Below are 531,653 nucleotides of genomic sequence, written 5' to 3'. Positions count from 1 at the left end.
CAAAACTGAGTCAGGAAGAAATAGAAAATCTGAACAGAGAAATAACTAGTAAAGAGATTGAATTAGTAATCAAAAAGCTCTTGTACACTCATTTGTCATGAGTATTTATTATGTAACAGATACAAAAGTAGAAAATTTTAAAGGATAAAATAAAAAATAAGTTAAAAATCAAAGGAGTACCTAAAATTTAAGCCTATTTAACCACCAGGCCACAGACCTTGTCTTCTAGGCTACACTTAGGGCATGTTCGCAAAGGGAGGGCAGTACAGGGCTTGGCATATAGGCATTCAGGTAGTACACTATTCAAAAGTACTACCTCCCTACATGTTAGACTTTTGCTAACTTACATGAGTGTGGAAGAGAAGGAATAGAGATCCTGAGGCTTCCAAATGAGTCTTGGAAAGAGGAAAAGAAACCTTCCTACATAAGCACTGACCCTTAAAGTTTGCATATAGGATCTCATACACATGCTCAAACACACCACACACACACACACACACACACACACACACACACACACACACACACGGCTAAGTCCTGGCCAGTCCTCACCTGCCCTAAAGGTCACAGAACTCAATTCCTGACCTCCAAAGAAGGTGGCAGGAGGGGTGTCAGGAATGTGTGCAGTGCTAGTGGCAGGTACACATGGAAGTTAGAAGGGCATGAATGGGTAAGGGAGTGGGTGTGTGCACACAACCAGCTACTCCCACATAGGGCTCTGCAGATTGGATAATAATATTGTCAAAGAAATTGGACTTAAAAAATGAATCTCTTCTAATTCAAACAGAGGTGTTAATGGGTGAGTGGGGGGTCCTAACCCTGAGGCCAGACCTGGAAATAAGACACAACACAAGAAGGAAGGAACAGGAAAACATATGACAAACGAAGCAGGCAAATCAGGCACCAGCTCACAAAATGACTCAGGCCAGTGGGACAAGAGAAGGCAGGAGACAAGGAGCAGAGAAGGGATACTCGAGTGTCTCCGAAGAATGCTGCATCTTGTTGCTGCTTTCCTAGACTGCCTCAGCTCAAATTCCTATCTAGCCACTCACTACACTGTGACCATGGACAAGTTGTTTAAACTCCAAGTGCCTCAATTTCCTCATCTGCAAAATGGACATGAAGATACTACATTTGTCATAAAGTCTATGTGTGGTAATATGTGTGTTAAATAAATTAATGCATGTAAAGCGCATAGAAATAATATTCAAGAAATGATATCATCAGGATCATTTTTATTATTATTCACAGTTTATTAGCAAGCTCTCAAAGCTGTGGATTGCTTTGTACCAAAGCCAGTCCTTCTGCCTGGCTCCTGTCCATGCCATGAGAAATCAGTAAGCACCACTACATCCTTCCAAACCTGTATGTCCTAAGTGACCTTCCAGCAGGACCAGAGCACATTGGAGAGGGACAGGCCCTGACAGACACCTGGGGCTCAAAAGAAAACTCCGTGCTGTTTTTCATCTCCATTTTCTAAGTCAGCAGGCAAAGGACAGTATCCAGAACCGTGAAGCCACTCACCTGGGAACTTGGCCAGGTGCACAAAAGAGAGTGCATTATGTGCAATTAATCATGCACAATATTACAGTTGAATACAGTAGTATGAAGTGCCAGTTAGGTATTTCATACCATAACACATTAAGGGAATTGTCCATAGAAGCTAAAATTTTTATTAAAACCCAATGCAAAACACTGTCCCTAAATTCTAAGCTTCTGGGGCAAAACACTTTCCAGTGGTATCATGATTTAAAAATTTGTGTTAAGTAAAGGCTTTTGTTAAAAAGTGATTCTGGTAACATCAATATATCCCAAACTAAACCCAAGACAATGTTTCCGGTTTAGGAGATCTGGATCAACCATCAATAACACAAAAAGCTTCTCGAACTCCTCCAAATCAAAATGAACCTAATGTAGAAGCACAAGATTATCAGTAATAAACAAGCTTACCAGGACAAATGTGATACACATCATAGCAAAACCCCCATGGCATCAAAACTAATGATGAAGCACCACATAGTTGAGCAGGGTGCTGCAGCAGCTGGCAGAACAGCATGGTATACAGATATAAGCCACAGAGTAATTGTGTTTAAGTAGAGTTACGGTGCACACTACGCACCTAGGGATTGTGCAGGCAATTCCGATCGCATCTTTAATGACTGTTCAGATGAAGACAGGATGATTAATGATATACGTTCTCATTTTTTTTTCAATATATGAAGTTTATTGTCAAACTGGTTTCCATACAACACCCAGTGCTCATCCCAAAAGGTGCCTTCCTCAATACCCATCACCCACCTTCCCCTCCCTCCCACCCCCCCCATCAACCCTCAGTTTGTTCTCAGTTTTTAACAGTCTCTTATGCTTTGGCTCTCTCCCAATCTAACCTCTTTTTTTTTTCCTTCCCCTCCCCCATGGGTTTCTGTTAACTTTCTCAGGATCCACATAAGGGTGAAACCATATGGTATCTGTCTTTCTCTGTATGGCTTATTTCACTTAGCATCACACTCTCCAGTTCCATCCACGTTGCTACAAAGGGCCATATTTCATTCTTTCTCATTGCCACGTAATACTCCATTGTGTATATAAACCACAATTTCTTTATCCATTCATCAGTTGATGGACATTTAGGCTCTTTCCATAATTTGGCTATTGTTGAGAGTGCTGCTCTAAACATTGGGGTACAAGTGCCCCTATGCATCAGAATTCCTGTATCCCTTGGGTAAATTCCTAGCAGTGCTATTGCTGGGTCATAGGGTAGGTCTATTTTTAATTTTTTGAGGAACCTCCACACTGTTTTCCAGAGGGGCTGCACCAGTGTGCATTCCCACCAACAGTGCAAGAGGGTTCCCATTTCTTCACATCCTCTCCAGCATCTATAGTCTCCTGATTTGTTCATTTTGGCCACTCTGACTGGAGTGAGGTGATATCTGAGTGTGGTTTTGATTTGTATTTCCCTGATGAGGAGCGACGTTGAGCATTGTTTCATGTGCCTGTTGGCCATCCGGATGTCTTCTTTAGAGAAGTGTCTATTCATGGTTTCTGCCCATTTCTTCACTGGGTTATTTGTTTTTCAGGCGTGGAGTTTGGTGAGCTCTTTATAGATTTTGGATACTAGCCCTTTGTCCGATATGTCATTTGCAAATATCTTTTCCCATTCCGTTGGTTGCCTTTTAGTTTTGTTGGTTGTTTCCTTTGCTGTGCAGAAGCCTTTTATCTTCATAAGGTCCCAGTAATTCACTTTTGCTTTTAATTCCCTTGCCTTTGGGGATGTGTCGAGTAAGAGATTGCTACGGCTGAGGTCAGAGAGGTCTTTTCCTGCTTTCTCCTCTAAGGTTTTGATGGTTTCCTGTCTCACATTTAGGTCCTTTATCCATTTTGAGTTTATTTTTGTGAATGGTGTGAGAAAGTGGTCTAGTTTCAACCTTCTGCATGTTGCTGTCCAGTTCTCCCAGCACCATTTGTTAAAGAGGCTGTCTTTTTTCCATTGGATGCTCTTTCCTGCTTTGTCAAAGATGAGTTGGCTATACGTTTGTGGGTCTAGTTCTGGAGTTTCTATTCTATTCCATTGGTCTATGTGTCTGTTTTTGTGCCAATACCATGCTGTCTTGATGATAACATCTTTGTAGTAGAGGCTAAAGTCTGGGATTGTGATGCCTCCTGCTTTGGTCTTCTTCTTCTAAATTACTTTGGCTATTCAGGGCCTTTTGTGGTTCCATATGAATTTTAGGATTGCTTGTTCTAGTTTTGAGAAGAATGCTGGTGCAATTTTTATTGGGATTGCATTGAATGTGTAGATAGCTTTGGGTAGTATTGACATTTTGACAATATTTATTCTTCCAATCCAAGAGAACGGAATGTTTTTCCATTTCTTTATATCTTCTTCAATTTCTTTCATAAGCTTTCTATAGTTTTCAGCATACAGATCTTTCATATCTTTGGTTAGATTTATTCCAAGGTATTTTATGCTTCTTGGTGCCATTGTGAATGGGATCAGTTTCTTTATTTGTCTTTCTGTTGCTTCATTATTAGTGTATAAGAATGCAACTGATTTCTGTACCTTGATTTTGTATCCTGCAATTTTGCTGAATTCATGTATCAGTTCTAGCAGACTTCTGGTGGAGTCCATCGGATTTTCCATGTATAATATGTCATCTGCAAAGAGTGAAAACTTAACTTCATCTTTGCCAATTTTGATGCCTTTGATTTCCTTTTGTTGGCTGATTGCTGATGCTAGAACTTCCAACACTATGTTAAACAACAGTGGTGAGAGTGGACATCCCTGTCGTGTTCCTGATCTCAGGGAAAAAGCTCTCAGTTTTTCCTCATTGAGGATGATGTTAGCTGTGGGCTTTTCATAAATGGCTTTTATGATCTTTAAGTATGTTCCTTCTATCCCGACTTTCTCAAGGGTTTTTATTAAGAATGGTTGCTGGATGTTGTCAAAGGCCTTTTCTGCATGGATTGACAGGATCATATGGTTCTTATCTTTTCTTTTATTATTGTGATGTATCACATTGATTGATTTGCAAATGTTGAACCAGCTGTGCATCCCAGGAATAAATCCCACTTGATCATGGTGAATAATTCTTTTTATATGCCGTTGAATTCGATTTGCTAGTACCTTATTGAGAATTTTTGCATCCATATTCATCAGGGATATTGGCCTGTAGTTCTCTTTGTTTACTGGGTCTCTGTCTGGTTTAGGAATCAAAGTAATACTGGCTTCATAGAATGAGTCTGGAAGTTTTCCTTCCCTTTCTATTTTTTGGAAAAGCTTGAGAAGGATAGGTATTATCTCTGCTTTAAACGTCTGGTAGAACTCCCCTGGGAATCCATCTGATCCAGGACTCTTATTTGTTGGGACATTTTTGATGACTGATTCAATTTCTTCGCTAGTTATGGGTCTATTCAAGCTTTCTATTTCCTCCTGATTGAGTTTTGGAAGCGTGTGGGTGTTCAGGAATTTGTCCACTTCTTCCAGGTTGTCCAGTTTGTTGGCATATAATTTTTCATAGTATTCCCTGATAATTGCTTGTATCTCTGAGGGATTGGTTGTAATAATTCCATTTTCATTCATGATTTTATCTATTTGGGTCATCTCCCTTTTCTTTTTGAGAAGCCTGGCTAGAGGTTTATCCATTTTGTTTATTTTTTCAAAAAACCAACTCTTGGTTTTGTTGATCTGCTCTACAGTGTTTTTAGATTCTATATTGTTTATTACTGCTCTGATCTTTATTATTTCTCTTCTTCTGCTGGATTTAGGCTGTGTTTGCTGTTCTGCTTCTATTTCCTTTAGGCGTGCTGTTAGATGTTGTATTTGGGATTTTTCTTGTTTCTTGAGATAGGCCTGGATTGCAATGTATTTTCCTCTCAGGACTGCCTTCGCTGCATCCCAAACCATTTGGATTGTTGTATTTTCTTTTTCGTTTGTTTCCATATATTTTTTTAATTTCTTCTCTAATTGCCTGGTTGACCCACTCATTCGTTAGTAGGGTGTTCTTTAACCTCCATGCTTTTGGAGGTTTTCCAGACTTATTCCTGTGGTTGATTTCAAGCTTAATAGCATTGTGGTCTGAAAGTATGCATGGTATAATTTCAATTCTTGTAAACTTATGAAGGGCTGTTTTGTGACCCAGTATATGATCTATCTTGGAGAATGTTCCATGTGCACTCGAGAAGATAGTATATTCTGTTGCTTTGGGATGCAGAGTTCTAAATATATCTGTCAAGTCCATCTGATCCAATGTATCATTCAGGGCCCTTGTTTCTTTATTGACCATGTGTCTAGATGATCTACCCATTTCTGAAAGTGGAGTGTTAAAGTCCCCTGCAGTTACCACATTCTTATCAATAAGGTTGCTTATGTTTATGAGTAATTGTTTTATATATTTGGGGGCTCCTGTATTCGGTGCATAGACATTTATAATTGTTAGCTCTTCCTGATGGATAGACCCTGTAATTATTATATAATGCCCTTCTTCATCTCTTGTTACAGCCTTTAATTTAAAGTCTAGTTTGTCTGATATAAGTATGGCTACTCCAGCTTTCTTTTGTCTTCCAGTCGCATGATAAATAGTTCTCCATCCCCTCACTCTCAATCTAAAGGTGTCCTCAGATCTAAAATGAGTCTCTTGTAGACAGAAAATAGATGGGTCTTGTTTTTTATCCATTCTGATACCCTATGTCTTTTGGTTGGCGCATTTAATCCATTTACATTCAGTGTTATTATAGAAAGATACGGGTTTAGAGTCATTGTGATGTCTGTATGTTTTATGCTTGTAGTGATGTCTCTGGTACTTTGTCTCACAGGATCCCCCTTAGGATCTCTTGTAGGGATGGTTTAGTGGTGACAAATTCCTTCAGTTTTTGTTTGTTTGGGAAGACCTTTATCTCTCCTTCTATTCTAAATGACAGACTTGCTGGATAAAGGATTCTTGGCTGCATATTTTTCCTGTTCAACACATTGAAGATCTCGTGCCAATCCTTTCTGGACTTCCAAGTTTCAAAAGATAGATCAGTTATGAGTCTTATAGGTCTCCCTTTGTATGTTAGGGCATGTTGATCCCTTGCTGCTTTCAGAATTTTCTCTTTATCCTTGTATTTTGCCAGTTTCACTATGATATGTCATGCAGAAGATCGATTCAAGTTACCTCCGAAGGGAGTTCTCTGTGCCTCTTGGATTTCAATGCCTTTTTCCTTCCCCAGTTCAGGGAAGTTCTCAGCTATTATTTCTTCAAGTACACCTTCAGCACCTTTCCCTCTCTCTTCCTCCTCTGGGATGCCAATTATGCGTATATTTTTTCTTTTTAGTGTATCACTTAGTTCTCTAATTTTCCCCTCATACTCCTGGATTTTTTTATCTTTTTCTCAGCTTCCTCTTTTTCCATAATTTTATCTTCTAGTTCACCTATTCTCTCCTCTGCCTCTTCAATCCGAGCTGTGGTCATTTCCATTTTATTTTGCATCTCGTTTAAAGCATTTTTCAGCTCTTCCTGACTGTTCCTTAGTCCCTTGATCTCTGTAGCAAGAGATTCTCTGCTGTCCTCTATACTGTTTTCAAGCCCAGTGATTAATTTTATGACTATTATTCTATATTCACTTTCTGTTATATTATTTAAATCCTTTTTGATCAGTTCATTAGCTGTTGTTATTTCCTGGAGATTCTTTTGAGGGGAATTCTTCCGTTTGGTAATTTTGGATAGTCCCTGGAGCGGTGTGGACCTGCAGGGCACTTCCTCTGTGCTGTGGTGTATAACTGGAGTTGGTGGGAGGAGCCGCAGTCAGACCTGATGTCTGCCCCCAGCCCACCGCTGGGGCCACAGACAGACTGGTGTGTGCCTTTTCTTCCCCTCTCCTAGGGGCAGGATTCACTGTGGGGTGGCATGGCCCATCTGGGCTACTTGCACACTGCCAGGCTTGTGGTGCTAGGGATCTGGCGTATTAGCTGGGGTGGATCAGCAAGGTGCACAGGGGCAGGAGGGGCAGGCTCACCTCGCTTTTCCTTCCGAGATCTGCTTCGGGAGGGGCCCTGCAGCACCAGGAGGGAGTCAGACCCGCTGGAGGGTTGGCTCTGCAGAAGCACAGCGTTGGGTGTTTGCGCGGTGCAAACAAGTTCCCTGGCAGGAACTGGTTCCCTTTGGGATTTTGGCTGCGGGATGGGCGAGGGAGATGGCCCTGGCAAGCGCCTTTGTTCCCTGCGAAGCTGAGCTCTGTCCTCTGGGGCTCAACAACTCTCCCTCCCGTTGTCCTCCAGCCCTCCTGTTCTCCGAGCAGAGCTGTTAGCTTACAACCTTCCAGATCAAGTCCCGCTTGCTGTCAGAACACACTCCATCCGGCCCCTCTGCTTTTGCCAGCCAGACTCGGGGGCTCTGCTTGGCCGGCGGGCCACCCCTCTGCCCCGGCTCCCTCCCGCCTGTCCGTGGAGCGTGCACCGCCTCTCCGCCCTTCCTACCCTCTTCTGTGGGCCTCTCGCCTGCGCTTGGCTCCGGAGACCCCGTTCTGCTAGTCTTCTGGTGGTTTTCTGGGTTATTTAGGCAGGTGTAGGTGGAATCTAAGTGATCAGCAGGACGCGCAGTGAACCCAGTGTCCTCCTATGCTGCCATCTTCCCAGGATCCTCCCGTTCTCATTTTTTTAAGTGCCAAATATGAAGCCAATCCTACATAAATCCTGTTACCTTGCAGAGAGAGCAACAATCTCATTACCATATACTCCCATAAATCACATGGGATTGCATGGTAGGAACAGCATAGCTGGGCCTTTAATTCTCTTTTTGTGTGTGCATGTGAGTGAGCGCTGACACATGCATATGAGGAAAAGAGAGAAAGAGAAATGGCGCTGCCATCCACCTTATAAAGTCCTTTCAAGTAAAAGTAACTAGTGTTATAAGTGTTCAATGGTATGTTTTTCTTCAGAAACAATGTAGTATTTACAGGCTAGCACAATGCCTACCACAGAGTACCTATTCCGTAAGTGTTTGTATAAGAGAAAAGGAATAAAAGGATAAGGAAGCAGAAAGTAAGAAAGAAGAAAAGGGAAGGGAAAAGGAAAGAAAAATGACCAGAAATGTTTTCAGATCAGTCTGACCAGCTGAAAGGTCAGCTCTGTGTGCATTTCACATGGGATATGGCTCAAAGAGTATTGGTGGGAAAACTGTAGCTATTATCACATAGTTCCCTGGTGAATTATATGAGCTATGTGAAGATCCAAAAGGTCCCCGAACTGGTCAATGGCAGAGCTAGACCTAAATTCCAAGAATCCAAGTTCCTAAATGCTTTGAGACACTAAGGTGAAAGTTTATGTATTACACACCATCTAACCCTTTCCAAGAGCCTCCCACCAATCTGATGTGGTATCAGAGGGCAAGACATCAAATATCAATTCTAATTGTTTCCATTAGACAGTTATACTGAGTTGGTTTCAAATATAAAAAACAACTGAACTATTTCTGTCTCTTCAATTTCCACCATTTTTCCCTTATAATTCAGGAAACTTTCTGAATTCACAGACTTCAGTTCTCTTGAGTTAGAAACAGCTCTTTACTTCCACGAGGTGCTTCACAGATGTGTCTTGCGACCCTTTCAGCTTTGCTATTTACTGCTAACCACAGTGTTCTCCCCAATCAGCAAGTCTTTGTAATGTGTTAAACCATTAGGGTGACTGAACTGGGTTACAGAGTGAACTAAAGTGGATATAGAAAAAAAATTAATGTCACAAGTCATTTGCATCCATTATTCTAATGGATTTTAAAACAATGAAATTATTTCTTATCAAAGCATATTGAAAATGTGTGCAGTTTAGAAGCCATTTGATTTTCATATACTCTATATTTTAACATTTAACAATGTGACAGTCTAAAAATGGCACATTGTCACAGTTGAAAACCACTTTAGAAATTCTGAGATACTAAATTAAGTGTGGGGTAGGCCACATACAATTATCTTTGGAATTTCAGGGCAATATTGGTTCTCAAGGACTTTGATGACAATATAGTGATCACATGACCCATATAACTGTTCTTTTCTCAAAATGTTTTTCTTAAAGTGTAAACTTCTTATGAATGTATTTTCAAACCAAAAGCTTACAATTGAGGCCACATTGATTAAAGACAGTTAAATACTAGATTCTAATTCTCTAGTGTTTAGCCAACCTATAGGTTTCAAGTTTTTTTATTTTCACATGTCTGTTTATCTCCTCAAAGTGAAACTTCAAAAATACTTCACTCTTCATGAATTCAAGAAATGAAACTTCCCTAGGGTCACTGAGAAGGAGAGAAAATAAGTTCTAGAAAGCAAGACCAAATGATACAAGGAAACTCAATAAAGGAAAGACTAAAATAGAGAATGATAGAATTTAAGGAATAAGAATGCTGAAAAAGATTGAATTTGAAAATAATAAATTAAAATAAGTGAACATTAGTATGTTTTTTTAATCTGAAGTGGGGAGAGGGGCAGAGGAAGAGAGAGAGAGAACCCCAAGCGTGCTCCACACTCAGTGCAGAGCCCTACATGGGGCTCGATCCCATGACCCTGGGATCATGATCTGAGCCAAAATCAAGAGTCAGATGCTTAACCAACTGAGCCACTCAGGCACCCCAGTGTGTGTGTATATATATATATATATATATATATATATATATATATATATATAAAGAAATGAATTAGAAAATACAGAATAGGGGTGCCTGGGTGGCTCAGTCAGTTGAGCATCCTACTTCAGCTCAGGTCATGATCTCACAGTTTGTGAGTTTGAGCCACACATCAGGCTCTGTGCTGACAGCTCAGAACCTGGAGCCTGCTTTGGATTCTGTGTCTCCCTCTCTCTCTACCCTTTTCCCACTCACACTCTGTCTCTCTCTCTCTCTCTCTCTCAAAAATAAACATAAAAAAAAAGAAAATACAGAATATAAATACAAACATGGAAGAATCCTGAGAACAAAGTACTACTAAGCTACCAATTGTATCACTCTTGTGAACCACATTGAAAACTTCTCACCTTACCCCTGTGTATTATATTTGAATGGATCTGTCCATCCCTTGAAGTCCCCAAACCAACCTCAGTGCACAAATTTGAGAAGCCATAACATTTGATCTTTGGCAAAGTGATGGCCAGCTGATCCTTCCTTACTTATATAATTACTATATTCCTAAGTCAATACCCTAATATAAGCCCATCCAGCCATTTATATTCACTATACATTCATCCAGATTCTGCTGGGTACTTATCTTCTGTAACAGTCTTTTACTACCCCTCTCCAATCCCGTCTACTATGTACCCTGGAACTTGCATTCCATGATTAAAAAACTTCCCAAAATCTTTCACCCCTTGAATGAATTTTCCTTTTATTACACGGTTTTAACTGAAACCTTTGTTTACCACTTGAAGTAGACATTACTAATGATCATCAACATTTCCTACTTTCTTCTCCTCCCTGAATGTTTATGTATGGGTACCCCCTTGAAGTTAGGTATAGACCATGTAATTTTTGCGGTCCAGTGAAATGTGAATCAAAGAGACATTGCATTTCTTTGGATGAGCATTTAAAAGCCAGTATGTGACTCTCTCTATTCTCTTCCTTTAGTGTGGTATTTGTGGAAGCTTATCTTGATGTTCGGGTTACATAACATGAAAACATGCAGGAATACTGAGCCATCCCATGAAGCACAGCTGTCCTAGAGAGTCACTCAACCTGACAGTGAGTTTTCTGTGCTAAACTCTTGTTAGGTAAAACCTAAGACCTAGATGTTGTGTGTTTCAGCAGCATAACCTAGCCTATCCTGACTAATACACTCTTGAATAAAAACATCTCTTATTGAGTTCTCTCATGAGCAGTGTGTTCATTTATGTATTCATAAATGCCTCAGAATTGAGATCCCAAATCTACCATCCCCTACCTCCTCCTCATATACCATACTCATTTGAGAATCATGCAATTTGATGACACAAGCCCTGGAATTTCATCTCTTACATGACCTCTATTCAACCTGGATGCTTTCAGTGTTCATATGTATCATCAATTCACCAATTTATCCAATCAGTTGTTTCACTGCCCCACTTCAGTGATCTCAATACCATTTCATCCTCACATTCCATAAGTGTACACACATATTTTAATCACCTGGATCAGGGTTTCCACTGATAATGGATTCATTTATCTCACTTTCTAAACACAGCCTCTTACCCTCCAAGTTCATTCACTTAATCATTTCCTATGATACCAATTCTTTAATCTCATCAGCACTCCTAAGATACTGACCTTTATCTTTTATCTTTTACCTTTTTATCATAGTGACTATTGACCCTATGGGCTTTTTTTTTTTTTTTGTCCTTAGTAATTCTAATTTTTATAATTTTGCAAATATTCTCAGTGTCCCTTGTTTTCCTTTCCTTCCTTATGCCCCCACCCCAAAACACTTTACATTGAATTAACAAAAATGTCTGTCTTCTCTGTATCTTCACCTTAGAAAATATCTATAACTGGATAAACTGATTCAAGTATAAATTTGTGCTCACCAATATCAACTGGATCCTCCTTTACTGCTTAGAAATATTAATGTTCTTTTTAACTCACTCTTTCATTCTTCACAAAAGTTCACCATTCTCCTGAAATCTCAACTTGACCCTTTCTTATTTTTATCACACAAATGATAGGAAGAGAACCCCCCCATGTTCCCAAACAAAAAACCTACAAAGTATAAGCATTAATAATCAGTCATCCTTTTCTTTGTCATTTACTCTGTTGCTTTTCTCTCCTCTTCCTTGTATCTCCAAACTCTCCCTTTTCTAACTCCTCCTTAGCATTTAACTATGATCACAATTCTTTCCTATTTTATAATTACCTAACCACTAAAATTATCTCTTATAATTCCACCTAAATTACTTTCATCCATGTCTTGAGTGCTGCTAAATGCAACAAACTTCATCATCCAACGGTATTTTTATACAGGTGACCACTTTTTTTCTTGGCTTCAATTGTCCCACACTTTCTTGATTTTCCTTTAATATTTCTGCCTGTGTTATCTCAGCCCAGTTTACAAAATCATCTTCTACTTCCAGTTCTTTAATTGTCAATATACATGTAGATTTCATTCTGAATGCAAAATTTCTTAATCCACACACTCTTTCTGGGTGGTCACATTATACATTAATGACCTCTACTATCTACATAGATTATATGTTAATGGTTAACAAATACTTACCTAGAGAACAGACCTCACTCCTAAGCCCCCTCTAACTGCTTACTACACAGCTCCATGCAGGTGTCTCATAGGAATATCATATACAACCTAAACAGATTAAACTTCTGGAATAAACCAAAATTATCCAAGAAACAAAAAATAGAGCATGTTAAGTCATAAGGAATTTTCAGGTTGATGGTTAAGGAAGTGCATAAGATGAATCTGTGCAACAAAGAGAGGTCAGCCTACCCAACTGAAATGGGAAGACAGAGGCAGAAGGAAAGGTCTCCAAGATGAAAATGAAACTGGTAAAATATGAACTGTGTTTAAAGAACTTTAGAAGAAGTCTTTATAAATAAAGTGCTGATTAATTACCAAAGAACACATAGAAAAATGAGATAAATTCCAACATTACAAAGTAACTCCAGGAAAAGCAAAAAATTAACAAGAAATATAATTATAGAATACTTTTTGAGTCATCAGTAAATAATGGTTATGTTATTATAAAAATGTAAATACTGAATCTTGATATAAGCAAATATTGTAACGTAACTATATTGAATAAATGAGAGAAATAGAAGGCTAATAAATAATATGTAAAACTGAATAATCACGAAATATCAATATAAACAGAGGGCATTTCTCAGAATAATTAACTAAAAAGATGTGAGCATGGCTATCAAAAGGTAGTAGAAACCAGGAGAGAAGAGAATAAGCCACATGACCATTATTAAATACTAGTCTTCTCGGAGTGCCTGGGTGGCTTAGTCGGTTAAGTGTCCAACTTTGACTCAGGTCATGATTTCACAGTTCATGAGTTCAAGCCCAGCATCAGGCTCTATGCCGAGCACTTGGAGCCTGGAGCCTGCTTCAGATTCTGTGTCTCCCTCTCTCTCTCTCTGCCCATCCTCTGCTTGTGCTCTGTATCTCTGTCTCTCAAAAATAAATAAATGTTAAAATTTTTTTAAAAAATATTAGCCTACTAGGTTTACTTGTTAAATAATGTACAGGTACTATTTTGATACAAATTTTTAAGTGGTAATAAAATTTTAAAACTATGTGTCTTGCTTTTGTCTAGATGCAGGTGGTATGAGGTGCAAATCATTGCCTAGGTAGGAAAAAATAAAATACTAGAAAAAAAGTAAATAAGTTGATAAAAAGGAGATTGTAGCACATTGGTGCATATAAAGTAAGAGAGCATTTGGTTGGTTGATTGGGTAGTTTGGAAAACTAGGAAACAAGAAACAAAATAAACATCTACATAGGAAATTGTTGCTAAACTCCTTGACAGTAAATAATATGTATAATTTGCTTTATTTACAGTAAGTAGTCTGAAACTAATACGAAATCAAATATATTTTGAAAAATAAATATATTATGAAAAGAGATATATTTTATATTAGTAAAATATATGAAAAGTAGTTGAAAGGACATTTAGAGCAAACTTTAATAATGATGATGAAACCCCTATAATTGTAACTAAAAACTTATTTTCTGAATGTTTTGAAAGTGTTGGGATGGAAGATAAACTACCATTGCAATATAAAATGTAGAATGCCCAGTTAAATTTTAATTTCAGATAAGCAACAGACTTCTATCTTGATGTCCCAAACACTGCATGAACTTAGTTAGCCACAGCAATTAGACAAGAAAAAGAAACAAGAAGTATCAATATAGGTAAAGAAGTTAAACTGTCACTATTTGTAGATGACATGACACTATGCAAGGAAAATCCTAAAGATTCAACCAAAAAAACTAATAAACAAATTCAGTAAAGTGGCAGGATACAAAATTAACTCAGAAATTAGTACTGTTTCTACATGCTAACAACTAAGTCACAGAAAGAGAAATTTAAAAAACACCATTTACAATTGCACTAAAAGTAATAAAATACCTAAGAATAAACTTAACAAAAGAGGCGAAAGACTTTTACTCTGAAAACTATAAAACACTGATGAAATAAATTGAAGATGACACAAACAAATAAAAAGATGTCCCATGTTTACAGATTGGAAGAATTAATATTATCAAAATGTTCATATTAACTAAAGCAATCTATAGATTCAATGCAATTGCTATCAATATACCAACAGCATTTTTTGCAAAACTAGAACAAATACTAAAATTTGCATGGAACCACAGAAGATCCCAAATAGTCAAAGAAATCCTGAGAAAAAAGAACAAAGCTGGAAGTATAACAATTCCGTATTTCAAGACATACTATACAGTTGTAGTATAGTTGTAGTTATCAAAACAGTATGATGGCACAAAAATAGACACGTGGACCAACAGAACAGGGTAGAGATCATGGAAATATACCCACAAATATATGTCGAATTAATCTCTGACAAGGGAGATGATAATATACAATGAGGAAAATTAGTCTTTTTAATAAATGGTGCTGTAAAAACTGGACAATTACATGTAAAAAAGAATGAAACTGAAGTGCTTTTTAACACCATATAAAAAAATAAACTGAGAGTAGATTGAAGACCTAAATTTGACACCTGAATCCACAAAAATCCTAGGAGAGAATACAGATGGTAATCTCTGACATCAGCCATAGCAACATTTTTCTAGATACATCCCCTAAGGCAAGGAAAACTATTTTGCCCCAAGGCAAAAATAAACTATTAGGACTACATCTAAATAAAAGCTTTTGCACAGCAAACAGAAACATCAACAAAACAAAAAGACAATCTACTGAATGGGAGAAGATACTTGCAAATGATATATCTGATAAGGAGTTAATATCCTAAATAGATAATACATACAAATTGACATCAAAAAAAAAAAAAAAAAGAAATCTGATTAAAAAATGGGCAGAGGACCTGAGTCAACATTTTTCCAAAGAAGACACACAAATGGCCAACAGACACATGAAAAGATGCTCAACATCACTAACCATCAGGGAAATGCAAGTCAAAAACCACAATGAGACCATCTCACATCTGTCAGAATGGTTAAAATCAAGAAAACAAGAAACAACAAGTGTTGTCAAGGAAGTAGAGAAAAAGAAACCCTCATGCACTGATGGTGGAAATGTAAATCAGTACAGCTACTATGGAAAACAATATGGAAATTTCTCAAAAAAATTACAAATGGAAATACCACATGATCTAGTAATTCTACTACTGGATATTTACCCAGGGCAAATGAAAACACTAACTCTGAAAGATATATGTATCCTTATGTTTATTGCAGTATTATTTACAATAGTCAAGATATGGGAGCAACCTAAGTGTCCATCAATAGACATATGGATAAGGAAAATGTGGTAGATATATACAATGGAATATTACACAGTCATAAAAAAGGCTGAGACTATGCCATTTCAGACAACATGGATTGGACCTAGAGGGTATTGTACTAAGTAAAATAAGTCAGACTGAGAAAGACAAATACCATATGATTCCACTCATAAATGGAATCTAAAAAAATAAACAAACAAAAAGCAGAATCAGAACTATAAAACAGAGAAGTGATGGTTGCCAGAGGATGGTAAGGGGTTGGGCCAAACAGGTGAAAGGGAGAGGAAAATACAGGCCTCCAGTTATGAAATGAATAAGTCACAGGAATAATAATCAGGGCATAAGGAATACAGTCAATGATATTGTAATAATAATGTAATGGGACAGATGATAGTTATACTTTTGGTGAGCATAGCATAATGTATAAACCCACCAAATCACTAAGTTTTACACCTGAAACTAATGTAACAAATAAAAATAAATAACTTTAAAATACCCAAAAAAATTATTTGTTGTTTACCTAAAATTTAAATGTAACTGATAATCCTATATTGCTATTTGCTAAATATGGCAACCCAGGTATAAATCAATTGTTAAAGACCTGAAAGATAAATACAAAATACAAACATTCTGGGCAAAAGTAAGAAATTATAATTGCTAAAGTTTTTAAAGTTCACTTAATAACCTAAAATGAAGAACAGGGTGACAAACATTCTAAAGGAAATACCCTGATATAAGAGTTCCCCTTACTCTTGGTGAACACCAAAAAACAGTTTGTTTTTATATAGTGATGGTAGTTTTCCTGACTGGATGAACATCATCATGAGGCCAACTTCCTGTCTCATATTCAAAGGAATCAACTTTCTCCCTAATAGACACATCTAAGTTTCTAGCAAAGAGCAATTTAGAATAGAGAGGAAAAAAAAAAAAAACTTACTACCTGATCCTTTATAGAAAAAAGTTTGCCAACTGTTACTCTGAAGGCTACTGTGACCAGCAGAACACAAAAGAATTAGGAAACAAGAAAGTCTGAGAAGGTCTAAAACTAACTCTTCTTTCAATAGCCAAAGTTTCAATCTGAGTTCTCATCAGATTGAGAAGACATCAAAGAGTTGAGTAGAGTAGAATGAGTTAATTGGTGGTTATTAAAAGCATTTACAGAGGGCCACCTGGCTGCCTCAGTTGGTAGAGCTGGCTGACTCAGGGTTGTGATTTTGAGCCCTACATTGAGTGTGGAGCCTACTTAAATTTTTTTTTAATTTATTTAAAAAAACATTTGCAGATTAAAGAGTTTATTTCAGATCATCTTTCTTCAAGTGACATTTTCTCTTATTTTTAGTATCTACTACTTTAATTATTTGATTTTATTAAAAATGTATTCAACTAGATCATACACTCTTTTCAAGTCTTCGTTTGGTCTTTCTTGGCAAAGAACCTGTTCTTGAGTTCATATTCAAGACACTTTTACCTGGCCGCAGTGGCTGACACAAAACCATAGGTCAAATGGTCTTGGAATGGAAATGATGGGTAAGATTTAAAGAAATTACAAATCCAACATATTTCAATAATAGCAAGCATCATATTATATAAGAATTATAATTTATATTTTCATTTTTAACTATTGAGTCGATTCGAGCTTTTGTAAAAACATAGCCTTGGTACTGAAAATTATAAAGCTGTTTATAAGATGAAAGTTCCTCGCTTGCTCAAAAAAATTTTTTCTTATGAAATCTTTTCACTGAAATGTCTTAGGTAAAGAGAAAAATCTGTTTTCTACCAAGTTGCACAGATGTAGATGCATCTTTAAAAATTCCTACACATGGGGTGCCTGAGTGGCTCAGTTAAGCATCTGACTTTGGCTCAGGTCATGATCTTATGGGTCATGGGTTCAAGCCCCACATCTAACAGTGCACAGCCTGTTTGGGATTCTCTCTCTCCCTCTCCCTCTCTCTCTCTCTCTCTGCTCCTCCCAACTCATGCTTTATCTCTGTCTCTCTCTCAAAATAAATAAACTGTTAAAAATAATAATTAATTAATTAAATAAAAATTCCTATACAATAAAAATGGATTTATTTTCTTCCATACATTTACCACGAACTTACTTTCTCATTAAAATATGAAATATGCCAAAGGAGGAAACATGTTAGGTTCTAATTAACTTCTTTAAGTTAAATAGTATAATAACTTTAAATTATTTCTTGGAGTCAAAGGCTTTGCCTTTTCTCCTTGTAAGAAAAACATAATTATCAAAAAGCACATCAATTTTATTTTTTTTTAATTTTTTTTCAACGTTTATTTATTTTTGGGACAGAGAGAGACAGAGCATGAACGGGGGAGGGGCAGAGAGAGAGGGAGACACAGAATCGGAAACAGGCTCCAGGCTCTGAGCCATCAGCCCAGAGCCCGACGCGGGGCTCAAACTCACAGACCGCAAAATCGTGATCTGGCTGAAGTCGGACGCTTAACCGACTGCGCCACCCAGGTGCCCCAAAAGTACATCAATTTTAAAAGCTTAAGTGTTTTTACATAAATGTTTTTTAAATACTCACCTTTTTACTTGTTTGAAAAGCTTTCTTGAGATATAATTAACATACAATTTGCCCATTGTAAGTATACAATTTGATATTTATTTACTACAGCAGTCACAGGGTTATGCAGCCACATCACAATCTAATTTTAGATCAAGTTTGTCTCCTTCAAAAACAAAACAAAAAATGCCTTTGCCCTTATTCCCCTCCTCCCCACTCCATCCCAGCCTTCGGCAACCACTTACCCATTTTCAGTGCCTGTAGATTTACCAGTGGTGGACAGTTTATATAAATAGGATCATACAACATGAGGTCTTTGTGACTGGCTTTTTCACTTAGCATGTTTTCAAGTTTTATCTATTCTGTAGCATGTATCAGTACTTCATTTCTTTTTTTACTGAGTAATATTCCATTACATGGTTCTACCACATTTTCTTTTGCCATTCACCGGCGAATGCACATTTGGCTTATTTCTACTTTTGGCTATTTTGAGTAATGTTGTTCTGAGCTTTTGTGTACAGAGGTGTGTGTGTGTGTGTGTGTGTGTGTGTAGATATATGTTTTTATCTATCTTGGGTAGATACTTAAAAGTAGAACTGCTAGGTCATATGAAAACTCTGTGCTTAATATTTTGAGGAAATGCCAAGCTTTTTAAATTCCAACTAGCAACATAAAAGAGTTCCAGTTTCTCATGTTCTTATTAATATTTGCAATTGTCTTTTTTTATTAGATCTATCTATTGAATATGAATTATTACCTCACTGGAGTTTTGATTTGCAGGTCTGTAATGATCAATGATGCTGAGCATCATTTCAAGTGCTTACTGGTTATGAATCTTCTTTGAAGAAATGACTATTCAAATTCTATGTCATTTTTCTTAAATTGAGCTATTGAGTATTTTTATCATTGAATTATAATATAGATAGATAAAATACAAGTGCCTTATCAGATATATGACGTGCAAAAATTTTCTCTCATTTTGTGATTATCTTTTCACTTCTTTGATACATTGATTTCAGCAGAAAAGTGTTAAATTTTGATGTATCCAATTTACCTGTTTTTTTTTCTTTTGTAGCTTATATTCTTGCTGTTGTATATAAGAAAACATTGCCTAAAGCAAAATCATGAAGATTTTTTCTTCTAAGAGTTTTAAAGCATTAATTCTTACATTTAGGTTTATAATCCATTTTGTACTATTCTTGGACATAGTATGAGGTAGGGATCTAACTTCATTCTTCCTATTTGGATATTCATTTTCCCAGTACTATTTGCTGAAACATTATTCTTTCCTGACTGACTTGTCTTAGCACCCCGGTCAAAAATCAAGTGATTGTAAATGCGAGTTTCTTTCTGGAATCTCAATGCTATACCATTGATCTATATGTCTGTCCATATACCAGTACCACACTGTCTTGAGTACTATAGGCTTGTGGTAAGCTTTTAAATCATCAACTGTGAATTCTCCCATACTCCTTTTCAAAATTGTTTTGGCTATTCAGGTTCTCTTACATTTTCATAAGATTATTAGGATCAGATTGAAGTGGAGCTCTTGCCCTTTGAGCAGTGGCTAGGTAGAAAAAGGGACATCCAATTCTGTCTGGGAGGGATGAGAAATGGCAATCTCTCCCTCCAGAAGTGAAACTTTAACCCTAGACTGGGAGCTAGAGGGAGTTAAAGCCTTAATTTTTCATCATTTTCATCAATAAATTGTTGTTTCTTAAGAAGAGAGTCTACCAAGACCCATATTCTGCCATTCTAAAAGTCCCTGCCCCCTTTGCATAAACTTTAAAAATCTACTTGATTATAACTTTGCTTTGAGTTGAGGAGTAGCTGATATTATTCCCATTTTCAAATAAGATGAAACAGGTTAAATGTAGAAATGGAAATTGTATAGCAAAAAATAGAATACATGTCCCCCAACCAACTGGTCTCATCAGTTCAAGCTGCCTCTGTGGTAGAGTAAGTCTGGAGAAAGAGTTCAATGAATTTCATTTACTTTCTAAAATCCTGTGATCCTGTGTTTTTATTCTGCCATGGAAATGTTCAAGAACTTTGCAAACATGGCCAGAACTAGCCAGGTAGCAATTTTATCAAATATTTTGTCAAGGGTGTAACACTTTACATGTTTAGAAAGACTCCTCCTTAAGAGGATATGTCAGAAACAGATAAATTAGTAGTAATCAACTAAGTTGAAGAGATAGGAAAGATTTCTAATGGTTTTTCTGTTGGATACATGTTACAATTAAAAGAAAGCAATGACAGAAAATCACAGATGCATATAGACAGCTAAACTCATAGGGCAACCTACTACTTGGAGAAAAATTATAGGGTCAATCCAAGACAAAACTGTGATATAGGCAATTTTTCTTCTTCAATGCCTTTTTCCTTTTTCTCTGATAACAATTCCATTTCCCCAGCTCCAAGTGTTTGATGAATTTGTATTCTTCTCCATGATCTCAAAACGCATGGCAGCCATTTGATCTTAACACGTTACCTATTTAAGTTATCCACATCCCTACTTAAGCTTGAATTAAAGACTATAGTTTCATCTTTGTCATTTTGGGCATCATCAAGAGAATAAGAGAGAGCTTTTGGAATACACTGAAGCCGTCTCCCCTTAGAGCTGAAACCACTCACATGTGGGTGGTTTCCACCCTACTTACGCATAAGGATTGCTCTACAAGAAAGATACCATTTCTGTTTGTATAACAGAATCACTCTCCTGAATTTACAGCTTCAATCCCCCTATCAGTCATTGTGACAGCACTTCACAGCAATACAACAGGAGAGATTGAAGACAAAGACAACTGGTCTGCCTACCAGTCAGATGTGATTACAGCTCTGAACATCAATGTTTAGACTACAAGGCAATGTGTATCATCTTTATCACAATGTAAAATCAGATAAACTATTTGTTGTTCTTCATTATCTGGGGAAATCCCAGAAGAGAACGCATAGTGCCAACCATATTATGTGTCACCTTTCTTCCAATAAAAAGTAAAATTGGAAGACATAAATAAAAATTTACCAATTCAGCGGAGCAGAACTCTACTTCATTCTGCAATTAAACATTAGAGACCTATACGCTTCTATTTCAGTTCTTTGAATATAAGATCTATCTAAGAATACGGGGCAAAGGACCCTGACAATGCCTCTAAATTTGTTTCCATCTCTGGTCAAGTTCAATATCAGATAGGAAATATTGAAATGCAATAGAAAGTTGCCTTCACTTAGCATTTTATGACTCTTTCTGGAAGATTCAACCTAACAGAATCCTATTTGAAACCTACCTGTCTTATTAGGTAAAAATCCCACAAAGAAGAAAATAAAGCTAGTGGAGGATAGAAATAGAGTCTGTAATGTAATTTGACTCAATCCTATTGCCCATCTACCCAGGAATCTACTACAACTGTGTCACAAACAGAAGTGTTATAAGAAAGCATGGCGGTCTTTTAGAACTCCATGAGATATTTTATCTTCAAATTTCTAATGATATACTTTTCAATGTCAACGCAGGATAATTAGTTGACCATACGTTATATACCTTTCTGACTTTTAAAGGTAATGGTACTGAATGACTAATGTGATATTTTGCATGTTTTAATAAATTTAAGTCAATTAAGTTTTTAGTCTAGTTTTATAATTGATAATTAGTACCACACTCCATATATTTGCTCAAGCTCAAAACCTAGGAGTCATCTTGTTTGTTCTCATGCCTATGCACCCACATCTAATCCATCAGTAAGTCCTGAGAGTTCAACTTTTAAAAAATACCACAAATACAGCACATATCACCACAGAGCCACCTTCATAACTCAGGCTATTCCAGGAACCTCTTATTGCTTCTCCTTGCTTCCACTTTTGTTGTGCTTCAGGCAATTTTCTACACAGTGAACATTTTAAAATAAAAATCAGATAGTTTCACTCCTTTGCTTAAAATCTGCCAATGTCTTTCTTCTTCTCAACTTATGTAAAAGAAAATTCAAACTCCTAATCATGGCCTAAATGTCTTATATATTTCAACCTCTCCCACTTCTATTCAAGCCACACTGGCTTCTTGCTCCTCTTTGAACATAGCCTTTGCATTAACAAAATGGGATTTATGTTTTACAAACTAAATACCACAGTGCTTTTGTGTGAAGTCATGTGCTATAGAATTCTTTTGTATGATACTCTCTTTGAACAACAACATCAAGTAACACTTCTTCAGGCATAAGTAGTACATAAAAGAGTGATAAGTCCTCTTATTAGATGATAGAAAAATGAATGAGAATCTCCTACAAATAAACAAAATCACCAAAGAGGAAAAATGTTATAAAACAACATTGAATGCACAATTCTGCATACCCACTGGCATCCAATTGGATCACAGAAGTTGTTTTTCAGAAGATATTAGTCTTGGCAATGAGTTTTCGTAACTGATTCCAAAAGCAAAAATAAACAAGTGGGATTACATCAAACTAAAAATAAATGAATGAATGAATGAATGAATGAATACATAAATAAATACATAAATCTGCACAACAAAGGAAACAATCAACAAAATGAAAAGTCAACCTACTAAATAAGATAAAATATTTATGAATCATATATCTGAGAAAGGGTGACTATCCAAATTATATAAAGAAACTCATACAACTCAATAGCAAAAAACACAACAACAACAACAAACCACAATCTCATTTAAAAAATGGGCAGAGGACCTGAACAGACATTTTTCCAAAAAAAACATACAGATAGTCAACAGCTTCCTCAAAAAACCTGAAAACAGAACCACCATATGATCCAGGAATCCCAATTCTGGGTATTTATTCAAAGAAAACACTAACTTGAAAAGATACATGTATCTTCTGTCCACTGCAGCATTATAATAGCCAAGACATGGAAACAAACTAAGTGTCCACTGACAGATGAATAAAGAAAATGTGAGACACACACACACACACACACAAAGAATATTATTCAGCCATAAAGGAGAATGGAATCTTGCCATTTGTGACATTAATGCACTTTGAAGACATTATGCACTTTGAAGACATTATGCTAAGTCAGACAGAAAAAGAAAATACCATATAATCTCACTTATATGTGGAATCTAAAAACAAAAACAAAAACACCAAGCTCGTAGATACAGAGAACATAAAAAAACAAAATGGTGATAGCCAGAGGTGAAGGGTGGGCTGGGAGGTGAAATGGGTAAAGGAAGTCAAAAGGTGCAAACCTTCAGTTATAAAATAAATAAATCATGGCGATGTAATGCGCTGCATGGTGACTACAATTAATAATACTGTATTGCATATTTCAAAGTATTACATATTTAAAAGTTGCTAAGAGAATAGATCTTAAAAGTTCTCATTATGAGAAAAAATTCTCTAACTGTGTATGGTGATGAATGTTAGCTACATATTTTGTGGTAATCATTTTGCATTATATACAAGTATCAAATCATTATAATTTCTGTTTGGTTTTGAAGCAAAAAAGTTTTATTATCAGAAGGGAAGCCTAATGAGAAGGCTGGAGAGCATTCCCAAATCTGCCTTCCAGATTTTTTATAATCATAGAGATTGACATTACATACAAATTGATGAAAAGGTCAGGAATATATGACTATTCATGAGTTCAACAGGAAAGACAGAACATACACATTGAGCAAACAGATATGCAACATACATCCTACTTTCACTTTGGGGTAGAAACGTACCATCAGAAAAAAGCAAAATTCAGGAGGTTATCTTAAAACAAGGAGATGAGGCTCTCAGCATAAACTGGATAGGGTCTTGGGCTCTTATTTCAGGTAAGGTACGCAGGGCCTTGGGGCGCCTGGGTGGCTCAGCCAGTTAAGCAGCCAACTTGGGCTCAGGTCATGATCTCACAGTCCCTGAGTCTGAGCCCCCATTGCGCTCTGTGCTGACAGCTGGAAGCTTGGAGCCTGCTTCGGATTCTGTGTCTCCCTCTCTCTCTCTGCCTCTCCCCCACTCACACTGTGTCTCTCTCTCTCTCTTTCTAAAAAATAAATAAAAATTAAAAAAATAAAAAAGGTATTCAGGGCCTTGCGTGTTCGTAGACTTGAGTCCTGGCTTATGCAGAGACAGTTAGTGTATTCGTTAGTGGGGTCAAGGAGGTGCCTATGGCCCTACTTGGAAAACCAGTGACACACTCCCCATAAATGCTGTGACAGAGTGCTGGGTGGGAAGCCATCCTCAGTTTGAATGAAATACCTCAAACCTTTGTCCAGGATCCCCACCAGAATCTCACACTGAAAACTGGAGAAATGTGCTTCACCTCCGGCAGGGGAGGGTAAAAGTAATAGGCCCAAAGTATTCTGTTCGTCTCAATGAGGCCTGTCCACAACAGAAACTATTTTATCAAGCCCTCAAATCATTATGTCATATACCTGAAACTAATGTAATGTCGTATGTCAATTATATCTCAATTTTTAAAAAAAGAAAAAAGAAAAGATACTAATACTAGTATTAAAATCCCTAAAAAAAGAAAAAAGAAAATATGAACATTCATCTCAATCTTACATCAGAGAAGGAAATTAGACATTTTAAATACGTATTTATCACATATTATCTATTTGGGTAGATACTTTGAAGTGCAATGGATTTCCATATATAAGGAAAGGATTCCCTTGTGAGTATTAAATAGAAGTTGCTTAAAGTCTGTTGCATATTACATGTAAATAGAGTGTTTAACACATATATTTTACTCCTTACAGATGCTCAAAAGTTTTTAATCTGGGGATTTACTACCATAACAGTAAACCCTCTTGGTATATATTTATAAAATATTACCTAGTTATTATAGTTCTATCCCCACTCTGACTAATGTTTTAAGAGTAAAATGGTTACTTTACAACACAAAAGTTAAACTTCAAAAAACTTAAGTATATAATATTTCCTAGAGAAAAGAACTATAATTCTCAAGCTGATAGGAACTGGGGAGATTTAGTGATACTCAATCCAGCTTAAAATAAAGTTGCTGTCCTGTCCTTTCCTACGGCTTAGGTCTCTGACAGCAAACATAATTAAAGCTATAGAGAGAGAAATCACCAGTTGTTCTGAATCAGTGAAACGTGACAGCCAAGAAAATAATGCTAAGGTTTTTTTTAAGTCCCAAGTACTGATTCTACCCACAGTCCCCTTTTTTCTGTGTCATTCTTAACAGCAGAAATAAATACAGAACAAACATGAATCAATAGAAAAGGCTGGGGAGAGAGAGAACAATTTAGGGAATTTCTGTGATGTATTATAGTTCATACCCATGCAGTCATCCAGTGAGCCTGGCGTTCCCCTCAGCTCTGCCCGGCTGGCACCTGTTCACTCTTATAGTCAGCCCCATGGCTTCTCCATGTCACTTCACTCCCGTAGACTGTCCGTTCGGGTGCCAGAAAAAGTAGGGTTAGTACTTCCACATCTGTTTCCTACTAAAGTCACAGAAGTCTCTTGTCAATGACCTACTCCTTGGCCTTGTTAGTAAAAGGTGGATATGAGGTAGAAGACTGGTACAATGAAAAGAGGCTATTTTAAATTGCTGTCATCGTGATTAAATGTGATTTTCTCCAAAATGCCCCAGGGGCTTATTTTGAACCAAATCTTCTCCTGCTGGCATGTTTCTGATTCACTGGCATTACCTTCCTGTATGCCAGGGATATGCCATCTTTAAAGGAATTAAAAAGGATGATCACCATGAATTCAGACTGTGTTGTATTTAACGTGTATATAATACGTATTCTTGAAACTGCTATGAAGACTGTGGTTTTCCTGAAACTAGTTTTTGCAGGCTGCATGATTCTTGGCAGTCTCCTAGAAGCAACACAGGAATCATCCGCATAATTCTGCCACTGGCTCTTAAACTCAGAAGTGGGCAATCGGCTAGTACTTATTTTAGAAAGTCTGGCAGGTCCGCTGAGTTTGCTCACAACTGTGCACCTCTTAGAAATCTCGTGCTAGTGAGCTCAATTATTATTAAAAGACCAAACTATAATTAACACACAACACCATGCCACCTTGTCACCTTTTGGACTAACCATTCCTCACAGTGACATACTACAGAAAGCCTGCTCCTTCGTGATATGGCCATTACACTGTAAGAACTGAAATTATGTCAGGGCGCCTGGGTGGCTTTGTCAGTTAAGCGTCCCACTTCGGCTCAGGTCATGATCTCCCAGTTTGCGGGTTCAAGCCTCCTCGTCAGGCTCTGTGCTGACAGCTAAGAGCTTGGAGCCTGCTTCGGATTCCTCTCTCTCTACCCTCCCCTGCTCAGTCTCTCTCTGTTTCTCAAAAATGTATAAACTAAAAATTTTAAACATTTTTTTTTAAAAACTGAAATTAGGTCAGTTATTTTTATTTCTTAAAACTATGCAAGGTTACAGACATTTTTCCCTACTAGCTGATGACATAAATCCAAAGTTCCAAGACTGATTTGTTTTATCTTGGTATGTTTCGTTATATATGTGTCTGTGGCAGATAAAAAGAATGAGAACTGGACTTCTGGTCTTGGGCCTTTCACTTCCTTACGATGCAGCCTTGCATAAGTCACCTTAGTTTCATGATTTTTATCTGTCAAATGGAAATAACAATACACATCCTACCTATCACACAGAATATAAAATTGTAAAGTGCTAGATAAATGTAAGCTTTGTGCATTGATGAAAATGCCTTGAGTTAATAAACATATGTTTATAAAATATGCATTTTTATTGAAAACATATATATTAGTGAAAGGATTGTTTGGCAAGAAAACTGGCTGGGAACCAAAGACTCATGCTGCAAATTGCCAATTCCAAGTGGCTTGGCAGAAAATCCAGATGGAAATCACATACCTCCCTATGATGATTAACTTTATGTGTCAGTTTGGCTGGGTCCTGGTGTCTAGATATTTGGTCAAACATTTTTTCTAGATGTTTTTATGAACGTGTTTTTTGGATGAGATTAACATTTGTATCACTGGACTTTACAGTTAAGCAGATTGCCCTCTGTAGTGTGGGTGGGCCTCATCCAATCAACTGAAGTCCTGAATAGAAAAAAGACTGCCCTCCCCAGAACAGGAAGGAATTCTGCCAGCAGACAGCCTGTAGACTTCAAGTGCAACTTCAGCTCTTCCCTGGGTGTCCTGCCTGTTGGACTTACCCTGTTGATTTTGGACCTGCCAGCCTCTATTATAATGTGAGCCAATTCCTTAAAATAAAGTTTGTTCTTTCTCTCTCTCTCTCTTTTTCTCATTCTCTGTCTCTACACACACACACACACACACACACACACACACACACCTTCAGCTGTTTTGTTTCTCTGGAGAACCCTAACTACTATACCCCTTAAATCTATGTAGAGTGATTGACTAATCCTGGCCAATGGATAAGTGAAGCGTGTCACTTCTGCAGTGAGGTATCTAATTACCTGGTGTGCTCTCTCCACTTTGTCTTCTCCTCCTGTGGCATATTTGGAAGCCACATGTGGAGGATAGCTACATGTGGTGCACAAGATGGATGAAGCCTGAAGATTGGCCCAATATGACGCAACAGAGATTTGAGGATTATCTGCTACAGCAGCTGGAACTAGTTACCCTGACTAATACAGGTATATGTTATTGTGTACAAATTGAACTAAAAAGGAAAATTCTGCATTATTTGGAGCATAAAAGAAAAAAAAAAAGCAGCTCCTGACACCTGGAAACTATCCTGAACACTTTCTCACAGAACACCAACATCGGACAAAGCATTCTCTGACTATGATATCAAGAAAGAAACAAGCCATGGAATGAATAAGTCAGGGGAATCAAAGGTACAGCGTAGGGAACACAGTCAATGGTACTCAGTAGTGACAGATGGTGGTTACACTTGTGGTGAGCACAGCATAACCTACAGAGATGGTGAATCACTATGCTCTACGCATGAAACTAATGTAACATTGTGTGTCAACCATACTCAAATTTATAAAAATACAGAAACCAGACCACTCTGTAATCATGTGTGAAGACAGAGAAAAATGTAAATGTTGTCCAAACAATTCAATTCAACATCTCCCTATCTCGAGTAACATGAATGAATGCTGCTCATTTTAGCTTCCCTCTAGTCTTCCCTCCTTCTAAGTCAGATATTCTAAATACCCAATCAGGAGAAGCCCTGCTTCCTGACAGCATGCAATCCAGAAAAAAAAAAGCCTCAGAACAAAGACTTAAAATTCCTTATATCTTTCCCCAAATCACCTAACCAACACTGAAATCCTATTTTAAAAGTCCTTTCCAACACTTACTGAGATGCCCTGTGATTTCCCAGCACCAGTTGTGTGGCCTCCTTCAACTGCTCATGACAGCAGAAATCTAAATTGCCCAACGACAGGTGTGTTCCTAGTAATCTTTAGCTGGAGAGCATCAATGCGGGCAATAATTGTACCCTCAGAAAATACAGACTATCTATTTGATTCTAATCTCCTGTAGTCATGCTGATTTTCAGAGTGGGTAGATGAAAACAGCTTTGCTTTAAACCACATTGTGAGACTCTATAATCAATAACAACATTATATCTGGATTAAATTGTTATTTTAAAAAAAACTTGGGGTTTTTTCTGGGGGAATTTTGTAGCTTGAAATATGTCCAATTGCTTATTAAAAACTTGTTACTTTAGGGACACCTGAGTGGCTCAGTCAGTTAAGTGTCTGACTTCAGCTCAGGTCATGATCTCACAGTTTGTGGGTTCAACTCCCACAACTGGATCAGCACTGATCTTGCAGAGCCTGTTTGAGATTTTCTCTCTCCCTCTCTCTGTCCCTCCCCCACTTGCTTGCTCACTCTCTCTCTCTCTCAAAAATAAATAAACTTAAGAAAAATAAAAAGTAAAAAAATAAAATAAACTAGCCACTTTATATTTGATCTTCATTTATTGAAAAGTCTTTAATAGAATACATAGAGAATTACGATTTGTGTTTTGACAAATCAATTGTCAACTTTATTTTCCTTTAACAAGAAAGAAAATGTTACTCTCCAGAAACCTATGAATTGCCAAACTTGGAATTAAATGTATGGGGGAAAGTTAAAAAGACTTCACTACCTGGCAAACTTTTTAATTGGCTTTAGAACAACTGGAAAGCCTCTTGGCTAAAGACAAAATTAGATCTGCACCTCACACCATGTGCTAAGATAAACTTCAAAAGGATCATATATTTAAAGTAAAAAAATAAATTAAAATTTTACAGGGCACCTGGATGGCTCAGTTAGTGCAACGTGCAATGATTTGGGGGGGGTGGGTTCAAGCCCCACATTGGGTGTAAAGATTACTTAAAAAATAAAATCTTGAAAAAATTAATAAAAATTTTACATGAATTGGAAGACGATATAGATGAATACCTTTCAACCTGGGGTCAGGGAAATTTCCCAACTATCTCAGTACCCAATAACAATTCAAGAAAGAAGAATGAATAATTAACTAATAATTTAAAAGTACCCTGCAGAGCAGAAACACTGTAAACAAAGTTAAAATGTACATAAAAACTTGGAGAAATTACTTATAACTGATAAAAGGGAGTGGAACAAAGGCCAGCATAAATGATATAATAAGAGCTCCCCAAACTCTCAAATAAAAAGACCAACAATCCAACAGAAGAATTATTAAGGAATATGAACAGGTAGTTCACAGAACAAGAACACAGAAATGACTCTTAAAGATTAGAAAACAATGGCCAATCTCCCTTAATAAGAAAAATTCTAAATACCACTATTGTGACAAAATATTGCTTGCCTATCAGATTGGCAATATTTAAGTTTGACAATAAATCTGTCAGGGAAAATGTTAGGAATGGGAATGTTTCTCAATTTCTAGTGGAAATTCAAGCTGGAAGAGCCATTAAGATAACAGTTTGGCAATATATAGAAAAAATAGGGAATTAATAAGTGATTATAGCAAGCTTTCAGAATAGAAAGTTAAAAGGTCAACGAACTGTAAACAAGTTGAATTTGAGATTACAAACGCATTGTCATTTATATTAGCACCTTCAAAAAACTGAAATACTTAGGTATAAATCTAACAAAATTATGTACAAGATCTATATGAGAAAAATTGCAAAGCTCTGATGAATGAAATTAAAAAACTAAATAAATGGACACCATATTTCATGTTCATGAATAGAAAGATTCAAATATTGTCAAAATGTCAGTTCTTCCCAACTCCAACTACAGATTCAGTACAATCCTAAATTCCATCAAGTTATTGTGTAGATATCAACAAACTGATTCTAAAGTTTAAATGGAGAGGCAAAAGACTCAAAATAGCCAACGCAATATTAAAGGCAAAGAACAAAGTCAAAGGGTTGACACTATGTGACTTCATGATTACTATAAGACTATGTGGTATTGGTGAAAGAACGGACAAACAGATCAATGAAACAGAATAGAGAGCTGAGAAATAGACCCCATAAATACAGCCAGCTGATCTTTGACAAAGGAGCAAAGGCAATACAATGAAGAAAAGATGGTCTTTTAAATAACTGGTGCTGGAACAACTGGACATCCAAACCAAAAAGAAGAAGGAGAAGGAAAAGAAATAGCTACACACAGACTTTGCACCCTTATAGAAATCAACCCAAAAAGGATCACAGAGCTAAATGTAAAACACAAAACTACAAAACTCCTAAAAAATCACATTGGAGAAAATCTAGATGACCTTATGTCTGTAATTACTTTTTAAATACAACAGTGAAGGCATGATCCATGAAAGAAATAATTAATAAGCTGCAATTCCTTAAAATTAAAACTTTCTGGGGTGCTTGGGTGGCTCAGTTGGCTAAGCGTCTGACTCTTGATTTCGGCTCAGGTCGTGATCTCACAGTTCATCAGATAGAGCCCCATGTGGGGATCTGCACTAACAGCTTAGTGCCTACTTGGGATTTTCTCTCTCTCTCTGCCCCTCCCCTGTTCTTGCTCTCTTTCTCTCACTCTCTCTCTCTCTCTCTCTCTCTCTCTCTCTCTCAAAATAAATAAACTTAAAAAAATTTTTTTAACTTTCTGCTCTGCATAATATACTATCAAAAGAAAGCAAAGACAAGCCACAAATTGAGAGAAAATATTTGCAGAAAACCCATGATAAAGGACTGTTACCCAAACTATACAAAGAATACTTAAAACTCAACAACATGAAAACAAACAGCCCAATTAAAAAATGGGCCAAAGACCTCAACAGGCATCTCACCAAGTGAGATATACAGATGGCAAACGAACATATGAAAGAGTTTCACATCAGATGTCATTGGGGAAACGCAAATTAAAACAATTGAGAAACCACTACACACTTATTAGAAATTATCAAAATCAGTTGATCTAACAATGAAAAACTGACAATACCAAATGTTGGCAAGGGTGAAGAGCAACAGGAACTCTCATTCATTGTTGGTGGGAATGCAAAATGCTACAGCCACTTTGGAGGATACTTTGGCAGTTTCTTATTAAAATAAACATACTCTTACCATACAACTCATCAATCTCACTCTTTGATATTTACTCAAAGGAGCTGGAAATGTATGTCTACACAAAAAATCTACATTAAAAATGTGTGTAGCAGCTTTATTAATAATTGCCAAAACTTTGAGGCAATCAAGATGTTCTTCAATAGGTGAATGGATAAACTGTGATACATCCAGACAGTGGATTAATATTAAGCACTAAAAAGAAAGATCTGTTAAGCCATGAAAAGACATGAAAGAAAATTAAGTGTATATTACTAGGTAAAAGAAGTACTATTATATGATTCCAATCATATGACATTCTGGAAAAGGCAAAACTATGGATACAATAAAAAGATCAGTGGTTGCTAGGGGCCTGGGGGCATGGGATGAATAGGCAAAGCACAGAAGATTATTAGGACAGGGAAAATGCCCTGTATACTATAATTATGGATACATGTCATTATACATTTGTCCAAATCCATAGAATGCACAACACCAATTAGACTGTACCCTAATGTAAACTATGGACTTTGGGTCACAATAATGTATCAATGTAGGCTCGTCACTGCCAACAAATGCACCACTCTGGTCAGGGATTTTGATAAAAGGGCAAGTTGTGGATGTGCGGAGGCAGGGGGTTTAGGAGAAATCTCTGTACCTTCTGTTCAATATTGTTGTGAATATAAAACCATTCTAAAACTTAAAGTCTGTTAACATATTTACCCAAAAACATGATTTTACCCTTGACATTTCTACCTCTAGGAATTTATCCCAAATATACACTGGAAAAGTATGAAATGATATACAAACATTATTTATTGTGAAATTATTTATAAAGTTAATTACTAGCAACAATAAAAATATCCATCAACAATTTCACTGAAATCCCAGGATACAAAATCAACATATAGACATCAATTGCATTCTTTTACACTAATGATAAAGAATCTGAAAACAAATAAATATAACCATCCCATTCACAACACCATCAAAAACAATAAAGTTCTTAGGAATAAATTCAACACAAGGAAGTAAAAGATATATACAACAAAAACTACAAAATTTAGCTAAAAGAAATCAACACAAAAAGGGGAAAAATATCCTGTGTTCATGGATCAAAAGACTTAATATTGTTAAGATGGGCATAATACCAAAAGCCTTCGACATTCAGCATAACCCCAACCAAAATACCAATAGCATTCTTCACAGAAACAGAAGAGAGAACACTAAAATTTGTGTGGATCCACAAAAGACCTAAAATAGGCAAAATAATTTTGAGAAAAAAGAGCGAAGACAGAGGTACCATGTTTCTGGATTTCAAGCTATACTACAAAGTCATGGTAAAACAAAAACAAAAACAAAAACAAAAACAAAAACAAAAACAAAAACAAAAACAAAACAGTACTGGCACAAAAATAGACACAACCTATGGAACAGAGTAGAAACCCCAGAATTAAATACCAGTATATACTGACAACTAATATTTGCCAAGGAAGCCAAAAACACCCAATAAGGAAAAGATAGTCTTTTCAATAAATAGTGCTGGGCGAACTAGAGAACCACATGCAGAACAATGAAATTGGACCCCTAACTCACACCACTCACAAAAATTAATTTAAAATGGAGTTCCATCAGAAGTAGGAAAAGAGAGTGGATCCCAGAGAGCCCTGAGCAGTCCCACTGCCTCCACAGGCCTAGTTATCATCACACCCCAGGAGGAGCCCAGCTACCTAATCTGGCCCCAGTCACCATCACCATAGCTGTAAGCATGGAGGCTGAGACCCAGTAGCCAACCGCAGTCCTTGCCCTCAGCACTGCTGACACCAAGCCCGGTACGATGGGCAGTGGCCTCATGGGGGACACTAGCCAGCAGCCACAAGATCACTGCAATGGAAGGTTTGGTAACAGTAAAATGGTTCAACGGATATGAAAGAAACGGATATGGTTTCGTCAACTGGAATGACACAGAGGACAATGTACACCAGCTTACCATAAAGAAGAACCCAGGAAGTACCTTCCCAGTGCAGGAGACAGAGAGGCTGGAGTTTGATGTTGTCAAAGGAGAAAAGGGTTCAGAAGCAGCTAATGTGACAGGCCTCAGTGGAGTTCCACTGCAAGGCAGTAAGAATGCAGCATACCATAACCATTATAGGCACTATCCGTGTCACAGGGGTCCTTCATGCAGTTACCCACAGAATTACCAAAATAGTGAGAGTAGGAAAAGAAGAAGGGATTGGAGAGTGCTCCCAAAGGCCAGGCCACATAGCATAGGCCCTACCACAGATGGTGGGTTGGATTCCACTTTACTATGTGCAGAGGCCCTATGGGCATGGACCACAGTATTCTCAACCTCCCTATCCAAGCAGGCTGCAACAGAACAAGATAAAAAAGTGAGACAGAATATTACTGGGGCTATAGATCATGATTCCACAAGGGGTCCTCCTTGCCAAAGACAGCCTAGGGGCACTTGGGTGGATCAGTCAGTTGGGCATCCCACTTCGGCTCAAGTTATGATTTCACAGCTCATGGGTGTGAACCCCCATATCGGGCTCTGTGCTGAAGCTCAGGGCCTGGAGACTGCTTAGGATTCTGTGTCTCCCTCTCTCTCTGACTCTCCCCCACTCGTGCTCTGTCTCTCTTTCTCTCAAAAATAAATATTAACAAAAAAAATTTTTTTAAAGACAGTCCAGAGAGGACAACAATGAAGAAGATAAGGAAAAATCAAAGAAATGAGACCCAAAATCACCAGCCACCTCAACCTGGGTACCGCAGCAACTTCAATTACAGAGGCAGATGCCCAGAAAACTCTAAACCACAAGATGGCAAAGCAGTGGATCCACCAGCTGAGATTTCGTCAGCTTCCAAGGCTGAGCACAGTGGGGATGAGTAAATGCGGCTTACCATTGCTACCATGATCAGGTTTAGTCATTCAACAAGAAAAAATCAATATGAAATCCCTGCAATAAGAAATGAGTGGCACCTGGGTGGCTCAGTTGGTTAAGCATGGGAGTCTTGACTTTGGCTAAGGTCATAATCTCATGGTTCCTGAGATAGAGCCCTACATGGGGCTCTGTGCTGGCAGCACTGAAGCCTGCTTAGGATTCTCTATCTTGCTCTCCACCACTCATATTCTCTCTCCCTCTCTCAAATAAATAAACTTAAAAAAAAGAAAAAGATTTAAGAAATGAACAAAAGATTAGAGCTGAAGACCTTAAGTGCTTGCTTTTATCCCATTAAGCAGATAAATAGAACTATCTGCATTATCTATGCAGCATGGGTGGTTTTTTTAATGTTTATTTATTTATTTTGATAAAGGGAGAGAGAGAGAGAGAGAGAGAACAGGGAAGGGGCAGAGAGAGAGGAAGAGAGAGAATGCCAAGCAGGCTCCATGCTATGAGAACCCAATGCCAGGCTCCATCCCACAATCCTGGGATCACGACCTGAGCTGACATCAAGAGTAGGATGCTTAATTGACTGAGCCACCCAGACTTTAAAGTTATCTTTACAGTTAAAGATAAAAGAGAGAATCTTAAAAGCAGCAAGAGAAAAATGACTTGTTACATATAAGAGATCTCCCTCATAAGACTAAGAGCAGAATTCTCAGCATAAACTTTGCAGGCCAGAAGTGAGTGCCATAATATATTCAAAGTATGAAAAGGAAAAAACTCAACCATGAATACACAACCAAGGTTATTATTCAAAATTTAAGGACAGATAAAGAGTTTTACAGAAAAGTAAAAGCTAAAGGAGTTTGTCACCACTAGCCTTACAAGAAGTGTTAAAGAGATTTAAGTTGAAGAGGGGCCATAATTACTAATAAGAAAACATATGGGGGATGCCTGGGTGGCTCAGTCGGTTGAGTGTCCAACTTCGGCTCAGGTCATGATCTCGCAGTTCATGAGCTCAAGCCCCACGTTTGGCTCTGTGCTGACAGCTGGGAGACTGGAGCCTGCTTTCATTTCTGTGTCTCCATCTCTCTGCCCCTTCCCCGCTCATGCTCTGTCTCTGTCTCTCAAAGATGAATAAACGTTAAAAAATTTTTTTTTAATTAAAAAAAGAAAAAGAAAACATATGGAAGGAAAAACCTTGCTGATTAAGGTGTGTGTGTGTGTGTGTGTGTGTGTGTGTGTGTGTATGGTATATGGTATATACTATACTATTTATACTATATATAAAGGTGTTGTGTATATATATAGTATACACTATACTATTTATAAAGGTGTGTGTGTATATATATGTATGTGTGTGTGTGTGTCTATATATATATAGTAAAAGTAGTGGACTAATCACATACAAAGCTAGTATGAAGGTTAAAAGACAAAAGTAGTAAAAATAAAATATAACCATGATAATTAGCTAAGGATACACAAAATAAAAAGATTTAAAATGTGACCTCAGAATACAAGTATTTACCTCTTTGGGTAGGTTTATTCCTAGGTATCTTATGGGTTTTGGTGCAATTATAATGGGATCAATGCCTTGATTTCTCTTTCTGCTGCTTCATTATTGGTGTACACAAATGCAACAGATTTCTGTATGTTGATTTTGTAACCTGCAACTTTACTGAATTCGTGCACCACTCTAGCAATTTTTTTGTGGAGTCTTTCAGGTTTTCTACATAGAGTATAATGTCATCTGCAAATAGTGAAAGTTTGACTTTGTCCTTACCAATTTGGATGCCTTTTATTTCTGTTTGTCATCTGACTACTATGGCTAGGACTTACAGCGCTATGTTAAATAACAGTGGTGACAGTGGACATCCTTCTCTTGTTCGTGACTGTAGAGGAAAAGCTCTCAGTTGTTCCCCACTGAGGATGATATTAGTTCTGGGTTTTTTGTATACAGCCTTTATTTTGTTGAGGTATGTTCCCTTAACCCTACTTTAGTGAGGGTTTTTATCATGAATGGAAGTTGTACTTTGTCAAATGTTGTTTCTGCATCTATTAAAAGAATCATATGGTTCTCATCCTTTCTTTTATTAATGTAGTCAAAAAATAAATAAAATGTGACATTATAAACAAAACATTGCAGGGGTGGGGGGAGTAAAAATGCAGAGTCTTAGAATGTTTTCAAATTTAGATTATCAACTTAAAATAGACTCTTATATATAGGCTTTTATCTGTGACCCTCATGGTAACCACAAAGCAAAAACCTACACTAGATACACAAAAGATAACACAAAAGAAATCTAAACATAACACTATAGAAAGTCACCAAACCACAGCAAAGATATCAAGAGAAAAAGAAAGGAACAGAGAGGATTTACAGAAAACAATTAAGAAAATAGTAATAAGTATGAAGCTATCAATAATTACTTTAAATGTAAATGGATTAAATGATCCATTCAGAAGACAGAGTGACTGAATGGATTAAATAAACAAAACCCACCTATATCTGCCTATAAGAGATTCACTTAAGATGGAAGACCACAAAGTGACTAAAAGTGAAGGGAAGGAAAAAGATATTTCAGGCAAATGGAAACCAAAAGAAAGCTGGGGTAACTTTACTTAGACAAAATACTTTAAAACAATGACACTAATAAAAGACAAAGATGGGCATTAATTAATAATAATAAGGGGAATTAGACAAGAAGATATAACATTTGTAAATATTTGTACACCCAGCATAGCAACACCTAAAAATATAAAATAAATATTAACAGATCTAATTGACAGCAATAATAGTAGGAGACATTAAGAACCTATTTACATCAGTGAATAGATCATCCAAACAGAAAATCAGTAAGGAAACATTTGCCTTAAACAACACATTAAAAGATGGACTTAGTAGATATATACAGAACATTTTATCCAAAACTAGCAGAATACACATTCTTCTCATTTGCACATAGAATACTGTCCAGGATACATCACATGTTAGGCCAAAAAATGAGTCTTAAATTCAAGAAGACTGAAATTACATCAAGCATCTTTTCCAACTACAATAGTGTGAAATTAGAAATTACAAGAAGAAATGAAAAGCCACAAATATGTGGAGACTAAACAACATGTACTGAACAACTAATGGATCAATGAAAAAAATCAAAGGAAAAATCAAAATACACCTTGAGAAAAATAGAAATGAAAATACAACATACCAAAATCTATGGGGTACAGCAAAAGCAGTTCTAAGAGGGAATATTATAGCAATAGAGGTCTACCTCAAAGAACAAGAACATTTTCAAATAAACAATCTAACTGTACACCTAAAAGAACTAGAAAAAGAAGAACAAATGAAAACCAAAGTTAGTAGAAGACATAAAGATCAGAGCAGAAATAAAATTAACACTAAAAAGGCAATATAAAAGATCAATGAAACTGAGCTGGTTCTTTGAAAAGATTTTTTTTTTTTTTTGAAAAACCTTAGGAGAAGGGCCAAGAAGGTGGAGCAGCATGGAAGGGTTTTTTTGCCTCTCTCGTCCTTGAAATGCAGCTTGATCAGACCAAAGCATCTTGAACACCTAGAAAACTGATTTGAGGATAAACACAACAATCTGCACAACTTGAACCACAGAATTTGGCAGGTATGTGGCACAGAGAAGTGAACTAGGGGAGAGAGAAGCCGCGGAGGACAGGGAGCTATTTTTGCTTGTGGAGAGAGGACAGAAACAGGGAAAGAGTACAGGAAAAGCATTCCCCCTGAAAGCAGCTGGAGAGAAAGAGAAAGAGTGGAAACATTTAAAAAGGACTGAACAAGAAAGGGAGAAAGGAGAAAGGAGATGGCTTAAATTCCATTAAGACTCTATAAACAGGAGCACATCATCTGAAACTCTGCAGCTCTTGTGGGAAGGGCAAATCCCCAGGAGCAGATAGTGAGGTCCAAGGGGCCCTCAGGCCACATGGGGAGAGGCGGTTCCCTTGTTGGGAGGACATTTTGTAGAGGCTGTGTGGCCTCCCCACAGGCAAATGTCCCAGTGGACCCTGGAGAACAGCCACATTTGCTGGTGTTGGAACAAGAACATTAAAGGGGAAGCCTGTCACCAGATGTGTGTTGTGATTTTCCATAATCCTTGAAATGCTGCTGCTAGATGATCATGCAAACTTTTTCTGGAGCAGACTGGTGCCTAGCCAGAGTCTCTGGGCATCTGCAGCAGCACGGTCTCATGAACATTCCTGGGGGCAAGCTAGTACCCGGCCATTGCTCAGGGAGATCCTCCCCTAGAGGGTCTGAGTGCTCAGAGCTGCACGGCCCTCAGAAGTGAGGGGTTTGGAAACACAGCCCCATCAGGAGGGAGGTGCTGCCTGGCAGGCTGACAGCATGGTCACAGACAGGGTAGAAACAGGTAGTGGATGGAAGCCAGAGACAAAGAGCGGTGTTGGATTGCCAGTCAGCAAGAGTACAGAGTTCTGATACTAGAGACTGTGTAACTGGATGACACCATTTTGACCCCTCCTGCACATGCACATACATGCATACATGTGCCACAAAGATCCACCCCAGTCAACTAAGCAGCGCCATCTAGTGTAGAACAAAATCACTACACCAAGCCTCATCCAACTTCGCTCTAGAGGAACACCCACAGTCTCTCTACCTGCTTAGTTTATGGACTATAAAGTGTTTCATAGTTTGACTTCTAGGGGAAAATGGATGTATTTTTAATCAATTTCATTCTCTTAGCTGGTCCATGTATTCATTTTTTTTCTTTTTCTTCTCTTTTCTTATTCTTGAATACAAAAAGAGAAAAAAAACTAATTTTTATTTTCTGTTTATATAAGAACAATTTTTCTTTACTTTTTCTACTATATTCTTTACTTTTTTGTAAACTTTTAAAAGTATATTTTACTTTCATAATTTCATTTTATTCTATTTTATTATATTTACTTTTTTAACTTTCAAACATTTCCCTTTTTTCCCTTTTTTTTCTTCTTTCCCTTTTTTCTCTATTTTATCAAGCCTTTTTCAAGAACCAGACCAAACCACACCTAGGATATAGCATCCTTTATTTAATTTTTTTGTGTTCTTTTTAAATTTTTTTTACTTTTTATTTTTTTTTTAATTTTATTAATTCTTTTTCTTCCTTCCAAATGATTAAATGAAGGAATTTACCCTAAAAGAAAGAACAGAAAGAAATGACAGCCAGGAACTTAATCAACACAGATACAAGCAAGATGTCTGAACCAGACTTCAGAATCACAATAATAAGAATAATAGCTGAGGTTGAAAACAGATTAGAATCCCTTTTTGAAGAGATAAAAGAAGTAAAATCTAATCAGGATGAAATTGAAAATGCTATAACTAAGATGCAATCTTGAATTGATGCCACAGTGGTAAGGATGGATGAATCAGAGCAGTGAATTGGTGATACAGATGACAAACATAGAGAATAATGAAGCCAAAAAAGAGGGAAACAAAGTCAAAAGAACATGATATAAGAATTAGAGAAGTCAGTGACTCATTAAAAAGGGATAACGTCTGAATCATAGGGGTCCCAGAAGATGAAGAGAGAGAAAAAGGGGTAGAAGGTTTATGTGAACAAATCATAGTGGAAAACTTTCCTAACCTGGGGAAAGACACAGGCATCAAAATCCAGGAAGCACAGAGAACTCCCATTAGATTCAACAAAAACGACCATCAACAAGGCATATTATAGTCAAAATTACAGAATACTCAGGCAAGGAAAGAATCATGAAAGCAGCAAGGGAAAAGAGTCCTTAACCTACAAGGGAAGACAGATCAGGTTCACAGCAGACCTATCCACAGACACTTGTCAGGCCAGAAAGGAGTAGCAGTATGTACTCAATGTGCTGAATCTGAAAAATACACAGCCATGAATTCTTTATCCAGCAAGGGTGTCATTCAAAACAGAAGGAGAGAGAAAGGGCTTCCCAGAAAAAAAAAAAAAAACAAACAAACTAAGAGTTCATGACCACTAAACCAGCCCCACAAGAAATTTTAAGAGGGACCCTGACGGAAGAAAAGATGAAAACCCAAAGAGACCAAAAGCAGCAAAAACTAGAAAGGACCAGAGAACACCATAAGAAACTCCAACTCTACAGGCAACACAATGGCAATAAATTCATATCTTTCAGTACTCAATCAAAATACATAGGGTAACAGAATGGGTAAGAAAACAAGATCCAACTATATGCTGTTTACAAGAGACCCACTTTAGACCTAAAGACACCATCAGATTGAAAGTAAGGGGATGGAGAACCATCTGTTATGCTAATGGTCGCCAAAAGAAAGCCAGAGTAGCCATACTTACAGCAGATAATCTAGATTTTAAAATACTGTAACAAGACATGAAGAAGGGCATTATATCATAACTGAGGTGTCTATCCACCAAGAAGAGCTAACACTTGTAAACATTGCTCCAAACATGAAAAACCCAAATATAAAAATCAATTAATCACAAACATACAGAAATTCATTGATAATAATACCATAAGAGTAGGGGACTTCAACATCCCACATAGAGCAATGGACAGATGATCTAAACAGAAAATCAACAAGGAAATGATGGCTTTGAATGACACACTGGAGTAGATGGACTTAACAGATATATTCAGAACATTTCATTCCAAAACAGCAGAATACACATTCTTCTTGAGTGCACATGGAACATTCTCCAGAGCAGACTACATACTGGGACACAAATCAGCCCTCAACAAGTACAAAAAGATCAAGATTATACCATGTATATTTTCAGACCATAATGTTATGAAACTCAAAATCAACCACAAGAAAAAATTTGGAAAGACAACAAATACTTGGAGACTAAAGAACATCATACTGAAAAATGAATGGGCTAACCAAGAAGTTAAAGAGGAAATTAAAAAGTACATGGAAGCCAATGAAAATGTTAATACCAAGGCCCAAAATCTCTAGGAACAGCAAAGGTGGTCTTAAGAGGGAAGTATATAGCAATTCAGGCCTTCCTAGAGAAGGAAGAAAGGTCTCAGATATACAACCGAACCTTACATCTTAAAGAACTGGAAAAAGAATAGCAAATAAAACCCAAAACCAGCAGAAGACAGGAAATAATAAAGATTACAGCAGAAATTAATGTTATTGAAATGAAAAAAATAGTAGAATAGATCATTGAAACCAGGAGCTGGTTCTTTGAAAGAATTAACAAAATTGATAAGCCACTAGCCAGTTTGATCAAAAAGAAAAAGGAAAGTACCCAAATAAATAAAATCAAGAATGAAAAAGGAGAGATCACAACCAACCCTGCAAAAATACAAACAATAATAAGAGAATATTATGAGCAATTATACACCAATAAATTGGGCAATCTGGAAGAATTAGACAAATTTCTAGAAACATCTAAACTACCAAAACTGAAACAAGAAGAAATAGAAAGTTTGAACAGACCCAGAACCAGTAATGAAATAGAATTAGTAATCAAAAATCTCCCAACAAACAAGAGTCCAGGGCTGGATGGCTTTCCAGGGGAATTCTACCAAACATTTAAAGAAGAGTTGACACCTATTCTTTCGAAGCTGATCCAAAAAATAGAAATGGAAGGAAACTTCCAAACTCATTCCATAAAGCCAGTACTTCCTTGATTCCGAAACCAGACAAAGACCCCACTAAAAAGGAGAACTACAGACCAATATCCTTAATGAACATGGATACAAAAATCTTCAACAATATACTAGCTAACTGGATCCAACAATGCATTAAAAGAATTATTCACTGCTACTAAGTGGGATTGATACCTGGGATGCAGGACTGGTTCAATATTTACAAAACAATCAATATGATACATCATATCAATAAAAGAAAGGACAAGAACCATATGATCCTCTCAATAGATACAGAGAAAACATTTGACAAAATACAACATCCTTTCTTGATAAAAACCCTCAAGAAAGTAGGGATAGAAGGAACATACCTCGAGATCATAAAAGCCATATATGAATGACCCAATGCTAATATCATCCTCAATGGAGAAAAACTGAGAGCTTTACCCCTAAGGTCAGGACGCGACAGGGATGTCCATTCCCACCACTGTTATTCAACATAGTATTGGAAGTCCTAGCCTCAGCAACCAGACAACACAAAGGAATGAAAGGCATCTAAATCAGCAAGGAGGAAGTCAAACTTTCACTCTTCACAGATGACATGATACTCTATATGGAAAACCCAAAAGATTTCACCAAAAACCTCCTAGAAATGATCCATGAATTCAGCAAAGTTGTAGGATATAAAATCAATACACACAAATTGGTTGCATTCCTATCCACCAATAATGAAGCAACAGAAAGAGAAATCAAGGAATCAATCCCATCTACAATTGCACCAAAAACCGTAAAATATCTAGGACTAAATCTAACCAAAGAGGTGAAAAATCTATACACTGAAAACTATAGAAAGTTTATGAAAGAAATTGAAGATGTACAAAACAATATGAAAAATATTCCATGCTCATGGATTGGAAGAACAAATATTCTTAAAATGTTGATACAACCCAAAGCAATCTACATATTCAATGTAATCCCTACCAAAATAACACCAGAATTCTTAACAGAGATAGAACAAACAATCCTAAAATTTGTATGGAACCAGAAAAGACCCCAAATAGCCAAAGAAATCCTACAAAAGAAAACCAAGCTGGACACATCACAATCCCAGGCTTCAACATGTATACAAAGCCATAATCATCAAGACAGCATAGTTCTGTCAAAACAGACACAAAAACAGACACTCAGATCAATGGAACAGAATACAGAACCCAGAAATGGACCCACAAACGTATGGCCAACTAATTTTTGACAAATTAGGAAAGAATAACCAATGGAATAAAGACAGTCTTTTCAGCAAACGGCGCTGGGAAAACTGGACAGTGACATGCAGAAAAATGAACCTGGACCACTTTCTTACACCATACACAAAAATAAATTCAAAAAAGATTAAAGACCTAAATGTAAGACAGGAAGCCATCAAAATCCTAGAGGAGAATTCAGGCAAAAACCTCTTTGACCTTGGATGCAGGAACTTCTTACTCAACACGTCTCCAGAAGCAAAGGAAACAAGCAAAAATGAACTACTGGGACTTCATCAAAACAAAAAGTTTCTGCACAGCAAAGGAAACAATCAGCAAAACTAAAAGGCAACTGACAGAATGGGAGAAGATATTTGCAAATGACACATCAGATAAAGGGTTAGTATCCAAAATCTATAGAGAACTTATCAAACTCAACACCCAAAAAACAAATAATCCAGAGAAGAAATGGGCACAAGATGTGAATAGACACTTTTGCAAAAAAGACCTCCAGATGGCTAACAGACACATGAAGAAATGTTCAACATTACTCATCATCAGGGAAATACAAATTAAAATCACAATGAGACCACCATCTCACACCACCTCAAACCACCTCAAACCACTCAGAGTGGCTAAAATTAACAACTCAGGCAACAACAGATGTTGGCAAGGATGCGGAGAAAGAGGATCTCTTTTGCACTGCTGGTAGGAATGCAAACTGGTACAGCCACTCTGGAAAACAGTACGGAGATTCCTCAAAAAATTAAAAATAGAACTACCCTACGACCCAGCAATTGCACTACTAGGCATTTATCCAAGGGATACAGGTGTGCTGTTTCAAAGGAACACATGCACCCCAATGTTTATAGCAGCTATCAACAATATCCAAAGTATGCAAAGATCCCAAATGTCCATCGATGGATGAATGGATAAAGAAGCTGTGGTATACATATACAATGGAGTATTACTTGGCAATCAAAAAGAATGAAATCTTGCCATTTCCAACAAGGTGGATGAAACTAGAGGGTTTTATCCTAAGTGAAATTAGTTTGTCAGAGAAAGACAAATATCATATGACTTCACTTATATGAGGAATTTAAAATACAAAACAGATGAACATAAGGGAAGTTAAGTAAATTTAAAAACAAGGAGGGGGACAAAACATAAGAGACTCTTAAATACAGAGAACAAACTGAGGCTTGCTGGAGGGGTTGTGGGTGGGGGGTTGGGCTACATGGGTAAAGGGCATTAAGGAAGACACTTGTTGGGATGAGCACTGGGTGTTATACATAGAGGATGAATCACTGGAATCTACTCCTGAAATCATTATTGCACTATATGCTAACTAAATTGGATGTAAAATAAATAAATAAATAAACAAACAAAAAACAAACAAATGTTAAAAAAAAGGAACCGCAGTGGCAAGTTTATCATAGATTATCTCTTAGAAGTAATCATTTTACAGCTGAGGAAAGGAGAACAAATGAAATTACATTTTGTCTTGAGCTATTTGCCTATTTAATTGCCACATAAGAATAAGAACTCCGCTTTTCTGAATCCCTATCACACTAAAACCATCTACCCACGGATTAGGCAAGTAGTGGTCAAAACTACTTGGCTACACTCTGGGATAGAAGCTGTTAATCCTTCCAGCCCCTCCCAATGGGAAAGGCCTAACTAAGTCCCTAGATTTAAGTAGGTAAAGTATTTTAATGGTTGTTATACTTCTAGAAAATGATGTATTTTACCAGGATTTGGAAAACAACAACTATACACAAGATGCTTCCTACCACCAATAACAATACTGCTGCCATAGTTTATCAAAATGTATTGAGATTTTTAAAGTACCTGATATTTTAAGATTACCTGATCACAAGAAGACCAATAATAAAATATAATTTCCACACAGTACTTCATAACTTATAAGTTGTTTCATATATGTTATCTTATGAAACCGTTTGACATGGGATTTAACTCCTACTCATCCTTCGGTCAGTTTAAAATCTCCTTCATCTGGAAAGCCCTCTCTAACCTCAACAGACTGAATCAGGGGACACTGTCATATGCTTCTCTAGCAATTAGCTTCCTTGTCTCCTATGTCAACAACATTTGAGTTCTCTGGATACAGAAACTATTTCCATCTCTTTTATCACTGTATACTCAAACCCTAGTAGAATCTCTGGCACATATTAAAAGCTACATAAGTACTTGATGAATGAATAAATGAGCAAGAGAAATATTTTAACAACTTGGGAGTAAAGGGGAAAAAAGAAGTTTGAAATATCAAGAGTTTACTATAAAAGACAGCTATACAAGCTGAGAATCAGGTCCTCTAAGTGGGTGTTTCCCCCATCTCTGTAGCAACAAATTTACTAAAACTTCCAGACATTATCATAATGGCTTCAGTAGCTGCAGTTCTAACAAAGCAATGAGAATAGAGCTGGACTATATATATATATATATATATATATATATATATATATATATATAACTGATCCATCTACAAATGTTTTTAAGTCAGAAACTGCATGAAAGCTTCCTTTCTAGCAAATGGTACTATTGCTATTCAATAGGAACAATTTGCTTTTGGTACATTTTGTACCATAGCCGTATACATTAGCTCCCTTTGTCAAACATACAGAACACACTAGAAGAAAGATGGTAGAGATTATCTCCTCCCTATGACTTTGTAAACCTCACATAAGGGCTTGAAGTTCTGGGAAGTGACAGATAGGGGATTTTATCTTCAACAAAATAATCACAAATGTAGTTAAACCAACTACACTCTAGAGGCCCATACTGATTTGTAATGGGAAGTAAAAGTCACATGGCCCTGGTCAGAATGTGGCTTTTTCAATCCCAAGATAGCTGATCAATAAAATAATTTTGGCACCACTTAGGCTAGAATAAAATGGCTAACAGAAATGTGTACTATAACTAACATCCAAATTTCTACATCAAATAAATGATACTATTTTCCCCACTTCTTCCCTCCTCCACTCCATCCCTCTCCCTGTTTAAGCCCTCCTAGGAATCGTTTGTCATCCCTGCAAACCCAAATGGCTGACTTTAAAAATACATGTTTATAAAATACTCATACTACGTTCTGCCTCTTAGACTCCCTTGAAATAAAGCAGCCATAATCTCTGTGACAGTTGCCACCATTAATGCCGATCATAAAAGCTGGTAAAGAGGCAGAAATGCTGATTTACCATTCATTGCTACGCTCGTATATCCTCTTTCTAATAAAAATCAGTGGAATTATTAGTTTCTGAGAGCTTAGCACTTCAACATTTGTATTTTGAACCTCCCCCACTGTAAGATTTCCGTGTTCCCCATGCTATTTTTTTCTTCCCAAGGAGCTGCCAGCGAAAATGTGCCACACTTGGGCTCTACAGCATACTGAACTGAAAGAGCATATGTCCTACATCTATAGTGGAAAATTTGGTGTTTAGGGAGCAATGAAGCAAGCTATAACTCAGACTTTAGAGATGAATGCTGTTTGAGACTCCAGTTCTGTTTATAGATATAATTTGAAAAGCTTAGATATCTTTCCTGTAAGAATTTTTACTCCCAAGACTGGGTAAAAAATAGTGGTGCTACAATGTCTGATATGAAAAATACATTCTTCTTCATTTCTCCTTTATTTAAGTTTTATCTAACACATTAATGTAAATGAAGTCAAACAGCACTAAAAGTATATGGCAATAAGGTGTACCGAATGCTGAAATCATTGGCATATGCATCTGGATAAGATGTAGGACTCCAAGAACACACGGTATTAATTTGATTTAGCTTGATGCTTTATGTGGTACTTTCACTTAACTCAGAATTATATTGTAGAAACACTGAGAGTTTTTAAATGAGCTTTGACCTAGCCATATTACCAGTTGTAAAAGTGTATCCTCTCCAGAATACCAGAGTCATTCAATGGGAAGTGATCACCAGGTTACAGTTGCACCCCATCCTATCACACACACACACACACACACACACACACACACACACTGAATAATGCCTACACACTCTTGCCTTAAAAGAAACCAAAAGGCAAAGGTCTAAACTGGAACATTGTTTCATATTACTTCAGACCAATCATACCCCTCTCTACAATACAAAGTCGTGTCAATTCCACAACTTGTTAACTTATGCTTTCGTTTAGCAAAACTATATTGAGTACTTACTAGGTAGAAATCACTCAGCTAGATGTTACAGATACAATGTATTTTCTAAGAATAGAGATTTAAAATTTTTGAGACAGGGTGGGGGGGGAGGGCTAGCACGAGCAGGAGAGGTGCAGAGAGAGAGGGAGAGACAGAATCCAAAGCAGGCTCCAGGTTCTGAGCTGTCAGCACAGAGCCCCACATGGGCTCGAACTCACAGATTGTGAGATCATGACCTGAGCCAAAGTCGAATGCTTACCTGACTGAGCCACCCAGGAGTCCCAAGAGTAGAAGTTTAGATAAGAGATAAACTACAAAGCAAAGTAAATTGAGACTGTCTTCAGTGTCATAAAGAAAAGTATAGTATGATGTGACAGAGCACATTGTCCTTTTCAGAGATACCTCGCTTCATATTATATTGACATTGTGTGTGCCATTTGTCTCTCCAGTAAATTTACCATCATCACCCATTCCTACTGATTGAAACAGGATTAAGCTATTCTAGTAAAGCTTTTACTCAACTCTGAAATACACTAGAGAGTTAGAAAAATTAAAAAGTTATCAAAATGATAGACACAGAAGACAAGACTGTGAGCACTTTGGAGGGAACGGGAGTGAGCCCTGAGTGATGTCAGGCACACATAGCAGATAATCTCAATGCATGCAGAGATAATGGATGGATGGATGGATGGATGGATGGAAGGATGAAGAAGAAACTCAGAAAAGGAAGGGTCCTTAATTCAATACAAACAACAAACAATTACTAAGTGCTCACTGTGACACAGGCATTGATTTAGAGCTCAAGGACATATAATAATAATAATAGCAATAGTTCACATTTATTGAGTACTTACTAAGTACCAAGCACTGTGCTAAGAACTTTTATATACTTCCTTGTTTAATGTTCACAACAACCTCAGTGACAGTTATTATTATTTTCATTTTGCAGATGAGAAGCTATGAAGAATTTTTTTTAAACTTCCTTGCCCAAGATCACACAGTTAACAAATATGGGATTACTGTCAGGACATTCACTCCATTCTCCAACATCTTATTTTTATAGATGTCCTATTTGTATAGATCAGCTTACAATCTACTGAGGGAGGAAGGTTCTAGATAAATATGCTAGTAAAATGTAAGATAAATACCATGAAACACTATAAATGAAATTTGATGTTTTTTTTCAAAGTAAATATCATGTCTAGTTGATGCTGTAAAAATCTATAGCCCAAAGACGCAATTACCAGACTCAGCAACACATTCTAGGTCTTACCACAGCATAGTGTTTGAAACAAGTTACTCTGCTAACTTCTTCCACTAATTGAAATATGCTATTTCTCTTTATTCATTTTAAAATTTAGCTGATCTTGGAGCACCTGGATGTTTCAGTTGGTTAAGCATCGAACTCTTGGTTTCGGCTGATGTCATGATCTCACAGGTCGTGAGTTCAAGCTCTGCATCTGGCTCTGTGCTGATCATGCTGAGCCTATACCCAGGATTCTCTCTCTCTCCCTCTCTCTCCCCCTCCACTGCTTGTGCTATCTCTGTGTCTCTCAAAATAAACTTTTAAAAAGAAAAGAAAAGAAAAGAAAAGAAAAGAAAAGAAAAGAAAAGAAAAGAAAAGAAAAGAAAATTTAGCCATCTTGGGGCATCTGGGTGACTCATTCGGTTAAGTGTCCAACTCTTGATTTTGGCTCAGGTCATGATCTCATGGCTTGTGGGATCGAGCCCCATGTCAGGCTCTGCACTGATAGCATGAAGCCTGCTTGGGATTCTCTTTCTCCTTATCTTTCTTCCCCTTCCCTGCTTGTGCTAGCTCTCTCTCTCTCTCTCTTTCTCTCTCTCTCTCAAAATAAATAAACACTTTTAAAATAATAATAAATAAAATTTAGCTAATCTTTCATCTGTTTATGGAGTGTTTTGTACATATTTTTATTTATTTTTAATTTTTTTAACGTTTATTCATTTTTTGAGAGACAGAGAGAGACAGAGTTCAAGAGAGAGAGACACACAATCTGAAGCAGGCTCCAGGCTCCAAGCTATCAGCATAGAGTCTGATGCAGGCCTTAAACTCATGAACTGTGAGATCATGGCATGGGCCAAAATCAGACTCTTAACCAACTGAGCCACTCAGGTACCCCTTGTACATATTTTATATTATTATCACTTGCTTATAGATCTGCTTTCCCCTATAGATAAAGTCCCTGCAAGTAAGAACTCTCTCCATACTTTCCCCCTAACTCACTGCCTAGAATTGATATATAGCAAATAGCCAATAAATGTTCATTCAGTAAACAGTAAGGTGTCTTAGCAGCCATCCAGATGTAACACAACAGTATGGCCTCAATTTAAATGCAATAATTGTAATTCAATTCTGGATTAAATGACTTCTTAATGCACAAAGACTTTTGAGATGACATTCAGGCATTATTTAGTATGGTTCCAAATAGACTATTATTGTACTATAATGAATAGAATGCTAGAACACTTAAAACCACTAATATTTTCTCAACATTATGAATAGATCTACCAGGAGGCAGACTAAACATGGCAAGTACATGTCACGTATGCTACGATACTCCTACCCTACAAGAGACGCTGCTAATCAATCATGACAGTCATTTCTTCTGAGCTGGAGCTGATCCTTAGCCACTTTCCAGCATGACATTCTAGCAGTCAGTGCCAACTGACGGGTGCTTCATTATCACTTGACACTCACTTGTCAGGCTTGACCTGGATCAAGTCACATAATTTTCCTAACTGCAACATTTCACCATTCAGTACTTCTCCTTTCAGTGACGAAAGAAAGCACATGGCTATCTCAGGGAAATCTCAGATAACCAGGGCTCCAGATTTTATTTGAGCCAGCTGTGTCCCGAGAACCAGTCTATAGACACTGCTGATCTGCAGTTGATTCTTCACCACTTCATGAGGGGGAAAAAAAGAAAAGAAGAGAAAAATAGCGTACATACTAGTCAGGCTAGCTGGGGAGCTTTTTAAATATATAGATCACCAGTCTTGAATCAACATCTCTAGAGATTAAGTCCAAAACTCTGTAAATATACGTACATTGTGAAGTGCAGTCAGGTTTAGGTAGTGCTGGGTATTTGTGTCTGTAGGAGTATTTTCAATTGTATATTTTTGAAACAGATTATGTTTTTCTAAAACTATGTCATTTTTTATCATTCGTAAGCTTTATCCTTCATTTATGAAATAATGGATAAATAGTAGTAGTGAGGGTATTTTGGATTACCTTTTTTAATGCCATACTAAGCAAAATAGAGCTGCAACACCTATATAAGTCCATTTTTTTCTGAAATTTTGCTGATCTTTTAAACCAAAGGTTCCAAAAACCACAGAATCTAGTGATACCCACTTCTCAGATTAGACAAGTTTGCACATTCAGGGTGAAATGGTGGGTGGATAATAGGTCTGCCAGAAATCTATTTTCAACCTTTATTTATTTTGGGGACAGAGAGAGACAGAGCATGAACGGGGGAGGGGCAGAGAGAGGGAGACACAGAATCGGAAACAGACTCCAGGCTCTGAGCCATCAGCCCAGAGCCTGACGCGGGGCTCGAACTCACGGACCGTGAGATCGTGACCTGGCTGAAGTCGGACGCTTAACCGACTGCGCCACCCAGGCGCCCCCAGAAATCTATTTTCATTCCAAACTGAATAACCTCCCAGGAGACAACACCACAATAGAAATGAAAAAAGAAACGTCAAGAGGACAAGCTAGGCTAAACAGCAGAGGCCTCTTCCAGGAAAGGGGGGCGATGATTCTGGTGCACATCACACGCCTGGCTCTGATACAGCTTCAGGCAAGTCTAGGTGCTGTGCAGCACGGTTATGAGAGTAAAGGGAAAGGGAAGGGGTCATGAAAAGAAGAGCCAGGTGCTTACTAAAACCTCTGTAAGATATTGACGTTTGGAAACAACTTTAACAGTGTAGCACACAAAGGGGCAGAGGCATCCCCCACGCTTTTCCATGTGCCACTGGGTAGCTTGGCCACCTCAGAGCCTTCCTCACACCTGTAGCAGTGGCAGCTTGGTGGAAGACAAACAAGGGGCTGCCGCGAGCAGAGAGAAACCACTGTGCCCTGCCCAATAGGGCAGCCGAGCCCAGATCAGGGATCAGCAGTACCTGAGAAACAGCAGATCTGAGGAGTGACAGCAGTGCCCAGCCACGACAATGACACTTAGCAGGCACTGTGGAGCCCAGCAGCCATGTCTGCTGTGGAGCCATGCTCAGGGAATACCACGTGGTTTCCTTTTCTTTTTTTCTTTCCTTTTGAGAGAGAGAGAGAGAGAGAGAGAGAGAGAGAGAGAGAGAGCGCACATAAGCGTAAGCAGGGGAGGGGCCAGAGGCAGAGGGAGAGAGAATCTTAAGCAGGCTCCACGCTCAGTGCAGAGCCCAATGTGGAGCGTGATCTCACAACCACGAGATTATGACCTGAGCCAAAATCGAGAGTCGGTCACGTATGTGACCGAGCCACCTACGTGCTCCTGCCATGTGTTTGCAATGAGCATTTATGAGAGACCTCCTAAAAACACTTGAGATAAAGAGGGAGAGGTCTTCACAGGAGGCTTAGGACTGACATTATAAGTCTCAGGCAAAAGTCCAAGTAGTTTTGATACATAATCTGTTACCCCATTTGGAATCCCAATAGACCCTGGAGTACCTTTCAAATCCCCGTGCAGTGCAGCCTGCCATGCAGTAGCCTCTGTGAAATGAGAATGTAAGACACATTAACAAATTTCACAGGAGCATTCTCCCACAATCCTCTGGGTTGTAAGTTTCTCTTTAGTCACATACACAGAAGGTCAAATGAGTGGGAAATTAGAAATGACCCTAGTAAAAAAAAAAAAACAAAAACACATCAAAACTAATTCAAACCATGACCCAAATGACCTCAGGGAAAGTATTTTTCACAACTACGAAATTTTTACACTAGAAAATAAAAGGATGGCTGCCTTTGCCACAGTAATTCTCTGTCATATGTGCATTATCCCAATTAGTCTAGCAGAAAGACTTCACGACCTAATCAGAGCAATGAGCTGATAAAAACCTTCCTCCCTGGCTGTAGCAATTGGTACAAGAACCAAATTAGCATTCTTTCCTAGCTTTTTTCCATTCTTTTCCTAGCTGAGAGAGATGACTCTGTTTTTATTGTTTCGTTTTTACAGATGGACCAGAAAGAAACCCATGCCACCGAAAAAAAAAGTTCATCTGCAGGAGGAACAATGAGCTTGACAGAGAAGGAAGCAAAGAGGAGAAATGGAGAGGGAAGTATACAAGGTTGTTCAAGACCCTAGTTTCCATCTCTGAGTTCCTTAGAACAATCATCGTTCTTGTAGCAATTCATTTGACTTCATAAACTGCCTAAGTAAGTTCGCTGGTTTGAGCTGGGTTTCTGCCACTTGCATCCAAAAGAATTCATGGCTGAACTATTAGTTAAGATACTTTCATCTGCAAGTAAAGAAAAGTTACGGGTGGTATCTTAAACTTTAAGAATATGTGTTGTTAACAGTAGTACCTGGTTGGCTTAGTCAGTGGAGTGTGGACTCTTAATCTCGGGGTTGTGAGTTTGAGCACCATGCTGGGTATACAGATTACTTAAAATCATTTTTGAAAAAAGAATATTTATTGTTAACAAGCCTAAAGTGATCCCATTTTCAAAAATGCCATCAAAGACCAAGTTTCCTCTTCTCCTGTTCTGTCACTCTCAAAGTCCAGGATTTTGCCTCAAGTTTGTATCCTCATTGTCACAAGATGGCTGCCACACCACTAGCCATCATGTCATTATAGTACCTAAAGCAGGAAAAAAAAATCGAAGCATATAAATGGGCAGTTTTGCTTAGCAGGGAAAAAAAATCCCAGAAAAATCCAGAAAATCCCCAGCAAATTTGTTCTTACCTCTCATTGGCTAAAACTGCAAAATCCATAACTGGCTTATGCCTCATGATTTATACCCATGACTGGGTCCTTTGCTAGCAGCATTCTGTTAGAAAAGAAGGGGCATTGATGTTGGAGTTACTAACCAACAGTATGTATTCCAAATCTGTAGGGAATAGAGGTTCAGGAGTATAATTGTGGTCGTATTTCCGTCTAGATTCTTGAATGATGATGATGATGATTAATATTTCTAACTCTGGACAAGGCCTTTTTCTAAGAAATATACTTAATTATTTGAAACAATTTACTGCAACCTCACAACATCTGATGAGATAGATATTATTACTACTATCATGTTAGCTATGTGGAAAGAGGTATCTTGGAACTAAGTAATTCACGCAAAACCACTTGGCTGTAAAGTATGGTGTTGAGATTTGAATCCAGGAAGTCAAGTCCTAGAGATGAAGTTCTGTTACATTATATTACACCAGTCTGTTCTCTCCAAAATCGAATGTAATATAACAGTAAAGAGAAAATATGAAGCTTTGTGCACAGGAAGAGTACTGTTCTTAAAGTATTATTTCTCCCTAAGCTGACCTTGAAATTATAGATGCTATGTTTCCAAAAAGAATACATTAATTCCAAAATGTAGATCATTCCCACTAACCTCCTTTCTGGTTCTTTCTATGCACGCAAATAACAGGGTATAGGATCAGAAAATCCTTTGTACGGGGAAATACAGAACAATTCAATTAATAATTTCAATTTCACTTGGCATTAAAGGTGTTTTAAAAATAGATATCTTTATCTCAATGAAAGCAAGACCATTAAATGAAAAGAAGTCCCTCTGAAGATTGAAAACTCAATGACACTAAATTAGTCAATGGATTTAAAATTACAAAGACTTAAAACCCAGAGAAAAGAAGATTTTATAGCGTCTTTTATCCAGTGACTTTGGATAGTGGGCCTTGAGAGAAAGACAAAATTCATTCTAAAGAGGCATGAGAAGCCAAAACTTAAAAAAAAAAAAAAAAGTGCTCTTACAACTGTGAAAAGACAGATGACATTGAACAGTGTAATATCATTTTCCAAGCAGAGTACATTAAAAACAGAGGGGAACAAAGTAAATTTAGATTAAGCCAATCTAAAATTTAGGTAAATAGAACTTATTAGAATTTAGGAATCTAAATTTCTGTTCTTATTCTTAATGATTTTGCCTGTTAGTCATACAGGCAAACTTTTTAAAAAGGAGCATAATTCCTGTCTCAACAGCTTCCCTTTAATTAACTCTCTGGTCTAATGTCAGCCAATTGTTTTCAAAGGGTGATTAACTTCTGCTCCACTGTGTGAACAGTGACCAAGCTGTGTCTGTATAGCAGCTGCCATTTCATACCTGAAGAGGCAAAGGAGATGAGTGCCTGCTGGATTGGTATAATAACTGGGGAACATAAAAATGGAAATGACCTTGAAGTCTTCAATAGACAATAGCTTAATGACTTCTGCTTAGCCACATAGATTACTTTTTCCCTTCTAATAGAAAATGATAAGTGAACAAGACTATCAATATAATCCTATACATTAAAGAAAATAAATTGGAAATGTAATGTTCACTAACCCAGGTTGCTCAAGCCACTTTTGCTACGTACTACAAGTAACTCAGTTCAGTTACTAGAGAGTTAGGCAGAGAAAAGAAGTTTGCTTCAAATAGCAATTTCTTCATTAATATTAAGCACCTTTCTTTGTCCAAGCACTGGACTAGAACCAGGGATAGAAGGAAGTTAGACCTGGACCTTTACATCAGGTACAGCCGTAGAATCCAGAGATCAAGAAACCAGAAAACCATCCATCCCCTAAAACAGATACAAAACTTTACCCTAAATTCAAGAATCTATACATCTGGGGGTGCCTGGGTGGTTCAGTCGGTTAAACATCCAACTCTTGATTTTGGTTCAGGTCGTGATCTCACCGTTCATGATTTCGAGCCCTACATTGGGCTCTGCACTGACAGTGCAGAGCCTGCCTGGGATTCTCTCTCTCTCTCTCTCTCTCTCTCTCTCTCTCTCTCTGCCCCTCCCCCACTTGTGCTTGCTGGCTCTCTCTCTCTCTTTCAAAATAAATAAACTTTAAAAAGAAAAAGAATGGAATTTCACTTTTATCTTCCCAATACTCCAGTAGACACTCTGATTATTTTTCCTGTGTTAAGACTGGTTGTAATGCCCATGGGCCCCTGCAAAGCTCTCCAAGGGCACATTGCACAATAGTGCTTCAGCAGAGTATAAGGATGAGTTTCTCATAGATCTAAAATATGTCCTAGGGGTGCCTGGGTGGTGCAGTCAGTTGGCCATCCATCTCTTGATTTCAGCTCAGGTCATGATCTCACGGTTCATGAGATTGAGCCCTGCGTAGGGCTCTGTGCTGGCAACTTGGAGCCTGCTTGGGATTCTCTCTCTCTCTCTCTCTCTCTCTCTCTTCCTCTCTCTCTGCCCCTCCCCCATTCTTGCTCACTCTCACTCTCTCAAAATAAATAAATAAACTTAAAAAAAAAAGAATCTGTGCATCCCATTGACTATGCATATTATTTTTTCTTAATTTTTCTTAGTTATGAAAAAAAGACATTTTCGTATACTCATGAGATTAAAAAAAAATTTTTTTAATCACAAAATCATCTCCCTAACATTTCCAGCAGAAACTTCAAAAGAAGAGGTCTTTACCGATTTTTCTGTTACCTTGGTTCTATTCAACACTAATGTAAATATGTAATCCACCAACCAATCACCTGGATGTCAATGTAACAGTCCACCTATTATCTAGTATTCCACATATATCTAGAGGTAGCCAACTCCTTGGCTTGTCATCCCAAAATTTTAGTTTAAAGTACAAACTAAATATCAAGAAATTCTTTTGACTCAAATCCCTCATGCTTTAACTTGATCACCATCTTCTTATTTTGTTGTGATGCAAAAGGAATATGCTTATAATTTTCTACATCTTCATCTTAAGAGAAGACAATGCTTCTGTTGATTGACATTTGTAATTTTTTGAAATTTATGATAGATGGTAAATCTACCATATTATTGAGATTAACATACTTATTTATCCAACAACTTTTCAGAACCTACATGGACTGTGATACTATGTTTCATACTGGGGATGCAATGGTGAGACACAGTCCTATTCTCTTGAAATTTCTACTCTTGTAGGAGAGAAAGAAACATAATCATACAGATGTATGTAGAACTGTGACAATGGATTTTAAATAGGAAGTACCTAGCATTATAAAAGCCTAACACAACAGAATACAACCTTTTATAGGAAATAAGAGAAGCCTTCCTAAGGCAAATTATCTTCAAGCTGAGAAAGAGGAAGAATTGATGGAAGAGAAAAATCAGTGTCTCACTCCGAGGTCAGAGTCCATGCAAAGGCCCTATGGCAAGGGAATACATGACGTAAGTCAGCAGTTTCATAGTGTGGTCAGGAACCCCAGTGAAAGTAGCCAAAAGTATTTTCATAATAATATAAGATGTTACTTGCATGTTTCACTATGATTCTGTCATGGATGTGCTGTGAAATTTTCCAACAGCAACATGATATGCGATATCGCAACAAATTAAATGTATGAGAAGATACACAATTCCAGCTGTCCTTTATCAAGCCAGATATTAAAGAAGTTTACAGAAATGTAAAACAAAGCTCCTCTTATTACTCAGTTTCTATTTAGAAAAATACAGTTAATCCTTATTTTTAAAATTTAATCATGTAATTGTTACAGCAAATACTCAGTGCCCAGGAAGAGACAAGCCACACGCACTCAGGGGATCAGAAAAGACTGTTTATTGCGTACCGGTGCTGATCCAGCCAAGTCACCTCCAAAGGCTGAGCCCCAAACCTTGGCATCGGGCTTCTTTTACGGCTGGGATGGTAGGGGGTTGAGAGACAAAAGAAAAAGGGGAGGGGACCCTTGTCTGTAGTGCTACATAAGTAGTTGGTGGAGGAAGGAAACAAATAAGATTACAGGAGCCAAAAGTATGCAAGGGGAGTATCCAGCCTCGGGCATCTGACTGGCCCCTTTTATCTTGTTTTTACTAGCTTTTCTTCTCACAATAGCCAATTAATGATATTTTTAATAGATTAATAAGCACTTTATAAATTTTTTAATTTTCATTTCTAATTATGGTAAACATTACTAAATGTAATACACAAAGAAAGCTAATTGCCGTCCTCAATAAAGTTAAGATATTATAGGGAAGAGTTCCTGTTACCAAAAAGTTTGAAACCTGCTGATATGAAGAAATTAAAAAAAAAAAAGAAAAAAATCTGCAGAAGCTGAGAGAGAAGACCCTCACCAGAACGCTGCTTCCCCTTGCTCTCCCCCTCCCACAGGTATCTACTTCCTTTCAATTTAGAGAAAGCAACTCCCTTTGTCACAAATACATAGATACACACGTACACTTGCATGCATGTACGTGTGTACGTCTATGTGCACGCATATACGAAATATGGAAGATGAACAGAGTTCTTCAGTTCCTGGAATCAGGGCCAGCCACGTACTCTGCAAGGTCCCATGCACACTGAAAATGTGAAACCCCTACTCAGAAATCACGAAAGTGCTGTAAAGGTACTGAGATGCCATGTCTTGTCATTCTTCAAGGAGCTCTCTCTCTCATCTAGTGTTTGTTATTTGCTACTTAAGGCCATTCTGAGAAAATTCAAAATTTTAATTATTGACATGAATTTTACGGTGCATTTTTATATTGTATGGTGCTGGTTTTAAACGTAAACATGAAAGCATTTACCTCATGTGCAAAGTCACCAAACGACACAATGTATTTCATAGCTCATACATGCAGAAGTATTCCATTCCACACAACAGTGGAACTACTGCCACTATCTTTATTTCAATTCTTTTTTTTTTAATTTTTTTTTCAACGTTTATTTATTTTTGGGACAGAGAGAGACAGAGCATGAACGGGGGAGGGGCAGAGAGAGAGGGAGACACAGAATCGGAAACAGGCTCCAGGCTCTGAGCCATCAGCCCAGAGCCCGACACGGGGCTCGAACTCACGGACCGCGAGATTGTGACCTGGCTGAAGTCGGATGCTTAACCAACTGCGCCACCCAGGCGCCCCTATTTCAATTCTTGACACACACACAAGCCACCAATACTCATTGGTGAAGAAGGATGGACTGAAAGTGAAAGAAACTGTGGCATCATTTTAAGCCCAAGTAGTTGGCTAATTGCAGGGAAGTGCCATGAACAAGAAATGATAGGGCTGCTCAGTCATCTGTGTTTCTAGAAATTCCACTGGCTTTTTTCTGTGTTGGAAGCAAGTTCTGGTTCAGATGGAAATGGTGGTGTCCTCCCTTGGTGTGGTAGTTAAAAAATACCCCCCAAAGATATCCCCCTCCTAATCCCTAAAACCTGTGAGTATGTTACCTTACATGACAGGAAGGACTTTGTAGACGTGATCAGTTAAGGATGTTATGACCGGGGATTGTCCTAGATTATCCAGGAAGGTCCAACATAACACTATAAGAGGGCAGGAGGATCACAGATTCAGAGGAGGTAATGTAACAACAGAAGCTGAGAAAGAACTTTGGAAATTCTATACTGCTGGCTTTAAAGACAGCAGAGGACGCAGCCATGAGGCAAAGAATGAAGGCAGCCTCTAGAAGCCAGAAAAATCAAGAGAATAGATTCTCCCCTGCAGCTTCTGGAAAGAAGGCAGACTGATTTTAGCCGTCTGACACATACTTCAGATTTCTGACCCCAAAACTGTAAGAAAATAAATCCGTATTGTTTAAGCCACTAAGCTGGTGGTAATTTACCACGGCAGCAAAAGGAAATTGATACACTAGGTCACAGAGGTACTCACTGTGAGTCTTTCAGGATCCCACACATTGTGGCTCCACCAGGATTCCATGCTCCAGGAGTGTCACAAAGGCAACGCGTAAATGGGGCTGTGAGGGATGTCAGGCACGCAGACCCTGCCCACACACATGCTCCACGGTCCCACTGGACCTCACTTACAACACTCAAGTTCAAAGATAAAATTAAGAGTTTCAAGACAGAGACAACAGAAAATCAAACCAAGCATGGGCCCTCCAAGTACAGACCTCTGTGCAAATGCACAGGTTGCTTGCCTGTGAAGCTCGTGTTGCCAGAAGGAATAGTCTCCAAAAGTGAAGCAAATTGGTGGGAACTGAGAAAAATACAGCACTAATTGCAGTACTTTCCAGTACTCAAATCTGTTGTGTTTTTTTTTTTAATTTGAATTTTAATTCTTTTTGGAATGAAACAGGCTCTTCACTATTTACAAGGTTATTTCTGAGTTGCAAAAATTCTCTCTTTGTGTTTCTCCTTTTTTATAATGTTTCTGCCCTGTATCTCCACCCACACACCGTTCAGTCTTGGCGGCCACAATGAGACAGACACAAAGCACAAGGATCCTTCTTGCATCTGGAGTGGAAACCTTCACCTTCGCTGCAGACAGTAACTGATCCAGGACTGTTAAATCAAATCTGGTTTTTGTAATACGGGTTTCCAAACTCTGCTCCACTAGTCTTCCAAACACACACATACATGCGCAGAATTTCCAGGTTTAAAGTCCAGAAATATGTACTTTTTAAAGCTCTATAATTGATACATTCTGGTAATTGCTGCTGTTGAAAACTGCTGAGAAAAACCATTAATTTAATGTTTCAGAGAATAAAGAATGAGATGTAGGAAAGAGGCCAAGATCACTAGCTTTGAGAAGCATTTTCAACAGCCACCCAAATAGGTAGTGAAGCCAACATAAGCCACATACAAGTTGGCACGCTGAGTTCTTGACATTTCTTTCCTCATGAGAAATGGAATGTTCAGGGGGGAGGAGGTGAAGGTGGTTTAAAATAATAATAATAATAACTGAATCTGAGGGAAAGGGAAAATTATCTTTGAAGACTCAGAGAATGAACAAAGCCCTGAATCTCATTTAGTCAAAGAACCAAAAGAAAAGTGCCAGACAACTTTAAGGGACCTTCAGTAGAATGCAATAAAAGGTGGCCAAATAGGCCAGAAAGTCTAAGGAAAATCAAACAATAAAATGGAAGGACAGTTAGTTGAGGAAACTCAAAGACAACAAAGTAAAATTTAAAGGAACATAAATAGGGGCGCCTGAGTGGCTCAGTCAGTTGAGCATCTCTTGATTTCGGCTCAGATCATGATCCCAGGGTCATGGGATCAAGCCCCACATCAGGCTCCACACTGAGTATGGAGCCTGCTTGAGATTTTCTGCCCTTCCCTGTTTGTGCTCTCTCTCCCTAAAATAAAATTTAAGAACATAATTAAATAAAGAAGAGATATAAAAAGTAGCATGTATTCAGTTAACGGCTGAGATTCAGATTATTTTAACATTGATGAAGACTACAGTTTTCAATTACTACAGAAGATAAAACCAAAGGGAACAGCCACGTTTTATAAGACTAATACCAAAAAAGATGGAGGACTTAGGATAAAATATTTGAATATAGTACAAGAAGCTTATATTTCTCTATTACCATCCAGAGATTCTCAAATTGAGTTAAGAGACATAATCTAAACATAAGCTGCTTCCAAGAGACATACCTAAAATAAAATGGCATTAAGATGTTTTTAAAAGATAGGCAAAGATTTGTCAAATTGAGAACAAACTGACTGCAACCATGAATTTAATAGGATCGAGAATTGACTGTCCTCCATTAACATGATTTTACTATTCCAGTAAATTCTTGGCGAGGAATATAAAGTTTCAAATAACATTATTGTTCGTTTCATGAACTCTTTAAGATCCATTTATCCAAACAATAGACTGATCAACTTTCCTCCTCCTCAGGCATTAGAATGAATAGCCCACTTTTCAGAAAGAGAGATTTCTTAAATGAGCAGACTTCTTTGTTATCAAACAACTGTTTATTCATCAAGACTTCCTTCAAAACTTTCATCTTGCTGTGCCCACCAATCCTAAATTGTAATATCAAAAATTGCACAATTCCACTTGGATCCCTGCATGGGAGACCCATCTTAAACCAAACCATAAAACTCTTTAAATATCCACCTATCCATGGTTTCCTTTCTTACTGCAGTAAGTAATACACTCATCTTCACTTGAACAATGTGGCCTTTGAGTAGGTTTTTATCCTGAGTTAGCAGTCAACAAAGTAACCAAAAAAGTTAGCACCACTTATCAGATGAACTAAACGATAACTAAATATAAAGCTGGATGTTATTTTGTATTGATAAAAAGATATAATCCACAAGCAAGACAAAGCATCATAAAACTTTAAGTGATAAATCAAATATATATATGTATATATATATATGTGTGTGTGTGTGTGTGTGTGTGTGTGTATATATATATATATATATATATATAGACTGTCAAATATAAGTAAAATTCAAATTGTTAAAAGACTGACAAAAACAAAACTGCACTGGGAGAATTTAACTTTTGATGGTTTACATAGTCAAAAAAGAAAAGATGACAAATAGACAAGTACAAAAAAATGGTCAAAATGGTAATAATTTCAGACAAAAACCTTTCTCATTAATTTTTTAAGTTTTTAAAGTTTATTTATTTTGAGAGACAGAGTGAGCAGGAGAGGGGCAGAGAGAGAATCCCAAGCAGGCTTTATGCTGTCAGCTTGGAGCCTAACACAGGGCTCGAAGCCACGAGCCATGAGATCATGACCTGAGCCAAAATCAACCTACTGAGCCACCCAGGTACCCCAAAAATCAATTTTTTGGCAAAGCCCAGTAAACTCTTTTTTTTAACTTATTGAAATTTAAGTTAGTTAACATACTATGTAGTATTGGTTTCGAGTAGAACCCAGTGATTCATAACTTACATATGACACCCAGTGCTCATCCCAACAAGTACCCTCTTTAATGCCCATCACCCATTTAGCCAATCCCTCCACCCACCTCCCCACCAGCAACCTTCAGTCTGCTCTCTGTATTTAAGAATCTTTTATGGTTTGCCTCCATTTCTCTTTTTTTTAATTTATTTTTTAAATTTTTTTTAATATTTGTTTATTTTTGGGACAGAGAGAGACAGAGCATGAATGGGAGAGGGTTAGAGAAAGGGAGACACAGAATCTGAAGCAGGCTCCAGGCTCCAAGCTGTCAGCACTGAGCCCAATGTGGGGCTCGAACTCACAGACTGTGAGATCATTACCTAATCTGAAGTCGGACACTTAACTGACTGAGCCACACAGGTACCCCTTCTCCCTTTCTCTTTTTATCTTATTTTTCCTTCCCTTCCCCTATGTTCATTTGTTTTGATTTTTTTTATTTTTTTAATGTTTTTATTTATTTTTGAGACACACAGAGACAGTGCATGAGCAGGGGAGGGGCAGAGAGAGAGGGAGACACAGAATCCAAAGCAGGCTCCAGGCTCCAAGCCGTCAGCACAGAGCCTGACGCGGGGCTCAAACTCATGGACTGTGAGATCATGACCTGAGCCGAAGTCGGACACTCAACCAACTGACTCATCCAGGTGCCCCGTGTTGGTTTTTTTTTTTAATTCCACCCATGAGTGAAATCCTGTATTTGTCTTTCTCTAACGTATTTCACTCAGCATAATGAACTCTAGTTCCATCCGCGTTGTTGCAAATGGCAAGATTTCATTCTTTTTGATCACTGAGTAGTATTCCTGTGCGTGTGGGGGTGTGGGTGTGTACACTACATATTATTTATCCATTCATCAGACATTTGGGCTCTTTCCATAATCTGGCTCTTGATAGCACTGCTATAAACACTGGGGTACATGTGCCCCTTTGAATCAGCATTTTTGTATCCCTTGGATAAATACCTAGTAGTGCAATTGCTGGGCCATAGGGTAATTTTATTTTTAATTTTTTGAGGAACCTCCATACTGTTTTCCAAAGCGACTGCACCCCAGTTTGCATTCCCAAAAGCAGTGCAAAAGGGTTCCTCTTCCTCCGCATCCTTGCCAACATCTGTTGTTGCCTGAGTTGTTAATTTTAGCCATTCTGACTGGTGTGAGGTAGTATCTCATCGTGGCTTTGATTTGTATATCTCTGATGATGAGTGACGTTGAGCATCTTTTCATGTGCCTGTTGGCCATCTGAATGAATGTCTTCTTTAGAAAAGTGTCTATTCGGGGCGCCTGGGTGGCGCAGTCGGTTAAGCGTCCGACTTCAGCCAGGTCACGATCTCGCAGTCCGTGAGTTCGAGCCCCGCGTCAGGCTCCGGGCTGATGGCTCGGAGCCTGGAGCCTGTTTCCGATTCTGTGTCTCCCTCTCTCTCTGCCCCTCCCCCGTTCATGCTCTGTCTCTCTCTGTCCCAAAAATAAATAAATGTTGAAAAAAAAATTTAAAAAAATTTAAAGAAAAGTGTCTATTCATGTCTTCTTCCTATTTCTTCAATGAATTATTTATAGATTTTGGATACTAACCCTTTATCTGATATGTCATTTGTAAGTATCTTCTCCCATTCAGTCAGTTGCCTTGTAGTTTTGATTGTTTCCTTCACTGTGTGAAGCTTTTTATTTTGATGAGCTCCCAATAGTTCATTTTTGTTTTTATTTTCCTTGTTTCCAAAGACACATATAGTTAGAAGTTGCTGCAGTGGAGATCAAAGAGGTTGCTGTCTGTTTTCTCCTCTAGGATTTTGATGATTTACTGTCTCGCATTTAGGTCTTAATCCATTTTGAGTTTATTTTTGTGTATGATGTAAGAAAGTGGTCCAGGTTCATTCTTCTGTATGTTGTTGTCCAGTTTTCCCAACACCATTTGCTGAAGAGACTGTCTTTTTTTCTATTGGATACTCTTTCCTACTTTGTTGAAGATTAGTTGGCCATACATTTGTGGGTCTATTTCTGGGTTCTCTGTTCTGTTCCATCAATCTATGTGTCTGCTTTTATGCCAATACCATACTGTCTTGATGATTACACCTTTGCAATATAGCTTGAAGTCCAGAATCGTGATGCGTCCAGCTTTGGTTTTCTTTTTCAACATTACTTTGGTGATTCAGGGTCTTTTCTGGTTCCATATTAATTTTAGGGTTGTTTGTTCTAGCTCTATGAATAATGCTGGTGTTATTTTGGTAGGAATTGCATTGGGTGGAATCGACATCCTAACAATATTTGTTCTTCCAATCCATGAGCATGGAATGTTTTTCCATTTTTTTGTGTGTCTTCTTCAATTTCTTTCATAAGCTTTTTATAGTTTTCAGAATACAGATCTTTTAACTCTTTGGTTAGGTTCATTCCTAGGTATCTTATGTTTTTTGGTGTAATTATAAATTGGATTGATTCCTTGATTTCTTTTTCTGCTACTTCATTATTGGTGTATAGAAACATCCTGTGACTTTGCTGAATTGACGCTATCAGTTCTAGCAGTTTTTTGGTAGAGTCTTTCAGGTTTTCCATGTAGAGTATCATGTCATCTCTGAGGAGTCAATGTTTGACTTTTTCTTTGCCAATTTGTATGTCTTTCATTTATTTTTGTTGCCTCATTGCTGAGGCTAGGATTTCCAGTACTATGCTGAACAACAGTGTGTCGTGTTCTTGACCTTATGGGGAAAGCTCTCAGTTTTTCCCATTGAGGATGATATTAGCTGTGGGTTTTTCATATAGGGCCTTTAAGATGTTGAGGAATGTTCCTTCTATCCCTACTTTCTTGAGGGTTTTTACCAAGAAAAGATGCTGTATTTTGTCAAATGCTTTTTCTGTATCTATTGACAAGATCATATGGTTCTTATCTTTTCTTTTATTAATGTGGTAAAACCCAGTAAGCTCTTAAGTACCACTTCTTATTGAGAATTTGAATAATTCAACTATAATTCTAAATCCATAACTATAAAAGAAACTATAGCCTGCAAAAGAAACTGTCTTTGCAAATGTATTTGGAACAAAGATTGTTTTTAATGATAATATATCACTCCATAATAGAGAAATCTCAAATTCCTAAAGCAAATACTATTCAAACCACAGTCACTGGTCAAAGTGCTATAGAGCAAGAAATTAATAATTTATTTTAACTAACCTAAATGAAAATGTAAAACATAATCTACATAGCTACTGGCTCAAAGAGCAAATTAAAACAATTACACATCATGTAGAAAAAAATTAAACTAAGTGAACTACTTATCAAAACTTATGGGTTATAGCCAAAGCTATTTCATCATAACAGCTATTTTCCAGAATTGGCGCTAATTACATTACATGCAGCTACTTACTTCATTTTAACATTTTTTTGAGAGAGATATCATCACAATCTTTGGTTTATATACACAGACACTGAAAGCATAAGCTAGTAAAATAAAATCAGATTTACATTCAGGAATCTATTAATATATCATATGGATCAATGTAGAAAAATCATACATATAGTCATTGCAATAGATGTCCAAAAATATGCTCAATACAATTCAACATTCATTCCTGGTTTTAAAAGTTTAAAGCAACTTCATGAACAAAAATAGTATTCTTTGTTAGCCTCATTAGAATATATTATCTATCTAAAGCCAAGAGCAACATCGTACTTAAAAGTGAAACTTAAGAGAAATATTTCCCAGAGGATATTTCATAAAAGACTTTCTGGGAAAATACTAAGGAATCTGCACTCACGTAAGTTTGGAAAACTTGAAGGCTGTAAACTCCCCTTCTGCATATCACAAGACATGGCATACTTAAGGCCCTGGGAATTCCTGCAAATAAAGAAAAATAAATGTGTTTCACTTTGTGTTTCTCTAACTTACCTGACCACAAAACACTTGTCATAAATATCACATATTAATATTCTGCTGAGCACTTTGGGAAAGATGTTCCATTGAACTAGGAAGGCAAACAAGGATGACTATAATCATCACATTTAACAATATTCTAGACCTGTGGCTCATGAAATAGAACAGAAATGAATCAGGTCACACACTATGAATACTTTTGTTAAATGTGCACATAAAAATGACTAGAAAAAAATGCACTAAAATGATAATAGTTATCTCTGTGTGATCAAATGACGGCTGATTTTATTTTCTCCTTTGCATTTTCTGTAGTATTCTCTACATGAAGCATATATTATTTTATAATAAAAATATTATTTTATTAAAACAGCATGTTAAGGCTTTGTTCAGATATGGACAGAAAGGTTTTCCAAAACAAATCAGGAAAACTAAACATAGATATAGCCTACAAAATACTAACAAAACCAATGTTAAGCACGTCTGAGGCTTTCACCTGAAAACCATTCAACTGGCCTCTTATTCTCAGCTCATTCTGTGTGCAAAAGTGAGAACAACAAATTATAAGAAACAGAAGTTAATTACAGACAGAAGAAACAGTCTGCCACAAATCATCAAGAATTAATCCAAATAGAAAACAAAGCAAAGTCCACTTAAAAGGGCTAATGTTTTCACAAAGAACAAATCTAGATAGTCAAATGACTTGAAATTTCCCAAGGAAAGAAAAAACATGAAAACATAATATCTGAAAATACAAAAGCCAAAAGATATACCAAACTGAATCCCTAATATATTTCTATCCTCATTCATTTTTGTACTGTTTTTATTTCTATTGACAAATGGATCATTGTTGGCACTGCAACTGTAGAAATACACACTGATTACTTTTCTGTCAGTCCCATTGTAAACTCCAGTAGAAAATTCCTTTCCCAGGTGTGATGGGACTTGTTCTCAGCAGCAAAGCACATTGATTCATGGTGAAAGTCAAGGCAGTGGTTCTCCCCAACTTCCATACATCCCTGGCGTTGGGTGCCGCGGCATGGGTCCCCAGGCTTGCATATGGGGCAGTAGGCCCTGGTGGTTGAACACGTAAATGTATTAAAACCTGGGACAGTACTTTAGTCCACCCAGCCACAGGTTCTACCTGCTAACAGTTTAATTTGCTGCTTTAGTATTCCATTTTTCCTTTCTATCAACCTTGCCACATGTGGGTTATAGGGGAGATGGAACTTCCATCTCATGTCTATGGCCCAGTGTTGCATATCATGACATTTAAAATGTGATCCCTGGTCACTATTGATTGGATGAGAGTAGTCATACATGGGACTCAGTTTTTCTCTAATTCCCTAATTGTGGCAACCTGATTTGCACGAAGGCAGAGGAAAGTTTAGGCCAGAGGTAGTGTCGATACAAACCAAGTGGGAAGGGATCAATATAAACAATTTGCCAATCCATCACCAGTTGAGAACTCTGATGGATGGCCGCAGAGTCTCTTGGCAGTTACCTTGGGTGTTATTTAAGAATCACAGGTCATGCTGTTACTTTATTAACCAAGTCATCGTGTCTCAAGGGCAATCCAGTACCCCTGGCAATATGCCATCCCACTCAGGCACTCTGTGAGGCCACTATTTCTATGCATTCAATCTACTCTATCTGCTGAAGGGTCAGTAAAGGCTTGAGCCCCAAATAGGGCATCAGCTTCCTGATTGACCGAGGGCTGGCAATACCCTATAAGCCAGAACATGAAAAACAATGAGGCACCCCAGGATCTTGCAGATGAACCCAAATGTCTTTCCATATAAGTCTTGACCCCGCAAGGGCTTATCCACCCCTCAGCTTCCCATTGTCTGAGCCATAGGGTTAATCCCTTTAGAACAGCCCCTGACAGTGCAAAGGGTTAACAGCCATAGCTCATGCGCGATCACCTGCCAGACCCTCAGAGCTCAACCCACCAGCTGATATGTGAGAGGCTCTCCCTGGAGAAGGGCTGTGTACACTGTGAGGAGCTATTACTAGGGTATATAGGGTATCTGCCACCTGCTAGACCTCAGACCAAACTCCCAAGGACATTCCCCTCTGTCTCCGTCATGGTGGCTGATCCGTACCTTCACAGTCACAGACACGTCTAACTTAAATGGTAGCCCTGCTTGGGAGATGCCCAGAGCGTTCATCGGCTTTGCTAGTAGTGTGCTTTCCCAAAGATGGCTTGCTTCTTGATCCTCAGTCCCACATGTGTCCTTTCTTGACCAGGAGGCATACAAGGCGGAGGCACTGTGGCAGGTGGGAAATAAAAGTCTTTCAAAACCCCCAAATTTCTACAAAGGCTTGCGCCTCTTTCACATATTTAGGGGTTGGGTAGGCTTGCACCTTATCAATTACAGATTTTGAGACAACACGCAAAACCTTACCGTGGTGGCTGGGCCTTGAATTTTCTGCGGGTTCATTGCTCATCTTTTCCCTTGCAGATATTCCAGCAAAGACTGCAGGGTGTCATGCAGCAGGAGCAAGTCTTTACATGTGAACATTATATCATCAATGTAATGGACTCATTTTACCGGTGTGGGGAAGGAGAACAGAGACAGGTCCCCAGACATATGGTGGGGCTGGGCAGGTAGGCTCAGGGAAGCTCTTGGAAGGTTTGTTATTGTGTCTCCCACAAGAAGGCAAATTGATCTCAGAAATATGTCAAAGTCTTTTCCATGAATTCTTGAAGATGAAACACTTTTGCAGGAACACTTTTTTGTGAAAGTATCAGAGTAAAACAATAACCCTCTGCAAATGACAATGGACTTAAAAATGGCCCCCGTTGAAGATCTGATGAGAGTCTTTGTAATGCAATCAACAAGGGAACTTTTGCTGTGGCCTGTATTTTAAAAAGCCTTTTCCCTTGGGGCTCCTGGGTGGCTCGGTGGGTTAAGCATCTAACTTCTGCTCAGGTCACTATCTCACTGTGAGTTCAAGCCCAGCTTGGAGCCCTGCTTTGGGCTCTGTGCTGACAGCTCAGAGCCTGGAGTCTGCTTCCGATTCTGTGTCTCCCTCTCTCTGTCCCTCCCCTGCCTGCCCTCTGTCTCTCTCTCAAAAATAATAAACATTAAGAAAAAAAAAAGTATTTTCTCTTTATTTTTTTCTCCTTTGTTTCTGTGGGCAATGTTTTGGTTCTCTCCTGGGATGTTTACATTTCAAAGACCTAAGATTTACAACTTCAAGGAACAGAGAGAGAATGCAAGTTTTCTCCTATGAATTTTGACTTCATTACTAGTTAACATTTTCTTATGCATTAGGGGTCAGAAGACATGGGGCATTTTGTGTGCTTCCTCATCAATTACCACCACATCTTCCTCTTTATTTTCATCACTTTCTCAGAGAATACATGCCCAATAGCATCCTAATCAGGCTTTGTCACAGTACCCAGATCTTAGTCTGAGGCATTATGTGCCCTCCTATGCTTTGCAAAACAGCATGGTATGGCCTCTAACTTACTACCTGCTCTCCCACCTGGTCTGCCAGTCCCAAAGCTAGTAGCGTAGCGGACACTCCCATACCTTCCTTTAACTTCTGCTCTCCTGATTTCTGACCCAAGTTTCAACCCCTAGTTGAGCACTGGTGACCAGCAGAACTGCCCACTGTAGAGGCCAGCCCACCGCAGCAGACATTCGTTTCCTTTCTTTGCCACAGTGTGCTATGTGAATTTCCTCCAATAAGCACATTAGACTGGCTGCATTTTCAGGGCCTTCCAGAACTCACAGGTGATCATAAGCATCTAACACAAGGACTACCCCTCCCCAAATAGATGTTGCCAGCCATCTTGAAATTTCCCCATTTGGATACCTCATTCCCAAGGCCCATTTCTATGGTTTTCTGGCTGGCTGGCCAATTGTTGGTTTTTTAACTTTCTCAGGAGCTTCCTGGGTATAATCTGAAACTCGCTTCTCTACTCAGAAGGCAGGGAGAGACCTAAAACAGAGGCAGGCCACTCCAGGTTGGTAGGTGGCAGTTTTAACAAGCAAAGAGAATTTGTGTACAAGGTTTGTCCTGGGCAGCAGCAAGATGAGTGGATCCCTGTACCCTGCCCTACCCCTGTCCCTGTCAAATCTTAAATGTTCTTAAAGAGGCCTCACTTAACAGAGTTCAGCCACATATACCACACGGGTGTTCCAATACAACACACTATCTCAAGGAGATATCCTTGAAGCAGCTTCTGGGAGCGGGAGAAGCATGTAGAACCAACATTCCAAGAACAGAGGAGAGGGAGAGCCTTTGATTACTCAGGTCCAGCTCACAGGTCAATCAGCAGTTACTGCTCTTCCTCAATCTTCCCGAACACACTCCCATAGTCTAAGTTAGGTACAAGATCAACTACATGAAAATTATAAGAGACAGTTGAAAAGCAACTTGTCAAACCTTAGCATTGAGCCTCCTAAAGGGTATAAAAAAGTATGCAAGTTAAAGCAGGAAGAGAGACAAATTCTATCATTTTCCCTCTATCAGCTCTCACCCCCATGCAGAAATGGAGGCAAGTCTTTGAGCAGCTCTTAGATAACTTGATACCCATCCTCTGACTTTCAAGAAGACACAAGGGTTTAATATTAGACACACCTCTGAGAAATGTTAAGGAAAAGACCACTGCAATAACCCAGGTATGAGACGCTACAAGAATTAGCCTCTCTTATTTTACAAAGAGAGAAAATTTATTTTAATAATTTCATTTAACTACTCTACCTCCATATTTATTCATGTCCTGTCCTATCTTCTTGTTTACCTACTCCAGCTTGCCCAAATTTAAGTCAATGTTCTGCCTTTTCTACATCCAAGTGTAGCCCCAAGCTATTTCACTTGAACAGTAAATTTCTTTTATCCTCTATGCCAATTTCTGGCTACCATTTTGCCTGCCCATCCAATAAAGATGGAACTTGTTTTCTACCACCGTAAAGCTGGAAAATATTATTTACATTCATTAAGCAGTTCTCCCTAAGCTTCTACCTGATACAAATTATGTTTCTATTGAAGAATATGTTTTCCCCACACACAAAATATGAGGATAGCTCTGAGTCTATGCTGACCTCAAGATCTACCTCTCCATTGGATCATTGTTCAAATAAGAGTAGACTTCCATGTTAAAGAACAAGCCCTGGCTTAGAGTGCCTTATCCTATTCTCTTTCTACATTTCAATTTCGCAAATAACCTTGTCCATAAATTCAATGGATAACACTCAGAAGAGTGATAAGTGCCTCCAAATTCAAAGATAATTAACTGGGCTGTGTAAAACAGACTCTTCTTTCCTTGTGGTTTTATTTTGTCCAGTGTCATGCCAAGAAAGAATCAGAAAAGAATTCATTCTGACAAAATTTTACTTAAACCAGTTTGTGTTAAGGGAGTAAATTAAAGGGGCACGTGGATGGCTCAGTCAGTTAAGCATTGGACTTCAGCTCAGGTCCTGATCTCATAGTTCATGAGTTCAAACCCCACATCAGGCTTTGCAATAACGGTGCAGAGCCTACTTGATACTCTCTCTTGTCCTCTCTCTCTCTGCCCCTCCCCTACCTGTGCTCTCTCTCCCTCTCAAAATAAATAAATAAACAACAACAACAACAAAGGAGTAAATTAAAGAATCAATGAGAACTACAGATCCATTAAAACAATAAATATAAATTAAGGATATATGTGCCAAAAAATAGATTGAGATGGTGCACAGATTTGCTTGTGGAGTTTTGGTGGGGTTTTGGGGGTGGGGGAGGGAGTGGGTATATTGTTTGGGGGGTTTTTATTGTTTTTTTTAACCATGAAGATCTCATAATCTGTATTTCAGATGCCAAGCCAGTAGTATGACTGCAAAACAGAACTGCCGGAAACCTTTCATAACTGAATTCTGGCATCACCCAGACTGCCATATAGACAATTGAAGCTTCAGAAACTTCTGTTTTTCCACAGACCTATGAACTGTGCCATTCTCCAGCATAAGCTCAAAAGCCATGAATTTGATCCATTAGCCATTCCAGAAACACAAACACCACATTTCACAGAAAAGGAACATATGCCAGACAGGTAAACATTTAGTACTCTAACAGAACAGCCTAACACACGCCCTTTGTCAAAGGTTCAAAACAATTTGGAGGCATTCTCTATGCAGGAGATCAAAAGGATTTTTAAAAATTGCTTTAACTACTTTTGTATTTATAATGAGAGTTATAGGGGTAAGTTCATTCAAAAACAAACATATTTCAAATATTAAAATTAAAAGTAAATAAGATTTGAAAATACTTTAATCTCCGAGGAGATACAGCAAACCGTAAGATTTAATGTGATAACAAAGGAGATCCAGAGGCCACATGAAGAGGTAGAATAATGCACTGTGGACAGAATGAGGTAAAATGCCACCGGGGCTCAAGTTTCTCTCAGGAAAGGCTATAAACGGCTCTCCAGCAAAACCTTGGCTTGTCTGAGTTAGCTGGAGAGCTATCAGTTGAACCCCTACCCAGAGGAAAACAGAAGGAGGACAGGACAAGAAAGATGTATTGTGTGCCTTAGGGCAGCAACTTTAGCTACTGTCTGGGAGTCTGCAGCTGCCGGCCTGACTTACAAACCTCACACTTGCCAGCCTCCACAATCACTTACACCCATCTACCTATACACCTACCGATCCATCCTATTGGTTCCATTTCTTTTGAAAACGCTGAGACAGAGGCCATGATTTGCTTCATAATCCTAGGGGGCTGCAATAGAATCTCTACACAGAATCCCTTTCTGCCATTTCGGACCCCTGGACGGACAGATTAAAAAGTCAAGTAAAAGACATTCTGGGAGAGTTGATTGCATTATAGTCTAGAGCTGCTGAAGAACTGTTTCTTACTTTCGACCACATTCAAAACTGGCAACCTAATGGGATTATTGGGTAATAACAGAGGACCAAAATATGTACCTGTTGCCTCCAAATATCTATAAAGCCTATCAAGATTTGTGGTCATAAGCGCATGTATATGCACGTGTGTGTAGGTTAGCATTTACACGGTACATCAGCTTGTCTTTTGCTTTGAGTGGGGATATCTTGGCATGTCCCACATCACTGGATTCCCAAAAACGTCACTGAAGTCACAGATCTCTAAATTTACGTGGAGTCTACATGCCATCCTCTGGTAAACATAAGCCTTATAAAGGCATGCAGGTCAATTCTTTTTTTTTTTTTTTTTTTTTTTTTTTTTACTTATGTGAAAGCTTTTATTTATTTTCTAAGTTTATCAGCAGGGAAGTTTTATTTTTTTATTTTTTTTTTATTTTTATTTTTTATGAAATTTATTGACAAATTGGTTTCCATACAACACCCAGTGCTAGTCCCAAAAGGTGCCCTCCTCAATACCCATCACCCACCCTCTCCTCGCTCCCACCCCCCATCAACCCTCAGTTTGTTCTCAGTTTTTAACAGTCTCTTATGCTTTGGCTCTCTCCTATTCTAACCTCTTTTTTTTTTTTTTTCCTTCCCCTCCCCCATAGGTTCCTGTTAAGTTTCTCAGGATCCACATAAGAGTGAAACCATATGGTATCTGTCTTTCTCTCTATGGCTTATTTCACTTAGCATCACACTCTCCAGTTCCATCCACGTTGCTACAAAAGGCCATATTTCATTTTTTCTCATTGCCACGTAATATTCCATTGTGTATATAAACCACAATTTCTTTATCCATTCATCAGTTGATGGACATTTAGGCTCTTTCCATAATTTGGCTATTGTTGAGAGTGCTGCTATGAACATTGGGGTACAAGTGGCCCTATGTATCAGTACTCCTGTATCCCTTGGATAAATTCCTAGCAGTGCTATTGCTGGGTCATAGGGTAGGTCTATTTTTAATTTTCTGAGGAACCTCCACACTGCTTTCCAGAGTGGCTGCACCAATTTGCATTCCCACCAACAGTGCAAGAGGGTTCCCGTTTCTCCACATCCTCTCCAGCATCTATAGTCTCCTGATTTGTTCATTTTGGCCACTCTGACTGGCGTGAGGTGATACCTGAGTGTGGTTTTGATTTGTATTTCCCTGATAAGGAGCGACGCTGAACATCTTTTCATGTGCCTGTTGGCCATCCGGATGTCTTCTTTAGAGAAGTGTCTATTCATGTTTTCTGCCCATTTCTTCACTGGGTTATTTGTTTTTTGGGTGTGGAGTTTGATGAGCTCTTTATAGATTTTGGATACTAGCCCTTTGTCCGATATGTCATTTGCGAATATTTTTTCCCATTCCGTTGGTTGCCTTTTAGTTTTGTTGGTTGTTTCCTTTGCTGTGCAGAAGCTTTTTATCTTCATAAGGTCCCAGTAATTCACTTTTGCTTTTAATTCCCTTGCCTTTGGGGATGTGTTGAGTAAGAGATTGCTACGGCTGAGGTCAGAGAGGTCTTTTCCTCATGCAGGTCAATTCTAATCAAAGTGTGATCTGCATAGTAAACCGTTACTGATCCTTAATGAGTATAGACATTGAAAGTACTTAGAAATGTTTATTTAAAAAGAAAACATTTATAAGGGCGCCTGGGTGGCTCAGTCGGTTAAGCATCTGACTTCGGCTCAGGTCATAATCTCACGGTTCGGGGGTTGGAGCCCCGTGTCAGGCTCTATGCTAACAGCTCAGAGCCTGGAGCCTGTTTCGGATTCTGTGTCTCATTCTCTCTCTGCCCCTCCCCCACTTGTGCTCTGTCTCTGTCTCTCAAAAATAAATAAATGTAAAAAAAAAATTTAATGTTTACAGTAATTTGCCGGAATCTAATTTTAATAATAGGATTTTTATTTTCATACCTTTTTTTAAATTTTTTAGTAGTAATTTCACAGTAATTTATTTTTATGGTATTTTACAAAAATTTTGGTCTGAATAGGTTGGAATTTTTTTTAATGGTCCATCATCTTTGATTGTTCAAGAAACACTGAATACCTGCTATTTCCTACTCATCTGATTCTATCAGCTTTCACCATCCATATGGTGGACCAATATGATAGGCTATGGAGTGACATAATCATCCTATGTCCTGTGGAGTAGATTGTGACAGAGAGTCAGAGAGACCACCTAGCCCCAAAGTAAGATGTCTACTCCTGTTCTTGTCAGGTTAAGAGCAAACTGCTTCTGATGCTCTTTTTTTTGGGGGGGGGGGGGGATAAAGAGAAAAAAAGCTCACCAGAATTATAGCTGCATGTCAGGGACTATGTTGATTCTAGCAAAGAAACTAAATGGAATTACTACTTGGTTAAAATAATCTGCTTTCCGGGGCGCCTGGGTGGCGCAGTCGGTTAAGCGTCCGACTTCAGCCAGGTCACGATCTCGCAGTCCGGGAGTTCGAGCCCCGCATCAGGCTCTGGGCTGATGGGTCAGAGCCTGGAGCCTGTTTCCGATTCTGTGTCTCCCTCTCTCTCTGCCCCTCCCCCGTTCATGCTCTGTCTCTCTCTGTCCCAAAAATAAATAAACGTTGAAAAAAAAAATTTTTAAAAAAATAATAATCTGCTTTCCTTCTCTGAGGTCAACACCTATCCATCCCCACTTTGGTGGTAGCACTAATCTCTGTGATTCTCTCCCCCAGAGATACAGCACTGATTTTGATTTACTACTTTGAAAAGGAAGAACAGTTCTAATAGTTTTTACTTGGCTCTTAATACCAAAGTAACCCTTAATCCATTCATTGCCTGATCCTCAATAAGACCCACTCTGACTTGAGGCCCACAGTGTTTTCTAGATCTCCAGGGATTATCATTATTTGAAAGTCACTGATCAATAACCCTTAAAAAAAACTAGTTTGTCTTTTTTTTTCTTTTTTTCAGTGTTCGAGTGTCAAATGGCAAATCACCTGAGGAAGGCTAGGAAAAGAGCTAGCGAACACACTTACACAAGTGTGGCAGGTATTTTAATGGTGGGTCAAGCAGCTGTGGTTGTAAGAATGCTCTCAAACAGAAATCTGGATGAGGGGCCTTGATGCATCAACTCAAGTCAGTTTCCATTTATCAGACCTTAAAGTTTTGTTTTATTTGCTTTAGTTATAAAGGTCAAAAAGAACTTAATAGCCTGCCCATTTGATTCAATGTGGAAACCATCATCAGTTTTTCCCCACAGAAGTCCTGGTGGTCAAATCACTCTAATAATTTTATCTTTACTGTATTCTCTATTGAATTGGCTGAATTGTGTCCCCTCCCCAAAATTCTAGTGCTAAAGCCCTAACACCCAGAACCTCAGAATGTGACTGTATTTGGAGGTAGGGCCTATAAGAAATGATTTAAAATAGGAACACTGGGGTGAGCCCTAATCAAATCTTACTAGTGTCCTTATAAGAAGAGGAACTTTGGACACACAGAGGAGATGCTAGGGATGCTCGGATACACGTTAACAATTCTGCACCCAATTCCAATGTGTGGGCTTTTGCCCCACACCACCCAGGAGTTCTCTAACACAGATGGGAATCCTATAATTCAACTCAATTCTGACACTATGTACCCAGAGATAGTCTCAGATTCCATAGGTTCAGAGCTCAGTCCTGTAAGACTGCACGCATGCACGCACTTTAGATGCCAAATGCAAGTCTGGGATGCACTCGTGCTTCTGGGTGACCTGCTATAGATAAGAGGTTCCAATGACCCTCTGCTTAGGTTCGATTCATTTGCTACTTCTGTTCATGAAACTCAGAGAAACATTTTACTTACAGGATTGTCAGTTTACTATAAGAAGGTAGAATTCAGGAACCAGATAGAAGAGATGCATAGAGCAAGGTATGCGGGAAGAGGCACAGAGTTTTCATGCTCTGAGCATTCCACTCTCCCAAGTCTCCACACGTACCCCAACCTGGGAGCTCTCCAAACCCCATTCTTCTGGGCTTTTCTGGAGACATGACATACACATAATTCATTAATTCATTAGCCACTGGCCACTGACTCAAGCTCTAATTCCTCTCTCCAGCCCAGAATTCTGGGAGGGGGGACTGAAAGTGCCAACCCTCCAACCACAAGGTTGGTTCCCCTGGCAACCAGCCCCCATCCTCAGGTGCTTTCCAAAAGTCTCCTCATTAACATAAACTCAGGTGTGGTTGAAAGAGGTTTGTGATCAATATTAAGATACCATTATGGCTCTTATTACTTAGAAAATTCCAAGGGTTTTAGGAGCTTTATGCCAGAAACAGTAATGGAGACCAAATCCGTATTCTTATAAATTAAAGTATCACACACATGCACAGAGAAAATGCCATGTGAAGACATGGCAAGAAGGCATTCATCTGCAAACCAAGGAGAGGCTTCAGGAGAAACTAAACCAGCTGACGCCTTGGTCTCAGACCAAAATGTGAGGAAAAAAATGAATAACATATCATAAAGTATATTTTAATATTCTCATCACCCAAGTCTTTGTAGTCTTTCTTCCACACAATATTTGCCAAGTCAACTTGATTTGGTATTGACCAGCACTGAGTTCAGATCTTAGTCAAACAACCAAGTAAAAGATAAGGGTTAACTTGCCAAAACTAATTTCCTGCAATAAGATGGACTCCTATAAAGTTCCACAGGAATTATCTATGGTTGAGCATGGAACGCTATCACTTCAGGTAAAATACTAAGTTTCCACTTAAGACCAATAGCCCACCCCATCACAGTGCTGCAGTTCTGGGGCTTGGATCCCAAGCCCTCAATCACATCAAGGGAGGAGCTAGTGATCCGCTACACCTGAATGCTGAAGTAGCAGATGATGGCCACTTCAAATTGTTAGAACGATTCCCATCTTTGAGCTGACACACTAAATTCAGAATCTCTTGGGGCACCTAGGTGGCTCAGTCAGTTAAGTGTCTGACTCTTGATATCAGATCAGGTCATAATCTCATAGTCTTGAGATCAAGCCCCCAAGTCAGGCTTCGCACTGGGTGTGGAGCGTGCTTGAGATTCTTCCTCTCCTACCCCTCACCCACTCATGCACACATGTGCTCTCTCAAAAATAATAATAATAATAATATTGTGTTAGTCTACCCATATCCTTAAATGTAGCCCAATATAAAAATATATGCTCTCCTTTCTGGACTAGCACACTTAGAAACCATTCTTACATGTTTCCCAGATTTCTGCTGATGTTTAGCAAGTCTTTTTATGTTTAAGCTTTTTCTACTGGATTAGCTTTGTACCTGCTCCTGGGATATGCTGGGATTGACTTATGTCAAGGTATCGAAAAATAGTAGGGATACATCATGAGGAGACTTGACATATCCTTTCAGAGTAATTGCCTCAAGAGAGGTCCTTACAAGTTGTCCAGTCAATCTGGGACCAGCCCCACAGACAGGAAGGAGGGGCTGCCTCTGACGGTAAGGGAAGCTCAGAGGGGTTTGGTTCCTCAAGCTATTCAGATTCATTTTAGTCCACTAAAATGTCCCCATTTTAATTCTTAGGGTCCCAGTCTTTCCCAATCAATGTCTGAATATTAACAGCCCCCCCCCCCAAAAAAAAAACTCTGGTAAGGCTGTGAATTCAACTTATGTTATAATTTAGTAACTCATAAGATCAGATTGCAGTTACATCAGCCTGTAACTTTAAGGGAGAAGAAATTTTTTTATAGGAGACACAGAAGGTTCATACCACAGCCATACCACCCCACAGTCTTTGCAGTCTTCATTCCCATTAGAAGAGTCTCTCAGAAAAGCCCCTCAGTCTTCTAAAGCCGACATTATCCCTGGGGAACCTAAGTGATAATTTAAGGAACTCATGCCACTGCATGCCACAGACTACCAGGATCCAGTTTTCCCATAGTAACAGAAATATCACTGCCTTCAAATCCAACCAAGTCAAATAACTAATCCAAATTCCCATTAGCCAGAATTTACTTCAAGAAACAGAAATCTGGTATTGTTAACAGCCTGAAATTTAATACAGGGCATCACATGTTTGCAAAGCTCTAACAAAAGATGGGATATCAGGTGTCAGGGTCATACCACCATGGATTTTTGAAGATAGGAAGACAGTGCTGAAGCTCCACCCCTGAATCAAGAAATTACTGCCACCAATTCCACAACTCTCTCTGGACACCCACAAAGCTACTGACCAGACTCTGAAATTCTCAGCCAGGTACTCTAGCTGCCTCCTGACACTCACGTCTCTTGCTTGCCTGCTGTAGCAGCACCAGGATAATGACCTCTGCCTCACTTCCACCTTCCAGATCTCTCTTGAGTACATGCTACTGCCAGAACATGATTTCCTTCCAGAATGCCAGCTTCAATAGATTCCTGAAAATATATTTTTAACTTTCCAACCAGTATAATTCAGGAAGGCACATAAACAAGTGAGCACAAGCCTTGAGTGTCAATTGACTAAATCCAGCAAAATTCAGCCACTTAGTTCTCCTGGCCATCCGGACACTGTCTTCAATCCAATGGAAGGATTCTTGCCTTCTTCTCAGCCTTGGTTTATCTGGAGCTATCCTCACAAGAATAGCAGTCTCAGATCTGAGTTAAGGAGTTACTACTGGTTTTTGATTGTTTCTCTTGTTTTCAAACATCCATTTACCAGACTGTTTACAATCATCTCCTTTGGGAAAAAAAAAAAAGCATAGTCAACCCTTCACTGGCTCACAGAGTTGCTTTGTTTTTGCATGCTAGTTTGCAAGCCTGGGCTTGCACAGAATATGTGTGTAGTATAAGAAAAAAAAATAGAAAGAGGCTATATTAGCTTCTTATGGCTTCCACAACGAAGTACCATAAAATGGATATATTAAAACAACAGAAATGTATTCTCTCACAGCATTAGAAGCTAGAAGTCTGAAATCTAGGCTCCATACTAACATCTCAGACACTAGGTAGGATCATTCTTTGGCTAGCTTCTGGTGGTGACCACCAAACCTTGGCATTCCTGGGCTTACAGTGTCACCACTCTGATCTCTACCTCTATCATCACTTGGCATTCTTCCCGAGTGCCTTGTCCTCTTTTTATAAGGGCCCATCCTCATTCAGCATGAGCTCACCTTAAATTGATTACATCTGTAAAGACCCTATTTTCAAATAAGATCATATTCACAGGTGCCAGGAGTTAGTACATAAACGTCTCTTTTAGGCAGGCACAATTCAACCCATAACAGAGGCGAAACGGAAATCTCACACAAAGAGTCAGTATAATCAGCAGCATGAACTTTCCCTTAGAATTTCAAGGAAAATGACAAGTGAAGGTATGTCATGGCTTCCAGTGTGATGATGGGCTTGGGCAACTTATTCCCATATAGGCAATTATGCGCATAGAAAACACAGGTGTAAAAGATGGGAAATGTGTAAACTGATTTAAGGAGAGATCATTCTTGGGGCACCTGGGTGGCTCATTTGATTAAGCTTCTGACTTCGGCTCAGGTCATGATCTCATGGGTTCATGAGTTTGAGCCCCACAGCAGGCTCTCTGCTGTCAGTGTGGAGCCCGCTTCGGATCCTCTGGTCTCCTCTCCCTCTGCTTCTCTTCCACTTGCACACGCACTCTCTCTCTCTCTCTAAAATAAACAAACATTAAAAGAAAAAGATTGTTCTTAAGGAAAGAAGAAATCCCTCACTAGATGATATAACACTTTTCAGAGGGTTTTAATTCTCTGATTTTAATCCAAGATAAATACAAAAGTCATTCTTAAAAAGAGACTGATTAATTGTGTGAATATGGACTTCCAAAAAGATCAGATATCAATTATTATATACTTTATATAATCCTTTATTTTAACTTCCTAGCTTCGAAATCCAACCTCCATTTTCACCTACTAACAAAGATGCAAATTTGTGATTCATGTAATCACTTAACAAATACTTACTGAACATCTACTATATGCCAAGTGTTGGATGCTGGGGATTCAAGGTTAATTAAAACATGGTCTCTGCTCCCAAGTTACCTCGTGATAGTCTACTAGGAAGAAAAAGTGAGTCAACACATCATTTGAGTGCCATATTGTAAATGTCACAGAGATATTTATTACGCACAAGGTGTTATGGGATCAAGAGAACAGCTAAAAATTCCATCCTGGCGGTGGGGTAGTCAGGAAAATCTTCACACCCAGAGAAAACACTAGTAGAACTACTGAACTATAAAGAGTGCACAAGGGTTGGCAGAGGTGTTTTAGGCAAAGGAAACAGTGTATGTGCATACGAAAGTGTGAGAGACAGCAGAGCACAATGTGAGAACTGCAGGAAGTTCAGCATGACTAGATTTAAATGAGAAGTGAGGAAGGGGGGGAGGGGAAAGGCAGAAGGAAGTCACAGCTGAGGCAAGGAGCAAATATGAAAAACCTCCGTGACAAGTGCAGTGAAGAATGCAGTCAACTTAACCACTGCTCAGCAATACCTGTTCTCCTCTCCCCTGGGCACATGAAAGATTACATTTCCCAAACCTTGGAGGTAAAGGGATCGCAGGGCCAGTTCTGGCCAATAGGCTGTGACAGAAGTGATATATGTCACTTCTGGTTCAAAGCAAAGAAAAGCCATGCAGCATCTTCATGTGCTCCCAACGCTTGCTAGAGTCACCAGCAACATCCAGATGGTTGAGCCTCCACCAGCCTGGATCCCTGAGTAACTGTGTGAGGCAGAGTTGCATACTCCAGTACCACAGGGGACACATATGAGTAAGACTTGAACATTTGCTTTGTAAAGCCACTGAGATTTTCAGCTAATTTGCTAGCACGGCATAACCGTGCTTTAACCTGATGAACACGGGGTGCTACTCCAAGAACATTTAATCAGGACAATTGCTTAACAAGATTTGTATTTTAGGAAACTCGCATTGGCTATGAGGTACAATGTAGACTGGGAATATCAAGGACGGATGCAGGGAAACAGATTAAAGGCTATCCTAATAATCCAGAGTTAATTGGTGTTGTTACCTCCTTTCCAACGAAACCTTACAATACCAAGCTTGGGGAATCCTGGGCCACACCAGGACAAACGAGGCTTCCTTGGGCCCAGCTCTCTTCCAGAATCACTGCATGTAGAGATTCCCTGCCAAACACGTGTACTCATTCACGCAAAGAGCCTATGACCAGCAAAAGAGCCTGGATATCTAGTTAGGATAAGAAAATCTGTGCTGATAAAGTACACATAACAACTTGCTCTAAATTACTCTGAAAATGTCTTTTGTGCAGCCTTTACTCTGAACATGTAGCATTCTGAAATTCAGAACAGAAGAATCAGAGGGAAGAAGGCCCTCAGGCCCCATTCACTGTCTGCCTATCCATAAATTGTTCAAAAATCCGGCCGAGATTTCCCTGAGCATCACATAAAACATAAAGAAGTTACTGAGATTAAGGTACTTTAGAAGCCAATATAAAACGATCAATATGTTTGGATGTTTGGTGCTAACAAATAAAAGTGCACCACAGTGACACCCCACATGGTTACTAAACCAGTTGGAAATCGAACATACTTGGAGACAACTCTAGTCTGGGATTTCAATGTTTCGGCCACTCCGCTAGTCTGATGGTAAGTCTCTTAGTGACCTTGGACAAGCCACCCACCTTCAATGTCTCCATTTCCCTTGACTAGCTTAACAGTGAGAAGATTACTTTTCCCCTCAGAGAGATCATGTAAGAAGTTGTAACTGAAGCGTTTATTAAGCATTTTGGATGCCTTTCATACACACAGCCTGAAGTTCAAAGCAGTTCCATATATGCCTAGACAGGGACCCATAAATGCATTTGGTCTATATCAAGGGATGACTCTGCCATGTGTTACTGGTGAGAAATAAAGGAGTTGTATTAAAAATGCATAATTTAATCAAGAGAAAACCACTAATCAGTAGGAAATATGCAACCTTGATGTTATGGGATTTTTTTTTTTTTTATCGTTCATGTTATTAGAGCTGCCACAATTTCTCATGGATCTATTGAAATGAAAATTAACGTGAAGGAGAAGTTTTGAAAGATAAAATGAGATCAAACCATAAGGTCCTCAAGAGAGCCTGGCACTCCTCTGGGACAAATACAGAGAAGCAAAAGCAGCATGACAGCCCGGCTGACATTGTTTCTTCCTCCAGTTCAAAGTTACAAATCTGCAAGCTAAGTTTTGCACTCCTTCGGAGGTCAACAAACCACATGGTCACTCTATGAGGGCCCGAAGAGTGCCGAACACAGGGGCCTCTATAATACAGCATTGCTTTGTCATGTACTCTCCGACTCGTGTGTAGAACTGGCAAAATCTCTGAAAATTCTACATGATCCTATCAGGCCTTCCTATGGGTTAATAATTAGATACAATCATCCAAACAAGACTTTATGAGATGCAGCAGGGAGTCCTGTTTGAATCCTATTCAGTCACCAACCAGCACATTTGACAATTTCATTAGAACTCAATTATTAGGAGCATCATTTAGAGGTTCAGGACTGGGACAAGAAGTGTGTGTGAGTGTGTGTGTGTGTGTGTGTGTGTGTGTGTGTGTGTGTGTGTGTGTAGCTCTTTCTCTTTTGTGTTGTGTTTGCTAAGAGAAAGTCCAGAACAATAGAAAAGGTGGAAAACAGGAAGAACAGAATGGTGTCCAGCTAGTTCTAGCACACCCTCAGCTGGAACCACCCAGGCAACCAGATCTTGAGCCCAGGGAATTGGGGCTGGTGGAATATCACACTGGCAGCTGTCAGGCAAGATTGATTTGAGGGGTGGGCAACACTATCTTGTCCATAGCAGTTCCCCTATGTTTTAAGAACATAACTTTAAAGGTGAACATTTGTAAAAGCATACTTATCATGACTCTACTGTAAGTGTTTCTGTGGGCAGCATAGATGACAATCGTCACATGAGCTTTCATTAGCTGCACTTACCAAGTGCCTGCAGCATGTAAATTCCAGAAAATAGCTAAAAATTACCTGAAAGCAGCCCTTCAAACTGAGAAACTATTCTTCATCACTAAAGCTTTTGTTTTAAAATACGTCTGTCTGAGAGAAAAGAGTGGAGGCAAGAGATGGGCAGAAGTGTGTATGTCATGCCAAGAGGGATGAAATAAGGAGAAGGTAACAGGGAGGTAGTGGATAGGAAAGTGGGGGTCTTAGGTGGAATAGGATCTGTTCTCATAGTTTCCCAACTGGTAAACCCAATACTAACAATTCAACTTAAATGTTGCTATTCATCCTTGCTTTTTAAGATTTTGAAAATCATATAAAAGAATTGCTTGCAGGGGCGCCTGGGTGGCTGAGTTGGTTAAGCGTCTGATTTCAGCTCAGGTCATGATCTCACAGTTTGTGAGTTCGAGCCCCGCATCAGGCTCTGTGCTGACAGGTCGGAGCCTGGAGCCTGCTTCGGATTCTGTGTCTCCCTCTCTCTCTGCCCCTCCCCCGCTTGTACTCTGTCTCTCTCTCTCCCTCAGAAATAAAATAAACATTTAAAAAAATTTAAAAAAAGAAAAGAATAGCTTGCAGGGTGCATGGGTGGCACAGTCAGTTAAGCATCTGACTCTTGATTTTGGCTCCAGTTGTGATCTCACGATGGTGGGATCAAGCCCTGCATAGGGCTCTAAGATGAGCGTGGAAGCTGCTTGGGATTCTCTCTCTCTCTCTCTCTCTCTCTCTCTCTTTCTCTCTCCCCCTCTCTCTCTGCCCCTCCTGCTCTCTCTCGCTGTCTCTCTCTCAAAATAAATAAATAAATATTTAAAAAAAAGAAAAAAGAATAGCTTGCTTTTTTAAAAATATCAGAGCTACCAGGGTCACAGGAGAGCTTGGCATTCTCAGGTGTCAAGTGGGTCTTGTATGCATTGGTTCATGGGACCACACTCTTCCTAAAGTTACAGGTGATTTTTAAATGTTTGTTTACTTTTAAGAGACAGTCAGTAGGGGAGGGGCAGAGAGAGAAGGGAACAGAGGGTCAGAGGTGGGCTCTGTGCTGAAATGGCTGACAGCAGAGAGCCAGATGTGGGGCTCAAATTCACAAACCAGGAGATCATGACCTGAGCTGAAGTCAGAGGCTCAACCAACTGAGCCCCCCAGGCACCGCAAAGCTACAGGCAATTTTAAAGGTGTGGCTGAGGTACCCTTCCTTCTGCATTTCTATTATGGATACTTTTTGAATGAGGTTTTAGTTAACTGTGTTGGTTTCTTGGCAGAAGCAGAAATTATGCCAAGAATCATGATCCTATTGTCACTTGATAATCTTTCTATTTCCAAGACACAAGTTCCTAGAATTATAATTCCTATGAGGTCCCAAATCATTCCAACTCTTCCAGCAGAGGCAGGGCCATACATCTCAGGCCTGAATTCCAGAATTAGAATAACAATTGACTTTTGCCACCTAAGTGCATGGTAAATGAGACAATGTTAATGACTATCTCATGATTTTTTTAATGTAATGTATACATTGCTAGTGTATACTCTGAACTCTGAAAAAATTGCCATAACATTGTTGCCTATATTGCATTTTGTAAACTGATAATAGAAAAAGAAATTTTCTTACTGTATTCTACATAACAAACTTTTATATTTTCTTTTCATTTTAAACCAGTGTGTATTTTTGCTTTGTTTTCCCAGTTAAGGTCCCAGAGCATGGAAATAAAGACAGATAGTATAGAATTATACACATATTAGTTGCATAAAAATAGTATTTATTTCTTCTCATCAAAGAAAATATAACCTATATTGTTAAATCTAAAATAGAATATGCTAATCTTTTTTCAATTTGAAAAAAAGGTCAACATCTGTTGCAGATTACTCTTCAATTCTCTAAATATTTTTTCAGTTCCCACCAAGGCCACCTTATCATTCCTTGTGGTATTTTATGCCTTATGCAGAACTTTGCCACAGTAATCTTAGTGGGGGAGAAATTCTTCCTTTTATATAGACGAGGTCTCTAGGACACAGACATGTTAAATAACATGGTCAAGGTAACAGAGCAGTAAAGTAGTGGAACTGGAAAGGAACGATTGTGACTAAATCCTACAATGTTTGTCCTGGACTCCCTCCTCCTTCCCTCCCTCTCTCTCTCTTCCTTTTTCCTTCTTTCTTTCTTCCTATTGTTTTAAAGCCTTCTTTCTTCTAACATTTAGAAGCTGTAAGGATTCTAGAGGCCTTGCACTTCTTTTTCCTTTAATATCTTCTCAGAAAATTAGAAGGAAAGGAAATAAGAAGTAAAAGAGTGAGGGGAGAAGAGGGGAACGAAGGAGAGGTTGAAGGGAGTCCTTCCCTTTATAGTAAAACTCCTTGAAAGAGTTCTCTAGACTCACTACTTTCAATCTTTTCCTCTCCACTTCTGTGTGACCAAGCATGTCCTCCATCACAGCACTGATACCGAAGCCGGCATCCAGGACCATCCTGTCAGTTCGGAACATTACAGGTCATATTGCTGCAGAATTTTTTACCTCAACACCTGGGGTTCCTTGTCTCACCGCTTCGAAGAATGAAGTGGTGGACACAGAATAAAATGAGCAGCAGGCAAAAGTTTATTAGAGTCTAAGATTAGAAAGTAAGAATAGTATGAAAGCTCTCCTTACAGAGAGGGGGCATTCAAAAGTGAATACCCCTGACTATAAGCAAAGGACTTTGTTTTATAAGGTTCTGGTCATTCCCCCCACCCAACTTCCATTCCCCCTTGTTCCTTCTCAGGTTCTACCCTTATTGGCTTGATAACTCTAGCTGCTGGGTTGTCCATTCCCGATTGGCTTGAATCTGTCATGTGAGGAATCAGACTATGGTCATGCTGTCCCTCATGTAACATAAGTATTATGGTTTACCTATTTTAGTTAGGTATTTTGATTGTCAAATTCCTGAGGGAAACCTGAGGGGAATATGTGGTATCTGTTACAATCCTAAGAGGAACCTTAAGCCTGAGGGAGTTTGCTTCTGGTCAGATGCTCCCAGCATTGTTTTAACATACATGGTTTTCCCCACCCAGGGACCTCAGGTCCTAACTTTCCCCCCTCTGTCTATTTTATCCTATCTTTCCCTATCATAATCTCATCCCTAGGCAAGGCAGACCAAGCAAGGAACACATTAGTGGAGGCTCAAGGGATGGAAATGCTTATTCATCATTCAAAGGAATCTGTAGGACAGGCCGTTCATCAGCACTACACTAGAGATGTAATCACCAAATGTACCAAAGGAAATCTCTAACATAAATAATAAAGATACTTTTTAGATTTCAGGTCTCTTGAGATGGAAAAGACCCCTGGGGACCAGAAGAAGTGACACCAGGACAGCTGCTAGCATGACCTCCTGGGCCTCCAGTCAACAGTGTCCACCTTCTCAGGAGACCTCTGCCCCTATTAGCTAGGATGCAATGGAGTTACTTAGATCAGAGGACAGAAAGCTATCAGCAGGAGGAAAGAGGAGGAAGGGACAAAAGCAGGGAAGAAATGTGTCTTGTTTTGCAAAACCAGCAACTCCTGCCAAGGAGACCCCCAGCTAGGTGTTTCACCCAATACTCCCTTCCATGAGCCAGTATAAGCCATTTTGGAGCTGAGAACCTGTGCAGAAGACCTCCTGAGTTGTTTTAAAGTTACCTTTAGCTCAGTGTAATACTAAGATCTCCCATGGCTGGGGGTGAGTTTCAACACTTTTTGAACATACAATGTAGGCACTAGCATGTTGACTTACTAGCCATGCACAGTCAAACTGAAGTGCCTAAGTAATAGAATATGTATAAGTTCCTTAATGTATATGCAAGCTCCCTGACCCTAATACACTGAATCAAACCCCTAATACACTGAATCAAAGCTTCCTGGACTAGCCCCACGGGGAGACAGGGCTTTGAGAGCTATCTCCCTGTCTTGTTACTTGTAACAAATAAAAAGTTCTTTGCCCTTCAGCACTCCCCTGGGTTGTATTCAATTTAATGCACCCCAAGTGGCAAGTTCAGTTATAATACTGTTCTGGCTAAGGCTACCAAGGCCTTCCACATGAAGGATTCTCAGACATGTTGGCAACATTTAGCAGACCTATAAGTAGCATTTGATACTATTGGTCACTCTCTGCTTTAAAACACTGTTTTCACTCAGAGTCTATGACCTATCAAACTTCCCTAGCTTCCCTCTTCCCTCCCAGGGTGCTTTCCCTCCATTTTCCTGGCTACTTTCTAATTATTTGCCCAAATCTCAAATTTGAAGTATCCAGTGGCTTAGTTTGGGGACATTGTTGCCTTCCTATCTTGTGATTTCATCCAGCTTCATGACCGTCAATGCCATCCACATGCTGATAACTACCAAATTCCTGTCTCATCCAAGATGCTTCTCTGAACACCATCCCAGTATATCCAACTGCCTATTGACATCTCCACTTGGATGTCTAACAGGCATCTCAAAGTTAACAGACAAAAAAACTGAGTTTTTGCCATTTCCAACCAAAATATGCCTGCCCCCAAATCTTCCCCATCTCAGTATCAAGCCAAAACCTTGGCATCATCCTTGATTTCTATCTTCCTCTCACACTATACACACAATCCACTAGCATAATTTGTTCGCTCTACTTGCAAGATATATGCAGAATCCTCTAATTCTTACACCTTCCTCTGATGGCCTGCCTAGTCCATGCCACCATCACATCTTGCTTAGACTGTTGTAATAGCATTCTAACTAGAATTCCTGATGTTGCCCTTGCCCATTTTCAGTCTATTGTCAAAACAGCAGCCATGGGATCTCTTTAAAATATAAGACAGTGCATGTCTCTGCTCTGCTCCAAACCCCCAGACAACTTCCTATTTCACTCAGAGTAAAGCCCGAAGTCCTTACAGACCTCAAGGCCCCATGCAGTCTGGTCTCACTTCTCTGGCCGTGTCTCACTAAGTTCACGCTTCTCTGGCCATGTCTCACTAAGTTCACCCTTCCTTCTCTGGCCATGTCTCACTAAGTTCACCCTTCCTTACACCAGCCTGCCTGCCACTATTCCTCAAAGACACAGGTACATTCCTACCTCCGGGCCTTTGCTCTTGCTGGTCACTCTTCCTAAAATGCTCTTCCCACAAAAATCCACCTGACTTACTTCCTTACCTCTTTAGATTTTTCCTGAAATGCTATCATCTCAGTGAGAGCTTCCTGACCACGCTATCTGAAATTAACAACCATGCACATAAACTTCCTCCACCCGCTTAGTTTCCTCCTTGGTGCTCGTCACTCTACCGTACTCCGTATTTTCACATTTGTCTTCTTTAAGATCTGTCTCCTCAGTTAGACTATACTGAATGCAGGGATTTTTGTCTGTTTTGTTCACTGCTCTATCTCTCACACCAAGAATAATAGTAGACACTCAGTAAATACTGTAGAAAAGAGGAGGAGGGAAGCAGGAAGGGAGTGAGGGGAGGAAGGAACAAACAAAGGAAGGATTGCAAGGATCATTAAAGCCCTAGTTCCTCTCAGTGTGAAAACAGCCTCTAACTCCTTTATGACATTTAGTCACCCCGTGGCATCAGCCTACTCCAATGCTTCCTGAGTAGATGTAGATAAATAGAAACTATCAGCCTCTAAAGAACAAGTGGCATCCTCTTAACCAAATGCACTTTTTAAATGCCCATGTGAACCAATTAAAATATGAAGTGGTTCCAACTTCCAAAAGCTTTTTTCTTAGACAACAAACCAGGCAGAGGCCAGTGCCCAAGCTGTTCCTCTTCCTCACGCCATGTTAAGTGTGATGTTGGCTCTGGATAAATGTTAAATTGCAGCTCTACCCTTTTTATTTCCCAAAACTAGGTTTTGATTTATCTTACTGCAAGTCTTGAGCGTCTGGAATTTTCCCAAATGAACTAAAATTCCTCCATCAGTAAAAGTACTGCTCATTACCTGTGTTAATTTCATCTCTTTCTCTGCACTCGATAACCCCATCTGTTGCAATTCCAGCTGTGAGAAGGGAGAAAAGCAAGAAACTGAGCAGACCTAATGCAGAGACGCTGTGGGTTAGCAACAGCTCTTTCACAGAGAAAAAGGAAATTTGTAACTAGCAGTGGACACAGCTAAAATAACCTGGCTAAAATCCCTCAGATTTTACAAGATCCTTGTTCACTATTTTTAAAAAGTTCATATTTAGGGGTGCCTGGGTGGCTCCGTTGGGAGCCGACTTTAGCTCAGGTCATGATCTCACGGTTCATGGGTTCGAACCCCATGTCGAGCTCTGTGCTGACAGCTCAGAGTCTGGAGCCTGCTTCGGATTCTGTGTCTCCTTCTCTCTCTGCCCTTTCCCTGCTTGTGCTCTCTCTCTCTCTCAAAAATAAATAAACAATTTTTTTTTTAAGTTCATATCAGAGCACCTGGGTGGCTCAGTAGGTTAAGCATCTGACTTCAGCTCAGGTCATAATGTCACGGTTCATGAGTTGAAGCCCCATATCTGGCTCTCTGCTATCAGCACAGAGCCCACTTCAGACCCTCTGTCTCCCTCTCTCTCTCTGCTCCTCCTCCCCTTTTCTCTCTCAAAAGTAAACAAACCCTAAAAAAGAAGTGATAAAAAAAAGTTCATATTTATACTTCAAAATGTCCAGCATCATTTACTGATAAATTTACTTTTATAGATATATTATATAATGCCCTGTTTTATAAAAGCAGACCCTACATCAAAGTGCATATGACCTAATTCTCAACAGAAAGCTACTAGACCCCCATGGGATACCAAAATTCTGAATATGGGTTTGCAGAACTTTCAGGAAATGCTAGGCATAATAGGTCATTCAGTAGATGCCCAAGAAATGTAAGTTGCCTCTCTGCCCCTTCAAAGGAACAGCCAAACAGGCAGGTTGAGTTCATCTGCACTCGCTGTGACAAAGCTTCTCAGCAATTCTCCTGTTGGAAGCCACACCTGGCGCTATATACCTGCCCCCTGCCGTCTTCCTAGAGCCTTCCTGAGGCTCCAGCGAGCTGCTAAAGCATTTTCTTCCTCTTCAGAATAGGATGATAAGCCAGGTTGTAGTGATTCAGGATGACACTTCAACAAGCTCGATTAATATCCAGTAGGCAAGGATCTGATTTTTTTCAAACCTGCCCCTACTCTAACGGGGAAGGCTGTGCACCTAAAGAAGTGAACAGCTCTTGTGAACTTTGCTCCCTCTCTGTGCTCTCCCTCTTTCCCTCTCTCCCTCCTTCAAGGAAGGGTTCTGCAGGCTGGAGTCAAGACAGTGATTTTTAAAACCGATCAATTCTTTGCTATCAGTATTTTCATAAGTGAGGCCAGAAAGAGACCGAGGCAAAAATAAGAAGATGTTAATGTGTCTTCTATATAAGGTTGCCGGGTAAAATATAGGATGCCCAGTTTTAACCAAACCACATATCTTTTTAGTATAGGCATGTTCCTAATATTGCATCGGACATACCTACACCTAAAAATTATTTATTTTTTTTAATTCAAATTTAACTGGGCATCCTGGACTTTTATATGCTAAATCGGGCAATCCTATTTCAGATTCCCTTTCCTCCTCTTCCCTCATTCCCCACCCCCCCACCCCCACCCCCCACTCCTCCACACTGAAAACTGGTCTGGGTGGTGGGGGGATGGCAGTCCAGGAAGGCTTCCCAGAGGAGATGGGACCAAATTAGGTCAGGAAGAATATGCACTATACAAAAGAAAATTTAAGGGGAAAGGAGGAGGGTTCCGGGCAAAGGGAATGGTCTGAGTATGAAGATCCATGCATGTTCTAGAAATGAAAAATTGTGGTATTACCCGAGTATGAAATACAGGACAGAGAAGAGCGGTGATGAAAATTATGTAATAAGTAGGAGCAGACCATGACCCTGTGCGCCAAGATCAAGGGCCTGTTGCTGCAGAGCTCTTGAAATGTTTTAAGCAGGAGATGATGGGATCCAATTTGCCTTTTAAATAAATCCTTTTTGACATGTGTACAAACTACATGTATGGATGATAAAGTTAAAGGCAGAATCACCTTTCATGCACCCAGGAAAGGCTGAAGATGATGAGAAGCTGAACTGGGGATGTGTGAGAGGGATGGAGGGGTAAGGAGACAGACTTGGTAAATATTTAGGAGGACAAAAGCACTTGAAGGGTCTGATGGCTGATTGGAATGATGGGAGAGGAAGCAGGGAGGTCCAGGACCACCATATGGGTTCTCCTTGGATGCTGCAACTGTGGTAAAATTCTAAACACGGTGGAGCCAGGTTAGGGAGAGTAGTGGAGGGATGTTATGAGCTCAGTGTGGAGAAGATAATGTTAAGGTACTTAAGGGATGTCAATAAGGAAATGTTCAGTAATTATTTCAACACATGAATCTAAGACTCAGGGGGATGAGTTTAGAGATAAAGATGTGGTAGGTATCCACATAAAAATTTATGTTTACCAATTAAGGTTATGTTGCCTGGTGTAATGTGGTTTTAACAGAATTCCGATCAATTTCTCTGGATCTGGAGGTGCGGATTCCAGGGCTGATACGGTGGCTACAACCTATCATCAGGGAGCCAGGCCCCCAGCTTTCTGCATGCTTTCCTTCCTCAAGGTCATCTCCTGGTCTGGTGTGGCTCTTTGAGCTCTGCCCAGTATGTCTGCATTGCAGGCAGCTGAAAGAAGGTGGGCAGCGCAGGAGACGGCATTTCTAGCACCTTTTAGAAGGAGCCTCTCCTGAAATCTTGCACCCCGCTTCTGTTCACAGCTCCTCAGCCAGATCTTAGCCATATGGCCCCACGTAGGTGTAACAGAAGTTAGGAAGCGTGATGTTTTAGCTGGGCCCATTAACTCCCTGTGTGAAATCAGGGTTTTGCTAACTAAGGAAGAGGGATGAGTAGGTATTGATTCAACAAACGGCAATCTCTGCCACATCATGGAAATGGGTAAGATTAAGGAAGAGTTTGAAGAGTAAAAATATAGCAGGTCAAGGTAGACCCAAAGATTTAAGGATTTAAGGGAATGATGTAAGGGGCAAGCAAAGAAAAGAGACTGAGAAGGGAAAACAATAAAGGGAGAAGAAGAATCCAGGGAAGGAAGAACCTTTTTATAGTTTTCCAAATAGTGATTCATTAAGCTTTCTGCAGTAGAATCCATATTTCATCCTCCAGATTTAAACCGGACACTTCTGGGTTTTTTCAATTGATTATTCACATTCCCAGCTATAGTTTTGTATTACACACTTGTTTGTGCCTGATGTCTGTGGTCAGTTAGTTTCTTCCAAACTGGCACCTTTGGAAACCTCATTACCTCCTTCAAGCCATCAGAATATGCTAGAACAGCAACTTACTAGATAATATCTTCACTTTCAGATACTGAAATAATTTAACTCTATGGCTTATTCAAAAGTGTTGAGTTAATGAGAACATTCAAAGTAACAAACAATAGATGCCACATTGGAATGCTTAGCACAGAGAAGAAACAAAGTTATATGGATATCCCTCAATAAAACAGAGTTCATTATTAAAAGTTGTCTTTAAAGCAAAATGCTGATATTGAAACCATACTTTTCTCATTCACTTGTGCTTCCTATGGAAAAAAATCAGCCCCAAGACATATAAAACAGAACTGTCTGTCCTCCAGAGCCAAGACTCCCCTCCACTGATGGGAATGAGGAAATGAAACAGGAATGAGGAAAAGATATCATTAGCCATAGTATATAGGCTTATACTCTCTAGATAGAAAAAAGAAATTAGCAAGCCTGTCAATGAAAGGCAAAGTGGGGCTAAATGTAGGCCAAATAGGAGAAAAGAGACTCACTATCATTGTTGCCTCCCAAAAGCCAGCATGAGTGAATTTTCAAAAGATGGTAATGTTACTTACATGACCATTTCTCTATGATCCAGCACTGTCAAGAATAGTGTCTTCCAGCTAATTAAGTGTCCTAGGTGTTCATAAAATCTTAGACATCTGTAATATACTAGGGAAGTGAAATATTTTAAATGCAATATGACATTTTAAGTCTCTGAAGTCTCTTAGATCCCCTGAAGTTATTAGAAAGATAATATTACATAATCCCATTGTAGAATTAGAAAGTACATGCAAAGGGGCTATCCCCACATGTGAGATGAAACAGGCATAACTGAACTTCTCACCCCCAAAGTCCTATAAGCCCATGAGAACAACACAGGTAATAAGAAATAACATTAGAACTCAAGACTTAATGCCTCCAAGATGTCTGGTCCCTCAGAATATCACAACGGCACCTAATATATATGGCTCATGTGGATTGTCAATATTCAAAATGATCAGTAAAATGCAGTAAGCAATGATTTTACCTCATTGATGATAACAAAGCATGTTGCCATATCACAGTTCCTCAGAAGCATCCTTGCAAGGATCAGGTACAGATATAGGTGTATAGAGGGAAAAACTCTGTCTTCCTCCTTTACTTCCTCCTCTTACTTCCTCCTCTACTCTTACACGAATACCACATTTACAACACTCCTAACACCAGATGTGGGGGCACTGTCCCCTTAACAAGTAATTCTCTATGACACTGGCTGGGGGTCCTACAATTCAAGTCGATTCTGACACTATGTACTTGGAGACAATCTCAGATCTCACAAGTTAAGGGTTCCCACAAAGCACACACCCCCACTTCAGGGCCAATCACAAGTCCACATTGTCTCCTTGTTCCTGACCAACTGGCTACACATCAGAGGCTCCCATGACCCCCTCCTTGGGTTTGATTAATTTTCTAGAGCAGTTCACAGAACTCAGGAAAACAGTTTACTTACTGTTTACCAGTTTACCATAAAAGAATACGATAAAGGAGACAAATGACCATCCAGATGGAAGACATGTAGAAGGCAAGCGATGTGCAAAGGGGCATGGAGCTCCCCTGCCCTCTCTAGGAGCACCTCTCTTCCAGCACCTCTACCAGTTCATCAACCCAAAAGCTCTCCAAACCCCATACTTTTGGGGTGTTTATGAAGGCTTTATCATATAGGCATGATCAAGTATTAATTCCATTTCCAGCCCATCTCCTCTCTCTAGGGAATATGGGGTGGGGCTGAAAATTCCAAGCTTCTAATGATGGCATGATATATCTGGTGACCAGCTTCCATCCCAGAGCCCACTCAGAGACACCTCATTAGAACAAAGACACAGCTAACACCCAGGAAATTCCAAAGAATTTAGGAACTGGGGTCAAAGACCAAATATTAGAACCAAAAAATGTTCCTCATGTTCTTATTATTCAGAAAATTACAAGACTTGGGGCACCTGGGTGGCTCAGCCAGTTATGTATCAGACTCTTGGTTGTGGCTCAGGTCATGATCTCACAGTTCGTGAGTCTGAGCCCCGCATCATACCCCACCCTGGCAGTGTGGAGCCTGCTTGGGATTCTCTCTCTCTCCCTGTCTCTCTGCCTCTCTCTTTCTGGAAGGAAGGAAGGAAGGAAGGAAGGAAAGAAAGAAAGAAAGAAAGAAAGAAAGAAAGATAGATTGATTACAAGACTTTTTAAAAGCTCTGTGCCAGGAACTGGGGCAAAGACCAATATAAATATTTTATATTATCTCACAAGATGTGTGCAGAAACACAAACAAAGGTCTGATGAAAGCTATCTCAGATAGCAAAGAACCCATTATTTTTAAATTTTCACATTTAGGTATTGTATGTAATCAGAGGTCTCAGGAGATTTATATTTAGAAACTTAGATCTTACACATGACTGATTCTAACCTTGATCCTCCTATATAAAAACTTACAACATGGTTTCTTTCCTTTCCCCTCCCCACCTGAAGGTCTTTCAGTATTTGATTATGACACAGTTATAAACCACCCGTTCAGATGGTTTACCAACCCCAGAGGTAGATGTAGAAATATAAGAACAACAAGTGCAGTATTCTCCAAATTGACATTATCTCGGATTTCTGCAGCAACAAGATCACTCACACACATTGGATTACTTCCTGGCACCTTTCTCCCATGCTGATTCCATTTATAGGTTTAATGTCTGTTCCATAACTAATGTTACAATCCGTGGCAAGTACTAATTTCCTATTGCTTTGTAACAAATTGCCACAAGTTTAATAGCTTAAAACAACTATTATCTTACAGTTCTAAGGTCAGAATCTAAAATGGGTCTTAATGGATTTCTCAGTCCATTTGGGTTGCTACAACAAAATACCGCATGGGGCGCCTGACTGGCTCAGTCAGTTAAGCATTGGACTCTTGATTTCAGCTCAGATCATAATCTCACGGTCATGAGATGGAGCCCTGCATTGGGCTCCGGACTGACAGCACAAAGCCTGCTGGGGATTCTCTCTCTCCTTCTTTCTCTCTGTCCCCTCCCCCACTCATGATCTCCAAATAAATAAATAAACTTAAAAAATACCACAGACTAGTTAGCTTGTTAGCTTATAAACAACAGAAATTTATTTCTCACATTCTGGAGGCTGGAAGTAGAAGATCAGTGTGCCAGGATAGTCAGGCAAGGGCCCTCTTCCAGGGTGATGTCTGGAAGTCTGCCGTCTGCAATGGCCAAATGCAACATTCCAATGTCCAACTCTAACCCCTACTCTCCTGCCTCCTTCTTTCACGTACAAGGGTCATTGGGATCATATAGGCTCACTTAAATAATCCAGGATAATCTCCCTATCTCAAGGAGATTAATTTAATCACACCAGCAAAACCCCTTTCCCACATAAACTACCATATTCACAGTTCTGGGGATGGAGACATGAACTTCTCTGGGGGACCATTATTCCTACCTACCACAATAACAAAGAAAAACTGGGAGGAATTTAGTGGATTATCTATGCTATATTTTTAACGCTTATTTATTTTTGAGAGAGAGTGCACGTGCAAGTGAGGGAAGGGCAGAGAGAGAGGGAGACAATCCCAAGCAGGCTCTGCACTGCCAGCACAGAGCCTGACATGGGGCTCAATCCCACAGACAGTGAGATTATGACCTGAGCCAACATCAAGAGTCAGACACTCAACTGAGTGGGTGACTGAGCCACCCAGGAGCCTTTATACTATTTTAAAAAGAAATGAGACTATTTAGGGCAATTTGTATCATTATGTCTTTAGTAAGGACAATGTTTCCTATTTTCCCAGTCACTTCAAATTGTTAACCATTTTCTACAAAGTCTTCACTTACTCCCAAAGACGTAGCATGAACCATAAAGGAAACATGGTTTTATATGGTTTTTAAAATGTGCAGCCTTAACCCAGCAAACATTAACTTTTGTTTTTCAAAGTATAAGGCATGACTAAGGTCATTGCTCTGCCATATTATCAAAGGTCTTGGGACAGAAACTAAAGTCTTTTATTGTGATTCTATGCATTGTCCATAGAACTGGTCAGTAACCTCTACAGAGGAAAAATATCAGAGTTATAAAAGAACAAAGATTATCTGCTTTACTTTCTACATTTAAGCAAGTAAGAGAATCTATTCTGGCCTTAAACTTCTCCAGAGGTTTCTAATTCTTCTGAAATGAATGTGTGTGTGTGTGTGTGTGTGTGTGTGTGTGTGTGTAGTTAGTTTGTTTGAAAGATCTCCAGAAGAGAAAAAATAATTTACCTCAGTAACCTTTTCAAATAGGAAATAGCTTTGATTTTTCTTACACTGACTAATCTCTATGTGGCTGTCAGAGGATACTATTTAAGTAGAAAGCAAGAAAAAGAGGTCAGAAACCCATCTCGCTCAGAATAGCAATAGAAAAAGAGAAGAAAATACCAGGACACTTCTTACCAGTCTCTTCTTACTGGTACAGGAGAAAAATCTCAGTTTAAGGCAGAATGGATTTTAGCCCTTTTACCAATTTTATCCATGTCCAAAAAAAATTTTAACAAAATCTTGAAAGATGTACATATTATAGTCAATGAGATATACATAGTCATAGATATTACTCTTATCCTAAATGTGTTGTGCTCGACTGTCTACATTCTTAGAATCACAGAAAAGACGTAGTGAATGGCAGAGGGTGGGGCTCTGGGCTTCTAAAACAGGTTTCCTTACCTACTACCTGTATGAGCCTGGGAAAATGACCTGACCTTTCTCAACTTTGTCTTCGAATCAGTAAAGTGTTGGTAAATAACAGTACCTATCTCACCTCCCTTCAGGGTTGTTGTGAAGTACTTTGTGCAATGCCTGGCACCTACTAAGATCTTAATAAAAGCTAGTCATTATTATAATCTAAAAAGTACTCCAGGGGTGGTGCATGGGTGGCTCAGTTGGTTAAGCATCTGACTGTTCATTTCAGCTCAGGTCATGATCTCACAGTTCGTGAGATAGAGCCCGTGTGGGGCTCTGCACTGGAGCCTGCTTGGGATTCTCTCTCTCTCTCTCTCTCTCTCTCTCTCTCTCTCTCTGTGTCCCTCCCCAACTTGCACACACTATGCACATACTCTTTTTCTCTCAAAATAAATAAATAAACATATAAATAAATAGTACCCCAGAAATGAAAGAAATATATCAAAACAAACAAACAGCAAAAAACAATCTGAGTCCCAAACTCAATCTTAGGATATGGAAGAAAATTAAAGAAATGCATATAAATTGGTGCGTAATTAGTCAAATTTTTGTTCACATCCTACTTTGGCACTGCAGGGTCATGTCTTCTCAATTTATTTTTCTCACTGAGAAATCTACTGAGAAGAATTTTCATCAAAGATTTCATTGCTTTGATGCCCTGAGTAGAAGGAATTGATAAGGCACAAAAGAACGGAGAACTGCCTGCTTCATTAGTATTAAGGAATTAACCCTCAAACATCTAGAATTACAAAAACAGCCACCAACCACTGGGGTTTGGTTAATTATAGAAAATCAAGCAAAGCTGAGGTCTTAGCAACTTAAAATCTGGTGTGGTCTCCAAGCATAATTAATATCCAAATGCAACGAAAATGTAGGAAAGAGGCCAGGCATAACAGAAGGTGATCTGTGAATGTTGCTACATGAAGGACAAGAATGATGGAGGCAGAAAGGGAGAGAAGGAGGGAGGGAGTAAGGAAAGGAGGGCTGACTCATTTTCCAGAGACAGAGGATGATCTATGGCCAGCCTTGTTTGCCCCTTCTTTCTCATTCCAAACTTCACCTTTTCCAGCCTCCCCTTCGTGTGCGTACACACACACACACACACACACACACACACACACACTCCAATCCAGACATAGTCTAATATTAAACTCATGGGGGTCACAGAAATTGATCTTAGATGTGTGAAGCATCCCTACACAAACCATTCAAGTTTCTACATTTAAACTTGAATTGCTCTGCCAAAACTAACATCCTCTGCCACAAAGACCTAAATCTATCTCTCCTGCAAACAGTCCCTGATTTAGCAATGGCCCATTCATACAAATGGCTGTCATCACTCTCGTCCTATGCTCTATTTTACTGGAACATAAAAGCAGTCCAAAAAACATTTATGTGCTCATAGAGAACCTACTGGTTTGGAAGAGAGGGTAAAAGGAAGTTATAAAAAGGTAGAAGCAGCTTTAGTGACTCATACTCTGGGAACAGATTCCCGGGTAAAGTTAATCTGCCCTAATCAACTCTTTTCTGCCTAATATCATTACTAAACCTGCCTGTTTGTTTGTAGTCTCACGCCCTTTGCCTTGAATTCTATAAATTAGGTATTCATTTGGATTATCAAGCCCTCTCCTTAGCATTGCAAATGTTTCACAAAAGGTTAATGGGCTTTCAATCATGAACATATTCATATTGCATTAATTCAATCAGATCGCCTTCCTCCTAACTCCTGGAAAGCATATGAATTAAAGAGTTTAAATCTGGAGAAAATATGAAGACAATTAGAGGCATTGAGAACTTTTTTTCCATTCATCCATCTATTCTTTCATTCATTCATTTAGACAGATTGAATGCATCAGGTGCTAGGCCCTGTTCTAAACACTGGAGCACCTAGTGGCCAAGGGTGGCCCTTGGGGAGGTGGGAGGTGTTGTGGAGGGGAGGTGTCGGTGTACCACAGTTGAGGGGTTAGTGCAGAATGAGGGCATAGAGGCTGTAATGAGAATCCCTTCAAGGTCAAAAGTATTCAATTTAGTCAAGGAAAGGAAATAGAAGTGTGATGGACAACTTTTATCTGTTTGAGAAGTTTGTCCCACTCAGGGAAGAAAGAAAAATGTTTTTTCCTTCCATCACTGTTTCCTGGACACAAAACATAACAGAACTAATTTACTAATAACATAATTTACTCATTTTCTGGGTCTTTTGATAAAAATTCATTCTGAGAAGGAGAGAAACTTGCTATTGATTTTATACCCTTTCAAGGTGTTTTAAAACTTACTTCCACTTTTAAACAACCCTACGTTACACTACTCCAGAACAATTATGATCTTATTCTGATTTCTTATTTCAGATCTTATTTCTGAATTCTTATTCTGATACTTGTACTGGTGATGACCTCAGAAATTATTAAAGGATCTGGAGCTGAATAACACGAAACACTCAAGAGTCTCATTCATGTTGCATTACACTTATTTTTACATTGCTTTTCCTCACTGAGTTATTCTCATCAATTGCCTATACTCTCAGTATACCTGCCTCTAGCTTGCTTCCTACCTCATTTGCAGCTCTACTCCAGATAATCCAGCCTGTGCAAACCGTGTGTGAAATAGGAGTGAATGGGAAGTCTGAGAAATTCTCCCAAAGAAAAGTACATGAGTTTTAATGTATGAATTTTGTGACATTTATATCAATGTTCAGATATTTTCCTACATAATTTCTCTGTTTTGTTTCAGGTAACTGAGGATGTCCGATAAATGACCTCCAGTTAGAAATGATAATGTTACAATTTACCGTAATGAAATCAGAAGGGAAGCTCATAGTGGAAGGGCTCATTTTTACGGCAATCAAAATATATTTTTGTGTTCTTAAAAACAAATATTCTTACCTTCATCTGCCCTTGCTGTATTCCCATTGTCAAATGTATGAGTGACAACTGACCTAAAGGAATAAACTTCAGTGGGGTCTAAGGACAGAAGCCAGTTTTCAATACATAGACGGAAAAGGTAGTAACAGCAACGCATACCTGGTATTATATTTGAGGTGTTCAGAGAAAGTTTCTCTTCCCAAAATATGTCTGATCTAACAGCTGATTCTTTTTTAAAGCTCCACCTGGCTTAAAGCTTCTTACTTCTTATTAGGCAAATGTTCTTGGGATACTTCTTTTTTTTTTTTTTTAACATTTATTCTTTTTTGAGAGAAAGAGTGTGAGTGGGGGAGGGGCAGAGAGAGAGGGAGACACAGAATCTGAAATAGGCTCCAGGCTCTGAGCTGTCAGTGCAGAGCCCCACACCAGGCTCGCACTCACAGATGGCAAGATCATGACCTGAGCCAAAGCTGGACACTTAACCAACAGAGCCACCCAGGTGCCCTGGGATATTTCTGTTTTCTAAATTAAAAGTCACAATATTCTCTTTAGTACTCTCCTTACCAGTGCAAATACTTCCCAGAAGGTGATGGGTTTTAGCCATGAACATACTCATTTTGAATTAGCTCAATCAGATTGCTTTCCTCCTAACTCCTGAGAAGCATTTGAGTTAAAGAGACATTTGATTCTGGAGAATATATATTTCTTAACTTATACTTGAAACTTTCCTCTGTTGAGAGAAGACTGTAAACTGTCTACCAAAATCCTTCTCTCCTTATGACACAGAAACAAAATTGTAGCAAAATCATGTGGCTTACTAGATAGACATTTCCTGACCTCCCTTGCAGGTAGGTGTGACCACCTGACATAATTGGCAGAAGTGATACCCATTTCCTGGCCAATGTCTTAAGATAGCAGGATTGTCTCATCCACGTGGTTTCTCTTTCCTTCAGAAAGCAAATGACAGGGGCGCCTGGGTGGGGCTTGAATTTACAACCCTGAGATCAAGAGTCATGTGCTCTACCCACTGAGCCAGCCAGGGGTCCCAAGTGTTAGCCATCATTGTCATCAGTGTCTCCCGCAGAGATTATGATGACAATCTCTTAATTTCATCATCCTGAACAATTCTTTATCCCTCTCCAGCACTAAACTTAAGATGCAATTTCTTCTTCATTTTTAGGTGGCTTCCCATTGCCTTAAAATAACATCTAACTCCTCATGGCTTAAAAGACCCTTCATGAACTGACCCTGCTCACTTCTCTAGCTGACCCCACTGTGTCCTACTCCCATGCCCTGTGCACTTACCAAATTGGCCCCGTTCAGGCTCTTTTAACACCCTGTACTTTCCAAGGTGTGACATTTAACTCTAAGGGCTGTCCACTTGCCTTCTCTCTGTTCCTCATTTAAGCAGGAATTAAATGCATATTTGAATTGTTTAATTAAGAATGCCTCTGAAACAATGTAGTGCTTGGTCCCTATTGTCTTTGCATTTAACAAAATTGATTCCCAAATGCTACCCTATTGGTTCTTTTGTGTATGTGTGCCATGCAGAATCCTTGCCCTCTGCATTTAGGAGTTCTATTTATACTGTGATACTCTCTGAGGATATCTCTTGCATTTTGAGTGCTGAATCTTGGACTCTTGGCTCTTATATTCTGCGGCTCAAACAAAAGATCACTTCCTACTTTACATTTAGAAACAATTCCAAGGATAGAATGGCCTTGCTTTAGCAGGCTCTGAGATAACCATTATTCTAAACGGATGAGCAAGAAAATATTGTGTGTAGGGGTGCCTGGGTGGCTCAGTCGGTTGAGCGGCCGACTCGGCCCAGGTCATGATCTCACAGTTCGTGAGTTTGAGCCCGGCGTCAGGCTCTGTGCTGACAGCTCAGAGACTGGAGCCTGCTTCGCATTCTAAGTCTCCCACTCTCTCTGCCCCTCCCCTGCTTGCATTCTCTGTCTCTGTCTCTGTCTCTCTCTCTCTCTCTGTCTCAAAAATAAATAGAATATTTAAAAAAAAGAAAATAATGTGCATATATGTGGCAGGTGGAAGAGATATTTCAGCTACAAAACCCAAGTTACTGTCCCCCTCTCTCAAATCCAAAGTGTTTAGAAAACTCTGGAGTCAAATTACTAAGAGTAAATACTCTCCCCGGGTTTCCATCTTCACCGAAATGACTGGGAAAAGGTTTGGTCAGGTTGCTTCCCAGGCACATTCTCCTTCCCACTTCCACACTTCAGGTTACTCACCGTGCCTTTGTGGAATCACCTGCCCTTTGGTATCTCTCTATTTTCCCTTATAACCCTCTTCAGTCTGCCACTGACTGCCCCTGATGCTTTGAGTTTCTGTTCCAATGATTTGCACTTCCCATAATGTTCATTTGAACTAATATTTGTATGCAGCTTTAGGATACGCCTTATCTCATTTAATATAAGAGGCTGCCCAGCACAGTAGCCAGAGAGCGTGCCCTAGAGCCAGACTCCCTGAGTTCATAATCCCTGCTCAGCCATTTACTAGCTGTGTGACCTTGGCTGAACTGTAAACCCATTCCAGGTCGAAAAGCAATAGCTAAACCCTCTATATCAGCTCATATTCCACGAGTAAGACAGCACTGGCTTTGCAACATAGCTTGCGAAAGAGATTAGGTCCAAGAATGTTAACACTTTAAAGGCTCGAAATCAGAAGTTAGCTATGACTCTTCCTTCTCCCCAACTTCCCATACCCAATTACAAAGTCTGAGTGATTCTATTATGATGCTTCTTTTATCTTCCCTTCTCTTTCATCCCTACTGTTACCACATTGGCTGAAACCACTAACAATTCACACCACCAGGTCTCCCTGTCTCTCCCATTCTCTCTTCCCAATTCAACTTTTTATCACCATGTGCGTGGGTGGTATGAAAAAAGTGTAAAACACCCTGCAATCTTGTAATTCATCTGAGAAAATGGCATTGTGCATATGAGAAAACAAATTGGGTGAGGCAATAAATACAAACAAGAAGGCCAGTGGAAAATCAGAGGAAGGAGAAATCACATCCAGTTTAGGCAGTCAGGAATACTTTAGGGAGGACACGATCTATCTGAGCCCTGCTTGCTTGCTTTCTTGCTTTCTTGCTTTCCTAAATTTTCATCCAACAAATATTAATTGAGCATCCACTTTGATATTGGAAAGACATCTTAACTTTTCAGTGCAAATTAAATACAACACTACATGAATGCAGTAAGTTTTTAAAGATCCTTGAGATTGAAAATTCTATTGTAAGTAAGAGTCACTAGTCTATACTAAGCACACCAGCAGAAATATTGCTAAACAACCTCTATATTATTTATAAGATGGTCACAAGTCTACAAAAAGTAGGCATGACATAAGAGAAAGAAAATGCCACAAAAGCACAAAGGTGGCCAGCACAGCTTACCTCAGAACTAAGACCAGGGAGGGTATACCCCATTGTTTAGGTCATTATATTTACTTCAGTCATGTTTGTTTATTAAGGAGTCACTCCTTGTTTCCCCCTCTCAACTTATTTTATAACCAAGAAATCCCCTCTGGTTCCATAGTAGTGGGTGTTCACAGTGTCTGTTCTGATTGGTTGATTTCAGTGCCATAGCAGTTAATTTAAGACCATACTTGTACAGAGGCATGAGCTAAAATACTAAGACAGTGAATATCAGAAGAATGGAATCAAAAAAACATCCTGGCCTTCATCAAAATTGGGAATTTGTCTCCTGTTACCCATTCCCAGGGGGCCTCCTCATCGTATCTTCTCTTGTTCTGTAAAATCAAGTTCTCTTCAACTCTTTATCCCCCCTCCCTCCACCAAACACTATCAAGGACAAAAGTCTGAAACTTAAAAAAAAAAATATGAAACTTAGTCAGAATAAGGTATAAACGACTGATAACCATTAATGTCTCACACCTTTCAGAGTATCCTACTTTTTAGCAAGGGACAAAGCCCTCCCCAAACAATAGCTATAGTAAGCTATGTGTTGACTAAATGCTTATTGAATAAAGAGATCTATTAAATTAAATATAACTCAATATCCTATTGGAAAGTCTTTAGGGGAAAGTAGCAGGTCATTCCAGGATCTTTAAGAGCTGCCTGTTTGATCTACATCAAAAGCCAATTACAACCAGAATCTCTTTTCAAAAACTCTGTGAAGATGTGCCAAAAATAAATAAATAAATAAATAAATAAATAAATAATGTATAGCTAATTTCCCTCACAAATTCTCTAGCTCTGAGACTTCTCTTAGAAAACACAAACACAAAGGAAGCCTTCACCTATCTGGCTCTCCATCTCAAAAACACCTCTTGAGTAATATGACCAGAATAACCATGGATTTAGTTCCTATAGTCTTTGTTAACCAGGTTCTCAAACCAGTGCAAATACCTTTTGAGCTTCATTTGCCAGAAATGGGTTTACTAACAGTTAAATTCAGTTTGGCTCACAAGCACAGAGCAAAACTGGGCCAATGCCGCTAATGTTGCACCAGGGACATGAGCTACAGCAGGAACCACACATGTTCATTTCAGGGTGGGGCAGAAGCAGCCAGGAGGCTGGTCCTGGAGGCTAAAGGATGGGATCCTGGCTGGTACAGTCTGATCGAATGAGCCATACAGGTGACAGAGATTCCAATTTCCTATCTTCCAGGACAGACTGTTCTCTGGAGGAAAGCCTAAGCAATGTTGTACCTTTTGAAGTCTCCATCGTAATACCCAAGACAACCATCCTTTATAAAATGTCACCCCACCCCTGCCATCACTCTTATCTCCCTTGTCCTGCTTACAGTTTCTTGGTTGGCACTTCTCATCCCTTATTTGTTCATTGTCTATCTCCCTCCATAAGAATGTAAATGCCATAAGAACAGAGACTATTTTGTTCACTGATGTATACCCAATGCCTAAAATACATAGGAAGTATTTTTTGAGTTGAAATGAACAGAAAGTGTATTACCTATGGCACTGAGACAGTGCCTTATATTCTTGGGTTAGATCTCTCCACCAAAATTAAAACAACTTCTTTTCCACTATCACCATTTTGCTTTGTTTTGCTTAGCCAGCCTACTACTACTTTGTATGTGCTTCTTAGGAGAAGCTTTAAAGGAGACAGTGTTTAGGAGCCCATCTTTACTCCTTCTGCCACTACCCCCCACTTACCTGAACCCTGGAATCAGATTTTCTTTTTTTCTTTTTACACGTATGACATATCTTTTCCCACATTCACCTCCTTTCAAGACGAGAGAGGAAAAAACAAAGCATAGAAAGGAGAATGGTTTAATCAGAAATGATGCTATTTGACTCTACCCATCATGCCTGCCCCGTTAGCCGCTATGGTCCTGAGATGGTGTCATTTTGTGATACAATCAAATACTATCGATACCATTCTCAATTATCATATATAGACTGAGCTAATTAAACTGTTGAGGAAAACGCTGCCCAAAAAAGTTTGAATGTCTCATCTCTGGAGTTATTTCAGGTATCTTCCAAGAGTGTTGGTTTCCTTGCCTCTAAAATGAAGATATTATTTTACTAGAAGGTCTCTGAGGGGTCAACTAGCTCTAACGAATTAGTACTATGTGTCCGCAAATAACACCAGAAAGTGAAAAAACAGCCTCCAGTGAATAATGGGAGGCATAACAACATGGTCTGGGTGTCATCATGAGATTCATTTGAATATAATCTGATATTCATTTTAAAACTCACACTCTCTACCTAAGTCAAATGTCATACTAGAGCTAATTTGTGAAACTTGATAAAGTTTGGGCAGTAAGATCTTCAAAAATATTATTTCAATGGAATCATTTTATATGTTAACTTTGAAAATGTCAACAGCAGGGGCCAAGTGGAGGCGCTCAGGAGGTCTATGCATTTGCCATTTCAAAGGCTTAGCTGTCAGTGTAGGAGTAGGGGGGCAGCCTGCTGTGCTCCATGTTCTGAATAAACATTTCCAGAAATATTTAGCAGATAATAGGGCTCCCACTGGGGCCGTGTGTTCAAAGGCACCACATTGAGCCACCTACCATGAAAGACGAGGATGCCAAAACTGAGAGTGCTCTGGATTTCAGATTGGGTACCTGCTTCCTGTACAGGACTTCTAAACACACTAAGCCAGGGGAAACTAAAGCCCATCTTAAAGGGGAAGTGCTTAATGCTTGCCAGAAGAAAATAACATAATGGTCAATGTCTGAGTAATATTCAATAGTCTTCCATCATGTAGTAGGTCTGTGAAATAGTCTGACAACTTGAGAATTGAGGGCCAGAATTCACTGCTTGCCAGACTAACACCCATCAATTTGAAAAGCTCTGAAATCCTTCTTGACTTTAAGCAAGAAAACTGGTTGTGGTTAAAGTGACAGTGATCTTTTTTCTCCTGCATTTTACCTCTGAAGACATTAGTTCTGAATTGGACCAGAATGTTAAAAGCAAACAGATAAAATTGAGGCATTATCATTTTGATTAACTTTATGAGAAGAAAGATAGTATATGGATGTTTATCTACTTTAAATCTTCTAAGGAATGCAAAAGACAGACAGACAGACACACACACACACACACACACACATAAATACTACTGTGCTTTGTAAATAATAATAATGAAAACATTATGCATGATTCACACATGTTCCACAAACCTCTTTGATGACTTACAATGTTCTAGTGAGGCAATGTCCAAGTACTGAGGATTTTTAAATGCCTGAGATCAGATTCCTATTATCCAGAATATTGCAAACTAGTACACAAGAAAGGCATCTACATGGAAAAATAGTAAACAACACAACAAATGCCATAGAGGTTAGGAAAATGTGCTTTGGGGGCACAGGAGAGAGTTGCCTTGCAACACTGTGGGAAGACAGTGAAGGTGTGTAATAGGCTTTATTACACCTTTGGTGAAAACCCACATCCAAAAGATCAGTAAAGGTAAATATTACTGTTCACTCTTAGATAACAATGGCGATAGAAAGGTTTTCTGGTGTGTAACTTCTTCAGACCTTTTTTTTCATAGTTTCGCTTCTTTTAGAGATGAAGTTCTTTATTTTGCTCCCCTCTCCCAGGAAACCTTGAATACCATTTTTTAGTCCTCTTTAAAAGAAAGCCTTTCAAAATGTGAGTGTTAAAAGTGAGAAACCGACCTGGGTGTGGGGGAAGTGCCCTGCTGGAAGTTTCTCATCCAGTTGCCTTTTACTGACCTCTAGTGGACACACATGGCTATGTCATGGAAAGCCAACAAATTTATACACAGAATTGTAACGTTCTGAATCATAGTCAATGGATTCCACCACCCATCTTCCCTTCCTCTGTCTGGATGCTTAAAGCTTTTTCCACTCCATTTTTATGTAAATGTCATCACAAACCTAGATCCCATGCAAGCTCATGATGTACAAAATACCCCTCCACATGTGGAAGTGCAAATAAGGAACCTTTCTCCCATAGTGCTGATTTCAGAATTATCTTAGACAAGACAGTAGACCTTAATAGCAATTATTAGAGCAGGGAGTCCCATGAGGTTCCAGCCAGAAATTGTAAGAAATTTTTTCTTTTTATATGTCTTTCTTCCGAACAACTAATTTCCTTACCCATCCTTATCTCATCTGAAAGAAAATTACATTCAGCCCAAGTTTCAGCTCAAGAGTTTATTGCTAAACAAAACAAAACAAAACAAAAATGTCCCCCATGATTTGTATGGCAATTGGAAGGAGAAAACTCCTTCATCCATACCCACTAGATGCCAATCCCTTTGTTCCTCTGTACCATTTCTCCTCAACTACTTTCCATAAAGAAGAAATAAACTTGATCTATAAAGGCATTAATAGATTTGATTACATTTGTATGGCAAACGGCTGGGTCATTGTGTCAGCAAGGGTATTCTAAATGTTAATGCAAGGGCTGCTTGCCACCCAGCAGATTGGAAGGTGAGACAAGGCTACGATAAAGACCTTAGTGTCAAAATGTGTGCAATACTTGGAATCTGAAAATAGATAGGATCCTTAAAATAATGATAATTAAATACAATACTCTAATAACACTAGAGGAAAGAAAAAAGGAACATATGTAGGAATCATGGGGCTCAGGGTGACCAAAGGATAGAAAAGCAAATGCCCCATGAGAAGACTGAGACCACTTCTCGTAGGACCCCTGGCTCCAGATAACATCAAGCCCCTAGTACATGTCAGAAGGCTTTTACTCTGAAATAGCACATATCAAATCCTACAGATCTCTCCCCCTCACCTCTCTCTCTCCCTCTCCATCTCTCTCTATCTCTGTCTCCCCCACCCCCATTTGGCTGGTACTTTAAGCACAGCTTACTCTAGCTGTTGGGTAATCCACAAGTGGTCCCAGCCAGCGTAGAATGGAGTTTCCCCTCAGACAGTCTAATTACAACTCAATAAATTCTTGACACACCAAAGAAGGGCTGTGCTGTAGGTACAACACAAATTAAATAAAAATTTAGGAGAGTTTGCCTCAGGGATGTTGTCATTCAACAAGAAGCTGACAGCAATTTATTTCCTGTCTGCCTGAGGTCAGGCACTGTTGTTTCCACCTTCATGGATAGAACAATAGATTATGTAGATAGAGAATAGAGAGGAGTGTTCCCTAATAGATTGCAGATAACCTTTATAAGTATAACATTTTTAGCCCATTATTTAAAAACCCACTGTAGTTGCAGGAGTTTTGATCTCCAAAAGGAATAACTGCATTTTAACTAAGGGTATTAGCAAATCAAACCTGAGAAAGCCTTTGTAAAGGAGATCTTAGGTCCCAGAGATACTTGCTCTTTGAAAGATCATTGAGTAATTATGGCTCATTATGTTGAAAGGAAGGCAGCTTGGTGAATGGCTTAGAAGGTAAGAGACCTCTCAGGCTGGTTTAAAAAAAAAAGAAAATATGTGAATTCAAAGTGCTATGAAAGAAGTCAAGAGATTCATAAGTCACTTGCTCCTCTTTTGGCTTTGGAGGCAAAGAATGCAGTGTATTCTTTTCCACCCAATAGAGCTTCCTATTACATTTTATTATATTTATGCCCAGTGCAGGTAACTCAAGTATTCACTCAAGTCCACTGTTAGACTATCCAATAGCTAAACTAAAAATATGCTTAAAGTCCAAGCAAAACAAGAGCACCAAAGTGGGGGAGAGGAGGGGAGAGGAAAGGGGAGAGGAGAGAAATTTTTAAGAATTCAATATGTGAATTATATATTTCAAAATAGGAACCAATAGATTTATCACGGAGGAAAAAAACATAACTTTGTTGAACACCCTTACATTATTATTAATATTAGTATTAATATTAATATTAATAGCATAGCAAGCCTCTGAAGTCAATGCATCTAGGATTGCATCCCAGGTCTACCATGAACTACAAAACAGTACTTATGTCATAGGTTTGCAATAAGAAGTGAGTAAATTAATTTATGAAGAACACTTAGAGTATTTGATACACAATAAATGCTACACAAGTTTACTATTACTATTTCTCTATCATTCAAATACTGTGTCGTTGGCTTTTTTTTTTTTTTCATTTTTAGCACATAACAGTGGGGAGAAGGCAGAGCATCAATGCCTTACACTGCTCAAAGCATCTAAAGTCATAGTCTTGCCTTGTGAAGATAATGACAAATTGCTAACATATAATGAACATTTTCTTGAAATCCATTAAAATTAAAGAAGAAATTCATAAAATCACAGATATTTGCAGATCTGATGTCCCTCTTGACCCAAAGGAAAAGTCATACACTTTAATAACATAAACGGTTGGTATTTATGGTACAATAACAGAACAGCTTCACATTGGACCTTATTTCTGGGTACCTGATGGAATTTCTGAGGGATCTCCAAAATTAGAATGTTTCTTCCCTACCCAAGTTTCTCAAACTGAATAATTTGGGAAGTAAAGCAAAGAAATGGCGGAAGAAGAGTCAAAATATCGCCTTTAAAACCAAAGGAAGGCAACTTGGAAGATGTGGCTTGGACCAGAAATAAAGGCTTACCAGCCTGCTAACTGGTGGTACTAGACGTGGCACGCCTCCCCAGGAGTGGTGGGCTGATGGGGAACGGGGGCTGCCTGTCTGTCCATCGAGGAATACAGGGGCCCCCTGATCTCCTGGCTTCTCCTAAGAGGGAGAAGTATGGAGACTAAGCCACATATGCTCAGTTATTTTCCCAAGTGTACCACCACTGTCCACGGGGCAGTTAATGGGCCAGGATTATGCTTATAGAAAATCTCTCCTCATGGAAACCAAGAATTATGTGAAAACATTTCCCACCCCAATGTTTCCCAGTTTCCTTGTGTCCATTGCATTTAACTAGTATTCCTATAGTTGAGCAGGAGTGTAGTCATCATCCTGAGGGAAGGGAAACGGTTTTCCATCAGGGCAGTCCAATGCCCATTTTCCAAGGATGTTCCCCAGACACCAACTACTGCACCTCCTGGGAAGGCCTGTTGAACAATTAGATTTTCCCCCAGAAGGTTCTGATATAGATCAAAATCATACATCAATTAAACCAATCCCAAGGGCATTCGGAACACATAGCTGAAGATCAAGTCTTTCCCATTTCTCATTCTAAACTTTTTTTAGAAACATTGTCTAGAGTATAGCATTTCATACCTTCTGCAAAGAGATTAGACAATATTAGAATAAAACTCACTCAATAATATGCCACTATCAACATAGAAATTCTCAAATTTTTAATAGAGAGTCCTTTCTAGCATCAACATCTCAGTGAGAATTTACAGCTCAAGATTAAGTACACTTGCAAGCTTGAGCTAAAGAAATTAAACTCCAAAATCAAATTTTCTTTCCCTTTTGAATTGCAGTTCAAAGTTTGGTATTCTTAAATAAAAATCTAAAAAGAATCCTCCCTGACTTATTATTCTGTTCATCAGATTTCTTATGTCACCTGGATTGAGGTGTTCTGTCTTGTTTAGCATCACTAGCTATATCATCTCTCCCCGAGTGAGCATCATGACTTCAGGGCATGAATTTGCTAAGATAATGCCAACTGCTTTAATAAGTAAATACCAAAAGCCAAGCGCTTTAACATGACTAAGTTTATTTCATTGGGTCTACTGTGGATTTCCTGACTACCAGGAGGGGGAGAGTGGTGCTTTCTGCTATACCGTCATTCAGAGGCCTAAACTGATGAAAGCTAGGCCATCCTCAACTCTTCAACTCATGGCCTCCAAGGTCACCCTGCGCATGCATATCCTAAGGGCAAATCGGGAAGGGTGAAGAAGGCACATCCACAAGTTAACCTCCACAGCCCCTGAGACACACATGGGAGAGAGTAAACACCTGCCCCCTGGATACAAGAGGGCCTGGGAAAGGGAGCCTGTGGCTGCATAGCAACACTCCACTGTGGAAGGAAAGGCAAGCCATCTGTTGTCTCTGCCACAGGCTCTGAGAAGCTATTTTGTTTCAATAACAAGCCTCTGATCCGCCACACTTTCCAAAGACTTCAGAATTAATGGCACGCAGAGATTATCATCTAGCAGTAGAAAATTTAGAATATAAGGCAAGGTTCAACCCTACAGCAGTTATCCCAGACAAATTTTGTTTCATAGAACCAAATGCTTAGTGTTGCCAAAGGCCACAAGCAAAATAAAGAATGGTATCTGATGGAAGAAGATGTCTCAGGTTTTAACCTCACCAGGCTATTTATCAGTCCAGACAACTATCCAGAATTCAGAATCTGTGGACTTAAACTCAACTCAGGAACAACTCCTAGCAAGGGCTTAATTTTGGCATTCTGCATTTACCATTTCTGAGGGGATATCCACCTATGCACAAGCTTTTAATTTCCAATTCCCTCTTGAGGCCTGTGTTCCTGGCACTTCATACTAAAAAAGACATAGACTCTACCTAATGACAGAGCCTCCACACTCTTTCATGAACAGACTTTCTCCATCTTGTGCCTGAGACAGTATTTCCACTGCTTCTTGCTATAGAATTATTTAGGAAAAAGAAAAGTGGCCCCTGGGGAATGATTTTTCTCTTAGGTAATTAACCAACAGAGAACCAACTGGAGACCACCAGGTGCGGGGACTCTTGGCCTATGACCCGACCAGGAAAAATTCAAAGTGAGCCCCTCACAGTTGCCTTGTTGGTGTTGAACGCAAATGAAATTTGGGAGAGCAGATCCAGTACTACATTCCAAGACCTGGCATCCATAATTTAAGGCTTGAAATTCACTCATGCTTTATAATACAGGTGAAGACAGCAAACATTATTCTGCTCCAAAATGCCCCCAAAAACCTTAAAGACTTTTTTTTTTCCCCTGTGTCTCAGCTGCCCATGTGCAAAACTAAATCCTTCTAGAGCTTAGGCCTACTTCTTCCCTGTAGATTCATTCAAAACAGTCTATTCCCTCTTTTCTCTTCAAATGAAGATGGCTATCTTTAGAAAGATATCTGTGGCCGTTTAGGCCACTTCTGACATGGCATGTTGCTGAGTCCTTCAGCCATCTTTGACTCACTCTCTGTGGAACAAGTTCTCGTGTGTTCGCGTTTTTCTAAAAGTATGATCCTGAGATCTGAATGTGATACTGTAGGTTAGGAATAAATAGAGGAAAGACATTCTACTGTCACTGTATATAGATTTCTAAGAATCCTGATTGCTTGAATTGACATCTTTTAACCATTTACGTGTAAAGTTAAACTATTAATTAAAATTTCAAGACTCTTTTAGAAATTCTGACGCTCATGTTCTTAATGCTTGTGTTTTCAATGACTGGGAATGTTTTTGATCCCAATTCTGAAAGCATACTAGTTTTGTCAATCCAGACTACTTGTATAACTTCCTGAGCCTCAGTTTCATCTTAGAGTAGGATTATTGTTCCTCCCTATTTTGAATTGATTTGTTAAGGCTACCATAACAGACTACCATAGACTAGGTAGCTTAAACAGCAGACACTTATTTTTCCACAGTTCTGGAGCCTAGAAACCAAGATCAAGGTGTCAACAGTGTAACACATTTCTTCTGAGGCCTCTGTCCTTAGCTTGCAATGGTCACCTTTTCCCTGTGTCCTTACAAGGTCTTCCCTCTGTGTGTCCACATCCTAATCTTGTCTTCTCATAAGGACCCCACATATATTGAAATAAGGCCTACCCTAATGACCTCATTTAACCCTAATTATTTCTTTAAAGACCCTATCTCCAAACACAGTCAAATTTTGAAACACTGGGGGGTTAGAACATCAACACATAAATTTTGGGAAGATACAATTCAGACCATAATAAAGGTAATTATGTAATGAAAGGAAATAGTGCTGGAGTCACACAATATGATGCCTCAATAAATGCTTGTCAAATGCCTGAATCGGATAATGGGCCTCCATCCCCAACCCCCAATCAACTCCTCTCGAAGCTTGTTTGTTTGTTTTTATTGTTGTTGCTGTTATTCAAGGACAGGGACTAAACCTTAATTATTCCTACATCCCCAAAGAACCTCCATAGACTCATACAAATAGTTGATCAAAGAGTTCCTCCTGAATGAAACTGAAATACATTTCATTGAATCAATCTAATAAGAACCATGGCAAAGATCCCCGTGTTAGCCATCTTCCAATTCTTTTTTGCTTTCATTATTTTCTATTCTTTCCTCTTTCACAGCCCCTGTTACTGCTCCTCCTTGTCATGTCCCCCAACAGAGCAAACTCATCAAACATCTCCCTATCTTCTAACCTCTTTTTAGCCCTTGCTTTCCTCCTTCCTCCCATGCACTTGCCAAGATGTTGAGTTGCCCTGTGTTGCTGATCAGTGACTAATTTCCTTTTTATCAGGAATAAAGAAACCCTTAATTGCCTCCTGCAATACCACTGGCATAATCCTGACACTAACACATCACAATGAACAGGAGGCCCATTAATAAACATGCAGTGCTGTGAAGAATTTCACTGATCCCTCTCCAGGTCATTAAATCTATACATGTTTGATGGGCAATAAAAGAGAAATGTGGAATGGTAATGGCAGCCGCCGCTGTCCTAGTCTGCCTTAACCACAAGGAAAGTCAGGAAATGGTCCACACATTGTTCTAAATACGTATGCATTCAACTCATTATTACTAATTGTGAATGCCTATGCATATTTCACAGGCAACTGGTTCATAAATAAAACTCGGGCTGAAATTTCAGCATTAAATTCTTTCAACATCAAGTAGGGGCATGGCATCCAGTTTGATTAAACGAGGAGGAGTGGTGTGCTCTAACTAGAAAAAAATTTTTAATGTTTATTTATTCTTGAGACAGTGCGCACGAGCAGGGGAGGGGCAGAGAGAGAGGGAGACACAGAATCCGAAGCAGGCTCCCTATCAGCACAGAGCCTGAAGCGGGGCTCAAACTCATGAACCGTGAGATCATGACCTGAGCTGAAGTCGGTCATTTAACTGACTGTGCCACCCAGGCGCCCCATCTGACTAGAAATGTTTTTGTGTGCGGGTGACTTGGAGGGCAGCTGCTAATCAAAACACATTTCTGTTTGTCACCTTTTATGATATAAATAAAGGATGTTGCCCTATGTTGGTAAGATATTAAGCAAAGTCAGATTCTAATTCCAGAAACAAATCATCAACAAGCCAGTAAAGATAAAACAGCCTCACAAGTTTATCCTTTAAAGCAAAAATCAAAGGAATAATTCATATCGTGTAAGACAGGTCAAAATTACTGTGGACATTTTATTTCTATTTCTTACCTCACAGATAAAAAGTCAAACAGAACTATACATCATAATGTAGAATAGTTAAAATACCTAACCTTAAGAATCAGCAGATTCTACATCATCCCACAGTGATGGCTAGCACTGAACCAACAGAGACAAAAATACTGCAGTAAACCTTTGACAATGGAACATTCAATGTTTGAGATTTCATATACTTTTCAGTGACCCCAAATTCCATGGCTTATAGTCATTTTTAATTTTGTGGACCCTGAATTTGAATCACATCCCTTCTCCACCACCCCTCACCAGGAGTCTGATACGATGAAGTAAATCCCAGAACTAGTGAATGTGCCTGGCCGCTGGGCATCTGTTCATTTGGCTATCCCTGATGTGCCTGCCCTCTTCTCTCATCTGTAATAACTCTCACAGCATAATTTTTAAAACAAGAAGACAAGGATGACTTATTGGGAGCTAGCAAAGGGGAGTGTAACTCATGTAAACTCTGACCCTGAGGAGAAAACCAAAGGGTAAAGGTGATAACAGAGTGCTGAGAAAGATGTAACATTTGCCATCAAATTGTGATTTGACAGATTCTGCTTAATCAGAGTTAAGTCCAAAATTTGGTTGAAGATCATGACATGAATGCACTCACCCTAGCCTTAATTTCAAATCTGAAAAAGATGAAGCCTAAAGCGATTTCAGTGAAAGCTTGGGCCAGAACAAAGGTGATTTATCTGAGTGAGAGGATATTTTACACAGAGGGTTTTACACCCAGACTCTGGAGCCAGGACACCTGGATTTGTTCCCAAATCCATCACATTTTTATCAGAAGGGGTATCATAATACCTGGAGCTTAGCCTCTTTGATAAAAAACATCACTGAAAAGCAACCTGATCCTGATTCACTGAATTCTAGATTCCAATTTCAAGAATATTCTGGCAGACATTGTTGGTACCTTTCCCATATCCCCTGAGTCCTTCCCTGATGTCACCTGCAACTTTGATGGCTAGTTCCTATATACCAATGACTACAGGCCCTACCTCAAGTTCTGTGTCTCTGGCTTTCTATGGCCACCAGACCATTCTCAGCCAGGAGCTGGAAGTGACAGCATGCTAGAAGCAATTCTCAACCAATGAAGGACAGCATATCTCAAATAATTATACTAGCTGCCTTCTGTTCAGTGTACAATTCTACATATGTTCTTTTTTTATTGTTATTTTAGAGAGAGAGCATATGTGAGGTGGGGAGAGGGGCAGAGGAACAGAGGGAGAGAATCTTAAGCAGACTCCATGTTCAGCACAGACCCCCGAGAGGGGGCTTGATCCCACAACACTGACCTCATGACCTGAACCCAATCAAGAGTCAGGCACTCAACTGACTACTGAGCTACCCAGGAGCCCCAGTTCTAGGTATGGCCTTAACAGTATCTTAGAAAGTTCCCTGCAGGATTAAAACTTGGTTCCCCAAAATAGTAGCCAGCTCATTAACACAGTCTTGATTGGCTTCCCTCTCTCCTCTGTCTCACTTTCCTACTCCCTCACCATATTTCCTAAGATTTTCTCCCCAAATAATAGATTTACACCCAGATGCTCGTCTTGGGGTCTGCTTTTGGAGAAAATCAAACTAAGATACAAGTGAAGTACAGAAGTCTCCCAGCTTTGGGAAATCCCATACTCTCTTTCTCCCCACAGTGCAAAATTTACAATGAAAGACTAATAACCAATACCAAGACCTTATATTTCTCAAAAAGGTAAGCCTTACATTCACTCTTATACATGTGACTAAATCACAAATCCATACTTCGAGATAAAAAGCTACCCTTGTGTGGAGTCTAAACTGAACCTAACCAAAAGGTTGCCATAAAATTTTTTATTGTCTCCTCTTCCAAAATTAGCTACCCACAAACAGTTATCAAAAAGTCCCATCTTGGGGCGCCTGGGTGGCTCAGTCGGTTAAGCGTCTGACTTCAGCTCAGGTCACGATCTCGCGGTCCGTGAGTTCGAGCCCCGCGTCGGGCTCTGGGCTGATGGCTCAGAGCCTGGAGCCTGTTTCCGATTTTGTGTCTCCCTCTCTCTCTGCCCCTCCCCCGTTCATGCTCTGTCTCTCTCTGTCTCAAAAATAAATAAACATTAAAAAAAATAATAAAAAAATTAAAAAAGTCCCATCTTTTCTCTTTCTATATCTTACTAGTAGGGTAATGATGGATATGAATTGGGGTAAAATCTGGGAAAGGGGTATTTGGCCAGTATGTATGTATGTTAAAGGTAAGCACTCTAAACCTGAAAACAGTGTCTGCGTCTTCAAAACAGGGATAATGATGGTACCCACATGAAATACTTAATGTGAGGATTAAATATGATCATCCATGGTAGGTGTTAGCAATGTCTGGAAAATAGAAAGCTCTAAATTGAAGCTATCTATATCATTAATATTATTGTTAAAATGGAGAAATGGGGTCAAGGGGATTGTTTAACCAGTTCAATTATTCTTATTACATTTTTTTTGTAGGAATTGCCACACTGCTCCAATTCTGAGATATAGATTTCTTCACACTGTAATGTTTCTAAAATCTGGATATAATCCCACCTTTGATGTGCATATTTGATATGCTGAAATGTTTTTTGTTTCTCTGACAAACTCTTTTTACATTGATGGTGCATCTTATAATCAATAGCATCTTAAAACTGAATATTAAAAAAATATCCAAAAGGAGAGTATTATGGTACATCCTATTAATGCTGTTGAAATACTGAGAAACCCAAAAAAGCTTTGTGATCTGTCACTGACACATATAAAATTCCTACTGTTCTTGAGGTATGATTGTGTCATCAATATCACAACTCTATGTGTGCTGGCTGATGTTTTAAGCCAAATAATTCACAGTTCAAAAGCAGACTTTCTATGAGATATTAGCCTATAGTTACACATAAATTTCAATAAATGCATTATTTTATAACCCATTTGTGAAAAAAAATGCTTATTTGGCACATAGGAGTTCATGTTTAAATGAAGTCCAATGTCTACAATCTCTAAGTCAGTAGCAAGTAATAGGGTAGGATCCCATTCCTTTAGCATATTTTGAAATTTTTTATGAGCAATCACTGTTTTATATCTGATTTAGTTGAAAACTGGTGAGAAATCTGGGTAAATTATTTACTTAAAAAACAAAGTACATGGATAATCATCTAGACTTTGACAAAACTCAATGATCCATTCCTTCTACAGACAACCTTACAGAAGAGTGATATCTCAGATAATCACACTCACATGAAAATGACTTCCAGGGGTGCCTGATTGGCTCAGTCAGCAGACCATGTGACTCTTGATCCCCTGGTCATGAGTTCAAGCCCCACACTGGGCATGGAGCTTACTTAAAACCAAACAAACAACAACAACTTTCAAACAGTTGTTCCATTCCAAATTTCCCTACAGATAGACAAACCTCCTATTGTTTGTTTAAAAAATGTTTCTATTTAGGGGTACCTGGATGGCTCAGTAGGTTGAGCATCTGACTTCAGCTCAGGTCATGAACTCACAGTTTGTGTGTTCAAGCCCCATGCTGAGCTCTGCACTGACACCTCAAAGCCTGGAGCCTGCTTTGGATTCTGTCTCCCCCTCTCTGCCCCTCCCCCACTTGCACTCTGTCTCTGTCTCTCAAAAATGAGTAAATGTTAAAAAAAAAATTTAATGCTTTTATCTATGATATATGTTTATATTGTGTTAAAGTTTGGAAGAACTGTCTCAAAAAAAAAAAAGCAGACTGACAAGAACAACTAAACTTTTGCAGCTCTCAGCTTCTTTGACTTTGAATATAAAGATCTTCACAATGTATAAGTCTTATGAACAAGTGGTAAGGGAAAGTGGGTAAGTCCCCCAGAGAAAGGAAAGCAATTGGAAATGGAAAGTTCTAGAAACAGGGCGAGCATGGTCTAACTGAACAAATTCTAGCCACGGGAAAAACATGGAAAGTTATCACTACCTTATTATAAGAATAGTTTCTAAGAAAACTCAGAGGGACCACTAAGGAATTTTACTGAATTCTGATTCTGCAGATGTGGCTAAAAAGCTGATCTTTACAGATGAACAGTTAAACTTTTGACCACTCTCCATCTACACACATACTAATAACTTTTAACACCAAAGTAAACATGCAGCCAAGCTGCCTGAGTTTGAATCTTGGCTATGCCACTTTCTAGCTGTGTGACCTTAGGGAAACTACCCAGCTTCTCTGTGCCTCAGTTTCTTCACCTGTAAAATTGATACTAATATATTATCTATCTCATAGAGTTGAAATAATTGAATAAATCAATATATAGTACCTGATGCATTCAAAGCACTCAGTGTTTTATATTGTTCAATGTATAGATGTTTTGTTCCTTTACATTTTGCTTCAATTGGTATCTTCTTTTACAGTTTATCAGCATTTGCAAATAAGCAACTATTAATTCATATTAATGCTGGAAAATAATGAATAGGTAATCCTTTGGAAACATAATACATATAGCATGGCCATGTCTCAAAGTATTAATCTAATTGCGTTATAGATATTTCCCTCCCCCTTTCTCTTGCTTGTAGCAAAGGGCTACTTTTTCTCATCAAACATACTAAAGTGGAAAAAGAGATTCAAATTAGCATTTAGAACAAGTACCAGAGAAAGATTCTGGTCACATCCAGAGTGCCTCCAAAAAGACTAGCCAAGTCTGGGCAGGAGGAAAAGGGAGACAGAAGGATGGTGTTTCAAACGGGAAACAAAGGAAAGACCAGAGGGATGAGAAGTCCAAAGTAGGAAGGAGCTGAGAACCTTTATCAAAGATGAGACAAAAATAAAGAAGGGCCTCTGAAGGCCCTCCATCATGGACCATCCCCTCATTGTCCCATGAGGTCCCTCTCCTGGACTCTACACTTAAGAAAACTCCTCCCTGAGCCTCCATGTGCCATATCCTATTGCTCTTCCAATAGGATATGGCACATGGAGCCTAAATCCCTTCCCATTTCTATACCATATTCCATGGACCCCACTGTCCCTAAGCCATTTCCAGAGCCTATACCCAGCCTCTTACCCAAGTAGACCCAAGGGAAGATGCTTGCATGGATATGGTCAGAGTTTGGATTTACAGGCTAAGATGTCAATAGGAATGTACCTGAAGCCCCTCACCATGGAAGATGGAGCTGGGAGTGGAGAGGGAAGGCAGGGTCAGATGCAAGTCAATGCTTGGGACTGCATCTTCTCAGGCTGCAGGATTCTGGTGTGGAACTCCAAAGAGTATGAGAAGTCTCAATTAGAATCAGGACTTCTAGGTTGCCAGGGGCTGGTGAGAGAGGAAAATGAGGAGATGTTGGTTAAAGGCTACAAACTTCCAGTTTGAAAAGGAATACGTTCTGGGGATGTAATGTACAATGTGGTATACTTGTATACTTGAAAGTTGCTAAGAGATTAGATCTTAAATGTTCTCACCATAAGAGGAACAACAAAATGGCAATTATGTGAGGTGACGGGTGTGTTAACTAACATGCAATTATGCGTGTAAACATTCTGCAATATATAGACACATCAAATTATCACACTGTATGTCTTAAATTTACACAATGTTATATATCAATGAAGCTTAAAAGCAGATAATATGATAGAATACATTTTATTTACCACTTTTCCAGCTTGATGTGTAGCTTTTAAATACTTTGACTTATGGGGCACCTGGGTAGCTCAGTTGGTTGAGTGGGCGACTTCGGCTCAGGTCATGATCTCACAGTCTGTGAGTTCGAGTCCTGCATCAGGCTCTGTGCTGACAGCTCAGAGCCTGGAGCCTGCTTTGGATTCTGTGTCTCCCTCTCTTTCTGTCCCTCCCCTGCTTGCACTCTGTCTCTGTCTCTCAAAAGTAATTAAAAAAATTTTTTTAAATTTTTAATATTTTGACTTATGGTCAAGATATGGGCCTTCATGTGTATTCTTGCTCTAGGTCCCACAAATGTTAGGGTCATGCCCTGTGAGTAGAAAGGGGATGTCCCTGCCCCTGTCACACGCATATTGTAAGTTTCTACAATGTAATCGAAGGAGATATATCACAAGAGTGAAAGTGCCAAAAGGCAAGTGTCATATCTGCTTTATCCATTGCTATAAACCAAAGGTAAAATAAAGCCAAGAGGTCAAACCTGGCCTGCTCTCTGGTTTTGTATGACCTGTCAGCTAAGAGAGGTTTTTACATTTTAAATGGTTAAAAAAAATCAAACGAACAATACTTCATGGCAATTAAAAATTATATGAAATTCAAATTTCAGCATTCATAAATAAAATTTATAAGCTACACTTATTTAGGTACCATCCATGGCTGCTATGATGCCACAATGGCAGAGTTGAATTGTGACCTGCAATCTTTTTTTTTTTTTTAATGGTTATTTATTTATTTTTTGAGACAGAAAGAGAGAGACAGAGACAGAGAAAGAGGGAGACAGAGAATCCCAGGGAGGCTCCACACTGTCAGTGCGGAGCCTGAAGCCTGATGTGGGGCTTGAACCCACGAACCATGAAACCATGACCTGAGCCAAAATCAAGAGTCAGACGCTCAACTAACTAAGCCACCGAGGAGCCCTGTGACAAGCAATCTCATAGCCCTCCAGCCTAAATTATCTGCATTCTTGTCCTCCACAGAAAAATTTGCAGATTCCTACTATATGCCCAGTGCTTCTTAGAAAATCTCGTATATAATTGGTTTTCAATAAATGTTTATTAAATAAATTAATAAAAGGATGAATTAATGTCCCCTCCCAGGGATTCATCTGAATCACTCTCAGGTGTGAGAACTGCATCTCTTCTCAGAGGGCTGGGCTATATTGTCACATAGTGACATATGCCACTTGGTAAAAACTTGGTACATTTACCAAAGCCCAGGGTCCAGTGACTTTATGAAGATTGCAGGCTCAAACTTGGTTAGTTCTAAAAAGAAAGAGAGAGAACCATCTCTCAGGAATGGGACTCAGGGAGTCAGAACACCCATTCATTAATTTATATTATAAACTACAACTGTTATTCCCACCAGAATACTATTATATTCTTCCTGTATTGGAAAAACAACCTGGAAGAACATTATGAATAGGATATTAGCTGCTTCAGTGAATTAGTGGCATCAGGCAACAGGCATGGATTGCCTGTTGTATTTGTTTCCACAAGAGTTAGAGGTTATTCTGTGTGATCTGAGCCTCCTTTTCCCCTGGTCAATGCTTCGATGAGAATTACCAGCACTTACTGACGGATATCTCCCTTGTCTCTGCTCCCACGCTGACCTACCTCCCCTCATTAATTACATGTGTTTATTCCATCACCTTATAGTCAATTCTAGGAGGCCTGGGAGTCATTCTGACTTAAGTTGACTTTGCCTATGTCTACTATAATTTATTATATATGTGTCAATTTTATAGATTAACATAAAATAGGAAAGATTATTTTCCAAGTTCTGGCAAAGGAATGAGAGAAATAAATAACTCACTACGCTATGCCTTATACTGTCAAATACTAATGTAACAGACACGCATGTTGTGTGTGTGTGTCCACATATGACACATTTGCCACATGTGTATGAACAAGAGCTTGCACATTTTTAATTACTCTGCATATACATGTACAAGAATATTTTGTTGCCCTTGGCATTGAGGTTCTCAAGGGATTAATACTGGAGTTATACAAACTACAACAACCAACTTTAAAAAGGAAAAAAATATTACAGCTACTATAAATGGTGTGTTAATAATTATAAAGTGCCATAAGTGTTTTTATAAGTAGCAAATTACGCTTAGAACACCAAATGATGATAAAATCATTGCAGGACAAGCCAAGGCATTTAAGCAATTATTTAACTGCAGTGATGAGCTAAATGTAGCTCCATATTTAAAAGCAGCCAACATGAAAAATAATTTTAAATAACTTCAGCTAAAATTTCCCAGTGCTTTCCATGTGCCACACATTTTATGCATATTGCCTTGCATTTAAATTCTCACTGGTTTATGATACAAATACCAGCATTTTCTTTACTTTTCCTAGTAAGAAAACTGAGGCAGATACTGTGAAATGATTATGTTTCTAGTGCTAGATTCAGACTGTATCCATTTATAATACCGAATTTACTTTTAAATTATTAAATTTACCACCACTTACTGTGTCCTCTTAAGTAAGTTAGTTACCCTCTCTGGCCTCCAAATTTCTCATTGGTGAAATGAGATATTTGTAACTGACTGTTAGTGTTAGGCAGTTAGTTAGGCATGAAGGAGAAGGGATAAAGCAGGTGCTGGCGACACCCATGGAGCCACACCCCCAGCTCCCAGAGGTTAACAGCCATACCTTCCAAGAGGCCTCCAAGGGCTAACAGAACAAGAAAGGCCTAGCCACTGAGCCAGCTCAAAAGCCACCAGGGACTTCCAGGAGCTGAGCATGTGCACAAAAGGTGCAACTTGCCCTTACGTATCTTTAAGGTCACAACAAAAGCTCACTGACACTCATAAATATACAATACATAAATAAATACAAGTATAACAGAATGTATCATGGGTAGGCTCATGCGCAGAAGCCAAAGTGATTTGTAACCACCAGCCGTCAATCAAAAATGTCAATCAAAGCCAAATTTATCAGAAAGCACACTTAAAAGGGTGCAGCTAGAGCTTCCCAGTGCCATTGCCACTCTTGCTCCGGCAGTGATCTGCTTTCACTCTTGAAAGTGTACTATACTTATCTATTCAATAAACTCTATCTCCCCATTCTGGTCTCAGGTCTCCAACTCTTTGGTGCATCTAAGACAAGAACCGAACGACTCGGTAACATTAACATCGTCATTTAAGCCAAAATTAGATATTATCTCTGCTTTAAACGTCTGGTAGATAAAAAGATAAAATGGTGAAATAATCAGTAGAACATCTGGCATGTAATACTCAGTTTGATGTTGTTAACAGAAAAGTGAGGTAGCAGGCATGAAGTCACAAAATCTGCAAGTTACAGGGCAAGACTAGGACCTGGGTTCATTTCATTCAAAATCCAGCGCTCTTAGTGCCTACATTCTAACGTGTCTGTTTACTGAACAACTAATGAAGCTACATTAAATGATCTCTATTATTTAATTAAATTAAATTAATTTTAATTAATAAGAGTCTATTTTAATTAATAAAAGAGTCTATTCTTCTTCTTCAAAGACCCCAAGATGGCTTTTAGTTTTCTTCCCCACCCCCCACCCAAAATCAATGCCTACAAGAGAAGAGGAAGGATGTGTATGTTTACCTTGGGTAGACTCTACAAAAGGCAGCCCAGATTGAGGTGCCTGGCTGTGTCCTGCCCAACAGAGTGGGCAGCCTTACAGATGAGGGGTCCTAGTATCAGGCAATTATCAGGTGCACCACTGGAAGGAGGGGGTTGCTGAAGGTGAGCTGCCACAGTGACAATCAGAAGTCAAGACAGCACCACACAGGGCACTAGCTGATTAAAAAATCTTTTGCCCCTTTTCTGTAATTCTTTTCCACCCACAGCACTCTCCCAACCCCACACACCACTGATGGGTCCCAATTGACAGACTGAGTCAGGAAAACAGGAATGGAAAAGCAGACCCTGCCTTCCCAGGGCACATCCTACCAGGGATCAGGCCAGGGCTGGGAGAGGGAAACGAAAGTAAGATAGACAAGGGAGCTAACTTCTTTTTTCTTCCTTTTATTTTTTTTATTTTTTAAATTTTTTTTAAGTAGGTTCCACACCCTATGTGGGGCTTGAAATCATGATGCTGAGATTAATAGTTGCAGGCTTTACCCACTGAGTCAGCCAGGCACCCCACGAGCTGACTTCTAAATTAGTCTGGAATAAGTATTTTATACCCTAAAGTGGCTAGAAAGTTATGGAATCCCTCTCTAGAAGTCATTAACAAGCAGGAAAGGAGAATAATTACATATCACAGAAGGCACTAACTACAGAAAAACAAAACTGTTTCATGCTTACATCCCACCCAATTCAGACAGTTTAATTAACTGATGGATAATATAGTTTATATACTTTATGTATGGTTTATAGTTTATATGGTTTTATAAAATAATCAGTGTGTTTCTTTGTTTAGTGTTCTTGTTTCCCACTAGACTATAAGTTCCATGGGGGCAGACGTCACTTCCCCAGTAGCAGCTCAGCACTGACACACAGGGTCCCTCTCACTGATATTTGTTAAATAAAATTTTTTTTGATTTAAAAAAACGTGAATGTGTATAGAAGTTAACTCTCCTGAATTTTCATTGTAAAGTTTTCAATAACTCACTTTAACAATCAAAAGTATGCTTTGTCGCATCCACATATGAAAGATGCCCTAATTACCAGATTAATTGATTAAAAAATTAGACTTTGAAGCATGAAAAAAAGTTGGGAGGAAAAAGAGAGAGAGAGAGAGAATCTTCTGCTGGAGGATTCATTTCCTCTGGAAATGCCTTTTTAAGTATAAATTCAATATTCCTTGGAAGGAGAGGACCATGGAAAAACAGCATAGGGTTAATCCAATGGAAAGAAAGCCTCCCAAAAGTGGCTGATGTTTGTTTCAGACAAAAGGCAGATGGGGTGGGGGGTGGAGGGAGTTACTTTTTTCTATACTTCTCTCTTCTCCTTACGTCTCTCAAGGTGATATTTCATCCCAGAGTGATCGAAGTCCCTGAAATTTCAAGAACAGGCAGGCCTTCTTTTACAAGCAACAGTAAAAAATTTTGAGCAGCTAAGCATGTTACTAGGGAATTAATAATAAATCTGTACAGATTGATATTCCCCTGAGATAAAAGGAAAGAGAAAATATTAAAAAACCGATGCTTCTGGCAAATGAAAAACTAATGGAGTGTATATCTCTCCGGGGAGAGAGGTACTCTGCACTTGCTTTCATTCCCAAGACTGAAGCCTATCACGTGGGCTAACGGGCAGGGTGCTGGTGTCCCGTCCATGATGCTGTGACAGAATAACCCCGACCCAAACAAATAGTATGGTGCAGAAAGAGCCCAATAGGCTTAGATTAGAATGACAGTTCTACCATTTCTCAGCTGTGTGACCTCAGTCATATAACCTAATGTCCTTGAGCCTCAATCTGCAACAAAAAGGAGAGATAATATCTACTTTATAATGTAAGAAGAATTAAACAAGAACACAGGCACATTGGTTAGGATCTAGTAAGGATCAGTTAGCTTTCGATTCTTTCCCTATACTGTAGTACATTTTTCTAGTTAACTTTACCTTGACCCAAAAGAGCCTTTTACTCACATAAACTACTTACTAACTCATGTACTACTCTATTTTAATAACAATTCAAGGTCCATAACTTCAGAAAGTCTTTCTTACCCAATTTTATCATATTAAATTCAACAGACATTAGTTCCTCGACATTGTTGATCATGCTACTTAGGTTCTATCTCCTTCCACAAGCCCCACATCACCAGTGACATTAGCATTGGATTATAAGAGCCGTGAAGCCAACGTATATATTTTTTCACCATTAAACCCCAGCATCTAACACAGAACCTAGCTAGCACTGTGTAGGTATTCAGTAGATATCTGTTCCCTGAATGGATGAATGTAAGATGCATTCATTGAGACAAACAACTGCTGTCCTCAAACAACTTCGATATCCCGGTGTCTTAGGCCGATGTGGGTCAGCATGCGGCTGGGCTCTGCACAACCATTCAGACACTGGGATCTTTTCATCTTGCTTTTCCACTTCCTCCAGAGCCTCTGAATCCTCCACTGAATCTTCTACATCTAACCAGCAATTAAAGAAAGAGAGAACCCATAAGGATTTTCAGGGAGATTTAGGAAGCCAGGTCCAGAAGTGACATCCATCACTTCCCCTCACATTCCATCAGCCAGAACTCAGGCATATGGGCCCAATTACCAGTAGAGGAAGCTGCATAATGTAATACAACTATGTCCCCAGAAGGAAGAGGGGGACTCTAGCCAGAAAATCACACTTAATAGGTCAGTCTATATGCACTGAGGGACTAAGTGATCAACATTAGGAATTAGACAGGCATTTGTCATCCAGCAATAACAGTCAAGGTTTGGGAACAATATTCTAAGAGCCAGACAGGCTTGGGGGGAAAGAGAATAAACAGAGTAGAAGAAACTAAAATCCAAAATAAGAGGCTAGGACTGAAAATCAATACAGAGATTCTACAACTCCAAGGACAGTGGCCAGTGTCATAGTTCACTATCACCAAATATCAATACCAAACCAATGGCAGCAAAGCTAGCTAAGTTACACCTGCTTCAAGTCCATCATATTCTGGAAACTGAAGCAGTTGAGTTTCATGTGAGACCAATGTGCCTCAGTATGCAGAATTAGGCAGAGACTGTCAGTAATGCCAACAACCAATGAAAGAGGGGTCTATAAGCCCTATTCACTAGAGATGATTGGGAAAGATATGGATCCCTCAAAACCTTAAGCCTCTGTATTCCTCATTCTATTATACACATGTAGACCAAGGGGCAGATTCTAAAAAGGTGATGCTTTTCTGGAAGGAACGTGTCTTATCTTAGCTCAGACTGCTATAAAGAGATACCATAGACTGTGTGACTTAAACAACAAGCATGTATTTCTCCCAGTTCTGGAGGCTGGAAGTCTGAGATCAGAGAGTCTCAGCACAGTTGGGTTCTGGTGAGAATCCTGATCCTGATTACAGATGAACATCTTCTTGCTGTGTCTTCACATGGTGAAGAGTAGAGAGAAGCAAATTCTCTCCTGTCTCTTTCTATAATGGCCCTGATCCTCTTATGGGGCTCCAGCCTCATGATCTGATTACCTCCCAAAGGCCCTGCCTCCAAATACCATCACATTGGGGATTGGCTTCAATATACAAATTAGGGGAGCAGGATGCCTGGATGGCTCAACCAGTTAAACATCCAGCTCCTGATTTCAGCTCAGGTCATGATCTCACACTTCATGAGATCAAGCCCTGCATCAGGCTCTGCTCTGACAGCATGGATCCTGCTTGGGATTCTCTCTCTCTCTCTCTCTCTCTCTCTCTCTCTCTCTCTCTCTCTGCCTTTCCCCTGCTCTCTGTCTCTCAAAATAAATAAATCAAAATATATTTTTTGATACATAGATAGATAGATAGATAGATACATAAAAGGAAAGAGAAAATATTTTAAAACCAATGATTCTGACAAATGAAAAACTAATGGAGTATATATCTCTCTGGGGAGGGAGGCTTGGGATTCTCTCTCTCTCTCTCTCTCTCTCTCTCTCTCTCTCTCTCTCTCTCTCTCTTCCTGCTCCTTCCCTGCTCACTCTCTCTCTCTCTCTCTCAAAATAAATAAATTTATATATATGAGGGGCATTGGGGGGGGGGGGGCATACAAACATTCAACTGACAGCCGGCCTTACCCTGGAGGACAGGTACAAGATCCCTGCATTTGGCCAGGAGGCAGGGGCCTGAATCTCCAGCCCTCTTGCTGCTGTGACATCCTTGCCTGTACAAGGAGGTCCAGTGCCCCCTGTGCGATTGCCCTGAAGCACTGCCCTTGACAGGACAATGACAAGACAATTCTCCATTCTCACTTTCAGGTTTCCCTTTTCAGCACATTTTCCCCCTGCCAAGCATAGTAATTAGTGCTTCTTTGTGGGCTTAATTGTAAATTTGTTTTGATTAATTAGCCTCAGAGCTGACTTGGCAGTTATTGAGACATTGGAGAGAGTTTTGGATTTATTTTGTGTTCAGACCCCCCATACTCTCTGGGATTCTTCTCTCTGTTAGCAGCAAAACTTCAAGTTCAAAACTGTCTATGTTAGAAAATGCTTTATGTGTCTAATTAACTATTTGTCACTTTGAGGTAGGTACAAAGATAAAATCTCACCATCCTGTGTAAGGTGATGGATGTGTAACTTTTTATAGTGCCATGGACCAGGGAACTCAAAAATCAATTTCTAGATTTGGGAACAATGACAAAATTGTCTAATATATTAATTTGTGCTGTGACACATTACTCATGATGTACCCTTCCAAATGGTTCCTCAAAATCTTAAAGCCTCCTCTTCTACTGAAATTTTCTTAGGTCTCTACCTCCAGAAATCAATGTGAAACTGAAGCTGGTAATATTTAGCCCAGCAGAGCAGAGCCGAGAGTCACAATAAGATTTGTGGGAACAGAGTCCAACCAAGAAACTGAAGACCCTAGAATCCAATCTTATCCCTGACACTAAGTAGGGATTAGGACCCCCAGATATCCATCTGAAACGAACGTAAGTAAAATAGGGAATATTTTAGCTCATGTAACTGAAAAGTCCAGGGATTGGTCTTCTGACAAGCTAAATCAAAGAGATCGAACCATGTTGCCAAGGCTCTATGTCTCTCTCTCTCCTGTATTTGGCCTCTCTTTACTTTCATATTGGCTTTATTCTGCAGATAGTGTGTTCAAGGTAGCTAGGGCAGACAGCTAACAGCAGCCCCAGGTATACATGGGCCTTACAACTCTCAGTCTCATTAAAAGATAGTTTTTCTCTCTCTGAACATACAAAAGCAAAATTTTACATTAGTCTCTGATTATCTAATTTGAATCATAGGTCCACCCCTGAACCATTCACTGTGGCGAAGGGACAAAAGAATCTGAACCATGCAGTTTCTTTCTTATATACTTCCTGCAGTAAGAAAGAGGGAGGGGAGGGGATCAAAGCACAGTGATAGAATCATCATCACCACATGCAGTGGAAAAACGTGGTCCAAGAAATTAAAGATCAGGTGCTATTACCAGACACGAAGGATAGAATAGACAAACAAACAAACAACAACAACCAAAGAAAACAACACAAATTTGCTACATAACTTATTTAAACCATCACTTATTTTATCTGGAAAATATGCATAAGAATATCTCTATTCACATTGCCTGGAAGTATAAAGGTAAAGCACAAAAACATGCCTCAAAAAAAGGACTTTGGGGAGCAAATATTTGTTAGATGCTTTAAAGAAATAAATTACATCTCTTCTACACTGCTATTGAATGTATAAATTTGCATCAACACTCTGGAAAACAATTTGCATTGTCTTGTAAAACTGAACATTCATAAACCCTAAAATCCAGAAATTTCCCTCCTAAGTATCAGAGACAAAGTGACTGCATTCCATCTGCTCTCCTGCAGTTCTCACCCTCCCTCTCCTGCAGTAGGTTTGGCCATATGGCTACTTTAGGTAGAGGAAGTGTGGCTAGAAGTCATCTGTCACTTCTGGGAAAAGGCACCAAAAGGCCCAGTACAGCTCCACAGTGTCCCTGTTTCCCAAATGGGCAAAGGAGGTCTCACAGTCTTGAAGATTCATCTAATGGTGCATAATAACGTAGCCTCTGTCAGCCTGAGTCCCTGAGACTCCCCCACCAAAGTCAACCTTTGTTGTGTTAGGCCATCTATGTCTAGGGGTTAATTTGTTATCACAGCATAATCTGCTTATCCTGTCTGATAGTTCTCAAGAGAAACTTCTGCACATGTACAAGATGATCATAGCAGCACAGTTCATAATAGTAAAAATGTTTGTGCAGCCCAAATTCCCAATGACAAACATGATAGATAAAAAAAATCATGGGATATTTGCACAGCAATAAAATATATTGTTACAGGCAACATGATATATGAATGTTAACAACATAAGGCCAAGTGAAAAAAGCAAGTTGGGGAAGACGCCGTAAAGTTTGATGCATGCCCTTTTATAAAGTTTAAAAATAGGCAAAGGAAAATATATTATTTAGTCCTACAAATATACATGGTTTTTGTTGTTGTTTTTTAAGCAAGAAGAACATCACAAAAATCAGTATGTTGATTACTCCAGGAGGTGACATGGGAGATGGGAGAGGGAAGAACACACAGGTAAATGTAGAGTTATTGGTAGTTGCAATGGACTGAATACTGGTTTGGTTTGGTTTGGTTTGGCTTGCCTTGGTTTGGTTTGGCTTGGCTTGGCTTGGCTTGCCTTGGTTTGGTTTGGTTTGGTTTGGCTTGGCTTGGCTTGGCTTGGCTTGCCTTGGTTTGGTTTGGTTTGGTTTGGCTTGGCTTGCCTTGGTTTGGTTTGGCTTGGCTTGGCTGCCTTGGCTTGGCTTGGCTTGGCTTGGCTTGCCTTGGTTTGGTTTGGTTTGGTTTGGCTTGGCTTGCCTTGGTTTGGTTTGGCTTGGCTTGGCTGCCTTGGCTTGGCTTGGCTTGGCTTGGCTTGGCTTGGCTTGGCTTGCCTTGCCTTGGCTTGGCTTGCCTTGGTTTGGTTTGGCTTACCTTGGCTTGCCTTGGCTTGCCTTGGCTTGGTTTGGTTTGGCTTGGCTTGGCTTGGCTTGCCTTGGTTTGGTTTGGTTTGGTTTGGTTTGGCTTGGCTTGGCTTGGCTTGGCTTGGCTTGGCTTGGCTTGCCTTGGCTTGGTTTGGTTTGGTTTGGCTTGGCTTGGCTTGGTTTGGCTTGCCTTGGTTTGGTTTGGTTTGGTTTGGTTTGGTTTGGTTTGGCTTGGCTTGGCTTGGCTTGGCCTGCCTTGGCTTGCCTTGGTTTGGTTTGGTTTGGTTTGGTTTGGTTTGTCTTGGCTTGGCTTGGCTTGGCTTGGCTTGCCTTGGTTTGGTTTGGTTTGGTTTGGTTTGGCTTGGCTTGCCTTGGTTTGGTTTGGCTTGGCTTGGCTTGGCTGCCTTGGCTTGCCTTGGTTTGGTTTGGTTTGGCTTGGCTTGGCTTGGCTTGCCTTGGCTTGGTTTGGTTTGGTTTGGCTTGGCTTGCCTTGGCTTGCCTTGGTTTGGTTTGGTTTGGTTTGGTTTGGTTTGGTTTGGCTTGGCTTGGCCTGCCTTGGCTTGCCTTGGCTTGGTTTGGTTTGGCTTGGCTTGCCTTGGCTTGCCTTGGTTTGGTTTGGTTTGGTTTGGTTTGGTTTGGTTTGGCTTGGCTTGGCTTGGCCTGCCTTTGCTTGCCTTGGCTTGGTTTGGTTTGGTTTGTCTTTGCTTGGCTTGGCTTGGCTTGGCTTGCCTTGGTTTGGTTTGGTTTGGTTTGGTTTGGCTTTGGCTTGGCTTGCCTTGGCTTGGTTTGGTTTGGCTTGGCTTGGCTTGGCTTGGCTTGCCTTGGTTTGGTTTGGTTTGGTTTGGTTTGGCTTGGCTTGCCTTGGTTTGGTTTGGCTTGGCTTGGCTTGGCTGCCTTGGCTTGCCTTGGTTTGGTTTGGTTTGGCTTGGCTTGGCTTGGCTTGCCTTGGTTTGGTTTGGCTTAGCTGCCTTGGCTTGCCTTGGTTTGGTTTGGTTTGGTTTGGTTTGGCTTGGCTTGCCTTGCCTTGCCTTGCCTTGCCTTGCCTTGGTTTGGTTTGGTTTGGCTTGGCTTGACTTGGCTTGCCTTGGCTTGCCTTGGTTTGGTTTGGCTTGGCTTGGCTGCCTTGGCTTGCCTTGCCTTGCCTTGGTTTGGCTTGGCTTGGCTTGGCTGCCTTGGCTTGCCTTGCCTTGCCTTGGTTTGGTTTGGCTTGCCTTGGCTTGCCTTGGCTTGCCTTGGCTTGGCTTGGCTTGGCTTAGCTTGGTTTGGTTTGGTTTGGTTTGGCTTGGCTTGGCTTGGCTTGGTTTGGGGAGGATAAAGATAATTTGGAGCATGACACTGGAAACCACAGAATCTTATCAAGGGAACCAATTACTGCAACTTTCAATTTTCAAACTTTTATCCTCTATATAGAAGGGGCAGTCATTGGGAAAACCAGGAAACTGTTGGAGTCTCTTTGGCTAACCAGTCTCCTAAAGGGGTGCCCTTTCCCCCTTGTATTAGTCCCCTGAACCTCCTATCTTTAAGATACCTTTTACCTTCATATTCTCTCCATTCTGTCACCTACCAAAACATGGTTTTAACAACAAGCTGGAACCGCTTTTCCCTATGATGTGTTCCACTTCTCTCCACTCTCTAAACACCGTCCCAGGGCAATCTCAACAAATATGCCTTCAACAGCCCATATATGCTGACAAATCCCAAATGTACACAATTCTCTTCTGAGCAACAGAATTGTAATTCTGCCCATTTGTCATCTCTGTTTGGTGTCTGACAGACCCTTTAATTCAAAACAGACAATACGCACTTTTTAACTTTTCCCAAAATGCTATGCTTCCTCCTACTTCCCCCTTTTGGATCAGTGCTACCACTAGGTACCCAGTTTCCAGAACCCTGGTTCTGGAGTTAATCCTAGACAATTTCCTATCTGTAGATACCTGAGCTAATGTTGTTACCTTTCCCAAAAGACACCAGCAGCAGCAGCCAGGGTAAAAATGAATGACTAGAGAAGATATAAGGACTATTCTTGAAGACATGTGAATCAATTCAAAGAATCCTCATGAATAATGGAGGGAGTGTGGATATTAAAAAGACCAGGTTCTGTGTTAATAACTATATTTGTAGTTAATCAAATCTGAGTTAATCAGATTTTACCAATAGACTGGTAAGACCTAGAAATAGTCAAATTACATAGTTTGGATGTCTGTTTCTTCTGCTGTAATGTAAATCTCTGGAAATTGTGAGCTGAGTTTTATCAGTCTTCAATTTCTCTGTGCCTATGGTGCGTCTCAATATATAGTAGATACTTGACACTGGTTACTATTTATTTTTTTTAATTTTTACTGGCTACATTTTAAAGCATTTTTTAAATGTTTATTTATTTTTGAGAGAGGAGAGAGAGTGTGTGAGTGAGGGAGGGACAGGGAGAGGGGGAACAGAGGATCTGAAGCAGGTTCTATGCTGACAGCAGAGAACCCAATGCAGGGCTTGAACTCCCGAACCTCGAGATCATGACCTGAGCTGAAGTCAGACACTTAACCAACTGAGCCACCGAGGCACCCCTCAGTGTTGTTTTTGAAATCAGGTTCATTCATTTATCTTGTGGGCTTCCACATTTAGATCAGGTCATTTCCTTTATGCTATAAGAACCAATGTCTGATGTTCGTTGTGGTGACACTTATAAAGCCAGCCAGTGGACCATAATGAGGCCTGAAGTCAATAAATAAATAATGTCTGAAAAGAACAGTGAAAGCACAACTTTTGCCCACCAGTCACTACTGACTGTGAAAAGAACACTGTGCCCATGGCAACCCAGCAGCTGAACTCCGATGGTGAGGGTTTTTTTCTAATCTTGGAAGGGGGGCAGATGTGCATTCACCCGCCTACCATACTTAATAATAACTTCTAAATCTGGCATTTCCTGATAATACAACAAGCTTATAAAACAGCTTTCATCCAAGACCTTAAGAGGCCTCAAATCAAGCAAGTATTATCAGCATTCGAAAGATAAGAAAACCCCCAAAGATTATGCAATTTGCCCAAGGTCAGACAGAAAAACTTACTAAAGCAAAAATACAGCTCAAGGCAACCAACTCCCAGTCAGTTGTTCTAATTAGACAGTCCTCTCCTGGGCTGAGCCTGAAGCTCTGCCTTAAGTTCTCACAAACCTCCAATGGATCAGCTGAAGTCCGGGGAATGTTCCCAGAGGGCAGCGGTGCTTAATTGAACACCTTGCAACTTGCACGATTCTGTTATTAGTCTCATTAATTAGTTTAAAGCGTTTCTCACAAAACAAATTCTCAAAACACACGGAAATTAAGGATCTCCCTCTTGTTTTATAATCTCATAAATTAAGACATTAGAAAAAAATATAATTGAAATGAATGTATCACATTTCCACTTACAACTCGACAGAAAATAAAGCTACCGGTTGTACCAGGTTAGGGTAACTGGAAAGATTCTGAGGCTTCAGAGGCCATCCACAGACACTCCCTTCACGGTGCAGAGCATTCCGAGTTAAGCGGCACGAAAACAATCACTCAAAAATACTAAGCGATAACGTCTAAGACATTTTCCCTTTCATCTTTACGCTGCTGCATTTGCTGTTCCCTAAACCCTGAACATCCTTCCTTCTCATCTCTCCATCGTTTTAATCATCTCTTTCCTGATTCCTTGCCTGCCCTCTCCATATTTTGCCTCACCCCTCAGCAGTGGAATATAGCCCTCTGTGCTCCATGACCCCCTAGGCCTCTCTCTGTCAACTACTTCTCTTCTTGTGCTTAGATGTATTTCTCTCCCGTACCTTCAACTGAGCCCTGTGAGAGCAGGACAAGGGTTTCCATTTTGTAAAGGTGGGAGAGAAGCCAGAAAAGATCCTCATCTCCTGTGATCTAGCTTGATACATAGAAAAGTTTAGGAAAATTGTCCAAAACTGGAAAAGGGGATTTTCCTATTTCAGATCCAGCAGGTAAAGAGCTTAGAAGTTGTCGCTCTAATCCTTAGAACAAGAAGAAAGCGAAACACATGAAAACCAATGGACCCATCAGAGGACTGAGATTGCAGGAGAAACTGCCATCCTAAAACCTTGAGAAACAAGCGAATCCAGAGAGTTACGGCTAAGCTCTGCTTACCTAGAGTAGAAGCTGGCTGGTAGAAACACTCACATGGCAATTTGGATGAATTGCTGGAGGCCAAGTGTGGACTAGTGTGAGAATCATAAAGCCTGGGGAGCTGCAGTCTTACAGGGCCCTCTTTGTGGGTTTTACCTCCAGAAACCTTCCAGATTCTCATTGTGAACAGCCAAGAAAGATCCTCTTCTGGCACCGGTAGGGGCAAGCAGAAAGTCACCTTTGTGAAATACCCAGAGCGTTTCTGTAGCGAAGGCCCACTTTACGTGGAAAAAGACGTCATCAGAGCCTAATCCCACCTGGGGATGGGCTTTTTTCTGACTCCAACCCCCTCCAGCCTTGCTGCATTACAAAAGGGGTAAAAGTAACACTAAGAAACACTTGTGAAGATCACAGGCCAGGCCGACTAAAAGACTAAAATTTAATCATAAGATAGTGGAAACCTTCCCTTGCCCACATTTCACCACCACACCAACAGGGCTCCGGTATAATTGCAATGGATTACAGCTGAGAGAGTTGCAAGATGAAGGCTCTATCCAGGGAGAGATCCTAAGGGGAGACCCAAAAGACCACACGGGATTGTAAAACAAGGACACTCAAGGAGTTTGAAGCCTCTGACACCCGCAGCTACGGCAAGCATTAAACAGCCCTACCGTTCGCCATGTTTTTAAAAAACCCTTCACACACTACAGGCCTTTTTAACCTTAGTTCCTGTAACTCAATACAACACGTAGGTATAGCTCTCAACAAAAAAATTACAAGGTACACCAAAGGCAGGAAAAAACTGAAGCAGCAAAGCAAACATTAAAACCGGAGTTGATACAACAGAAATTTGGGATTACGAGACACAGAATTTAAACTACCTATGACTAATGTGTTAAGGGCTCTGACAGCAAAGTAGATAATATCTGAGATCTGATGGGTAATACAAGCAAAGAGATGGAAACTCTAGCCAAGTATCAAAAGAAAATGCTAAAAATCAAAAACACTACAGAAACGAAGAACGTCTTTGGTGATCTCACCAGAAGACTTGTGACAGCCAAGAAAAATCAGTGAGCTTGAAGGCAGGCAAATAAAAACTTCCCAAACTGACATACAAAGAGAAAAAAGAATAAAAAAAAACAAATGGACCATCCAAGAACTATGGGGTAATTTCAAAAGGTATTACATATGTGTAAAGAGAATATCAGAGGGAGAAGAAAAACAGAATAAAGCAGAAGACATTTTTGAAGTAATAATGGCTGCAAATTTTTTCAAAATTAAGGACAAACACCCAACCACATAGCCAGGAAGCTCTGAGAACACCAAGCAGGATAAATAACAAAATAATTTACACTAAGGCATATCATATCAAACTACAGAAAATAAAACACAAAGAAAAAGTCTTGCAAGAAGCTAGACTGGGAGGAGATGGGGTGGGAATCATACCTGTACCTGTATTAGATCAAGGATTAGAATTATAGCAGACTTCTGTGGCGCCTGAGTGGCTCAGTTGGTTAAGCATCCAACTTCGTCTCAGGTCATGATCTCACGGTTTGTGAGTTCAAGCCCCACGTCAGGCTCTGTGCTGACAGCTCAGAGCCTGGAGCCTGCTTTAGATTCTGTGTCTCCCTCTCTGCCCTCCCCTACTCAACCTCTCTCTTGCTCTCAAAATAAATAAACATTAAAAAATTAAAAAAAAAAAAAGAATTACAGCAGACTTCTCATCAGAAATCATGTAAGCAAGAGGAGAGGAGAGTGAAATATTTTCTGTTGAAGGAAGAAAACCAAAGCTGGAAAATAAGATTTTAAAAGGACTTATGTATTTTTATAGGGGGCGGGAGTCTCCTTTTTAACAACTTCCTTGGTGTATAATTGATGTACAGTAAATTGCATATGTTTTAATTGTGCAACTTAGTAATTTTTGACATATGTATATGCCCATGAAACCATTACCTCAATCAAGATAATGAATATATCCATCACCCACCCAAAGTTTTCTTGTGCCTCTTCATAATTCCTCACTCGTACCCTGTCTTGCCCCACCTCCCCAGGCCATCTGTGATCCACTTTCTGGCACCACACATTATTTTGCATTTTCTGTAATTTTATGTGAATGGAATCATATAGTACAGTATTTTATGTCTGGCTTCCTTCACTCAGCATAATTATTTTGAGAATTATCCATGTTGCAGCATGCATCAACAGTTTATTCCTGTTTACTGCTGAGCATGGGTTCTGTTTATGGATTTCCCACATTTTGTTTATCTATTCATCTGCTATTTGCCTATTTTGGTTGTTTCCAGTTTGGGGCTGTTACAAATAAAGCTATTACAAAGTGGGTAAATAGCTAGTAGCGAAATAGTTGGATTATATGTTATGTGTATGTTTAACTATTTAAGAAACTGCCGAACTGTTTTACAAAGTGTTTGCACCATATTTCATTTTCACCAGCAGTATATGAAAGTCGACTTCTCCACATCCTCACCCACACTTGGTAAGGCCAGTGTTTTTAACTTTAGCCTTTCTAGTAAGTGTGTGGTGGTATTTCATGGTTTTTATTTGCATTTCTCTAATGACTAATGATGTTAAACATCTTTTCACGTTCTTACTCACCATGATATATCTTCTTTGGTAATCTATTTCCTGTTTTCTAATTGAAATTTTTGTTTTCTTACTGATTTTAGAGAGTTCTTTCCGTGTTCTTGATCCAAGTCTTTTTTTAGATATATGATTTGCAAATATTTTCTCCCAGTCATTGGCTTGTCTCCTCATTCTCTTAAGAGTGTATTTCAAACACTTTGCTAAATTTCTATTTATCAGTTTTGTCTTTTATGCATCATGTGTTTGGTGTCATTCCTAAGAAATATTTGCCTAATGCAAGGTCATAAAAGTTTCCTACTAAGTTTTTTACTAGAAAGTGTATAGTTGTAGATTTTGCATTTAGTTTTACGATCCATTTTGAATTCATTTTTATATATGATACAAAGTATGGTCGAAGTTACTTGGTTTTTGTTTTGTTTCATTTTGCATGTCTATCCAGTTATGCCCTTACCACTTATTGCAAAAGCTATCCTTTCTCCACTGAATTGTCTTTGGAGCTTTGTGAAAACTCAGTTGTCCATATACCTATGCCATATATATGTGGGTTTATTTCTGGACTTTCTCTTCTATTCCACCAGTCTATTTGTCTGTCTCTGTACCACTATCACACTCTTTTGATTACTGTAGCCTTATAATAAGTCCTGAAATTGGGTGATGTTAGAGGTTGGAAGGGAAAGTATGATCAGCATTGAGGTGTGGCCCCAATTTGTTTTAAAAGAACCAACATAGGACACCCGAGTGACTCAGTCAGTCATTCGTCCAACTTCGGCTCAGGTCATGATCTCAGGGTTTGTGAGTTTGAGCCCCTCTTCGGGCTCTGTGCTGACAGTGAAGAGCCCACTTCAGATCCTCTGTCCCCCTCTCTAACTGCCCCTACCTCACTTGTGCACACACGTGCCCTTTCTCTCTCTCTGTCTCTCTCTGAAAAATGAATAAACATTAAAAAAAAAAAAGGATCCACTGAATAGCCTTGACGAAAGCTGTAACACTGTGACATCACCTGAATTCAGATTTTTTTTTTTACTTCAAAGAAAATTTCATTGTTGTTGTTTATCATTAAACCATGCTGTTCCTATCTCCTGATTGCATTTGTAAAAGAAAGAAAATGCTGGAAAATATTTGTCTATGAATATCTTATGTCTTATCTCTGTATGTATAGCTCAGGTGTTATCAATTGCTACCTGAAAGGATGTGTGTTGAACAGTTGCTTATAAGCGATATAGGTGAAGAACCACAGGACTGCAGAAAGCACATGTAGAAATAATCTTTAATGCAAGAAAAAAAACAGGAAATGAAACGAAGCTGGACTATTGGTGTCCTTTATGCAGTGTTAATTAGGATTGAATAACCCCAGATATGCTGATGTTTGATAATATGTGCTGAGATAATTTTCCTACTATAATTTTCACCCCCCTCCCCCCCCCATGGGTGGGAATAGAGCCTTCTCTAAATGAAGCAGATACTTCCTCTTCAGCCATGCTGGAGAAATGCCCCTTAGGACAGAAAATGAGAATTAGGAACTTAGCTCAGACTGAGACAAGTATCCCAACCGAAGACATGGAAATTCTTCAAGTCGATACCTGTCCATGGAGACGCACAGTACAGCAGGCAGGAAGGGCCCTCCTAGAGGACCGGCTTACACAGTAGCTGCAGCAAGGAGCCCTTGTGTTTAAATTAGCCCTTGTGTTGGACTTCCTAGATATTATTCCATGAGACTCAGCAAGATCTTGCTCTAGGAGGCAGCCTGGTTTGCGCTGTGAGAAATGAAGGACAAGGACTGGATGTGGCTTCCTTCTCAGAGGCCTGGGATGAGGGAGCGATAGCAGCAGCTGGCAGAAGGAAGCTGTGCTCAGAGAAGCAACAGGTGGCAGAGGCAGTGACACGCTGTGCACAAGGAGCGGGAAACATTTTTCCTTCCTCCTTTCTTGGTTCTTCGGCTGGTTTAATAATTCAGTTGACATAAGACCAATTAACAGGGGAAAAACACATTTTATTTTGTATGAGCCCCATAAAAATAGGAGACCCAAAGGCAGTTGAGCAGTTGGGGCTTATATGCTATCCTGAGCTAAGGAATAGGATGGGGCCTGGGGCTTCAAAGGGGAGGGCAGCTCACAGCAAATATTTGGTAATCAGCCATTTGCCCTACCATCCAGATAAAACCTTTTTCAGATGAAACGTTATTTCTGGTAATAGCTCTCTTTCTGGGCCAGGCCCCCTATCTAAAGTCTTTTAGGCACTTAAGAGAGAGATAAAACTTTTTCCCCCCGAGTCTTACATCGTCTCGATTGCCTGGTGGCATAATCCACATGCCAAAGTGGCACACAGTGGGTGGCATAGCCTGCTCCCCTTCGAGGGGAACATGGGAAACCTGCCACCAAACATGGAAAAGCACTGAGGAATCCTCAGAGTGTTGGTGGTTTGATGAGAAAGCATAAAGTCTGGGATCATTTTGAAGGAGAATAGAAAAGAGAATTTAACAGGGAAACATAGTTTGTGTTCAAATCCTGGCTCTGCCACATATTAGCTGAATTAACTAAGGCAAGTAATTTATCTTCTTGTCCCTTAGTTTCCTTATCTGTAAAATGGGTATAATAGTAACCCTATTATTGGGGCGCCTGGGTGGTTAAGCATCTGACTTCAGCCCAGGTCCTGGTCTCACGGTTCACGGGTTTGAGCCCCATGTTGGGCTCTCTGCTGATAGCTCAGAGCCTGGAGCCTGCTTTGGATTCTGTGTCTCCCTATCTCTCTGCCCTTCACCCACTCAGAGTCTGTCTGTCTCTCTCTCTCAAAAATAAATAAACATTAAAAAAAACTTTTTAAAAATAGTAACACTATTATAAATAGGTTGTTCTGAGAAGGACATGAGTTAATACATATAAAGTTTGTAGAATAGTGTTAAACAAATGAAAGGTCATTGTTGACATAGATCAGTAAGGGCTCACCAAAGCATTTATTGGTGGAAATGTAGTCATGATGCAGTTAATGAAAAATGTTATAAAATAATATGTACATTTTAATCAATGCTGTCAATATATTCAGAGATACAAAGAGAAATTATGGAAAAACATAGTCCAATGTCTCTAGACTGGGAGATTACAGGCCCTTTTAATTTTTCCTACTTCTAATTTTTTTTAATTTATTTATTTTGAGAGAGAGAGAGAGAGAGCGAGAGAGAGAAAAAACACGAGTGGGGGAGGGGCAGAGAGCGAATCCCAGTCAAGCTCTGCACTGTCAGCACACAGCCCGACATGAGGCTTGAACTCACAAACCCATGAGATCATGACCTGAGCTGAAACCAAAAGTTGGATGATCAACTGACTGAGCCACCCAGGAATCCCTTTCCTACTTCTAGAATTAGCTATAGTAAACTTTTATAATTAAAAAAAAATACATTTTAATACACAATGAAAGAGCAATACAAAATTTCTAGAAAGCTGATTGATAAAAATTAGATCCTTCAATATGCCCCTAAAAAATTAATTTTAAGTTTAAAATGCTCTGAGAATTCAGAGGAAAAGTCCCAATTTGACTCTTGACTAGTGTGATGTTTAACAGTTATAGTGCCTGCTGGTATCCAGCTATCCTTTTTTTTTTTTTTTTTTTTTAATGTTTATTTGAGAGACAGACAGAGTGTGAGCAGGGGAGGGGCAGAAAGAGAGGGAGACATAGAATCTGAGGCAGGGTCCAGGCTCCGAGCTGTCAGCAGAGCCCAAAACGGGGCACGAACTCACCAATCCTGAGATCATGACCTGAGCCAAAATCAGATGCTTAACTGACTGAGCCACCCAGGTGCCCGTATGCAGCTATCTTTTTAAACATGATTCCATCCTTGTCAGCAAAGGATACTATGCTAGAGCCACTCTCCGTGAATAGGAAGGGAATTGACAGAATTAAAAATAGTCACTTGGCACAAAAGCAGCTATACATTAACCTCATCTTGAAACACTGGATAAGACTGACCACTCAGGGGGTGCCTGGCTGGCTCAGCTAGTTAAGCATCGGACTCTTGATCTCAGCTCAGGTCATGTTCTCATGGTTCAAGAGTTCAAGCCCTGCATTGGGCTCTGCACTAATAGTGAGGAGCCTGTTTGGGATTCTCTCTCTGCCCCTCCCTCACTCTCTCTCTCAAAAAAATGAATAAATAAGCATAAAAATATTAAAAATAAGACAAAAATCCTCTTGTGGAAGGTGCCATCTCTTATAGGAAAGAAAGGAACATGCTTATCTCCAAAGACAAAGGGTCGCCCAGAAGGACATTTCCCGCCAATAACTACCTTAACTCATACTCTGACCTATCGTATTTCTACAAAACTGCCCACTCTCTGTCAAACCTCGCATAAAATATTCAGGTGTGTGTCTTTGGGTCTTCATTTCCTTAATGAAGGCTCCTGTGTCACGTAAACTTACATAAATGTGTATGCTTTTCTCCTATTAATCTCTGCCAGTTTAATTTTCAGACCCAGCCAGACACCCTCAGAGGGTCAAGAAAAACTTTTTCTTCCCTTACAATATACAAATAAAGGTGACTGCAATTGAAAGGCATGATACCCAGCAACTATCTGTAACTGAGGGCCCATTTATCCAGAGTGATTTAAAAAAAAAAAAAAATTCTATGAAATGACCATCCTCTGTGAATGGTGACTGAATCTAAGTCAGATTTTACACTTGGAAGACACTTTGTTTTGATGGTGATGTGTCCTTCTCCTTCTTCAAATGCAGGGAAAACTCCTTGAGCACCGCCTCAGCCTTTATTATAGAAGTCCTGCTTTGTAATGGAGTCATTATCTTTCTGAGGACTGAGTAAGAGAAAGTGTTCCTTCTTTTTTGTATTGAAGTGCCTGCTCCTTGACTCAGTTATTAAAATGAGGGAGCAAATAGCTCCTTGTTCTAATTTTCCTTATCAGCCTCCACAGAGCCCATTTCAGGCTGTCTGTGAAGTGTTAGAATGCAATTGTGTGGTTGAATAAAAAGGAGAAACTGAATTAGAGCCTCTTAAGACCATTATATTGTCTTATTTAGTGACACTGTTTGCCTCACCATTACTAAGCAATGAGCTGAGTGTTCTTCCTGAGTAATAATAATAATATCCCCATTTAACTAGCACTTTAGACTTTGCAAAGCACTTTTGCATACTTTATCCCTTTTGAGCCATTCAACAATGCCAGAGCTGATCAGGAAGGCATTATGATCATTAGTTTATAAAGGAGGAGACTGAACTGTGGTTAAGTTATCGTTTAAAACTTGAAAGCCAATATTTGAAAGCAGATGAGCCTGGTATTAAAGCTGAGCTTGTCCCTAAAACATTAAAAAAAATTTTTTTTTTTAAAGTGGGGTGGTGGGGGTGGTGTGCCTGGGTGGCTCAGTTGGTTAAGCGTCCGACTTTGGCTCAGGTCATGATCTCGAGGTCCATGAGCTGGTGCCCTGCATCGGGCTCTGTGCTGACAGCTCAAGAGTCTGGTGCCTGTTTCAGAATCTGTGTCTCCCTCTCTCTCTCTGCCCTTACCCCGCTCATACTCTGTCTCTCTTGCTCTCAAAAATAAATAAAATGTAAAAACAAATTTTAAAAAAGAAAAAGATAAGCTCATCCCACCTTTGGGACAGACAGCATTCCAGCTAATAGGAACTCAATGCTGAGCCTCCCTGATGCTTCTGGGTAGAAGCCCCTGAATCCTAACTGACATGATTACTCTTTGAAAGGACACAAATGAGGTATATCAGAAGCACTTCATATTAGTGAACATAAGCATGAATATTTGTTATTAATCCATACATTATGGAGGACAGGTCATTTTTAAAGGGTTTACATTTTTGAACAGCTTGTTTTAACCATGCATATTTATGTGAATATTTTCATCATCTATGTAGATACTCTGTCATATGCCAAGAAAAGTCCACACTTTATAGAACATTTCAATATTGTCACAAGTGATCTTTGATTATGAATGACTCTAGCACATATATAAGCTGGTTTGCTTCTGTTAGAAACAAACATAATCCTGGATATATTTGTATAAACCAATTTTCTGATAAATCAAGTTTTATGAGAGGTTTTTTCTTATTTTGTATAATTCTCTAAAGAGGCTATTTTATGATGCGAGTAATCTGTCTGACTAACTGCACTTATCAATTTGTATTTTGAGTTAAGTATAAGGTTTTCTTCCAGCAGAATGTCCATGAATGACTTTTAGATATTTCAGAGCTTTAGTTTAAGGGGGCGCCTGGGTGGTTCAGTTGGTTAAGCCTCCAACTTAGGCTCAGGTCATGATCTCACAGTTCGTGGGTTCAGGCCCCGTGTCAGGCTCTGTGCTGACAGCTCAGAGCTTGGAGCCTGTTTCGGATTCTATGTCTTCCTCTCTCTCTGCCCCTTCCCCACTCACGCTCTGTCTCTCTGTCTCTCTCAAAAACAAATAAAGCATTTTTTAAAAATGTAACCCTTTAAAGTCAGCTATAGCATCTGTTGAGTCCCTCCTGGGTGCCATGAATCTACTGCAGACCAAGAATTCAAAGACAAGCATACATACACTTGTGCTCAGGTGTTCACAACCGTAGGTGGGAGAGAAACTAACTTGGAAAATGTTCTAACTTCCCATTGATGGCCTGCAAATTCCCAGAGATTTCTAAAACTATTTACATCATTACCACAGATAGCATCCTGTCTTAGCCTGGGGCCTCTGGAAGGTAGAGCCTTGGTAGTATTTTGGTGGGAGGCAGTGAGGTCAAAGCAGAGGGTAAGGAAAAAGGGCAAGGAAGCAAGGAAGGAAGGGATGGGATACACTAAGTCACCGCTGTGTGACCTTCACTTCATAATGAAGCATATTAAAACAGGTTTGAATCAAGCAGTACCAAACTGGCAGTGGTTAGGAGTGGTCCACTGACTGGAGCCAGGGGAAAGGTTTTTATAGAGCAGAGATGGAAGCAAAGCAAGGAAATGATTTGACTGGCTATAGCTTGAGCAGGTCCACTATTTGAGAAAGCCTCATTGGCTGTTGTTGGCTGGTTGTCCTCAGGTTTCTATTTCTTAACCTGGAGGCATTACAGGCTTAGGTTTTGGTTTGCTTTAGTAGGTTGCTAAGGTATTAGAACCACCTCAGTCTATGGGCTTCCTTGTATAAACAAGTCCTCCTCTCCTTCTCTTCTGTTTCCAGCTCTTGGGTTTTTTGAACAAGGGAAAAGAATTAGAGAAAAGTGTTGTGTTTTTATTTATGGATGCTTCTGTGGTCTAAGACATGGATGCCCTCTGGGTGGCAAGTGTCCAAATGCTGGTTCTTCTGTGGAGCCCATGTGTACATCCTTTTCTGGAGGGCTGGGAGTGGAGGGAGTTTCTGCCAAGGCCTCTATTCCACAGAGTTCCTTGATGTGAGAGACATGCCTCAGCCCAGCCTCCCCAACACCCCCTTAGCTCCCACTTATGGTGGTCCACTCCTTGGGCTCTTGCTCCGGGAGTCCCCTCAACCTGGCATCCAGCCCCCTCAGGCAGATGAGAGAGGAAACTACTAGCAAGATGTCTCAAGCAAGCTACTTCTGGAGCATATACTTGTCAAAGAGGATTCCTTCACACTGTTATGGCAGTCTGAAGGGCTCAGTGATTTTTTTTTCCAGGGAAGGGAAAAGTAGGGAAGGGGAGGGGAGGGGAGAAGGCAGGAAAAGAGACAAAAGAAAATGTGCAAAACTAAACACAGGTATCCAGAGCAGCCATTTCAGGGCATGAGACATCCTCAGTGGAAGCTATACATCTTTAATCCTCTCTTCCATTTGATTTTCTGACCTTTGCCCTTTGCACTCAAATCACTAGCAGGTGATTAAATGACTAAAGTTAATCTAATTCCTGTTGTGGTGGTATTGACAAGTCTGAATGATGTAATGGTCTAGCCTACCCAGATAACACATTTGCAGTTTACTGGGTCCTTCAAAGCCTTACCTGTAAGGAAGAGGGGTGGGGAAATGTTAATTTTGAACACTATTGCAAATCAATAAGGGAGACATTTTAGATAGGCAAGAGCATTCTTTCAGTTCTTCTTAAATCTATCATTTATCTAAGTTGCTGCTTCCTATCCTTCCTAGAAGCATTAAAATCTATATTTTTACTTACATCAAAGAGAAACATAATAATTTTATAAGATTTTTGTGGCACATCTTGAGATAATTGGAGACGTCCTAATGTGCCATAAAACCAAGGATTGAAATTCCCTGTACTAAGTGGTTTGGTAATTTATGAAAAACTTACGTATTAAGGTACTTCCAAAATGAGACCAAATACTCAAATTTTCCCTCTAGAGCCTTGGTTCTAATCCTTAAATTATTCTGATCCGCTTTTGCAGGCGCTACATGTGACAACTGAGCTATATTTGCTAGAGATACTATAAATTAGATGGTGTGTTATGTCTTTTTCTTTGATAAAGTTAAACTCTTACCATTAGTCAGAAACTGATTTAAATAGATTACAGGTCCAGAGCGCCACCTGCTGGTATAATATGTACACTCATGCAACTTTCCTTGATTATAGCTAATACTCTGGTCATTTTTCTATTCCCAAAAATCACAAAAATAAATTTTAATTTCAGAAAATATGTAATTAACATAAATTAAAATGTGTATATTATTTTTCTGAGATTAATTAACATCTTATAAGGAAAAAAAGTCACTGAACTCAGATAACCTAACTTGGCTCTACCAATTTCTAGCCAGAGAATGATGAACAAGCTTTTAATGTCATTGAGCCTCAGGCTTCTAATCTGTAAAACTGGGTTTAAAAAAGACTGTTCTGGATGAAATACAATACCATAGAGTCTTAGGAAGGACAAAAAAGTACTGAGAGTTGAGGAATGAATGCAGAATGAAGAATTTACTTACATTGATCCCAAGTCCTGCAAGATAAGATTTGCAGTTTGGTGGAAAAATAAGAGAAGAAGGTACTGCAAGAAACTAAAAGACACTGTGCAAGGGATGTACGTCCCTTAGGAATTTATGTAAAATGCTTCTTGTATGCCCAATCTCTAGATTAAAAATATATAGATGCCTCTTTAAAAAAAAAAAAAAAGTGTTTTTAGTAGGAAAAAACCCCTAACATCTAGACTTAGGAAAACATGAAAGGCAAGAGACTAGAGATCACAATGAGATGAGAGAAAAGGTAAACTGCAAATAAGGAAGTAAGTGGTTCGGAGGCTAGGACAGACAAGGATTCATCCCCGAGCATCCAGATGAAGACAATGTCACAAGTGTGGGTAAAAGTATATGTCACAGGGGTAGAGGTACCACTAGGTTAGGTGTTGGCTGAGTTGTCTAGTGGACATTGGTTGGTCAATGGCAGCAGAGAGAAAAGAGCATCAGCAGGTGTCAATGTCATTATGAAATATAAGGGAGAAGCTAATACAACAAGTAGGAAGAGAAGACGGTATAGGCAGATGACATCAGTGCCAAAGCAGGTGTAATTTTTGCTTGAGGATAGCAGTTTCCTCATCAAATATGTATATGTATATGTATGTGTATATGTATATGTATATGTATATGTATATGTATATGTATACACACACACACACACACACACACATATATATATATATATATATGGAGAGAGAGAGAGACCCAAAAGTCATAGTGTAGTTTAAGTTTTAATAACTCCAAAATTATAAATGCTACCAACTTGCAAAAAAATCATTTCAGGGTTTAACTATTTAAATTTTATTCACTCTTATTTAGTTTTGTGGTTTTTAAATACAAATTTCTAATTTTAACTTGTAGTTTCAGTCAGAGTTTGCCATCTTCAATCAGAGGAACTGAAAATATTTATTCAGCCAAGATTGATGAAGACCATCCAACCTACTGAGATTCATAAGCACCCCCTAGCAACAGTGGGGGTGATTTTGATTCCTATTTCATAGGAATAATTATTTGATACAGGAAGGTTGGGTTGAGTTTCCTCTCCTTCTCAGTATGACCAGCTTCATCCAGACACACATATTCATGTATTCACTCATACGTTCAGAGACCAGTTCAAAAGCTATAAAGTTGGGAAAGCTTCCCAGTTTGTTCCTGGAGTTGCGCAAAACAGCTGGTCAATTGTTAAGATGTAGCACTGTCTCAATTTCAAAAACTAAGGTCATACTCCTGGGAAATTTTTGCTAAATGGACCAGGTAATAACTTAGATTTCGTGGCTTTTAACTGGTTCTTTCTCCCTTGTAAAAAGAAATCAGCTACATTGAAACATATGTTAATAAAAACTACCATCAACTTTACCATGTAAATGGTATGCGCCATATATTAGTTTGTGTCAGTGTATTGTGTATTAAACATTATACTATGTGGAAAACATATTTTTTTAATGTTTTATTTTATTTTAGAGAGAGACAGAGCATGAGCAGGGGAGGGCAGAGAGAGAGAAAGACACAGAATCAGAAGCAGGCTCCAGACACTGAGCGTGTCTGCACAGAGCCGGACGCATGGCTCGAACCCATGAACCGTGAGATCATGACCTGAGCCGAAGTCGGACGCTTAACCAACTGAGCTACCCAGGGGCCCCAGAAACACATTTGCTTATAAAAGTACAAAACTTGAGGTCATGCTGCTAATTTCAGCATGTGTTCAGGGGTGGTAAAATAGAATTGCTAAAAAGCATGAACTCTGGACTCAGACTACCTGGGTTCTATCTTCTAGCTAGCTAGGTCATCTTTGGTTAACCACCCTGAGCCTCAATTTCTTCTACTATAAACGGGGATGGTAATAATACTCCTCACCTTACAGGTTCATGAAGAGAATTTAAAGAGGGAACATCTGGAAGGCTATAGCAATGCAACAGAAAGGTTGTTACTTATAGTACAATTAGTTCCACCTTCAGTCCATCATCCCTCTCCTGCCCAACCCCCCACCAATCCACATGCTAGCCTCGCTTGTCTCAGCAATCATTTGAAGTGGGAAATTAAACCTAGCATGCAAATCTTCTTTTTCCAAAATCACTCTAGAAAATAATGCTCCTTTTTCTTTGATCTTCTTTCTCTACATAAGAAGTTGGGGCTTAAATGTAAGACAATTAAATTCATTTTAATTTCAGGGGGATCTGAGCATATTTGAGCCCTGTGTCTACTCACTGTAATCGACTTTAAACGTTAGATTCTAGTTCTTAGACCAAAAAGAATTGTGGGTTTATTCTTGGCAAGCCAAATTCTCATTCCTTGGTGTTCCCTGGATACAAATGAAATGGAGATTATTAAAAGGTTAAAATATTTTTGGAAACTGTAACTATTATGCCTAGCTTTAACTAATTAACCCTTCCATTGAATTAATGACAGGGTTAATTAGCTCATAGAGAATACATCATTTAGTTTGGAGGGGGAAAAAGCCTTGGAGATTAGAGTCATCCTTTTGCCACCTTGTGGTTTCATTTGCACACTGCATTGTGTTAAACAGATCTTTATAAAAGCTGAATAGATACACTGTTCATCTATGTAATATTAATGTATCTCAGCATGATATTTAAAGCTGCCACTTAAAAATACTAGATGATTGCATTTGGTCCCTGTTTTTCAAAATGCCAGATATTCAAAAGTTCAGTCCCGATAACCTTTTAAAGGGGAGAATATTTTGTATACATTGGCAATAAATGACATAAAACATGAGAAACTGCCGAGTTTAAAAAGGAAGACTAAAATTTGCACAGTTCTGCGGGTTTCTTACTTAGAAGCTAGTCTCTGCAAGTGTATCGTTCCTACTTATTATCAGTAAAACTACTGATATCCCTGGAAGATATAATCAATACGACTTCTTACTTGAAGACAAAGTGTAGTTGTGGGATGCTATTGTTAGTTTGTTAACTTTCTATTCTTACATCCAGATGGCCATTTTCTGCACCTCCCCCACATCACTCTAACTGCTGACAAAGCGAGAGCCCTAATGTCCCTTTCATCTTCAGTAGCCGCATTGGCTGGAGGACACAACAACTCCAGGGTATCAGTGCCAAACTCAAGAAAACCTTTAGGTTCTATATTTTCTGGTGAACTTTTATTTCCACCATACACTTGAATCATACTCTTATTTATGTAGCACATATAAAACAAAAATTCTCCTATGTTTCCATGGCTCCAACAGAGAACTACCAGAGATGACCTTTGAAGCTAAAACAGAATCCACAACTTAAGCTAATCTGTAATTTCCCAACTAAAATGCTAACTGAACATTAGACTACAGACACATCCATCCTTAAATAATGCCTTGCTTTGTCTCAGAGATAACACTACAAATGAATTCACTAGAAAAGACTTTCTAATCTGGATCAATTAAGTTATTACAACTAATGGTGAGCTGAGCAATTGGTATCTGTAGCTATATAAGAAACCATGCAAAATGTACTGAATTAAATAACAATAATTCTGCAGTTCAGTCACTTGGATTGGGCTCAGCCAATGGCTCTTCTGGTCTTCACCACCTCACACATACATCTCTGGTCATTTGCTGGGTTGGCCAGAAGGTGGTTGGTCTTCGAGGAGCTTAGTTGGGACTACTTGTCTCTGTTACCCATTGTCTCTCACCCCTCAGCAGGCTCACCCAGGCTCATTCTCATGCCGTCAGAGCAGGTTTCCAAGGCCAAAACTGAGAAGTATTCAAGGACTGTTGAGACCTATGCTCAGATTTGGTACACTATCACATCTGCTGCGTTCTATCAGCCAAGGTGAGTCACAAGGCCTGCAAAGTCACGTTGTAAGGACATATATCCAGGCAAGAGTGAAGGATTATTGTGGCTTTTTTTTTTGTTTTTGTCAATCTGCCATGTATATACCCAACACATGTAATTGCATCATCTTTAGTCAACACTGTCAAGTGACTATTAATAGACATAAAGGAAGAAATTGATAGCAATACAATTATAGTAGGGGACTTTAACACCCACTTACAACAATGAATAGATAATTCAGACAGAAAATCAATAAGGAAAGAGTGGCTTTGAATGACACATTAGACTAAATGAACCTAACATATATATTCAGAATATTCCATCGAAAAACAGTGTAATATACATTGTTTTCAAGTTCATATGGAACATTCTCCAGAACAGATCACATGTTAGGCCACAAAACAAGTCTCAATAAATTCAGAAAGATTAAAATCATATCATGCATCTTTTCTGACCACAACAGTATGAAACTAGAAATCAATCAAAAACAAAAATAAAACTGGAAGGAACACAAATACATGGAAGCTAAATAACATACTAATAATCTGTAAATGGGTCAACCAAGAAATCAAAGAAAAATCAAAAAATACATGGAGACAAATGAAAATTAAAACACAACAGTCCAAAATCTTTAGGATGCAGCAAAAGCTGTTCTAAGAGAGATGATTATAGCAGTATAAGCCTACCTCAAGAAATAAGAAAAATCTCAAACAACCAACCTTACACCTATAGGGACTAAAAAAGAACAAACAGCCCACATCCAGTAAAAGAAGGAAAGTAATAAAGATTAGAATAGAAATAAATGAAATAGAAACAATAAATAAATAAATAAATAAATAAATAACAGATCCAGTGAAAACAAGAGTTGTTTCTTTGAAGAGATAAACCAAATTAATAAAACTATATTAACTTTATAATAAACTCTATATATTATATATATGTGTATATATATATATTATATATATGTATATATATATAATATATATATATAATGGAATATTACTCAGCCATAAAAAAGAATGAGACCTTTCCATTTACAAAATGGACCTGAGGGTATAATGCTAGGGGAAATAAGTCAGTCCGAGAAAGACAAATACCATAGGATTTCTCTCATGTGGAATTTAAAAAAAGAAAAAAGAAATAAAGAAAGAAAGGAACACAGGGGAAAAAGACAAACAAAAAACAGGCTTTTAAATAGAATAAACTGATGGTTACCAGAAAGGGGGGGGGGATGTTGTGAAATAGATAAAGGGGATCAAGAGCACACTTATCTTGGTGAACAATGAGTAGTGTATAGAATTGTTGAATCATTATATGGTACATTTTAAACTAAGAAAATAAACTAAATTTAAAAAAATTTTTAACAAAAAAAACATGAATACTTTCAAACTGGTTCCCATTCAGTTAGGACAGCTGACTCCTGGTGTTGCCAAGAAGCTAATAATATTTATGTGGAAACTTATTCAAATCATTTTCACAAACTATTTTAACCTGAGCATACTGTACACTTACTTCACAGGCTGTAACTAGGAAGTAATAATTACCATCAGTGCCATGCAGAAAAACAATGTATTCTAGTGAGGAAAGCAGAGAACAAAAAGCAGATAAAACATTTGCATTTTAGTGCCACCTGTGGCTCCCTAAAATTGTGTCTTCGGGTTAAACCTAAGGACCAAGTAGTTTTCCAAATTCATAAACTCCACTCGATCAAAATAAGAGAAACCAATGGAATGAGGAAAGGTATATCTGGTGATGCTAAAGAAGAAGGCAAATGGTTTTCCTGAAATATTCTTTTGGGGGGTTAGCCTGATAGAACAGAAAGAGTACTGGGTTGAGAAACAGAAAGCCTGGACTCTATTCCTAGCTCTACCCTTACTGATGACCTTGGAAAGATCTTGATATCTGTAAGGTTATGTTTATTCATTTCCATAAGTTAAAGCAATAGATTTCAAAAACCCCTGCCAACTCTTAAAAAAAAAAAAAAAAAAAAAGGTATGCTGAATTCACCATGTAATCACTATGCCTAGTTCCCATCCTTCCTCACCCTCCCACTCCTACCTCCCACCCATCACAAAAAACAAATCCAAAACTATGTGTGGAGAATGGCCTCAATCCAGCTGGGCCAAGTGTACTTGCAATGTAAATGGGAGATTTCAATATGCTAACGTTGGGAGTGAGTGAGTCTTGTTTGACAGTCAGACTACATGACAGACAAGACAAGACAAGACTGCCAACAACCTCCTGGATGTGTGACTGGGGTGGCGGGTGCAAAGAATGACAGTGACATGAAGGAAATAAAGGCTTTTCCCAGGAAACAGATGATCCAACAGAGAATAAAAATGAAGTTGTTTTGAACAAGGTAGATAAGACTTCAAGATAAACTCCTTGAATAGCTGCAGGAATAAGGTTTGAAAGCCAAAGGTTAGAAGAGGAGAACAGAGAATATAACTCAGGGAGCTGAATGGGGCTGTGTGCCAGAAAAGGGGAAATTCAGAGAGATTTCTAGGAATGAAGTTCCAGGAAAGAACCAGAGCTCAGTTCAATTCAATAGATTAAACAAATCTGTATGGAGACACTATTTTATGCCAAACAATATTCTTGCAGTAAAAGGAATTTTTGAAATACATATTCCTGTCCTTGTTGAGCATTTTAGTAAGGGAAGACAGACCATAAGCAATATAAATAAGCAAATAAATACAGATTAGAAAGTGCCAGGAGTTATGGGGATAAATAAAGCTGCAAAGAGGCTCACAGGTGGGATCAAGTAGGTTGCAATTTTAAACAGGACAGTCAGGGAAGGTTTCAAGGAGAAGGAACTTTATTCATGGTTGCCTAGATTTACCTATTCTAGACTTTTTATATAAACAAAATAATGTGGTCTTTTGTGACAGGCCTCACTCCCTTAGCATAATGTTTTCAAGGTTTATCCAAGTTGTAGCATGTATCAGCATCATGTTTATGGCCAAATAATACCCTACTGTACAGATATCCAGATTTCACATACACACTCATCCGTTGATAGAGTTGGGTTTGTTTCCACTTCGGAGTTATTATGAATATTGCTGCTATGAACATCTGCATACAACTTTTTGCATGAATACATATTTTCATTTTTCTTGGGTATATATCCAGAAGTGTGATTGCTGGATCATATGATAACATAGGTTTAACTATTTAAAGACCTATTAGACCATGTTCCAGGCAGCTGCACTGTTTTTCATCCCCACCAGCATTTCATGAGGGTTCTGATTTCTCCACATCCTTTCCAAGACTTGTCTTTATCTGTGTTTTTTATACTAGCCATCTTTAATGGTTATGATATATCACTACGGTCTCAATTCAAATTTCTTTAATAGTTAATGATGTTGAGCATCTTTTCATGTGATTATTGGCCATTTGTACAAATCTTTGGTGAAATATCTTTTCAAATTATTTGCCCATTTTAAAATTGGATTATTTGTTTCTTTATTATTTAATTGTAGAAGTGCTTTATATATCAGATATACAAGGGTCTCTCTTTATTTTTTTTAATTTATTTTTGAGAGAGAGAGAGAGAGGGCACAAGTGAGTGAGGGGCAGAGACAGAGGGAGAGAGAGAGAATCCCACGCAGGCTCTGGGCAACGCAGAGCCCAAAGCAGGGCTCCAGTTCACGCAATTCAGGACTTGAACTCACGAACCACAAGATTATGACCTGAGCCAAAGTTGGAACTTAATCGACTGAGCAACCCAGGAGCTCCAAAGATACCAATCTCTTATCAGACTTACAGTTTGCAAATATTTTCTCCCATTCTACGAGTCTTTTACTTTTATTAATTTTTAAAAAATATTTATTTATTTTTGAGACAGACAGAGACAGAATGTGAGTGGGTTAGGAGCAGAGAGAGGGGGAGACACAGAATCCAAAGTAGGCTCCAGGCTCCAAGCTATCAGTACAGAGCCCCACATGGGGCTCGAACTCACGGGCCATGAGATCATGACCTGAGCTGAAGTCAGACACTCAACCGACTGAGCCACCCAGGCGCCCCAAGTCTTTCAATATTATTAATGATGTTTGTTGAAGCATAGTTTTCGTGATGTCTACTTTGTTGTAGAATGAATGTTTGTATGCCTTCAAAACTCATACATTGAAATCCTAATTCTCAATGTGTTGGTATTTGGAAGTGAGGCCTTTGGGAAGTAATTAAGTCATGAGTGGAGCCACCATGATGGAATTAGTGCCCTTATATAAAGAGACAGAAGGGAGATTCCTTCCCTCCTCCATTCCCTTTCTATGTGAGGTCACAGTAAGCCGAACTCTGCTGCAAACCAGGAGGTGGGACCTCACCAGATACCGAATCTGCTAGTGCATTAATCTTGGACTTCTTACCTCCAGAACTGTGAGGAATAAATTTCTGTTGTGTAAGCCACCAGACTATGGTTGTTTAAGCCACCCAGAATAAGACAACTTTAATCCAAGTGTTGTTCTCTCCCCATGTAATTTCTTGCATGCTATTTGTGTTAGGGTTCTCCAGAGAAACATAACAGATAGATAGATAGATAGATAGGATACATAGGATATATGTAGAGATATAGATATTTATTATAGGAATTGGCTCTCACAATGACAGAGACTGAGAAGTGCCACAATCAGCCATCTGCAAGGTGGAGAACCAGGAAAGCCAGTGGTGTGTCATTCCAAGTCTGAAGTCTTGAGAATCAGGAAGCTAATGGTGTAAAGTCACAATCTGAATCCAAAATCCTGAGAACCAGGTGCCCCAGAGTCCAAGGGCAGGAGAAGATGGATGTCTCAGCTCAAGCAGAGAGAGAAAGAGAATTTGTCCTTCCTTAGCCTTTTTGTTCTATCTGGACCTCTAAACATGCCCACCCACTCTGGAGAGGACCATCTGTTTTACTTAGTTCATCACTCAAATGCTAATCTCTTCCAGAAACACCCTCACAGGCATACCAGAAATAATATTATACTAGCTATCTACGAATCCCTTAGCCTAGTCAGGTTGACACATAAAACTAACCATCCCACTATTACTCAAAGCCATCTTCCACCACAGCAATGCGGGGTCACAGGGAGTGAGGTGAATCAGAATAATCTCCACCATTTTTCTGATAGAGATACCAAAGAAAACACAGCATGTGAAAGAGTACAAAACTAGAACAGGCCATCTACCTATTTTTCAGTAGGAGAGATTGAAAGATGTACATAGAGAGAGAAAGAAAGACCCAGAATGCTCTCTTCTCAGAGCTGAATCTCAGCTAGTCCCGAGTCTCTACTTCCTGCAGTTTTTCCTTCTAGTGAACTGCTACAATATCCTCCCAATAACATCAGCCAATATTTTTTTCTTTCTGCTAGAATTGGGTGGGGGTCACCTGGAAGTAAAAGTGACTGGACATTTCAGTGCTTTCTTATTATTGGAGCACCCTGTGGAATTAGAGGTATAGCAGCATCAGTGGGGTTAGAGTGAAACACCAGTGGGAGAACACATTTCTAACATGGTGGGAAGTCTGGATGTGTGATTTCTCAGTGAGTCAGTGGAGATGCAGCAGCTGATATTTTGATAAACAAAGGTATCTTACAAATCACTTTAACCTTGATCATAAAAAATCCATTGGTTACCAAAAAGTTACTTTAACTCTGTTGCCCAATTGCAATTCATTAATTGTTTTAATGAAAAAAGACGACTAAGAAAACATCAATGATACCACTTCACATCTACTTGGTTGGCTATAATTTTTAAAAATACAGAAGATAAAAAGTGTTGGCAAGGACATAGACAAATTGGAACCCTAGTGATAGACAAATTGGAACCCTAGTGCATTGATGCTGGGAATGTAAAAATGTAAAATGGTGTGTCTGCTGTGGAAAACAATTTAGTGGTTTCTCAAAAAGTTAAACATAAAATTTCCAATAACACAGACATTCCACTCTGATGTATATACCCAAAAGAACTGAAAGCAGTGGGATTGGGTAACTGTCCACAGGGCTGCTGCAGCAAATCACTGCAAACTTGGTGATTTAAAACAACAGAAATGTACTCTCACTGTTCTAAGTGGCTAGAAGTCTGAAATCAACGTGCCAGCAGGGCCACACTCCCACTGAAGGCGCTAGGGGAGCATCTCTCTTGGCCTTTTCCAGCCTGTGGTAGCTGTTGACATCCTTTCTTTAGCCTCCCTAGCATAACTCCAATCTATGCCTCCATCTTCATGTGGCAAGGGTGTCATTTTCTATCTTTTAGAAGGACACTAGCATTAGGTTTAGGGCCCACCCTAATCCACTATGCTCCCATCTCAATCCTTAACTTTCTAAAAGTTTATTTATTTATTTTGAGAGAGAGAATAGCAGAGGAGGGGCAGAGAGAGATAGCGCAGAGCCTGACCCGGGCTCGATCTTACAAAGCATGAGATCATGACCTGAGCCAAAATCAAGAGTGGGATGCTTAACTGAGACACCCAGGTGCCCCACAATCCTTAACTTAATTACATATGCAAACATCTTATTTCCAAATGAGATCAATCATGAGGTTCCAAGTGGACATGAATTTAGGGGACACTATGCACCCTGTACACTAATGAAGGGAATAGGCCTCAGAGAGATTTGGATTCAAAGTCCCAAATCTTCCCCTTTCTAACTCTGTGACCTTAGCAAGGCATGTCTTTCTGGGTCTCAACACTGGAAATGTTAATTATATTCTGTTATAATATTTTGATATGATTTTAAGTGTTTAATTATATAACTAAAAAGGGAGGAAAATCAAGTAGTGGAAAAGAGACAACGCTTCATGATTTTTTCTTTTTTAGATATTCTGAAGAGTTTAATATTAAAAATTGTGACTTTTTGGTCCTCAGATGATATAGACTAATAAAGATAATGAATATATTGCTGAAATACATACTTGAAGGAGTTAATTTAAATAATAAAATTCAATACAATTAATGGCATTTTCAGTGTCATCAAAACTGTTTTTGCTGATCTCTCATTCCAAATCCTGTTTTGAATTTATTTCCTCTAAATAAGTAGTAACCAGTATGAAATGATACTATCTTGTAATCACTTTTGTGGGCTGAATTGTGTCCCTGAAAAGTTCATCTATTGAAGCCCTGACCCCCAATACCTCAGAATGTGACTGTATTTGAAAATAAACCTTTAAAGAGGTAATTAAATTAAAATGGGGTCAAAAGAGTGGGCTCTAACCAAATATAACTAGCATCCTTATTAAGAAGAGGAATTTGGACACAGATACACACACAGAGGAAAGACCATATGAAGACACAAAGACCTCATCTACAAGCCAAGAGAAAAAAATCAACCCTGTTGACACATTGATCTTTTTGCCTCCAGACCTGTGAGAAAATTAATTTCTCTTCTTTAAGCTGCCCAGTCTGTGGTACTTTGTTATGACAGTCATAGCAAACTGATCCACTTGCCATTCATTTTTTATATATCACACTAAAATCTGAACATATTCATAATTTTCTCTACGATCAAGAACTAACTACTCTTTTAGGAAATGCTACGTGGGTTGTAATGTAAACACTGTCTGGATACATGGCTGGTGTTTCATTGAGCCCATCTGATGTTCCAGAACAAAGTGAATTTTGCCTTAAAGATAAATCTAAGCCTCTACGTTTTAGGATATAGAACACCAACCTTGACTTTACCTTTTTTTTCCTTCAGTCTTTGTTCACTAAGATTCAAAAAAATCCCAAAGTCTAATCTTATGCAGGGATACGCTGTCACGTTACTATGGAAATTTAGAGAAAGGAGAGCTCACATCTGGTCAGGGGGTGGGGAACCGTTCCAGTGAGGGGGTGATATTCAAACAGACCCCCTAACAATGAGACCAGCAGCAATTCATAGGCAGTATATTCTAGCTGGAGATAAAAGATTAAGAAAATGAATGAAGTCTGAAAATTTTGGTGTTTGGAGAACTTGAGATAATATCATTTCATTAAAGCATGTATATGTGTATAGAAGTGATGAATAAAAACAAGAGTATTCTAGAAACCAATTATTGAAGATTATTATAAAGCTAAAGAATTTGGATATAAAAAACCAGTGCATTTCAACAATTCACCCGAGATGTTTGTTAAAAATGCAGTTTCTTGAGCCTTATTCATGATTAAATAAGTAGGAATCTCTACCAGTGAGTCTCCAGAGCGTGCATTTGTAGCTAGCTCCATGGGTGTTGTTTGTCACACTGAAACGTGAGAACCATTGCAAAAGGTGGTAAGACACTATTAAATGGCCCTGAAAATTTTTGAGCAAGGGAATAACCAAATTATGTCTATATTTTAGGATGATTAATCTAGTAGCTATCGGTAACATGGCTATAATAAAGGAGATATTACAGACAAGGCAGGAGACAGGTTTGGGAGGCTGATGCAACAGTCTAGGCAGAAAACAAGGCTAGGATAAGGCTGGATATAAAGGGCCTATTTGTCATTTGAAATACATGACAAAACAGAACTGCAGAATTTTATAATAATAATATATAAGAGGATGAGAGAAACGAAACATCTGGAAAGACTAAGGTTGTAAGCCTAAGTAGTTTAGGTAATGTTAATTATAGGTAGGGCAGTCATAAGGAAAATTTTGTTGGGCTTTTAACCACGCATGATGGATTCAGACTGGGACATGTTGAGTTTGAGATTTTAGTAGGCATCCAGAGCAAGACATTCAACTGGCAGTGTGAAATATAGACTAGAGTCCAAGAGTGAAGTAAAAGCTCAAAATACAGATTCAACATTTATCTGGCTAGAGATGAAGCAATCTGGGTGGATGACTCTTGGCTATTGTCTACCCAACACAGGCCCTAGGGGACAGTCATACAGAACCCGTGGGTTTAATGAGAATTTGTAAGTTATAAACTGAAATTGTATTATTATTACTTCTTAAAAAATGTTTTTAAGGTTTATTTATTTTTGAGAAAGACAGAGTGCTAACAGGGGAGGGGCAGAGAGAGAGAGAGATACAGACTCTGAAGCAGGCTCCAGTCTCTGAGCTGTCAGCACAGAGCCCAATGCAGGGCTCAAACTCATGAATTGTGAGATCATGACCAGAGCCAAAGTTGAACGTTTAACTGACTGAGCCAGCCACCCAGGCACCCAGAAATTGTATTATTAATGATATAATTTCTTGCAATGTTAAGGATAGCTTACGCTATGATCTGTAACTAAAATTACATCTCTGGGCCTTCTACATTACGTTTATTTTAAAACTAAAACAAACAGCCTTCACAATATAATTTTAATGAATATTACACTTTTCAGTATAGAATCAAGTTACAGTAAAGGCTAAAGAAATGTATCTCTTGGGGCCTACCATTCCTTACTATTTCCAGTATCTTCTGAGTTCATATGTAAAAAAAACACTTCTTTTCTGGAGTGCATTCTCAAGTTTCTTCATATGATGTCTAATGGTCACAACTTTTTTAATGTTTTCATTTTAACAATCTATCTTACCTTCACTTGATTACATGGCTATGTATAGATTCTAAGTTCAAAATCATTATATCTCAGGCTTGGAAGAAATTTTCCTTTTCTTACCAGCCCACTATTGTTGATGAGATGTCTGAAATTGATTCTTATTCCTTTGTAAGGCTCTTGTTCTATTTCTCTCTGAAAGCTTTTAGAATTTCCTTTATTATCCTTAAGAGTTCAGAAAATGTTGTCAAAATGTTTCTAGATGCATCTTTTCAAATTATTTTCTTCTTGGCTCTTAGCAGATTCTTTCAGTATGAAAACTTTTCTTTCTTTAACTCAGGAAAATTGTCTGCCATTATTTTTCTCCTTTCCAGTCTGTTCCTTCTTAATAGAACTTCTACAAATGCTGTACCTGCTAAATCTATCTACCATGTCCCTTAACTTTTCTGTATATTTCTCTTATTATCTCTGTCTTTCAGATTGCTGATTGGTTTTCCAACCATGTCCTTTTTAGTATTTAGCATGCCTACAGAATATTTAATTTACTAATAACTCTTTTTTATTCCCTGGCAGGTTTTGTTTTTTTTTTTTCAACAACACTGATGCTTATTTTGTGGATCCAATTTCTTCTTTAATACTTCCAAAGATACTAACTAGAATTTTTCTTTTTTTAGATTTTCTTCTCTTACCTGAATTGTTTTCCCTCTTGTTGGTTGTTGGGCCAGTTCATCCTGATCTTTTTCATGCCAATTTTTTTCCTGCTGTGTGGTTTTCCTCTGCAGTTTGGTTGTTCTTTCTCCCTAATAATCCTTTCATTTGAGGAGGATAGTAGACTCCATGTAGAGGAAGGGACACTTGTCAATAGCAAGCTTCCCTTCAGGGTGTAGCCTTGGAACCAACCAACAGGCAGACAGAGCTATCATTTGAAAAAATAAGGACACAGAGTATTTAGCATTTTAACCCATAAATGCAGCCACCTAGTCTTTTAATTTTCATCTGTATCTATTTTGGGGGATCCAAGCTGTGTTCTACTTTTTTCTCAGGATCCAGTACCTAAACCTGGAACTGCTCAACAATCTCCTCCATTCTGGGGGGTGGGGGTGGGGGGTGGTGGAATGTGTGGTGCTTAGTCTATTATCTTGAATTAGGAAACTTTAAGTTAGTTTCTTAACAATACTCTTTTAACCAGTAGGCATGATTAAAGTTAGATAATATTCAGATGCTTTGTCTTGTATTCAATAGCAACAACAAAATTCCTGGTTGCTGCTTTTTATCATCATGAAGAGACTTTATTCTTTAGAGTGGTTTTAGGTATACAGAAAAATTGAGTTTAAAGTACAAAAAATTCCTACATGCCCCCTCTTCTGACAGAAGTTTCCTCTATTATTAATGTCTTGCATTACTGTTTTATATTTGTTACAGTTGATAAATGAACAAACACCATGTTATATCACTATGTTATACATACATACATGTATGTATCTATGTTTTATTTATATATATACATATATACATATATATATACATATATATATACATACATATATATAAATAAAACAAAGTGATCACCACAATTAATCTAACACCTGTCAACATACATTATTATTATTTTTTTTTTTCGGGGCACCTGGGTGGCTCAGTAGGTTAAGCGGCCAACTTCCGCTCCGGTCATGATCTCTCGGTTCGTGAGTTAGAGCCCCGTGTTAGGCTCTGTGCTGACAGCTGGGAGCCTAGAGCCTGCTTCTGTTTCTGTCTCTCCCTCTCTCTCTGCCCCTCCCCTGCTTATGCTCTGTCTCTCTTTCTCTCTGAAAAATAAACAAACATAAAAAATTTTTTTTTATTTTTTTCTTGTGATGAGGACTTTATAAAGATCTGTTAACAACTTTCAACTGTGCAGTACACTATTAAAATAGTCACCACGCTGTACACACATCCCCATGACTTATTCTGTAACTGGAAATTTTTACCTTTTGACCCCTTCCACTCATTCACCGACCTCTCATCCCCCACCTCTGCCAATCACCAATCTGTTCTCTGCATCTATGAGGCTGGTTTTGATTGTTTTTGTTTTAGATTCCACTTCTAAGTGAGATAATGTGATATTTCTCTTAAGGTTCATTCTTGTTGAAAATGGTAAGATTTCCTTCTATTTGCGGGCTGAATTCTATTCTATAGATAGATCGATTCTACATAGATTATATAGATATAGATGATATAGATATAGATATAGATATAGATATAGATATAGATATAGATATAGATATAGATATAGATATATAGATATCCATTCTATAGATATAGAATTATATACCACATTTTCTTTATCCATTCATCTATCAATGGACATTTACTTTGTTCCCCATATCTTAGCTATTGTAAATAATGCTGCAATGAATATGAAGGTGCATACCTTTTTAAGTTAGTGGTTTTGTTTTCTTCAGATAAATATCTGCAGTAGAACTGCTAGATCATGTGGTAGTTCTATTTTTAATTTTTTTTAAAAGAAAACTCCATTCTATTTTTCACAGTAGATAACTAATTTACATTCCGACCAATATTATGTAAGAGTTCCCTTTTCTCCACATCCTTGCCAACATGTATTTCTTGTCTTTTCATTTTTTTTTTTTTTTTTTTTTTTTTTTCTGAAATTTATTGACAAATTGGTTTCCATACAACACCCAGTGCTCATCCCAAAAGGTGCCCTCCTCAATACCCATCACCCACCCTCTCCTCCCTCCCACCCCCCATCAACCCTCAGTTTGTTCTCAGTTTTTAACAGTCTCTTATGCTTTGGCTCTCTCCCATTCTAACCTCTTTTTTTTTTTTTTTTCCTTCCCCTCCCCCATGGGTTCCTGTTAAGTTTCTCAGGATCCACATAAGAGTGAGACCATATGGTATCTGTCTTTCTCTGTATGGCTTATTTCACTTAGCATCACACTCTCCAGTTCCATCCACGTTGCTACAAAAGGCCATATTTCATTTTTTCTCATTGCCATGTAATATTCCATTGTGTATATAAACCACAATTTCTTTATCCATTCATCAGTTGATGGACATTTAGGCTCTTTCCATAATTTGGCTATTGTTGAGAGTGCTGCTATGAACATTGGGGTACAAGTGGCCCTATGCATCAGTGCTCCTGTATCCCTTGGATAAATTCCTAGCAGTGCTATTGCTGGGTCATAGGGTAGGTCTATTTTTAATTTTCTGAGGAACCTCCACACTGCTTTCCAGAGCGGCTGCACCAATTTGCATTCCCACCAACAGTGCAAGAGGGTTCCCGTTTCTCCACATCCTCTCCAGCATCTATAGTCTCCTGATTTGTTCATTTTGGCCACTCTGACTGGCGTGAGGTGATACCTGAGTGTGGTTTTGATTTGTATTTCCCTGATAAGGAGCGACGCTGAACATCTTTTCATGTGTCTGTTGGCCATCCGGATGTCTTCTTTAGAGAAGTGTCTATTCATGTTTTCTGCCCATTTCTTCACTGGGTTATTTGTTTTTCGGGTGTGGAGTTTGGTGAGCTCTTTATAGATTTTGGATACTAGCCCTTTGTCGGATATGTCATTTGCAAATATCTTTTCCCATTCCGTTGGTTGCCTTTTAGTTTTGTTGGTTGTTTCCTTTGCTGTGCAGAAGCTTTTTATCTTCATAAGGTCCCAGTAATTCACTTTTGCTTTTAATTCCCTTGCCTTTGGGGATGTGTCGAGTAAGAGATTGCTACGGCTGAGGTCAGAGAGGTCTTTTCCTGCTTTCTCCTCTAAGGTTTGGATGGTTTCCTGTCTCACATTTAGGTCCTTTATCCATTTTGAGTTTATTTTTGTGAATGGTGTGAGAAAGTGGTCTAGTTTCAACCTTCTGCATGTTGCTGTCCAGTTCTCCCAGCACCATTTGTTAAAGAGGCTGTCTTTTTTCCATTGGATGTTCTTTCCTGCTTTGTCAAAGATGAGTTGGCCATACGTTTGTGGGTCTAGTTCTGGGGTTTCTATTCTATTCCATTGGTCTATGTGTCTGTTTTGGTGCCAATACCATGCTGTCTTGATGATGACAGCTTTGTAGTAGAGGCTAAAGTCTGGGATTGTGATGCCTCCTGCTTTGGTCTTCTTCTTCAAAATTCCTTTGGCTATTCGGGGCCTTTTGTGGTTCCATATGAATTTTAGGATTGCTTGTTCTAGTTTCGAGAAGAATGCTGGTGCAATTTTGATTGGGATTGCATTGAATGTGTAGATAGCTTTGGGTAGTATTGACATTTTGACAATATTTATTTTTCCAATCCATGAGCAGGGAATGTCTTTCCCTTTCTTTAAATCTTCTTCAATTTCCTTCAGAAGCTTTCTATAGTTTTCAGCATACAGATCCTTTACATCTTTGGTTAGATTTATTCCTAGGTATTTTATGCTTCTTGGTGCAATTGTGAATGGGATCAGTTTCTTTATTTGTCTTTCTGTTGCTTCATTGTTAGTGTATAAGAATGCAACTGATTTCTGTACATTGATTTTGTAGCCTGCAACTTTGCTGAATTCCTGTATCAGTTCTAGCAGACTTTTGGTGGAGTCTATCGGATTTTCCATGTATAATATCATGTCATCTGCAAAAAGCGAAAGCTTGACTTCATCTTTGCCAATTTTGATGCCTTTGATTTCCTTTTGTTGTCTGATTGCTGATGCTAGAACTTCCAGCACTATGTTAAACAGCAGCGGTGAGAGTGGGCATCCTTGTCGTGTTCCTGATCTCAGGGAAAAAGCTTTCAGTTTTTCCCCGTTGAGGATGATGTTAGCTGTGGGCTTTTCATAAATGGCTTTTATGATCTTTAAGTATGTTCCTTCTATCCCGACTTTCTCAAGGGTTTTTATTAAGAAAGGGTGCTGGATTTTGTCGAAGGCCTTTTCTGCATCGATTGACAGGATCATATGGTTCTTCTCTCTTTTTTTGTTAATGTGATGTATCACGTTGATTGATTTGCGAATGTTGAACCAGCCCTGCATCCCAGGAATGAATCCCACTTGATCATGGTGAATAATTCTTTTTATATGCCGTTGAATTCGATTTGCTAGTATCTTATTGAGAATTTTTGCATCCATATTCATCAGGGATATTGGCCTGTAGTTCTCTTTTTTTACTGGGTCTCTGTCTGGTTTAGGAATCAAAGTAATACTGGCTTCATAGAATGAGTCTGGAAGTTTTCCTTCCCTTTCTATTTCTTGGAATAGCTTGAGAAGGATAGGTATTATCTCTGCTTTAAACGTCTGGTAGAACTCCCCTGGGAAGCCATCTGGTCCTGGACTCTTATTTGTTGGGAGATTTTTGATAACCGATTCAATTTCTTCGCTGGTTATGGGTCTGTTCAAGCTTTCTATTTCCTCCTGATTGAGTTTTGGAAGCGTGTGGGTGTTCAGGAATTCGTCCATTTCTTCCAGGTTGTCCAATTTGTTGGCATATAAGTTTTCATAGTATTCCCTGATAATTGTTTGTATCTCTGAGGGATTGGTTGTAATAATTCCATTTTCATTCATGATTTTATCTATTTGGGTCATCTCCCTTTTCTTTTTGAGAAGCCTGGCTAGAGGTTTGTCAATTTTGTTTATTTTTTCAAAAAACCAACTCTTGGTTTCGTTGATCTGCTCTACAGTTTTTTTAGTTTCTATATTGTTTATTTCTGCTCTGATCTTTATTATTTCTCTTCTTCTGCTGGGCTTAGGCTGCCTTTGCTGTTCTGCTTCTAGTTCCTTTAGGTGTGCTGTTAGATTTTGTATTTGGGATTTTTCTTGTTTCTTGAGATAGGCCTGGATTGCAATGTATTTTCCTCTCAGGACTGCCTTTGCTGCGTCCCAAAGCGTTTGGATTGTTGTATTTTCATTTTCGTTTGTTTCCATATATTTTTTAATTTCTTCTCTAATTGCCTGGTTGACCCACTCATTCGTTAGTAGGGTGTTCTTTAACCTCCATGCTTTTGGAGGTTTTCCAGACTTTTTCCTGTGGTTGATTTCAAGCTTCATGGCATTGTGGTCTGAAAGTAAGCATGGTATAATTTCAATTCTTGTAAACTTATGAAGGGCTGTTTTGTGACCCAGTATATGATCTATCTTGGAGAATGTTCCATGTGCACTCGAGAAGAAAGTATATTCTGTTGCTTTGGGATGCAGAGTTCTAAATATATCTGTCAAGTCCATCTCATCCAATGTCTCATTCAGGGCCCTTGTTTCTTTATTGACCGTGTGTCTAGTTGATCTATCCATTTCTGTAAGTGGTGTATTAAAGTCCCCTGCAATTACCACATTCTTATCAATAAGGTTGCTTATGTTTATGAGTAATTGTTTTATATATTTGGGGGCTCCGGTATTCGGTGCATAGACATTGATAATTGTTAGCTCTTCCTGATGGATAGACCCTGTAACTATTATATAATGTCCTTCTTCATCTCTTGTTACAGCCTTTAATTTAAAGTCTAGTTTGTCTGATATAAGTATGGCTACTCCAGCTTTCTTTTGGCTTCCAGTCGCATGATAAATAGTTCTCCATCCCCTCACTCTCAATCTGAAGGTGTCCTCAGGTCTAAAATGAGTCTCTTGTAGACAGCAAATAGATGGGTCTTGTTTTTTTATCCATTCTGATACCCTATGTCTTTTGGTTGGCGCATTTAATCCATTTACATTCAGTGTTATTATAGAAAGATACGGGTTTAGAGTCATTGTGATGTCTGTATGTTTTATGCTTATAGTGATGTCTCTGGGACTTTGTCTCACAGGGTCCCCCTTAGGATCTCTTGTAGGGCTGGTTTAGTGGTGACAAATTCCTTCAGTTTTTGTTTGTTTGGGAAGACCTTTATCTCTCCTTCTATTCTAAATGACAGACTTGCTGGATAAAGGATTCTTGGCTGCATATGTTTTTGTCTAGCACCCTGAAAATCTCTTGCCAATTCTTTCTGGCCTGCCAAGTTTCAAAAGAGAGATCAGTCACGAGTCTTATAGGTCTCCCTTTATATGTGAGGGCACGTTTACCCCTTGCTGCTTTCAGAATTTTCTCTTTATCCTTGTATTTTGCCAGTTTCACTATGATATGTCGTGCAGAAGATCGATTCAAGTTACGTCTGAAGGGAGTTCTCTGTGCCTCTTGGATTTCAATGCCTTTTTCCTTCCCCAGTTCAGGGAAGTTCTCAGCTATGATTTCTTCAAGTACCCCTTCAGCACCTTTCCCTCTCTCTTCCTCCTCTGGGATACCAATTATGCGTATATTATTTCTTTTTAGTGTATCACTTAATTCTCTAATTTTCCCCTCATACTCCTGGATTTTTTTATCTCTCTTTTTCTCAGCTTCCTCTTTTTCCATAACTTTATCTTCTAGTTCACCTATTCTCTCCTCTGCCTCTTCAAGCCGAGCTGTGGTGGTTTCCATTTTGTTATGCATTTCGTTTAAAGCGTTTTTCAGCTCCTCGTGACTGTTCCTTAGTCCCTTGATCTCTGTAGCAAGAGATTCTCTGCTGTCCTGTATACTGTTTTCAAGCCCAGCGATTAATTTTATGACTATTATTCTAAATTCACTTTCTGTTATATTATTTAAATCCTTTTTGATCAGCTCATTAGCTGTTGTTATTTCCTGGAGATTCTTCTGAGGGGAGTTCTTCCGCTTGGTCATTTTGGATAGTCCCTGGCGTGGTGAGGACCTGCAGGGCACTTCCCCTGTGCTGTGGTGTATACCTGGAGTTGGTGGGTGGGGCCGCAGTCAGACCTGATGTCTGCCCCCAGTCCACCGCTGGGGCCACAGTCAGACTGGTGTGTGCCTTCTCTTCCCCTCTCCTCGGGGCGGGATTCACTGTGGGGTGGTGTGGCTCGTCTGGGCTACTTGCACCCTGCCAGGCTTGTGATGCTGGGGATCTGGCGTATTAGCTGGGGTGGGTAGGCAAGGTGCTCGGGGGCAGGAGGGGCAGGCTTAGATCGCTTCTCCTTAGGTGATCCACTTCAGGAGGGGCCCTGTGGCAGCGGGAGGGAGTCAGATCCGCTGCCGGAGGTTTGGCTCCGCAGAAGCGCAGAGTTGGGTGTTTGCGCGGAGCGAGCAAGTTCCCTGGCAGGAACCGGTTCCCTTTGGGATTTCGGCTGGGGGATGGGCGGGGGAAATGGCGCTGGCGAGCGCCTTTGTTCCCCACCAAACTGAGCTCTGTTGTCAGGGGGCTCAGCAGCTCTCCCTCCCTTTGTCCTCCAGCCTTCCCGCTTTCCGAGCAGAGCTGTTAATTTCTGACCTCCCGGACGCTAAGTCGCGCTTGCTGTCGGAACACAGTCCGCCCGGCCCCTCCGCTTTTGCAAGCCAGACTCGGGGGCTCTGCTTGGCCGGCGAGCCGCCCCTCCGCCCCGGCTCCCTCCCGCCAGTCCGTGGAGCGCGCACCGCCTCGCCGCCCTTCCTACCCTCTTCCGTGGGCCTCTCGTCTGCGTTTGGCTCCGGCGACTCTGTTCTGCTAATCCTCTGGCGGTTTTCTGGGTTATTTAGGCAGGTGTAGATGGAATCTAAGTGATCAGCAGGACGTGCGGTGAGCCCAGCGTCCTCCTAAGCCGCCATCTTGCCGCAACTCCCCTCTTGTCTTTTCAATAACAGCCATTCTAACATGCGTGAGGTGATATCTCATTGTGGTTTTTATTTGAATTTCTCTGATAGTTGGTGATGTTGAGTTCATGTACCTGTTGACCAGTTGTATGTCTTCTTTGGGAAAATGTCTATTCAGATCTTCTGCCCATTTTTAATCAGATTTGGGTTTTTTGCTATTGAGTTGTATACCATTACTATGCATTCTTATAGCACTTTATTGTTTACAAAAACCTTTAGTTGCATCATTTAATCATCAGATAGCAGGTGTCCAGTAAATACTTTTGGATCATTGAATGAATTAAGCAGCTGTTTATGAGCTACAATTGGATTGTAATTAAATGCAGATGGCAGGACAAAAATATTAAAATAACTATCTTTCTTAAGTTCAGTATGTATCATTTGCTAAATTACCTATTCCAGACTACTAATAATTCCTTGGTATCTTGATAGGGTTGATCTGCTTCACTGGAGTGAGAATCTGATATCTAAAATTTTCTCTCCCTCTGGCTCATCAGGCAACATGACTAAGCACATAATCATAATTTTTTTAAAAACACCTAAAATTATACTTTATCAAAATATTGTTTTTATAACCCCACTAAATTGTAGCAACATCTGACACAAATTATTAAAACTAGTTTTACTAAAAATATGCTCTTTATATTACCCACATTTGAATCATATGAAACATTGCTTTTGAAGGCCTACTCTGTGCTAAGAAAGTATATTCTAACTAGCAAATATTTGTGCTAAGATTTTAGGAAATTTGGTGGGAAGAAATTACCAGAATTACCAGAGGAAGAAAATGCTCAAATATTAAAAGACTAATAAGATATCTTATACTACGTAAATCCTTCATACTAACAGCATCAGTGGTTCGTGACCGACATTTTCTGATGTGCAAGATTCTCTGAGGGAAAACAAAAAGTATTCACTCATAGAGGTGTGATCTAAAAAGCTGATCTATCATTGGGTAGAAATCCAACCACAATGGTAGCTCAGAGTTTCATAACCTAACCCTGCCATAACTATTATTTGTCTAAGTCCTTTAACTCTGATGGATTTTATATGACAATGTGGGAAAAGGGTCTGTATCTTGATTGCTGAGGAAAAAACTTTTGCCATGTTGTGTCCTATTTTTTTTTTTTTTAGCATTTATTTATTTGAGAGAGAGAGAGAGTGCAAGCAGGGGAGGGGCAGAAAGAGACAGAGACACAGAATCCAAAGCAGGCTACAAGCTGTCAGCACAGAGCCCGATGTGGGGCTCAAACTCACAGGAGGCAAGATTATGACCTGAGCCGAAGTTGGACGCCTAACAGATGGAGCCACCCAGGCGCCCCATCATGTCCTATTCTTAAGAGGCCACTAGAGGAAAAATATGGCAATAGCCAAATAAGGAAACTATTATTCTTTTCTTTTTGTATATGTTCTGCATGTTATGGCCTGATTACAGAATAATCAGGATGCACCAAAAAAGAACTATGAGTTCCAGAAGGCCAAGAATATCAGAATAATATGAAGCCTGGGAATATTGAAGTTGTAGGAGTGTGTATAAAGTAGGAGTGTGTATGAAGCCCACTGTCATAGTCTTAGAGATCATTCTCATCTTTAACCATCATAACCTTGACAAAGGAACACAAAAAGATTTGGTGGGAAGGAAATGAGTTTGTCAACTTCATATACCAACTACTAACCCTAATGTTGCTATGCAGTGAATTTTAACCTATTAAACTTCTTAATATAAGCCAAGAACCTTCACACGATATAAGATTTAGCCCCACACTGCCGTAATAAATCTTTAAAAAGTAGAACAGAAGAATATTCCTTAACACTATAAAGAATATTAAGAATATCTATCTTTTTAAAAAACTTTTTAATGTTTATTTATTTTTGGGAGAGACAGTGACAGAGTGTGAGCGGGGGAGGGTCAGAGAGAAAGGGAGACAGAATCTGGAACAGGATCCAGGCTCTGAGCTGTCAGCACAGAGCCCAACGTGGGGCTGGAACTCACAAACTATGAAATCATGACCTGAGCCAAAGCTGGATGCTTAACCAACTGAGTCACCCAGGCGCCCCTAAGACTATCTATCTTAAACCCGTATCTTAACAATGTACAACAATGTACATTACTGTTATTTTATTTATTGTTAATATTTTTTAAATTTACATCCAAGTTAGCATATAGTGCAACAATTATTTCAAGGGTAGATTCCTTAATGCCCCTTATCCATTTAGCCCATCCCCCTCCCACAATCCCTCCAGTAACCCTCTGTTTCTTCTCCATATTAGAGTCTCTTATGTTTTGTCCCCCTCTCTGTTTTTATATTATTTTTGTTTCTTTTCCCTTGTGTTCATCTGTTCTGTGTCTTAAAGTCCTCATATGAGTGAAGTCACATGATATTTGTCTTTCTCTGACTGACTGATTTTGCTTACAATAATACCCTCTAGTTACATCCACATAGTTGGAAATGGCAAGATTTCATTCTTTTTGATTGCTGAGTAATACTCCATTATATATATATAATATATATATATACCACCTCTTCTTTATCCATTCATCCATAAGTGGACATTTCGGCTCTTTGCATACTTTGGCTATTGTTGATAGTGCTGCTATAAACATTGGGGTGCATGTGCCCCTTCAAAACAGCATACCTTTATCCCTTGGATAAATACCTAGTAGTGCAATTGCTGGGCCATAGGGTAGTTCTATTTTCCATTTTTTGAGGACTCTCCACACTGTTTTCCAGAGCGGCTACACCAGTTTGCATTCCCACCAGCAGTGCAAAAGAGATCCTCTTTCTCCGCATCCTCGCCAACATCTGTTGTTGCCTGAGTTGTTAATAATGTTAGCCATTCTGACAGGTATGCAGTGATATCTCAGTGTGGTTTTGATTTGTATTTCCCTGATGATGAGTGATGTTGAGCATTTTTTCATGTGTCAGTTGGCCATCTGGGTGTCTTTGGAGAAGTGTCTATTCATGTCTTTTGCCCATTTCTTCAATGGATTATTTGTTTTTTGGGTGTTGAGTTTGAGAAGTTCTTTGTAGATTTTGGATACTAACCCTTTATCTGATATGTCTTTTGCAAATATCTTCTCCCATTCTGTCAGTTGCCTTTTAGTTTTGCTGATTGTTTCCTTCACTGTACAGAAGCTTTTTATTTTGATGAATAGTTCATTTTTGCTTTTGTTTCCCTTGCCTCTGGAGACATGTTGAGTAAGAAGTTGCTGCAGCCATGATCAAAGAGGTTTTTGCCTGCTTTCTCCTCAAGGATTTTGATGGCATCCTGTCTTACATTTAGGCCCTTCATCCATTTTATTTTTGTGTATTGTGTAAGAAAGTGGTCCAGGTTCATTCTTCTGCATGTCACTGTCCAGTTTTCCCAGCACCAATTACTGAAGAGACTGTCTTTATTCCAGTGAATATTCTTCCCTGCTTTGTCAAAGATTAATTGGCCATACATTTGTGGGTCCATTTCTGGGTTCTGTATTCTGTTCCATTGATCTGAGTGTCTGTTCTTGTGCCAGTACCATACTGTCTTGATGATTACAGCTTTGTAATACAGCTTGAAATCCTGGATTGTGATGCCTCCTGCTTTGGTCTTCTTTTTCAAGATTGCTTTGGTTATTCTGGGTCTTTTCTGGTTCCATGCAAATTTTAGGATTGTTTGTTCTAGCTCTGTGAAGAATGCTGGTGTTATTTTGGTAGGAATTGCATTGAATGTGTAGATTGCTTTGGGTTGTATCAACATTTTAACAATATTTGTTCTTCCAATCCATGGGCATGGATATTTTTCCATATTTTTGTGTCTTCTTCAAATTCTTTCATAAGCTTTCTATAGTTTTCAGTGCATAGATTTTTCACCTCTTTGGTTAGATTTAGTCCTAGGTATTTTACAGTTTTTGGTACAATTGTAAATGGGATTTATTCCTTGATTTCTCTTTCTGTTGCTTCATTATTGTAAAGGAATGCAACCAATTTCTGTGCGTTGATTTTATATCCTGTCACTTTGCTAAATTCATAGATCAGTTCTAACAGATTTTTGGTAGAATCTTTAGGATTTTCCATATAGAGTATCATGTCATCTGCGAAGAGTGAAAGTGTGACCTCCTGGCCGATTTGGATGCCTTTTATTTCTTTGTGTTGTCTGATTGCAGAGGCTAAGACTTCCAATACTATGTTGAATAGCAGTGGCAAGAGTGGACATCCCTGTCTTGTTCCTGACCTTAGGGGGAAAGCTCTCAGCTTTTCCCCATTGAGGATGATATTAGCATTGGGGTGTTCATATGTGGCTTTTATGATCTCGAGGTATGCTCCTTCTATCCCTACTTTCTTGAAGGTTTTTATCAAGAAAGGATGCAGTATTTGGGGCGCCTGGGTGGCGCAGTCGGTTAAGCGTCCGACTTCAGCCAGGTCACGATCTCGCGGTCCGGGAGTTCGAGCCCTGCGTCAGGCTCTGGGCTGATGGCTCAGAGCCTGGAGCCTGTTTCCGATTCTGTGTCTCCCTCTCTCTCTGCCCCTCCCCCGTTCATGCTCTGTCTCTCTCTGTCCCAAAAATAAATAAACTTTGAAAAAAAAAAATTAAAAAAAAAAAAAAAAAAAAAAAAGAAAGGATGCAGTATTTTGTCAAATGCTTTCTCTGCATCTATTGAGAGGATCAAGTGGTTTTTGTCCTTCCTTTTATTGATGTGATGAATCACGTTGATTGTTTTGCGGATATTGAACGAGCCCTGCATCCCAGGTATAAATCCCACTTGGTCGTGGTGAATAACTTTTTTAATGTATTGTTGGATCTGGTTGGCTAATATCTTGTTGAAGATTTTTGCATCCATGTTCATCAGGGAAGTTGGTCTATAGTTCCTTTTTTTAGTGGGGTGTTCGTCTTGGACTCAAGGTAATGCTGGCTTCATAGAAAGAGGTTGGAAGTTTTCCTTCATTTCTATTTTTTGGAACAGCTTCAAGAGAATGGGTGTCAACTCTTCCTTAAATGTTTGGTAGAATTCCCCTGGAAAGCCATCTGGCCCTGGACTCTTGTTTTTTGGCAGATTTTTGATTACTAATTTGATTTCCTTACTGGTTATGGGTCTGTTCAAATTTCCTTTTTCTTCCTGTTTCAGTTTTGGTAGCGTATATGTTTCTAGGAATTTGTCCATTTCTTCCAGGTTGCCCATTTTATTGGCATATAATTGCTCATAATATTCTCTTGTTATTGTTTTTATTTCTGCTGTGTTGTGATCTCTCCTCTTTCATTCTTGGTCCTTTCCTTTTTCTTTTGATCACACATTACTTTTAAAATCAGAGACAAAGCTTTTTTCTGATAATTCTGGCCAAAGTACTTAAATGTAAAACCTAAACCTCTCATGAGAACCCTCTTATAAAAGAGAAAAAATAAACACACGCACACATGCATACACTTCCAAATTCAGTCCGGATGTAGATCCTAAAATAGTCCTATAACCTAGCTATAGCCCCTCTTAGCCACAGGATGAAAGATATTGAAGAAGACACAAATAGAAGGATATTACTTATTCATGGATTGGAAGAATTAGCATTGTTGAAATGATCATCTTACCCAAAGTCATCTATAGATTCAATGCAATTCTTACCAAAATTCCAATGGCATTTTTCACAGAAATAGAAACAACAATCCTAAAATTCATATCGAACTATCAAAGACCTCAAATAGCCAAAAACAATCCTGGGAAAGAACAAAGCTGGAGGCCTTACACCAAGTTCAGACTGTCTTAAAAAGCTATAGTAATGAAAACAGTATGGTATTGCATAAAAATAGACTCATAATCCAATGAAACAGAATAGAAAGCCAAGAAATAAATCCATGCATATACATTCAACTAATCCTTAACAAGGATACCAACAATGCACAAAAGGGGATCTCTTCAATAAATGGTTTTGGGATAACTGTATATCCATATACAAAATAATGGAGTTAAGATCTTATCTTACACTATACATAAAAATTAACTCAAAATAAAGACTTAAACATAAGGCCCGAAACTCTGTAACTTCTAGAAGAAAACATAGGGAAAAATCTTGACATTAGTCTTGGCAATGATTTTTTGGGGGTTTCACACCAAAAGCACAGGAAACAAGACCAAAAATAAACAAGAGACAACATCAACCTAAAAAGCCCTGTACAACAGAGGAAAAATTCAACAAATAAAAGGCAACCTACAGAAAAAGTATTCACAAATCATATATCTGAAAAGAGTTAATAATCAAAATATATAAAGAACTCCTATAACTCAATAGCAAAACTAAATTAAGTTAAATTAACATGAAAATAAATACAATTTAAAAATCATAAGAGGACTGAATAGATATTTTTTCAAAGATTATAAATGGTCAACAGGTATATGGAAAGGTTCTCAATATCACCCCTCATCAGGGAAATGCAAGTAGCCAGACTTATCACCTCAAATCCACCAGGATTGCTATTATCAAGTCAAGAAATTGCCAAGTGTTAACAAGAGTATGAAGAAAAGGAAATCCTTGTACACTGTTAATAAGAATGTAAAACTGTACAGCTTTTATGGAAAACAGTATGGAGGTTCCCAAAGAAATAAAAACAAAACTACCATACAATTCAGTAATCCCTTTTCTGAATAATAGCCAATGGAAATGAAATCAGGATCTCAAAGCGGTATCTATACTCCCATGTATGTTGTAGCATAATTCACAATAGCCAGGATATTGAAATAAACCAAGCATCCACTGGTGAATGGACAGAATAATATGGTACACACACACACACACACACACACACACACACACACACGGAATATCGTTCAGGTATTAAAAAAAAAAAAAATCCTGCCATCTGCAACAACATGAACCTGGAGCACATTATGCTAAGTGAAATAAACCAGAAACAGAAAGACAATACTGTATGATCTCACAGGTAGAATCTAAAAGAGTCAAACTCTAGAACTAGAGAGTAGAATGGTGGTAGCCAGGGGGTGAGGGGTGGGGAAAATGATATGTTGGTCAAGAGTACAGAAAGTCAGTTATAAGATGAATAAGATCTGGGGATCTAATGTACCGCATGGTTATAATTAATAATATTGTATTGTACAATTGAAATTTACTGAGAGTAGATCTTAAGTGTTCTCACCATACATCCCCCAAATGGTAACTATGTGAGGTAATGAATATGCTAACTTGATTTTGATAATCATTTTACAATGTATACAAGTTATATATCAAGTTGTACACCTTAAAAATACATCAGTGTGCCTGAATGATACTAAAAGCATGATCTATAAAAGAAAACAATTCATAATTTGATTTCATCAAAATTAAAACTTTGCTTTTCAAAAGACCCCATTAAAATGATGAAAAGGCATGCCACAGACTAGGAGAAAATATTTGCAAACCACATATCTAACACACGACTCCCATCTAAAATATATTTTTCCCATTTTATTGAGATATAATTGACATATAACATTGTATTAGTTTTAGGCATATATATTTTTTAACATTTATAATGTTTATTTTTTATAGAGAAAGAGAGACAGAGTATGAGCAGGGGAAGGGCAGAGAGGGAAACACAGAATCTGAAGCAAGCTCCAGGCTCTGAGCTGTCAGCACAGAGCCTGACACGGGGCTTGAACTCATGAACTGTGAGATCATGACCGGAGCCAAAGTCAGACACTTAACCAACTGAGCCACCCAGGCACCCCAGGTGTATATATTTTTAAATGATCAAACCTCAACATTAAAAAATCCAAATTGAAAATCGTTAAAAGACATAAAGAGACAGACATTCATTGCACTGAAGAAGATATATGGATGACAAATAAGCATATGAAAAGATGTTCAACATCAATAGAGAAAAACAAAGACTATAATGAGATATCACGAACAGAACAGCTTTAAAAAAAGGGGGATAGCAAATGCTGGTGAGGATGCGAAGAAACTGGTCATCTCATATATTGATAGTGGGAATGTAAAACAGTACACTCTGGAAAATAGTTTAGCAGTTTCTTAAAAAAAAAAAAAACTTACCAAAAAAAAAAAAAAAAACCCAACAAACTTACCATATGTATTTCCGCACATTTATTCCAGAAAAATAAAAACTTAAATTTACACAGACACAGGTACACAATACTATACCATCTTTACTTGTATCACATCAATATCAAAGAACACTACTCGGCAATAAAAAGAAATGAACTATTGGTATGTGCAACAACTTGGATGGCTTTCAAGGGCATTATGTTGAGTGAAAAAAGCCAAAGGTTATATACTCTATGATTCATTGATGTAACACTCTGTAGGTGGCAATATTAAGAGATGAAGAATAAATTAGTGTTTGCCAGAGGTTAAGACTAGAAGGCAGGGTGGTGGGAGGAGGGGAGTTGATGTGACTATAAAGAGGGAATATAAAGGATAGCTTTGCAGTGATAGCTTTGTATCTGGATTGCAGTAGTGGTTACATATGATAAAATGAATGGAACCATACCCACACATTTTACCCATGCAAATTTTGTATTGGACATTGTATTAATAGTTACATAACATGTAACCATTGGGGGAAATTTTATGAAAGGTGCATCCATTCAGCAAGTGAATGGATAACAAAACTGGAATACTACCAGACAATAAAATAAATTATTACAAGCATCATGAGCTTTTGTGGGAGATGACCATGATTGATTAATGGATATTAAACTTATCCTCCCAGCACATCTCTAAACTAGCAACATGTTAAGAAGTAACTATGTGCAGGCATTGGCCAACAGTGTAGGATCCAAAAAGTTAACTCCACAGTCACCTGATTTCATTCCTAAGGGCACTTTCCAACACTGAGCACAGGGAGTGGAATTCAGAGCAATGACCTCACTGGGCAAAGAAAACAGATTATATGGGGCTGTTGACAGAGCTGGAATTGTAGAGTGGGATATCAAAAAGGAAACAGAGCTTCAGAAATCTGCATGGTGCCCAAGAACAGTGTTGTGCAATAGAACTTTCCGCAATGATGGAAATATTTAATGTGCTGTCTGGTATGTAGCCACCAGTAAGTACCAAGCTACTGAGTACTTGAAATGTGGCAAGTGTAAGTAAGGAACTAAATATTTTGTTGACATTAAATTTAAATGGCTAGAACATATGGTTTGTGGCTACTACATTAGCCATCATAGCCCTAGAATTTGACTGAATAAATTGCAAATATGCAGAGCAAAATTCTGTGAGCCCTTTCTAGCTTACTTCACTTTGCATAATATAGTCCCAATTGATCCATATTGTCACAAATGGCATGACCTCCTTTTTTAAGACTAGCATCTATTGTATGTATATATGCCACAATTTCTGTATCCAGTCATCTGATGACAGTTTGTTTCTGTATCTTGTCTATGGTGAATTGTGCCATAATGAACATGGGTGTGTAAATTGCTCTTCCAGGTATTGATTCATTTCCTTTGGCTATATATCCAGAAGAGTGAGTATAGAACTGCATGATAGTTTTATTTTTAACTTTTTGAGGAAACTCCATGCTGTTTTCCATAAAGGCTGTCCCACTTTACATTCCTACCAACAGTGTACAAGGGTTCTCTTTTCTCCACCTCCTCATCCATACTTATGTTTTATCCTTTTAATGATAGCCATCCTAACAGATGTGAGGTGATAACTCATTGTGGTTTTGATTTGCATTTCCCTGATGATTAGTGATTTGAGCATTTTTTCATACACCTGCTGGCAATTTCTATAAATTGCATATATAAACAGACATATACAGGTCTCCTCTGGAAAATATCTCACTTATATGTGTGAAATATGTATATATACATATTTCACACATATACATATTTATAAAAGTAGAACACATAAAAGAGTAGAACAGTGGTTACTGGGGATGGGGAAGTGAAGGAAATCAGAAGATGGTTTTTGAAAGGGTACAAAGTCACAGCTATGTAGGATGGGTAAATTCTAGAGATGTAATTTGCAGTGTAATGACAACAGTTAATAGAGAATGATACACTGAAAATTTGCTAAGAGTAGACTCCAGATGCTCTCATTACACAAACACACACACCAATGGAAATGGTGAGAAGACAGACATGCTAGTCGACTGCAGTACTCATCTCACTGTATATGTCAAAACACCATGTCATACACTTTAAATATATACAATTTTTATTAAAAGCAAACAAACAAAATATCTTTGTGAGGCCTGATGATTACCAGGAGCTGTGAGCTGACAGACGTGGCAAAATATAGACACCAACCAAGGTAGAGAGCCCTTGTTGAACAATCCAGGCTTTTACTTTTAGACACAGGCCACACTTGAGGAAAGCTACTCTGTCTCTAGAGCATGGTTTTACAACCTCAGCATTACTGACATTTTTAAACAGATAATTATTTGGCATGCATGTTGGGGGTGGGAGGGGGTGTGTTCATTTTAGGATGTTTGCCAGCCTTCCTAGCCTCTACAAACTAAGTGCCAGTAGCATCCACACACATACTCACTGTAACAATCAAAACTGTTTCCAGACATTGCCAGATGTCCACTGAATCATACAATCACCCCTGGTTGGGAATCACTGCTCTAGAGTAACAACCAATCTAAAACCATCCTAACAGACTAAAACAAATTCTCAACAGGATCATGCTGATCAATAATAATTTAACTTCCAGGGTGCCTGGGTGGCTCAGTTGGTTATGCGTCTGACCTCAGCTCAGGTCATGATCTCAGTTCGTGAGTTCGAACCCCATACCGGGCTCTGTGCTGACAGATCCTCCGTCTCCCCTTCTTTCTGCCCCTCCCCTGCTTGTGTTTTCTCTCTAAAATAAGCAAACATTAAATAATAGTAATTAATAACAATTACTATTATTTAGTCTCCTAAATAAAATTGTTTAAAAGAAGAAAAACTCGGTAAGACAAATGAAAGGTTATTTCCAGTAATACAAGTATGAAGAAGTCAAACAAAAATGGTCAAAAACTATCATTTCAAGGCACTGGAAATCAACCAAAGGTAAATAATAAGTTGAGAACTATTCCTGAAAATTGCTAGAGCTTTGGATAAAAAACAGTTGGGAGTCTGGGATTCTTGAGTGAGGTTCTCATCCTACCTAAATTGGCCAGTAAAGATTATAGCTTTAACAGGTTGTAGCAGACTATAAAAATCAACAACTTTGCTGTAAGATGATGGACTTGATTCAGTGCAGCAGTGTAAACACACAAGTTTGCCAGTTAAAGTGGGGGAAATCAGGAATGGACCAGGAAACCTGTAGTTACTAGCCAAAAGTTTCTGTCCTAGTTCTCGGAGAGCAGCAGAGCTGCCAGGAGTTTACTTAGATGATCTTGGAAACAAGAATGAAGGGCTATGATTAGTTCTGTAAACATTCTAGCTCAAATATGATGCATGCATAGGAGAGACCCAAGAATGACAAAACCTAAAAGTCAATGAAGACTTTAGAACTGGCTACAACACTGTATCTCCCCCATCCCACACAGGAAGCAATGAGCAGAGGGTAGAAAGTCTATAGACTCAAAAGTGTTTGATGTTAACCTCTGTTTACATCATTTCCTGATTTATATATATGCTATATAAAGACAGAAGCTACCTCTATGGATGTAGTTTTATTCTGGATAAAAACTGAAAGAATTTAAAAAATTGAGCAGAGAGAGCAAAAGCTCCACACCACAGAGGCAACAGATTCCACAGTTTGAGTCCAGGCAAGCTCCTAAGTTTAAAAAAAAAAAAAAAAAAGGAGAAGGAGGAAGAGGAGGAGGAGGGGGAGGAGGAGAGGAAGAGGAAGAAGAGGAAGAGGAAGAAGAAGAAGAAGAAGAAGAAGAAGAAGAAGAAGAAGAAGAAGAAAGAAACCTTAAATATAAAACATAATCAAGACTTGCTACATTACCTAAAATGACTAATTTTCAACCAAAAATTATTAGACATGCAAAAAACAGAAAAGTATGAAACATACTAAGAGAAAAGAGCAGTAGCTAATGGTAATGGAGTCTGCATGGACCTAGATGTTAGCTAACAAATATTTCAGTAAGAGATTAATAAACATGTTTAAAGAATTAAAGGTATGTGTTAAAAATGAATCAACAAAAAAGGAAATCTATATGTAAAAATATAAACTATAAAAATAACCAAATTTAAATTCTAGAGTTAAAAAGCATAATTACTGATGGGCTCAACAGCAAATGTGAGATAGCAAAGACTCATTGATTTCAAGACAATCAATAGAAAGTATCCAAATAATTAGAAGAAAAAAAGATTGAAAAAATGAACAGATCAGAAACAAACACGTGTAATGAGAGAGGAAAGAGAAAGAAGTAAAAAACTTTTGAGTAACAGCCCCAAACTTCCCAAATTTGATAAAAAACATTAACATTCAGATACAAACAGCTCACCAAATCCCTAGCAGAATAAATACAAAGAGAATGCATCTAGAAACACTACAAAGTGATAAAATACCAAAAAAATCTTCAAAGGAGCCACATAAAAATGACACATCACAAAGAACAATATACTTAACAATAGACTTCTTGTCAGAAGTGGAGGACAAAAAGCAATGGAAAAACAAACTCAATGTGCTAGAACAAAACAAACTGTAACCTTAAAATTACCTATTAAGGGAAACCATCATTCAGAGATGAAGTCAAAATAAAAGCACTCCCAGATACACAAAAATTAAGGGAATATGTTGCTAATAGACTTACCCTATAAGAGGTACTAAAGTTCAGGCTGAAGAGAACATCACATGGTAAGTTAGATACATAGGAAGGAATGAAGGACAGTAAATATAAAAGACTGTATATATGTTTTCTCTTTTTTAATTAAAAGAGTATCATTCATTGGAGCACCTTGGTGGCTTAGTCAGTTGGGCGTCTGACTTAAGGCTCAGGTTCAAGCCCTGTGTCGGGCTCTGTGCTGACAACTCAGAGGCAGGAACCTGCTTCAGATTCTGTGTCTCCCTCTCTCTCTGACCTTCCCCTGCTTGCACTTTGTCTCTCTTAAAAATAAACATTAAAAAAAAAAAAAAAGAGTATCATTCAAAACAATACTTATAACATTAAATTTTTGGAACATATAAATACACATAATCAAATATATGCATATCATAATGTAATTTATATAATAATGATGGCATAAATTAAAAGGGGAAAGAAATAAAATGATAGCAATGCAAAATTGCTAAATTTTACTGAAATGAGGTTAGTAGTAAGTAACCTCACAGAGACTGAAATAAATTTAAGATGAATAAAGAAATCTCTACAGCAAGCACTAAAATAATTCAAAATATAAATCCAGAAGATTTAAAATGGCACACTATAAAAACTGTCTAAACCAAAATAAGGCAGAAAGGAACAAAGTTATAACAAACACAACAAAAACCCCTTAAGAAGTACAGAAAACAAAATGGCAGACATAAATCCAATCTTACCAATGTTTACATTAAATGAGTGGATTAAATATTCCAATTAAAAGCCAGAGATTAGGGGCGCCTGGGTGGCTCAGTTGGTTGGGCTACCAGCTCAGGTCATGATCTCACAGTTTGTGAGTTTGAGCCCCACATCAGGCTCTGTGCTGACAGCTCAGAGCCTGGAGCCTGCTTCGATTCTGTGTCTCCCCCTCTCTCTACCTCTCCCTTGCTCACACTCTGTGTCTGTCTCTCAATAATAAATAAACGTTAAAAAAAAAAAAAAAAAGGCAGAGACTATTAGACTGGATTTTAAAAACTCCCAACTATGTGCTTTCTAAAAGAGACATGTCTTAAATTCAAAGACATAATAAATTAATGTAAAAGGACAGAAGATATATCAAATGGTATATGTGAGACAGCTGAAGTAATTACCAATACTAACATCAGGCGAAATAAACTTTAGAATGGAAAATCTTACCAAAAAAGGTATTTCATAATTATAAATAAGTCAACACAACAGTAAAATAATAAATGAAAATGAACCTCAATAGTCTCAAAATAGATGAAGGGAAAATTGACAAAGAAAAGGAAATATTCAATAGGTAGAATCAGAGGTATCAATATTCCTAATCAGTAATGGAAAGAAAAACTACACACAAATCTGTAAGGATATGGAAGACTTAAACAATACTATCAATCAACAGACAGAATATTCCCATAGCAATGGAATACACATTTCTAACACAGGAAACATTCTCAAAGACAGACCATACTGCAGATCATAAGAGTATCAATAAATGTTAAAGGACTGAAAGCATACAAAATATGTTTTCTGTACACATCAGGGACTAGCAAATCACACCCACATGCTGAATGAAGATCATTGCATTTCTGTATGTAAAGTTTTATCGCAACATCTATTTCATTTACTTTGTCTACGGATGCCTTCATATTTCAACAGCAGAACTGAATAGATGCAATAGAAATCACAGGGCTGCAAAATCTAAAACTGTGGGAAAACTTAGCAAATCTCCAAATTAGTTCAGCAAAACAAATCTGGGAAACACAAATATTTGGAAATTATAAGAGGCACTTCCAATAACCCACTGGTCAATGAGAACATAACAAGAAAAAATTTTAAATGTCTTGAATTAAATGACATATCAAAGTGCAGCGTTCAATGGCTGAATTAGAAAGGGAGAAAATTTTAAAATAAACAATCTAAATACATTCACCTTAAGAAGGTAGAAAAAAAAAATCAAATCCAAAGTAGAATGCACTGAATTATAAAAATCAGATCAAAAATGAATGGAATAGAAACACGAGAAAAATCAATGAAATGAAGGTTAATTATTCTAAAAGAGTAACAAAATAGCAAAAAATGACCAAAAAAAGATTAAAAAATTGTTAATAGCCTAACTTGTGCTTCAGATCCTGCACTAAGCATTTTTATATTAACTTATAAATATTTTAAGATATTATATCAAATCTCAAGAAAGCTCTTGAAAGAAAAAAATATTATCTCATGCAAATCAAGTTGAAATTTAGATATAGGCAAATTATTCAAAAACCAAAGTTACCAAAATTAGATAAGAAATATGGATATTCTGATACTTACTAATGAAGTTAAAGCCCTAATTAAAAATCTCCCCAGAGGGGCGCCTGGGTGGCTCAGTAGGTTAAGCAGCCGACTTCAGCTCAGGTCATGATCTCGCGATCCGTGAATTCGAGCCCCATGTGGGGCTCTGTGCTGACAGCTCAGAGCCTGGAGCCTGTTTCAGATTCTGTGTCTCCCTCTCTCTGACCCTTCCCCGTTCATACTCTGTCTCTCTCTGTCTCAAAAATAAATAAACGTTAAAAAAAATTTTTTTTAAATAAAAATTTAAAAAAAAAAAAAAATCTCCCCAGAAAGAAAAGTCCAGACTTGGATGGTTTTACTGGTAATTCTTTCTTAACATTTAAGAAGGAAATGTTAACAATCTTGTATACTCTTCTAGAGATTACAAAAAGAAGGAACAGTGCTCATCTGGAATACTACTAAGCAATAAAACATGAATGAACAACCGATAGACAAACCACCACAGTGGATGAATCCTAGATACTGTGTTGAATGGAAGTATTTTATGAGTCCATGTATATAAAGTTCTAGAACAAGTAAAACTTCTTTACCATGATAAGCAGAACAATGGCCCAAGAGATAGAAGTCAGGCTGGCAGGAACTGGATAGAATAGGAACATTAAGTGGAAGAAATTTTGTGGGTTACTTAGGTAGAAGATGTACTTGCAAAAACTCATTGAACTGTGAGATCCATGCATTTGACTATTTATAAGTTACATCAATAAAATGTTTCACTTAAAAAAAAAAAAATCAAGCCATTGCAAATTACTGAGCAAAATCTGGCCAGTCTAAGTAAAGACCAAAACACAGCTAGTCCTATTAACTCTTTGTGGGGAATAAGCTTAGAAATTCCCTGGGTTTACATCAATGGGTTAACAAGTCATAAAGAAGTACAAAGCCATAGGATGCTCACACCCAAGTTTGGGTAAACAAGATTAGGCAAATAAGGATAGAGAAGGGGGGGCTAAGGCCCCCATAATAAAGTAGGGAGGAGCATAGGCCCCAATACATAGGTGTATGAAACAAGATTAGGTATTCAGGGCACAAGTGACCCCCAATTTAGTACTAGAGCAGAAAGCTGCTTTCACATAGGAGGGAAGAGTCAAGTTAGGTAAACAAGGTAATAAACAGGGCAATAGACTGCTGCGCTGCCCAGAGGGGAGAGGATTAACAAAAGAAAAGGTGCCTTGTTAACCCTGAGGTCACATGTCCTATCTCATCATCTAGGCTAGCTAAGATAAACAGAGGGGGTAGACCTCAGGTCTGCTTTTAACAACTTTCAGCAGGGCCAGGATTTTGTTTGGTATTAACCCAAACCCCTAACCCCTAACCCCGAATATCTTCAAGACTCCCTTTCCCTCAGGTCCATGAGCTAATCTTCACAGATTTATTGTCTCTTTGTGCACGTTCATCACCATGTTTGTAAGCCTTCGGATCCTAATAAAAACAGGGCAAGGACACTTATTGGGGCTCTTGTCTTTTCCCAGACATTAGCCATCTCTGGCATTTTAATCCTGCGTCCAGCTTTCTTGCTAAACAAGAAAGAACTTTAGACTTAGAGTCTACAACAACTCTTGACCTGGGAAAGCAAGTATACCGGGAAAGCAAGTATACCAGTTTCTCTAGTGATAAAAAGTTTATTCATTTACTAAACTCTGCAACTTTGTATGGAGACACTGAGAAGTTCATAGACAATGCCCTACCAGCTTCAAATGAAAAAGTAATACATTTGCATTGATCTTTCAAAATAAGAGCAACATTTAAAACATACTGTTCAATTATAATGATGACAAATGAAACTCAGATTTTCAGGTTAATAGAATACTTAAAATGACTACAGAAATACTGCTAGCAATTTGTTTTTGACATTTAACCATTTTATCCCCTAAATCTCTTTAGTTTCCTACATATTTTCAGTGCATCTGGTAAGAAGAAAGCCTGAGTTATTTTTTAAATAATCTTTCACACTTTTACTTTTTTAATGATTTTTTTAATATTTATGAGAGAGAGAGAGAGAGAGAGAGAGAGAGAGAGAGAGAGAAAGTGGGGGAGGGACACAGAATCCAAAGCAGGTTGCTTGCTCTGAACAGAGCTGGACACAGAGCTCGAATTCATGAACTGTGAGATCATGACCTGAGCTGAAGTCAGACTCTTACCCAACTTAGCCACCCAGGCACCCCCTGACTATCCATTTAATAGAAAGAGGAATTCTAAGCACAAACATTATTGTGAAACCTACAGAATTCAGAGAGAACATGGCCCTGCCAACATTCTGATTTCAGATTTCTAGCCTACAGAATTGAGGAAATACATTTTTGTTTTTAACCCACCAGTTTGTACTATTTTCTTACAAAGCCTTAGGAAAGTAATTCAGATGTACTAGTGATATATATCCACAGTTCCTATTACTGGATTCGTCACTTAACACTAACATTTGGAAAAGATTTTTAAATGAATGAATATATTAATCAAATCTCTTCTAAAATAGGTATGTCCTATATTTCACCATGAGAGCAGTGATTTTGGTATTCTTTTCATGTTATTAAAATACTATGAGTACGGGTATCAATACAGGCCTATGGGGTACATTTGTGGAAAAAGTTGAAGACACACATGGGAGTTTGAAATGTTTATCAAATAAAAGAACACAAAATTGAATAAAACTTTTATTTTAAAACATCACAAATAATTACAAAGATAAATGTCTCAACTGCACAAACTGTTTTATACATATATGTGTATATGTGTGTACACACACACACACACACTTATTTAAACTTTGCTTCATCTTTCATCTTTTTATCTGAGTAAAAAGAAGAATACTTTCCTCATTCAGGAGATTTTTGATGTTGTAATAATTACCTAGAAGTAAAGCAGTAAGAAAAAAAAAAAACAGTTATTTCCATAGAAATCATTTCCTTTTGATTAAATGTTTAGCTATCACTAAGGCAGTTAAAAAGTATATACTACCAATTTTTTTTTGAAGATAAATTCATCTAAAGTAAGTCTTATTTAATTCCATGAACTAAAAAAATCCAAGAGTTAACCATCACCTGTAATCCAGATAAGGTTTGAAAAAGTGAAAATTTTACATCATTCTGATCATTCTAAATGCAAAGATGAATCAGACAAGGGTGAAGGAAGAGGAAATTTTTCTCTGAATTCAACTGTTATTAGTTCATTGAAACTGCTGTAGATTCCCCTAAACCAGATATATGCATATAAAAGTAATTATAAAAGGTAAAACAGAATCTCAAAGTTTAAAAAGAGCAAATGCTTCTCTTAATTATAAATAACAACAGAAATAAAATACAGAATAGCCACACATATAAGGTAGGTTTATAGCAGTGAGTACAATACTGTAACACACTGTGACTTTCTATGTATTAGAAGTTGATACATATTAGGATTAACTGAGTTATAATAAATAAAGTGTTCACAACAGTGCTGGTACATACTAAAGACTGTATAAACACTGCTACTATTACTGTCTCCTTTCATTAGAACGTAAGCTCCATGAGGACAGGGATTTTTCCCTATTTGGTTCACTTATGTATCCCATTCTTAAGAGCAATGTTTGAGAGACTTTAAGTCACCTTCATTGAATGATGAATAAACAAAAGAACAAATTAAAAGTCCTCTTTCCAAAGGCTTGTGCTCTTCAACAGCTAACGAAACACACTATTCTGTATGCTTAAAATAACCTACTAAAAATTGTTTGACTACATAATGTCTTAGAGATAATACAGGAAAAATAATTTTCCTCCTACATTGGACACAACTATCTTCTAACTAAATATTTTTACCTTTAGTAACAAACAACTCCTGTTCAATTTTCAGGTAACCAAATACTAACATACTTACCTAATGATAAAATTAAAATATGTATCAAACTTCTTTGGCATCAGTCACACAACAGTTTCATTTTGACCACTGTGGATTCCATTTGCATGGTGCTCATGAGCAACTATATAAATATTTAACTATATGAAAGAAAATGTATTTAATTATTCTTACCTGAAGGAACATAGAATGAATCCCCAGTTGTTATTATATAAGGTGTTTCATGTAAGGTACATAAAAGGTCACCAAAGTTAACATAAAAAACCTGTAAAATTAAAAATTAAAATTTCATTTCAAATTGAACCACCACAACTCACTCACTGTAATGAAACTTAAAGGAAACATTTCCTTTAAGAATAAGCAGAAAAATGGCCCTCCAAAGATGTCCACACTCTCATCTTCAGAACTTGTTTTGTTACATGGCAAAAGGGACCTTGAGATGGAGAGATAAATAAGCCTGGATTATCTAGTTGGGCCCATTCTAATCACACAAACCTCTTAAAAGTGGAGAATTGCTTCTGCTGGAAGCAGAAGAGAGATGAAGGAGAGGAAAAGGCAGAGAAATTCAAAGCATGTTAAAGACACCGACTGCTGGCACTGAAGATAAGAGGGCCATGAGCCAAGAAATAGAAGCTACTTCTAGAAGCTAAGAATGACATTCTGACCAAGAGCCAGCAAGGAAATGGGAGCCTCAGTCCTACAACCATGTGGAACTGATTTCTGCCAACAACCTGAACGAACCTGAAAGCAAATTTATCCTAAGAGCCTCCAGAAAAGAATACAGGGCTCCCAACATCTTAATTCCAGCCTTGTGATACTCTAAATGGAATACTCAGCCAAGCTCACCAAAATTCTAACCTATAGGGGTGCCCAGGTGGCTCAGTTGGTTGAGCTTCTGACTCTTGATCTTGGCTCAGATTATGGTCTCACAGTTTGTGGGTTTGAGCCCCATGTCTGGCTCTGCACTGTCAGCACAGAGCCTGCTTAGGATTTTCTCCCCCGTTCTCTCTCTCAAAATAAATAAACATTTAAAAATAGAAGAATTCTAACCTATATAAGTATGAGATAATAAATGGGTGTTGTTTTAAGCCACTGGAACTATACTAATTTGTTAAAACAGCAATAGAAAATTAACATGGGAAGAAATTTCTTTTGTTCTTATTTTTTACCAGCTTATGAAAATTCAGAACCACTGTAAATAAGATCACTTTAGTATACTAGAAAAACAGCTAGGTTTTATATACACCTCGTTGAAGGTTACATGCTCGGGACATGTAATTCAAACTGACAAACCAAAGAGAGAGCAAAAACAAACCAAACAAATGATACATTTAAATAAGTATCAACATTAAGAAAGTAAAAGGATAAAACCAACTCTAAGTCGTACAGGCTTCCATATTCAAACATGGCAATTTTTATATTTATGTGTACGTAGCATCTTGGCAATGATCTGTTTTTTGGCAACTAAAACAACATAAAGCCTTCAAACAATGAGATTCAGATTTTGAGATTTAGCAATCAAAAACATTCTGAGAATTATTCCTCCTCTTCTTCCTCCTTTTTTTTCTTAACTCTTTGTAAAATGAGCCTAAAATACCAGAAAAACAGCAGCTAGCACTTATTTAGCACTTACTCCTTGCCAGTCACTGTTCTGAGCACTTAATTTATATTCATTTAATGTATGTACTTACCAGTGAGACAGGTACTATTTTAATAGCTTTATACAAATGAAGAAATAGAGGCAACAGAGGGGTGTAATTTTCCAAGTTCACAATGTAAATGGCAGAGCTGAGTTTGAACTCAGGCACTTTGATTCCAGAATGCATGCTCTTAATATGATATACTAACTCCCTAAATGGGAAAAAAGCTCTTATAATGGTTCCAAAGGTACTTTTATAATTTAATTAAAAAAATTTTTTATTACATCTAAAAAAATTTGTCCCAATTTAAAAAACAAAAGGCAACAAACATACTACCCAGAATGTCAAGCATATATTTCTAGGTGTTTTTTTTTTTTTCTTACCTATTCAGTTTGGCTCTCTAAGCACAACTCCTCATTTCTGTCAACATTTTAATAAGAAGGCTTTTGAAATACACAAAAATAGAATGTTGAACTACCATGAACAGGGAACTACCTTCCCTGTTCAGTCTCTTTACTTCCCCCATTCCATATTATTTTGCAATAATACCCCAGCATCATAAACCCATCTATAAATATTTCAGCGTGTACTAAAAAATCAAGGTGCTTTTTTATTTTATGTATTTTTTAAAGTCTTGTTTCTTTTTTTTCAGTAATCCCCACATTCAAAGTAGGGCTCAAACTCACAACCCTGATATTAAGAGTTGCAGCCTCTGCCAACTAAGCCAGCCAGGTACACCTCAAGGTGCTTTTTTAAAAACACGACTACAACAGCATTATCACACCTAAACATGAATATTTAATATCACATACCCAGTCTGTATTAAAATTTCCAATTGTCTCTTAAATGTGTTTTGAAGAGTTTACTTATCCTCTTAAATCACTTAAATCACTATAGTGGCTCTCAATTTGGGGATGATTTCTCAATTTCAGGACACAACAGGCAATATTTGGGAACATTTCTGATTCTTACAACTAGAGAAGTACTACTAGAGTCTATTTGGTAGAGGCCAGGGATGCTTCTAAACATCCCACAATGCACAGAAAGCCCCAAACAAATAATTAACTGGTTTAAAATGTCAATAGTGCCAGGGTTGAGAAACCCTGATCTATATAGGTTCTACTTGGTTCTTTTTTATTTCTTGCAATGTATTTATTAAAGAAATCGAGCAGCAAAGTTTGTTGTAAAAACCTCTGCACAGCTGAATTTTGCTCATTACACTCCGAGGGGGTCATTTGAAAGGTCATCTATTCTTTATTTCCTATACTGGTAGTTGGATCTTAAAGTTTTGATCAAATTCAGGTATTTTTGTTGTTGTTAATTTTTTTTAAGGGGATGGAAGAGACAAGACTATTTCATACATATTGCTGTATTCTTCCATGAGGAGGCACATAATGTCTGGCTGTCTTTTTTTTCAGATGTTAGCAGAGACTGATGCTCCATATCTAGATAGATCCAACAGTTTCTCAGGGGTTGCAAAATGGTAATATTTCATTCTAACACTTCTTCCTCATGTATTAATTGGAATATTTCTAAGAGAACAAATTTTGCCTCATATCTATTTGGTTACATAATAGTACGGTTTATATGAAAAGGGCAGAATAAATGTTTGATTCTTTCCCTTTATTTACCATATTTGTTGTCAAAATGAGTTAGCTTCCTAGAATTCTCCAACAATGGTGAATTAGTTTTTCTTTTTGTAGCTGTCTTTAAAATTCATGAATTTAGATATAACAGATGTGTATCAATTCACTTAAGTTATTTTTATTGATACTCAAGCTTTCACATCTTTGTCCAATGAAAGCATCTTCAAGTTGGATCCTGTGGCCTTATGACCCAATTCTAATGGTCTTTGGTAAGTTTGCCCATAGGTATGACCAAAATATTTCAAGCTCAGCCCCAGGCCTGCATTCAGACATTTCTCTAAGGAACTCTGGTTCCCTTAAGTGTGTTGCTCTCACTTTTCTGTTTTTCAGTTCTGGAACATTTATTGTCTAATTTTTCAAATATTTCTACCCTTCACTCATTTGTGCTTTTATCTCTCTTCTATTTTTTTTCTGTTCCCCACATCGCTTCACTTTTATATTTTCCATTTCTTAATCTCTTCTTGTCTTCTGGGAGAGCTCCACAACCAACTCCTATAGTTAATCTGTTAATTCTTCTGTGGTTTGATTTTAACACATCTACTACTGCTATCTTGTCCCTCTCATAGAGAGTCTTTAACATTGAGTCTGAAGGAAAGAGTTAATGCCCTATGCTGGTTCTCCATCTGGTCCCTGTTGTTTCTCAAAAGCATATATTGAAAAGCACGCTTCATGTTGGGCACGTGGGTGGCTCAGTTTGTTAGCCAACTCTCAGTTTCAGCTCAGGTCATGATCTCACAGCTTATAAGATCGAGCCCTGCATTGGGCTCTGAGCTGACTGTGCTGAGCCTGCTTGACATTCTCTCCCTCTCTCAAAAATAAATAAACTTGGGGTGCCTGGGTGGCTCAGTAGGTTAAGCGGCCGACTTCGGCTCAGGTCACGATCTCGCGGTCCGTGAGTTCGAGCCCTGCGTCAGGCTCTGTGCTGACAGCTCAGAGCCTGGAGCCTGTTTCGGATTCTGTGTCTCCCTCTCTCTGACCCTCCCCCCATTCATGCTCTGTCTCTCTCTGTGTCTCAAAAAATAAATAAACGTTAAAAAAATAAAAATAAAAATAAACTTAAAAAATTAAAAAAAAATAAAAGTGTGCTTCATGTTTAAACAAAAAATGTAAAACTATTCTTGTTATCAAGAAAAAAAAAACTAACTCATTTTCATTAAAAACCGTTAAAGACAATATTTCAAAGAAATAAAAATCAACTATAATAACCTAATAACATGTTATATTTCTACAGTTCCTTCAATTTCATTTTTAAATTCTAGTCACAGTAAAATAGGGAACTCTCTATTTTATAAAAGTTTGCTGAAATATTTATCCTAAAGGTCTTCTTATATGGCTATTCTTTAAAATAATATGTCTAAACTGATATAAAAATACTTAGGAGAGTACATGGAACATCTAAGTGCTATATAACTGCTTAGTATCATACAATGGTTAATCTCATTAGGTCAAAATATAAAATATAACCATTTCTTCCTGCAGCACATTTCAACTGTCTCTAATTTTTGCAATTACTATCAATGTTACAATAAATACCTACATATGTCCAGCTTCCCTAACCTTTAAATTATGTTCTTAGGAAAACATTCTGAAATGAGATTCATAGGTCAAAGAATACAATTATCTTTCCAATAATTTCTACTAGTTCAGTAAATATAAAATATCCACGTTTCTAACGTGGATTCCTTTGAATAGTGGCCAGGTTAAATACTTACAAAACATTCACTACTCAAATTTTCTTTTGTATAATAATGGCATTACAATTTAATGGGTAAGTGTTATTATTTCAATGATAGTATTGCACAATGCTTATCTAATTAATTGTTCTTTAACGATTATACAGGAATTATTACTTCAGTTAAATGCGTTACTTTTACTCCTTTAATAGCACCTGAAGATCAATAACATTTTAAGATTGGCTTAAAGTATATCTTAAAGTATTTTAAATCTGGGGCGCCTAGGTGGCTCAGTTGGTTAAACGTCCAACTTTTGGTTTTGGGTCAGGTCATAATGTCACGGTTTGTGAGTTTGAGCCCTTTATCAGGCTTTGTGCTGACTGGTTGGGATTCTCTGTCTCCCTCTCTCTCTCTCTCTGCCCTCCCCCGCTCATGAGCACATGTGTGCGCTCTCTCAAAATAAGTAAATAACTAAATTTAAAAAAAATTAAAGCATTTTAAATCTGGATTCTACTTATACTAATGTAATAATGAATTACTCTTTTACTCTCATGTGTAACTTCTTTCCTTGTCTCAAATTGCCCTTCTTTGTTAATACAAATTCAAGGGCCCGCATGTTCTTTCTTTTTTTCCTTCTTGAGTTTACTTCAATTTTGTCAGAAAAAATAATTGTTTTGAACACAATACTCTACTAACCCACGATACCACAAGTTCCTGAAACGCTACTTACTGAAAAATGTGCCTCAGACATAACGTTTTTTAAATGTCAGTAAAATATTACTATTCTTAAAATTTGGTGATTTTCAAATTCTGTAATTTTCAAATTCAAAATGTGCAAATATATGTATCTCACATCAGTGGTGTAGGGGTGTGTATCTCCAATAAGAGACAGAGGCAGAGACTCACCCACCTTGCCATCTCATTATAATTTCAGCCAGTAATACTGCCATATACAGTAACACATTATTTAGTACTTACTGAAGTAACTAGCTTCTAGTCCTCCGTCTACTGCTAATTACATGATTCTGAAGAAGACTTTTAAAACCTCATTGTTGCTAAACTACATGATCTGAGAAACGAGATTTAGGCTTAATTTTCACTGGCTTTACTGATTTGTCTGCAAACCTAGATATATTCTAGGATTCTTTTAAGTAAAGAAACGTCGGAATTTTTGAAGTTTGAAGTTACAGTGCTATGTACAGAACAAATACTTTTAAATAACCATTGGTTGACCAACTCTAAAAAGACTTAATAAAAAAAATTCTCATGCACTATAGTAATTTCATTTCTGAGAAAATAGTGTTTTTAATGCCTCATCAAGTCCAATAAGTGAGAGTTATACCCAAACATAAATATATGGAGAAATACACTTACCAATATATCTGAGCCAACATGCTGTTTTCCCTTTTCTTGATGTGGTCCTAATATCAATTTTCCCATCGAAAAAATGGGTGTATCCAGTGTTTTATATACCTTCAATTCACCATGCTCAACAAAAAACTGGTATGTATCTCGTGGCCTTAAAAGATCTAAGGGAAAAACACTACTATAAATATAAAGCAATAGCAATAATAATGATCAATGATAGAACATATACACACATATATACAACAAGAGTTATTTCTAGATATAAACCTCATTTACTCGAGCTAAATAAAATGGTAGAGGTAGAATTTTGTCTGCCTTATAAGCTGTGTGACCAGGCAAGTTATTTCTCACCCTGTGCCTGCTTCCTTTTCTATAAAATGAGACAACAGTTCATCTATGTTAGAGTTGTGACTATCAAATGAATTAATGTGTATAAGGTATTTAAAACACTGCCTGGCACAAAATAAGCATTAGATAAGCCTTGGATATTAATGATAATAGTGGCAGTATTATTATTATTTCTATTATAACTCAGAAAAAAAAATTAGCTAAGACACAAGGTAGAATTCCATATCTTTAAAAAGTTTAACAAAGCCCACAATTAACAAATGTATCATCATAACAACAGATTTTGTGCTTGCCTGATTATTAAATAGCAAGATTTCTGTCATGTGAAGCAAGAGTTCTAATAGATGCTCAAAAATAACTACCTCACTCTTCAATTTCCCTTTCACTTATAAACCTTGCCAAATATATAGTTAATATATTCTTTATCATCAGCTTGTTTCCTTGGATTTTTGGTAATGTTAGTAATCTCACAGGTTACAGGACATAGAAAATACATAGATGCAAGAAACAGATAAAAAGCAATGAACTCCTGACAAACTCACTACTTTTCGAACCTAAACAGCAAATGTTTTAAGATACTACACTAAACAAAATTTTCTGTACTTCTACCTGTTGCCAAATAAACAATCTGATTATAAAAATAACTGTGCTACTTAAGATGTCAAATGGAACTTACTTCACAGCCAAAATTTTAAGTGAAAATACCATTACTACCTCTCTGACTTGACCTATTTGTCCTTTGACTTAGGATAAACAGTCCTCAGTACTTACTGGTACTGTCAAAACAGTTAAAACATCTAAATATTTCCTGTATGTAAATACTGCCTGGTTGCTAAACAGCTGAGTGTCCCCTACTTGCCCTTCTTGCACTATAGCCCCTCCTTTGGAACCAATCATGGTGTCCCAGGCACTGTACTTTTAATGCCTACTAGATACAACAGGAGGCTTCTAGGACCCTGTGCTGACCTTAAACTTAAACCTGGCATTTGTGTGGCAGATCAGTGTCCTTGCTAGTCATCATCCTAAAGGTCTGATATCCCAGGTATTATTTTTGGTATGCATGACCCATAAGGCTGTCTAAATCCTGCCCACAGTCCCTGTCTGGTCTCACAGTAAGGGGGTATCCTGGGATCTACCAGCTAAATTGCAACAATTACCCATAAAAAGCCCTTGTCCCCATGTGTCCCCTTGATCAAAGAAGACCTGTACCCTACCGGGGAGGCAACACTCCTAATGATAGCACTTGTAACCCAGAGTATAAATGCATTGTGTTATGTGCCCTCTAGATGTTGTTTGGTATCAATGCTCCTCCAGAGTAGTCTTCACACAGGCTGCTTATTGGAATTAGATACCCTACTGGACTTTGGCTCTGAAACAGCTGGGAAGAAAAAGAAAGAGTAGATAGGCTAGTCATCCAGCCAGCAGTTTGCCCTTACTAGCTGTTAAATTAAGCATTTTCAGTATCATCTCTAATCTTACCCATGAGAATCACCTCTCTTGTTTCTGGGTCCTTTACCCTTGTTGGCTGCAACGGATCTCCCAAAGGTACATTCAGATTTAACATGAATTTATTCTCTGCAAAAGAAATATCATTGAAATAGAAACTAGTTAAATAATTCTTCTCAATTAAAAATAAGTCTAGTATGAAATATAGCTACAAACCAACCACAAAAAAAAAATTGCCAGAGGCATAACACTCTCTTCCAATTTTCCTATTTATAAATGACCACTCTGATAAAGAAAAATTCAAAAACCACAATGATTTAGTATGGAAGCAAACATACTAAATTTATTTTTGTAAGCTTGATGTGACAACTCTTGATACTCTTGGGTCATCAAGAAGTTATATGGCATACTGAATATCCTTTAAGAGAGCTGAAGTATGTAATACACTTCAGAAAAAAATTTATTGAAATATCTATTTCATTTTATTTGTACTGAAGTAGGCTACAACAGAGTTGAACTCATGACCCAGAGATTAAGACCTGAGTTCAAGAGTCAGATGCTTACTGACTGAGCCACCCAGACACCCCTAAAATATCTATTTTAATCATAGTTTGAGCACAGAAAAGGGCAGTTTCAGTGAAAAGTAATTTACTCATGAGGAAATGCTTTACATTATGCCATTAATGATTTTTTTAAAGAACAAAATCAGCGTATTTCCAAAATCTTGACAAAAGTGGACGGTAAAAAGTAAATTCAAAATAAAAGAAAAACATGGGGCATTGTGTGACTCTTGATCTCAGGGTTGTGGGTTCAAGCCCCACATTGAGTGTAGAGAAAGGAAAGGGGAGGGGAGGGGAGGGGAGGGAAGAGGAGGAGAGGGGAGGGGAGGAAAGAAATGAAATGAAATGAAATAAATGAAATAAATGAAATGAAATGAAATGAAATGAAATGAAATGAAATAAATGAAATGAAATAAATAAAATAAAATAAAATAAAATAAAATAAAATAAAATACAATATTCCAAAACTCATAGAATGCAGCAAAAGCAGATGTTAAGAATGAAATTTATGGTTATAAATGCTTGTATTAAGAAAATTTCAAATAAACAACTTCACATTACACCACAAGAACCAGTAAAAGACTTAGCTGAAATTTAGTAAAGGAAGGAAAAAAACAAAAATTAAAAATAAATAAATAAATAAATATCAGAACTAAATAAAATAGAGACCAGATTAAACAATAACACTGAAAGTAACGACAAGTTTTGCGTTGATTTCTTATCTGGCCCAATCTTGTGGAGTAGTGTGTTAATATTTATGTATTAAATATTTAATATTTACACTGTAGATTCTCTAGCTTTATTTTATTGTTAATCTTCAGTTTTATACCACTATGGTTGGAAAATATACTTGATATGATTTCAGTCTTCTTAAATTTGCAATATTCATATTTCTTTTTATGTGATTTTAATAGGGGATTCTTCTGTGTGTACTTGAAGAAAATGTGTATTCTATTTTAAATACATCTTTTAGAACCATGTATTCTGAAGTATGCTTCAAGTAAAAAATGTCGTTAAAAAAAAAAAACTTTAACTGAGGGTACTCATTTAAAATGAAGCATATCAGAGGGGAGGTGGGAGAGGGGCTGGGTGAAATATGTGAAGGGGATTAAGAGTACACTTATAATGAGCACTGAATAATGATGTATAGAATTGCTGAATCACTATATTGTACACGTGAAACTAATATAATACTATATGTTAACTATACTGGAATTAAATAAAAAACTTAATAGAAAAGACAGAAGAAAAAAGTGAATTCACCCTAAAGTATTATATCTAAAGGTTTTAGAAATAAATTTCAAAATTTATAAAGAGCTACCTCTCAGAGCACTACTTATTTTTAATGTTTATTTATTTATTTTGAGAGACAGCACAAGCAGGCAAGTGGCAGAGAGAGCAAGAGAAAGAATCCCAAGCAGATTCTGCATTGTCAGCCTTGAGATCATGACCTGAGCAAAATCAAGAGTCAGAGACTGAACTAACTGAGCCACCCAGTTGCCCCACCAGCATACTATTATTTAAAATAAAATCCAAAAGTTACTTTCAGGAATAAGTTCATACTTCTTTCATCATTATCAAGACAGATCCTTTTCCTATTAACTAATTTGTTGACTTTTCCAATGTTTCCTTTTGCCTTCCTTTTAGATGATACTGTGTCTGGGGACAGTATTCCACCAATCACAAATCCTCCTGGAAGTTAACAACAAAAAAGGTAATAAAGTATCATACCTGAGAAAGTAAAAATATTTTAAAAAATTTAAATATAGCGTTATTTCCTTTCAGACTACCAGAGGATATACTACTATTCCATTTTACAGCTAGTAACTCAAATAACACAAATACCAACCAACCCCACTTATGTTTCTACTACCCTAAATACAGATGAGTTGATGGAAGATGGGAGAATGATCTCTGTTGCTTGAAATCAACATTCATCAATGGAAGGTTAAAAAACAAAGAGGAGAGGTTCAACATGGCAGAGAAGTAGGGGGACCCAAAGTTCCCTCATCCCTCAAACACAGCAGTGTTGAGGCCAAAGGACTTTGAACTCCAAGAGTCCAGGCTGCAGAGTGACAGAGATTTCTCCAGGGGCCCGGACAACCTGGTGGGCCATAGAGCTACTTTAACAAACAAACAAAGCACACCTGGTACAGGGTCCAAAACAACACTATAAGTAGGGAGATAAAGCAATCAGAGTCACAACAACAGAGAGCAAGTAACACACTCCAAAAAACACCTCCTGAAGGGCCAGACCCTGGACAGTGTATGACCCCTCTTTAATATAGTAGTGCTCACAAGGTACAGGACACATAACAAGCTTTTAAAACACATAAGGTACAGAAAACTAGCCAAAATGACAAAACGGAAGAATTTTCCTCAAAAGAAATTCCAGAAAGTAGCAATAGCTAAGGAATTGATCAAAACAGATATAAACAATATAACTTAACAAGAATTTAGAATAAGTCATAAGATTAATCGCTGGTCTTGAAAAAAGCATAGAAGACAGCAGAGAATCTACTGCTGCATAGATCAAGTAACTAAAAAATAGTCATGAATTAAAAAATGCTGTAAATGAGGTGCAAAATAAAATAGAGGCGGTGACAGTGAGGATTGAAAAGGCAAAGGGGAGAATAAGTAAAATAGAAGATAAAATTATAGAAAAAGATGAAGCTGGAGTTGACTCTAGAATATGGTGGCGTAGGAGGACACTGGGCTCACCACGTCCTGAGCGCTTAGATTCCACCCACATCTGCCTAAATAACCCAGAAAACTGCCAGAAGACTAGCAGAACAGACTCTCCAGGGCCAAGAGTAGACAAGTGGCCCATGGAAGAGCAGAGAGGCGATGCACGCTACACGGACTGGTGGGAAGGAGCTGGGGCGGTGGAGGGGCAGCCTGCCTGCCAAGGCAGAGCCCCCGAAGTCTGGCTTGCAAAAGTGGAGGGGCCGGACTGTGTGAGTTCTGACAGCCAGCAGGACTTAACATCTGGAATGTTATAAGCCAACAGGTCTGCTCGGAGAGCAGGAGGATAACAGGACACCGGGAGGGAGAGGTGTTGAGCCCTGGAAGACAGAGCTCAGTTCGGCAGGGAACAAAGGCGCTGGCAAGCACCATCTCCCTCTCCCATCCCCCAGCCGAAATCCCAAAGGGAACCAGTTCTCCTCACCGAACTTGCTTGCACCGCGCAAACACCCAATGCTGTGCTTCTGTGGATCCATCCTTCCCACGGGTCTGCCTCCCTCCTGGTGCTACAGGGCCCCTCCCGCAGGGGACCACCGATGGCAAAGGGAGCTAAGCCTGCCCCTCCCACCACTGTGCATCTTGTGGATCCACCCCGGCTAATAGACCAGATCCCATTGAAGCAGCACCACAAGCCTGGCACGTGCAAGTAGCCCAGACAGGGGCCACACCACTCCACAGTGAGTCCTACCCCTGGGAGAGGAGAAAATAAGGTACACACCAGTCTGATTGTGGCCCCAGCAGTGCGCTGGGGCAGACATCAGGTCTGACTGCGGCCCCGCGCACCAACACAAGTTACCTGGACAGTACAGGGGAAGTGCTCTGCAGTTTAGAGCCACTCAAGGGACTACCCAAAATGACGAAACAGAAGAATTTTCCTCAAAAGAACCTCCAGGAAGTAGCAACAGCTAACAAAATGATCAGAAACTATTTAAGCAATACAACAGAACAAGAATTTAGAATAATAATCATAGAATTAATTGCTGGGCTTGAAAAAAGCAGAGAATCTATTGCTACAGAGATCAAGGGACTAAGAAATAGTCATGAGGAGCTAAAAAATGCTATAAATGAGGTGCAAAATAAAATGGAGGTGACCACAGCTCGGATTGAAGAGGCAGAGGAGAGAATAGGTGAAGTAGTAGATAAAATGATGGAAAAAGAGGAAGCTGAGAAAAAGAGAGATAAAAAAATTCAGGAGTGTGAGGGGAGAATTAGAGAACTAAGTGATGCAATCAAATGGAACAACATCCATATCATAGGAATTCCAGAAGAAGAAGAGAGAGAAAGGGGCTGAAGGTGTACTTGAACAAATCATAGCTGAGAACTTCCCTGATCAGGGGAAGGAAAAAGGCATTGAAATCCAAGAGGCACAGAGAACTCCCTTCAGACGTGACTTGAATCAATCTTCTGCATGACATACCATAGTGAAACTGGCAAAATACAGGGATAAAGAGAAAATTCTGAAAGCAGCTAGGGATAAACAGGATGTAACTTACAAAGGGAGACCCATAAGACTAGTGGCAGACCTATCTACTGAAACTTGGCAGGCCAGAAAGGAATGGCAGGAAATCTTCAATGTGAGGAACAGAAAATATATTGCAGCCGAGAATCCTTTATCCAGCAAGTCTGTCAGAATAACAGAAGGAGAGATAAAGGTCTTCCCAAACAAACAATAACTAAAGGAATTCATCACCACTAAACCAGGCCTACAAGAGATCCTAAGGGGGATTCTGTGAGTGAAATGTTGCAAGGACCACAAAGTACCAGAGACATCACTAGAAGCATGAAACCTACAGACATCACAATGACTCTAAACCCGTATCTTTCAATAATAACACTGAATGTAAATGGATTCATTGCTCCAACCAAAAGACACAGGGTATCAGAATGGATAAAAACATAAGACCCATCTATTTGCTGTCTACAAGAGACTCATTTTAGACCTGAGGACACCTTCAGATTGAAAGTGAGGGGATGGAGAACTATCTACCATGCTACTGGAAGTCAAAAGAAAGCTGGAGTAGCCATACTTATATCAGACAAACTAGACTTTAAAGGCTGTAACAAGATGAAGAAGGGCATAATATAATAATCACAGGGTCCATCCAGCAGGAAGAGCTAACAATTATAAATATCTATGTGCTGAATATGGGAGCCTCCAAATATATAAAACAATTAATCACAAACATAAGCAACCTTATTGATAAGAATGTGGTAATTGCAGGGGACTTTAATACTCCACTTACAACATTGGATAGATCATCTAGACACAGGATCAATAAAGAAACAAGGGCCCTGAATGATACATTGGATCAGATGGACTTGACAGATATATTTAGAACTCTGCATCCCAAAGCAACAGAATAGACTTTCTTCTTGAGTGTACATGGAACATTCTCCAAGATAGATCACATACTGGGTCACAAAACAGCCCTTCATAAGTATAAAAGAATTGAAATCACACCATGCACACTTTCAGACCACAATGCTATGAAACTTGAAATCAACCACAGGAAAAAGTCTGGAAAACCTCCAAAAGCATGGAGGTTAAAGACCACCCTACTAAAGAATGAATGGGTCAACCAGGCAATTAGAGAAGAAATTAAAAAATATATGGAAACAAACAAAAATGAAAATACAACAATCCAAATGCTTTGGGATGCAGTGAAGGCAGTCCTGAGAGGAAAATACATTGCAATCCAGGCCAATCTCAAGAAACAAGAAAAATCCCAAATACAAAATCTAACAGCACACCAAAAGGAAATAGAAGCAGAGTAGCAAAGACACCTCAAACCCAGCAGAAGAAGAGAAATAATAAAGATCAGAGCAGAAATAAACCATATAGAATCTAAAAAAAAAAAACTGTAGAGCAGATCAATGAAACCAAGAGTTAGTTTTTTGAAAAAATAAACAAAATTGATAAATCCCTAGCCAGACTTCTCAAAAAGAAAAGAGAGAGGATCCATATAGATAAAATCACAAATGAAAATCGACTTACCACAACCAATCTCACAGAAATACAAGCAATTATCAGGAAATACTAAGAAAAATTATATGCCAACAAACTGGACAACCTGGAAGAAATGGACAAATTCCTAAGCACCCACACACTTCTAAAACTCGAACAGGAAGAAATAGAAAACTTGAACAGACCCATAATCAGCAAAGAAATTGAATCAGTTATCAAAAATCTCCCAACAAATAAGAGTCCAGGACCAGAAGACTTCCCTGGGGATCTATGAGACTTTTAGAGCACAGTTAATACCTATCCTTCTCAAGCTGTTCCAAAAAATAGAAAAGGAAGGAAAGCTTCTGAACTCATTCTATGAAGCCAGCATTACCTTGATTCCCAAACCAGACAGAGACCCCACAAAAAAGGAGTTACAGGCCAATATCCCTGATGAACATGAATGCAAAAATTCTCAACAAGATATTAGTAAATCAAATTCAACAGCACATAAAAAGAATCATTCACCATGATCAAGTGGGATTCATTCCTGGACTGCAGGGCTGGTTCAATATTCTCAAATCAATCAATGTGATACATCACATTAATAAAATAAAGGATAAGAGCCATATGATCCTGTCAATCGACGCAGAAAAAGCATCTGACAAAATTCAGCATCTTTTTTAATAAAAACCCTCAAGAACGTTGGGATAGAAGGAACATACCTAAGCATCATAAAAGTCATATATGAAAAGCCCACCACAGCTAACATCATCCTCGATGGAAAAAAACTGAGAGCTTTCCCCCTGAAATCAAGAACATGACAGGGATGTCCACTCCCACCACTCTTGTTTAACATTGTGTTGGAAGTCTTAGCATCAGCAATCAGACAACAAAATGAAATAAAAGGCATCAAAACTGGCAAAGAAGTCAAACTTTCACTTTTCCCAGACATGATACTCTGCATGGAAAACCCACAAGACTTCACCAAAAGGCTACTAGAACTGATACATAAATTCAGCAAAGTCGCAGGATATAACATCAATGTATAGAAATCAGTTGCATTTCTATACACCAATAATAAAATATCAGAAAGAGAAATCAAGAAATGATCCCATTTATAATTGTACCAAGAACCATAAAATACCTAGGAATAAACCTATCCAAAGATGTAAAAGATCTGTATGTTGAAAACTATAGAAAATTTATAAAGGGAACTGAAGAGAACACAAAGAAATGGAAAAACATTCCATGCTCATGGATTGATTAGAAGAACAAATATTGTTAAAATGTCTATCCTAGGGGCGCCTGGGTGGCTCAGTCGGTTGGGTGTCCAACTTCAGCTCAGGTCATGATCTCGCGGTCCGTGAGTTCGAACCCTGCATCAGGCTCTGGGCTGACAGCTCAGAGCCTGGAGCCTGTTTCGGATTCTGTGTCTCCCTCTCTCTCTGACCCTCCCCTGTTCATGCTCTGTCTCTCTCTATCTCAAAAATAAATAAAACGTTAAAAAAAAAATTTTTTTTTTTTTAAAAGTCTATCTACCCAAAGCTATCTACACATTCAATGCGATCCCAATCAAAATTGTACCGGCATTCTTCTCAAAGCTAGAACAAACAATCCTAAAATTTGTCTGGAACTACAAAAGATCCCGAAGAGCCAAAATAATATTGAAAAAGAAAACCAAAGCATCACAATTCCAGACTTTAGTCTCTACTACAAAGCTGTAATCATCAAGACAGCATGGTATTGACACAAAAACACACACACAGACCAATGGAATAGAATAAAAACCCAGAATTAGACCCACAAATGTATGGCCAACTAATCTTTGACAAAGCAGGAAAGAGTATCCAATGGAAAAAAGACATCTCTTTAGCAAATGGTGTTGGGAGAACTGGACAGCAACATGCAGAAGAATGAAACTAGACCACTTTCTTACACCATACACAAAAATAAACTCAAAATGGATGAAAGACCTAAATGTGAGACAGGAAACCACCAAAACCCTAGAGGAGAAAGCAAGCAACAACCTCTTTTGACCTCAGCCACAGCAGTTTCTTGCTCAACACATCTCCAAAGGTAAGGGAATTAAAAGCAAAATGAACTACTGGGACCATATCAAGATAAAAAGTTTCTGCACTGCAAAGGAAATAATCAACAAAACTAAAAGGCAACTGATGAAATGGGAAAAGATATTTGCAAATGACATATTGGAGAAAGAGTCAGTATCCAAAATCTATAAAGAACTTACAAACTCAACACCTGAAAAGCAAATAATCCAGTGAAGAAATAGGCAGAATACATGAATACACACTTTTCCGAAGAAGATATCCAGATGGCTAACAGACACATGAAAAGATGCTCAACGTCATTCATCATCAGGGAAATACAAATTAAAACCATAGAGATACCACCTCACACCGGTCAGAGTGGCTAAAATGAACAACTCAGGAAACAACAGATGCTGGCGGGATATGGAGAAATGGGAACCCTCTTGCACTGTTGGTGGGAATGCAAACTGGTACAGTCCCTCTGGAAAACAGTGTGGAGGTTCCTCAAAAAATTAAAAACAGAATTACTCTACGACCCAGCAATAGCACTACTAGGAATTTACCCAAAGGACAGGAGTGCTGATGCATAGGGGCACTTGTAACCCATTGTTTATAGCAACACTTTCAACAAAGGCAAATTATGGAAACAGCCTAAATGTCCATCAACTGATGAATGGATAAAGAAGATGTGGTTTATATATACAATGGAATACTACTTAGCAATGAGAAAGAATGAAATTATGCCATTTGCAGCAACATGGATGGAACTGGAAGGTGTTATGCTAAGTGAAGTAAATCAGTCAGAGAAAGATATTATATGTTTTCTACTCATATGTGGAACTTGAGAAACATAACAGGAGACCATGGGGGAAGGGAAGGGAAAAAAACATAGTTACAAACAGAGACTAAGGAGACAAACTTTAAGAGACTCTTAAATACAGAGAACAATCTGAGGGTTGATGGGAGAGTGGGGGAGAGGGTAAAATGGATGATGGACATCGAGGAGGGCACTTGTTGGGATTAGCACTGGATGTTGTATGTAAGTGATGAACCACAAAAAAGAAATCTACCCCAAAAAGCAAGAGCACACTGTACATACTATATGTTAGCCAATTTAACAATAAACTATATTTAAAATAAACAAATAAATAAAAAACAAAGAAAACAAAGGCCAGCAATGAAATATTTATAATAATCCACATGCAAGCTTAGCTCACTGACTTACATTTACCCATCACAGAAAGGAAATAACTTTTAGAGAACACTCATTGTACTTCCTTGCCCACTCTCTACATTATGTAGAGAAATATGATGAGAAAGTGGGATGAGAACAGTAAAGGGAAATACTTAATATCTGCCAGTCATAATTTTCTCATATTCTGATCTAGTGACTCATTTTATGCATTTAAAAACCTTGTTTAATAGTACGGAATAATAAAACTCTATAAAGCCACTCACCTCAAACTGCTACCAAATAGAGAAAAAGAAAAGCATCTCTATAGTAATCAGACAAATTTGTACTTGAATCTATTCTTGACTCATTTTTGAAGGATGATGATAAAATGAGGTAATCTGAGTAAATATTAAGATAGTGCTTGAAACGTAATATATATAAACAAACTGTGGCTATCCTCATTATTTTTTATTGTCAGATATTAAAGTGTAAATTGGAATTTACCTGATGGCCTTCCATGATAATCTATTCGCTCTCCTCGCCAATATTCCAAAGGTTTCAATCGTGTTCTCTTGGTCCTGCGAACATCTGGTGTGTTGGAAGGCAATACTGTAAAAAAATATTAAACAAAAATGTATACATATAAATGTTTAGTTGTATGGTACTTTGTAGTGGAAAAATTGATATTACCCTATGGAACACTATTGTTTCTAGACAAACCAATAGAAAAACAAAATTTTACAATATATTTGTGTTAGTAATTAAAGAAATGCCAATGTAACAATAAACTAAAAAATTGGCAAAGATTAAAAAACTTAACACTCAGAGTGAATGATGTTAAAGAGGCACAGAAGTAAATACACTGTAGGTGGAAATGTAAACAGATTAAGGATAAATTAGCAATAACTATTATAATAATCTTTGATTCAGAATTTAATTTATAGAAAAGGAGTTTGCAAAAATATTCACAATAAGAGCCAAAGCTAGAGGTGGCCCAAAATGGTGGCATAGGGAAGACCCTCAATTCCCATTCTCATGGACACACCTAGATATAGAGCGATTCCTCCTGAAGAACTGAGAGCTGACTGAACAGGTTCTGCTCAACAAAGGACAGAGGGACACGGAGAGAAAGGAGAGACAACACACAGTAACATCAGAAACCCTACCCTGATACTGTGACCTGCAAAAGGAATGGATGTCACTGAGAAATGCAGATTCACCTGCTCTGAGGCACAAAAACAAAAGAAAACAAAACGATACAAAACAATGTAAAACAAACAAAACAGTGGTTTAAAGGGTACTGGACCCGGGGCGCCTGGGTGGCGCAGTCGGTTAAGCGTCCGACTTCAGCCAGGTCACGATCTCGCGGTCTGCGAGTTCGAGCCCCGCGTCAGGCTCTGGGCGGATGGCTCGGAGCCTGGAGCCTGTTTCCGATTCTGTGTCTCCCTCTCTCTCTGCCCCTCCCCCGTTCATGCTCTGTCTCTCTCTGTCCCAAAAATAAATAAAAAACGTTGAAAAAAAAAAATTTAAAAAAAAAAAAAAAATAAAGGGTACTGGACCCAAACTGAAGGAAATTCATTTACTAACCCTACAGCATCTGCCAAAAAGTGGTGGAGCTGCCAGAACTCTCTCCAGATCAGAGGTGCTGGCAAGCACTATTGCTTATGTTCTTCCACCTTGATAACACAGATGGGATCAGAATTTGGGTGCTCTAGCTAGTCTGCTAGGGTTGCTAGACAGCCCCAGGACCCTAGCTCCAGCTATCCTCACAGGGTAGCACGCCATCCCTGCACCCTAGCTCCAGCCATCCAACCAAGACAGTGCTGGCATGAAGCACCCAGGGACCCCCTCCATCCTACCCTTGCTCCAGCTCCAGCCATCATGCCAAGGTGACCCCAGCCCAAGCACAGTCCAGGTCCAGCCATCCCACCGGGGCAGCCTCGACATGAAATGCCCCAGAACCCCCAGCCCATGCTCACTCTGGCTCCAGCTGGCCAGGCAAAGCTGCCAAGCACACACAGTCTATACAGGTGATATTCCTACAAAAGTCCACTTCTTCAAGACCAAGAGAAGAAGCTGTTCTAATTCAGAGAAACAAATAGAACATTAGACAAAATAAGGAGACAGAAAAATATGTTGCAAACGAAAGAGCAAGATAAACCACACCAAAAAAAAAAAAAAAAAAAAAAAAAAATCTAAAGGAAATAAAAAGGAACAATCCACCTGGGGCACCTGGGTGGCTCAGTTGGTTAAATGTCCAACTTCAGCTCAAGTCAAGATCTCGTGATTCGTGGGTTCAGGCCCCGCATCAGGTTCTGTGCTGACAGCTCAGAGCCTGGAGCCTGCTTCTGATTCTGTGTCTCCCTCTCTCTCTCTCTCTGTCCCTCTCCTGCTTGTGCACTCTCTCTCTCAAAAATAAATAAACTTAAATATATATATATATATGTATCACTATACATTAACCGAAACTAAATAAATATTTTTTAAAAGCAGTAGAAAAAAAAGCAGTATCAATAAACTGAAACTCTTATAAATAATCATTACAACTTTTAAAATACTTTGGTTGTTACAGTTTATCATAACCATCTATCTGGCTTTCTGTTAGAAGTATTTCTTCCGAATTCTCAAGAGCTAAGTTTTGGAGTCAAACTTACATACTAACTATACCATGAACCAGTTGAGAAATATCACAGAAGCTAAAGTCATTCAACCTCTGTGGTTTTTTCCATCTGTCTAATAAGGATAAATAATAGAAACCACCTCATGGAGTTTTGTGAGATATAAATTAATATAATGCTGTAAAATGCCTGATATATAGCAATTCATTAAAGAGTAACTATTACTGTTTTTTTCATTCATTCATTCATTACACCCAACACGGGGCTCAAACTCATGACCTCAAGATCAAGAGTCACATGCTCTTCCAACTCAGCCAACCAGGCAACCTTCTATTACTTTTTTTTTTTAATGGGCAAAGCTATATAGTCAAGAATGCTCATGGTAGTACTATTCATAGTTAGAAAACAAAAACCAGTTTGAACACCATCTAAATGCTCCACAGTAGGAAATTTGTAAATCGAGGTAGTTATGTGTGCATGTTTGTATACATAAATCCACTCATTTTATCTGAACAATGCAAAGTTCTATATACTAAACTCACTTTATTGGCTATATAATTAAATTCCTATGCTCTTACTTACTGTTTGTTAGAAATTTCCAATTCTGAAAGTAGTTTATTAAAATTTCCCAGTCTAACTGTACTGTTTAAATAAAAATCTTGCTTTTTCTTTTTTTCTTTATACATTTTAGTTGGTAGGTTGTTTGGTACATAAGAGTTTGTGATTTTTCTTTCTATTTCATTAATTCTTTATTTTATCACTAATGCCCTTCTTTATTCTGTTCAGCACTTGTATTTTAACCTTAAATTCCACTTTGCCTAATACTAAAATTACACTATTTTCTTTATATTACACTAGCCCACTTAATTTTTTGACAATCTTTTATTTTAAAACCTGTTTTAAGTGTTTCTTATAAACATATAAGTCAATTTGTACTATTCAACCAAATCTGAGAGTCCCTACATGAGAGGAATTCAATCCACTTACACTTATTTAGTATAACAACTAACTTGTTTCCTTTTATTCCTTCCATCTTACTTTACACTTACTAGTTATATCAGTGCTTCTTCTTTCTCATTTTTATTGGTTCCAACAAATGCCCATTTCTTTTTCCTCTCTTCCCTTGGTCATTTCAAAGTTCTACTGTGATTTTTCGCTCTAATATTGGTCACCTTCCCATTCCTGACACTCAAAAGTCAAACTCTCATTTCTCCGTGATTATACTTAAAACATTATATAACCCTTACCAAGATACACTCTCCTCTCCTTTTTCTCATTCAGTAAAATAAAACTTTTAGACTACTTTTATTTTTTTTAATTTTTTTTATGTTTATTTATTTTTGAGACAGAGCATGAGTGGGGGAGGGCCAGAGAGGTGGAGACACAGAATCCGAAGCAGGCTCCAAGCCATCAGCACAGAGCCCGATGCGGAGCTCGAACTCACAAACCACGAGATCATGATCTAAGCCGAAGCCGGACGCTCAACTGACTGAGCCACCCAGGCACCCCTAGACTACTTTTTATACCACTCTTCTGCCACTACTCTCTTCCCTACCATACTAAGTTGTATTAATATAGTCTGGATTTCAAGGTACTATTACAAAAATCATTATTTAGCACTTATAAATCCCCATTCACATTAGCATTAGTTACTAATCACACCCCAAGGTAATCAGCAATGATTCACATCCTTGTGTAATAATCCTCTCCCCTAAGATGTATGTGTGAACTGTGACTTTCTTCTCATTTGGAGAGTATGGCGATAGTAATAGTAACAATATATAATCCTGTGATTACATCATGATTTTATATACACACACACACACACACACACACACATACACACACACACACACACGACAATATATAGGATATTATACATTTAAGACACCATTTAGCAGAAGCAGAGAGAAATTCTTCCTTGCTGGCTCTGAAGAACCAAGGTGCCACACTGTGAAGGGGCGTCTGGAAAGGGTCATGTGGCAAGGAACTGCAAGTACCCTTTAGAAGCTGAAAAGTAATGGCCCATGGCTGACAGCTAGCAAGAAAACAGGAACCTCCGTCCCACAATTTCAGGGAACTGAATTCTAACAACCACATTAGCTTTGAAGAGGACCTCAGATGACACCATAGCCCAGGATGATACTTCGGATTGCAGCCTATGAGACCCTTGAACAGAGGACCCAGCTAATCTGTGCCTGGGCTTCTGACCCACAGAAAATATGGATAATAAATAAATGTGTGTTGTCTAAGCCACTAAATTTATGGTAATTTAGTACATACCAACAGAAAACGAATACACATTATTTAAATTTAACCACATATATTACAAGAACTATTCCTCATCACTGTTTCCTCTCTTGGACTCCATTCTGATTTATCTACTTGTTTAGAATACCTCATATGAGTATTCTGCCTGGAGGATTTAGAGTAAACTCAATCTTTGCATTATCTGCAAAGTAAATTCACTTATCAGTAAGAAAAATATGTTGGCCAGATATAAGATTATTGGATTATAATACATCTCTAGGCTACAGATGTTATTTTATTCTTCCAATGTTACACAGATAAGCAGTGCTAGTCATTTTTTCTCCTTTATCTGTAACCTTTTCATTCTAAAAGCTTCCCTATATTCTTGAAATTTAGGACTTTTATTCACTGATGACTAGAAGTATATCTTTTTGAAGGATTTTGACTAAAAGTTGGCAAACTCATTCAAATTACAGATAGGAGCCAATCTTTAATCCAGGGGTTTTCTTTAACATATTACTAGTAATTCTCTCTCCTCCATCTGTTTCTCTTTTCTGTAAACCCTATTCTTTGCAAGTTTTCTCAACTGTCTCCATGTTATTTCCATTGCATACCTTTTTTCCCCTCATGATTTCCATCTTTCTATATTTCATCTCTGAGGAATTTCTTCCATGTCAACATCAGCTACTAATTCAGCTCTCAGTAACAGTGACCATCTTTATTTTCACTTCATCTACCAACTTTTTAAATTGAAAAAATAGGGTTTTTCAATACCAGAAAGTTTTCTATGCTGTAAATGAATCTTTCTTTTATTGTTAAAATTGTTATCTACTGCAAAAATTCTAGCTCACCAGTAGCTGACTACTGTTTTTAGGCATAATGCTTGATTTTCCTCTCTTTGGTTGATAAAGCCCCTGCTGAGGAACATTTTTATTTCTCTTTGCCTACTCTTGACTAGTTAGCAATCCACTTCAAGACAAGCATTAAGCACTAAGAGTCTCTCTTCATTGGGCCCAAAATACTGACAAGATGTGAGTTTGTGGTTGAAGCAATCCAAGGAAGTTTCTCTTCCAGTGAGTGGTTCTCTTCAGGTAAAAGTGCAGGGGCACTCCCAACCTCAAGCACAGAGAGAAACATACAAGGGCACTCCAATCCTACAAAGGTGAGAGGTCCCATGAATCTTGACTGGCAAATATCTCTTTGGAAAGCACAGAGTTTTAATCCTCCATGAACTCTCCATGGGTTCCTCAGCTCCCATCTTTGCCTATTTATTCCAGTTACGGCTTTGTTTACAAGTCAACTGGATAAAAACAGGAGTTGTCAGGGATGTCATCTACCTAGCAGTTCTATTTTACAGATTCTCTGCCCTAGCTTTTAGCCTAGGTGAAATCATGCTTCTTACTATTACTATGTAAAAAAAGAGTGAGAGGGATAAAGGATTTATTAAGTGAACAATAAAGAAAATCATTGGCCGGAGATGAGTTATTGTAAAATTCATGAAAACTAAACACTTGGTTTTAATTTATCTGTTAATTAATCCAAATACTTCCCCCTGCTTCAGAAAAATTAAGTCCTACTTAGTAACAGAGATTTTATCATATGAAGATATTAAAAGAAATAATCTTACCTAACTTGTGATGTATTTTATTCACTGATAGTACTCTAGATATTTTTACTCCTGAGTCACCTGCAAAATGCAAATGATAATATCATGAATAATACTGTTAATTCCATGTTGAATTAAAGTGTATTAGTTGGTCAATTTCAATATTAAATAAATATTAATTACATCAATCGATTAAATCAATATTAAAGAAATTTTAACCTGACAATACATTTTATTACTTCTTTTACTTTCTACTGCCAAGGAATAAAGACTAATGAAACATTTCTCTAGATTTTGCTATAATGTATATGTCTAAGGAGCCTAATAGTTAAAGATAACAGAAAAGCAGGCTTCTATGGCTTCTGGACTTCAGGTGAAATAAGCTACTTGGTAGATAAAAATGCAGGGTGTAATAATGAACAATTAATATGCTAATAATGTAACGCATGATCTCCGAATTTCTAAAATAGTGCAAGTATACTAAATTATCAGTGCTCTAATTAGGTCAGAGTTTTCAACTTCAGTGTCATAAATAGCATCCAAATATAGCTGCCATCAATTCTTTGTCTTCCTATACATGAATGCTGTTCTTTATCAAGAGGCAGAGTCCAATGCCCTTTTCTTTGAATCTCTGCTAACCTGTGACTTGCTTGACTAACAGAACACGTAAGAAATGACATTCTGGGACTTCAAAGGCTAAGTCCTAAGAAGATAGCAGGTTTCACCTGGGTCTCTTGGAACTTCATTATGGAAAAAGGCGGACACCATATATGACATCTGACCACTCCAAGACTGCCATGCTGTGAGGAAACCCAAGCTAACCACATGGAAAGGCCATGTGGAGGAAAAAAGAAATACTTGGTCAGCCCCCACCCACCTTGTTCCAGCCACCCCAGCTAAGTGCTATATATATAAGTGAAAAACTCACCCTGGACTTCCAACTCAATTTAGCTTTCAAATGAATGACTCCAGCCACAGCAGTTTGCATTTAACTATGAATGCATGATATGGCCCAAGAGAGAACTGCCTAATTAAGCCAAATAAACCCACAGAACCATGAGAGATCAATCAATTACTATTTTAAGCCACTAAGTTTTAGGTGTTTATTATGCAGCAACATGTAACTGGAACACTTAATGCCCATTAATGATCTAAAATTTTTGATACAATTTCACATGTCATATATATTTCCTGAAAAGTAAGTCTAAGCTTTCATTATATTTTCAAATAAGTCCATGATAGCAAAAGATGGTTAAAAATGACTGAATTAGATATTTCATAAAATTGCTGGCTTAGAGGAAACTTTAGTGAGCATAAAATCTAATTTCCCTGTCCAGAACAGGCGTATCTATAGAGAGCTATGGAAATCAAAGTAGCAGTGCCTGAAAAGACATGAATAGACACTTCTCCAAGGAACACATCCAGATGGCCAACTGACACATGAAAAAACGCTCAACATCACTCATCGTCAGGGAAATACAAATCAAAACCATGATGAGATACCACCTCACACCAGTCAGAATGGCTAACATTAACAACTCAGGCAACAACAGATGTTGGCGAGGATGCGGAGAAAGAGGATCTCTTTTGCCTTGTTGGTGGCAATGCAAGCTAGTGCAGCCACTCTGGAAAACAGTATGGAGGTTCCTCAAAAAACTAAAAATAGAACTACCCTATGACTCAGCAATTGCACTACTAGGTATTTATCCATGGGATACAGGTGTGCTGTTTTGAAGGGACACATGCACCACCATGTTTATAGCAGCACTATCAACAATAGCCGAAGTATGGAAAGAGCCCAAATGTCCACTGACAGATGACTGGATAAAGAAGAGGTGGTATATATATCAATGGAGAATTACTCAGCAATCATAAAAGAATGAAATCTTGCCATTTGCAACTACATGGATGGAACTGGATGGTATTATTGTAAGCGAAATTAGTCAGAGAAAGACAAATATTGTATGACTTCACTCACATGAGGACTTTATGATACAAAACAGATGAACATAAGGAAAGGGAAGCAAAAATAATATAAAAACAGGGAGGGCTACAAAACATAAGAGACTCTTAAATATGGAGAACAAACAGGGTTACTGGAGGCATTGTGGGAAGGGGGATGGCCTATATGGGTAAGGGGCATTAAGGGCATCTACTCCTGAAATCATTGTTGCAGTATATGCTAACTTGGAGGTAAATTTTAAAAAATAATTAATTAATTAATTAATTAATTAAAAATACAAAAAAGTAAAAGTTTAAAAAAAGAAAGAAACCTAATAAGCGTGGAGTTTGAGGAAAACAAGGTTTCCTACAAAGAAAACAAGAAATAAGTCTGCCTTTAAATTTCTACTCACACATTAGCTATCGTGAAGACAAAGACCAATAGCCAGCTAGTTTAAAGGAAAATAGATTATGATTCAAGGTTATTTTTACTCTTCAACTGGTTGTAAAAAAAATAAATTCCTGAGTTCTTCTTAGCATATATGAGCATGCCTACCAACCTTATAAAGAAGAAGTCTATCTGTTCTCACAGCAGGTACAAATGTGTTAAACATTTATTAAAAGAAAAAATACTGACAGAGAAAGTTAAAAATTCAATCATGTACTGTTTTTAAACCACTTTATTTTAGTTCTGTAGTAAAGGTTAAGTAAACGTATGAACAAAAATGTAAGAACAAACCAAAAGAAAGCAAGGGTCACAATATTACTATTAGACAAAACAGACTACAAGGTAAAAGCATTGTAACAGGATCAAGATGATAAATCTGACCAAAGCAGGTACATTCCATATAAAGGCTTATATGCTCAGCAACAGCAGTGAAATGTATAGAGCAAACACTGCAGGAAACAGATGGAAGAAAAAAAGCATACAACTACAGTGGAAACACTTTACTTCAACTCTAGCAGCCCTCAGCAGATTTCAGAAATTACAAGCAAGTCTATAAAGGATCAAAATAACACCTAACGTAACATGTTCAATTCTAAGATCCTGTTCTTTTCCCCCAAATCTGCTTCTTCCCTAGTAGTCTCCAAATCAAGTAGTGACAACACCATTCTTTCAGGTGCTCAGGCCAAAAGCCTTAAAGATGTCCCTGACATCTCTCTCTTCCCATAGCCCCATCCATCAGGAAATCCTGTTGATTCTATCTACAAAAATATTCAAAATCCTACTACTGCTCTCCACCTTTCACTGCCATCACCCTAGTCTAAGCAACCTATCATTGAGATTATGAATGTCTCATCAATCAGTCTCCCTGCTTCCAACTTTACATGAGCCCCTCAAACTCACGAGTCCCTCCCTAACACAGCAGACACAGTAATTCTGTTTATAGGTCCGTCATGTCTCTCTGCTCAAAACCTCCCAATGCCTCCATCTCTCTTAGGAGTAGCCAAAAATCCTTAAAATAGCCTTTAACATCCTATGTGATCTTTCATTCTTGTTGTCTCTGTGACATCATTTCCCATCACTCTCCCTCTCTTACTCTGATTTACCCAATCTCCTTGGTGTTCACCACCAGACTCATTACCGCATCAAAACATCTTCCCTCTACCTGGGGCATTATTTCCTCATACAGCTGCATTCTCTGCTTTCTCATCTTTTTCATATTTTGCTCAAATGATCATTTCCTCAGTGAGGCCTTTTCTGCTCATCTACCTAAAAATGTAACCACCATATCCCACCCAAAAATCTGTTTTATTTTTCTACTCTCAACATCCAACAAATCATTAAGTTTTGCTTTTTATTGCTTCTTTCCTGGTACCCCAGAAAGTAAGCTCCAGGTGGACAGTAGTTTTTCTCAGTTTGGTTCTCTACCACATCCCTAGCCCCTAAAAGAATACATAGCAAGTGTCCCATAATATTCTGTAAATATTTAAGATTTCTGTAGTCAAAATATATTCAAAAATTTACACATACTTACATTATTAACAAAATAAAAAGATATATATTTGTAAATCCATACATGCATACACAAAAAAGTAATATTCTCTTCTTTTTCAAGTACCCATGAGAGAACTATAAAATTCTTTCATGAATTTTATGTGTTCTAAGCATACTATACAGAATGCAAAGAAAACCTTAATTCAAAGAATAAATAATAAAAGCCAAAGTTCCCTAGAACAATGAAATGAAACTAGAAATTATTAACAAAGAACAAAACATTTTAGAATAACAGCCAACATTATGTATTTAATATAGACCAGATATTAAACTAAACAAGAAAGCTATGGGATTGGAAATGATATCACCATTTTACAGATAAGAAGGCTGAGTTATTAACACTGAAATTTTTTTACTCAAGATAGCATAGTAAGTAATACAAAATTCAGCTCAACCTGAGCTGAATTCAACTGTAGGTTCCTGGCTCTGAAGACCAACCTCTTGACTAATATATTCTTAAAAAAAAACCTCCTGGGTCAAAGAAAAAGGTGTACTACAATAAGAACATGACATTTAAAATTAAGCCACTACAATAAGAACATGACAAATAAAATTAAGCCAAAACTAAACTTAGGAAAATTCACTGTTTTTTATTTTTTATAAAATAAAAAGTAGAAAAATAAATACAGAAAGCATTCAACTTAGAGGAGAAAAATAATAAAATAAATGTAAACACAGGGAGAAAAAAAACTATTTAAAAGGAAAAAGAAAGAGGGTGCCTGACTGTGTCAGGTGGCAGAGCATCTCTTGAACTAGAGGTTGTAGGTTTAAGTCCCACATTGGGTATAGAGATTACTTAAAAATACAATCTTTTTAAAAAAATTCCACCTTTCTAGCATTTGAAAAGGAAATTAAAAAGAAAAAGAATTAAGTGAATTAGGAAAGGAAAAATAGTATAACAGATTATATTTCAAGCATACATTCTTTAGAAGCATAAAATATTACAAAATTATTAACAGGCATTTTAAAAACTTTATTCTGGAAAGTTTCAAACACATTCAAAAAAAGAAAAAATGGTATAATGAAACTGATACACCCACTATACAGCTTCAGTAATCAATACATGGCTGATCTTGCTTCATTTATACCCTTTCAGCTTAACATTTTTAAATATTAGAACAGATATTTTAAGTATCAATTATTTAATTATGTTCTACCTCAAAGAAAGGACTGTCATTGTGTCATTCTTTCTCTTTCTCTCCCTCCCTCTATCACCTAGGTGTAAGGTCTTACAAATCTCTAAACATATAGTAAGGCTCTTAAAAAGTAAGTACTCAATACACATTTGCCATTGGTGATAATTTAAATAAAATATGGCACACCGTACTCTGTATGCATAAAGCCACAAATATCAAGAGAGTAGACAATAAATAATAACTTACCTGAACTTTCCTGAAATTCCTTATCATCCACATCAGAATTACTCTTTTCAGATGATAAATAATTCTTGAGCCTGAAAGGTCCACTTTAACATAAAAAAGTAAACCATAAAATTTGTGCCTTTATAATACATATATCTAGTTATCTGCCTTAATGGACATTTTTCTCCTAAAACTGCCAAACATTCCTTTCTTATAAAACCAACAGTGATTTATAGTTGGCCAAGAATATACTTACATGCTGCATAAAACAAAGAATCTATAATTTAATCCTGTAACTGTCAGGATAAAAACTGAATTTTATAACCTTTTAAACTAACTCATGTAATAGTTACAAACAGAGAGGAAGGGAGATAAACCATAAGAGACCCTTAAATACAGAGAACAAACTGAGGGTTGATGGGGGGGACCCAGGGGAGAGGGGAAAATGGGTGATAGGCATTGAGGAGGGCACTGGTTGGGATGAGCACTGGATGTTATATGTAAGCGATGGAATCATGGGAATCTACCCCCAACACCAAGAGCACACTGTATACACTGTATGTTAGCCAACTTGATAATAAATTATATTAAATAAATAAATAAAATTTTCTAGCAGCCACATTAAAATAAATAAATAAATAAATAAATAAATAAATAAATAAATAAATAAATAAAAACTCATGGATCAGTTAATAAATTTTTAGTCAACTCAACACCTCTTGATAAAAATCAAATTTTAAAAAGTAAAATTAGAAATCAATCAGCTTATGGAATGCAAGCTGGTGCAGCCACTCTGGAAAACAGTATGGAGGTTCCTCAAAAAACTAAAAATAGAACTACCCTGCGACCCAACAACTGAACTACTAGGCATTTACCCACGGGATACAGGTGTGCTGTTTCAAAGGGACACATGCACCCCCATGTTTATAGCAGCACTATCAACAATAGCCAAAGTATGGAAAGAGCCCAAATGTCCATCGATGGATGAATGGATAAAGAAGATGTGGTATATATATATATATATATATATATATATATATACACAATGGAGTATTAGTTGGCAATCAAAAAGAATGAAATCTTGCCATTTGCAACTACGTGGATGGAACTGGAGGGTATCATGCTAAGTGAAATTAGTCAGAGAAAGACAAATATATGACTTCACTCATATGAGGACTTTAAGAGACAAAACAGATGAACATAAGGAAAGGGAAACAAAAATAATATAAAAACAGGGAGGGGGATAAAACAGAAGAGACTCATAAATATGGAGAACAAAATGAGGGTTACGGGAGGGGTTGTGGAAGGGGGGGATGGGCTAAACGGGTAAGGGGCACTAAAAAATCTACTCCTGGAATCATTGCTGCACTATATGCTAACTAATTTGGATGGAAATTTAAAAAATAAAAAACAAGTTAATAAAAAAAAGACAAAAAAATTTAAAAAATAAATAAAATATAAAAATGAAAATCACATATACTTTTGGAGTATATATTTAGTGACTAGGAGAATGGAATTGTTTAGGGGGAAATTTTTTTTCTTAATTAGGTTCCAAGACAGTGTTCATTAACAAAATCAATTGCAGAACTTCCTCTGTTAATACTGATCTGATTAAATTTTATGTCATTTTCAAATGTGTCTTTTCTCATAAATACTGCTAAATTCTATTAAAAATGTTTTAAACACAAACCCACAAATTCTTTTTTTAAATTTTTTTTTTTTCAACGTTTATTTATTTTTGGGACAGAGAGCGACAGAGCATGAACGGGGGAGGGGCAGAGAGAGAGGGAGACACAGAATCGGAAACAGGCTCCAGGCTCTGAGCCATCAGCCCAGAGCCCGACACGGGGCTCGAACTCACGGACCGCGAGATCGTGACCTGGCTGAAGTCGGACGCTTAACCGACTGCGCCACCCAGACGCCCCATAAACCCACAAATTCTTAAATACTTGTTTTTTAGGAGAGAGAGTTTTCCCCTTTTCCCTGAATGTGGTCTGAATTTAATGACTTGTTTCTAACAAACAGAATAAAGTGGAAGTGAAAGTGTGCAACTCCAGAGCCTAGGTCATTAAAAGGCACTGTGACTTTCATCATGGTCACACTTTCTCTTGGATCACTTGCTTGATTGGAAGCCAGCTGCCATATTGAACAGCCCCATGGAGAGGGCCACATGCCAAGGAAGGCCTATAGTTAACAACCATGGGAGCAAACTACCTTGTAAGATCCTTCAGTTACAATCAAGCCTTCAAAGGACTGCAAACCTGACAGATATTTTGAATGCTACATCTCATAAGAATCCCTAAGAGAGAACTAGTCAGCTAAGGCTCTTCTCCCAGACTTCTGGGCCACAGGAACTAGGAAACAATAAATGTTTTGCAAACCACTAATAAAAGTTGGGGTAATCTGTTACACAGCAAAGAGTAACCAATATACTAAGTAAATCCAATTATCCTTAGAAAACATGCATACCTTCTTTCCAAAACTGAAGTCTTAGGCTCTCCAGAATCCAAGTTAGACTCTGCTAGTGTCTTGCATGTAAATCCCTTGACCTGAGACTTCGGATGAACATTTTGTGCAGTCATACTATCTTGATCCTTTGGGCTTCTTGTACCTCTGTGAATATGTAAAGTGAAAAATTGTTTACATTTCTCCATAAAACATTCCTTCCAGAAACATACAAACAGTAGATAATATAATATTGGTTGTAACAAATATCAGATAAACCTATTCGGGTCCTAGGACTTATAACTAGCCTAGGAAGAAAATTTGTTTCTAGGACCTGCAAAGAAAAATTCTGATAAAGGAAATGGTACAGACCAGGCCTAAGATGGAGGTAATGACAGGAGGACACCCAGAGACATTACCTACGGGCAGCATATGATATATACGACACTTTTAATCTACCATGGTTTTTTTGAAAATCCACAAACAACTTAAATTGTTTTCTTTGACAGCCCTAGTCAGCCTACTGAGGAACAGTAAGTAGTGTGTTCAGAGGGATTCTTTAACAGCTACTAGCTAATTATATGTAAAGAAGATATACTATTCCCAGACTGCATAATTTCTCCTCTCTCACATTTCTCTTGTAAGTCCTATGTTTTGTTTCTCACTCAGTCTACCAGCCTATTCTTACCATATGTGAGAAAATAATTTGCATAAACATAACTAAAGAGCATGCAAACTTTTGAGATCTGATGGTTTACTTCTGAAGATTCTACTCTCTCTACAAGTCCTATCATAGAGTTAGAAAAAATATTAAGAGAATACTATGAACAATTATATGTCAATAAATTAGATAACCAAGATAAAATAAATTCCTAAAGACATACGATTACCAAAACTAAGTCAAGAAGAAATAATCTGAAAAGACCTATAACAAGAGAATGAATCAGTAATCAAAAACTACCCAGAAATAAAGGCCCAAATGGTTTTACTGCTGAATTCTACCAGTCATTCAAAGAATATGAATTCTTCACAAACTCTTTCAAAAAACAGAAGAGAACTTCTTAAATCACTTTATGAAGTCAGTATTATCTTGATACCAAAACTAGATAGACATCACAAGAAAAGTGCAGACCAAACAACTCAACAACATACTGGCAGAGCAAATCTAGAGACGTATAAATGTAATTATACATACATCATGACCAAATGGGATTTACACCACAGATGCAGTTTGGTCTAACATCTGAAAACCAATTAACGAAAAACATCATATCAATAATAATAAAAATTACAGCATCATCTCAATAGATGCAAAAAAAAAAAGCATTTAACAAAATCCAACACGTTTTTATGATAAAAATACTCAACAAAGTAGGACTAGAAGGAACTGCCTCAACTTGATAAAGGGTAGCTGAAAAACTTACAGCTAGCAACATAAAGACTGGATGCTTGCCCCCTAAGATTTAGGAACCAGACAAGGAAATCTGCTATTGCCACCTGTATTAGCCAGAGCAATTCGGCAGTATAAAATAAATAAAATACAGGAAAGGAACAGGTCAAACTATTAACAAATGACATGATTTCTGTACTCACAATATCTCACAAAATCCACTAAAAAGCCATCAAAACTAATAAATGACTTCATAAAGGTTGCAGATACAAGTCAAATACAAAAACCAATTGTAGGGGCACCTGGGTGGTTCAGTCGGTTGTATTCCTGACTCTTGGTTTTGGCTCAGGTCACAATCTCACAGTTCGAGAGATCAAGCCCCATGCTCTATGCTCTAGCTCAGAGCGCAGGGCCTCCTTGGGATTCTTTCTTTCTCTGCCCCTCCCCTGCTGGTGCATGCTCTCTCACTCTCTCAAAATAAATAAATAAAATTTAAAAAAAAAAACAAAAAACAAAGGTATCTCTATACACTTGCAATGAACATCCAAAAATAAAATTTAAAAAGCAATTCCATTCAGAATAATGAAGCAGAAAAAAGGAGGGGGATTAAGGCAAAAGACTATGATTAAGAATCAGAGAATTCAGTGACTCATTAAAAAAGAACAACATCAGAATCATAGGGGTCCCAGAAGAGGAAGAGAGAGAAATAGAGGTAGAAGGGTTATATGAGCAAATCGTAGCGGAAAACTTTCCTAACCTGGGGAAAGACACAGACGTCAAAATCGAGGAAGCACAGAAGACTCCCATTAGATTCAACAAAAACTGACCATCAACAAGGCATATCATAGTCAAATTCACAAAACACTCAGGCAAGGAGAGAATCATGAAAGCACCAAGGGAAAAAAAGTCCCTAACCTTGCAGCAGACCTATCCATAGAAACTTGGCAGGCCACAAAGGAGTGGCAGGATATATTCAACGTGCTGAATCGGAAAAATATGCAGCCAAGAATTCTTTATCCAGCAAGGATGTCATTCAAAACACAAGGAGAGATAAAAAGTTTCCCAGACAACAAAAATTAAAGGAGTTTGTGACCACTAAACCAGCCCTGCAAGAAATTTTAAGGGGGACTCTCTGAGGGGACAAAGCAACAAAGATTAGAAAGGACCAGATAATACCACCAGAAACTCCAACTCTACAAGCATCATAATGGCAATAAATTCGTATCTTTCAGTACTCACTCTAAAGGTCAATGGACTCAATGCTCCAATCCAAAGACATAGGGTAACAGAATAGATAAGAAAACAAGATCCATCTATATGCTGTTTATAAGAGACTCACTTTAGACCTAAAGACACTTTCAGATTGAAAGTAAAGATGGAGAACCATCGATCATGCTAATGGTCAACAAAAGAAAGCCGGAGTAGCCATACTTATATCAGACAATCTAGACTTTAAAATAAAGACTGTATCAAGAGGTGCAGAAGGGCATTCTATCATAATTAAGGGGTCCATCCACCAAGAAGACCTAATAATCATAAAAATTTATGTGCCAAATGTGGAGGCATCCAAATATACAAACCAATTAATCACAAACATAAAGAAACTCAATGATAGTAATACCATAATAGTAGGAGACTTCAACACCCCACTCAGAGCAATGGATAGATCATCCAATCAAAAAATAAACAAGGAAACAATGGCTTTGAATGACACACTGGACCAGATGGACTTAACAGATATATTCAGAACATTTCATCCTAAAGCAGCAGAATATACATTCTTTTCCAGTGCACATGGAATGTTCTCCATAATAGACCACATACTGGGACACAAATCAGCCCTCAGCAAGTACAAAAAGGTCGAGATCATACCGTGCATATTTTCAGACCACAACACTATGAAACTCAAAATCAACCACAAGAAAAAATTTGGAAAGGTAACAAATACTTGGAGACTAAAGAACATCCTACTAAAGAATGAATAGACCAACCAAGAAGTTAAAGAAGAAATTAAAAAGTATATGGAAGCCAATGAAAACGACAACACCACACCCCAAAACCTCTGGGACGCAGCACAGGCAGTCATAAGAGGGAAGTATATAGCAATCCAGGCCTTCCTACAGAAGAGACAAAGATCTTAGATACACAACCTAACCTTACACCTTAAAGAGCTGGAAAAAGAACAGCAAATAAAACCCAAAACCAGCAGAAGGCAGAAAATAATAAAGATTAGAGCAGAAATTAATGCTATCGAAACCAAAAAAACAGAATAGATCAATGAAACCAGAAGCTGGTTCTTTGAAAGAATTAACAAAATTGATAAACCACTAGCCAGTTGGATCAAAAAGAAAAAGGAAAGGACCCAAATAAATAAAATCAAGAATGAAAGAGGAGAGTTCACAACTAATACAGCAGAAATAAAAACAATAGTAAGAGTATATTATGAGCAATTATATGCCAATAAAATGGGCAATCTGGAAGAAATGGACAAATTCCTAGAAACATATACACTACCAAAACTGAAACAAGAAGTAACAGAAAATTTGAACAGACCTATAACCAGTAAAGAAATGGAATTAGTAATCAAAAACCTTCCCAAAAACAAGAGTCCAGGGCCAGATGGCTTTCCAGGGGAATTCTACCAAACATTTAAGGAAGAGTTAATACCTATTCTCTTGAAGCCGTCCTAAAACACAGAAACAGAAGGAAAACTTCCAAACACTTTCTATGAAGCCAGCATTACCTTGAGTCCAAAACCAGACAGAGACCCCACTAAAAAGGAAAACTATAGACCAATTTCCCTGATGTACATGGATGCAAAAATTCTCAACAAGATATTAGCCAACAGGATCCAGCAATACATTAAAAAGGTTATTCACCACGACCAAGTGGGATTTATACCTGGGATGCAGGGCTCGTTCAATATCCGCAAAACGTGATTCATCACATCAATAAAAGAAAGGACAAGAAACACATGATCCTCTCAATAAATGCAGAGAAGGCATTTGACAAAATACAGCATTCTTTCTTGATAAAAACCCTTAAGAAACTAGGGATAGAAGGATCATACCTCGAGATCATAAAAGCCATATATGAACAACCCAACACTAATATCATCCTCAATGGGGAAAAGCTGAGTGCTTTCCCTCTAAGGTCAGGAAAAAGACAGGGATGTCCACTCTCACCACTGTTATTCAACATAGTATTGGAAGTCTTAGCCTCTGCAATCAAACAACACAAAGAAATAAAAGCATCCAAATCGGCCAGGAGGTCACACTTTCACTCTTCACAGATGACATGATACTATATATGGAAAACCCTAAAGATTCCACCAAAAACGTGCTAGAACTGATCTATGAATTCAGTAAAGTGCAGGATATAAAACCAATGCACAGAGCTTGCTTGCATTCCTACACACCAACAATGAAGCAACAGAAAGAGAAATTGAGGAATCAATCCCTTTTAGAACTGCACCAAAAACCATAAAATACCTAGAACTAAATCTAACCAAAGAGGTGAAAAATCTATACACTGAAAACTATAGAAAGCTGATGAAAGAAACTGAAGAAGACACAAAGAAATGGAAAAAGATTCCATGCTCCTGGATAGGAAAAATAAATATTGTTAAAATGTCGATACTACCCAAAGCAATCTACACATTCAACCCAATCCCTATCAAAATGACACCAGCATTCTTCACAGAGCTAGAATAAACAATCCTAAAATTTGTATGGAACCAGAGAAGACCCTGAATAGCCAAAGCAATCTTGAAAAAGAAAACCAAAGCAGGAGGCATCACAATCCCAGACTTCAAGCTATACTACAAAGCTGTAATCATCAAGACAGTATGGTACTGGCACAAGAACAGACACTCAGATCAATGGAACAGAATACAGAACCCAGAAATGGACCCACAAAGCTTTGGTCAATTAATCTTTGAAAAAGCAGGAAAGAATATCCAATGGAATAAAGACAGTCTCTTCAGCAAGTGGTGCTGAGAAAACTGGACAGCGACATGCAGAAGAATGAACCTGGACCACTTTCTTACACCATACACAAAAATAAACTCAAAGTGGATGAAAGACCTCAATGTAAGACAAGAATCCATCAAAATCCTTGAGGAGAAAGCAGGCAAAAACCTCTTTGATCTTGGCTGCAGCAACTTCTTACTCAGGATGTCTCCAGAGGCAAGGGAAACAAAAGCAAAAATGAACTACTGGGACCTCATCAAGATAAATAGCTTCTGCACAGTGAAGGAAACAATCAGCAAAACTAAAAGGCAACCAACAGAATGGGAGAAGATATTTGCCAATGACATATCAGATAAAGGGTTAGTATCCAAAATCTACAAAGAACTTCTCAAACTCAACACCCAAAAAAACAAAGAATCCAGTGAAGAAATGGGCAAAAGACATGAATAGACACTTCTCCAAAGAAGACACCCAGATGGCCAACTGACACATGAAAAAACGCTCAACATCACTCATCGTCAGGGAAATACAAATCAAAACCACAATGCAATACCACCCCTCACCTGTCAGAGTGGCTAACATTAACAACTCAGGCAACAACAGATGTTGGCGAGGATGCAGACAAAGAGGATCTCTTTTGCATTGTTGGTGGCAATGCAAGCTGGTGCAGCCACTCTGGAAAACAGTGTGGAGGTTCCTCAAAAAATTAAAAATAGATCTACCCTATGACCCAGCAATTGCACTACTAGGTATTTATCCAAGGGATACAGGTATCCCTTGTTTTGAAGGGACACATGCACCCCCATGTTTATAGCAGCATTATCAACAATAGTCAAAGTATGAAAAGAGCCTAAATGTCCATCAATGGGTGACTGGATAAAAAAGATGTGGTATATATATACAATAGAGTATTACTTGGCAATAAAAAGAATGAAATCTTGCCATTTGCAACTACATGGATGGAACTAGAAGGTATCATGCTAAGCGAAATTAGTCAGAGAAAGACTTCACATGACTTCACTCATATGAGGACTTTAAGAGACAAAACAGATGAACATAAGGGAAGGGAAACAAAAATAATATAAAAACAGGGAAGGGGATAAAACATAAGAGAGTCTTAAATATGAAGAACAAACAGAGGATTAGTGGAGGGGTTGTGGGGAGGGGGATGGGCTAAATGGGTAAGGGGCATTAAGGAATCTACTCCTGAAATCACTGTTGCACTATATGCTAATTTGGATGTAAACTAAAAAAATTTTTAAAAAATTAAATTAAAAAAAAAAAGGAGAGAGAAGGAAAAAAAATAATGTTGCCCAAAGAAATATAGTAATTTGTATTGTTGGTGCTATTGTTGCAAAGTCTTGGGGAAATTTGTTTTGTGTCATTTTCCCATTTATGATAAATTATATTCTTAATTATTTTGAAGGAAACGAGTATAGAGAATTTGAATAATGTCTGTAGTTAAATAAAAGTTGATTTATCCATCAAAAAAAAGCAATTCCATTCACAATAGCATTAAAATAATAAAATGCTTAGAAATGAATTTAACAAAAGTGTAAAACTTATGCTCTGAAAACACTGTTGAAATAAGTTGAAGACCTCAATGAATGGAAAAGCATCCCATGTTCATGGATCGATAGATTTAGTGTTAAAATGGCAATATCTCCCAAACTGATATACAGATTCAATGCATTCTCTGTCAGATTCTCAAGTGGTATCTTTGTAGAAATTGACATGCTGATTCTAAAATTTATATGGAATTGCAAGGAACCCAGAATAGCCAAAACAATCTGAAAAGAAGAATAATGAGGACTTATGCCTCTTGATCTCAAATCTTTTCATAGCAATGGTAACAATCAAGACAGTGTAGTACTGGATCAAGAATTAATATATAGATTAAGAGAAAAAAACTGAGAATTCAGAAAGAAACTCATATATTTATGGTCAACTGATTTTCAAAAATGATGCCAAGACCATTCAATGGGGGAATAAGTAGTCGTTTTCACAAACAATTATGGAAAATTGGACAGTCACATGCAAAAGAATAAAGTTGAATCCCTCATAGAATATACAAAAGTTAACTCAAAATGGATCAAAAACCTAAATGTAAGAAAAACTCTTAGAAGAAAAGATAATGACAAATCTTCATGAACTTGGATTCTTAGATATGACACCAAGTATAAGCAACAAAAGGATAAAATAGATGGATTGGACTTTACGAAAATTAAAAACTTTAGTACTTCAAAGGACACCATTAAGAAGCAAGAAGAAAACCCACAGAATGGAGAAAATATCTGCAAACCACGTATCTGACAAGGGACTTGTATCCAAAATATAAAGACCTCTTACAACACAATAAAAAAAACCCAAAAAATTAGGCTGAATAGATTTTTCTCTAAAGATATGCAAATGGCCAATAAACAAATGAAGAGATGCTCAACATCATTAGTCATCTGGGAAGTGCAAATGAAAATCACAAAGAAATACTACTTTCATACCAACTCGGATGGCTAGCATCAAAGTCAGATAATAACAAATGTTGACAAGGATGCAGAGAGACTAGAACCCTCATAAACTGCTGGCAGGAATGTAAAATGGTACAGATGCTTTGGAAAACAATCTTACAGTTCCTCAAACAATTTTAATATAGTTACCATATGTCAGAGCAACTCCACTCCTGGGTATATATCCAAGAGAAATGAAAACACATGTTCACATAGAAACCTGTACACAAATGTTTATACCAGCATTATTCATAAGAGCCAAAAGGTGGAAACAACCCAAATGTCCATCAGTGAATGAAAAGATAAACAAAACATGGTATAACCATAAAACAAAACATTTTTTGGTCATAAAAAGTAAGGAAGTACTGATATACACTACAACATGAATGAAACTTGAAAATTTCCAAAAGAAGCCAGTACAAAAAACTCATACTATATGATTTCATTCAGATGAAAATCCAAACTGTAGAGAAATCTATACAGATAAAAAGTAGATTAGTGGTTGCTTAGGGTAGTGGCAGAGTGGACTAGGGAAATGATAACTAATGAGTACTGGCTTTGTGAAGTGCTGAAAATACTCTAAAATTGACTGTGTTGATGGTTTGCACCTATCTGTTAATATACTAAAAAAACATTGAATTGTACACATTTCATGAGTGAACTGTATGGTGTGGGGAGTACCATACATTCTCATTGTACATAAAAGATAAGGTTTGTTATAAAAATACTAGCTGAAATTTAAAAACTCAATGTAAACAAATTTTTTATCTTAACCTATTTCTCTCAACCTATAGGTAAGGCTCAACTGCTTTGTTTTACTAGTAAAACTTTGATTTATTTTTATTATTAATACATTCAAGTAAAAACAATTGGACTACTAGTCAGAAGACCTAGTTATCTAATGACACGCTATTTAATCTATGTAGACCTTCCTCATATGTAAAAATGGAGCTAACGAGTGTCCTACCCACCTCTCAGGAATCTTATGCAAATAAATGATACAAGAAACAAGATGATATAAATATGGAAATCTGATAAAAGAGAGGCCAATACAAATCAGTGGGGGAAATGTACCATTCAACACCTACACAGAGAAAAAAAGAATTTAAATTTCCTATTCCACATCAAACACAAAAATAAATTACAGATGGTTTAAAGAAGTAAATATAAAAAAACAAGTTAGTTTTTAGGAAAAAAATATAGAAAAACAGATCCTTATAACCTCGGAGTCTACAAAAAAAGCAAATGTTCACAACACTGAAAGACTAATAAATTCTACTACAGCTGACCCCTTGAATAACACAGGTTTAAAGTGCACAGGTCCACATATAAGCAATTTTTTTTTTCAATAAATACAATCCTGTAAATGTTTTTTCTCTTTCTTAATAACAATTTCTTTTCTCTAATTTATTCTATCGTAAGAATATAGCATGTAATATATGTTAAAAACAAAATATGTGTTAATCAACTGTTTATGCTACTAGTAAGGTTTCCAGTCAACAATAAGTTATTAGTAGTTAAGCTTTGGAGAAGTCAAAAGTTACAAGCAAATTTCTGGCTGTGCAGGGGTCAGTGCCCCTAACTCCCATGATGCTCTAGGGTTAACCATACATTAAAATTATGTCTTCTGTATGAAAGACACGAATACATGTGACCCATTAAGGATTAAAAGCCAAAATAGATAAAGAGTTCCTAAAAATCAATTCTAAAAAAATATAAAATTGGCCAAGCAATTTACAAAGAGACAATCTATTTAAACATGAGCAAGGGGGGGCCTGGGTGGCTCAGATGGTTAAGCATCTAACTCTTGGTTTCGGCTCAGGTCATGATCTCACAGTTTCGTGAGTTCGAGCTCCATGCAGGGCTCTGCGTTGGCAGCCATGAAGCCTGCTTGGGATTCTCTCTCTTTCTCTCTCTCGCTGCCCCTCCCCCACTTGTACTATCTCTCTCAAAATAAATAAATTAAATTTTTTTTCTAAGAAAAAATAAAAATGAGCAAGAAACAAATGAAAAGATATTTAACTATTTAATTTCACTAATAATTAGGAAAATGCAGTGAAATCCAGAGATATACCCCATTATGAACAGCTTCAAGAGAATAGGTGTTAACTCTTCCTTAAATGTATGGTAGAATTCCCCTGTACAGCCATCTGGCCCTGGACTCTTGTTTTTTGGGAGATTTTTGATTACTAATTCGATTTCCTTACTGGTTACATATGCTGCTATTTTTAAGGCACTCTAATGATTTATTTCTGTACACCCCTAGCACCCTGCAGTTTCTCACATGTAATATGCATTATTTGTTGAGTAAATGAAAGAATAAATGCTATGTTAAGAAGTAAAAATATGCAAGAACAATACCTAACTCACTAGGTTGTCAGGGACTGATGAAAATTCATTGAAAAGCTCCTAGCAAATAGTTGACACATAATAAGCACTCAAAAGTACCTTAACTATTATCACCTTAGGGGGAGAAGTATTAAGATATATTCCTAATTATTGAAATCACATTAACTTCACTCAGAAGGAAGCAAATCAAACTATATGTTAATAATGACTAAGATTAAAAGATAAAAATTAAAAGATAAAAAAATAAATTTTAAAAAATGACCAAAATGGTAAAATTTATGTTTTTACCACTGTATTTTTTTTTAAAAGGAATCAACTTTTTTAATTAAAATTTTTTTTTTTTTTTACTTAAGAGAGTTTATGGAGGAGGAGCTGAAGGAGAAAAAAAGAATCTTCAGCAGGTTCCACACCCAGTGCTGAGCCTGGTTCGGAGCTCCATCCCACAACCCTGGGATCATGACCCAAGCTGAAATGAAGAGTCAGTCGCTCAACCGACTGAGCCACCCGGGTGCTCCAAAAAAGAAGCAACTCTTCAATGACAATAATACTTACTCTTAGTATATATATTAGTCACATCCTATGTAGTATATATATTATTCCCCATTTTAAAATGAGGAAAAAAATTCAAGAGTTCTGTGTTGCCCTAGGGCATCACCAGCTAATGGCTGAGCATGAATTTACAACCATGTCTGTCAGACGGCAGAGCCCTTTACGCTAATACTGTTTCTCCACAAATGATTAAATGACACAAACTATTAAATGCTAAACAGCAAAAATAACTATATTGTATACATAATAGACATACCCAGAATGATCATGATTTTTCTTCTTAACCAGGTCTTCCTCATCACTTTTCAATGACTCATTCTGGGAAGAACCAGAAATTTTATCATGGTCAATAATTCTTCTAGAATCTTTAGCAGTTAAAAACTCCTGTGTTCTTGAGCTGCCTGGAGTAGTTCTCTTCTGCCCTTTAAATGGAATAGTTTTGTCCCCAATATTCTTAGATGACTGGTTTGGTTTTTCAACAGGTGTTTGTCTACTGTTGTGACACACTGACAATTCACTTCTTCTTGAAGACTTGCTATAAACAAGACCTGAAGGATTCAATGATAACCTAAAGTTAGCATAATGTTTATCCAAATTATCTGGCTCATTGAAATACCAACATTATATATATTTTCATGTAAACACATACACACACACACACATACACCAATCTCGTAGGCTATATTTATTTTCAAATTAAATTCATAAACTATGCAGCTTTTCAATTTTTAGACATATGTACCAAATTTATCACAAGCTTCCAAAACCACCCTGTCTCTGCCCACTACTCTTGTGGCCATCCTTAAGATCCTGGTATTTCCCACGGTTCCAGCTTCAGCTTCTCACTCTTATGTACCTACTTTGAGGGGCCCTTGTACTCTTAACTGTAATTACTACGTAGATGCTGGTATCATAATATTCACCTATCACTCTCCTTTAAATCTGCCCCTCTGGTTTTAGTTCCTTTCTTAACAAAAAGCACAACTATTTGCTCAAATACCTACATCAGAAATCTCAGTCAGCCAAGACTCCTGTCTCTATCTGCAATCAGTCCCCTTATCCTGTCATTTCTACATTCTTAATACCACTCAAATCCACTTCTCTCAAGCTCTCCTGCCTGTCATTAGCAGGGACTGGCATCTTATCTGGATTATTAAAGGAGCCTCTTAATTAGTTTCCCTTTCTCTAGCCTTGCCGTTCTTCAATCCATTCTTCACACTGTTTCAAGAATCATCTTAGGAAAACACAAGCTGGGTCATTACAACCTTGCTAAAGTCTTTTAGTGATAATCTGTAACTTAAGGATTACGTCCAAATATTTTCAATAATTTATTTCTACATGTAGAGTACTTATTTCGTTAATCAAAATTCTATCCTCCAAATAAACAAACTGACAAAAAAAAAAAAAAAGCAGCCAGCAATACTGAACTATTTGCATTTCTCCAAAGCACTGGTTCTTAAAGGGTCGGTCCCAGACCAGCAGGATCAGGATCACTTAAGAGTCTGTTTGAAATGCAAATTCTCAGGCCTCACTTCAGACCCACTAAATCAGAAACTCAGAGTAGGGCCCAATACTCTGTATTTTAACAAGCCTTCCATATAACTCTGCTAAAATAATCTTTAAAAGGTCACACTCTCAGCTCCAGATCTCTGCACATGCTACTCTGCTCGAAACATTCCATCCATCCTCCTCACCCCACCCAGTTACTTAACTAATTCCTAATTCATTCTTCAGGAAGCTGTCCCAAATTCCCATGCTTAAATTAGGTAGCTCTCTCTCTCAACCCTCTGATAACATTTATCATCCATCTATTTATTTACTTATCTTTCTCTTCCAGCAGACTAGCAATTCCTTGAGACCAAGTTTGCTCTTTTACCTATCTCTACATTTCCAATGCCTAACATCAGGGTCAGGACAGTGGTGAAGCAATTTTTTTCCCCAGTCCTACTGAGATATAATTGACATTAACAGTGTATAAGTTCAGGGTGCGCAATGTAATAGTTTTATATATGTATATACTGGAAAATAAATACCAACAAGTAGATCTTAAAAGTTATCATAAAGTTTTTTTTTTCTCATCATAAAATTAAAAAATTGAAGAAGGTTCTCACTCTCAGAGTCATGCAAGTACTGAATGTGAACACACACAATCTAGAGACCAAACGCCTCCTCGAATTTCTCACTGTATATTACTCACTTGACTCACTCTAGTACTGGTTCTACCTTACACCATTCCTGCCTCACAGTGGGCACTCAATAAATTTGTCTCAACATACACGAAAAAGCAGTACGGCCACACATCCACTATCGGCAGCTTGGCTGCTTGATAGGGAAATAAGCAATGGATCAAGAGTCAGGAAACCTGGGTTCTATTTTTTTCCAGTTCTAGCACACAGGTCTATGACCTTAGGTGCAAGTCATATTGCTTTACTGAGGTTCAGACTTTCTTTTCTACCAGATGAAAGACTGTTTGAACTATGAGATCTACAAGTATTCCTCTTTGTTGTGGCTCCCTACTCAATCAGAAATTCAACACCTGTTTCAAAGCTGCTACACAAGTCTTTTTTGATAAGTTTCAGAGTTCTAAAACACTTATACAAGCTTTGTAAGATTTTCATTTTCTCATGTATTTACACACTCATCTGCCATAGTACAGTTTCAGGCACTTGGGGCAGAAAGGTGAGTTCCTCAAAGTAGTATCAGGAGGAGATAACATTTTATATACTAACTACATGTCACTAAATCCTTATAATGAGGTAGATGTGTTTGTAATCATGTTACAGAGTAAGAAACTGAACAAAATAACTTAGCCAAAGTAGAGAAATAATCATTTAAACTGAGATCTAAATCCAAAATCCAAGGAAGGCTGCAACAGAATATTTCTTTCTGCTATAATCAAGGATCCCAATGACTCAAAAATTCATAGCAACAAGACCCCAGATGGAGTGCCACATTTGTCTAGTCTCTCACTTGTTGATCTCAATACCAGAGTCAACAGTATCCATTAAATGTTACCTTATCATCTACCATCTTTTCATGATTACCTCCCTTAAAAAAAATCAAAAATGTTTCCAAAACAATAAATGTTTCACCCTGTACAGAAAAGAGATAGCACTGCAGACCTAAGAATGTTATCCTTAGAAAGACCTGCTTGCAAAGTTAGCTCTTGCCTAGCCTAGCATGTGGGAACTTCAATTTTGGGAGGGTTCCCATCATTTCCTAACTGACAAATGTAGTGCAGTGTGCCTAAACTGCTTGTGCAAAAAATACAGTTTATGTCAAATACTTGCTTTCCTTCAGGGAGTCGAATTTTAGTACTTGCTAGGCAGAGTGCCTAGGTGACTACCTCCAGTAAAAATCTTGAGCATTAATCCCTAATGAGCTTCCCTAGTAGACAACATTTTATACATCTGTCGCAAATATTCATTGCTGGAGGAACTATGTGCCTCTGGTAAGAATCCATTGGGAGAGGGCTGCTTCAGACTTTGCCCATGTACTTTTTTTCTGATTTTCCTTTGTATCCTTCTGATGTTAAGGAAACTTCAAACTTCTACTATCACTTCTCTCACTTCACTTTCACCTGATGTTGTTGCTTACTATTTTCATGGAGGAAAAACAATAGAAAAGTAGATCTTTATCTTTCCACCCTCGATTCTACCAAACTACTTCCATCTGTATACTAGATCACAGTCCTGTCCTTGCCTACTCAAGGACTGTGATCTAGATGTATTCTCTACCTTTCTATGAGGTCATTTTATTTTTAATTTTTTTACTTTTTGTAATCAGGAGTCATTTTAAAGTTTTTATTTATATTCCAGTTAGTTAACATTTCAGGTATACAACACTTCCATACTGTTCATCAGGACAGGTGCACTCCTTAATTCCCATCATCTATTTCACCCATCCCCCCACTCACCTCCCTTCTGGTAACCATCAGTTTGTTTTCTATAATTAAGAGTCTGTTTCTTGGTTTGCACCCCCCTCTTTCCCTTTGTTCATTTCTTTTGTTTCTTAAATTCCACATATAAGTGAAATCATATGGTATTTATCTTTCTCTGACTGACTTATTTTGGTTAGCATAATACTCTCTAGCTCCATCCATGTCGTTGCAAATGGCAGGATTTCATTTTTTTATGGCTCAGTAATATTGCTTGTGTGTGTGTGTGTATCTTCTTTAACCATTCATCAGTTAATGGACACTTGAGCCGTTTCCATAATTTGGCTATTGTAGATAATGTTGCTATAAACACTGGGGTGCATGTACCCTTTGAGTTAGTATTTCTATATTCTTTGGGTGAATACCTAGTAGTGCAATTGCTATATTATATCTATTTTTAACTTTTTGAGAAACCTCCATGCTATTTTCCACAGTGGCCGCACTGGTTTGCATTCCCATCAACAGTGCAAGAGGGTTCTCCTTTTCTACATTCTATGGGGTTATTTTAAATAAGCAGATAAACATGTGTAATATCTTATAATTAAAAGAACAAAAAAACAAAAAACCTTCCCTTAGCCCCATATCTGCTATGCTCCTTTATCTTAATGTCTCTCCTTCTTCCCTTCCAACTCTCTCTTGAAACCACTCCAATCAGGCTTTTGATCCAATCATTCCACAGAAACCATTTTTATCAAAGTGACCAACAGCCTCCATGTGGCCCAAAATTATACTGTCAATTCTTAAACCTCAACTACTTCAGACTATTAGCAGTATTTTAGAAAGTTCATCACTCAATCCTTAATTAAAATGCTTTCATCACTTTGCTTCCATAACCCTAAGTTCTCTTCATTTTCCTTTAATCTTACTAACTGTACATGTTTAGTTTCTTTTGATGGATCTTCCCACTCCTTCCCAACTCCTAACACTGGTGTCTCCCAACTTAATCCTTGGCTTATTTTTGTTTGCCAGGTTCAGTCTATCATTAGGAGATTTCAAGCAGTCCTAAAGTTTTAAATTCATCTATATATTGATAAGTCCTCAATTATTTATGTCCTCCCAGATCCTTCCCCCTAACTTTAAACTCATTAACCAGGCTATCTCTACGATGTATCTATCACAACCTCAAATCTTGATATCCTTCGCAAATCTGCTTCTCTCATACTTTTCCTCATTTCACTAAACAGTAGAGTTCCATTATTCTATTTGTTTAGGCCAAAAAAAAAAAAAAAAAAACTGAGTCATGCTAGACTCCTGGTTTTCTCTCTTACTCTACTCCATTAATAATGAATCCAACCACTTTTCATCTCTTCTGTCCAACAATATCTTAACTAGTGTTCATGTTTCCATTTTTGCCGAGCCCTAGCTTTCTCTCTACAGAAGTAAGGATAATTCTTTTACAAGATGACTCAATCAAGGGACCTGGGTGGCTCAGTCAGTTAAGCATCCGACTCTTGATTTCAGCTCAGGTCATGATCTCACAGTTCGTGAGTCTGAGCAGCAAGGTGCATGGTCAGTAAAGAGCCTGCTGCTTCGGAATCTGTCTCCCCCTCTCTCTCTCTGCCCCTCCCCTGCTCGTTCTCTCACTCTCTCAAAAAAATAAATGAACTTAAAAATTAAAAAAAAAAAAAAAAAAAAAAAAAGGATGACTCAATCAAGTCACTTAAATTTTAATTTATTGCTGGGGCGCCTGGGTGGCGCAGTCGGTTAAGCGTCCGACTTCAGCCAGGTCACGATCTCGCGGTCCATGAGTTCGAGCCCCGCGTCAGGCTCTGGGCTGATGGCTCGGAGCCTGGAGCCTGTTTCGGATTCTGTGTCTCCCTCTCTCTCTGCCCCTTCCCCGTTCATGCTCTGTCTCTCTCTGTCCCAAAAATAAATAAAAACGTTGGAAAAAAAAATTAAAGAAAAATTTTTAATTTATTGCTTAAAATCTTCCAGGAGTTTCCCAATACACTTTTTCTAAACTCTCTATCACAGCCTGCCTCTCTGACTTCACCTCTCCTGGCTTACTCTTTTTTAGCCATACTGGCCTTCTTGAATTCTTCAAAGATGTCAAGTAAGCTCCATCAGAACTTTTACAAATACTGTTCCCTTGGTCTGAAATGTTCCACACCAAGTTATTTGTATGGCTCCCCTCTTCATATTTGTGATATGTGCTCTGAAAGATCAAAATGGACTCTTATTGCTTCTGTTCTATCTTTTCATCCACCCCTACTTCTGTCAACTACTTCCCATTTCTATCCTTTATCTGCTTAATTTTTCTTTATTACCTATCACTGCATGAATTATACATCTGTATTGCTGGTCTTCCTCCACTAGAATGTAAGTCCCATGAGACAGGGGTTTGTTTTCTAGATATATCCCTATATCTAGAATACAGTATAGAATAGAGTCCAAATGATTTGCATACTTAATTGATTTAATATTTCTATTAACGATCCAATTTAACTTTGTTCTCATAAGATTTTTCTGTGGAAAATGGTTGTATAAAACAAAGTCTCTCATAGAATGACTTTTTGGAGCTCTCAATGAACATAATTTAAATAAAATACTTACTCTGCTCTGACTTTACCACCCACCAATTAGATGGACGCCTCGAAATTCTTCGACTTCTTGTAATAGTTGAAGTCACCTCATCAGTTACAAGTTTGTTCTTCTTGGACCCACTGGAAAATTGCTTCTTTTTATATTCTTTAGCTTTTTTCTGATTCTCTGCATAAGGAACACTGGTGCTATTTTTCTTGCTTCCTAAATTAAAGAAAACCATTAAAACAGTTTACAATCTATTGAACCAAAGAGTTTTCAGAAAATCACAATAGGTAAAAAAAACAAAAAAACAAAAAAACAAACTCAATTATAGGAGTATCTTAAATTTATCCAGTGAGCTTCTTTTCACCTCCTTTTTTTTTTTTTAAGTCAAATGTTCTCAATAAGATCTGTCAGTTAAATGAAACTTTTCACACTGCTTGATGACTAACATATACTTGAAATATGAATTCAGGATGAAGCCAATGTTACAGTAGGCAATGAAACTGGCAAAAGTGCTACCCAGCATTAGCTACTCCAGATACAATCTAAGTTTTTGATACTCTAGATACAATCTAAGTTTTTGATACACCAAGTATGGTTCACAGATCAGTTGTATCAGCATCACCTGGGAGAGACTGTTTAGAAATACAGAGCCTTGGGTCCCACCTCGCACCTATTAAATCAGCTTATGAATCAGTATGCTAACAAAATCCTCAGGGAATTCAAATGTATATGTAAGTTTGAAAAGCACTATTCTACGTGTTTTAGTCATTCTCCCAGTTAAACTGGATTGAGTGGAGAGAAGAGAAAAGGAGCCAAATTATGTCAAGATTCCTTACAGTGGTATCACTCTCCAATTCCAGTTTGAGAATAAGTTACAGGATTTGGCAATGTTCTGAATTTGAGATAAAGAGAATGATTTATGCTTATAAAAGGAGTAAAAGAAAAATAGTAGCCTTAATAATGTGAACCAGGCACAAAAAAGTTGATGAAAAGGAAAGAATATACCTTACCAATACTGTGTTTAATATTAGAATCAACCAATACTTGCCAAGTAATGAGAATGGGAGATACTGGAAGAGTCACCACAGACAGTAAAAACTCGACAATAAAGGAGGTATTTTAGGGAGTGGATATAGAAAATAATAAAAGGGTCAATTTTACAAAACTCTAAAGCAAAAATAGAGAACTTTCAACATGGTTGCCACTAGGGGCACTGGGTGGCTCAGTCAGTACTTTTGATTTCAGCCCAGGTCAAGTTCCAGGCTGGGGGAGGAACTGCTTAAGATTTCCACCCTCCCCCCTCCCAGATTTGCGTTCCTAAGCTTTCAAAACAAAACAAAAACAAAAACAAACAGTTACCACTAACAAGTGGTTTAAGGAATTATCTGTAAAATGGCAAGAATCCTCAGCAGTGAGCATCACTTTCAGGCCTACTCTGTGTCCACCCTCATTTTTCATTCTCCAACTCCTTTTCTTCTATGTTTCCCTTTTTCACTTTCCCTTATATTTATCAAAAGTATTCTCAGGAACTGTTCTAATAAATGAGAGGTGCTCATGATTTCAGAGATAACTGCCTATGTTCATGAATCAATTTAAAAAAAAAATCAGTGTGAACAATGGAAAAAGGGAAAAGAATCTGAGGAGGAAAATGCTATCACCGAAGACTTATTCAGACAGTGATACAGAAAAAGAATATACACAGTCAAAAACAAACCGATTATTTCAGAAACTAATTTCAGTTCAGGGAAGATTAGAAACTGAATGACAAACAATTTAGAAAACTAATAAACAAGAATACATAAAGAAGATATAATTGATATGTGAACAGACAGTAAAGTGAAGATAGCTGACTTAGAACTTAGGAAATATATGTCCTAAGTAGGGCAATGGCCAGAAAAAGAGGTGACTCACAAGCGATAAATTTCTACTACTGTAGAAAATTTTGCATATTTACACATAAAGAAGTATCGTTCTGAAGGTGGGACACGTTTTAATAAACAGCAAAATTATTCATCCAAAATAGAGTAATATTTCTGTCATTGATTAAAAATGTATGCCAATGACCCATAGAGATAACTGCTAAGGCTAAGATCTGAGGGATATTTTAGGAATAGGATAGATACAGTTCCTGTTCTCATGGAGCTTTCAGTCTAAATGCCAGCAGGAAAGATGGAAATTCAGCAACTAATTACATGTGTGATAAAATACAAAGGACGCTAATGGAGCATACACAGGAACATACCAGGGTGGCAAGTAATAAGTGGTATTTTAACTGAACACAAAACTTGGAAAGCCTGGAAAAATTAGGAAAATTTTTCTAAAGGGCCCACAGTTGAGACAGCAGTTTGTTCACAGAACTGAAAGAAATTCATTATAAAGCAACCCAGGAGATGAATCTGGAGAGTATTAAGAAGCCAGAGGGTTTGTGCATAAACTGCTACAATAATCTAAGAAATAAATGACTCCATCTTGGCTAAAAAGAATAGCAAGAGGCATGGAGAGAAGTAACAGATATGAAAGCTACTTAGGGAGAAGTCAAAAGACTTAATTAACTTTATACGGGTTGCTAAGTAAAGGAAAGACAAGTTAAAGATGATTTGAGTTTCCTTCCTGAGCTATTAGATTTATTATGGTCCCATTTATGAAGACAGGAAAACAAAAGAAGGAGAAGTTTGGAAGAATTTAGTTTCCAACACATTCAGTTTAAGAAGCCTGAGAGACATCAAAACTGGAAAAGTCCACTGCCTCAAAATAAATCATCAGTTTAGGCATTACAAATCTGTCAAGTGCCTTTTGGTTGTTGTTTTTTTTAATGCTTATTTCTTTTTGAGAGAGAGAGACAGAGTTCGAGGAGCAGGGAAGGGGCAGAGAGAGATGTAGACAGAATCCAAAGCAGGCTCCTGACTCTGAGCTGTCAGCAGAGAGCCTGAAGAGGAGCTTGAACTCACGAGCCACGAGATCATGACCTGAGCCGAAGTCTGACGCTTAACCAACTTAGCCACCCAGGCGTCCCTGTCAAGTGCCTTTTGAATTAAAAAAAAAAAAAAAAAAAAAAAAAAAAAAAATCTTCGGAGTAAAAATATCGTTGGACTTAAATTATCTTCATATTATTAGTCTTTGAAAACTGATATGGTTGGCAGAATAATGGCCTCCCAAAGATGTACTCACCCAATCCACAAATCTGTGAAAATATTACCTTACATGGCAAGAGACTTTGAGGAAATGATTAAGGTTATAAACCTTAAAACAGGGAGATTATCCTGAATTATCTAGGCTGGCCCAATCTACTTACATGTGTTCTTAGAAGTAGTGGTCAGAAAGATGGGACAATGGAAGACACAAAAAAAATTGGAAATTGCGAGAAGGCTGGTATTGCTGGCTTTGAGGATGAAAGAAGGGAGTTATGATTCAAGGAATAGAAGCAACTTCAAGAGGCTGGAAAAGATAAGGATACAGATTCTCTCCTAGAATTATCAGAAACAAAAGACACCTTGTCACCACATTGATTTTAGTCCAGTGAGATCAATTTCAGATTTCCAACCCAAAGAACTATAATAAATGCATGTTGTTTTAAGTCACTAAGTACGGGGTAATTTGTTATGACAGTGATAGAAAACTAATTGGTAATTAATCAGACATTATATTCACTAACCAATCTAGATAAGGAAGAATTTAATATAACTGAAAATTAGTGTGAAGAATTTTGCATTCAATAAATGTTTAACACTTAGAGTCTCCTTCAAGTATACTTTCTTGATACAATGTTTTTTTCCTAAGAACTTATGGATAAATAAAAATTTTGTACCTTCAAATTTTATGAATTCATATTCTACTTAAGGGACTAATAAGAAAAAAAAAATTCCTATAATATAATCTCAGTTTAGTCAGAGATTCTTTATATTTTCTTCAAATAGCCAGCTGCTAATGAGAAAGTAAAGGAAGAACAAAAAAAAAAAAAAAGGAAGGGACGAAGTGGGGGGGAGGGAGGAAGAAGGAAGGAAGGAAGGAAGGAAGGAAAAATAATTCCAACAAAAATCACCTGGGACATGTCAGGCATTTACAAAAGAGGTCCACAAAATAGAGAAGGTAGCTTTTTTTCCCCTTTATTTTAAGCAGAATTTTTCAAGTACACAAAGGTACACATGGACAAAACTATTATTTCAGGTAATATAAAGTCTATGATATAGATTACACAAAAAGAAAGCTAAAATAGTTAGGTAATTATTAAAGTGGAATTTCTTTTCACAACAACTAGCTTAAATACTGTGCTTTAATATACTTTCTCCCAGGAGTGCCTGGGAGTTAGTTGAGCTTCCAACTTCAGCTCAGGTCATGATCTCATAATTTATGAATTCAAGCCCCACATCAGGCTCTATGCTGACAGCTCAGAGCCTGGAGCCTACTTCAGATTCTGTGTCTCCCTCTCTCCCTGCCCCTCCCCTGCTCACACTTTCTCTCTCTCTCTCTCAAAATAAACATTAAAAAAAAATTAATATACTTTATCCCTTCTGTATCAGCAATACAGTATAGTCATCTAGAATCTCTAAGTACATAAAAAATTCTGTTGAATAGAATTTTCTGGTTAACAGTTTTTCCAATTGAGCATCAAAAGCATTTTTACTTACTTCAAAACTTCTTAATAGTGTTGAAAAAATATGGACTCTACGATGGGACAGATCCTGAGCCAGCATATTTTAACCATGAGTATTTTCTAATTTATGGGATTATCAAGAAGGATTAAATTATGTTATGTACACCTAAAGTGTCTAATACATTTGTTAAGTGCTTTCCATTCCATTAACTAAAGAAATTCTATAAGAATGACGATCTTTTCTATTACTTAAAAAGTGGTATAGGGGCGCCTGGGTGGCGCAGTCGGTTAAGCGTCCGACTTCAGCCAGGTCACGATCTCGCGGTCCGTGAGTTCGAGCCCCGCGTCAGGCTCTGGGCTGATGGCTCAGAGCCTGGAGCCTGTTTCCGATTCTGTGTCTCCCTCTCTCTCTGCCCCTCCCCCGTTCATGCTCTGTGTCTCTCTGTCCCACAAATAATTAAACGTTGAAAAAAAAAAAATTAAAAAAAAAAAAAAAAGTGGTACAAAGAAAATAAATAGATCTAGAAGACAGTGCCATCATTATACCTCAATCACTATAAAATGGGTAGCCATGTAAGGAGAGTAACCACACTTCAGATTGAGAGAATCCCAGTTTATGCTTCCTGTCCTGACATTCCTCTCATTCTCAAGTGTCCCAGTTTGGATGATAAATAATATAGTGATCCAAGATAAAAAGACCTATTGAGCTTTTAGTTAGATAACTGTTCTGTGTGATTCCATTATTGTCCTGTGAATGTACAGGCATACCTGTTGGTCTACAGATACTACTGGATTGATTTTTTTTAATGGCAATAATTGTGTCTTAATAATCTTTGTAATTTCAGTGTCTAATACAGTGTCTGGCAATTGAGTGAATATTAGATAAATGAGTATAGATGAATACTAAAATGATATAAAAGAGTATAATGTTTTATCCTATAAGAAATACTCCCATACTACCCTGTGTTTTTTTTCCCCAGTTTATATTTTAATAAACCTCTAAGAATACATGATGCTGTCTTATTCATATTCTGGTAACCACCTGATTTACGGGCCTTTCCCCTTCACTTCTTCCTTTACATGTGCGCCATCTTAGAAGCTACACAAAACTCAAGTGACTCAGAATTGAATTATATGTAAAATAGACATTCTAGAAAAGAGCCTACAGATTTAGGTTTACTTTGCCTACTTTCCAAAGCTAAATAGAAATAGTATAAAAACATAAAGCAGTAGAATAATGTTCATAGTTACACTTAATATAAAACACTTACCTACGGGCAGCACCTGTTTTTTGGAAACGGCAACATTTATCATATCTTCACACTCTTCCATATTTCTGTCTGAATTTCTTTGTAACTTGTCTTGGGTGATATGTGACATATTTGTGTTTTTATCTTTAGATTGTTTTGTATCAACCTGTTCTTCAAGTACATTGGCCTTAAATTTTCTTCTCTGTTTTTGTCTTATAGTCCTTCTGTTTCCAGATGATTTCTCTGCATTCTCATAATACAGTTCATATTTTGTAGATCTACAATGATTTTCCATTTCATTTGACAAAGCACAACCCTTATTCACTCCTTTTTGTTCAGAGGGCTGAGATCTCCCTACTGGGTGAGCTTTGCCAGAACGTTTGTCACTTGTCAAATCTGCAGTTGATACACTGTGATCTTTTTCTTTTGACTTTTTACTTTGAAGGAGTGCAGTGTTCTCTGCAGGGGTTACCGTGCATTGTTTCAGAGGCCCCGCCCTTCTGGGTATAGTAATCCAAGATGTACTGGCAAAACTTCTGTCTGATTCATCAATTATAAATTCATCCTCTAACAACTTTAGATCATTTGAAGGAGATGAATGAGGTGGAGCAGTTGCTATATGCCTAACAACAGGACTAAAACAGAATGTTACAATAAATAATAACTCAAAAAAAGAAAGTTTTTACCTTTGCTTTCTGGAAAAAAGTAAAATAATCTGTGTAGGAATAAAATCTATGCATCTTTTAAAGAACAGTTCACATCTCAATTTTCCCTTACCCTTGAAAATCCCTCTCCTTTTACATTTCTATAATACCTGATTATACTCATTTATAATACTAATGAGATCAAAGAAAATTTAGAGCTGCAAGAGAGCCTAGACATCAACTAATTTAATGTCTCATTATATATATATATCAAAAAGTTGAAACCCAGAAATGTGTTAAATATAGCTCAGATACACTGACTGACAGTCCCAAATGCATGTTGTTATTATATATAATGTTATACTAATTATATGTTTGTATAGATGTATACAGATCTCTTAGGGCCCAGATTTCTTCACATCCAAAACAAGATTATTTCCGAGACACCTTCAAATCTAATACTCTAAGAAAACACTAGTAAATTTTACATTAAATTATATTATGTAAAAATTCACTCCAAGTTTGAATAATTCACACATTTTCAAATTTAACATTGTAATCATGGTATAGAAATAAATGTAATGTATCTAGAAAGGTAAACAATTGGGATTAAACAGAATCTTTTCCAATTAGTTGAGAAAGCTTTCTGGAGAATGAAGGAATTATTCAAAGGAATAGTAATCTGATGGTACTCTTTTGCACTTCCTTCCTTTTTAAAGCAACAGCCTCAAGCAAACCAGGTACTGAAGTACGACATGCATAAATAAAAACTTAGGGTAAATATCCGAACTCCAAAGCTAGCACATGTACTCCTGTTTCTGCTTTTTTCACTTGAGTAAGGATGCTTAACCATTCTTACACATAAAAGAAGCAAAGCTAGAATGGAAGACTTAGATTACTATGTCTGTTTTTTCTGTCTTTTCATTAATAAGATATACAAAAAGATTATGAAATGAAAATGCCTTCTCTATTTCTCTAATCTCAAATCTGTGATAAATCTAATAACGTAAATCTTCTAAATATACATACTAAGAAACATACTATCTTCTAATAGGTAGAGCTTTAGCAAGTTTATGTAACTAGAAAATTTTAGAAATCTAATGAAAAACAAAGTCAATATAAATAGAAGACCACAATGAATGAAACAGAAATAGAAATGTTAGTTTTCAACATTTAAAGAAATAGGCAATCTGGGGGCCTATTGGGTGGCTCAACTGGGTAGGCCAATCTGGGTGGCTCAGTTGGTTAAGCGTCCAACTTCAGCTCAGGTCATGATCTCGCAGTCCGTGAGTTCGAGCCCCGCATCGGGCTCTGTGCTGACAGCTCAAAGCCTGGAGCCTGTTTCAGATTCTGTGGTCTCCCTTTCTCTCTGACCCTCCCCTGTTCATGCTTTCTCTCTGTCTCAAAAATAAATAAACGTTAAAAAGAAATAGCCAATCTGTTACAAATTTGATTTGTTTTATTGTATATAACTCATAATATCTATTCATTTTTCATAATATATAGAAGTAATGCTAAGAACTTAAAAATTAAGATTTCCCAAACCAGCCAGTAAGAATTCTCTATATCTGCTCCTCTATTCCACTTCAAGGGACTTCCATAATATCAAGATCATTCAAACTGAAGATATGCTTAGGCACAACATTGATACCTGCTCAGACTGAATGTTTGTATACTTCCAAAATTCATAAACTGAAACCTAATCCCCATTGGGATGGTATTTGGGGGTGGGGCCTTTATGACAACAGAACACTTATGAATGGAAGTAATACCCTCATAAAAGAAGCAAGCCTCAGAGAGCCCCCTTGTCACCTTGTGCCATATAAGGTTACAGTAAGAAGACAGCCATCCATGAAGTAAGAAGCAGATGTCACCAGGAGAGAAAAAGGACACTGGCACATGACAAGGGAAAATGGTATGCCAATATAGGGACAAATGCAAATGTGCATGACCAAGCTGGCAAAAAGAGTTAACTAAGGAGAGTAAAGGCCGTAAACACCAGCTAGTAAATCTGAAGTTTATATAAGCCAGTAGTTCTCAACCCTAGCTGCCATTAATTCTAGTTAACTCTACTGTGCAGCCACAGTTAAGAATCACTGAATCACAGTTACGAATCAGTTAAAAACCTCTGAAGGCTTTTAAATAGGCAAAAACAGATTAAAATTTATTTTAGGACTATACATTTATTAACACAAGCAGAAGAAAAGGAAAAAAGACTTAAAACCTGTAATAGTGAAATACACCATGACATAATTCTATTTCTAAATACTGTCTTCATTCTGTGATATCATACAAACTAGAAAGTGCTAATATGGGGCACCTGGGTTGCTCAGTTGGTTAAACATCTGACTGTTGATCTAGACTCAGATCATGATCTCACAGTTCATGGGATGGAGCCCCACACTGAGCTCTGCACTGACAGAGTGGAGCCTGCTGAGGATTCCCACCCTCTCTCTCAAAATAAATTAATAAATAAATAAACTCAAAGAGAAAAGAAAAGAAAAGAAAAGAAAAGAAAAGAAAAGAAAAGAAAAGAAAAGAAAAGAAGAGCGAGCTAATGGGCAAAAGAAATGAAAGCTGAATAAACTTATTTTCTTTCACAGTTAACTTAGTATTTATTAAATGATGGTTTTGGAGGTCATTTGCTGGTAAGAAACTACACACTCCTTATGGGTTGGGCACAATTTCAATTAAAATTTGTGCCAAATGGGGCGCCTGGGTGGCGCAGTCGGTTAAGCGTCCGACTTCAGCCAGGTCACGATCTCGCGGTCCGTGAGTTCGAGCCCCGCATCGGGCTCTGGGCTGATGGCTCAGAGCCTGGAGCCTGTTTCCGATTCTGTGTCTCCCTCTCTCTCTGCCCCTCCCCCGTTCATGCTCTGTCTCGCTCTGTCCCAAAAATAAATAAACGTTGAAAAAATAAATAAATAAATAAATAAATAAATAAATAAATAAATAAATAAAAATAAAATAAAATAAAATTTGTGCCAATTAAGATTAACTTCTAGTTAAATAGCATTAAGAATCCATGACACTGTTCACAGAATATAAAACCAAACATCTCAAAGGACAGTTTCTTAATAACTCACCTGGATTCACTTTTTCTTTTTACAGTTTCTAAAAACAGTGCTGAAAAACTCTTTTTAGTTTGTGGTTGAACTTCATATTCTGAATCTTGTACTCTTTTCTGAGATGTTCTTGACGATTTCCTCTCTTGTGGTTCTTCTGATACTTTATCCTCTGTTTCTGATAATTCATTTGGTATTTCTACTTTCTTCGAAACATTTTTATCTTCAAAATTTAACCTAAAAGGTAAAAGGAAGGCAAGGTGAAGACTGTCAAAGTTTGTTCAGTTAGGAGTTTTCCTGAATTACCTTTCAGTTAAGAACACAGACCGCTTACAAAATTTTCTACTAGACCTTTATTTAAAATCTGTAAGTGCTGATTTATAACCTCTTAAAATATATAAGGCAAGTGCCCAGGAAAATTAAATTCCTTATTAGTCCATGGGAAAAAGTAAGAGAACAGGCCAAGAAAATCTATAGCTTAGAGCACTAGTTCTCAAACACTAAAATTTTGAATCATCTGAAGAGTTTAAAATGTAGATTCTTATTCATCAGGACTAGAGAGGGTTTGAAATTCTGCATTTTTAACAAGTTTCCAGATAATGCATTGCTCTAGATACTGAGCCATAGACCACATTTTGAATAGCAAAATCTTAGAATGTACTTAACTTCTTGGCTCCAAGAATAACACAAGACACCAGACAGATATTAGTTACACTCACTGCAAAGGTCCCAACAGCAAAGGACTTTGAATGATCTACTTTTCTTCTTAAAGGCCAAAATGTAAACCCCAAGAAATAGACATGGGTTTACCACAACTTATCCTCAAAATACTTATCCTTTGTTACCCTAGAAATGACCTGAGACACACCTATCCTTGTAATTACAAATAACATAGAGAAAATACTCTTAGGAGTTATAGAAAATTTATCATTAGAAGAAAATACTTTTTTTCCACAGAAAAGTTTACCCACAAACTTCTCTGAAATATACTGTAAGCTTTCCTATTGTTAAATATAAACTGAAATATGTTATGCTCTTCTCCTAATATGTTAATATTCCTCAATACTTACTATAAAATACAAAAAAGACCAAATTACTTACTCTTTAATATAAAAGGTAAAAATTTTTTAAACAGGATGACTATTACTTAAGTAAATAAAAATTCACCTTTTTCTGGTTTTAAGAGAAATCTCTGTACTTGAAGACAATGTATTTACTGACTTTTCAGAAGTGTAGGTCTTTCTGTTTTGGGCAATAGATGAGACAGCACTTTGAGATACACATGTTTTTGCACCCAAAAGAACGAAAGGTGAACCAACAGATAAGTAAAATTCTTCATCAACTCCACCGTGATGACCTTTTAGTTTTTCACTTGACATTTTTCTTGAGTCAGGTGTACTTTTAGAACCAACATCAGTTGCCAAAATTTGCTGATGAACTTCATGGTCCTGAACTAGAAGAAAATTATATAAAGATATCAAAAAATAATAATATTAGAGCCAAATGTGCTTTTTAAAATTCAGCAAGTTAGAAATGAGTTTTCAAGACTCGCAGTTCATTAAGTTTATAATCAAAGATCTATGATTAAAATATGCAAGTGCTTTAAAAGTTCTAATTTATGAAATTAACGAATGTGAAGATGTATTTGATCCATGCTCTGAAGTTTTGAAATGACAAAAATTCTCAACAGAAATTCACAATTCTATGGAAAGTCAATTTACTCAAGATTTGAATAAATCTATACACAGCTAAAATAATAAAGTAATCTTAGAGAATTATGACATTTGATCTTTAGGTCAGTAAATTTAGTGGGGATGCCTGGGTGGCTCAGTTGGTTAAACGTCTGACTCTTGATTTTGGCTCAGGTCATGATCTCACGGTTTGTGGGATACAGCCCTGCATCAGCCTCTGGGCAGACATCGTGGGGCCTGCTTGGGATTCTCTCTCTCTCACTCTCTCTCTGCCCCTCCCCCACTTGCTCATGCTCTCTCGCTCTCTCAAAATAAATAAATAAACTTTAAAAAAATAAGTCAGTAAACTAGGGCAGCTAAATGACCACATTTGTACATATACATACACATATAGAGACATAACAGATATGTATAGAGATACATAAAAAATTATATGTACATATATAAAGATATACATAAAATATATTCTTTATACATAATATTTGTATACATATAGATACATATATACACATACCTTTATATATTTATACACACACACACTCTATTCTCTTAGCCGTATGCCTCCAAATGTCAAAAAAGTAGAACTGCTGGGGAGTATTCATATTGATTTATATCCTTAACAAGCAAATGTTAAAAATTTTAAATACAATCAAAAAAGGGCTTTTGGAAGATTTACGGAACAAGACAGCATACTCAGCTTTCCCTGCTTTTCCCTCTAAATTCCCTGGTAATTACCCATGAAACAATAAGAGAACTCTGAAAGCTGGAAGGGAAAAGGAGTATTTGCTAGGAACCTCAAGCCTTAAGCCACCAAAGACAATATGATGAATCCCTTGGGTTTTCTTTTAATCTCCCATGTACCCCCAGACTGGTTTCTAGAGATTCCTGCGATCCAGAACCACCAGTAGGCATAGGAGAAAAAACAGCCTACATTCTCTGGCCAATAGACTTGCAGAAAGGAAACACAACAAAGACCTAATGGGGAACCCCAACTCCCATTCCACAACTTGGGCCACTAACTACTCCATTCTGCAGTGGCAGTGTCAGAGCAGCAAAGACTCAGGCCCCACTCCATAAGTTCTATAGGACAGCAGTAGCAGAGGAGCAAAGTACTGGACTAACCCTGTGCCTGGACCAACCTAGTCTCCAGTTAACAATCAAGAATAGCAGGCTATATTATCCACAAAGAGCTGCAGAATACTAAAGCCTTTTACCTTCCCAACCACTGCTTCCCAGACCAAGGTGACATTCTGAACCACAGTTAGTACACCCCAGGCCTTGCTTCACAACAAGGGCACCAATGGACAGTCTAAACTACGGCAGGAAAAACATAAAAGAATCCTACACCCCCATCCTGTCTTCCACCTGTCTCAAATTTAAGGAGATCCAATCCCAACAGCTTCTGACCCCAGCCCCCACTTGAGTGAATGAGGACATGGGGTACCAAGGAAAGCACCTTCCATTCACTTGACACAGCACCAGCAAGAACTGACCTGGAATCTCAGCAGCATCAGAAAATCAAACAGACCAAAACACCACTGCTTAGGACTCTAACACTTAATTGTCACTAGAAATAAAACCCCCAAAAGTAGGCAAGAATAAAGGCAATAAACCAAAACAATAAACCAAAACAAGGCAACTATGTGCTATATAAGAAATGATTTAAATACAATCAAGAGTCTATTAAAATAATAACCAAAATGTCAAGAATATAATCAAAATGACTCATTATACAAAACCCAGAAAAACATAACCTGAATAAGAAAAATATCATCAGTGGACACATATGGACAAGATGAATCAAATGCTGGAACTATTTAATAAGAATTTTAAAGCATCCATCATAAAAAAGTCTTAACAATTAGTTATAAATTCTCCTGAACAAAAGACCAAAACTCTCAAAGAAATGAGTTACAAAAAAAAAAAAACAGTTTTTTTTTTAGATTTTAGCTATTCTTATAGGTATGTAGTGGTATCTAATTATTATTTTAATTTAAAATTCCCTAGCGACAATGATGAACAAGTCAAAATCACAATGAGATACTACTTCACACCATTAGGATGGCTACTAGTACAAAACACACACACACGCACAGAAAATAACATGTGTTGGTGAAGATGTAGAGAAATCGGAACCCTTATGCACTGCTGGTAGGAATGTAAAATGATACGGCCACTACAGAAAAGTTTAGTGGCTCCTCAAAAAAGTAAAAATATTATTGCTGTATGACTCAATAATTCCTTTGTTGGGTATGTATCCAAAAGAACTGAAAGCAGATACTACAAGAGATATTTGTACACTTACATTCACAGCAGCATTATTCAAAACAGACAAGAAGCAGAAACCACCCAAATGTCCACCAATGGATAAATGAATAAAACAAAATGTGGTAATGTATAGATCTAGATGGTATAATGCTAAGTGAAACAAATCAGTCAGAGAAAGACAAATACCATATGATTTCACTCATATGTGAAATTTAAGAAACAAATGAAATGGGGTGGGGGAGGAAAAACCAAGAAACAGACTTTTTTTAATGTTTATTTATTTATTTTAGAGACAGTGTGTGTGTGAAGGAGGGGCAGAGAGAGACAGGGAGACAGAGAATCCAAGCAGGCTCCACACTGTCAGCGCAGAACCCCACACAAGGCCCAAACTCAAGAATCGTGAGATTGTGACCTGAGCCAAAGTTGGATGCGTAACCAACTGAGACACCCAGGCGCCCCAGCAGACTCTTAACTATAAACAACAAAGCAAGGTTTCCAGAAGGGAGGTGGTGGGTGGGGGAATGGGTGAAAGAGGTGATGGGGGTTAAGGAATGCACTTGCGGGGTGCGTGGGTGGCTCAGTCAGTTAAGCGTCCAACTTTGGCTCAGGTCATGATCTCACGGTCTGTGAGTTCGAGCCCCGCGTCAGGCTCTGTGCTGACAGCTCAGAGCCTGGAGCCTGCTTCCGATTCTGTGTCTTGCTCTCTGTTTGCCCCTCCCCTGCTCATGCTCTGTCTCTCTCTGCCTTAAAAATAAATAAAACAATAAAAAAAAAAATTAAAAAAAAAAAAAGTGCACTTGTGATGAGCACCTGGTGTTGTATGGAAGTATTGAATCACTATATTGTACGCCTGAAACTAGTATTACACTGTATGCTAATTGGAATTTAAATAAAAACTTAAGATGAAAGCTAGGATACTACATATACCACAACAAGAAAAGCTATAAAAATCACACATTTGACAATTAAAATAAAAAATCGTACTCATCAGGGCACCTGGGTGGCTCAGTCAGTTAAGTGTGGGCCTTCAGCTCAGGTCATGATCTCATGGTTCATGAGTTTGAGCCCTGCATCAGGCTCTAAGCTGACAGCACAAAGCCTGCTTCAAATCCTCTGTCTCCCTCTCTCTCTGCCCCTTTCCCTGCTCACATGTTCTCTCTCTCTCTTAAAAATAAACATTTTCCAAAAATCATACTCATCATATGGTTAAAGATACTATAAACAAAATATTTAACTGCCGAGGGACCATTTGGAAAAATATCTGTCACACAAATTACGGATAAACAGAGCAGAGAGACTCAATTCAAAGACCTCTCATAAACAAGAAAAAACTAATAGGCAAAGGATATGAATAGACAACTCAGATAAAAGGAAATTCAAATAGCCAGTAAATATATAAAAACAGTGCTCAAATTCAGTGGTGATGACAGACATAGACACTAAGTGACAATGAGATCACGTAATACTATCTAAATGGCAAAAAGAATAAAACAGTAAATGATCAGGTAAAAGGTACTTGCCTATACTGTAAAAGAAAACTGGTGTAAAAGAAAATCGTAAAGCCTCTTCTGAAAGCATGCATGCACATGCACTCACACATGCAAGCACACACACACATTTACATAGGTTTTCATTCCAAAGTTACCTCAGCAGGATGATGGCAGTAACAATCAGTAGCACTTTTTTAATCTTTGAGGCTTACCTCAAAAGAAGGACTCTTCTAATTTGAAAAGCATTAATAAAGTAAACTTTTTAAAAAGTTGCAGCACATACAAATAATTAAGAAAAATGAACAAAAGGAGAATAGAGACAAAGAACACTGACCATGTATGTACAAATATTGAATCATGTTGGGTACCTGAAGCTAATATGTTATATGTCAATTATAATCCCTTTAAAAAAAAAAAAAAAGGATGCTCAAAAGCCGATGGGAAGGGTCATGTGAGAAGGAATTAAGGCTTCCTGCCCATGAGTGAGTCATCTTAGAAACATACCCATAGCCCCTGTCAAGCCTTTTGATGACTGCAACCATGGCCAACATCTTGACTGCCACCTAATGAGAGATTTCAACCTAGAATCATCTAACTAAGCTGCTTCTCAATTTTGACCCACAGAAACTGTGTGAGATAATATTAATTTTTCAGGAAAAAAAAAAAAGAAATCTATTTGAAAATTCTTAAAGCTATAGTCCCTGTAATAATTCTTAATGTCTCTTACCAGATCATAGTAATCAATGTTCCTATCACTAAAATAAAGAAATAAATAATCAAAAGAAGCTTATCATTCATGTTTAAAAAAACAAAAACAAAAACACTGACCATTCTGCCTGGGCTAATCCATGACCCCGTCACTCAAGCCAATACAGGTAACACCTTCAGCATTTCCTTTTAAATATGTCTAAGCAAATAACACCCATGGGAATGCCACCAACCTGATCTGTTGACAACTTCCCTTGGTTCTACAGTGAACTGCCTAGAGGCTTCTTTCTTCCTTGAAGAAACTGGAACTGACTTTGGATGTGATTTCTGGCACTGAGCCTAAAAGATATACAACATTAGATCTACTCCATTGTATTAGCAATTCTGATTGAATACATTTGTTTTTAAATTGGAAAAAAAAAAGTATTGGAAAATAATAAAACAGCTGGCAATTTGGCATTATCTAATAAAGTTGAAATTTCATAAATCTTAACATAGAAACAATGCTGCTCTGAACAGCAAAAACCTATCTTGACAGTAAACTGGATAAATTATGATATAGACCTATAATATAATATCACACATTCAACAGTGAAATTCATAAATTATAGCATCAGGAATAAATAATTGTTAACAAAAAAAAAAAACAAACCACAGAAGTAGGTTATAAGTCCATTTACAAAGTTCAAAGTAGAGGCATGTTAAACTATATACACACACACACACACACACATATACATATACATACACACACATATATATGTATATACACATATGCATATATACATATATATACACACACATGCATATATATATATATATATATATATATATATATATACTATATTTTAGAGATTCACTCACTAGAGGAGTTAACATAGGACACCTGATCATTTAAAGAACTTGCTTACAAGGCTGGCCCTTGACTGGCAGCTGGGAATTTGGCTTTCAGAATATTTCCTCTATTACCAGCTGATTAGGTTGTGCCTACCATGCCAGCCTGCCTAGACTGTATAAAAATGTGATTTATAATGAACACCTGTGTTTTTCCTTCAGGAAGTATAGGATGTTGGTTGGCAGAGGGTACCTAATATAATCAGCCCCCAATAAAAACGGGTTAAGCCTCAGAAGGCTTCCCTGGGCAGAAAGACTATATGCACTTCACTGCTAGAAAGAACAAGTGCACTTTCTGCAGACCCAGTGGGAAGCATAAAAGTCTGACTATAAAATAAAGGATGGGAATGATGAACATAAAATTCAAGATAGTGGTTACCTTTGTGCAGGGAGGAGAGGGAGAAGAACAGGATTAGAAAGGGAAACATTGATGCTGCAAAAGTATTGATTGATACGTCTTACACTAAGGATAAGTACATAAGTGTTCATTTATATTATTTTTAATACCTTATATACATATATTCTTTTGTACATTTGAAATATATCAAATCATAAATTTTAAAAATATAGAAAAGGGAAATCTCATTCATAAACTGCATGTAGGAAACAAAACTTGTAAACATTTTTCAGAAAAAATAGACAATATTTAATAATTTCATTTGAAATATGCATGTCCTAGAGAAATTCAATTTACAACATGTGCACAAGGAGGCATGAACAAAGGTGTACACTGCTGTAATAATGAATACATGGAAACAACCTAAAACTCTACCAATAGGGGGATATATAAGTAAAGAAGGTCCTGCACTGTTCAGTGAATACATTATAGAACTCAATTACATAAAGAAAGACAAGCAAGCTCTCACTAGTCTCTGTTCCTCTTGAAACCTCATTAGGATTTTTTAAACTGTATAAACCCAGGGCACCTGGGTGGCTCAGTCGGTTAAGGGTCTAACTCTTGGTTTCAGCTCAGGTCATGATCTCATGCATGACTCATGAGTTTGAGCCCCCGCATTGGGCTTTGCACTGACAGCATAGAGCCTGCTTAGGATTCTGTCTCCCTCTCTCTGCTCCTCCCCTACTCGCTCACTCTCTCTCTCTAAAATAAACATTTAAAATATATATATATATTTCTTTAAGAAAATAAAAAATAAATAAAATGTATAAATCCAGAAGTATGAAGAGAAAAGAAAAGGGAGTAGATGGGAGATTTCAACAAACTTTAAGCTAGAAAGCAAATCAGCAGCAACTAATCAGTCCAGAAAGTGGAGAAAGTGCAGAAGGAAACACATTTATGTTTAACCCATAAGATCATTTATTAGAGGTGCAAGGCCACTCTAAGAGAGGCTCCAAGTTGGGCCTACGAACAGTAAAGTTGTTAAAAGTATGTATACGAAGTAGTCAAGAGTTGCAGAGCCTCTCCTCTCCCAACTCTGGCATAGTAGATGTTTACTCTTGAGTTTCAGAATCAGAGAGACTATAGACTCAGACACAGATGAAGGTAACAGTAATACAGTAAAAATAGAGATTTTAGGCAGAAGCATTCAAATTGTGCCTTCCCTCTGCTACACCTGGTTGAGACCATTTGTCAATGGAATCAAGCTCCCAAGCAGAAGAGATTTGTTAGAAAAACCTACCAAACCAAGTTAAAAAAAAAAACAAAACCTATAGATATTAACACCTGGACATCTACAATGACATGGCTCAGACAGATCATACCACAGTAAAATCTACCAAGGTACAAATTTTATTGTACAACTAGAATTTGCAATCACCATTTTAGTTTCCACTCTTAAATATAAGGAGACCACTAAGATTCACTGGACATCTGACAAAAGGCTCTAAAATAAAAGGAAATAACGAAGGTAAGCAAAAAGGTACTTGCAGGAAACAGAAACTACAAACAAGAAATCTTAATAAGAAGGGTTAGAGGAACCTGAAAAAAGCTGTGCTTCCCCATGGTAGACACTCTGTATGGACCAGCTTAAAACCCTCAGCTTTTGCCCCAAATTAGTTAATACTCTCAGGGAAAAAAATGACTAATAATCATCAACTCATCTTCTCAAGATTCTTCTCTCTTTGGAATTTTATCTAGATTTTGTTCTTTCCACAGCTCCCATGTCTCTAAAAATATGATTTGTTTGCATTTCATTCTTTTTAACTAGTTGTTGCAACAGGAATGTGGCCTATTGCAATTTGTCACATCCTACCTACAAATGAAACCTCTAGCATAACCCTGAAACCAAAGCCCTCCAAGAATGTTTTGAGAAAAGAAAAAGACAATACTGTTCATGAACATAGATGCAAATGCCTCAAATACTAGCAAACCAAATCAAAAAAGGTTAATACATTATGACCAAGTCAAATTTATCCCAGAAAACTTAACAAGTTGATTTAACTTCCAAAAATCAGTATAATTTACCACATTAAAGAAGGCCTCTCAATTCTGAAAGAAATGGATCTGTCTACATTCCTTGGAACCAAAAGGCTATATATAGTTCACCACAGAACAAGGGTTTGAACTGTGCAGGTCCACTTACTCACATTTGTTTGCAATAAATATAGCATAATAACATAAATGTATTTTCTCTTCCTTATAAATGTCTTAACATTTTCTTTTCTCTAGCTTACTTTAAGAATACAGTATATAATACACATAACATACAAAATACATGTTAATCAATTGTTTACATTATCAGTAAGGCTTCTGGTTAACAGTAGGCTATTAGTAATTAAATATTTGGGGAGTCAAAAGTTTTAAGTGGATTTTCAACTAACACAAGTGGGTCAGCAACCCTAACCTCTGCATTGTTCAAGGGTCAACTGTATAATTAGATGTTTATACAAATTTCTAGTAAAGCTATTTCTAGCACTACATAATTTTTCTCTCCAATTAGTATTGTGCTTTTGAATAACTTGTCTTTATTCATTAGCTTCACAAACTCTATTTGAAAGTTGGCTATTTTGTAGAGTTAAGTCAACCTATCCTCTTAAGATATGATCTATAAAAGATTGATTCCTAGGGCACCCAGGTGGTTCAGTCAGTTGAGCATGTGACTTTAGCTCAGGTCATGATCTTGTGGTGCATGAGTTTGAGCCCCACATTGAGCTCACTGCTGTTAGTGCACAGCCCTCTTTGGATCCTCTGCCCCTCTTTCTCTGCCCCTCCCCAGTTCACACTCTCTCTCTCAAAAATAAATAAACATTAAAAAAAAAAAAAAAGACTGGTTCCCTTATACAGCAATAGATTAACCTCAATATTCAGAAAACAACCAAATTTTCGAATCTGGATTAGGAACTTAAGTCATTGCCTACTTTCCTAAAAACCTAATTTAATTATTATTTTAGGAAAGGTGAAAAATAATTTTGTTAAAATTTGGTATTTCTTTTTTTTTTTCCCCAAGGGTTTTTTTTGTTTGGTTGGTTTTGTTTTTGTTTTTTTTTATTCATTCTGCGAGAGAGGGAGCACAAAGAGAGAGGGAGAGAGAGAGCCCAAGCAGGCTCCACACCAACGAGCCCTATGCAGGGCTCAAACCCACAAACCATGAGATCATGACCTGAGCCGAAATCAAGAGTTAGATGCTCAACTGACTGAGCCACCCAGACACCCCAAAATTTTATAATTCTAAACCCAGACCTCCAATTTCAAACACAGGAAATGTCAAGTCAGAATTTTCACAAACCACCTCCAAATTATAGAAAGTCAATGGGAATACAGGATTCCCTTCTAAGACTTACAAACAACTAAAATAGATGTAACTATATTGTGTAATGCTTCACTTATTAAAGCTATATCAGCTCTCCTTTTTGACTTACCTCTTTGCTTGATGACTGAATACAAATGTCTTCCATTTTAGGTGTTGAATAAAGCACTGATGTTGTAGAATTTGTGCTAAAATCATTGGTAAGACCTTAAAAAAAGCAAAAAAAAAAAAAGTTTAAATGACATATGGTATAAAATCTTTGAGTTATAATTAAAAGAAGCCCTACATGAAATGTGAAGACGTTTGCTGACTCTTTAAACACAATTAGTTTAAATTACATATAAACATCGCTTCAATATTCAAATGTGCCTGGAAGACATCAGGAACTGAAAAACACAAACAAGATTCCTGAAGAAATAATGAACCAGCTCTTCTTTCAGAGCTTATATAGAAGAAATATTTTTCCACTCTCTGTGTTTGTTTCTTTGGTTGGCCTATTCTCTTTTTTTCTTCAATACCTTCTGATGCTGACAAGCACTTAGAAAAATTTTTGCAATAATTCACCATTTCTTTAAAATGAACTGCAAATCACCAAACATTCTCTCTTAGGGATCCTAAGAATTCTGCACATTTATTCCCATTACATGAAATACTTTCTCTTGCATAAGATAATTATTTATGGACTTCTAGACCATAGAACTCTAGTGTGACCTAAAGGAAATGACAAATTATGCTCATTTTTGACAGTATTATCCTTAGTGTAACAGAAGGTAAAGGATTGCACGTGTACTCAAAATTCCTGGAAAAACATTTTACATATATTTATTTAAATACTAGAACACATTTGCTGAATTTAATATTAATGAGTATCACAAATTTTCATCCAACCCAACCCTCAAGTCCATCTTGAAATGAAGCCTTACTTTTTTCTTCAAAACAATCTTGTAAGATTTCCAGTATGTTTTGGCCTTGCTTCGTATTAATGTCAGGTGCTCTAATAAGAAGGAATGAAGGGAAAATGTCACATATCATTTCCATAAGACACTTGCTATTTATGTTACCATCTACTTTGAAAATTTCATATCTCATTATAAAGTATTATTTTACTTAATGGGAAAAATATCAGCTTTATTATGTAAGGACAAAACAAGTACTTGAGTCCAAGAGTTCCCAGAAAAGTATGTGAAGCAGTATGTCATTATGTATAATAACAATTATACTCCTTGAATGAATAGTGACATCTAAAGCCATCTTAGACCACTTTTATATCTAAACAAGAACATCAACATTTTTGAACAAATCCAATCAGTACTAAGACACTTCTTTAATAAAAACTCTATAGTCACAAGTCCTAACAGCTCTAAGTAACAGTCTTCCCTACAAGTTCTCAAATGCACTTTTGATTCAGTATCATTACCCTTAGCAGCTTATGAAACAGTATAAAATTTTAACTGTAATTTCACATGCAGTTGTAAGAAATATTATAAAGGAAATTCCTTGTTCACTTCATCCCGTTTTCCCCAATGGTAACATTTTGTAAAATTATACTATACAATCGTAACCAGGATGCTGATACCAATACAATCCACTAATCTTATTTATGTTTCTCCAGTTCTACATATACAGTTGACCCTTGAACAAAATTGTTATGAACTGCATGGGTCCACTCATAAACAGATTTTTTTCAGTAAACATATTAGAAAAATTTTTGGAGACCTTCAACAATTAAAAAACTTGCAGACGAACCACAAAGCCTAGAAATATAAAAAATACTTAACAAAAAGTTAAGAATGTCATCAATGCATAAAACAGATGTAGATATTAGTAGATACTAGTCTATTTTATCATCTACTACCATAAAATACACACAAATCTATTCTTAAAAGTTAAAATTAATCAAAACTTACATACACAGTACACAGTGCCATTTATAGTCAAGAGATATAAAGACACAGTATTAAATCATAACTGCATAAAATTAATTATATTTCATGCTATAACACTACTATAATAATTTTGTAGCCACCTCCTGTTGCTATTTTTTTTTTTTTAACTTTATTGATTTATTTTGAGGGAGGGGAGAAAGTGAATGTGAGCGGGGGAAGGTGCAGAGAGAGAGGGAAAGAGAGAATTCCAAGCAGGTTCCGTGTCGTCAGCGCAGAGCCGAACACAGGCTCAATCCCACGAACCCCGAGATCATGACCCGAGCTGAAATAAAGAGTTGGACGCTTAACTGACTGAGCCATCCAGGAGCCCCCATCTTGTTGCTATTGTGGTGAGCTCCCTTGTTGGTGACTATCCCTTTAAAATGCCCATATAACACTAATCATCTCTGAGTGAACAATTCATCTCTCCAGTAAATTGTGTATTGCAGTAAAAAGTGATCTCTCATATTTCTCCCATTCTTCATCAAGTTTAGTGCAATACCATAAATCTTGAGTAACACCAGGGACTCAACAAGGCTACCACTAGTGATGCTGGAGGTGTTCCCAAGAAACAAAAAAATGTCATGACACTATAAGAAAAAGTTGAATTACTTGATATATACCATAGATTGAGGTCTGCAGCTATGGTTGCCTGCTACTTCAAGATAAATAAATGCAGCATAAGGACCACTGCCAAAAAAGAAAGGGAAATTCATGAAGCTGTCTTTGTAGGCTAGAGCAGGACAAAACCTTGCACTTTCTGCAAAGTACCTTTTGATCTTGTATGGAACATACAGCTTTTATGTGGATGCAGGAGTTGCTATAAAGAAGGCATGATTATGATTCTAATATGGTTTGAGAAAAGTGAAGTCATTACAAGACAACTTAAAGCAAAAGGAAGATGAAAGATCTAAAGCTGGAGAATTTAATACCAGCAAAGGATAGTTTGATAATTTAGAAAGAGATCTGACTTAAAAAATGTCAAGATAACAGGAAATCAACTTTTGCTGAACAAGAAAGAGGCAGCAGATGAGCTCCCAGATGCCATTAAGAAAATCACTGAGGATCCTCAGAAAGGGTATCTACCTAAACAGATTTTAATGCAGACAAAAGTGTTCTATTCTAGAAAAAAATGCCACAAAGGGCATTTATTAGTAAGGAAGAGAAGCAAGCACCATGATTTTAAGACAGGAAAGGATAGGCTAAACTCTACTGTTTTGTGCAAATGCAGTCAGGTTTATAATCAGGACTGACCTTATCTATAAGGATGCTAATCCCTAGCTTTGAAGGGAAAGTTAAACACCAGCTGCCAGATTTTTAGTTATGCTACAAGAAGGCTGGACAATGAGAACCCTTCTTCTGGACTGGTTCTATCAATGCTTTGTCCCTGAAATCAGGGAGTACCCTGACAGTAAGAGACTGTCTTTTAAAGTTCTTTTCATATTGGACAATGCCACTGGCCACCCAGAACCACAAGAGTTCAACACAGAAGTGAAAATGGTGTACCCGCCCCAACATAACACCTCTAGATTCGGGGGTCAAAAGGATCTTTAAGACTCATTACACATGATACTTTAGGGAAAAGTCTGTCAACACTATGGAACAGGAACCCAATAGAGACAACATTATGAAAGTCTGGAAGGATTAAAGCATTGAAGATATCGTCTCTGTTACAGAAAAGGCTGTGAACACCATCAAGACCGAAACAATAAATTCCTACTAGAAAAAACTGTAGGCAGATGTTGTACATGACTTCACAGGATTTACAACAGAGCAAATCAAGAAAATCATGAACATGGGGCACTGGGATGGCTCAATCAGTTAAAAATCCAACTCCTGACCTCGGCTCAGGTAATGATCTCACAGTCTGAGATGGAGCCCCACCTTGGCTCCATGCTGGGCGGGAGCCTGCTTAAGATTCTCTCTCTCCCTCTCCACTCCCACCCTCACTCAAGCATGTGCACATGCTCTCTCTCTGTCTCTCAAAACAATAATAAATAAATAAAAATTAAAATAAAAACATAAAATCATGAATGAGATTATGGATATGGCAAAAAAGTTTGGGGGTTTCAAGATACAGATTTTAGAGAAATTCAAGAGCTAGTAGACATCACACCAGAGGAATTAACAGAAGATGACTTTATGGAGATGAGCACTTTCACAACAGTACCAGATGATGGGGAAAAAGATATACAAGAAGCACTGACAGAAAACAAATTGACATTAGACAATCTGGCAGAGGGTTCCCATTATTCAAGACTGCTTTTGACTTCTTTTATAGCATAGACCTTAGTTACAGGCATACAGGCACCGAATTAAACAGTGGAAGGATTGGTACCAAATAAAAACATTTTTAGAGAAATGAAAAAGCAAAGTCAGACAGAAATTATGATGTATTTGCAAAAAGTTCACTGAATGTGCCTGCCTCCCCTTTTACCTCCTCCACCTCTTCTACCTCTGCCACACCTGAAACAGCAAGACCACCTCAACCCTTTCTCCTCCTTCTCAGCCTGCTCAGTGTGAAGACGATGAGGATGAAGATCTTTATGATGGTCCACTTCCACTTAATGAACAGTAAATAATCAGCATGCCGTACCATTAATAAACTGTGTTATGTTATCTTCATGTGAAAATCTAGTTAACTGTACAGCAAGAAAGGTAGGAGACATTTTTAAGTCATCATCATCATTGTCTAAGTATTCAGTGTGTAGAACATCATGTGCAAAACTTGAGTGAAGTGGGTAAGTGATATTTAACATAAAACTAATAATCTGTTTATTTTCTTACTGCCTTGTAACTTTCCTTTCAAAGAAGTACATTACCATACAGCACGCCTGTCATCACAGGTATTTTTTTAAAAAGACTTAACAATGTTTCTAATACTGTATTATGAATGTAACTATAATACCATATGCCATAAAAATTTTATAATGATTCATTCATTAGTGTACAGACTAGGCTACCACGAAACAATCGTATCAATTACACTAGGCTACCATAAAGCAATCATATTGCTTTCATTATCAGTACGTTATACCTATAAATATGAAAATATGAATTGCTTTTCCACATCACTTTTTCATATTTGATGTCTAGTGTTAGTAATATGTATAACATCTACAGTGTTTTGTATCATATAACTATATCGATGTAGGTAATGACAGATGATGTAGATAATGAGAGAGATGATATATTAATAAAATGTATCAATAAATACAGTACTGTAAAAGTATTTTCTCTTGTGATTTTCTTAATAACATTTTCTATTCTCTAGTTTATTAATTGTATTACTGTATTATTTTATGTTATTGGTAAGGCTTCTAGGCAACAGTAGGCTTTTAGTAGCAAGTTTTGGGGGAGTCAAAAGTTGTACGAGGATTTTCAACTGTGCAGGGGTCAGCAAACCTCACCCCTGAGTTGTTCAAGGGTCAACTGTACTCATTTGTGTGTTTCTGTTCCTATTTAATTCTGTGCCATTTATCACATCTATAGGTTCAGGTATCACCATCACAGTCAAGATACTGAACAGTTCCACACCACAAAGATCCTTTTTATGTCTTTTTATAATCTATACACACATTTTCTTTTAGCCCTACCAAATGAGCTCTATCTTTGTAATATTACCATTCAATCCATTCTATAGACTGCTTTCCCCATGGCTGTCACTTAGAACTGAGACTACCTCTTCCTGATCCATAATTTATCAGGTGAATTTTTTTTCTCACTGCATTAAGTAGTCATTACACTGCTTGCGTTAATATTTATCTGTTAGTATAAAATCACTAAGATGACTATACTTAATCAGTGGGCACAGAAATCATGTTAGACAGAAGTAATTTCTCCCTTCTTCTTTTAAAAATCACTTCCTAAAAATGGAAATAAAAATGACCTTAAAATATGTAACTCACCTGGACGGTCGGCAAAATCTTCTTCTGTAGTCATTTTTGAGATGATCCTGAAAGAAAAGTAAATCATCAAACTGGTGAAAAGTTAAGTTCTTCATTTGTTAATTCAGCAAGTTTTGCTTATTGTCTATTATAGTACCATAAAGAGGAATTCTTCTGGATCAAGTGAAGGAGAACTTGCCTCATACCTACTGTTTCAAAATCTTTGCTTATACCAATTTGTTCACCCTGGAAATCATTCCATCTTCCTCCCCTTACTCCCATACCTTTCCCATCATCAAAACCACAACTATCTGGGCTTCCAATAATTCAGGCTGGTTGATAAGCAGTATCTACTTATCTCCTTTCCTTGCAGGAAGATTCCTCTAAAATAATAGTTAAGGGCTACAATGGCATAGACCAATGAAAAAGACAATGAAGAGAGGACCATCTGTTAACAAATTTAAGAAATTTGTAGAAGATGGAAAATAAATGAAGTTATTTTATTTCCATAAATGTTAATTGATAAAACAGAATAAAAGCAGTAGCAGACAAAAGTTAGTTCAGAAGATCCAGTCTTTGATGAGGAGTAAAGCTGATCTGCCCAGGAGAAAACCATAACAATGCAGAACTACAAAACTCAAAATATGAGGAGGCTAAGAGTGAGAAAGGGAATGAACAGAGTAACAGACTCCCACATCCCCTATCCCTATAAACACAAGTTTAAAAAACTGTATTCTATTGTCTGTCTTAAATATCACCAGCATCTGTGGATCAGGAGACACTCAGAGGTCTCTAAAACAAAACACGAATATCAAGATATAAATTTTAAAAATGGAGAAGAAAAAGGGCCAAAAGAAAACTGATACCAAGAATGAGAAAGAAGAGGGGCGCCTGGGTGGCGCAGTCGGTTAAGCGTCCGACTTCAGCCAGGTCACGATCTCGCGGTCCGTGAGTTCGAGCCCCGTGTCAGGCTCTGGGCTGATGGCTCGGAGCCTGGAGCCTGTTTCTGATTCTGTGTCTCCCTCTCTCTCTGCCCCTCCCCCATTCATGCTCTGTCTCTCTCTCTGTCCCAAAAATAAATAAGCGTTGAAAAAAAAAAAAATTAAAAAAAAAAAAAAAAGAATGAGAAAGAAGAGCATAACCCAACATACACACTTGTTGAATTATTATGTTGTACACCTAAAACTAATGTAACACTGAGTGTCAACTAGGCTTCTATTTAAAAAAAAAAAAAAAAAGAGAGAGAGAGAGAGAGAGAGAGAAAGAAAAAACTTGAAAAAAACAAAAACAAAAATCCAATTAGTACCTTCAAGAGAGATTTGAAATACTGGACTCATAAAACAAAAGTGATATACTATAAACACTAAACAACGAAATTAAGACCAAGAAAAATTCTTAATAATTAAAAACATGATTGCCTAATGGAGAAAAAGTCTCTTTTAGCAAATGGTGCTGGGAGAACTGGACAGCAACATGCAGAAGAATGAAACTGGACCACTTTCTTTACACCATACACAAAAATAAATTCAAACTGGATGAAAAAACTACTGAAAAAGGAAACCATCAAAATGCTACAGGAGAAAACAGGCAGCAACCTCTTTGACCTCGGCTGCAGCAACATCTGACTTGACATGTCTCTGAAGGCAAGGGAAATAAAAACAAAAATGAACCATTGAGACCTCATCAAGATAAAAAGCTTCTGCACAGTAAAGGAAACAATCAACAAAACTAAAAGGCAAACAATGGAATGGGAAAAGATATTTGCAAATGGTGTATCTGATAAAGGATTCATATCCAAAATGTATGAAGAATTCACCAAACTCAATACCCAAAAAACAAATAATCCAGTGAAGAAATGGGCAGAAGACAGGAATAGACACTTTTCCAAAGACATCCAAATGGCTAACAGACACATGAAAAGATGCTCAACACCACTCATTACCGGGGAAATACAAATTAAAACGACATTTAGATACCACCTTACACCGGTCAGAGTGGCTAAAATTAACTACTCAGCAAACAACAGATGTTGGCGAGGATGTGGAGAAACGGGAACCCTTTTGCATCATTGGTGGAAATGCAAACTGGCACAGCCACTCTGGAAAACAGTACGAGATTTCTCAAAATATTAAAAATAGAACTACCCTACAACCCAGAAATTGCACTACTAGAAATTTATCCAAAGGATGCAGGAGTGCTGATTTGAAGGGGCACCTGCACCTCAATGTTTATAGCAGTGTTTTCAACAATAGCCAAATTATGGAAAGAGCCCAAATGTCCACTGACTGATGAATGGATAAAGAAGATGTAGTATATATACACAATGGAATACTACTCAGCAATGAAAAAGAATGAATTCTTGCCATTTGACCCAACTAAAATATATGGTTTAAAACAAACAAACAAACAAACAAACAAAAATGAGAATGAGCGGACAAGCTACAGGCTAGAAAAAAATATCTGCAAAAGGTACATCTGAAAAGGACTATTATCCAAAATATGCAAAGAATGTTTAAAACTCAACAATAAGAAAATAAACAACCCAATTAAAAACTAAATGGGTCAAAGACCTTATACCTCAGATAAGATGTACAGATGGCAAAAAAGCATATGAAAAGATGCTCCACATCACATATCATCAGGAAAAAGCAAATTAAAAGCCACAATGAGATACCACTATACCTATTAGAATGACCAAAATCTGGAACACTGACAATTCCAAAAGCTGGTAAGGATATGGCACAACAGAAAACTCTCATTTATTTTTTTTAATTTTTTTTAATGTTTATTTATTTTTGAGAGCGAGAGAGAAATAGCATGAGCAGGGGAGAGGCAGAGAGAGAGGGAGACACATGTCCGAAGCAGGCTCCAGGCTCCAAGCTGTCAGCACAGAGCCCGATGCGGGGCTTGAACTCACAGACTGTGAGATCATGACCTGAGCTGAAGTCAGGCGGTTAACCGAGCCACCCGGGTGCCCCAATTCTCATTTATTTTTTAATATAAATGGTACAGTCATTTTGGAAGGCAGATTTGGTGGTTTTTACAAAAGTAAACAGACTCTCACCATGACTTAGCAATCATATTGCTTGTTATTTACCCAAAGGAGTTGAAAACTTATGTCCACACAACAATCTGCACAGATGTTTATAGCAATTTTATAACTGCCAAAACTTGAAAGCAACAAGATGTCCTTCACTAGGTAAATGGATAAAGCGTGGTACATCCAGACGATAGCATATCATTGAGCACCAAAAAGAAATGAACTACCAAGCCATGAAAAGACATGAAGAAATCTTAAACGTGTCATTCTAAATGAAACAAGTCAATCTGAAAAGGCTATGTATGTATGATTTCAACTATATGACATTCTGGAAAAAAGCAAAACTATGGAGATGGTAAAAAGATCAGTGGTTACCAGAGTTCAGTGGGGAGGGAGGGAGAAATAGGCAGAACACAGAGGATATGTAGGGTAGTAAAAACACTCGATGATACCACAAGGATGGCTACCTGTCATTAGACTTTTGTCCAAACACACAGAATGTACAACACCAAGAGTCAGACTTACTATAAATTATGGACTTCGGGCAATAATGATGGGTGAATGCAGTTCATCAACTGTAATAAATACATCATTCTGGTGGGGGATCCTAACAACAGGGGTAGCTATGCAGGTGTGGGAGTAAGGGGGTATATGGAAAATCTCTGTACCTTCCTCTTAGTTTTGCTAAGAACCCAAGACTGCTCTAAAAAAATAAACTCTTTTAAAAAAGGAACCGTGGGCATTAGGTAAATTTTATTCCCCTCCTCTTCCTACAATGAGAATGGCTTTATTTCTGTTTAATTCTATATAATATAAACAATGTATGTGCTCACATTAAAAGGACGCTCTACAGTATTTTTTACACATCTTTATGCAAACAAGCATTACTTTATAACTTTATATAAGCGGGATATCATTGGTGAAGATTTTCTTAAAAAAAGAGATAAAGTAGAAAACACACGTTTAGGGCAGGGGCCGACATGGGTTGTACAATATATAGTAACTATAAGCAAAGTGTGATATACAGAATACTGAATACCAAGGGAGTCCAATAACACGGAAACAAAAAATTAGTTCCCGCCCCCTTGGGCATTCATACCTTAAGCACTTTTTAACTAACACCTGCCTTTCAGAAAACTTTACCAGTAACAAGCACTCCACAAATAATATGCTTCTGCAGACCAGCAAGTCCACACGTTGTAGGCGTTTCAATACTTCTATAGACAGAAAATTATCTGGAGGACTAGAAACCAGAGTTAGACCAAAACAGTAGCAATCACGAGATTCTCTGAAGAGACAGATGCCATCACAACCAAAACTAAAAGAAACCTGTGGGGAAACAATACAAGGAAGTTAACTCCTGGCTATCAGCACACGATCAGCTCTGATCTCAAAAACTTCGCGGGCTTTTCCACTGAAATCTCCAAGAAGCCACAGTAAAACATTTCATTCTCTCCCGCCCCGAGCGCAGGTGCCAGGGGCGGCCGAGCTCCCATACGCAGAAGCGGCAGGAGCCTGCACTTACCAGACCCGTCGCAGCCATTTTCCGGCCCGGCCCCACCCGCGCCGGGGGTCTGGCACGCAAGCCCTCGCGGGCCGTGACTCGAAGAAGCCCGGCACAGACAGAGTCGCGGGAGGAGCAGTTAGGCGGCACCCCAGGAGCGCCCCTGAGGTGGGAGGTGGCAAAACTGAAGGAACTGCGAGCTAGTAAGCGCGCTACCGACGCTCTTCACCCATTGGCTCGGCCCTTCCGGAGCACCCAGCGGTCTCCGCGGTTTGAAACGGTCTGCACATGCGCAAAACGAACCGCTCAACCTTACAGAAAGCCGTTAAAGGCCCGCCCTCACATTGGACACTCCAACAGTCCCGCCCCTCGCAGGGCCCGCCGCAGCCCCGCCCCATCTTTCCCATAGCCCCGCCCTCCCTTTCTCTAACTGTTTTCTCCTGTTTTGCTGGCTAGGTAATCGGAGGATTGAACGTAAAGCTGGGGGTTTCCGTAAAGCTGCTCTGAGCAGGCACCGTCTCGAGACCAGCCTTTATTCTTGAGACGGGTGTAAAACTTGTCAGCGGTTCTATTACAGAGTAAAAAATAATACTTGGAAGGATAAAGGTAAAAATTGCAGAAATCGTTTGAAAAGAAATAGTTCATTGTGCGGGCTCGTCCTCCACACCGAGTCCATCTATGCATCACCTCTGAAAGTAATAACAATGTAACGTTGATGATGATAACGATGTATTCTTCTTTCAAATATGTGGGTAATATTTTCATGAAGCATTGCCAACAAAGTGACTTAGGTAAATATATGTCATTTAAGTATAATGTCCTGAAAGGAGACCTAAATCAGTAGTCTTGAAATATACTCAGCGACTAGCTGTATCATCTAGAATAAAATTGTGGCACTATTCCGGGTGTTTCCTTATTTATATAATTATATAATAGGAGAGCTTATAGATGCTCTGAAGACTTGACCATTTTATGATGCTATGAAACTTGTGTTCTATTTTTGTGATTTAATAAAAATTTGCACAGGAATTTTAATCATAAAATACACTACTTATTGAATAAATTCATTAATCAAGAGTTGAACTAATAAACTTTTTAAACATGTAATGATTTAACAAATGTTATCACCTATGGTTTGTTTATTTTTGGTAGGGAAGAGGTACTATATATTAACTCTACAATCAGACTGGGTTCCATTCTACTCCCAAGAATTCTGTCATAATGGGTAAGTTGATTAAACTATCTGTTTCTCAAGTCCCTTGTCTGTAAAATGGGAATAATATTAAAGTTGCTGAGATATTGGGTTAATTCATTTTAATATCTAGGTGAAATGCCTGGAACATAGTAAGAATTCAATAAATAATGATTGGTTTTATTATAGGGTTTTGCCAATCAGACTACATTATATAATTTGATGTCATATTTGGAATACATTATAATAAAAAAACTATCATTTATTCCGTACACACTATATATTTTTTTTCTAAATGCTCTCCATGCACTAACTTATTTTATTCTTAAAACATTCCTGTTAAAAGAAGACAGCTAGTATCCCCATCTTACATGCAACAGAACTGGGATAGTGTTTAAGTAACTGCCCCATAATCACACTACCATTAAATGGCAGAACTGGGGGTGAACCCTGGTATTCTGATTCCAGAACTGAGCACTTAATCACTACACTCTTTATTTCTCAGTGAGAAATTTTACCAAGCTCAATCACCAATGTAAATTTCCACATCTAAAATGATATTCCCTGTTTCCACTGGAAACAGTAACTCTCAGAGGTATTTTGTGAAACTTGAAATGCAGTGACATGCTGGTATCGAATGCAGGGCACAAAGGGTGTTGGTAATAACTACAGAGAAAATGGAGCAACACTTTATGAAAACCAAAAGTTATGGAAACTCCACCATCCCCAAGCAAACTTTTCAGTTCCCTCTGCATCTGTCCTACTATTTATAGCCCCACAATGGTTTTGGCATCCTAAAATAGGATTGCTAGTTGATGGACTAATGTTTATAAAACCTAGGTTTGTCATTATAGGCCCCCTGCGCACCGCCCCCCCCCAAATACATTCAGATCTCTCTTTATGAACTTCCATGGTAACTGGATAAATCTTGAAGTTTTCCATTCCAGCTACATAACCTAGGTGAGGAGAGTGTGTGTGTGTGTGTGTGTGTGTGTGTATCAGTCTATGGAATTGTGTGTATTTGATGTGTATATGGGAAATAAAGTTTACAGAAACTGAACTTAAGAGGGTACTAGAAACGTTTAGTTGCTTAGGATTTTATGCAGATAGTTTAAAATTGGTTAAAACTAGTTTAAAGAATATTTTAGACCTTAAAAATTACACTCTAAATGAACTTGCTCTAGGAATTGTAACACAATTGCTATTAAAATTTAAATTGTTCCTTATTTATAATAAACTCAAACTGGTAATATGTCCATCATTTACATATTAAATGTAATTTATGTACATGTAAATGTAATATGTACATATTTATAAAGTGTAGTTCATCCATATGACAGAATATTCCTCAGAAATAAAAACAAACTACTGATACATGCAACAACTTAGATGAATCTTAAAAGCTAGGTAAGAGAAGCCAGACATCAAAGGCAACCTGCTGTATGATTACATAAATATAACTTCATGAAATTATACACATAGAAATGAAACCAATAGTTGCCAGCAGATGAAGTTGGGGGTAGAAGATGCTGACAACAAAGGCCAAGGAGGGAACATTTTATGATGCTGGAAATAGTCTATGTCTTCAATATGATACTCTTATGTTTTTGTCAAAACTCTCAGAACTATGCTCCTAAAGAAAGGATGACTTTTGCTATATATTATACATCAATGAACTGGACTTGAAGAGTGTTATTCACTATATATTATACGTCAATACTATATATTATATGTCAATGAACTGGACGTGAGAGTGTTACCAAACCAAAGTGGACCCACTCCTTGGTGACTTACAGGCCGACTACACCAGGTGGAGTTGCCTCACAAGGTCAACTATTTGTACAAACAAGGAGATCACAGGGAACAATTTCCAAAACAGTGTCTCTCCAAAGAGGGGAAAGCAGGCTCCTTTTATTAGGCCTTGGGATGAATATTCAGAAGGGATTTTAACATTATAATGAAGCTGAGGTCACCTCTGGCACTTTCTTTTTCCCTTTCTTTCTTCTTCTTCTTCTTCTTCTTCTTCTTCTTCTTCTTCTAAATGTTCACTTATTTTTGAAAAAGAGCATGCGAGCTTGTGAGGGGAGGTACAAAGAGACAGGGGGACAGAGGTTCCAAAGCACGCTTCACGCTGACCCATGAACTGTGAAATCATGGCCTAAATCTCATGCTCAACCAACTGAGCCACCCCACCTCTGGCACTTCTGATTCATCTGTGCGAGCACAGGGGATCAGACCAATAGAGAGAGAGAGAGATAACCAAATGCAGTGTGTGAATTAGGGTCAGACTGTGATTCAAAACGAAGCCATAAAGAGCATTAAGCAATGGAAAACTAAAGTAGTAATTATTAAATGACAGGGAAACGTAAAAGTTTCTTAGATATTATAATGCTACTGTGATGATGTAAGAAAATGTCCTATTCTTTTAGGATAAGGATATACATATGAAGTATTAAGGGGTAAAACGTGATGTTTGTAAGTACTTTGAAATGGTTCAGTTAAAAAAAAAGATATAGTTACAGCAAATCTGGCAAAACACTAACAATTATTGGAACTACATGGTAGATGTGTAGGTGTTTATTAATACTGCTCTTTCAGGGATGCCTAGGTGGCTCAGTCCATTAAGTGTCCAATTTCGGCTCAGGTCATGATCCCATGGTTCATGAGTTTGAGCCCAACATCGGGCTCCATGCTGACAGTGCAGAACCTGCTTGGGATTCTCTCTCCCTCTCTCTATTACCCCTGCCCCACTTGCATTTTCTCTCTCTCTCTGTCTCTCTCTCTCACACACACACACGCACACAAACACACATACAAAATAAATAAACTTTAAAAAATAAAAATACTGCTCTTTCAGCTTCTCTGTATGTTGGAAAGTTTTCATACTAAAATGATAGGGCAAAGTGGCATTAATAAAATTACTGAAGTTCTCAAAATTTTTGCAAAAAAATTATTATGCCAAAGTGTCATAAACTCTAACTCTAAAGCTCTCTTTTGGCCAGCAAAAGAGCAGGATGCAGGATGAAAAATGAGAGATGACTAATGTCCGGGAAAAGACAAGAGACCCAAATAAGGGTCCTTGCCCCGTTTTTTTTAGGATCAGAAGGCTTACAAACATGGTGATGGACGTGCACATTAACTTATGAACATGAGGGAAAGGAGGTCTTGAAGATATTCAGGGTTAGGGGTTTGGGTTAATACAAAGCAAAATCCTGATGCCGGCAGTCGGGCAGAAAGTTGTTTACAGGGGACATGAGGCACCACCTCTGTTTATCTTAGCTAGTCTAGGGGAGGAGAAAGATAGGACACGTGACCTCAGGGTTAACAAGGCACCTTTTTTTAAATAATCATCTCTGCTCTGGGCTGCTTCATCTCCAGCGCAGTGGTCTATAGCCCAATTTACCTGTTTACCTAACTTGGTCCTTCCTTCCTGTGAAAGCAGCTTTCTGCTATAGCACTAAATTGGGGGTGCTTCCGCCCTGCATATCTAATCTTGTTTTTTTCATATACCGATGTACTGGGTGCCTTTGCACCTCCCTATTCTTGGTTGCCTTGTTTGTTTACCCAAACTCGGGTGTTAGCATCCTATGGCTTTGTACTTCTTTATTGCCTTGTTAACCCATTGGCAAGCCCGGGGGATTCCTAAGCTTATTCCTCACACAAAAGTCAAAAGTGAAAATATTAGCAATTTACTATAGGATAATTTTGTCAGAAAAAATTACACTCCAAAAATCAATTTGTAAAAATTATAAACATTTCAATTATAACTTAATTTGCTAAAGTGAAATAAACTTATTTATATAATTTTGGAGTTTATTTTTTAATATAACATTTAAATTTTTAAAATTCTTTACTGTCAAATGTTGTTCCATGTGTTAAGTACACTCACTTTAAGTAGCCTTTTCTCTACTAAATAGGCTAAGACTCTAATTGCCAAATTATAAAGTGTGTTTGCAGTATGCAGGTAGGTGGCAGCAACGTTCACGAAAACAATTTTATACAATGGGTTAAAAGTCCCCATGAGTTCTTAATTGAGTGCTACATAAAAATCTTTACAGTTACCTCTGTGCCAAGTGTTTGATTCATAGTTGCTGTTGAATTCTATTATATATATATATATATATACATTGTTTCTCTTCCCAAGAACACAACAGGGGCGACTGAGTCAGTAGGTAGAGCATGTGACTCTTGATCTCAGAGTTCTGAGTTTGAACCCCACACTGCTGGTAGAGTTTCCTTATAAAAAAATTTTTTTAATAAATAAAAAGAACACAACAAATACACTATTCTCTGGATCTCCATTCTGTAGCCTGTAGTTTACTTCTAGTCAGCATAATTCTGAAAAATTAGCTTTTGTCATTTAAAACACATTTAGGGGTGCCTCGGTGGCTTAGTCGGTTAAGCGTCAGATTTTGGCTTAGGTCATAATCTCAGTTTATGAGTTCAAGCCCCATGACCGGCTCTGTGCTGACAGCTCAGAGCCTGGAGCCTGCTTCAGATTCTGTGTCTCCATCTCTCTCTCTGCCCCTCCCCTGTTCGCAGTCTGCCTCTCTCTCTCTCTCTCTCAAAAATAAATAAACATTTAAAAAAATTTTTTTAAAGAAAGAAGTAGGGGCTCTTGGGTGACTCAGTCCATTAAGCGTCCGACTTTGGGTCAGGTCATGAACTCACAGCTCATGAGTTCAAGCCCCACGTCGGGCTCTCCAGCTCAGCACAAAGCCTACTTCAGGTCCTCTGTATCTTCCTCTCTCGCTGCCCTCCCCTGTGTGCTCTCTCTCTCTCTCTTTCTCTGTCAAAAATAAAACAAACATTAAAAAAAAAAACTTTCAAAAAGTACAATTAGATTTTCAAAAGTTTAATACTTTCTGCATTATAATTTAACCTTGCAAAGACTTAAATTACTTTAGTGGTACTAGGCAAAAAATTAAATAATAAACATTAGTAGTTATTGACACAGATATATGCTCCAGATAAGTTATATGAAAAAATGTAGTTTATCAAATATCATGTACTTATCTGATTATGTAAATATACACAAATAGAGAAAAAGTGCCAAAAAGGTGATGGTACCCATCCAAACGGTGCTAATGGTGGATGGTGGACGAGCATGTAATTTTCATTTTTTTAATTTATGCCTGAAGACTTGTTTTTTCTAGAACTTATATAAGTAAGTTTTCCATTTATTAGGAAAAATTAAGAAATTATTTTAAGTATTTATAAAGCATGCTATATGAGATGTTCGTAAATTTAAGCGCCTATAGAAATTCATAAACAATAAAGTGCCCAAACTATAGCTTGTAGGCCATACCTAACAGTGGGAAAGGGTGAAAGAAGTAGGAAAATAAACTGCAAACAAAGACACAAAGCAAAAAGGTCATAATCTCACAGTTCGTGTGTTTGATTCCTATGCCTGGTTCTAACCAGACTGGGCAGCACTGGGATTCTCTTTCCCTCTTTCTCAGCCCCTCCCCCGCATGTGCTTTATCTCTCAAAAAAAATTATTATTTTATAAATAAATAGGGGCACCTGGGTGGCTGAGTCGGTTGAGCATCCGACTTCAGCTAAGGTCATGATCTCATGGTTTGTGGCTTAGGGCCCTGCGTTGGGCTCTGTGCTGGGCTCTGCTGACAGCTCAGAATCTGGAACCTGCTTTGGTTTCTGTGTCTCCCTCTCTCTCTGCCCCTCCCCTGCTCGCTCGCTCTCTCTCAAAAATAAATTTAAAAACATTAAAAATAAAAATAAACATTAAAAAATAAAAAATATTTTTAAAAAGGAAATGCTATGCTATTGACAGAAAATCTGTCAGATATTGTAGAGTGTTCATGTTTGCAAAATGAACTAGATTACGAACATCTTCAATGTTAGCATAAATTCTCACTTCTTCCTGTAGACAGTGCAGAACTATATTGATCAGGGGTCAGTTCTATAGAATAGAACTCGTAATAGCTACTGTAGGCAAAAACGGGATCTACTAGTATGCATTATTGCTTTACAGAATTGTTGGGATGGAAGGAGAAATAACATATTCAGGGCTTTCAGGAATGATTTCTAAAGACACACTGCAGAACTGAACACCAAGAGCCAGCTGTTGTTTGTATAATCAGGAAGCAAACTGAAAAGCTGAGAAGCTAATGCTGGTGCTGGAATCTCCAGAACCATACTGACACTGCACAATCAGGAAGTCACTTCTGTTACAAAAGTGCCATGTCTAGGAAGCCACAACGAATAAGAAGTCTCCATGAGCAGGAAGCCTCCTTGTTGCTGCTGGCTCCAGAAACACATCATATTCATCGTGACAGGTACCAGAAAATTGACATTCCATGCTTTGACTATCACCACCCATGAAACTACCCATGAAACTAGTGATCAACTACTGAGACTTCTGATAGTATTGCCACACAAAAAATTAGAAGCCTATAGACCATGCTTCAGCCTAGGGGAACAGCAAATCAAGAATAAATTCTGTTTCCATCTACATTGCTACCCAACTCCAGCTCCAAAAAAAAAGGTCTGGATATGTAGTTTTTAGCTTTTCAGCCTCTGCAGTAAAGAATGGCATACGGGAGTGCCTGGGTGGCTCAGTAGGTTGAGCATCCGACCCAGCTCAGGTCATGATTTCACGGTTCCCCAGTTCGTGGGCCTGAACCCCATGTTGGGTTTTGTGCTGATATATTCAGATTCTCTTCTGCTTCAGACTCTGTCTCCCTCTCTGTCTGCCCCTCCCCCATGCACATGCGTGCACACTTTCTCTCTTTTTCTCTCTCTCTCTTTCTCAAAAATAAATAAACATTAAAAAGTAATAATAATGGCACACTGGAAGGGGCTGGAATGGAGACTGAGCACTAACCTACCTTATCCCAGAAAGCAGCAGTAGTGGGGTTTTTTTGTTTTTTTTGTTTTTTGGGTTTTTTAGTGGATTTTAAATGAAGCAAAGAGGAAGAAAAATGTAGACCTAAACTTTCTTTGTATTGAGCTTGATATGGCTAAAACTAAATTCATTATTGCTCTACCACCCAAACTATCACCCTATATGGAATTTTCAGTTTCTATTACAGCTACTATTATGCAATGATTTATCTCATTTAGAAACCTGTATCTATGTGACATACAAGAAACATTTCTCACTGATATAAATAATACCCTACACTAAAAAATAGTGAGAACATTTAACTAGAAAGACTGTTATCATCGTAGATGCAACTCTTTGTACTAAAAATCATGTCAGCAAATTAAACCAGTCTGACAGAGCTACAAATATCACTTCTACAACAGTGATTCCTTGCCTTTTTTTTTCTGTCCCAAAACACCTAGTAGAATTTTTTTTTGAGTAATTATGACTCATTATGCCACAAAGTAAGCCAGTCATTAAAATTAAAGCTGTATTCTTCAGTTATGGATTGTAAACATAAATGTATTCAAACATCTTCAAAATTTACTACAATGAGTTGTGATTGAAATGGCAATAAACCATCAATAAACATTATGTGAAACAAAGATCAGAAATTGGGAAATACAGGAGACAGGTTGGAGGCTCTAATACAGAGTGATTGATTGAATCATTTCTAATAAGTGGATAGTAAAGTACTTTAGAGAGCCTTAACTGTCATAAAAATGTGTATTCATTTGAATTGCATTATAACATGGATGACTCAAAAGAGCACTGAAATTTTGATTTTGTATGAGTTAATCTTATACTTCATTCAAAACTGTTTAATTTGTAGCCGTGTATCTAATGTATAACAAATTCCTGTTCACAGAGCTGATGATGGCTGTGTCCAGCAGTTTGACAGTAACGTGATTGTTCTACACAAGAACAAAAGAACCTGCGTCAACCAATGGTCACACATATCAGAAAAAAAGAAGCTTCTGTCACAGCAGAGGCTAAGAGCTCCCAAATTAGAACTGTATTTTCCAGTCGGAAGTTAGTCATTTAATCAATGGTTACTGCAATCTACTACCTATCAACTTCAACACAATCCCTGTATTTGAAAAACTTAGTTTCCTGTTGATACAGAATGTATACTAATAACTAATATACAGTAGGCCAAATACTGTAATAAAATATCTGTAAGATGCTGTGGAATGCAGGGTGAAAGCAATAAAATTTCTCCTTGGAGATGGGGAAGGCTTCAGGAAATCAGGAAATCTTCACAGACAAGGATATATTCAACTGAGGTCTTTAAGGGTAGGCAGGAAGTTGTCATTTTAAGAAGAACGAAGGGCACCCAAACAAGATATACAGTAGTTTGAAAGGTATGAGGAGATGGGAAAGAACATGAGGTATCGATCATTGGGATTAACCAAAGTTATTAGAGGAGAGAGGTTTTTTTTAAGGAGTTTCAATTTAAGGGCCCTGTTATGAAGGATCTCGTATTCTATGCTTGAGCACATTATTGGTACTCAATATTTAGTGTTGATTGAAAAAAAATGAAAGAGTGCTCAAAAGCAATGAGAATCTATCAAAATGTTTTAAGCTGGGGAGTGACTTGATTAGATGTCATTTTAAATGAATTAGAGAAGAAAAAGTGTGAAAAGTAGGAGACTTCTGAGGAACCTACTGTAGCTCTTGAGACGAGGGAGGAAGTTGTGATCCTAGATAAGTTAAACGGTTTGCTCAAGGGCTCAGCTGGTGAGTAGCAAAACTGGCTACTCATTATTCACCACCTAAAATTTGAGATATCTATAAGAGGATTTCCATTGTCATGATACAGTTGGAAACTGTGAGCAGGTCTAACTGGCTAATAACGTTTCAGGATGTTTGCATCTTGTAGGTTTTTTTTGTTTGTTTGTTTGTTTGTTTTTTAAGGAGACATCATTTGAACATTGGTATATTAACAATTAATGTGACTTGCAAATCAGCAAACCAAAGCAACTTCCAGAGGCTGATAAGCTGGTTTTTCTTTAATTTTGCGTATTTTTTCATAAGGTAGGTAAGAAAGACATAGTTAACTAGATGATTATTTCTCAGAAATATTCCTATGCTTACATTTTTCTAGAAACATTCTTTTCTCCCTGGCCACAATGCCAGTGACTACTTTTCTCTTATTCCAACCATGGCTGTTTCACAGCATCCTGTCTCCCTCCCCTTCTTTCCATTTTCTGTTCTCATCTCTCCTTTCATTTCCTGCCTGTGTTACACCAGCTACCAGTTGCCAAAAAGGTGGATTAGGTCACTTATCAAATCAGGAGGTTTTCCCTTGTCATTCATTTTCCAATTATACTGAAACTGAAAAGTAGTGTGGTTTTACCTCAAAAAAAAAAAAAAAAAGCAGGACTTGTATTTTATCACTGGAAGGTTTGAGTAATAATAGGAAGGAGGTCTCGACTTAATATAAAAGCAGAGGAGAGGCGCCTGGGTAGCTCAGTAGGTTAAGCATCCAACTCTTGATTTTGGCTCAGAGAATCCTGCTTGGGATTCTCTCTCTCTCCCTCTCTCTCTGCTCCTCCCCTGCTCATGCCTCTCTCTCTCTCTCTCTCTCTCTCTCTCTCTCTCTCAAAATAAAAAAAATTAATAAATAAACGTAAAAAGATATATATAAGCAAGGGAGTGATTTTGAATCTTCAACTCCCAGTATCTGTCTTAAACTTTTTATTTTGGATGATTAATTAAACACTTTCCTCTGGTTAACTGATAATTAGTCTATATTGCTGTACTCACTTTGTAGACAATTTGGCTGCACATATCTACAGCTGCAGATCCAATGGAACCCATACTGGTGGGGAAAACCATGTGATGTCTCCATTAGGAAAGGAGGATCAGACTCAAGAGTCCTACCTTATTTTGATTTCTAAGAATCAGCTGGTCTCACTGGGGAGAATGCCCAGCCCTTGACTATACTAAATCCATAGTAATTCTGAAATACAGAGGATGAAATAAGAAATGGTGGAACTTCTCAGGATCCCTGCAAAACATACCATGATTCCTTCCATTGTTTCCTTCCCCCATCATTCCTTGCACAGTGCTCGGCCAAATCCAGTCTCTAAAGGACCGTTTCCCACGTACAACTACTGAATGCATTTGGGCCCCAATGTAGCTTTCTAAATCTTACCGTAGAGACCCCATCTATGCATCTTCACATCAGTGATCCACAGCTCAGAAAGCATAAAAGAACAAAATAAAAGTTTGAAGTATTACAGCTTTCTCTGCCAGACATATTTTGCCAACTGGTAACCCATGAACTCAAAATTCTTACTGACAGAAAAGTAAAAAAATCCCATGTTGCCATGTGGTTTATATTTACTGGATCATCAAAATAGGCATGGGATAAGGAACTCCAATCTTTAAAAAAATGTAAGCAAAGCTCAGTCTTAAAAGATTTCCAGCAGAAATAGTACTAATAAAATTATCCTATAAAGTAATTTTTAATGGAGTCAAGTTAATTCAAGTCATATCTTGCGGGGGTAAAGATGGAAAGCAATAAATAAAAGAAGGTGGAAGAAAACAAATGTGACCTTGATGACTCCTCCAAAGTTTATAACCTCCACATCGGTTCTTTTCATCCCCTGGTGATATTAATCTTCTATTTATTTTGCTACTGTAATCCTCAGTAATTCTAAATTTGCATAGAGATCGTCCTTTCAAAGTTGGTCTATGCCTGTTCTTTCTCACCTCACAAAAAGTAAAGGAAAAAAGTGTGTGTGTGTGTGTGTGTGTGTGTACTGTTGGTGGTTAAATATCGAGTTGGGACTTCCTCTTTGAACAGTTGCTTTTTCCTCTCACACAAAGGAGATCTCATTTTGTTTGAGACTGGATATAGTTGAAATCAAACCACACACCAAGAGGGTATGATGGATAAGAAGCCCCCAAAACCAGCTCCTCGCAGGATCTTCCAAGAAAGGTTAAAGATTACTGCTCTACCTTTGTACTTTGAAGGTTTTTTGTTAGTCAAGAGGTCAGAATGCCAGGTAAGTCCATAGATGATAACGTTGCAACTAGCAGCTTCTGCCTTAATATAAAATTTGTTTCATGGTGATGTGATGTGATGTGACAAGTGCCACCTTGTTTCTGTTGTGATTAAGCCCTCTTCCCTGAGCTCAGAAATATGATGCCAGTTTTGCATAATTATAAAGACAATGTGTGGCTTAAGCACATTCAGGTATATATGTATGTATTATATATAATAATATAACATTCTAATGTTAAGTCACCAATGTAAAAAAAATTGAATAAGCTACATTTCCAAAGAATTTATGTTAACATAACAGAAGATTTCAGCTTGGAAGATAAAATGTTTGATATTTTTTTCTATTTACTAGTATGCTTCCACAATGACTTGTATCACTTAATACAAAATATTATGATTGAAATGAAAACTTTTGCTCTTCCTCTTAGTTGTTTGAAGTTTACAAATAATGGTAAAATTATTTTTTAAAGTAAACTTTTGTAAAAATAAATAATGAAAATGCTAAAATTGATATTGTTTAACATTAAATATAGTTGTGTATTCTAAAAACATGAAGATAGTGACTTGAAAAGACAATATGTAGGTTGCAGTGTATGTAATATGTACACTAAGATATATAAATACATTCATTCTAACAAAACTCAAAAAGCAGTTCATATTTTTTAAAATGTAAAAATGAAAAATTATAATTAAATAAGTTAAAATCAGTGCTTTGAAAATACCAGTTATGGATAATTTGAAGTTAATGAGAGAAATAAACATGAAAGTGTCTGTTACTAATTTAAAAAGAAATCATTAAGCTGGGTCAAATTTTATGAAATTTTAATAGTAACAAAGTAGCAAAAAGTTAAGTGTTTCAAGAAATGTCATCAGAAATGTTTAATAATGATAATAAGATATGTTTTCTTAAGATTTATTAACGGAAAAATTGTGAAAATATCTACAATAGCACATTCGAGGTTTTTGTAAAGACATGGTAGTTTATATTCTGTTAGAGGTGTTAAACATGTATTAATAAATTTGTCAGTTATATTAGAATATTTTTTGGTTCCTCCTACATGCTTTTATTTTTTGCATCTTTTTCTTTTTTTCATTTTCATTTTTTTAAGTTTATTTATTTTTGAGAGAGAGAGAGAGAGCCTACACAAGCATGTGTGAGAGAGGAGCAAAGAGAGAGCAAGAGAATACCAAGCAGACTCCACACTCTCAGTGCAGAGCCCAGTGTGGGCTCTTTCCCACCAACTGTGAGATCATGACCTGAGCCAAGCTCAAGAGTCGACCACTTAACTGACTGAGCTACTCAGGTGCCCCCCCTCTTATATGCTTTGAAAGTGAATTCTACCTTGTCACAATAGGTTAGCCACATGATTACTTTGGCAGGAAAGAGGAATTGGGAAAAAGAAATTTCTAATTTGTAATTAAAAAAAATTTTTTTTAATGTTTATTTATTTTGAGAGACACAGAGACAGAGCTTGAGTGGGGGAGGGGCGGAGAGAGAGGGAAACACAGAATCTGAAGCAGGCTCCAGGCTCAGAGCTATCAGCACAGAGCCCGACATGGGGCTTGAACCCACCAACCGTGAGATCCTGACCTGAGCCTAAGTCGGACACCCAACTTACTGAGCCACCCAGGCACCCCTCTAATTTGTAATTTAAATTTGATTATTCATTAAATGTTCATCGAAGTATTTATAATAACTGTTTCTGATGATGGTTAGCAGGAAGAACAAGGATTTTAGTCAGTAAAACATGTCTTTTACCTGATGGTTTTGCCACTTAAACTGCTTGTGATCTTGTAGAATTTACTCTATCTTCTTGAGATTCAATTTTCTCAAACTATAAAATGGAAAAACTACAACTTGCCACCTAAAGTACAATGCCTGGAATACAACAGGTGCTCAACTAATTTATTCACTCAAACAATGTTTATAGTGTGTCCCCTATGCATCAAGCATCCTACCGAGTTCCAGAGAATATAAATATAACACAAAGATCCTACCTTCAAGAGGCTTAGTCTACAGTAAGGAGTGATGACTCTCTTACCTGACTGTTACTCTACCTTTTCTTAGAAAGCATACTTTGAAATGGAAAGAATAAACTATAGATATAAATATTTCTGATGAAATTGACTTGTTTCCACTCGAATTCATAGCAACATCTTTCACGTGTATGTCAAGGAGAAGAGAGCAAGAGGATAACAATATTGTCTAATTATAGGGTGGTTTCAAGGATTAAAGAAGATAACATATAAAATACCTGGCTTACACTAAAGGTTATATTCATTCATTTTATTATTTATTATAATCTTATTAACATACTAAAATCAGTTTTGAATCCGTAGGTACGGTTGACCCTTAAACAACATGGGTTTGAACAGTGTGGGTCCACTTACACTTGGATTTTTTGATAAATATAGTACAGTGCTATATATGTATCTTTTTCTCCAATCATTTTCTTTTTTTTTTTTTTTTTTAATTTTTTTTCAACGTTTATTTATTTTTGGGACAGAGAGAGACAGAGCATGAACGGGGGAGGGGCAGAGAGAGAGAGGGAGACACAGAATCGGAAACAGCCTCCAGGCTCTGAGCCATCAGCCCAGAGCCCGACGCGGGGCTCCAACTCCCGGACCGTGAGATCGTGACCTGGCTGAAGTCGGACGCTTAACCGACTGCGCCACCCAGGCGCCCCTCCAATCATTTTCTTAATAACATTTTTCTCTAGCTTACTTTATTGTAAGGATAGATATATAATACAGATAGCTTACAAAATATGTGTTAATCGACTGTTTGTGTTACTGGCAAGGCTTCTGGTCAGCAGTGGGCTATTAGTTAAATTTTTCTGGAGTCAAAAGTAATATGTGAATTTTTGACTGTGCAGGAGGGTCAGCACCCTAACCCCCTACATTGTTGGAGGGTCAACTGGTAATATGGCTCAAAGGAGAGCCACAGAGCTAGAGCACTAGTGAAAATAGAAGCTGTGAGAAAAATCTAAGGAAAATAATGGGATTTCTAGGCAGCAGCGAAGTGCCTGGGAACCTTTAAAAGTGAAGGAAAGCCAGGGATATATGGAAGGTTATCTTTAAAAGAAAATGGGATAGAGGAAGTTGGGATACTCTGCAGAACGTTAAGTGGGGTCTTTGTTGAAGGAATTCAGAACATTTAAACTAGAGAAAATATAACTGAGGACTAACCTGGTCTGTAAGGAGATCACACATTTAGAGGTGCTTCCTAGCTATTTTTGTGACAGGGGACTTGTAAGAATTTAAGGATTTTTGCCCCTAGGAAAAGGTACCAACATGTACCATTTTAAATGCAATTCCAGAAAGTCCATGGATCCCAGGTCAAGAATCCATTAAAAATACATAATCTTCATGAAAAAGATAATGTGGACTTACTTAAACAACAGCACGAGAATTTTGGACTGATCAGGAAGATTTATTTGATAATAAGCGCTATTAAATGCCACAACAGGATGCCAATGAAAACACGGTTTTTGCAAATGGGGAAAATTCTCATTTTTCTGGAACTGTTTGAAATTAAGATAGAGGTGTGCCTGGGTGGCTCCGTCAATTAAGCATCAGACTTCGGCTCAGATTATGATCTCGTGGTTCATGAGCTCAAGCCCCACATGAGGCTCTGTGCTGACAACTCAGAGCCTGGAGCCTGCCTCGGATTCTGTGTCTCCCCCTCTGCCCTCCCTGCTTGTGCTCTCTCTCTCTCTCAAAAATAAATAAACATTAAAAAAAATTAATAAAAAAATCGGAGATAGAACTTGGGCAACATTTCATAGTTTCTTCAATCTGTGATATGCCTTAAAAACAATATGTATGGGGCGCCTGGGTGGCGCAGTCGGTTAAGCGTCTGACTTCAGCCAGGTCACGATCTCGCGGTCCGTGAGTTCGAGCCCCGCGTCAGGCTCTGGGCTGATGGCTCAGAGCCTGGAGCCTGCTTCCAATTCTGTGTCTCCCTCTCTCTCTGCCCCTCCCCCGTTCATGCTCTGTCTCTCTCTGTCCCCAAAATAAATAAACGTTGGAAAAAAAAAATTAAAAAAAAAACAACAATATGTATAATATGTCTTTTAATTAACTTGAACATAAGAATGTGGTCACCATATCAGTGTCAAAATAACATATCTCTGACTAGTCCTCACCACTAGTTCATTTAGAATTATACTGGTATATTTATAAGAGCTTATCTGAAATTCAATCAAGACTGTGACCCACTGGTCTCTGCGTACTGAATATAAGTTTGATCTATTCTTAGGCTTGTGGCTGTGGTTGAAGTTCACAGGACCTATCGTTATTTGTAATCTTACCTTTCCTCTGGGCTGCCTTTATTCTTAGCTCACTACCTTTGTTCTTGCTTCTTCCCCCCACCCCACCCTTAATAAACCCTCCTTAATCCTTTCCATGAATCTGTATGTTTATCAGTAAAACTCTTATTTTTCCCTGATTAATTCTACCCAGTTCATATCATTCTCTCCTGACTGAACCACCTCTGTAATTTTTCTTAGAAGCATAGATGGATGTCACCTGTATGTATAGAAGGAACTCAATAAGTTTTGGCAATGAGGGATTTTAGTTTTCCTATCATATGGCAGGTTAATACCCATAAATCTAATTTGGAAGACGAAGAGAGTGGTACACTTTGATTTCAGAGTTTTCTCTTGCTTACTTTTCCTCCAAGAATCATAGAATCTCCAGTTTGAACTTGATCTTAGATGCCATACTCCAGTAAAACCACACACCCTGTCATTAAGTTCTCCAACCAATTTGCCTGCGTTCTGATCTTCCCTCTCTCCCTCACTCCTGTCCTAGTTCTAAATTATAGTGTAGCTTCGACTTGATTCCTGCATGGCAGAGGCTTACCAGTAGAACCGGATGTGAAAGGCTTAAAAAGAGAGATATGATTAAAAAAAAAAGTCCCCCCAAATCAAATTGTTTTATTAATCAGAAGTCAAACTTGAGAAAATCCAAGTACTTTTCAACAGAGTGGCTAGACACTTTCATGGTTTTTATAGAACATCTGCCTGATTATGGAGACAGTATATATTGACAATTTTTCAAGCCAAATTTCTCAATGCAGTTTTATATTTCTCTACTGAAGACAACATGAAGGCACCCTTTCATAGTATACGTGAATGGCGATGGGTTTCATTACTCTGGTTCACAAGATATCCTCCCCTTCTCATACATAATCCCACTGAAGGAGATCTATTTTGGAGATTTTTGGATGACACCACTGTCACACACACATACAAATCTCCATCCTCAAAAAGTAACATATGAATAATGAAAAATGCAAAGTACCTGTTAATAATGTGAGTGATGAGGTAATGCTTTTTTTTTTTTTTTAAGTGGCTAACATTTATGGTCCACTTGCTCTGTCCCAGGTCCCATGTGCTTTACACACAGTATTATTCCATTCAATCTTGAACAACTCTATAAGGCAATAGCAGGAGGCTGGTTTCTACCTCTATTCTTGGTCCTCTAGCAGTACACTCTCACACAGGAAAAACAATGGTCATTACCATCATCATCATCATACTTCAGTGCTTTTAATATATTCAGAAAGTTGTTCAACATCACCACTATCTAGTTCTAGAACATTCTCATCCTGCTAAAAAGAAATCCCATTAGCAGTTAATCCCTCTTCCCCTGCTGTATACATTTTTATATGCATTTGTTGGGATTTTTTTCTGTCTCCCAATTTTGAAACCAATTAAAAATTAAGACAGAGGAATCCCACACAGATCAATTAGGTACTTTTATCATTAATAAAATCTATCGCTATGTAGTTTAGATTTATGGCCAAAACAATGCTAACACTTTATACCAGATTTAGGTAGGCTTGAGCTACCTAGTTAGTGAGCTACTCACTAACTCAGTTTAAAAGCCACAAGCCTACCCCTCCTGGAGGCCCTTTACCACATGGCAGGACCAGAAAAAGAACACCTACTCTCTCCTAATACGCTGAGCAGAGAAAGGATAGAAAGGGGCTAAGTTGAACATGTTGCCTCTTAATTCACTCTGGCTGTACTGTGCAGGATAGATTGGAGGGCATAAGAAGGTGGCAGAGAAACCAGGTAAATGCTATCGCAATGCCAATAACACATTGGCTGATTCTTCAATCCTATGCCCCTTTGAATTGGTCTTTTCTATGTTAATTTGTTCTTAGCTCAGGAGGTATCAGGTTCCTTATGTAACATTATAGCCAGCTCTCAATTAGGAGGTAGGATGGACTGGAAAGACCACAGGGTTGGACAAAGAAACTTGTCCCACATTCCAACTCTGCCCCTGAAGTAGATTGCTACAGTAATACTACCAATTTGTTCAAGCCTCACTGTATGCATTCCCCCTTTGAAATGTGACTTCTCTGGTCTTTCATGAAGAGATTGACTTTATTTTTCTACCCCTTGAAATCTGGACTAGGTCATGCTTCGGTAAATGTGACAAAGGGAGAAAATTAGAAACCTCACACATTAGGTTTGCCTTCTCTTGCTCCTGGGAATCCTTCTGCCAGCATGTGAACAAATATAGGCTTACCTGACTGGAGACAAGACCCTGTGGAGTGAGACTCTGGTTTTCTCAGTAGAGTGTTTTCCAACACCAACAACCAATTCTCTGACTCTCTGGACACCATCTGGCTGTTCAACAATTCAGCTGAATTCTGACACTACCTATCCAGATGTAGTGCAGACCCCACCGCTTAGTTAAGGGCACAGTCCCGCAAGACTGCCCTCCACTTCAGTCACCAACTGAAAGTCCCAGACCTCCTATACTTCTGACCAACTCACTATAAATCAAAAGCTGCCATGATTCCCTCTGAAGACTTTATAATTTATTAGACTGGCTCACAGAACTCAGGAAGCCACGTTACTTACATTTTCTGGTAAAAGATACAAATGAACAGGCAGATCAAGAGGTCCATAGGGCAAGATCTGGAAGGGCCCCAAGCACACATGCTTCTGTCCGTACTGAGTTTGGCTGTACCAACCTCTCAACATGTGAATGTGTTCACCAATTAGGAATTTTATCAAATCACATTGTTCAAGAATTTTTATGAAACTTAAATCTCCCAGCCCATCCCCCATTTTTCCTAGAGGTTGGTGGGTAGGGCTGAAAGTTCCAACCCAGTAATCAGTTGTCCTTTTAGCCACCAGACCTATCTTGAAGCTATCCAGGGATTCCATCCTAAATCATCTCATTAATATAAACTCAGGTATTACATAAAGTGACTCATTACTAGTAACAAAAACAGTCCTACCATTCAGGAAATTTGAAGGGTTTTAGGATCTCTGTGCCAGGAAATGGGGGACAAAGACCAAAACATATTTCAGTTCTGCATTCCCAGCTAGGACCCCAGGCAAGTGTGTGAGGCCACCCCTAGATCAGCCACAGTGAAGTATATCCAAAGAACGATCATCCAGCCACAGAATAATGGGAAATAGCAAACATTTGCTATTTTAGTCCACTAAGTTTGAGGGTGGCTTGTTACACAACAAAAGCTAACTAATATAGTACTTTATCAGACATGAAGAAAAAGGGATAAAATAGTTCTACTAAGAACATGAGAAAGATGATTGTTGTAATTCAAAATGAATTTAATCTTGAGCTTCGTGGGAACCAAGACAAATAAAAACAAGATGGGTTACAGAGTTTCCATTATTTGAGAAAAGAAGTATATCAGTTCTGAAGAGGTGAGAAACAGTTTGATGGGCTAAGAAAGGATAAATGGTATGTCAGTATTAAAGAGACACAAAATGCCATAATATATAAAAGTGTCTTCACATTTATAAGCATAAGAAAAAAATCATGTAATTCTCTTACATTAATCTTCAATATAAATCAAGATAATCCAGCATGTCATAAACATTGAGCTTATTAAACTCTAAAGGAATGATTAACATGTCTATAAAACTGGAATTTTTAAAAACATGCTTTTGGAAAGAGCTGGGTATGAAGGTAAGTATTTACACTTGGAAGGATTTTATTCTCGAAACCCCCATGTCATTCTTTTGTAATACAGCCAGTCTTCACAGAATGTAAATTCCCCTTATTTAAATAACTTTCACTTGAGTGAAATGAAACTAGGTTATTTAAATTTTTTAAACCTAAAAAGTTGTATTTCTATAAAACCCATAATAATGTGAATGTAGCAATAATGAATGAAATTCGGACTTCAATGTTTAGCTTTGATGTTAAACTATTTTTATGATTATGAACTATTCCATTGCCTTTATTTATATAAACATACACTATTTATAGGACCCACACTATAAGCCATGTACTCTGCTAAGTGCTTTACATATGCCAATTTATTCAATCCTTTCAATTGTCCTGGAATCTAGATATTTAATGCTTGTCCTATCTTGACCTCTAAATGGCTCCTCTTACAGGTGCAGGCTTCCACTGATGCCTACATAAAAAGTCAAGTGTCTTAGGGGCGCCTGGGTGGCGCAGTCGGTTAAGCGTCCAACTTCAGCCAGGTCACGATCTCGCACTCCGTGAGTTTGAGCCCCGCGTCAGGCTCTGGGCTGATGGCTTAGAGCCTGGAGCCTGTTTCTGATTCTGTGTCTCCCTCTCTCTGCCCCTCCCCGGTTCATGCTCTGTCTCCCGCTGTCCCAAAAATAAATAAACGTTGAAAAAAAAATTTTTTTAATTAAAAAAAAAAAAAGTCAAGTGTCTTAAATCAATGGGGAAAGTTTTCAAAAATGACCTATTTAAACACAAATCAAATTACATCCTTACCTCACACCTTATGCTAAAATAAATTTGTGAAAGATTTAATCAAGACCTAGATGTAAAGGGGAGCCCGGGTGGCTCAATCGCTTAAGAGTCTGACTCTTGGTTTCAGCTCAGATTACGATCTCAGGGTTTGTGAGTTCAAGTCCTGTGTTGGGCTCTGTGCTAACAGTGCAGAGCCTGCTTGGAGTTTTCTCTCTCTCCCTCTCTCTCTGCTGCTCCATGCTCTCTGAATGAATGAATGAATGAATGAACTTTAAAAAAAGGAGTTAAATGTAAAATTAAGCCATTAAGTTAGGTGATTTATCTCAGGGTAAAGAAGAAACCTATATCAAACAGCAATTAAGGAAGTTACAAAGAAAAGTGGTAACAAGAAAACAGTTGAATATATACCAATGAAATAATGCTCTTAATTTCTTTCCCACAGGAGTATAAACATTACTGGACAGAGTTGAGAGGAACTACACTTTTTTTTTATTCTGACAAAAAAAGTCCAACAGTAAGTAGTTAAACACATTTGACTGGTTCAATTTTTTCCAATATAGACATGTTATATAGTTTTATTCATTTGGGGTTTTCTGTCTCTCAAGAGTAAAGATATTCTAGTAAAACCAATTCAAATAAGAATATTGATATCTGTGGATACTATCAGATATAAGACCTATGGTAAAGTTTCCAGGGCACCTACGAAGAAGATATAAACTTGTGTCTTTAGTTTTGCATTTTTTTCTTTCTGATCCCAATGGTAGAAACTTAGTTGAAAAGTGAAAATTTTAGCTAGGTAACAAGATACAACTTGCTTAATGCCAAGGGGTAGCCTTAATTTCCCCAGTTTTTTATCTTGCTGTATCATGCAGTTATTATCTGAAAGAAACTAGATGATCCCCAAAGCCTCATAACATAAAATATGTCACAATTTAATTTTTCTAGGGAGACGAAAACATAACCTGCTAAAGGGACTTCTAAGAGCTTAAGCATGAGAATAAAGAGATTCTGAGATTTATTTATTAGTATTAATTTCAAATAATTTATTTTTAATTTTTTTTTATTTTTACATTTATTTATTTTTGAGAGACAGAGCGTGAGCAGGGGAGGGGCAGAGAGAGAGGGAGACACAGAATCTGAAGCAGGCTCCAGGCTCTGAGCTGTCAGCAGAGCCAGATGTGGGGCTTAAACCCACGAACTGTGAGATCATGACCTGAGCCCAAGTCGGACACTCAACCAACTGAGCCACCCAGGCGCCCCTATCAAATACTTGATTTATATTTCAATTTTTCCACAAAGATCAAAAACTGTGTATTTCATTTTTCCCACAAATAAAATGTAGCGTTTTAGTGTCAAATGTTTGCCTACCATGGAATGCTATAGGAGATTTTATGATCTAGTAACTTGTTTAAATACAAACATTTTGTACCATGGATGCAGTAGCCCACAGTTCTTGGAACATCATTATTACATGCCCAGATTTAATGAAAGAGACAGAAAAAACAGCCTTTGTGATGTATTCTACCTTGCAGGTATTTTAGTGCCATTAGTGGTAAATTAACCAGAAATCATTTAAAAAACAAACAAACAAAATGTGTTGAGCACTGGGTGTTACATGTAAGTGATGAATCACTAAATTCTATTCCAATATTACACTATATGTTAACTAATGAGAATTTAAATAAAAGATTGAAAAAAAAATAAGAACATGCAAAAACAAACAAACAAAAACAAACTTAAAATGATGACTTTCACCAGAGTTCTGGACAGGTAAGATTCATATGGAGGTGTTTTCAAATGCCATAATAAATTTTAATAAAATGAATCCCTCTGTTGTGCCTTCCAACTTCCTACTGATGTCAGTGAGACTATGAGAGACACTGGTCTAACCCTTGTACAGTATACATAGTGGGTGAGTGAATAGTTATTGCTCACTTGCTACCTGGCATGAGGCAGTACAGCTTAGTGAGTACAGCTTAGTGACTGCCGCCTGGTCTTCAGGCAGACTGCCTGGCTTGTTATCCTGTCTCTGCCACTGTGAACTGTGGGTCTTGGGCTAGTTACCTAACCTGTCTGTGTCAGTATATCAGACAGGGAACTGGTAGGAAACAGATGACATCTCAAATTGGGCTTTTTTTTTAAAGATTTTATTTTTAAGTAATCTCTAAACCCAACGTGGGGCTCGAACTTACATATGCCCCTAACCGAGATCAGGAGTTCGTGCCCTACTGATCAAGCCAGCCAGGAGCCCCTCAGATTGGGCATTTTTGAAGAGAGCTTAATGAAGATGCTATATTCAAAGCAGTGGACAGGATATAGGAAAACTACAAAGGATAGAATAGATCTCTGAGGCTAGGAACAGTTCCCTACTTTGATGCCCAGAATTTAAAAAAAAAAAAAAAAAGTGGGAGAAGAGTGAACAGAAGTGTATGAAGATGACTGCATTGAGAGGAGTAAGATCTTTGACTGAGGAAGCAATTGCATAAATACCTCACTCTCCTCAGGCTTCTGATCTCCTGCCAGTGTTAACTAGGGTCCAACCCAATGGGAATAAAGGGGACCTTGATGTTGTCCCCACAGGTCCCTCTCCTGTGCACAGCACTGTGTGGTAAAGGGATAAAAGGAAACCCAGGGAAGCAAATAAAAGATCTTGTCCAACATCATTTCCAAATCCCTAAAATTAGGATAAAAAGAATCACCCATTACATGATGTTATCAAAAGGATTAGACGAGATAATGAATGTAAGGACTTGAGAGATGAGCTGCCACATAGCACGCATTCAAGCATTTTACATACATTATCTCATCTAATTCGCATAACAATTCTTCTGGGTGGTATACTATTTTAATCACCACTTATAGATGAGAGTAGTCAAGTTTAGGGATTCAGAAGTTGTACAAGATCAGACAGTTAATGAAAGGGGTACCATCCAGGTCCTGCTCCTGAGCCAGCATTCTTAACCACTATGCCATGAACAGACTGTTACAATGAAATACTGCAGAATTGTCCATCTACTCATTTTGTTAAAAGAGGGTGCAGACTTTAGGAAATTTGGGGAGGGGGCGATAGTTTCAGGAGAAAGCATAGAGATAGAACAGGTGAGAAGTGGAGATAATTCAGCTTATAGTAGGGAAGAATTTAAAGCTGCCTTGACATATTTGAAAGACTGTCAGGAGGTCATGTGAAAGAGTCAATGAATTCGTTTCATGTTATTACAGAGAAAGAGGACTAGGACCATTGGATGGAAATTAACTGGAGGAACGACTGTGCCTTAATACAAGGAAAAGCTTGCTAGCAGGCAGAATGGCATAGAGGCATAAGTTCCATGTTGTTTGAGATATTCCAACATAGACAGGATGGCTACAGGGAGGGATGCCGTGGAGGAGATTCAAGCATCAGATGGCAGCTGGATTAGACAGATGACCTTTAAGGCTCTTTTCAACCCTACAATTAAAAAAAAAAAAAAAAGATAAAACTTCCTTTCTTCTAATCAATAGATCAGCACTCTATCTAATTCGGCCACTTCCTCCTCTGTTGCTTCCTCCTTTGTCTCAGCAAAGTTTACTTAGCTTAATCTAGACAATCCATCAGAAAAAGATTTGTGTGCAATTTTTTAATTCTGTCCTGCTTCCCTTATACTTTTCCATCCATTTTTAATTGCTCTTTGTCCATTGAAAATAAATAGGTCAACCCAAACGAACCCACAACTTCATCATTATAGAAATAGGTCTGGAAAAAAAATTTACTTACTTATTTTTCTGCCTTACTTTATTCAGAAAAATAAAATAAGGACACAAAGCAGAACCTAGTAAAATAAGTCCTATTGGGCAAAACAGAGGAAAATAAAAAAGTCAAGAATGAGGCTAATTCAGAAAAAAAAATTATGCCATAAAAACTCTACTATACTTACTGGAGGTGGATTTGATCTTCCCACACTAGAGAACAGGTCTGACCAGCTGCATACAGAGTAGCCCATATATACTAGTTGTTCAGAAGAAATATTCTAATTGTATTGGGCTAAGAGAGGAATTTCTTAATAGGATCCTTATAACCAGCGATGTGATAAATGTTGAAGAAGAGCATTCTTGAAAAAATCATGTGTATGAATATATGTATACAAGTTTATTATAAATATTACTGATATAAAGAATGTGTAGCACAAAGTTGAAAAAATAAAATATACAATTTTTAAAAATATTTTCTTTCTTAAAAAAATTTTTTTAATGTTTATTTTTGAGAGAGAGAGACAGAGTGCAAGCAGGCATAGGGAGAGAGAGAGAGGGAGACACAGAATCTGAAGCAGGCTCCAGGCTCCAAGCTATCAGCACAGAACCCAATGTGGGGCTCGAACTTACGGACTGTGAGATCATGACCTGAGCCGAAGTCAGACATTTAACTGACTGAGCCACCCAGGCGCCCCTACAATATTTTTTATTATAGTTTCCGTATAGGTAATTGATTCTCACAGATACTTTCATTGATCTTTCTGAACTTGGATCCACAGGCAACTAAAATTGCAATTCAATCATGATTTGACAAATGCAGTTGTCTTCCAATCTGCTGTTTCCCTAATAAATTTGTCACTAAATGTGACATTTGATATGAATGTCGACTGATATTTTTGTTTATATTAATGATAAGAGGAAAGCAAAGCAATAATCATGTATGTTAGAACTTCACCTATTTTGATAATGACATGGGTAAGTTCTTTGCTAAACAACATGATAATTTCTGAATCATGGGACAATATTTTGTCAATTTTTTTTGTTCTGTTCACAATGAAAAAGTTTCAGACACAAGAAACTTTAACATTTTATCTGCTTTATTAATATTTTACCCCTCACATTGCTACCCAGAGCCCAGCAAACTGTGGCCCTTGACCCAAATCTAGCCAGTGGCCTGATTTTGTACAGTCTATGAGCTAAGAATGTTTTTTACATTTTCAAGGTGTTGTATGAAAACAATAAGAATTTGCAACAGAGACTCTGTATGGTCTGCAAAGCCTGAGACATTTACTATCTAGCTTTTGCAGAAAAAAAATTGCTGGCTCCTAGGACAATTAACAAAACAATAAATCAAGCCCTAATTTGTAAGGTTTACCAATTTCCAAGGTGTAAATACTCCCACCACAGCTGATTTTAACCTATCAATGTGACTTTCCTGAATTGGGAAGAAAGATATGGTAATACACTGTTAGATAGTATTTCCCTCAAACAGAAATGAGGATGTAAATAACCTCAAGGGCATAGCAAATACAATGTAGCAATATAATTAGAAAATAATGAGTTTTGAATTTTAGTTACCTTTGTTTTTAATATAATTGTATGTTTATATAATTTAATTTTTAACCTGTGTTTAGGGACTGGCTTGCAAACTTCCTAAAAATGAAAAAATCAGCTTTTGCAAACTCATGTGGGCCAGGTCCAGCACACCATCACAGAATACATCTCCAAATGCCTTCTGAGTTCGGAAGGCTTGCGATGCCCAGTTGAAAGCCAGGATTTCATGCAAGGTCCAAATCAGTTATGTTCCTCCTTTCTAGAACTAATGTATGTTACCCATGAAACAATTTAATGAGATTTCCCTTATCTTTGCAGTATGTTGACAAGTTAGACATAATAGACCTCACATGCCTTACTGACCAGAATTCAACCGAAAAGAATTGCGCAAAATTCACCCTTGTTTTACCAAAAGAGGAAGTGCAACTGAAGGTGAGTGAGGAGACGCAATTAGTTGGAAACAAGTTGTTATAAATAGCACTCGCCTCTTCACAACCCACTGGGCTGAGGTAAAGAGGAATCGTAAGAGGACCTGCCAAGTCTCATTCTTTGTTCGTATTTCTTGCCTCTTGCCAAAAACTGCAGTTTTCTAAATAGGGATTTGAAAGGGCCTGTCCACTTGTTTAGTATACAAGCACATTGAAACCATACACTTCTGTCCTCTGACAAAGTCAGAGATCCCACCTGGTGTTTTTAAGAAGTTGTTCTTGAGTTGATACTTACCAAGTTCCCAGATGAATCTGAGACGTGTCCAACATGATACATGTTTGGAACTACTGAATTAGACAAACCCGCATTTCACAAATCGAGAGATATTTTGCAAGGCAATTGGCCTGTACTGTAATCTTCAAAAATATCGCTGTGAGAAAAGCCAAAGGAAGGCCAGACACTTGTGTCCAATTTTGGAAACTGTGGCGTATGACAGCTACATGCAGTGTGTGATCCTGGACTGGATTCTGGGCTAGAAAAGGAAAACAAAAAACTATAAAGAACATTACCATTACAATTAGAAAAATTCAGAAAAGAACTGTGTATTAGATATACACCGTTTGTGAAAGATGGTATTAATCTCATAAAACTCTAAGCCCCACACGAGCAGAAATTTGTTTGTTAAATTCATCACTGTACAGCTAGTACTTGCACAGAAAAAAGTTTTTCTTGAATTGACATTCAAAGCGAGTCAGTTAAAGTCAACCAACAATTACAGTGTTAAACGTATTGTTGCAATTGAATAAGAAGTTGTTGGAGTTGGCCTTGCAAGCACTGCTCATGAATCTTTACAGTACCGTAGTCCTCCTCCCCCCCTTAAAGTGGTTACAGTTACCCGTGGTCAACTGCAGCCTGGAAGCAGATGGTCCTCCTTCTGACCTTATCAAAAGGTCAGTAGTAACCTAACACTCCACCACAAGGCCTACGTCATTCACCTCACTTCATCTCATCGTGTAGGCATTTTATCATCTCGCACCATTGCAGGAAGTAGGGTGAGTACAGCACAATAAGATATTTTGAGAAAAAGACCACATTCACATAACTTTTATTGAAGAATATTGTGATAATTGTTTTATTCCATTACTGTTGTTAATCTCTGTGTCTGATTTATAATTTAAACTTTATCATAGGCATGTATGTACAGGAAAAACATAGTATATGTAGCGTTTAGTACTATCTTCGATATCAGGCATCTACTGGGGGTCTTGGAATGTATCCCCATAGATAAGGGGGAATACTGTACTAGGAATCACTTGTTAGGAAATCTAGGCCCTACCCCTAACCCTGGGCCACAGATTTTTTGTTTTAAGCAAACTTCCCAGATGATTCTGATATGGTGGATAAAGAACACGAGATTGGAACCATATGTCTGGGGTTGAATTCTGGCTGTTTTATTCATCAGCTGTGTAATTGTAGGCAAGTTACTTAACTCCTTTATGCCTTGGTTTCTTCATCCACAAGTAAGTCTTTACTCAGATGTATCTCTCTTACTGAGACTACCTGGGCCATTTTATTAAAATTGCAACCCTTTTCCTCTCCCCTAGCCCCTAATGACATTCTCAATGAAATTCTCAATTACCCTGCTCTACATTTTATTCTCCCATTTATTTCCTTCTGACGCTACAATATTTACTTACTATTCTACTTATGATATATTATTCCATAACTAGATCCAAAATTCCAGAACAAGGATTAGTATTTTGTTCTCTGATGTGAACCAGTACCTAGAATAGTGCCTAGCCCTTAAGGTACTCAATAAATATGTTAAATGAGCAAATCTATAAAATAAAAATTTCTTAAAGTAACTTTTGCAGAATTACCATAAAGATTAAATCATTTAATGTGTGAAGTACTTAGAACAGTAGCTGCCCCTTATAAATACTTAATAAATGTTGGCTATATTAGTAGGATTTAGAGCTAAGAATTGGAAATTTTTAAGGACTAACTATATTGGTCTTACCTGGTTGCAAACTTAAAGCCAGTCAATATTAAATACCAGTGGGGTGGATCAACCATTAACTCACACATTGCAGAAATAAGTGAATAACATTTACTTTTTTAAAAGTAAATGTGTATGATTTTACTTGTTTGGTAAGCAGATAGATTGAAGTTATATACTTCTGACAAAAGAAAATAGTTTTGGAATTTCATAACATATACATTGTCTTAAACAAAAAGGAAAATGAATTGTTTCTTCCTTTCAACTAATTTAAAGTGCTTTAAAAATTACAGCTGACTTTTTAAAACAACGTGCTTCAATAGAAAGATATGCATTTTGTCAACCTTGCTGGGTTTTGATAGCTTACACATTTGGAGTCTTATGAAACAATCATACAAAATTCTAAAATTACCTGAAGTTAATAAAAGTGTTAATGTTCACACTTATGTCTTTTCTTCTTTATGTTTTTGTTTTCATCTTCAGACAGAAAACGCAGAAAGTGGGGAAGAGTGGAGAGGCTTCATTCTTACAGTAACAGAGGTAGGAAGGACATTAGTTTTGATTGATCCATTAATTCAACAAATATTTACTGGACACTGACTATGAACCATACAGAGTGAAAAGGGTAAAGTGAAGATACAAGAATTGAAAAGGACAGATATATACCCGTACATTTACTCATGAAATTTATATTTGTATGAGGTGGATGGAAAGGAAGAAAGGCAATAAACAAAATAGTTTAAAATTGTGATAATTGTTATGAAGAAAATAAACCAGGCCATGTGCTAGCTAGAGAGTAACAGGTGGTCAGGGAGATCTACTTTTTGGTCTTTTGACACAATGGTTCTTTGTATATGTTGATAGTTACAGCTTATATAGCATCATCTAAAATACTTTCCAATTCCTTATTCATTTAATACATATTTATAAAATGCTGAGATGAATTTTATGAATAACATAAACAATATAACAGAAAGACCATCAAAATGAATATTCACCTTTAAAAATTTGTTTAGTTAGTCTTAAGACAAAAGGATGCTTACCTGTTCAACTCCCATGGCATCTTCTCAGAGACAAATAGTAAGATGTACTGCTTATAGTTAACAGTTACAGCAGGATGTCTACCATTATTTTAAGTGAAGCTTCTGTAGCAACTGTCTTATAAACATTAGGTACTTTAAGAGCCAGCCCCCAAAGAAGGACCATGTTCTCTGATACTTTTAGAGAAGAAGTCAGTTAAGTACAGACTATCCAAAGCGAGTTCCTAAGTAAAGGCTTTGCAGTCACATGAGATAAGCACTGCACTTTACTGAGATGATGGATGCTGGGTTTTTTTAGGTTTCCTTATTTATTTTAAGAGAGAGAGACAGTGCAAGCAGGGGAGGGGCAGAGAGAGGGGGGAGAGAGAATCCCAAGCAGGCTCCATTCTGTAAGCACAGAGCACAAAGTGGGGCTCAATCTCATGAACTGTGAGATCATGACCTCAGCCAAAACCAGGAGTCAGATGCTTAACTGACTGAGCCACCCAGGTGCCCTGATGCTGGCTTTTTATATCAGCCAATAACAGGTGAAAGTTGGACGTTCAGCTACCATGTAGGGAAGTCTTAGGAGGTTAGAAAACTGGACGAGTTAAAGATGTGACGGACATTTTGACTTGTGTGGAGGAAGAAACTCAATGGGGAAGTCCAGTGATGTTGTGAAAAAGCATCTTTGTGTGACACAGCACTTTTATATTGGGATACAAGTATCCCAAGGGTATATGAGTAGGTATCAAAGAGAATACCAAAACCACTGGAAAGCCTTGGGGTGCATCTACCTGGTACACTAATTATGTTTTGGCAAAAAGAAATTGTTTTTTAGTTTTTTTCCTTAAGTTAAGGATAAAAAGCATTATTTTAATTAAAATGTACATAATTATATTACAGAATGCAAAATAAAATTCATGTGAATTTCCAAGACAAGAACAGTTATCTTAAATTTTGTGCTGTATGAATGTTGTTTTTTACTAGGTTCCCTGAACACTCTGTGTACATTCACACCATACTGTTGTTAGGACAGCTTTACCAGAAGTTCGAGAAACATAGACTGTAGTTGAAAGAGCAGAAAAAAAAAAAAAAGAAAGGAAAAGAAAGAAAGAAAAGAAATGAAAAGATAAAAAAGAAAGAAACTTTGCTTTTGAATTAAATAAACTGGAGTTTGAGTCCACAATTTTCTAGCTATGTGACCCTGTTAGTTATTTAACTTTTCTGAACCTTTTTCTTTCTCCTGAACCTTTTTTTTTTCCTATTTGTAGAGTAGGGATAACATACCTCTCTTATAGTATTGCTGTGAGGATTTGCAATAGCACAATGCTTGGGACATAATAGGCAATTAATAAGCAGTACCTTCCTCATTAGTTTCTCCTCATTCTATTATTTTATTTGCTGGATTGGTATATAAGGAAATAACTGTACTGATTATTAGTTAGCTTAGCTAAGTTATCCAGAAAAAGTCTCTAATCATTTTTTATTGTGTACCCTTATTCTGTTTTTATTTCAAACTTCACAAACACACATATATGCACATATATAAGATATAAACAATAGGAATTAATAAGCACATGTAAATAGGCCATAAGGAGATGTAAATCAGGGGTACGAATATCAGGAGGGTATAGGTTACTCAATCCAAAATACATCTCTAGAGAAGGCTAAAAGAAACTAAGTACAACAGTATCATAATCCTAATGTGTGAATGAAAATGTGAAATACACACACAGATACACCAAAGTCTAGACCTCTGGCTACAGATGCTCGGTCATCTAACGAATAGTTCCATCTGAACCCTATGTTGCCATATGGCTGGTGCAGTGAATTCCAGGTTAGCTGTGGGACAGCAAGGCACCTCACTGGTACTTTGGGACTTAACTGGCAGCAAGAACTAGTGAGGTCAGAATGAAAAATGAGAGATATGTTGTTAACTGAATTAGCCTGTAGTGCAAGGTGGGTAGACTTTGCTATGTGCCAGGCCAAAAGGAACAGTTCTAGGAAGAAGGAAGAAGATTGGGCACATTGTGCAAGTTAAAGCTGTGTGGTTGGCTTGAAGGCAGTTTTTTTTTTTTCTTATGTCTATTTTTAAGAGACAGAGACAGAGAATGAATGGGGGAGGGGTAGAGAGAGAGGGAGACACAGAATCCAAAGCAGACTCCAGGATCTGAGCTGTCAGCACACAGCCCAATGTGGGGCTCGATCTCACAAACTGCGTGATCATGATCTGGGTCGAAGTCAGCCACTGAACTGACTGAGTCACCAGGTGCACCTTGAAGGCAGTTTTAAGACACCAAGATCCTCTATTCATGATCCTCTCCATCCATGTCAGATAACTGAAGCTCCTTAGGACCACAGCGGTCTCCTCTTTGCTGAAATCACTTAGTTACTCTGCTTTCTTCTTTGCCTACTGACTTAATTGGTTTCAGCTGTCAGTTCCCCTACACGTGTCACTCCTTCCTGGGCAAGTAATTCGACTGCAAGAAGTCCTAGAGAGAGAGAAAAGGAGGAGGATTGAGACAGAGCGGATACCGAGTTCAGCTATAGAAAAGGAGCAGGAACCTACTGAAGATTATGTGGATGTACTGAACCCTATGCCAGTGTAAGTGTACCACAAACTCCAGTTTGTTTATTAGATTGTTAATATTAATTTCTAATTATCAAGGAGAATGAGCCATTGACCTCATTAAACCAGGGATAGTAAACTGTCTTGTGGATGAACATTAGATCTCGGAGTAGATGCCACATTTCCTCTTCTATGTCATGATCACCAAAATTCAAAATGCAGGTTTTACCGCACAGGAAATCCCCTTCCACCCACACCTTTAGACCAAATAGATATTCTTTCCAAAGCTCAACCCTAAATAAAAACTGCTATGTAGAAGGAAGGAAAAGATGTTTTTTTTTTTTTTAACCATGCAACTCCATGGTTGACTGTTTTTCTGTCAGAAAATTAGACCAAAGAGTTTCAAGTATCTGAATGTTCTATTCAGTTGTCTAATCAGTGAGTACTGATTGAGCTTGTACTTTGAGGAAAGCCCTGTGAACAGTGTAGAAGGTGTTGGTGGGAAAATGAAGAGGCACAGACAGGCTGAATCCAGCAACATCCTTATTTTTCACTCTTATATTGCTGAAAAGTGTGGCTAAGATTGGGATCCCTTTCCTCCTGAAGTCGAGGTCTTCTTGTCAGGGAAACTTACGCTGGTACCACCTGCGACATCAGGTTCTGCTCTGTACAGTCTTGCTGTACTATAATTGCTGACACCTGCCTACCATCACTCTCAGCTGAAACCAGTGACATTTGAAGGACTGATAGGTTAAAAGTCACAAAAACTGCCTCTTTTTCTTTTTTCCTCAATAAAACAAGTAATACGTATTTTTACAAATAGATAAAAAGAATATTAAAACCATTCTTTTTCCCACCACACAGAGATATTCACTGTTAACCTTTTGGGGAATTGCATATCTTGCCATATTTTTCTCTGTTGAAAAAACCCAGACTTTTCATTGACTACAAAATTTATTATAAAAATGAGAAGTGCTTTCTTAAACATTTATGCATTAAAATAGCATCAATGCCATTGGAAAGCCATATTATACTAAAAGGAGTGGATTCAGATATGCCCTTAAATATCAGTTATTTAAAACAGAGACCATAGAAGAGAACCATCTATAGAAATGTTTTGTATCCCTGAAGAGAAACCACCAACCAGTATTATTTATCCAAGAGCTTATTATAAACTGAGATTATGAACTGGAGATACACTATTAATTCTTATTTTAGATTTTCAAATGGTAATGGTGATTACATACTGACCAGTAGGTAACTTTTCAGATCCTCTTTGGTTAAAGAAAGAGGTTTGGAGGGATAAGGGAAGAAAGACCTTAATTAAGCATAAGTGTACTTAATAGTGCCCCAGGCTTGTAATAACAGTAATTATATCATTGTAATTGTAGTAATAAAACTGGGAATTAAATTAAGAAAAATTAATAACTACAGCTCTTAGAGTTATTTTGGTAGCATCTTTTTCAACTAATGATCTTCATCAGTTAAAAAAAATCCTGTTTTTCATCTCACCTTTATAGATGTTTTTATGCGGTGTCCCGGAAAGAAGCAATCGAGATGCTTGAGAAGAACCCTTCTTTGGGAAATATGATCCTGAGGCCTGGTAGTGACAGCAAAAACTATTCCATCACTATCCGGCAGGGGATAGAGTATGTTTAATTAAAAAAAAAAAACATATGGAATTGTTAAAAGCACGGTATCACTTTAAAAGGCAAAGTCACACAAGATCAGCAGCTGCTGTGTGTTTTGTTGGGGCTAAAGATAGAAACACAAGAATAGAGAGAGAATGTTATAGAAACAATGTTAAAGACTGAGCCAAGGCTAATATTTACTGCAGGGAAGAAGAAGAATGGACAAATTACTTTGATCTTGAGTATAATTCTATTGTTCATTCATTTCAACAAATATTTATTGAACAACTACTAGATGGCCAAGTAATATGTTAGGTACTGAGGATGGAGTAGTGAACAAAACATCATCCCTGGTTTAAGGAGTTTACATTCTTGTAAGGAAACATGGACTATAAATAAATAACATAACTAAAAAGTCATATATATGGTAATAAGGTCTATAGAAGTAAAATAAAAGAGGATGAGGGAGATGGGAACTGTCAGAGACAATATATAGAGAAACGTTTTCTTATTGCTATTGTTGTTTTAATACAGAGTGGTCAGAGAAGGCCTACTTTATTAACTGACATTTAATTAAGCAGAGGTCTGAAGGAAGTGAGGGAACAAACCTTGCCCAGGTCTGGGACAAGAGCATTCCCGGTAGCAAGTGCATGTGCCCAGAGGCAGAAGTCTGGGTTTGTTCAAAAACAGAAAGAGGCTGCTTGGTGATGCCAACAAGGAAACAGTGGTAGATGAGATTCCAGAGGTGGGGGTGGGGACCAATTACTCTAAACCCTACAGGTCATTGTAGGGACCTGACCTGGGTTATATACTCTGAATGACATGAGAGGTCACTAGACCGTGATGAATGAAGACGTGACATAATCTGACATCTATAAAAAGGACTGCTTAGGAGTCTGTTGGAAAGGTGAATAATTTCTTTCTGGTAAAGTGGCTTACCTTTGATGAGATCAGTAACACATACAGAAGTTGATTTTTCCATGTAGCTAAGGTGGTTGGATCTTCGAAGGTCACTCCAGCTCTCAGGGTCCATGAAATCTCACATTTCAATAGGTACTCTAGGTTAGTTAACACTTTAACAAATGATAGTGAAATTAAAATACAGATTTTTATCCTAAATGAAAATGTTCAATAAGTAATTATCTTTCATATAAAAATATAAACAGAACTTTGATTCTTGAATGTATTATTCTTTGTGGGGATAATATTCCATCAATTATTTTAGCTGTAACATTATCTACCAGCCCACTGTATAATATTAAATATGAAGACACTGACCGTCAATAAAGGCAGTAAAGAGAAAATAATTACAGTGAGCCATGGCCCAATCAGCTTCATCACTTGCCAATTACTCCATATAAAGAGGGACTTGTCTTTATACTTCAGCCATGTGCACCAAATAGATGGCAAGAATGATAGACGGCAGATCAGATCCTGGTTCTGTGTGTGAAGAGACTCCGTGCGTGTGTCATTTTCTACAATGAATATCTATGTTAACTTAATGTTCTTGTGGTTTCATTATTTTTTATTATAATGCCTGACACTTGGGGTTGATGTATTTTCTTTAATTTTTTTTTTTTTTAGTTTATTTATATTTCATTTAGAGAGAGAGCACAAGCAGGGGAGGGTCAGAGAAAGGGATAGAGAAGACCCTAAGCAGGCTCTGCACCATCAACACAGAGCCTGGTGTGGGGCTCAAACTCAAGAACCTTGAGATCATGACCTGAGCTGAGATCAAGAGTCAGAGGCTTAAGTGACTGAGCCACCCAGGTGCCCCGGGGTTGATGTATTTTCAACTAATATGGTAGAATATCACAGATTAGTCAATTTTAATTTATTTGATTTATAATTTAATTGATTATTTTGAAAAATCCAGAAGAAATAAAAATTGACTGCCATTAAATATAGGGGGGCTTAGAAGCGTCCCTGGGAGAAAAGTGAATTTTTCTGTTGAGTAAATCTTGGTCAAGAAACTTGTCCTTTTTCACGGTTTGGGCAATTGAATATCACATAGAGTACAGAATGCTTTTAACTAATTTACTTTCGCTTTAAAAATGAAGAGCATATAAAACTGAATTAAAATCTATTTCTCAGATTTTCTAAAAAAAGAAATTTCATTGCTTGAAAGCTAAATCACACAAGAGAGTGATTAGCTTTTCTTCCTTCATTTTATTCTTGGTTGGATTGAGTGTTTGATCCATCAGTATGTGAATGCTGTGTTATTATTCTGTATAAAATGAACAAAGTCCAGAGACCTAATGACTCTAAAGACTGTATGTTTCCTGCACAAAGCAGCCTGGTCTCTTTAAGGTGGTCTAGATTACCCCAACTTTTGCATTGCATTTTCCATACATGTGAGCTATCAGAAATAAGTGTTTTCTTTTTTTCTTTCTAAGTTTATTTTTTGAAGCTTTTTAATTTTTTTGTTTCTTTTGTTTTTATTTATTTATTATTATTTTTTAAATATAATTTATTGTCAAGTTAGCTAAAATACAGTGTATACGGTGTGCTGTTGGCTTCGGGAGTAGTAGATTCCCATGATTCATCGTTTACATACAACACCCAGTGCTTATCCTAATTAATACCCTCCTCAGTGCCCATCACACATTTTCCCCGCCCCCTCCCCTCTACTCCCTTCCACCCTAAGTTTGTTCTCTGTATTTAAAAGTCTTTTATGGTTTGCCTCCCTCTCTGTTTGTAACTATATATGTTTTTTTCTTTCCCTTCTCCAATGGTCTTCTGTTAAATTTCTCAACTTCCACATATGAGTGAAAACATATGATATCTATCTTTCTCCGACTTATTTCACTTAGCATAATATCCTCCAATTCCATCCACGTTGTTGCAAATGGCATGATTTCATTATTTTTCATTGTCAAATAGTATTCCATTGTGTATATATATATACCACATCTTTTTTATCCATTCATCAGTTGATGGATATTTGGGCTCTTTCCATAATTTGGCTATTGTTGATAGTGCTGCTATATAACATTGGGGTACATGTGCCCCTCTGAATCAGCACTCCTGTATCATTTGGATAAATTCCTAGTAATGCTATTGCTGGGTTGTAGGGTAATTCAATCTTTAATTTTCCGAGGAAACTCCACACTGTTTTCCAGAGTGGCTGTACCAGCTTGCATCCTCACCAACAATGCAAAAGGGTTCCCCTTTCTCCACATCCTCGCCAACATCTGTTGTTTCCTGAGCTGTTAATTTTAGCAACTCTGACTGGTGTGAGGTGGTATCTCAATGTAGTTTTGATTTGTATTTCTCCGGTGATGAGTGATGTTGAGTATTTTTCATGTGTCTGTAGGCCATTTGGATGTCTTCTTTGGAAAAGTGTCTCTTCATATCTTCTGTCATTTCTTCACCGGATTATTTGTTTTTTGGGTGTTGAGTTTGATAAGTTCTTTATAGATTTTAGATACTAGCCCTTTATCATTTGCAAATATCTTCTCCCATTCTGTTGGTTGTCTGTTAGTTTTGTTGATTGTTTCCTTTGCAGTGCAAAAGCTTTTTATCTTGATGAAGTCCTAATAGTTCATTTTTGCTTTTATTTCCCTTGCCTTTGGAGACATGTCAAGTAAGAAGTTGCTGCAGCTGAGGTCAAAGAAGTTGTTGCCTGTTTTCTCTTCTAGGATTTTGATGGTTTCCTGTCTCACATTTAATTCTTTCATCCATTTTGAATTCATTTTTGTGTATGGTATAAGAAAGTGGCCCAGGTTCATTCTTCTGCATGTTGCTGTCCAGTTTTCCCAGCATCATTTGCTAAAGAGACTATCTTTTTTCCATTGGATACTCTTTCCTATTTTGTTGAAGATTAGTTGTCCATATATTTGTGGGTCCAGTTCTGGGTTCTGTATTCTATTCCATTGGTCTATGTGTCTGTTTTTGTAAAGCTTTTAAAAAATGTTTATTTATTTTGAGAGAGAAAGAGAGAATGAGTGGGGGAGGAGCAGAGAGAAAGGGAGAGAGAGAATTCTAAGCAGGCTCTGAGCTATCAGTGCAGAGCCTGACACGGAGCTTGAACCCACAAACTGTGGGATCATGACCTGAGCCAAGATCAAGTCTGGCCACCCAGGCACCCCTAAAGTTTATTTATTTATTTTAAGAGAGACAGAGCACAAGCAGTGGAGGGGCAGAGAGAGAGAAGAGAGAGAATCTCAAGCAAGTTTTGAGGTCAGGGCAGAGAGCCCAACACAGGGCTTGACCCCATGAACTGTGAGATCATGACCTGAGCCAAAATCAAGAGCTGGACGCTTAACCGACTGAGCCACCCAGGCCTCCCAAGATATAACAGTGTTTTCTGCTGAAGGTGTGGTTTGTGACCAAATGCAATATGTTTCTATACTTAGGATATGAACTTCATGCCATAGTTTTTACTTATATTTGTCTGTATTTAAACTCCTGTCTGGCAAAGGAGTTCATATCAAACTTACATAATTCTAATTTTAGTAAACTTATTTCCAGTTTGAATTCATATAGAAATCCATGCCTTTGTACAGCTGATGGTCCTAAAAACATAACATTTCCTCCTCTCCACCCCCCACCCCACCCCCCACCCCCTGCCAAAGTTCATATTTAGAAAGAGTGAGGGGAATGGTCAAAGTAGAGCATTCTAATGCTACAGTCACTATATGCTCACTTAGGCTCAGGGAAATAGTTTGTGGTTGGAAATGGATAAGAAAAATTTGAACTGTTGTACCAGTTTTCCTTATGAGTCAGAAATATCTATGATGTTAGCGACTGTTCTGTGCATTGCCTAACGCCTCAAAATAGAACTTTTTCAGAGTGCCTGATTTCTATCTTCTGTTTAACAGAGGATAGCACTTGTAGAGAGTAGTAGAATGTTAGCTTGTTAGACTGTAGAGCTTAATGTAAAGATTTAATGTAAAGCTTAATGCAAAAATTTAGATGATTAGGAAGTACCTGAACATAGGTGAGAAACAACCCACAAAACCAATTTATTGTCTTATAGGTTATAGGAGAAATATGCAGGTATGCAAGTTTAAGTGAGTGTATCTGGCAAAACACTGGCTGAAAAGGACAGGCTAGTTTACAAAGCAGTACTTGAAAGTAAAATTATCTCCATCTGTTAACAAACCAGTTGTGGGAGGGTAGATTGATTCTTCTCCGGAAGAAGCAAAAGTCATTCAGTGTCAAAGTATCAGGTGACTCCTCTCTTGATACAAAATACCATCCACCTTTAGCCAGCCCAGTGGTGTGTGAATTCATAAGACGTAGAGATGTTCTTACACAAACTTAGTGGTTTGGCTTTGTTTTCTTAAAATTGTTATGACTACATGGCAAGCTAGTAGTATACACACTTTGGAGATCCATTAGCCACGGAAACAGAAAATATTGACCCCAAATTAACTCCTGTAAAAAATTGGGGTCAGAAGTAAAAAACAAGTACCTATACCACATTTAAGCCACACACTTGTTAAAAGACAGTTTCCTTCTTTTTTGAGGTCATTGTCAGGAAACCTCAATATAGCACATTTTATCAACCTTGTTTTTTCCTCGGTCTTGATTTTTTTGGAGAAACAAAACAAAGTATGAAAGAAAAACAAAAGTCTAAAATGAGACTCAAACCCTAAATGACTTCAATGGAATTTTTTTTTCCTACCTTTCTGCTTCAGAATTTAGTCCTTCTAGTCAAAAGCTCCAAGAGACCCTGCTCATCTTTGCTACCCTTCCTCCCACAGTTTTGTCATGAATGATGATGATGATGATGATGATGATGATGATATAGTGGCTATTACTAATAACAACAATCATTGTCCCAATTTGTGGGTGCTGTGTTGGGTGCTTGACAAGCATTTCCTTCAGGAACAATAAAAATGAAGAGTTTTTTTCTTTTTTTATGTTTTACAAATGAAGCAGTTGAGCCTTGCAGAAACAACTAAGTTAAAATGATAAATCTAAAAAGTATCAAAAATAGGATTTACTATATGTCTAAATGTGCCAGACGTTGTACTAAGGACTTCTCAGACAATAACTTACAATAGCCCTGTAAGGAATGGCATTTCCATGTCCGTTTTATGGATGAAAACATGAAGGGTGAGAGCTTACACAATAGAATCACAATGTGAACCTAAACTTTCTTGTTATAAAGATCATGCCCTTCAAGTTTTCTTTATCAGTTATTCCAAGGAATAATACAGGAATTTTTAGGAATACAGGAATTCTAATTGGAATGGGTGAGAGTTTTCAAAAGTAACTATGATTATAAAGATCTCTTCATGTAGAGATAAAAATAAAGCTAGAATCAACCACCCCAAAAGAAGGTACCTCTGTCCAAAAATGTTTCCTTCACCAGTCTGTTACTGATTCCTGAAAGTTCAGCAATAAAGAATACTTTTTAATTTTAATTTTTTTCAAAGGGGAGAGGGTTTGTTAGGCTTTATGCAATGGTTTAAAAGTAAAGCTCTACAATAAGTCACTGGAATAAAAGTATTAGCTATTTTCCAATGTGATATTCAATTGAGAGAATGAATATTTGGATATAGTAGTAGATGAGGAAAAAGTCCCTTAAAAAGAAGTGTACTTCAGTCCTAGAGACATGTGACCCGGAAATGGACAGAGGGTTGATTAGGAAGAAGTGGGGAGGGGCTCCCGGGTGGCCCAGTTGGGTGTCTGACTCTTGATTTCCACTGGGGTCCTGATCTCACGGTTCGTGAGTTCAAGACCCACATCAGGCTCCATGCTAATAGCATGGAGCCTGCTTAGGATTCTCTCTCTGCCCTCTCTCTGCCCCTACCCTGCTTGTGCTCTCTCTTAAAATAAATGAATAAACTTAAAAAATTAAAAAAAAAAAAAGAAGAAAGAAGGAGGGAGGCCCTGCTAACAAACTTAACCTGATAGACAGCTTTTAGATTGCTTCTGTGTGATGTTGAATTAGTTTCTCTTTCAAGCAAATGGCAGTGTAATAAATGCTTTTAACTTTTCAACATTAGAAGAAGTCCTGGTTGTGACACTGTTGTCATATGAATCAAGGGAATTCAAGGCAAACCTGCTGGCTTCTCTCAATATAAATTAATTCTATCAAATAGCACTTTAAGATGAGCTTGCAATATTTTAAAATTTCAGTCTCATAAATATTTATCGTGTGCCTAATGCTGGAAGACAAAGGTGAATTTCTATTCTGTGCTTCTTGTTCTTAAGCAATTCTAGTCAGTAAAATACCATGTGTTTGGGGTGGTAATAATTTAGAGTGCTATGTGACCACAGAAGAGGAATTGCATTATGATTCCTCTGCTGTACTTACATTGTCTCCTACATTCATATAGTACCTAATACTGAGCATTTTCCCTGTCTCTAAGTCAGCCCTGAAGTTAGTGGATATCCAGAGTGGTATATGAGCTAGCAGAAAGAACAGCCACTCAGGGATTTCTGCTAGGATAGTGATAAGGTGGAGTAGAAAGTAATTTGCTTTCAGCAATTTTTTCTACTTCCCTTTTATTATAGAGGATATATATTTGATTTGTATGTGCCTACATAGGATCTTATAATGTTGCCTGCTTTGTAAATTATTAGCATTAAAAAATGATTTCAGAGCCTGAAAGATTTTCTGTTCTTGATTCCTTTTTTTTTTTTTTTTTTTTTTTTAGTTATTCATTCACCCACTCAATGACTCAGGTTTCCTATATCCCTAGCATATAACCCCCCAAAAGAGACATACAGAACCAGGTAAATAATGAAATAAAACCCCCCTTTTTTTTTTCTCCTAACTATGGGAATGGATACATAGGTTTTACTGTACAGGTGATATTTTATACTCACTTTAGTTTGATTTGATCCAGTAATATACTCAAATGGAGAGTAACATTTTTTTTTTCATTTTAGCATGCCAAGAATCAAGCACTACAAAGTGATGAGTGTAGGAAAAAACTACACCATTGAACTGGAAAAACCTGTAAGTAGCTATTTCCTTGTTTTTGATGAATTTTCTTCTGCTTTTCCCTAAATCTACCTTATAGAATTCAAAGAAAGGTAGAAAAGTAGACCCCTTGCCTAGGAACATAGTGCTGGTGAAAAACAGCCATGTTAAGGAGGCCTGAACGTGGCAAATGTCAGGGTAAGAAGTGAGGTATAAGCGCAGGGGGATGTGGCACAGTAGAAGATAATCTGCTAAGAATTCTTTCTACTTTTGTTTCTCTGCACTCTTTATCAATAGAGTTGCTTCAGGGAGAGAATATTTTTTTGTTAAACATCTGTTGTACATTCTCCAACTATATATATTTCAATGCACTTGTTTCTAAAGGGAAAAATTCTGTGCGTGCCTAGTCCTCTTATACCCATCATGCAGAAGTTCAGAAATGCCTGTCATAATAGCAACATAATCATGAAGAAATGGTTTGCTCTTGATCTGCAGCCCCTCTGTTATCCCAACCAACTTACCATGGGGCTAATGATATAATATCAGAATCACAAAGTCACTGTATTAGAGAGCTAAGTACTTTACCGATACCATTTAATTAATTAATTTTAATGTTTATTTATTTTTGTGAGAGAGGGAGAGACTGAATGAAAGCAGGGGAGGGACAGAGAGAGAGAGGCAGACACAGAGTCCGAAGCAGGGTCCAGGCTCTGAGCTGTCAGCACAGAGCCTGACATGGGGCTGGAACCCATGAGCCATGAGATAATGAACTGAGCTGAAGTTGGACACTTAACAGACTGAGCCATCCAGGCGCCCTCCACCCCACCCCGATACCATTTAATTTCATCTTCACCATTACCTTGAGGTAATGCCTGTTATAGATGTTAGAAAACTGGCATTTACATTCATCTCAACCAATGAAAATGTAGTAATGTGGCTATGGTCCCGGATGCCAGAAAAGGGAATATAGTTGTGTGATCTTAGGCTGCAGTGGCAGGGAAGATCGGACCAGAAAAGTGATATGACATAAATGGAACTGATGAGTCTTGAAGATACTTATTTTAACTTCTCTAAAATTAAGTTCTTCTTAATGCCTCTGCCTCTTTAGGCCCACTGTGTTAATCAAATAGAGAAAGGGACAGTATGGTTGAATTTTTTTTTAATGTTTATTTTTGAAAGAGAGAGAGAGTGAGCAGGGGAGGGGCAGAGAGAGGGGGACAGAGGATCCAAAGCTGACTGTGCACTGACAGCAGAGAAACTGATGTGTGGCTCGAGTGCAGGAGCCATGGGATCCTGACCTGGGCCGAAGTCGGACGCTTAAGTGACTGAGCCACCCAGGCGCCTCTGTATGGTTGAATTATTAATGTTTAGACCATAATTCTTTGAATGCAGTGGTGACCTTTGCCAAAAGGAGAGAAGCTGCCGATTTGTACATCCCACTTACATCTTTGCCATAAATGTCTCTCAAAGCTTCTCAGTTCTCACATCCATGACTGCCAGGGCTTTTTCAAAAAATTCTAATGAAGGAAACAAAGAACTAGATTGCTCAGGGATAACCCAAATACCAACTGACTGGAAGCAAACAGGAATAAGAATGTACCTCTGTGACTGGTGAACTGGGGCTCGTTTATCCATAATTAGCCTGAACAATCCCCTGGATTGTTCTTTCACCTTCCACACTCCCTAACACTACCCCTCAACCAGATTGTCATTCTATGAATTCTTTTTCTTTTTCAAGGTTACCAGGGATATTCAGGCTTAACCTGATTTTACTTTTATAAAAATATTAGCTTGTCAACATCACTCATCATCTGGGAAATACAAATCAAAACCACATTGAGATATCACCTCACACCTGTCAGAATGGCTAACATTAACAACTCAGGCAACAACAGATGTTGATGAGGATGCTGAGAAAGAGGATCTCTTTTGCACTGTTGGTGGAAATGCAAAATGGTGTAGCCACTCTGGAAAACAGTATGGAGGTGCCTTAAAAAATTAAAAATAGAACTATCCTACAACCCAGCAATTGCACTACTAGGTATTTATTCAAGGGATACAGGTGTGCTGTTTCAAAGGGGCACATGCACCCCAGTGTTTATAGCAGCACTATCAATAATAGCAAAAATAGCAAAAATAGCCTGTCAATGGATGAATGGATAAAGAAGATGTGGTGTGTATGTGTGTGTGTCTGTGTGTGTGTGTGTGTACACACACACACACACACAGACACACACACACACACACAATGGAGTATTACTTGGCAATCAACAAGAATGAAATCTTGCCATTTGCAACTACATGGATGGAACTGGAGGGTATTATGCTAAGCGAACTTAGTCAAAGAAAGACAAATATCATATGACTTCACTCATATGAGGACTTTAAGAGACAAAACAGATGAACATAAGGGAAGGAAAGCAAAAATAATATAAAAACAGGGAGGGGGACAAAACATAAGAGACTCATAAATATGGAGAACAAACAGAGGGTTACCGGAGGGGTTGTGGGAGGGACGATGGGCTAAATGGGAAAGGGGCTTAAGGAATCTGCTCCTGAAATCATTGTTGCACCATGTGCTAACTAACTTGGATGTAAATTATAAAAAATAAATAAATTATAGGAAAAAAAGTAAAAATATTAGCTTGGGGGTGGCAACACTTTTCAGCTACTCTTAGTCAAGTAAATGATCCTGTTCCAGTGAGATATTAAAGTGCTAAATTTTCCAGCTTTAACTGTTCTTTGTTTTCAAATGGAAGAAACCAAATAACTAACTTAAGCAAAAAAGGATTTATTTAAGAACATAGGAAGCATATAAAATGACTGGAAAGCTGGAAGACCTTCAGGGACTAGGAAGCAGTTACTTGTATGGTTGACCCTTGAACAACATGGGTTTGAAGCGCCTGGGTCCACCTACATGTGGATTTTTTTTTTTTTTAATAAAGAGTAGTACTGTAGATATATTTTTCTTGTGATTTTCTTAATAACATTTCCTTTTCTCTGGCTTACTTTACTGGAAGAATACAGTATATAATACATATACTAAGTATGTGTTAATCAACTATGTTATTGGTAAGGCCAATAACAGTCAACAGTAGGGTATTAGTCAACAGTAGGGTATTAGTCAGTAGGGTATTAGGTCAACAGTAGGGTATTAGTGTTTAATTCTGGGAGGAATCAAAAATTATAACATGGAATTTTGAGTGCATGGGGTTGGCATTCCTAACCCCCTGTTGTTCAAGGGTCAACTGTAGTAAGAACCATCTAATTAGGAATCTACTATCCTTTCTTGTTCCTCTACTCAAGTTCAAATTTCTGGCCTAGCCTGAGTCACATTCTTATCTGGTAACTGGGGAAAAGCAGCATACCAAATTATTGTCCACCAAAATGTATCCAAATGGGAAAAGGGAAATTTCTCAACAGGGAATTAGATATTATAAAAGAGAAATACAATGCATGGGTAAGTAAACCTTGGCCATTCATTCAATACCTCATTGAAGTGAGGTATTGATGTGTTTTTCTAGAGATCAGGAAATTCACAGTAGTCTTCATTAAATTTCACGCGAGCTTTCTCTTACTCTATCTTTACACAGATGACACTGAGCCTACTCTCCCTTTCTTTAAACAGGTAACGCTCCCAAACCTGTTCAGCGTCATTGATTATTTCATGAAGGAGACTCGAGGAAATTTACGACCATTTATATATTCAACTGATGAACACCTTGGTATGTTCTTCACTTCATTGCTGTGTCAAGGAAAGCAAAACAAAACAATAACCCCCTGCCCCCACTCTCACCCACCGTATATGATTTGTAATACCAGCCAGGTAGGAATGTAGTTCAGCCTTTAAATTTATCGATTTGGATGCCATTTTGTCACTAACCCTGTGGAAAAAAAGGGAGTATCAATATATCCTAGTGGATAGAGTATTGGCCCATTCTAGAGAGAGAAAAGCCCAAAGGCATGTAATGTGACTACTAATTTCATCCATTATTCTACTTGGCTTTATCAAACAAGTTCAGAGATAAGAAGAAAACCATGCTCTATGGTTTCCATAGAGTCATGGAAACCAAACAGAGAATTTAGAAGTATGATCTGTCAACAATATCAGATACTCTAGTCAGATTAAAATGTATGATGATTAAGGAGAGGCTAAGGGAATTGGCCATTAGGCAGTAGAGGACTTGAGAGAGAGGCCTATTCCACCTAAAGACAGGAGTCAGTCTAAAATAACAAGGAGGGAGTGGGTGGTGAGGAACTATAGATAAAAATTGTAGTCAGGACTGGCTACAGAATTTGTGGGTCCCCTTGTTCATAAACTATTAAAAATTTCAAAGCAGTGATAACAGATCATTAAACCAAGAATGGGACTCATTGCAATTGCATAGTTCTCATGACCATGAAACTGGCCCTGTTTGCAGTCCAGATTTAGCAGGGCAGGAGGGGGCTGAAGGTGAACCTTTCTCTCTGTCCTTTGAAACAATTCCTGGTACACATGGTCATTTGACAAAAGCTGTGGGCAGGGGAGAGAAAATATCTCCAGCTTGTTTGGATTCAGTTATCAAAGGAAGTCCCCATTCCTACAGATTATGAGGAAAAACAACTTTGTTTGGCTGCCTGCATCAGGGCATATCCGGAAAGTCTGGTTAAGTATCAAAAGCCAGTAAGTTTAAAAGTCCAAGGTGGCAAACATAGTGATGATTCCTGTGATGCCAAATAATTAAAGAAACTCAGAACCTGAAGGAAATTTAGGAAAATTATCTAGTACAGTGTCTCACTCTGTATAGAAATAACCTGCATACCCAGTACAGAAAATATTTCTAAGATGCGACCATTCAGCTTGTTTGAAAATTCCTCATGATGGTCATCTCACTGATTTTTGAGGCAGTACACTTCACTTTTGATCAACTCTCATGTTAGAGAATACTTCCTTGATATTGAATCAGAAACATTTCTTCCTTTAACTTCTACATATTAATCCAATTTCTGGCTTTGAAACAACTCAGGGTTTTAAAAAGTCCATCAAATATTTAAAAGCAGCCACCATGCCCCCCCATCCCCCACCCCACCTTAGTCTCTCTCTGTCCTCTATAGGTTATTGGTTCCTTCAGCTCTCTTACTCTCATCTTTGACCTCCTCTGTATACTAATTTCTGAACATCTGTCTTAAAATAGAACTACAAAGGAAGAACATATTACTATAGATATGGCTAGAATAATTTATTACCCTTAATGCAGGAAAACACCATTTGTAGAGATTTTAACAATTAACTACTAATATGATTTTTTTTTTTTTTTTTCTAGAGACCAAAGGATTTCCTGTATGATCTCTAAAACTGAAAAAAAATGTTTAGGGTGGCGGGGATTGTGATATAATTGCTTCATGTCAGTTATCTAATACTGTGTAACAAACTACCCTAAAATATGGTAGTTAGGTCAGTAACCATTTTATTCACAATTCTGTGCTTTGGCAATTTGGATTGGATTCAGCTGGGCAGTTCTTTGCTAGTCTCACTTGCTGTCACTTACACAATGGTAATTAGCTGGTGGCCTGCCTGGGGCTGTATGTTTCAAGTTGGCATCATTCACACATCTGATGCTGGTGGTCAGCTGGATCTGGCTGAACCACTCTTTTCACATATTCTCTAATAATTGACTTAGCTCAAGCTCTCCCACACAGATCTCGGAGCTGTTAAGAAAAGGATAGCTCAAATCCTTGGGCTAGAAATTCTTAGTGTTAAGAATCAAGTATGGCCCTGTTGGAGGTTTTAGTATGGCAGAAACTGTGAATTAAGTAAATAAATTCGAGAGTGAAGTGTCTTATGTACAGGGGCTGTACATCTTTCTTTTTAAAAAATTTAATTTACATGCAATAAAATTCACTTTTTGGTGTATGGTCCTATGAGTTTTGACAACCACCACTAGAATAAAAATACAGAAAGTTCTGTCACCTCAAAGAAATGCCCTAATTTTCTTTGTCATCCCTTCCTTCTTTTCACCCACAATCCCTGGCAACTACTGATCTGTTTTCCATTCTCCAAAAGGTCATGTAAATGGAATCACAAAATGGAAACTTTTGAGGCTCATTACTTTCACTCATCATAATGTCTAGATTCGCACAAGTGTGTGTATTACTAGCTTATTCTTTTATTGCTGAGTAGTATTTCACTGTATGGAAGAACTAGTCTGTTTATCCACCCAACAATTTAAATATATTAGGGTTGAGGTGCCTAACCCCCATTCCCAGGGTTGGTTAAATGTCTGACTTCAGCTCAGGTCATGATCTCATGGTTCATGAGTTTGAGCTGCACATAGGACTCTGTGCTGACATGGCAGGGCCTGCTTGGGATTCTCTTTCTCTCCCTCTCTCTCTGCCCCTCCCCCTGCTCAAAACAAACAAACAAACAAACAAACAAACAAACTTAGAAAAAATAAAATGTATTAGGATTGTTTCCACTTTTTGGCAATTACTTATTAAACTATATAAATATTCATTTTGCCTAACCTCTTTGCCTAACCTAAGATCACAAAGATTTTTCTTCCTATATTTTCTTCAAGAAGTGTCCTAGGTTTTATGTTTTACATTATATCTATGACTCATTTGAAATTCATTTTTAAGGGCAAAATTAATTTTATTTGCATTTATGTATGTAATTGTTCTAGCATCACTAGTTAAAAAAAGATAATCTTTTCTTAATCAAATAGCCTTTGCACCTTTGTAAAAAGAAAAAAAATCAATTGACCATATTTTTGTGGGCCAATTTCCACTGAGGTATATTCCTACCCTTTTGCCAATACCATGCTATCTTGATTACTGTAGACTTACCATAATTCTTGAAATCAGAAGGTATGAATCCAATTCTGCTTTTTCAAAATCTTTTGGACCAATCTAGTTTCACTGCCTTTCAGTATAAGTTTTAGAATCAGCATATTATTTACAGAAAAATCCTCTAGAGTTCTGATGTGGATTTTGTTGAAACTTTAGATGAGTTCTGAGAGAACTGACATCTTGACAATATTATCTTTCAATTGAGGAATAAATATATCCCTCCAGTTACTTAGGTTATCTTTGATTTCTTTTACTGTTCTTTGTAGTTTTCAGCACACAGATGCTGCACATATTTTGTTAGATTAATACCTATTTTTTTGGTGCTATGGTGAATGATGCTATTTTTAACATTTTGGATTCCAATTATTCATTAGTAGTAGACAGAAATACGATTTTTGTATATTGATCTTGTAATTCCAAGATTCTATTTGCTAAACTCATGTATATATTTCTTTTTTTTTTTTTAACGTTTATTTATTTTTGAGACAGAGAGAGAGCATGAACGGGGGAGGGTCAGAGAGAGGGAGACACAGAATCTGAAACAGGCTCCAGGCTCTGAGCTGTCAGCAGAGCCCGATGCGGGGCTCGAACTCACGGACCGCGAGATCATGACCTGAGCCGAAGTCGGCCACTTTAACCGACTGAGCCACCAGGCGCCCCTCATGTATATATTTCTAAGAGAGTTTTTTTTTTTTAAAGATTTCTTGTAATTTTCTATGTAGAAATCATTCTATCTGTGGATACAGATAGTTTTAGTTCACACTTTCTGATTTGGATACGTTTTATTTATTTTCCTTGTATTATTGCACTGGCTGGGAGGGCCATAAGAATGACAGAAATAGTGAGAGTGGACATCCTTACCTTGCTTCCTGTTTCAAAAGAAAAAACATTTCATCTTTCACTAATAAGTACAATATTGGCTGTAGGTTTCCTGTTTTGTTTTGTTTTGTTTTTAGAGAGTGAGAGAGAGCATGAGCAGGAGAATGAGGTGGTAGAGGGAAAGGGAGAGAGAATCTTAAGCAGGTTCCATGCCCAGCATAGGTTCCATAGCCCAGCCTGATGCAGGGCTCAATCCTATGACTGAGATCATAACCTGAGTTGAAATCAAGAGTCAGATGCTTAACAAACTGAGCCACCCAGGTGCCCCAAATTGTCTCATTTTATTTCTCCCAGCAATCTTATGAGGAATGATTATTATCCTTGTTTATGATGAAGAAAATCATCACTTAAGCAGTTTTCACACAAGGCTAAAGTCAAAAACACGGGTAAATGAAGTTGGAATCCAAACCTGTTTATTTCTGAAGCCTTTTTTAAAAACCTCAGTAATTCTGCATCTTCAGTGATAGATATTTATATGTAGATACTGATATGCTCTCTCTTTCTCTCTCTCCTCACTCCATCTTTTCCTTTATGTGTGTTGGGAGTCTGGGCTGGGCCTGTCTTAGCTGGGTCTTCTGCATTTTTAATAAAGGTGTTGGCCAGAGCTGGATTGTCATCTGAGACTTGACTGAATAAGGATCCACTTCCAAAGTCAGGTTGTTTGGAGAATTCATTTCCTTGCAGCTCTGGGATTCATGTCAGCTGGATTCTTCAAAGATAGTCACGAGCAGGAAGGTGGGGGATGGGGATAGAGAGCAAATCTTCTAGGAAGATGGAGTCTTATATAATGTAATAAAATTATGGGAATGACATCTATTATACAATGTAACATAACCATGGTATTGAATCCCCCACTTTTGCCATATTCTATTGGTTAGAAATCAAGTTACAGGTCTCCAAACTACCCTTAAGATATGGGGTTTACACAATACATGAATACCAGTAATGGGAATCTTGTAGGTCAATTCACTACAAGGTACATATGCTTTTTTTTATTTTTATTTTTTTTTTAACATTTATTTTTTTAGAGACAGAGAGAGAGCATGAGCAGGGGAGGGGCAGAGAGAGAGAGGGAGACACAGAATCCGAAGCAGGCTCCAGGTTCCGAGGCATCAGCACAGAGCCTGACGCGGGGCTCGAACTCACAAACCGCGAGATCATGACCTGAGCCGAAGTCGGACACTTAACCGACTGGGCCACCCAGGCGCCCCGACATATGCTTTTAGGATTGTTGTCTTTTTGGGGATTAATCCCTTTATCATTATGGAATTCTCCTTGTCCTGGAATGCACTTTGATATTAATAAAACCACTCCAACTTAAAAAAAGCATTTGCATAGTTTTTCAGTCCTTTTACTCATCTGTGTCATTCTATCTATCTAAGCTAGGTTTCTTGTAGGCAACATATATTTAAGTTTTTGCTTTTTAAAAAATCCATTCTGGGGGCGCCTGGGTGGCTCAGTTGGTTAAGCATCCGACTTTGGCTCAGGTCATGATCTCGCGGCTCTTAAGTTCAAGGCCCGCATTGGGCTCTGTGCTGACAGCAGAGCCTGGAGCCTGCTTTGGATTCTGTGTCTCCCTCTCTGTCTGCCCCTCCCTTGCTCATGCTCTGTCTCTCTCTCTGAAAAATAAAACATTAAAAAAAATATTTCAAAATCCAGTCTGAAAATTTCTGACTTTGAAATGTCTATTTACATTTTGTATGGTTTTTGATATGGTTGGATTTATGTCTAACATTTTTTCACCGGTCTTCCTGTTCCCCCAACATCATCCTGACCTCTTTTTGATATGAATGCTTCTTAGTATTCCATTTTTATTTATTTATTGACTTTTTGGCTATACTTGTATTATCATAATGGTTGTTCTAGAAATCACAACATACATATGTAACTTTTCTCAATCCATTTAAGGTTAATAATTTTGCTACTTCAAGGAAAATGTAGAAGACTTATAACCACAAAGGTCCCTTTACTCTTTCCTCTAAGTTGCCTTGTACATTATATCTACATAACAATGAGAATCCCAACAAATTATAATTTTTGTTCACAATAGTTACATTCAAGAATTTGAGAAAAGAGAATTTCCTAGGTATTTCCCATTCTTGTTGCTTGTTTTCCTGTGGTATCATTTTCCTTCAACTTGAAGAACTACTGAGCCCATCAAGTGAATCTTTTATTTTAGATATTTTTTTCATTAAAAAAATTCTGCTTGGTTTTTATTTCTTTGTTGAGAACATCTATCCTTGATTTGTTTCAAGAGTGTTTATCACCATCTCATGGAGCACAGCTCATTAAAGGCTTTGTCTGATAATTTCAACATCTTGGTTATCTTCATTTTGGCGTCTGTTGTCTTTTTGACAGTTGGTCACATTTTTTCTGGTTCTTTGTCTACCATGTAATTTTGGTTTGTATCTTAGACATTTTGGGTATACTAAGTCACAAGCCTCTGGAGGGTTTTTATTTTTAAAAGCAGACAATCATTCTAATTAGATTGAACCTATTCTGCCTTACCATTTGTGGGAAGGGGTTCCAGTATTGTTGTTTGCAAAACCATTGTTATATTGGTTTGGGTCTGTCTCATGCATGTGTATATCAGGGATTGGTCTGGGACTTAGACAGTGGTTTATAGTTTAGTTATAGACTATACACATACATAATAAACTATATGTATAGACAAATAAACTGTTTATCTTAGTTTGGTGGTTTTTATTTTACTTCTCAAAGCCTTTGCTGTTTTGCCTGTTCTGTGCACGCACAGATTAGGGGTGAGCCTGGAACTTATGTCACTTCATACACAGAACTGGTGGGTGCGTTTTCAGCTCTTTCACCTCTCTAGAATTTCCCTCACTCTCCAACTACCAATGGTCCTTTTTCCTGGTCTTCTAGGTAAAGATAGGGCTTCTTAACAGTTGGAGCCACCTGTGCTGCCATGTAGTTCTATGAAACTGGGGCTGCCCTTGGGAAAAGACATTAAAAGAAGAGAAAGAAAAAAATATTCCAACCTAAATCCAACCCTTGACCCTGGCAGTCCTTGCCCACCCTGTCCACCCATTCTTTAGGCCACAAGGTCCACTTTTCCTAGGTTCCTTAACCAGAATGAGCTTTCTCTGGGGGTGTTAGGTGCTTATGCTGCCATCCATTGCTACAGTGCTGAGCCATCCTCAGAGCAGGGTCAGAAGAGAAAAAAATAAAGAATGGAAAGAAATAACCAAAAATGGTCTGTTCACATAAAATGTCAATGCTTTTAGAAACAGACAACCAGATTACTATTGCTCCGGTGACTGAACTGATTCAGTTTGCTTTGCGATCAGAACAAATTAGTCAACATCCCTGGATTCCAGATTGCCTTGTTAGAAGAGTTAGGGAGCGACATATGAACATATCCAATTAGATGGTCACATGAAGAGAGACTTCAAATAATTAGACTATCTTCTGTAATGTATTTTCTTTCAAAAGCAGAAAGATGATGAAAGAGTAAACTGGAAGAGTAAATCAAAGTGGAAAACGGACTTAAAAAAAAGAAAAACCTATAAAAAGACCAAAACCCACCTTGACAAATAGTGTGTAAGCTTTAAGGAAACTGTGGGGAACCCTACAATTGTTTTAGGAGTTTAGGCTCATAGTTGCTTGAGGCACAGTGGGGATGCTGGGGCTGTGAGCTTTAACTTGCCTCAAGTTGGGAAATGGCAGTTGTAGAGCACCTAAGGGTTAAAATCTGGAGACTTGGAGAAAATTAAGGTGTTTCCAAAAACATACTATCAAAAAGAAAATGAGATTTTCTTTGATCCTGATGTTAATCCATGTCAACATTCAACTTTTTCTTTGACACCAAAAGGAAAGAACAATGATAAAACCAGGATGATCAAAGATATTTCCTTAATTTATTTTTTCCAATCTCAGAAATCAGCAGTTTAAACTAAAAGTCACTTTAAAATATGGTAGGGTACATAACTGATATTAAGCTAGCCAGGAAGGAAAACTATGCTCCCTAGAGAAAAATTTATTAAGAACCAAGTCACAAGAATAAAATAAAAATCTGAAAAGCATATGAATACTCATTATTTAATTAACATTTATTAAACACACCACCAACGTTCCAAGTACAAAAAGGAAAATCAATTCACACTGAAAATAAAGAAATGCTCTGTTCCTTGATACTGGTTCTTTACTTAATAAAGGGTTTCCGCCCACAATTTCTAGGCTGAGAACCCATCAAAGAAGGGAGAAGAAAAAGGTAGGAGAAAAATCTACATATTGCATGAAATAAAATAGGAAAAGCACCTTTATGTATCTTGATAACTTATTATTTTTAAAAGGAAGATCTTGCTTGTAAAGAAAATTACTTCTATTTTCCTGATCTTGATTACCAAGTCACTTACCTGAATACCAGAATTCATTATCTGAACACAATTTCATGATCTTACCTGAATGAAACCAATTTACTGGGAAACCATACAATATGGCTGTGAGAATAACTCATAGATATACACAGTCCATGCAATGATATAAGTTGGAAACATATGGTTCTTTCTCAAGGAAATTTTTATTTTCCTAGGCTTCAATTAGGTACATTTTCCTCTACATGATTTTCCACAGCAGATTTTCTAGTTCTCCTAAATTCTAATCAATTCCAAAAAAGCCTCACTAGGTTTGGTTGAAATCTGATTTGATCAACTTATCAAATACATTCTGAGTATCTAGTTAGAAACCAGAGACATGAAACATAGTAGAAGTTCTTTCCTAATGGAAAAACCCCTTCTATTTTCTCTTACTGGAAATAAATAAAATTTATCAATTTTCATGTTTTCCCCCTATGTTGTCTTTTTTGCTAGCTTAAAATCAACCCACACTTCCTTCTGTAAAAATATTAATCTACAAAGATGGTAAAAGGCTATGTAATCACCCATTTCACAAGTATGACACAGTAGGAGACTGATTATAATCCGAATTCCCTAAAAATACTAACTCTTCAGCCCCATACTAATCTATTGAATCAAAATCTCAGGAATATTTTTTAATTATTTTTTTCCCTTGAAAAATAAGCTTATGTGAGAAAACTTATTAGGAAGACAATGTGAGATGCAAGGAGAAGATGACCATCTACAAACCAATGAAGCCTCAGAAAAAAGCAACTCTGCTGACACCCTGATCAGTCTAAGCCTCCAGAAGTGTGAGAAAATAAATTTCTGTTGTTAAAGCCACTTAGTCTGTGGTATTTGTTACAGAACCCTAGCAAACCAATTATATAGGATTCCTGAAAATAGGCAGAATCCTAAGCCTCCTTAACCTTACAGAGTTAATTTCTATAAGTTGTTGGCCCAGAAATCTGCCTTTTAATCACACACCACAATAAAGTCAGCTTTATACAATCAAGTCTGCAAACTACTTCTTTAAAATCTATTGTGATATCAAGTGTGTTAACTCATGCAAAGATAACAAAAGAACCATCAAATCTGATTCTTATTCTTAAAGGCCTTACAATTGAGTTAGTCCAAATATTGATAAGAAGTAAGAGAATGGGGTGCCTGGGTGGCTCAGTCAGTTAAGAATCCAACTTCAGTTCAGATCATAATCTCGTGGTTCATGAGTTAGAGCCCCAGTTTGAGCCCCACACTGGGCTCTCTGCTATCAGTGCAGAGCCTGCTTGGATCCTCTTTCTCTCTCTCTGCCCCTCCCCTGCACATGCTCTCTCTCAAAAATAAACATTACAAAAAAAAAAAATTAGAAATAGACTAAAGAGCTCCAATTTGCAGCCATCTCAAAATGTTCAGGGTGGAGAGTCTAACAGAAGACTGCCGACAAAATCAGCTGGGAGAAACGACAAAAATAAAAACCACAAAAACTGCAGAAATTGAAGTTGGCAAAGACCATACAATGGCCCTTATAAGGGTAATAATAGACATTACAAAATATCTGTAGGGGACAATAAAACTATAGAAGGTAATCTAACAGTAAAAAACAAAACAAACAAACAAGCAAAGAACTGAACAGAGCTTCCAGGACTGAACAGAACTTCTGGGACTGGAAAATACAAACACAATTAAACGCAAAATGGACGGCCATAACATACAAAACAGATGAAGAGAAGTAAAGTAGAATATGGGTCAGAAGAAATGATACAGAATAATGCATGGCAAGACAAAAACAACTGGAAAACACAGAAGACAGGTTTTAAGCAGAGAAGGCACAGGAAGTCTGCTGTGTTTGATGACAATCGCCACTGAAGAAAAGAGAATGGAACAAGAGGCAGTATGTGAAGTAGTATTGAGACTTCCTTAGAACTAACAAAAGACCCAGATCTAGATTTAAAGAGCTGAATAAATCTCAAACAAGATTAATAAAAAATTCATATCCAGACACATAATAATTAAACTTCATAAAATGAAAACAGATCAAGAGATTTCTTTTAAAGCTTCAATATTTAGCTTGATGGCTGACTCAAAAGCAACAGGGGAAGTTTGAAGAGAGTGGAAAAATATCTCCAATGAAAGACAATAAAGGCCAAATCAGAACTTTATATTTAGCAAAAGTATCTTTGCAGAATGAGGGCAAAATAAAGGTATTTTCAGACACAGAAACCATAAGCAAGTAAGCCACCGGGGCGGGGGGGGGGGGGCTCACAAAATTAAATTCTAAAACATGTCAGGTGGAAAGAAATTTATTCCAGATGGTAAGGCAAAAAAGAATAGAGCCAAGAAGGTGATATATGTGTACGGGTAACTACAATACTGACTACCTAAACAATAAAGTCTTGCAGAATTAAAGGACATTTAAGTACATGACAATAGAATTAAAGCACATAACACACATGATCATAGTAGGCAAATTGGAAATTAGAGTTGTTTAGTTATTAGAACATAAAAACTAAACTTTAATCCTAAAACTTACTTTCATAAACCATCCATGTTCATGGATTCTGTGGGTCAGGAATTTGACAGACAGGATACAACAGGGATGGCTTGTCTCTGCTCCATTAAGTTTGGGGCTTGCTTGGAATCACCTGAATTTGCTTACTCATGTCGGACACTTGATGCTGGCTGTAGGTTGGTGACCTCAGTTTCTCCATGTGGACTAGTTTAGGCTTCCTCATGAACATGATGTCTGGAATCCAAGGGTAAACTTTTCAAGAGGGAGAGAGCTAGTAAGAGAGAGTGAGAGAGGGCCAAGTAGAAACCATATAGCCTTTTATGACCTCGGCTCCAAAGTTACAGTTACATATGATGCATTTTGTTATACAAGTTAATGTTATATTAGATAAATTCCTGTTCAGATTCAGAAAGAGTGAAAATAGATGGTCTCTTAATGGGGTTTGGGGAGGTTGAAGAGCATATGAGATTGGGAATATTGCTGGGGCCATTTTTGGAAACTATAATCAGCAAAAGATAATGATTAAGTTTAGTCTGGCTTAATCTGAATGTACATATTGTGATACAGGGTAATCATCAAAAGACAAAAGTAACTAAACTAGAAAAGAAAAAAAAGTTATGTATAGTTTAGGAAAAGATAACCTGTATTATATATATTTAAAAAAGGACTTAACATAAGGAACTAGTTAAGTAGGTTTTGGGAGAATTGAAAATACCAACAAGGGATACAACTACTAAAAGGAAAGGGTGAGATTATTAGCACCTGAAGCTTTTAGAAGAGATACCATGCAAAGCGCCAGAGAAAGGCTAGAGCCTAAAAACCAACCAGAACTACTAGAAGACAAGCCACTGTTGAGGCGATGCTGACAACATCAGGAAGCAAATGGCAAGGGTAAAAAGTCTCTTCTCCCTTTCTCCAGCATTCCAATCCTTCTCCTAGTGCCATTTATTTGTGGAACCTAAAGGAAGCCAAATGGCAAAAGAGATATGCAGTTTGCAAAGTTTCAGAATACAAAAGTGTGTCTAGGGTTGAGAGATAATGTTAGTAATTGGCACATATAGAATTAAAAAACTACATAAAGGGGCACCTGGGTGGCTCAGTTGGTTAGGTGTCTGACTTCAGCTCAGGTCATGATCTCATGGTTTGGGAGTATGAGCCTTGCTTTGGATCCTCACTTCCAATCTTCTGTCTCCCTCTCTCTCTGCCCCTCCCTCACTTCCTCTCTCTCAAAAAACAAAAACAAAAACAAAAACCAAAACCAAAAACAAAACCTACATAAAACAAATTTTAAAAGGCAAGAAAATAGAGAAAATAATCATAGAACTGGCTAGACAAAAACAAACACAAATAAAAAACCAAAACCACCAAGCCAAATCCAATCCCATGTCAGAACTAAACACAAATATATCAGTACATCGCCTAAGTGTTTCAGTTAAAAGACAAAGATTATCAAATTGGGTTAAAAAACTCCCAAAATCCAAACTCCATGTTTAGAAATGAAGAAATACTCTTGTAAAAAAGCTGAGTTGAAGAACTCGTAATGAAAATATATTTTAACTAAACAGTAACTATATTATGTATCAAAACTTGGTGGAATATGGATACAACAGTAATACAGAATATCATATAATTACATTATGGTAATATAGAGATACTTATAATTTTTAAATGTAGAGGTACCTGGGTGGCTCAGTTGGTTAAATATCTGACTCTTGATTTTGGCTCAGGTCATGAGCTCATCGATCATGGGTTTGAGCCCCACATTGGACTCTGTGCTAACAACGTGAAGCCTGCTTGGGATATTCTGTCTCTCTCTCTCTCTCTCTCTCTCTCTCAAAAATAAATAAAACTTAAAAAAAATTTTTTAATGTATATGTGGGAAGATAGGTTGAAAATCAAGGAGGTAAGCATCCAGCTCAAGAAGTCAGAAATAAAAAATAGAAAACAAAACAAAACAGGAAAAAGTAGTATTAGAGCAGATAATAATAGAATAGAAAGCAAAAGTACAATAGGACTAACAAAAACAAAATCTGGATCTTAGACAAGACTAAACACTGTCTTTATTTGAAGATTACACAGAATATCCATATTAATCTGCAAATAATTTACAAGAACCAATAGAGTTGAGTTTCCAGATACAGAAGCAATACAAAAAATTGTATTTCACACATAATCAACAGGATAGAAAGTGGGCTAGATAATTTGAATTAACATTCTCACTTGAGAATATTTAGAAAAGGTGTACAAAGTATACTCAAAAAATGTTGGATGGCATAGGAGAGCTATGTTAGTAAATGATCAGCCTAAAATCTGGAAGAAAATAGAAATTCAAAGAAGTGAACCATTCATTTGGACCACTTGTGCCCTTGGGGCTTTTGCAGATAAGAGTCCACCGAAAAGGTAAGGAGAGTTAAGGGACTACGGATTGAAAGATAGAATCCACTGCCAGCCAAGAGGTGGAGGCCCTGGTAACCCTAACCTACACTTTGCAACTCAACTCTGAAAGTTTGCAGGAGTAAGGGTAAACAGGAAGTAGAGGACTAGTAGTCTACAGCTCAGCTTGGAGTCACACGGATAAGTCATAAAATTTTGACTGTGAAATTAGTCTTGAAATACCAGTGCCCAAGTGACTCTGTGGAGGATGAAAATACTATGCAGGACATCAAGTTATTTTTACAAGCAACTTTTCAAATATGATATTGGCATACAATTAAAGATAACCCCCCACACGCAAGGATATAAGATAAAGATTAGCTGAAGCAAAAGAAAAATAAAAAGACCCACAGGAGGTTTCAGATTGGGATTTAAACAAGAACATAAAATAATAATAAGGCTATTCATGTTCAGGTAGATAAAAGACTGAAAATTTCAAGAAGACAACAGGAAACTGCAAGAGCGACAGGTTTGCATATTTGCAATTAGAAATTTGAGAACTGAAAATACAATGGGCTAAGAATAACCAAGACACTCTTCTAGAACAATAAGTAGGGAGAACTTGTTCTGATAAATATCAGAAACTATATACCAGGTATAGTGGTGAAGACTCTATACTAGCACAGGGATAGAAAAGAAGAAACAAAAACATTCAGAGATGTACACATTAATGGATATATGACTTTGGTGGCACTGCAAAAGAGAACATACTTTAGTAAATGGTGGTGAGGCACTTCACAGCTTACACAAAATTAATTCTTCATGAATTGAAAGCTGAAAAAGTGAAAGACAAAGCTAAAGCCTTTAGAAGACAGTATATAGAGTACCTCATGCCCTTGAATTGAGAACAATGTCTTAAGCAATTCCCAAAATACACTAACCTTAAAACAAAAACACTGATTCTTCTTAGTACTCAACCATTATGAAATTCTTTTTAGTAGATAACATCATAAAGAGAAGGAAAATATTTGGAAAGAAATAGCCAACAAAAACCAGGATTTATGAAGATCTTCTACAAATCAACGAGGAAAAAGACTGCTAACACAACAGAAACATGGGCAAAATACTTGAAAAGATACTTTGCAAAAAAGAAAGCCAACAAACTTAGAAAAAGGTGCTCAATTGTTAGGGAAATGTAGAGTAAAACTTCAATGACATACAACTGCAAATTTCACCAGCTTGGCAATCTCTTTAACACGTGTTGAGCAAAAATGGAAATATAGGATATCTCTACTGCTAAGGCAAAACTGTTACTATCTAATAAAATTTAAGATGTAAACACCTATGATCAAACAATCATATACCTTAGTTGCACTAGGAAATACACATGATAATGTTCATTGAAGAACTATAATTGCCCCAAATTAAAAACATCCCAACTGTCCACAGTCAATATAATAAATTGTGGTATTAATGCAAAGGTAAATTCCATAACCATGTTAATTAACAAACTGTGGCCATAAGCTACAACATGGATGATTCCCAAGTTGAATGAAAGCAGCAGCCACAAAAAAAAAAAAAAAAAAAAAAGTCTGATTCCATTTATATAAAGCTCAAAACCCATCAAAAATAAACTATCTTGTTTAAGTGCATGATAGGTGGTTAACAATATAAGTAAAAACAAAGAATTATCACAAATGGTAGGATAATGGTAATTGCTGGAGGGTATGTGTAGGGAAGCTGATTGTGATTGAGAAGGGACTATCAGGGACATTTCTGGGCTGCTGTCAAATATGATTGATAGCTGATTATACAGGCACTCACTTTATTTTTTAAATGTTTATTTTTGAGAGAGAGTGCATGTGTGCTTGAGAGTGGGGGAGGGGCAGAGAGAGAGGGAGACAATCTGAAGCAGGCTTTCTGCTGTTGGCACAGGGCTTGATGGAAGGCTTGAACTCACCAACCATGAGATCATGACTTGAGCTGAAGTCAGCCGCTTAACTGACCGAGGCACCCATGTGCCTCAAGCACTCACTTTAAAATTAATCCTTAAACTGTGTACTTATATTCTATATATTCTTTTGTACATATATTTGAATATGTATTTCTCAACTTAAACAAAGTTAAGAAATGCCAAGAGAAAAATGAACACTGAAAATTACCTATTGAATACTTACTCTGATCTCTAAGATTTCAACTTCCTGATTTGTTTTGAATTTGTTAAAATAGTTAAATCCATACCTAGTGACTGTATACAAAATGATTATTTATAATCACAATGAATTTTTGTAATTTAAATTTTTCTTCCATCATGGAATTATTTGAGATTTTTCCTTAAGTTCTCAAGAGAAAAGTTTTGTTTTCATTTTTACTATTATTTAATAGTGGAGTTTAAACATTGCCGACCTTTTTGTGCCTCATCACTGGTACCACCAGAAAGTGTTACAATAGTTAAAACATAAAAACAAAGATATACATCTATTTCCAAATTCTAGCTTTGGGACCATTCAGAGGAAATTACTGAGTACCACAACTGTTTTGAACTTTAAAAAGGATTATACTTTGGGGCACCTGGGTGGTTGAGTCGGTTGAGCAGCCGACTTCAGCTCATTTCATGATCTCACAGTTTGTGAGTTCGAGCCCCATGTCCGGCTCTGTGCTGACAGCTCAGAGCCTGGAGCCTGCTTTGGATTCTGTGTCTCCCACTCTCTCTGACCCTACCCCGCTCACACTCTGTCTCTCTCTCTCAAAAAATAAACATTAAAAAAAAATTTTAAAAAGGACTATACTTTAGACAACTGCAACCAATAGTGTGAGATTTAACCAGATCTTCTAGGTTTTACATGGTTATTATTTTCCCCCAATTGTTTTAACAGAATTTCCAGAATCCAAAAGCACTTTGAGGTAATGTTCCTCTATACCCAGTGACTGTTGTATCTCCATGATTGCAAAACTTGAAAATTAGAAAACACCAAAGTAACACCACTCATAAAACGAATAGCAAATCTGGAATCTCTGGAGTCAACCATGGAACAAGATTTACAAAGATACTGTCAAATATCTTAATTTATTTTTAATAAGTAAAAAATGACTCAGTGGTATCATACAAAATCAAATAATTTTTGCACCTGGTATTTTAATCACCCAAAGTGATCTCATGGTACAGATATAAAACAGATAATAGAAAAAAAAAACAAAAACAAAACCCTGTCATTAACTTCACCGTGGTTTTCCCGCTTAGAACTAAATAGAAATTAATGGCAATAACCATTACCTACAGGGGGAAAAATGATGAAATGATTTCAGGTTTAATCATAAAATGAACTTAATCCTGTTGGTTTTGTTTGTATCTATTAAAGCACTAATTACTATAAATAAAAGCTGATAGCATGGTTCCAAATTTACTTCTGAAGAGATGTGGAGATTTAGATAAAATATAAGCATATCTATCATACAAAGGAAATTGAAGTGGGGAAGAGGCTTCTTACAGAAAAGTCCTTTTATTATTGCTAGCCTCAAGAATTCCAAGCCATAGAGCTCTGATGTTCCTGAATTCAACTTTAAGAAATTAATTTTAAACATTATACTTGAACAAAAATTACTTATTTCAAAGGTATCCATTTCCTTTAAACTCAACCTGTCCACCTATCCTTGCCTCCAATGCAGAATATACTTTTATTCATACAAACTTACCCTCCACTCCCAAATATGTTTTCCCAACTGGATGATACTTTTACAAAAGAATAAAGCAATACAGGTGGTCGACAAAGTAATTTCAACTATTTATAAATGAAATAAAAGGAAAGTTAAGTAGAGAGTATAAAAAGATACCAAAGAGGAGTAATACTGATGTGAATCTAGTCTTTAGTTTATCAAAGTACTTATTAATGGTCTGAACAGGAGATCAGAAGAGAAGCAGCTAGAGGGAAATGACTTCCTGTGGTTATAAAATGCCAACTGCTTTAGAATGCATGATAGCTTTAGAAATAAAAAAAACACTTGCTGTTTTTACCAAGTTTACAGCGAGAGTACATTTTATGTCATTTTAATGAAAGAACTTATAATGATTATCTGCAATATCTCCTATCAGAAAACAGAAAGATTCTATCAACAAAGACCTAAAAAAATAAATTCTTATCTTTGTCAACACCCTTTCTGGGAATGCAGAATAAAATATGTTTCCCTTTAAAATAAAATATTTTTTTATGTCCATTAGGTTGTTGGAAGAAAAAAAAAAATCAAGACTCAACTAGTAATGATTTTTTTTTTAATTTCTAGTTTTCATCTACTTCTAAGGATACTCCCTTTACAAGACCTTTTAGTCTTCTATACTATGACAGTCAGGTTTAGAGTTCCAAATAAATAAAATAGCCACATTAGAAGGCATACTGAAGAATCAAAGGATTAGCTGCATTTATCTGTTCACATTTAATCCAAGTTAACATTTGTCATCCGACCTACTGCTCATGGGTTACAACACTGATGTTATCAACAAAGATCCTGATTTTTGCGAGACAGTGATATTAACAAACTCTGGTTAAATTAGCAGAGGTTCAGGACAGTAAACTGTACCTGTACAATTTAAAATGTCTACTCTTCATCCACTGCTACCATCTCTCCTCTTCCCACTGGTGTTAAACTCAAAGCCTAATTATGAGAGGTGCAGGGTGCCAAACACTATTTGTATGGAAAAACTGGGCTTCAAATAGTGCACAAAAAGAAACTCATAAAATAAGATTAAACTTCTTGGATATTTGCATTTGTTACTTTCAATTTCTTGATCTTTTATCTCTTCTGGTGATGTATACATACATTTTTTTCTTCTTCTCATCCAGAGGTTAACACACTAATTTTTTGTAAGCATTATAAAATAGCAGTCCAGTTCAAAATTGCTTGTGATCATATCCACATATGAAGCACTAGACAAGTATATATTATATTCCAAAATGCTTTACAATTCTTCACTGTAGTTTTCTACGACGTTTCCCTTAAATTAAGGCTTCATCAAAGAGAAATCCATAATACTAGGAGTTAATATTTTCATTCCTGAATTAAGTGCAATCTTTTCAAAATCAAGTAGTCCTGGAGTAAATTTAAGAGAACTTCTGTTAATCAGTGTCATGACTAAAGTAGTATCTCACTGGAGGTCCAGGCAAATCTTCATCTCCATCAGTGTCTGGAGCAAATGACACAGTAAGATCTACATATTTCTTTTCAGTAGAAGGTTTCACAAGTTTATGCATTCTAAGAAAAATAATCAAGGACAAATGATTTAGTAAATTCTATAAAATGAAGAGTGATTTGCTGTTTAATGTTGCCCAGAGAATCTGGACTTATGTCTAGACTTTACATTTATTTTTAAATCTAAGAATTCATCTGCTTTCATATATTATAATTTTTCTTTACTAAAAGCACTAAACTCAAGATATTCATCTACCTAACAGTGAATCAATTTGGAACACTGCTAGTACTGATAAAGAATAGGTACCATTTGTTACAAGACAAAACAAACCAAAAACCCCACACACAAAACCAAAATGTAAACAATGTTTTTAAAAATGAATTATCCTCCGGTGCCTGGGTGGCTCAGTCGGTTAAGCATCCGACTTCGGCTCAGGTCATGATCTCACTGTTTCCAAGTTTGAGCCCCGCATCGGGCTCTGTGCTAACAGCTCAGAGCCTGGAGCCTGCTTCAGATTCTGTGTCTCCCTCTCTTTCTAGCCCTCCCCTGCTCACACTCTGTCTCCCTCTCTCCCTCTCTCAAAAATAAATAAACATTAAGAAAAATGAATTATCCTCATACTCCCTTATAGAGTGTGGAGGCATCAAAAATTCTTCTCAAGCATTTCTATGTGAAAAGTAAAACGCAAACTAGATTTAAATCTTCAAATACAAGCTAATCACAGTGAAAGACATTCTTAAGTTTTACCTTTGTCTTATATCCCATGTATATCCCATTCACTAAAAAAACTTTTTTATTGCTATTGTCACTGATACTGTCTTAAATCAAATCATCATCTATATATCCTCAGATTACTGGATTAGCTTCGAGCCAGCTGTCTCCTACCTCCAATCTCTGCTGTTGCCAGAATCCTCTTAAAACGTAAATTTGATTTTACTCTCTTGCTTAATAATATACTTATACCATGTATCTATCTCAAGCTAAACTCTCAACTATGTAATCTATTTAATCCTCAATAATAGTTCTTTCCATTTTACAAAGGTATTTTGTCCCATTTATACCTTTTCATTCTTACCATCTCATCCTTGAGTCAATCCAGAATACTGATTTCCCAAATAGATCATGCATACTTTTTATTAGCTGCATGCTTTTGCAAAAGCTATCACTTTTGCCTGATACCCTTTTTCAAAGGTAGTTCAAATGAAATCTAGCCTAAGGTGAAGTTTTAAGTAGTGCCTACAGTATTCTGTAAAAATCTTTATTATACTGATTATTCAATTACATTTTAATGATTAACATGTCATTTTCTCACAGTAGAATGGGAATTCCCTGAGGGTACAGGCTACTTGATAAAGAGGTATAATGACAAAATATTAACAGGAGTAACATTTATGGAATAGTTCTTGGTTGCTATTACATTGCTAGTCTTTACTATTATTTCAATGTTTAATAGCTATAGGCACAATCATTTCCATTTATGGATCAAGAACTAAGTTTCAAAAAAGTTCAGTAAGCTCCTCAATGTGACAAAACAAGTAAGTAGCTGGGGATGGATGTGAACCCAGATCTTTCCAAAGCCAAGCTTATCTAGCCACTTGATAGGTACTTAGTACTTATCTGCTAAATGAAAACTGTAATAAAATGAAAAATAACATTCACAAAGTTTATCATGCTGGAGATGGCGAATACTGGCCAACTCTATAAAGCACTTACTGTGAATTATTTGCAGCAAATTTTAAATTCCACACATTCTACTCTCATCTAGGCAGCACACAGTAAATTCTATATTCACATATCCAAGAGATACTCAGGGATTCTAATGACAAAATAATATAAGGCAAAATAACCTTTCTCTATGTAATAGTGATTTTGTTTCTTAAAGTACAGATCATTAAGCCTGGATTATAATAACTAAAAAGTGATTAATCTTGTTAATTGGTGATTATAATTAAAACTGCATATAGGTTAAAGCACCTATCATGCAGATTCATTTATTCATATGACAAATATTTTTATGCTAATTTTTATTAAAAAACCAAACATTTTTAATTAAGGTATAATTCATATAACATTGCATTAGTTCCAGGTGTACAACACAATTGTTTGATATTTGAATATATTACAGAATGAATGACAAATATTTATTGCTGCCAGGCATTGTTGTAGGTCCCTGAGATACATCCACGACCAGATCAATTATAGAGTCCTGCATCTGTGAAGGACTAGAATTAGTGGGTAGGAGACAGAGAAGCATAAACATATTTAAATAGGGTTCAGGGAGGCCTCTTTGGAATAATTAGAGCAAAAGTCCCATGCAGGAGCATGACTGAACTATTCAAAAAAATAGCTGGAAGCTAGCACAACTGGAATATTGTGAGCGAGACAAGTAGGAATAAAACTTAGAGTGGTAATTGAGAAGCAGGGCCTTGCAGACCATTGCTGAGACTGGCCTTTTTTGTTCCCTCTGTTCCTTTAGGTCTCTGCTCAAATGCCACCGTATCTGGTGAGAATGTGACAGGCAGAGGGAATACACGAACTACTCAACATACCACAGCAACTTAACACTCCTTATTCTGCTTTATTTTCTTCACAGTGCTTATCACCATCTGATATACTTATCAAGAGGTTTGCATACTTTGTTATGCAAACTCAATTAGGGCATGGACTTCACTTTGCTCACTGCTGTATCCCTACTGCCCACAAAATACCTGGCACATAGCAGGCACTCTTCAAAAAAAATCTGTTGAGTGAATGAAAGTAACAATTTGGCATTTTTGTTTTATACTTCAGTCTCATAAGCCTGGTCATTAGGTGTTCCTACTTTTATGTGGTGTATTAACCAAATCGTGTTTCTAAGCTTATTAACTTATAAACTGAATCTGAACTACAAAAAATTCACAAGGATATGTGAATCCTATGAATCTCTCTTGAGAGGTAGCCTGTTGAGTTTGGTACATTTACTATCTTTATTACAGCCATTACACAGGAGTAAATCACATACTTTTTTCTCAACTTTGATAATCTCTATATTTGATTTTCCAGTGGGCATCCACCTTATGTTTTAATTGTTGTGAATCTTCTGGTATAATGGTCATTACTTACGTTAACTTCAATCTTTTTGCATGACCAGGCATTACAGGGACATAAAGCATTTTGACTCCCTGCACCACCATCGTTGGTTCAATTCCGTACTTCTCCTAAATGTGAAGAATACCCAAAAGAGAAACAATAAGAGCTATGTCCAAATATAAAATGCTGGGTGACAATGTTTTACAATCAGTAAAAGGACAGCAAACAAACTTCTGCTAAATATTATTCATGAAAACCTCCAACTAATGAACTAAGTAAATAAGTGTCTCACTTTGACTGCATTTATGAAATCCAAGAGGGTGAAGTCTTCTTTTCCATGTACAGTCCATCTGTCCCAAATTGTAAATGATATTCCATTTCTGTTGTAGAAAAATATTAAAAACAAAACATCTTAATTTTTTTCCCTTCAGTAATAATAAAAAAACCCAGAAGCCCATTATTTGTGATTTAGCTACATAATGATATAGGGGAAAAAGAAAAATACAACTTATCACCCCAAGACACCACACAAGGTAACCGCTTTTTTTTTAAAGTTTATTTATTTATTTTAAGGGGGTGGGGAGAGGAAGGGCAGAGACAGGGGAAGAGAGAATCCCATGCAGGCTCCACACTGTCAGTGCAGAGCCTGATGAGGGGCTTGAACTCACAAGTTGCCAGATCATGACCTGAGCTGAAATCAACAGTCAGATGCTTAACTGAGTCACCCAGGCGCCCTCAAGGTAACCACTGTTATCAGTACCTTGTTGATCCTTCCAGTGTCTCATAATGAATCTATGTGTCTTAGTGAAACCATTCTCTCTCTCTAAATGGCTGCATGGGTTTCCTGTGTGGATGTTCTAGTCTATCACTGTTTCAATCTTTGGCTATGATAAACAAGGCCAGAATAAATATCTTATAAATGTACTATTTGAGATGAGTGCAAATATATCTGTAAATTTGACATATAGCACATTTCCCTTACTATGGATTACACTATTTTATACTCTCATCGGTAATATATGAGGAGAGGGCTTTCACATTCTTGCCGAGATAGATGTTTTCAAATTTTTGGTTGTTGTTAATCTGAAAGTGAAAAATGGAGGTCCAGGGGAATTGTTCTGCTCTGTCACATAGTTTTTAGAACTAGATACTAAATCTCATGACATATTATTCAGACACCACAGTGGCTTCTAACTCACCTGAATTAGGAAAACATAGATGAAACAATAAGAAAGTACAATGCTAAATAATGTGGTAGATTAAATGTTGTGAGAGTTCTATGGCTAGTTTAGTCATAGATGCTTTGCATAAAGCAAAAGAATAAAATTGGACCACTATCTTACAACACACAAAAGTTAACTCAAGGATGACTGGCTGACTCAGTGTGGTAAAAGATGTGACTCTTGATCTCAGGATTGTAAGTCTGACCCCCATTAACTCAAAATGGATTAAATACCCGAATGTAAGACCTGCAACCATAAAACTCGAAAAAAACATAGTAGTTAGCTTCTTGCATCAGTCTTGGTGATAATACTTTGGATTTTATTACAAAAGCAAAAGCAGAGAAATGGGACTACATCAAACTAAAAATCTTCTGCACAGCAAAGAAAACCATCAACAAAATGAAAAGGCAATCTACTGAATGGAAACAAATATTTGCAAATGATGTATCTGATAAGGGGTGAATATCCAAAATACATAAAGAACCATACAACTCAATAGCAAAAAACCAAACTATCTGATAAAAAAATGGGTAGACGATCTGAATAGACACTTTCCCAAAAAAGACATACAGATGGCCAATAGGTACACGAAAAGGTGCTCAACACCACTAAGTATCAGGGAACTGCAAATCAAAAAAACTCATAATGAGGTATTATTTCACACCTGCTAGGAAGGCTAGTATCAAAGAGTTAAGAAATAACAAGTGTTGACAGGATGTGGAGAAAAAGAAACCCTTGTGCCCTGTTGGTGGGAATGCAAACTTGTGCAGCCACTCTGGAGAACAGTATGAAAGTTCCTCAAAATATTAAAAATAGAACTACCATATGATCCAGAAATTCAAACTTCTGGGTTTTTATACAAAAAAAAAAATGAAAACAACTCCAAAACTTATCAGCACCTCCATGTTCACTAAAACAATATTCATAACAGCTAAGATATAGAAACAACTTAAGTCCATCAATGGGTGAATGGATAAAGAAAATGTGACACACACACAGGAATAGAATTCAGCCATAAAAAAAAAATTGTGTCATTTGCAACAACATGGATAGATCTCGAGGACATTATGCTAAGTGAATAAGTCAGACAGAGAAAGACAAATACCTGTATGATCTTACTTATATGTGGAACCTTAAAAGAAAAACAAAACAAAACCCAAACTGAACTCATAGACAACAGATTGGTAGTCACTGGAGGTGGGGGATGAGCAAAATGGGCAAAGGGAGTCCAAAGGTACAAGCTTCCAGCTGTAAGATGAGTTAGTCATAGGTATGTAATGTACAGCATGGTGCTTACAGTTAACTATACTGTCTAGTTGAAAGTTGTTAGAAGTAGATCTTAAAAGACTGTATCACAAGGAAAACAAATTTGCTAAATACATATGGTGATGATGTTGACTAAACTTGTTGTGGTTTATTTATTTATTATTTTATTTTAGAGAGAGCGCGTGAGTGGTGGGGGAGAGGGGGAGAGAGGAAGGAGAGGAGAAAGAAGGAGGGAGGGGGGAGAGAGAGGGAGGGAGGGGAGAGAGAGGGAGGGAGGGGGGAGAGAGGGAGGGAGGGGGGAGAGAGGGAGGGAGGGGGGAGAGAGGGAGGGAGGGGGGAGAGAGGGAGGGAGGGGGAGAGGGAGAGGGAGAGGGAGAGGGAGAGGGAGAGGGAGAGGGAGAGGGAGAGGGAGAGGGAGAAGAAGAGAGAGAGGGAGAAGGCATATCTTAGGCAGGCTCTATGCTCAGTGAGAGCCCAAGGTGGGGCTCTATCCCATGACCCTGGGATCATGAACTGAGCTAAAATCAAGAGTCAGATGCTCAACTCACTGAGCCACCCAGGTGCACCTGTGGTCATTTCTTAATACATACAGGTGTCAAATCACTGTGTTGCACACTTGGAACTAATCTAATGCATGCCAATTTATGTCTCAATTGAAAAAAAAAAAGAAATGCTTTATGAAGATGACATTTTGACTTTTTTGATTTTGTTTTTAAAGAGAGAGAGACAGAGAGCATGGGTGGGAGAGGGGCAGAGGAAGAGGGAGAGAGAATCTTAAGCAGGCTTCACTTGGGGCTTGATCTCACAACATGCTCTGAGCCAAAATCAAGAGTTGGACACTTAACTGACTGAGCCAACCAGGCACCCCACTGATCTAATCCTGAGGTGATGGCAAGGATTTAAATATATAGAAGAAAAGGGAGGAAAAACTATGACTTTTTCATTTTAGAAGGTAAAAATTTTATTTCATTCTAATTATGCAAGAGAAATAGACCTTCAAGCATACCTGATTTCAGTTCTTCTTACTTCAGATGTCTCTGTAAACACTATAATTGGAATGGCTAAGTTAAGGAAACAATTTTTGTAAGCTTCAAACGGATAGTCACCAGCTACTTTGATCATCTCCAATGCAACCTAGATAAAAGAAAGTGATCTGATTATATAAAGAGCCTAAAACTTTATGACTTCAAATGTATTTATTTAATTTTCCAATATTCCTCTCAAGCATTTTTCTGTAACGAGTAAAAGCAGCTACTGGACTGAAATAGCAAACTTCTTATAAATCTGTCTACTTTTATTCTTATACTTTCAAAATTTCAACTGTTCTATACATGGTGAACAAAATCATTTAAAAATTCACTTGATCATGTAATATTCCTATCATGGAAGACACTCAAACTCAAGAAATACACTAGTCTAAAGTCATTTAATAAAGGGGCAGATAATTATGTAGCTTCTAAGTATAACACTGTAGTACAGCATAATGACTAGGGCCACCCTAAAGATTCTGAATTATTAAGGAAAGATTAAATTTTAAGAAATCTGAATAACAGGAATTGCATTTTTTTTAAGGCAAAGAACTGAACTCCAATATAATCAAAGAGCAACCATTAAAGCAGTTCATTTTATTCAAGAAAAAGAGTACCTGTTTCATATGGAGGATACAAGAATGACTAAAAGGATTATTGTAAGAAAAATTATACTGTTTTGACAAAAGGTAATTTTTTTGTTATTTTTGAGACAGAGAGCGAGAGAGAGACAGAGAGAGAGAGGAAGGGAGGGAGACACAGAATCCAAAGCAGGCCCCAGGCTCCACACTGTCAGCACAGAGCCTGACACGGGGCTTGATCTCATGAACTGTGAGATCATGACCTGAGCTGAAGTTGGATGTTTAACCGACTGAGCCACCTAGGTGCCCTGAAAAAGGTTAACTTTTATGTTAAAATGTTTGTATATCTGTTAACCTTCAAAATGTGGTCTAATGTATTTTTAGAAATATCTTGAAATTTAAAATTATAAGATCAATATATATCCCTTCTTCTCTAAGATCTGAGTGACTGGCTAGGGTGGTATAATGGAGAAGACAGGTTAAGAGGCAATGAAAAAGAAGCATTTCCATTCAAAGAATAAACTCACCAGGCCAGAAACAGCAGCAGTGGATGTTGCTATAGCAGGTATAATTTTACCAGCTATGCGCTTTGTTTTGAAACGGTCAGCTGGTTCAATGTTATACATTTTGGCACGAAGATTTGATGCAGCTGTGATGAAATCTATGTGTCCATTGTGATCATCATCTTTTTCAAATGAAAGCACCGCCATCTGAAGGTCACCTAATCATAACACCAGAAAAATAAAGTTTTGTAGTAACTTGTAAGGGTTTTTATTATTTATTTATTTTGAGAGAGAGCAAGTGAGCATGAGTGCAAGAGGTTCAGACACAGGGAGGGAGAGAATCCCAAGCAGGCTCCATGCTCACAGCATGGAGAGATCCCATGAGCCATGAGATTATGACCTGAGTCAAAACCAAAGTTGGATGTTAAACCGACTATACTACCTAGGCATCCCTTGTAAAGGTTTTATTAGGTAAAAAGAAATGTGGATTCACTACTCTTAAATATTCCTTCTTTATGTTTTTAAATGACTGAAAAACACAAGTAAGATCTAGGAAATTAAAGTTACTGAAGAATATGGAAATGATATGGTACATGGCTTTGATTATCACTAAATCAGAGAAGTTTCTATATTAAAAAAAACCTTTCTAAGAGACAGAAAATAAGAAAGCCATGTACCACATCTGCTGTTGTTTATGATTATAACAGTTAACATTGGGTACTATTCAAAAATTGATTCCATAAATATTACCCTGAAACATTTTGCCTCTGATAACTAAGAATAGGATTAGTTAATCCAATAAAAATATGTATCTGAAATATTTCTACATTAGTGGTTCTCAAAAATCATTCTATAGATAAGTGTAGTTTGATATGTTACGAAATGAGAAAGTAAGAAATGGAAGTAAGTTTTCTTCCAGAATTGTAATTACTAAATTAACACATCTATATTTTATTTGCAGGATAAATAGGTGGCTAGCCTAGGATGTTTGTTTTTCCCCTGAATTTTACTGTCTGTGCACAACAATCCTGAAAGTTTGGCAACTACTGATTTATGTAAATAAAAGATGGTGAGCAGGTCTAAAATCCATGAGCGAATGACTGTTTTTAAGGAATAAAAGTTTGGTTTCCTTCTGTTTAAAACCATTTAGGTCAGATTGTATGTATTCCCTGTGTGTAACTATAAAGACTAAAAAGCCAAGAAGAAATCTGTCTATAGTTTTTATCCTAGTGACTTAACTGGGTCTAAGTGTTAGTCTATATAGAACTCCATGCTGACCGTGCAGAGCCTGCTTGGGATTCCCTCTGCCTCTCTCTCTGCCGTTCTCTCACTTGTGCACACACGCTATCTCTCAAAAATAAATAAACATTAAAAAAAGAATCACACAGTACAACCTCAAGGACTAAAACAATCAGAACAACGATAATAAAGCAGACTTACAATTCAGCAAATGAGGGTAGGGCAATGGTGAAAAAAATAATGAATTTAGTCACAGTTAAAGATCAACAGTGACTTTCATATGATCACGAATTCAATTATCATTGTTAATATTGTAGCTATTATTTAGTCCCATAAGCTTTTGGGTGTAGAGTTAGTGAAAATAAAAATTCTTTCCAGTCCAAACCATTTTTATAAAGATTTCCCCTTACTTGTGGTGGCTTTATTAGATGAAATAGCCTTCTCTAGCTGGAAAATAGCGTTCCTCTCATCTTCACTGCTAATAGGAACCTGCTCCGGTTTCCTTGCAGTCTCATCTGTTTGAACAACCTTTAAATACATGGACATACATTATCATTAATGTTATCATATCCTATATCTAAGTTTGATTACCAGATCTGTTTTACTAAACAGATCACACACAGAAGATATTCCCTCTGTATAGTTTAGTCACATTATTAATTATTATGGTCCAATGTATTTTACACCTTCTGTTAGTAAATAATATTATTTATGTATTTGTTTTACTATCTATCTGCTCACATTGACATGTAAACAGGGAACAGGGATCTTTATGTTGTTCACAGAGAGAACTTCAAAATATCTAATACAAATTTGGTAGTGTTAAAATATTTACTGAATAGCTTATAAGATCTGAGCTCATATGGATCCCTTTTAAAATTTCCCGGCAAAATAAAGTTAATATTAATCAACAGTCTGTGATTCTGACAAATCTACTTGAAACCAAATTACATAGCTCTAACTAGTGCAGAGCTGTTTTCTGTCTCTAAATAAATCATAAAATATATAAAATGGGCCTCTTTAAATATTTATTGATTGCTGACAAGAGGTTCTTTCCTAAAGAACATGTCTTCCTTCATATAGGTGCATGCTCAGAGCAGCACTTGCAAGTAATTTATCTTTAAGAAATTACTAATTAGACATTCCACAAGGGCAGTAAAGTTCGTATTTTCAAACTAAAAAACCATCTACATCATCACTAATTAAAAATACTATTTCTTTGTATTTTATACATTCAACTTGTGTTTTTACAGATTAAATATTATTGTAAGTATTTAGGAAATATTAAAGAGTTAAGGAGGCAGAAACTTTTATTTGTCAGAGTAACTAGTTGATACTTTTGGCATCTGTTAACTAGAAGTGCCAGACTCTGAAGTTTCAGTGTGAGTTGCTTCAAGAAGTTGTGAAAAGCTCATTAATTCATGTTAAAACTAAAACTGTATGTAGCTAAATTGCTCAGGACAATTTATTACACCAAAACTCTGGTATAGAAAGAAGCAACTGAAGCCACAAAATACTGCAGAGCTATTAACACCAGAAAAGTTATTGACACATAATTCTTTTGGCTTCTGTCTAGCAGCTCTGTCCACTAGGAATGAGGGCTAGGAACCTTCTTTTTGTTTAAAAAAATTTTTTTTTTATTTGAATATAGTTGACACAAAATGTTACATTACTTTCAGGTGTACAACATGGTGATTCAACTTCTCCATAAGTTATGCTGTAGCTCACAAGTGTTGCTACCATCTGTTACAACAGAACGCTATTACAGTATTGTGGACTATCTTCCCTATGCTGTACCTTTTATTCCCTTGACTTATTAATTCCATAACCAGAAGCTTCTTTATATAGGAATTCTGTTTACCTCCCTGTTCTTTTATTCTTGATAAACTACAAGTTATGAACATTTCATTCAGCAAACCCATTTACTGTACAAAATCAAACAGCTGTAAGTTTTCCTTTTCTCTAAAATAAAAATGCAGACTAGAAGACTGCACACACCATTTCCTATTTGAATTTTATGGGGAGGAAATCATGATTCCCTATTTTCCAATATAGCTAGGGGGTAAGGGGAACAAAAGACTGTTTTGTGGATGATTTTTAGAGTGTATACAAAAAGTCATACAATGACTATGTGAAAAATACTTAGGCAACTAAATGCCTTTTTCCCCCAGCCACATTGAATGTAATACATTAAGTGGACTAACATTAAGTGCATCGTCAGCGCTGTTTCAAAATTCTACTCAAAATTCTCTGACTTTCCCATCGCCCTGAACAATTATTTCACACCTTTTTTCCTCTGCTCAAACTTCCTTAAACTTCTTCTCCTTACCTGGAGCTATTAATTGTGCTTCTTATTTCAATTTAAAAAAAATAAACAATCTTTTTTTCCTCTTACACTCTAATTCCAATCCCTTTCAAATCCTGTCAGGGCTACTACAAAATATACCAGAATCCAGATTCTTATTGTAACTTACTTGTTACCGACTACTTCATCAAACCACCATCATCTTTTGCCTATATCCTCCTAATAGCTTTACATGTTTCCTTTCTCATGTACCATACAATCATTCTTAACACAACAGGCAGAGTCAGCCCTTTAAATATAAGCCAGATTGCGTCCTCTGCTTAAAATCTTCCACTGGCTTATCTCCTAATAAATCATGAAGTACTTATCATAACCCCAAGTATCTCTCATATCTGTCTACCAATCTTCTTGAATATTCTCTTTCAGAAAAATCCTGGCCTTCAAATCTTTTAAGGCCTTTCTCTGAACTTGTTCCTGCTTATGTGCATTATTCTTTCAACACGTAATAGCATGGCTCACTCTATCGCTTCCTTCAGGTTTCTGCCCAAATGTTACCATATCACAGAGGCTTTCCCCTTTTATCCCACATAAAATGAAACCAGTTTCATCATCCTTTATTTCTTTTCCTTGTTTTATTTTTGGTTCTTAGCACTAAGTCCTATTGTAATATTATGTAATAGCATTTTTTTTTAACAGTCTGCCTCTGGTCCATTAGATGATATAACATCCATAACAGCAAGAATTTTGTTTTGTTTACTATGGGATTCTCCAGGTTGAGAATGGGACTTGACACTAGTAAAATTTCAATAACTATTTGCTGAGTGAATAAATTTCTAAACATACCTTGTTGGAAGGTTTGAATTCTTGAATCTTTACTTCAGAAAGAATATTCAAGAGGGCATCTGCTGATAAGTCCTGTTTTGTTAAAAAGTAATTTTATCAACAAACATTTTTAAAAATTCTGAATTCTAAAAAATTCTGGACTAATAAGGTCCTTTATCATACTAAAATATTTGAGTAATTTATCATCTGACTATTTAGACCACATCTATTTGTGACATTTACCTTTATTCTATAGAAATATCATCCATAAAGGCTGGGGGGGGGCAGGGGTGGTATGGGTGAAAAATTACTTATTAGTCAACAAACCTGAAATCTTAGTTCTTTCCATTCATTTTAAAAAGGTAATTTTGGGACTGGTTGTATCAGACTGAGTGCTCTGAGGTCAGAGACTATCTCATCATTGTTTTATAAAGTTCCCTGTACAAAGTTATACTCAATAAATGTTGACTCAATAAAATAAATAAATAAATGGAATTCATACCTTTGGAAGCAGAAAAATATTTAAATGGTTCAAGATGAATGTAGGTGATGCAATTAGCTGCTAGGTCATCTAATTTTTACCTGGTTTTGTATCACTTGCTAGAGCTTGAAGGTTATCTTACCTCTTCTGTAAATGGAATGCAATAGACTGCAGCATACAGTTTTGCAGCATTCAGAAGAAAACTGAAGTGCCTTTTGAAATAAAAAATAAAGCAAAGTGTGAATGCACAGTTTTAAAGGTGTTTAATTCATCAAAAACTATAGTCTTTTGAAATGTTGAAGAAAATCATCACAGAACTTTTGTTACAGGAATATTTAAAAGTTAGGCAATGAAGTCCTGGTCTAGACCAAAGCATTTCAGAAGCTATAAGAAACATTAGCTATTTATCCTCATAAGTAGTAATATTCAGGAGAGGAGGGGCAAAAAGTAGAAAAATTAGACTAGTGAAAGAAAATTCACTTTAATTCATAAAAAAATTAGAAATTTGGTTTTAAAGAGCATACATTAGGCTCAACTTAAGCAAGTGACTTTGGTAAAAACAAAAGTAAGTTTTACAGGAGAAGCAGTCAGGATAAGGTGACTAGAAGCCTAACATAAGCACCAGATGAGGAAATTAAATGGAGTTACTTGTTGAAAGGAAGGTTAACAGGCTCAATGTTTAACATATAACTTAAGTTTTTTAAAATTTGGCTTCATATAATAGGAAAACATTTGTTGTCATTTCTTGTTTTTTTTCTTATGGATAAAGTCAAAGAGGTAACACTTCGGATCCACTTTAGAGAAGATAAAAATAAAGAAGTTATTTTACCATGTAAATAAATAGATTCACGTATGTGGGGGAGAAGGGCTGTGGCTGGCTTTGTTGGCCAGACTAATGAGCTAACTCTTAGATTAACAGGATGCACTAATTTAACACTTAAAGAGCCTGAAGTTTCACTCTGCCATGTAAAACTATACTCAGTCAAGAAATTTACAACAAAGGATGCATATAAAGCTGGATATATATACTTACAAAGGTTCATTTAAATCAAATTTTATTGGAGATGGAGGCCTCTTTGGTGATTGCCAAAACAAACCTAAAACAAGACACAAATATTATTTTCATTGTATTTATCCAGTAATAAATTATATTAATTGTTCTTCTCAACACTTGGTTACACTTACTGCCATCTTTTAATCGTGTGTCTAGAGGAAAGCAGTGAAGAAGCTGAAGAGCCTAAAGAAAAAAAATCAATTAAAAAAATCATTACTTAACATTATCTGAGGTAAAAAAAAAAAAAAAAAAAATCTCAACACACAAAAAGATATACAGTGAAGTTTCCAGCCACTCTTATACTCCCTCTGTCCATTGTCTTGTCATGGCCCTCTATACCTGGAATAACTTCTATTGCTATTTTTTTTTTTTTAATCAATACTTACAGTTTATTTTTTCTTTGCATCCACAACAAACATGAATATACATTACTCCTTTTTTTTTTTAAATAGGTTTCATTACAAAGCCCATCTTGGGACTTGAACTCATGACTCTGACATCAAGACTTGAACAGAGATCAGGAGTCGGACGTTTAACTGACTGAGCTACCCAGGTACCTGTATTTTATACCTTTTTACACAAAAGGCGGCATATTTTACATACCATTATGCTCCTTTCAAAGAGCTAATCCTTAAAATAAAAATTAAACTGGTAAAAACATACAGCATTTTGTATTTAGAAATGATAAATGACGTTTGAGATTTGCTTCAAAACCATCTGGGGAGGTATAAAGATGAAACAAGATTATCTACAAATTGATACAAAATTAACAAAATTTGTTAAACCTGGGTGACAGATTCATGAAGTTTACATTATACCTTTTTTTCTACTTTCTACAGTAGAATTTTTCCAGAAAAAAGCTTTAAAAAAGTACAAAAGATAATCAGGACTAAAAAGAGTTCTTCAGATTTTGAGATAAGAGGTCATTGATTATAATGGTAAAAATAATTTGAATAGGAGTGGGGAAAGAAGACACGTTAACTGGAAGAGGAAGTAGCAACACTAAGTATAAGACCCCTTTTCTAAGTAGCAAAGAAGGAAGGGAAAGGCAAGGATAAATGTAATCAAAAGACTTTTTAAAAAAAGATTACCTTACTTTATATTCTGACAGGTATGAGCCTGAAGACGGGGAGAGGCTCAGGAGAGAGGGCAGGACACATTCTAGCAAGTGCAAGTAATAGGGGATGGGAATAACAGCTAATAGTGAGCATTTCTGGGCTAGGTTCTACTCAAAATGCTTCACAGGTATTAACTCATTTGATCCTCACACTACCATATGAATTACACACCAATTTAATATCCCCATCTTACAAATGAGGAAAGAGACACCAAACAGACATAAAATGTGATTTTGAATATGGATGGGCAAGGCGAAATTCAACACAATTTCTGACTGAATCTATTTTCTCAATTTCTTGCTTTATTCTGAACAACAAACTTCTTTTAGACTACTAATAAAATGTATTCCTTATTTTCTAAAAGAACCTGTATCTGAAACCCAATATTGCACACAGAAGGATAAGGATCAGTTAAATGCAGAACTGACAAACCAATGGATGGAGTTTAAGTGTATTCTTTTAACACTCAAAGAGAAATCAGTTCTGTGCCCTGCACTTGTTTTCACTTAACTTACTATTTTTTGAAAAGATTCCTGAAAGAAAAAGTAGACATTTTGGTCCAGTGAAATTAATTTGGTAGCAATTAAATGAGCCAAGCTAATATCTCTTCTTAATGTTTTATAATGCATACTTACCTTATGGTTAAAATATTTTTCAAACTTTGATCTTGCTAATTCTACACATTGGGACCAGTTTCTAGGTCTTCTGCTAAGCAACTTAATAACTTGAAAACAGCCTTCTAAACTGTGTCCAGTTTGTATCTTCTAGAGAGAAAAAAAAAGCAAAATAAGTATATTTCCAAGTAAACACACACACACACACACCCATTCCTGGGAAGTATTAGCCAAAGTTTGAAGTACCAGCTCATGTGATTTATGACTAATTTTTTCACTGTGAGCTCCTTGTCCCTGCTTTTTTCTTCTCCATCTTTCTCTCCTTTTTTGGAGGGGGAATGGGAAAAGACAGTACATGAAATTTCAACTGTAGAGTTTCTCATCTGACAAGTTATCCTTATGTCTTGCTAGTTATTAGTACTACATATGTACCTAACAAAAGAAGTGCTATGAATAATATTTTATACTAAAAAGTTGGTCTGTTTAGTGCAGGAATAAAGAAAAGTAAGAAAATACCTTTAAAGTCGCCCTCATCATAAGAGTATTAACACTACCATCCATTCACAAAATTTTCACTAGAATTCACGTTGGGTTTTTTTCAAACAGTTTAACAAGTTGTTTTATTACACAAAGCTATCATTTTTATGACATCTTTTTTAGGTTGAAGCATATGAATTGTTTTGTGGGTCAAACATGGTCAAATAATGGCAATTCCACATAGCTCATACAAACTACAAAAAGGTCATTTGTGACTTGCTAATGTCAAGATTCCTCACGCACTTACTCTGTACAATGATGTTTTTTAAAGAGGTGAAATAAACTATTTGTAGGCAATATGCAAATAAGATTACACTGAGACAGTGTTGAGATTATATTAAAATGTATTGATTTTTACCTGTAAGACTTCTTCTGCAGATGGATAGGTTTGCCAAAATTTGTTAAACAATGAAGGCTTATGGGAAAAGGAACTTTCAAACTTACATGTAAGGGAAAAAAAGAAAAAAAGTTAAAAATTGGATAATCTTCTATTCACTTCAAAGAAAAATTTCTTGAAAAAAAGATCTTTATTACCTTATCTCTTGCCCACTGTATAGTGTGTTCAATAGCAGCTGGAAATGACTTTAGAGTACAAAATGGTATTTCCTCTTCTGGGGGATCCCGCTAATTTATAAAGTATGACAACAGATAGTTAAGAAAGGCAACAACAATTTTTTATTGATTAAATTTACTTGAGTATTTTAAGACCATTAAAATTTTTAAAAAAATAATAAAATGAATCCAACATTTTTATATCTTCTTTCTCCTAGGCAATAAGAGGAAAACTGGATTCTTTTGACACTTAATCATTTGTCAACAGCAACGTAACAAAAAACATGAATTCTATTATAACTTATTATCTGTGCACTTATTTGGTACCATGTAGTACTTATAAGCAGACTTCCATATATAATTAATTTTTGTCCTCTAAGAATCAGGGTGACATTGAAAACTTTACAATATTTCCCAACATTCCCTACTTTGAAAAGTAATTCAAGAATCCCCAAAAAGGTGCTCGGTATACCATGTGTTTGTTTCTCCATGGAGAAAAAAATTTAGGAGCAGGGATCCTATGTCTTTGATGGTTGGTATAGTTTCTTGCAGAAAGTGTGTATTAAATAAACAGCTAGTAAGAAAGAGTGAAATCTTGCCGTTTACAACAAGATGGTTGAAGCTACAGAGTACTATGCTAAGCAAAATAAGAGAAAGACAAAGACTGTATGATTTTACTCATATGTGGGATTTAAGAAACAAAACAAACAAGCAAAGGGGAAAAAATAAGAGAGAGGCAAAGCAATAAACAGACTCTTAACTACAGAGAACAAACTGATGGTTACCAGAGAGGGGTGGGGTGGGGGGATGGGTAATAGAAGTGATGGGGATTTAGGAGTACACTTGTGATGAGGACTGTTATGGTATTTTTGAATCACTATGTTGTACACTTGAAACGAAAATTACACTGTATGGTAACTAACTGAAATTTAAACGAAAACTTAAAGTAAATAAGATAAAAAATTAAAATTTAAGAAATACTTTCAGGAAAAAAAAAAAAAAAGAAACGGCAAATGCCTATGTTGTCTCAGGTAAACATACCAATGAAAAAATACCCACATCCTATTACAGGGTACATTTGGTTTAACCACTATAAAATGACACACTTTGTCTCTTTTCACTTAGAGATTTATATTTTAGTTTGTTGAGCTATGAAATATCATAAAATGTTTTATAAACCAAAGAGGGAAGCCAGAAGAGAAACCTGTTTTTTCTGGGTATTAAGCCAGAGAATATAGGAAACGATGTGGAATATAGGGAAAAATGTGGTAGAATGACAGAATCAAGGGAACGTTTAGAATTCTACAGACTTCTCTACTTTGAAAATCTTCCAACATGACCTCATAATTTTCTCCATGTAATTTCCTTCAAATTAAGCTTCTAAATTTTTTCTACTATAATGTTTTTACTATTATACTTTATTTCATAAGAGTAAATGGGAAAACAAATTTTATAAATGTTTAATAATTTTACTAAAGCAAACCTACCTATTAAATACAGTGATTTTACACTTGTTAAAAAAAAAAGAACAACAACACTATTCTTTCCATTTTACAACCTGCGTTGATCTTTTTTAAAATCCTAAAGCCTACATTTCCTAGGCCAGAGTTTTTCAATTTTGGCAGTATATCAAAATCACTTGCAGAGATTAAATAAAATTATTACTATATCTCTATATATCTCTATCTCTTTATGTATATATGTACTGGCTCCCCCTGTGGAGCAATTGGATCTTCAGTTAAGATTTTGGACAGGTCACCAGTTCAAAGTTTGTGAGAAAAGCAATCATGCACCTCTGACAAATAAACAGTAAACATAACAATAAGACAGTGGAAAGACAAGAAACAAAATTTGAAAATTTAAAAAGGTTAAGTTCAGCTGTATTTTAAAAAATACACATGCACATATGCATAGAAATTATTGACAGAATGGACACATTAGGAAAGATAAATCAAATCTCTGACTGAAGAGAAAAAAAATGAGATAAGAGACATTTATTGCAAAATTGGTTCACTTACATGACTATTATAGGATTCAGTTAAATGAGGTACGATAACTTCAGTGTGTCCCTTAGTGCCCATTGTTCCAGAATCTAAGAGGGGTCGTAGATTTGCTAAGCAACGGCTATTTGAAAAGATAATAGGTAACGAACATTTAAGTGAGCAATAACAATGTAAGCAGAGGACATCTTACCACTTTCTGTTGGTCATTTCACACACTGATCACTTAGTGAACGTAGTATCTTAGGAAACAGATACATTACCACCAAACAATGCATTTATCATTTCCATCCCCCCTCCTTCCACAAATTCTGTTGTCCAATCTGATAATTTCTTCTCTTTCTCTTCTTACTAGATTTTGGGCTTCAACTTCTTTTTACTCTAGGTTAACTCTTTGCTAATGTCTATTTCTTCCTTGGTTATTTTTGGACTATAAGTTCTGTCTTACTATATCTTCTCAGTGTTCTCTTCACCCCAAACAATATTAACCTCCTTTTTTTTAAACTTACAATACCTATTTTCTACACACTTTAATTTCTTAAAGTTTTTATTCTTCCTTCCTCTGCCCAAGACAATAAACTTTAAAAAAAAAAATTTTTTTTTTTAATGTTTATTATTTTTCAGAGAGACAGAGAGAGACCAAGAACAAGCAGGGAAGGGGCAGAGAGAGAGAGACACAGAATCGGAAGCAGGCTCCAGGCTCTGAGCTGTCAGCACAGAGCCGGATGCGCGGCTCAAACTCACAGACGCTGAGATCATGACGTGAGCTGTAGTCGGCCGCCCAACTGACTGAGCCACCCAGACGCCCCCAAGACAATAAACTTTTAACTACACTCTAGACTGGCAAATTTTCCTCCGTTTAATAAATTTGCTCAACTAGAGCCGTAACATTAAAGAGTCATATAAAGATGTAAGAAAAATTAGTAAGGTGTACACATGATAGTCATTCATTCATCTACTTATTTAACAACTATTTACTGAATGTGTTGGGCACTGATGGGAAGTGTTGGGCAGTGATGGGAAAATAAATGGTCCTTTAATAAATGATTTAGTGAGCTAACAAATATTAATTAAATACATCAATAAAAATAAACACTATAAGGGGAAAAAACAAATGCTGATTACCATACGGGGATCTACAGAATTGAGTCATTAAAGAAAGTCTCTTTGAATAAAGACATTTAGGCTAAAACTGAAAGGATGTGAAAATAAACCAAAGTAGGCAGATTTGGAGTCAGGAGTTTTAAAACAAGGTAAACAATTTCCTGAGTCTGAACGAGAGTATGTACTCTCACTCTCAAGTGAAAAAGCGTTGGATGCCTTATAAGAACTCAAAGAAGAAATGTGTAGCTGGAATAAGGGGAGCCAGCAAATAGGTAAATTTTAAGCTGGAGTGATAGACAAATGGCAGACACTCTACAAAAAACATTTAGGCCGTGTTAAAGATTTTGAATTTTATCCTAGGAATAATGGGAAATCATAAAAAGGATTTGGATTCAAGGAAAACTACAATAGAAATACAAAGAATAATCAGGAAATTGGATAACTTTTCAATAAATAGGTGTGGAAAAGAAGTGATAACAAAAGAAAAGACAATTTTTATGAATCCGTATTTCAAGAACATACCTGTCTACATATCTCCTGGCTTCCACATTATCTAATGCTGTAATAATTATATCTTGTTTAGTATAGAACTCATCATTGTAAATAGCCTCAGTGGCTGGACATACTTTGTTCAAGTGTGCATCTATCTTGAATTGAGGATTTATTTTCAGGGTTGCGTCAGCAGCAGTATAGCTTTTAGGTTTCTAAACAAATAACAAACAAAAACAGAAATAATAAATATTAAACAGAAAAGCTAGGCCATGACAGAACTTACATTTTTTACATGAGAGTAAAGTAATGAGACCAGCTTTCATTTTTGGTTTGTGGACATTGCATTCATTGTACATTGTACATTTAACAATCCATATTAGTCTGAATAATTAACAATTTACTAATGGAAATCTAATAAAAACCTCTATTTTATAGCTGTTGTTCTTTAGAGTTCTTAAAATATCAGTTATTAAAGGTACAATTTCTTCTAATATGAAGGTTTAAACTAGATATGTGCCTAGAAAAAATAAGAACAGTGAATTCATTGAAATATTAGAAATCCTAACTGCAGAAAATGAACTCTCAGAGGTATGCAAAGTTAACACACTAGTACTAAAATTTAAAAAATACTACTATTTCTGGATGGAGATATTAAAGAAATAATATACATTTTAGTTTTATAAGAGAGTCCCCTTGACATGTATTTACTTCTCAGTGCTGTCAAGCATGTAGGCAAATTACAAACTTTGTTAGAACTCAGTAAAATAAGAATAAACAGACCTTAACAGTTCTTCTGTAAGTAAAATGCACAAAATAAATGAATTTTGTGACATATATTTTGGTTCCTGATAGACCTTATTAATTTTTTTTTTTTTTTTTTGGTATTTGGATAGGTGAGGCAATTAGGTTAACTATGCCATCTGTTTTAGTTATTACTTTTCTGTTCATGACATTCCTTAGTTTACCAAGATTATCAATGGGCTATTGAAAAATAAAGTGCAAAAACATTTCTAAAAAAAAGCAAATATGCCTGACTGCCTAAAGTGTTTCTTTTCTTGACTGAAATATTTTGATCTCTATGAAAAAGACCGAAAACCAGGAATATTTTACAATGAAGAGGATGTTAATTAAATAGTCAAGCAAGATCAAAGAGCAAAAAATTCTAAGCGCTAAACTTTACCTATTTGGTAATAAAGACTCCCCTTCCTTCCAAAAAAGAGTGCCAATGTGTGATTTAGTAAAACCTTAAATTAGGAAATCTGTCTCTGCAAGCTTAGTTTCTAAGATTACATATGTACATACACCTTGATTATAAAATGAAAAACATACTGCCCATGATTTACAACTTACATCTTATATCCAAAATCAATGCAAAACCCAATTTTTATATTAAAAAATAATTTTATATTTTTCCCCAAATGTCATTCCCATTGTTTGATAATTTGAGAGATTCTAATAAAATAAAAACACATTAGGTTTGCTCAAGTGCAATTTTCTATTTATAAAAAAAACTCTCTTTTTTGTGGAACACAATAGATTATTTAAATTTGAAACAGTAGCAACAAACCTGTATGTGGTGAGGACGAAACAGGAACTGTCTATTCAAGTTGGATTTTTCTATCAAGTCAGGATCTGTAACTGTAACCTAGTATCAAGTAAAGAAAAAAGCTGAAATCATGTCAGAGAAAAATTTAAATTGATTTTGCTTTTCTCAGAAAGACTAAAACAATTATGCTAATTATTTTAGGTGGTAGAAGTTATAATACAAATACTCCAATGGTTACCAATGCTAATGTTTTTATACTATATTTAACTATAATTAATGTTTAGCACAGGAACATGTTAAACAAGACAGCTGAAAATGATGGCAATTCATGTTCAAAACTTTTTTCTAATTATTCAAAACAAAATGGAGACTAAAACATTACCATCACATTTTAGAAACATATAATAGATTAGCCATAGAGGAGTTAAACATTTCTTCTTTCTAAACATACTTGTTTTCAATTGCAACAAATTTGGAAAAGAATGCTTACATGTTCCAATTTGAAAGGAACTCTTGCTAAAGCAGAGGTCTACAAACTACAGTGCAGGCAGGCTGCCTGGTTTTGTAAACAAATTTTGTTGAAACACTGTCATGCCATTTGTTTGAAGTATTGTCTATGGCTGTTGTCACACTATAATTGCAGAGCTGAGTAGTTGTGACAGAGACCCTTGGTTCACAAGTCAAGAAGAGCTGCAACCTGGTCCTTTAAGAAAAAGTTTGCAGACATTCCAAGGAATAAGATGAAAAAAAGCAGCTCCAAGATACTCAGAAAAATACTGATAATGCGTTTGTCCCTTAAGTTGGCATTTGTACGAAATTGACTAGAAGCAGTATTTCTCCAGTGTGTTTAAGATGTTAGATGTTGACTGACGTTCACGAACACATTCACTTTCTTTCAACTGGTATTTCCTGAATATATGTTTTTTGGGGGGTTGTTTTCAACATTTCTATATGTGTTAGAGTGTGTCTTTTATGTTTTAAGTTTATTTATTTGTTTTTAAAGTGTGTGCGCAGGCGTGCACAACTGGGGGAAGGGAGGTGGTGTGGGATATAGAGGATCCAAAGCCAGCTCTGTGCTGACAACAGAGTCCCACATGGGGCTTGAACTCATGATCTGTGAGATCATGACCAGAACCAAAGTCAGATACAGTCAGATGCCCAACCGAGCCATCCAGGTGCCCCAGAGTATCTCCTTTAAATAAGAAAAAAAAAAGCACCAAACAGAAAATGTCTTTTAACAATAAGTTTAATCAATATATAATTATTGTGATTACGGATATAAGCCTTTTTTTCCTACCTCCTCCCTGACCCCACTTTTCATCCATTTCCATTTTTTTTTTTGGCTTAAGTTTCCTTAATTCCAATCCCCTACATTCCTCACTGAATTGGTTCAGAAGTTAAACATTTGTTTCTATGTGGTTACACCCAAAATTTTCACATGCACATGTGACTTAAGATCTAAAATTAATGACAATTTCTGTCTTCTTCCTGAACAATCAGGATATTTGAAATCTCCCTTCCACCTTCCTTATCAATGAACAGCATTTTACTTATTTTGAATCATCCCATCCCCAAAGTCAATATTTTAATTAAAGGTTAAAAAAACCCTCAGTGCTTATTTAAATCTGAGAAGGCTGACAAAGGCTGCCACTACTTACCCTTGCTTTATGCACTGTCCATGTTATCTAATAGTTCTTTCAATGAGAATCAATTAAGTGATAACCTTTCATCATTTCACTTGTCAGTTATTTTTACTTCTCTTGAAAGATAATTTAGCTGGGTATAGAAATCTAGGTTACTTTTCCCTTACATTATGAAGATACCCTTTTCTATCTTTAGGTGTGCATTTATTGCTGATGAGAAATCTATACGGTAATCTCTTTTTTTATCTTTGCCTTTGATTTGGTGACCAGTTTACCTTTGCAATCTCAACACAGCTGTTTCTAACTCTGGAAACTTTTGTCATTATCCTTGGAATATATTGCTTCTTCATTATCTTCACTCTTTCTGAAAGTTCTACTATACTTATGTTGGATCATGCAAATGCGTCTTCTTTCATTAAAACAAGGTATCTTTCTGCACTACATGCTGGGTGCATATCTTCTATTCATCAATTCTCACTTTAGCTATATATGAATTTTAAGTTCACTGGACTATACAGAAATTCTTACCTGGCTTTTTATAAAACTTAGTGCTTTCCCCCCGCCCCCTCATGTTTCTATTTCTTTTTTCTTTTTTTTCACCTTTGGTCATTTCAAACTTTAACATTTGTTCTGTTATTATTATCTTTTTAAGTTTATTCATTTTTGAGAGAGAGAGAATCTCAAGCAGACTCCACGCTGTCAGCACAGAGCTTGATGCAGGACTCAAACTCACTAACTGTGAGATTGTGACCTGAGCTGAAATCAAGAGCTGGACGCTTAACCAACTGAGCCACCCAGGCACCCCTGTTTGTTCTATTATTTGTAGCACTCCTGTTATCTACAGTTCTTAGCTAATCTTCTGTTTTCATTGGCTGATTATTCTTCCAAGTGGTGCCTTTTTTCTAGTGGATTGTCATTTTTTTTATTGTGAATTGTCTTGAATGGATGTTCATTTCTCTGCACAGTTCTATGTACTCTTGGTGTTAAGGTATCACCATGATGCAGTTTTACATTTATTTTAGTCAGAGCTCTGTTGATTTTAATGGTCTTATTTGTTACATTCTTCTCTCTGCTTAGTTTTTTTTTTTTAAGAAATATTTTTAGAAAACAAATATCTACTTACACTGAAAAAGAAAGCGTGTGTACATGAGCAGGGGAGGAGCAGAGAGAGAGAGGGAAAGAGAATCCCAAGGAGGCTCAGCGCAGAGCTCATGTGAGACGTGATCTCATGAACCATGACATCATGACTTGAGTCAAAATCAAGAGTCGGATGCTTAACCAACTGAGCCACCCAGGCATGACTCTGCTTGGATAAATTTTTATATAATGTTGGATTCCATATACCAGTGTCGTACGTGCTTTTAGTTAACAGTTTGTCACGAGTTACTTCTCTACTTAATGTTTTGGACATACTCAAGATTGAAACACTTATGAATAATCACAGGTTTAGCTCAGGAATTAATTTCTCTCTTGGTTCCTAGGGACTTCTCTTTCCTTCTTCTTAGTTTGGCTACATCTGTAAACACTTTAAAAAAAGAGTAATTTATATAGCGAGTCTATGTATTTGCAGTAAGATAGGGATCCGTGCACATTAACTTACTTTTTGTTACCTGAAGTCAGTATGTTTGTTTACTACAATTCTTTTCCTGACCTTTATATGCTGTAATTCTTTTCCTGATCTTTATATGCTGACAGGCATTATACATTATAAATTTCCAAGGAGTTAAGGTATTCAGGTGATTCCCAAACTTAGGTAAGCAAGATTTTTTTTTTAAAGAAATAGATTTTAAAGAATAGTGGTTTGTGAAACACAACTTAGGAAATGCAAAGCAGGAATAATATCATATGTAAGAACATCTGCCTATAACTGTGATAGTAATAAATGCCCTTTTTAAGTAGAATATTAAGCCAGGCTTTATAAATTATAAAATGTGAGCTAGTATACAAATTTTAGCCATTTCATTATTTACTGTTAGTCACTATGATAAATCACTACTCTGGAAAGCTAGTTTATATCTTAAGGGCAAAACAAAATCAGTGACATATTTTTATTTAAATATAAGACATGGCTACCCAATTAACTCACATTTATCACCTTTAGAATTTAAATTGTACACCGAAGTTTGTATTATTCCCTCTCCTTTTGATAATCACTAATTGAAACTATACCTGAGAACTCTGCCACTTTCTAATGTTAGCTTCTTCTATCTTAAAGATTTATCTAATAATAAGAAATATTAATAGAAATAGTAACAATTCTAATGTGCTTTATGGTTTGCAGAGCCCTTTCACATTTGATCTTCATAATTACATTATGTGCTATGAAGTACATATATCGGTTTCATAGTATTAGAGAAAGAAATTGAGGAACAGAGAATTAAAAATATGTTGCCATAGGGTCACATATCTTTTGAACAGTGGTCAGGCTAAAATCAGAATCTTTCAATTTCTAGCTTAAGTCTTTCTCCTCAGAAATCAGTATTTCAGCTCTATGCAGTCAAATACAGTTTAAAAATGGGCAGCAACAGTAATATAAAAATTTAACTCTCAAGGATTTATATCTTTTGGTGTAAATGTTTATTTTTAAAAGAGAGTGGGGGAGGGGCAGAGAGAGAGGGAGACAGAGGATCTGAAGTAGGCTCTGCACTGACAGCAGAGAACCCAATGCAGGGCTCAAACTCAAGAACCGTGAGATCATGACATGAGCTGAAGTTGGACACTTAACTGACTGAGCCACCCGGGAGCCCCTCAAGGATTTATGTCTTACCATTCCTTTTTCTTTGCCTGTGCCAACACCAAGTAAAGCAAAATTTTTTAACATTTCACAGCCTATGGCTCCACATCCTACCTATGGAGAAGAAAAATGAAATATAACCGATGAAATAAAACCAAAACTACTAACTAAAGAGAAATTTCATCTTAAACTTACTTCAAATGACAATTTATAATATATACATACTTTTAAAAATAACTTGAACATCTGCGATTCATTTTACTTTAATTAATTTATGATACTATTATAACTGGTACAGTTAAAAATATATAAATCAAGTAAAGAAAAGCATAATATTTACACTTCCTTTAAACAGAAGACACTCCAACAAAAGCTAACAGTTGAGCTCATTATTTCTATGAGATAGAAACAAACACCACAAAATATCAGTGCAGCATTTTAATGAAAAAGATTTTTTATTTACAGATAATTTTCAAAATTCATTTGATGGAGATTTTCTAAGAATTTCTGTATGTATGTAAAAGCTTAGCAACAGTTGCTGACATTCAAAACATTATTTAAAAAATTATTACTAAAAATTAGAATTATTTTTAGAACTGACTATAATTAAAAAACCCATAAATGACAAGAAAAGGAGTTTTTTTTGTATCAGGGAGAGATATCCTGCTAATGCACCAAGATATTTAAGAAAGTCAGATTTTACCTACATCTTCCTTCATGCGGTAAGAAAAAATTTTAAAACATGGAAAAATATCCCAAACCTAATTTTTAATGTATTTCTAGAAAATCATTTAATTTCCAAACTATCATACTCATATTTTAATTTTAAATGTATTGTTTTTATACTAGGCATTGACAAATATTTTTTGTAAAGGGCCAGATAAATATTTTCTGTTTTGTAGGCCATATGGTTTCTGTCATAACTACTCACCTCTGCTATCATAACATGAAAGAAGCCACAAACAATATATAAATGAACGGGCTTGGCAGTGTTCCAATGAAACTTTACTTACAAAAATAGGCAGCAGCAGTACACTGGATTTTTTTTAGACCATATAAATCTTTCACCTTTTACAAAGATAGGCAGCAGGATTTCGCCTGTGGGCCATAATTGGCAAACTCCTGTCTTAAAACTTTTACTGAATGTCTACTCTTTAGGAATTGTATTCACTCAAGACTCGAATTTGCTTTAATAAGTTAATTTGATGGTACACAATAGGAGTCTGACTGTACTACTTATTATTCTCATCATTATTTATACTTACCAAGAAGATATTCAACTTTTGTAGCTTCTGACACAAAGTGTCTCCAATGCAAGCTCGCAGGGCATCATATCTATCTCCTCTGCAGAAAATAATATATATCAAAAACCAGAAAGACATAAAAAAAATTGTTTAGTTTTACTACTGTTAATACAAATTTAATGTATATTTTAAATATTTAAAAATATTTAAAAATGTATATTTTAAATAGGATACGCTAGAATTCCTGACAATCTAAAGGAAAATTGTCTTATTTCAAAGGGGAAAAAAAAACCCATTAAGAAATCAGTTTTTTCTTTTTCCATTTGATTTAATATCCTATGTTCAAATGACTTACGTAAAGGTGACTTCAGTTTATCTAGAAAAGACTGTTTTCCAAGGTAGGAATTTTTAATAAAGGTTCCTAGAGAAGTCTATGGAGGAGTTTTGGAGTTGTTAACACATTTAAATTGAAAGAAGAACTTTGGATTATGTGAATTTGGGGTAGAATGAATCCATAAGCTTTTATTTCTCAGAGGTTTGACTCAAAAAGATGAAGAATGACTGATGTCAATATAAAAGTTGCAGAGAGCATCTATTTTCATCTAAGTTCAGAATGGTATTTTGTTTTGTTTTGACTTTATTTACTTATTTATTTAGAGAGCCCTGACACAGGGCTCTATCTCAACAACCACGAGATCATGACCTAAGCCGAAATTAAGAGTAGGACGCTTAACCGACTAAGCCACCCAGGTGCTTCCAGAATGGTGTTTTGAATGCTAACTATTATCATGGTATACAATTTAAAACATTATATTCATTATTTATAAAATGGTAAAGAGATATTGCATTCTTTTGACACTTAAAATAACCTCTAAGTAGAGGAAAAAATGACTGTAGAAGTCAATAAGTTACAAGAAAAGACATCTAAGACAAATGCATATTTGAGCACAAACCCTTTTAACCTAGTTACCTCTCACAAACATTCAACTAGGAAAAAAAGAAAGAAAGGGGCACGTGGGTGGCTCAGTTGGTTAAGTGTCTGACTCTTGACTGTGGCTCAGGTCACAATCCCATGATTCGAAAGATCGAACCCTGCTTTGGGCTCTGTGCTGACAGCATGGAACCTGCTAGGGATTCTATCCCTCCCCCTCTCTCTGTCACTCCCTGACTCGCACACTCTCTCTCTCTCTCTCTCAAAATAAATAAACATAAAAGAGAGAAAGAAAAGATAAAGAAAAAATTCAGAATTACCGTGGGAGAAATTCTTCACGTTCAGGTTTGTCTAGGGATTGGACAATATCTGCTGCTTCAATGTACAACTTTAAAGTAGAAGACAAAAACACAACTTACTATGTATAAACCTCAAATTGCTAGAAAAATTGGTTTTTCTCTTCCATGGTTATTTAATAGTCATTAAGGAAAACAATGATAAAAATGCCAAAACAGATTAATACATTAAAAAATATGATTTTTATACAGTATACATTCCTGTATTATTACTTCATTAAAACAATGGTTAAACCTGAAGGAACTGTTAAAAGATATAATTTGATTCATGTCACTTAGCCATCTTAAAAATGGTATATTCTAATTTCAACAAACAAAAGGAAAATTTCACCTCCAAATCTATACCAGAGGAAATGACCTAGAAAGCCACAGTTTTAGTATTAAAACAAAAACAACAAATTGAAATTAATTAAAAAAAAGAATTCACTCTCATTTACATTTAAGTAACTTATGTGGCTAAATTTCAACTTAGTTAAATGGTTATTTACTTAATTATAACAAGACAGAATCTACATTAGTAACATACTTAACAGTTGTATCTAAACCAGACATTTACAACTGAACTTGTACTCTGTACTAAAATAAATCAAATAATTCAACAGCAAAATAGCATTATATGGATACTTTTTAAAACATAAAAAAAGATAAACGTTATATTCAAAATGTTAAAGTGTTTCAAAAGGAAAGGGCCTGAAGGGTATCCTTTGACACCCTCTGCCAATTATTCTTTTCGGTAACAAAAGCATAATTTTTTATTCCTTCTTAAGATGTATTTACCTATATAGTTCTCAAACTTATACCATTCCTATGCTTTTACTTTTAGAGTTTAAACCTAGGGAAGGATTCTGAAGATTTCTGGTGCCTAAAGATTCCATCCAACTGTTTAAAAGTCCTGAGAGTCCTTGAATGCTAAGCTAATCATACTGGAAAACTAAGTATAAGGGTAGAAAATTCATTCCTTCACTCTCACAAATGAGAAAAAAATCAACCCTAGATTACAACTTTGGGTTATATTCCAATAGCCTCAACCAATAATCTTGTCAGTTTCAATTAGAGAGTTAAATTTTGGTGGTGTATCACATCTAACTAATGCATCAAAAATATATTTTGAGGTTACCTTTATAATATATTAATATTTTAATTCATAACATTCACTGCATGGGTGGAAAATTCAATCTCAAGCCTATAAAAATATTGAAATACAAAACTTACCCACTGGCACAAAGGAGAAAACTTTCCTGTTACGGCTTTCAATACTTCTTGGCTAGCAACACCTCCTACTGCTGCAGCAAGTGGGGGTAAAAAACCTTGAGCAGTCCAAGAGAGCCAATGCACAATGTCAGCATTTACTTCCGGCTGAAACACAAGCCACGAAAGATAATAATCTTGGGCGCCTGGGTGGCTCAGTCAGTTAAGCGTCCAAATCTTGATTTTGGGCTCAGGTTGAGCACTACCTACCTCCCCCTCCCCCCTCCCCACCGCCTGCCGGCTGAGAGCACAGAGAGCCTACTTGGGATTCTCTCCCTCTCTCTCCGTTCCTCTCCCAATTACACACATACTCTCTTTCAAAATAAGTAAATAAACTTAAAAAAAAAAAAACCCACAAGTTTTTACATATATACTCAACATGTCAATGACTTACTGTGAGAATTATTAAATTACTGTAGCTTAACTTCTAAAAAAGCTACTCAATTTTCCTACTAGATTTTAAGTCCTAAAAAAGTTCCAATCTCATAATAAAAGATCCAAGTGCATATTAGTTACCCTAAGCAGTATTTCTCTTTACCAGTAACTGCCCATTTTTGCTTTTTGAATCTATATGTTACACTAGGGCAAAATTTAAGATTAACTGGAACATCTACCATTTATAGCGTTTGTTAAAGATCAGTTCTGTGATGTCAGTCAGTATTTATAAACATCTAGAATTTTAAAAAACTGTTCTAATGGAAACTATGGGAAAATCTTGATCCCAAATAAATGAAGATAAAAATAAACTGATCCATAAAAAAATAAGGAGCTTTTAGCTGGAGTCTGAAGTAGTTAAAAAAAAAAAAAAAGAAAAAGAAAAAAGTAAGAGTCAAAAATAATGAGGCACTAACATTGTTAGAAAAAAAGTGAGAGTAACATGGTAATTTTGCATATTTAAGAGCCAATCATCATAAAGTTCTCATTATCATACTTAAAAACTGAAATGATGGTCCTTGAAATAAGATTTGTTTATTAGCATTTTAAAGGAAATATTGGAGAATTGGATTCTGGAGCTATTGTTTTAGCACAGTTTCTTATTTGTGAGAAAGATCTTTTCATGACCTCTGGCTTCTCTTTCTCTTCCTGTTGTTTCAACATTAGTAACCTGAATCTTAACCTTAAGATTCAAATAGGGCTCAACTGCTCTGAAATCCTATGTAAAATAGCACTACTTGTGCATTTAGGGGGTAATAGAAGGCTTTTATTACATTCTCAAAGATATTTGTGATACAAAAAGACATTACTATCTACTTACTATTCCACTCACTCCATTTCAGTGTTCTATATCTCATTATTTTTCAACTATTTAGCACTAAACTCAACTCTGATTATAATTTCATTTAAGCTGTGCCCTTTCTGAATGCAGAGATACTGGTGTAGTGATAATATTAAAAATAATGATGAGAATGCAAAGAGAAGCAGGTAATTTGTGTGAGCACCTAGTGTGAGTTGTCTATTAAGTCCACATGTAATTTTCAAAATAATCCTAGGAAATATAATTTTTATCATACAGATTAGAAAACTGAAGTTTGAAAAAGCAATTTCCTTATGATTTTATAGCTAATAAGTGAAACTAGAATCTGAGCCCTAAAAGTCTAACTTACCAGTAGGTTACAATATCTCCCAAGATTCTATTATTTTTTAATTAAGAATGAACATAAGGGAATGGAAGCAAAAATAATATAAAAACAGGGAGGGGGACAAAATATAAGAGACTTCCAAAAACTTCTTTACAGCCACAATGATTAAAAAGATATAGAGGAGAAAACCCAAAGATGGGCGAATGAGTGGGAGTAGCTCCGAATTTTGAACAAAGATACTCTGACAAATTTTGATACAGACTAGAAAATATGAGGAGTTATTGGAAAAAGAAGGGGAAATATGTTTGTGAGTTCAAATTTGGAAATGTTAAGTTCACTATGAAATAGGAATTTAAAATGGAAAATGTCATTCACTGGACTGAAGTTAACTGAAGAAAATAATATAGATACGAAATATGACAAAGGAACACAGTTTCTAGCATTTATTTAAGTTAAAATATTTTCAAATGGTTTCTATGGAAACCAAGTTTAGAACAGTTAAACAGTTCTAAACAGTTCTAAACAGTTTAGAACAGTTAAAATCTATGAACATAGTGAACATTTTTTGCATTGTCAAATTAAAGAATTTTTAAGATAAATATTTAAAAAAAAAAAAGAAACACTCAAATCTGGGGAATTTTTGGTTGCCCTAGGATAAATAGCTCAAATCTAAATTTGCCTAAACAATCTCTAAAAACAGATACATATCCAAAAGAAGAGAAATAAACCAGTGGCAGGGTTTCAGGATCACTAGAAAACAGAGTATTATAAACTTCAAATTACCTGTAAATAGAAAAATAAGTACCAAACTCCAACAAAACTACTTCTGGACGTCACAATGCTATAAGCCTTCACAGAGAGCAGGAAGTGTGTAACCACAGAAAAGAGAATGAAAAGAGAACAGTGACAAACCACAGTCAAAATCATCCTGAGAAAACAGAAGCCCTAGCACTAAGTGCAAAAAGTACTGAACACGTATGTAATCTGGCAGATCTCAGCACTGCCTATGGCGAAAGAACTTCAGTGGGAGGCAATGATGTAAATAGAAAAAGGGCGACATTCTTTGACGCAGAAGGCTAAATTAAGAAGGGAGGAAATTAATGATTTGGCAGAAATCAAAGAGATCTACAAGACACCAATACCTAACCACCAAAAACAAACAAACCCAACCATTAAAGAAACCCCTTTCTAGTATCCTAAGGGAACAAGGAGTTTTAGAAGTACAAATCTGAAAAAAGCACCCAAAACTCTTATCCTGCCCCCAAAATAGACAAAAAACAGTTTACTATACAAAAGTAATGTAAGAAGTAAACAGAAAATTAGAATCAAAACATTTCAGCCAATGAAAATTTCTCCTCCAAACTAATTATAAGGCAGTGGAAATCTGATTGAGTGAATTATATCCTTAAAAAACACTTGAGAGATGTGGGAAAACAAACAAAAAAACCTCACCTCCAATCAGAAATTCAACTAAATACTAAAGGAATCCATTCCACCACCAATCCTCTCCCCGCAAAAGGAAAAAAATAAAAGAAAATCTGAATCTGTGTATTAAAATGGGCTCATAATATGGGAAAAATGGACTGAATGATCAACTCTGAGATACAATCAGTTAAAATTATACACTTTACAGGTGAAAAAAACATACAAAACTACAAGGCAAAAAGGCTAGACTTGTAAGAGTAAAAAATTAAGGTGGCATCATTATTTCTCAACAGTAAGATACCACTAAAGAAAGTAAGGCCTAGAATGTTATATTCAGCCAAGTTGCCTTTCAAGTATGGAGGCTACCAAAAATACTTAAAACATGTAAGAACTCAGAAAAAACGTAATTCTGAGCTCCTTTGGAGAAATATACTAGAGACCAAACTTGATTTCAAGAGTTACCACAGAGCTACAATAATCAAGATAGGATGATATTAGTGAAAAACAATGGAAGACAGAAACAACCAATGGAAGATAAAACATTGAGTTCAGAAACAGCCCTACACATATGTGGTCAATAAGTTATTGACAAAGAATACCCAGAATATAGAATAAGGAAAGAATTATCTTTTCAATAAATGGGCTAGAATTACTGGATATTCTACATACCAAAAAATTAATCTTGATCTATACATGGCAAAGTATGAAAAAATGAACTCACAAAAGTATAAAACTGTGTCCAATGAATTAAAAATGTATAGTTGTGCACACTTGACCTACACTTGTATACTTTGCATGGCATACAAAAATGAAGTCACAAAACTATAAAAATTCTGGAAGAAAACACAGGACAGAAACTGTGACCTTAGATTTAAAAGAAGGTATAAAACACATACCAAAAAAATGATACATTGAAATTTATCAAAATTAAAAGCTTCTGCTCCTTAAAGACACTGTAATAAAATGAAAAGATGAGCCATGGACTAGAAGAGAATATTTGCAAAACATGTATCCTATGAAGGATTGATATCCAGAATATATAAAAAACTCAATCAATTAGAAAACCTACCTAATTAAAAAACAAAGATTTAAAAGGACAGTTTATTAAAGAAGAGATATGAGTGGCAAATAAGCAAATGAAAAGATACCAAATTCATAATGATCAATGAAATGGAAATTAAAACCAAAACAAGATATCAATGCACACACTTTAAAATGGCTAAAGTCAAACAAATAGATAATACACCATTATAGAGAGAATACAGAGCAATTCAAAATCTCATACATTTCTGGTGGAAATGCAAAATGGTATAGCTACTCTGCAAAACAATTTGGCAGTCTGTTATAAAACTAAACCTGTATCTATCATTTGTCTCTGTAATACACCACTACGTGTTTACCCAAGAAAAATAAAAACATTATGTCCACACCAAAATCTGTATGCATATGTTTGTAGGGGCTTTATTCATAATTGCCCACATTGGAAACCCAAATGTCCAGCTGGTACAGGGAAAAAAAACTGTGGTACACTTATACAATGGGCTACTTACTCAACCAATAAATAGGAATGAACATGCAACATGGATTAAACTCAAGTTCATTATAATTAGTAAAAAAAATCCAGACTCAAAAGGCTACATATTGCATGATTCCATTTACATGACATTCTTAAAAAAAGGCAAAAATATTCTGGTTGCTATGGTTTGTCTGGGGGAGAGGGAGATGATTATAAAGAGGCATGAGGAAATTTTCTGGCCTTATGGAAATGTTTTACATCTTGATTATCGTGGTAGATATATGACTATACACTTTAATGGTGCACAGCTCAATTGTCTACAAATTTTTGTATAACTGTACATCTAAAAAGGGTGAAATTTTCTATATCTAAGTTTTATCTCAATAAATCTGATAAATCCCTAATCATATCATTCCTTGTAATCACAGACTTCATCAATCTATTTCTAGCTTTTCGCACTTTTCTGTAACCACTAAATACGCATACATAAAAGGTCTTTAACTTGTGGTTAATGACTCACTGTTTTCAGTTCATTTGTTATTTCCTTTGTTTTAATCACATAAAATATGAGATCATATTATTCTTAACCACTAATGTTAAGACTTCACACTTCCCCCTCATTTTTATACCATAACAAAAACTATAAAATTTTCAACTAAGTGCACAAACACTGCTAACGTTGTTATCTGCTAAAATGAAACTACTGGCCAGCAAGCACTGGCACCATGACATGAAAAAATCGTTTTCTAGGTGATATGTCCAAACATGATATGCAAAATGCAATTAAGAGATATGAATATATAATGGAAAAAGATGATTTATAGGAAAACTTACAGCTATACAGTGAGTTTCAGTGGGTTAACAAAGTAAATCAGAAGAGATAATACTAATACTAAAAATATAGCAGGAGCAGAAAATAGTAATTACTATATGCCATAGACTCAGATTCTAAGCGCTTCACAAAATTAAATCATTTAATGTTCACAGTAACACTCAGAGACAGGATAACCCTGTTTTATAGATTTATAAACTAAAGCAGAACAAATTTAAGTAACTTGCCTACTGTCACAGAGTCAATAAGCAGCAAAACTGGGATCTGAAAGGTAAGAGAATATTAATACATAGAATGTTTATCATGTTACACCTTTTTTGATGGTCCTAACTTTGAATTCTCACCTTCTCTTCTAGCGTTTCACTTATAGACGTTGCTAGTTTCAAGAGTTCTTCTGAATCTTGCTGGCACCTAGGATTCAACATAAAGCACCCCACTTTCAATATTCTTAATTGCCATAAACAGTAAGTCATATTCAAAACTAAAATTCAAGAAATCTGTAAGAAAAAAAGTGGAATTTTGCCAGCAGGTAGCATGAAGTGCTTCCCTGACTTGAAGGTAATGGACTCATAAATACATTAATTAAAAATCACGTTTACCTAAGGATAGTATATAAATAGGATAATGGTTTTAAATAGACAAGGCAAATACTTTTTGCAACAGTACTTCTGACTTAATAGACCAGAAAGTAAAAAGTTACATAGTGGATTCATCATTCAATAATTCTCAGATTTTTTATTTTAAAAAGTAGCTTTTGAAGATTTCAAAATGGAAAAATTCTTACTGAGCATAATTCCATTTTTAGGAATTGATCTCTCCACTCCCACCAGAAAAAAGACCAGGTCATAATAAATGTTTATAGAGTTCAGTGTATCTAGTAGTGTTGCAACTATGAAGGGCTTTAGTTACTAAACTTTAGTTTCTAAACTAAAACATTTAGTTTAAATGTTTTAAATTATAATTTCCCAAATACTGTTTTTATAATAAGGAAAAAAAGTTATTTCAAATGAAGAACATTACCCAATATTTGGCTTGCGACTATAGCTCTCCTGGAACTGGTCCAAGGCAAGCATAGCTGTGTGAATCTGTAAAGGTGCCTATTTGGAACATTAAAAATTGTTCAACAGTTACTGAGTTCATAATATATGACAGGCACTGTGCTTAAGACTTTAAAAATTATTTAATTCTTATAATAAATTAATTAGATTAATACTATTATTATCTGTATTTAACACATGAGGAAGCTAAGCCTTCGAGAAGTTAAACAACTTGACTTCAAGGCCATAAAGCTATATTTAAGCAACAGATCCAAGTTTCAATCTCCGGTGATATAACCAGTTTTTAGTAGGTTATTCCTATGAAAGTCAGAGCAATATCAACTAAACAACACCAACAAGACATTTGTATAAGATCAAAATCACCTAATCCTTCTTCATCAAGTTATAAATTTGGAAACTGTTAATACTATTCTTTCCTTATCACAAATGCATTCACTGCTACAAAATTATATTCAGTGATTTAAAACAAAAGAATAAATGCTTCCAAGTTTTTTAGGAAGAAACATGTATCATATAAAACTCTATATGGTTCAGAAAATCTTTTAGTAAGATTTTGTACAAATTATTGAAATAGTTTTTCAATTATCAAAGCTAACATATTATAAAAGTAAAATGTTTTTCTATTCTTAAAATTTTTCCATGATATAAATCCCTGTTTTTAATTCTTGGGAGTCAACTCTAGATATATGAATACAACCTTTATTAAAAAAACCTGACAGAAAGGTACCAATTCCCATGCCCTCTCTGCTGCCTCTCTCAAACCTACAAAGTGTTCATTTACCTCAGGTTTGCCAAAATCCACAATAAGGCACTTTGGATGTTTTATCTGCCTCTCCAATGGTTCCTTAATAGAAACAAAAACTATTACTTCAGAAACAAAAACTATTACTTCAAGCAAGTGATTACTTGACAAAAAATATAGAGCACTAAAAGCAATGCATCTCTCTCAAGGTCTAAAATAAATAAGGTTGGGCTAATTTGATTTAATAGAAATATAAAAGAGCTACCATTCCCCATTGTCTTCTTGCTAGACTTAATTTTTTTTTTTTTTGCTAGACTTAATTTTTAATTCCACTTAATTTCACTTAAAGTGGAATAATTGACTAATAAAACAAAACATATACAGTTTCAGTGCTTGTTAAATCTTTCAAATATATATTAGCTTCATCTTTCATCTTAGGGAGTAAGAAGTATGATCAACTCTTTGATGATTCACAAAAGTATAGATCCTCTGAAGTAAACAACTTATATACTTATATGCACTGGTATTCTAGCTATAATTTTTTTGTTGTTATTAGTTTATTTCCTTAAATTGATCCACTTCCCTCAAAGTGGGTACAAATTAAAAATCAAAATCTGTTCAGCCCTTAAATTAACTGTTTGGTTAACTGAGTATTATTACTTTTTTCTCTTCTGCCATTCTTCCGCAAAGAAATATATTTTAAGCAAAAAAAAAAAAAAACCCAAAAACAAAAACATACTTACAAAGCAAAATGTTTTAGGAGTCTTAACTTGGACAGCTATGCCTCCATGTAAATAAGGATCCAGTTCTGTAGTATCACCAATGCTAAAAGAAAATGGTGATACCACTAAAAGAAAAATAAGAAAACCATTACATGCTGATATAAGTATTTAAACTTGAAGATTTATCATGATAAAGATGGTAATTTTCCCTAATTTATAAAATTAGAAGATCCCACTATAAATTTTTTTGGAGGTGGGAGGAAGTGTGGAAAACTAGATAGATTATTTTTCCAGTGTGAACTTAAGGACTTAAAAATTACCAAGAAAACTCAGAGGGGGATAATCATAATGAGATGCTTATTACTAGATATTAGAATATTTTATAAGGCATTAATAATATGTTGATACTAATTACATGCAATTAATACCAAATATAATGTGGTACTTGTTAATGAACAGGCAGACAAATGGAACACTTTGTAGCCTCAAGATTCTGAACTATCACAATCCCCCATTGCATAGATAACGAATGATAAATCCTAAGTGATTTAACAAATAACAAATGATAACAAATACAATAACAACAAATGATAATCCTAAAGGATTAGTTAATTTTTACAAAAACAGATACAAATTCTTTAATATTAATGATGTAACCTGTATTTTACATATCTGGATATAGTCTGGGAAACAAAATCCAGTAATTTTGTAATCAAAGATGCTTAACCAACTATAGATCCAAAGTTATTATGAAGAATTCATAATAGGGACTGATTTTTGTCTCTCCTAAGGATCCATTTTATAGTCATTACAAGGAAAAAAAAAGTAATCCATTTGCTAGTCTACACACTCATCACATAATTAGACTTTCAAATGTCCTAAAGATAAACCTGAACCTTCTTGGCTAACAAGTGTAAATATGCCATCTTTGAGTTATAGGATGTCTAGCACTGTCTTTGACTCTTTTAAACATGGCTGGAGAAAAATCACAAATTACGCAGACTAACACTGCTACAAATTCACTATCTTCAACTTCAAATGGGCACTAAATTAAACCTGATAGTCTATTTTTTAAAATGTTTAACTCTCCTTAAATCTATGACTTTGGCACTTTTGCTCTCCTTTGGGCAACGATCTCATCTTAGTCTACAAAAAAAATAAATAAATAAAAATCAAATTCCTTCAACTTTTTGCCAACAAACCCACAAACTTGCCTGCAATAACATCCACTCATTCCTTTTATACAAGCCACTAACAAAAACATGTCTCCACCTGAATACTTCATTGCCACCTTACTCAACGAACCTAAACTGTACTCATCATCTTTTCTCCAAAACCTGCACTCCTTAAGTGAATAAGTTGCCCATGTTGGATTCTTTGCTTACCTACAATATGAGATTATCAAATTTCCTCTTAAATGTCTTAAGACTTTTGCCATATCAACTCCCACTGCCAGCCCTGCCATATTGTATCTTTTAGTTTCTTGAACAAACTGCCTCTTACTGTTGGTCTCTGCATAGAATATTCTTTTCATCATTTTCCTAAGCCAAAGCAATCTTCAAATTTTAATCAAGATACTTGTCCCCACTGCTGCTGTACCCAAACCGGGTAGACTTCCTTGCCATGTTTAGAGTTCCCAGAAATGCCTGTACTGTCTTTACACTCGCTTTACATCACTGCTTAATGTTAACATGTCCTCACTTGGATTGAATGTTTTGAGGCCAAGAATTAGATCATGTTTGTCTAAGCTGATGAAGTGTTCTCAACACTGAATATACTGTCTAAACTATTAACGTGTTGAATAATGAATAAGTATAAATGAATTAATAAAACACAGGAACTTACCAGTTATTTGTTTTGTCGATCCATTTAACCCTGTCATTCCATTAATTTCTCGAAACATTAAAAACTGTCCTGTCTCAAGTTTGTGAGGATGATTTTCAAGGCAGGTGACAATACCAGGATTAGCCTAAATAAGAGAATTCTACTAAAAAAACAAGTTCATGTATTCCTTTTTTGCACAAATTTCAAATCTCACACAAAATGGACCAGGTTATCATAAAATTCTCAAAACAATCAAAATGCCAAGTCATTCCTTTTCTTCCTTAGTAAAAGCAAGCGTTTTAAGAATTATTGCAAAATAATGATCAATTTACTATTTTATTATGAATGTTTAAAATATAATTTCTGTGTTTGGGGGAGAAGGAGATTCTACATGGAAGTTCAAATATTTTATAGATACAGATTCTTTGGACTTATAAAAAATATTCAAAGTTATCAAATATAAGTTTTAAAGTCATGTTATAAAAAAATCTGTGCATAAAAGACAAGTCTAACTTTGAAGATGAAAGAAATGCAAGAAAGGACAGAGACTTAAATTTTTTTTTAAATTTTATTTTTAGAGAGACACAGAGAGAGCGAGAAAGTTAGTGCTCAAGTGGCTGAGGGGGCAGAGGGAGAGATAGAATCTCAAGAAGTCTCCACACTCAGTGAGGGGCCTGACACAGGGCTCACAATCCCACGACTGTGAGATCATGACTTGAGCCAAAATCAAGGGTTGTACGCTCAACTGACTTAGCCATCCAGGTGTCCCAAGAAGGATGGAGATTTAAAGCCAGAAAACTGGTAATTTAAAATTTGCTGCCCAACATGTTAAAGGATAAAAAAATATTGTGTAGCTCAGCTTACCAGGACAAAAATAGGAAGAAACTGACCTATTCACCAAAGAGGATGGATGAGATAGGTCCAAGGCCCAGAAATTTGCTTATTAATGCATATAATCCAACACACTGGTTGAGTAAGGTGGTAAGAATTTAATCTACATAAAACCTAAAGAGAATTATCATCCTTTCTTTCTTAACTGTGAAGATTCTGAAAATTGTCCTGTGGCTTAATGATCTGGGTAAGAATTAAGATTATGATCACAAACATGTATATAAAATTAACATAATGTGGGTTTACTAATATCTCAAGAAGAATAAAATTCATAAGGACTTTATTAAAAAAGAGAAATACTTTTGCATATAAGTTAAATGGGAACATTTATGGTACTTTGTAATTCTTTGTGGATAACCTTCATACTGCCTACACTATTTAAGAAAAGAAAATACCAATGCAATACAAGATCCCAACTATTTCCTGAAGCCTATTCTATTCTAACTGTATGATGTTCGCAGGGACAAACTAAAAACAAGCACAAAGATTAAAGGTTGAATAATAAATCATTCTGTAAGCACAGAGACACAGAATGATTTTTTTAATGCATTTCTCTTAAAAAGGGGTGAAAAGGCAACATTACACTGGGCTTAAAAATCAAGCATAAATATAGAAACACAAATACTATTATCATTCCCTTACATTTGGTTTCTTTGATCTTTAATGTAAACTGATTAGAAAGAATGCAAGTAAAAGTAATGATTCAGACTTAAAAAACTAGGAAAACTGGATCACAATGATATCTCCAATTCTTTTAGGGAATAAAAAACTTAAGCTTACCTGAAGAGAACGTGAAAGTTCAGACTTTTTGATCTAAGGGTAATTAATTCTAATACTTTTTTTCCTTCTCCAAATGTTTTAGAAATATAAAAAATTTTAGAAAAGCTTTTGTCTATAGTGACCTAACTGTGTATCCTCCCCACAGTCTTGTGTTGGGCCAGGTGACTTAAGACACACTTACTACATCTACAATCTGACACAATACACACAGTTTAGTAAACACTGAATCACACTTCATGCCCAATAGGAACACGACACAGAACAAAATTAAAATTTATCACAAGCAAATGCTGATCTATTGATTATTAATGTTAGAAGGAATTCAGACACTCATATTCTAACTTAAATTTAGTTTTAATATAATATGATCAAGAAATTAACAAAACATTCCCTCATGAATTACCTTAAAATATTATAAGACAAATGAAAAATATTGTATATTACAGTATTTTGCTATTGTCACCTTTAAAAAATGTATTCACATCGGGGTGCCTGCGTGGCTTAGTCAGTTAAGCATCCAAATTCGGCTCAGGTCATGATCTCACGATTTGTAAGTTAGAGCCCTGAGTCGGGCTCTGTGCTGACAGCTCAGAGCCTGGAGCTTGTTTCGGATTCTGTGTCTCCCTCCCTCTACCCCTACCCCACTCAACGCTCTGTCTCTCCCACTCTCAAAAATAATAAACATTAAAAAAAATTTTTAAAAAACAAACTAAAAAAAAAAATGTATTCACATCAACCTTAAAAAAAACATTCATATACATATACAATAATATATATATATAATCATACTTGCGTTATATTTGAAATGAAAATTTCTTTTGGCTCTTCTCCTGTTGCATCTGAAACTTCAAATTCATCACCAAAATCACAAAACAACCGTGACCAAATTCCATGTACATCTGCACTGATAAACTGTGAAATGATGAAAAGAAGTTCAAGCTTATCTATTTATATAAAGAAAAAAACCCCACCTCAAGTATTTTAAGCCTCTTCATGACTTTATTTATAATTAAGATTATCCTTTGGGATATAAAGTGAATCACAAACAGAATACATTATTTGTCTGTGAAGTGGTTCAAGAATCAAGGATATTGGTATTTGAGACTGGGTATCTAGTGCTATATAATTAAAAAATGCAGCACGTCATCATTGTACATTCTATGATTTTTAAATAACAGAAATTCTTTCCTTGCCCTAAAAATCCAACAAAGTACATAAGAAACTGGTATCTTTTGATAATAGCTAAATTATGAAAAAAGCCCAAATGTTCATTAATTGATGAATGGATAAAAAAGATGTAGGATATATACACAATGGAATATTACTCAGTGATCAAAAAGAATAAAATATTGCCATTTGCAACAATGTGGATGGAACTAGCAAGTACTATGCTAAGTGAAATAAGTCAGTCAGAGAAAGACAAATATATGATTTTGCTCATGTGGAACTTAAGAAACAAAACAGATGAACATAGCAGAAGGGAAGGAAAAACAAAAACAGGGAGGGAGGCAAACCATAAGAGATTCTTAAATATACAGAACTACGGGTTGCTAAATGGGTGACTGGCAATAAGGAGGGCACTTGTTGGGAGGAGCACTGGGTGTTATGTATAAGTGATAATTCACTAAATTCTACTCCTGAAACCATTACTACACTATATGTTAACTTGGATTTAAATTAAAAAAAAAAATTTAAGTAAATTGTACCTATAAGTATTTGAGGTTTGCATGCTGTAGTTTGTTTTTATTAAAAATTACTAATTGAGGGGCGCCTGGGTGGCTCAGTCGGTTGAGCGGCCGACTTCAGCTCAGGTCATGATCTCGCGGTCCGTGAGTTCAAGCCCCGCGTCGGGCTCTGTGCTGACAGCTCAGAGCCTGGAGCCTGTTTCGGATTCTGTGTCTCCCTCTCTCTGACCCTCCCCCGTTCATGCTCTGTCTCTCTCTGTCTCAAAAATAAATAAACGTTAAAAAAAAAAAAAAAGAAAAAAAAATTACTAATTGAAAAAACAGAATAGACAACTGCACATAAATATAATACTAATGTGGCAAAAAAATAAAAAAGGTACACACGTCTTTATAGAATTATAGAGGATATATACAGTACAATGTTAACAGCTGTTACCTCTGGTGATGGGCTTAAAGGTAAATTTTTCATTATACTTTTCTACATTCTCTAAATTCTCTTAGTGAATTTGTATATATATTTATATTCAGATGAAAACTAAGTAGTATTAAAAATTTTGGAATTGTATAAAATCCACTATCTTAGAATTAGAAACTTTGGTAAGCTTTGGTTGAACGACAATAAAAAACCTTCAGTTAGGTTTTGCAGGTACACCTGAGAGATATTGCAGGTTCATTTCTACACCACTTCAATAAAACAAATATTGCCAAAAAAAAAAAAAAAAAAAGAAAGAAAGAAAGAAAGAAAGAAACCAGTATCTTGGTTCAATGGTTTGAGCAGTGAATTTTTACTTTTCATTTGAGAAAAAAGAAGTATCCATTCACCAGTAGTAGAGTTAATGGAAAAGAGAACAGAGCTAAAAGTTGAAAATGGAGGCAACAAATAGAAAAAGAGCTGAGGAACTGACAGTATGCATCAAAGCAAGGAAGGTAAAACTCAGATTCTTTTTTTTTTTTTTTTTTTAATGTTTATTTATTTATTGGTGTGGGGAGGGTTGGGAAGGGGCAGAGAAAGAGGGAGACAGAGGATCTCAAGCAAGCTCTGGGCTCAAATTCAAGAATCTCGAGATCATGACCTAAGCTGAAGTCGGCTGCTTAACTGATTGGGCCACCCAGGTGCCCCAAAAATCATATTCTTAACCACAATCATTAATGCTTTATTAAAAGTGATTTTTGTAACACATATGCTCCATTCTAAGAATCTCTAAAGAAAATGTTTTTGTGTCTAATTTCATTTTGAGTTAACAGTAAAGAATTCTTATTCTGTAACACATATGATCCTGTGTAAAGTGATACTTAAAAAAATTTTTTTTAATGTTTACTTATTTTTGAGAAAGTCAGAGAGACAGAGTGCGAGTGGGGGAAGGGCAGAGAGAGAGGGAGACAGAGTCTGAAGAAGGCTCCAGGCTCCGAGCCATCAGTACAGAGCCTGACCGTGGGGCTCAAGCTCACAAACCCCGAGCTCATAACCTGAGCTGAAGTCAGATGCTTAACCGACTGAGCCACCCAGGAGCCCCTAAAGTGATACTTTTTTAAACAAAAACTAAAGTCTATTCATATTTGGATATAAAAATGTAGCCCATTAAAACAATTTATACCACCTATTACATGAAGTAATGAGAGAGCTAATAAAAGGCTACCTCCTACTGGATCATGTATTGCCTTTACCATTAAAATAGGTACAGACAGCATTTTTTAATATATAAATGAAATATATATATAATCATATATATAATCATATATGATATATATATAAAAATGAGCAGAAATTTAGAAATTTTTTTAAGTTTAAAAGCTGCAAATTTGAGGACAATTTCCCTTCAAAACAACTTTCAAATAGGATTACATATACCAATCACATAAAAGATTTTAGTTCATAACTTAGTGTAATTATTTTGTAAAACTTCCATGCCCGGGGATTTTAACTTTACTATTCTATGTCTTATTCATCTGTTTAAATTGTGAACCATAGCACAAATGTACAGAGTGTAAATACCACAATCCAAAAATTTTTAGCGCAACTATTTAATAGAGTATGATAGTTGGCTTACTGCCTATTTCAAAAGAACAAGTAATTTTTTCCTTTTTTCAAAGGAACAAATAACCCCACAAAGGAGTTAGAGTTAATGGTATGTATGTAACTGCACAGGATAACTTATGATTTTTCTGATCTAAACTTATTACTGGTCTTCCCAATGTCACCATGACTCAGTTACTCTGGAAAAAATCTAGGAGTCATTCTTGATCATTCTTTCCCTCACAACTCATATTCATCCATTTGTAAGTTGTAAGCCATTTTTTTAGAAGATATCTCAAATTCATTAACTTCTCAAAATTTCTATTTCTACCTCTCTTGAATTACCAGCATCTCACACCTGGATTACTGCATTATCCTCCAATTGGCCTAGTTGCCTCTACTCTCTTATTAATTCAATGGCTTTCTTTCTGTTTGGCTCTGTGATTCCTTCATGTTCTTCTTCTTTTTTAAAAATATTTATTTATTTTGAGAGAAAGTGCACACATGCACACATGCAGGGGGGGAGCAGACAGAGAGGGAAAGAGAGAATCCCAAGTAGGCTCCACACTCAGCGTGGAGCCTGACACGGGGTTCAATGTCATGACTGTGAGATCATGACCTGAGCTAAAATCAAGAGTTGGACACTTAACCCGACTGAGCCATCCAGGCACCCTAATTCCTTCACATTCTTAAAAATTACTGAGGACTGAAAGCACTTCTATTTATCTGGGTTATACCTATTGGTATTTGCTGTGTTAGAAATTAAAACTGAGAAACATTTAAAATGTTAAGAATACACACATACATTTCATTAGCTATAAGAGCAGTAATATCTACTGCATATCATCTAGATAGACTCTGGAAACTCCGCTGTACCCCAGAAGAGAATCAGAGTAAAAAAAAACAAATAACATTTTAGTAATATTATGAAAATAGTTTGACTTTGCAGATCCCATGAAAAGATCTCAAGAATATTCAATATCCTTCGACCATACTTTGAAAACTACTGCTTTAGACTATTTTCCCTACAGCACATCCAGAGTGATCTTTTAAAAATATAAATCAGGGGCGCCTGGGTGGCGCAGTCGGTTAAGCGTCCGACTTCAGCCAGGTCACGATCTCGCGGTCCGGGAGTTCGAGCCCCGCGTCAGGCTCTGGGCTGATGGCTCAGAGCCTGGAGCCTGCTTCCGATTCTGTGTCTCGCTCTCTCTCTGCCCCTCCCCCGTTCATGCTCTGTCTCTCTCTGTCCCAAAAATAAATAAACGTTGAAAAAAAAAAAAATATAAAAATATAAATCAGATCAGGGATGCCTGGGTGACTCAGGTGGTTAAGCATCCAACTCTTGATTTCAGCTCAGGTCATGATCTCATGGCTGTTGAGATTAAGCCCCATGTCGGGTTCTGTACTGAGCATGGAGTCTGCTTAAGATTCTCTCCCTCTGTCTCCTCCCCTGCTTGGGTGTGTTCTCTCGCTCTCTCTCTCTCTCTCCTATGTATACACACACACACAGACACACAGACACACAGACACACACACACACACACACACACACACACTGTATATATAAATCAAGTCAAAACCCATGGGATTAAAACTCAGCTATCCTCAAAGTTATGTAAGTTATGGCCCTCTAATTACTTCTCTGAACATAATCCCCTGGTAACTTTTACTCATACTACTCTCTCCTCTTTACCCAAATTCCATTCTGGTCTTGCTTGCTTCTTACTGTTTGTAAACACACCAAGCGAATTTTTTTATACTTTCAAGTCTACACTTGATGATCTTCATGCTTTGAATGCTCTTTCCATAGCTGGCTCTCTCTCATTATTCAGGGTTCTATTCAAACGTTATCTCCTCAGAGGAGTTCCCTGACCTTCAATTTAAAAGAACCAGCACTGATCCCCACCCCAACATCATGCAGATATTATATTCTTTACCTAGCTATTTTCTTCATAGGACTTGAAACTATGTTATTTATTTGCTTTTTAATTAAATATCTTCCTTACTGGATGGTAATTTTCCTGAGTAGGAAAATTTGTATGTCTTATTCACTAATGTATTCCTAGTGCCTAGAATTGTATTTGGAGAAGATGCTCAATGAATATTTGTTGCAAGAACCAATGAACTTCTTGAAAACCACCATTACACCATATCTAAAGTTAGATGATGAATTCAATGTTTACCATCCTTACCATTCCCATCTTTATTCTTCCTCAGTTTTGGCAATTTGCTATAAGCCAAATTTAGATCTTGGTTTTAAAAACAGGAAATGAATAATGCCAAAATTAAAGAGAAAAATATTACTGTGATTGTCCTCGTGTACATAAGAACTTCTTACACAACCTACTGAAAAGCTATAAATTTTAACAGTGAAGGTGTTCTTTCTTTGCTTAACTACATGTCATTATTAAGTAATATTATTACCTTAATTGGAGGGCACCGAGAACGGCAAAAGTTATTGATCTTCTTCTGCAACGGAAGTTTGATCTCAGTCAATATTACACACTGTTAAGAAGAATATAAGAAATTAAATATTAGAAAATAAACAACTAGTTTGGTAAAATACACTTCTAAGTCAGAAGCATGTCACAGTTTGCATTATGCTAAAAACACATTGTTTTCCTTGTAAAAAAAAATACTTTCCCAATGTATTCCATCCTAAGGTTAAAACCTTCAGAGTCATGGAATAGCAAAAGTAAAAATAACATATACAGAGGAAAACCTGCCCATATTAAATTCAATTACTATCATAGGATTTACATAAGAAGCAAACCTTAATATCATATGTGGTATTTTTGTACTCTAAATGGCTGGAGATTTTGTTTGATCTGTTTTGCCATGGGAATACTAACCTAGTCTTCAGGATATTAATTAAATGCTAGCTTAAAGGAGTAAAGATTACATTTTTAAAGAGATACACTAGTTGGCTTAGCTTTTACTTCAGATGCACAATATAACAACTTTTGCTTTATGACAGTGTCATTAGTAAAACTACCAAGTTCTGTTATTTAAAATAGCAAATTATAGTTCTCAATGCTTAACTTTTTATCATCACCCTCTAAGATAAGTAGAGTGTTTTTATAATCATATTTTAACATAAGTAACTTAAACTCATAAAGGTAAAAAACTTTCCTAAGGTCATTCATCTACCTATCAAGTGGCAAAAGTAGAACTAGACTCTCAGTCCAGAGTTTTCCTTGCTGGTAGTTTCCATGAATTGGATAACTTTTTTTCACTACAAATATCCAGTTGTGGATTTATTCTTATTTACCTAGCTCAGAATATGGTGTGCTTCCTGCAAGATTGATTTCTCCTCCATGGGTCTCTTACTTTTTATACATGTCTCAACTGGGTATGCCATGAATCCAAGGATCTTAACTATTCTTGGACCATTTCTCAGGATTATATTTGCTTTGTGCAAGCTGGAGGAATGAGGTAATGTTTCCCTCTGGGACAAAGAACAAGCCTGTTAATTGTTTGCTATAAAAGCACAGGTTTTCCAAGCTCAGTGTTCCTCTTATCAAAAGGAGCCCATTACATGTGCAGGCATCCACTGAGTCCTCTACACTACACTAGTGGGTTTTGGGGAAAGGCAAGAGGAAATAAGGCAAATATAATACTCACACCTCTTACCATACTCAGAGAAATAAAGTCTCTGACTCAGGAATCTCATGTTTTCTGTCAGCAACCAAAGAACAGTAACAGGCTGACTTAGTAAGTTTGTAAATACAGTAAAATCACATCTTAGACTTAGCATACACTGAATCTAACTTGTGTTTCATCACAAATTCTCAGCCATAATTTTTTTGGAATATTGCCCTTTCCTAATGTTCTTTCAGAAATTTAATCTCATGAATTGAACCTTTTCACTTAAGCTTGTATTTCTTTTAATTTCTCTTTCATACTTACTCTAATTTCTAAAGGTTGTAGTCTCAGTAATCTCAGCTCTTTCAATTCACTAATTCTTGCTCTAGTTGTATCTATCCACTGAGTTTTAATTTTTAAGACAATATTTTCGTTTCTAAAAGTTCGACTCGTTCTTTATCACATCTGCCTGATTCTTTTTAATTATTTCCATATTGTATATTTAATTCCTTCTTTTAAAATTCAATTTGAACATCTATGTTTTTTAGTCCCTATCTGATAATTCTATTATCTGAAATTCCTGGAGGTTAATTCTATTATTTGTTATATCCATTGACTTTCATCACACTGAACTGCCTGTCTTGCTATTTTGTACTCTGAACTCATCTTCAAAGAGGCTCCATATACTGGAATATACTATGGCTTAGTTGAACATAGATTTCTCTGTAGTTGTTTAGTTTTCTTTCTGTCTGGCATTCCAGAATATTGACAGTAGCTTAGTACTACTTATGTTTTGAGTTCCCAGCTTGGGAAATTTTAGATTACAAAGAATTATAAAGTTTATCTCCAAACCTGGGTGAGAATAGGCATATGGTTGTGAATTCCCAGAGGAGATCATTATTTTTTCATCCAGAGCTCAAGAAAAAACAGGCAATCTTGTTCTGAGGTGCAAAGACTGTTCTCATCCACCTTTCACTGAAGGTGTAGTTCTCTGAGGTCCTAACTTTACAAAAAGGGGGTAGGTCTCAATTCCATTTCTCTATCTCATGTAAACCTACTTGGGATCTTCGGTTTCTGTGTTACCACTAATTCCTAAGAAATGGGGTTACTGAGATCAGCAACTCCAATGTGAAAGTGACCACAGCGAATAAATAGTTCACTCGTCTTCTTTTAGCTACCTATTTATTTTTGGTCTCTGAGCATTTTATTTTGAGCTCAGCTACTCATTTAAAAGACGTCTATCAGGGGCTCATGGGTGGCTCAGTCGGTTAAGTGTCCATCTTCAGCTCTGGTCATGAACTCCTAGCTCGTGGGTTCAAGTCTCACATTGGACTCTGTGTTGACAGCTCAGAGCCTGAAGCTTGCTTTAGATTCTGTGTCTCCCTCTCTCTCTGCCCCTCCCCTGCTTGCCCTCTGTCTCTCTCTCTCTCAAAAATAAACATTAAAATTTTTAAAAAGTCTATCAAAAATCAAATCAGTAATCAAAAAACTCCCAGAAAACAAAGGCCAGGACCAGATGGATTCACAGGCAAAGTCTACCAAACATTTAAAGAAGAGTTAATACCTATTCTTAAACTATTCCAAAAATAGAAGAGGAAGGAAAACTGAAATTCATTCTATGAGGCCAGCATTACTCTGATTCTAAACCAGATAAAAACACTACAAATAAAAAGACAAAACTACAGTCCAAAATCTCTGAAAAACACAGATACAAAAATCTGTAAGAAAATATTATTAGTAAACTGAATTCAACAATACCTTAAAAAACCCGTTCTACCATGATCAGTCGGATTTATTCTAGGGAAGCAAGGGTGGGGTTCATTATTTATAAATTGATCAAAATTATAAATTATAATTAACAAGAGAAAGAATAAAAACCGTATGATCATCTCAATCTCAACAGATGAAGAAAAAGCTTCCGACAAAGTACAATGTCCACTCGTGAATGAAAACTCTGAACAAAGTAGGTTAACAAGCAAAATACCTAAGCATAACAAAGGCCATATATAAAAAACCCACAGCTAGTATTTTTTACTCAATGGTGAAAAACTGAGAGCTCTCCCTTTAAGATCAGGAATAAGTCAAGCATGCCCACTCTTACCACTTTTATTCAAAATAGCACTGGAAGTCTTAGCTGCAGTTATCATACAAGAAAAAGAAAAGGCAGTCAAACTGGTAAGGAAGAGGTAAAGCAGTCTATTTGCAGATGACATGATACTATAAACAGAAAACCTTAAAGACTCCACCCAAAAAACTACTAGAACTGATAAATGAATTCATTAAAATTACAGGTTACAAAATTAATATACAGAAATCTCTTTTTATACATCAATATAAAGTAGCAGAAAGAGAAATTAAGAAAGCAATCCTATTTACAATTGCACCAAAAATAATAAAATACCTAAAAATAAAATTAACCAAGGAGGTAAAATACCTTTACTCTCAAAACTCTGAAACACTGATAAAGAAATTAAAGACACAATACAACCAATGGAAAGATATTCCATCCTCATGGATTAGAAGAATTAATATTGCTACAAAGTCCATACTATCTAAAGCAATCTAGAGATTCAATGTAATCCCTATCAAAATACCAACAGCATTTTTCACAGAACTACAACAAATAATACTAAAATTTGTATATAACTACAAAAGACCCCAAATAGCTAAAGCAATCTTTAGAAAGAAGAACAAAGCTAGAGGTATCACAATCCCAGATTTCAAGATATACTACAAAGCTGTAGAGTCAAAACAGTATGGACACACATAGATCAATGAAACAGAATAGAGATCCCAGAAATAAACCCATGCTTATATGGTCAATTAATCTGCAACAAAGGAGGCAAGAATGTACGGTGGGGAAAAGATAGTTTTCCACAAATGGTGCTGGGAAAACTGGACAGCTACATATGAAAGAATCAAACTGGACCACTTTCTTACACCACACACAAAAATAAACTCAAAATGGATAAAGATCTAAATGTGAAACCTGAAACCATGAAAATCCTGGAAGAGAACACAGGCAGTAATCTCTCCCGATATTTACCATAGCAACATTTTTCTAGATATGTCACCTTGGGCAAGGGAAACAAAAGCAAAAATAAATTATTGAGACCATAACAAAATAAAAAGTTTTTGCACAGTGAAGGTAACTATCAACAAAATGAAAAGGCAATCTACTAAATAGAATATATTTGCAAATGATGTATCTGATAAGGTGCTCATATGCAAAGTTTGTAAAGAATTTACACAATGCAACACCAAAATCCCAAATAATCTGATCAAAAACTGAGCAGAGGACCTGAACAGACATTTTTCAAACACATAAGATAGCCAACAGACAAATGAAAAGATGCTCAACATCACTCAACATCAGGGAAATGCAAATGAAAACCACAACGAGGTATTTCACCATATTTGTCAAAAATGGGTAGAATCGGGGTGCCTGGGTGGTTCAGTCGGTTAAGCATCTGACTTTGGCTCAGGTCATCATCTAACGGCTGATGCTCTGTATCAGAGCAGGGGAATGCATGGTGGGAATGCAAATTGGCGCAACCACTGTGAAAAACAGTATGGAGGTTCCTCAAAAATTGAAAATAGAAATACCATATGATCCAATAATTCCACTACGCAGTATTTACCCAAAGAAAACAAAAATGCTAGTTTGAAAAAAATATATGAACTCCTGTTTACTGCAGCATTATTTATATTAACCAAGATATGGAAGCAACCCAAGTGTCCATCAACAGATAAATGGATAAAGAAGATGTAGTATTTACATGTGATAGAATATTACTCAGTCCTAAAAACAAAATAAGATCTTGCCATTTGCAACAACATGGATGGACCTACACAGTATTATGCTAAATGAAAGAAGTCAAAGAAAAATACTATATGATTTCACTTGCAGTTGGAATATAAAACAAATTAACAAGGAAATAAAGAAAACCAGACTTCTAAACAGAGAGAACAAAATGGTGGTTGCCAGAGGGGAGATGGTAGAGGGACTAGTGAAATAGGTAAATAGGATTAAGAGGTACAAACCTCCAGTTACAAAATAAGTAAGTCACAAAGATGACAAATACAGCATTGGGAATATAGTTAAAATAGTTTAATAACATTGCTTGGTTATAGATGGCGACTACACTTATCATGGTGAATACTGAGTAATGCACAAAACTGTTCATTCATTACACTGTATACCTGAAATTAACACAACACTGTGTGTTAATTATACTTCAATAAAAAATAAAAACATAAAAGGAAGTCTATTACATAAATCTACGTAAGAAGTCTATTACACATCTTTGTAGAAGATGGATTTCAAGTTATCTAGTCCAGAACAGAAGTTTACACTGGTTTTCAAATTGGTGTGACATAATAATAATAAATATACCTTTTGGTCATTATCCAAGGTTCCTGACACATAGCTCCTAAAAACTCTTGCAATTTCCTATAGAAGAGCTATAGAGACATTTTTCATTATGTATTTAGCTTTATCCCAGATCCTGAAATAGCTCCAGTGATAAAGGTTAAATAATGATGTCTTTTGTTATTCATAACAAGCCTCTTTTACCCACACCTGAGTTTAGATTAATGAAATAACTTTGAGGTCCCCTAAGAATGGGAGCTGATTGCCAGGGGAACGAACCTTGTGATTTGTGAGAACTTTCAGCCCTATCTCTTAGACCTCCAGGGAGAGAGGGGCTGGAGACTGACTTAATCACCAAAGGCCAATCATTTAATCATTCATGCTTCCATAATGAAGCCTTCATGAAAATCTCAACTATGGGCTCAGAGAGCTTCCAGATTCATGCCAGGAACATGGCATACTTGGAAAGGGCATGGAAGCTCAGCCCCCCTTTCTCCATTCATTGCCTTATGCATCTCTTCCATCTGACTGTTCCTTTGTTACAGCTTTTATAATAAACCAGTAATCTAATAAGTAAACGGTCTTCCTGTGTTCTGTGAGCCACTCTGACAAATTAATTGGACCCTAAGAGAGGGACATGGAAACCTCTGATTTATAGCCAGCCCTCAGAGGAACAGGTAACAACCTGGATTTGTGATTGATATCAGAAAGTGGACAGAGAGGGGCTCTTGTGGGAATGAATCCTTAACTTGTGGGATCCGAAGCTATCTTCTCCAGGTAGATAGTGTCAAAACTGAATTGAACTGTAGGACACTGAAGGTGTCCAAGGAGTTTGGAGAACTGCTTGGTTTGGGGGAAAAACCCACACACATATGGTCACACAGTGTGAAAAGTACTGAGTAGAGGTGAAACACAGGAGTGTTCTTCCCCAAAGGGCAACATCATAATTTAATCACAGAAAATCAGGGTCAACCTAGTTGCTTTTGAAACATCTAAGGTGCTAGGAAATGTTGTTGTTTTTAAAGTTTATTCATTTATTTTGAGAGAGAAAGAGAGAGAACAAGAAGGGGAGGAGGGAAGGGAGGGAGGGAGAGAGAGAATGAGAGAGAGAGAGAGAGAGAGAGAGAGAGAGAGAGAGAGAATCTCAAGCAGGCTTCATGCTGTCAGCAGACAGCTTGATACCATGAACCATGGGATCACGACCTGAGCTGAAATCAAGAGTCAGACACTTAGAACTGACTGAGTCACCCAAGCAGCCTTTTTCTTTTTTTAAAAAATTTATTTATTTTGAGAAAGAGAATTGTTGTTAAAGTTAACCTTAACTAAAGCAGACTGAATGTTGATCCACATATTTTACTTCTGCCTTCAGATTACATACTGATTATATATCACCAGCTTATATATCATCCTTTGCCCATGGCCTTCATAAGAACAGAGTATACCTTCCTGCTCAACTTTGGTCTTGACCATGTGACTTGCTTTGACTAATGAAATATAAATAGAAGTAACATGAATGGAAGATTGAAGTGTGCTTGGATAGTTGGACTTGCCCCTTTACACTTCTTTTATTGGTATGACACCATGTCCTTGGTAGCCTCCTGGTCCCAGAAGAGAGGCATATGGAGAAAAACCCAGGCTCTACAGTTCAAGGTCAGCCTAGAACAGCTGAACTCCAAATGACATGCAGATGGAGGATAAAGAAATAAATACATGTTGCTATAAACCATTGAGTTTTGGGTAGTTTTTACGCACATAACTGTGAAAGTAGCTGACTGATATAATGGCCAGTATCTCAGGCCCTTTCCCTAAAATGGAGCATTTGAAAGGTATTCTAAAGGAAGTATTTTGACCTGAAATTTTTTGCTCTGCTCAACAGACTAGGTTTAATTAGTTACACTACGATAATACTTACAACTACATATATACACATATATGTATATATATATAAACTAACATAAAATAGAGTACCAACCTGGTATTTATCTAAGAAGGAGAGATCTGTGGTTTCATTTAAAGGAATAGAAGATGATGTGACATGAACGTAAGGATTGAGTTCTGCAATATGTTGAAGTACAGCTTCAGCCCTAAAAAAAAAAAAAAGGACTTTTACTACTCTTTCATTCAATATATTCAATCCCTCATACCTGGACACTTTGACAACATCAGAGAAACCTGAATGTTAGAAAATTTCAATGGAAATTTAACAAACTGTAGAGAAAGAAAGAAGCTAAGACTTACTTATTTTTATAGACAACTACACACTCTTGAAATGTAGCATACTGTCACATTCCATAGTAAGCCACACAATCTCAAAGTGTACCCTAGTTCCAACCTCTTCAAGCTTTTTAAGAATAAAGCAATAATAAAGACCTTTAACAATCTTAAAATTAACTTCTAGGTAGCAATGTGAGTGTATTAAAATTTTCACAAATCTAAATAATTAAATAAGTATATGTTAATACTTATTTATCTATGGTGATGTGTTATGGGGATGAGTCAAACAACTATGAATGAGTTAGTGTTTTAGGCACAGAAAATACCCTATGTAATTGTGAGAGTAAAAAAAAAATTCTATGATAAAACATCAAAATATCTCATCTTCACCTGTTTCTCATATTAACAACATCATCTTCACAGAGAAAGAAGTTGGCTCCTAGATCCCATGCTTGGCATTTTTCTGTATCATGAATGGTAAGTGCCTTCAAAAAAGAGAAAAATCTCTGTTAAAGTCAGGGATAAGACAAGGATGCTCACTATCTCCAATTTCATTTACATTGTATCAGAAGTATTATCCAATGTAATTAGACATAGAGAGGAATAGGAAGCTTAAGAATTAGAAAGGATCTAAAGCTGGATTCATTCACAGATGATATGACCATATACATCTGGAAACCCAGGAAAATTAATGGAAAAACTACTTTAAACCATATGAGAATTTCAATTTAGGAAAGTAGCATGTTGTATTAAAATACAATCAAAAGAATTCACATAAACATTTCCAAATGCTCCATGTTCTAAGTAAAAAAAGATAACATTTGGAAAGAATATTTTCAACTTATATCAGAGGACATATCTTACAGAAAAAGGGGCAAAGTATATGAACATGGAGAATACTGAAAAAGAAATGCATATGGCCCTTTAAAATATTTAGGAATGTTCAACTCTACTCAAGAATGAAATATGTTTTCTCATTTATTAGAATGGCATCAATCCAAAAGTTTGACAATATACTGTACTGGAGACTGACATGAATCAGGCATTCTTATATGTTATTGGTGAGAATGTAAAATAGCATAACCTCAATGGAAAAGAACTTGGTAATCTCTAGTGAAATAACATGTGCTTCTATCCTTTGACGTAACAATTCTGCTTTTAAGAATCTATCATAAAGGCACACTGGGAAAGATTAAAAATGATATACGTACAAGAGTATTAACTGCAGCACTACTTGTAATAGAAAAAGACTGAAAATAATTAAAATGTCTACAAGTAAGGAATTGGGTATAATAATATACATCCATGCAATGTATACCTGTACAGCTATAAAAAAATGAAACATATATATTTATCATTAAGGAATAATCCCAGGATATGCTGTTAAGTGATAAAGAGCAAGGTGGAAGAAAGTATGGCACTTTATTTAAGAGAGGCAGGTGAGAGTAAATTTGTATACACACATATATACAGATTTGCATATTTGTATGCATGTATTTGCTTATATTTCAAAACACGAAAAAAAGGGGGTGACCTAATAAGGGAAGGAGGGAATAGGGTAAAGAGAAGGTAGCCTTACCTGAATAAAGCTTGTTTCATAAATTCTACTTTTTAAAAAAATGTTTATTTTTTGGGAGAGAGAGGCAGAGTGCAAGTGGGGTAGGGGCAGAGAGAGGGGGAGATACAGAATCTGAAGTAGGCTCCAGGCTCTGAGCTGTCAGAACATAGCCTGACGTGGGGCTCGAACCCATGAACCACAAGATCATGACCTGAGCCGAAGTTAGACATTCAACCAACTAAGCCACCCAGGTGCCCCCATAAATTCTGCTTTGAATTATGTAAGTCTCATAATAGTAAAATTTAATTAAATTTAAACGTGATCCCCAGAAATCCAGAGCAAAATGAATGGAGAAAACTATCTACTGAATATGTTGCATAACTACCCAAAGGAATTATTTAAAGTGACTTTAAAAAGTAGTTAATTTGCCTGCCAAATCTAGACAGGATATATCCTAAGGATGAAAAAGAAAATTAGGGGTATCTGGGTAGCTCAGTGGGTTGAGCATCTGACTTTGGCTCAGGCCATGATCTCGTGGTTCATGAGTTTGAGCCCTGTAGCAGGTCTGCTGCTATCAGCCTGTCAGCCCAGAGTCCTCTTGGGATCTTCTGTACTCCTCTCTCTCTGACCCTCCCCTGCTCATGCTCTTTGTCTCTCTCAAAAAATAAATATAATTTTAAAAATAAAATAAAGTGGGGCACCTGGATGACTCAGTCGGTTGAGCATCCGACTTTGGCTCAGGTCATGATCTCACAGTTCGTGAGTTTAAGCCCCACATTGGGCTCACTGCTGTTAGCCTGTCAGCACAGATCCCGCTTCAGATCCTCTGTCCCCTTCTCTCTGCCCCTCCTCTGCTTGTGCTCTCCCAAAAGATAAGTATTAAAAAAAATAAATCATAAATGGTTTTCAATAATTATATTGCTATTAATAATATTAGAATTGTTATGCTGAATCTATATCATAAATAGGTGTAACATAGGATAAAGCAAGTATGTAATTAGGTTCATGTCATTAAGACTCAAACCCTTACAGTGAGAGATAAAGATACAAAATCATAAAATCAAAGAAGTAGATATGCCGTGGTCCTAAACTTGAAACTCAGATATTTCAGTGTTCACTCAGGATGAATGTTCTAGATCTGTCCACTGAAAAGACTTCATCATTAGTGACAAAGACCACTGGGGTTAGGTCAAAAGGACTCAAGAAGTTGAAGAAGATCCTAACAAGCAAAGATGAAACAATTTAAGCATAAATGAGAATAACAACTACACTAGATCAAAACAAATCATGTATGTTTAAATTCATGAGTTTATTATGACATTCAGGTACAAACAGGCCACACAAGTTCACTAGTCACTGTTAGCGGATGATAGGAAACCACTGATTTTGAAAACTGGTAAATAAAGGCTGAAAAAAAAAACCAACAAGTATTTATCTTGCCTTTCGTACAAGTGCAAACTATACTTTACTGAAACCAAATATGTGAATGGAGAATTGTCTTTCTAAATTATTCCAGCTAATAAATCAAAAAGGACAGAATTAGAATATCATTATCCCTAATAAAATAATGAATCTAGGCAATGATCATTATTACCAGTAATAATCAAAACAAGGACAACAGATTATGATTTCCTCTTGATGAGAAAAATATAAAATCATCTGTGAAACAGTAGTCCCAAAACAATCAAATCTGAATCTGAATCTCTGGATTCAGTTTACAGGAAATCTCTGTACCAGTTTATATGAAATGCAAGAGTAGAGGTACATGTAATAAATGACCTGTTGTTAGTTACAAGTGCATTGTAAGGATAAATAAATATCAGGGAAGGGAACTATATAGATTAAAATAAATCAAATTCAGTATATGGACTTTACTTGGATCCTAATGAGAACAAACCAAAAAAAATTTTCGTAAGACATTTGGGAAAATTTGAACTCTAACTAGATATTTGATGACTGATATAGATAGGCTTGTAAGATGGCCCTAATGATTCCCAGTTCCTGGTACTCAGGCCTTTGCATAATTCCTTTTCCATACATTTGTAAACTAGTGAAACTATTTGCTTTTAGCAAATAAGCACAGACAATGAAATGTCACTTCTGAGATTAGGTTGCAAAAGACTGGTTTGTTTTGCTAGTACACTTCCTTTCTAGTCATCTTGTTTAGCTTACTCTGATGAAGCAAACTGCCATATTGTGAGCTGCCTAATGGAGAGGATCACATGTCAAGGAACTGAGGGTGATCTCCAACCAAGAGCCAGCAGGGAACTGAGATGGGAACGTGAAGTGGAATGACCTTGCCACTGAATCCTATCAATCATCATGTGAGCAAGCTTGGGAAGCAGATTATTCCCCTATTCTGGAGATGACTCCAGCCCTGCCAATGTCATGATTAGAGCCTCATGAAAGACCCTCAAACAGAGGAACCAGCTAAGTTGCACACAATTCTTGACCCTGAGATAAGTGTTAAGTTGCCAAGTTTTGGGGTAATTTGTTTTCAGCAATAGATAACTAAGACAATGATATTAACAAAACGGTTACATTTTTAGGTGCAAAAATGGCTTTGTGGTTGTGCTTTCAAAAGGTACCCTTATCTTTTAGAATTATATACTAAAATACTTAAGAATGATATAATAGGATGTCTGAGTATTATATCAAAATAATTTGGTGGCCGGGGAGCCATGAGGAATGGGAAGGAGATACATGGAACAAATCTGTCTACGAGCATGCAGTTGCAGCTGCATGATGTGTACATGGGGTTTTGTTAAAACTATGCTATTTTGGGGATGCCTGGGTGGCTCAGTCTGTTAAGCGTCCAACTCTTGATTTCATCTCGGGTCATGATCTCACCATTTGTGAATTCAAGCCCTGTGTCAGGCTCTGCGCTGATAGTGCAGAAACTGCTTGGGATTCTCTCTCTCCCACTCTCTCTGCCCTTCCCCGGCTGCTGCTCTCTCAAAAAATAAACAAACTTTAAAAAAAATTCCATTTTCATAAAATTTTGGAATTTTCTAGAATATTTTTTTTTTTTTAAAGAAAAAAATACAGCACTAAAACAATTTTGCTGCTGGGGCACCTAGGTGGCTCAGTCAGTTAAGTGACCTATTCTTGGTTTCAGCTCAGATCATGATCTTATTATTTGTGGGATTGAGCCCCATGTCAGGCTCTGTGCTGACAGTGTGGAGCCTGCTTTGGATTCTCTCTCCCTCCCTCTCTGCTGGTTGCTCACTCTCTCTCTCAAAATAAATAAACTTAACAAAAAAAAAAAAGTTTTGCCACTAAATGAAGATGCAAAAACTAAGCCAAAATGTAAGTAATATTACCACTACTGAGGATGGAAAAAAAAAAAAAAATCACAACAATTATTCTAACCAAGGACATTTACTCACTTACCTTAATTCCTGCAAGAACAAGATTCTTTGCTATAAAGGGGGGAAAAAAAAAGAATAGCTTAATATTAGGAATGTATTTTAGATACTCTTCATGGAGCTTGGACACATCTTTAACTGGAGAATTTTTTTTTTACTACCAAAGAAGTATAAGTTCCTTAAAAAATACAGAAGAACAAAAAGGAAAAAATTAAATTTTCTAAAACCATACCACACAGAAGTAATCACTCTTAAAATTTTATAGTATTATTCTAGACATGTTGTTACAAATATATGTGTGTATGCACTCTATCATAAGTAAGGATACAGAAATGATTATTAACTGCTATTAACATCACAAAGAGAAACAAGAGAGTCATTATTGGTTCCTTTTGGAAGAATATAGCAGTATTATGAAACAATGTTGCTGAAAGAACCAAAACAATCTTTTCAAGGTGTTGGATCGAATTCCCTTTATAGGAAACAGTACAAGGGGAAGAAATTAAATTCTTTAACTTATGTTGCTCAAAGTGTAATATAAAATTATGAATAAAAATACTACTTACCAATTTCTAAACCAAGACCACCCATACCACTTAAGAAAACATGGGACTTGGCCATCTTCTGCATTGCTGTGTCTCCAAGAACGTACCTCTGTCGACTATAGGTAAAACACAATAAAAACCAATATATTATTTCACCAAAAGTATCTATCCTTTAAAGTTGTTTGCAAACTAATAGCCTAACAACTAGATCCTGCCCACATACTTGTTTTGGATCACTTGCAGTGTTCAACATTTCTAAATTAATTGCCAAATAGATGACATATTGAGAAAAAAAATGAGTATTTGGCACCACCTTCCCTTGTGGCAACAGACAGATGGAGTTGAGTAGGAGTTGCTCTGTTTAGACAAGGAGGACTCTGTGCTCCAGATTTGCCACAGTTCCCATCCTGGTCCTTTCATTTATTACCTCAGGGGGCACTATAGGCATTTAAGTTTGGTATCTCTGCTTTAAACTTGTCACTGTAAACAGAATTTGAGACAAAAAAAAAAAAAAAAAAAAAAAAAAAAAAAAAAAAAAAAAAAATCACTGCTCTTCTTGGAGAGGACTTAAGCAGTTTTCAAACATTATTTTATTTTATTTCTTTTTTAAAGTAACATCTATGTCCATTGTAGGGCTCGAACTCCTGACCCCGAGATCAAGAGTCACATGCTTTATAAACTAAGCCAGCCAGGTGCCCTGGAACATTATTTTAAGTATAAATACTGATAAAGCATGTAAGTGATCTTGTTAAGCCATCCATCCTAATAGCCACAGGCAGCATTACAATGGGAATTTCAAAAAATACACATTGGCTATTTTTAAAAATCAGATATAATAATAAAGCCAAAAAAGAAAGTTTATCTGAAAGAACAGTGATAAACTTGATGATTAAGTTATTGAAGATAATGGACATTCTAGTGGATTCTGACAAAAATCACTGGAAGGATGAGTTCAGTATAAATAAATGAGCCCTTTGGTTTACAAATATTTCTTTTGGAATTCACAATATACACGCTGGTTTAATGTATGTTTGTTTAGTATACAGATGTTTGATTATTTTTCATATTTTAGCTATTTATATTCAATATACAAGTCTGAAAAGGGGTTTCTTATCTAGTCAGAAGAAACTTTATAAACACAAGCTGTCATTTCCTTCCATATTCCTACAAAATATAATAAAACCTAGACTTTTCTTTTTAAATTAGTACTTACCATTTATTTCAGAGATCAAAACTATTATTATTATTATTATTCATTAAATATTTGCTGAACACCTACTATAGTATGTATGGAATAGTGTATTATATAGTCTTGCCAACCTTATTTGTGTTCCTCCAAACAATATACTTAAGTTTTGTCTGTTTTGGAAATTCACATAAAAGGGAGCATTTTGAATAGTGTCTTCTGTGTCATCCCTCTTTTGAATGAAATTGAATTTATGAGATTTATTATCAATGCATGTAGCTATTAATTTTCAGTTGTTTTAGTCTATTGTATTATACTATCCTACTGTAATAACACACCATAATTTAACCACTCTATAGCTTTGTAGCATGATTTTTTATTTATTTATTTTTTTTAGTAATCTCTACACCTAACATGGGGCTCAAACTCACAACCCCAAGATCAAGAGTTGCATGCTCTTCCACCTGAGCCACCTATGCACCCCTGCTATTCTATAGTTTTGGACAGTTATAGTGAGCTATGAACATTACTTTTTTTTTTTTAATGTTTATTTATTTTTGAGAGACAGAAAGAGAGAGAGCAAGCAGGGAAAGGGCAGAGAGAATCATGAGATCATGACCTGAGCCAAAGTTAGACGCTTAACCGACTGAGCCACCCAGGTGCCTGAGACTATAAACATCCTTACATATGTCTCATGAAACACGAGCATATACAGCAGTTTCTATAAATATATATAGCATAAATCTAGGAGAGGAAATGCAGGCATAACTTTACTATCTAATGCCAAACTTTTCCCAAAGTGTACCAAATAACTGTCCTGCAGTATACTGAAGTTCTTGTAGTTTCACATCCTTAATGTGCAGGAAAAAGTTAACATGACTAGGGCTAGCCCTTGGCTGGTGTCTTCTATTTTGTTTTTTCCTAATTTCCTAAAAATAATAACTCATCAGTTTTCAGGTTTTCTTTTCTAAAATATACATGTAAAACTTTAACTGATCTTAAAGAGCATTCCAAATTTTGATACATAGTACTTCATGATTATTTTCTGGTTTTAATTATGATTCTTTTTTGATTTACAGGTTAATCTGAAGTATATTTTAAAATTTCTAATTACATGGGGAATATTCTATTTATCTCTTATGTTAACCTCTAGCCTGAATGCATTGTGAATAGAAATCACAATCTATATGATTTCATTTTTTAATATTTGAGAATTTTTTTAGTCAATTTTGCAAATGTTCCATGTGTTCTTTTTTTTTTTTTTAGTTAGTTAACATAGAGTGCAACATTGGTTTCAGGAGTAGAATTCAGTGATTTATCACTTACATACAACACCCAAGTGATCATCACAAGTGCTGTCCTTAATACCCATCACCCATCCACCACCCTTCATCAACCCTCAGTTTGTTCTCTATTGTTGACTCTCTGTGGTTCGTTTCCCTCTACAGTTGGAAAATGACATTGGTTGTTGTTTTACAGTTGGTTAGAAACAGCATTCTTTACACGTGCATTATAGTAATTTTAATAACCATGTTGAAGACCTCTATACTCATTCTGATTTTTTTGTCTGCTCGTTCTCTTGATTAGTAAAAGCAACATTTAAATCCCTCCACCAATATGACAGTAAATTTGTCTATTCTTGTATATCAATACGTAAACAGTGCTGACATGTAGGAAAAACTGCTAACATTGAGTGTTTATCATGCGCCACATTGTTTTAATGTTTTACTTGTATTAACTAATTTAATCCTCACAAAAATTCTATAAGTTCTATCATATTCCCATTTATACAGAGAGGAAAACTTAAGCACAGAGAAATTAAGTAATTTAATTTAAGTACTTTGAAAATAGTGGATAAAAGTTTCAATCCAGACAGTCTGGCCTTGGCATTCATACTTTTTTTTTTTTGTTTGTTTAGTTTTGAGAGAGATCACAAGTGGGAGAGGGGTAGAGGGGGACAGAGGATCTGAAGTGGGTTCTATGAGTTCAATGTGGGGCTCGAACTCATGAACGGTGAGATCATGACTTGAGCCAAAGTCAGATGCTCAACCAACTGAGCCACCCAGGCACCCAAGCATCCATACTCTTAACTACTATGCCACACTGCAAGTTGATTAAGAAAGTCAAATGTTTCTGGGGCACCTGGGTGGCTCAGTTGATTAAGCATCTGACTTTGGCTCAGGTCATGATCTTGCAGTCTGTGAGTTCAAGCCCCACATCGAGCTCTGTGCAGACAGCTCAGAGGCTGGAGCTTGCTTCAGATTCTGTCTCCCTCTCTCTCTGCCACTCCGCTGCTCACACTCTATCTCAAAAAACAAAAATAAATTAAAAAAAGAAAAAAGAAAAAGAAAAAAAGAAAAAAAAATTCAATTCCCTGACCTAACTCTTCCTTACCCAGAATTCTATACACTGAAGGCAACCACTCTGAATTTTTTTGTTTCTTCTAATATTTACACCCCTTTTTTTCAATAACATGTTTCTACTTCTATTTCTTGATTTTTCTGTTTTACATATAACCTATTAACTTCCTACTAACATGAATAATCTTTCTGTAATACAAATCTGGTCAAATTATTCTCCTGGTTTAAAAACTCCAATGGTTTCCTATTTCCCTTTGATTAAGTCCAGATACTAATATTAGCCACAAGGCCATTCATAATCCAGTCTCTGCTTGGCTCTCTAGTCTTTTCTTTAGTCACTCCTCCATCAAACTCCATGTTCCAGGAATACTAAAGGTTTTTAGTTCCACAAACGTGGCATGCTGTCTTTGGCCAATAGACATTTTTCTGGGGCATTCCTCTTCCTCAATATTTTATTCCTGAAAAATTCCTACTCATCCTCCGGTCTCAGCTTATACATGATTTTCCACCATGATGTGTCCCACAACATCACTAACCTTCTTCAAGACAGTGTTGGACATCTTTTATGTGCATCCATGACATCCTACATTCAATCTATTACAACATTTACCACAATGCATTTTCACTACTTTTCTATTTTTCCTAGGAGACTGTAGCTTCCTTAAGGCAGGGAGTTTGCTTTATTTATTATTGTTTTCTCAGTGGTCAACAGGGTCTGACATACTATAGACACACAAAAACAACTTGCTAATTTAATGAAATGAATTGGCACATAAGAACAAGAACAACGTTTATGCGCTACCTAGCAGAGGACCTGAATTCTTTTTTCTATATTCAGAGTCACAGGAACTACTTAAAAAATGTTTTTTTTTTTTATCTCAGACTTGTTCTCATATATTATTTTTAAGATTACTTAGGTAAATAATGAATAGCCATGACACAAATGTGGTTATAATACAGACAAAAGGATAACACAAAGACATATAAACCAAAGTTTTTCAAAGAATCATAAATTCTCAGACAGATTCTCAGCAGTCGCCTAAATCACCTATGTTTTCAATGTTTGACCACCAAGAGGCAGGGTACTAATTACCTATTTTGTCCTAGGCAATGTCAGGGTACTCTGTAATTGACACTTAATTCTATGAATTTCATATGGTTAATAAGTGCACAGATGGGATTTAAAGAGCCTACAGTATATAACCTCATATCCAGCACTGTTATGTTATAACTTATTCTATTAAGTGAATACCTAACGTATCAGTGAACGTGTCCAGCAGAAAGAAATTATCAAGGCTATCAACTCTACTCTTAGAGAGCCTTATTCACTAAAGATTCTCCTTTTTATGACGGTATGATATCTTCCTACAGTTTTCACCCACTATTCCTAATTTTACCTCCTTGGGGCCAAAGGTAACTCCTCTAATCCCTCTTCAATGTGACAGCCCTCCAAACATTTGAAGATGGTATTCAGGTTCCACAGTCTTCTTTCTCCAGGCTAAACATCTCCAGTTCCTTAAACAATTCCAAACATGACATCATTTTGAGTCCCCCTCAACACTCTAATCAATTTCTTCTGGATTTTATTTCAATTATCTTCCTCACGCATTCATAAATTGATTAAAATATCTATCTCAAGCCAGGCACTGGCACTGTGTAGGGGCCATAATAATAACCACCTCATATGGATACTATGAGGATTAAATTAAGATAAAATATATGAAATACCTAGCAGAATGAATCAAATAATTCATTATTAAGTACTATATAAAGAAGTACTGGAAACTAAGGAAACATGAAATATGGAAGAGGGGGTAATTATTTCTATCAGCGTAGGTCATGGAAAGCTTCCCAGATGAGCTTCATCCATGTTGAATTCTGAAGACTTAACAGGAGTTAAAAAAATAATCAAAAAAGGAGAGGCATTCTATGACAGGGAAAAAGAAAAGCATGAAAAAGAATGGCATATAAGAGATACATAATAAATACATTAAGACTTCCACTTCTGGCTATGGTGAAGTAACAGGACCAGATTTATCTTCTGCTTGCCTTAAACAACTGAAAACTTGACAATATAAGTGAAACAACAAATTTTCAGACACTAAACAGGCAACTCAGGACAGTAATCTCAGAGAAGAAAAACAAATGGGGGAGCTTTATGAATGCCCTAGCTATTGCCAAGAGAGTTTCCAGGCTGCAGTGCAGGAAAAGGAACCCAAACAGAGCTTGGTAATCTCCCTGAATTGAAGACACAGGACTGTGAATTCAAGAAAGCTAACATTTGAAAGCAGAGAGATACACAAAGAGAAGAGAGATCTGTAGAAGTCTTGAGTCTCTGGCTGAGTAAGATCAGCAAATGTATATGAGGAAACAGCCCCAAGCTAGAAAGAACTACCTGAAAAGAGTTGGTGAAACAAGGAAGGTTGTTTAAACAGACCCAGAAATACTTTGTGTTCTTCTCCAGCCAAGTGGAAAATTTGGATAGAATGCTCAGAAGGATTTTATATTAACAGTGGGGAAAAATTAGCCTCAGACTCAAGTCTACTCTAATCTCACCTGACAAGGCTTAAAAGCAAGCTTTGAAAAAATAAAACTGTTTTCAAGTAATTTAACTATGTCTGTCAACAAAGCTCAAGAATATTTAAAAGAATTCAAAATAAATGCAGCACCCAAAAAGGTAAAATTCACAATGTCTGGCATACATTAAAAAATTACCAGGTATGCAAAGAAGTAGAGAAATACAACTCATAATGAATAGAAAAATTGACAATACGACAGACAGGAATGACACAGATGATAGACTTTGTAGATAAATACACTGAAATAATTATAAATATAATTCATATGCTCAAGAAGGCAGGGGAAAGCATGAGCAGCAAAACTTCTAGGGATGAAAACCACTAAATCTAAGATAAAAAAATACACTGGATGGAATTAATAACTCAACTCTGCAGAAGTGAACTTAAAGATACAACAAAAGAAATTTTCCAAAATGAAACAGATTGGAAAAAAACACCAAAACCCCAGAGCATAAGTGAATTGTTGGACAACTTCACTTGGTCTAATATATGTGAAATTAGAGTCCCTGAAAGAGATTGGAGAAAAAGAGAGATAAAAATATGTTTAAAGAACTAATGGCCAAAATTTTTCCAGGAACACAATCAACTCACAGACCACAATGTAAACAAATTCAAGAATAAGAAATATGAAAACTACAAGAAGGCATGTGATAATTGTTTAAAGCAAGATGAAGAGAAAATATTAAAAGTAATCAAGGAAAAATAGGGCACATTATTTACAGAAGAAAGAATGACAGTTGACTTTCTCCCAGGAAGCACAACAAATTAAACAGTGACCCAACATTATTAAAGCACTGAAAGTAAAAAAAATTGTCAATCTGGAATTCTATATTCAATTACAAATAAGAAAGTATAAAGACTTTTCTAGACATATAAAAATTGAAAGAATTCATTGCTGGCAGACCTTCACAGAAAGAAATATTACACTAAATCCTCAGGCAGACGGAATACTATACTAAATGGAAATTTAACTTACACATAGGAATAGGGAATACCAGAAATGACAAATACGTGAATAAATATAAATGGTGTTAACACTCCAATTAAAAGACAAAGATTGGAAGACTGAATAAAAACAAAAACCCAACTATACTGTATTTACAAGAAGCCAAATTTAAATACATAAACAAGAGTAAAAGAGTATAAAAAGACACACCATGCTACCTAAAATCAAGAGAAAACTGGATTGGCTGTATTAATATTGACAAATACATTTTATTTTTATTTAGTTATTTAAAAATTTTTTTGTGGGTGTGTTTATTTATTTTTGAGAGAGTGAGAGAGAGAGAGTGAGAGACAGAGCACAGGGGAGGGGCAGAGAGAGAGGGAGACACAGAATCCAAAGCAGTCTCCAGGCTCTGAGCTGTCAGCACAGAGCCTGACATGGGGCTTAAACCCACAAATGGTGAGATCATGACCCGAGCCGAAGTCAGATGCTTAACCGACTGAGTAACCCAGGTGCCCCTTGACAAATACATTTTAGAGCAAAGAAAACTATCAGGATAAAGAAGGCCGTTTCATGATAAAAGGGTCAGGATATTAAGACCACATAACAACTCTAAAGGCTTATGCACTAATAATAGAGATTCAAACTACGCAAAGCAAAAACTGAAATGAGAAATGTTCAAACACAAAATGACAAGACAACACCCCTTTCTCAATAATTGGTATAAAGACTAGACAGAAAATCAGTAACGATATAGAATACTTGAAAAACACTATCAGCCAATTTGACCTAACTGACATGGATAGGACAATCCAACCATAACAGAATACACATTCTTTTCAAATGCACACAGAACAATGACAAGGTAGATCAATCTTTGTAGGAAAACACAAAAATAAATAGGTCATAAAAAGTTGTATCCACTGACAGCAGAAGAATTAGAGATCAACAACAGAAAAATCTCTGAAAAATCTCTCAGTATTTGGAAGTCAAATAATAACACTTCTAAATGACCTATGAGTCAAAAAAATAAGAAAAAAAGTTATAAAATTTTCTGAACTGAATGAAAACAAAGACATATCTGTGAGACACGTACACTGTAGTGTTTAGAGGGACATTTTAAGCATGAAATGGGCATATTACTAAAGAATAAAGGTCTCAAAAATCAAGGATCTCAACTTCTACTCTAAGAAAAAGAACATCACATCAACAAAGAAAGGATAAAAACCAAATGATCATTTCAACAGATGCAGAAAAATCATTTAACAAAGCACAACATCCATTCATGATAAACAAAGTACATTTGGAAGGAACATATGTAACATAATAAACACAACACACTTAACTCACTTAACATACTAAAGGCCTTATATCCAAAACCCTCAGTGAACATCTTATTTGATGGGGAAAAAACTGAGAGTTTTCCCCCTAAGGTCAGGAATAAGACAAGGATATCCACTCTGACCACTTTTATTCAACATAGTACTAAAAGTCATAGCCACAGCAGTCAGACAACAAAAGAAATAAAAGGCATTCAGATTGGTAAAAAGTAAACTTCCACTATTTGCAGATGACATGATACTATACATAGAAAACCCTAAAGACTTCACCAAAAAACTATTAGAACTGATAAATGAATTCTGTAAAATCTCAGAATACAAAATTGATATACAGAAATCTGTTGCATTTCTATATACCAATAATGAAGCACTAGAAAGAAAAATTAAGAAAAATAATCCCATTTATAACTGCACCAAAAATAATAAAATACCTAGGAATAAACTTAACCAGAGGTGAAAGAACTGTACTCTGACAAGTATAAAACACTGATGAAAGAAACTGAAATTAGTGATAGACATCCCATAGTCCTGGATTGAAAGAACAAATACTGTTAAAATGTCTATACTCCCCAAAGCAATCTACAGATTTAGATTCCCTATCAAAATACCAACTGCATTTTTCACAGAACTAGAACAAACAATCCTAAAATCTGTATGGAACCACAAAAGACCCTGAAAAGCCAAAGCAATCCTGAAATAGGAAAAAAAATTCCAGACTTCCAAGTTGTTTTACAAAGCTGCAGTAATCAAACCGTATGGTACTGGCACAAAAACACACAGATCAAAGGAATAGAACAGAAAACCCAAAAGTAAACTCACAATTATTTTGTCAGTTAATCTTCAACAAAAGAGGGAAGAATATGCAATGGGAAAAAGACAGTCTCTTCAATAAAATGTGTTGGGAAAACTGGACAGCAACATGCAAAACAATGAAACTGGACCACTTTCTTATATCATATACAAAAATAAATTCAAAGTGGATTAAAGAACTAAATGTGAGAACTGAAACTACAAAAATCCTAGAAGAGAGTATAGGCAGTAATGTTTCTGACATCAGTTGTAGGAACATTCTTCTAGATCTGTCTCCTGAGGCAAGGGAAATAAAAGCAAATATAAACTACTGGAACTACAACAAAATAAAAAGCTTTTGCACAGTGAAGGAAATAATCAACAAAACTAAAGAGTAACCTACGGGGTGGGACAAGATATTTGCAAATGACATATATGACAAAGTATATAATATATATAAAATATATAAATAACTTATATAACCCAACACCCAAAAACAATCCAATTAAAAAATGGGCAGAGGACATTAACAGACATTTCTCCAAAGACAACACATAGATGGTTAACAGACACATGAAAAGATGCTCAACATCACTTATCATCAGCAAAATGCAAAGAAAACTATCAGGAATGCAAAGAAAACCACAATGAAATATCACCTCACACCTGTCAGAATAGCTAAAATCAAAAACCAAGAAATATCAAGTGTTGGTGAGGATGTGGAGAAAAAGAAACCCTGTGCACTGTTTGTGGGAATGCAAACTGCTGCAACTACTATGGAGAACAAACAGTATGGAGGTTCCTCAAAAAAGTAAAAATAGAACTACTCTATGATCTGGTAATCACACTACCAGGTATTTACCCATAAAATACAAAAACACTAATTCAAAGGGATTCATGCACCTCTATGTTTCTTGCAGCATTATTTACAATAGCCAAATTATGGAAGCACCCCAAATGTCTATGGATAGATGAATGGATAAAGAAGATGTGGTACATAAATATAACGGGATATTACTCAACCGTGAAAAATGAAATCATGCCATTTCCTACAACATGGATGAAGCTAGAGAGTATAATGTTAAGCAGAATAAGACAGAGAAAGACAAATACCATATGGTATCACTCATGCGGAATTTAAGAAACAAAACAAAGGAGACTATGGAGAACAAACTGATGGTTACCAGAGGGGAGGTGGGATGGGGAGACGGGTGAAATAAGTGATAGGGATTAAAGAGTACACTTATCCTGATGAGCACTGAGAAAAGAATAGAATTGTTGGATCACTATACTGTGCACCCGAAACTAATAATAACACTGTATGTTAACTATACTTCAATTTAAGTAAAAAACTTAATAAAAAAAAGAAATTAGAAAAAGAAAAGCAAATTAAAAGGTTTTTTTGTTGTTGTTTAAATGTTTATTTATTTTTGAGAGAGACAGAGACAGAATACAAGTGGGTTGGGGCAGAAAGAGAGGGAGGCACACAATCCGAAGCAGGCTCCATACAGAATCTGAAGCAGGCTCCAGGCTCCACGCTGTCAGCACAGAGCCCAACACGGGGCTCGAACTCACGAGCTGTGAGATCATGACCTAAGCCGAATTCAAACGTTCAACCAACTGAGCCACCCAGGTGCCCCAAGAAAAGCAAACTGAAGAAAATCCCAAAAAGAACAGAAATCACTGAGGTACAAAACAGAAAAAATAATATGGAAAATCAATTAAACTAAAAGCTGATTCTTTTAAAATTAAATAAAATCGATAAACTTCTAGCCAGAATGAACAGGGAAATAGAGAAGACAGAAAAATTATCAATAACAGAAATGGGTGAAGGAACATCATTTCAGATTCTACAGACATAAGAAAGGGTATTCAGGGGTGCTTGGGTGGCTCAATGGGTTAGGCGTCTGACTTCAACTCAGGTCGTGATCTTCCGGTTTGTGAGTTTGAGCCCCTCGTCAGGCTCTGTGCTGATAGCTCAGAGCCTGGAGCCTGCTTCGGATTCTGTGTTTCCCTCTCTCTCTCTGCCCCTCCCCCACTCACACTCTGTCTCTCTCTCAAAAATAAACATTAAAAATTTTTTAAATAAAAAAAAAGGTATTCAGGGAAAATTACAATTTTATGCAACTAAATTAAATCACTAAGTTACAAACATACTCTCCAAAAGAGACAAACTATTGAAGCTCAATCAAAAAGAAATGCAGTTGACCCTTAAGAAATGTTAGGTTAGGGGCACTAACCTTCCGCACAGGCAAAGTTCTGTGTATAGGGGCGCCTGGGTGGCTCAGTCGGTTGAGAGTCCGACTTCGGCTCATGTCATGATCTCATGGTTTGTGAGTCCAAGCCCCGCATCAGGCTCTGTGCTGACAGCTCAGAGCCTGGAGCCTGCTTCTGATTCTGTGTCTCCCTCTCTCTCTCTGCCCCTCCCCCACTCATGCTCTGTCTCTCCCTGTCTCAGAAATAAATAAACATTAAAAATATATATTTTTAAAATCTGTGTATAACTCTGGCTCAAAAAAACCTCAAGTAATAATAGCCTACTCTTAATTGGAAGCTTTACCAATAATGTTTTGTATGTTTAATGTATTATATGCTGTATTCTCAAAATGAAGTGAGGTACAGAAAATGTTATTAAGAAAATAAGGAAAATACATTTATGGTACTGTACTGTATTTAATACTGTAAATTATCATCAGCTGTTTACAAGATGAATCATCTGTCAGTATCTATATCAATATTGTCTATCATGATAAAAAACACTGTAGATGTTATATGTATTACCCACACTATACATTAAAAGTGAAAAAATGTAAAAAAGAATCCATATTTATTTATAGTTTTAACAATCCATGTACTGAAAACAAAGCAGCAGCAATAGGATTGTTTTGGTAGCCTAGGGTAACTGATTCAATCAGTTCTTCTTGGTAGCCTAGCTTATACACTAATGAATAAATCTTTACAAAATTTTTATGGCATACATACTATAGTCATGCACCTACACATTAATGGAAACATTGTTACATTTTCTAAAAAAAACACTGGTAACGAGAAGCTGATAAACAGTTTCTCCAATGATGAGAGAGGGGGGCATACTGTACAAGAAATGCAATTCTTTGAAAGCAAAAACATATACAACAGTCAGAAAACACATTAATTTTACATTAAATATTCACTTCGTGCCTATGTAAGGATAGGCTATCCACTTCTATGAGTCTTGCAGATGATGTTCTACACAATGAGTACAATGAATACGAGACAAATGATAATGACAATGACACAAAAATGTCTCATACAGTTCTTGCTGTACAGTTACTCATTTTTCATATGAAGACACACTCATATACAGCAAATCAATTTATTAACTATACAGGATGGTGATCATTTACTAGTCATTAAGTGGAAGCAGATCATAAGGGTCTTCATCATTGTCATCTTCTCAATGAATATGAAGGAGGAGGAGGAAGAGGGGTGGTCTTGCTGTCTTAGGGTAGCAGAGGTGGAGGAGGGGAAAGAGTAGGTAAGAGATAAAGCCACACTCAGTGTAACTTTATGGAAATACATCATGATTTGTCTGACTTTTTTGCTTTTTCATTTCTCTAAATATGTCTTTACATGGTACCAATCCTTCCACAATTTCCTTTAGTTTCAGTGCCCATATCATAGAAGGGTCCATTTCGTAAGTAAAAGAAGTCAAAAGCAGTCTTGAATAATCAGAACCTTTCTGCTCGATTGTCTAAGGTCAAATTTATTTTCTGTATGTGCTTCTTCTACATCTTCTTCCACAACAATCTGGCACTGTTCTGGAAGCACTCTCCTCCATTAAGTCATTTTCTGTTAATTCCTCTTGTGTGGTATCTATTAGCTCCTGAATTTCTCCAAAATCTGTACCTTGAAACCTATTACATCCCCCATCCTGTCCTTTTCAACCATATCTAAAATCACATTTTTATTTTTTTTTTAATTTTTTTTCAACGTTTTTTAAATTTATTTTTGGGACAGAGAGAGACAGAGCATGAACGGGGGAGAGGCAGAGAGAGAGGGAGACACAGAATCGGAAACAGCCTCCAGGCTCTGAGCCATCAGCCCAGAGCCTGACGCGGGGCTCGAACTCCCGGACCGCGAGATCGTGACCTGGCTGAAGTCGGACGCTTAACCGACTGCGCCACCCAGGCGCCCCTAAAATCACATTTTTAAAAAAATATTTATTTTGAGAGAGAGAGAGTGTGTGTGCATACATGAGTTCAGAAAGGGGCAGAGAGAGACAGAAAGAATCCCAAGCAGGCTCCGTGCTATCAGCACAGAGCCCCACGTGGGGCTTGATCTCACAGACTGTGAGATCATGACCCGAGCCGAAATCAAGAGTCAGACACTTAACCAACTGAGCCACCCAGGCGACCCCTACAGTCTTTTTCTTAATTTCCTTGATTGGCTCTGTCATAAATCCTGTGAAGTCATGTACTGTATCTACACACACTTTTCTCCAGTAGGAATTTACTGTTTAGGCTTGATGGCTCTCGTTGCTTTTTCTATAACAATATCTTCAATGCTATAATCCTTCCAGGCTTTCATGATGTTCTGTCAAGGTTCTCTTCCATAATAGTAATAATCTTTTCATTAGAGTACCAGGTGTAATGAGCCTTAAAGGTCCTTATGACTCCCTGATCTAGAGGCTGAATTAGAGACGTTGTGTTTGGGGGCAAGTAGCCCACTTTGATGCCTTTCGTACTGAACTCAGGTTCTGGGTGGCCAAGGGCATTGTCCAATTTTAAAAGACAGTCCCTTACTGGCAAAGTACTTCCTGACTTCAGGGACAAAGCATCAATGGAACCAATCCAGAATAAGGGGTTTCACTGACCAGGCTTTCTTGTTGTACAACCAAAAGATCCGCAGCTGGTGTTTATTTTCTCCCTTCAAGGCTCAAGGGGTTTGCTTAGCAGCTTCATAGGTAAGGTCAGTCCTGATCATTAACCCAACTGCATTTGCACAAAACAGCAGAGTTAGCCTATTCCTTCTTGCCTTAAATCCTGGTGCCTGTTTCCCTTCCTTACTAATAAATGTTCTCTGTGGCATTTTTCTTCCAGAATACGACACTTTAATCTGCATTAGGAACCTGTTCAGGTAGATATTCTTTTTCCACAGTGATCTTCTTAATTAATGGCATCTGGGAACTCAACTTCTGCCTCTTGTTCAGCAAGTGCTTCTCTTGTTATCTTTACATTTTTTAAGCCAAATCTCTTTCTAAACTATCAAACTATTCTTTGCTGGCATTAAATTCTCTAGCTGTATATCACTTACCTTCGTTTTGCTTTAAGTTGTGTTATAATGACTTTGCTTTTTATATTAGTCATATTAGAGTGCACAGGCATGCTTTTCTTAGAGCAACTCCTACCCACATAAAAGTTGCATTTTCAATATGAGATAAAAAGGTACTTTGCAAAAAGTGCAAGGTTTTTGTGCCTGCTGGTATAGTTGCAGCTTCAGCTTCAGAAATTTCCTTTTTTTTTTTTTTTTTTTTTTACAATGGTCCTTATGCTGCATTTATGTATCTTGAAATGGCAGGCAACCACAGCTGCAGACCTCAATTTATGGTATCTATCTCAAGTAATTCAACTTTTTCTTGTAATGTCATGACTTTTCTCTACTTCTAGAGAGCACTTTTGGCATCATTAGTGGCACTCTGTAGGAGTCACAGTCTTATTCAAGGTTTATAGTATTCCACTAAACATACTGAAAAATACGTGAGAACTTCAAGATCACTTTTTGAGATACACAGTTTACTGCAGAGAGAAACTGCTCAGAGATGACTAACATCACATGTTGTTTACTTGCCAACGCTTCAGCTCATTACAATGGCAACAGGAGGTTGCTACAAAAATCATTACAATAGTACGCACTACAGTTAATTTCATGCAGTTTTGATTTTTTAAAGTTTAATTCTAATTCCCATTAGGTAATACAGTGTTATATTAGTTACGCAGTTAAGATTTAATACTTCCATTCTTATGTTGTTTACATTTCTCTTGACTACAAGTGGTACCATGTATATTCTGTTTGTGTGCTTAAGTTTTGATAAATTTTAACTTTTCTTAAAGAAAGTGTTCTTTTTAAAAAACGTTTGTTTATTTTTGACAGAGAGAGAAAGAGAATTCCAAGCAGGCTTTGCAACGTCAGTGCAGAACTTAACATCAGGCTCAAACTCATGAACTGTGAGATCACGACCAGAGCTGAAATCAAGAGTCAGACGCTTAACCAACTGAGCCCCCAGGTGCTCTGATAAATTTTAACTTTTAATAATAGATTTGTATTTTATGGTAAATGATAAAATAGACTACTATCTATATATATTTTATGTATTCATGACATACCTTTTTGTTAATTTTTAGGTATTTCTAGGCTATGTGGTTTATGAGTTTTTCAAATTGTTGCAAATCTTCAAAAAAATGTTCAATATATTTATAGAAAAAAAATCCACATATAAGTGGGCCTGCATAGTTTAAACCTATGCTAAAGGTCAGCTGTATATTACTTGAATATCACCATGTCTATTAGATGTAAAATTTGTAGTTAAAAACTTTCCTACAAAGAAAACTCAAAGGCCAGATAACTTCATTGTTATTTCTACCAAAAATTTAAGGAAGAAAAAATACCTATTTTACACAAACTTTGTAGAGATTCGAAGAAATACCTCTCAGCTCACTCTATGAAATCAGCATTACCCTGATACCAAAACAAGACAAATCACTGAATTAAACAATACTCCAGAGGCACCCGGGTGGCTTAGACAGTTAAGCATCCAACTTCGGCTCAGGTCATGGTCTTGTGGTTTGTAGGTTCGAGCCCCGTGTCAGGCTCTGCGCTGACAGCTCAAAGCCTGGATCCTGCTTCAGATTGTGTCACCTTCTCCCTGCCCCTCCCTCACTCCCACTCTGTCTCTCAAAAATAAAATGTTAAAAAAAAAACAAACCTCCACAACAATATCCCCTCACATACACACGTGCAAAAATTCTTAACAGAAGTTTTTGTATATATGTAAAAATACATCATGACCAAACAGGTTTTATCCTAGAATTAGAATGCAAGGGTCATATAATAATCTAAAAGCCATCACTGTAACTCATTACATTAAAATACTAAAAAAGAAAAACCATATGATCACTTCAATGAATGCAGAAAAAGTGTCTAACAAACTTCATATCCATTTCTGACTTAAAAAAAAAAATCCCAAAAAACAAAACTCTAAGTAAACTAGTAACAGAAGGAAACTTCCTCAACCAAATAAAGGGTATATATGACAAACCTACAGATAACAACATACTCCACCATAGAAGAATGAGTTCCAACAAACATAAGGAACAAAGTGGGGTTGTCCACCTTCACCACTTCCACTCAACATTGTATTGGATGTTCCAATCAGTGTGATAAGACAAAAAAAAGAAACAAAAGGCATCTAGATTGGAAAGGAGGAAGTAAAACAACATGACTGTAGAAAATCCTATGGAATTTACAAAAAATTTACTAGAACTAGCAAGTGAGTTTAGCAAGACTGCTGGATAAGAATTATTATTCAAAAATCAATTGAGCTCTAATTTAAAAGCAATGACATATTGGGGTGTCTTGACTCAGTCAGTTAAGCATCTGACTCTAGATTTCAGCTCAGGTCATGTTTCTCACAGTTTGTGGGTTCAAGCCCCACACTGGGCTCTGTACTTTATGAGTATGGGCATCTTTTCATGAGCCTATTTGCTCTTTCCCTCTCTCTGCCTGTCCCTATGCACACTCTCTCTATCAAAATAAAGAAATAAACTTAAAAAAATAAAAGTAATGAAAAATTGGTAATGGAAATTTAAAAATTACAACAGTATAAACATGCAAATTACTTAGGGATAAATTTGATAAAACTTGGGCAAGATCTCTAACACTACTAGGAGAGACTAAAGAAATAAATTGACAGACATACCATGCTTCTTAATGCATCTTAAATTTCAATATTGTTAAAATGTCAATATTCCCAAAACTGAACTACAGATTCAACACAAATTCAAACAAAATTCCTGCAGGATTTTTTTTAAAGAATCAACAAGCTGAATCTAAAATGTACATGGAAATTCAAAGGACCTAAAAGACCCAAACCAACTCTGCAAAAGAAGATCAAAGTTGAAGGAATTACACTCCCAGATTCCAAGATTTATAATAGACCTATAGTAAACAAGACAGTGTGATACTGGTGTAAAGTGAAACAGATCACTGAAAAAGTCCAGAAACCAATCAACAGATATTTACTCTGTTAAATTCTGCCATAGATATCCAGAGAACTCAATGAGAATGGATAATTTTCAACAGGAGTGCTGAAACATTAGAGCTATATGGAAAAAAATAAACCTTGATTCTCACCTCACATTATATAAAAATTAACTTGAAATGGATCATAGACCTAATTTTAAGAGTTAATACCTTGAAACTTGAAGAAGAGATAACATCAGAGAATATCTTAGTATCCCTGAGCTTTGCAAACATTTAAAAAACAGGACAAAAACCACATCAATTATACATTAAAAAATGTATCTTACCAGAATCAAAAATTTTGCTACGCAAAAGACCTTATTACGAAAAGAAAAAGACAAGCCACAAACTAGGAGAAAATATTTGCAACCATATATGTAACAAAGGACACGTATATATAGTATATAAAGAACTCATTAAGACAGACACCAAAGGGGAGCAAAAGCTTTTATAGATACTTTGCCAAAGATAGATAGCAAATAGGCTCATGAAAAGATGCCTATGATCATTAGTCATTATGGAAATACAAATTAAAACCACAATACTACTACATGTACTAGAATGCCTAAAATTAAAAAAGACGACTATTTCAGGTGTTTAGTGAACATGCGGGGTAACTCAAACTCTCATAAACATTTCTGGTAGAAATGTAAAATGGTATAACCACTTTGAAAAACAGCTTGGCATTTCTTAAAATCTTACAATCCAGACATTTACTTCTAGGTATTTATCAAAGCATGAATGAAAGCATATGTCTACCCTAAAACTCGCATATAAATTCTCACGGCAGCCTTATTTAGAATAGCCAAAACCTGGAAACAACCCAAATGTTTATCAACAGTTAATAAATAGTTAAATAAATTGTAGTATATCCATATGCTAGAATACAAGCATATGGATATATGCTCAGCAATAAAAAGGAACAAATTACTGATACAACAATGCGGATGAATTTCAAAATCATTATGCTAAGTGAAAGAAGCCAAACCCTCCCCAAATGTGTACATACTATATGGTAACATTTATATAAAATTCTAGAAAATGCTAAGTATTCTACAGTGACAAAAAGCTGATCAGTGGTTGCCTGGGGAAATGGTAGGTGGAGAGAGAAGGGAGGAGGGATTAAAAAGGGGCAGAAAGAAAATATATGCATGTGATAGATATGTTAGTTATCGATATTGCGGTAGTGATTTCATTAGTATGCACATATGTCAAAACACATCAAATTGTATACTTTATTTTACTTTTTGAGAGAGAGAGAGACAGAGAGAGAAAGTGTGTGTGAGCAGGGCAGGGGCAAAGGGAGAGAGAGAATCTCAAGTAGGCTCCATGCCCAGTGTGGAGCCGCCCAATGCCAGGCTCTGTCTCACGACCCTGAGATCAAGACCTGGGCAGAAATCAAGAGTCGGATGCTTAACTGACTGAGCCACCCAAGGTGCCCCTCAAATTGTACACTTTAAATATGTACAGTTTATTATACACGAATTACACCTCAATAAAACTGTGACAAAAACATTTATTTATGTTGGAAGACACTCTTTTATGGGCTATGCACACTCCTACATGTCTCACTATATATGCCTAGCAGGCAAGGTCCTGACTATTTTTAATCGGGCCTTTTCTCAGGGTTGTGTTGGCAGCACATAAATTGAGGGATAAGGCGAGTCTCTCTCCAAGACAAAGAGGAGGCTTGCTTACTGTCTGCCATAAGATGGTGGGTCTCCCAAATTCAGAGTTCCTCAGCTGTGGTATAAACCCATTATGTACAAAGAATCCATCTGGGCCCATGGCATTGCTCCTGTGGGACTTGGGAGCAAGGGGAACCGACACCACGCTTGATGGCCATGCTAACTGCTATATCATAAGTAGTGAAATTCTTGGTCTCTGGCCCAGAAGTTTAACATCTTCTCTCAGCACCCATTAAACAATAATAGGTTAGCTTTTAGGTTATAAGTAGGGTAATATCAAATTCTAGACTCTGACACCATATACATAGAATTCGACAAAGCTAAAGAATGTTAGAGATTAAATAGTGAGGAGTGACATGGACACTAAAAAGAAAGATATGGCCATAACTCATGGTAAATAATAACTAGAAATTATTGAGCTCCTAGGCATTATTCTTCACGATTAATTTGCAATTTGTACATTTTTCTCCTTAAATATTTGTTAAATGGATGAATGTATATTGAATGTATGAAAAAATAAAGAAAAAATAGACTTAAGAGGTTAAGTGACTTATGATTACACACTCCTAAATGGTTGAGGATGATTCAAATTCAGATCTAATACTAAAATTTATACTTTCAACCACTATGTTATGCTATATAGAAAAAGGAGACTTAAATACATATTATACAGTTTGGTCTCACTAATGTAAATGACAGGGAACTATTTAAGTATTTTAAACAGAGAAGCCAGAGGCTCTGAGGTAAATTTGAAAAATATTACTTTGAATAAAGTATGGAAGATGGATTAGAGATTTAGTAGCTCTGAAGAGATCATATAAGAGACTCTTATAATAATTCAACTGAGAGATACTGAAGGCAGGGAGAGAGAATCAAAGAGTTGGAATTAAGAGTTGCTGAGAGGGGCGCCTGGGTTGCTCAGTCGGTTAAGTGTCCCACTTCAGCTCAGGGTCACGATCTCGCGGTACGTGAGTTCGAGCCCCGCGTCCGGCTCTGGGCTGATGGCTCGGAGCCTGGAGCTTGCTTCCCATTCTGTGTCTCCCTCTCTCTCTGCCCCTCCCCCATTCATACTCTGTCTCTCTCTGTCTCCAAAATAGATACATGTTAAAAAAAAAAAATTTTTTTTTAATTAAAAAAATAAAAAATAAAAAAATAGTTGCTGAGAAAGAACTAAAAGGATTTATTAAAAACTGAATTTGGAAGATGAAAAACAGGGAATAATCTAAGATGACAGCAAGGTTTCTGGCTTAGGTTACTGAATAGATTTGACAGCTTTTAATTAAGCCTGGGAATGGAAAGAGGAAAGAAGGAAAAGAGATCCAATGGTGTTGAGTGCTTTTAAGGCATAAAAGGGCACTCTAGGAAAAGACAATTGAGGTACAGAAGTATAAACTATGTTTGGTAAGAAAGTAGTCTACTATGGCCTGTGTAGTCAGAGGAAAAGATAGGTTGGGGCTAATATGTGGTGTTGGGAAAACTGGATTTCTGCAGGTAAAAGAAGAAATTGGACCTTTGTCTTATACCATACATAAAATAAACTCAAAATGGATTAAGGACTTAAATTTAAGGTTCGGGGGCACATGGGTAGCTCAGCCGCTTGAGTCTGACTTTGGTTCAGGTCATGACCTCACGGTTCATGGGTTTGAGCCCCACATCAGGCTCTGTGCTGACAGCTGAGCCTGGAGACTGCTTCAGATTCTGTGTCCCCTTCTCTCTCTCTGCCTCTCCCCTGCTCACTCACTCTCTCTATCTCTCTCTCTCTCAAATATAAATAAATATTTAAAAAATAAAAAAAAAATAAATTTAAGACCTCAAACTATAAAATTTATGAAGAAAACATATGGGAAAAGTTTCTTAACACTGGTCTTGGCAAAAATTTCCTGGATATGATACCAAAGTACAGGCAATAAAAGCAAAAGTAGACAAGTGCGACCACTTTACACTAAAAAGCTTCTGGGCAGCAAATGAGACAATCAACAAAGTGAAAAGGCAAACTACAGAACGGGAGAGAATATCTACAAACCATATATCTGATAAGAGATTAATATCCAAATTATATATGGAACTACAACCCAATAGCAAAAACACTCTCAAGGAGTCTGATTAAAAAATGAGCAAGGACTAGAACAGATACTTCTCCAAAGAAACACAAATGGCCAACAGGATACAAAAAGGTGCTCAATATCACTAATTGTCAAGGAAATGCAAAACCATAATAAGATATCACTTCACATCTGTTTGGATGGCCATTATACAAAAACAAAATGCCAGGAAATAAGTGTTGGTGAGAATGTGGAGAAATTGGTATCCTTGTGCACTGTTGGGTTGGTAGGAATGTAAAATGGTCCAACTGCTATGAAAAACAGTATGGAGGTTCCTCAAAAAATTAAAAACAGAAATACTTTATGATCCAGCAATACCTGATCATAAATAAACTGTTACATGCTGTAATTTTCAGTCAAGCAAACTGCAGCCTACTTTCACAATGTTGCAAATGGAAAATTTTATCTCTGGTTTACTGAAAATTATGTTCATTAATCAGCCATCACAGGATTAGAGGGATACAAAAAAGTTTCACAAAGATTATAACTAAATATGAATAAAATTAACCAATGCTATCTTAAGAAGCTGCCATTTGTTATCGTGAGAATGTGATCAAAAGGATATTAAGAATATCATAATTACAGATTAAGACTCCAAACTTAAGGTTATTTCTAAACTACTGTATATTATAATCAGGAAACTGCATTGTAAAGTAATTTTCACATAAGCAAAATTAAGTCCAGTCTTAACCTCTTTTTCCAATTGCAAAACAGTAATTGAAATTAACATACTAGGATGTACATATCAGCTCCTCCTAAAATGCTTGAAACTGACTCTGCATCCCACATAAAAACAATATAAAAAAGAATTTAAAATACGTAATAGCTTATTGTACCAAATTCTATTTACATAAAATCTATCTACATAATCTATTTCTTCATACAGAAGAAATCTAAAAACTTTTAAACTGCCTTCCATTCAAAAAGATTATACTATCTTCCATACAAACAACTTGAGGTATTAAAAAAAAAAAAGTCTTAGAAGTAATAGCAATTTAGGGGCAACTGGCTGACTCAGTCAGAAGACCATTCGACTCTTGATCTCGGGATCCAGAATTCAAGCCCTATGTTAGGTGTAGATATTACTTAAGTAAATAAAAAACTAAAAAAAAAAGTGATAGCAATGTATACATATTTTAACTTCTCTTTAATTCTGATAAAAGTATTTTGATTTCATGAAAAGGTATGCTAAAAAAGAATCTCACTAAATTCCATTCAAATCACAGTTCTTTAAGCACATAGTACTTCTTTGCTGTCTATACAGTGCAAACATGCAATGTTGTTAATGAGACTACACTGAAGTAAAAATAATCTCTAGATGTTACTATATAACTTACATAAAATGGATTGTTTTTCATTAGATTCCTGCACTATCAAGAACATAATAAATATGTACTCCTGTCCAAAAACAAGAGGTATATTTTATAGTGGATAACAAAATCATTCTTTTTTTTTTTTTTTTTTTTTTAATATTTATTTTTCAGAGAGGGAGAGAGACAGAGCATGAGCAGGGGAAGGGCAGAGAGAGAGGGAGACAGAATCTGAAGTAGGCTCCAGGCTCTGAGCTGTCAGCATAGAGCCCAATGTGGGTCTGTGGGTGGGAACCCACAGACCATGAGATCATAACCTAAGCTGAAATCAGACTTTTAACCAACTGAGCCACCCAACCGCCCCTCTTTTTTTTTTTTTTTAAATTTTTATTTGTTTTTGAGAGGGAGACAGAGCGTGAGCAGGGGAGGGGCAGAGAGAGAGGGAGACACAGAATCTGAAGCAGGCTCCAGGCTCTGAGCTGTCAGCACAGAGCCTGACGCCGGGCTCTAACTCACAGACCCCGAGATCATGACCTGAGGTGAAGCTGGTCTGATTGAACCACCCAAGCATCCCCAAAATCATTCTAAGTCATATTACCTAAACCTAAAGGAACTGAGATTTAAATATTAATCAAGCTTTCAGACTACAGAAAAGAAAAATCAGACAAAACGCTAATTTTACCTTCAGAGAACTCTTGGGATATTTATAAAACTCTGCATAGGTCTAATGGTATTTTCAAATAGAGTATTCCATTACTTTAGAACAACAAATGAGGAAAATAAGTTTTGGTTTCCGTAAGGTTCTCACCTGTATAATGCATCATCAATCTCCACAGATTCTGCTGACATGATGGCCAAATTTGTATTGGTACTGAAAAAATAAAACACAACTTATAAGAGCAAGTTTCGGTATTTAATATTCACGTTCTGTAATCTAATATTCAATTATACATGGCAGTTACTAAAAAGGATTTTACAAACCAGATATATATTTTATTTTCCACTCCTTTATTTCCATTTAAAAAATAGGTGAAAATTAAATTCAGTGAATGTCTATTCTGTGTGTATTGTAAAATTATAGCCTATAGTTTTAATTCTCAGGTGTAATCAGATATTGTTTTACATATATTCTGATGAATCTGTATTTTCTGAAGTTTGTTGGGAGTGCCCCATATACCTTCTCTAATAAACACACTCTGTCTAAATAATCTTGTTCAATCCATATATGGAATTTACCAGATACTGAGGATATCTAAACTTATTTTTCCACGTTTGACATCTTTTCTGGCATCCAAATTGTCCACACCTGCTAGAACAATCTCTCCCTTCTGATGTTTAATCGGTTTCATGAACGTAATAAGCCCCAAACAGAATTCAATTTCCCTGTTTAATCTATTCCTCCCCAATCTCTGTCAACTCAATTTCTGGTATCACCATTTACTCATTTGCACAGGCCCAGACTCTAGAGATCTTAACTTGTTCCCTCATTTCTCCATCAGCATGCTGGTACAATCCCAGGCCAAACCATCATCGTATTTCATCTGAACTACTTCAAAAGCCTCCTAACTAGTCTCTCTAGTGCTACCATTGCCCTCCCCCTTCAGTTTATTTTCCATATAACAACCTAAATTTTTTAGAATGTAGTCAGACGTTACTCCTTGACTTAGAACTATTCTTAAGTAACTCTACTTTCTAAATAAAATTGAAACACATTACCATGGTCAAAAGGGTCTAGGTGTTCTGTCTCCCAATCATCTCTTCAATTACAACTCCCACTACTTTCCCACACTGGTCAACTTGCTATTCCTCCAAAAAGTCAAGCATGTTTTTATACTTCAGTGAAACTAAAAGTCACTAAAAAGTCACTTCAGTTTTTATACTTGCTTTTTCCTCTCTTGGAATGTTCCCCCTTTAGATCTCTGAATGGCTGACTCTTATAAGCCTCGACTAAAATATTGCCTCGCAAATATTACATAGACCAGTCCTGATCATCCTTTCAGTGAAATGCCTCCCCTTCTCCTTAGGTCACTCCCTAACTCACTAACCTGCTGTATGTTCTTCAAATTACTAATTGTTTACTGTCTGCCTTCCCCAAGAGAATGTATGATCTGTTAAGAATTCACTAATGTATTCCAAATACCTAAAACTATACCTGGCATTTAATAATAATTTAAGAGCACTGTGTCACACATGGTTTTAAGTGCTTTAGATGTACTCAGTTAACCCTTACAACAACTTTATAAGATAGGCACTATTACCATCTCCGTTGAACAGAAGAAAAAAAACTGAGGCTCACAGAAGTTTACTTAAATAACCCATCTGAGGTTCCAGAGCAGGTAAATGGCAGAGCCAGAACCTGAACCTACGCAGTCTAGCTCTTGACCACCATGCTATACTGCCTACTGCATCTCAAAGTCCGCACAAAGAAAGCACCCAAAATGTATCTGTTGAATGAATTTTAAAAATTAAAGAAAAAAAAGGGGGTGCCTGCTTGGCTCAGTTGGTAGAGCATGCAACTCTTGATCTCCGGGTTGTGAGACCAGGCCCCACATTGGGTACAGACATTACTTAAGGAAATTAAAACACATTTTTTAAAACAAGCATACTAGCATGATAAGATATACTTATGCATCATTTACCACGGCTCATCCCAACTTTTTCACAGCATGGCACACAAAGAAAAATGAAAACAGGATGAACCCTGGGAAATAGGAATGGCTCCCAAGCAAAGGAAACCAGCCTGGGGCATTATGGCCTGAGCCACAGTGACAGCTAAGATCAATTATCATCTTGGCAAAAAGTAAATCCTTTCCAGGTTCTGGGAAACTCTATCAATTACAGGATTCTAAAAATCATGTGAAAACACAAAACTGAGGTTTTGGAATCCAAATTTCTAAGCCTGGTACTGATATACAGGCCAAAGGATTTGTATATACAGTTAATCAAAATGTTATCATTTATCTTACCAAACACTGATTGGTATTATCAAAAGATACCAGCTCTAGCTAAGTTATACATGGATAACTATTAGAAATATTCCTGATTGCAATTATGAACACAAACCAGGAGACAGCTGTGTTTAAGAGATCACCTACCAAATAAAAACACACACATACAGGGGCGCCTGGGTGGCGCAGTCGGTTAAGCGTCCGACTTCAGCCAGGTCACGATCTTGCGGTCCGTGAGTTCGAGCCCCGCGTCAGGCTCTGGGCTGATGGCTCAGAGCCTGGAGCTGCTTCCAATTCTGTGTCTCCCTTTCTCTCTGCCCCTCCCCCATTCATGCTCTGTCTCTCTCTGTCCCAAAAATAAATAAACGTTGAAAAAAAAAAATTAAAAAAAAAAAAACAAAAAAACACACACATACAAAATATGTTCTTTTGGCAGAGTGATAAAATATGAAAATAAACAAAATTTCTCATTTCACAGTCTTCTTATCCCTAGCTGCCTTCCCTGCATGGAGGACAATGGTCTAGTGGGTAGAGCTCTTAAGTAAACATGAACTCCTTTCTAACCAGCTTTGTCACTTAATGATATATGACTAGCACTGATTTTTCAGAAAATTCTGCTTTACTGGAATGTTTCAAAAATCGTTTTTGTAATAAGATCTATATGGCAATCAAAAAGCTTTTTAAATAAGGGGAGATTTTGTTTGTATTACATAATTTCCCTCAAGTAAATGTGGCAATGCTGGCAACTGCAGGTAGTATGGTACCGAAAACATCCCTTCAATCTGAACCGGCGAAAAAGCTACAGGTTTATGGACAGGCTCCCATTAGCTCAAAATCATATATCCATCACTTCTCTCTTTGGAATACTGTATTCTGGTGGAGGGCAGTATATAACTAACGGTTTTATTAATTACGAGGTAACTGAAACAGGAACCATACGAACATTTCCCACAATTTTGCAGGAATGTTAGAGACGTGAAACAAACAAACACCAACTAGGGAATAAGTAACTCGTACGTTTTTCCCTGATTTTTTTTTTTTTTTTTTTTTTTAACTGTGGTGAACACAGGACTCCGGGTGTCCTGACTGGCACTGATTCATCATTACCAAGTTCCCTCTGGTAACAGTTTTCAAAGGAGGATCTCAGTGCGGGATCGCTCACAGTGGCGCTCTTAGCTTTCATTTCACCGAAAGGTGGGGGAAACGTGTTTGGCAGCAGGGCTGTGAAAGCTCACACCAAGCGACCCGGGCCAGAACTCTCGGCGGGGCCCTCTCCACTCCACTCCACCCCCGCCCCACGTCCGGTGCATGGGAGAATGGCAGACCCCGACTGGAACTGAGGGGCGAAAGGACCGAGAGTTGGCCTTTCTCCTCAGAGAAGCCGAGAGCCGCCGAGGTCTAAACCCAAGGCGCCACACCCACCCCGCGCGCTCCCCTCGCCTCCCAGGGCCGGTTCTGCCCGGCTCCGCGGCCTCGCGCGCGCTCCCTGGCCGCCCGAGCGGGAGCAGCAGAAAGCCGGCGCCAGGGTCCCGCCTGCCACCCCTCGATGCTTCGCGCTCACACTCATCTTCTTACCTGCCGGCCACCCAGGAAGAGCAGGACGCCTCTTCCTCCCGAGCTGCGACTACCGGCTCGGATGCCTCCATCCCCTCCAAGAATCGCCGCCGCCGCTGGCTACGGGTAGGCAGGGAACGGGGCGGGACCGCGAGGTCAAGGGGCGGACGGTGACATCACCGGAGGGGGCGGGGCCGGGAGCGTGCCGCCTAGCTGAGCCTTCCCGTCAACCCCAGGGACGTCCTGGTTTCCGGTTTGGGTGTGGCCGCCAGGAAGAGGATAGGCCTTGCCGCAGGTGGGTGTAGTGAAAGGCTCCGCTGCGACTGAGGATTCTGCAGTTCCAAATGAGCTGAAACACTGAAGTTATGAGGTAACCTTGGCTCTGTAGCAAGGCACAGAGATTCCAGTGGCTAGCGAAGTGATAGCTTTAAAAGATTGAAAGTTTGTAGTAAGTAGTTCCAGATTTTCAGGATTTCTGGAATTCCATTTTAAGACGTTATACTTTTAACAAATAATTTTGAGCTTCTGCTACAAGCCAGGCACGTTAACTGATTTAATGGAGTCGTGATTTTAAGAGCAATGAATGACATGGTCATCCAGTTTGCCTCCACTTTATGAGTGAGGGAAAGGAGATTGCAGACGGCATGAGTGACTTGGTCAAGGTCACAGACTGTGAAGATAAAGTACTAGAACACATGTCTAAGTACTTCTAATCCTTTTTCATTTGGTTCCCCTTTCACCTTTCTTAGAAAACAAGAATTAGTAGGACTCAGCATTAGGTAGGATTTGTCTTTCATTGTAAATAAACGGAATATTTGAAGAAGTAGCTAGAGGATTTTAAAAGTTAACATATACTTTGACTTTATGTCATTTTCTGTGATGTATGATACTTTTACTTAATTAGAATTTCTTCCTCTCTAGTGTGGACAGAGGATTCAGGCAAAACTGCATTATCCTTTGTGCCTCTTTAGTCTCATTTCAAAATTTAACATTTCCAACTACCTGGAAATTCATACTACTGACCTATGGCATCATTCAAGTTTCTTAATCCAGTTGTGTACCTTTTCTACACAATCATTAAAAGGAACTTGGTCTACTTCTCATTCTTGCAAGGTTCTACTCTAGTAACTAAGTTTAGTACTATGTTTATGGTAAATTGTTATACAGAAAAAGAAAATGAATAGCCTGAATTTCATCTGCAATCCACATTTCTTTACATTTTAATATCCCTTAGGTTGGAATGTTGGAAGTCAAATAGCTATGTCCTGGTTAAGGAGATTATAGGGAATGCATTACACTGCTTTCTGGCTCTCCTGAAAACAATGGGCTAGTATCTAGTTAATGTGTATTTAGGGGTTGGGTCCTGCCTGTGCTCAAGAATTCCTTAGACAATGTTAGCTATGGAATATCTTGTCTTGTTCTCCACCTGTTTTCAGCATCTGCTCTTCTGTAGTCTTGGGAATGCCTTGTAGTTTTTGTTTTTGTTTTTGTTTTGCATGCTTTCTATATGTTCTAACTGGCAGGTAGCCACTGACATATTGCACAATGTTTTCTTTATAATGTATGCCTAATAAATACAGGAGCTTGAGAGCAGCTTGGGGAGTCTTTCCTTAGCCTCCCTCTCACCTCTCTTGAATTGCTTGGCGTCTTGAGTAAACGTTTCTGCCACCCTTGGCATTGCTGGACAAAGCCAAAAGCTGAACCCACAGTGGAATGTAATTTTTCCTTTTTCATCAATACAGAAAATAATGGTAAATTTGAGATCATCTTAGATATGGCGAAATACAGTGTGAATTGTTTCAAATATATAGCAAATACCCCTATTTAACAGAATTTAATATATTGTCACATTTGCAAAATAGGAGAAAACTGGAAAATCACTAGACTTTTGACATTGAAACTTTTTTGCCAAAAGAAAGTGGAACAATATATTTAGGATGCTCAAGGGTAAAATATGGACTAAAGATTTTATATCCAGCAAAAGCAACTCTCACGTACAAAGTGTATAAACTAATATCAACACTTGATATTGTATCAGTATTTGATGAGACTATCGTTGTCATGAACGCTTCCTGAAGAATTACTAGAGAATGAGCATCAGACAACCAAAATGAGTAGGGAAACATCAACCTAAGGATTGGCTCACGTTCTTCACAGGAAATCATAATCTGTTATATGCCTTAGCTTTTGTGTTCCTTCTAGTTTATTCTTTTTTTTTTCTTTTATAATGTTGATACAATATTACTGACTATACTCATTATGCTGTACTGTTCATCTCTGTGACATATTAATTTTATAACTGGAAGTTTGTACCTCTTAATTCCCTTCACCCATTCTATGCATCCCACTTACCCCACTTCCTGTTTTTTCTTTATTATTAATTCTCCTGAGGTCTGGCACCCCATTTGTGAGTTTTTCTCCATTTTTGTTGAGGTAATTGACAAAATTGTAAGATACTTAAAGTGTACAATGTGATGATTTGATATTAATAAAAATTGTGAACGGATGCCTGCCATGGAGTTGAGTTTTTCTAATTCTGAATCATATTGTTCTTTCCTACTTTGTATCTTTTTTGTTTAGTTAGCTTAAAAATAGTAACTTACAAGGGCACCTGCAGGTCATGATCTCAAGGTCACAATCCCAGGGTTGTGAGATGGAGCCCCATAGGGGCTCTGTGCTGGGCATGGAACCTGCTTGGGGTATTCTCCCTCTCCCTCACCTCCCCCTCAAAAAAATTAAAAATAGTAACTTACACGTTCTGATCTATTTTTGTGGTACATCTTTCAGATATGTTTTCATTATATATAATGATGATGTTATGCTCCTTATTCTCTTTTTAAATACTAGTTTTATATAGTATTTGAACTTGATACTTTTTTGTTGTTGATTTTTATGTGAAATTATTATCCTGAACTTTTAGTATGAGGCAGGCTTCCTCGTCCAAGAAGCCTAAATCCATCAGTAAAAAAAAAAAAAAACCCTGTATTTCAAGAAAGTCGGTTTTTTGGTTCATTGCAAGGAAGGAGTCCACATTCCAGAACTATGGGATGCCTCACCAAACAAAGGAGAATATATATTTATTATAGGAATTTGGGGAAGTGTGGAGTTTAGGAGAAATTAAAGAAGTATTTTGTAGGCTCAAAAGAAAGTGAGGCTGTTTGTAAAGGTGTCTAAATTAGGTCTGGACTCCATCATAGATTCCAGGTGCTATTTTCTTGAAAATTGCAGCTAACATAGGTGTGTCATGTATCCACATAACTGTTTTCTGAAGTTCTGTCGTAGGGTTGAAAGTAGAGCATGCTTCTCTGTTAAGTGATTTAGATCATCACCAAGAGTAGGATATTTTAATCTTAATGCATTGATTTCAAAGAACAAGGTTTTTGACACTCTGATTTTAGAGAAAAGGATGCTTTGTGAGTAAAAAATGTGGCATTAACTAAAGTTGGAAATTTTTGTGACACTTTGCAGCATGTTTTTGAGAAAAATATTATCTTCTGTTAATTTTACAGCTTACTTTATTTGTGACTATTATCTATATCTGATGAATAGCAAGGCAGATTTTTACTTTCTTAGTCCAAGTTTATCTTTTCTTTCTCACAGATTTCAGTAAAACTTTTCTAACTTCAAAGAGCTCTCTTTTCTGTGAAATGTTAAAAAAAATATGGTGGTTTCAGTTCTGTGATTTCCTGGCTCACTTCCCTTCTCAACTTTGATCTGTCAAAGACCCACTGTCTCTTTCCTTTATTTCTGTTGTTCATGTGGCACATATATATTCATATATGTATGTATGAATGCATAGTTATATTCCAAAGGTGTAGCACAATAATTTTATTTTAAATATTTATTTTGGTGTAATATTAGAAATTTAAAATTAGAAAAGTTGCAAAGGTAAGACAGAGAATTTTTGTGTACACTTTACTCAGCTTCCCCTAAAGATAACATCCTCCATAACCGTGATACATTTGTCAAAGAAATTGATATTGGTACAATACTATTATATAACTATATATTTTGATTTCACCAGTTTTTCACAAATGTCACTTTTTTTCAGTTCTGGATCCAATCCATGATACAACAATGCGTTTAAAAGCTCCCCATCTTGATCATTATATAGGTGTACATTGTAATGAATATCTTCCTGAAAACTTAATGCCAATTGGCTTTCTGTAAATCAAATAGTTCACATCATAAATGGTAAAGATAACAGCTATGTTGTGTTTTATAATTACAGCGCTTATTTACATGCACTTTTTCACCTTATGGTCCTAAGTTATTGAATATTAGCAAAGGAAAGATACTTAATAGTCATATACATGCACAGCCTTATAGTTTTTCCAAGGATGACTCAAAATGGTTAAATGTCTTGAATTAATTCACGTCATTGGAGGTGAAGGGTCAAGACTAGAACCTAATTTTATTTCTCATTTAGTATTTTCCTAATATATTATGCCAAGATTCCCAAAATTGGAACAGTTGTTTCACGATTATCAGAAAGAATAGGAAGTACTCAGTCCCTGGATCAGGTCTCCATGAACATAGTTGGAAAGCAGCCAACCTCCTGAATTCTGAGGCAAGCTTCTTTGCCCAAAGGTGTTGCAGTAACATTTGAACTGGCTCAAAGGTAACTATACAGAAGAACCCAGAGGAATTCCTTTGTGAAGGAAGTAAGCCTTTTCAAAATGTGAATAATTATTCTCTTAAATGCTCTATGAGTTAGGATATGTGCATATCAGGTTTTCCTGAAATATTTTAAAAATATTGCCTACAGAGCAGTAGACAAATCATAGATTAACAGCTGAAATATAATTTTGCAAGACTCTTTTCTTGTTTGATTTAACTGCTTATGCAATAGTGACTGGAAATAAAATGTAATAAGTGATGCTCCTAAGTTTAACCTTCTGCTATTATTGATAGAAAACAGATGACAAACCTAAAAATCCCTAAGTGGGGCTCCACATCCTTGTGGCTTTCTAGACAATATACTGTAAACACATCAGGTTCCGTCCAAATTGGAGGATAAAGGCACCTCCATAAAAAGCCCTTTTGTGAAAGAAGACATTCAGAGCCCTATTCCAGAGATCCAAATTCAACCACAGTCACTGTTCACCATCAGACACAGTTGCTTCCTGAACTGTGTTGTCAGATTTACACCTTTTCTTCTTGACTGAAACATTGTCAGATCCTCCTCCTTCTCATCTTTGACTTGTTTTCCATCTTTGATTTGATAGCTAGAAACTTTAGCCCTGCAGCTATCAAACTTCACACACATCAGAATTACCTGACTTGCTAATTAAGGCACAGATTGTTGGACCCCACAATTTCTGCTTCGGTATGCCTGGGCAGGGCCTGAGAATTTACATTTCTAACAAGTTCCCTGATGATGTGTGTGCTGCCAGACCTATGACCTCATTTTGCACTGCTCTACCCTGCTTCCTCTAACTCCTGCTTTCCACATGTGTGTGTAGGCAAACACACACACACACACACACACACACACACACACACACACACACCCTTACAAGGTAGGGAAGATAGACAAACCAAGAATCCCTAGTTCTGAGTCCATATATATGTTAGGTAGAAGAGAAGGAACACAAAATGAAACTGAGAAAGAACAGTGAATAAGATAGGAAGAAAACCAGGGAGGCATGGTTTCAGAGAACTAAGAAGAGTGTCTCAGCTAGGAAGTTAATAGGTGTAGGATTTCATCACTGTCCACTTACACTCAAGATGTTGGGCTTTCTCCTCAAGTTCTTAAAAAATTACCCCTTTTCCCTTTCAAGGGAATTAAAAATGTACTAGACTGATGAAAAGTGGAATTTCCACACAGAATCGTTATTCAGATGGGGGCTCAGCACTGCTTTAGTACAGTGACTATTTTCTTTTTTATTATGATGATTATTATTTTTTAATTTACATCCAAGTTAGTTAGCATACAGTGCAATAATGATTTCAGGAGTAGAATCCAATGATTCATCCTCTACGTATAACACCCAGTGTTCATCCCAACAAGTATCCTCCTTAATGCTCCTTGCCCATTTAGCACATCCCCCCTACCCACAACCCCAGCCAGTGCCCTCACTTTTCTCTATACTTAAGAGTCTTTTATGTTTTGACCCCTCTCTGCTTTTATATATTTTTTTCTTCCCTTATGTTCATCAGTTTTGTATCTTAAATTCCACATATAAGTGAAATCATATGATATTTGTCTTTCTCTGACTGACTTATTTTGTTTAGCATAATACCCTTTAGTTTCATCCACGTTGTTGCAGATGTCAAGATTTCATTGTTTTTGATTGCTGAGTAATACTCCATTGTGTGTGTGTGTGTGTATGTATGTGTATATATATATATATATACATGTATGTATATGTATGTATGTGTATGTGTATATATATACATGTATATATGTATGTGTGTATATATATATACATATATATATATATACATATATATATATATATATATATATATATACACACACACACACACCACATCTTTTTTATCCATTCATCTGTCAATGAATGTTTGGGCTCTTTCCATATCTTGGCTATTGTCAATAGTACTGCTATAAACATTGGGGTGCATGTGCCCCTTCAAAACAGCACACCTGCATCCTTTGGTTAAATACCTAGTAGTGCAATTGCTGGGTCATAGGGTAGTTCTGTTTTTAATTTTTTTCAGGAACCTCAGTACTGTTTTCCAGAGTGGCTGCGCCAGTTGGCATTACCATCTGCAGTGCAAAAGGGATCCTCTTTCTCTGCATCCTTGCCAGCATCTGTCATTGCCCGAGTTGTTAATTTTAGCCATTCTGACTGGTGTGAGGTGGTATTTTATTGTGGTTTTGATTTGTATTTCCCTGATGGTGAGGATGTCGAGCATTTCTTCATGTGTCTGTTAGCCATCTGGATGTCTTCTTTGGAAAAGTGTCTATTCATGTCTTTCGCCCATTTCTTCACTGGATTATTTGTTTTTGGGTTGTTGAGTTTGGTAAGTTCTTCATAGATTTTGGATACTAACCCTTTATCTGATAGGTCGTTTGCAAATATCTTTTTCCATTCTGTCAGTTGCCTTTTAGTTTTGCTGATTGTTTCCTTTGCTGTGCAGAAGATTTTTATCTTGTTGAGGTCACAATAGTTCATTATTGCTTTTGTTTCTCTTGCCTCTGAAGACATGTTGAGTAAGAAGTTGTTGTGGCTGAGGTCAAAGAGGTTTTTGCCTCCTTTCTCCTCAAGGATTTTGATGGCTTCCTGCCTTACGTTAAGGTCTTTAATCCATTTTGAGTTTATTTTTGTATGGTGTAGGAAAATGGTCCAGGTTCATTCTTCTGCATGTCACTATCCAGTTTTCCCAACACGATTTGCTGAAGAGACTGTCTTTATCTATGGAATAAAGATATTGGATATTGGATATTCTTTCCTGCTTTGTCGAAGATTAGTTGGCCGTACGTATGTGGGTCCATTTCTGGGTTCTCTATTCTGTTCCATTGATCTGAGTGTCTGTTTTTGTGCCAGTATCCTACTGTCTTGATGATTACAGCTTTGTAATACATCTTCAAGTCCAGGATTGTGATGCCTCCAGCTTTGGTTTTCTTTTTCAGGATTGCTTTGGCTATTCGAGGTCTTTTCTGGTTCCATACAAATTTTAGGATTATTTGTTCTAGTTCTGTGAAGAATGCTGGTGTTATTTTGATAGGGAGTGCATTAAATATGTAGATTGCTTTGGTAGTATTGATATTTTAACACTATTTGTTCTTCCAATCCATGAGCATAGAATATTTTTCCATTTTTTGTGTCTTTAACTTCTTTCATAAGCTTTCTGTAGTTTTCAGTGTATAGATTTTTCACCTCTTTGGTTAGGTTTAGTCCTAAGTATTTTTGGTTTTTGGTGCAATTATAATGGGATGGATTCCTTGATTTCTCTTTCTGCTGCTTCATTATTGGTGTATAGGAATGCAACCGATTTCTGTGCATTGATTTTAGATCCTGTGACTAGGATAAATTCATGGATCAGTTCTAGCAGTTTTTTGGTGGAATCTTTTGGGTTTTCCATATAGAGTATCTTGCCATCCATGAAGAGTGAGTTTGACTTCCTCCTTGCCGATTTGGATGCCTTCTATTCCTTTGTGTTGTCTGATTGCTGAGGCTAGGAATTCCAATACTATGTTGAATAACAGTGGCAAGAGTGGACATCACAGTTGTGTTCCTGACTTTAGGGGGGAATCTCACAGTTTTTTCCCATTGAGGATGATATTAGCAGTGGGTCTTTCATATATGGCTTTTATGATCTTGAGGTATGATCCTTCTATCTCTACTTTCCTGAGGTTTTTTTTTTTTTTTTTATCAAGGAAGGATGCTGTATTTTGTCAAATGTTTTCTCTGTATCTATTGAGAGGATCATGTGGTTCTTGTCCTTTCTTTTATTATCACATTGATTGATTTGTGGATATTGAACCAGCCCTGCATCTAAGGTATAAATCCCAGTTGATCATGGTGAATAACTTTTTAAAAGTTTTTTTTTAACATTTTTATTTATTTTTGAGAGACAGAGAGAGACAGCATGAGTGGGGGAGGGGCAGAAAGAGAGGGAGACACAGAACCTGAAGCAGGCTCCAGGCTCTGCAAGGTCAGCACAGAGCCTGACGTGGAGCTCAAAGCCACCAACCGCAAGATTATGACCTGAGCTGAAGTCAGACACTTACCTGACTGAGCCGCCCAGGCTCCCCATAGTGAATAATTCTTTTAATGTATTGTTGCCTCCAGTTGGCTAGTATCTTGTTGAGAATTTTTGAATCCATGTTCATAGGGAAATTAGTCTGTAGTTTTCCTTTTTAGTGTGGTCCTTGTCTGGTATTGGAATCAAGATAATGCTGGCTTCATAGAATAAGTTTGGAAGTTTTCCTTCCATTTCTATTTTTTGGAACATCTTTAAAAGAATAGGTGTTAACTCTTCTTTAAATGTTTGGTAGAATTCCCCTGAAAAGCCATCCAGCCCTGGACTCTTGTTTGTTGGGAGATTTTTGATTACTAATTCAATTTCTTTACTAATTATGGGTCTGTTCAAATTTTCTATTTCTTCCTGTTTCAATTTGGTAATTTATATGTTTCTGGGAATTTGTCCATTTCTCCCAGATTGCCTGATTTGTTGGCGTATAATTGCTCATAATATTCTCTTATTATTGTTTGTATTTCTGCAGTGTTGATTGTGATCTCTCCCTTTCATTCTTGATTTTATTTATTTGGGTCCTTTCTTTTTTCTTTCTGATCAAACTGGCGAGGGGCTTATCAATTTTGTTAATTCTTTCAAAGAACCAGCTCCTGGTTTTGTTGATGTGTTCTACTGTTTTTTTGATTTCGCTAGCATTGATTTCTGCTCTAATCTTTATAATTTCCCATCTTCTGCTGGTTTTATCTTCCCTTCCTCATCTCTTCTAAAATCTTTATTTTAAAATCTAGATTGTCTTATAGAAGCATGGCTACCCCAGCTTTCTTTTGGCTACCATTAGCATGATAGATGGTTCTCCATCCCCTTACTTTCAATCTGAGGATGTCTTTGGGTCTCAAATGGGTCTCTTGTAAATAGCATATAAATTGATCTTGGTTGTTTGTTTGTTTGTTTGTTTGTTTTGTTTTGTTTTTAATCCAATCTGATACCCTATGTCTTTTGATTGAGCATTTAGTCCATTGACATTTATAGTGAATACTGGATGATATATTGTGTTGCCTGTAGAGTTGGAGTTCCTTGCAGTCTTCTCTGGCCCTTCCTAGTCTTTGTTGCTTTTGGTGTTTTTTGCTTTTTTTTTTTTTTTTTTTTTTTTTCATCTTTTCTCCCCTCAGAAAGTCCCCCTTAATTTTCTTGCAGGGATTTTTCAGTGGTCATGAACTCCTTTAGTTTTTGTTTGTCTGGGAAGCTCTTTATCTCTCTTATTTTGAATGACAGTGTTACTGGATAAAGAATTTTTGGCTGCATGTTTTTCTGATTCAGCATGTTGAATATATCCTGCCACTCCTTTCTGGCCTGCCAAGTTTCTGTGAATAGGTCTCCTGCAAACCTGATCTGTGTTCCTTATAGGTTAAGGAATTTGCTGCTCTCATAATTCTTTCCTTATCCGTGTATTTTGTGAATTTGACTATGATATGCCTTGTTGATGGTCAGTTTTTGTTGAATCTAATGGGAGTTCTCTGTGCTTCTTGGATTTTGATGTATGTGTCTTTCCCCAGGTTAGGAAAGTTTTACAATATGATTTGCTTACATAAACCTTCTACCCCTTTTCTCTCTCTTCATGTTCTGGGACCCCTATGATTTAAATATTATTCCTTTTTAGTGAGTCACTAAGTTCTCTAATTCTTATATCATGGTCTTTTGCCTTAAATTCCCTCTTTTTTTGATTCATTTTTCTCGTAAGTTTGTCCTCTATATCACTGATTCACTACTCTGTTTCATCCATTCTTGCTGCACTGGTATCCATTCAAGGTTGCCTCTCAGTTATAGCACTTTTAATTTCTTCCTGACTAGATTTTACTTCTTTTATCTCTGCAGAAAGGGAATCTATGCTTTTTTCAACCCCAGCTAGTATTCTTACTATGATTCTAAATTCTAGTCCAGACATCTTGCTTATATCTGTTCCTGTTCTTTCTCTTGGGGTGAATTCCTTCGTTCAGGGATTATGGTAAATCACAACACAAAACTGGCAGCAGGTTTCACTGCACCCTAGCGTCTTTGTTCCAATACCAGCAAACGTGAATATGTGCTCGGACCTTTGCTTGTGATGTGGCTGTACAGCCTCTACCAAATGCTTCTCTAGCAGGGGAACTGCTTCTTCCTGTGTGGCCTGTGGACCCCTCGATGTTGCTGCCTGTTCCTGGGGATTCACCCTTCCCACCATAGCACACCAGGTATTAAGCTGTGGACTCAATACTGATTGCTCTCTCCTCTTTATAGCGTCCAAATGGTATTGAAACCCTCTCCTTTCTCCTTTCTCCCTTTCTTCACTTGTGGGTGTTTCCACTCTTTCCCTTCTCTTCAGCTACTTTCAGGGGGAATGTTTTTCCTGTACTCTCCCCCCTTTCTGTGACCTCTCTCCATAAAAACAGCTCCCTACCCTCTGTGGCTTCTCTCTCCCCCAGTTCACCTCTCTGTGCCATGTACGTGTCGAGTTCACTTGTGGTTCAAGTTGTACAGACTGTTGTGTTAATCCTCAGATCACTTTTCTAGGTGTGCAAAATGGTTGGTGCCAATCTAGTTGCATTTCAGGAATGAGCGAAGCAGAGAACTTCCATGCCGCTCTGCCATCTTGGCCCCTCCAGTGACAGTTTTCATGAATGATCAAGGGATGATGTGCAGCTATCAGAAAATGAAAGGACATCACTTGATAATGATAAGAAAAATGGGGGTGCCTGGGAGGCTCAATCGGTTGAGTGTTTGACTTTGGCTGCAGTCATGATCTCATGGTTTGTGCATTTGAGCCTTGTGTTGGGTTCTGTGCTGAGGCTTGAAGCCTAGAGTCTGCTTCAGATTCTCTGTCTCCCTCTCTCTTTGCCCCTCTCCAATTCTGTCTCTCTCTCTCTTTCTCAAAAATAAATAAATATTAGAAAAGTGATAAGAAAAACATCCAGGGCCTGAGGAGGGAACAGAATAAGTAAGGAATTTGGAGCTAAGTTTTATTAGCTTTATGGGAAATATGCTTCAGATTGCCACATACTTAGTTATTAATTTATTTGACAATTATTTTCTGGATCTGAAGTATTTTCTGAATTTGAAAACTTTCTGAAAATTTCTTACCCAATGAAATGAATTATAAAAACAAATAAAAAATAGGGACCAAGAGTTCCCAAGAAAGTAAATAATTGGGCGGAAGCCACCCTGTACTTCTATTGAAGATTCCAACTAGTAGAGTTTAAAATGTTTGGATTTAGATTGTGAAAAACAATAAAATCTGTTCTTTCTCCTTAGGGCTACAGTTACTATGCAATTACTATGCTCCAATAGCTGTATTTAGTCTTTAATGCTTTGTATTAAATTATGTGATATTTAAATTTTATTGTATATATAGTTTCAGTTTTATTTTACTAGTGGAATTTACTGCTGTTTTCTGACCTCCAGATTTCCCTTCTGCTCTCAGGAGAGAGACAGGAGATAGAGAGGCAGAGAGAGAATGAACTTCATTCTTTATTTTTGTTATTGGGTAGCTAAACATTCGGAGAAATGAGCCCTGCTTCCCTAAAATGAAACATACCCTTAAGGTGTTTAAGGTAATCCCCCTCTCCTTTGCTCATGGTTGGGTTAGAACTGGTCATGTGTTACAGTTCTAGCCAATTTAAACAAACATTTTTTTAATGTTTATTCATTTTTGAAAGACAGAGAGAGATAGAGCACAAGCAGGGGTGGGGCGGAGAGAGAGGGGGACACAGAATCTGAAGCAGGCTCCAGGTTCTGAGCTGTCAGCACAGAGCCCGACACGGGGCTCAAACTCACGAACCGCGAGATCATGACCTGAGCCGAAGTCAGACATTCAACCGACTAAGCCACCCAGGTGCACTACAGTTCTAGCCAATTTAACAAGAAGTTGCTGAAAGTTCTGGGAAGGAAAGATGCTCGGTGAGAAGCCATGCTTTCTTTCTGACTTGGAGGCTTAGAATGGTGACAACTAACTTCTAATCATGAAAGTAAAGCCTAGTGGAAGCAGAGAAAATAACTCAAAGCTCTGAATTCACTAATTCTACATGCTTACCTATGAACATCCTGTAATATGAGATGAAAACATGTCACTTCTGGTCTGACGTTTCTTATTACAGCAGAAAGCATTCTGACTGAAATAGTGATATGTAAAATTCATACAAACACACATATAACATTTATGATTTTTCTTCTCATTGCAAAGGCTATCTATGTTCATTTGGGAAGTTTGGAATTATAGGAATTCACGAGAAAGATGATTTAAAAAAATCACTCAGAGATAAATATATCAATACATGTATTCTTCTATTGTTTCTACACATGCATTCTACACATTCTACACATGCATCAGTAGAGAGCCTAATGTGGGGGCTCAAACTCACAAACCATGAGATCATGACCTGAGCTGAAGTCAGATGCTTTAACCAACTGAGCCACCCAGGCGCCCCTAAATAAATTAATTTTAATTAGAGATTAAAGTCAACCTTACTCTTTTATTTAGTTTCCTATGGACACAATTTATACTAAGTAGACAAGCTCAAGGAGTTGGTTCAACATTTGAAAGTAGGCTAAAGGTAAAATAGGTGAAATTCTAAATGTATTTTAACAGATAATATAATTGTGATACCCACTCCTCTTCCAGTATTTTTTTTTTTCTTTCTTAGCTGTTATAGCTCTGTTTCTTAGGCTGAAATTGAATTAGTGCAGTCTTTTTTTTTTCAATTCATTGTTATTCATTTATGTAATTTCTTTAGTAAATTGAATTGCAAGAGGAAACCCAAATTGTAGCCAGGAGGAGACAACCAACATAGAATCTTAATTATCTGATATAGTGGATTCATTCTACAGAATATATCCTCTTTTCTTTTTTTTTTTTTTTACAAGGACTCCTCATCTTTTATGATGATTGGAGATAGAATATATAACTAAAATATCAAATGTTGAATATTCTCTGTTGAATGGTAGGTCTTTAATTTAAAGCCCCATTTACCTTTTATAGCTATACATTTTGTTTTAATGTTTGTTTATTTTTGATTGAAAGACAGAGTGCGAGCATGGGAGGTGAGATAGAGAGGGAGACATGAAATCAGAAGCAGTCTCCAGGCTCTGAGCTGTCAGCACAGAGCCTGACACAGGGCTTGAACCCATGGACTGTGAGATCATGACCTGAGCCAAAGTTGGACACTTACCTGACTGAGCCACCCAAGTGCCCTGGGCTATAAATTTTAATTTAAATCCATATTCATATTATAATTTATGGGCCACAATATTTGTATAATTTACTTCCTTCTGCAAAGTTTTTCATTACGTATTGAGCCTTGAGAGATTTCTAAGTCTCAAATGGTAAGTAACCAAATTGAAACAATCCAGTTCAATATTAACATTACTATGCATGCATATAAACAAATGAATATGTTCTGAGACACTTTTATCATAATAAACTTCCTTATACAAAATCAATGAGGAATTCTTCATCTTTTTTGTCACATGAGTTCCTTTGGCTGTCTGGTTTGGCCTAGATAGCCCTTTCAGGATAATGTTTTTAAATTCATAAAATAATATAAACAGAAATAAAAGCAGTTGTACTGAAATACAGTTCTGTGCATGGACCATAGGTTAAAGACCCCTGCACCAAATTTGAATAGCCCTTTAGCTAATGTATCAAAAAATGCCTGAGAACATATCTAAATAGAACAGTTGCTTAAACATCTAAGAGCGAAGCTAACGTGTGTTCATTAAACACATGTCTAATAAAGCCCTTAAATTATATTGTGTATATATGTGTTGTTTTTGCCTTTAAATCTGGAAGTAAGAATTGTTATCAATTTAGGAATAAGTATATTATAAAGATTAAAGGAGAAGATTGGTTTTATTGTAACTTACAGATATTATTGTGTCATCTAGTAGAACCATAAAATCTTGGTGTCAATATACATGCCTTAAAAGTTAACCTTGAGTATTTTAGCATGTTACAAATTTTGAGCCTTGCCCGATTCAACTGTAGAGTTGGTACATGGATTGATTAATTAAAGGTATGGGCTTAGTAAAAAAGAAGATATGAATGAAGGAGTAGAAGGAAGGATGTCAATGGTAACAAACAGGATCAGTTGAAGTGGAATTAGAAAATAATGTGTGATTGGACACACACACACACACACACACACACACACACCTATACTGAAAAGTATGTGTGAGCAGAAGAGCAAAATAAGTAAAGACCGTTGTTAGTCTAATTAGTAATTTACTTTCCACAATTTCACATGCCCTGGAAATTTTGAAATTACATTTCATCTTTGAGTGGCACTAAATATCTCATATGAATGTAATGGTATTTTACCTATTTTTTTAAAAGTTTATTTATTTTGGGAGAGAGAGAGAGCGCACGCGCTCACATGACCAGGGGAGATTAAGAGAGAGAGGGAAAGAATCCCAAATAGGCTCTGCACTGTTAGTGGGGAGCCTGATGCGGGGCTTCATCCTACAAACCAGGAGATAATGACCTGAGCCAAGATCAAGAGTTGAGTGCTTAACCAACTGAGCCACCCAGGGGCCCCTATTTTACCTATTTTTTAAAAAGAAATTAAATGATCACTGAATTACTTTAAAGTCGCTTATAAGCTTTTCTCATAATGTATATTAGAGTCTCATAATTTTTATCCTTTTCCTTCTTTAATGGAACGTAGAAATAGGCCTGAATAAAAAGAGGTATTGTGCCCACATATTTTGAAAATGATACCACTTAATGTGAATATCAGTAGGTGTTAGTTACACAGAGTTTTTCTTTATCTATTTTCAATACTTTGTTGGCTCCGTTGACTTGTATATATTGAAACTGTAATTTTCAGTGTTCCTCTGCTGTATCAAATATCTTTTCACTTCTGCATTTGTTTGATTTATTATTTATTTTTCTTAGTGACTTGTGGATTATAGATTCAGTAAAATCAGAAAATAGAAAAAAATCTCTCCTATTAAAACAGAGGGCATATTATGTATAAGACATGATCAGTATAGGTCTCATCTTGATTGTATTTAAAAACAGTGTTATATTAGTACAGTTAATTACCACAAACTCCACTGATTATGCAGCCTAGAGGAATGTTCTAACCCCTGTCCAAATATGAATCCTTCTACACTTGCTGTTTCTATGAAGGCACTTCATGCTGTCTCAAGATTGGGATGAAGGAGAGCTACTTGTAAGTCTTGTCAGGTGGTTGGAATGGATGGTGGGTTGGTTGCTGAATAATTCAAACTTCAGATGCTTTTGGAATCAAAGAAAAAATTAGATCCATTGCACTTTGTTTTTAACCAGAGGAGGGAAGATTGATCTTATGGGCAGGGGAAATACTCTGTCTGTGCTTTGCATATTATTGTAGTGTAAGATATAATTGCTGCTAAGCCCTTGGAATAAAACTCTCAAAGGCATGCCTAGGTTAAGACTGTGTTGTAGTTTCTGAGCCTTACTTTTTGGAATCTCTTTGCTTAGGCCATGGCTCTTTTAAAAATTTACACATTATTAGACAGGGAGAAAATGATAAGAAATCTATATAACATAGGAGTTCAGAAAGGGCAGAAATTAGTTCAGTTTATGATTATGAGGTAATATTTTATTTTTCTTGTATTTTCTTTTTCTTTGTATTTTTTCCTTTATATTTGAATTTCTGATAATGTGATTTCTAAAAGAATAAGAATGTTAACATTAAACTCTGCTTTGTTTTTATATAAAAACGCTGCAACCTTTGTGTTTATTATTCTCATTTGATGAAATTCACTACCATGCTCTTTTTCACATGACTTCCTGTGTATTCTACCAATTACAGAGAGAAATATCCATATATAAGTGGATCAAAGCATGGATTTAAAAGAGCAAAAAGAAAGAAGAAGTGATTTACTGGATCTGACACCCTATTTAACATTTCAGGATCAAACCAGTACCAAATTCCTAGGACATAGTAGGGAGTCCAGCAGACAGTAAATGAAGTGGCAAATGCAACTGTCATCTTTAGGGTCCTCAGCCGAGCTCTTGGTATATTGTTCTTAGATTGATTCAGTTGTAATTCTGTGAGATAGAGAAAAAAGTAGGTGTTTAAAGACCAGTTTTATTACAAAACCAAAATGGACAAAAAAGGAAGAGAGAATCACTAATTCAAACTAATTACTGGAATAAGAACACATTTCCAATATTTTTAATAATGGTAGTTTGTTTGAAAAGGTTGTTAATGTTCCAGGTTTTCCACTGTTATGTCACATAATGAATAGAAAAGATTAAAGATGACAGTGCTCTTAAAAATAAGTTTCCATCAGGGGCGCCTGGGTGGCTCAGTCGGTTAAGTGTCTAACTTTGGCTCAGGTCATGATCTCACCGTTTGTGAGTTCAAGCCCCGCATTGGGTTCTGTGCTGACAGCTCGGAGCCTGGAGCCTGCTTCGGATTCTGTGTCTCCTCTCTCTGCCCCTTCCCAACTTGTGCTATGTCTCTCAAAAAATAAAATAAATGTAAAAAAAAATTTTTTTTAAGTAAGTTTCCACCAAACTAATTTGGATTTGAAGCATGAAAGTACTCAAACTCTTGGGGCGCCTGGGTGGCGCAGTCGGTTAAGCGTCCGACTTCAGCCAGGTCACGATCTCGCGGTCCGTGAGTTCGAGCCCCGCGTCAGTCTCTGGGCTGATGGCTCAGAGCCTGGAGCCTGCTTCCTATTCTGTGTCTCCCTCTCTCTCTGCCCCTCCCCCATTCATGCTCTGTCTCTCTCTGTCCCAAAAATAAATAAAACGTTGAAAAAAAAAAAAAAAAAGAAAGTACTCAAACTCTTAAAATATAAATTTAAAAAAATATAAAGTTGAGCTGAATTGAATTATCTGTTCACACAGAATTATACTTACTGAAATATCTCTGACAGTAAGGATAATGAGGATCACGCATGGATGAAAGTGTGTTGTCCAAAATTGTCTTTCTCAACCATGTTCTATGATATTCAAAACAATTTCACTTTTCATACCAATGCATCACTTAAAGTTCGCAGGTGTGTGTGCGTGTGTGCATGGTATATGTGGTGTGTGTGTGGGGGGGGTGTATGTTGCCTGTGTGTGTGGTATATATGTGCTTACTGTATGGTGTGTGTGTGTTTTGTGTGTCTGGTGTGTGTGATACGTGTGGTGTCTGTGTGAAGTTTGCAACTTCTTGTTCATTGATCACAAAAGAGTGGAAATATGGAAGAAAACATTTATGTGCATGATGTTTTAATTATAAAATCAATTTTAACTAGAAATGTTAAAGTCGATAGTTTATTGAGTACAGATTGGTTATAGATTTTTGTCATACAAACGTAATTACCATTTACTCTGTACCTTGCTATGGACCGTGTTCTTTTCATACATTATTTCATTTAATCTTCAGTATATGTAAACTTTAATGACATAAGTAATAAAAAAATCAGTAGGGATAAATACTTTAACACAAAAAAATCTTGGCTTAGCACGGGGGCTAGATTTGAAAAAATATTGATCCTCCTATAACATACTGTATTTCTCCCTCTTTTGAAATATCATCACATTTCATTATTGGTTTACTGTTTTACTATCTTTTCTGCTAGATGGTGGACTCCAGGAAAGTGGAATAGTTTACTGGCCTGTTTTATTCACCATGGTATCCACATCTATCACCATTTCTAGCAATATTGAGTAGTTAATACATACTGGTTGAGTAAATAAAAGATTAAGTAACTAAATCTATGTTAATAATATTTAACTATTGCCCTTTGCCTCTGCTGTTTTCTTTTTCTGCTTCCGCCTACCTCACGTTTCTTCAGATTCAGCCCTATTTGGGATCTATCTTCTTATTCTCTATGCGTCCTTCTTAGATATCCCTTATAGAACTGAATTTCTCTAGGATAAGATTTTGAAGGCAAATTGTTTTTGCAGTATACTTTTTAATAAGAATCAAATATCATTTTGTGCTGGGAACTGCCCAAGTTTCTATTATAGAGCATCACCATAATTATTTCCTTTAGAAAAAAATCTGCTGAGAGTAATCACACTACAGTAATTAAGATGATTTTCCTATTAAGTTGTACCAGGTATAACTTATGCATTATGCCACTGATAACATGTCTTTTGGATGTTATGATGACACAGCCATGTTTACTTTGCAAATTCATAAATTTTAGTTTTTGGGAAAGTACCAGATTACTGAAGCAAAAAAGGCACAACCACAGCTGTGGAAATTCAGATAAAAGTGTCAGTTACAACAGTATTTCACACACCAATGTACACACACACACACACACACACACACACACACACACAACACAAGCCCAGTTATGTTGTGTGGAATAGGGGATTTGAATATGAAACAGAACGGCTGAACTTTAGCGAGTCTCTTGGCTACCATTTAACGAGGTATACTTTGCAATATTATAGAAATCAGGTGTTTGGTATGGTGTTATAGTGGCCCAGCAGGAGCAATTTGCCAATGCTTATACTGGGTAAAATAAAGTAGTTGTTCTTTCATTCTTAATTTCATGGTACAAATTTAGAACATTGGGAGATACCAAATGACCTCATCTGTAAATTAGGGATAGTAAAAGTATAATAAAAGTATTACCTCATTGGGTGAGTGTGAATAGTAACTGAGCTAATGTATGTAAACTGCTTAGAACAGTGCCTGGCCCATAGTGCATATCACTCTGCTTTGAATATTGCTGTTTAAAACCTGTTTGCCCACAATTAACATTGAGTCTAAGGAATACATACTGTGGGGATCTTGATGAAGGACCTGTGTCAGGGTGAAGATGATTTTTGCATTGCAGATTAACATGATGAGAAGAGGGATGATGAAGAGGCAGCTGAAGGTGAAAAAGTTATAAAAGGCCTGATGCCACCATTGTGGAAAACTGCAGTGTGTGACACATTGAGAGAAACCATCTGTCTGCCCAGAGCTGTCTGCTAAGTGGATCATCCGGAAGATGTATAACTGTATGAGAAAAGAAAACAATTAAAAGATGGTGTTACTTTCTTTCAAACAGTATTTGCATGTTTTCTTGAAAGCTTTTTCCTTCTGTATTCTCCAGGTCTTCTAACACGTTGCCCAAAGCAATGACTAAGCTCCTTGATGTAATCCTTTTGTCACTTCAATGAGAAGCTGTAAAGTGGATCTTTACTTAAAATATGTTTGGGTAATGTGAATGGATCTATAGGATTTTGGATTTTTTGGAAACTATTTCAACCTAGCAGAATGATCAGCAACCAGGGATTTAAACATTGTTGTATTTCAATTTCAGTTGCAATTATGCTGAGTAAACCTTTTGGAAGTGATTTTGTCCATCATAACTGTAGCAGCTAAAGCTGTATCTAGCAGTTAGAATGTGCTCCCCAAATACATACTTAAATTTTATTTTTTGAAACAGAAAACCCCATTCAAATGGTCAAAGACATGAATAGACCATTTACAAAAGATGTAACAGTGGCCCTTAAACACGTGAAAAGATGTTCAACCTCACTTGTGTGAAGAAAAATGCCTATTAAGGCTACAGTGACATGGCATTTTTCACTATAAGGATTGGCAAAAATTAAAAATAACATACTTTCATGGGCAAGTTGTAAGAAAATATAGACTCTCCCACATTGTTAGTAGGAATGCAAATTGGTACAACCACTAGGGAGAAGAATTTAGCAATAGCTAGCATAACTATATCTGAATTTACCTTTGACCCAGCAATCTAAATCCAGGATTTTACCCTGAAGATACACTCCCACCTCTGTTATATGAAAATACATAGCCAGAAAGTTATTCATTGATGCATTGTTTGTAATTGAAAAAACATTAAAAATAACAAATACCAATTCATGGAACAGTAGTTGAATAAACTGTGGTGGACCACACAACAGAGTGCTATACAGCTGCAAAAAAAGAGTAAGGAAAATCTCTGTATATTTATGTTCATGTGTGTGTGTGTGTGTGTATTTTCTAGCTCTGTCTTCTGGAAGCCTAGGAAAAATGATATCCCAGTAGCAATAAGCACATCCAGCACTCTAGTACCCAGATCTTGTTTTCTAAATACCATTCTCTACCAAAAGGAACCACAGAGTTCATTGGAGAGGTGAGTGAGCCCAAGGGTGACAAGCAAACTTCAATATGTGCTTGGAACAGTTTGTGCCAAAAAGCCAAGAAGTACTAAAAGAATAATGGAGCATGTCAAAAAGAGCTCTGGAGCCAGCTTGAAAGTACTCCCATTGGTCAAATCTGGGACAGTTTAAGCATTGAAAACAAAACCAAAAATAAATAAACCAAAAAAACAACAACAACAACAACAAAAATCCTGATAAAAGGAATGATTAACAATAAAATGAAGAATCCATGAATTCTTGCTGATAGTAATTACAAAAGAATGACTACAAATAAATGGGGAGGGGAAAAAAGCTCTTTGTTAATGTAGAAAGCCAAATAATGTATAAGGAATAATGAAAGTAGTGATTACCAAATGGTAATAATAAGTGATTCAGGCAAGCATCATCAATGGATGGTAAAAACATGGATGAAATTTGAAGAAAGCAGGGTATTAACATCATCTTGAAGTATTTACCTGCAAGACAGCTTTTCTTGTAAAGAGTAAAATTAATAACTTTACAGTAGATAACCAAATAATTAAATTAACATAGCCAATAATGGGACCAACTGACAACATCTGCTTCCTTATATAATGCATTGACAGGTACTAACCATCACTTCTTTGCTATCTTGGATTATAACCTTGGATTCTTTTTTGTTAAAAGGAACATTTTTGGGACAGTTGCTCAGGTATGAATAAGTTATATAGATTAGAATAGTATTTTTTCAGTGTTAATTTCCTGATTTTTGTTTGATACTTGTGGGTATGTGCCAGAAAAAACAAAACAAAACAAAACAAAACAAAACCAAAAAACAACACTGAAGTATCAAAAGGGACATCATATCTGAATTTACTTTTAAACAATTTAGAAAAAATTTATAGGAAACAAAGCAAATAAGTAATGTAGTAAAATATTAATATTTGGGGAAACTGAGGGAAAGATATTCCAGAAAACTGTATGATTCTTGCAACCTTTCTCTAAGTGTGAAATTATTTTGTTGTTGTTTTTGAAACACAAATGAATCAACCATTTAAGAAACGTTGCAAAGATGACAGAGTAGTAGGGGGACCCTATGCTTGCCTCATTCCTTGAACACAGCCAGATAAATATAAAATCATTCTGAACACACAAGTGATTGGTCTGAGGACTGAGAGACAATCTGCACATCTAGAGGGAGAAAAATGGCCACATAGTGGAAGATAGGAACTGTGGAGAGTTGTTGGGGCAGAAATGAATTGTAGGTGCTGTAGAGGGGAGGGAGCCCTGATCACAGAGAGAGGGGAGAGAGAGAAAGCAGCATACAGGGGATTGCACAAGAAAAACACTTCCCCAAAAGCATTCACTGGGAAAATGAAAGGGGCTGATTATTGTAAGTTTTTACAAGCAGCAGAACTCAAAGTCTGAAGTTTTAGAAGTCTGCACCATTGCTGGAATCATGCCTGGCAGGCTTAGCGATGCTCCTGTGGGGAAGGAGGACAGAGGCCCAGGAGCAGACAGTGTGCTCTGAGGATCCTTTGGGTTGCACTGAAAAAGACATTTCCCCTTATTGGAGTGTATTTGGGAGAGATGGCTTTGCCTCTCAGAGGACAAAAGAAATGGTGGCACCATTGAGAGGTCCCATTAATTAGCATAGCAGCAGAGGCACCTGCTGAGGACAGCTAACCTGGAAGTCAGTTTTTGGCTGTGTTTTATCATAAACTCTGAGCCCCTGCATGGTTGTGTGACTTCTTTTCTGGGACAAACTGGCACCAACCACAGTGCAGTGAGAACTTTCCCTAAAAGATCAGTGCATGTCCCTAAAATTTGGAGTTTGGAAACCCAGCCACATGCCTGAGCTAAAACACAGGAGCACGGAACCAGATAGCTCAGACACAGACAAGGTGAAGGCAGGGTTCTGATGGAAGCCTGGAACACAAGAGTAGAGATTGTTCACACTTATGTGAGGGCTTGCTGAAAAGAGATATGTGTGAACTCCCCTTTCCTGGGACAAGAAAGTGAGGTGGCACCATTTTCACCCACCCATCAGCACAGACAGATTTCAGTGAGCAACACAGCACTCCCAGTGGAGGCTGAAGCTGCTTATATCAAGCCTTGCCCCACTGTGCCCTGCAGGTGCACCTCTACTAGGGCAAGTCAGCCTGAGAACCAGTGCAGCAGGCCCCTCCCCCAGAAGACCAGCACAAGCCCCTCACCCTCCATATGCACCAAGTCTACTGACCATAGAGTGATGCAACGCTTTAGCTCTAGGGGGAACAGGATCTTGGCTTTTCTAACAAGCAGACCAAAACCAACTGGTTAAAACTTGCCACATCAGGATAAGGTCCAAACACTCCTCACTGCAGGTAAGAAGAAACTCTGCAGAGGACTGATCTGAGGGGAAAAAGCAGCCAAGACACTACAGCAGGGTGCACACAGCATACACCAAAAAAACTTTCTGAAGTTCCAGGCCCTGGACAGTATATAACCTCTTCTTAATATAGCCATTATATTCAGAGGCAGGAAACGTAACGGTCTTTCTTAACAATAGAAGACAGAGATCTAGGCAAATGCTAAGATGGGAAAGTTCATCCCAAAAGAAAGAACAAGAAGAGGTCGCAGCCAGGGATCTAACCAAAACAGATGTAAGTAATATGCCTGAACTAGAATTTAAAACAACAATCATAAGGATACTACCTCAGCTTGAGAAAAGTATAGAAGACACTAGGGATTCCCTTATTGCAGAGATGAAAGAATTAAAACCAGTCAAGCTAAAATAAAAAATGTAACTGAGATGCAAAACTGATCAGTGTAATGACAACAAGGATGGAAGAAGCTAAGGAAAGAATAAGTGATATAGAAGATGAAATTAGGGAAAATAATGAAGTTGAAAAGAAGCAGGAGAGAAAAATATTGGATCATGAATGTAGACTTAGGGAACTCAGTGACTCCATAAAGCATAATAATATTTGTATCATAGGAGTCCTAGAAGAAGGAGGGGAAAAGGGGCAGAGGGTTTATTTGAGTAAATTAAAGCTGAAAACTTCCCTAATCTGGGGAAGAAAACAGACATTGAAATCCAGAAGGCATAGAGAACCCCCATCAAAATCAACAAAAGGAGGCCAACAGTAAAACATAGTAGTAAACTTTGCAAAATACACAGATAAGGAAATAATCCTGAAAGTAGGAAGGGAAAAAAATCATTAACCTACAAGGGAAGACAAATAAGTTTTGCAGCAGATCTCTCCACAGAAACTTGGCAGGCCAGAGGGAGTGGCATGATATAGTCAATGTGCCAAATGGGAAAAATATTCAGCCATCAGTGCATTATCCAACAAGACTGTCATTCAGAATAGGAGGAATGATAAAGAATTTCCTAGACAAACAAAAACTAAGAGTTTGTGATCACTAAACCAACCCTGCGAGAAATATTAAAGGGGACTCTTTGAGTGGGAAAGAAAGACCAATAACACCAAACATTAGAAGGAACAGAAAATATCTCCAGAAACAATGACTTTACAGGTAATACAATGGCACTAAATTCATATCTATCAATTAATCACTCTGAATGTAAAAATGACTAAATGCCCCAATCAAAAGACATATGGTAACAGAATGGATAAAAAAATAAGACCCATTGCTGTGCTGCCTACCAGGGGCTCATTTTAGACCTAAAAACACCTGCAGGTTGAAATTGAGAGGATGGAGAATAATTTATCATGCTAATGGACATCAAAAGAAAGTCAGAGTAGCCATACTTATATCAGACAAACTAGATTTTAAACCAAAGATTGTAACAAGTGATGAAGAAGGACACTAAATCCTAAGTAAAGGATCTATCCAACCAGAAGATCTAAGAATAATATCTAAGAATATATCTAATAAGATCTAAATATTTATACTCCCAATTTGGGAGAACCCAAAGATATAAATCAATTAATAACAAACATAAAGAAATAGGAATAGGAAGGGGCTTTAAACACCCTGTTTACAGCAATGGACAGATCATCTAAGCAGATCAACAAGGGAAAAATGGCTTTGATGACACACTAGACCAGATGGACTTAACAGATACATTCAGAACATTTCATCCTAACACAGCAGAATATTCACCTTTTTGAGTTCACATGGAACATTGTACAGAATACATCACATACTGGGTCACAAATCAGGCCTTAACAAGTACAAAAAGACTGAGTTCATACCATGCATATTTGAAGACCACAATGCTATGAAACTTGAAGTCAGCCACAAGAAAAAATCTGGAAAGACCACAAATACATGGAGATTAAAGAATATCCTACTAAAGAACAAATGGGTTAACTAAGAAATGAAAGAAGAAATAAAACAAATATATGGAGAAAAATGATAATGAAAATATGACAGTTCAAAATCTTTGGGATGTAGCAAAGGTAGTCAAAAGAGAGAAGTGTATACCAATACAGGCCTACCTTAAGAAGCAAGAAAAGTTTCAAATACACAAGCTAACCTTACACCTAAAGGAGCTAGAAAAGGAACAGCAAATAAAGTCTAAAGCCAAAAAAGGAAGGGAAATAATAAAGCTTAGAGCAGAAATAAATGATGTGGAAACAAACAAAAACAGCAGAAGAGATCAATGAAACTAAGAGCTGGTTCTTTGAATAAATTAATAAAATTGATACATCTCCAGCCAGACTTACCAAAAAGAAAAGAGGACCCAAATAAATAAAATCACAAATGAAAGAGAAGAGATCACAACCAACACCATAGAAATGAAACAATTATAAGAGAATATTAGGAAAAATTTTATGTCAACGAACTGGGCAATCTGGAAGAAGTGGATAAATTCCTGGAAACATACAAACTACCAAAACAAACAGGAAGGAATAAAAAAAACTGAACAGACTTGTAACTAGTTAAGAAATTAAATCAGTAATCAAAAATCTCTCAACAAATGAAAATCCAGGGCCAGATGGCTTCCCAGGGGAATTCTACCAAACATTTAAAGAAGAGTTAATATCTATTCTTCTCAAACTGTTCCCCCCACCAAAAAAAATAGAAATAGAAAGAAACTTCCAAACTCATTCTATAAGGCAAGTATTACCTTGATTCTAAAACCAGACAAAGACCCCACCAAAGGCCAATATCTCTGATGAACATAGATGCAAAAATTCTCAACAAGATACTCATAAATCAAATCCAACAGTACATGAAAGGAATTATTCACCATGATCAAGAGGGATTCATTTCTGGGCTGCAGGTGTGGTTTAATATTTGCACATCAATGTGATGCACCACACTAATAAAAGACAAGAACCATATGATCCTCTCAATAGATGCAGAAAAAGCATTTGACAAAATACAACATTATTCATAAAAACCCTCAACAAAGTAGGGATAGAGGAACATACCTCAACATCATAAAGGCCATGTATGGAAAACCCATAGCTAATATCATCCTCAATGGGAAAAAACAGCGCTTTTCCTCTACAGTCATTAACAAGACACGGATGTCCACTCTCACCAATGTTATTTACCATAGTAATGGTAGTCTTGCCTCATCAATCAGACAACAAAAAGAAATAAAAAACATACAAATTGGCAAGGAAGAAACCAACCTTTCACTATTTATAGACAACATGCTACTCTATGTAGAAAAACTGAAAAACTCCACTGAAAATTACTAGAACTGATATGTGAATTTAGCCAAGTTGTAGAATAGAAAATCAACATACAGAAATCTGTTGCATTTCTATATATCAATAATGAAGCAGGAGAAAGAGAAATCAAAGAATTGATCTAATTTATAATTGAACCAAAAACCATAAGACAGATAGGAATAAACCTAGCCGATGAAGTAAAATATCTGCACACTGAAAGTTATGGAATACTTCTGGAAGAAATTGAGGATAACACAAAGAAATGGAAAAATATTCCATGCTCGTGGATTGGAAGAACAAATATTGTTAAAAAGTCTATACTACCCCAAGAAATCTACACATTTAATTCAACTCCTATCAAAATACCACCAGCATTTTTCACAGAACTAGAACAAACAATTGTAAAATTTGTATGGAACAACAAAAGACCCCAAATAGCCAAAGGAATCTTGAAAAGGCAAAGCAAAGCTAGAAGTATTACAATTTCAGATGTCCAGTTATATTACAAAGCTGCAATCACCAGATAGTATGGTATTGGCACACAGACACATAGATCAATGGAACAGAACAGAAAACCCAGAAATGGACCCACAACTATATGGTCAACTAATCTTTAACAAAGCAGGGAAGAATATCCAGTGGAAAAAAGACAGCCTCTTCAACAAATGATGGTGGGAAAACTGGACAGCAGTATACAGAACAATGAAACCAGACGACTTTTTATACCAAACAGAAAAATAAATTCAAAATGGATGAAAGACCTAAATGTGAGACAGGAAGCCAAATCCTACAGGAGAACATAGGTAGCAACCTCTTTGACATCAGCTGTAGCAACTTCTTACTAGACATGTAACTGGAGGCAAGGGAAACAAAAGCAAAAATAAACTATTGGGATTTAATCAAGATAAAAAGCTTCTGCACAGCGAAAGGAACAGTCAACAAAACTTAAAGGCAGCCTACAGAATAGGAGAAGATATTTGCAAATGACATATCTGATAAAGGGTTAGTATCCAAAATTTATAAAGTATTTATGAAACTCAACACCCAAAACCAAATAGTCCAGTTAAGAAACAGGCAGAGCCATGAACAGACATTTTTCCAAAGATATACAGATGGCTAACATCCACATGAAAAGATGCTGAACATCACTCATCATCAAGGCAATGCAAATCAAAATCACAATGAGATACCACCTCACACCTGTCAGAATGGTTAATGTTAGCAACTCAGGAAACAGATACTGGCAAGGAAGCAGAGAAAGGGGAACCCCCTTGCCCCATTTGTGGGAATGCAAACTGGCGCAGCCACTGTAGAAAACAGTATTGAGGTTCCTAAAAAGTTAAAAATAGAAGTACTTACAAGCCAGCAATTACACTGGTGTTTATCCAAAGGATACAAAAATACTGATTGAGGGGGCATAGCACCCGAAGTTTATAGCAGCATTATCAATAATAACCAAACTATGGTGGTGCCTGGGTGGCTGAGTCAGTTGATTTTGGCTCAGGTCATGGCCCAGGGTTGTGGGATTGAGTCCTGCATCAGGCGGCATGCTGAGTGTAGAGCCTGCTTAAGATTTTGTCTCTCTCTCTCTCCCCCTCTGCCCCTCTTCCCTGACTATGCTCTCCCTGAAACAAGTAAAATAAAGTAACATAACATAACATAACATAACATAACATAACATAACATAAAAATAAAATAAAATAAAATAAAATAAATAAAACAACAACAAAAACCAATAGCCAAACTATGGAAAGAATCCAAATGTCCATCAATCGATGAATGTATAAAGAAGAGGTGGTATATATATATATATATATATATATATATATATATATATATATATATAATGGAATATTATTCAGTCATCAGTCATCAAAAAGAATGAAATCTTGCCATTTGCAACGACATATATGGAGCTGGAGTGTATTATGCTAAGTGAAATAAGTCAGTCAAAGACAAATCCCATATGATTTCACTCACATGTGGAATTTAAGAAACAAAACAGGTAAAGATAGGGAAAGGGGAAAAAAGAGAGGAAGGGAAACCATAAGAGAACAGACTGAAAGTTGATGGTGAAAGGCGGGTGGGGAATGGGTTAGATGGGTGATGGATATTAAGGAGGGCACTCGTTGGGATGAGCATGGGGTGTTATATGTAACTCATGAATTACTAAATTGTACACCTGAAACCAATTTACCATATGTTAACTATCTAGAATTTAAATAAAAATTTGAAATAAGAAAGAATAAAGAAATGTTGCCAAGTACTTTTCAAAAACACATACTAATGAATATACACTGAAATTTTCCCCATTTATCAAGTGAACTTCTTACCTAGTCATTTCCAAGCTTCTCCACTGAGAAACTTCATTTTACCATGACACATTATTAAAATGAAAATATAAGAGTGACCAAGCATTTTAAAACTAATAGCAAATAAATTCAAACAAAAACGTTACAGGATTTTTAAAATTTTAAGCAATTGAGGGACAGTATTTATTTTTTAAAGTCTTTAATTGAATTAATAAATCCAATTAACTTAATTAATTCCACAGGCCCAGGATTTGTTTCCTTTTTGGGGTGATGGAGTGGTAGTGGAGTATGCTTTTAAAAAAACACAACAACCCTATATTTCCTTTCTTTCTTGTAGAGAAATTTAATATAATATAAATATAATAAACTCTAAATAAAATATAAGTAAAATAATATAAAATATAATGCTCTATCTTTTATTTGTAATTAAAATGTTGATTTTCAGTTTCAGATCTTTTTTCAAGGGCAAAATAGTATTGTTAAATTAATCCACTAGAGGGTGCACAATGATCATATCATCAAATTTAAAGCTCAGAAACTCAAACATGTATTCAGCTAATTCTGTTTTATAATCCCGATCTTTTTCCGTATCACAAAGTAACCATTTAAGTTTTCCATACTTCTTTGCAGACTGACTTTAAATTTAAAGTTCAGTTCTGAATTTGACCCAACAGATGTTGTGAGTCTTTGGAAGAGTTACTTTACAAAGAACTTGAGTATCTAGTATTTCTTTAAAACCTTAGGTACTTCCCTCCACAACTTCCTGATCATACTTGGACCCAGATGATCCGAGTTTGACTTTCTTCTCTGCACTAGGCCACATTTTCACTTTAATATTTCATCTTTTTAAGTTAATATGATAAAACTTTCAATAAAATGGCTTTTTTTTTTCCTGGTGCAAAAAGATGATTTATTAAACCACCAGGACAGGTCCTCTGGGTGGAAGAGGTGCCTGGACCCTGAGGAGAGACTGATTATGTACTTGGGAGTTGGGGAAGGTAAAGTCAAAGGAGTGTGTTTCCAAAGGGATTTTCTTTCTTTTTTTTTTTTTAAATATGAAATTTATTGTCAAATTGGTTTCCATACAACACCCAGTGTTCATCCCAGCAGGTGCCCTCCTCAATACCCATCACCCACCCATCCCTCCCTCCCACCAGCCATCAACCCTCAGTTTGTTCTCAGTTTTTAAGCGTCTCTTATGTTTTGGCTCCCTCCCTCTCAAAAGAGATTTTCATATGCTAAAGAAAACTCACAGGACACTGGAGGCCTAGCTATCCTCAAGCTAAGGTTGTTTTTCCCTCTAGCAAAGCATTAACTTAAAGACAGTAAGGAGTTCCTGGAGAAAAGGTATATTGTGCCTGCCTCAAGTATTTGTCACCGGGCTGCACGTTATAAGGAAATTTAATCTGACTTTGAAATAAAGTACTATGATTTGAGCTGATTGTTATCATCTTCGTTTAATAAATGCTTATTTTTAAAGCAACTCCTTGTTCAAAAACTACTCTAGGTGCTCTCTGTCATAAAAGATGAACCAGATATATCCTGTTATCAGAGAATTTAAAATTTGGTAGGGGAGATAATAGCATGGTTGTGACACCTGTCATACGTACTAGGTAGACTGTGATAAGTGCTAAAAGAGTGATATGGTAAAGTGTTATGGTAACTCAGAATCTTACTTTCTCATAAATTGTTTTAGCCTAGGTTCAGTTTATTTTGTGCTCCAAGGTCATGTTCATTTGAATGATTAGTATAGGGATCTACTTTAGTTCGTGAGTTGTTTGTTGGTTTTTTTTTTTTTTTCGTCTTTGGATTATATTTCTTTAATTTCTTTGTTTCTCCTTTCTTATACCTGACCTCAGTTCTCATCAGTATTTGCTTTATTTTGCCATAAATGAGAGAAGTATGTTTTCCTTCTTTACAGTCATTTGCATATGCTTCTTAGAGTATTATTTTTAACCCTCACCTTATCCCAGACTAATTACGTTATTGTCTAATCTTTTCCGGAGGTAATTATCTTTATTACTATTTTTAAATGTTTATTTATTTTGAGAGAAAGAGAGCATGAGCAAGCAGAGGAGGTGCAGAGAGAGGGAGAGAGAGAGAGAGAGAGTCCTAAGTAGGCTTCACTCTGTCAGCAAAGAGCACGACACGGGGCTCGAACCTGTGAACAGTGAGATCATGACCTGAGCCGAAAGGAAGTGTCAGACGCTTAACCAACTGAGCCACCTGGGAAGCCCCAAGAGGTAATTATTTTTAGATAATGTACTTCATTCAGTTTCCTCATCTATAAAACAGAGATGTTAATAGTATTTACCTCTAGGGGCTGTCAAGACAATTAAATGATTTAATACTTGCCAAGCATTTCTAATAATGCCTGGCACACAGCACTTATATGAGTTATAAACATTATTATGAAAAAAATTTCAGGGCACACAACTTATAAATGTGTATTCATATGTTTATTTATTTATATATTTGTAAATGTATACCATATATTATTTCCTTATAGCTCTTTAGCATCTATTCTCAACTTAAGACTTTCCTGCCATATCCTTCTCCAGCATCCTACAGGAAAAAAGGAAATAGACAACATTGCATGGTGTGATATAGTGTAGTATTTAAAAGCTCTGGGTATGGAGTTAACTGGATATACTGACACCCACACTTACTAGACAGTAATCTTGGGCGTTGTATATAACATTCTTAACCTTAGTTTCTTTATGAATGAAAAAAAAGATAATTGTATCCAATATAGAGAGTTGTTGGGAGCCTTACAGGAAATAATGCATGCAAAAGGATTTAGCATATTTCCCGGCACATATTTATGTCTTCAATAACTAACATTTATCATCATCATCATTATTGTTGTTATTCATGTATTTAGTATGCTACTACTATGTTCCAGTATAGTTCTTGGCATATTGTACACGTGTGACATTTATTTATTGAATTTAAGCTCCTTGTCAAGTTCAGAAACACATTCCATTCCTGTCAAGTGCATGTATATATATATTATATATATATATATACACATACATATATATACATATATATACACATACATGAATATACATTTATGTAATTTTATATAAATTTATATATAAAAATTTATATTTATATTTATATATAAATTTATATAAATTTATATACATAATATATATATATATTTATTTAATGTTCGTTTATTTTTGAGAGAGCACAGACAGGGAGAGACAGAGAGAGGGCCGGGACGGAGGATCCTTAGCAGGTTCTGCGCTGACAACAATGAGTCCGATGTGAAGCCCGAACTCATAAACTGCAAGATCATGACCTGAGCTGAAGTTGGATGCTCAACTGACTGAGCCACCGAGGCACCCCCAGCCATGTATCTTTACACCAAAGACCAAAAGGATGTCTCATATATCATGCCTTCCGACCTGGGTTAATGTTAGAATTTAAAAGCTGTCCGAATGTATGCTCCATATTAACATGGATAAGCTAGTGGTATGAACTTCTGCAAATAAACTGCTACTCTGTAACTCTTGTGGTAAATGACTGTCATTGGAAAGCATGTGATTTTTGATTAGATACGGACACATCTAATTCAAGAAATGTTTTATCCTCAACATGCACTTACGAACCTAACCACACATAGTCTTAAAGCAGATTGCCTTTCAGGTCATGTTTGTTCCTTCTCTTCCTTTCCCTTCCTTTCCTTTTTCTTTTCTCCCTCTTCCTTCCCTCCTTGCCTCCCTCCTTGCCTGCCTGCCTTCTTCCTTCCTACCTTCCTCCTCCCTTCCTTCCTTCCTTTCTTATTTGACTGTTACAAATGATACCTTTAAGACTAGAACGATTATGCATCAGCATATATAGCTTTCAGAATGAGCAGGACAGCCTGGTGACTAGGGAGTAGATTGGCTAAACTTACTTATCAGTCAGAATGAATGTTATAATTTTGAGAAATTGGAAATAATCTTTATGTAAGCCAATTCTCTTTGCTGTCTCTTAAAGGATCATTTAATTTTCATACTCGTATTTCCCTATTATTTTATCTCCTGACTTCAAAAACTCTTTATGAACAAAGGAATGAAAGCAGGAGGAGAGGAAGGAATGAACATTGTCAGAGTGTTTAAAAATTAAGTCTTGTTCTAGATGATTTTATGTATCTTTATAATTTATTCTTCACAATTAGCTTTTAAACTTAGTTACAGTAATTTACTCAGAACCACAGAGATGGTAAGAGACAGCATTGAGATTTGAAACCAACTTTGTTAAAATCCAATATTCATGCCATTTCTACTATTCTATTGTCTTCCAAGCTTTGTTTCAGGGAAATCTAAGGTCTTTAGAGACCATGAACAGGGCTAGTAAATGGTCAAGCAGAAGATTGGCTTCCCTTACCTCTCTTTAGCAAGAACAGCTCCACTTGTATGTTTCATTGGGGCTCCAGATAGAATTTTGCTTTTTTTGTTTTAAGTTTACTTATTTATTTTTAGAGAGAGAGAGAGAACGAGCGTGAGAGGGAGAGGGGTAGAGAGAGAGGGACAGAGAATCCCAAGGAGGCTCTGTGCTGTCAGCACCACGTTCAATGTGGGGCTCAATCTCACGAACAGTGAGATCATGACCTGAGCCTAAATCAAGAGTTGGACGCTCAACCAACTGAGCCACCAGGCACCCTTAGAATTTTGCTTTTTTTAAAAAAAGTTCCATTACTGGGAAAAAGTTTGAAAGTTGAGCTATGCTATGCTGGAACTTCTGAAAATATATCCCCAGACCATCACAGAATTTCTCAAGCAATAGACAATCAATATATAAACCAGAGGATGATGATTAAATTCATCCTTTCAATGTAAATTAGCCGTTACAGGATGCACCTTTGTCAGTGGGCTTATCCATAGAGCATGGTGAAGCTTACTATGTGCCACAGTCTAGAAGTAAAAAGCCCTTTCAGTCTTTCATCTTCCCCATTAAACATGTGTAACATTAGTCATGGGATTAAAACCTCTTTTATTCAGAGAGACAGCAGAGAGACAGAGCTATAATAAAAAGAAAAACCAGACTTAATACAAAGACATGAGTCCAACAGGTCAAGTGACATTGAGAAAGTCAATGAATCCCTTTAAACCAGTTGTTTTTGCACTGCAGATTGTACCCATCAGTTAGTGGCAATCAACAGTAAATAATGAAACAGTAAATAATGAAATGGAGGGGCGTCAGTTGAGTGGTTGACTGTATTTGGGCTCAGGTCATGATCTTAACAGTTTGTGGGATTGAGCCCTGCATGGGGCTCTGTGCTGACAGTGCGAAGTCTGTTTGGGATTATCTCTCTCCCTCTCTCTTTCTGCCCCTTCCCGACTCATGTTCTCTCTCTCAAAATAAGTAAACTTAAAAAAAAAATGAAGTAGAATGGTGTTGAATATTTTATGAAAAATTTTCCCAGTTATAAGTGTGTGAGGAACAAAGTCCCAATGTAGTATGCATTTCTTACTGCCAGAAAGGTGTGCACGCCATTGCTTTCAAAGATTCTCTTTGTATGTTCTCTGATACACGGGGTGGTGGTAGTAACATGGCTGTTATGTGCTGCACAGAGTGAGGTTTTTCAGGAAGCTTCGGCAAAGTGCTTTACAAATATAATCTGCTGCTGAAAGTAAGGATGAATTATGTGTTTTACCAAATAAAAGAAAACCATCATTTTCTATGGCCCATATTCACATAAATCTCTCAGGAAGAGTGATGTATTTGAGGTCAGGCTATTACATGAAAATCCTAAACAATTCAAACTTAATTTCATAATTTCTTTTTACTATATCAAGACAGATAAGTATTTGGCACTATCTTTCTATTATTGCTGTGACATACTTAGATGAAGATAATTGAATTAATAAATCAATATTTTTATTATACCGTCTGGGACAGTGCTTAGAGAAGGTTGAAATTGTTAATTTGCATTTCAGTTATTATCACAATTTGACTTATTTCTACTTCTTCAGACTTTCATCAGTATCCTAACTTACCAACTACTTTCCAAACGGCTATACTTCTCCAAAGACCTTATACTGATATCATCATGTCCTAAAGCAAATGTTTTCAGCTCTTTTCACAGTTTGCCTTCCCTCCCCCTTCAAACAGAGAAACAAACAGGGAGACACTTCTGTTCTCAACCTACCTGCCTATTTCAATAGTTTCACTATTAAAACTCCTTGGCTAAAAATATTAGAGCTTTAGTTTATACCGTTCTCTTTATCTCCTTAAATCCAATTTGTTGCCAAACTTTGTTTTTTGTTTGAAATGTCCCTCTTAAAATCAATGCTCTCTGAGACCACCCTAGCCACCAACCTAATCATTTCATTGCCAGAAAATTCAGAAAAGGTTTCTCTGTTTCTCACAATTATTTGGGTCTATGAAAATTTTCCTAAAATATTTTTGTTAAAAAATCATTTTATTTCTTGCATAGGACTCACAAAGGATATGTGGCTCCCACATTAATTTCAGAATTTCCCCTGGTTATCAATGTCTTCTATAATATAGGTCCATTATACCTTTCATTCATTCATTTAAATGAATGAAGCCAATTTGTTTTTAAAGGAAAAAGTGAAGGATTTATTTGATCTGCAGAGAAATTAGATCATCTGAACATTTAAAGTTTCTATTTCTGCTAGTTGTCCTATTATGTACAGTGAATGTTAATGAAGTTGAACACAACAGAGTCTCCACCGTTTAAGAGTCTATTCCTTAATGACAAAGACGAGCAAATGCATGATCATGATGTTTTATGACAAATAGTACATGAGAAGTGGAAGACAAGGGAGCAACCACCAAATCTGATATCCTGCTGGTGCCACCTCTCAATCTTTCACTTCAGCCAGATAAGTGTCCCGTGAAAATTAATCACACATTTCAACCTTTCCTGAAAAATATATGTGATCCTTGACTTTTTTTTCTATCCAAATACCATTCATCTGAAAAAACTCAGCTTATCCTACTTTTTTCTTAAATCATTCCTTTACCATTTCAACTCTTACTCATTTCTCCTTCTTACACTGGTACTAGGTTTTATAAATGTTTAGTATATGGTTGTATTAGTTTTATAAAAGTATTGTCTCCACAACTGAATTACATTTTCTTGGGGGGTGGTTTCTTTGAAACCATCAGTATCATGCTCAGTGTGAAGAACCTAACTTGTTTATCTTTCCTAAGAAAAAGAATAAATAGGCAACACTCTTAATTTAGAGAAACAAAATGGAAAACTTAAACCATAGCTTTAGCTAAATAGTCTCATTTCAAGAGACGTATTTACTATACCCATTCTTGTATATTCAGTCACTGTGAGAATCGTCATATGCCTTTATCCAGGAACATCAAAGTACTTTAGTTTTTCCCATTCCTCCTGCCATAAAACACACCCCAACTAAATTGATCTAATATCCATGAAATATTAGTTAAGTGAGGAATTGGTGGTGAAAATTTGGTGGCCCAACTTTTTAGTGTTTTAACTGTATTTAATGAGTTTTGCATGGCAGGATTTTTTGTTGTTTTATGTTTCTTCTTTTTGTTTTTTAAAGCACCTGGCTCATTTAGAATGTCTACATAAATTCCATTTGTAGTGGCAGATTTTGGGAACATCCTAATTAACCTTGATGCCACTTCTTGACACATCCTTGTACCCTGGGTTCATCATCATACGATACATTTACAAGCATAGAGACAATTTACTCATCTGTTATTAGGGAATCTTTGCTATTTGTAAGACCGTGTCCTTTTCTTCAGAGATATGACTGTTGAAAAAAAGGCAAATTCTACAGGCCAATTAACCAGGTTGCCTCAGATGAGGACAATCTGGAACAATATCTACCTGTACCTGATTTTGCTAACAGCCTGTTATGGTCTAAACTTTTTCCAGAAAAGCTCAAGTCAATCTCAGAGAAATATTCAGATTTCAGAAGTCTGGGGTTTCCCACTTTTCCTCTTTATTCAGTCCCACCCAGCTGCAAACTCCAGAACAACGTACTAGCTGACAATAGTTCTAAGTTGCGACAGAAACAGATTAGTTTCCACTCAAGAAATCCCAAATAAGACAAATTATAAATACTTTCTACCTATGCAAATTCCATAGTTCCTAAATATTCTCTCCATTTACTGTATCAACCAGAGCAAAAGAAGAACTAGAGGAAAGAATAAGATGGGGATGAGGTCCAATTGGACAATAGCCACATTTTTTGAGGAGCATTTACTATGTACTAGAGATTATGCTAGACACTTTAATACATTGTTCTTCTTATCTTTACAAAAGTTGCATAATATGGGCATTACCTCCATTTTATAAATGAAGGAACTGAAACCCAGAGAAGCTAAAAATTTGCCCAAGGTAACAGCCAGGATTAAACTTTGCTCTTGAATTTCCAGAATCCAAGCTCTCGAAGACAATACAATACTGCCTTTGACATACAATAATACAATACAATACTCAAGATTAGATAGGAAATCTGTGATTGCCATATCCAAACAAGTTCATGATAATGGTTTACCTGTGGTCCAGCAAGGATACTACTGAGGAGCCATGCCAAGCCAATCATGGACTGTCCGAGCTTGCCATTGCTTTTCACAGCTAGAGGCCTTGTGATGGCCAGGGAGCGGTCTAGGCTGATCACTACCATCATGAAAGCTGGGGCATACATGGAGAAAAGCTTCAGATAGCTGAGAACTTTGCAGAGGAGCTCTCCAGCATACCATTGAACTGTAATATTCCACAATCCATCTAGTGGCATGACAAGCAGAGTCTCCAACAGGTTGGCTAAGGTCAGATGTTTTAAAAGCATCTTCATTCTCGAAAGCTTTTTTCCTTTCTCTTTCTTCTGAGTCCACTTCTGAAGTTTCAACAAGAAAGAAGCATTAAAAGTTGTAGAGAGTAGAAAAAGGAAGAAAGTAACCGTCACTCGGATCTTTCCAGATAATGTCAGTGTGGGGAGGTTGCCCTGCATCAGTGGGATGCTGTTGTTTATGGCTGAGCAGTGATTCTGATTCTGTTCAGGAGGGGCACTTGCCATACCTCCTGACTGATAGAGCTTCAAGACTTGTGTTTCTGGCACTTCTGATGTTTTATTGTAACCTAGCCCAAAGCCCTGTTTTATTTCTGCCTTCTTTAGATGGAAACGTCACAGGTGTAGATTTATGTCAAATTTCGTCCCTGAGCTAGTTTATATTTAATGTAAAAGATCAAGGTGAACTTGTTTTGTGGGCTAATAATCCAACACAGTGCTAAAACAGAACATGTCAAACACATTGTGAGGGCCAAATGTAACCGTAGTACCTCAGCAGATGGCCTGGTTTTCACAACATTTTTCCTAAGTAGAGAAGGACACCTGAAGCTTAATTCTGAATTTAAAATCCATTCATGCCGTTATCCACATGACTTTAATAAGGAGATTTTCTAAAAACTATTAAGTGTTATTATTCTGTCCAAGACATACAAGATGAAAATGAAAAATACTAAAAAAGAACTCAATCCAGTTCAAATCTGTTGTTTTAATAAATTAATTCTTTTCTCAAAAGCATTGGTTTTCTTTTTCAATCACACACTGCTGTACATGAAACACTAGACAAATATGTTCATTTAAAGCCATCCTGCACAAAATGTCAAATTAATACCTTAACAGAATTAATTTGATCTAATATAAATTAGTCTGCATTCAAATTTATCAATCAATCCCAATGGTCAGACTATCCATGCTTAGGTTGGGTAAAAATCATTAATTTTTAAAATTATTGCCTTGCTTTTATAATTGTTTAAATACTGTACTTTCCATTATTGCACATTATTCATAGCATAGATAGATATTGGAGAGAATACTGTATAAATGCTGTAACCACATTTATCTGTGTTTATATATAATATGAATAGTTGCTTAAATTCCTTTATATATATGTTATCTGATCATTTCCAATTGGGGCCACTTCGAAACACTCTCTGTGTTGCTGCTTTACCTTTCATGATGAGTGCTTGATGATGTTATTTACCAATACTGATATGACTTACACTGGAATTTATTAAATCACTAGGTTGATTCAACTTATGTCAACTAGTTTGCTTTTGTGGCAGCTAAAGCAGGAATGTTAAACATATAGGTGAGTCTTTTGACTTAGATGGTCCATTCTTGTTGGTTCATAGATTTGTTTTTTGTGTCTTATATTCATTTATTTAATAAGTAGTTACTAAATACGTGCTATATATGCTCTTAGCCTTTGCAGGTGATAAAACATGCACGTGGCATCATCTGGGCCCTGAAGGAGCTTATTTGCTGCTACAGAAGAATAAGTAAGAGTGTTGGATATGTCTTAGGTGCTTCTTCAGATTCCCTCTGCACTGACTGCCTCCAGGATCTGGAGGGACTTAGAACAGTTGTGTATCTCGGCTCCCTCTTGGCTGTCACCACATGGCAGAATTACTCGCTTTCTCTCACTACTTCTAGCCTTGAAAGAAATAGTATAGTGCAGGGCATGGAATCTGGCTTCCTAAGTGACTTTCTGAAGGGACTGGAAATATTTTCTAGTGGAGTATTTTGGTTCTGAAATGGACCCTTTCTAAATAATTAGTGGGAGGAATAGATGAGTCATAAATTATGAGAAGTACACCTTTTGGAAAAACATATCCCATGTATTTTAAAACACAAAAAAGAGCATAAATATAGACTTGACTCTTATTATTTGTGGTAGCTCTATAAAGTTGCCACCAGCACTGAATTGGCAAATACTGAACACTTGCTCCTAACAAAAGTGTAGGATTAGGTTCCTGTGAGCTAAAGCACCATTTGCATTAAATAGATTCCTTTGCCAACATCCTTGTAAAACAAGCCAGTCTCAGCATTGAAAACTTGCTCTTTCGCACAACCCTTTTCCTGTATAACACTTAGATGATATTTAGGAAATTGTTTTCAATATTCCTGATATGTAGAAACTGTCACAACTGCAAATTTAACATTTTTCACACCATATAGCCTTTCAAATTGTGCAAGTCAGTTACCATAAGTTTCTTTGGCTTTCACTGTTACAACAATGCTATTTACTATATTTTTAATGCTTTTTTTTAAAGTTTATTTATTTTCACAGAGAGAGAGAGAAACAACACAAGTGGAGCAGGTGCAGAGAGGGAGAGAGAATTCCAAGCAGGCTCTGCATTGTCAGTGCAGAGCTCAACATGGGGCTTGAACTCACGAATGATGATTCATGATTTTCTATAAATAAAAATCAATAAATAAAACCAAAAAGTTAAAGAAAAACAATAATTCCCACTAGAACTTCCAAATAAATTGAACTGTATTATAAACATAAAATGTTTATAACATTAAAAAGAATAGTATTTTAACCTAGAACTTCACAATAGATTGAAGTACTATTTGAGTCTTGAGCTGTTAAGGAGTTTAAGGGAAATGGTGAAATTATGTTTATATAGAATATTAAAGAAAGGTATTTTTTTTACATCTGAGATTTATGACCATAAAGTTTGTACCTACTATATAAGCTATACTAGGTTCATTATAAGATTTTATTTTCCTGAAGAACTCAAAAGGCTTTGCATATACATCATGTCAGTTAATCTGAGCAAGGCTATATGCCTGAAACCAAACAAAACAAGGTAATCATTTTTACAAACCAGAAAAGCTATTATATGTGGGCCAGAAACAAAAAGAAGAAAGGAAAAATGTTAATGGTAAAATCTGATTATACTGAAGCATATTTTGCCCTTTGTGTCTCATTTTAGGGAAAGAAAAAAACTGGAGCATGAATGCTTTATTATTAATTTCTCCCTTTCCTTTCCTGTTTCTTTCCCTTTCCCACATTCATCTTGGCTGCAACTTCTTCCACAATGTATCTGTTCATCAAAGTAAGAAAGAGAACAAAGAAAAACAACAAAGGATAGAAGAAAGGAAGGGAAAGGGAATTTAGGAGACAGGCAAAAGAGCGATCGTGGGATGGGGAGGACATTCTTGGCAGCTAGAGCAGTCATGCTCAAATAGAACGTTAGAAGCTTCTCTGTGCCTGAAAAGGGGTATGTGAGTGTGACCAAAGATGAGGCAGCCATCAGATCAGGAAACCTATATTACAGTAGTTTCCCTTATATACAGGGGATACATTCTAAGACCCCCAAGGACCACCTGAAACTGTGGATAGTACCAAACCCTTTATATTACTCTGTTGTACCTATACACACATACTTATGGTACAGTTTAGTTTATAAATTAGGCACAGTAAGAAATTAACAATAACTAATAAAATAAGGCAACTATAATAATATGCTGTAATAAAAGTTAAGTGAAGGTGGTCTCTCTTCAAATACCTTATTGTTCTGTACTCAGCCTTTGTCTTCTAGTGATGATGTGAGATGATAAAATGCTTATGTTATGAGATGAAATGAGTGAATGATTTAGGCGTTGTGGTGTAGGGTTAGGCTACTATTGACCTTCTGACAATATGTTATCTGTGTCTAGACTGCACTCGATCTGGGGTAACTGGAACCATGGAAAGTGAAATCGCAGACAAGACAACAGTACTGTGCATGCTAAGGACTTTGGGCTTTCCCTATAAATAGTGCCTTGAACGATGGAGTGGTATGATGTAGGTATGGCCAGATTAATACTTTAGAAAGGTCATTGTGTAACATACAGATAGTGCTTTGAAAGCATTTGGGAATTATTGGCAGATCAAAATTTGAGGCAGTTCGTCTATTTAGAAAGTCTTTGCTACCAACACAACATGGAAAGTAGGTGGTAGCATAACATGGAGAGAGATAAATTTCAATTTATTTATTTATTTATTATTATTTTTTTTATTTTTTTTAACGTTTATTTTATTTTTGAGACAGAGACAGAGCATGAACGGGGGAGGGTCAGAGAGAGGGAGACACAGAATCTGAAACAGGCTCCAGGCTCTGAGCTGTCAGCACAGAGCCCGACACGGGGCTCGAACTCACGGACCGCCAGATCATGACCTGAGCTGAAGTCGGCCGCTTAACCGACTGAGCCACCTAGGCGCCCCATTTCAAGTTTTATATATACAGAAAGTACAGTTATTAGAACTTGGTTGGTTAGTTCTTATTTTTGAGAAAGTGGATGGAATAAAGAATTGTTCTTTAATTACCAACTTAGAAAAATGAGTTGAATGGGCTATTAGACTAGGAATAGTGGACAGAGAGAAATTTTAGATGTATGGAATTTGAGATGCCTATACATTAGCCCAAAGGAAATTTTTAGTAGGCACTTGGCTATACAGGTGGGAAGCCCAAGAGATACATCCTAGCTGGAGATATAAATTAGCAGAATATATATTTATGGTGCTTGTGGATGAAGCCATGGGAATGGATGAGATTACCTAGAGAGAATGTGAACAATGAGAAGTGCCAGGAGAGAACTCTGTGAACACAATCATTTAAAGAGCACACAGGGGTTGGGAACATTGTAAAATAATGAGGAGACCAGAAGAGAGTGATGTAATAGAAGTAATAGGAAGAGAGAACTCCAGGAGAGAGGGAGTGATCCATACACTAAGTATCTCAATGATAGGACAAAACCCAAAGGGAATTAGCGGGATGAGGTAATTAGGAAGTCATTGATGACTTGCCTACAGTAGCTTTGGTGCTTTGGTAAGAATGGTCATTAGAAGAGCACGTGAAATTTGAGGAAGTAGACATAAAGAAAAAAGGATTAAAAAAAAAAACAGGTATGTAAGACTTGAGGATGTTTAGAGACTTAGAGATCGAACCAGTGAGGATGTTTAGAGATTTAGAGATGGAACCAGTAGAAGGGAGAACAGGTCAAGGGACTAGGGCAGATGTAGCAGAAAGACAGGGAGCAGATCCCTTAGGGGAGCTGATTATGTAGTAAGTCACTAAAGAGTTAGGCTTGATAGGGAAGGCAGTGGATCTATGAATGCAGTGGAGTTAGGGTAGACTCAAATAAAAGAGGGGGCTCAAGAAAAGAGGATCTCGATGGAAAGAAAATAAATTATAATGGAGTAAGGGAGTCAAACTAGGAGGACGTAGGTAGAAATTTGAATTTAAGATTCCAGATGTGAAGTTGTTCTGATTAACTAGAAAGTACAGGGTGTGGCCATGAAAGCGGATAGGTGGAGTGGAGGGTCAATGGAGTTTGATGCCATGTTAATTAGGTCCTTTTGGTTGCAAGAAAAGGAGACTCTCTTAAATAATAGAGGCCTCTTTCATAATACACAAGGCGTAGAAAGCCAACAGGAAACCCAGGAAGTTCCAAGGATGAGCAAATCTGTTTCATGACCTCAGTTGGTCCTCAAGCAAGATATCTTTGTTTTTCTTTGTATTATCTTCTCCATCATCTTCCTGTACCTAACTGCTAAGCTCTTTCTGAATTGCAAGTTCAAATTCTGAGGTGACAGAGAAATGGTAGTTTGGAAGTGACCCAGAGGAACAAGAAATAGATTTTTAACACCTCTTTACTAAGAAGACTGAAAGAATAGAAGAAAGCAGGTCTTTTAAAGGAGAAGTATGTAGATGAAAAGTATTGGGGAGAAAATTTTGGTAGAAAAGATAGAGGCAGCACACTATCAGAGAAAAGGAATATAATTTTTTCCCTCTGTTTTTCAAAACATGGCTTACTTCATTTAACCAAGAATGATAATGTCTGTGGCAATTATGATGGGAGTAAAAGGTGAGAATTTTCACTCAATTTTAAATTGGAAGGATTTGAGGAAGGAATGTGGATTTGAGGAATTATGAGGAAGTGTTTCCACAAAATTGTTATGGAAATGAGGAACAAATTCTAAAAGCTATTCAATTTTTTTCTAAGCCATGTTAAATGATCTGTAGCATTTAAAATGGAAGATTCACTTCCATTTTCTAAGGATGGATCTTATTTAGAGAATCATGCCACAAGACATTATTATAGTTCTCATTTCAGTCTAGCTGTGTCAGAGGTAGGTGGTAGGAAATTAGTGTTGAAAATCTATGTAAGAGGAGCGCCTGGGTGGCGCAGTCGGTTAAGCGTCCGACTTCAGCCAGGTCACAATCTCGCGGTCCGTGAGTTCGAGCCCCGCGTCAGGCTCTGAGCTGATGGCTCGGAGCCTGGAGCCTGTTTCCAATTCTGTGTCTCCCTCTCTCTCTGCCCCTCCCCTGCTCATGCTCTGTCTCTCTCTGTGCCAAAAATAAATAAAAAACATTGAAAAAAAAATTAAAAAAAAAAAAATCTATGTAAGATATTGGAGATCAGATTAACAAAAAATATTACAAATAATCAATATCATGAAATGAATGAAAAAGCAGAAACATAATGATCATGTTTATTTGTCAAAATTGATATAGTCACTAAATGTTAAAAGTAGTAATCTTTTATTTTTGTTTTAATTATTATTAGTAATATCTAACTAAATATAGCTAAAATAAGAATGATCATTTTTATTTCAATAATTCAGTTAATTGAACATTTATTGAACATTGTGTCCTAGGCACTGTACTTGTAGTTACCAAAGAAAGGCTAGCCAAAGCTCATTATATCTGGTATTTCCAAAGATAATTACATGATGTTGAGATATTTTTATTTATATAAACTTCATGTGGGCTGCTGGATATTGAAAATAGCATAGTTTTAATTTTTTTTAATTCTTTTGCTGGTAATCTTCTGTTGATCCCATAACATGTCCATTTCATAAAGTAATTCACTTATAAAATACAACACATCTTAATCCCATCATTTTCAGAATCGGATGTTTGAAAGCAACATCTCCAATAATCATTTTGAGAATTAAAAAAAATTTATTTTATTTTATTTTTTTATATATTTAGAGAGAAAGCATATATTTTTTTATATATTTAGAGAGGGGTAGAGAGAGGGGGAGAGAGAGAATCCCAAGCAGGCTCCATGCTATCAGTACAGAGCCAAGAGTCAGAAGCTTAACCTACAGAGCCACGTGGGTGCCCCTCCTTTAAAGAATTTATGATGCAGGGGCGCCTGGGTGGCTCAGTTGGTTAAGGTCATTATCTCACGGTTTGTGAGTTCGAGCCCCACGTCAGGCTCTGTGCTGACAGCTCAGAGCCTGGAGCCTGCTTCAGATTCTGTGTCTCCCTCTGTCTCCGCCCCTCTCCTGCTCGTGCTCTGTCTCTCTGTCTCTCAAAAAAAAAAATGTAAAAACATTTTTAAAAATAATTTATGATGCAAATGTGTAATAACAAATTAAATTCAAAAATACAAGTGTATGTGGTTATTGGTATTATCCATTAAAAGTTTTTTTTTTTTTAATGTTTAGTTATTTATTTTGAGAGAGAAAGAGAGAATGAGCAGGGGAGGGGCAGAAAGAGAGGGAGATAGAATCCCACGCAGGCACTGTGTTGTCGGCAGAGCCCGATGTGGGGCTGAACTCACGAGCAGCGAGATCATGACCTGAGCCGAAATCAAGACTCCGATGCTTAACCAATGGAGCCAACCAGGCACCCCTGGTATTATCCATTTTTACTCAAATTCCATTTCAGTAAGACTGGGTTCCCATAAAATTAATTGACATCCTATTAATTCCTATATGACATATTAACTATTATTTGATTCAAATTCCTTCCCTTTTGAAAGTGTTTCTATAAAGTTTCTGATGTTTCTAAGAGTGGTTTATTTACTTTTATAATCCTTGATGCTCCTTTCATTAGGCATTTATAAAAAGTTCGGTATTGCTTGCTTTAAATTTTGTTATGTGCCCCATACAGTTTAGTATGCTAAGGTTTAGTATTTTTCTTAGCAGAATTAAATACATTTCCAATATTTAATTCCATTTTATATCAGAGTGAGGTATAACAACATGGCAGAAGTACCTTTGAGTGCCACTAAAGTTAGTTTAGAAACAATTGGTATAATTTGACAAATATTTAAATACATAGTGTTTTTTTTTCTGGGAGAACAGTAAAGAAATGCTTTTAAAACTTATTTTACTTCCTATGCTACTTCTAGAGAAAGCCTAGTAAATTTCTCTGTATTTACAAGACTGAACTATTGCCTAATTCCTACTTAATAAAACGATGGGAATAATATATATATATAATATATATTTGATATAAATAAATATATATTTATATCAAATAAATCTTTATAGAATATTCCATCAGAATAAGAATATACTGATTTAAATAATTCTCATCTTACCTTAGAAGCAAATATATGCTAGGGATACATATGCTCAGTTCTTGTTGAAGACTATTTTAAAAAAGAATTTTGCAGTCATCATTTGTGGTCCTCAGTCTAGTCTCCCTAGTTTCCATTCAGTATATTCCCATTCTCCCACTCACCTAGTCATTATATCTTAAAGTCAATTTTTACCCTTCTTTTCCATTTTCTAGTCATTCACCACTATTTTATTTTATTTTATTTTATTTTATTTATTTTTTTTTTAGAGAGAGAGAGAGATTATTTTTTTAGAGAGAGAGAGTGCATATGTGAATGGGGGAGAGGGGCAGAGGGAGAGAGAGAGAGAGCGAGAGAGAGAGAGAGAGAGAGAGAGAGAGAGAAAGAGGGAGAGAGAGAATCTTAAGCAGGCTCCACACTCAGTGCAGAGCCTGATGCGGGGCTCGACCCCATGACCCTGAGATCATGACCTGAGCTGAAATCAAGAGTGCATCACTCAACCGAGCCACTCAGGCACCTCAATCAATCATCTTGCTTTTTAAAACTAAGTTACTAGAATACACGTAGCATGACATTGCTTTATACAAAATCTGTAGTTAAGACAATAAACACGTGAGGGGCGCCTGGGTGGCGCAGTCGGCTAAGCGTCCGACTTCAGCCAGGTCACGATCTGGTGGTCCGTGAGTTCGAGCCCCGCGTGGGGCTCTGGGCTGATGGCTCGGAGCCTGGAGCCTGCTTCCGATTCTGTGTCTCCCTCTCTCTCTGCCCCTACCCCGTTCATGCTCTGTCTCTCTCTGTCCCAAAAATAAACGTTGAAAAAAAAAAAAAGACAATAAACACATGAAAATACAGAAAATATAGAAGGAGATGATATAATTTGAAATAACATTGTATTGATTCAGAAAATAGCACATTTTGGGCTGGGTAACAGATAACCATTAGTTTTTTGTCTGCCAGAATTTTTTTCTTTCTTGGATGTCCCCCCACCCTGCTCACAGGGGCTGTCAACCAAGTCCCCTCTTACCTCCACCTAGGCTCATTATAGGCATCCTCAGGATTTTTTTAACACTTGAAGCCAGAGGGCAGGAGGGCTCTATTTTTGTGGCACCGTTAGCACTAAAGGAAACCTAATCCTAGAGCCAGTGAGTAGGTCTTTACTAACTCAGTGGGCAGCATCTGGCTATGAATGAAGACAGACGAAAGAAAAGTTAAGATGTGGCTAGAGATCAAAACACTGTTGAGTCCTTGGATCTAGCTTCATTCAGCTCTGCCACATGTAGATCTTTAGATTTTTAGTTAGATGAGTTGAAAATTTCTTCTTTTCACTTAAGGTAGTGTTAATTGAGTTTCTCTCACTTGTGACCAATGAATCCTGACCAATATCCATATACTTCTTGGACATACTTAATTTCTAAAAAATTGAAAAGTAGAAATACTAATTTTTGTAAATGCATAACTTGAGATAGTCAAAATATTTTCTTAAATGTTTATTTATTTTGAAAGAGAGAGAGAGAGAGTGTGTGTGTGTGTGTGTGTGTGTGTGTGTGATCAGGGGAGGGGCAGAGAGAGAGGGAGAGGGAATCCCAAGCAGGCTCCGCACTGTCAGTGAAGAGCCCGACTTGGAGTATGATCTCACAAACTGTGAGATCACAACCTGAGCCAATATCAAGAGTCGGATGCTTAAGGGACTAAGCCACACACGTGCCCAGAGAGATGTCACAATATTTTTTAAATTTATCAAATAATAAGGCTACTGTATGAATTAATCTATAAAATTTATGACAAATATTACATTTTAGAATATACTATACTAGGTAGATCCTTAGTTATAACCATATCACATAACAGGGCATAGTTGTTTACAGTGTGGACTCTGCAATCCAATTGTCTGATTTTGAATCCCAGCTCAGCCAATTATAAACTCTCTGAGGTTCACTTCTATTTCAGTCTCCTTATCTGTAAAATTAAGATTACAAGGGAATCATCCTTACAAGGTTGTTGTGAGGGTTCAGTGTAATAATACATGTAAAGTGTGCCTGGCACATAAGTGGTCTATAAATGTTAGCTACTATTATTAATGCAATTATTTTTTGGGCCCATGAACAAAATTTATATCATAATGAAAGCTGTTAGTGGTAGTTGTAGGGATGTCAGTGATGACAAAAGAGAAAGGTAAACTGCTTTAGAGATACTGGTGGACTGCAGTCTGGAAAAGCATCACCATGAGATTATATTCATGATAAAAGCCAACTGACCTGTTTATGTGGCAAGTTAGCATGAGCTCTAACAGTGCATTCATAGACATCTGTACTCTCAGCTAGAACGTTTCTGTATGGGCAAAAGGAAAGTGAAGCGAAAGCAAAATTTCCATATTATTTATTCTGGCTGATAATTTATATTGAGGAATTTTAAGAGATTAGAGGTATGTAATACAGTGTTACCTGTTCAAGCTTACCTAGTGAAACATAGCCCATGTGTTTCAGGATAATTTTGCTATTATGTGTGTACATGTGAGAAACATCTTCTGGCCTCACTTACATATGAAAGAGAAATAGGGACAGATCAAAAAGCATTGGGATCTATTCAATGCACCCCATGGCATTATCATGCTGTTTTGTGTCAGTCCAGGTGAGGAAGCCATAAATAGAGAAGAGATTAGCATTGGCACAAAGACTAGAAAGAAAACAGGTAGACAGATTTTCTTTGGAAATTTTTATATTACTGCAATTCATTAGGCTACAACCTATCAATATATAATTTTTGTAGCAACGATGTGATTCAGCTGGGGATTATTTATATACTAAGAAGGGACTTTATTGCTAACATCTCTTCTATGATTTCCTAAGGGACCTAGATCTACAAATCAGCAGAAAAGACCTCCTTAGTAAACTGTAATCCATATTTACTCATGTAATTACCTTCAGTCTAGAGAGAGGTGTAGGGGAGATAATATGTTCTGGTTCATTACTGTCACTAACCCTTTTTCAAAGTCTAGTATACAAAAAGTTTTCACAGTTCTAAAATTATATATCTTTATGTTTGCAATATTAAATGTGCATATAGAGAGGTGATTCTAAGTTACGTGTAGCTTGGGAATTACAAATATTTCACAGGGTATCATTTTCAAGCTTCTTTTTTTTTAATGTTTATTTCTTTTTGAGAGAGTGAGCACAACAGAGAAGATGCAGAGAGAGAGAGAGGGGTGGGGGACAGAGGATCTGAAGCGGGCTCTGCACTGACAGCAGAGAGCCCAATGTGGGGCTTGAATCCATCAACCGCGAGATCATGATCTGAGCTGAAGTAGGATGCTCAAGTAACTGACCACCCAGGTGTCCCTCAAGCTTTAATCTGTAAAGAACTTCTGCACTAGAGACCAGTTTTGGACAAGATCCAGTCTCGGTAGTATGTTACTCGAGTGTAGACACCAGGCTTATTTGGAAGAGCACATTCATCTCCCCAGCTTACAATACCAGCAAGGAACCAAGTGCCTTTATAATCTGCACCAACCAGAGGTCCACCAGAGTCACCCTAGGGAGAAGAGGATACATACAATTACTACAGTTTAAAGGTAAAAATACTGCTTATTTTTCTTTGTAATAAAGACAGGGAGACACAGAAAAAGGAAAATAAAACCCTAGATATTTCAATATTAAAATGATTTTAGTATAGAATATTTTTGTGCTTATAATCATTTATTTATTTAAAAAATTTTTAAATTGTTATTTATTTTTGAGACAGAGAGAGACAGAGCATGAACGGGGGGAGGGTTAGAGAAAGGGAGACACAGAATCGGAAGCAGGCTCCAGGCTCTGAGCCATCAGCACAGAGCCCCACGCGGGGCTCGAAATCACGGACTGTGAGATCATGACCTGAGCTGAAGTTGGATGCTTAACTGACTGAGCCATCCAGGCGCCCCTATAATCATTTATTTAAATGAAAGATGTCAGTACGTGTCTTTGGATACAACACTACAATAATGGAAAACATGTATGAAAAATTTCAACTCATTTATTACTCAAAAGAGATATTGAAAGTATTGTTGCTTATGAAATCATCAGTGTGCTGAAGAATTCTCTTATTATCTTTCTAAACTCCCTATTTTCAGCCAGATGTTGAGAAAAAAAGTAAGGTTTATATTTACCCACCACAAGCATTGGATTATTACTCTTTCATTCTTATGTAAACATCTCTCCAATTTTCAGAATTGTATAATTTGGCTAAACTACTCTCTATGCTCCTTATGGTTTTTATCTACTGATGTTTAGGCCATTCTTTCAGAATGATGGAACACTTCGGCATCTGGCTTTTCCTTTGCTCCAGACCTTCCCATCATCCTGAATAATTTCTACAGCTATTGGATGAAACCAGTCCCTTGGTTACCTTGATTCTGATCATCTGCATACAAATGACCCTTGAACAATGCAGGGGTTTAGAGGTGCACAGTCAAAACTCTGAGCATGACCTTTGACTCCCCCAAAACTTAACTACTAAGAGCCTACTGTTGACCAGAAGTCTTACCAATAACATAAACAGTTGATTTATTTTGTATGTTATATGTATTATATACATATACATTATATACATATATGTATACATTATATGTATTATATACATATACATATACATCCATTTTTAAATTATGTAAAATATATATAACATAAATTTACTATTTTAACCATTTTATTTATTTATTTATTTTATTTATTTTATTTTTTAAATAAATAGTTGCTGTTTAATTTTTTTTTTTTAACGTTTATTTATTTTTGAGACAGAGAGAGACAGAGCATGAACGGGGGAGGGGCAGAGAGAGAGGGAGACACAGAATCAGAAGCAGGCTCCAGGCTCCGAGCCATCAGCCCAGAGCCCGACGCGGGGCTTGAACTCGTGGACCGCGAGATCGTGACCTGAGCCGAAGTCCAACGCTCAACCGACTGAGCCACTCAGGCGCCCCTTAACCATTTTAAATGTACACCTCAATGGCATTAACTACATTCATACTGTGCGATCATCAACACCATCCACCTCCACAACTTTTTTCATTTTGCAGAACTAAAACTTTATACCCATTAAACAATAACTCCCCATATCCTGCTTTTCCCAGCTTCTGGCAACCACCATTTTACTTTCTGTCTCTATGAGTCTGACTACTCCAAGTACCTCATATGAATGGAGTCATACAGTATTTATCCTTTTGTGACTGGCTTATTTCACTTAACACAGTGTCTTCAAGTTTTGTCCATGTTGTAGCATGTGTCAGCATTTCCTTCCTTAGGCTGACTAATACTCTATTTTATGTATATACCACATTTTGTCCACTTTTCTATCAATGGGCATTTGGGTTGCTTCCATCTTTTGGCTATTGTGAATAATGCTGCTATGAATTAAATGTACAAATCTCTATTTGTGTCCTTGCTTTCAATCATTTTGAGTATATACCCAGAAATGGACTTGCTGGATCATATAGTAATCTATTTTTAATTCTTTGAGGAACCACCCTGTTGTTTTCCATAGAGGCTGCACCATTTTACATTCCTACCAATAGTACAAAAGGCCTATTTTACAATTTTTAAAAATCAGGTTCCCAGACTCTGAACCTAATCTCTTGGTTTCAAATTCATAGAGTAAGTGGAGAATAATAGATAGCAATCTCTCCATTTCTTGTCCTTGTCTCTTTTGAGTTTCTAGCTCACCTGCATCAGCCCACATCTATATTTACTATCGTCTGATAAATGGAGGTATTTAGTTCTCTCTAAGGCTAATCTCCCCACCTGTTCTTTGGACCAAGGACACTACTCTGTCAATACTCTTCTCTTTTCTTGTTTGTTTTTCCTAATAACGTCTTCATTTCCTCCACTGTCTTTCCCCACTGTGAATATACACTTTTTTTTTCAGTTTTGCCTATCTGAAAAAATGACAGCCTTTCTGTATCTTAAGACCTCTTCTATTGCCCTAATTATCTTCCTTTCACAGCTAAGTGGCTTGAAGTAGTAGTCTATATTGAAATTTCCATTTTTTTGTCTTATTTTCAACTTTCTTCTAAATGGTTTTTCTTCCCACCAGTGAACCTTCTAAACTTTGCCAATAAACAATTGTTGAAGTTGATACACTCTTTCCAGCATTTATCTTACTGTATGGCTTGTGTGACTTGTTGACTATTCCCTTTTGTTCTGATCCCTGGACTCCTGTGACCCTGTGATACCAATTTCTAATTTTTTTCCCCTTAGTTTTCCTTATCTCTTACTGTTAGCTTCTTAGGAGCATTTATACCCGAGTTCTAAATCTTGGGTGCTTCTTATTTTATATTCTTTATCTGAGCAATTATATCTGTGCTTATGAATTTAACTGCCCCCCAGCTGACAATAACTTTCAGGTATTTATGTACAGCCAGAACTCTTTCCTGAGCTCAAGGTTTTGATTTCTAATGCCACGTTGGACATATATGCCTAGTTTTTCCACAAGCACCTCAAATTTAGCATGCCCCAAACTTTAAACCTCCACAAACCTGCTTTTCTTCTGTACATCTTCTCTCTCTTTGTTCAGGGAAAAGTATGGAATTTAGCATGTATTCTTTCTTTTCCCTATTCCTACCCTGTTTTTTTTTTTCACACACAAACAACAAACTTTTCATACAAAACCTTTGTGTAGCAGATTTTACAGAAAGTTCAGACAAATTAAGAAATAGATGGGGTTGCATTGCTGACCCATAAGCAAATAGAATTGAATAATATTCATCCTGTTGTTTGTTGTTGTTGTTGATGATAATGTTTTAAGTAGGTCCCATGCCCAGTGTGGAGCCCAACGCAGGGCTCAAACTCATGATCCTGAGATCAAGACTTGAGCTGAGATCAAGTGTCAGACCCTTCCTCACTTCTAATCAGGCTTGCAGTCTTGTCCCCCTGTCTCAGTGCCTCTTCATTCTTACTGTATCTTAGTTGAAGCCCTCTTTACCTTTCTCAGGTAAAATATTTTAACAGATCATAATATCTCTAGCGTACTTGCTTCCAGTCCGTCTTCCACTCTGCATGTATTGGATTTAGCAATTAGACCATCTTGGCTAATCTGGACTGGTAGGGCAAAAGCCTGCAAGCAGTGGGTCAGAGAGTGAATAAGTTGAGAATATGGAACAATGATGGTAGACTATTCTTTAGAGATTTGACCAATAACAGAAAAAGAAAGAGTACAGTGTACTAAAGGAGAGATCTGATAGTATTTGCAGAATATTGTTGGAGTGGAACAGTTTGGAAAATATGGAAGAAAGTTCAAATTAATGTAAAGCACAAATATCTGTATAGATAGAGAATGGATGAAGAATACAGGGAAAAGATTAGCTTTGAAGAGTAGAAGAAATTTTTTTGTGTGCTGAGCCTAGAATGAGAGGATAGGTACAAATATAAATTTATCATATAGAAAAGAAATTAAAGGAGTTCTCATGATTTCTTTTTTTCTAGTTAGTATGAGGAAATGTCATATGTTAAGGAATACAAGAGCATATAGGGACACATTCAAACAATGTAATGAAATGTTGCTTATATAGGATCTGCATATATATATATAAAGGATGCATTCAATAATTCTATAATGTGGTAAGGACTCAGCTGTGATTATATGACACCAGTTTACAAGTCTGCAAGGTTTCTCCTAGTTGTTCTCAGGAGTTCACATATAGGAGCCAATAAAATAGTCATATTGCTCTGTGGTTGGAGATTATTAGCATGGGTGTGGGGAAGTAGAAGATGGTGAAGTCATTAGGGTGCTGGCAATGGAAAGGCTGAAATAATAAAACCTGTAGGCTGCATAAGTTTAGAAGACAGTCATATTCCTGAGGGTGATGGACTGAGAGAAAATTGAGAAAATCGAGATCTAAGCTTGTCATAACTTTGAAGAATAGGGTTAGTGTGAGAGTTGGAAAGATGGGACTCTATAATGAGAGATGATAATTATGTATTACAAATACTTGTTTGTATGTCTTCTAGCTCCTAGAGTACATGAATAATGCTTTATTAACGTTTAGCTCCCCTGCACCTAGCACAGAGTATGGGACATAGTAGTGCATAGAAATGAAAGAGTAAAATAAGGGTTGTCCTGGATTTACCCCTGATTCTGCCCGCCTAGATAACCAGAGTATACTTTTGTTAACTCTGGGACTATGCTTGTAAACAGGCTGAGAGGTGTTTGAAGCATATTAAGCATAAGGAAAGGCAGCTTAGTATAACATTCAGAATATAGGCTGTGGAGCCCCAAATCCTCTGTTTAAATCTGGGTTCTACCACTTAATGCCTGTGTAAGTTTAGATAAATTACTTGATTTCTTTGTCTCAGTCCCTTCAACTAAGAAATAGGGCTTATAATAGTACAAGCATACATCACAGAATTGTCATAACTGGAAGAAATTAGCATTTGTAAAGAGCTTAAAACAGTGGCTACCACATGGAGATGCTATATAAGCATTGTTAAATAAATAAAATATTTAGGATGTTGAAGCCACTCAAATTAAGAAAGCTCCATGATCGTTAGGTTTGGTGTCGGATTCAGTTGAGTGTTTCTCAGTGAAAGAGGGCCAATCCAACTAAATTTACCAAAATTCCCTTCATCTTTTTCCTGCTTATTCCAAATTTAGTCTCTTCCCCAGTCTTATTCCCAGCTTCTTATAACCATAAGAGAGGCTTAGCTCTTTAGTATTTTAGTAGGACCTATCAGATGGCAATATAATTCTAATTAATTACTCTGACTACAAAACAAACTTAAACCTTTAAAAATTGTCAGTCTTTTGAGAAAATTGAACAAATTAATTGGAATTAAAATACACAAGGAAAAAAATCCTGAAAATGGAATAGGCGGATTTACCTGGCAGGCATCCACACTTCCTTCCAGGAACCCAGCACACAACATTCCAGGTGTGATCACACCACCATATACCTCTTCACTGTTGCAGGTTTTATTATCTATAATCTTCACTAATCCTTTTTGGAGTATGTTAGGACTTGTTCCTAAAGGAAGAAAAGTGTATACTTTTTGCTGAAGTCAATATTAGTATCTCTGGCTAAGTTTATTTGTACTACTGTATACAATTTCCAAATCAATGTAAAACATATGTTTTAATTAAGCTTTTGTCTCCTTTCTTAGTAACAAAGTAGTAATGCAATGAACATACCAAGCTATTGTTAAAAATGATCACATTTAGGGGCGTCTGGGTAGCTTAGTTAGTTGTGCATCCGACTTTGGCTCAGGTCATGATCTCATGGTTCCTGGGTTTGAGCCCCGCGTCGGGCTCTATGCTGACAGCTCAGGGCCTGGAACCTGCTTTGGATTCTGGGTCTCCCTCTCTGTCTCTGCCTCTCCTTGGCTTGAACTCTCTCTCTCTCTCTCTCTCTCTCTCTCAAAAATAAACATTAAAAAATGACCATATTTGAAATATTTAGTGTTCATCCATGTGTAATGGGATTTTTTTCCCTTTTGAATTGTTTTGGAATTTTATATTTATTACTTGTATGTGTTAGAAAACAAAATGAAAAATTCAAATTCCAAAACTTATATTTTATAATCATTTTAAGATTTTCTGCTGTTACTGTAATTCTGAACCTCAAAATTAATTTTAGATTTATTTTTTCTGCTTTCCAATGCATTTATGAACATAAATAGCCACTAAATCTTTACATAACTACGGTCATGGGAATGCACATATTTAAATGATCTTTGCTCAAGTATTGCCTTTTCACATAGAGCTATTCATTTCTCCCCGTCAAAAATACCCAAACCTCTGTAGTCTTGTTTGTTTGTTTGTTTTGCTTTGGTACTTACCTCCATAAAACATGCTGTGTAATCTACTTATTTATTGTATTTTATGGTTATTGTCTTCTTTTACTAAATATATAAGCTTTTGAGGGCAGGAATATTTGCCTATTTTATAGATTTATATATCCAAACCACCTAGACCAGTATTTGGCATAAAGGTGGTAATCAAGATAAATATTTATTGAATAATGAATGAAGAAAATGGAAGAAAATGAATTACTTATTCAATAATGCATTTCTATTAAAACTACCATTGTTAAGGGCAATTATGGTAAAAGCTCTAGGAAATTGTAGTTTCCATATGAATGTGGTTGAAGATAAATTTTCTTTTTTTTAAATTTTTTTAATGTTTATTTATTTTTGAGACAGAGAGAGACAGAGCATGAATGGCGGAGGGTCAGAGAGAGAGGGAGACACAGAATTGGAAGCAGGCTCCCGGCTCTGAGCTGTCAGCACAGAGCCCGACGCGGGGCTTGAACTCACAGACCGTGAGATCAGGACCTGAGCCGAAGTCGGAAGCTCAACCGACTGAGCCACCCAGGCGCCCCTGAAGATAAATTTTCAATCCATTGCACATTATCCTCTTCAAAATGATCCAGAGAAAATCTATCTCAGGTTTAGTTGTGATTCAGAGTATTTTTTTTTTTAACTCCTAGAGCTCAAACCATGTAATGGAAGAAGGTTAGGAACTCACCATCAGACTTTAATGTTCCCCATCCAGTGACCACCACATTTGAATTGGGTGGGAATGTGTAAGTAGCTTCAGGAAGACATGCTCTTCGGATGTTGCTTGTGTATAATACTGGCGAGGACAGATGCACAACAGCTATGTCATTATCGTGTGCGGGGTAATGATAGTTTTCATGAATTATAATATCCTTGATACTTCGTTTTGTTTGTGGATCACTTAAAAGAAGACCAAAACTAACATTCCATTCTTTGGGATCCCTGGCCCTAAAGAAATAGATTTATTTATTAAAAGTCCTATATTTCAGAGTTGCAGGAGTTAACATCTTATATGTTTTAAAACAATTAGATATGTATTAAATACCTTAGTGCATTTAACATATAAAAGTAAAGCTATGTGTAAGAGAAAAATAATAATAACATGAATAGACTTTGAATAATGCAATAAGCTATATTTTATTTTTTTAATAAGATATATTTTAAGAGATAAGCCATGGAAACTACCTTTTATCTCTCCAGAAAGACTCAAGGATATTTAGAAAGCTAAATATGATAAGACAAGATCGTAAGATTAAATAAAAAGTGGGCAAGATTATGGGACAGAGTAAACTTATGGAAATTAAGACAATAGAAGAAATCCTCTTTTGTAATATTTAAAAACTATAAATAGGAAGATACTTATGACTTTTACTATTATTTGTTAATCAAGGGTTTATCTATTAAGCACTGAAAAATAGTGTTGCTGGAACATATTCAAAATCTCAAGTTTAAGAGGGATTTTTATTTACAAATAAAACCAATAAGTGCTACATAAAGCCAATAGAAATTAGTAAAATTAAACATCAAACAAAAGGGTAAAAACAAAGCAAACTTTTGGTGTAATAATGTATCTTTTAAAGAAATAATAATTTCAAATAGGGCTATAATATATATTGGAGGACGCAGGATGAATTCAAATACTTATGATTAAATAAATAAGACCAAATGAAATAATGATGAGAAACAAATAGAAGAATAGTGTTCAGTTTAGGATTTATAGTTTCTTTATAAAATGGATTAAGCATAGCTTAGTGATTCTCAACTGAGGGAAACTCAGTATCCTTCAGGAGACATTTGGTAATAACTGGAGACATTTTTGGTTTTCAGTCCTGGGGGCATGCTACTGGCATTTGATGGGTGGGAACCAGGGATGCTGCTAAATATTCTATAATGCACAGGATACCCCTCACCCCAAAACTAAGAATCATTTGGACCAAATATAATAATGCCACTGTTGACAATTCCTGCTCTACCCTGAATATATCTTTTTTTAAAAACTGATAATTCATTGAGAAATTTTGAGAGTATACTTCACAGTATTGAATAGTTGGAGGCATAGTTGTATAATCTATGTTCTTAAAAGATATGTATCTCAGACTTTCAGGTGCATGAGTGGCTTTGAGCTTTATGTAGTCCAGAGCTTACTTTATGAAACAGTGAGCAGCAGTGACAAGCCAGCTGTTACTAATCAGAGTGGCTCCACACCGGTGGATACTGTTCTGTTGAAGGCTAGCTTGCCAAGGCCATTCCCCTTCTTGGGCATCCTTGCCCCCTGCTATCTTGTTGCCAGAAGGAGTTATTGTTCGTTGTCCACAACCTGCTCAAAATGGAGTTAGTTAGCATATAATGATACTGATATTGCTTTTGCATGCATTGCTATAGTTAACAAACTCTTGTAATACACGTCACTATTAACTGTTAACTGAGGAAAAGCCCATAGTCTTGGAGAAGTTAGGACTAACTGCTGATATGAGATTTTTTGAGAATTCACCCAAAATAGATTGACATTTTCACCTGCCCATCCTCATTAGTCACATAACTCTCTGTGTGTCTGTATGACCTTGCTATGATCTGTTATAAGAAGCATATAAAATGAAGTGTTTGAATTTAGAAGATAATAATTGATAACCAGTTACTAGGTTGTATATGAAAATGTGTGGCTTGTAATTTTGTGAGCAGTTGTTTAACACAGTGATTGCTCTGAAACATTTATAAGAAAGAGTGAATGGCTACAAATGCCAATGGGATAGTGACAAGAGATAGAGTAGACAGAAACGTGTTAGCATTTAAGTTACAATACACAACATCTGGCCTAAAGGAATAACCCATGAAGATAGCCAACCCTTTCTCAAAGTAAAACGCTCTCTGAAACAGGACTATGCTCTAGTGTCAATTTAGATCCAGAGAAACTGCTGGACTCTTTAAGTCTTTAAAGCAAATTTGCAGTAATAGTACAACTTCACTATTATTGTGTCTCTCTCTGATTCTCTTGACTAAGTCATGTTACTCCAGCTAAAGCACTGAGCTTGTTCCTTAACAGTTTATTGTCTCTTTTACTAGAGATTGTCAGCCTTATTAAATGTTTTAGAGGGCAGGAACCATATATTTTAAAATATATACATATTTCTAGAACCTATCACAGAGAACCTATAACCTATGAGGTGCTCAACAAATGTATATAGAAATGAAGTCCATGTCATATAACCCATAAGACATCTTGAAATAAAAATGATATTTGACTGCAGGACCCATTTTTGTAATGGGTGTGTTCCTAACACTTAGAGTGAGAAAAACTTGCCATAATCAGTGCAGTGGGCATAGATGAAAGCAGTGGTTCTCAATCAGGGACAATTTTGCACTCCACTCCTAACCCCAGGAGAAATTTGGCAATATCTGGAGATATTTTTGGTTGTCATAATTGGGGTGGAGGATGCACTACTGGTATTTATTGGTAGAGGTTGGGGATGCTGCTAAAAATCTAGAAGGCACAGGACTGTCCCTGAAACAAACAAATTGGCCTACAGTGTTAATAGTGTTAAGGTTAAGCAACTCTGAATTAGAGAAAGGTATTTGTATCATGAACAAGAACATTTAAATTAATTGGAAAGGTTAGATGGTCAATTGCTTCACAGAAATGTGTTAAGATGTGTCTTGAGATGTTCTTTCCTGAAGGTGGAAAGGCACCAGAAACACAGGGGAGGGACATGCAGACTTAAAAAGATCTTCACTAACCCTCTGAAGTCCTTAAATTTGTATATTGATTCTGATTCTAGATGGTGTTCTTTGATGCAATCTAAACCTCAGGTTTGTAAGGCATCCTTTTCATAAAACCACTTAGCTGAAGCAGAGCCTTTGTGGTTTTTATTTTTGAATGAGCTTTCATATTGACCCACTAACTATAACTCCCTTTTCTTTTCCTTTCTTTCCACTCCCTTATCATGGAATCTACAGAGGATAAAACAAATAACTCAGAACCCAAAGGTATAATGGTTCTTCCCTATCCTCCCTTCCATTTGGACAACTCCTAAAGGAAGTTGGCCTTTACTGAACTTCCTTCGGAGGAATATAAAAACAAAGATGCTTCTCTGTGGGCTTGGAGGACCTCCCCTGTGTGACTTCACTTTCCTGTTTGTGCATTTGTTCAGAACTGTAGCCTAATTTATATTTGTCCATTAATTTCTGTCCTGAATTCCCATTTACTCATGGTTGTTGTGTCTGTTAAGCTTCTGGCTGCCACCTCTGCAGCATTACCTTGTTATTACCTCTGCTGAAATCTTACATGACACCTTGGAGCTTTTGTTATATCAAAAGGTCACAGGGTAAACTTCAAGAATTTAAGGAATATAATGGAGACTTGATGGCTGATACTTTCAGAAACATCAAAGAATCTACCAAGCTCTTACAGCCTCCCTACCCTGGTAACTTGCATCCCATTTATGACTGTACTTTAACATACTTTGTCATGTACCAAACTCTATTCTTTCTTCAACCCTGTTTGATTTTTCTTGCCTCCCCCCCCCTTACTTTTTATTTAAAATATAATTAAAACCTCAGATAGGTCAAATCAAATTCAGAATGCTGATCTGGATGGTTGCTTAGTCTTCTGGCTAGAGAGAATACAAATTGGCCAGTCTCTTTCCTACTACTGTTTTTATTCCTGTCTTTTATACCTCTTTTCTATCAACCTGACAAACTTTTAATTGTGGATTTTGATTGTATCAGTACAAAATTTTTTAATTGGGATAATTGACTTTAAAATGTCTTAAAAATTTTTTTTTTTAGAGACAGAGAGTGGGAGTTGGACAGGGAGGCAGAGGAGAGAAAGAGAGAATCTTAAACAGGCTTCATGCTTAGTGCAGAGCCCAACATGGGATTTGATGCAGGGCTCGATCCTACATCCCTGGGATGATGACCTGAGCCAAAATTGAGTTGGGTGTTCAACTGAGCCACCCAGGGACGCCTAAAATGTCTTAAGTTCCTGGAGGGTTGTTCAGTAAAAATATATCAGAAAGAAAAATAATCCAATAAAGCTTTGTGTTTAAGTTTTGCCCAGGTTGCTCAGAAATAACTATGCTGTGACTGGAAGGTAGTAAGGACCAATGATGTTGGTGTTGCTTGGCTCTGGAGGGTGATTTCCGGCTGCCATAATTAGTCTCATTGCCCAGGTAAGAGCAGTGCTCCTCTGACAGCCTGCTACAAGTTCTGGCAACCCTGTGGATCAGATTTCCCTGGGCAGTGGTTGGGAGAATAGAAGCAGAATGCCTTGGCCAGCAAGGGAGCTGCCTGCATGTAAGTCTCAGCACACTGAACTTGACTTGTATCATCAGAATTCCACAGAGAGTTCCTAGGCCTAAAGCTTTTATAGGCAGAATAAAAAATACAGATAGCTGAAATCTACTGAGTGCTTATTATGAACTGTACACTTTTGTAAGTACTTTACGTGTGCTGCCTTCTTTTATCATCACAATGGCTTGGAACTGAAGGTTTCAGAAGTTGAATAACCTGTGTAAATTCATCCAGTTGGTAAGTGTATGATCTGGGGCTCAACACTGATGTGTAGCTGGTTTTAGATCCTAAGTTCTTAATTATCACTGCTTGTCCCTAGATACCCTCTGCCATTATGGCATGTAATAATGTCTTCCTCATTTAAAATCCATGATATCAGTCAATTTAAGATCAACCACAGTCATCCTTTTACAAGTTTCTGAAAGCAGGCTTCCCATTACATCTTTATGTACACTGTATTGACTGTCAAGTGAAGTTCTTTTTTGCCATCCAAGGAATTAAATTTCATTAGAAAATAACTCTTTGTCAATGAACTTACAGGTATTGAGAAGATTTTCTGCTGCTGGCATTTCAATGTCTAAAAGTCAAAGAAAAAGAAAAAAATATTTACATTTCTGAACATTTTAAAATATTAATACGAATTATTTTGTTTTGGGGAACACATTATTCTGTAAACAATCATTTTATTCAGTTTTGACTATATGCTTTCTATGTTCATGGATTAGCATAGAGAGAAATAAAATCTTAGTATTCATTCCTCTGTTTCTAAAGACTCTCAAGTTCCCCATTATAAGTTGAAAAAAAGGTCTGGGTCCTAAAAAGTACTAAAAATATATAAAAATGGTGATCTTTCACTGTATCTTGATTCCAAGTCACCAGGTAACTGAATGTATTTAACATTAGTCTTTGTACCACTTTAAATACTTTTGGCCATATCTAAAATCAGCCACAATATGGTGACCGATTTCATACAGATTTGGATTCACTTTACTCAGGAGTAATTTGGCACATGCCCTTCTCAAGTTAGCACCTTAGCATCTCACTTTCTGCCAGAAGGGGCCTGCTGGACATTCCCAGATGGACAATAGGAAATGTAGGAGTTAACTCTGTAGGAGCTGGTGCAAGATGGGTGTCAATGGACAAATCCTTCCCCTGTTAGTCATTGGGGAGCACAGTTCTGATATATAATTCAGAAGATTCTATGAGATGGAGCTAGAGTTGCCCCTGATGTTGGAAATTCTCCCTCCTTATTTTATGCTTTTTGCCTTTTACTCTTTCTTAGATCAAATACCACATGTGAGTCTGTCTCAGGCTCTGCTTTTTGAGAAACCAGGCTTAGATACTGAAATAACCAGATAGCATAACAAATAATGCTAATAACTAGGAGAGACTATGCACATTATTTATGCAGTGCATTTTTTTTTGGTGTTGAGTGTATTTTGGTATATTTTGATCCTTTTAAAATTAATACCCTTTGTGTGGTTTCAGTTATTCAGAACACTCAATTAAGTATGCCAATTTGTTTTGGATAAAAAAAATTAGTAATAAAGCGGACTTTAATATTGTCTACTCATTCCTAGACATCTAGGGAATATTTCAGAATGAGATCTACAATAGATGATTTTGTTGTGGGCCCCAAATCTCTGCAGAACTGCAAACCTGTTTAATTCATGATGAAGCTATATGGGGAGAGGGTGAACAAGTGAATCACAATTATGCCCCAAATTTCAGATGTAGAGAACTATGAATATACTAACCATTTCTACTTAAGGGTTTCTCTTCAAAAAATGAATCATCAGTTGCTCTATAGGTTAAATACTATATATGCCAAAATGGAGGTTCATTTTTATTATGCTCTTGCATTTCTATAAATCCAGGAGGGAGTATCCATTTATATATGACAATTATAGTTACACACTCTTACATTAGGTTGCACAACAAATCAAGGGGACAAAAGAATTCTTTACCAGAAAGTCAACTTGTTTGAACAAAAAGGCAGGACCAATTCAACTGTCAGATGGACTGAGTAGGTATGAGCCACACCCACTTAAACTGAAAGGTGGCTCATTTCCACCTAATCCTTCATAGCTGCCTTCCAGAAGCTAATTTTTATTGGACATGATACCTTTAGAGTTTCATTTTGAGCTTTGTGTGGTTAGTAAAATATACAAAACCATATCAAAAGTTTGGGAAATGATTTTACTCCTGTAACTTGACCGGAAAAATGTTAAATGCTACACCTTATGAACGAATTATTTAGAGAACTCTACTATGTTCACAGAACTTTCTTCTTTCTTTGAGGTTTCTTTATTGATGTATGTCTTGCTAAAGGAGAGAAATGTTTTTGACTTATAATTTGCTTTTAATAGTTGTATTATACCAGAGCTTAATAGAATAACTATTGCTTGGGTAGGTGAAAGACAGACAGGTACAATAAATGGGGGAAGTGATTTAAGCTGTCACTCCTTGGATTGAGTCACTGCTGTGGCTATTTGTGTTTGCTGTAAGTCTTTGGCTCACACTCAAAAGCTAGAACTCTTATGGATTTATGCTTGAATCAAGGAGTCAACTCTGTAACTTAAGGTACTCTGTTTACAATGTAACGTATAAAGGAAGTGACAACAAACAATGGCATTCCCTTTGCCAAAAGGAGATTCCATCAAAGGATAGATAATAAGACAAAGTGGTTTTAAAAAGCAGCTCAGGAACTGTGTGCTATTCTCCTATGGGCCAGGAATCAAAGACAATAGACATGGACCTTGTCCTCAATGAACTTGGAGTGTAGTGGAAGAGATATACAACTAAGTAGATAATTTAATATATGATTAGTGCTATGGCACATTTGTGCATAGAAAATTGGATGCACCAAGAAAAGTCACTTAGCATCGAAGGGTGGCAGGGGAACTAGGAATAGCTGATGACAAACATTTTTTGGAAAGGAGTCAAGCTATTAAAAATAAGTGGGGGCAAAAATAGCCATAATTCACTCATTATTGAACATTGAATTAGAAAAGATACCTAGGTGCTTTCTAAATGGGCTTTGAATCTACAATTATTTAATATTTGCTATCTTTCTGGAATTAGAAAGTAAGATATGCAAATTTGGATGTACTGGTAAAAGTCTGATATCCAGTGGAATATTTTCTTCTTTAAAAAATCTGAAACTTAATAATAATGAAAACTAAGCTATATGATTCTAAAGTATAAGGAAGAATTTTATAGTAGCAGTAGATACACTTATAATATAAATTTTCATAGATCCTGAGCTTTAACTCTACTCAGGTGAATTTATTTACTTTACCTGAGTCCAAATGCTAAATAAATTGATTAATCCTACTTTTCAGATAGTTTCCCTGAGGTTCTAGCATTAAAAATATAGAGGAGATTAACCGAATTCTGTTACAGAATGTATTTTATGGGATGTTTAAAAATTTTCATGTGTTAGGTCTGTGAAAACTTTAAAATTATAAATGGGCATGGATTTACTGAGCAAGGTAGCTACTAGAATTGTTTTATCACACAGGAATTATCAACCTTGGAAGTTCATTCATAATAATTTCATCTCCTGCCCCTTAACTTCCCCCCCAAAAAGGAGTGTGAATAAGACCGGTCTGAATTAAACGGCAAAGGAACAGAGTTGTGGACTTGGATTGTGGTTGAACAAAAGCTGAATTCTTCACACACTGAAGGTTTTGATTAGTTACGTGGCTGCATACTTAACCTCAATAAATGCTTTTCTTTGTGTTTCTAATTAGACTGAAATTATCTCTGTGGTTTCATATATATTTGTCATTCCTCAGAGTGATGTAGATTAGTTTTTTTACAGTACATATCTTTAATATGTCTGCCATTTTGACTCTGAAGATAACATTAAAAAATATTTTAAGAGTTAATTATAATAAATACATCTTTTAATAAAATCCTTTAATAAAATTAATAAACCTTTTAAAATTAATTAAATATTTAAAATTAATTAAACCTAATAACCAATTATATATGCAGGTAGTAGTTTTTAAGGTAGAAACTCACTCCATTTTTCTAATCTTAATGCATATTTCAAGAAATGTGAAAAATCCAAACTTATTTGGATCTTATTTGTGCTTCTTCTATACTTAGCCATTGTTGATTTTAAGCTTTGATAGTAGCACAAAAGACCACTGGTAATGAAGAGAGGACAAGACATGTGCTAGGGAGAATATTTAGATAGTTATGCTGGTAGAGTGAGCAATGGAAAATATAAGTGATAACATCTACCTTATGCTTTTGACATGACACGCTTGTGTTTCTAAGGGGTCCTTTTGAGGACACACATTGGAGAGAAAGTTAATATTTAGGGTAGCACTTTCACTTTTGTTCTCCCTGGTACCTAGACATTTTGTGAAGGTCTGCATTTTGATGGCTTAGCTCTGGTACAACACCAAGCAGAGAATACTTCGTGGATTTCTTTCAGTTCATGCCTGTGGCTTTCTTTAAGACCTGTCTTGAAAGGTAGCTTCTCCAAGAAGTTTTTCTTTTTTTTTCTTTCTTCATTTATTTTTGAGATGGAGGGTGGCGCGGCGGGGGGAGAGGTAGATTGAGAGCGGGGGAGGGGCAGAAAGACAGGGAGACAGATAATCCCAAGCAGGCTCTACACAGTCAGCACAGAGTTCCACTGAGGGCAGGATCTCACAAAATGTGAGATCGTGACCTGAGCTGAAATCAAGAGTCAGACACTTAACCAATGAGCCATCCAGGTGCCCCAAGAAGGTTTTCTTATTAACTCCCTCTTCTCATATGATTTCTTAGCTTTTGCTCTTGCCAATTTGCATATATTAGTTTTTGATGCAAAATAACCATCGCCTTGTAATATTTTATTCATGCTGAAAGAATTAATTTTTTTTCTCTGGAATTTATTTAAATTGCTTTTTTTCTTTAAGTTTTTAAAAATGTTTTATTTATTTTTGAGAAAGAGAGAGACAGAGAATGAGTGGGGAGGGCCAGAGAAAGAGACGGAGACGCAGAATCTGAAACAGTCTCCAGCTCTGAGCTGTCAGCACAGAGCCCGAAGTGGGGCTTGAACTTGAGAACAACAAGAGCATGACCTAGGCTGAATTTGGACGCTTAACCAACTGAGCCACTCGGTGTCCTTTAAGTTGCTTGTTTTAAACGTATTTTTCTACAGAAAAATAAATTATTCTGGAACTATATACTTTAAAAAAAACAAGAAAAATAAAAATATTGAGGTATTGGTTAATTGACCCAATGATAACCATAAGAGAATTTATAGATTTATTTTATGCAATACTGATGAGTAAATTTATGACAATTACATGGCTTTTGAAGTTGCACAAGTAACCTGTCATTAAACACAAACCACAACTATTCTCTTCTTACTCAGAACATATAGGACTCATGTTTTTCTTCAGAAATTCTACATAAGAGACAATAATGTAGAAGGTACCAAGAATGGAAAAACTGGTTAGGAAAATATTTCTGAAATCTTTAAGTTTAAATTTCTTCCTGACCTGAGTTGACAGACTAAGTAAAGAAATTTCTTCCTTTTTAAAAAAAGAGGTATTCATATTTTGAATGCCTTTTCTTGTCCTTTATTGATATTATTCCACATTATGAGCTTTAATGAAAGCTCTTGGAAGCACAACTTAATAATTTATCTGAATAATTCATCTGAAACCTGATCTGAAACTTAATAATAATGATAAAAAAGCTATATGATTCTAAAGTATAAGGAAGAATTTTACAGTAGCAGTAGATACATTTATCTACTAGTAGATCACCTTAAGGAAAAAAAACATTAAAACTGGCATCTAGTATATGGCACTTTCAGCTATTTACAGTATATTGCATTAAGAGAAGCAGGAAAGAGTCATATTTAATTCATCAGTAATATAAAAGAAGAATCAAAGTGGTTTTGCCTCATAGTTTTAGTATCTTTACAATTTTATATGAATGAATGCCCAAAGATTTTAACACCAAGAAAAAAAATCTCAAATAACCTAGTTTTCCATCTCAAGGAACTAGAAGAAGAATGAAGTGACCAGGAGGAAAGAAATAAAAAATATCAGAGAGGAAATAAGTGAAATAGAGACTAAAAGGACTATAGAAAAAATTGATGAAACTAAGAGCTGGTTCTTTGAAAAGATAAACAAATTTGAGAAACCTTTAATTAAACTCACCAGGAAAAAAAAAGAGAGGATTCAAATAAATAAAATCAGAAGTAGAAAGAAACATTACATCTGATACCACAAAAATAGAGAATCATAAGAAGCTGCTATGAGTAATTATAATGCCAACAAATTTGACAACTTAGAAGGAATAGATACATTCCTGGAAATGTACAACCTACCAAGACTGAACCATGAAGAAATAGAAAATCTGAACAGACTGATTACTGATAAGGAGACTGAATCAGTAATCAAAAAGCTCCCTAAAAAGTCCAGGACCAGATGGTTTCACTGGTGAATTCTATCAAACATTCACAGAGAAATTAATACTAATCCTTTTCAGACTTTTCCAAAAAATGGAAGAGGAGGGAACACTTCCAAACTCATGTTATGAAGCCAGTATTACCTGATACCAAAATCAAAGATGTCATATGAAAAAAATTATATTCCTGATGAATAAAGATGCAAAAATCCTCAATAAAATATTAGCAAACTGAATTCATCAATGCATTAAAAGATCAAGTGGAATTCATTCCATGGATGCAAGGATCTGCAAATCAATCAATGTGGGGTGGGGAGAGGTGGGAAAAATAGGTGAAGGGAGTCAAAAGGGGATTATTTTCCCGTTATAAAATAAATATGTCATGGGGATGTAAGGTACACCATGGTAACTTTAGTTCATATTGCATATTTGAAACTTCCTAAGAATAGAACTTAAAAGTTCTCATCGCAAGAACTTGCAAGAAAACATTTTTTCCTAATATGTATGGTGACAGATGTTAACTAGATTTATTGTGGTGTTCATTTGGCAATATATACAAATATTGAATCATTATGGTGTACACCTGAAATGAATGTAATGTCAATTATACCTCAATAAGAAAAGATTTTAGGTTGCTGGAATAGAAGATAAAATATTATTATTATATTTTAGTGGGAGTAACTCCATAGTGCTAGTTTTTCAGAGTCTTAAAAGATCGCCAGACTTCTCAAAGACATTTAAAAAATTCATGCTATGACTCATTTAAATCATATTTGTTACAACAGTAACTCAGAGAGTTAGGAATACGAGAGATAAAGAGCCAAATTCATCAGGACATCTAAGATCTAATTCCAAGAAATGTGTATGTTTTTTAAATGTAATTTTAAAAAATCCAACATTTTATTATGATAAATAGCAGATTTAGATGCATTTGTAATAAATAATGTTTACGCTTCCCTAATTTCCCCCAAAGGCAATATCTTACAAGATGTTATAAAGACAATATCTTCAAAGCTCTAGTACAATATCATATCCAGGATATTGACATTGATGCTGTCGAAGTACAGCACATTTTGATCATCACAAGAATGTGTCATGTTGCCCTGTTATAGTCACATCTACTTACTTCCATCCTACTCCTTCCTTAATCCCTGGTAACCACTAATCTGTTCTCCTCTTCTATAATTTTATCATTTCAAGAATGTTCCATATATTCATGTAAATAGATTCATACAGTATGTACCTTTTCTGGATTGACTTCTTTTACTCAATGTAACTCTCTAGAGATTCATCCAAGTTCTTCTTATTGCTAAGTAGTATTACATGGTATGATGTACCCAAGTTTGTTTAACCCTTAACTTCTTGAAGAATATCTGGATTGTTTTAAGTTTTTGGCATTTAGGTATAAAGCTGCTATCAACATCATGTATAAGTTTTTATGGAAACACAATCATCTGTCTGGGATAATGCCTAGGAGTGCAATTAATGGGTTGTATGGCTGTTGTATGTTTAATTTTTTTTAAACCAGATTATTTTCCAGAATGGATTTACACTTTACATTCTCATGAGTGCTATATGAATGATTCATTTTCTCCACATCTTTGCCAGCATTTGGTTTTGTCATCATTTAAAAAAAATTAGCCATTTTCATAAAGATGTAGCAATATCTCACTGTAGTTTTTTTGTTTTGTTTTTAAAAATTTATTTATTTTGAGAGAGAAAGAGAGGAAGAGAGAAAGAGAGAGAGAGAGCACACATGAGCAGGTGAGGGGCAGAAAGAGAGGGAGAGAATCCCAAGCAGGCTCTGTATTGTCAGAGCTCAGTGCTGGCCTTGAACCCACAAACTGTAATATCATGACCTGAGCCAAAATCATGAATCAGATGTTTAACTGACTGAGTCACCCAGGCACCCCTCATTGTAGTTTTAAGTTATATTTCTCTAATTGCTAATAATATCAAACACGTATTCATGTGCTTATTTCCCATGTGTATATTCTTTTTGGTTAAATGTCTCTGTGTCTTTTGCTGGTTTCTAAATTGATTGTTTTTTCACTGAGTTTTGAGAGTTCTTTATATATTCTAGATACTAGTCCTTTGATAAGTGGTATGAAAATATTTTTTTTCTGTCTGTAGCTTGTTTTTCATCCTTAATAGACTTTTGCAGAACAAAAATTTTAATTTTGATGAAGTTTATCAATTTTCCTGTTTTTGGAACATGCTTTTGGTGTCAAGTCAAAGAACTCTACCTAGCCCTAGATACAAAAGATTTCTTCTACATTTTTTTTTCTAAAAAAGATAATCCTGTATATCAATTTGGGGATAATTGACATCTTTACTATGTTGAGTCTTTCAATCCATGAAGATGATTTTTCTCTTCATTTGTTTACACCTTCTTTGATTTCTTTCATCAGTGCTGTGTAGTTTTCAGTATATAAATCCTGTATATATTTAATTAGAGCCCAGAAAGGGTGGAAATAGAGGATCTCCACTTAGCTTTTGCTACCATGGGTTGGGGTAAAGCCATAGTTTTTTTCCAATGGTGTTTTGGCTGCAGCAGAGCAGTTATTGTTTAAAAGCATTCTATCTTGCTATATTGATGCTTTTCTGGTCTTTTGATTAACGAAAGCAAGCCTTCCCCACCCCCCAACCACCTGCATTCTTGGGAGTTTTTGGATCACTGGCTTCTTCAGCTCCCATTTTAGAATGTATGAAGCAAACTGATGGGACTCGTTACCATGTTGTTTGGCCCTGAGGTCACCTCTCAGTCTGGGATCTTCTTAAGTTTGTTTTATATATAATATCTAGGGATTTTAGGTGTATTTAGTGGGGGGAATAGGGAAAAGTACATCTATTCCATCTTCCTAGATGGTAAATTCATGTATTCCATATGGCATATTTATAAAACTTTTTCTCATGCCTTTTCATCTATTTTTTTTTATAATCTCAAATTCTGACTCCTCTTTTTTTCTTCTTAATAAGCGAAAATATTCCCTAAAACTCTATCTCTGACTCTTCCTCTTTTCATCTTCTTATATTCTTTGCAATCTTATTCTTTTTTAGTATTTCATTATTATATTATGGGAATGACCATCATATTTATGGTTTTAGACCCAAACTTCCTTCAGAGGACCAATATTTTATTTCCAAATGCTTGATAAATAACTTTATCTGGAGAGGTATATTCTATCTAATACTCAAAATGTAAGCTAATCACCTATCTTCTACTTCTCTATTGTATGCTATTTCTATATGAAGTTATCATTCCACTAATTACTCAGACTTAAACGTTGGATGCTGTATTCAATTTCTCTCACTGTTTTGCCTCATATCAGGTATGTCAATTCCATTCTAATACTGTTTTCACTATGACAGTTCAGGTTTTCAGTTCTTCACACTTATACCATTTTAATTATTTTCTAACAAATCTGTCTGCTTAAAGACTCTCCCCTGTAGCTCATTTTACACAATATTATCAAATGAAATTTTAGAAACCAAAGCTTTGACCTTGTGTTTTTCAAAAATGAATGGATCTTAATGTACCCTACCAAAGTGCAGCTCTTTTTTTTTTTTTCTTTTTTAAGTGGGCTTCATGCACAGTGTAGAGCCCCATGTGGGGCTTAAACTCACAACCTTGAGATTAAGACATGAGCTGAGATCAAGAGTCAGACACTTAACCAATTAAGTCACCCAGGTACCCCCAAAGTGGAACTCTCTCTCTCTCTCCTTTTTTTTTTTTTTTCCAAAATGGAGTTCTTTAACCTAAAACTCATCACTCTTAATTTTGATTATGTTATAACTCACTCAAGCTGGACATGAGTGCAGTGGCTAAAAAGGCTTAGGTTTTTGGGAAATGAAAGCAAACAAGCTAGGACAAACTTGAAGAGAGACAAGAGCATTAGTCTAGCTATATGTACAATTGGCCTTTTAGGATTATGTGAGGCAAGTAGGCTGTCTGAAAACCCGTTTCAAACTTGAGATTATTTGGGCTTGATGGTGATTGGCAGTGCACTTTGGGAAGTTATATTAGAGTTCTCTAGAGAAATAGAAGTATTCATTCATTCATTCATTCATTCATCCATGCATTAGGAGGAATTGGCTCACAGGCAATTATGGAGGCTGAGAAGTCCTGTGACCTGCCATCTGCAAGCTGGACACCCACAAAAGCAGTGATGTAATTCCAGTTCAAATCCAAAGGCCTGGGAAATAGACTTCCAATGGTGTAAATCCCAGAACAAGGGCAGGAGAAAACCAATATTCTAGCTCAAAGTCAGGCAGAGGGAGAGAGAATTTACCCTTTATCTTTTTATCCTATTCAGACCTTTAATAGGTTGGATTATGCTCATCCACATTGGGAAAGGCAATCAGATTTACTCAGTCCACCAATTCAAATGTTAATATTTTCTGGAAACATCCTCACAGGTATACCTAGAAATAATGTTTAACCAGATATCTAGGCATCCTCTGGTTCAGCAATGTTGCCACATAAAATTAATCATCATACAGATCTATCCCAACCTCAGATGGATGATGCTGGATATCAGTTAGGACATGTCTGTGTTCCAGGTGTGTCTAATAGTTGTGTTATTCAATATTGTATATTGCAAACTCTAAGCTCAAAGTTGAATTTTAAAATTACCTAAAGAAATATTATTTTAATTAAATATCTAGGGTTATTGGAAGACCTTTTGAAATACCATCAGAAATAATGCTCCACATTTCTCAGGAGACTTAGCAACATTTTCTCTGGAATAAAGTCAAGAATCAGGAAATGAGGGGCGCCTGGGTGGCGCAGTCGGTTAAGCGTCCGACTTCAGCCAGGTCACGATCTCGCGGTCCGTGAGTTCGAGCCCCGCGTCAGGCTCTGGGCTGATGGCTCGGAGCCTAGAGACTGTTTCCGATTCTATGTCTCCCTCTCTCTCTGCCCCTCCCCCGTTCATGCTCTGTCTTTCTCTGTCCCAAAAATAAATAAAAACGTTGAAAAAAAATAACTCACTAGAACTTATATAATTAAGGATATAATATAATATATTTATATTATAATTTAATTAATATAATTTATGTTATAAATTAATAATTAATTACACATATAATAAATTATAATTAATTAATTAATTAAATACCCTCATTCAAAGGCTATTTGCTTTTCTCGGGTCATAATCTGACAGTACATGAGATGGAGACCTGTGTCAGTTTCCATGCCTACAGTGTAGAGACTGCTTGGGATTCTCTCTCTCCCTCCCTCTCTGCCCCTCCCCTGCTCTCTCTCTCTCTCAAAACAAACAAACAAACAAACAAACAAACAAAGGCTATTTGCTTTTCTAATTTTTATGTATAAGTTACTGTGAAATATGTAAATAGATTTGGAGGAGTTAGAAGAAAGAACATAGAGTAAACAAGTGACATCAAGAACTCTGCTTGACATTGAAGTATGAGAAAGAAATAAAATATAAAGAACAAATATAAGAGCTGAAAACTTGGGATCATTTATTGAAGGCATCAATAACCTTACTTCCCTAAATGCCCTTAGGGCACTACAATATCCACTATATATATATATATATATATATGTATTATATATACATATATATATTATATATATGTATATATATATATAATATATATATGTATATATAATATATATATATAAAATAGTATATATATACTTTAATGTTTCTTTTTTTTAACATTTGTTCATTTTTGAGAGAAAAAGAGAGAGAGAGAGAGAGAGAGAGAGAGAGCGAGAGAGCACAAGCAGGGGAGGGGCAGAGAGAGGGGGAGACACAGAATCCCAAGCAGGTTCCAGGCTCTGAGCTGTCAGCACAGAGTCCAATGTGGGGCTCCAACCCATGAACCACAAAATCATGAACTGAGCCAAAGTCAGATGCTTAACTGACTGAGCCACCCAGGCGTCCCAATATCCACTATATATTAATGAATTCCACAGCGATGTCAGAAAAGTAGGTGGAAATTTTGAGAAAGATTTTTGAAAAAAATAATTTTAAAGAGACTTTTTGTGTTTTATTAAAAAATAAAATATGAACTCTTTGGAAAGTTTGCTTTTTTAGAAGATTTATTTCCAAGGAATTTTGAATGGCCAAGGTCTTACACTAGTTAGAATACTTTAAGAAACCTTTTGCTGATAAAATAGGTTTATAGAGCTTAAGATTGGCTCTTGGTTAAGAAAGGACCCTCTGGGCAATAGTATGCTTTTAAAAATGTCCTCTAGGATTTATCAAAGAATGATTAGTTAGTTCAGTTCCTTAAAGCATGGTATGAATGAAGCCATGCATTGTCTCAGGATCAAGCCACATGAAAGAAGTGTGTTTTACTAAATCATCATCCATATCTCAGTGTTGGCCAGCTGCTCACAAATGAGTGGTAGGCCAGAGTTTCACTCTTCTTCTCATAAAACTCTTAACAGTGAGTCAGGACTGTCATCCTTGTATATAAAGTTCTGTTATTATTCTTTCTATTACTTCCACATAATTTGAGTTTTTACTTTAACCAATTATGATTTAGTATAAATATTTAAAATATTTCTCATACCTATTCGATAGATAATTAAGTATACCAGTATGTACAAGGTATTTTTTGTCGAAATGATTATTATTTTTAAATATGCTTATTAAAATTATGAGCATTTAACTTTATAAGGTATTTCATTTAAAATGCTTATGAGGCATTTCTTCACATTTACAAGGAATGACTTGAATTTTTCCTTCCAGGGCTTTCAGGAGAGGGCCACCATGTGGTCATTCTTGCAGTTGTGTAGTTGGTACATCTAGTCTAGCATTACATTTTTTCCTTAGCTCTTGGTGTAATAGTTTATGGCAGTGATAGTGAAGTACATCATAGTGAGATATCATTTGCATTGTTTTACTTGTTCTTTTTTCTCCCCTTTTTTGTGCATTAAAATTTAAATTACATAAACATTAAGTATCATATATATGTTTTGTTTTGGTTATCATACTATAAAATAACAAGATCATGGAAGTAGTCATATTATAAAATAATAAAGGAAAATTGGCTATGTTAACCAATTTTACCTATTGAAGTTATCATCTCTATTTTAAAGGAATGTGATAGTGTTTAAGCATAAGTGAATATAAATTCAGGTGTTTTGGAACGCATAAAAATTTTTCCCATTGAAGTCAATGGTATTAGGTTAAGGAATTTGCCTTATAAGAGATTTTTTTAGGAAACTATTCTTTCATGGGCAGGGGAAAACTATGCCATCAATGGTTTTTCTAGGTTTTATATTAACCAATCAACTTGAAAATCTTTGATCTATTGAGTTTAGAATTGATGGAGAAAACATTCTCTCTCACTGAAGGATACAGTCTCATAAATACTGATTGTTAGTACCTTGGAAGGTAGTAGAATGTCATTTTTTCCTGGAATTCAAGAATGACTGGAAAATTAAATTAAACATTGTGTTCATGGTTCTCAATAATTGAAGCACTCCTTCCATCCTAAATCTGGGAGTGGCAGTGTCTGCCTACATGTGCCAGACTTGCGATCAGCCCTCCTTAATTGGGATTCTGGAAGAGAATTAAGCTCTAACGCCGTGGGGAGCTTTCATTTTTATGAAATGAATGAACTCCCCCCTTTTACTACTGAAATATAATTAACATGCATTGTTATATTAGTTTCAGGTGTACAGTATGATGACTCAATAATTGTATACATTACTCTGGTCCATCAAGATAAGTGTACTCTTAATCCTCTTTATCTATCTGAAGTTCTCTTTTATGAATCTGGAATCATCCTATGTATCATCCTTAAGAGAACTGCCAACAGGCACTCACATCATTTTTGTTAGGGCTTAATTCTTTGTGGAACCTTAGATGCAAAAGGCTATATATATTCTCTCCTACTTTGGTTTTCAGTTGCAGCTTTGATATTGTGGAATTCATCAGTTCAGCCAACAATCACTTGCTGCTATATGCCAGCCCCTGCATAGGCTTGAAGATGTAATGGTGAGCAAACAAGCACATGACTTATGGAAGAGATGGTCAGTAATCAAATAATCATTTTAGTGAATACGTAATTAAACCCTGGAAAGTGCTCTGAAGGAAAGGAACCGGTTTCTCTGAGACCCGTGTTAAAGGAATCTGTCCTCTGCTGGGACTGCTGGCCAAAAATGATGACAAGGGTTTACACACCAGTTGACTGAGAAACCTGGGGTTGGGGCATGTTGTTGACAAAACCAGTTTTCAGCTGTTCTCATTTAGCAACTTGCAATTGCTGTTTGATTTTACCAGCTGATGACAGCATTAGGTCCAATCCACATCACACTGTTTCTACTGGATAAACTTAAAATGTATTTGTGTAATAATGATACCAATTATGTCTTTCATATACACTGAATCAGTGTGAGGTTAAATGTGTATACTTGTATATGTATTTATTTATTTTATAAACTTTTTTGTTGAGAGGAACAATACTCTTTTTCTCTTTCAAGTCCCCACAGTGCCTAGCAAAGTATTTGTACAGTACTTCATAACTGTTAAAACTAATATTTCATAATATTTGATTTCAACCTCTCTCAGCGATTTTTTAAGTTAGATATGGACTTACATGCTTTCTTTGTTAATGTTAAAATGGAGGGCAGAGTTTAAAGGATTTTGATTTGGGATGATTGACTTTAGACTTAGAAAAAGAAGCCAGATTGTTTTTTCACTAATTTGCAGATCTGCTTTATTTCTCTGTTCTTTCAAGGTCACCACACACAGGATAAGCTGTGTGAGAAGGAAGGTTCTAAGAGAAAGCATCTAATAACCTGAGGAGAGTCACATTTCAACAACACGATGACTTCTTATCCAGGAGAAGTATGTTCAGGTTTTGCTTTTTGATCCTTTTGATGTTCTATGCAAATGAACCCTTGGCCTAGATTTATTTTTTTCACAAACATTTCATCCTTTTAGTCCTTCCTATAGGGGCGGGGATACTTTTCTGCCCTTGGTCAAATTTGTTGTAGCTGAGAACTGATAGCTGAGCTTAGCTGTGCTGAGCGTTGGCTGTCCTTTTATGAAGACCAGAGAGACACTCATTATCCTGGGAATGAATATTATGGGACACTTTTCCCTGCCTTTTAGAAGCTGTCTTTCACAATACTGTTAGATGACCAAGAATAAGAACTGGTTTATGCAATTGCACACCTGAAACTAGTATAACACTGTATGTTAACTACACTGGAATTTAAAAAAATAAAAAAAATACATTGTACTTAAGAGTGAGAGAGACAAAGCCCATTAAAGGCCCATCAGGAAGTAGGTTTGATGTTAAAGAGATTCAAACTCATTTCTGTAATGTGGGAGTCTAGATTCTTTTTTTTCTTAATTTTTTTTTTTAATCTTTATTTCTGAGAGAGAGAGACATAGTGTGAGTGGGAGAGGAGCAGAGAGAGAGGGAGACACAGAATCCAAAGCAGGCTCCAGGCTCTGAGATGTCAGCACAGAGCCCGATGCAGGGCTCGAACTCACGAACCGCGAAATCATGACCTGAGCTGGAGTCGGATGCCCAACCGACTGCGCCACCCAGGCACCCCAGGAGTCTAGATTCTTGAGATATCCAAAGGAACTGAGGGAAAAATCATGACCCACAGAACAAGCTATTAAGAGTTTAAGGCTGCCTTGTTTTCTAAGGAAATGTTATTTGAGGCCCTACTTTTTTTTTTTTAAACTCTGTCATCAAGTAAGGTTTAATTCCAAGAATACAAGAATGATACTATATCAAGAAATTGATTGACATGGACCCTGATTACTTTAACAGTGGTTGAAAGCAATAATTATTGCATATGAAACTACGATTAAGGAGGGAAGTGTTGTTTTCATATTTATAACAGAACGCCATATTAAAATTAAAAGATGAAAATCATTCTATACCATACATAAAAAGGCTTACCTGAAAATTTAAATGAAGAAGAATCTATACATAAAGACCCAGGTTTTCCCTTTAGCTTCTGATATAAAATGGTTTCAATTCTATCCCAAAATTTTGCTGCATTATTTTTAAAACAGGACTTAAACTTCAGCACAGCATGTATTATCACTTTCCCTTGGGCTCGGCTGCAGAACAGAAAGAGACAAATAAATTATGCTTTTATTACTGAGCCTCGATCATTCTTAGAGGAGTCATTTTATAATTTTGTTAAGTAGAGCTCCTGGCAGCTATTGCACTCTCAAGGGAGTGGAAATGACACTTTGTGGACATGGTGAACAGTAAAGAGAGTGTGATTTAGAGTCAGGGAACTGAGTTTGTATTCTAGATTCACCATCTGCCAATTCCCTGACTACAGCAAGCTGTTTGCATTCTCTGTACTTACAAATTTCTTCATCTCTGTAACGGGGATAATAGTATTTCCTGGGCTATTGTACACACCATATAAAGTAATGTATATGGAGGTATTTTGTAAATCTCAGTGCTGTGCAAAATATACTTATTAATATAAATATGTCTTTGTATCAAAAATCCACCATGGACGTGCTATGTAGGGCTGATAGCAAATAACAAAATGAAACATAACAGGTGAGATGAGGGAATCGTCTATTATCTTGAATGCTTTTTGTTTGTTTGTTTGGTTTTTGGTGGAGGCACAACTTGCAAGGGTGGGCCTGTTCTTGTCGTCTGTTGGAAATTGTGACTGAGCAAATACATTAGACTGGATTTGTTTTATTTGTAATTCTGACTTGAAGATGTAAATGTAAAATCAGAAGTTTTAAAAGGGGGGTGTTATTACTGACTTGATGGGATGTCTATTCTGCTCTATTCTCTGTTTGTCTACCTCCTCCCCTCTTCCCAGGCATTTGTCTACATTTGTATATTTGAAAATCCACAACAACCTCAAAGTATGTGACTCAAGAGAGATCTTGAAAACATCCACTTGCAAACCTTCATAATATCCATGAACAAAACAGAAACCATGGCTAAGATCCAAGGTTTTCTGAGTAATAATAAAGCTTTATTATTTCAATAGTATTTTTGCAGGATAATTCTAAATAATAGATTTGCTAACTTCTAGATCACCCTTTTCTACTTTATGTTTTACCAGACACTCTTCCTTTGAGCACTATACATGTATTCTTTCCATTTCCTTTTGTACAGTATTAAGCATTTAGTAGTTGAATGTTAATTTATTAAGTATTCTCAGTTCTTTTGCTATTATGCCTGTGCAGTGCTAATATTTCTTCTGTGATTTGTAGAGATGAACCATTTATTTCTCATGGAATAGACAAGGACATATTATATTGCTTTGTTTATTTTAAAGATTTTGTCCAACCATGAATGTCACTCTGAACTTTTCTCCTGGGTCAAATAACAATCTAAAACTAAACTAAATATAGACATATGTATTCTTAATCTGACATCATCAAGAGTCATATGATCTTCTTTTCTACCAAAAACATGAACTAAAAGTTATTTTGATGTTACCTTCGCTTGACCCATAAAATAATCTTTAGTTTTATATGACAAATGCTTTTAATTCTTTGCTACAGTATTTTCCTTTCCATTCCTGAAGTTTCAGTTCATTCATTCATTCATTCATTCAATGAATGTATATTGTCCAAGCAATATATCAGGCAGAGTTCTAGGGACCAGAGCTACATCAGCTATGAACATATAAGACCACAGGTGCCTTCTCTCATGCTACTAAGAGACACAGACAAACAGGAAAATGAAGAAATAAAATAATCTTCAAAATGAGTTCTATGAAGGAGACAGCAATGACTCGAAGATTAGAGGTGAGAACATTTTAGACAGCTTCAGGGAAGGCCTCTTTGAGGTGAGATCCTAATGACAAGAAGGAGTGAGTCATGAGAAGAAATGGGGGAGGAATGTCCCAGAAAGAAGGAACATCAAGTACACAGGCCCTGAGCAAGAGAGACTTAATACTTCCCTCAGTTTTATTAAAGTCTTCTTTCTGACTCTAGACCTCAATATCCCTTTCCTTATAGAGCATTTACTTTAGAAAAGTTATAAATTCTTTCTCTGCCTCTTTGAACTATAGGCAAACCTTTTAAAAGCCTCTTGCAGTTTGACAGCCCCAGAAATGTCTTTCTCAAGGACGCAAAAGCCATCTCTGAAATGTAACCATCAAAAGAGATAGAGACTCTATCTCTCAGTTTCTGTGAGACAGGTGGGGGCCTAACTTTGGTAGGCACTTTACTTACTCCAAATGGTAAAACTACCTCCTGTCATGACAATACGAGAACTTTACTTTTCCTTGGGCAAAACCAGTTAGCAAACACAGATGACCTAAGATACCCCATCACCCCAGCCTTTAAAAACATTATGGTCCTTTATTTCATGGGAGTTTTGAAGTGAGGTCAGAGAGAGGCAAGGCCAGATCAGGGAGGATCATGTGGACTGTATAAGGAATTTGGAATTTATGAGAGACTGTCAGAGGATATTAAGTAGGATGATATTGTGCTCTTCAAATTCACTTTGTGTGTGGAGAATGGATTGTCATGGAACAGGAGTGAAAGCTAAAGTTGATGCGGTCATCTAGATATGACTACTTTGGTTCAAACTACAGCTTTATTAGTTATTAAATGTGTGACCTTGGCAAGTCACTTAAACTACCTTTGCTTCAGTATTCTTATTTGTAAAATAAGAAACTGATCTGTACATATCATACAGGGTTGTTATCAGGTTAAATGATTTAATATCAATAAATTCTTGGGGGGCTACTGGTTAAGAGCCTGGATTATTTAAAAACAAACTGGGAAAATTAAACAGAAAAAGTTCTAGTTTTAGGGAGGGGAGATTCTAAAACATATTAACTTTCTTTAATTTGTGCTTGTAATTACTATTTTTTCATATCTATTGCAGGTTATCTGTTCCTAGGTTATCTGTGCCTCACCAGTGTTTGGATAAACATCGCTGCTAGACAATAGCTGTAGAATTGGATTTCTAGAGGGGCCAGTAAAGGAGAGGAGTGAAGCTGATAGGGTGCAAGTACATATGCACACATCATGGGAGTGTTGGGAATTGCCAGTGTGTGGCCTCAGTTTCAGTGCATTATTACCATGTGGGGATGTAGGCCCTGTAATGTCAGATCTCTTTTTATTTTTCAACACATTCTGAATATTATGTCTTTTATATGATATTTCTCAACTTTTACTTATTTTTTTATTTTTTAGAATTTCTAATATATTATGTTTTAATTCTGCCTGTTTTTCACTTAAGCTCCTTGTAATTTCATATTCATGGATGTTATCAACTTTTATATTTAATCCATAACTCTAAGCTAGATTTGGCTCATATCTACTAGTTTGCACCTCCTAGGTCAGATATTCTATATGTGGCTCTCTTATCTTACCCTTTCTTTTCTTCTGTTGAAATCATCTCCTGATTTTAGATTTTCTTTTTGACCTTGTGCCTTCAAATAAAATACAAATACATTGAGCCTTTGCCTGAGACTCATAATCAGTTGGAATTCTTGGTTCTGGTTGGATAATTTTCCAAAAGATCTTGAATACCTTTTTTCACATTTGAAAATGCTAGTAGTTTTGAAGCCTCAAACTAAAATTTATTTCAACCTTTCAATTTATACCAAACAAATATATTCTGTTAAGTATGAGGCATGAAGGTAAAGGACAGAATTTTCTGCTCTGTGCCTCTTGGGCTATTTTACATACCTTACTTGGACAACATGAGATTTGACATACTGTCTTCTCAGTTTAGATCCATGAAATGTTTCATTTATCTGTTAAAAAATAAAATGAATAAAGACTAATGTTTCTTTAAAATTAAAAAAAAAATTTTTATTGTGGAGAACTCCAAACATACACAATAGCAAATAAAAGAATGTAATGAACCCCGTGTACACATCATTCAACTTTACCAGCTACCATTAAATGGCTAAATTGTTTTATTTTATTACTACCTGCATGCCAATAGTTAATAAATCCTTAATATAATTGAATACATAATATTAAAATTTTCCTAGATTGTGACCCATTTAAGAAAAAAATGCATTCTTTCTCACCTTCTTCTTAACAGAAGACCATGGGGGAGGGAGAGGGGGAAGAAAAAAAGTTAGAGGGAGGGAGGCAAACCATAAGAGACTCTTAAATACTGAGAACAAACTGAGGGTTGATGGGGGGGGGTGGGAGAGAGGGGAAAGTGGTGATGGGCACTGAGGAGAGCACTTGTTGGGATGAGCACTGGCTGTTGTATGGAAACCAATTTGACAATAAATTATATTTTAAAAAAAGAAAAAGAAAAAGATGAAATGTATACTAAACATGTCTTTTTGAAAATTATCTTTATATTAGCTAGGTTTATTCACAAATGTCTTCAAATCAATAAATTATGTGGTAAGGTAAGGCAAGAATATTTGTTTCCTAACAATAGCATGATAGGGAAGAATACAGTACTTATTTTGAAGAGGTGAATTCAAAGGACCAACTGATAGAGATTGCCTTCCGTGTTCAGCTTTCTATTGAATATCAGTGTCATAAAACTTAACAGAAATGTCCCCAAAGGTGAGATATTTCTTTCTTTTCTTTCTTTCTTTTTAACTATGGGCCCCCTTTCATGGCTGTACTACACACCATTTTCCCTGCTCTTTCAGGTATATGCTACTGATGGGTTTGAAGCAGGATATGTAAAAATCTCTCAGAAATTTTATATAAGAATCATTTTCTCAACTGTTCCTGATTTTAACCTAATGAGTGATTTCCCACAGCAGGACCTTCACAGGGCACCCAACAACAAATTTCACTGTCTATGGCTTTAACTTTGGCAAAGACAGGCCTTCAATATCACTGACTCAATATCGTTATTGCAAATATGTAGTTTACACTTTCCTTTTGTTACAAAGCAATTGGAATATGTTCATCTATTCAATAGATATCTATTGAAATAAAACTATAAACAGATTAGATTTATATTTGGAAATTTAGTGGAGGAAACAGATAATAAGTAGACCAAGAAATAAATATATAAATATGATAATTTGAGATAGTGTTAGGTAATAAAAAGAATATAAAATAAAATAATGCTACAGAGTGATTCAGGGGACAATATTTGAATGATCCAATAAGTCCTTTTAGAACAGGTGACATTTGGGTGGGACCTGAAAGATGAAAAGTTGAGAATCAAAGGGAGATGATTATTTTAGACAGAGAGAAAACCAGGTGCTATGGTCCTAGGTAAGAATGAGATTGTTAAGTTTGAGGGGTAGAAAAAATTGTTGTGACTTAAGTAAAATGAGCAAGGGAGAGGGTATAAGTTGAGGTTGTCCAGGTAGGTGGGGCAAGATTACAGTCAGCCTTGTTGGCCATGGTAAGGAGTTCAGATGTTATTTCTAAATATAATCAATGAAGGAATCCTGGCAAGATGGTAACTAAATAATACAGCATTTCTCTTCTATTCTTAATTCCAACACATCTGTCTCTCCCGGGACCAAGTGGGGTGGGGTTTTATGGGGGCCCTGGAAGCAGGGCAGTGATGAGGAACTTTCTATTCCAGGGGTCAAGGAAGAACCTAGAAAATAGTCTGAGAGCCCTGTGTAAGAATTGAATTGCAACAGGCCCTGAGAAGAGCTTGGTCAACAAAAGTTTGTGGATAACCAGGTATAAAGCTGACATTGGACCATGTTTGTAGTGACCAAAGATGCTCCCCTGCTCTTGGGCAAGTGGTTTGATGTACGAGCATGACTGCCCTGTTTCGTATGGATAATTTTGGTACCTCACACATATCAGATATCATTTTGGTTGTCTATAATCTGATGCATTATATATGAAAAACACATAGAGTTTGTTTAAACATTTTTGAACATTTGATTGGCCATATGAAATTGATATAATCTGAAATTTGCTCAAGATTCTATATTTGCATGCTTTTCAATTATAGAACAGAAAAATCATAAAGAAGGTGGGAAACATACTTTCAGTGGGACCCTGACTAAGTCAACGTTTTAGTGCCTCAGTTTCCTCATATAGAAAATGAGAACGTTGTGAGGAGTAAAGAAATGAAATTAATTAATTAAGGAGTAAAGTCCTTAGGTCAGTACTGATGGTTAATATTGTTAAGGTACTGCCTCGCTCTGATTTTTAGAATTTCTATTCACTATAATTGGGTATCATATCTGCTGCCCACAAAAAATAGGAAATGACAGAGATTTCATTTTGAGTTGTCCACTAGTTTTCTCCTACAAAAAATAGGAAATGACATAGAGATTTTTTCTTGAGTTGTCCACTAGAAAACCACATATCTAAACATGAAAATATTCCCTATGGAGGCCTAGTCTCTGTAGGTAATGCTTTACTACCATTCATAGTAAAGCAGCATCTCTTTATCCAATTTCTTTTTTCTTTTTAGAGTCTATCATCACAAGAATTATTTAATGAAAATCACAAGAAGAAGAACAGGTGATAGGTATTATAATAATGACTAATAGGTGAGTTTGATGAATGATACACAGCTCTATTTTGTGCTCTTATCACCAGTATTGTGTTTATGAATGCTGTGTACAGTAATAATTATAATACACAGAGCATCATTGTATTAAACGAAAACAGAAAGGCGTGTAAAAGCAGGCACTTTAACACATGTGGAGGAAAAAGTATGAGAACTATCTAGTGATTGTTTTATTTATTTATTTACTTACTTATTTTTTAAATAACATTTATTTATTTATTTTGAGAGAAGAAGAGTGAGCGGAGAAAGAGGGAAGGGCAGAAAGAGAGGGAGAGAGAGAGAATTCCAAGCAGGCTCTGCTGTCAGCACAGAGCTGGATGCAGGCTTGATTTCATTAACTGTGAGGTCATGACCTGAGCAGAAACCATGAGTCAGAAGGTCAACTGACCGAGCCACCCAGGCACCCCTGGTGACTGTTTTGATACAGGTGAGTTAGGTGGGGTTCCTGGGTGGCTCAGTTGGTTAAGTGTCTGACTTCAGCTCAAGTCATGATCTCATGGTTCCTGGGTTCAAGACCCATGTCAGGCTGTGTGCTGACAGCTTGGATCCTGGGCCTGCTTCAGATTCTACTGTCTCCCTCTCTCTCTGCCCCTCCCCCACTCACACTCTGTCTTTCTCTCTCTCTCTCTCTCTCTCTCAAAAATAAACATTAAAAAAAATACAAATGAGTTAAAAACCGAGAATGAGGATTGCTAAAGGAGTCTGAAGCAAGGTGTCAGGATTGGTGGTTGAGTGACCAACATGATATGATACTTGATAAAAACTAATAATTTTAGAATATTCATTTTGAGATAAACATAGGTTAATTGATTTGAATGATTTGATCTAAATTTATAGAAGAAAAGGTGATTTTCTTAGTTTGGGTATATTTTGAATTATTTTGAAGTTATATATTAACTTTGTTATGTTTATAATTTATTAAGAATATTAATGATGCTCTGCTTTAGGTATGTTTTTAGCTTATCTTTTAAGGGCTTACAGAATAATAGGACTTTTGCTAAGATGATGATATGTTTCATCTTATATGACGCCTACAACAATCCCATGATGTAGGTATTTGTCATATCATTTTTTACTTCAAGAAACTGAGATGTGAAGAGATTAAGTGATTTGTTTAAGTTTATGTAGCTGGTAAATGGCTAAACTTAGAATTGAACAAGGACTCTGCGTCCAATGCCTATTCTCAACCATTGTATTATATTGCCCCTTTGTTATTTCCTTTTTATCATAAAGCTATAGGAAAAGTGGGAATTTTCTTTCCCCATTTTTTATATACTAACTCTTAGTATAATGGTAAAGGCATACAAAGACTTTTAAAGACTGAATTTATTAGAAACTTGGAGGTAGTGGGATGTTACGGAAAGAATGCAAGCTTCAGTCAGATTGAAGATGTCCTGTCAAGAATGCACTCAAAGAAATGGGAGGCGAATGATGCCACCCCTGCTTTTGGCAGGATTTGGTTTGTTTGATAGAATTACTTGAGCTAATGAGAGTGTATCTATGTCCAAGGAGTAGTCAAGACTTTTCATTAGGTTTTTAGTCAGCTAAAGGTTAGCTTAAAGCACACTCTTAAGTAGACATTTAAAATTTTTTACCACATTGAGGAGATACAAGATGATCTTTATTTTGGGCTATATGTTCTCTTCTACACTGGCCATTCTTCCTTGAAGCACTTCTTAGTTAAGGATCAGGAACAACATGTATTTGTTCAGGTATCTTGGAGGTAGGATATATTTTATTCATTTTTTAATACATTAGAAATACCCATTGACTATCTCTCATGTGTCAGGCATTTCTTAGTGTTCTCTAAATATGTCCCTCTTACATTTTTTTTCCTGTACATGTTTTCTGACTGACTTTCTGAAAGGACTATATTAATCTAGAACTAAGATAGTAGTAAGAAATAGTATGAAATTATCAATCATTTCCAAGTTGGAAGGTTATTATTAGGATTCTGGCACTTCTAGGAACATAACATTTAAAAGGGCAATGCACAGAAAAAAATTTCAACTTACCAAAGATACTATCTTTTTATTTAGGTCCATATATTCTTGTGAATATGGTTTTTCAAACTTGCTGTCATAGTCAATATTATTGACTTTAAAGCTGATATGATAGTAGAAAGGTGTCTTTGCTGGAAAGGAGAGAAAAGAAAAGTTACACATTGTGTAACTACTTTTCATTCTTAAGAGAATCATGTGAAATATAATATTCTGATTAAATTGCAGGTAACTCAACATTTAAATAGTTTTGATTCCTAGTGATTGTTAAAATAACTTTGACAGAGCGATGTTTATTAACATAATCTAGCTCTATAACTTTACCCAAAGATTTATTCAGAATTTTTAATGTAAAATTTTAATGTGCCAGCTTTCAAGTTTGGATCCTCTGAAGATAAATATGTTACTATGAGAAATGATATTAAGGCATAGGTAATTATCTTAGTTTTTGTGCTCTTCACATATCACAATTTAGGAAAATCAGCAGAGGCCTAGGTTTTATCATTTGTGAAGTACCTAGAAAGTTAAAATGAATAAAAGAAAAAGTAAAATGAAACATGACTTGTAAGCACTGCAAATTAAGTAAATAGAAGAAAGAAATCAAACTTAAAACTATAGAAAAGTAAAGCTGAGTTGAGTGTTAAACTGGACTATACTATTTTAATACATCAAATACAGTATAAATTAAATTTTTTTCTTTCAGCTTTTCTCAGGTCCTTTTGTACCTGTCCATTCCATAAACTAGGAGGGCACAATGAGAAGAGAGAGAAAGAGAGAGGGCTCAAACTGTTTAAAAATTGAAGAAGAGGGAATACTTCCAAACTCATTTTATGAAGCCAACATTACTTTGACACTAAAGCCAGGTAAGGACACTACAAGAAAACTACAGACTAACATCCGTGATGAATATAGGTGCAAATATCCTCAACAAAATACTGAATTTAACAACACATTGAGAAGACCATACACCATGATCAAATGGAAATTATTCTTGGGATGCTAAGATGGTTTAATATACACAAATCAATAAATGTGATAAGTGCATTAACAGAAGAAAAATAAAAATCATGATAATCTCAATAGATGAGGAAAAATAATTTGATAGAATATAGTACAACATCTTTCATGACGTAAAAACATTCAACACATAGATTCTAGAAGAAACATACCTCAACATAGTAAAACTATATATGACAAATCATAGCCAACATCATATCTAATGGTGAAAGGTTAAAAGCTTTTCCTATAAGGTCAGGAATGAGGCAAAGATGCCCACTGTCTTCACTCTTAATTCAACGTAGTACTAGTAGTTATAGCTACAGCAATTGGGCAAGAGAAAGAAATAAAAGGCATCCAGATTGGAAAGGAAAAGGTAAAACTGTCATTATTTTCAGATGATGTGATATAGAAAATCCTATAGATTCCAAAAAAAATTACTAGAACTAATCGAGTTCTGGAAATTTGCAAGATAGAAAATCAACATACATTAAGCACTTGTGTTTCTATACAGTAACAATGAAATGTCTGAAATAATATATGTTATGGTGGTAATCATTTCAACTCAATATGGTGTATCAAATTAATTCATTGTACACTTTCAGCTACACAATGTTATGTATCAACTATATCTCAATAAAGCTGGAAAAGAAAATTCTGAAGACCATAGTATTTTGTTGTTATATATTTTTATTCATAAATACTCTATGACTTTTTATTTTTCTATTAGACTATCAAGATTGAGAATCTATGATATTGAGGCAATGTTAGGTTATATTAACTTCTTAAACTACTAAATGAATTTCAAACGCTAAAGAGGAAAGCCGTTATCTAGCTCTGGTATCGTGTAAGACACCAAACCCCTAATTAGAAGGTAGAGTGGTATACTAGGTGTTGCTGTTGACATTCAGAAGAACCAGCAGACTATCATAATAAAAAATAAGCTCCTCTCCTTCAAATGTAACTTAGACCTTGAGCAACAAAACACATTTATGACCTAGAATTTCTTCTAAGTGTTATTTTCATTGTTCTTTTCCTTCCTAGAAGAGTCATATTTTTCAAATAATCAGGACACACTCTGAGCTAGGGTTTAGGGCTCCAGGGAGGACTCGATCCTGACTGATTCACCTTTTTGTATTTTTATTAAAACATGTTTTAAATCTCCTAGTGATTTTTAAAAACTGAGATATAATTGACATATAACATTATATTAGTTTCAGGCATATAACATAATGGTTTGATATATGTATATCAAGTATAAATATATACACATATATTTATATATATTATATATGCCTACATATTATATATATTATGTATATACATATATATTTATATCACACAGTAAGTCTGGTTAACATCTACTCAAGTGATTTTTATGCACATTAAAGCTTGAGAAGCAAGGCTTGGGTAAGTAGCTCTCAGCCTGGGTTTCCAATTAGGATCACAGGTGGAGTTTTAGGAATTGTCATCACTTGTGTCCTTTCTCACAGTCTGTCTATTCTGGGTGGGAGCATCAATGTTGTAATTAATTTTTCCAGATGATCCTAAGGTGAGGCCAGGGTTAAGTATGAGGGCCACTGAGTATATTTCTGAGAGTTGAGTTCAGCCTTTGGTTCAAGGGGAGGTAATAGGGTCTGTTCTACCTGGATTTGGTGGGGGCAGGTCAGTGTAGCCTGTATTATCCATGCTGTAAGAGAATTTTGGGGCATCTGTAGGAAGGGAAGTTCCCTGAAGATAGGGCAAGGAGAGACTCCATGTAGGAACTTACTACTTCTGAAGCTCTCCTGAGAGAAAGGACTCAAAAGGGGTTTTTCTCGTATTTCAAGGCCCTTCTGTCTGGCTGTGGTGGTAGCAGGTGAAGGGTCTGTGCTGAAGCCTTTAAAGGAATATTCTCAAGATGTGATGTAATTTCTCTACATAACCTCACCGAAGGAAGAAACACAGCAAAGGAAGAGGAAAGGACAGAAATGGAAGGTTCTCAGGTAAGTATTATTTCCTGGGTCAGGGCCCGTGTCTACATTTCCTCCTGCAAGGCCATGGTTTTAGAACATGCAGACATTTACTTCTATACCTCTCATGTTCCTGCCTAATAAGTTTGTTTCAACTACTTTTTTTCCATGTCTTCCTATGGCAGTCAAGTTTAGCTCCTTCTCCCCTATAGCCCAGAGCCCTCTCTCCATGTAGACTTCCCCTTTCTCCATTCAGACTTCTGATATTCCTTAAGTAATTCCTACTATGAATTACTGACCTGCAACTACTGAAAACGTTCCCTTTGGAATAGATCAACTTGGGAAGGTGTGGATATCCATGAGTCTTATGGAGGATGAGGTGGGTCCTGGGATATTAGTGAAGAAGGAGAATAGTGTTTAGGTCTCCTCCATGCTCTGTCAGCTCTTTGTGGACCAGGATTAAGAAAATGCATATCTAAACAGGATGGTATTAATGGCCCAGAAAAACAGAAATTTCTGTAGAAGAGTAGTTAGAAGAGACATGCTCTCCAAAATGCTTAAAGAAAGCTTACTTAAATACACAATTAGAAATTATAGAAAATGGGCACTTTATATGGCTTGACATTTGAATAAAACTGATATTTTTATGATTAGATTTAAATTATAATTTACCTGTTTTTCTGGCCAGTAAGAAAACAGCAGTTATTATGTGTCCTTTGGCATATATTAGGCACCTGATATCAATTTGCCCCATTACAGCTGATGTTAACTTCATTAACTTGGTTCAGTTGCTCTCTGCCAGATTCCTTCTAATGTGATTCTAAGGTACAGCCAGGATTAAAATTCATTGCTCTGGATTAGGGGTCAGCAAACTATGAAATCTAGCCTACTACCTGGTTTTGTGTAGCCTGTGAACAAAGAAAGGTCTTTACTTTTTTTAAAAGTTGGAGAGTCAAAAGAATAATATTTTGTGACATGTGAAAATTATTTGAAATTCAAATTTTAGTGTTTATGAATAAAGTTTTATTGAGAAGCACTACATTTATTTATGTATTGTCTACTCTAGCATAGCAATAGACTCAAGTAGTTGTAATAGAGGCTATAATGGCTCATCAGGAGGAAAGTATTTACTTTCTGGCCCTTTGTTGGAAAACTGTGCTGACCCTTCTCAACACTTTTAGTTCAAGAGTAGTGTGATGCTCTAGCAACTCTCCTCCATTACTACTATATCTCCATTATAGCACCTAGCCTAGTATTTGCCATTAAATACATAGTAGTCACCCAGTGAATGCTTGTTGAATTGAATCTGGGTAATTTCAGTTGCCTTTTTTCTTTTTTATTATCTATTTATCTCTTAAAAAGTTAACGAAACAGAAAACACAACATTATCATTATATAGATTCATGGGAAGCAGACAAGGATAGGTATCCTGGGGTGAATATTTGTGTGGGGCTTTGGTTTTTCCAGCTGTCTTTCCAGTTTTTGTGAGGAGATGGCTCATCGCTTTCAGGTTTGGGGTCTGGCATAGTGAACTAGAAAATATTCAAATGGTACTGAAAGCTTCATCCAAAAGAGAAGCATCGTAAGGCTGCCTCTATATGATGCCATGCCAGAGCATCTGCATAAAAAGTTTAAAATTTGGTTCACCGGACTGAGATTTGGTTTATTTACTGACAAATCCTTTTCTTAAAAGGATCATTCGATTCATTTAATGTTTTAGCTCATGCAAGATATTGTGGCATCAGGTATATGAACTTAAGGTGAAAAACCAATGACTTTTAAAAAGATAAGCCCTATCAAAGTACTTAACACAGTCTCAGGAGGTTCTATTCTTGTTCCCACAGGCTTACTATGACTTGAGAAAACTTACATTGTTAACAAAACTTACCTATTCTGATGCAGAGGTACTTAATCAGGAATATTTTCCTTTTTAGAAGTTTTTATAAGTCACTAAAGTTTATGATTTCTGGAAATATGTATGACTAACTCTAAGAGTGAGATCATAAATATATTAGAATTCATATTCCTTTTCACATAGGTAGATTCTTCTAGGCCTACTGAACATATCAGTATAGAATTTTGCTTTAGAATAAATTGCAAATGGTGATTACGCACACACACACACACACACACACACACACAAATATATATATATACTGGCATTACAAACAAGTATAATTTAGTAACCATAAAAACAATTTTGTTTTTAAATTCTTTAGTAACAAATAGTATTATGGTCACCATAAACCACAAAACATGGTCTCAATTCAGAAATTAAAATGCCCAGGTCTGCTTTTAAATCACAGTTTGAACTTGATGTAAAGTTTTTTTCCCCCTCTTACCAAGCTCTTTACTCACCCAGTCCTGTTATTCTTCCTTTCCCACTTCATTAACTGGATGTGGACCTCTCTAGGTCCTTACTTGAATGGTTAAGAATTTGTCATCTACTTTAGTGCTCTAAGAACTTAGTACATATTTAAAACGAGTTTCCTTCTAGGTTTTTCTGAAATTGGTTTCTCTTTCAAAGCTCATTTCTCAGCTTGACATGAGAGGGAAAACATCTATTATTCATGTATTGGGGAGGTCTTCATAGTATGAAAACTTTACAGCATACCTATCTCCAAAGATAACCTCTTTAAATATCTTTTCTTCTCTCTAGTTTCTGGCACTTTTGTACTTTTGATGAAAGGCAGCAGGTTCTGTGTCTATGTCTTGAGTGAGCAAATCTTATTCAAGGATTTATGAGCATATGCCATGACTCTGACTCTTGGCCTGGCTTTGGTAGCAGCTGGCATTGCAATCTACCAAGGATCATGTTCACACAGTCTGTGTCTAGGAAGGGTGTGTATGGAAGATGAAGTATAGCAGTAGAAACAATTTCTGGGGAGAGGGCCTCTTTACTCCACTGTGTACAACTCTATTTTCTCTATGGAAATTCTTTTCACCTTATAAACTGAAATGGTTGTTTACTTAGCTAGACAGTTTTTTCCTAAGTGTGTTTTTTCAGAAAATACTATTCTGTTCTAAAGCAGTGGTACCCAATTTATGAGCCATGAATTACATAGGATAGCAGCATGGTGATAACAGAAGATGGTTCTAGGGAAAAATATTTATGTATACACCAGCCATTGTTCTAGACTTAAAAAATGATGATTCTTGTACATATTACTGATTTTCAGACATAGGTAGATGTAGTTAATTAAATACAAGTTAATTTTAAAAGAATTGCTAAATTTATAGTTGTCTTTATTATGTCAACAAAGTATTCTCTTGTGCGAATGTAAAAAAATATTTTTCTATAAAAAGGTCCTCATTCTTGAAGAGGTTAGGAAATAGTTAAAGAAAGTGACAAGAACAGCACATGGCAAATTTGGTATAAAGTTCTGTATTTAAGAAAGATTGATCTTGAGGATCCCATATTTTTTCCTATTTTATGCAAAGTTAATAAAAATTTGTATTTGTATTGACTTTTTAAATTACATTCCTCAATAGTAGGGAATATTATACTTTTTTAGGAAGAATTTTATGAGAAGAAAATATTCCATGAGGGAAATATTATAGGCTCTGAAAAAAAATAGCTTAGAATCCCACAGTGTAGGGGCTTTTATGTTTGTTAACCCATCAATTCTCTCTTCAGAAAGTTATAAGTTCAACAGAGGGAGGAACTGTGGCTTATTCATCAACATATTCCCAGAACCCAAATGTTTAGCAGGAATTAAAAAAAGAATACACCAAATCTCTGCATTTAGAATATCCTGAGCCAAAAGTCACTAAAGAACAGTTTTTAGTAAATGCTATTAAACTTAAGAAATTCTCTCTGCTACATAACTTTGTCTGACTTCTTTCCTTCCTCCATTCTCAAAATTCATAATTTTCCCAATAATGGAATCAATAATTCTGTGTGATTAGTAAGTCAGACACAGTGACTACTTACCATAAGTGGCAAAGTAAACAATGAGTCCGATGATTACTGCAGCAATAATCAGCATTAATATACCCAGGGTAATCTTTCCACATGCTGTGAGTTTCATTTTTGTGTTTGGCTCTGTTCCTCTGAATAGAAAGGTACAGGAAAACCAAGTGTTAATATGAGCAAGATATAGGACACTCTAAGAAATAGTATGGACTTGACATTAAGTATAAAAATGGATTCTTTTATTTTATGGATTCAATGGACTGCTGAACTTGGAAAATAACATGTAGAACTAGTAGATATAATATTTGGCCTGCTTATTTTTCAGCACATATGAATAATGTAATCCTAAAATATTCATTTAGCAAATATTTATAGATGCTCTATGGACTAGGCATAGTAATGGAAACAAAGATCTCTTTCTTTATGGAGATTACATTTTACTGAGGAGAGATAACCAACGTAGAGTATGATTAATAAATAAGATATATAACTGCTAGAAAGATCTTAAGTGCTATAGGAAAAGTAGAACTAGTTAAAGATCAGAAATGTGGGAGGGTATGTGAGACGGTAGTGGCAGGATGTGGTATTAGAGTGGTCAGGTTAGGTCTACTGAGAAAGTAAAGTTCGAGTAGACTTGAACAGATGATGTTGTTGACGATACAGGTTTCTGGAGTGTCCCAGGCAGATGGAACAACTTTGCAAAGGCTATGAGAGTAGGATATTCCTGGAAGGGCATGTTAGGAGGGCACTGTGACTGACTCAGCACATGAGGATAATAGTAGTAAGAAAGTAATTCTGAAAAGTTCCAAGGCCCACATCATATGTGGGTCATTGTAATAATTTTGGCTTTTTATCTGAGTGAAATGTGAGCTTTGGGCAGAACAATATGATCTGATTTAATTTCCTTTAAAAATGTTTATTTACTTTTGAGAGAGAGAGAGAGGACACAAGCAGGGGAGGGACAGAGAGAGAGGGAGACACAGAAACTGAGGCAGACTCCAGGCTCTGAACTGTCAACTCAGAGCCTGATCCAGGGCTCGAACCCATGAATCCTGTGATCATGACCTGAGCCGAAGTTGGACACTTAACTGACTGAGCCACCCAGGTGCTCCAATCTGATTTAATTTCTTAATGGCATCCCTTTGACTGCTTTGTGGAAAGTAAATTATAAAGGGCAAGGATGAAAGCAGAATGATAAGATAGGAAATGATTATAATAATTCAAGCACAATTTGATGTTGGTTTGGACCAGAGTGGTAGAGGTGGAAGAAATGAAAAGGGGTTGAATTTGGATATGTTTTGAGTATAGAGTTGGTAGGAGTTATGGATGTATTGGTGTGGAATATGAGTAGAAAAGAGATGTCAGAGATGGTTTTCAGTTCTTTAGCTTGATGAGGGAGTTATCCTCAACTAAAGTGGGAAGTCTGCTGATCTATCAAGTTTTGAGGGGATGACTATGGGTTCACTTTTGTTCATTTTGTGTTTTAGATGTCCCCTAGTCAACCAAATGGAGATGTAGGTTGGATATCCAAGTCTGGAGTTTGAGATAGAAGTTTGGGCTAGTAATATAAATTTAGGATTCTTCAACATATAGGTTAGTATCTGAGACTAGAAGGGATTACCAAGGGAGTAAGTATAGATAGAGAAAACCAGGACATGGTCACTAGAGCACTCTCATATTAAGAAATTAGGGAGAAGAGGAAGACCAAGCAAAGGAGACTGAGAGGGGCAATTAACAAGGGTAGGAGGAAAAGCAAGAGAAAGTGGAGTCCTGGGAACCAAAAGAAGTGTATCAGGCATAAGGAAGGAGGTTAACTGTGTCAAATGTTCCTGACAGCTCAGGATGAGGAAATGATCACTGAAAATGGACCATTGGATGAGCATTATCGAGGTAATTGATGACCTTGATGCATGAAGTTTTAGGAGTGGAAGGGGAAGAGAATGGTTAGAGGTGGTTTCAAAAGAGAATGGAAGTAAAGTGACTAGAGACAATGACCACTGACCATTCTTTAAAAGATTTTACTGAAAAAGGTAATAAAGAAATGGGACTATACACAGTGAAGGAAATGGGATCAAGAGAAATTGCATTTTATCATGGAAAACTTTGAATATGCCTAAAAACAGAACAGTTTAATAAACCTCCATATATCCATCACAAAGATTTAAGAACTGTGAACATTTTACAATATTTCATTTGTTTTTGAAACGTTTTAAAGTGGTTATAGAAAAGTAATTACATCATGACATTCATCCCTAAATATTTTCTTTATAAAAAAATAAAGGTATTAAAAAACATGACCATTGTAATACCTAATGAAATTGCCAATAATTCCTCAGGCTCTAATACCAAGTTCATATTCAAATACCTCTAAGTTGTCCTCAAAATGTCTTCTACAATTTGTTGTTGTTGTTGAACAAAAATCAAATCAAAATCTTCACATTGCATTTGGTTATTAACTTCTTATCTTTTAAAATCTAAAACAGCTTCCATACTCTGCCCTCATTTAAAAATTTTTCATGACATTGATTTACCGAAGGCACTGGGTCAGTTGTCTTATAGAATACCTCAGAAGAAGAGAAGTTTGTGTATTTGTGTTTTAAAAGTTTTTAATTAAACATTTTATTTTGTGACAATTAGACTCATATGTTGTAAGAAATACAAAGGGATCTCTTGTACATTTTATGAGTTTTCCTCAATGGTAACAAATTGCAAAACTATAGTACAGTATCACAATTGGGGTATTTAGACTCATATAGTCAAGATACCTAACATTTCCATTACAAGGGTCCCTCGTGTTGCCTTTTTATAGCCACACCCACTTGCCTTAGGTCCCTTTACCTTCCTTAATCCTTGGCGACCACTAGTCTCTTCTCCTTTTCTATAATTTTGTCATGTCATGAATGTTATATAATTGGAGTCCTACAATATGCAACTTTTTGGCTTTTGCTTTTTTTCACTCAGCAAAATGCTCTGACAATTCATTCGGGTTGTTGCATATATCAATAGTACTTTAAAACAATTTTTTTAATTGCTGAGATGTATACTAACACTATTGGATATGTCATTGCAAATATCTTCTCTCATTCCACAGGTTGCCTTTTAGTTTTATTGATTCCTTCACTGTACAGAAGTTTTTGTTTTGATATAGTGCCAGTAGTTTATTTTTGCTTTTGTTTTCCTTAACTTAGGAGACATATCTAGATAGATGTTGCTATGTCCAGTGTCAGAGACATTCCTGCTTGTGCTCTCTTCTAGGATTTTTATGGTTTCAGGTCTCACATTTAGATCCTTAATCCATCTTGAGTTTATTTTTGTGTATGGTGTAAGAAAGTGGTCCACTTTCATTCTTTTGGATGTAGCTGCCTATTTCCCAACACCATTTGTTGAAGAGACTGTCTTTTTCCCATTACATATTCTTGTCTCCTTTGTTAAAGATTAATTGACCATATAATTATGGGTTTATTTCTGGGCCCTCTATTCTGTTCCATTGATCTACATGTTTATTTTTGTGCCAGTACCATGTTTCATTCAGCCAGCTTTGTAGAACATTTGAAATGTGGGATTATGATACCTCCTGCATTGTTTTTCTTTCTCAAGGTTGCTTTGGCTATTCAGGGTCTTTTGTGGTTCCATATTTTAGTCCAAATTTTAGGACTCTTTGTCCTAGTTTTGTGAAAATGTTGTTGGTATTTTGAAAGGGATTACATTAAATCTGTAGTTTCCTTTGGGTACAATGGACATTTTAACCATATTTATTCTCCAAATCCATGAGCATTTAATATCTTTCCATTTGTATCATCTTCAGTTTCTTTCATCAATATTTTATAGCTTTCAGAATTACAGGTCTTTCACCTCTTTGGTTAAGTTTATTCCTAGGTATTATTTTTGGTGCAATTGTAAGTGGCCTATATTGTTATTATTTATTTAATGTTTATTTTTTAGAGAGAGACAGAGCTTGAGTGGGGGTGGGGGGCAGAGAGAAATGGAGAAACAGAATTTGAAGCAGACTCCAGGCTCTGAGCTGTCAGCACAGAGCCTGATGCATGGCTCAAACTCATAAACTGTGAGATCCTGATCTAAGCTGAAATCAGACGCTTAACTGACAGAACCACCCAGGTGCCCCTGCCTATATTGTTATTTTGAAGTGAGTTTCTTGCAGACAACATATGATTGGGTTATGTTTTTTTTAATCTATTTTGTTAATATCTGTGTTTTTACTGGTATATTTAGATAATTTACATTTAGGGTAACTATGAGTATTTTAGGGTTAAAGTCTGCCTTTTTAATACATTAATACCTTTTAATGCCTTTTAATACCTGCCTTTTAATACCTTTTTAATCCAAACAGTTTTAAAAAGCTTTAGGAGATTATTCATCATTATTCATAGACTCATGAATGTTAGAGGCATGAGATGACATACACAATTTGGAAACAATAGTTAGACTGAGTAAGAGAATAACAGTAATAAAAGCTTTTAAAATAAGCTATCAAATTATTTATGAATTGGGAGGCAACTTTATTCTAATGCATCCATGTTTCAATATTGTTAAATGTTTTTCTTTGGCACACACAGAATGTGTGTGGAGGAAATGCCTTTTTAGAAATTAAGTAGTTTATTGTACTCATGTTTATTAAGTATTTTCTATGTGCCAAACATTGTGCTAGGCAAGGTATATACAGTGATGAACAAAATCACTAATAAATGTGAACTGCAGGAACTGTAAAATATAGTTTTGTTTTATGTACTTTATGCTATATGCTTATTTGCAATATACTGGTAGTACTAGTTTGCAAGGGCTGGTTAACAAAGGACCACAGACTGGGTGGCTTCAACAACAGAAATTTATTTTCTCACAGTTCTGGAGAATGGAAGTCTGAGATAAATTTGTTGGCAGATTCTGAAGCCTCTCTCCTTGGCTTATAGATGACTGGTTTTCTCTTGTGTCTTCATATGGTCTTCCCTCTGTACATATGTGTGTCCTAATTTTTTTTTTCTGGCTTAAACAGAAAATTTTATTTCCTCACAGTTTTAGATGCCAGAAGGCTGAGATCAAAGTGTTGGCAGAATTGGTTTCTCCTGAGGTTTCCTGCCTTGGCTGGTAGATGGCCATGGTTTTCACATTCACATGGTCTTTCATCTGTGTGTATGTCTGTGTCCAAATTTCCTTTTCTTATAAGGATACCAGTCACATTGGATTGAGGCCCATCTTAATGACTTCCTTACAACTTAATTACCACTCCAGAGACCCTATCTCCAAATACAGTCAGATTCTGAGGTATTAGGGGTTAAGATTTTGACGTATGAATTTTGAAGGGACACAATTCAGTCAATAATGTTTTGGATTATATTATGTACTTGATATTATATATTTAGTATTTTACATACTTTTTGTTTTTACCCTTGTGTATAATATTCTATGTATGCTTATGTTTGTGTGTATGTGTGTTTCATATATTTATATCAATATGCATTGAAATAACCATACTAAATCCTGATTAGTTTGAAATACCTACATTGATTTTATTTTTGCTGGAAAACAGAATCAAATACCTATCAAAAATTTATTTTTTAGTTAGTTAATGTCATTCTCTGAATAGGTGATACTTCCTAAAGAGATAATATTAACTAGATATCCAATGCAGGTGAAATTTCCAAGTCTCATGTTTTTAGAAGTTTCATTTTACTTAAAAACCACTTTGACCATTTAAATATATTCTGTCTAAATTAGGTTTTCACCTTGCACATAAAAATCTATATCTTAATATTTCTATGAAAGTATGATGCTCATGAGCAGTTTTGGTTCATAATAAAATAAAATAAAAATCCCTAAAAGACATTACACCATGGAAAATGTTTCCTTCTAAGTATCTACAATCTGACAAACTGACTGAGTCTAGAATAGTGCTTAAAATTTGGGGGAAGAGATAAATGACTAAATTATATGGTAAAACCTGGTAGCTTAATTTCCATAGATGAGTATGTTATCCTAAAGCATCTTCCTTCATACCTGCATATATATCTGTATATATTACTCAACACAGCTTGCCATGGAATAAACCTCAATGAAAATGTGTTAATTGTAGTATGAAATTGGTTGCAAAAAGTTGGAGTATATTTTCTATTCATCTCACTGTGCCCTTCTAATAGACTGAACTATCTAAAAACTGCTGCTTTTGTAGGTTAAAAAAATGGATATTGGTAATTGTATAATAATTGAACCTATAGATACACAGATATGCTTTATTTGTTGTTTCCTCTTGTTAGTCTATAAGCTGATATAAAAAGTGATTCTTGTAAACAAGAATTTGTTTACTAGGGAGATTGACTTGAAACTCCTCTCAGTGTAAAGTTCCTAAAATGAGAGACATGTAGTCTTTTAGAACTGGAAGGGACTTTACAAATACCCACACTTGTTTCCTAATTTTAAAGAGGGCATGTAAGACAGTATTTTCTCTTCAGGACCCTTCAAACCTAGGGAAGATAAGCATTCCAGGTAGATATTTGTCCTTTGATTATCAGCATAGTTAGGGTTAGAGTTAAGATGAGGGTTCTTTTCCGATCTCTAGAAGGAGAAGTTTCCCCTGTGCATGTGTATGTATTCCTGAATTCAAAAGGAAAATTAAACTTTGTCAATATCCAGTTCATTTAAGTATTCCTCTAAAAAACAATGCCAGATATACAAATTCCATTTTCTCTAAGTGTTATTATTATTTGGAATGTTGGTTGAAAATAAACTACCTATTTGACAGAAATTAGGTCTTGGGTGTAGTTACCATGAGCAATAGAAAACTTGTTTTGATTTCAGCAGCATGCCTTAACTTTTTCAAAGTGTTTTATTTATTCACCAAGTGTGTCCTAAAGCTATTCAGGTATAACAACAAAATGGTAATGATATTGAGGATTATTTAGCGATTTCAGAAAAAGTGGCTTTCTGGTGAGTTGTACTCTAAAAATTATTAATTCTTTGAATGGCTGAAACCAGACTATGTCTACACATTATTTCTCACATACTGTTTATGGAGCATAAGGGGTTGGTGAGTTAACATGGGCATAAAACACATTAGAACCAAGATTAAACATTTTTACTAGACTTTTTGTTAACTCATGAGGATGAACAGCAACAATTTGGAAATCGTTTCAGGGATTCCCTTATAGCTAATTAAGCTAAATATGAATGTGAATATGTATGACTGTTTCTTAAAGCTGTTTATTGTGAAGTTACATCCTGCACAATCTTAAGCTGTTCACCTAGAATCTAGATGTTGGCAAGATAGTGCAACCAGAAAAGTCGTCCAAAGATTTTATCAAAAATATGGGCCAGGCTCAAGGGTTTATCAAAGCCCCTTGTTAGAGTATAGACCAATGCGTATGTGAACATTTATCTTGGTTTTAATCTGATTAGCTTAAGAATCAAAACACAAAAATTATTTGTTCATCTATGTGTACCATGGAACCAGTCAGGCCATTTGTTTGATTTTTCAGGCCAACTGCTATCTGAGCATATGGCATAGCTAATGGGAAAAAGTTAAATCCCCTGTTCTTGTTTCCCGCTAAAATTTTAAATCACACCAGCAAAAATGTCTAGCAGTGAAGCATTGTGATGTTTCAATAATTAAAAATTAATACTTGAAACTTTTGTCTGCCACATCCTAAAGATAAAATAGCCTATTGTGAACATAAGTATTAATGTCTCTATTATCGACATACATCATTAGAAATAGATACGTATAGCTATCTTGTATTCTTTCAATTTTCAAAATGAAATTCTTTCTAAAAGTAAAATGCCCCAGTTTTACTTCAACAGTTTCAGCATACTTTTCATGAATGCTTTAGTTTTGCTGGAATGATGTCTCACAAAAATTAGCAAGATGGATTCTAATGATTAAAATTTATCACTTTTTTATTTTTTATATGAAATTTATTGTCAAATTGGTTTTCATACAACACCCAGTGCTCATCCCAACAGGTGCCCTCCTCAATGCCCATCATCCACTTTCTCCTCCCCCCCACTCCCCATCAACCCTCATTTGTTCTCAGTATTTAAGAGTCTCTTATGGTTTGCCTCCTTCCCTCTCTGTAACTTTTTTCTCCCCCTTCCCCTCTCCCCTGGTCTTCTGTTGAGTTTCTCAGGATCCACATATGAATGAAAACACATGGTATCTGTCTTTCTCTGCCTGACTTATTTCACTTAGCATAACACTCTGGTTCCATCCACGTTACTACAAATGGCCAGATTTCATTCTTTCTCACTGCCAAGTAGTATTCCATTGTGTACATAAACCACAACTTCTTTATCCATTCATCAGTTGATGGACATTTAGGCTCTTCCCATAATTTGACTATTGTTGAAAGTGCTGCTATAAACATTGGGGTACAAGTGCCCCTATGCATCAGCACTCCTGTATCCCTTGGGCAAATTCCTAGCAGTGCTATTGCTGGGTCATAGGGTAGATCCATTTTTAATTTTTTGAGGAACCTCCACGCTGTTTTCCAGACAGGCTGCACCAGTGTGCATTCCCACCAACAGTGCAAGAGGGTTCCCATTTCTCCACATCCTCTCCAGCATCTATAGTCTCCTGATTTGTCAATCTTAATCATCCTTGTTTTTCTTTCATTTGGGATATATATTGCTCCTATTTTTATAAAAAGGTTATTTTAAAAAATAATTTTAGGATACACATGAAATTACTTTAACTAATTTGGTCCCTTCAGAAAATTTCCCTGAGGAGCAATGGCAAACCCCCCTGCCTCCCATCTGCCTTCAGCCTACCTGTGCTGCAGCGGTGTCCATACGTGCTGTCTCTGAGGATCCTGTCTCTGTGCCATCTTGTCTTCCAGTGCTGTGTGGGGCAGTCATTCTCTACCTATTTAGCTTACGAAATCCTGTAACTTTTATGTTTTATGATAATGATCATACTTAGCACTCCTACAAACGCCTCATCTTCAAAGCGCTTTCTGAACATTTACTAATTAATTTTATATTAGTAAGACATGAGCTCTGTATATGCTGCTCCATAAATAATCCTATGACCCAAGTGAAGGCGAAATTTAAAACTCTCTTTTGTTGTGACTGAGGAACAATAGGGTCACCTGCTTTGAGAAGGACAGTGAGTCTTTACTCACTGTTGCATTTTGTGAATTTGGAGACGAGTGGCTACTTCTTCTCACTAAAATCCACTTCCAAAGATGTGGGGATTTCTTTATTGCTTTTTGGCAGAAGGCTAATAGCTCTCCAAGTTCTAACCCTCCATTAGGATCTGAATGCTCTCCAGTTTATAATTGTCTTGCCTCCGTCAACCCATATATCATCCTTTCATGAATTCCTCCATGAAATTTTTACTGCTATTCTAATACTAGCACACATTAAAACACTTTCATTCCCTGAAAATCCAAAGGGTGCTGATTTTATTTTTATTAAAAATAGATATGGATTTAACCAGTAATCTTCCAAGTTTTGGATAGCATTCTGGTTCTTAGCAGCCAATTTAGATCTTGGTGTGGAGACTAGATAGGACACATCCTAATGTTTAACCACCCGGAAGAGAAAATTTGCCAGAGGCCAGGGACCAGCAGTAAGGGAGAAACTAGTTATTCTGGAAAAAAGTCTTCCTTGGGTAACAGGTTTTTGTTAAAGAGACTCAACCTTACTATATGATAAAGCAGAATCATTGTTCTACCTATACTATCTCTTTTCTTCCCAAACATGTAAAGGGAAAGATAATCGGAGAAGTCATATTTGCATTCGAATGAAAATGAACAATAATGACAGTTCTTGTATCAGTTATTAATAGGACTTTGATCAGATATATTTACTTTAAAATTTTCCATTTTAATTGTATTTGAGTGTTCCAGACTCTATGCCTTTGCCTATGTCCTCAAAATTTCCGGTATGTTCTTCTCACTCACATTTGTCTTTGTAAATCCTACTCATTTTTTAAGGTTAGCTCAATCCTTACTTTTTCCATGTGGACTTCTCAAAATATACTGCTCTATCACCTGAAGCTCACAATCTCCTGGGATCTCACACATTGCAGAGTTATCATGATGGTTAAGCACTTAAGTGAGAGATTTCACAGTGTACTGAGGCGGAGAGACCCTAAAGTAGTTTTGCTGAGTTTGGTGCTGACTGAGAGCGGTGGCAGACAGTGGTCCATTTATTCTGTGCTTCTAAGAAGTGTGCAGAAAATGTGCGAGAAAGCTGGTTGACCTGTTGGAAAACTGTGCGAGCAGTTAGTAGCATGATTTGTTGAGGCTGAATCAGAGACAAAATGGGACCCCAGACCTCTGAGAGGACAGGTGTGGAGGGTTGATAATGCCTGCGGACCAAATGGGCCAATGTGTCTGTCTGGAAAGGACAGTCTAGACAATAACTGTAGATCAGCCCCTCAGCCCCCATTCTTTGACCTTATGTAAGCTGGGATACCTAAAACTTAGATAAAGAGAAAGAATATGGTAACTTGCCTGAGAAAACCCCAAACTATCTAGGAAAACCATGGATTGATGAAATCTAATAAGAATAGAGTGTACAGTAACCACCATTAGGCAGAATGGGGGCTTGAAAGAGAGACGTGATAAAATTACTTTTTGTGGGAGGCATACTTCAGTTTTATTGCATGAAAATGTATCAGCTGGAGTAGCAAATTTGTGTGAGCTTTAAAGTTGGGGAGCATTTTAAGTTATACAGAAAAGAAGTTTTAAGAAAAGTTTTAGTTTTTAAGCAATGGGATGTTTAGAAGTATAAAGGAGAGATAGGGGATAGCTTTAAAAAATTATATAGAACAAAGACCCATAGAAAGAGGTTATAATGAAGTTACAGCTCTAAGTTTCCGTTTACATTCCATAATTTTATGTGTTTGTGTCTTCTCTATATATCTAACACTTGTGATCATGTATACTAGAACACTTAAAAAAACTAAAAGTATTTTTTTTGTTACAACTCTGTGTCCACTTTAAATCTTTTTTTTTTTTAATTTTTTGTTTATTTATTTTGAGAAGGAGAGGGAAAGTGAGAGGATGAGGGGCAGAGAGCAAGAGAGAGAGAAAATCCCAAGCAGGCTCCGCACTGTCAGCACAGAGCCCAACGTTCCATAACACAAACCTTGAGATCATGACTGGAGCTGAAATCGAGAGCCAGGCGTGTAATTGGCCACCTAGGCTGTGTCCACTTTAAAAGCTATCGTTAAAAATCTACCAACTATTGGATTGAAATGAGAAAGGTTTAAAAATGAATTTTTTTTATTTTTTTTCTTTTTGAGAGACAACACTTGTGGGGAGGGGCAGAGGCAGGAGAGAGAGAATCTTAAGCAGGTTCCATGCCCAGTGCAGAGCCAGGTTGGGGGGTGGTTCCATTCCAGGAACCTCGAGATCATGACTTGAGCTGAAATCAAGAGTCACAGGCTTAACTGACTGAGCCACCCAGGCGCCCCTAAAAGCTAATTTTAAAATGAGTATTAACTGATACATTGATGTGTAAACTAAATGAAAATTTAAAATCTTTTGATAAGGTTAGAAGTTTAAAGTGATGTTAAAGGTAAAGTGTAAGTGAATAAGGCAGGATGCAAAGTAGTTTGATATTATTGTTAGAGGAGGTCATGGAAAGGACATGACTGCCAGTTGACCTGGGAAGAGAGCGACCAATTGGGGGCTCCTCACCCCTCCCCCATCCTTGGAATGTAACTTCTGTCCACCGTTCCCACAGTGGGAGCCATTTTTGACGCTGTAGCCTTGAGAGAATAACGTGTTGAGAATTTCTGGAGAGACTATGTGGCTGAAGCAGGCTAATTCCTCTGGGTAAACTGTTACGATTGCGGGTGACTTGCATATCTGCTCACGGACCTGGCGTTTTAGACAAGCCTTGTATGTAAGTTCCCTTGCTTCTTAAAAGTGTCGTCCACCAGTCAGTCTGGAGCGGTCTGCCTCTTCCGTCTTTCTGTGTCCTCTGTGTATAGGGGCCAGTTTGCAAATCAACAATCATGATTACAAACCAAGTAAAATTATATATATGTTTAGAAGAAAACTAGACGATGAGAAAGTGAAAATTGATATTGTTGGCAGTGTCACCTTTTTTTAAACTTTTAATTCCTTCCCATTAATGTATCATTGCTTACATGGTAATCTTCTTTGAAGATGAAGGAATGTTTAAAACATTTTTTTGCCCTATTCATTTATAGCCACTTCAGGTGAAAAATTTTAAATGAATCTATTTTATTTAATTTATTAAAATTTTTTTTAACATTTATTTATTTTTGAGACAGAGAGAGACACAGCATGAATGGGGGAGGGGCAGAGAGAGAAGGAGACACAGAATCGGAAGCAGGCTCCAGGCTCTGAGCCATCAGCCCAGAGCCCGACGCGGGGCTCGAACTCGCGGACCGCGAAATCGTGACCTGAGCTGAAGTCGGATGCTCAACCGACTGAGCCACCCAGGCGCCCGTTTTTATTAAAAATTTTTTAATGTATATTTGAGAGAGAGAGAGAGCATGAACAGGGGAGGGGCAGAGAGAGAAGGAGGCACAGAATCTGAAGCAGGCTCCAGGCTCTGAGCTGTCAGCACAGAGTCCCATGCAGGGATCCAACCCACAAACCAGGAGATCATGACCTGAACCGAAGGCGGACACTTAACCGATTGAGCCACCCAGGAGCCCCTAAATGAAATGAAGGAAAAAAAATAAAGTTACTTTCCTATCCAGTTTTCTAATGGAATACATTTAATGAAAGGAAGGTTGGGAAAACCACAAAAGACAAAACAAAAATACTTCAATGTTTAAAAGGCACTTAGGAAAGAAGAAATATTATTAGCTTTTAAACATAATAAGCCATTTTAGAAGACATTGTTCTATGCAAAAATTTTTATTTACAATACCAAGAAAACTAGTTTAAGAGGTAATCCTGGAATATGTGCAACTCACAATTCGAGAAATAGTATTTATGGGTTTTATTACATATTAATAATAATTAATAATATATTAATGCATACTAATTGTTGGTAATTCATATTTTTAAATATTTTTGTAAAAATTGTCTAACTCATAAAAACAAATATTAGTCAAATTCTCTCTTCTTACCTCAAAATACTTCTTTTATTGTGCATATGATTGTGTTTCTATAGATATATATAATTCCTTTAAGTTATATAATTGTATGTATTTGAAAGTGTTTATATCTGTGTTCATGTCTCTGTATGTACCTAGCTGATCCATTAGCACTATAGCCTTTTCTAACTCAACCTGTATACTAAGAAAATTTTTTGAAAGAATTTCACTAAAGTTTGAAACAAGTGCATTCTGTTTGTTTTTTTTTTCAAATGTATTTTGATTTTAGAAACCATGATAAAAAAAATAGCTGCGTATAAAATTAAATTTCCTGTGGCTACAATCTCCATCTACTATGAGAAGAAATTTAATTTTCCTTTTAATGTCACTGGATTTTAACTTTCATTCATTCATTCCTTTGGCAAATATTTATTAAATGTCTATTATCTGTTATGCATCATGATGGGAATTCTGAGATAAAAGTCAAATACATTTTAATTTATCGAAAATTTAGGGGCATCTGGGTGCTTCAGTTGGTTAAGTATCTGACTTTGGCTCAGGTCATGATTACAGGGTTCGTGGGTTCGAGCCCCGTGTCGGGCTCTGTGCTGACAGCGCAGAGCCTGGAGCCCGCTTCAGATTCTGTGTCTCCCTCTCTCTCTGCCCCTCCCCTGCTCGCACTCTGTCTTTCTCTGCCTTTCAAAAAATAAATAAACATTAAAAAAAAAAAAACCAAAAACTAAGAAAATTTATTCCAACAAGGATTTTGTGGAATGTTTGTATACATGTATTGCGTGATTGTGTACATTTCATGAGGAAGCTGTGACGTGTGACATGAGGCCAACTGCCCTATATTTTTGTCTGCTCAGTCCCAATGATTATATAATTCAATATAAGAAACCTAATATGTAAATACACATACACAAATCTTGCTGTTTTAAGTGGTTAAAACTTACTGAACAATTAAAATCCAGTGTGTCACAGTGTAGGATCCTATCGGACTTTTCCATATGTACATAAGTAATTGAAAATATATACTCAAACATTGGTCAATATTTTCTTTTAATTGATGGCTAATTTCAAGTTTGCTTAAAGTAAACATTGTCCTGAAGAATATTCTTTTAGATTGTTGACCCTCTAGTTCTTATTCCTTCCTTTTCTTTGCCTCATTTAGAGTCTTTCTTTGGTCCACTTTTAAATTATTTAGAAATTTTCAATTTTATTAATTTAAGAACATTCTTTAGAGGAGCATAATAAAAATCTCTTTTTTGGGGGGGCAGAGTGAAAGAATCCCTCTATTTAGAGAGCTCTTTTTCATGACACAGTTACTATTTTCTAATTTTCTTCTTTAAAAAAAAATTTTAAGTTTATTTGTTTATTGTGAGTGAGACAGAGATAGGATGAGCAGGGGAAGGACAGAAAGATAAGGAAACAGAGAATCCTAATCAGGCTCCACAGTCAGCGCAGAGCCAGACATGGGGCTCGAACTCACAAAACTGAGGTCATGACCTAAGGTGAAACCAAGAGTTAGGTGCTTAACTCAGCCACCCACACGCCCCTCTAATTTTCTTAATGTTACCAGTGAGCAGAACCCTACAATACTGTATCTCTATGTTGGCATTTATCCCCCAGATTATATGAAAAAATGAAAGTCACATTTACCTCTGGGTCTCAGAATCAGTGGAGAAGAAAGGAAGTCTTGATTTTAATCTCTGAATTGGATAAATGTTACCATAAAATTAAGGACAGTTTGTGCTGTAACCAATGTTTCCTGAGCCAAGGTTGAGAAAAGAAAAAAAAAAATGAAGTTACGGGCAATTTATATAAAACAAATTTGAGAAGTGTATACAGAAAAGTTTTAGAGAAGGGGTCGTAAAAGCTTCAGATTTTAGAAGAGCAAAGTGTCCACATTCTGAGAAGTGCTATAAACCAAATAAGATATCTTTTTTTTTTACCAGAATAATATAATTATATAGATTATAACATCAGAGAATAATTTTAAAGTTTTTTTTTTTTTTCAATTAGTCCAAATGGGTGGTATACACCTATCTTTGGAGCTAGAGTTGATTTCTTAAAAATAATCTTTATTGTATATGATTTTATTTTTTTATTTTAAAAATAATTTTTTTTAACATTTATTTATTTTTGAGATACAGAGAGAGACAAAGCATGAGCAGGGGAGGGGGAGAGAGAGGGAGACAACAGAATCTGAAGCAGACTCCAGGCTCTGAGCTGTTTGTAAGCACAGAGCCAACGTGGGGCTTGAACTCACAAACTGCGAGACCACAACCTGAGCTGAAGTCAGACGCTCAACCGACTGAGCCACCCAGGCACCCCTATGTGTATGATTTTAGCAGTTCATTAAAATTTGTACCTTATTAAATGGCTCTGACTCTCAAAAGTAGAGAGAAAGTGATATATCTAAGGTCAAAAAGAAACAGTGTTGAATCCTAAGACCATTCAGTATAAACAAAATGTTAGTGAAATCACTCCATGAAAAATGCATAAATCTAAACAAGAAAAGCAAGAGCAGGATTTTTCAGGTGGCCCATGATAAGTGTAAATGGTATGGAGTTAGGACATCATTAGAACTAGAAAAGAAGTTTAGAAATTACAGATAAAGTGTGATTCAGTCAACTACATGTGCAGAGGAAGATAGAGTAGTTTAAAACTATAATAGAACACTACTTCTAGCTGACTTAACCTGAAGCCCTGAAGCTTTTACGAACACCCCTCATACCTTCATCCTGGATTCCCTCTCACCATCTGTTTTCATTGTATTGATATGTATGGAAGCTTTAGTTTTCTTTCTTTTAGAGAGGGGAGTTTATTGGAGGCAGTGCCCAGAGGGAGTTCAGGGGAAGCTTTAGGTCCCCAGGACTGTCATTTCTTAGAGAAGTCAAGGTCCTGAACAGAACATTTTGATATAATGAGTTGGGGAAATTTTAAGGAACGGGTGATTAATAAAAGCTGAATGAAAGTTGAAGAGCTATCTCTTGAGACTCTGGACCCCATCAGAGAATCCTCTGTTATGAAGAAGTGTGACACAGGATTGGGGGAAGACTGAGAAGCTACTCTTTCTGCCCCTGCACAGACATCGCCATCATTCACAAGGGTTAGAAGTTTAGGGTAATCTCCAGAGATTTGTGGCCTCCATGTGAAGATAGGTGTCATAGTGGTGAGGCTTATGAATGGCTTCAAGGGCACTGTGGGCATATTTGAGCCTGGGAAAGAGGAAAACGGGCCAGCTTTAATGGATGCTTATAGATGGAAGCTGCATGGTTCCAGAAAGAGGCATATGTGTTATATCATCACACTGAGAGTGAGAATATGTTTAGAGACACATGAGGAAGAACAAAGAAATTCGCTAAACCTTCTGGGTGTAATGATTTTGAAGGTACCAATGTGAATTACAGCTAGGGTATGTTTGTTGATGATAACGGATGTGAATACATAAAAACTTCAGAAAAATCTAAATTATCAAAACGTGGTGACTCTCATAATGTGGAGGGCACTGGTGAGAAGATGACTATCACAGTGTAGAGGAAATTGTATTTAGATATTCTGATTCCTAGGTTAAAAATCAGAGTTTGGAAAATAAAAATAACGTGAAATTCAAATCATGCTAATGATTAGTTTCTAAAGGATAAATATATAGGCTTTAGAATCTGAAAAACTGCCTTGAGATCCTAACTCTGCAATATAACAGTTCTGTGATCTCAGACATTTTACTGAACTTCTCTGAACCTTAGCTTCTTATACACAGTTGTAATAATAATACCTCTCCTGGGTTTATTATATATGAGACCTGGTGGTTAGTAGATGGGAGTAGCTACCAACTGCTACATCAGCTATGGAAGCAAAATCAGCTATTATAACTACCACTGTTACCATTACTCTTATTATTTCAGTTCATCCTTCCAATGAGTAGAGTATCAGTCCCCTTTGCTTGTTCCATTGTCATACATTATTTTCCAAAAAATTCCTGGAAAAAAATGAATTTTTGCTCCTATCATTTCTACTTATCACAGACAAATGCCTCTAACGAAGTAGAACAGCTAGTGAGAAATATGTGTGAATTCTAGAATAAAATAAATTTTCTTAGCTGAAGCATAACCTCAAAATTGGTCAAGACTGTGAATACATGTGTTTAACTGGGGTAACCCAGCAAATCTGCTTATGTGGGAATTTCCTTACAAAACTACTGCCAGTAAAAACAGCTGTCTTTATAAAACTTTTATCTGGAGCAAGTTTTAACAGAATCGAGGCCCTTTTGGATCATCTATAGGCTTTAGTGATAGGGCAGGCCTAATATGTTAACGACCACACTTCCAATATATTTATGTTAGAATTCAGAGAAATTGTCTTTACTTCATGAATTCTACCCAAATGAGTATTGTAATGTAACAGAAGCTCATTTCATAATATTTGTGGCTTTATTTCTTTAATAAAAGAAAGCGATCCAGAAGGTATTTTTATGAGAACTTATTTTCTTCCACACTAACTTAAGGAAAGCACTTTGCCTGATCTGTGTGTGTAAAAGGGGAGATTTAACGTTAATTTCACTTAATGAGAAAATGTAAATGGTTGGTAACAGTAGAGTGTGAACGTTGAAGCTTTCACACTTTAATTTTTCCTGGTTTTGTCTGGCATGAATTCTGAAAAGGAGCTCAATGCAATCTGCTCAAAAAGAGATAGCCTTTATTTAATTACCCAACCATACTGGAGGGAACTGAAATCTTTCACCTAATAGGATTAGAAACTGCAAAAGTAAAAGGATTTTGCACTTCCTGCTAAAGAAGGACATTTCTTTTTTGAGTGTGATTAGATCTTTAGAAAAAGATGTCTTGCTTAAAATTAAAATCAAGGATTAATAAAAAATAGTTTTTTAAAATATATAGCTGGTGGTGCAATGTATTACTTGATTGTATAACTTTAGAGCAAGAATTCCCACTTAAAAATTTCTTTTTGGCTCAGAGTTATTTTTCACTCTATTTTTAAATCTTTTTTTCTTAGTAAGTTTTATATGGTCTGTTTCATACAATTTATTAAAACGCTCAGTTTACCCGAAGTAAAATGCTATGAAGTAGGGAAAATTATTGTTGAAGCCTTACAGATAAGGAAATGGAAACACTGCCTATGACCTACCATGGTCCTTTAGTAGACCAATGTGAGTGGAAGAATAGTGTAAGTGGATGGTGAGAGGTGGTGCACACAGATGGAGAGCATTGGTCTGAGTCACAGAACCAACAGTTGAGCAGTCCCTGCCTTTTCCTACTGTGTGGGCTTGGTCACTTCAATTGACTTCTGACATTTTATCTGGAGTTTGAACCCCTGCTTCTTCAACTTAATGTGACCATCAGATCATCCTATGGGTTGAATTTATTTCCTTATCTTTTTCTAAAAATAACAATATGCAAAAATGTCTGATAATGTCTAATATCCAACGTTGGACCATAATAGTTAGACTAATAGTATCACTGCTGTTTATCAAATTTATCTTATATTGTTGTCATCTAAAAATGTATATATAAGGGGCACCTGGGTGGCTCAGTCGGTTGAATGGCTGACTTCGGCTCAGGTCATGGTCTCATGGTCCGTGAGTTCAAGCCCCGCCTCGGGCTCTGTGCTGACAGCTCAGAGCCTGGAGCCTGTTTCAGATTCTGTGTCTCCCCCTCTCTGACCCTCCCCCCTTCATGCTCTGTCTTTGTCTCAAAAATAAATAAACGTTAAAAATTAAAAAAATAAAAATAAAAATGTATACATAAGACTCTACCACAATAAAGCTTCTCTTTAGTTTGGATTCCTGCAATGAAAACTACTGTTAAAAATTATAAGTTTATGATAGTTTAGAAAGTTAGATGAAACAGGTTTAGGCGATTTTCCCTGCCATGAGTACAAACATCTAAATATATAGCTATGACTTACTGAATTTATCTCTTCTGAGCATATATTAGTGTCTTAAAGTCAGACTCAGCTACTATATTTGATAGTTTCTTTCCCTGTTGCAAATCAAGTAAAGATTGATGGGAAACACTGACCATTTTCCTTGACTGGTAGAACAAAAGCAGGAAAATAAATTGAAATAACCATTAAAATGGAAATGGTTAGAATATTAAAGGATGCTGATTTCAAGACTTTTTCTATGAAAGCCCTGAAAATGATAAAGGCTATAAAATGCTCTTTCTGATTTTGTAAACTTTTTTAAGAGAAGACTAAAAATGGTAAGGTAGAAAATTACCAACAAGAAAAACTTGGGGTCAATAAATCACTAAAAATACTTTTCTAAGGACTATTACAAATATTCTATTTACAAACACATAGAAAAAAATACAGGCTTTTTAAACTTAAAACAGTTTTACTTTTTTATTATTGCAAATGCAATTATTTAACAATCTCTGAATCATTTGAGCTTGTCTTATTAAAAAATGAGATTATATATTTTTTTAATTTTATCCCCAAATTTATATATTAGGAAAATTCCTAATTGCATAAGAAATAGTACCATGCACACTAGAAATGTTTCTTTACAATGTTAACATTGATAGTCAATCCTGCTAGATCTATAAAAATTCAAATGAAAGCAATATCAAAATATTAATGTGGATCATGAATAGGAAAATGCTTTTTCTGCTATCTACAATGATATATACTTTTTAAACAGTTTTATATATTTCCTTCAAGGGCTCTTTTCTGAATGACCTGAGAATTTTTGTTTTCCCTCACTATGCCTGAGGATGCTGATAACTGTTCTTTATCAGAGATGAAAAAAATAATATACATACAGGAAAGCACATAAAACATAAATGTACAACTTAATGACTTACCATAAAGCAAATATCCATATAGGTGTGCTAACCAACCAGCAGCTCTCTGCCTTGCTTTTCTTAGGTACAGTTCTACCCTGTCCCCTAAAGGTAAATATTGTTTTATATTTTTTGGTAATAGATGTCTTGCTTTTTTGAAAA

General features: G+C 36.8%; 5 protein-coding genes, 1 long non-coding RNA gene and 1 pseudogene across 11 annotated transcripts; 3 read left to right on the top strand and 4 right to left on the bottom strand.

Annotated features, from left to right (window-relative positions):
- The first annotated feature begins 27,971 nt into the window (after nucleotides 1-27,971).
- Nucleotides 27,972-34,783, top strand: LOC125164881 (Y-box-binding protein 1-like; annotated as a pseudogene).
- Nucleotides 34,784-186,904: 152,121 nt separating this feature from the next.
- CENPC (centromere protein C) lies at nucleotides 186,905-268,059 on the bottom strand. Of its 3 annotated transcripts, XM_047855126.1 has the most exons (19): nucleotides 267,821-268,059; nucleotides 263,277-263,323; nucleotides 258,367-258,437; nucleotides 257,556-257,650; nucleotides 253,079-253,184; nucleotides 247,856-248,141; nucleotides 246,710-246,925; nucleotides 243,001-243,614; nucleotides 237,163-237,354; nucleotides 230,929-231,220; nucleotides 219,934-220,077; nucleotides 217,486-217,568; nucleotides 212,185-212,244; nucleotides 206,194-206,298; nucleotides 198,339-198,467; nucleotides 196,249-196,344; nucleotides 194,428-194,582; nucleotides 188,269-188,359; nucleotides 186,905-187,113 (listed from the first exon to the last, which is right to left on the bottom strand). In XM_047855126.1, the coding sequence occupies exons 1-19, from the start codon at nucleotides 267,836-267,838 to the stop codon at nucleotides 187,043-187,045; spliced, it is 2,871 nt and encodes a 956-aa protein (XP_047711082.1). In that variant the 5' UTR covers nucleotides 267,839-268,059; the 3' UTR covers nucleotides 186,905-187,042. The 3 variants fall into 3 exon arrangements, 2 of the variants coding, with proteins under 2 accessions (XP_047711082.1, XP_047711083.1); XM_047855127.1 differs by lacking the exon at nucleotides 212,185-212,244; XR_007151458.1 differs by lacking the exons at nucleotides 186,905-187,113; nucleotides 188,269-188,359 and having other exon boundaries at nucleotides 194,445-194,582; nucleotides 198,319-198,467.
- A 77-nt stretch (nucleotides 268,060-268,136) lies between these two features.
- Nucleotides 268,137-322,249, top strand: STAP1 (signal transducing adaptor family member 1). Of its 2 annotated transcripts, XM_047855129.1 has the most exons (12): nucleotides 268,137-268,405; nucleotides 268,952-269,024; nucleotides 279,718-279,896; nucleotides 289,065-289,136; nucleotides 294,221-294,334; nucleotides 296,814-296,870; nucleotides 299,785-299,957; nucleotides 301,442-301,570; nucleotides 309,404-309,473; nucleotides 313,066-313,162; nucleotides 321,342-321,375; nucleotides 322,185-322,249. In XM_047855129.1, exons 3-11 carry the CDS (start codon nucleotides 279,777-279,779, stop codon nucleotides 321,344-321,346), a joined length of 837 nt encoding a protein of 278 aa, XP_047711085.1. In that variant the 5' UTR covers nucleotides 268,137-268,405; nucleotides 268,952-269,024; nucleotides 279,718-279,776; the 3' UTR covers nucleotides 321,347-321,375; nucleotides 322,185-322,249. The 2 variants fall into 2 exon arrangements, with proteins under 2 accessions (XP_047711085.1, XP_047711084.1); XM_047855128.1 differs by lacking the exons at nucleotides 321,342-321,375; nucleotides 322,185-322,249 and adding an exon at nucleotides 314,741-315,393.
- A 6,818-nt stretch (nucleotides 322,250-329,067) lies between these two features.
- Nucleotides 329,068-419,184, bottom strand: UBA6 (ubiquitin like modifier activating enzyme 6). 2 transcript variants are annotated; one of them, XM_047855665.1, is made up of 34 exons: nucleotides 419,068-419,139; nucleotides 415,353-415,415; nucleotides 396,908-397,025; nucleotides 391,986-392,080; nucleotides 391,445-391,473; nucleotides 386,884-386,978; nucleotides 386,252-386,363; nucleotides 378,747-378,827; nucleotides 373,413-373,535; nucleotides 370,974-371,097; nucleotides 369,150-369,253; nucleotides 368,446-368,508; nucleotides 367,627-367,703; nucleotides 366,951-367,017; nucleotides 361,218-361,361; nucleotides 359,970-360,037; nucleotides 358,740-358,818; nucleotides 357,508-357,588; nucleotides 353,119-353,196; nucleotides 351,582-351,763; nucleotides 349,974-350,079; nucleotides 347,938-348,027; nucleotides 347,762-347,842; nucleotides 346,888-347,016; nucleotides 345,266-345,317; nucleotides 345,114-345,177; nucleotides 344,223-344,292; nucleotides 343,621-343,692; nucleotides 340,883-341,000; nucleotides 339,258-339,451; nucleotides 338,128-338,255; nucleotides 334,925-335,012; nucleotides 334,666-334,760; nucleotides 329,068-331,625 (listed from the first exon to the last, which is right to left on the bottom strand). In XM_047855665.1, exons 4-34 carry the CDS (start codon nucleotides 392,047-392,049, stop codon nucleotides 331,490-331,492), a joined length of 2,994 nt encoding a protein of 997 aa, XP_047711621.1. In that variant the 5' UTR covers nucleotides 392,050-392,080; nucleotides 396,908-397,025; nucleotides 415,353-415,415; nucleotides 419,068-419,139; the 3' UTR covers nucleotides 329,068-331,489. The 2 variants fall into 2 exon arrangements, with proteins under 2 accessions (XP_047711621.1, XP_047711620.1); XM_047855664.1 differs by lacking the exon at nucleotides 396,908-397,025 and having other exon boundaries at nucleotides 419,068-419,184.
- Nucleotides 419,185-419,305: 121 nt separating this feature from the next.
- On the top strand, nucleotides 419,306-438,735 carry LOC125163635 (uncharacterized). Its single transcript, XR_007151523.1, has 2 exons — nucleotides 419,306-419,416; nucleotides 438,523-438,735. It is a non-coding gene; the product is annotated as an uncharacterized LOC125163635 (long non-coding RNA).
- GNRHR (gonadotropin releasing hormone receptor) lies at nucleotides 435,534-456,772 on the bottom strand. 2 transcript variants are annotated; one of them, XM_047855666.1, is made up of 3 exons: nucleotides 456,254-456,772; nucleotides 438,467-438,686; nucleotides 435,534-435,778 (listed from the first exon to the last, which is right to left on the bottom strand). In XM_047855666.1, exons 1-3 carry the CDS (start codon nucleotides 456,770-456,772, stop codon nucleotides 435,534-435,536), a joined length of 984 nt encoding a protein of 327 aa, XP_047711622.1. The 2 variants fall into 2 exon arrangements, with proteins under 2 accessions (XP_047711622.1, XP_047711623.1); XM_047855667.1 differs by having other exon boundaries at nucleotides 435,757-435,778; nucleotides 438,467-438,558.
- Nucleotides 456,773-468,217: 11,445 nt separating this feature from the next.
- LOC125164880 (transmembrane protease serine 11C-like) lies at nucleotides 468,218-520,480 on the bottom strand. The gene is made up of 10 exons (XM_047857617.1): nucleotides 520,425-520,480; nucleotides 511,671-511,789; nucleotides 504,804-504,922; nucleotides 500,001-500,068; nucleotides 496,264-496,427; nucleotides 480,473-480,511; nucleotides 476,794-476,965; nucleotides 475,337-475,596; nucleotides 473,695-473,837; nucleotides 468,218-468,379 (listed from the first exon to the last, which is right to left on the bottom strand). Exons 1-10 carry the CDS (start codon nucleotides 520,478-520,480, stop codon nucleotides 468,218-468,220), a joined length of 1,302 nt encoding a protein of 433 aa, XP_047713573.1.
- Between the last annotated feature and the right edge of the window lie 11,173 nt (nucleotides 520,481-531,653).

Source organism: Prionailurus viverrinus, chromosome B1, assembly GCF_022837055.1.
Source record: "Prionailurus viverrinus isolate Anna chromosome B1, UM_Priviv_1.0, whole genome shotgun sequence".
Classification (NCBI taxonomy): domain Eukaryota; kingdom Metazoa; phylum Chordata; class Mammalia; order Carnivora; family Felidae; genus Prionailurus; species Prionailurus viverrinus.
Note: the sequence above shows the minus strand (reverse complement) of the source record. Positions and strands in the feature narration are given on the sequence as shown.

Bases quoted from the DNA above. Each gene is read 5' to 3' on its own strand.
- CENPC (XM_047855126.1), bottom strand. The intron at 237,355-243,000 runs GTAAGTGTTTTA...TCTTTAATTTAG, and splicing joins AAAACAGGTGCTGCCCGTAG to GAAGCAAGAAAAATAGCACC. The intron at 196,345-198,338 runs GTATGAACTTAT...TTTCTTTTGCAG, and splicing joins TCTTGATAATGATGAAAGAA to AGAATAAATTCATGTTAAAT.
- STAP1 (XM_047855128.1), top strand. From the start codon at position 279,777: ATGATGGATAAGAAGCCCCCAAAACCAGCTCCTCGCAGGATCTTCCAA. The intron at 294,335-296,813 runs GTGAGTGAGGAG...TTTCATCTTCAG, and splicing joins AAGAGGAAGTGCAACTGAAG to ACAGAAAACGCAGAAAGTGG. The intron at 309,474-313,065 runs GTAAGTAGCTAT...TTCTTTAAACAG, and splicing joins CCATTGAACTGGAAAAACCT to GTAACGCTCCCAAACCTGTT.
- UBA6 (XM_047855664.1), bottom strand. From the start codon at position 419,138: ATGGAGGCATCCGAGCCGGTAGTCGCAGCTCGGGAGGAAGAGGCGTCC. The intron at 360,038-361,217 runs GTAAGTTTTGTA...TCTACTTTAAAG, and splicing joins TTTCTCCTTTGTGCCAGTGG to TTGTACATTGAAGCAGCAGA. The intron at 338,256-339,257 runs GTGAGTTTATTC...TCTTTTATCTAG, and splicing joins CTGCTGCTGTTTCTGGCCTG to GTTGCATTGGAGATGATCAA.
- GNRHR (XM_047855666.1), bottom strand. From the start codon at position 456,772: ATGGCAAGTGCCCCTCCTGAACAGAATCAGAATCACTGCTCAGCCATA. The intron at 438,687-456,253 runs GTAAACCATTAT...TTTCTCATACAG, and splicing joins GTATCCTTGCTGGACCACAG to TTATACATCTTCCGGATGAT. The intron at 435,779-438,466 runs GTATGTATTCCT...TCTATCTCACAG, and splicing joins CCTTCATCAAGATCCCCACA to AATTACAACTGAATCAATCT.
- LOC125164880 (XM_047857617.1), bottom strand. From the start codon at position 520,480: ATGGCACAGAGACAGGATCCTCAGAGACAGCACGTATGGACACCGCTG. The intron at 480,512-496,263 runs GTAAGCCTTTTT...TTTGACTTTTAG, and splicing joins TTCTTCATTTAAATTTTCAG to ACATTGAAATGCCAGCAGCA. The intron at 473,838-475,336 runs GTGAGTTCCTAA...TTCTTCCTTTAG, and splicing joins GGGAACATTAAAGTCTGATG to GAACAAGTCCTAACATACTC.